This window comes from Rana temporaria, chromosome 6 (genome assembly GCF_905171775.1).
Source record: "Rana temporaria chromosome 6, aRanTem1.1, whole genome shotgun sequence".
Lineage (NCBI taxonomy): Eukaryota > Metazoa > Chordata > Amphibia > Anura > Ranidae > Rana > Rana temporaria.
In genome coordinates, this window is record NC_053494.1 from 181,011,340 (window position 1) to 181,588,055 (window position 576,716).

Sequence of the window (576,716 nt, forward strand, 5' to 3'; positions counted from 1 at the left end):
CCATGGCCATCTTGAGTAAGGTAAAATGATCCAAGTAGCATTTTCTTCCTGAAATCTATCTGCCTTAGCTTACGCCTGCAGGCAGGGGGGTGTGCTTAGCAGAGAAAGCTCCTCTCCCCTCCTCCAGATGAAGAACAAAAAGCATGTGATGACTCCTAGGATGTGTGACATCATTTTGAACCTAGGCTGGAAACCAGGAAAAAAAACGAAATAATGTTTAAAAAAAAGTTAAAACAAGTAAATATAAAGTACCTTCCTATTTATTTACTAAAGTTTGCAGCATAAGTATTAAAGGGTTTGTAAACCCTCGTTTTTTTTTAAATAACAAGCATTTCATACTTTTGCACATACTCATTTTGCACAGAGTGGTCCCGATCACTGTCTTCTGGGGTCCGCCAGCGGCTCTTGTGGCTCCTCCCCACATCGGTAGCTCCCTGGGAGAAGCGCTAGACAGCTAATACAAAGTGTTTATTGTGAGCCCAAGCAGTGTCATGGACACCTTTGCGCAAACCTTCTTTAGGTGTCCATGACACTGCCTTGGTCACATGAACACTTTCTATGGTCTTTGAATAATTGTTTCGGCCATTTAGAATAGTTCCCTTTTTTTTGTTTAGCATATCATTATGGGCCAGATTCACATAGAACTGCGGCGGCGTAACATATCGTAGACGTATCGTTACACCGCCGCAAGTTTTCATCGCAAGTGCCTGATTCACAGAGCACTTGCGATCAAAATTACGCCGGCGGGCCTCCGGCGCAAGGCGGCCAATTAAAATGGGCGTTGTGGCCATTTAAAATTAGGCGCGCTCCCCGCGCCGGACCTACTGCGCATGCTCAGTTTCGCAACTCCTGTCGTGCTTTTGCGCGCCGTGACGTCATCTTTTCGAACGGCGTCGCGCGTAGCGTACTTCTGTATTCCCGGACGTGTTACGCAAAACGACGTTCATTTTTAAATTTCAACGCGGGAACGACGGCCATACTTTAGACAGCAATACGTTTGCTGACTAAAGTTAGGGCACCTAAAACGACGACTAACTTTGCGACGGGAAACTAGACTAGCGGTGACGTAGCGAACGCGAAATCCGTCGTGGATCCGCCGTAACTCCTAATTTGCATACCCGACGCTGGTTTACGACGCAAACTCCCCCCAGCGGCGGCCCGCGGTACTGCATCCTAAGATCCGAGAGTGTAAAACAATTACACCTGTCGGATCATATCTATGCGTAACTGATTCTATGAATCAGTCGCATAGATCGAACAGAGATACGACAGCGTATCAGGAGATACACCGTCGTATCCCTTTGTGAATCTGGCCCTTAGTTACTGAAGGTTTTGGGAGGGGGAGATGTTGGCCAGGTTCAGCTTTAACAAGGTGTGATTTTGTTTACACTTTCAATTCATTCCGTATATTTTTACAAGTTGAAACTTTCACAAAGTTTGAATGCTTAATTTTTAAATTGTCTTTTTTTTATTGTGATGTGGTTACAGAAATTGCCAGACAAGCTGCACAAATAAAACTTCTTCGTAAGCTGCAAAAGCAAGAGCAGGCTAGAGCTGCAAAAGAAGCAAAAAAACAGCAAGGTATAAACATGGTACTTGTCTTGTTTTACAGTCTACCCTAGAGCACGCTGTCTCCCCTATAACGTATTATTGTTCTTTTACAGCTATCATGGCTGCCGAAGAAAAGCGCAAGCAGAAAGAGCAGATAAAGATGATGAAGCAACAGGTAATGTGTGTAGTAGGGGTTTATCACCATGTACAAAGCAGTATTACTTAAAAAAGCTAAATTTTAAATTAAAGAAGCAAAGCAAATATATTCTTAAAGCTGTTGTAAAGGTTTATTTTTTATTTTCTAAATAGGTTCCTTTAAGCTAGTGCATTGTTGGTTCACTTACCTTTTCCTTCCATTTCCCTTCTAAATGTTTTTTTTTCTTTGTCTAAATTTCTCACTTCCTGTTCCTCCTCAGTAAGCTGTTCTGACTGACTAACCCCCCAGCCAGAACGGCTCAGATGATAGGGGCAAGCTTACTTATGATAAACGGGAAGTGAGAAATTCAGAAAAAGAAAAAAAACATTTAGAAGGGAAATCAAAGGAAAAGTTAAAGGGGTTGTAAAGACAAAAATATTTTCCTCTTAAATTAAAGTCTGACAGTAGCTGATAAAGTAAAAAGTAATGTTTTGCATTATAACTAGTTTGATACCTGTTGAAATTGAGCTGTTTTTATTCACCTCCGTCACTCCTGAATCATTATTCTCACTGACTTCCTGGTTTGCGGTGCGCATTCATTTTGCTACATCACGGCCTAATGGGAACTACAGTTCCCATTAGGCTTAGCCTCCATGCCTGTGAGGGATAAGAGAGCATCTTCACGCAGGGCTGTAGTCATAGGGAGGGGGTGAGCACATTCTGCTTTCCACCATGCAAACGGCTCAGATGCTGGTGGAAAGCAAGAAGAGGAGTGACAGGAAATGGCATTTTCAAACCTGGATTACTGTATTTTGGAGGTCAAAAGGAAAAACGAGGTAAGTGATATCTAAATGCTCTAGCTTACAGCAATCAATTGATCTAATAAAAACAAACCTTTAGTCTTCCTTTAAGTGAACCAACCATGCACTAGCTTAAAGGAACCTATTTACGAAATAAAAAACAAACCCTTTACAACCCCTTTATGTTATGTTGTCTGCCACGTGACATCATGTGGCTTTAGTGAGATCCTGCACATCTGAGGATCTATAATATCTTCAGAGGTATCATCTACCCCTGCTAGGCTTGCAGGCAAAGCTGTAGAATACAAATATATATATATATATATATATAAATATATAATATATATATATATATATATATATATATATATATATATATATATATATATATATTATATATGCATTTATTTATTTTTATCTCAATTTACGAAACCTTTAATTTGCTGTGTGTATTTTATTTTTATGTATTTTATTTATATTGATGCATAGCTATTTTTAATTGTAGGAGAAAATAAAAAGAATCGAGCAGATCCGAATGAAAAAGAACTCCGTGCCCAACAGATTTTGGAGGTACCAGAGATAATTTTATTTCAGCCCTGTGCATTCTATGTGGTGTTAGAGCTGCGTACAGCACTTTATGAGCATGTGTTGTGCAACTGGTGTGTTAAGATTTCAGAACTACAATAGTGAAATGTGTTGCATGTATGTTTTAAGGTCTGTCCAATGTTGCTCCTATTGCATACAACAGTTAGTTTATCTTACACAGGACATGTAAGTGTGTCTCAAGGCAATATTTCTTTTGGATGGAGTGAAATATTTCCAACAGGGATATAGGCAACAATACGTTTTTAACACAATGGGGAAGAGTTAGAACCTTTGTCAAGGACTTATTGCTATGTGAGTCCCTGTTGGAGATATTTTTTCCTAATTTACCGACATAGGGCCAGATTCACAGAAAAAGTATGCCGGAGTATCTATAAATATTATTTGCTCGAGGGATGATGGCGCTGCTATCCTGGTACTAGACTGTAACACACTAGATTATGGGCAAGTGATTAATCAAATCAAAATAAATGGTGTTGGGTTCCTTCCTGTGGTTAAGCTCATGTGTGCAGCCACCATTAGGATATAAGGTCCCCCTTTTTATTGGTGTGCGGTATATGCCCGCCAGGTCTCCTATTTATATATTGACCCTGTGTCTCATCCAAAGACCAATAGAGACTGTTTGCAAAGAGAAACGAGAAAAAGTGCAAAATGTGCAAAAAGTGCAATGGAAGAGGAATAGTCAGTACTTCTGTGTCCTTAAATGACAATTAAAATTGGGAATGTCACTTCCAGTAGAATCTGTAAGCGTCCACCCCAAATTCAAAATTGCCCAATTCTGTGAGCTGAAAAAGTGTATTCCCTCATGTAGTAGAAAAAAATGTGGTTTGTACACATAAAGTGTTTGGTTTTGGTAGAATGTGTATACGTGACACAAATTAGGTGTGATATGCTTATTGCCTGTACCATGCACCAGGCATAAATGTAATTATTGTTGCTCAATAAAAATTAATAATGATATAACTTTAAAAAATATGACATAAAAAAATATATATATGATTTCATCAACCATCAAACAGTTAATTAAAGTGCTCTGTGCTAGTGATTCCTCTGTGAGAATGAGTGCCAATCTGAGTGCCCTCACTTTCCGTTTCTCCCAAGTAAGCTTGCCCCCATCATCCGAGCCGTTCTGGCTGGGGGTTAGTCAGCCAGAACAGCTTACTGAGGAGGAACAGGAAGTGAGAAATTTAGACAAAGAAAACAAAGAAAAAAATCGAAGGAAATCATATATATATTTTTTTATGTCATATTTTTTAAAGTTATATCATTATTAATTTTTATTGAGCAACAATAATTACATTTATGCCTGGTGCATGGTACAGGCAATAAGCATATCACACCTAATTTGTGTCACGTATACACATTCTACCAAAACCAAACACTTTATGTGTACAAACCACATTTTTTTCTACTACATGAGGGAATACACTTTTTCAGCTCACAGAATTGGGCAATTTTGAATTTGGGGTGGACGCTTACAGATTCTACTGGAAGTGACATTCCCAATTTTAATTGTCATTTAAGGACACAGAAGTACTGACTATTCCTCTTCCATTGCACTTTTTGCACATTTTGCACTTTTTCTCGTTTCTCTTTGCAAACAGTCTCTATTGGTCTTTGGATGAGACACAGGGTCAATATATAAATAGGAGACCTGGCGGGCATATACCGCACACCAATAAAAAGGGGGACCTTATATCCTAATGGTGGCTGCACACATGAGCTTAACCACAGGAAGGAACCCAACACCATTTATTTTGATTTGATTAATCACTTGCCCATAATCTAGTGTGTTACAGTCTAGTACCAGGATAGCAGCGCCATCATCCCTCGAGCAAATAATATTTATATTCCTTAACCCTCAGTTGAGGGTACCCACAGGGAGGCTGCAGCGTTTAAATATTTAGTCCTAGCGCGGAAATATCTAATTATTGGTTTATATGCCGGAGTATCTGCTGATACTCCGGTGTACTTTCAAATTTGCCGCGTCATATCCTTATTTGTAATTCACAAACAAAGATACGACGGCTTTTGGCTAAGATCCGACAGGCGTACGGCTTCGTACGCCTTCGGATATTAGGATGCAATACTTTGTCGAGCGCTGGGTGGAGTTCGCGTCGTTTTCCGCGTCGGGTATGCAAATTAGCTGATTACGGCGATCCACGAAGGTACGCGCGTTCGTCGCATTCTCTTACGTCGTCGCAAACATAAGCCTGCTTTTTCATGGCTTACATTTAGACCAGCCATGTTAAAGTATGGCCGTCGTTCCCGCGTAAAATTTCAACTTTTTTGCGTAAGACGTCCGGGAATACGAAAGTACGTTACGCACGTCGCCGTTCAAAAAACACATCGGGGCGCCATAATTTCGCGCAAAGCACGGCGGGAAATTTCCTAACGGAGCATGCGCAGAACGTTCGGCGCGGGAACGCGCCTAATTTAAATGGTACACGCCCCATTTGAATTAGGCGGGCTTGCGCCGGACGTCTTTACGCTACGCCACCGCAAGTTTACAGGCAAGTGCTTTGTGAATCAAGCACTTACGCCGAAAACTTGCGGCGGCGCAACGTAAAGGGGATACGTTACGCCGCCGTAATTATTCGTGAATCTGGCCCTTAGTGACTACTGGTACTGGGACCAGAAGTAAGTTACTGGAGGTAATGTTTCAGGAAAAAAAAATTATTGAAAGCTGACAGAAGGTTTAACATCTCCCCACTCCATCCAAAAGTACTGTAATAAACAGCTTAACTATGCATAGTGCATTCAAGAAGAAATTCTCCACAATGTCAACATAGATTTGTGTTGTAGACTGTACATGGTTGTGAAAATGGGTTCCGCAATGACCATATCCTGATTTGCTCGCTTTGCTTTTTTGAAGGCTGGTGTTCTCCGTAATGTAAAGCAGTAAAGTCAGTATATAAAGCAAGGTGGGATAGATAGCTTATTAGTATTTCTGAGCCATAGGACACGAGGATAACTAATTTTACTCACTTTTGATGGCCCAACAAGGCCCATCTATGCTAATAATCTATTACACAAAAGTACACAAAAAAGAGTAAACTTGAAAAAGATCAATGCTGCAACTTAACCCCACTTCTAACTTTTTAACGTTTACCAAAGAAACACTTTTGTTAGAAAGGCCATGCCTATTAAAAACTGATATTTCAATTGTGGGTGCACATAACAGCTTGAGTTTGACTTTTCATAGCTTAAAGTGAAATTCTGGCAATATAATATGCCTAATTAGCCTTAAAACTATCCCTTCTTTGTGTAAGACAGATGTATATACCTACAGTATTTTCAGGCCGCAGCGGCAGGGGAGAGGAGGGAGCGTCAACAATGAATGGGCCATTGAAGTCTAAGGCCCCATACACACGACCGAGTTTCTCGGCAGAATTCAGCCAGAAACTCGATGGGAGACGTATTCTGCCGAGAAACCCGGTCATGTGTACACTTTCGGCCGAGGAAACCGACGAGGATCTTGTCGGGCCAAATAGAGAACATGTTCTCTATTTCCTCGTTAGTCAACGGGGAAACTTGGCTCGCCGAGATCCTCGGCGGCTTCACAAGGAACTCGACAAGCAAAACGATGTGTTTCCCCCGTCGAGTTCCTCGGTCATGTGTACGAGGCCTAAGGGTAACATCACTGCTCCAGGTTTAACTAGCCATTGTTGGAGCACTCTCTTCTTTCCCTGCAGCCACTGCTTACTGACACAGGGCAGATCATGTGACCGGACCAGAGTGGCCCAAAAATAGGTATGTATCTTTCTTACACAGTTTAGTTAGTATAGGTGTAAGTAGAGCTGCACGATTCTGGCTAAAATGAGATTCACAATTTTTTTGCTTAGATAACGATTCTCTTATGATTCTCTCACGAGTGTATCATCTTCTTTCACATTATTAAAAAAAACTGGGCTAACTTTACCCTTTAGTTTACTTTTAATTAATTAAAGTGTATTTTTTCAAAAAAATTGCGTTCGAAAAACCGCTGCGCAAATACGGTGTGACATAAAATATTGCAACAACCACCATTTTATTCTCTAGGGTGTCTGCTAAAAAAAATATATATTATGTTTGGGTGTTCCAAGTAATTTACTAGCAGAAAATAATGATTTTTACTTGTAAGCAACAAATGTCCGAAAAGGTTTGGTCTTTAAATGGTTAAACTTCCTTCATCTACACGCCGGAGTTCTTTCCTTTGATAAAAGAACGAAAAGATACTTTGTTTCTACTTATTCCCGTGTTGTGATTAAACTTGACAGACTGCCTGGATTTTTTTTCCCAGATGTGAGAACTCTCTGCACTTGTTAGAAAGATTGTGACATGCTGTTTTGAAGATCGGGAAGGGAAAAAGATTGCGATTTCGATTCTTAACGATTAATCGTGCAGCTCTAGGTGTTAGGCATTACAAATAACAAACATGCCATACTGTGCAGTGATTTTGCACAGAACAGCCCAGATCCTCCTCTTCTCGGGTCCCTTGCTGGCACTCCTGGCCCCTCCTGTTGAGTGCCCCCAGAACAGGCAACCTGCTATGGGGGCACCTGAGCTGAGCCGCTGCTTAGTGTGTCTATTGAGACACAGAGCCGCTGCTCGGCCCACCCCCTCTCTGCTCATTGGCTCATTAACTTTAATTGACAGCAGCAGGAGCCAATGGGGCCTCGCTGTTGTCTCAGCCAATGAGGAGGGAGAGTCCCGGACAGCCGAGACTCTTGTGCAACATCGCTGGATTGGCATGGGGCTCAGGTAAGTAATTAGGGGGCTGAGGGGGGAGCTGCACAGATAAAAAACCTTCTGACTTTAGAACCACTTTAAGGCTAGTTAGGTGTCTAGCCAGAATTTCACTTTAAAAGCAATATATACTCTTCTCATGCAGAGCAAGGCAATGGGTTCACCTTAATACTGAGCTTGACAAAATGCTGTAGATCCAGTAAGACCTGTGTCTTACTGGACCTACAGCCCATTCAAACACACGTGTTAATGCACAAAATATGTTAATGCAATTTAATGCATCGTAGCATAGCTCAACAGACTGAATATCAGTTAAAGGTGGACTGAGGTTGAAGAATTCACCCTCTGATATCTCTTGAGGGCTACCTGAGATCTACCAGCCATGCTTCCTTTCCTGTTGCCACAATGGTTTTAGGGTTTTTGACCTGCACACCACTAATAATTATACCTGGTTACTACACCATGCCCAAAAATCCCATCATTTTAAATAAGAAACCCCGAAATGCATTTGCTAATTAGTTTCTTCCCATGAAGCAGTTTTATTATTGAAAAATGTTGGACTCTTGAACATTTACGGCACTCCTATTGAACTGTTCATATGCGGATTCTAAATGCTGGTTGTCTCCTATTCCTAAACAGCACCCCTGATTCGTGGAGGGCTGCCTAACTACAGCCATTGTGCCGAGTAATAATTTATTGTATATACCAAAAACCTGCACTTAGTACCTCGTCTTCACCTTTCCTACAGTTTCTGTTCCTGACCACCTTTACATGTTTCCACTTCTTATTTTGTATTCTCCATCAGATAAATTCAATTAAAAATCCAAGAGGTACAATGAGACCCCTTCCTACTGCATTGAGGTATGCAAGCCTTGAAACTCAAGCACAGAAACCCAGAGTTCTTAAAAGATCTTAGAAATAATTAAATGGTTTGTCAGCATCCACAAACGAAAATATGAGTTTTGGGTAGACTGCCTTTTTAACGGTAAACAATCAGTGGCTTTTGGCACTTCCTAGTTTAACCACTGAGACGACGTTGTATAATGGGAAGCAGCATTGGAACTGGGACCTCTTACACAGCTGTATGCCTGTAAGCAGCAGAATATCATTCCAAATAGCTATGTCTACAGTAAAACTCACACGGTGGGTCTAACTAGTGATGTTATTGGTGACTGGTTCTCTTTAGAGAAAACCTGTACTGACATCAATATGTGGTCTGTCATTTCAGTCAGTTGATTGTTAGACCTGAAACAAGAGTGTACCTTAATCAGTACGAAATCAAAACTCCCTATCTGCCTGCTTGCCCCAGCGGTAGATAATATTGACCCCACTGGGTTGACATAACAGACAGGCAGTTAGCATTTTCAAAAGCAGGTCATAGAATTTTACATAGCTCTCTTAGTACAGGTTTCCTTTAAGCATACGTATGTTTTTTTCAACAAATGATTTTAAATATAAGTGGATAGTTAGCAAGTCTAGGAAAGCGATAGGCCAAAGTTGCAGAGTTTATTTAGGTTGATTGATAAGTGTTGATTTAGGATACCGAAGAGACTGAGTGGTGCTTTGAAAGATATTGTTTCTCTAAGCTAACAATGCTTATAATTTGATTGAGAACGATGTGCCAGCAGCGGTGTGTTAGTATAAAGGCTGTTTGACCTTTTATTGCTCGCCCATTATTTAAATGGCAGCCAGACCACACATTAGCATGCAGGAGAAGATGGGTTGTATTGTGAGCAGTGTCCTGTATTGTTCTGTTATTCCCCCCCACCTTCCCCACTATGGGCAAGTGGCTCTTCTCCAGCATCTGATAACGCTGCTCACTCTGGACTTGTGTTGTTGCATGACCTTGAGACCTGTTTTGCATGCACAGGCTAAAAAGAAAAGGAAAGAAGATGCAGCAAATGCCAAAATAATGGAAGCCGAGAAACGTATAAAGGTTAGTTTAGAGAAAGCACATCCTTCCTGACTCTTCTTTCTATATTTGCCTTGATTGATTAAGGTCTTGGGATTTCCATATTACACTTATACTGGGTGAATTACTGGATGGGGATATTGCACCTCCAAAAAAAGTACTCCAGTCGCAAAACACAGAAATGTTTTCAAGCAGTCATAACGGCCCAATGGTTGTACATTTTTTTTACTCTGTACCACTTTACAGATGCCTGATCTTCTTGTGCTCCATAAATGCATCCACTCACTAGACATGTGCACACTGAAATATTTCGTTTTGGAATTTCGTTTTCGTCCGAAAAATTAATTAATTTAGTTACTCCCGAAATTCGTTTTTATTTATTTTGTTTTGTTAAAAAATGCATTCGTCCGAAAATCCAAATTCAATAAGGTCGAATCTGTCATTAAGCCCAGGTTCACACTGGGTACGATTTGGTACGATTTAAGATGCGATTTCACATGTCAAATTGCATCTCAAATCGGCGGCATTTGCCGGCAATTGTCGGCAATGGCACTGTCCTAATCGGTGCGACGCCGCATCTGCGGCGCTGCACCGATTTCAAAAAGTAGTTCCTGTACTACTTTTTGCGATTTCGGGCCGCGATTTACATTGAACCCTGCACAGATGTCTTTTAAATCGTGGCCGAAATCGCAGCGATTTTGAATTCGCAGCAGTGTGAACCTAGCCTGAAGGCTTATGGTGTCTGTCGACTGTTCTAAGAAGATTCGACGGAGCAGCTAAACTGTACGATGAATCATACATTTCCGGTCGAATGTTCCGCCTACAAGCTATAGAAGAATTCTAATGTTGTATGACTAGTAATAATTATATTTATAAATTATTATTACTAGTCAACCAACATTCAAATTCTTCTATAGCCTATGGGCCGAGCATTTCACTGGAAATGTACGATTGCGGCGTTGTACAGTTTAGCTGCTTGTCAAATCTTCTTAGAACTTTCGACAGACACCATAAGCCTTCAATGACAGATTCATCGTTTGTATGTTTTTCGATGCTTTGTCGAATCTTCGTCGTTCATGTCGAATGGTCTACCCCAACACTGTCTCTATAATGTCGAATCTTTTCTCTCTATGTAGAATAATCTTGGACTAATAGAGTTAAGGTTAGGCACATTCGACCACAGGTTCGATAGACACAGATTGCTATTGTCAGCGTCATGTCGAATCTTCTATCTATATGGAATTGTTGTAGCAAGAAAACGAAAATAAAGCAATTTTTTATGTCTGATCTTTCGGATTTCGGATTCTGCAACGAAAATACCCCAAATTCCGACGAAAACGAATGCACATGTCTACCTCTCACCTACTTCCAGTACCTGAAATAGGTGAATCTCAGAGCTTTGGCCTGTACATTTTACATATAAGGGCCCATTAACACCATATATTTGTGTTAACAACAATCTATTTGAGCCATTATAAGTGTGTTAGTTCTACGCATGTGCTGATGGATGTGCATTGCAGTCCAGTGCAACATGGTACAGTGTGCTATAGAGGGTTGTGGTGTGCTGCCAACAAAATAGCGCATGTAATCATTTCCAGTAGTGTACCACACCACAACACACGTTATTGCTTTGTGCTACACTGCAACACATGGTGGTTGGCAGGTGCATAGGGGTGCTATTCATTCTGAATGGCAACCCAGTGCATCTGCTGGCAGATGTGTGTTGCAGCCCAGAACAACATGCTATCAAGCACACCGGTGTGCTGCCAAAAAATAGCAAATGCACTATTGTTCAGCGCACCCCATCACAACACGTTTTTATGTTGCATGGTGATTGTCAGGTGCATTGGGGTGCCATTCATTCTGAATCTGCCAATGAACGTGTGTTGCAGCCCTGTGCAACATGCTACAACACACTATTAAGTGATGCAGTGTGCTATTTTTCAGTAGGGCGCCACACCACAATGCACATTATTGTATTGCTCTACACTGCAACGTATGTTGGTCTGCAGGTGCCTCCGAAAGAATGACATTGCACTGCACCAACACACTTAAAGTGGAACTCTACCTATAACAAAAAAATGTTCTTTAGCAAGGAACATACATTCCACATTAGTAATTATGCTACCAAAATTAGTGCTGTAAATTGCCTCCAGCATTGCTCCTGTTCCTTCTTGCTAGAGGATGCCATATTGCTGAAGCCCAGTGCCCCCAAATAGCAGTAAAACATAAAGCAGGACTAAACCAACTGGTTTAACCATACCTCCCAACATTTAAAAAGTCCACTGCGGGACAGTTGTTGAGGGGGGGGGGGGATCGAAGTCATCGACGCGGCACTACGGTTACTCCTCCAGGAGTACTGCCCATTCAGCTCCGCCCGCCTCTCCTCCGACAGGACTGCCCATTCTGCTCCGCCCACCTCCTCCAACAGGACTGCCCAATCAGCTCCGCTCGCCTCCTCCTACACTAGTACTGCCCATTCAGCTATGCTCGCCTCCTCCTACACTAGTACTGCCCATTCAGCTACGCTCACTTGTTGAGCGGGGGGGGGGGGGGGGGTTTGCTTGCAGTTGTTGAGCTCGGATCCTCAGTGCGGGAAATTTAACCCTTTCGCGGGCCTGCGGGAATATGCAGTCAGTGCGGGAAAATCCCAGAGAATCTGTGCTTGTTGGGAGGTATGGTTTAACAGTTTCAAAAAAAGTTACATTCCTGGAATGCTGGGTTGTTAACTGTCACATTTGCTTGTGTCCTCAACCAAACTTTCAAACCATCCAATGGCTGGTGTCATAGCTGATCACGTGCAGCACCATGGCAGTTGCAGATCAAACAGATTTACAGTTTCCTTGGTTGTAAAGGGTAGGAGGGTCTAATTCTGTGTAAAGGCTGTCAGCAGATCGGCTTCTACAAATTCAGCAGTGCCTAAAAGTGCCAAAAAATCGAGAGTATCTGAGCGTGTGCAGAGTAGGGCAAGACAATGGGGGTTATTTACTAAAGGAAAATCCACTTTGCACTACAAGTGCAAACTACAAGGGCAAAGTGCACTTAAAATTGCACTGAAAGTGCACTTGGAAATGCAGTCGCTGTAAATCTGAGATCTGAAATGAGGGGAAGCTCTGCTGATTTTATCATCCAATCATGTGCAAGCTAAAATGCTGTTTTTTATTTCCCTTGAGTGTCCCCCTCGGATCTACAGCGACTGCACTTACAAGTGCACTTTCAGTACAGTTTCAAGTGCACTTTGCACTTGTAGTGCAAAGTGGATTTGCCTTTCGTAAATAACCCCCAATGTATTGCTGGATTGTAAACGGTATAGAAACGTATTTTTAATGTTTTACATAGCTATACTTGAAAAAGGGTCCAGCCTGATCTAGCAGGACTTAATTTTCTGACTAACGTTCCACTTTAACATGTTGAAAATAGATTGCCATTACCACAGACAGATAATGTAAATGGGCCCTAAAAGAGTGGTTTACAGCTCTCCTGACCCTTGGATGGTTGCATCCAGTGCAGGCACTCACTTAAAAAGTATACGCTAGTGTCAGGTGATGGCTGGGTGCTACAAATATTTAGTTGCAATACTATGAAATGACAACTCCAGTTGAAATAAAGCTTAAAATTGAAAAAAAATATATATGCAAAAACCTTATATTTGCTTTAAGATCATTAGGTGTCAGTGGGAGCCATGCAGCTCACCATCATAACTCGTTTGTATTTGTGCGGAAAAGTTGGCTTTTGCCTAGAGTTCCGAGTAGGGGTAAGCAAATTTTGACTCCTCAGCTGCTACAGTTCATGTCAAATCAAGCAGTCCTGCCAGCCTTATGGCCTGTACACATGATCCGAATATCGTACGACGGATCGTATGGCTTTTTTCGCTTAATAGTTGCAAGTAAAGTGAAATAGGTTATTAAAGTCACGAAAATTCTCGTACGACCGAAAAAAATTATCGGAAGTGATGTCATGTGTTGTAATGTATTTGTATTGTATTGTCGGACGACAACTGTACTGACTAAACGAAAATCGTATGATCTTACACCGTACGAGGAAAATTTTCGTGCATGTCCGATCGAAAAATATCGGATGAACGGTCATGATCGGCTCTCGAAAGTAGTGTACACACGATCCGAAAATTGTACGATTCTTCATCGGACGATCGTTTTCGTCTGATATTCGGATCGTGTGTACGGGCCATAAGACTGCTTTATATAATTCTATTAAAGTAAAATAATTATATATAGATATATATACAGTATATATATATATATATATATATATATATATATATATATAAATATATATTTATGTTATTATTTTTATTTTATTTATTTTAGATTTATCTTAGAAATATTATCATGTAGATATACAAACACCCCTCTTGACTGGTCTGCAGGTTACAGTGTTCAATGTATAATGTGCCATCTGCTGACTTGAATTGGAACTGCACATACTGTATTATATTTTTGTCCTGCAATGATAGCTTGATAACATCTAATACTCACATTAGAAGTAAATGCCTGTAAGAGACCAGAGCTGAACTCTGGGAACAAAACCTTGCATTCACTTATATTCCTTAACCATTCAATATACATTCACTTTGCGTGCACCAAATACCTTTGGCTATCATCTTATAAAAGTAGCAGTGATATCATCACTGTGCTGAACATAGTCTGTACAGAGAGTAGAGCTGTGGGAAAGGCCCAGCAGGCCCCACCCACCACAGACTGCCTGCAGAAATCTACAGGAGGGGCGGAGACAAGACCGGTCACCCTGCACAAGGAAAGAGAGCAGTAGTGACCGGTCTTTATTACAGGAAGCTCCTGCACAGAGGCAAAGTTTCACATTTCCTTGACTCCCCCACTGATCCATTCATCCACGGGGATTGTAAAAAATATCTGGTACCTCCGTGTATAGAGGAGCAAGTGATTCACTGCCTTTTCTCTCATGTGACAGCACTGGTGCTCTATGATTGTCCCCCTATACCATATGGGGGGTGGTTAGAGTAGCCTCAGCCCTGTGTAAGCTCTGACTGTGAAAGACAGAGTTCATACAGTGGCTGAACAGAGCTCGAGCGTTAATTATGGATTATCAAGATGGTATATGCTTGTGTTTAGATTGTGTTAGGAAATGTCAATGAATCCTATATTATGTATACTGAGCTACAAGGAGTTCTACTGTTCTTTTTTTTTTAAGGAGAAGGAAATGAGACGACAGCAAGCAGTTCTCCTGAAACACCAGGTCTGTAGACATAGCACCCTAATACTATATTTATATAATTATATTTATATATGTGTGTGTTTATTACTCTCATAGTTTACCTTTTGTCAATTTCCACTGTAAGCAGCTGTTTTGTAAGCTAAGCCAAGGGTCAGCCATCTTTTTACCAGGAACTATGGGTAATACCCAGAAGGCTCCTTAAGGACATTGGTTCAGCATACAAAACTGCGGCGGACACTGAGATCGGACAACTGGGGCTCTTTAGGCCACTTACTGCTTATGGACTTACCTTCCAGCAGTAAGATATTGAAGTACCCTGTAATTATTACTGCACAATTATTTTCTGCTTACAAATTACCTGCCTTGCTTTGGTTATGGGGCTTTTGGGGTAATTTTAATTTTAAAAAAAATTTAATGGTTATTGTGTAATCTGCGTTTATTTCTGTTTCATAATGATGTGCCAACTCTTTCTGCCAGGAGTTGGAGAGGCATAGACTAGATATGGTATGGGTATGTTTATTTTTGTACGTCTTAACACCGCATCGTGATTTATTTTCTTTTCTTTTCTTTTTTTTTGGTTGTGATCTGGTTGTCCTAGCAATGCATAAAGTGTAGCACTGGCTGCTGTCATTGTACATTCTCCCCCCTGCATGGCTTAACAGTGCAGTGCATTGCATACATCTGCTAATTAACCCAGGAAAGACTAATGCGTTTCAGGCTGCATCACACCGCTGACTAAAAAAAAAAAAGGCTGCATTTCTGTTCATTGGCAAGCTGGCAGGAATAGATTTGGGCCATTGTTCCCCCCCGTGGTCATTTGCATAGCAAGAAATGTAATATTCCCATCTAAATTCCAGCAGAGAAGTGTCTGCTCCAGTTATTCATTGTTCCTAATATATTTATTCCAAGCCTACGTACAGTACCTTAAAAAGACACCCTGACCCTTTATAAAACCACAAGCAAGCTTTTGTAACTTTATGCAGTGCATCCAAAAAAAAAAGTCAGTTGGATAATCTTTTTTATTTTATTTTTCATTCATGCATGTTTATCAGCCATGTAAATATATATATATTTTTTTTCTTCATTTATTTCACTTGGCCTGTAAGCAAATACAACTAGGTGCCTGTTCTCGCAAACACCCCTGTATCTAGTGGTGGTATATTAAACAGGCTTAAATAGATACACAGCTCAAGAAATTAGGGTACCTTTACCTAGGCAAAGCTTAAGCAGCCATTTTGTGGACTGAGGTAATGTTTATAAAAATATAAAAGCACCCAACTCCAGTGCCATCGCTTTGGGAAACAGTCAGAAACGGTTGCTTAGAGGTACATCTCCTTTGAGAGTCGCTCAGTCACCACAGACATATGCAATTTTTTAGAGGCCACTTAAAGCTCAGTTGTACCTTCAGTTTAAATCTGATAAAAATATTCCAAACGCATCAAAGCAAAAAGTGTTTTATGCCTTACTGTTTGTTTTCTTTCTAAAACAGCCATAGCTGGAATAGAAAAGCCTGTGCACTTCCAGCAGCTGTAGCGTGGGATCTTAGGGCCAGATTCACGTAGAGCGGGCGCAGCGTAACGTAACCGATTTACGTTACACCGCCGCAATTTCTCTTCCGTTCATAGACGGACACAGCCTTCATTGACATTAGGGTTATGCTTCTTCCTACCAGGAGATCTCCTGGTAGGAAGAAGCATAACCCTAAGGTCAATGAAGGCTGTGTCCGTCTATGAACTCAGAGAAATGGATTTTACGGTGAGTACAAAAATCCTATTTTTTCCGATTTAGTGCCCGATCCACAAAGCACTTACCTGGAAATTTGCGGCGGTGTATCGTAAACAGGTCTGGCGCAAGGCGGCCCAATTCAAATGGGGCGGGTACCATTTAAATTAGGCGCGCTCCCGCGCCGGACGTACTGCGCATTGCTCCCGTCGCAAATTTCCCGACGTGCTTTGCGCAAAATTACGACGCGCCGACGTTTTGTAAATCGCGACGTGAAAAAAAGACTTAGGCCCCGTACACACGGCCGAGGAACTCGACGTGCCAAACACATCGAGTTCCTCGGCGTGTTCAGTCCTGGAGCCGCCGAGGAGCTCGGCGGGCCGAGTTCTCCCATAGAACAACGAGGAAATAGAGAACATGTTCTCTATTTCCTCGCCGAGGTCCTCGTCGGCTTCCTCGGCCGAAAGTGTACACACGGCCGGGTTTCTCGGCAGAATTCAGCTCTGAACCGAGTTTCTGGCTGAATTCTGCCGAGAAACTCGGTCGTGTGTACGGGGCCTCACGCCGGGAAAATTAAAATTTTTTAAAAAAAATCATGGTGGAGTACTTTTACACCATGTTAAAGGTGCCCTATCTTTGCGACAGAAATCTAACACTTGCGACGCCGTAACGACGGGAAAAATCTTCGTGGATCGCCGTAACTCCTAATTTGCATACCCGACGCTGGTTTACGACGCAAACTCCCCCCAGCTGTCGGATCTTCTGGCTATCTATGCGTAACTGATTCTATGAATCAGTCGCATAGATAGAAACAGAGATACGACGGCGTATCAGGAGAAACGCCGTCGTATCTCTTTGGTGAATCTGGCCCCTAGCTCTCTGGGTTTAAGCAGTGGTCTCATCGCAGAGGTTCAAATGCCCCCTGCTGACTCAGTCTTACCTTCACTCAGCAAAGCTCATGTTCCCCGCTGATTGGAGAGCTCTGGCTCAGTTGGGGGCTACGTTGGACCATTTCAAAGAGACCATTGCTTTCACACAGGTTCTCTGCAGCTGCTGGCAGGGGTTAGATTTTTCTACTTAGACTTTGGCTGTTTTGTTTTAAAGAATACAAACTGTAATGCCATGTACACACGATCGGGATTTCCAATGGAAAAAGTCAGACGGACTTTTTCCATCGGATATTCCTATCGTGTGTAGCCCCATCTGAGTTTTTTCATCGGGAAATTCCAATGAATTCCATCTGAGTTTTGATATAGAACATGTTCTATTTTTCTCAGATGGAATTTCCGATGTGATTTGGCCGGGCTTTTGCCCGATCGTGTGTACGCGGCATAAGACTTTGTTATCATGCACCTGTAACATATTTAGCTAATTTGAACTGAAAGCTCAATTGAACCTGTACATGATCCTGCACTTCCAGGTCTGGGGAGCGCACGCGCACCACAGGCGACCCACTGTCGCTGTGATTGGACACAGCGGTAGCCAATCAGCGGGATCGTTCGGGAGACAGGCAGAACGGCGATCTGCATATGTAAACAAGGCAGATTTGCGTTCTGATAAGGGAAGGCTGTGATCCTGTGTTCCTACAAAGCAGCACAGAAATGTATTTAAGTACAGCGTCACATGACCGCGCAATTGTTGGTTAAATTAAAAAGGGGGGTAAACCTTCCAGAGGGCAAGTGGTTAAAGAGGAGCTTCACTTCTCTCCCTGATTTTTAATTTCCCCCCCCCCAGCCCACCTGTTATTTTGGTCTGTCTTGGGCTATCTTGGTCTTCTCAGTTGGCTACCTCTTCAGAGTTTAGGCGACCAGGTCAGTGATGACTCAATACAGTTTTGCCTCCCCCTCCCCAGCTGCTCTGTGAATCGGCTCCTGCTGCCTCCTAGGATATATTATAGATACATCACAGGGGATGAGGGAGAAGGACACATCATTCTCATCTAGACAAGAAGTGCAGCAGGGGAGAAGGGCCACCAGAGAAAAAAAAAAATAGCCTCCTCAAAAAATAAAAATGGCAGCTATTATTGCGGAAGCAGGGAGATGGTGGCAGAGACGTGCACATGAAATCAATTTGCAGAAAAAAGTTCTGCTTTAGGGACCTCTTGAACAAAGAAACAATGACTACTCAACTCAATTGAGTCCATGAGATTGGACAGGGCCAAAGCTATGAAAACCATAGTCCCCACTAAAAGAGTTTGGCAGGTTCCACAAGCTTGGGCCTGATAATAGAAAAGGCCTGTTTTTGTTCTTATAGCAAGTAATCACATTCCTAGCACATGGCTGAGAGATTTTTATTGGCTCTTATGGTGGTCATACACGTGTTGATAAATAATACATTTCTAGTTATATGAAATATTCCTTCTATAGTTGACAACCCATTCTATCGATATGCCACACATGGTGAAGTAGATTTCACACATACTTACTTCAGGCCCACCTCTGAGGCTTCTTGTCTTCTTCATGCACAGGAAGTTCTGAAGCTCCTGATGTGAAACTTCAGGATCCCTCTGATTTTAATAACATAGTCATTGTAGTCAGTCCAACCGTGGTGGAACGACTTCGTTCAGTCACTAGTTCCTAGCGAACAGACTGCGTGGGTTCAGAACTTTGGTTCAAGACAAAATGGCTGCCCGCTGTGTAGGAAAGTCATATATTAAAAAAGATGTAAGGTAGCTTGTTTATGTAAACCTTCATACTCGCTAAGCTTATTAAAAAGCATCACCGTTTAAGTGACCATCAGTATACGTTGTGCATTTTTCGACAGTCTTCATTATTCATTGCTTTACATTTGCCGCTTTTGATTGTGTACCCGCTTTCTAAACCTCAACTAAAACATGCACAAACTTGACTTGCTTTGTATTTATAGCACTCACTGTGTCTCAATGCTAAATCTGCAGCTCTCAGCTTCATGTCCACCAATATTGTTTTTTTTTTTTTTTTTTAATGTTCTGCTTGGGCTTTTGTCTCATCTTCTATCTGTATTTGCAGGAGAGAGAGAGAAGGAGACAACACGTAATGCTCTTGAAGGCTGTGGAAGCTCGTAAAAAGGCTGAGGTACATGCAGTGTCAGCATTACCAGGGACGCTGATAAATGTCCTTTCTAGATAGAATTCCCTGACAGAATTTTTTTTTTTCATACCTCCGAGTTTATTGTTCTGTCAGCCATCATGCTTAATGTACGCCTGTCACCTACACTTGCTGGCCGAAGCCATTTTGTGTGCTCTGTACAGAAGTCATGAGGAAGCAGCTTCTCAGATCAGATCATTGGAAACTCAGAGCAGTGATAGGCTGCAGCTTTCTGTGATTGGATTCTGCGTAAATAATGGCTTAACTTTTTTTTTCAGTGATTGTAGGTGATAGCTTAAAGGGGTTGTAAGGTTTCGTTGTTTTTTTTTTTAAAATAACAATCACGTTATACTTACCTCCACTGTGCAGTTTGTTTTGCACAGAGGGGCCCCGATCCTCGTCTTCTGGGGTCCCTCTGCGGCTGTCTTGGCTCCTCTCTGCAAGAGCTAACCCCCTTCATGGGAAGCTCTCTCCCAGGGGGGTTAGCTTGCGGGTGCACTCCCGTGATACAGCCGCCGACTGTATCACTCGGCCCCGCCCCCAGCGCGCCGCGTCATTGAATGTGATTGACAGCAGCGCGAGGCAATGACTGCGCTGCTATCAATACATCTAATCTAGCCAATCAACGGCCAGACTCCGTGGAGAAGAGGACGCCGGACATGTGCACAGCAGGTGAACGGGCTCATGTAAGTAAAACAGGGGGGCTGGGGGGGGCCGTCATTGCCAGGTGTTTTTTTCACCTTAATGCATAGGATGCATTAAGATGAAAAAACACGAACCTTTACAACCCCTTTAAGAGAATAGAAAGGAGGTGCATCCACTCAGCTTCTAACTTCAGCTTGTTCAATTATAAACGGGTTGTAAAGCCTAAAGTTCTTTCACTTTAATGCATCCTATGCATTAAGGTGAAAAAAACACCTTACAGTGTCCAGCCACCCCGAGCCACTGTTTTACTTACCTGAGCCCCGAATTTCAGTGGGCGCGATCCCGCGTCGCTTTTTCCGCGGCTTGTTGGCTCTTCATTGGATAGATTGATAGCAGCGCAGCCATTGGCTCCCACTGCTGTCAATCAAATCCGGTGACGTGGCCCCCGGGGGGGCGTGGCCAAGTCATACCCTCGGCGGCTATGGCCGCCGAGTGTATCACATTGGAGCGTGCCCGCAAGGTAACCCCCTTGGGAGAAAGCTTCCCTGGGGGGTTAGCTATTGCGGGGAAGAGTGGAGACAGCCCCCGTGGGACCCCAGAAGAGGACGATCAGAGCCACTCTGTGCAAAATGGACTGCACAGTGGAGGTAAGTATGACATGTTTGTTATTTTTTTTTTTAACTGAACCTTTAGTAACACTTTAAACTTTGACAATAAAACCTGGAAGCTGATTGGTTTGTATGCAGAGCTACACCAGATTTTGCATGCTTCAGTTTTAGTAAATCTCCCCAAAGTGTGCTTTCAGTGGGTATACATTTTGATCACTTTTTTAAACAATATATGTTTATTAAGGAGTTAAAGAAAATACATTGGACACAAGTTGAAGTCCAAGGACATATATATATAGAAGAACGAACACAACTTAAATTCTGAATATGCACACAAAATGTAGAAATAAATGCCCAGCCTGGTCATATCTGTATCATAAGGACATGAGTAAAGAGATGTCCATGTAAGGGTCAGTGGGGTGATTCAAAAGGAAGTAAAAATGTGGCTTACCAAGCTAAAGCCTAATCTACAGGATAGATGTCAGGATCAACTTGAAGAAGGGGAATGAATCAAGGGTGTAAGGACATTTGGAAAAGGAAGTCAGGACGGTGGGGCAAAAAGAAGGTGAAGGGAGTGTTAAGGGCGTAGAGGAGAAGATCACCCAGTCGGTGCTTGTTGGGTGAGGGCCAAGGATGCTAAGATTTTTTCTATGCTACAGAAGGTAAAAGTTGAGCATGAAAGTAGATCTTTTAAGATATTAGTGACCGTGAAATAAGAGCTGCTACAAAACATCATCCAGGGAAGCCACACTTCAGAGAACTGTGAGTATCTATCATGTAATTGGGCTGTAAGTTCTTCCAACCACATCAGAGTATTCAACGTGTCAGCCCATTCCATTTTGAGCAATTTTTAAACCTTTTTACATAATATCACATTTCTACATATCTCTTTAACTAATATATCTAATATATGGTATTTTCTTGCAATAAAAGAGGTAAAGAAGTATAGACTCCAGAAAGAGAGAGAGAGAGAGAGACATAATTTTGCCCCAGTACAAATCATAAGTAAAGCCTCATCTGGAATATGCAGTTCAGTTTTGGGCATCATTTCATAAAAAGGATATTGGGGAACTGGAGAAAGTGCAGAAATGAACCAACCTGATAAGAGGCATGGAGGAGCTCAGCTATGAGGAAAGATTAGAGGAACTGAATTTATTCTCTCTTGAGAACAGGTGATTAAGAGGAGATCTGATCACCATGTATTACATAAGTGGTCCAAAAAATGTAACTTGGTGCAAAGATAATTTACTTTAAAGGTTCGTTTTTTATTTTCTAAATAGGTTCCTTTAAGCTAGTGCACTGTTGGTTCACTTACCTTTTCCTTTGATTTCCCTTCTAAATGTTTTTTTTCTTTGTCTATATTTCTCACTTCCTGTTCCTCCTCAGTAAGCTTGCCCCCATTATCCGAGCCGTTCTGGCCGGGGGTTAGTCAGCGTGCTCAATCCCCCTCCTCTGGGACTACGTAGTCCCAAGGGAGGGAGCGAAAAAAAAGCATACAATCGAAAGCATTATTTCTTATTATTACCTTGTTTATTGGCAATCATAAGGAGAGGAATTGTAAGCACAGTCACTATGCCATGCTACTAAACAAGAAATAACCTGAATGTGTTATGAACAAATAAAATATGATATGTATAGATTAACATAGAAACAAAGTATCAAAAAATATGGTTGTTTGCATTAAACTGTAAACATTCCTTTTGTATTTAAAAAAAACAGCAAAAAATATTTTAGTTTCTGTTTAAATTTTATTTCTGTCAAGTGCCATTTTGTTATATTTCTGGGGTGACATTTTGGTTTCTATAAAAATGCCAATTTGTAGGTTTATGATTGAATTTTATATGTATTATGAATATAATTGATCGTCTCTTGACTGATTGATAGCCAGTCTACCCCATGCCATTTTTTTCTTGCAAGTAACAGGACTGATTTAAGCATCTCTGTCCGCAGACAATCCTCTTATAGTCACAGCGCATCATGATCAAAAGCGTCTGATGATAACTGTTCTTGCCCAGAGCAAACAATCAGACTTCTTTTGATTTTCCTGTACACTACAGAGATGCTGATACATTGTTGTATTATTGTTCCTCAAGGAAAGAGAACGTTTGAAACAAGAAAAGATAGATGAGAAAAGGTTGAACAAAGAACGTAAACTGGAGCAAAGGCGGCTAGAACTGGAGCTGGCCAAAGAGATGAAGAAGCCAACTGAAGACATGTGTCTGGCTGACCAAAAGGTATCTCTTGAAAACTACAGATTAGACAAATTTGTATAGTGTTGACCAGTGCCGGCCCAAGACATTGTGCTGCCTGGTACCAAGAATGAATTGCTGCCCCCCCCCCCAAAAAAAATTACGCCCACCAAATTGCCCCCACATCCATTATTTTATATCATGATAACTAAAGTGGGCCTATCATGGCTCTATACATGTATATAGGAGTATAAAAAGGACCTGTTATGCTCTATTCATGCAATTAACCCCACAGTGGAGCGGAGAGCGGAACGGGAGGAGCAGTTGGGTGGCAATTAGCCCTACAGTGGAGTAGAGAGTGGAGCTGGCGGAATGGGATGGCGTGCGGGCAGGAAATTTGCTGCCCCCCTGAAAGTGCTGCCTGGTACAATGGTACCATCGGGTCCCATGGTAGGGCCGGCCCTGGTGTTGACACAGAGCCCTTTAGATTTGTACTTTGCTCTTACATAGGCTTGTCCTTTGTACTGTCATTGACAGCTCTAATGCACCGTACACACGAGCGGAAATTCTGTTTGAAAAACCTTGAATGGTTTTTCCGACGGAATTTCGCTCAAGCTTGGCTGCATACACACGGTCATACAAAAGTCCTCGAAACTTTCATCCGTCAAGAACGCGGTGACATACAACACTACGACAAGTCGAGAAAATTAAGTTCAATGCTTCCGAGCATGCGTCGAATTGTTTCCGAGCATGTGTCGGAATTTTGCGCGTCAGAATTGCTACAGACGACCGGATTTTCCGATAGGAATTTTTCCGTCTGGAAATTTGAGAACCAGCTTTCAATCTTTTTCTGGTGGAAGTCCGCCAGCAAAAGTCAGATGGAGAATACACATGGTCGGAATTTCCATTCAAAAGCTCACATCAGACTTTTGCTGGCGGAATTTCCAATCGTGTGTACAGGGCATTAATCTGTGCATCAAATTTTTCTGTAGATTGATGGACCTTCACTGATCTGCCGTAAATCCTTCAGAAACCTTATCATAGAGATGAGTGGAGGCCTGCAGGCAGCCACTGATTCCTGGCAAAGTCAGCAAAGAGAGCAGACTTAAAAGCAGAACTCCGATTTAAAGTGGAACCATGGCTTCCCATTACAAATATATGTTCTGAAGCACGTATCTACTGTACAAGCACATCTGCACCTACAGTTTTCTCTTAATCCCTCAAATACTGCTTGAGCCTGTTAGTAAAGTCCACCCAATGTAGCTTCCTGTGATGGGGCGCCAACAATGCTACACTGCTCCTGAATTCAGAGCAGAGTTGCCACTCTTATGTAGGCTCTGCCTGCTTGAACTAGAGAGAGATGAACAAAATATTGTAGGGGGCTTGGCTATCGGTATTGTCAGTGCTGATTCACAGGCCTGTAACTTCAATCAGTCCTGCCCACTGTTTTCTGGATTGAATGAGACATAAATTAATGGTTTATTTTAGAAAGGCTTGTGCATCACATAGTAGCTGGATTTGGTACTTATTTAGACTGTCATAAAGTAGCCTTTAATTGTACTTTAAAATAAAATACCTTAGAAATGGTAAGACCTAGGGTTGCACCAATACCGTTTTTTTTTATCGTCGATTACGAATACTGATATTTGTGCTCAAGTACTCATCAATACCAATTACCGATACCTTTGCGGTGCGATTTATACCTATACAAAATTAACAGGCCCAAATCGCACTGTAAAGAATCACATGTGATTTGAACAGGAATGCGGTGCTGAAGTCACTATGACAAGCCTGGGTTCCCACAGGAGCTGTGGGGGAAGCCGCATGTGATTCGAACAGAAATCACACCGCATTCCGTTTCAATTTAGATGTGATTCAATGAAAGTGCAATTTGAACCCATTTATTTTGTACGGGTTTAAATCACACAGCAAAATTACAGGATTATTTGCACAAGCAAATGCTTAGGATCAGCACCGATACTGATGCCGGTATCGGTATAAGTGCAGACCTTGTTTTTAGAGTGACGGTGTTGGTTACTTATTTTTGCAAGTTTAAATATTTCCATTGGTCCTACCTTCTAATATCTTCTTGTCTTTTAGCCTTTGCCAGAATTACATCGTATCCCAGGACTGATTCTTTCCGGTGCCACTTTCTCCAACTGCCTCATGGTGATGCAATTCCTACGAAACTTTGGGAAGGTTTTAGACTTTGACCTTCATTCTGATATCCCATCACTCGGTGTCTTTCAAGAAGGTTTATTAAACATGGGAGAAAGCATGGGGGAAGTGCAAGACTTGTTGGTGAGACTGCTGTCTGTAGCTGTGTGTGATCCTGGAGTCCCGCCAGGGTACAAGGTAAGAAACTCCGGTTTACTGATGTGGGAACATAACCTTGTGTTCTTCTACGATCACAAGCAGGTCCACAGGCTTTTGTTTGCGTCAGATGGGTTTTGCATTCCCACACAAATCTATGGGAAAGCAAAACCTGCTTGAAGCAGGTCAGAAGGAGGTCATCAGCAGCTCAAATACACCTGTCAATGAATTCTGAATATTCTCAGAAGCATCGCAAACTTCTACCATTAACACAAACCCAAAGCCCATCAACACAGGCCCTATACACTGGGGAATACATGCAGGATACTCTACATATTTATAAAGCAGTTAGTCTGACATTCATCATGATGTTGCTACTATGCCATATGTGCCAATTTTCGGGCCAAAGTACTGTCTAATAGGAGAGGTTACATGCTTTCTTATACCCAGAAGTCCCATTCTGTTAGAGCAAAGAAGCATGGGCTCTGACAGAGCAGGGAGGCTGGAACAGTGACTATACATTGTTGGGGGTTAGGCTAATAGGAGCTACTGTCACTTTTGTCCAAAACTAGTGTTTTGGTTATGAGTGGCTTTTGGTTTGCTAAATTACTAACTTTGTTTAGTATTGGGAGGACCTGAGGGTTTCTAACTCTGCATCCATTGTTGTGGAGTCTCACTTTTACTAATTAAAGAGTTGACTCCTTTATAATGGTGTTGGCTGGTGGGTGGAGCTGGGAACTCTGGGGAAGAGATCCTGTTCCTGTTATCTGACTCTCCAAAACTGTAAGAAACCCTTAGGCCTCGTACACACGACCAAGAAACTCGACGGGCGAAACACATCGTTTTGCTCGTCGAGTTCCTTGTGAAGCCGTCGAGAAACTCGACAAGCCATGTTTCTCCATTCCCGTCAAGGAAATAGAGAACATGCTCTCTTTTTGGCTCGTCGAGTTTCTCGACAGTTTCCTCAACGAAAATGTACACACAACCGGTTTCCTCGGCCAAAAAATGTCTCCCAGCAAGTTTCTTGCTGGTTTTTGCCGAGAAACGGTCGTGTTGTACGAGGCTTAAGTAGCAAAGGAAAGTAGAGTGGGATTGTAACGGTGCTAGAAACAATTAATACATCAAAGGAATATATAAAAAATATATATATTTATTACTTTATTAATACAGAAAACACACAAAAGGCATCTCTATCTGTAAGAAACCCTTGGATGATTTATTATACCACCATCCAACGCTAAATCCTGGCCTAGGCTGCCCCCCTGCAGCACTTTGCAGGGGGGCAGCACGGAAAGAGTCCCCGCCGGCTTGCGCTACACTGCTAGTGTGCTTCTAAGTTTGACTGTCCTATCATTCTGGACCACAAACCTTCCTCACTGTGCTATATGTTTTCTTCTGCTGCACCATTGGCATTGTTATATCCTCTTAGTCCTCTCCATAAAATTATCAGAAACTTGTGCTTAAAGTAGAACTATAAGCAACAACTTAATTTTAGATAGAACAAGGGAGGGTTATAGCCCCTGTCAGTTTATTTTTACCATCCCTGTCCCATTGCAGAGATTTCCCTTCACTTCCTGCCCCATAGCCAAACAGGAAGTGAGACGAAATCTATGCAAAGGACTCCATTGCCCCCCCCCACCCAGGCCCTCAGAACTAGTGCCCCCACTCGAAATCTTAAACAGCAAGGGGTGTGACCTTAACAGGAAGGAGTGAGTCATATTTAAATTAGGGGGTGCACGAGTTTAGTCAGGTCTAGGGCAGCACAAAACCTAAATACACCACTGCCACTATCTATATAAAAAATAACTGAGAATGTGTCGTAGTTTAGCTGTACTTATCCTTTTAATAATATTCAAGCATTCACATACAAAAATAAATCCTTTCACTTTAAGGGAAGCAGTAAGTCGATTATAGTATTATTATAATGTTGCCTTTTAAACACAATGTCAAGTGTTTTATTGGCTTTAGGATATTTTAAGTGTTTTATTTATAATAGTCATGATTACATTTTTATAGAGCTTTTCTCCCGTGAGACTTAGAACGCTTTACATTTACAGCAATCACAAGCATAATTTGTCAGTATGATGAAATGATATTAATTGCAGGCTGGTTCATGAGATGGGATTTATGTGCTGCCTGGATACATTCTGATGCCTCATTATTTTCTGTTTAGGCTAAAACAGCTCTCGGAGAACACTTAATGAATATTGGTATAAATCGTGACAACGTTTCTGAGATTCTTCAGATCTACATGGAAGCGCACTGTGGTCAGACCGAGCTCACAGAAAGTCTCAAGACCAAATCTTTCCAAGCACACACCCCATCCGAGAAGGCCTCCGTTTTTGCGTTTCTGGTCAATGAACTTGCCTGCAGTAAAAGTGTAGTCAGGTAATTATAGTTCTATTAAAGTGGAACTCTGGTTTTCTGTTAAAAAAAAGTGGAACTCTGGTATTTCGGGTTATGCACTGCTAACATTTGCTCCTATCTCTTAAAAAAATGTTTTGGTCACATAAGCTTCTGTGTTCTCTTTTCCTTCTGGAAAGGAAATCTACTGGGTGGGAGGAGCAGGGCAGCCATCACATATTTTGGGGCCCCTTACACAGCTTTGGGTGGGGCCCCCCTGAAGCAGAGAACCGGGGGGGGGTGCTGACGAAAAAAAAAACTAGTGTAATCTCTTCTCGGGGGAGGGGGTTGATGGGTGGAGGCTAGGGATCCTTACAGGTGTAATGCAAAAGATGAATAAATTAAAAGAAAAAAAAACGTGAGGGGGCCAGTCCGGCTTGTAAGGGGCCCTGGGGACTATTGGGCCCCTTACAGGTGTAATGCAATAAATATATATATATATATTTTTTATTTAAAACAGGAGGGGGGCCGGCCGGGCCTGTAAGGGGCCCCTTACAGGTGTAATGCAAAAAATGTATAAATATTTATTTATTTATGTTATTTAAAAAAACGGGAGGGGGCTGCCGGGCCTGTAATGGGTCCTGGGGACCATTGGGCCCCTTACAGGTGTAATGCAAAAAAAAAAACGAGAGGGGGGCCAGCCGGGCCCCTTACAGGTGTAATGCAATAAATAAATAAATATATATATATATATATTTTTAAACAGGAGGGGGACCGGCCGGGCCTGTAAGGGGCCCCTTATAGGTGTAATGCAAAAAATGTATAAATATTTATTTATTTAAAAAAACGGGAGGGGGGCTGCCGGGCCTGTAAGGGGCCCTGGGGACCATTGGGCCCCTTACAGGTGTAATGCAAAAAAAACGAGAGGGGGGTCACCCGGGCCCCTGGGGACCATCGGGCCCCTTACAGGTGTAATGCAAAAAACAGGAGGGGGGCCGGCTGGGCCTGTAAGGGGCCCTGGGGACCATCGGCCCCCTTACAGGTGTAATGCAAAAAAAAAAGGGAGGGGGGGCCAGCTGGGCCCCTGGGGACCATCAAGCCCCGTATAGGTGTAATGCCTGTACCCTCCTGATGACGGCCCTGGGGAGGAGATTAATGGTCATGTCATGTCACAGTGATTTGCCATCACTTGGGACTTTATAGGGTCAAACAGGCAATGCTTATGGGCAGTGCCAGTGCAGCCTATAATTGACTGGCCTGATATCACTCACACACAGCCGCCAGGTCTGTAATAAATGACAAGCAGTGCCAAGAACTGCAGTGGGTATGTCAGTGACAGCCAAGCCACTGAAGACCTAGACTATGCAAAGCATTATGCTGCCCAAAAGAAGAGTGTCTGCCATGGAAACAGGCTGCATTAATTATGTCTAAAGCTGCCAGGGGATGAAGAAGAAGAACAAGATTAAAGTGATTTTTCCCAGACCTCTACCTCACAAGGTATGTAATTTACTTAAACAGTGAAGCCGAAGCTGGACTTTAAATACTCCCGTGTGGGCTTGTTACTTCATAGACAAAATCCATCAGTGAGAGAATGTGGACGGCACTTTGATTTTTTTTAATACATTTTTAAATAAATCATTTGTGCTCACGCTGTCCACTACGTCGTGATGATTGACAGCACAGCTTACAGCGCGCAAAGCTCAGAAGGCTTCCACTGTTAAGCTGTAACTCCAAGTTGTAAAAACTTTACTTTGGGCAGCATTAAAAGGCTACATTCTGGCTTGTTTCACCATCAAAAAGCCCAAAATGCCGACAACAGCTGTAGTCTATACTCTACTGTTAAGTAGAAATAAATTAAAGTATAACTAAAGGAAAACTTGTTTTTGTTTTGGATGGAGTGGAGATGGCTTAGAACACCTATTAGTTTTTGTTTATGTGTCTGTTTCCCCATTAAGGAGATTCACCCTCTCTGTTTGTCCTGTTTACCATTATCATTGAAAGTCCACTGAGCAGAGCCCCAGTCTGAGATCTGCTCAGTGGACTGAAAGATGCTAATACCTAACCAAACTCAGGTACTAAAGTCCTGTTCACACGCCCGGATTCTCGTCAGGAAAAAAACGTTGTTTTTCCTGACGAGATTCCTGGCAACATTCTCTTGCCGGCCGAGTGTACACACGTACGATTCAAAAGAACCGTTGTTCTTTTGAATGGCGCGAACACGGTGACGTCATCGACTATGACGAGCATGCGATCGTCACATTTAATGACGTCGCCGCCATCTTGCTACACCCTTCCTATGTCTTGGAAGCTACCGCACATGCATCAAAGTCATTTCGAGCATGCGCATGTTTCCATGGAGACAGGTAAGTATACACATGCTCAGGTTTCTTCGCAGGAAAACACTGATGAGAATCACAACAAGAAAATAGAGAGTAGGTTCTCTATTTTTCCTGTTTAGATTCTGGGCAGTTTTCTCGACGAGAAACCTCAAAGCCTCGTACACACGCACGGTTTACTCGACCAGAAAGCTCTGCCAGCAGTTTTCCTTGCTGTTTCTTGCCGAGAAAACCCAGCGTGTGTACGAGGCTTAAGGCTCCCATTCACACTTGTGCTACTTGTCATGAGGACTTTGGACATCAAAGTTGCATGACAAGTCATTACACATTTTTTCCAATGATAAGCATTTATATACAGTGGAACCTTGGATTGCGAGTAACGCGGTTAACGAGCATTGTATTTGAAAAAATCCTAACTCGGTTTGCGAGTGTTGTCTCGCAAAATGAGCAGGATTCAGGCCAAAGCGGTGTGCAGTACCGTGTTTGGCCTGAGGTGGGGGCAACCGGAGCCGAATGGCGCAGATCGCAGCCGTTCGGTATAGTTCGGAAATGCTTGGAAAGACACGGAAATACTCCGTTTCCAAGCCTTTCCGGGGGTTTGCCGAGGTCAGCCGAGGTGTCCTCGGGCATTTTCCGCTCGTTTCTGAGGCTCTCTGATGCCCCCTCCACCTCTGGCCGCATGCGGTATTGCATGCTACTGAAGTCAATGCGGAACAAATTATTTTCATTTCCATTGACCTTCAATGTGGAAACTCGCTTTGATAGGCAAGTACTTTGGATTACGAGCATTCTCCTGGAATGGATTATGCTCGTAATCCGAGATTCCACTGTATGTGCGACTTCAAAGTAGTTCATGCACTACTTTGCTCCGAGTTTCATGCAACTTGAGGGCCATAGACTTCAATGTTAACCCTCAAAAATTGTATGAAAGTCGTACTTAAATATTATACAGTTGTCCATTATCACTGGTCAAAGCTAAAGTCCTATCCAAGTCGTACCCATCCAAAGTTGCATCAAAGTTGCACTCCAAAGTCAAAGAAACTTTGCAGTAGTACAAGTGTGAATGGAGCCTTATACTGCTTGCATCTAAAAATACCTTTAATGATGTTTTCATAAAGACAAAGATGCATGATGTCTGCCTGGAGCTTAGCTTTTGAAATGCTACACATATGTTCACACTACTGGGAAGTTAAGGCAGGATGGAACACATATAAAAAAAAGGCCCACATTAATTTACTCTGCTTGTTTTGTAGGGTAGCATCATAGATTTCTCAATAATGTTGGTTTCATTTGCTGTTCTATTTCTTTTATTGTATTTTCTATAGTTTTGCTGCTTGAGACTCTTTACTGTTTTTTACCTAATTTAGTATTATGCTTCATTGATCTGTTCAGTTGACATTTTTATTGTCTGCTCACATCCTATTTTTTATAATACTTTACAGCCTACTGTACAGCCTCTGCACTTTAATGCCTATTTGGCCTTTTCTACAGAAGTGCTATTATTTATTTATTTTCTAGGAGAGTAGGTATGATGGACAATGCCGCTCTGGGTTAGATAGCTGTAAATAAAAACCTACCTTTTGTATCCTTGTCTTTAAAGTATTTATGAACCCTTACTTTGTAAAACAACCCAAGCGAAGCGAAGCGCAAGACGCTTACCCCGACTTGTTCATTCCCTGACTTAGTTGGGGTAGGCGGTACACTTTGGTGGGGGTGGGTCAGCCACGCCCTGTGACCTTTGACCTCTGGGAACCCGCCTTCTGACCTTTGACCTCTGGGGGAGGTCCCTGTTCCAATTCCTGAGTCCTAGCTATATTCTTCAATGGGAACCCTAACCCTAACCTCTAACCCTAACCCTCTAACCCTAACCCTCTAACCCTAACCCTCTAACCCTAACCCTCTAACCTAACCCTCAGTTTAAAATGGAAATGAAAGGCAAAACATTTGGGTAAATATATAAACATTTAAAAAAACAACGTTATAAATTCAATTCACTTTATTTTCACTTTTTTTAAGAAGTGATTGCATAATCTCTGCTGTCATCTGCATTAGGGATGAGCCGGTTTTAAAAACTGTCGTTTTTTTCAGGAGCAGTGATTTTAATGATGCTTAAATAAAAAATAAAAAATAAAATGAAAAATTCCTTTAAATATTGTACCTGCTGGGTGTCTATGCCTGTGAAAACGTCTTTGAAAAACCGGGTCTTGCCCCAGGGAACATGTATCAATGGAAAAAAGTTTTAAAAACAAGGACTCCTGAAAAAACGACCGTTTTTAAAACTTTTTTTCCATTGATATATGTTCCCTCGGGCAAGACCCGGGTTCTCAAAGACGTTTTCACAGGCATACTATAGACACCCAGCAGGTACAATATTTAAAGGAATTTTTTATTTTTATTTTATTTAAGCATCATTAAAATCACTGCTCCTGGAGCAGTGATTTTAATGATGCTTAAATAAAAAAAAATATAGATGGGTGTCTATAGTATGCCTGTGATAACGTCTTTAAATAGCACAATCACCTGCCTGCCAGTAAATTAGGAAGAACTGATCTAGCTAAACTATACAGTGTATAAATATATGTACAACACCTGGGATGTATATATATCCTCTACACACTGTAACATTAACTGACTAGTCTGCCTGTCTGCTCTATCTACCTGCAAAAAATGACACTCTCTCTGTCTCTCTCTGTTCTCTGTTAACTGCCGCAACACACTACACAAGGCCGCCCTGCAGGCAGCCTTTTATAGTGTGGGGCGTGTACTAAACCCCCTGAGCCAGGCTTTGGCAAATTATGGCTCTCCGTTTTTTGCGCGCTGTGATTGGCCAAGCATGCAGGTCATAGTGCATGCTTGGCCAATCATCAGCCAGCGATGCCGCAGTGAATTATGGTCTGTGAAACGGAACTCGAATTTGTCGCGAACGACCCATTTTGTTCGTATTTCGACGAACGATCGAACATACGATGTTCGAGTCGAACATGAGTTCGACTCAAATACGAAGCTCATCCCTAATCTGCATAAATAGTTTAGAGAGGTCAGGGTGGAGAAACAGCAGTACACTGTCCCAGTGAATGGTTGTGCAGGGTGACAAGTCAACACAAGACTTGGCTATTGGAGGACAGGCAGGCAGGCTGTTCTCCCAGCAAAGCTAGAAAACTGACCACGCTGAGATAAATGTGCTTTTCTTACCTAGTGTGGTCCGTTTAAAATAGGAGAGCAGGGGAACTGGCAGAATCACCAGGTATCTCACACAAAGGAAGCAATGTAAAGAGAACAGGATACATATTTTTGTTTTTCAAATTCTTTATTTAAAGTATCCCCCATACACAGAGTAGTAAATCACATTAGACAGATACATGCATGAAGTGACCCCAGAGAGATCGTGAACTAACTGGAACTAACTGGAAATACAACATCAGTTATAATTATCATGACGTGCATGGGCGACCTTTCTGGGACACCCAGCATTAACAAAATTTACAGAACTTAAAATTGTGTAGAGGGGGTCGCCCCTCTTGGATCAAGTAGTCGTTGCTACCATGAATGTACGGGATAAAGAATTTTTTACATTGAATCAAATGAAATGAAAAGTTAAGAACTAGAGAAATGAAGGAGTGAGAGAGAGAACAGTAGGGGAAAGGAGAGAAGAAAAAAAAGGGAGGGGGAAGTAAGACTGGTGCAGTTGCCGGTTGAAGGACCCCGAAGACGGGACATTAGTTGTCTTAGTACACTCAGGATGTGAAGAGGGCCTTCCCTTCTTCTGAGAATGTGAATATGTTCCAGTGGACCCCGGTTTTGGAATAAGTCTCATGCCTGTTTTGGGCAGAAAGTAACAGATTTTCCATCTTGTTCAATTCTTTAAGAGAACAGGATACATTTTAACACAGGTACATGGTACAAGAAACAAATATCAGGAATATGAAATGTTGGGGTAACATATTTATTAAAGCAGCTTTTGTTACAACAAACTTTTTCACATCCTAATTGCTTAGCACTACTATTGATAATATGCCTACAAAAAGAGTTGTACCTAACTACAGGCAAAACTTTTTTTCTCTGTTTAGGATATAGTGGGGAGTTATCAAGTTTTTATATTTTAAAGCCCTTGTCGAGTAGATACGTTTTTGATAGTACAAGAAATAAGGCAAAAGGGAAAATAAGGGAATGTAAGATACTTTTATGGTATCTCCTGTACAGTGGTTATTTTATTTTGCTGTATGAATTCTCAGTGCAGGTTCAATTTAAAAAGTGTGGAATAGTGAAGAGCATAATTTGCCAAAAAAAACATTTAAAAGCATTTAAAATAAAAAACAAAACATTGACAGTGTTATGTGTATTAAAAAATTATGGGTCTTAATAACTGTATGTTTTTTATTTTTTTCATTTTCAGTGAAATAGATAAAAGTTTAGAACACATGTCCAACCTAAGAAGAGATAAATGGATGGTTGAAGGCAAACTTCGCAAGTAAGTTTTTATATACTTTTATTAGTATTAGTGATATAACCTTCTTGCTCTGATATGACATAACCCTTGCAAATGTTTGCTACATATCTCTAGAGGTCACTTAGGCCTCATTCACACCTGTGTGTTTTATGTGCATTTTAGGTGCGTTAAGAAAATCTTTTGATGCACTTTCATGAAAATGCACTTTGAGTTCAATGGTAACACGTGTAAAATGTAGCACACCTAAAATGCAATGCACAGATGTGAGCCTGTATCGGCCAGTACCCAATAAACACGAGTACAATTACTTTCCAGGATATTACTTATGTGTATTAATATGTTATTTAAACTCTTTTTTAATTTACCATTGTTACTTGTTTTAACGTCAAGCTGTAATCGAAAGGATCAGTACACATAAAAGCATGTTGATTTATAGAGCTACAGAGGGAGGTTTATTAACACTGTAGAGTGCAATATCTGGTGCAAGTGTGCATGTAATCCAATCAGCTTCCAGGTTTTAGTGCGGGTTCATGCACAGATGTCTCTTGAAATCATCCCTGAAGTCGCCAAAAGTAGTGCAGGAACTTCTTTTCAGAAACGGTGCGGCACCACAAAGTCGGCGTTGCACCAATTCAGGTGGTGCCATTGCCGGCAATAGGCTCCAATTTAGCATGCGATTGACATGTGAAATTGCATGTCAAATCGGCCCAATGTTGACGTGGGCTTATTGTCAAAGCTTAATGGAACAAGCTGTAGTTAGGAGCTGTTTGGCTACCATGCATAACTGCACAAGATTTTGCACTTGCTGGTTTTGGTAAATCTCCCCCTAGTGTAGTTAGGTTGGAAAAAGACAAACTATCATTAAGTTCAACCATATGAAAAGAGAAAATAAGTAGGTAAAGAATGAAAGAATTTGTAAAAGATACTTCCAGGGAAGCAACACACCCTGATAAGGCTGGGTTCCCACGTGTCTGCTGGCGGTTTGCAGTCCAGAGTCCAGTGCATTTCTTTCACTGGTTCAGGTGCAAATATTTACCTGAATTTGCACCTGAACCAGACCCAAAAACACCCAAGACCCTTTCAAAACCACACCATGGCCGCCCTTAACATGTTACGTGAATTGGATGTGGTTACGCAAACAATTCGCATTTATGTGAACCCAACCTAAAGAATAATCTAGTATGCTTCAATAAAGGTAAAGAATACATTCTGAACCTTGATCTATAATAGGGGTCCAGCAAGTATCACCTGTGGTTTATAGTTGGATGGCCCATACAGCAGAGAAAAAGGTTAGCAATCATGCTGCCACCAGACACACTGCAGCTCTTCAGATGAGTCTCAGGCCTCGTACACATGACCGAGTTTCTCGCTGAATTCTGCCGAGAAACTCGGTCAGAGCCGGATTCTGCCGAGAAACTCTGTCGTGTGTACACTTTCAGCCCGATGGAGCCGCCGAGGAACTCGTCGAGAAAATAGAGAACATGTTCTCTATTTTCTCGTTGTTCTATGGGAGAACTCGGCCCGCCGAGCTCCTCGGCAGGCTTCAGGGCTGAACTCGCCGAGGAACTCGATGTGTTTGGCACGCCGAGTTCCTCGGTCGTGTGTATGAGGCCTCACAGTTTATTGGCCATACTCCCGCTTTTTGTGCCCGACTCTGTGCGATTTTCCTCACCATGGGCATGGGCTCACTAGGCATCCAGCTTATTGCTCTCCTACTAGTGCCTCTCCAGCTTTTCACACATAGGACATCATTGGGGCAAAGGTTTATAAAGGCCATGCTGGTGCTTTTCTCTGGGCTTCCCTATATCAGAGTTTCCGATTCCTAACATAGAGCACTCCAAGCTGGCTGATTACACACAGGTTCTCTAGACCCAGGTGCTTCCTTCACCAGTGGTTCTGACAGTCTCTGCAGTCTCGTCCTCTTTGTGGCCTTAGTCAACTCCCTTCCCTTCTTAAGTAATTGCATTATTAGCAGACCAGGGGTTCTTATGTAGTGCATGAGGAGTGATCAAAACTTACTTTTACTTTTGCTTCCTGGTTGGCTGGGCCTGTTTTTTTTCTTTTATTGGCTAATCTCTTTCCACGCAAGGTACACTGACTTATCCATGTTCCTTCCTGTTCCCTTGGAGTCCTTGACCCCTTGCTCTAACAGAGCTCTCTTCCCAGTTACAGTTCTTGGGCCTAAATGACCAATCACAAGTCCTGAACACTGCCATGTTGGGGGGCAGTGACATCATTCACCCAGGTAAACTCCTGCACCATCCATCACCAACATGTATTCTTGCAGCAGGCAGGTGGCAAAAGAGTGTGGATGGGTAACCATCCTTACTGGAGAAGGTGAGCTATCAGGAGCGGTTGGGGTTGATTTACTAACAACAAATAAGCTGTTAATTTTCCCCTAGCTCAGTGAATGTGGTGAAAATGTATTTTGCAAAAAATACCCAATCACATGGAAGAAAAAAAATATATTTGTGCATGCACATGATTGGATGATAGAAGTCAATCAGCAGAGCTTCACCTCATTCAATAAGCTAAAGGATAGTTCCCTTGCAAAGTGAAATTTCTCTTGCAAGTTGAACAGCCTATTTGCCTTTTAGTAAATCTACCACACTATCACCGTGCTTGCAATGGGTAGGTAATAATATCTCTTTAAAGCAGGTCTGCAAGACAAATGGCTAACTTTTTTGCACCTAGTTGTCATGCTAGTTGAAGGTGTTTTATTATTCAGGCCAATGCATGTCTTACACTTGTCTTGTAGGCTGAGAAATATACATGCTAAAAAGACTGGGAAACGTGACTCCATCGCAGGAGCTGAAGGTGGAGAAGAACAGCACTCATTAGGAACCCCCACACCAGGCAGAAAGCGCAGGCGGAAGGGTACAGATAGTGACTATGATGATGATGATGATGATGATAGTGATGACCCAGTAGAAGAAGATGAAGATGATGATGAGGATAAGAAGGGGAAAAAATCTGAAACTTGTGATGATGAGGTATATGGATGTGCATGAAATCAATGCATGAGACAGGGCCTCCTCTGACTTTCTTCTGAACTAAAGCAAGAAGTGCCTAGTGAGGCAAAGCTCATTAAACAGCCTTTGGCACAGTTCTACAGAGAGTCTTTACTGGACCTTCATCATGGATTGTCTCTAAATGTCCCAGCATGCTTTCAGCATGAATTAGAATGCATTCCTGGCTGTTTGCAGACTTGGTGCCCATAGGGTTCTAACTGAAAGGGGACATGGATATTCTCCAAATCACCTTTTTTTCATGTTTTCTGAAGTTAGAAGCCCATAGAATGTACATTTTGCTTATCTTGCCCATAGGATGATGGAGACCAGACTGCTACAGTGGAGGAATTGGAGAAGCAGATCGAAAAGCTAGTGAAGGTAATTTGTGCATTTTCTTGTTATTTTATGTACAATATTATGTGTATTAACATTTTGACAAAAAGCCTTCGAATGTACTGTTGCTGTAGATGTCTATACTATTAAGGATATTCTTTCCACAGCAACAAAACCAATACAGGAAGAAGTTGTTCGAATCCTCCCATTCCTTGCGGTCAATGATGTTCGGGCAGGATCGGTATCGGCGACGGTACTGGATTCTTCCACAGTGTGGCGGCATATTTGTGGAAGGAATGGAGAGCGGTGAAGGTGAGTCATGTAAAACAAGTCTTGTTTTTAGTTCTTTGTCAAAAACATATAAACTGTAATAATACTATTTGTAGATATAAGCAATAGCAACCTTGAGGAGAATTATTATGTACCTGTCGCCACACATAATGCAGGCAGCCATTTTGTAAGTTGAGCCCAAATTCCTGGATGCAGCTTGACAGCTTACATTTAGAGCAGAAATCACAAAACAAAACTTCTATTACCTTTATAAGCTAGAAATCCCTTGTTTCTTAAAGCAGAATAGAACTTGGATAAGAAAAATTGCTAGTAGGAGTTTTTTTTTGGTAGAAGGGCATGTATTTATGTTTTCCACCATACTCTTATCAAGTATATATTTTACTGTGCAAATGCAGTGCAGTGTACACTCTTGGTATCTGTCAAATGAGGGAAGCCTAGTGCCATAATCATGCAAATCTATCATATACATATGAGTTACATCATTAGTGGCCACCCAATAGCCAAAGACACCAAGAAGAAGAAGAAGCGTCAGTGAAGATGAAACTGGCAGCTGGGAGGAAGAGCATGTAGCAGTTTCTGATAAACTTCAAACTCAAAGGTATGTTTGCCATAATGGGCAAGTACTATGCATACCCACACATTGTGGCTAGTGCTCCTGCTGCTCCCCAACCCTCAGTTCCTTTAGTGCACTTGTTTTTTACTAGGAGTTGACTTCCGTGTCTTCAGCTCCACCAACTGCCACTCCACTGTGCAAGAGCTCACCTATTGGCCACTGAATCATCATCATTGGATGGAAAATGGCTGCTTGCTGGGCTTAGCACTGAAGCTGGTAAAATCAGTACAAAAGTAAAATTACTTTTAGAGATACATAAAGCAGGGGTTTTGGTACCAAAGCAATGGTAGGCATTTTGTGGCATCTGCAATGGGTTTTTAACGGTTTTAAATTGGCACTGCATTGCATTCATTCATTAAATACAAAACATTCTCTGAATGATGCCTGTGCTATGTGGCCAACCTTATGTATTCATAATGCATTAGGCTTTCCGATTAGCATAGGACCAAGAAACAAGTGGAAACCACTGTAGTATCGGCGTCTACTTCAATGATTTCCAGTTTCATGGGGCATTGGCCAGGTATTGAATATACATAGTTGCATTGTTCCAAGCTGGACCAATGTAACTATCTACAAATATACCATGCCTGGAGTTCATCTTTAAATACTCAAGAAAATATTTATTATGTGTAAATTGCTGTATTTTTTGTTATGTAGGACCAGAGGAAATGGCGAAAGAAAGAGAAAGGCATCGACAGGCTGAAAATGTTGAGATAAAAGAAGAGAAGCTTGATGGCCTTGATGAGAAGCCAAACTGCCTGAGTCCTGGGGAGCAGAAATGTCTGAAGGATAAAGACAGCACCAACTTGTTCCTCCAGAAACCTGGATCCTTCTCCAAACTGAGCAAACTGTTAGAAGTAGCGAAAATGCCCCCGGAAATGGACTTTGTGCCCCCAAAGCCAAGTATTTCACCAAATGGCTGTTCTATCCCCTTTCAAAATAAAACCCGGAGCACTCCCATCTCTTTGCAGGCCAGCACATCCCAATGCAATCCTGAAAAGACAGACTTGAACCCGTTTAGTCCTGTGATCAGCGGGTCTGGCAAATTCTATAATTCTCCAGTAATTCCCAATGAACAACTGCTAAAAACTCTAACAGACAGGAGCAGGCAGTGGTTCAGCCTCCTCCCCCGGACACCCTGTGATGACACGTCAATAACTCACATAGAATCCTCCGCCTCAGTAGCTTCAACAAGTCAGTTATGTCATCATTCTCAGTCTCCTTCTCCTGTGCCATCCCCCATCATGAACTCCTCCTGTACACAAAGCTCAATGGGACACAGTTCCTTCTCAAGTTCCCCACTTCAGGTGAGTAACCAAGAAGGAAGACTTTTGTAAAAGTTATAACTGTATTATATATTGTTTTATAGTTCAAGACCACAAAACCACAGGCCAGGTTCACAAATATGCAGATTGGATGCAGGGTTTCTCCACATCCAATTCGCATGACAGGAGAGTGTGACCGGCTCTCAGGGAGAGAGAGAAAATGTCACCAGCACACCAGGTTCTCCAAAAATGGGCCCAAAACTTTAATTAATGATCACATAGTTTAAAAAAAAAGGCGACATTTCGGAGCCACGCAGGACCCCTTCATCAGGCATGAAATGGTTCTGCGTGGCTCCGAAACTTCGTCTTTTTTGTAACTATGTGATCATTTTTTTAAGTTTTGGGCCCATTTTTAGAGATCATGGTGTGCTGCTTTTCTCTCTATCACTATTTACGGTTCCAGCCAATGGTCACTTCAGCACCCAATTGAAAATACAGCCATCCTTGCAGGAACGTGTGCCTTAGGAATATTGCATTGGCGGCTCTTAATGGAGTCGGTTCACACAGCTCTGGGGCGTCCACGATCCACATTTAAAAAAGGGTCCTGTGTCTCTTTGGTTCCAGTTCAGGTGCAAATTCAGGCAAAAATTCAGACTTGATTCGCACCTGAATCAGTAAACAGGGACCCCATGCTGTGACCCACGGTCGCATATGTGAATGCAGCTTCAGTGTACTTTATAGTCACCTACAATGCATTTTTACCAGCAAATTATTTGCTGATCTCAGACTGGTGATACTGTATGCATGCTATATACTGAACAACAAAAACATTTCCTATTTTTCTGGAAGGTCTAGAGCAGACATGTCCAAAGTCCGGCCCGCGGGCCATTTGCGGCCCACGTTCCGGTTTGATGTGGCCCCCACTTGGAATTTGCATATATATCCATCTGTGGCCCCCAAAGCTTGAGCGTGTTATGTTTTTTATGCTGTTAATATATATATATATATCTTCTTTAGCCTGACAAATCCAGAGCGGCGCGCTCATTGTTAGTATGAGACGGGGCGTGTGGTTGGGCGTGTTCAGAAGTCGATGTGCCAGAGCCGCTATGAAGCTGAGAGCGCAAAGAGCCATTCACGGGCACTGTGACTATTCCTGATCTCTGCAGAGATCGGGGAAATGTCACAGTGCCTGTGATCGACGATGTCGCTGCATGCTGTCAGCTTCCTTGCGGGCTCGAGCACTTGACTTGTGAACACGCCCTGGCTCATCCTAAGAATGAGCCGGGGCGTGTTCAGAAGTCGATGTGCCAGAGCCGCTATAAAGCTGACAGCGGGAAGAGCCCTGGCACTGTGACTATTCCTGATCTCTGCAGAGATCGGGGAAATGTCACAGTGCCTGCGATTGGCGGTGGCACTGCACGCTGTCAGCTTCCTTGCGGGCTCGGGCACATAGACTTGCGAACACGCCACGGCTCGTCCTAATGAGCACGGCGCTCAGGGATTTGTCAGGCTAAAGAAGGTAGATATATTAACAGCAAAAAAATAACACGCTCGAGCTTTTGGGGCCACAGATGGATATACTTGGGGGGCCACATCAAACCAAAACACGGTTTCTTTCCTTTTGAGAGAGATAATAAACGTTGCATAAAATATTTTATTTGCATTTAATTTTAATGGTTCAAAAAAGAGTCAGGCAAAATGATTGGCCCTCACGCATGTTCACTTCATGAAATCTGGCCCTCTTTGAAAAAAGTTTGGACACCTCTGGTCTAGAGGGAATAAAGACCTAATAAGACAATTCCAAGAATCAGTATTCTCGATGATATAAAAAAATTAACTCAACAGAAATGAGAGATTGATTCATGTAGTGGCTCCCTCTGTCAACCACAAAATGTACTGCTACAAAATGTATTTTCATTTCACGTCTGTGGGTAAAATAAAGAATTATCAGAGAAAGAGGCTTGCTAAGTTCTTTGTCAGTTATTTTCTTTGACTTAGGCAAATAGTCACTGTTATTAAAGTGGAGGTTCACCCGTAAATATGAATTTTTAACCTTAGGCCCCATACACAAGAGAGGATTTATCCGCAGATACGGTCCAGCGGACCGTTTCCACGGATAAATCCTCTCAAAGATTTCCGCAGATTTCGATGCGATGGAGTGTACCCACCATCGCATTGAAATCCGCGCGGAAATCCTCTGCCGATGACGTGTCGCGCCGTCGCCGCGATTATGACGCGGCGACGGGCGCGACGCTGTCATATAAGGAATTCCACGCATGCGTCAAATCATTACGACGCGTGCGGGGAATCCCTTTGGACGGATGGATCCGGTGAGTCTGTACAGACGAGCGGATCCATCCGTTGGAATGGATTCCAGCAGATGGATTTGTTGTGCAACACAGCAAATATCCGATCTGCTGGAATCCATCCCAGAGGAGATTTCTCCGCGGAAACAGATCCGCTGGCGTGTACACACCATAGAATCTATCCGCAGAAACCCATTTGCTGGGATTTATCTGCGGATGGATTCTATCGTGTGTACGGGGCCTTAGATTCATGCTCATTTTGTCTAGGGGAATCGGCTAGTTGTTTTAAAATCGAAGCTGTACTTACCGTTTTAGAGAGCGATCTTCTCCGCCGCTTCCGGGTATGGGCTGCGGGACTGGGCGTTCCTATTTTGATTGACAGTCTTCCGACAGGCTTCCGACGGTCGCATCTATCGCGTCACGATTTTCCGAAAGTAGCCGAACGTCGTTGCGCCGTATAGAGCCGCACCGACGTTCGGCTTCTTTCGGCTACTCGTGACGCGATGGATGCGACCGTCGGAAGCCTGTCAATCAAAATAGGAACGCCCAGTCCCGAAGACCCATACCCGGAAGGGGCGGAGAAGATCGCTCTCTAAAACGGTAAGTACAGCTTCGATTTAAAACAAACTAGCCGATTCCCCTAGACAAAATGAGCATCAATCTAAGGTTAAAAATTATTTTTAGGGTGAACTCCCTCTTTAATAGGATTATGGATGTTATATCTATCTTTATTTATTAAAAAACTATGCATGTTTTTTCACATCCTAATGTACAGCTTTTACTGCATCAAATGTTTTTATTGTTCTACACTGTTGCCGCTAGAAGACTCCAATTTACCGGGAAGCACACAGCTTTGACTTAATGTGATACGAGGAATAGTGCAATCCTGAATGTAGAGTCTATAAAATTGTTGCTGTACATGGGGTAGATGATGGACAAGTTTAATAATATGTTGATATTAATATTCATTCCTCTATCTAGATGAAGCCTGGTTTACCAATGATGGGAATGCAGTTTTGTGGGTGGCCGTCACCTGTCGTTTCAACAAATCTTCCGTTTTCTCCACCCATGCCGGGGCTCGGGCTTGGACTATCAGGATTACCTGAAGGAAACGGCCCAACTTTCCTCACTCCAAATGCTCAAATGAGCAAAAGTGAATCTCCTGTGCAACAGAGTGACAAATCCAACTGTACCCCATTACCGGCTGTGGAATTACCAAAACAAATGGATTTCCCCAGCCCTAGACCAATACCGGACGGTAAGATCGAATTTATTGTGCTCAGAGCTCAATCTAACATATCCATAAACATAAAAAAAAGCAAAATAAAATCAATTATTGACGTGTCCACCTTTTGCATTTAAAACAGCAATAAATTCATACATTTGCACATTCATACACAGTTAGAAACTGTGCAGGTAGCAACAACCACAGATCTGTCGATTTATTGCAGTAATAAATACGAGACCAAAATTTTTTTTATATTGCAGCTTACTATTCATTAGATGAGGTAGCTGCATCAGTTTTCTTTTCTTTGGCTTTTTTTCCATCTGTTTTTACCTGGTGATCTGACCGGTAACACATCTCCAGTATTAATGAGACACACTGTTGGATGAATGAACACTGGAGGCACAGCAGGCAGCAGCACTGTCAGTCTGGGGGGAGGGTAATGTTAAATGTATTAGCAGATTTAAACACACTAATAAATTTAAAGCCAATCTCCAGCTCATACATTATAATCATGCTCAGAATCAAGTCGACGCATGCTCGGAAGCATTGAACTTAATTTTTCTCGGCTCGTCGTAGTGTTTTACGTCACCGCGTTTTGGACGGTCGGAATTTGGTCTGACAGTGTGTAGGCAAGACAGCTTGAACGGAATTCCGATGAAAAATTCCATCGGATTTTATCTCATCGGAAATTTAGAGCGTGTGTACAGGGCATAACTTCCACTCTGGGGAAGGAGGAAAAGTATTTACTAGATGAGAAGTAGGAGTGCGCCATATTGAAAAAATGTATTTGTTACTGTTTCTACTTCAGAGAGTGAGATTTAGAGAAAAACATCCAAGCAGTCCATTGAGTATAAAGTTATCTAGTGTGCCTGTGTCTTTAGTCTACTGTGTCTATTAATTCCTTCAGTGCAAAATCTGGTGCAACTCTACATAAACCAACCAGCTTCCATTTTTTTTGTTAAAGTGGTTGCAAACCCTTTACAACAACTTTATGCTACAGCCTGTAGCATAAAGTTGTTGTAAAGGGTTTGCAACCTCGTTAAGCCTATAGCTATGCCTTTAATAAGGCTTACCTGTAGCTAACCAGGATATCTCCTAAACCTGCACTGTTTAAGAGATGTCCCCTGCATGTGCCAATGTCATCGGCACATGGCACGTATGTGCCATTGCTTTAGTCTGTGTGCCGTTATGTGGGAGGGACGTCATCGCAGCTCTGGCCAATCACAGATTTTGTCCACTCCGGTTTTAGTAAATGAACTCCAGTGTCATTGACTGTACTGAACATTTGGAACAGGAGAAGTATAGTCATGGTTTTCCAAAAAAGAGGGATGGTTTGGCAGGCTGCTACCAGGAAGAACCTAATAAATGTATTTTATTAACAGTAAGTGGTGTAAGTACCTGAATTTGACCTGGTATCAGATTCTTGTATTTCCTGTACAGCAGAGGCAGTACAATGAGCCAATCAGTTCACGTGCTGACAGAAAGTATTCTGATAGGAAGATAAAGCAGGGTGACAGTGAGATGAAGTTCTCTATGCTGCTTTCCCTTTCACTGTCCAATCACAGTCTGGAGTGGGTCCAGGACAACCTGGGCTAAGAGGAAGTTGGTTGAATGATGCTGGCCATCAGGGGGGATGAAGAGGCAGAAAATGTGCCCTGGGGGAAATCTCTGGATTGAAAGTGCCTGCTGCAGCAAAAGCTTTTATTTTTAAGGTCTATTAATTTTGGGTTGTTATTTTTGTCTAAAGTTTTGCCTTAAAGCGGGGGTTCACCCCAAAAAATGTTTTAACATTACATGCAGCCTAGTTGTCAGAATGGCATTAGCCTGTTTTTTTTTTATTTCAGTGCTGTACATACCGTATTTTAACCGCCGCTTCCGGGTATGTAATCTGCGGGACTGGGCGTTCCTAATTGATTGACATCCTTCCGACCGGCGCATACAGCACGCCACGAGTTGCCAAAAGAAGCCGGACTGCGAGTCGGCTCTATACGGCTCTTGCGCACCAACGTTCGGCTTCTTTCGGCAACTCGTGACGCGCTGTATGCGCCGGTCAGAAGGATGTCATCAATTAGGAACGCCCAGTCCCGCAGATTACATACCCGGAAGCGGCGGTGAAAATACGGTATGTACGGCAATGAAATAAAAAAAACAGCCTAATGTCATTCTGACAACTCGGCTGAATGTAATGTTAAACATTTTTTTTTGGGGTGAACCCCCGCTTTAAGGAACCCCTATAAAACACGACTTAGCATTTAAGGCATGCCTTGAAACAAACTGTTTTTGGAAATAGGTCAATTGGTGGGTTCAGTCTAGCTTTAATTATTTCTTTGCTCTGCATGTACTGTATGTTCTTCTGTGATGCAAATGGCTCTCATTAGTGAGGTGGTTGTAAATACTTCATTGCTCAGTGCATGGCTTTTTTGCCATAAAAGCCGTTATTTTCAGCAGTAAATAGCCAATGATAATTTTAGGGGCTGAATTTGTCAGCCTACGCTGCAATTGGCAATACAACCTGATCAGGTTATATCCCAAGCCTACAGTCTGGACAGTGAAGCAGCGGAAGCACAGTGAGGAGTCCATCCACGTGTTCTGCCCCCCTGTAAGCATTTTGTGTTTGTTATGCCGCGTACACACGATCGGTCAAACCGATGAGTACGGTCTGATGGACGTTTTCATCGGTTAACCGATGAAGCTGACTGATGGTCAGTCGTGCCTACACACCATCGGTTAAAAAAACGATCGTGTCAGAACGCGGTGACGTAAAACACAACGACGTGCTGAAAAAAACGAAGTTCAATGCTTCCAAGCATGCATCGACTTGATTCTGAGCATGCGTGGATTTTTAACTGATGGACGTGCCTACAAACGATTGTTTTTTTTCTATCGGTTAGGTATCCATCGGTTAAATTTAAAACAAGATTGCTTTTTTTTTAACCTATGGATAAATAACTGATGGGGCCCACACATGATCGGTTTGGTCCGATGAAAACGGTCCATCAGACCGTTCTCATCGGTTTGACCGATCGTGTGTACGCGGCATTAGACTGGCAGCACTGTGTGGTGCAACACAGCCCTGAATAGCTGGGAGTGCTGACCTATCCCAATCTGCATGCTTATGCTAGTTCTAAGTAAAAACATATTTTAATAGATAAGTAATTGAACTAAACTGTGTTTGTTTTATATCTGTTTGGATGTCAGGTTTATCAGTAATATCAAAATGCTTTGCGAGAAATAAAGCACATCAAAAATGAAATAATCTCATGAATATTTTACATGTGGTCATGCTTTTACTGACAGAAATGCAGTTTGGCTGGTGGAGAATCACAGATCTGGAAGATCTCAAATCTTTATTGAAGGTGCTTAATCTCCGAGGAATAAGGGAAAAGTCTTTACAGAAGCAAATTCAGAAGCACTTAGACTACATCACCCAAGCCTGCCTGAAAAACAGAGACCGTAAGTGTCCTGCTGACAAATGAACTGCTGGCTAAAAACATTCTCATAATCTGCATGTGCGGAATTTTACAGACATCCTAAAAATAAAAAGGTAGATTCAGAGAGAAAGGATTAAACTTGCGGCGGCGTAGCTTATCGTGTTTAGGCTACGCCGCCGTAAGTTAGCTAGGCAAGTACATGATTCACAATGTACTTGTCTGCTAATATACGGCGGCGTAGCCTAAAGCGGGCGGGCGTAAGGGCGCCTAATTCAAATGTGTGTAAGGGGGGCGTGTTGTATGTTAATTGTGCTTGACCTTACGTTTTTCACGTTCTTTGTAACTGTGCATGCGCCGGGCGCCCACATTTCCCAGTGTGCATTGCGGCTAAGTACGCCGTAAGCCGTCCTATCTTAGATATGTTTAAGTGTATCTCTGTTTGAGCATACACTTAAACATAAGTCGGCGTAGATTCTGAGTTAGGTCGGCTTATCTACTGATAAGCCGGCCTAACTCTTACTGAATCTACCTAAAAGTCTTAGATAGATAGACCTTGCAGATAAACGTGAAGCCTCGTACACACGACCGAGGAACTCGACGGGCGAAGCACATCGTTTTCCTCGTCGAGTTCCTTGTCAGGCTGTCGAGGAACTGGACAAGGCAAGTTTCTCCATTCCCGTCGAGGAAATGGAGAACTTGCTCTCTTTTTGGCTCGTCGAGTTTCTCGACAGGTTCCTCGACGAAAATGTACACATGACCGGTTTCCTCGGCAAAAAAATATCTCCCAGCAAGTTTCTTGCTGGTTTTTGCCGAGAAACTCGGTCGTGTGTACGAGGCCTAACAGTCCTTGCTTTTCTGTTGTATGTAATAACTGTTTCTTCTCCTGTAGCTATCATAGATGTGAAAGGACGTGACAAATGTGAGCTGACACGAGACGTGGTGGAGAATTGGTGTGTGGAAGACCATGAGATGGAGATTGACATTGCCATTCTCCAGCAGGTGGAAGATCTGGAGAGACGAGTGGCTTCTGCTAGTTTACAAATAAAGGTAATAAAGAGTGTTGCGTTTTTATAATATAAATCCGGTCACTTACTATTTTACAATCCGCCGCCGCTCCGCATAGTTATTCAAAAAAGATAGTTTATAAAACTATGTCCACACCGTTGTCATTTTGCTTGTGGGCATTGTGAAGCCCACAAGCACTTCCTGGAAGTCTTGGATGGGGAGTGATAATTGGGTAGCGCACTGCATCCTGGGAAATGATGACACACATTTCCCAGGAGCATTAGAGGGAGATAATGTCAGAATCCTAGGTGATTCCAAAGGCAGATTTCGTGGGACCGCATAGCAACAGGCATTTCCAGATGAGTAAAAACATATTATTTTTCTTTTTTAGGTCTAATGAGCACAATAATGAAAAAAAAAAATTGGGATGGAAACTCCACTTTAACTTTATTTAATGGTGAAGGAAAACACTAAGGTTAGGTTCACACCATCGCAGCATGCGGCTCCAAGCAGGGGTCTGGTGCTTCCTGGTTCACAGTTTCAGGTCCGATTTCAGCCCGAATTTCTGAGTTCGGATCTGAAACGGACCAAAAGAGGCACAGAACTCCTGTGCAAATTCACACTGGAGCCGCAGCGGAGATATGTGAACCGGCTCCATAAAGAGCCAGTCAAAATCTCCTGCTATTGTGAATTGGATGCAGGGAACCTACATCCAATTCACTGGGTTCACACCATTGCGAATTGGATTGCCTCTTTTGGTCCGTTTCAGGTCCGAATTCAGTTAGAAATTCGGGCTGAAATCGGTCCTGAAACGGTGAACGGGGATGCACAGGACCCCTGCTGGGAGCCGCATCAGTATTAGGTGTGAACCCAGCCTTAAAGGGTTTTAAAGGTTCGTGTTTTTCCACCGTAATGCATTAAGGTGAAAAAACACCTGGCAGTCACCGGCCCCCCAGCCCCCCTGTTTTACATACCTGAGCCCGTTCATCTCCTCGGCGCATCCCTGCCATCCTCCACTCCATGGAGTCACTGTTTTGATTGGATAGATTGATAATAGCGCAGCCATTGGCTCTCGCTGCTGTTCGGCTGTTATTATAAGGAGCGGGAGGGGATGTCCCCCCTCCCGCCGGCTTTCACCACTTGCCCCGGGCTCTCCTGTCCATCCAGGAGGCCAATATTCACTTTTTCAGAAGTATCGGTCAAAAAACTGCATCCTATGCATTAAGGTGAAAAAAACTTGCAGTGTCTGGCCCTCCGCGGAGTCCTGGCTTTGATTGGATAGATTGATAGCAGCGCAGCCATTGGCTCCGGATGCTGTCAAATCCAGTGACGTGGGCACCGGGGGGCGAGGCCGAGTCATACACACTGCGTCTATGGACGCCAAATTAATGACTCAGGAGCGCGGCCGCAAGGTAACCCCCTTGGGAGAGTGCTTCTCCTAGCGGGTTACCTGGGGAGGAGCCGCCGAGAGACCCCAGAAGAGGATGTTCGGGGCCGCTCTATGCAAAACGAGCTGCACAGTGGAGGTAAATATGATATGTTTGTATGATAAAAAAAAAATGAACCTTTGGTATCACTTTAAGGCAGGGTTTGACAAATTTGCTTGGAATCTAGGAGCCAGCTAAAAAAGTTAGGAGCCAGAAAACGCGCCTCGTCACGACGAGCTTGCGTGCAGAAGCGAACACATACGTGAGCAGCGCCCGCATATGTAAACAGTGTTCAAACCACACATCTGAGGTATCGCCGCGATTGGTAGAGCGAGAGCAATAACTCTAGCCCTAGACCTCCTCTGTAACTTAAAACATGCAACCTGTAGATTTTTTTAAACGTCGCCTATGAAGATTTTAAAGGGTAAAAGTTTGTCGGCATTCCACGAGCGGATGCAATTTTGAAGCGTGACATGTTGGGTATGAATTTACTCGGCGTAACATTATCTTTCATAATTTAAAAAAAAATGGGGATAACTTTACTGTTGTCTTATTTTTTAATAAAAAAAAGTCTAATTTTTTCCCAAAAAAGTGCGCTTGTAAGACCGCTGCGCCAATACGGAGTGACAGAAAGTATTGCAACGATCACCATTTTATTCTCTAGGGTGTTAGGATAAAAAATATATATAATGTTTGGGGGTTCTAATTAGAGGGAAGAAGATGGCAGTGAAAATAGTGAAAAATAGTGAAAAATTACATTAGAATTGCTGTTTAACTTGTAATGCTTAACTTGTAATACCAACGGCTCACCACCAGATGGCGCCAGCTCTCCTTCAAAGCCAAGTCGCCAAGACCCTATTTCTAGTCGCCATGGCGACCTGGCGACCGGGAATTGTCGAGCCCTGCTTTAAGGAAGGTGCCCTGCAATAGAAGCTATAAAAAGGCAAATAAAAGTGACTAACTGAAATTGGAGTCAAAGCATCAAAATTTCCTCTAATAATAAAAATGGTGTGGGCCCCTCAGCTTCTGTATGTTTTTCACAATGCTCCGATCTGGATCCCACATAAATGGTTCGCTCAGATCGACGCACAGTTTAGAGACCTGATCTGGGGGGGAAAGGTAGCACGTATAAAACTTACTACATTACAGTTAGCCAAGGACCAAGGCGGCCTGGCCGTCCCTCTTGCCCGCTATTACTTCATAGCATCACAAATTCAACATTTGGGACATTGGGGGGAGGTAGACCCAGGAGACCCTGTACGTGCCCCGCTGCTTCCTTCAGAGTCAATGCTCCCAGCGGTTTCCCACTTGGAGGCAGGATTCACACATTAAGATCAGACTCTGCCCACGGTAGTGTTACTTAATACCCTATGGAAATATATCCGATCTAGTCTAAGTGTCAAGGGGGTATGCTTATATACCCCAATCTGGAAAAACTCCTACTTCAGGGAAATTTTCAAACTAGAGGGTTTTGGGACCTGGGCCAATATAGGAATCCGGTATATTGCACAATTGTTTGTGGGCCAGACCCTCAAATCCTTTATTAATTTACGGGAAGAGTTTGGGCTAGATAGAACACAGTTCTATAGGTACCTCCAATTAAGGCATGCTATTCAGAGGGAAGTCAGACTTTCTCCCATGTCACTAGTACAACACCCTCTACATAATGATGTACTTTTTAACAAGGACAAGAAGGGCATGATATCCCAAGTTTATTCCAGACTGCTGAATGCTACCCACGACGCGTCTACGCTACCATGTAAGAGGGGGTGGGTCACCGACTTGGGCCCCATTGATGGAGACACTTGGGAGTTGTGTTTGACCTCGGCACCGTTGGTCTCGGTGTCAGCACAACATAGACTATCACACTTATTCTTGCTACACAGAGTATACAGAACCCCTGCTCGCCTACACAAATGGGGCGTACGGGATTCTCCCATATGCCCCAAGTGCAATACACAGGAAGGGGATTTGTTACATATGATGTGGAAGTGTCCCAAGCTCTTCAGGTACTGGCGGTATGTTATTGACACTATATCTCAGGCATATGGCTTTTCGTTGCCTCATGACCCAGTGATCTGCTTACTGGGCGCCCTTGAGGTACCATCACTTTCCCCTAACGGACACACTGCGGTATTGCGGTTGCTTTATGCGGCACGAAAGGCCATAGCTCGACATTGGATCACCCCCAGGGTACCATCAGAGGGACAATGGGTTAAGATGGTAAATAGCTCTCTGATAAGAGAAAAGATCACATACCAGCATAGAAATGCCCTTAAAAAATGTTATTCAATGTGGCAACCCTGGTTGGACGTGCCGGGGCTGGGACCTAGTGAACTGATTATGGAGAGACTATTACAGGGTTAATTTGCTGTTAAATGGAAATAGGAAGAGAGTCTGATATTGGGGTAGACGTGGACTTATTTGAATATGACTGTATGACAGGGTGTGGAGAGGCAGAGACCACTATAGGTTAAATTTCACATGTTCATATGATAAGTACAAAGAAATCTTTTAGTTTTATTTTTATTTTTTATTCTTATTTTTATGTTTGTCATATACTTCTGTTGCAAAGGATACATAGGTTGTTAATAAGAAACTAGTTCCAAAGATACAGGCCCATCATAGATGTCATGTGTATTGATTAATCCCATTGGAGAGAGAGAGGATCGGTTAAAAATCAATGACCATTATATTATATAGTGATTATATTCGTTTCTCTCTGTATCCTCGTGAATGTATCTTCATAATCTTTGTATACATCCTAACTGTACTGTATGACTTTATTGTATCAATAAAACCTACTTTTGATTTTAAAAAAAAAATTTCCTCTAAAAAAAAACACCTCAATATGGGGGCTACCAAAGACTCAGAACTATATTATGTCTTCATTTCACTGTGTAGTAAACCTTTGGAAATATATTAAAAACTGCCATGTATGCATATACAAGCAAAAAACATTAACACATATTAAAAAAAAATATTTGCTTTGGGGGAATGCAATCTAAATCAATGTACACATTTTAGATTAATCCTGAATAAAAATCTTCCCATAATTGCCAAAACCACAGATTTCATTGTCAGAAACTGATACACATAGATACAGAAAGTACTTTACCAAGTGTAAATTGGTAACATAATATAACATTACTTGTTGGATTTCATAACAGAGCGGTTACAAACTCGGTGATCATTCAGCAGACTTTGAGTTGTGTACGGATTTCTGACAAGGTGGTCGACACCTGGGATATTTTCCTTCAAGATTGGTCTGATATATACACATTGATTCATTTTATTTTTCCCAGGGGTACTGCCAAGGCAAAAATTGTAATCTGTTTTAATAATAAATAGTAACTTTTTTCTAAAAGGCATACCCTTATGGTTTTCAGTGTATACTCTACAGCAAAATGTAGACATAACATAGTTTTGATAAATTTCCAAACCATCCCACCCTCCAAATGTTCCTGTTGAAGATTATAATCCAGGATTTTTGTACTCCTCCATGTTTCCAAGTCTAAATCCACAAGTTGATCAGCATACCACAGAATATTGAACAATATAATTTATTAAATCCACTCCTCTGAAGCATGTTTTTGTACCCGCCTGGCATTGTTTTTATGCAGATTTAAAAAAGGATCTTACTTTATATTCCGTGGTTGTGCTGATCAGCTTGTGGTTATAATTTAGCTTTAAAGGGATTGTAAATGTTTCTTTTTTCTAAATAGGTTCCTTTAAAGCGGAGGTTCACCCAAAAGTGATCCTCCACTTTTTGGAACCCTCCCCCCCTCCAGTGTCACATTTGACACCTTTCAGGGGGGGGGGTGCAAATACCTGTATAAAACAGGTATTTGCACCATTTCCGGGTATAGACTCCCGCGAGAGTCCGGCCCCTCAGTGCTTCACTTCCCGGTGGAAACGCTGGACAGGTAAGTGTTAGTTTTTTTAAAAGTCAGCAGCTGCTTGGGACTACATCCCTGCGGGGAGACGTTATCTCTATAGAGCCAGTTCACATATCTCCGCAGCAGCTCCGGTGTGATTTGCACAGGAGCCCTGTGCATCTTTTGGGTTAGGGTCAGGGCCGGCCTTAGGCCTTTAGGCGCCCTGTGCGAGAAAGCTTTACAGCGCCCCTAGTGACCACGCCCCTCAGTAACCACGCCCCTTGGTAACCACACCCCTCGGTAACCACACCCATTTCTCCAATACCGGCTCCATTTAAAGCCTTCCATTCCGTTAAGTTCCCAACAAAAAGATTACAAGCTATAATAAAAATACAACTTTTATTCACACGCTATAATAACGCCACATATAAAGTAAATCACAAGCTATAATAACGCCACATATAAAGTAAATCACAAGCTATAATAACGCCACATATAAAGTAAATCACACGCTATAATAACTCCACATATACTGTATATCACACGCTATAATAACGCCACATATAAAGTAAATCACACGCTATAATAACGCCACATATAAAGTAAATCACACGCTATAATAACGCCACATATACTGTATATCACACGCTATAATAACGCCACATATAAAGTAAATCACATGGTATAATACCACTACCTGTAAATTTACTATCAAATATCAAACATAATTACAATAAAGTATTTTTTAACTTTTGCATTTACAGTTCCTTTAAGAAACACCCTATTTAAAAAAGAAAATACAAAACAGACATTAAGCAGTACACTGCACTTATAAAAAAAGAATTTACTTACAGAAAAAAGTTTTCACATCCGCTGCCTGCTTCTGTGGATTGTTGCCCTCCTTTGTCTTTTCAGTGCGCATTGCAAATGAGCTTCTCATAGCAAGGCAAGGACAGCCGCCATGCCATCTTTCCGGCAGAATCCGCCTGTGGCCTGCCAGGTGTACCTAGAGCATTTGGCAACTGGGGCGGATTCTATATCTGCCCCCCCCCCCCCATAAAATGTAAAAACACCCCACTGTGCCCCCTGCATCCTTCAATATCTCTGTCACTACTGTGTACCCCCTCTCCACAACTGCACCAATGGACCTCTCTACATTACACAGCACCCTTCACCTCTGGACCCCTTTACATTACACAGCACCTCTGGGCCCCTTTACATTACACAGCACCCTGCACCTCTGGGCCCCTTTACATTACACAGCCCCCTGCACCTCTGGACCCCTTTACATTACACAGCACCTCTGGGCCCCTTTACATTACACAGCACCCTGCACCTCTGGGCCCCTTTACATTACACAGCACCCTGCATCACTGGACCCCTTTACATTACACAGCACCTCTGGACCCCTTTACATTACACAGCCCCTGCACCTCTGGACCCCTTTACATTACACAGCACTTCTGGGCCCCTTTACATTACACAGCACCCTGCACCTCTGGACCCCTTTACATTACACAGCACCCTGCACCTCTGGAGCCCTTTACATTACACAGCACCCTGCACCTCTGGAGCCCTTTACATTACACAGCACCCTGCACCTCTGGATCCCTTTACATTACACAGCACCCTGCACCTCTGGACCCCTTTACATTACACAGCACCCTGCACCTCTGGACCCCTTTACATTACACAGCCCCCTGCACCTCTGGACCCCTTTACATTACACAGCACCTCTGGGCCCCTTTACATTACACAGCACCCTGCACCTCTGGGCCCCTTTACATTACACAACACCCTGCACCTCTGGACCCCTTTACATTACACAGCACCTCTGGACCCCTTTACATTACACAGCCCCTGCACCTCTGGACCCCTTTACATTACACAGCACTTCTGGGCCCCTTTACATTACACAGCACCCTGCACCTCTGGACCCCTTTACATTACACAGCACCCTGCACCTCTGGAGCCCTTTACATTACACAGCACCCTGCACCTCTGGACCCCATTACATTACACAGCCCCTGCACCTCTGGACCCCTTTACATTACACAGCACTCTGCACCTCTGGACCCCTTTACACTACACAGCACCTTGCACCACTGGGTCCCTTACATTACATAGCACCCTGCACCTCTGGGCCCCTTTACATTACACAGCACCCTGCACCTCTGGGCCCCTTTACATTACACAGCACCCTGCACCTCTGGGCCCCTTTACATTACACAGCACCCTGCACACCTTTACATTACACAGCCCCGGACACCTATATGTAACACAGACACCCCCCTAACAGTTCTGGACCCCCTGCATGTTACGCAGACCCCCGTACAGTGCATACCCCCTCCCCCTAAAATACAGATCTCTCCTTACAATACAGAACCCCCTCTACAATACAGATTTACCCCTACAATACAGAACCCCCCCCCCCCCTACAATAGACCACCCCTACAGTGCAGACCCCCCAACAGTAAAGAACACCCCCCCTACAATAGACCACTCCTACAGTGCAGACCCCCCTACAATAAAGAACCCCCCCACATTACAGAACACCCCCTACAATAAAGAACCCCCCCACAATACAGAAAACACCCCCCCTACAATACAGATCAACCCCTACAGTGTAGACCCCCCCCCAACAATAAAGAACCCCCCCCCCCCACACACACACAATCCAGAAAACACCCCCCCACACACACAATACAGATCAAACTCTACAGTGCAGACCCCCCCCCCCCAACAATAAAGCCCCCCCCCCACACACACACACAATTCAGAAAACAACCCCCCCCCCCACAATACAGATCAACCCCTACAGTGCAGCAGACCCCCCCAACAATAAAGAACCCCCCCCCCCACAATACAGAAAACAACCCCCCACCCACAATACAGATCACACCCTACAGTGCAGACCCCCCTACAATAAAGAACCCCCCCCCCTAAAATACAGACGACCCCCCCCCCCCCCCCCTTCAGCCCTGTAAAGCAAGCAGGCTCAGATAACCTGCTTGCCGCATGCTGCACACACAGTACAGGCAAGGGGGAGGAGGCTTCACCGCTCGGCTGCGTGACTGAGACAGTCACAGGCAGCCGAGACTCAGACCCGCGGAGCTGCCTAAGGAGAAGGGGGATCACTGCGGCCAGGTCCCGGGTGTGCCGACGGCTCGCTGGGATGCGGCTTGCACGGCACCCCCCCTGCAAAGCCAGGCACCCGGCACCACGCCATGCCACCCGGAAAGGTCCTCTTTAGTCGCGGGGGGGGGGGGGGGCGCCGGCCTGACACCCACAGTGTGCGGCATGCCCCCCCGCCCACTACTTAATACGCGGGCGAATTAAAAAATCTTTGCGGTCGCCAGGCGCCCTTGTTGCTATGGCGCCCTGAGCGATCGCACTGTCCGCACACCGCAAAGGCCGGCCCTGGTTAGGGTTAGGGTTACAGTTAGGGTTAGGGTTTCCCATTGAAGAATAAGGCTAGGACTCAGAAATTAGAACAGGGACCTCCCCTCAAAGGTCAGAAGGCAGGTTCCCAGAGGTCAAAGGTCACAGGGGCGTGGCTGACCCATCTCCACCAAAGTGTACCACCTACCAGTAGTGTATTTAGGTTTTGTGCTGCCCTAGGCCTGACTAAACTCGTGCACCCCCTAATTTAAATATGACACACCCCTTCCTGTCAAGGCCACACCCCTTGCTGTTTAACACCCACCCTGAAATTTTTGTTCTGAGGGCCTGGGGGGGGGGGGCAATGAATTTCCTTAATTTGCATAGATTTACTCTCTGTTCCTGTTTGGCTATGGGGCAGGAAGTGAAGGGAAATCTCTGCAATGGGACAGGGATGTTAAAAAATAAACTGACAGGGACTATAACCCTCCCTTACTCTACCCAAAATGAAAAAAAAAAGTATCTTTAGTTCTATTTTAAGCACAAATTTCTGATAATTTTATGGAGAGGACTAAGAAGATATAATAATGCCAATGGTGCAGCAGAAAACATATAGCACAGTGAGGAAGCTTTGTGGTCCAGGATGATGGGACAGTCAAAATTAGAAGCAGCGTCCCCCTAGACTAATTTGCCTCTCAGCCCAGTCCGCCCCATAAGACTGGCGCTACACTAACAGTGTAGCGCAAGCCGGCGGGGACTCTTTCCCTGCTGCCCCCCTACAAAGTGCTGCCCTTGGCCTGGGCCTTGTTGGCCTTGACCAGGATATAGCATTGCTGCCTACCCCAACTAAGTCGGGGAATGAACAATTGTGTTTCAGCCCAAAAGTTCGGGCTGAAATCAGAACCTGAAACAGTGAATGAAGACACATCCTCCATTTTACTAACAAAAAAAGTTTCAATGTGTTATTTTTCCATTCCTCCACCAATATGGTGTCCTTGAAAAATATATAGACTAAGGCTTTGTACACACGGTCGTTCCAAACCGATAAGAGTGGTTCGACGGACCGTTTTCATCGGTTCACCGCTGAAGTGGCCCGATGTGTGTACACACCATCGTTCCAAAAACCGATCGTGTCAGAACGCGGTGACGTCAAACACACAACGTGCTGAATAAAACAAAGTTCAATGCTTCCAAGCATGTGTCGACTTGATTCTGAGCATGTGCGGGTTTTGAACCGATGCTTTTCTGTACTAACCATCGGTTTGGACCGATCGAGCAGCGGTCCATCGGTTCGGTTTTGAAGCATGTTTTAAAATTTTGGACAGAAGGAAAACAGACTGGGCTATACACACCGTCGGTTTGGACCGATGAAGCTGAACCTCGGTCCATTCTCATCGGTTTTGTCCGAACGTGTGTACGCGGCCTCAGTGGCATCTCCTACAATCTAGGGTCCAAAACAAACTATTCTGGTGCCTCATTTGGTGTTTAAACCAATAGGATGCACCCCTCTGGGCTTTGAGAGTGTCAATAATGTAAACGTAGATGTTTTTTTTACTCAAACAGTAAGTCAATGCAATGGTTTTAAAGACATGGTCATATATTAAAAGCATGTACTGTGAATGACATTCTAACATATCTCTTGCTGCTTAGGGTTGGATATGTCCAGAGCTTGCCTCCGAGAGAGAAGACTTGGTTTATCATGAACATAAGTCAGTTACTAAAAGGCACATAGACAATGATGGCGAGCAGCATTCAGCAGAAGAAGAAGGCAATCCATGTACTCTAGAACGGAGGAGCGACAACCCTCTAGATATATCAGTAACCAGGCTGACTGACTTGGAGCGGAACATTGAAAGAAGGTATCTGAAGAGCCCCTTAAGTACCACCATTCAGATCAAACTGGATAATGTGGGCACAGTTACTGTCCCTGCTCCTGCACCATCTATTAGTGGTGATGGTGACGGGTAGGTCATTGACATTAATATATATAACCAATCATTGTGCTTCTTTGCTCAGTGGAGCCTGTTATCTTTTGCCTGTTGCTCTCTGTAGCTTCCTGTGTGTCTTTTTACAGGTCATGTTATCCTGCATGGTGCTTCTGTACAATAATCTGTGTTCTGTATGTCAGCAATCCTGAAAACTGTTCTAAATATCTAACTTGAAGTTCAAACTGACTGTGGCTAAGCTGTAAGACTCCTAGTCAATCTGGGCCTCATTCATCAAAGTGTCTAAAAGAGAACTGCCCACCAATAAGCTTATGGGAGAATCTGAATATTCAGCCTTAAATTGTAATATTGGCTTAGACTTACCGTTGCCCTTATTTGGGTTTACTTACTTGACTCCAGCAGGGAATATGGGTCACTGTATAGGCATGTAAACAAGTAAGGCCCCGTACACACGACCGGATCTATCCGCTGGAACTGGTCCGACGGACCAGTTCCAGCAGACAGATCCGGTCGTGTGTAGGCCCGAGCTGACAATTGTCCGGCGGATCGGACAGTTTCCCGCGGATAAAAATTTCTTAGCATGCTAAGAAATCTGTCCGCTGGAAACCTGTCCGTCGGACAAATCCGGTCGTCTGTACAGACTCACTGGACTTGTCCGACCGACCGCCATCCCTCGCATGCGTCGAAGTGATTCGACGCAGGCGTGGAAGTATTTACCTTCCAGGGTCGCGCACGTCGCCGCGTCATCGTCGCGACACGTCACCGCGTATGTTTTCCGCTGGGATTTTGGTCTGATGGTGTGTACAACCATCAGACCAAAATCCGGCAGCGGATATGTCCGATGGAAACGGTCCGGCGGACCGTTTTCATCGGATAATCCGCCCGTGTGTACAGTGCCTAAGGGGCTCTTTATTAAATGTTTCAGAAGCTAGGTAATGGTGTGTGAGGTCAGGCACTTGACAGTTGGCAGGGCACTAATTCTTTAATATCAGGGTTAGAATGGCAATTGATTAAACCAAAATGCTAATTAAATAAACAGTGATAAGTCCATGAGAACATCTAAAATATTAATGTTCATATCCGTGAGGAAATCCAAAATAAATCGACTCTGCGTTATAGGAGCCTAGTAAATCGGGGATGAGTGTAATCAGGGCTGTCTTTAATATTGATTGGACCCTGGGCAAAAAATGTCTTTGGCCCCTGAGCTGAACTAGCCAGGTCACATGATATTGACATCACACATGTGGGCGTGTATACAGGCTGCATTGGAAACCCCCTCCTACCTGAACTCTCAGCACTGGAGAAACTGTGCAGTTTATCATTGTCCATGGTATACAGATCAGCCAAAAAGGTATATAGTAGCAATATTTTAATGTAAAAAGAAGATTTATAAGCTGTGGGCAGGCAGATGAACTATTTTCATATTACTGGGTTTAGTAACACTTTAATGACCACAGTTGCAGGCAGGACTTTCAAACATGCCCCCTTATCTTCCCAGTGGGCAGCATTCAGTACAGGTGATGGTGGAAATGACCTCAGGGGGGCATGATATACATATGCATACCGCCTCTATTTACATATAACTGCTGCCGTCCAGCCTCCATTTACATATGAATGCCACAGTTATTTGCATATCAATGCTGGTATTTACCTGTAAACACAGGGTCTGCAGGGGAGTCATCTGTACCCGTGCTGTATCCTGATATCAGGACACAGCACAGGGCTAAAATCTCAAGGGATGAGGGAAATTAAACTGGGATAGTTGGCAAGTATGAGGCAACTGTTTTGGGCCTCACAACAGTGACAGTGCCTTTTGCCCTGCCTTAAAGTTGGCCCAGAGTGTGATATTGGATATAAACAGGATGATGGAAGTATCAACACAAGAGGCTGCTCTCTCAGTTTCTCACTCCCAAGTACGATAAAAGAAAGGAGAAGAAGAACGCCAACATAGCATAAAACCTTGATGCTTCATTGAGGTAGTATAAGTCTGAACAGAAAAGGATAAAACAGTTTCCAAGGCAAAAAACAGTCCGCAGATCACATAGGAACTAGCATGGTAATAATTATCATAGACTCCACCCACTCCACTAATTCTTTAATATCAGGCTCAGGCAAAGTAGGTAAAGCTGAAAAAACAGGGGCAGATATAATTGTTATAACACATTAATTTATGAATATTCATATTCTTGTATAAGCCCAAATGTTACTTCTTTTCTCAAGAATTGTCTGTGGTCCAATATAGAAAATACAATTTAAATGTGTACTGGAAAGCGACAGTTGGATCAACTGTTGGAGTATGATTGGAGCCAGTGACACACAGACAGTTCTTATTTTAGCCACTTTGATAGTCAGGCTCTCTGTGCTCTTAATTCAGTAATTTTGCTTTAACTTTATACTGGCTGTTTACCCCTGTATTGTCACTGCTTGGCTGTTTTGTGTGATTTTGAGTTATGTTTGATTCAGGTCAATTACTGAGCGTATTCTTACACTGTTACACTGCAGGGCGGAGGATGACATTGCCCCAGGTCTGAAGAATTGGAGGAAAGCATTGTCGGAAGCACGCAGCGCTGCACAAGTATCACTCTGCATTCAGCAACTGCAGAAATCTATTGCATGGGAGAAATCCATCATGAAAGTTGTACGTTTTCTTATGTTTGATGTTCATGAATGTTAGTACAGATCTTCTGATCTGTCTGAATGCATCAATACATGTAGACAGGATTGATCAAAAATAATTCATCATAAACTAAATTATCAGCTAAAAAATGCTATGATGCAACACTGTATTGGTATTAGTTTTGCAATCAACTGAAAATAATGATTATTAATCAGTCATAGATGCAAGCAATTAAACAAATCTGACCGTTACAATCTGTTCTACGGTATATACACATGTTTGTATCTATTCAAGCCATAATAAGTGATTGACAAAATTACGCCATGGCCAATTACCATAGCAGAGTCTAAATTAATCGATAACTCTCTATATCAATTCTTTGGAGGCCTCTGGTTTTGAAAATATAATTTTCTGTGAATTGTTTGCTCAGGAGACACCTTCTTCTCCTGCACCAGTAATGTCTAGGGCAGGGGTAGGCAACCTCGGCCCTCAAGCTGTGGTGAAACTACAAATCTTATCATGCTTCTGCCTCTAGGTGTTATGCCTGTGATTGTCAGGCCTCGTACACACAACCGAGTTTCTCGGCAAAAAACAGCAAGAAACTTGCTGGGTTTTTTTTTTTGCCGAGGAAACCGGTCGTGTGTACATTGTTCGACGAGGAAACTGTCGAGGATCCTGTCGAGCCAAAAAGAGAGCATGTCTTCTTGACGGGAATGGAGAAACTTGCCTTGTCGAGTTCCTCGACAGCCTAACAAGGAACTCGATGAGGAAAACGATGTGTTTCGCCCGTCGAGTTCCTCGGTCGTGTGTACGAGGCCTCAGGGTCTTGCAATGTCTCATGGGTTTTGTAGTTTCAAAACAGCTGGGGGCCCGAGGTTGCCTACCCTTAGTCTAGGGCCACCATGTATTGGGGAATAACAAACCCAACTGGATTCAAACATCAATAGCTGATCAGTCAGTGATCCAATGACAGTAAGGCCTCATGCACACTGGGCTTAAAAAACCCTGCTTTTACAAGTGTTTGCTGTTTTTTTCCCCCCAGCCTGTAAACGCTTCTCTATGTTAGCCTACGTATCCAAGCACACTTAGATGTTTACAGGAGTATTAGAAGAGGAGCATTTACAGGCTGAAAAAAACCCACCAAAGGCAAATTCAGGAGAGCAGCTAAAGAGCAGAAAAAAACAGTGAATGAGGCTAAATGCAAATAAACACACCTAAACACATTTATTGGTCTTGTATTACAATGGCCAGAATACATCAATATTTTAGCCAATGAAATCGATCAACGCTCAAACCCTTGGCAGGTCTAAACATGTGTGCAATATGCGTTTTTTTCTGGCCTTCAAAGGGGCAAAATAGATTGCATGTGTGCATGAGGCCTTACCTTTACCTTTTGATACCTTTAGATTGTTACCTGTTCCTTGTGCAATATGTAAGTCAGCACAAAGAAGGCTTCCACATTTAGTGATGTTGCTTTTTCTTTATTTTCTGATGCTACGTTCAGATTTTCTCTCAGCATAATAAGGTCTGAAACAGTAGACACGCTAACTCCTCTCTTTCTTGACATTGCAAATTATTCCTGTTTAGTAGAGTTGGTCAGGAGACTGCTAACAGATTATCATTAGTAATTTAGCACATTTATAATTGTAGTGAGGCAAAGACAGAGAGGGATCATTCGCAAAAGACAATCGTGGTGCAAAAACAGAGTTTTTTTTTTCAAGACAGTAGTGGGGCAAAGACATAGTGATATCTGCAAGACACTAGTGGGGCAAGGAAAGAGAGGAATCTTTCACAAGACAGTAGTGGGGTAAAGACAGAGCGGGATCATCCCAAGACAGTAAACGGGCAAAGACAGATGAGGATCATCCACAAGACAGTAGTGGGGAAAGGACAACAAGGGTCATCCCAAGACAGTAATGGTGCAAAGACCAAGAGGGGTCATAGCTGAGACAGTAATGGGGCAAAGACATATAGGGATCATCCACAAGACAGTAGTGGGGCAAGGAAAGAGATGGATCATTCCCAAGATTGTAGTGGGTCAAAGACAGAGAGGGATCTTTAGCAAGACACTAGTGGGACAAAGACATTTAGGGATCATCCGCAAGACAGCAGTGGGGCAAAGACATAGAGGGTTCATCCTAAGACCGTAATGGGGAAAAGACAGAGAGGTCTCATCCACAAGACAGTAGTAGTGCAAAGACAGAGAGGGATCATCTGCAAAACCAGAATGGGGCAAAGGAATCTTTAACAAGACAACAGTGGGGCGAAGATAGAGAGGGATCATCCCCAAGATTTTAGTGGGACAAAGAGAGAGAGGGATCATTCGCAAAGCAATAGTGGAGCAAAAACAAATAGGGATTATCCACAAGACAGTAGTAGAGCAAAGATGGAGAGGAATCTTTCACAAGACAGTAGTGGGGCAAAGACAGAGAGGTATCTGCAAGACAGTGCTGGGGCAAAGACAGAGAGGGCGCATCCCCAAGACAGTACTGGGACAAAGACAGATAGGGATTAGCAAATGGGGTGAATTATTTATCCCTATTGTAATCTTTACCTAAGCAATGAATGGGGGTACAAAGCTGCTACTTGCCTAGGTCTCCCCTTTAATTGATCTCTAGACAGAGCGGAAGTTGAATAAAAGTTGAAGGTTACTGATGCAAGATAGAGATATATTTACCTGTATTTTTACTGTAGATAAATAATGTAGGGTTCACTTCAAAATTCAACTTATATCATAATACTTGGGAAGGTGTAGAAGTGTTACTGTACAATAATGATTTCTCTCCCACCTATTGTTGTTCATTGCTCTTGTTTACTGTGCGTTGCAGTACTGCCAAATATGCCGCAAAGGAGATAATGAAGAATTGCTGCTTTTGTGTGATGGATGTGATAAAGGATGTCACACATACTGCCACAAGCCCAAAATCACTACTATACCAGAGGGGGACTGGTTCTGTCCTGCCTGCATTGCTAAGGTAAGACATACCCCATGTTATGAGAACTAGCTCCTTATATGTGGATTACAATGAGCCAGGTAAGGTTTTTTGAGCATACAGTATCATATTATCCCCCTTGGGCATGCTCGGCTGCTGTTCCAGATGTGCCAAAAAGTGGTGAGGCCCAGTGGTACCCAGAGCATGCTTGGAGGTATTTTCATATATCACCTTGTTGTTCCGGGGGTAGGTTAACATCCCTTGCAAGACTGAATAATGTATCTACTTGTAATATTCATTAAATCCAATACATTTACGTATGAGAATGTTTATTGTGCATTCTGAAGCCTGTTTTTTTTATCTCCACTTAAATGAATTGTGTAGTAGTCATCAGTTAGCCTTAGAAAACAGCATGTTGTTTGCATTTTAGGCCAGCGGACAGACTTTAAAAATGAAGAAGGCCAATTTAAAAGGGAAAAAGAGTTGCGAGCTGAAGAAAGGAAAAAAGGCACCCGGGGAGGTAGAGGATGAAGATACTGCAACAACTGGTGGTTCTGGAAAAAAGGGGAGCAAAGATCCTAAAAAAAGAAAAATAGAAGAAAATAACTCTAGTCCCTCAAAACAAGAGACTTCTCCTGCATCTAAGAAGTCAAAACACCACACCAAGGATGATGCTAAGGAACTGGCTCTCTGCAGGTGAGACATTTTGGTTTAAGTAAAGAACTTCCCTGGCACAGTCACACATGCAAACCACTTTGGTTACAAACCAATTCATCTGTCACTATGGGCCAGATTCAGGTAGAATTGCGGCGGCGTAACGTATTGTAGATACGTTACACCGCCACAAGTTTTCAGCGCAAGTGCCTGATTCACCAAGCACTTGCGTGAAAACTTATGCTGGCAGCCTCCGGCGTAAGCCCGCGTAATTCAAAGGGGCGTGTGCCATTTAAATTAGGCGCGCTCCCGCGCCAGACCTACTGCGCATGCTCCCTTTTGAATTTCCCGCCGTGCTTTGCGCGAAGTGACGTAATTTTTTCAAACGGCAGCAACGTGCGTAGCGTACTTTCGTATTCCCGGACGTTTTACGCAAGAAGGAAAATGTTTTAAATTTCGACGCGGGAACGACGGCCATACTTTATACAGCACATACGTGTGCTGTGTAATGTTAGGGCACCTAAAACGACGACTAACTTTGCGACGGGAAACTAGACTAGCAGCGACGTAGCGAACGCGAAAAACCGTCGTGGATTGCCGTAACTACTAATTTGCATACCCGACGCTGGTTTACGAAGCGAACTCCCCCCAGCGGCAGCCGCGGTATTGCATCCTAAGATCCGACAGTGTAAAACAATTACACCTGTCGGATCTAAGGGATATCTATGCGTAACTGATTCTATGATTCCACTACAGCAGAAGTTTAGGTATTATTTTTTAGCACGCCGAACCTATGTAAGTATGCATATCTCATACCCAATTTATGCCTGTGTATGCTGCAAATCACTGTAGTAGTCTCCGCTACTACAGTAATAGCAGCAGTCTTCAGGTCCATTGGCTGCCCTTCTGCATAGTAAAGTTGTCACTTGCTCGGCCCTGCCGTCCCTGAGAGAAAGCCTTGTATTTTTTTCAATGCATACAAGGTGTTCTCTGAGATTGTGACATCACCGCACCTACCTCGCCCTTCACTTTGTTGTCCAGAGAAACCATTAACGTGGTTCTAAGGCCTCTTTCACACGGAGCGGACCGTTTTTGTGTCTGCTCCGTGTGTCCGCAAAAGCTCAGCGGGGATCATCCGTAATCCCCGCTGAGCTGTTGGCGGATAGGGCGGTCCCCGCACACTGTGCAGAGACCGCCCTGTCTCTCCTCCGCTCTCCCCTATGGGGGATCAGTTGAAGACGGACCGTCTGTCCGTCTTTATCCGATCCGTTCCGCCGGACGGAAGAAAAATAGGGTTTTCTTCCGTCCGCAAAACCGGATCCTGACGGACGCGGATGGTTGCGGACGTTAGCGGATGCTCCATCCGCTAACGGACGCTATCCCATAGGGATACATTACAAGTCCGTAAACGGACTTGTAATAAGCGGACGAACGGTCCGCTAGTGTGAAAGAGGCCTAAGGCTATGAGTAAGCACTGATTGTAGTGCGAAACGTCAGCTGTATGCCCCTGTCTTTGCTGTGATGTGTGGTGTTTGATAACTTTTATCAATAAAAGGCAACCGAGAAGGTTTTTCCAGAGTGCGGCTGTCCAAACATTTCTTTCTACAATTGCTTCGTGCATTGCCGGCACCTGGGTTTCTCTGAGAGGATACGGATTCATCCACATACCAAACTGGAGCGGTGACTATCTTCTCATTAAATGTCAGCAGTTGCAGTATTTGTAGCTGCTGACTTTTAATTATTTTTTTCGGCGGAACTACACTTTAAAGAGGAAGTAAACCCTCTTAAAAAAATCCACAAAGAAAAAAAAACCTGCAAGAGAAAGGTATAATGAGCTAGTATGCATAGCATAGCATACTAGCTCATTATGAATTACTTACCTGAGATCGAAGCCCCCGTAGCGGTCCTCGATCACATCGTCCACCGCCGCCATCTCTCCCTGGGTGAGTTCCGGGTATCGCTGCTTCGTGTAGGTTAAGGAGATATTTCTTGGACCTACAGGTAAGCCTTAATCTAGGTTACCTGTAGGTTAAAGTGGTCTGTAAGGCTTTACAACCACTAGAGAGCCGCGCTATAGACGAAAGACGTCCACAGCGCGGCTCTCAACTGCCGGGTGGACGTTCCTGGGTGTCCTTTTATGTGCATTCACCACCTGCGCCGCTGGGGGCGCGCAGCGGGGAAACACTGTGCCCGGCTCATCGCTGGGATGCCGATGGGCGTGCCTGGCGGCCGCGATGTCCGTCAGGTACCCGCGATCGGCGGTGACAGCAGGGACGTGGAGCTCTGTGTGTAAACACAGAGCTCCGTGTCCTGTCAGGGAGAGAGGAGACCGATGCTGTGTCCCTTGTACATAGGGACACAGCATTGGTCACCTCCCCCAGTCAGTCCCCCTCCACACACAGTTAGAACACATCCAGGGAATACATTTAACTCCTTCCTCACCCCCTAGTGTGCCTGAGACACGTCACCCAATTGGCCGAGAGGAGAAGCGATCCAATTTGCTGCTTAGGAGGAGGCGCTGTCTGTGCATTGTTTACCTCCCCCTAAAAAAATATACCACCAGTCACCACTGTACTTAACACATGGACATTTATTAAATACTGTGAGGCGCTGCACCTTTATTTGTTATTTTATTGATTATTGAAGGTTGTCTATTCACCTTTATGTGTGCTAACTGCTAATTGAACATTTTGTCAGCGCTCACTTTTTCTACTTTATTTCATTATAACTGTATGCCTCCAGTTTACAAGCTGGTGACTCCCAACCTAGATATAGTGAGGATTGTAAAACAGCCAAGATGTCTCAAACTACACCATGAACGCAATAAAGCCTTGCATGAGATTCTTCTAGGAGATCTTTGATGGATTAGAAACTACAGTGAGAATGTGTGGCAATGGCTTTATACAAATGTCATGCAGTCTCCGATACATCTGAAAAAAAATCGATATTTGTTGTTTGCTGGAGTCTGTCTTGCTTAAAGCTATTCTTTTTTTTTTTAATCAGTGCAATTTTGTCGGAGATGGAATCTCATGAGGATGCCTGGCCTTTTCTGCTTCCTGTTAACTTGAAACATGTCCCTGGCTACAAAAAGGTCATCAAGAAGCCCATGGACTTTGCAACGATTCGAGAAAAGCTTAGCAGTGGGCAGTAAGTATGACGATCTTTCCCATAATCATAGTTTAAGGTTGCTTTCAGGTAGAAAGAACTCTGACATACTGTACCTCTGAAATACTTTCCATCATTTCAGGCACCTATATAAAGATAAAATCAATAATATATTACGTGCAAAATATTTATGCGCTCACTCACGCAAAAAATGCAAAGCGCAACCGCAATACCATCAACGTACATTAAAGGCCCATCTTGTACTCATTGGATGTTCAATGTATGCCCAGACAAAGTAATGTTTCCTCTTAATTTTAAATTGAGAAAGTTTTTACTTCCATCCAGGGCTTAATCAGGCCCATGTTATACTTGTCATCCTGTGGCCAATGGCACCATGACAGAATTGCTAAAAAGTGCAGAGAAAATGCTTTCTTGCTTCCACAGTATAGTTAATTGGATCAGCAATTTGCAGCTCCCTCACTAATGGAAATGCGGCAGAATATTTTTTCCAACATAGTGATAGGGATCAACACAATGCAAGCAAGGCCTATTCAGCCCTGTAAAGCTATACTGTCACTGGTGTGTTGAGTGTTGTTATGGCCTATAGAGAGATTTCCCCTTTTATTTTAAAGTCATGGTGACAAAAGTTGCACCATACAGGGACACAGGATTAAAAGGCTGCCTGGGGTCCTAACCTTTCCCTGCCATACTAATATAAAGCTTTTCTCTCTGTTGGAGATGTTCTCTTATTTCCTGTCCGGTGAAACTATTATCAGCAGGACAGGAAGTAAGCTTTCTAACAGAGGCGTAACTAGAACCTTTAGGGCCCCCGTGCAAAAAAAAACATGAAGGGCCCCCCACCGGGGCCCCTCCCACTAATCCAATTACTCCCATTGTGGGACCCTTTATTACAGTCCCACAGTGGGCCACCTTGGGGTCCCCCCACAGTGGCGGAATGTCAGAGCTCAGTTGCAAGTGCGACCCTGGTAGTTCCGCCATTGGTGTTTTTTTATTGTTTTATTATTGATTTTTTTTACCACCTTGTTTTGTTTTATTATTCAGTACTTATTTTTTTATTAATATCAGTACCAATCATTATTCCTTAAGACAAGGAAGGGGCCGATGAATGACACATTTACCAGCCCCTTTCCCGGCTCTCCACCCACACAGATTCCCCGCAACAGCTGGTGGGATTGGAAAACCTGACAGTGCTGTGGGGGACCAAGGAAGCACACAGGGGCCCAGGGGAGCAGGACAGGGATAGGAAGGTGGCGAAAACGGCATGTAGAGGATCCAAGGCCCTCCATTTCCCTCCTGCAGCCGCTGAATGTTTGCAGGAGGGAGAGGAGGAGAATCGGGCATTCAGCAGCTACATAGAGGGATCGGTTCCTCTACATGCTGCAGCCCCCGCTGCCCTCCTATCCAGGCGTACAGGGGGGCCCCCTGTAGAATGGGACTGGGTCACAATGGCGACCCCTGTACATATGTTCCTGGGTTCTAGTCCTTTATCACTCTATCCATAACTAAAAAAAGCTTTGCTGGACATGAACTTTTAATGTACGCTATTTTTTAACATTGGTCCAGCTTGGACCAATGTAACTCTGCATATGCGATAACTGGCTGATGCCCCTGGAAGCTGAAAATCACTAAAGTAGACACTGTTACTACAGTAATCTCAAATTGCTGATTAAATGCAAAGCATTATCTGGATGAGATGTAGAGTGTGATGTCACTGCCCCGCCTCTTCATCTCATCCAATCAGACAATGCTTTGCATTCATTCAGAAAATGCAAAGCATTCTCTGAATGGCGCTTCTGATGAGTGACTAGCCTCTTGTATTCAAAATGCAGCATGGCAGCCCCCCAGCCCCCCAGCCCCCCAGCATGGGTTCCTGAAGCAATCGGAGATCCCTTGAGTAGTGGTGTTTACTAAAGTGATTTCCAGCTTCCAGGGGGATCGGGCATGTATGGCACATATATAGTTACATTGGAACAAGCTTGACCAATATAACTATGTAAAAATATATAGGGCCAGATTCATAGTGAGAGTACGCCGGCGTATCTACTGATACACCGGCATACTTTCAAATTTGTCGCGTTGTATCTTTAGTTTGAATCCTCAAACCAAGATACAACGGCTTCTGGCTTCGATCCGACAGGCGTACGACTTCGTACGCCTTCGGATCGTAGGTGCAATACTTCGGCGCCCGCTGGGTGGAGTTTGCGTTGTTTTCCACGTCGGGTATGCTAATTAGCTTTTTCCGTCGATCCACGAAGGTACGCGTGGCGTCGCTAGTCGGCTTTTCCCGGCGTATAGTTAAAGCTGCTACTTCGTGGCGTATAGATAGACTTGCCATGTTAAAGTATGGCTGTCGTTCCCGCGTCGAATTTTGATTTTTTTTTTCGTAAGTCGTCCATGAATAGGAAAGGACGTAACTCACGTCTACGTTCAAAAAATGACGTTGGTGCGAAATTTCGAAACGGAGCATGCGCATTTCAATCGGCGCGGGGACGTGCTTCATTTAAATGAATCACGCCCCCTACCCGCCCAATTTGAAATACGCGCCGAGAAATACACTACGCCGCCGTAACTTACGGTGCAAAATCTTCCTGGATTCGAAATTCCGCCAGGTAAGATATGGCGGCGTAGCGTATCTCTAAAACGCTGTGCCAGGGCAATTCTTTGTGAATCTGGCCCATAATGCCTGGAATTTATCTTTAAGCAAACCATAATTTTTTAAAAATGCTTTTTATTTTCCAGATATCCGAACTTTGAGGCTTTCGCTCTGGATGTCAGACTTGTTTTTAACAACTGTGAAACTTTCAATGAAGACGACTCTGAGATAGGCAGGGCGGGACACAAAATGCGGACACATTTTGAAAAAAGATGGACAAACATTTTTAGCATGAGCTGAAATCCCCTAACAATCCTCCACCCTTGTCGTTTGGATTACAAGACCAGCAATGTGAATGATCTCCACACAAAATAAAATCCGAATAGTCTCCTACAGATCGCGAGTGACGTGTTACAAAATCACTCCAGTTACAACGACGGTTCTTAGATCAATTATTTTAACTTTTTCTTTTTTTGGCCTGTGCATTTTACCAACTTCAGCCTCATACTAGCAAGGACATACGTCCGGAAAAAGAAAAAAAAAAAAATCTCAAAGAAAAAAAAAAATTAAGAAAGGCGTCTTAGTGCAATAGCTAAAAAAAAAATATTGAAACGCACTGATTCTTCAACCACCTGAGCTGTACCAGGGAAAACAGTTACCCATTCTCTTTTCGATAAATATCTATTTTTTATTGATTTAATGTTATTTTGTTTATTTTTATATTACTTTGTAGCTCATTGTTAGTGAATGTATTTAATTTTATGGATTATTTATGAATTAAATGGCAGAAAGAATCTTCGTTTTCTGTGAAAAGGAAGAATAAGGAATATTGCTTTAAATCTTGAAAATACAGTGAGAATGTTAAAGAAAAAAAAACACTAAAGAAAAAAAAAAACAAGCCAAGTAAAACTGTTTACACAGCTGTGCTAAAAATGGCATCAACACTTTACTGTAAAGTAGTACATTTATATAAGTATACATTGCTGCATCATTCATGTAGTCAAATTGTATTTCAAGATGGTGAAAAAAAACAAAAAAAAAACAGATCTGTATATACTGTTGACAATTGTTTATATTAAGTCTTGTTTAATATGTATGATGTGTACATATTGTTTGCAGGCATTGATTATGATGTCTGTTTTAGAAGGACTGTAGCATTTTATTTTAGCCAGGTAATAATAACCTATAGCTTGTACAGAATCCTCTACCAACACTGTGGAGTCTCCCTTTTATTGGTTGTGCCTGCCTTTAAAACAGGGTGTAGGGGATATTTTGTTTCTGGTTTTTTTTTCTTATTATTTTATTTTTATTTTTTATATTATTTTATTATTTTCATTATTTTCTAATTTTGTTACATGATTTTACCGCCAAGTAGGCCTAAAAAAAAAAAAAAGTATACTCATTTGTATCCATGTGAGACAAAACGTATGACAGATTTCTTAACACACAGTATTTTTTCATAGATACATTTCCCTTCATCTGCCTTGCCACAAAAACAGTAATAATAATATAAAAAAAAAAAGAATAAAAAATAAAAGGCATTTGTAACCACTGTGTTTTATCTACTGTGTGGTATAGTGGCCTGTTGGAGGCAAAAAAAGATCAGACATTTTTTGTACCAATTGTACTTGAAGTTGTTTTATTTAAATGAAAATGTTGTGAAAAGGGTAGTTTTTTTCACTAGTTTGTGTGGCACGGATACAATAAAAGACTGTTTTGCAATACATGCATTGTGTTTGTATGTGTGTGTCTTTTAATTCATAACAGCATTGGTTACTTTGATTGGAGAATTTTTTTATTGTTAAACTGCCAATTAATTATTATCAACACTCAAATGTACAATCCAATCAAAATGAAAAAAAAAAAAAAAAAAACCTATTGGGAGTATATTTTAAAGGAGTTGTAAAGGAAAAAAAAATACTTATTTAGACTTACCGGTGACGGTATTTCTAAGAGCCTTTCAGGACAACCTTGGAGAGAGCGCAGCTCCGCCTCTTCAATTAGGAAAAACATGCCGCCCTTTTAAATCCCTCTTGTTCCAACTTTTGGCTTCAGTTATGGTGGTCCGACTCACTGGAAGATAAAGCACAGAAAACCACAACACCATGATAGATTTTAACTATTACTTTAATATACAGGGTGGGCCATTTATATAGATCCAACCGGGTGGGCCATTTATATGGATACACCTTAATAAAATGGGAATGGTTGCCGCCATGGTCACCACCCATCTTGAAAAGTTTCCCCCCTTACATATACTAATGTGCCACAAACAGGAAGTTAATATCACCAACCATTCCTATTTTATTAAGGTGTATCCATATAAATGGCCCACCCGGGTGGATCCATATAAATGGCCCACCCTGCACATTAGGGAGGAAAATAGCGGTTGTCCTGAAAGGCTCTTAGAAATACCGTCACCAGTAAGTCTAACTAAGTCTTTCTCAACCCGCCTTTCAGGACAACCTTGGAGAGGATAAACAAGTAACTTACCCTAGGGCAGGGGTGTATTTAGGTTTTGTGCTGCCCTAGGCCTGACTAAACTTGTGCACCCCCTAATTTAAATATGACCCACCCCTTCCTGTCAAGGCCACACCCCTTGCATTTTAAGACCCACCCTGAAATTTTCAAGTAAGGACACTAGTTCTGATGGCCTGGGGGCGGGGGGGGGGGCAATGGATTCCCTTAATTTGCATAGATTTCCTCTCACTTCCTGTATGGCTATGGGACAGGAAGTGAAGGGAAATCTCTACAATGGGACAGGGATGGTAAAAAATTAGAAGCGACGACTCCCCCCCCACAGTTGCTGAATGCCAACCGCCAACATACTGGAAGCAGTGCAGCCGATTTATCGTGGCGCTAAACTAATATTCCCTACAGTGCAGCGCAAGCTGGCGGGGACACTGTCCGTGCTGCACCCCTGCAAAGTGCTGCCCTAGGCCTGGGCCTTGTTGGCCTAGGCCAGGATACAGCATTGCCCTAGGGTGGGACTACTGCCTGCAGTACCTTCCTGCCAAAGGCTTGATCTGCGGCAGACAGTTAGTCCAACCTATAGTGCCTAAGAAACATTGAGTAGTTGGACCAGGTGGCAGCCTTGCAAATCTGCTTGGGTGTAGCACCGGCCCTTTCGGCCCAGGAAACTGCAGTTGATCTTGTTGAGTGTGCAGCAATACCTGAGGGAGGCACTTCTTCTTTGGCTTTATAGGCTTCTATATTTGCGAGTTTGAGCCATCTTCCTAGCGTACTTTTTGAAGCTTTTTCCCCTTTACGGGGACCTGAAAATGTTATGAATAGAGCATTTGATTTTCTGAATTCTTTAGTAACTGAAAGAAACTGTATCAGGCACCTTTTCACATCTAATGTATGAAAAGCTTCTTCCCCTGCATTAGTAGGATTTGAAGAAAAAGTGGGTAAAATTATTTCTTGCGACCGATAGAAAGTTGATGACACTTTTGGAAGAAAGGCGGGATCCGTCTGAAGGATCAACCGGTCTGAAAAGATTCTTAGAAAAGGTTATGTAATGGCCAGAGCTTGGAGCTCGCTGACTCTTCTTGCTGAAGTAATGGCCACCAAAAAAACTGTTTTGAAAATTACATTTTTCAAAGAAGTATCTTCTAAAGGTTCAAACGGAGCTCCCGTGAGACCCTGTAAAACAATAGACAAGTCCCAACTAGGAAAAACTTTGAGGGTCACAGGTCTGTTTCAACCAAGTGCCCTAAAAAATCTAGAAATCAAGGGTTCTCTGGACAGAGTTTTTTCCAAATAAACAGAAAGAGCCGCTACTTGCGTTTTTAAGGTACTGGCTGCAAGTCCTTTCTCCATTCCCTCATGGAGAAACTCCAGAACTGAAACAACACTTTTGGTTTGAAGGTTTTTGGAAGAACGCCAAGAGTTGAACTTGACCTGCAGCTGTAAGCCACCCGGCTACCTGAGCCAAACTGCGGACCCCGGGCACCCGACGCTGCTTCCTATCAGGCCTATGCTCCTCTGACCTAGGAGAGGCTAGGAACTCCGGAACACCCCTCGATCATCTAGGGGGGAGCTGGGATGGCCATCTGGACAGAAACAACAAAAGCTAAGCCTTCTCCTTCCAGCCTTGGAGAGAGTGCAGCTCCCCTAGGTTCACAGCATGCGCTTCCACCATGGCGGAGGAAACACAATAACTGAAGCCATGGTGGAAGAGGAGGGATTTAAAAGGGCGGCATGTGTTTCCTAATTGAAGAGGCGGAGCTGCGCTCTCTCCAAGGTTGTCATGAAAGGCGACTTGAGAAAATTTTGCCTAAAATTAATGTCTGCAAGGTAGACAGACAGAATAGCGTAATGATTCTGTTAAAAAACTAGTAAATACCTATTAAATTCCTTCACCTATATCACCTCCGGCATTCTTGTTTCTGTTCTCTCATTCACTTCCTGGTTTGCGGCGCTCGTTCATGTAAGAACTACATTTCCCAGTATGAATTGCAGCACGCCCAGTAATTCACACCTCCTTGAAGTCTCTAACACGTAGAGAGCGTCCTGCCGCACAGATGTAGTTCCCAGGAGGGGGCGAGCACGTTACTGACCACCGCAGTAAAGCCTCCCATCACGGTGGTGAGTAACAATCAGACAAGCAGGAAGTGAACAGAACAGAGAAGAAATAGAGCAACTTCTGAGCAAAAACGAACAATGAGGAAGTGAAAAGAGGAATGTCTGCAGGTAAAGGATGCTTATTACGAAAAAAAAAAATTCCTTTACAACCCCTTTAAAGGGATTGTAAAGTCTTGTTTTGTTTCCTATAAAAATAACAAACATGTTATACTTACCTGCACTGTTGCAGTGGATTTGCACAGAGCAGCCCCGATCCACCTCTTCACGGGTCCCTCTTCGGCTCTCCTTGCCCCTCCCTCCTGATGAGTGCCCCCACAGCATGCAGCTTGCTATGGGGACACCTGAGCTGAGTCACAGCTCCCTCTCTCCCCTGATTGGCTAGCTGACTTTGATTGACAGCAGCGGCAGCCAGTGGCTCCACTGCTGTGTCTCAGCCAATCAGGAGGGAGAATCTGGAATGGCTGAGACACTCGTGGACATCGCTGGATACCTCAAGTAAGTGTTAGGGGGGCTGATGCACACAGAAGGATTTTTATCTTAATGCATTCATTAAGATGAAAACCTTCTGCCTCTACAACTCCTTTAATTTAAAACACAACAGTACAGTAAGTGCTGGGCTGCAGCACCTTTCCCTGAAAGTCAGCCTGACAAAGACTTCAAATAACTTTGTTGCGTTCCAAAAAAAATTGAAATTGCTGTTCATGCAATAAAAGGCACTAAAATACTCACCTCTCCAGCGGACAGCAAGTCCAAACTCTGCTGTCTTTAAGTAGCACTGTCTCCAGCGTTTGAAACGTACCCCCCTGATGCACACTTGGTTCCTTCCAAATACCCCTATGTCAGTACAAGACTCAGTAATGATCTAGGGGCTGGTAGTTGAAGCCATTGAGAACAGCAGAGGACACATGCATTCAGGATAAATGACTGGGCAGGAAACAGTATTCAGTGGCGTAACTAGAACCTTCAGGGCCCCGGTGCAAGAGACCATAATGGGCCCCGCTGACCCCCCCCTGGGGTCCTTCCCTCCAAGCCCGGTGGCAGGAAATGCCAAGGCTGTGAGGCCCCGTACACACGACCGAGTTTCTCGGCAGAATTCAGCCAGAAACTCGATCGGAGCTGGATTCTGGCGAGAAACTCGGTCGTCTGTACACTTTTCAGCGAGGAAGCCGACGAGGAACTCGTCGGGCCCGAAAAGAGAACATGTTCTCTATTTTCTCGTTAGTCAATGGGAAAAGTCGGCCCGCCGAGTTCCTCTGCGGCTTCCACACTGAACTCGACGAGGAACTCGATGTGTTTGGCACGTCGAGTTCCTCGGTCGTGTGTACGGGGCCTCAGGTTGTGAGACACAGTATTACTTTTGTTATCTCCAGCAATTACAAAGTTGCTGAATAAACAGGTCCGTAGAAGAAAACTAAAAATTGCTCGGGCTCCATAGGGGGTGAGAGGTGAAGTGATTAAAGAGACAGGGGGGGCCCATCCATTAAGGGCACACGGGCACTGCCCCCCCCCGTCCATCGCCACCTCCCCTTACTACCCATGCGTCCAGCCCCTTTCAGGACACTGGCGCATTGATTCCAATGTGGGGGCTGTTTTTTTGAAGCACTGATTAGAGTCAGAGGCTCTAATAGGACTCAATATAAGGTGTGTTCGGGTCGCAGAGAGTGCGCTCCGAAGCCCATCCAGGTGTGTTACAACAGCAAATCAATATTCGCTGTTGTAACACTGATCCGCCTCCCAGCCAATCAGGAAGCTGGTTTTGACACCAGTCACCCGTTTGGCTGAAAGGACAGACTGATCCTATTGGATGCCTAGGAGGAGGGGGGAGGGGCCTTACAGTGGAAGCCGCTGTGATGCAGAGTGGACACAAAAGCCGCAACCTGGCGCTCATAGGAGCCCGCCCACCTGCAACCAATGGGGCAAGTGCCAGGGTGGGGTTGTTGTTTGCCCCCCCCTCCCCCCCAAAAAAACACCAGCCGCCACTGCCTACAGATAAGCTGCATGTACTGTAAATATCTTCTAAGTGTGCGCAGGTTAGGGGATATTCCCATTGGCTGCAGCTGGTGACATCACTGAATCAGGCACAGTAGCACTGCATTTAGGGCGTGCTCAGTGTGTACAGCGATGTACGATAGTGACATCATCGCGGTCCCAGCATTCTAATGGCCGGAGAGTGGGAGCCCAGAAGAGCAGGTGAAGATGGAGGCGACGGCGTAGAGGGCGGTGACTAGGGTTGCCACCTCATCCCTTTAAAAAGGAACACATCTGAATTGCACAGGTTCTGTGGCTGATTAAGGTGGTAATTAAACTCACTTGGTGCCTTATCTGCATTAAATTAGCCTCAGAATCTGTGTAATTCAGATGTGTTCCTTTTTAAAGGGATGAGGTGGCAACCCTAGCGGTGACACACCATATATGGTAGTATGTAGTGCACATTATTATAGAAACATGGAAGGGGCTGTAAACAAATCAGGAGAGTTTCCTAGTGCAGTGTCTGTGTATTTTCTCAGTGTAGCAATAATAAAACTTTACTGCCAGTAAAGAGAGGATCCCATATACAGGTGAATACCAGTCACATGACAGCTCGGTCACCTGACCCATCCTCCCTCCCACCTCTCTAATTACAAGCAAACATGGTGAGATAGGAGGAGTGACGTCACCTCCGTCTCCTCGGTGATCCTCTCCAGTCCCGCCCCCTGCCGGCCAGCCGCCGCACAGTCAGGTAAGCGCTCTGTGTGAATGGGGGGTCCGGACTGTCCCACTATGCAGGCAGCGCGGGGGGGAGATTAACCCTTCCCGGACTCCATATTAGGAACACACAGGGAATATCTCACGGCGGTCTCTGGTAGTCGGCGCTTTGCGGCTCGTATGCTTTTCCTGAGGCCTTATATTTGGGACTGGAAACGAAGTTGCTATGTGGGCACCCCTATAATGAGCGTGCAGATGTCAGAATCCGGGTTGTGCATGGTGTGGGGGTGGAGGGGACTTGTAGTGCTGTGTGATCTGGTACCTGACTTCCCTCCAATCTCTCCATAGCAGTGTCTGCGACCTCAACTCTTCTATATAAACTTTACATTAACCTCTTGCTGACCAGACGTTTTCTGGCATTTCTGTTTACAAGTTTAAATTCGTATTTTATTGCTAGAAAATTACTTAGAACCGCCAAACATTATATATATTTTAGCAGAGACCCTAGGGAATGAAATGGCGATTGTTGTCACACAATAATTATGCAGCGGTTTTGCAAATATTTTTTTGGGGAATAAATACACTCGAATGAATTAAAGAAATCAAAACACAATATATACCCCAATTTTTTTTTGTAAACTATAAAAGATGATGTTACGCCGAGTAAATAGATACCTAACGTGTCACGCTTTAAAATTTGCGCACACTCGTGGAATGGCAACGAACTGCGGCGCTTAACTGCTCGCCGCACACGTTATACCCGAAAGACGGCTACAGTACGGGCCTTAATTGCCGGGAGGATGTCCATGAGCTGCCTGCGGTGGGTGTATCGCAAAAAATGGCCTGGTCATTGAGCAGCCAAAAATTCCGGGGGCTGAAGTGGTTAATGTTGATTTACTAAAGGCAAATACACTGCGCACTGCAAGTATTGTTGCGCCAGAGCTTAGTAAATGAGGGGAAACTACTGATTTCTATCATCCAATCATGTGCAAGTAAAAAAGCTGTTTTTCTATTTTCCTTGCATGTGATTGGGTATTCTTTGCAAAGTGAAGTTTTACCTCATTTACTAAGTTCTGGAGCAACTTCACTTGCATTGCACAGTAAACCTTGCCTTTAGTAAATCAACCACATTGTATTCTGATGCCGCGTACACACGATCATTTTTCGGCATGAAAAAAGACATTGGCCCGGATTCAGGTAGATTTGCCCCTTATTTGCGGAGGCACAGGGCAGCGCCCCCGCAAATTTACTGCGCTACCCGCGATTCACGGAGCAGTAGCTCCGTAAATTGCGTGTGCGCTGTGTAAACTTGCCCTGCGTAAGGGCGCCTAATGTAAATGATCCCGTAGGGGGCGGGAATCATTTAAATTAGGCGTGCGCCGAGCGTAGAGCGCATGCTCCGTCGGGAAACTTTCCCGACGTGCATTGCGGCAAATGACGTCGCAAGGACATCATTTGCTTCAAAGTGAACGTGAATGGCGTCCAGCGCCATTCACGAATCACTTACGCAAATTACGTAAAATTTGAACGTCGCAACGCAGGTACGACGGGTATACTTTAGCATTGGCTGCCCCTGCTATTAGAAGGGGCAGCCTTACGCTAAACACGCCGTACGGAAACGACGTAAATTGCGTACGCAGGGCTCGTGCAACATTGTGAATCGGTGTTAGTATGCAATTTGCATACTATACGCTGAGCACAATGGGAGCGCCCCCTAGCGGCCATCGCAAGAATGCAGCCTAAGATATGCGTGGCATAAGAGCCTTATGCCACGCAGATTTTAGGCTGCAGTCGGCGTTGCGATGTTCCTGAATCAGGAGCATTCGTAACGCCGGGGCAAGTAAGCAATTGCGCTGTGTAACCTATGGTTACACAGGCGCAATTGCTACTTGAATCCGGGCCACAGTTTTTAAAAACGTAATTTAAAATGATCGTGTGTGGGCTTCACATCGTTTCTCGGCTTCTGAAAAACGACAATTTTTTTTTTGAACATGCTGCATTTTTTCACGTCGTTTTTTTAAAATGTAGTTTTTCGTGTTGTTAAAAATGATCGTGTGTGGGCAAAAACGACGTTTTAAACCCGCGCATGCCCAGAAGCAAGTTATGAGATGGGAGCGCTCGTTCTGGTAAAACTAGGATTCATAATGGAGTAAGCACATTCATCACGCTGTAACAGACAGAAAAGCGCGAATCATCTTTTACTAACACGGAATCAGCTAAAGCAGCCCAAAGGCGAATAGAACTTCCCCTTTAGAGTGCCGTCGTACGTGGTGTACGTCACCGCGCTTTGTTCATCATTTTTCAAAAACGATGGTGTGTGGGCAACGTCGTTTTTAATGATGAAGTTGGAAAAACTTCGTTTTTTGGACATGCTGAAAAACTATGTTTTTTTTTTAATGCCGAAAAATGATCGTGTGTACGCGGCATTACAGCCGACAGCGGGGACTAAAGCCCAGAGTATCAAACAATTGCCTCCTTTTAAAAAAAAAAAAACTATATTGTTGACCTTTTTTATTCGTTGTTGTATATTGGCTCTGCTGTGTCCATTCATGTTCTGCAGTATTTGCTGCATGTCATTTCTCCGGCCTGATGGTGATATGATTGTACAGTGTGTGTACATTCCACACATCGACCATTTTGATCCTATTCTGCCATCCACACATTCAAGGTGGATGGGAAAATCCTTTTCCGCTGAGCTATTGTATTCTGACAGCCGCAAGAATACAATGATCCGTGTTGATGGCTATAGCCGTAGGCACTAATCTTTCAGGAAAAACCTGACAGGCTGGTTCAGGGCCGCCATCAGGAATTATGGGGCCCCTTACACAGCTTCAGTCATGGGACCCCTGGAGCAGAGAACCGGGGGGGGGGTGCTGCCGTCTGAAATTGAAATTGAGAAGCAGGAGGGGGGGGGGGTTGCCGCGAATTGAGAAGTGGAGGGGGCCCTTTACAAATTATTAATAACAATTTAAAATAATAAAAAAATATATAAAATAAATAAATAAACATTTATTAAAAAAAGGGGGGGGAGTCGCCATCCAGGGCCCTGGGAACCTCTGGGCCCTTTAATAAAAAAAGAAAAAAAAACATTTATATATAAAAAAAGGGGGGTTTGCCACATGGGGCCCTGGAGACCTCATGAGCCCTTTAATATATATATATATATATATATATATATATATATATATATATATATATATATATATATAAAAAGGAATAAAAAGGAATAAAAAATAAATAGATAAAATAATATAAAAAAAAATTTTTATAAAAAAAGGGGGGTTGCCATCCGGGGCCCTGGGGACCTCTGGGCCCTTTAATAATATTAATAATAATAATAATAATATATATATATATATATATATATATACTAGCTGAATACCCGGCGTTGCCCGGTCTTCCCATCTTAACCTTTTGGGGAGGAATATCATAGTAATATAAATATACCCATCTTTTATATAAGGGTGTAGGTAAGGGTTAATTTAACTGTCATATATTTTTATTTGGCATATAAGTAATATGTGTACCAGGTATTATTGAAATATCTCCAGGCGTACAGAAGTTATGTGGGAACATACATTTCCCATTGATTTGCATGGGACTTTAAACAAAAACCCCGACCCTCACAAATGGGGGTAGTTAAGGGATAAATTAACTATCCTATAGTTTAAGTGGACATATAAGTAACATGTGACCAAGTGTTATCGTAATATGTACAGCCGTTTGGAAGTTATGAAGTAACATGTATTTCCCATAGAGTTGAATGGGACTTTAAAGGAAAACCCCTACCATGGCAAATGGGGGTGGGTAAGGGTTAAACCACCTATCCTATGTTTGTTGCTGACATATAAGTAACATGTGTGCCAAGTTTCATGTTAATATCTTTAGCCGTTTGGACGTGATGCTGGAACATACATACATACACACGTTGAGTTTTATATATATAGATAGATTAAAAAAAAAAAAATACATTTTTATATATTTTTTTTGTCAAAAAAGGGGTGTTTTCATCCCGGGCCCTGGGGATCTCTGGGCCCCTGGGGACCCCCGTACCCCTAAGAAAAAAAAATTGGCCCTTTAATAAAAAATATATATATTAAAAAATATATATATTTTTTATAAAAAATAAATAAAAAAAAGGGGGGTTGCCATCCGGGGCCCTGGGGGCCTTCGGACCCCTGGGGACCTCCGGACCTCTAAAAAAAAAAATGTCCCTTTAATAAAAAATATATTAAAAAAAATATATATATTTTTTTATAAAAAATAAATAAAAAAATGGGAGTTGTCATATGTGGCCCTTTTTTTTTAAAGGGGGTTGCCATCCGGGCCCCTGCTGGCCCGGGGCCCACTACAACATGGCCAGTTGTACTGGCTTATCAGTGGCCCTGGGCTGGTTCTACACAAGTCAACCGATAGAGCAATTTGTGTACTGTCCATAGATCTAAATGTATCCGGTCCCTGCTGAGCTGGCTGAATTTTGATCCATATATGGGAGGCATGGGCAGAGTATTGTCACCCTATAACAGGAAGTGCCTGAACATGGACATTAATGGCAGACTCACCAGGTATTATTTTAATCCCTTTTGCTGCCACTGATGTGTTGGCACAATATGTGGAATGTTTGTAAATCTGACAAATAAAAATATAAAGTGATTCAGCGCTGGAAAAATATAAATACAAATAAAACTTGATATGCAAGCCAGCACTGCAGATATAATCCAAAAAAATATCTCGAAGTGAATAGGTAAATTATTAGTGCAGCGCAAGTGAATAAAACTAAAAATACAAAATTATAACACAATAGTTCAAACTATTTAAATAGAGTCCATAAAGTGCAAAGTGATAAAGGTGCTCCGAAAAACACAATAGTGATAAATGGTGCAGAAATCTTCATCAGATCTGTGACCCATAGGACAGGATTATCCTCCACCAAGGCTAATGGGTGGCCTCTCACCTCAACACTTCGACCTGTGGCTAGGTCAAAGGGCAAAAAGCAAATCCTCCAAATAATAGTAATCAGCTTAACATGGGCTCAACTCCAAATCGTCCACCCGATGGAACCAGCGAGCAATATGCAAGGCAACACTCTCCCATACAACATTCAATGGACCGGAAAGGAGTAAGAAAACAATCTAAGTGCTCTCTGCTTAAAACGTTTAATGATGATAAAACATAAGATAAAAACTCACATTGTCCTGCACTCTAAACCGAGTGCAGGTAAGACAGCAAATACCGGAGCTCAGCGTCCGGATCGATGTAGACAGCGTGTGAGGTCTCTGTGAGGTAAACGCGGGTGACGCTGACGTAGCTCCTCCCCCTCGTACGCGTTACGTCCCAGTGCGGGCGGGACTTCATCAGCGTGTAAATCTGACAAGTCAACTGTTTGCCAGCCCCAGTGTGTTTTCCCTCTTGCATGGACCTCCCACCATGTTTCCTGGGCTACATTGTCCCACCTCAGGACCTGGGACCAGCATGGTTGGTGACGCTAGGTAGAGGAGCGTGAAGCCAGCAAAGGTACATTCACTGATCTACCCTACCTAGTAAGAACCGGGTTCAACTGTTACTTTCCCCTGGCTCCAATTGGCAGGGAAAAAAACAAATGGAGCCTTTAAAAAAAAAAAACATGCACTTGGACCCCTCCCCAAAAATTTGAGCCCATCCCTTCATACCCACACAAACAAATGTAAACACACGTCCAGGACACCTATGTATGAAAACATTGATTGTGCTAAAGGCCATTATTCATGGTTAACTCTAAGGCCTCGTACACACGACCGAACATGTCCGCTGAAACTGGTCCATCGGACCAGTTTCAGCAGACATGTTCGGTCGTGTGTAGGGCCGACCGGACAATTTTCCGGCCGACCAGACAGGTTTCCAGCGGACAACTGTTTCTTAGCATGCTAAGAAACATGTCCGCTGGAAGCCTGTCCGCCGGACATGTCCGATGGTCAGTACGACTCATCGGACATGTCCGCTGGCCCAAGAACCCGCGCATCGCGTCAAAGTGATTTGACGCATGCGTGGAGCATTGAACTTCCGGGTTCGCGCACGTCGCCGCATCATCATCATCGCCGCGTCGTCACCGCGTATTCTGTCCGCGCGGAATTTGGTCTGATGGTGTGTACAGCCATCAGACCAAATGATCCCAGCGAACATGTCCGATGAAAACGGTCCGCGGACTGTTTTCATCGGACATGTTGGGTCGTCTGTACGGGGCCTAAACTGGTGATCTGTAGGGAATTTTTCAAGCCTATGGAAAATAAACCACTTTCCGCCCGCGCTATAGCTATAAGAAAGGCTACAGTACGGTCTTCCAGTGCAGGGAGGGCGTCCATAGACGTCCTTACGTGATCGCGGTGCTTGTGCACCCCATGTTGAGGGCTCTGTGATCGTTGAGACCTTCTGACTTGGATGATCACAGATCGGGGTAAACGGCCAATCACAGTGGCCCTTTTACAACGTGATCAGCTGTCAGGCAATGACAGCTGATCACATAAGTAAACAGAAGCAGGTTATTGGCTTTTAGATAGCCGGTAACCGTCTTCTGTTACAGGAACATCAGTCCCAACATTTATGACCAGTGCCACCTATCAGTGCCCATCGTTATGCTAATCATTGCCCATTAGTGCCTCATGATCAGTGCAGCCTCATCGATGCCCTTCAGTGAAGCCTTATCAGCACACATTTCTTTTTTTTTTTGGTCTTTTTTTGTTTCTTTAGCAAAAAATAAAAACCCAGTGGTGATTAATTACTACCAAAAGAAAGCTCTATGGGCCAGATTCACGTAGAATCGCGGCGGCGTAACGTATCGTAGATACGTTAGACCGCCGCAAGTTTTCATCGCAAGTGCCTGATTCACCAAGCACTTGCGTGAAAAATTACGCCGGCGGCCATACTTTAACATGGGCTGTGTAAAGTTAGGGCAGCTAAAACGATGACTAACTTTGCGACGGGAAACTAGACTAGCAACGACGTAACGAACGCGAAAAACCGTCGTGGATCGCCGTAAGTACTAATTTGCATACCCAACGCTGGTTTACGACGCAAACTCCCCCCAGCGGCGGCCGAGGTATTGCATCCTAAGATCCGACAGTGTAATTCAATTACACCTGTCGGATCTTAGGGCTAACTATGCGTAACTGATACTATGAATCAGTCGCATAGTTGGAACGGCCCTAAAACAGAGATACGACGGCGTATCAGGAGATACGCCGTCGTATCTCTTTTGTGAATCTGGCCCTATACTGTATGTGTGGGGAAAAAAAAATGTATTTGGGTACAGTGTTGCATGACCACACAATTGAAGTCATTCAAAGTGTGAGAGTTCTGAAAGCTGAAATTGATCTGGGCAGGAAGGGGGTGAAAGTGCCCAGTAGGCAAGGGGTTAAGGGTACCAAAGTTTGCCACCATTTTACAAGCACAATTTTAATACTTGACATGCTGGGGGTCTTATTACTTCCATTCTGGATCGATAGTCAGAGAGCACCCACTGCATGTGGTAACAAGGCCTTATAGATTTTCTAAGCTCCTGTGTGGTTAGGTTTTGCTAAAGATCTGCTGCAGAGCTTTTTTCTTCCTTTTGTTTTAGTTGAATTATCTTTCTTTTTTCTATTCTAAGTATATTTGATAAAACTGGCATTATCTTTCTAGCAGCAGGAAAATGAAGCTTGGGACCCATAAAATTCCGTGCCAGCATGCCTCTCTTCGCCATTATAAGTTGGATTTCTTTGTCGGTGACATAGTGACTTTACTATATACTTTGTGAACTTTGCTAATCCCCCATGAATTTATTATAAGATGCTAAGTGATAATTCCCATAGAAATTAACATTTCTGGTATAAATAACCCCGTAATTAATGTGCATTCAGGCAATCCAGCCTCATTTGCATAGACACTGGTGGATACTGTCAATACGTTTGTCTCCTTTGTGGAAAGCGGCAATGTCAAAGAAGGCTAATGACAGGATTGTCCTTTACTGCTGGGAAAACCTTACCCAGATTCCTCTTCTATCATTTTTCTACAACTGTTTCTGCTGATATGGAAAAATCTTTCTCTATACCTGCTACAAAAAGAGTACAGTGCCAGCAGCTTAAAGTAGTATTAAACAGTCCATTTTTTTGAATGACTGCATTCTGACCAACCGGGGAAACATTCCCCAATACATTACTTACAGCAAATGTGTGTGCATACATTTACATTTTGTACTCCTCAGTGCCACCGGCTTTGCATCACAGAGTATCACTTCCCTGAACTTCCTGATTAGGGAGCGCTCACTGCAGCGTCAGGTGACTTTTTGCTTTTAGACTACATGATGCCTTATGCCCAACCTCTCCCCCTTTTGTCTCTGTGCATGCTTGCCAGCCATGTAGCATCAGATGGCCTCCTGCATTGGGAGTAAATGTCCCGTAATTGTTTGTGCCCAGTCATACTGCAATTTAATGCCATGATTACTTGCACTCCCACTCTATCAGAATCGGGGTACCTCCTTTGTCCTCATGCCCAGCCCATACTACACATGCACCTCATTTGTCCTCACTCCCAGCCCATACTACACATGCACCTCCTTTGTCCTCATGCCCAGCCCATACTACACATGCACCTCCTTTGTCCTCATGCCCAGCCCATACTACGCATGCACCTCTCTATTTGTCCAAAATTTGGCAAACAGTATTGGGAGCATGCGTGTCATGGTGACTCAACGGAGACCATGCATTGTGGTGGAGTCACCCTATAGGTGGATGTTACGGAATGACCCGTGACAACCAGAGACTTTTGAAGGATGGGGGGTACTCCTGTGCCAGCGTCACTAATGACTCTTGGGTCTAGGGTCACCCTGTGCCCCTTTTGGGCATAGGGTGACTGGGAAATATTAATTATAAATTACATGAAATGGGACATTACTGTTAATTCATGTATTGCAGGAGATCTGGACATATTACAGGTGATTTCATTCTGACCCCCATCCGGTCAATAAGAGTGTCTCCTTCAATGTGAGGACACATGCTTTTGAGGTGTTAATTGGGTCTGCTCCAAGACCTTTTATTATGTATGCTAATAACACTGTTTGTGTGAAGATGCTATTGATGATAGATATGTGTTGTGAGTTAGCAGTCTAAGGGTCAGATGTCTCCTTTCAGGGGTAGGGAATTAGCATGTCAATTATGTTTATTAAAGGAATGTGACCTCTCAGCTGTAGTAATTAGGTCATGTTAAATCGGTGCCAAAACGTCTGACATAGAAATGTGTATTATGCAGGTGAATCACTTAGTATCGGAGTCCGGACGTCTGGGGATAATTGGCTCCTCTGAATGTCATTGTCTAGAGGAACGTGATTGAAGCCCCATGGTGTGATGTGTGGGTGGAGAGTTCTTTGTCCCTTTTGATTACTGTAACATGCCTGTACTGCATAAAAAGTTGAGAGCTAACCATTAAAATTCATTCATACATTTGACTCAGAAAGATTAAAGTCTCCTCACTCTGCTTATTGGCAGGACTGCAGCCTCTCTGCATCCTTTGTCTCATTTTACAGTGTGTGTGGGGGCAGTCTTGATAAGGAAGGCAGAGTTGAAACCAGGGAGTTCACTGGCTTAAATTTTTACAGGTTCTAATACAGGACCATTTCGAAGAGTAGTCATGCGTATAATATATTTGTGTGTGTGTGTGTATATTTTATCAAAATGTTCATAAATACGGTAGTCCAATAGCTGCACTACCACAACTCCAAAGGAACTTGGGAACCCTTGAAAAATTGGAAAGTAAATGTAATTTTATGATCTCCAAACAATTGTTAAGTCTTTGGTGTGTTCCCCCATGCCAGAGAATGGAGCAATCTCTCCAGTAGCCTCTATCCAAACATAAATTTAGATTGTATTAAGATGGAAAATAAATAATTTCAGCAGTAAAGTGCTGTAAAATATATAAAAATCCACAGAACAGAGTCCAAGTTTAGACTGACAAGTAATGTCATGATGATGTAATCAAAGATTTATGTTGCAAAGGCAACTTCATCAGGAGTGTGCAGGTGTACTGGGCCGATATCACCTCATTGACACTTTGAAAGGAAAACTCGCCCCCTGTACTAATAATTCCCCTGCCAAAAATTTTTTGTTTAACAGGTAAAATATTCCTTGCGTATGGTTAGTGCTTGGTCTTTTTATATCATATACCACCTATAAACCAGACACATTTTCTAGAAGCAATGGATAAACTTTTGACATGAAGCACTTGCCAGACCACTCATGTAACTTACCTTCTGGGCTGCCCTTGTGGCCTCCAGTATGTAGGAAGGACGATTAGGGCTCTACACATTTGTCAGCGCATAGAGCGTTTCTCCTCTCTTTTTGCTAAAATACATAATAAAGGACTGAAGTTTTGTGAGATCAATACTCACATTGGAGGAAGTCTACTCTCACTAGAGAAGTCCCTCAGAATTTTTAAGTTAGATCTTTTAACCCCCTTGGGACTGAAGTTTGATTTGGATGTCAACGGTTTCACCTCTGGTAATTAATGTTAATAATTATCTTTGTAGTTGTCATGTTGTATATGATGAGTTTTTTTTTTTTAAATTGTCCGGCATGTAGATGTAAAGAAATATACAATCTACTAATGCTTAGCAGTGTTATATTTTGTTCCACATCAACATAGTCAAGTTTTGATAGACAATTTGGTTGGCATGAAAAAAATAAAGAAAAAAGTATTAATAAAGCCACAAGAGCTTAAAGGAAATTTACATAACAAGACTTTCATGTTTCTTCAAATGCAGAATTTTCATGCTTGACTGGAGAGTTTCCTTAAAACTTTCTAATGATTATCTTGACAGATTATCCCAAGAAGGCTTAAAAAATAGATCAGTCTGTGTTCTGGCTTGATGCAGCAAACACCTACGGGTCAAGTTCTTTTAAAGATTTAAAGTGGTTGTAAAGCCACAAGGTTTTTTTACCTTCCTGCATGGGTGGACTATGCGATTCCCCTTACTTTCAATATCGCCTGAATCGAGGCATGATTTTGCCGCGATTGTCACATGACAAATCGCAGGACTGCTTTTGGGAAACAGGTGTCCTGTCATTTTGTTTGTGTGATTTGGCAGGTGAAAATATTGTCCCATGATTGGGGTGCAATCTAGTGAGAGTAGACTTCCTCCAATGTGAGTATTGATCTCACAAAACGTCAGTCCTTTATTATGTATTTTAGCAAAAAGAGAGGAGAAACTCTCTATGCGCTGACAAATGTGTAGAGCCCTAATCATCCTTCCTACATACTGGAGGCCACAAGGGCAGCCCAGAAGGTAAGTTACATGAGTAGTCTGACAAGTGCTTCATGTCAAAAGTTTATCCATTGCTTCTAGAAAATGTGTCTGGTTTATAGGTGGTATATGATATAAAAAGACCAAGCACTAACCATACGCAAGGAATTTTTTACCTGTTAAACAAAAATTTTTTGGCAGGGGAATTATTAGTACAAGGGGCGAGTTTTCCTTTCAAAGTGTCAATGAGGTGATATCGGCCCCAGTACACCTGCACACTCCTGATGAAGTTGCCTTTGCAACAAAAATCTTTGCTTACATCATCATGACATTACTTGTCAGTCTAAACTTGGACTCTGTTCTGTGGATTTTAATATATTTTACAGCACTTTACTGCTGAAATTATTTATTTTCCATCTTAATACAATCTAATTTATGTTTGGATAGAGGCTACTGGAGATATTACTCCATTCTCTGGCATGGGGGAACACACCAAAGACTTAACAAATGTTTGGAGATCATACAATGAATTTACTTTCCAATTTTCCAAGGGTTCCCAAGTTCCTTTGGAGTTGTGGAAGTGCAGCTATTGGACTATTTATGAACATTTTGATAAAAAATACACACACACACAAATATATTATACGCATGACTACTCTTCGAAATGTATTGGAACCTGTAAAAATTTAAGCCAGCTCACTGGTTTCAACTCTGTCTTCCTTACCAAGACTTGCCCACACACACACACTGTAAATTGAGACAAAGGATGCATAGAGGCTGCAGTCCTGCCAATAAGCAGGGTGAGGAGACTAATCTTTCCAGAAGGGAACTCAAAGGTTTTAAATTCCCAGACTCATCTGACCTTGCCCCAACAATCAGCACCATGGGTTCTTCTAAGCAGTTGTCTAGAAAAACTGAAACTGAAAATAGTTGACGCTTACAAAGCTGGAGAAGGCTATAAAAAGCCTTTTCAGATGTCAATATCCTCTGTTCGGAATGCAATTAAGAAATGGCAGTCATCAGGAACAGTGGAAGTTAAAGCAAGATCTGGAAGACCAAGAAAAATATCAGACAGAACAGCTCGTAGGATTGTGAGAAAAGCAATTCAAAACCCACGTTTGACTGCACGATCCCTCCAGAAAGATCTGGCAGACACTGGAGTTGTGGTACACTATTCCGCTATAAAGAGATACTTGTACAAATATGGTCTTCGTGGAAGAGTCATCAGAAGAAAACCTCTTCTACGTCCTCACCACAAAAATCAGCGTTTGAACTTTGCAAATGAACATATAGACAAGCCTGATGCATTTTGGAAACAAGTTCTGTGGACCGATGAGGTTAAAATATAACCTTTTGGCCGGAATGAGCAAAGGTACGTTTGGAGAAGAAAGGGCACAGAATTTAATGAAAATAACCTCTGTCCAACTGTTAAGCATGGGGGTGGATCAATCATGCTGTGGGGTTGTATTTTAGCCAGTGGCACAGGGAACATTTCAGGAGTAGAAGAAAAAATGGATTCAATAACATTTCAGCAAATTTTGGATGGTAACTTAATGCCATCTGTGAAAAAGCTGAAGTTAAAGAGAGGATGGCTTCTACAAATGGATAATGATCCTAAACACACCTCAAAATCCACGGGGGATTACATCAAGAGGCGTAAACTGAAGGTTTTGCCATGGCCTTCACAATCTCCTGACCTCAACATAATTGAAAATCTATAGACCTTAAAAGAGCCGTGCGTGACAGACAGCCCAGAAATCTCAAAGAACTGGAAGACTTTTGTAAGGAAGAATGGGCAAAGATACCTCAAACAAGAATTGAAAGACTCTTGGCTGGCTCCAAAAAGCCTTTACAAGCTGTGATACTTGCCAAAGGGGGCAGTACAAGATATTAACTCTGCAGGGTGCCCAAACTTTTGCAGACGCCATTTTTTTGTTTTCTGTAATTTTGAAAGTGTAAATGATGGAAATAAAATCTAACTTTTTTTTGACATATTATAAGAATGTCTAATCTGTTATTTGATGCCTTTTGGAGATTTTTCCATCTTTCCTTGGCTTCGTTATGCATATTAATACATTTTTTTACCTGGGGTGCCCAAACTTTCGATCCCCACTGTACTCTGCATTTAAAAATTACATATAAAAATGTATTACTAATTACAGAGCTGTATTAACTTGTGTCTTTTATATATATGCCTAGAGTTCAGATCTAATGTTGGCTAATTGCTGTTTTTAATTAACACATTAATGTGTTTTCTGTTGTAGGCTGATTACGATGGTGGAGTTTATTCGGACGCTGTCTGACCACATAGATGATGTCAACAGTTGTGCCTTCTCACACTCGCTCTTGGCGACGTGCTCCTTGGATAAAACAATCCGGGTGTATACCCTAAATGACTATACTGAGGTGGCCTTCTCTCCCCTCCGAGGACATACATATGCTGTTCACTGCTGCTGCTTCTCTCCTAGTCAGACTATGTTGGCTTCCTGTTCTACGGATGGCCGGACCATCCTCTGGAATATGTGTAATGGGCAGGTTTTGGCTTCTCTGGAACATCCAAATTCCAGCCCTGTTAGGGTGTGCAGGTTCTCACCCAGCTCCATGTATTTAGCGTCTGGCGCGGCTGATGGATCCGTGGTTTTGTGGAATGTACCGCTGATGAAATTTTACAGGTAAAACCTTTTCTACAAGCATTATTCTTCATTATTTTTAGGGTTGTCCCGATACCGATACCAGTATCGGTATCGGGACCGATACCGAGTATTTGCGGGGGTACTTGTACTCTCGCAAATACCCCCGATGCCTAAATAGAATACTTGCCCCCCGCCGCCGTCGCCGTATATCGCAAATCCGCCGCTGCCGCGTTAATCACTGTGCGGCGAACATTACAGACACCTTTAGTGTGAATACCTGTTTTGCCCACCGCGCCTTGTATAGACACTCCCCCTTGGACGGATCTGTCCAATCCCGAGCAAGGGGGAGTGTCCTTTACACAGCGTGGCAGGGATAACAGCTATTCAAACGAAAGCTGCCTGTAATGTTCGCCACGCGGTGATTAACGCGACGGCATCATCATTAGGTATGGGGGACAGGGCTGCATATGTTTGGGGACATGGCTGGATATATGTGGGGGGACACGGCTGTATATATGGGGGACATGGCTACATCTATGGGGGACATGGCTGCATATATGTGGGGGGACATGGCTGCATTTATGTGGGGGGACATGGCTGCAATATGTTTGGGGACATGGCTGGATATATGTGGGGGGACATGGCTGCAATATGTGGGGGGACATGGCTGCAATATGTGGGGGGGGACATGGCTGCAATATGTGGGGGGGGACATGGCTGCATATATGTGGGGGGACATGGCTGCATATATGTGGGGGACATGGCTGCATATATGTGGGGGACATGGCTGCATATATGTGGGGGACATGGCTGCATATGTTGGGGGACATGGCTGCATATGTTGGGGGACATGGCTGCATATGTTGGGGGACATGGCTGCATATGTGGGGGACATGGCTGCATATGGGAGGACATGGCTGCATTTGTGGGGAGGACATGGCTGCATTTGTGGGGGGACATGGCTGCATTTGGGGACACATTTAAAAAAAAGTATCGGTATTCGGTATCGGCGAGTACATAAAAAAAAGTATCAGTACTTGTACTCGGTCCTAAAAAAGTGGTATCGGGACAACCCTAATTATTTTCCTGCAAAACCTTTCTTGGAATATAACCTCAGGGATGATGGGGGTACTCTATAGCGTGCCATTGTTCCTGTTTAGAACTAGAAAAATTGTGATTTCTCCTTGGTGGGACTTTGAAAGGCACTTGACACAAATCTTAAAAATTAAAGTATTCTTATTGATACAAAGTCATACAAGAAAGCTATTAAAACCATGAAAGTACAGCAAAACGCTTAAAGGAGGTGGTGTTTGTAGCTGCCATGGACCATGGTGGAGGATAGGAAGCTCGGAGCTATGGTCCACTGCAGCTACCAAACACCATCTCCTTTTGGGTTAGATACCAGTCTGTTTCCATGATCCAGACATCATTTAACATCTGAAGAGTTCCATTATAACCCCCCCTGCGTGGACCTCTACTCTATGGGACAGATTCAGGTAGAGCGGCGTACATTTGAGCAGGCGTAGCGCAGCTCATTTGCGCTATGCCGACGTAAAATAGAGAGGCAAGGCCAGTATTCACAAAGCACTTGGGGCCAGATTCACAGCAGAGATACGACGGAGTATCTCAGATACTCCGTCGTATCTCTCAGAGTATCTATGCGACTGATTCATAGAATCAGTTACGCATAGATATCCCTAAGATCCGACAGGTGTAATTGTTTTACACTGTCGGATCTTAGGATGCAATACCGCGGCCGCCGCTGGGGGGAGTTTGCGTCGTAAACCAGCGTCGGGTATGCAAATTAGGAGTTACGGCGATCCACAATGGTTTTTCGCGTTCGCTACGTCGCTGCTAGTCTAGTTTCTCGTTGCAAAGTTAGTCGTCGTTTTGGGTGCCTTAACTTTACACAGCAAACGCATTGCTGTATAAAGTATGGCCGTCGTTCCCGCCTCGAAATTTAAAAATTCACGTCGTTTGCGTAAGCCGTCCGGGAATACGGAATTACGCTACGCGCGTCGCCGTTCGAAAAAATGACGTCACTGTGCGCAAAGCACAGCGGGAATTTCGAAACGGAGCATGCGCAGTAGGTCCGGCGCGGGAGCGTGCCTAATTTAAATGGCACACGCCAATTTAAATTACGCGGGCTTACGCCGTAGGCCGCCGGCGTAATTTTTCACGCAAGTGCTTGGTGAATCAGGCACTTGCGATGAAAAATTGCGGCGGTGTAACGTACGATACATTACGCCGCCGCGATTCTACCTGAATCTGGCCCTAGCTCCCTAAGTTACGTTGGCGTAGCGTAAATGGGCCGGCATAAGCCCGCCTAATTCAAATTAGGAAGGTAGTGGGCGTGTTGTATTAAAATTAGCCGTGACCCCATGTAAATGACTTCCCGAACGAACCGCGCATGCTCAGAATCATGTCGAAATGTACGCCCTAAGTTACGACGGCTCAATGGCAACGATGTGAACGTAACCTACGCCCAGCCCCATTCACGTACGACTTACGCAAACAACGTAAAATCCGACGGCAGTTCCGACGTCCATGCCTAACATGACTTAGACCAACTATTTGGTGGTTTATCTTTACGCCTGAAAAACGCCTTACGTAAACGGCGTAGCTTACTGCGATGGGCGCAAGTACGCTCGGGAATTGGCGTATTTCGCTCATTTACATATTCAACGCGTAAATCAATGGAAGCGCCCCTAGACGCCAGCGTAAATATGCACCCAAGATACGATGGCGTAGGAGACTTGCGTCGGTCGTAGGAAGCCAAAATTCAGGCATATCTTGAACTGTGAATACAGCGCATAGATACGACGGCGCATCCGTGGACTTACGCGGCGTATCATTAGATACGCCAGCGTAAGTCTTTCTGAATCTGGCCCCATATGCCTAATCCACCCTATGGGCCTGGCATATTGTACTCTTCAGTGGTCGCTGACCCACCCTGGCATTCTTTCCTCCCCTCTATATGGGGAGTAAGGACTACTCTCTATCCTTCTGGTGGATACTGGGCAGAGATTGAACTACTACATTTTGGTTTTAATCTTGTACGGCGCTACTATGCTCTTCATTGTCCATGTGATTAGATGTGATACTTCAGATACCCTGATAAGGAGATTTGTGTTCTCTCTGAAACGCGTTGGGTAAAGGAAGTCACAATGTATTACCTGTCATTTCTAGGGCGAATTTTACTAGAGCTATGTGTTATGCCTTACTTTCATATTTTTAATCCCTTCCTACCCAGCCTATAGCAGAATGACGGGCGGTCGGGGGCTCCATTGTCCTGACTGGACATCTTTCAGAACAAGCCACAGTGCGTGCCCCCGGGAGCGCAGTGCAGCAATCAGTGGTGCTGTGTGTCGTCCGGACACACTGCATCTCCGATCAAGGTAAAGAGCCTACCTCTTTACCATGTGATCAGCTGTGTCCAATCATAGCTGATCACAGTGTAAATAGGAAGTGTCGGTTATCGGCATTCCTCTATTAACTGCTGACAGGGTGTGAGTAGAGGAGAGCTGGTAAGTGACTCTCCTGACAGAGGGGGGTCTGCGCTAATAATCAGTGCAGTGATTATCAGTGCAGCACTATCCCATCAGCGATGCCCAACTGTGCGCACCAGGGATGCCCATCAGTGCGGCCTGTCAGTGTCCATCAGTGATGCCTCTCAGTGCCATCTGTCAGTGCTGCTTATCAGTGCCCATCAATGCTTCCTGTCAGTGCCCATAAAGGCTGCCCATTAGTGCTGAATATCAGTGCCCATTAGTGCTGAATATGTGTGCTTCTTCATCAGCGCACATCAGTGAAGGAGAAAAATTACTTATTTACAACATTTTATAACGGAAACTAAGAAAAACTTTTTTTTTTTTGTTTAGCAAGAAATAAAAAACTCAGTGGTGATTAAATTCCACCAAAAGAAAGCTCTGTCATTTTTTTTTATAAAAATGTACTTTGGGTACAGCATTGCATGACCGCGCAATTGTCATTCAAAGTGTGACAGCGCTGAAAGCTGAATATTGTCCTGGGCAGGAAGGGGGTGAAAGTGCCCAGTATGCAGGTGGTTAATAGCTTTTATGTATGACTTTGTATCAATAAAAACACTTTAATTTTTAAGATTTGTTGGAATATATGCATGCTGTCTTTTTTATAGCAGTTTCCATGTGGCATTTATCAATGTGCAATAGTTTGAGAGAGCTGGCAATGATACCAGTATGAAGAGGAGTTATGATAACTGTTATGGGAACTGTTGCCATGTTTGCATGCAGATTGTATTTACCAGGTGGAGTTAAAGCAGAACTGATAAATACACAGATGAAATACATAAACGGCGGCTGTTTTACCTGCCACATGATTTGTATTTTGGTCTATTTGATTTATACAACCCTATCACACAGCACAGCCAGGTGGATGACACCACTTGCTGTTAAAGTGGAACTAAAGCCTCCATTTATAAAACTGTGAGCAATCAGCTCTTTATTGTAGAAGAGACATGGATTGTCTGTTCTGCAATAAAATAAACCTACCTGCCTGCTTGCAGCCCTCCTTACAATGTATACTTAAAGGGGTTGTAAAGGTACAATTTGTTTTTCCTAAATAGCTTCCTTAACCACTTAAGCCCCGGACCTTTAGGCAGCTAAATGCCCAGGCCAGGTTTTGCGATTCGGCACTGCGTCGCTTTAACAGACAATTGCGCGGTCGTGCGACGTGGCTCCCAAACAAAATTGGCGTCCTTTTTTCCCCACAAATAGAGCTTTCTTTTGGTGGTATTTGATCACCTCTGCTGTTTATATTTTTTGCACTATAAACAAAAATAGAGCGACAATTTTGAAAAAAATTCAATATTTTTTACTTTTTGCTATAATAAATATCCCCAAAAACATATCTAAAATGTTTTTTTTCCTCAGTTTAGGCTGATACGTATTCTTCTACCTATTTTTGGTAAAAAAAAATCGCAATAGGCGTTTATCGATTGGTTTGCGCAAAATTTATAGCGTTTACAAAATAGGGGATAGTTTTATTGCATTTTTATTAATTATTTTTTTTTACTACTAAAGGCGGCGATCAGCGATTTTTTTCGTGACTGCGACATTATGGCGGACACTTCGGACACTTTTGACACATTTTTGGGACCATTGTCATTTTCACAGCAAAAAATGCATTTAAATTGCATTGTTTATTTGTGTTCACTTAGTGTGTGTTTACAACTGTAGGGGGGTGTGGCTGTAGGTCTGACGTCATTGATCGAGTCTCCTTATAAAAGGGATCACTTGATCGATGCAGCGCCATAGTGAAGCACGGGGAAGCCGTGTTTACATACAGCTCTCCCCGTTCTTCAGCTCCGGGGAGCGATCGCGACGGAGCGGCTATAAACGAATAGCCGCGCCGTCGTCCCGGATCGCTCCCCGAGGGAATCCGACCGCCGCATGTAGCGGGGGGGGGGTCCCGATCGGACCCCCCCACCCGCTAGAAGGCAAGGACGTACATGTACGCCTATTTGCCTGTACGTGCCATTCTGTGGACGTACATATACATGCGGCGGTCGGGAAGTGGTTAACCTTAGTGCAGTCCTCCTTCACTTACCTCATCCTTCCATTTTGCTTTTAAATGTCCTTATTTCTTCTGAGAAATCCTCACTTCCTGTTCTTCTGTCTGTAACTCCACACAGTAATGCAAGGCTTTCTTCCAGGTGTGGAGTGTTGTGCTCGCCCCCTCCCTTGGACTACAGGAGAGTCAGGGCGCTCTCTACGTTGCAGATAGAGAAAGGAGCTGTGTGTTAGTGGGCGTCCTGACTCTCCTGTAGTCCAAGGGAGGGGGCGAGCACAACACTCCACACCAGGGAGAAAGCCTTGCATTACTGTGTGGAGTTACAGACAGAAGAACAGGAAGTGAGGATTTCTCAGAAGAAATAAGGACATTTAAAAGCAAAATGGAAGGATGAGGTAAGTGAAGGAGGACTGCACTGAGGTAAAGGAAGCTATTTAGGAAAAACAAATTGTACCTTTACAACCCCTTTAATAAAGAAAGTGCAGCACTAAGTCATGAATATCAAAACAATCAATGTAGATGAAAACGCATGCATGCATGATAAATGTCCATGCAATATGGTGCAAAAGGTCCACATATTAAAACAAATGAATGTCCCACAAGTGAATGTTAATCGATGAAAAACCTTGATAATGATGAATGTCCAAACCACCAGCGAATCACCTCACTCGTGCCCCCCCCCCCAATCGGTATAGGTCACCTCTAGGAATGCGACCCCCCAGCTATGCAGGGTCAAACAGCACTTGTGAGCCACCCCAGGACTCAAGGGATATCCAACACAGCTGGCACCTAAACTTCTTCCATAATATCCTCCTTGGTAGTCGGCAACAGAATATATGCAGTGAGAAAGACAATAGTGCTTGAATTGTTTTAAACACTGTCAAAAAATGTATTTCAAATTGTGCAGGCTACTCACATTGTATAAGTGCTTCCAGGGCACCAAACTAAGAGAGCATTGGTTTAAAACGTGTAACACATCCAAATACTCGGTCAGCTCCTAAAATCACTGTGGAGCCTGAATGCCTTTACTGTCCTAGCCCCTCCCCTACGCGTGTCGACACATGGTCACGTGTCTTCCTCAGGGGGATATCTCCTTACAATGTACACTGAGCTGCAGCTGCTCACACAGTGCGCTCATACACACACCCTACCTAATGAGGTCATATTGAGGGGATAATTAAGGGACCTTGCTGCAAAGTGTCTACCACAATTAACACTGTGGTAGATGTCAATACTGCAATTGGTACAACAAAATAAATTTTAGATAATTATCGCCTAATGTTGTGCCCACAAAATCCATTTGTTTTTCGATAGAGTTGTCTGAACTCATCCAATCCCTTTGTCTAAATAGTAGAATGTTGGCATGGTGAGGGTCTTCCCTTTGTAATTAGAACACCTGTTTCCTTCCATCGGAGACTGCATTGTAGAGATTTCTTCACGTCCTGTCTTGTAAAATAAAGGTGGTCCTGGGACAGAAAGTCAGCAGAAGTCTCTCCCTTTAAAAATAATGACAGAAGAACCCCCCCCCCCCCCCAAGAATTATTTTTCCAAGTAGAGAAATGCTAGAACTCGTTTTTATTGTTGACTGTCCCCTTAGTACAGATTTTCTGTTACTTCCTGTCTGGTAAAATGTTCTCCAAAACAGAAAGTCAGGAGAAATCTCCCCAGATCCGCAGATATCAGTAAGGAAAACTGTTGTTCTGATGGCAACTCAGACTCCTATCACATCTACTCTATTTCTTCTACATAACAGGCATTACGTGAAATGGAATAATGAAGCCTTTCCTTCCTTTCTTGTCTCCAGATCAGGCCTGGTGAGGGATGGTTCTCTGGTGGCCTGTGCCTTTGCCCCTGGAGGAAATCTATTTATCACCGGCTCCTCATCAGGTGATATAACGGCCTGGGATGAGAACATGCGATGTTTGCACAATGAGAAGGCACATGACTTGGGTGTGACCTCCTGCGACTTCTCCTCACAGACAGTAACTGGTCAGTGTTGTATCTTTTCAGGGATCGTATTGTATGTTGTTAGACTTCCTTTAAAATCCCCAATTGTGGAAAGTATTAGCCGGATTCAGGTAGAGCGGCGTATATTTGAGCGGGCGTAGCGCAGCTCATATACGCTACGCCGACGTAACATAGAGAGGCAAGACCAGTATTCACAAAGCACTTGCTCCCTAAGTTACAACGGCGTAGCGTAAATGGGCCGGCGTAAGCCCGCATAATTCAAATTAGGAAGGTAGTGGGCGTGTTGTGTTAAAATTTACCGTGACCCCATGTAAATTAATGGCCGAACGAACGGCGCATGCGCACGCATGCTCAGAATCACGTAGAATTTACTCCCCAAGATACGCCGGCTCAATTCATAAGACGTGAACGTAACCTACGCCCAGCCCCATTCACGTACAACTTATGCAAACAACGTAGAATCTGACGGCAGTTCCGACGTCCATACCCTACACGACTTAGACCAGCTATTTGGTGGTTTATCTTTACGCCGGACATACGCCTTACGTAAACGGCGTAGCTTACTGCGACGGGCGCAACTACGTTTGTGAATCGGCGTATCTAGGTCATTTACTTATTCGACGCGTAAATCAATGGAAGCGCTCCCTAGCGGCCAGCGTAAATATGCACCCAAGATACGACGGCGTAGGAGACTTGCGTCGGTCGTAGGAAGCCAAAATTCAGGCGTATCTTGTACTGTGAATACGGCGCATAGATACGACGGCGCATCCGTGGACTTACGCGGCGTATATAAAGATACGTCGGCGTAAGTCTTTATGAATCTGGGCCTATGTATGCAGAAAACTGCTGCTGGAAGCCTAGTTGTGTGTGCAGACTAGGGATTGACGATATCGTTTTTACGGTCCTGATACGATACCTATATTTTTCGGCCACCTCTCCTGCCGATAGCCAATATTATTTGACAATATTTTGTACATTTAAAAAAAAAATGTACACTGTCCTTTTACGTTTTTTTTTAGGGCTGTTATTGCTGTCACAAAGAATATAAACATCCCTTGTGACAGTAATAGGCATTGACAGGTACTCTTTATGGAAGAATCATGGAGTCTAAAAGACACCAACCCCCTCCACTGCACTTGAAAGTATTCAAAACGTCAAGATCTGAGTTTTTCAATACTTTCTTTTTTAAAAGATCTTGACGTTTTGAATACTTTCAAGTGGCATGATGCGGGCGCTGGGTGGCGGGGCCGAGTCATAAACGTGGCGTCTTTAAAGTGACACTAAAGGTGTTGTGTTTTTTTTTTTTTTTTTTTTTTTTAAATAACAAACATGTCATACTTACCTCCACTGTGCAGATTGTTTTGCACAGAATGGCCCTGATCCACCTGTTCTGGGGTCCCTCTGCGTCCATAGACGCCGCGTGTATGACTCGGCCCCGCCACCCAGCGCCCGCGTCATTGGATTTGGTTGACAGCAGCGGGAGCCAATGGCTGCTCTGCTGTCAATCTATCCAAAGCCACACAAGCTCAGGGAGAACATGTAAACACCTAGTGGAGTTGTCCTTATGCTGCCAAACATTCGAAAATCTCATGATTAGCTAAACCTTTGATCAGGCAAAGCACAATATATGAGGTGCATTGCTGCCAATCAGAGTTGATCTGTCATGAATCTGTTTTGTAGTGAGCATAATATTCACTTCAGTGTTTGGTTTTTGCATTGCCATATTGGATTCAACTGTGAGTTTATTATTGGTGCCTCTGAGGAGGTAGATTCTTGCTCTGTTATGTGTGTTGTACCATATATTGGTGCGACTAAATTACAAAGTGGCAATTGGATGTCGTCCTATAAATTTTACCACATTTTCTGTTTTTCTTCATCAGACGGAGAACGCGGCACTGAGTGTTTTCAGATGGCCTCCTGTGGTCAGGACTATGAGATTCGACTCTGGCTGATTTCGTATAGTGATGAGAGAGGTAATTGTGTTATTTTCCAGTGTACCATATGTGTATGTGGAGTGCACACCAACATGTCAGGGCAGCAGAGCTGTTGGGGATAGCACACACTTACAAGCACACACACACAAGACTAGGGACCAAACCTACCCAGACCTGCTACTGCTAGGCATCAGCCATTGGACATAGTAGTGGATTCTGTGGGTTTCAGTGCGTCACCAGGTCCTATCGAATGGATATCTCTAAATCCCTTCATGCCTGCGAGTAATTAAAAATATCTCTCCTGTGTGCATTTAAGGGGTCAGTAAACATGGGACATGCTTACGTCCTACCCGCCTCATCCTACCCGGCATCCTGAATATTTTATTGTCTCCCCTAGGCAGGTGCTTATGGGCAGTGGGGGAAAAGGGGCAGGGGGATCTGGAGCATGCAGCGGTGGAGGGGAGAGCTTGTGGGGGGATTAGAGGCACACAGAGCTGGGGGACAGCAGCAGGCACAAGGAGGGACACAAGAAATTATGGGGGGGGGGGGTGTCATCAGTTATTCTGTTACTCAGCAGAGCAGAGCTATATAATGGATACGGGCTGAAAGTGAATACTCTCTCAGGTTTAATTTGAGGGTATGTACATCCAAATTGGAGGAAGGGTTTAGGAATTGCAGCTCCTAAGAATAGCCATCTCCCCTTTTTCAAGGAAACAAAAGTAATTGGACAATTGAATCAAAAGCTGTTTCATGGCCAGGTGTGGGCTACTCTATTATTTTTTCATCAACTAAGCAGGTAAAAAGGTCTGGAGTTGATTCTAATATTGGTGTTTGCATTTGGAATCTATTGCTGTGAACCTACATCATGCGTTCCAAGGAGCTCTCCATGCAAGCAAAACAGGCCATTGTAAGGCTTCAAAAACAAATTCATCAGAGAGATAGCACCAACATTAGGAGTGGCCAGATCAACAGTTTGGTACATTCTGAGGAAAGAAGAACGTGCTGGTGAGCTCAGCAACATAAAAAGGCCTTTACGTCCACGGAAGACAACAGTGGTGAATGATTTCAGGATCCTCTCTATGGTAAAGAAAAACCCATTCACAACATCCAGACAAGTGAAGGACACTCTCCAAGAGGTGGGAGTATCATTGTCAAAGTCTACAATCAAGAGAAGACTTTACGACCGCAAATACAGAGGGTTTTCCACAAGGTGCAAAAAACATTCATAAGCCTGAAGAATAGAAAAGTCAGATTAGACTTGGCCAAAAATGGATGAAACCAAAATTTAATCTGTACCAGAATGATGGGAAGAAAAAAGTATGGAGAAGACTTGGAACAGCTCATGATCCGAAGCACACAACGTCATCTGTAAAACATGGTGGAGACAGTGTGATGGCATGGGCATACATGGCTTCCAGTGGCACTGGGTCATTGGTGTTTATTGATGTGAAAGAAGACCGAAGCAGCTAGATACATTCTGCAGTGTTTAGAGATATACTGTCAGCTTAGATTCAGCCAAATGCACCAAAGTTGATTGGACGGCGATTTACAGTACAGATGGACAACGTTGCAAAACAAACTGCAAAAGCAACCCAGGAGCTTTTGAAAGAAAATAAGTAGAATATTCTGCAATGGCCGAGTCAATTACCTGATCTCAACCCAATTGAGCATGCATTTCACTTGCTGAAGGCAAAACTAAAGGCTGGTGACATACAGAGCCAAAAGTATGAAAATTGTGCATGTGTACAAATATATATGGACCCAACTGTAGCTTTTAGGAGCAGGAAAAAATGCTAATAACAGCTTCTAGGAGCTTAAAAATACATGAGTCTTAGTAAATCTCGCTCTTTGTCACCTTGTGCAATGTGCTCAGTCTGTATCTTACTGCAAGAATTTGCCTAAGCCCTGAAAAAGTGGGATTCCATCAAACACCCCCCCCCCCCCTTAAATGTGTTGGATTGACTTTGTATCCTTAACTAATAAAGATTTTGAAACAAACCACCAGGTTGTATGACTATACTAGGCACCCCACAACCATTGACTGAACATAAATGTGACTGAGCCTTTCGAATACAAATTATTATCTTGGAGAGGTATCCATGTGCATTTCAGTGGAGTCATTTTCTCATACCGTATTGTTTCCACAGTGACCCAGAAATACCAGAACATCAGAAACACCCCAAAAAAGACACCACTAAGAAAAGTAGACACACCAGGTTACTCAACAAAGGGTATAATATATACTGATGTTGTGTGTTTTTATTTTTTATTTTTAAAGCTAAAAATGAAAAGAACCAATTAAAAGTGAAATCTATTTCTAACTAAGCAATGAATGGATCAAATAAATGATCGGATCAGTAAATCAACTTGGAAAATAAAAAACCTACAGAACTGACCTTTGTCCTTTTTTATAATTAGATCCTGATTATAACGGTAAGCATTCTGGACTATGAATTTACTTACTAATTGAAGCTTATTCATACACCAAAAGCTACCTTATTTCTTCTATCGGATTAGGACTAGGCCAAGTATAGAGTGATAAAATTGGGTTTCTGATTGTCACTGAGGTTTGTTTTTGAAACTTTCCTGCTTGCGAGTGGTGCTGATCCTTCCCTATTCCTGAAAAGAGAACAGAAAATTGGCATCATACATGAGCTGCTCCCATCCAGACTGATGGAAAGGTTGCTGAATTAAAGGATCAGTCCGCCCCCAAAAATATTTTAGGTGTAGTTAAAGCCTGGTGAGCTGCATCATCCCCTTGCTTGTTATATCTGTTGGCTATTCCTACAGCAAGATCTCACTTCCAGAGTTCCTGACTCACACTAGAGCTTGGGTTTTCTTTCTTGCCCATGTTTGCATGTGCCATCTCCTACTGGCCCACTCTCCATGATACAGTTGAGGAAAATAATTATTTGATCCCCCAAGCAAAACATGACTTATTACTTGGGTTTCTCCACTAAGTAGTAAGTCATGTTTTGCTTGGGGATCAAATACTTATATTTACTCACTGAACTGCAACTCATTTATAGTTTTTGTTTTATGTGTTTTTTTCTGGACTTTTGGTTGATATTCTGTCTCTATCATTTAATATAAAGGGATTGGGTCTAAGGTCCCCGAACCAGAGAACCAAAAGAAGGTGGGGCAAATTGGACTATTGCGGTACTGGTAAAGTTAGGTAATAAAAATACAATTGAAAATATAAAAGATATAATTTTATTAGTTAAAAAAAACACAATAAGAGAATTAAAATTGTGACGACCATACATAGCACCAATATAATAATCCCGGAGAGGGGAAAATTTGTGGGTTGAAGGTCACGACATTAAACTTTACTAGTTTTGCGGCTATAGCCGCTTCATCAGAAGAATGTCTACAATAGAATTGAAAAAACAATTAACACATAACAAGTTACAAGATTTAAATTGGGGAACAGGGGCTCAGCTGCTTACCTAAAAGGGCCCCGCATGAGAGGGAGGCGGGGATCACCATATAGAGTCCCATGTGGCAGCCAGGAGGCAAACATATAGGGAAGGATCTACTTGCCAAATATATAAGATATATAAAATAATAATTAGTGTCAGGAGCCCTGGCCTTGGACTATTGGGGAGGTGCATAACCATGTGTGTTAACTACCAGTGATGAAACATTTGTGAAGGGAGTGATGTGAGGATGTGGGTGAGGGACAGCAAGGGGGGGGGGGAAGGGAACAGGAAAGAGGGAACAGGAAGGAAGGGGGAGGGGGAAAAGGAAAAGAGGGGGGAATGGGTAGAAAAAGGGGGGGGCGGAAGGAGGGGGGAAAAAGGGAAGAGGAGGATATTTGTGTATACCTTGGATGTAAGGGGGTAAGTGGTGCATAGAAGGTGCCCCAAAAGGTGGAGCCCAGCTATCATTTAAAATACACATATGATAGAAACTTTAGACCCTTCAAGTGGACGAACTTACAAAATCTGCAGGGGATCAAATAATAATTTCCCCCACTGCATAAAATAAATAATCTAACAGTGGGAGTGGGATCTTTTTGTAATGGTGATGACAAGTGTGTAGACCTGGTAACTCTAATGTGCTGTACACACAATCGGTTCGTCTGATGAAAACGGGCCGATGGACCATGTAACGGTCAGGGGTTAACGCCGTTTACAATATTCCATTCCACCAACCCACGACAGCTTATCGACACTCCACAATCCAGCAGATGAACTCCAATAACGAGACACAGCCCTGTTTGAGGTTCAAACGAATAGATTCTTTTAATGGAAAACTCAGGCTTTTATACAGTTAGAAACCCCACAGAACAATGACTGAACTCCACCCACAACATTATACAATGAGCCCAATACGCATCTTTTAGTCAGACTTTCTGGCACCAGGTCTGACACAATCCACATGAGCTAATTAGCTACAGCTGACAAGTCAGACATCATGACTCCGGCTTCTCTCACCTGCTATACAATACACATCTATCATCAATAGAAATTCACACAATGCAGTGTCAATTAGCATAAAACAATGAAAGGTCTTTTAGAAGCTAGACTAAGGTTAGTTTACATGACAATAGCAGACTTAATTACCCCCTTAACAGTCTGTGTTCCCACATGAATGAGTCACTCTTCTATTGACCTGTTGGGTTCAGAATCCACAAACTGTAATTAGTTCTTCCAGACATGCTTGAATATATTGTGGATTACATTACTGCCCCATCTGATGTAGTCCAAGATATCATTTCTCAGTCATCCTATGCCCCTAGTGGACATAGGATGACTTTAGACACAAGAGTCATCGGTGAAGCTGGAACAGGAGTACCCCACACACTGCATGAGCCTCTGGGTCCCACGGGCCTCCCGTTACAGACCGTTTTAATCGGACAAACCGATCGTGTGTGGGCCCCATCAGTTTTTTCCCCATCGGTGAAAAAAAATAGAACCGATAGAAAAAAAACGATCGTCTGTGGGGAAATCCATCGGTCAAAAATCCACGCATGCTCAGAATCAAGTCAACGCATGCTCGGAAGCATTGAACTTCATTTTTTTTCAGCACATCGTTGTGCTTTACGTCACCGCGTTGGACACGATCGGATTTTTAACCAATGGTGTGTAGGCAAGACTGATGAAAGTCAGCTTCATCGGATATGTACTTCTGGGAGGACTGACTCTTTTAATTCTATATAATCACCATGGTCCCTGGTCGTTCTCCATCACCGGAAGGTTGCTAGCAGCATTTTGATCCTGTAACTTTGTCTCTCAAAGCTTTTCTATTGTTGCTGAAGTTCTTGCAGTAGCAAATGTTCACCATGATTGATTAATGATGGCAATTCTGTGATGAAGAACCATGAAGACCAACGCCTGGTCCACTCGCTATGACCCCCTAGAACACCTGTCAGGTTTTTATTGTGGCCTTTGTCACTGTTAGGGAGATCCACCCTCTCTATTTGTCCTGTTAGCCATGATCACCAAAAGTGAATGAAAATCCCAAATTGTAACTGCAATAGAGGGGAAAATACCAGTGGGACCCTAGTTCTGGTGACAACCAGGGATTTCTTCATTTTGGAGGAAGGGAATTCCACTTCCAGTTTTTTGGGATGGGAGGTGTAGGGGAATCTCCCCAGTGAGAGACGAAGGCAAAAAAAACGTACAGGAGTTATAACCCTCCCTTACTCTATCCAACATGAAAAAAAGCTTTACCATAGTTTTACTTTAAATGTGGTGGGTACATTTGTTTTTTATTTTTATTTGAAAAAAAATATATTTTTTTATTTTTTATGTTGATCCTGCCAGTAAGTCTGTTGTTTTTCAATCTCCTTTAACAAACCAAGCTATCCACTAAAAGAGAAAAAAAAGGGTTGAGACCAACCATTTACTGCTGACATGAGAGCTTACAATTCTCAGTTTTTATTTATAAAAAACCTTTTATCCCAGAAAGGAAAAGCACTGTAACTGCTTAAAAATGTTCAGCTTACATTTTTTTTTCTTCACCCAAATCTGCTAGTTGAACACTTCTGTCTCCCCAGACTGACAATGCTGTTGTCCAAGGGTGTCTCCATTGCTCCTCCATACAGAGGAGTCATCCTAAGTGCTGGGTCACACCGGTGCACCTTCTGCATGACTTTTGTTTTTTGTAACTTCTCATAAAGATCTAACAAAACACTTTCAATGGCAAATGTGACAAACTAATAGGGAGCAAATAAGGGAAGTTCATCTATACACCGTAATAGGTGGAAGTATTGAAGGAGGCTCCTAATTTCACACAATAATCCAAAACTGTTGTAGTCCTGTTTTTTTTTTTAAAACATAAGAATTGCTATAGATTTTCTTTTCTTTTCTAGGTTTGGAAATGCGATGCAAACTGACACTGAGTGGACACACAGCCCCTGTCCTGTCCTGTGCCTTTTCCAGTGATGGTCAGATCATCGTCTCTGGGTAATAATTGTGTTGTTGTAATTCCCCAAAAGTGACACTAGAGGGCTGCAAACAATTGATCATTCCCATTCTTCTATGCCTATGTGCTGTTTAATGATGTAATGATGTCATTCGCTGGGAATGTATTGAAAAAACAGTAGGGAAGACTATACAAGACATTAGTCTGGATAATTATATTTAGGAAAACACTGTTTATGTTGCTACAACCAGGAATCTGCAGGCTTTGTCTTTTCATTGTGCTGGAATTTTTTTTTATTATTCTTCTTTTTTTTTTTGTTCTTTTTTTATACCAGCAGAACATATTTAAATCAGTTTTATATAAATCTTATTTCCTGATTAATCAGGGCTATTAAATGGAGTCTGGATGAGACTGAAGCTTCTTGCTCTCTGTTGTTTTCAGTAGACGGCTTTGGGGGTGGAGGGGCTGGTGTGAAATTGTTTCTTCTGAATCGTCAACATGTGTGATTTCCATTAGACCTCATAAATAGTTTGCATACTATACACTGATAGAGGGAGCAGAGATACCCTGGCTTGCAGAATCATAAAGATTAGAAGTGCATGTGCTTAAACTCATTCTGTTGGCTAGATTATTTGTTTGTTGTAGCCATAAGAATGAATGTATTGTATGCATGTCTATACATGTATATGTGTAAATTATGCCAATAAGCTCCTCTCCATCCAAAGGTTTGGAGCATTCTTCTTTTTTTAAGTCATCTGCCCTAAAATATGAATCTGAACCCCACAATGTGTATGAACACATTGGGGATGATTTATTAAAGGCAAATACAGTAAAACCTTTGTAATCCAAAGCACTTGTATATCAAAGCGAGTTTCCCCATAAGAAATAATGGGACTCGGATGATTCGTTCCACAACCATCTATTCATAAGTCCTTCAGTTTATAGTCCATATGAAAAGATTACAGCAATGTGACCAGGTTGTGTAACCATAAAGGGCCAGATCCATGCAGATAGGCATAAATATAATCGGATGTAGCGTACCGTAGTTACGCTACGCCGCCGCAACTTAGAGAGGCAAGTGCTGTATTCACAAAGCACTTGCGTCTAAAGTTACGGCGGCGTAGCGTAAATGTGCTGGCGTAAGCGCGCCTAAATCAAATGAGGAACAGGGGGCGTGTTTTATGTAAACTAAGCATGACCCCACGTAAATGACGCTTTTTTCGAACGGCGCATGCGCGCGCATGTTCAGTATCACGTCGAATTTTCAAATTAAATTACGCCCGCTCAATGCCTAGACAATGTGATGTAACTTACGCAAAGCCCTATTCGCGAACATTTTACGCAAACGACAAACGATGGAAAATTTGACGCTGTCCCGACGTCCATACCCAACATTGCGTACGCCTCATCAGGCAGGGGTAACGTTACGCCGAAAAAAGCCTAACGTAAACGACGTAAAAAATGCGCCAGGCGGATGTACGTTTGAGGATCGGCGTATCTAGCTAATTTGAATACTCTACGCGGAAATCAACGGAAGCGCCACCTAGCGGCCAGCATAAATATGCACCTAAGATCCGACGGCGTACTAAGACGTACGTCAGTCGGATCGAGCCCACATTCAGTCGTATCTTGTTTTGTGGATACAAAACAAAGATACGACGGGGCATCGCAGAACTTACGCGTCGTATAAATAGATACGCCGGCATAAGTTCTTTGTGGATCTGGCCCAAAATGTCCATCCACAAATGGAAGCCTCCACAAGATAATTAGAAGCAAAATCCAGAGAGGCGCCTCCAAGTGTAGCAGTATGTTTCTAATTGTTGCACCTTCATTAAATGTAACCATATTGCTATACTTAGTGCCAGTTCACACAGGGGCAACCCGACTTGCAGCGCGACTTTGCAAGGCGATTTGGAGGCGACTTCAGCGTGACTTTGAGCCACTTACAACTCAACTTAAAGTTGCCTCCAGGACAGGCAACTTTGGCTGTGGCCAATCACAGAATAATCAGCTCTGTGGGAGGGGTTTGCCTGGGTAAACTATTTTCTTTTCCTGTAAAATTGCTTCAGTTAAGATGGAGATCCGACTTTGGAGGCGACTTTCATTGAAATCAATGGGTACAAGTTGCCTAGAAGTCGCCTTGAAGTAGTACAGGAACCTTTTCTGAAGTCGGAGCGACTTCAGTAATGTACATTAAGATGGCTCTCATTAACTTCAGTGGAATTTCTTATGTCTATCGACTTAGGGCAACTTGGTGTCTGGCAAGTCAGATCCCAAGTCGCTGTAGTGTGAACCGGCACTTGGAGGCACCTCTCTTCTTTTATACTCAGTTGTGACATGACGCTACTTGTATATCAAGACATCGCTTGCATATCAAGTCAAAATGTATTAAAAAACGTTGCTTGTCTTGCAAAACGCTCTCAAACCAAGTTACTCTCAAACCAAGGTTTTACTGTATACTGTGCATTTGCTCCAGAGCTTAGTAAATGAGGTAAACCTTCACTTTGCAAAAAATACTCAATCACATGCAAGGAAAAAATACATAAACATTTTTGCTTGCACATGATTGGATGATAGAATATTAGATTGTAAGCTCCAACGAGCAGGGCCCTCTGATACCTCCTGCACTGAATTGTATTGTAACTGTACTGTTTGGCCCAATGTTGTAAAGCACTGCATAAACTGTTGGCACTATATTAATTCTGTATTATAATAATAATAGAAATCAGAAGAGCTTCCCCTCAGATCTAGAACAACTGCATTTGCATTGAACAGTATATTTGCCTTTAGTAAATCAACCCCATTGGCTAAAATAGAGCTGAATTCAGAGGCATAAAAAAGCAGCGTTTTCTTTAGTTATTTTTTCCTGTCCATGTGCATGAGACATTAAGAGGTAGTCAATTGCTTATATATTTGTTTTCTAGGTCTGTGGACAAATCTGTTATAATTTTTTCCACCGTAAGTATTATGCTTTGTAAGTTCTATTATTGTCAAAGGGAAACTCTACCAATAGTGAATTAGTAGACATGGGGTGAAGTGAGTGCAGAATGTCACTGACACCTCTGTGCTCTTTATTCCACTTGTATCGTTACCCCAGCAATAGCCACCGAATTGTGTCCCAGGTTCTTTTTCCCTTTTTGTGCAGAGGCAGCCAGGCAAAGAGCATTCACTCCTCTGGCTCAGAAAACAGTCTAGGGGTTTCCTTTTTTAGAGTTTATTGCAGATTAACTTTGGGGGGGCTTGGGGAAGTTGTAGGATACTCCAGAACAGAGTAAGGCCACTATTCCTTCTGCAATTACTTCCTACCATCACAGTCCTTTGAGTCAGTAGGACATGAAGTGGACAGCACTGGGACACCATTAGCAATATTCCCGAACAGAAAAGCTTTCAACTTGGTGCACTAGGGTTTAACAGCAGCAATATTCACTAGGATCCCTATCCCAGGTCTGTACTCTGTGTCCCTGGGATTTGGATGCCTCCCTCCAGACTCAGGCAGACAGTTTCCTCAGTGGAGCCTCCAGACCGGATCCTTTTAAAGGAATTTGCAGTAGGATAGCCCCCCCCCCCCAGCTATGCTCAGCTGGTAACTTGGTGCGAAGCAGAATCTTTAGCTGGATGGCCAGGAAGGGCAGAAGCCCTTCTGTCTGGGAATCTCTCCTCCTGGGGAAGACAACTGGTCTCCCAGGCTTCAGACTATTTATTCACTCTCCCAGCCACCATCTGGGCACCCTTCCCAAGAGTTGGCTGGGGCTGCATAAATTATTGGGCTGCTCAGCTGGTTCTCCCACTCATTATATTCTGGAAGCCTCTAGAAGCAATCAAACTTGCAGCCTGTAGAGCCCTGAGCAGACCACATCAATCACTTGCTGCTCTGCTGATTATAGCAGAGCCACAAAACTAAATTTGCCTATCCTATCTAGCAGCCTATCTGGGAGGGTGGTACACCCTGAACTGCTAAAGTCCCACCATGACTACTCCCAAGGCTTTGCAAGTTGTTCTGTCTGGATGCAGTAGAGATTTGTGTTAATTGTTTGCAGAAGAAATTTTAAAGTAGAACTAAATGCATAAAACCCTGTTGGCAAAAAAAAAAAAAAAACTATCTGTGTGCTGTTGTGGAGATTTCCCTTCACTTCCTGTCCCATAGTCAAAACAGGAAGTAAGAGGAAATCCCTCCAAATTGAGGGTAACAGTGGTGGCCACCAAGGTCACTAGAATTAATAGTGTTCTCATAGTGTTCCTAGTCAGATGCCCAAAATTTGAGTCCTATCGATCCCTTTAAATGCCTAGCATGCATATATGTGGCATTTAATTACAGTAAATATAAAACTATATTGCTAAGATGTTGTCGGTGATATTTGTTTTACGTAAATGTGTAAGGTCACATCCTAATATCGTATGATTATTATTTCTCAGAAAACTGGAAGCATCCTGCACATCCTGACACATCACACACGGTAAGTACTGTATATCATGATAAACTTTTTTCTCCAGTTACGGTATAATTTTGTGCAGATGGGAGACTTTGGATCCAAACACCAATTACAATTTATAGTGGGGAGTACAGTGTCTCTAGACACTGACAGACAACCCCATGAATGGAAGGGACACAAGGAGGTACTTCGAACAAAATCTAAAGAGGGACAAAGAAAGTCCAAGTACCACTCATGGTTTTTGGGGGCCAAAATCAATGGGTTCTTGCATTTATAATATAGTGCAATTCCCCCTTCATCATAGCTTTAATAGCTAATGGAGGAGGTAACCCTAGCCTAGAATATGTGGCTGAAGGAGGTAATAGAGTATTGTGAACATAGAATCGTGATGTAAAGTATATGACTTGTTCACAGCAGCAGGTTGACACAATTAGTTCTGTAAAACTGTCACTGAAACTTGAAAAAGTGTATTTACTTCATATATATTTAGAAGTATCATAGGTGTGTGCAGCCTATTTCATTAGGGTGTGCACCCCATAAGGGGTGTGTGTGTGTAAAAAAAATTAGATATATATATTATATATAAAATGTACGTACATACTGTACATGCATGCATACATACACACAGTGCCTTGAAAAATTATTCATACCCCTTAAAATTTTCCACATTTTGTCATGTTACAACCATAAAAAAATTTTTATTGGGATTTTATGTGATAGACCAACATAAAGTGGCACATAATTGTCAAGTGGAAGGAAAATGATAAATGGTTTTCAACATTTTCTACAAATAAATATGTAAAAAGTGTGGCGTGCATTTGTATTGAGTCAATACTTTGTAGAACCACCTTTCTCTGCAATTACAGCTGCAATTATTTTTGAGGATGTCTCTACCAGATTTGCACATCTAGAGAGGGACATTTTTGCCCATTCTTCTCTGCAAAATAGCTGAAGCTCTGTCAGATTGGAAGGAGAGCGTCTGTGAACAGCAATTTTCAAGTCTTACCACAGATTCTCAATTGGATTTAGGTCTGGACTTTGACTGGGCCATTCTAACACAAGAATATGCTTTGTTCTAAACCATTCTGTTGTAGCTCTGGCTGTATGTTTAGGGTCGTTGTCCTGCTAGAAGGTGAACCTCTGCCCCAGTCTCAAGTCTTTTGCAGACTCTAACAGGTTTTCTTCTAATGCCGCGTACACACCATCACTTTATGTGATGAAAAAAAATGACGTTTTTAAAAACGTCACTTTAATTGACTGTGTGTGGGGGAAAACGTTGTTTTATGTCTTGTAAAAAACGACCAAAGAAAATTGAAGCATGCTTCAATTTTATGTGTCGTTTTTCAAAAGTGCACTTTTTACTTCACAGAAATTGACCGTGTGTAGCAAAAAACGTTGTTTTCTAAGACGTTTTTTCATCCACGCATGCCCAGAAGCTAGTTATGAAGCGAGCTTCAATGGTAAAACGTGGTGGAACGTAACCTCACTTTGCAAGATCATTGTGAGAAAACGATGGTGTGTAGGCAACTTCGTCTTTGAAAATTGAAGTTTCAAAAACGTCATTTTTTACTTCACAGAAAGTGTCGTTTTTTTTCATCACATAAAGTGATGGTGTGTACGCGGCATTAGATTGCCCTGTATTTGGCTCCATCCATCTTCCCATCAACTCTAACCAGCTTCCCTGTCCTTGCTGAAAAAAAGCATCCCCACAAAATGATGCTGCCACCACCATGTTTCACGGTGGGGGTGTTGTGTTCAGGGTGATGTGTAGTGTTAGTTTTCCACCAGACATAGCGTTTTGCATGTAGGGCAAAAAGTAAAATTTTGGCCTCATATGACCAGAGCACCTTCTTCCACATGTTTGCTGTGTCCCTCACATGGCTTTTCACAAACTGCAAACAGGACTTCTTACAGCTTTCTTTCAACACTGGATTTCTTCTTGTCACTCTTCCATAAAGGCCAGATTTGTGGAGAGCACAACAAATAGTTGTCCTGTGGACAGATTCTCCCACCTGAGCTGTGGATCTCTGCAGCTCCTCCAGAGTTACCATGGGCCTCATTGCTGCTTCTCCTTGCCCAGTCTGTCAGTTTAGGTCAGGGATATGCAATTAGCGGACCTCCAGATGTTGCAAAACTACAAATCCTATCATGCCTCTGCCTCTAGGTGTCATGCTTGTGGCTGTCAGAGTCTTGCTATGCCTCATGGGACTTGTAGTTCTGCAACAGCTGGAGGTCCGCTAATTGAATATCCCTGGTTTAGGTGGATGGCCAGGTCTTGGTAGGTTTGCAGTTGCATAGAGTGATAATACTAATGCACACAGGGTGATTAGGGTGTGCCCAGGCACACCCAGCTCACATCTATGTTTTAAAAGTAATTTTTTTTTTATGGCAGTTTAGATGAATGCAAAATTACTAATTTTACAGCAAGATCAAATTCTTTAAATCATTACCCTCATCTATGGCAATTGCCAAAAGCACATTACTGTAATGTAAACATTGTTCCAGTTTTAAAGTAAGTCACCTCTAACCCTAAAGTGGTTTAAAAAATAATGCAAATTATTTGGATTGTTCACAGAGGGGGCACAGAAGGCAATAAAAAACCCACCAGAGGTTTAGCTCTTCCCAGCTCTATTGATAACTAAAAAAACATTTGAGAAAAACATTTGACTGGAGTTGGGCTTTACAACCAGGAGCAGTTGGCAAGTTTTGTGTAGTGACATTTGCAATGACTTTGTCTATGGTAAGGATACAAGCAGTAAACTGGTGTAGAATGTGTTGCCCCAAAGACCAGTCACATCATGGGGTGGTATATGTAGCACGGGCCTTGGCATATGTAATAAATTACTATTGCCTGTGGAATGTGCGCTAGGTGTACCTTGCCTGTGCAGCTATTTCTGCTGCCAAATAAAGAACAATGGAACGCAATGTTCTATGTGTCATGTCTTCCTGTATTGTGAAACAGCAGCCCAAAAGGAGAGACGGTAAAAATGTGTTTTGTCAAGGCACATGGCAGTGCTATATTTTATAGATGGAATAATGAAAAGACGGGTTATTACGGGGCAATCCTCTATCAGTATGAAGCATCTGAGCCGTGTTTATTATGACGCCCTAGACACTGTGTTTTTGAGAATGTTGGGTATGCATTGCAAGTCATTTCATCAGGGCTGGATTTCAGTTATGCTCCCTCCAGGCCACAAATCTGAACAGCCATGTGATTGCCAACATTGTCTGTAAAATGTATTTCCATAGATCAAGTATAAAACCTAGCCTGTGGATCTAGATACATCCTGCCGACATTTCCATGAAGTCATAGCTGCAATTAGGAGTTTGGAACACCCCATTCATTCTTAAAAACGCTGCGCTGAAATACAAACTAGGGGTGCGAACTAGGCTGTTTAAGTTTAGCAAAGTTCAGATACACTAGGTTACCAAACTGTATAAAATCCTTTATTTGTTGGTATTCTGGAAGCAAGTAATGCCATGCCCCTAGGACCCCTTTCACACTGGGGCCGTGGACGATTTAGCGCTGTTTAAGCTGTGCTTTTCGGCCGCTAGCGGGACGATTTTAACCCCAAAGGGTTAAAAACTGTTTTGCTGCACTGTCAAAGTTCTTTTCAGGCGCTTTGAAAGCGCTTCCCATTCATTCCAATGGACAGTGCGTATTGGGAGTGCTAAATACAGCACTCCCAAACCACCCCAAAGATGCTGCTTGCAGGACTTTTCAGAACGTCCCGCAAGCGCACTTCCCCTAGTGTGAAAATTTGCACTTGCATGAATTGTAGGCTGTTTTCAGAAGCTTAGCAGATGCTATTTCCAGCGCTAAAGTGCCTGAAAACTGCCCGGTGTGAAAGGGGTCTAACTCTGCTGACTAAGGGTTCTTGCCTTGGCGAATAGACTGTGCACTTTGCAAACTGCAGTTGCTATAGAGCTTAGTAAATGAAGTAAAGCTCCACTTTGCAAAGAATACCCAATCACCTGCAAAAAAAAAAAAAAACAGCATTTTTGCTTGAACATGATTAGATTGATGGAAGTTAGCAGAGCTTCTCAGGAGCTTGCTCAGGGGCAACTGCTAGTAAATCAACGCCATAGTCTCTGCACAAGTCTAAGTATGCTGAACCCTGATGCAGTCTAATTTTCTAGATTTCCGATCATTCCGAATTAAGTTATTTACCCCTTACCTGCCCTCATTGTAGCCTGTAGAAGACTTGCATGTAGATCTGAGTGGGAAGGTTGTTCAGCGCAGAATTGGGTGGAAGGAGCCTGAAACTTTGAAACCTTGTGCAGCAGCTTTCAGGCTAGCAAAGGTAAGAATCGGCTCCGGGGGGCGAGCAGCAGGCACGCGTGCGTGCATCTGAGTAAGTGAATGGGTGAGAAACTTATATAGCGCAACACATGCGAACTGAATCGCCTCTGGGCGCATTTGGCGGTACGCGCATGCCCCTAGTGGCCACAGGGCGAAGCGACGTAAAATAACGTAATTTTGTTCAGCCATGCCATGCTACCACAGTAAAACTGCGGCGGCTGGTCGGCAAGTGGTTAAGATCACATGCCCATTTGTTTGTGACTTACAGGAGCTCTGGATGATTTTTTATAATAAGAATCTATTGCTGATAGGACATGCTTTGGTTTAGAGTTCTGCAACAGAAGGGACTCAAACTAATTTAAATCTCTATTAAAAAATGTTGTTAAAGGACAAAAATGACAACAAATTCTAATATTCCAGCCATTGCATAAATGAAGGCTGTTGTGTAGAGATTACATTTAATAAGGGCAGAAGTTTTCCCTGGCAAAGAATCTGGCTCACTCTTTGGTGAGACTCCTTATTCCACGTAAAGAAATGTATCCGGTCTATCGCAGGTGGGAATTGAGGATTACCGAATAAGGGTGTCATTAGTCCTACTTTTGAGAAAAGCCCTAGCCGTGAGACCATTTTATCTCAGGTATTCAATAGATTAGATGTAAGAAAGGGTAGGGAAGAGGATAGGTCTCAGTGGGTACCACCGGAAGGTAAATCTATCCAAGGAAGTGCTTGAAGGTCAAATTGATTCAACCACTTCTCTATTAATACCCATTGTTTAGTATCAAAATAGTGGAAACAGTTCACCAACCTAGTCAGGACTGCCACAACATAATAATAGTATAAATCTGGTGCTACCGCTCCTTCTTTCGTTTTAGGTAATGATATTGTTTTTCTATGTAATCTAGATCTCTTATGGATTTTACTTTGGCTGCTTCTCTCTTATCTACTTGTATTTGCGATATAAAAACCATGGATAACTTACAATCTCCTTAAGGCTTCATTCACACTTGTACGACTCCAAAGTTGCTCTGACTTTGAAGTGCAATTTTGGTGAAACTTAGATACGACTTTGGCTTTGACCAGTGATAATGGATAACTATTGCACAACTGTTGCATTGTATTACATTCAGGTACGACTTTCATGCAACTTCTGAAAGTTAACGTTGAAGTCTATGGCCCTCAAGTTGCTTAAAAGTCGGACCAGAGTAGTGCATGCACTACTTTGAAATTGTTGAAACTTTAGGTCGCGCATATATGAATGGTTATCATCGGAAAACCTGGAGAACGACTTGTCATGTAACTTTGATGTCCAAGTGTGAATGGGGCCAAAGTAAACTGACAATACTGAAGTCCTGCTTATTGGCAACTCCCATCAATTCTGTAAGGCCAATATTGGTAGCCTTACTATAACGGGCACTGTACTTGAGATTCAGTCTAGGGTGATGTTTGATGCTAGTTTAACCTTTTATCTATATGTACAAAATGTTGCCAGAACATCTTTTTTCCACTTGAGAAACATTGCTCGGCTATGTCCTATGCGATCATACACTGTAGCTAAAAAGCTGATCCATACATTTGTGTTCTCCCGACTTGACTACTGCAATGCTCTACTTGTTGGTGTACCTAAACCCACTATTATTCGGCTACAGTATGTACAACATTCTGCAGCCAGAATCCTGACTAGGACTGGTAGTAGTGATCATATTACCCCAATCCTGGAGTCCTTGCACTGGCTACTCATCGGGTTTCACACAGACTTTAAGATCCTCTTGCTCAGCTATAAGGCTCTTCATGACTTGGTACCCCGTTATCGGCCTTATCTGCCTGAACTTTTATCAACGTACTCCCTCACTCATAACCTCCGGTCCTCAAATTCTGGTCTTCCTACTTGCCTACACTCAAAGGGGAACAGAGATTTCTCCAAAACTCCAGATATCACTTTTTCTTCAAACAATCTTTCATGAAATTGTCCCCTTTTTTTCCCCCTCCTGTTTTATTCTGTATATTTCCTGTGTTTTTGTTTCTCTTGTCTTTGTAAAACGCTTTGAGAAGCTACTTTTAAAGGCACTATATGAAATAAAGTTTATTATTCCTTGATTTTCTACAGCTATGTGACTGCCTGTGCTTTAGCACCAAACCTGCCCTTACTGGCCACTGGATCCATGGACAAGACTGTGGCTATCTGGAAACTGGGATCAACCACTCAGTCAGAAGGTGCTTATATTCTTCACAACATAAAAAAACACAGGATAGGAATTCAAATTGCCCTTCTTAAAGTTTGAAGTACAGGTATAGTTTTGTAATTAAAACCTTAAAATGGTTGTTGAGCCACTATATCATCTGTGTACCGACCCATTTGTTATATAATGCTACGTGTCCCAGTGCCTGTGCTGTATTAAAAAAAATGCAGATTTCTACCTGATCTTAGAGCGTTGGGACGCTCATGTGCAGGGCCGGACTTACCATTGGGCTTGACTGGGCTCAAGCCCAGGGGCCCCACCCAATAGGGGGCCCCCTTAAAAAAAAAAAAAATTTTTTTTTTTTTTTTTTTTTTTTTTTTAAGGGGTCCGGAGGCCCCCAGGGCCCTGGACGGCAACCCCCCTTTTTTTTATTTATTTTTTGTAAAAAAATGTTTTTTTTTATATATTTTTTATTTATATATATATATATATATAATTAAAGGGCCCAGGGGTCTCCAGGGCCCCCGGATGGCAACCCACCTTTTTTATTTTTTTATAAAAAAATTTTTTTTTTTTTATATATATATATAAATATATATATATTTTTATTAAAGGGCTCAGAGGTCCCCAGGGCCCCATGTGGCAACCCCCCCCCCCTTTTTTATTTTTTTTTATAAATGTTTATTTTTTTATAAATGTTTATTTTTTTATTTTTTATTAAAAGGCCCATAGGTTCCCAGGGGCCCAGAGGTCCCCAGGGCCCCGGATGGCAACCTCCCTTTTTTTATGTATTTTTTATAAATGTTTTTTTTATTATTAAAGGGCCCAGAGGTTTCTTTTTTCTTTTTATTAAAAGGCCCAGAGGTCCCCAGGGCCCCGGATGGCTACCCCCTTTTTATATATATATATATACATATATAATATCATTTTTTTTTTTTTTTAGGGGTCCGGAGGTCCCCAGGGGCCCGGAGGCCCCCAGGGCCCCGGACGGCAACCCCCCTTTTTTTTATTTATTTTTTGTAAAGAAATGTTTTTTTTTATATAATATATATATATATATATATATATATATATATATATATTATTAAAGGGCCCAGGGGTCTCCAGGGCCCCCGGATGGCAACCCACCTTTTTTATTTTTTTATAAAAAAATTTACATTTTTTTTTTATATATATATATATATTTTTTATTAAAGGGCTCAGATGTCCACAGGGCCCCATGTGGCAACCCCCCCTTTTTTTATTTTTTTTATAAATGTTTATTTTTTTATAAATGTTTATTTTATTTTTTTTTATTAAAAGGCCCAGAGGTTCCCAGGGGCCCAGAGGTCCCCAGGGCCCCGGATGGCAACCTCCCTTTTTTTATGTATTTTTTATAAATGTTTTTTTTTATTATTAAAGGGCCCAGAGGTTTCTTTTTTTCTTTTTATTAAAAGGCCCAGAGGTCCCCAGGGCCCCGGATGGCTACCCCCCTTTTTATATATATATATATATATATATATATATATATATATATATATATATATATTTGTTTTCTTCTTTATTTCTTCTTTTTTTTGTAAAGGCCCCCCCGCTTCTCAATTTGCGGCAGCCCCCACGCTTCTCAATTTCAGGCGGCAGCACCCCCACCCCCCTAGGTTCTCTGCTTCAGGGGGCCCATGCCTTAAGCTGTGCAAGGGGCCCCAAAATTCCTGATGGCGGCCCTGCGCATACCTCCCAACACGCACGGATTCTGTGGGACTTTACTGCACAGACAGCTTCTTCCCGCAGTCCCGCAAAAGGGTTAATTTTCCCGCACTGCAAGAGGAGGCAGCACGGAAGCAGGAGGAACCCCCCCGCTCAACAACTTCGATCCCCCCCCAATTCTCGGCTCCAGGGGGCCCCTTCAACACTCAAGCCCAGGGGCCCCCACCACCCTAAGTCCTGCCCTGCTCATGTGACTCCTCAGCTTTCTTCGGCTGACAGCTATATTGAGGCGGGGCCAAGAATCCCCGCTGACGTCACCTGGGAGGAGGGGGGAGGAGGAGGAGCAGAGAGCTGAGGAGTCACGTGAGTGCCAGGAAACGCTCTAAGATAAGGTAGAAATATTCATTTTTTTTAATACAGCACAGGAATTGGGACACATAGCATTGTATACTGGATGGGATGGTAAATAGATGATCTATTTTTTTTTTTTTTTATAGCAGCAGTACAGGCCAAGTAAATAGATACCACTCATGGAATGGCGCCAAACTTCAGTACTTAAAAATCTCCATAGGCGTTGCTTAGTTTTTTACAGGTTACCAGTTTAGAGTTACAAAGGAGGTCTAGTGCTAGAATTGTTGCTGGCGCTCTAACGCAGTGGTCCCCAACCTTTTTTATAGCGGCAGTATAGGGGGGTGGGCAGTGTCTGGAGCTGATAGGCAGGCAGGGGAGGAGGGGAGTTGAGAGCAGAGAAGAGACACAGTGGATGACGAAGGCACGTAAACTGACCACAGTGTCAGGGCTCAGCAGCCATGATAAACCGTGGTTAGTTTACAGGGGGGAGGGCAGAAAGTGTTAGGATCAGTCAAGTATTTCAGGTGATAAAGAGGCCAAATTACACAGCACAAGCACTGTGCTGTATAACCTGATTTAAGGGAACAGGATCTATTTTTTGTCCGGGTAACAAACACTTTAAATGGGCCCCTCGTGTCTAGTTTAGTCCCACACAGACCACACTGCCTGGTTCTATGTTGTGCCAGACATCATTTAATGGCTGGACACCCATGTTGCACGTTCTGAGTGTTAGCCTGAATAATTGAAGGTGTAAAATACATTTTTATTATTGAGAATTGCCTTGTCCATGAATAGCTTAAGGCAATTGTCATAGCAAAGGCATTAGCAACTTCTTGACTACAGAATACAGCAGTGGGTTAATGTTTTGCAATGCCCTACTGTACAATACATTACCCAGAAGACCTTTCTCCTTTTTGAAAACAGTTACTTGGACCTCACAGGGAACATTGCCTGGAAGTTTTTCCCTATCTGTTCTTTGTACTATAGTGAAATTATTGGCTTATTTATATCGAGACTTCAGTCTAACAGAGATCTAGGCATCCTCCCAATAAGCACACATCCCTGGATTTTTTTTTGTTTTTAGCTGGCAGATTGAGAAGAACTGAAACCCATATTGAGAACTGGACAGAGAAAGATGTCAGGAACTGGCTCTCCGCAGAAGGCCTGGCAGAGGTAGAACAGCAGTTCAGCTCCAACAATATTGATGGCAAAGAATTGCTTGACCTCACCAAGGACACACTGCTCAATGACTTGAAGATAGGTAAGTCAAACTCTACCTCTCTATAAAAATGTAGGGGGTTGTGGGTATTTATGAAATTAGCAGTAACTCCACGTCAGAGTTCATCTGTCATTTATCCAGTGCAGCTTAGAAAATGGAAGCAAGCATTTGATTGGTTGTTATAGCGAAAGTCTCTTTTCACCATCCTCTGATTTTATGAAGGCACTTCTGTGGTATTGACACGTGTGGGGCACCAATTTATTAATTATGGCAGCCCGAGTATAAGGTACTACCCATATTAACCTCCCAAACTTCAAGTTTAAAGGGGTAGTAAAGGTACAATTTTTTTTTCCTAAATAGCTTAATTTACCTTAGTGCAGTCCTCCTTAACTTACCTCATCCTTCAATTTTGCTTTTGGACTCTCCTGTAGTCCAAGGGATGGGGCGAGCACCACACTCCACACCAGGGAGAAAGCCTCGCATTACGGTGTGTAGTTACAGACAGAAGAACAGGAAGTGAGGATTTTCAGAAGAAATAAGGACATTTAAAAGCAAAATTGAAGGATGAGATAAGTGAAGGAGGACTGCAGGTAAAGGGAAAAAAAATGTACCTTTACAACCCCCCCCAATTCCTTTCCCCTTGAAGTACATAAGGAAGCTGGATGCAGAAGAGTGCCCATGTTACTTTGACTGTGCTCTACACACACACACACACACACACACCAGGCATGCAGGTGGAGGAAGCCATGTTGGCTCAGTGGTGAATGCAACCTGAACATCACCAGTGTGACTTTGATGAACATAGTAAGCATATTAATGCCTCATGTTCCAATATTGGAACCGTAGTGATGTGGGAGTTATTTATACCCTACTACTCTAGGTAACAAGGTGAATTTTATGCACAAATTAAAAAAATAAATTCAACCTCAGGCATAAATGGGTTAAGCTGTTTGACTCCCCATTTGAACCGGTGGTTAGGGGGCACTTGGCATGTTTAACCACTTAAGGACCTTAGGTGTTTTTCAGATTTGGTGTTTGCAAGACTTAAACAGTTTTTTCTGCTAGAAAATTACTTAAAACCCCCAAACATTATATATATATATTTTTTTCTAACACCCTAGAGCAGGGGTGTCAAACTGGCGGCCCTCCAGATGTTCCAAAACTACAAGTCCCATCATGCCTCTGCCTGTGAGAGGCATGCTTGTAACTGTTAGCCTTGCAATGCCTCATGGGACTTGTAGTTTTGCAACAGCTGGAGGGCCGCCAGTTTGACACCCCTGCCCTAGAGAATAAAATAGTGGTCATTGCAATACTTTTTGTCACACCGTATTTGCGCAGCGGTCTTACAAGCGCACTTTTTTTTGGAAAAAATTAACTTTTTTGAATTAAAAAATAAGACAATAAATTTGGCCCAATTTTTTTATATATTGTGAAAGATAATGTTACGCTGAGCAAAATGATACCCAACATATCATGCTTAAAAATTGCGCCCGCTCGTGGCATGGCGTCAAACTTTTACCCTTAAAAATCTCGATAGGCGACGTTTAAAAAATTCTACAGGTTGCATTTTTTGAGTTACAGAGAAGGTCTAGGGCTAGAATTATTGCTCTCGCTCTAACGATCGCGGCGATACCTCACTTGTGTGATTTGAACACCGTTTTCATATGCAGGCGCTACTCGCGTATGCGTTCACTTCTGCGCGCGAGCTCGTCGGGACGGGGCGCTTTAAAAAATTTTTTTTTTGTTTTCTTATTTAGTTTATTACTTTTTACACTGAACAAAAAAAAAATTTGATCACTTTTATTCCTATTATAAGGAATGTAAACATCCCTTGTAATAGAAAAAAGCATGACAGGTCCTCTTAAATATGAGATCTGGGGTCAAAAAGACCTCAGATCTCATATTTAGACTAAAATGCAAGAAAAAAAAAATTGAAACTGTCATTTTTTCAAATGACAAAAAAAAAAAATGTTTCTTTAAGACGCTGGGCGGGACTGACGTTTTGACGTCACTTCCGCCCAGCAGAGCTATGGGGACGGGTGAAGGACATTTTTCCCTCACTCGCATCCCCAGTCAGCTGCCGAACAGGCCCGATCGCCTCCGCCGCTACCGACGGCAACGGTAAGCGGCGGAGGGCGCGGGAGAGCGGCGGGAGGGGGGGCCCTCTCCCGCCACCGATAACGGCAAACTCGCGGCGAATCTGCCGCGAAGACCGCCGTTATCGTGTACAGGACCCTTAGCACTAAAGATGGATACCTTGGTTGTTGCAGCAGCTGCTGCCGTTACCGAGATATCCATCTTTAAAATGCCGACGTATATATACAGTGCAGGGTCTGAAAGTGGTTAAAAGGGCAAAAAAAAAAAAAATGTATATATAATAATTCTGCACCAAGTGCGTCCTAACTTCTACATATACAGTATAGGGGTTGCATATATTCAGCATGACAAACCACGAATATTGGGCTCATTACGGGGTCATTTTTATTTTTTTCAAAGCATTTTATAGCTCAAAATTACCATCGCTCCTTTCCACGCTGAAAAAAAAAAAAGCATATTAATGACGTGATATCTTATGGAAAAAAAAAATGTGCTCAAATTCTTCGGAAGATCTAGAGCACTTGAATCCCCTAAAGGCCCCTTCAGAACCTCCTTTCAATGTAATATTGTCCAAGTTCCAGGCAGTTTAGTGCCAAAATGTGCAGGTACTGATCTTCTGCCGAGTCTCCTGAACGTTCCAATCTATTGTTGTCACTTCATCTTATGGGGTGAGTTTCAGTTAAAAGCACAATGTTGTGAGCAGATGTTAATGTGTGGTTTTGAGTATGGATCAGTATAGCGTTTTGTGTACCATTGTTTCCAAATTCATTATTTATGCCGTTAACTAAAAATGTTTAAACTTGGCAGAGTCCCTAGGACTGCGAAATAAGATTATGAGGAAGATAGAAGAATTACGAAGCAAGATGAAAGCATCTTCTTCCAACATCCCTGAAGAATTTATTTGCCCCATTACATGGGAGATCATGAAGGATCCAGTCATTGTATCAGGTAAAAGGTTCACACCTCTAGGGTAATGAGGAGGCTTTGGTACCATGCAGAAGCAGTTCAGAATTGCTTTTTGTTTGTTGTCCATTGAAGGACCCAAGGAGATAGTAATTTCTAGACGTTTGGGTTATACTGGTTCCTTCAGGAGGTTCGGACACAGTTTTACACCAGGCCCCCACACAACCCCACCTCCAACTGTGTCTAGTTTAACTACACTTTTTATTACAATTTCTGTCCATCTGATTATCTCTTCTGTTCTGGTACTTTTTTGTTCCACTTTGTCTCATGGTGGATGTTTGGTTGCCCCCTACATTGTCACCCGAGCCCAACATTTTATCAGGTAGTTCCCCTTAATGGTGTTTACTTGCCCTGTTCTGGAACATCAGGTTCCATAGTTAGCGAGGTTGAAAAAGACACCAACCCATCTAGTTTGACCAACAACATTGATCCTTTGTGTCCTTTTTCTTGCTTTTGTCCCTTTTTATTTTTAAACTAGTTTCCATTGGGAGTTGGTTGCTTCAAATGGCCTTGTACTAAGATTACAATGTCTAAAAATTATTACATTACTGTGTCCCTCAATAAAGTCCATTTAGGGACATAAGAACCCTGCAAGTACAGCATAAAGTCCTGTTCTTACAGTGAAATATTTTGTGTTATGCCCTTAAAGGGGTTGTAAAGCTTTGCATGTTTTCACCTTAAGGCATCCTATGCATTAAGGTGAAAAAATATCCAATGCTTACAGCCCCGCCCCAGCCCCCCATTTACTTACCTGAGCCCTCGAAAGTCCTGCGTTGTGAACGCGCTGGCTTCTCGGCTCTTCATTGGATAGATTTATAGCAGCACAGCCATTGGCTCACGCTGCTGTCAATCAACTCCAATGATGAGAGGGGCGGGGCCGAGTCCTGTAGTTGGCGGCTATGGACTCGGGAGCGCGCCCACAATGTAACCCCCTTCGGGAAAGGAACTGCACAGTGGAGGGAAGTATGGTATGTTTGTTATTTAAAAAATAAAAATGTAAACCTTTACAACCACTTTAACCACTTAAGGACCGCCTCCTGCACATATACGTCGGCAGAATGGCACGGCTGGGCACAAGCACGTATATATAAGTCCTGTACTTGTACCCAGCCGTGGGTCGCGGGCGCGCCCGTGACCCGGTCCGAAGCTCCGGGACCGCGGGTCCCGCGGACCCGATCGCCGCTCGAGTACGGCGATCGGTCCCCGGAGCTGAAGTACGGGGAGAGCCGTGTGTAAACACGGCTTCCCCGTGCTTCACTGTGGCGGCGTATCGATCACGTCATCCCCTTTATAGGGGAGACACGATCGATGACGTCACACCTACAGCCACACCCCCCTACAGTTGTAAACACTCACAAAGTGAAGCCTAACTCCTACAGCGCCCCCTGTGGTTAACTCCCAAACTGCAACTGTCATTTTCACAATAAAGAATGCAATTTAAATGCATTTTTTGCTGTGAAAATGCCAATGGTCCCAAAAATGTGTCAAAATTGTCCGAAGTGTCCGCCATAATGTCACAGTCACGAAAAAAATCGCTGATCGCCGCCATTAGTAGTAAAAAAAATAAAAATGCAATAAAACTATCCCCTATTTTGTAAACGCTATAAATTTTGCGGAAACCAACCGATAAACGATTATTGCGATTTTTTTTACCAAAAATAGGTAGAAGAATACGTATCGGGCTAAACTCAGGGGGAAAAAAAATTTATATATGTTTTTGGGGGATATTTATAACAGCAAAAAGTAAAAAATATTGCATTTTTTTCAAAATTGTCGCTCTATTTTTGTTTATAGCGCAAAAACTAAAAACCGCAGATGTGATCAAATACCACCAAAAGAAAGCTATTTGTGGGGAAAAAAGGACGCCAATTTTGTTTGGGAGCCACGTCGCACGACCGCGCAATTGTCTGTTAAAGCGACGCAGTCCCGAACTGTAAAAACACCTTGGGTCTTTAGCCAGCATATTGGTCCGGGGCTTAAATGGTTAACCACTTCCATACCGGGCCTTTTCTGGCACTCCTCTCCTACATGCAAAAATCATCATTTTTTTTTTTGCTAGAAAATTACTCAGAACCCCCCAAACATTATATATGTTTTTTTTAGCAGACACCCTAGGGAATAAAATGGCGGTCATTGCAACTTTTTATCTCCCACGGTATTTGCGCAATAATTTTTTAAACGCCTTTTTTTGGGGGGAAAAAAAAAACGGTTTCATGAATTAAAAAATAAAAAAACAGTAAAGTTAGCACAATTTGTTTGTATAATGTGAAAGATAAAGTTACGCAGAGTAAATAGATACCACTCATGGAATGGCGCCAAACTTCAGTACTTAAAAATCTCCATAGGCGTTGCTTAGTTTTTTACAGTTAACAGTTTAGAGTTACAGAGGAGGTCTAGTGCTAGAATTGTTGCTGGCGCTCTAACACACGCGGCGATACCTCACATGTGTGGTTTGAACAGCGTTTACATGTGGGCGGGACTTGCGTGTGTGTTCGCTTCTGAGTGCGAGCTACTGTGGACAGGAGCATTTAAAATTTCTTTTTATTTTACTTAATTTATTTTATTTTTACACTTTTTTTTTTTGATCACTTTTATTCCTATTACAAGGAATGTAAACATCCCATGTAAGAGGAAATAGTGTGACAGGTCCTCTTTATGGAGAGATGCGGGGTCAGTAAGACCCCACATCTCTCCTCCAGACTGGAAAGCATGAGTATGGGAAAAAAAATCACGGATCTCATGCTTTCAGCCGCAATTGTGGCTTTTTTAACATTCCGGTCCCCGGGCGTGATGTCATAACATTGCGCCCGGGCCGCCGCCGTTCATAGAGATGACTGGTGACCATCTGGCCATTGGCTCGCGCTGCTGTCAATCATATCCAATGGCCGCCGGCTGTATCACAGGAGCACGCCCGCAACAACTCATCAAGGTGATGAGTTCCTGCGAGGGGGAGCCGAGACAGCCGCCGAGGGGCCCCAGAAGACCAGGTTTTTGGGCCACTCTGTCCAAAACGAGCTGTACAGTGGAGGTAAGTATAACATGTTTATTTAAAAAAAATTACTTTACATACCCTTTAACAAACACTTTAATGTTTTTTGTATGCCAGTGTCTAAACCTCCTGAAGGTGGCAGTATAACCCAAATATCTTAGACACATTCTTGTAGGTGATAAAATCCACTGAGGGATAAGGGAACACAGTAAGTATAGGATAAACTCTTTATCTTGGGTCCATTAAGGAATATGGGTCCCCCTTTCTCTGTGCTATGGCATTGGCTCGCTTACAAAACTGGAGCATTATGGTTGGAGGTAGGGTTATTGGGGGGGCTGGGTTAACTTTTTGTTTGTTTGTTTGCCTGTTTCTAATCCTCCTAACAGTATAATCAAAATATCTATGAATTATTATCCGGTGTCCTTTAAAGGATTTTACAATGAGTCCAAAAATAGTATTTTTATGGAATGTCACATGAGTAACTCGCATAGCAACAGGATCACTAGCCCTCCGCCTGCCCCTATGGCGTCACTTCCTTGCTGGTTGAAACGCTGCAAAATCTCACTTGCTAGTAACGGGGCAGTGACACAGACAACATTGCTAGTTTGGGCAACGAGGGAGCAATGCAATAGGAACAGGCGAGTGTTGTTGTTTTTTTTTTTTTTTTTTTTGCTGTATGTTATTACACTTTATTTTCATTGCTATTCGGACTGCCTTGTCAAATCTGCCCATGGGTGTTCATCCAGGCTTCATTTTTTTACTCTTGTACGGCCTGAAAAGTACAATCAGGTGTGTGCAGCTCTATTTTAAAGCTTGGTCAGTGTTCAGCCTTCCGTTTCATACGTCACATGGAGCAGGACGTTAGATGGAGAGGGCTGCAGGTACTCTTAGCTCTGTGAGGTTGAATTGAGCCTGGATTGCGGCTCTGAGTGTATAGGAATTAGAAAACAGTATTTTTTCAGTGGGAAAAACTCTTTTCACGTGGGAAAATAGTCTTGCATGGGATAACATCGGTCTAATGATGTCAATAGCCACAAGCTAGCAAGGTCTGTGTGTTTACAGCAGCTCTTTGGTAAATCTGAGCATCCAAACACTGGATACTGCTTACGCTATAAGGAGGCGTATTCAATCGCTGAACCATATTAACCAGCAATACCCTGAATGCCGGGGTTTTTTTTTTTGTGTTTGTGGTATAATAAATACCCCATGCACTGTATGATCATTCTGAATCTAAATTAATGAACTTGCTGATTTCTCCTTTGCAAAACCATACTGATCTCTTGTACAACAGTAAAAGATTAGGTGCCTGGTATAGCCCCTGTGAAAATGTTATTGGTCCAATGAGTTTTAGCTGCTAAAGGTCACTTTTGGGAAGGAGAGAAAGGGGTACAGGGCTGAAGAAAAGTTCCTTAGAGCTCTTAGACACCAATATAAGCTTGATGTTAGGGAAAGGCAGTCTTATCGTAAGTGGAATTCTTGAACGGCCTCTATAAGTTCTTTAACCACTTCCCGCTGCGATCGGTGAGTCGGAGAACAGATCCGCCAGCCCTGGATGCCTACCATAGAGATTTTGGGCGGAGCAGAGGATCACCAGAGTCTCTGATCGTTCGGAGGCCGGGCGCGATGTTATGAAGTCACGCCCCTGCCTTAATAAAAAAAAAATGGTGCCGTCTTTGCCGTGATTGTTTTTTTTTTTTTTATTTCAGGCTTCCCAGCCTAGTGGTGAGATGTGGGGTCTTATTGACACCATATCTCACTGTAAAGAAGACCAATCATTCCATATTCTTATTACAAGGGATGTTTACATTCCTTGTAATAGGAATAAAAATGATATATATTTTTTTAAAGTGTCAAAGTAAAAATAGAATTTACAAAAAAAAAAGTGCCCCTGTCCCCGTGTGCTCGCATGCAGAAGCGAACGCATACGTAAGTCCCGCCCACATATGAAAACTGTGTTCAGACCACACATGTGAGGTATCACCGTGAATATTAGAGTGAGAGCAATAATTCTAGCCATAGACCGCCTCTGTAACTCAAAACATACAACCTGCAAAGAAAATTAAAGCGTTGCCTATGGGGATTTTTAACTACCGGAGTTTGGCGCCATTCCACGAGGGTGTGCAATTTTGAAGAGTGACATATTAGGTATGTTAGGTATCTATTTACTCGGTGTAACTTCATCTTTCACATTATGGACAAAATTTGGGCCAACTTTAATGTTTTTTGTTTTTTTTTAAAGCATGAAACATTCTTTTTGACCAAAAAAAGTGTTTGAAAAGTTGCAATGACTGCCATTGTAATGTTTGGGGGTTCTATGTAATTTTCTAGCAAAAAAAATGAAGATTTTTACATGTAGGAGCGAAGTGCCAGAATTGGCCCGGATGGGAAGTGGTTAAGAAGAATATAGTTGATTGAAAACAAAAACCACAGTTTAAAATTTACAAGGTATCTGTCCAACCAAGTGGCAAAAGTATTAAACCCCAGCTGTAATTGCTCCATATGGTTCTGCCTGTCTCTGGATGGAAGGGTCCCAGATGTGTCACTGTACGTTAGTGATGTTGCTGGTGTGATGGTCAGTGACAACAACCGCAGGGAAGATGAACAATTGAGGAACCCCTATTCCGTTCCTGGAATGGGATAGGGGTTCCTCAATTGTCCATCTTCTAGACAAGGCTGTTCAATAATTCCACCATGTCTTTCCTTAACATCAAATTTATACTTGTGTGTAAGCGCTCTAAGGAACTTTTCTGCAATACTGATCTCTTGTACCCATCACAATCGTGGCCTATTGTGCAGTCTGCTGATGCTTTATACTTTCTTGTCAATGACTTCAAATGCCCCATTTTTACAGGTCCCACTTCGAGCATGCTGTGTAATTTCCCAGAATGCATTTCCTTAAAGTAAAACATGTTCTGAGAGAAATCGTCAGATCTACCAATCGGTGTACAGTACTTGCTCCAGGTCTGTGACTCTGGTAACTCCCCCGACTTGCTCAGAAGAGGAATTGGCCATTTTTTTTTCTTCTTGACTGATTACCATTTACCCAAGACCAGGGAGTGTCTGAGTTCTCTATAGCAGTGGTCATCAACTCCTGTCCTCAGGACCCCCTAACAGGCCAGATTTGATGCATTTCCTTGGGGAGATGCAGACTAGAATACTGCAATCACTGAGCAGCAAATGATATCACCTGTGATGTATTTCAGTTATCTTGCAAACCTGGCCTGTTAGCGGGGCCCTGAGGACAGGGTTGATGACCACTGCTCTATAGGCTCAAACCTGTATGTTTACACAAGTATAAAAATAGTTTGATGGCACAATTCTGTCTCAATGGTTGGTCTTCATTTACTGCTGTAAGTAGCCTTTCTAGTGAACACTCCGGCTAAACAATGGATCTATACAAAATGGCCGCCTTTCTACATGTAGGTGGCAGTTCTCCTAAATGGATTTTAGCAACATTAAAAATGCATTTAGGGATAAGGAGACTACCGCAGTGCTACAGCCAAGATGCGTAATACAATTCTTATTATTAACATATTTAGGTCTAATGAGTCTTGAGGGCCTGCAATAGAAGGAGTTAATTTGTTTTTCAGGCAGCCAGGAAAACCTAAAGGAAAAGATTGTCAGCTTCAATTAATTAGCAAGTCACGTCCTTGTTTCTATGCTTCCTATTTACACATGAAAGCATCTGGCCGACTGGGGACTTGTGCGCGAAGCTTAGATTATTCCTGTGACAGTTCAATGACGAACGCTCACAAAACAATTTCAGACTTGCACTGAAAATGTAATTAATGATGTGAAAGATTTGCTCCAAATCTTTCTTTTCTCTCACTTATCAAACGCTTGGGGGGGGGAATTTATTTTCTGAAGGAGAGTACTTTTAAAATACTTTGCCTGCTACTGAATGGAAACTAGCAAAGGACAAAGAGAACTATAAAAGGGGCAACAAGAGGTTTTTGATATTTTTATTTATTTATTTATATAGCGCTGACAATTTATACAGTTTTTAAAGGCCCCCATAGACTCCTCGAATTTTGTCGGGAAAAATGTGAGCTGTTGGTGGCCGTGCAAGCACCACCCAGCTTAAAAAAATATCAGATAAAAAATTGCCTGAGCTGAGTGGAAATGTTTTGGCACAAGTGATTACATGTTATCAGATACAGCTGTCTCTGTACAATAGCCGGCGGTGGAGATTGATTTTGTTTTCTCATTCAGCCGAGAAAATGGAGCCATCCATGCTGTACATTCACACCAGTCCCTGCCCTCACAGAGCTTACAATCTAAGGTGTATCTACCATGCAAATATACACTATATTACCAAAAGTATTTTGCATGTCAAATCGCACCAGTGTGAACCAGGACTCAATGTGATTTATAAACTGTACCACTCAGTTGAACAAATTGAAATCTGTGCACACCCTTAAATGAATACTTTGTTGAAGCACCTTTTGATTTTATTACAGCACTCAGTCTTTTTGGGTATGAGTCTATCCGCCTGGCACATCGTGACTTGGCAATATTTGTCCACTCTTCTTTGCAGAAACACTCCAAATCTGACAGATTGTGAGGGCATCTCCTGCGCACAGCCCTCTTCAGATCACCCCACAGATTTTCAATTGGATTCAGGTCTGGGCTCTGGCTGGGCCATTCCAAAACTTTAATCTTCTTCTGGTGAAGCCATTCCTTTGTTGATTTGGATGTATGCGTTGAGTTGTTTTCATGCTGAATTATGAAGTTCCTCTTCATGTTCAACTTTCTAGCAGAAGCCTGAAGGTTTTGTGCAAATATTGACTGGTTTTTGGAACTGTTCATAATTCCCTCTACCTTGACTAACATGGAACTGGGTTTGGGACTTTGAATGAGGCATGTGGATGACACATGCCTCCATCCCTGAAAGTTGAAAGAAATAAAGGGTTGGGACTTTAAATGAGATGTGTGTTGATGCAAACAGTATGTATAAGTAAATAAATAAAGTAGTATAGCGTAATTAACTTTCAGGAATGGAGGCATGTGTCATCCACATGCCTCATTCAAAGTCCCAAACCCAGTTCCATGTTTATCAATAGGGATGGAGATGCGATTTTGATGCTTATACATTTACCCTTATGCGTTTTTTCCAGTGCTCTTTATTGATACACCTATTTTAGATGGAGGCTGGCTGGTGACACACACCCCTAAGTCACCTGCTCTCCATCTACTCATTAGCACTTGTATGCCTCTACTGAGGAAACTAGAAAAGTTTAGTTAGGACCACAGGAATGCAGAGAGCCTTGTAAACGGCCTGTGGCTTATCCATATATTTGCAAATGTCTGCTTTTAACATAGAGTTGAATTCGGCTTCAAATTTGGTTGGTAAGTTTGAGCCTGGTTATTACGCTATACTACTTTCTTTATTTATACATACTGTTTGCATCAACACACATCTCATTTAAAGTCCCAACCCTTTCTTTCTTTCTACCTCGACTAAGACCCCTGTTCCAGCTCTAGAAAAACAGCCCCAAAGCATGATGCTGCCACCACCATGCTTCACTATGGGTATGGTGTTCTTTTGGTGATGTGAAGTGTTGTTTTTGCGCCAAATATATCTTTTGGAATTATGTCCAAAAAGTTCAACCTTGGTTTCATCAGACCATAACACATCTTCCCACATGCTTTTGACTTCAGATGTGTTTTTGCAAAATTTAGCCAGGCTTGGATGTTTTTCTTCGTAAGAAAAGGTTTCCGTCTATCCCATAGCCCAGACATGAAGAATACGGGAGATTGTTGTCACATGCACCACGCAGCCAGTACTTACCAGATATTCCTGCAGCTCCTTTAATGTTGCTGTAGGCCTCTTGGCAGCCTCCCTGACCAGTTTTCTTCTCGTATTTTCATACATTTTGGTGGGACGTCCAGTTCTTGGTAAACTCACTGTTGTGCCATATTGTGGTGACACCATCAGATCAGTTAAATTCTTCCCTCTTTGTGTCCTGCTCTGAAACATACCAGGGAATCTTCTCTCCCCTGTATTGACATGTTTTGTGCTGTTAAAGTCCATTATGTGGCTACAGCCATTTTTGTTCTAGTGGAGGGCTCTTGCTCCATCATTGTGAGGTGGCCAATTCAAACCTATAGTCTAAAAGGATAGGGTTTCTCCCTTCCCTGTTAAGGCACACACTATCAGGTCCAATAGAAGCTTGTTCCTGAAAACCCAAGAAGCACCATTTTATTAAACTGGAGAGTGCAAAATATGGTGCAGCTGAGCATGGTAGCTAATCGGCTTTTAACTTCAGCTTGACAAAAAAAAAACTGGAAGCTGATTGGTTTCTGTGTAGCGCTGCACCACATTTTGTACTCATCCGTTTTAGTAAATCTACCCCACTGTTTCTCAGCTTTACAAGGCTGCTCCTTGAGTCTCTGTTCACACATGTACGTTCTAGGAGGAGGCTGTTCAGGTTATCTTCTGATGACAGTTTCCAGAAGAAGGTGCTACAAGCTGATCTCTGAGTTCTACCAAGCCCTTCCTGGCCTGTTGGCATTGGGTGGGAGAGGTTGTATAGAGAATGTCCTAGTAGTTCTTTTTTTTGCCATTTTCAAATCCCCTGAAGTTAGATACTGTACTCCAGAAAATGCTTTTTACTTGTAACAACTCCTACTTGGTTGAGCTAGGTGGTGTCGGCAGGGCTATCCACTGAATGGATTTCAGCTGATGAAGCAGCAATCTGACAAAATTTGATCCATGTCTAGAACAACTTAATTTTTCTGTAGATTCATTTCTGGGGAACTTTTGTGCAAATCTGAGCCCTGTTGTGGTGAGTTGGAGTTGTTAAAATTCTTGCTAAACGGGATGTTAAAATACTGGGCCAATGGGAAATATCCATAATTGGCAGATAACCCTGTAGCTGTGCATAAAATGTTTCCATACATTGTGGGATTAATGAAAAAAAAAAAATTACATGAAATAAAGCTTGAACAACATTGGATCGGTTGTTCATTGCAAGCAAACAAAACAAGGACGTTGCTTGGAATTAGCAATGACGCCACTTTTATCCAGACTTGTTTATACATTAGTTCTGTGATGCCCAATAACAATGTGCTTTTTTTTTTTTTTTTTACGACTACATAGATGGTTATTCTTATGAGAGAAATGCGATTGAAAGCTGGATTAGTACAAGGAGGACCAGTCCTATGACCAACCTTCCACTAGAGAACCTTCTTCTGACTCCTAACCGAACACTAAAAATGGCGCTAAACCGCTGGCTGGAGACCAGGCCTGACCAGAAAGACAAGCAAGCGACGACTTAATTTCTATAGCCGTAAGTTACTGACATTACCTTATGTGGGGATGTAAATAGCAGAAGCATTTGTCTGTCAATAACCATTGATTTACCAAGAAAGGGGAGATTGCTTAAAAAGAGTATTTTACTGGAAGTGTTTGCACTTGGGATCGATTTTCAATCACAGAGGCGCGTCTCTGCATTATGTCTGTGATCTGTGCTTTCCGACAGAGCGATCACAGGCATTCTGCATGCACTTAGCTAGTGTACATGAAGTACCCAGGGTGCCATTTTTTTTAAAATCAGAAATAAAGTTTAGTAAACTTTAACAAAAACACCAGGATGCCATTTTTTAACCACTTACCCCCAGGACCATATTGCTGGTCAAAGACCAGAGCACTTTTTGCGATTCGGGACTGCGTCGCTTTAACTGACAATTGCACGGTCGTGCGATGTGGCTCCCAAACAAAATTGGCGTCCTTTTTTTCCCACAAATAAAGCTTTCTTTAGGTGGTATTTGATCACCTCTGCGGTTTTTATTTTTTGCGCTATAAACAAAAATAGAGCGACAATTTTGAAAAAAATGAATATTTTTTACTTTTTGCTATAATAAATATCCCCCAAAAATATATAAAAAAAATTTTTTTTCCTCAGTTTAGACAGAGACGAATTCTTCGACGTATTTTTCGTAAAAAAAAATTGCAATAAGCGTTTATTGATTGGTTTGCGCAAAAGTTATAGCGTTTACAAAATAGGGGGTATTTTTATGTCATTTTTATTAATATATTTTTTTTACTAGTAATGGCGGCGATCAGCGTTTTTTTTTCGGTACTGCGACATTATGGCGGACACTTCTGACACATTTTTGGGACCAGTGGCATTTTTATAGCGATCAGTGCTATAAAAATGCATTGGATTACTATAAAAATGCCACTGGCAGTGAAGGGGTTAACACTAGGGGGCGGGGAAGGGGTTAAGTATGTTCTTACTGTGGGGGGGGGGGTGGCCTCACTAGGGGAAACACTGATCCTCTGTTCATACATTGTATGAACAGAAGATCAGCATTTCCCCTGCTGACAGGACCGAGAGCTGTGTGTTTACACACACAGCTCCCGTTCCCCGCTCTGTAACGAGGGATCGCGTGTGCCCGGCGGCGATCGCGCCTGCCGGGCACACACACACGGGATTTGGGGGCGCGCACGCGCCCCTAGTGGGCACTCTAAGAGCTGACGTTATACTATGTGCTCTTGCCCAGGAGAGCCGACCTGCCGCCGTAGAATGACGGCGGCTGGTCGGCAAGTGGTTAAACAGCCCATTAGAAACCACAACTACCCACCCATTGTTTTAAAACATGCAGTGGCAGTGGAATGGTTAAAGAGAAGCTCTTAGAAAAAGTTGCTGGCCTTGAACAAGCATGCAAAAAGAAAAAAAGTTCCTGATTTTTTTGAATGCGTGTTGGTAGTCCATATAAAATGAGTAGCCTGCCTTACCATAACATGGATAGGCAGTTATGTTTTTTTTTTTTATTTGATTTTTTTACATATAGGAAAAATAGCTTATGCAGTTAAATAGTCTCAGTCGGCATTAAAACAAAAGAACGGCATCTTTGTAACATATTCATTATTACATTGCCATACCTGTAGGTCATTTGGGCCTCCCCAGAAGGCTGGTCTAAAAGCTTTGTTGGCAATCCTCATGTACTGCCTCGTGGCTAGGATAAAAAGAAACACATTGGTTTGGGCTCCTGTAATGCTGAGAGTGAGTGTCTGCATTCTAGCAACAAAGCAGGACATGGGATATTGTTGGGAGTTTTCTGGCCAGGCTTCTGGGGACCCAAATGGCCTAAAGGTATGACAATAAAATACATGAACATTTTACAAAGCTGCAAATTTTTATTTTTTAATTAATTTTACTTACTGAACGCCCCTAACTTCATAGGCTATTTTCTGGAAAAGGTGAATTTGGCCTTTAACAATGCAAACATTCCATGGGAAGTATAATTTTTTTTGTGAGTTATTTTTATCCCACCTAGTGCAATTCCATTAAAACATTTATTAAAGAATAAAAAGTGACACTTAAAAACGTAGGTGGTATATACGCATGTCAAAGCACAATATAAACAAAACACCTCTAGGACTGCTAGAATACTGCAAACGTGCAAGAAGACCAGAAGGTGTCTGTGATGGCTGGGCTGACGCGTTTCAAGAGAGAACCCTCCACTGAGTGGCTCCTAGAAAGAGGGTTCTCCCTTGAAACACGTCAATCTAGCCATCACAGACACCGTCTGGTCTTCTTGCACGTTTGCAGTATTCCAGAGGTGTTTCATTTACCGTATTTATCGCGGTATAACGCGCTCCCGCGTATACCGCGCACCCCTAAAGTGACCCCGAATCCTGTGGAAAAAAAGTTTTTTTTTTGTACTTACAGTTTTGGTGTCTTGCGCGGCGTCCATCGGCGGCCTCGGCCGGTCCGGCGTCCTTCTGCGGCTTTGGGTGTCCTTTTCGGCGGGTCCGGTGTCCTTCTGCGGCTTCGGGTGTCCTTCTGCGGCGGGTCCGGTGTCCTCTTCGGTGGGTCCGGTGTCCTTCTGCGGCGTCCTCGCTCGTTTCCCGCACCGAGTTTTGAATACTGCGCCGACATATACCGAGCGCAGTACACTCGGGTATAGTTGGGCAGTCTCGGCAACTTCCGCGCTCATGTCCTGGACGTACAGGACGTCAGCGCGGGTAGCCGAGCATTGCGGACAATACACGAGTGTACTGCGCTCGGTATATGTCGGCGCAGTATTCAAAACTCGGCGCGGGTATCGGCGTATACCGCGCATCCACGATTTTGCCCTGATTTTCAGGGCAAAAAAGTGCACGGTATACGCCGATAAATACGGTATATTGTGCTGTGACATGCGAATACCACCTATGTTTGAGTATTTTAGGTGTCACTTTTTATTCTTTCATAAATATTTATAATAGAATTGCACTAGGTCGGAGCGCCCTTCTTTTGTTTGTCATCATTTTCTGGCACTTTTGGATACCCATGGTCATGGAAGGGTAACAAGACTCTGGGTGTGGATAAAAGGGATTGAGAGGTGCACATTTCCTTTCCTTGAGCATAACACCTGAGCACAGGAGCGTTACATTGTTTTTTTTTATCCAGCTGAGAATGAGATTTAAAAATTAGTCACATGGATAAGTTAGAGAGTGTCAGTGTTTAGACGGCTGAAGGTTTTCCTGAACTTGCTGTGTCTTTTTTTTAAGGTCTTAGAGCAGAAAACCAAAGCGGACATCAGGAATGTCGCTGTTATTGGTCTCTGTGATTCCGGAGGATTTGTACTTCGATTTGCACAAGAAGCGAATCCCAAAGGGAACAAGCTACGGCTCCTGAGGATTATATGTTTTTGAAGTGTTACTGCCTTATTTATGACGACGAGAATAATGTTCCCAGCCTACTTTACAAACACGTAATAGCATAGAGCTAACCATGTCCGATGTGTAGGAAATACCCTGCACTGTGTGTAGATACATATGTTGTATATAGAAATGGATTATGTGAAGATTTGTGCCTATGTTAATAAAAAAAAAACTGTAAAAATCGAAATATTCTACATATGCTGTATTCTTGATAAAATCATTTTTCAAGTTTTGCATGTTCAGTACATTTAGTTGTACATCATCTGTAATGTTTTATGCATCCTACAAGCTCTATTACTTTACTTGGTGAAACGCGTAGCAGCCGGCCCACTAATCTGATGCCGTCTGGCCTCCTGTCAGTGGCATGAGATACGGCTGTAGACGTCGCAAGTGTTGGGCTTTTTAGATGAAAGTCTGTTCTTTACAAATAAAGTGATCCTTTTATGATTTACTCATTTCTGCACACTGCTGTTGTTTCTCTATTACTTTAAAGCACATTTGTTATCAAAGGGATAACCTTTCCATCTGCTGTGAAGCATGTATCACACACAATGCTGAACTTTGTTTTTTGCCATGATAGTAGTCACCCCCTCATCTTTCACAATGCAGTGCCCTGTGCCAAGGTAAGAATCTTTAGTTCCTGTTCACACCAGAATTCCATGCGGGAAACCCAAGTGCCCCGCGAATTTCCCGCACTGCGTTCAAAATGCCCTGGCTGTGCGATCTGCTGCAGGTGTCGAGGTAATTACACAACACATATCCAAACTTACACTGAGAGCAGCTCCAGGGTAGAGGGTGAAACTTCCACTCCACAGCAACAAGGACCGGGTGATGAAGAGCCGTTCCTGCCAATAACAGCATCTGTATTTATATCTGTGGGCAGGCTCTACGCGTTTCAGAGCTCCACTCTGTTTTCTCAGTTGACATTCTTCTTAATTTTTAACATAACACACGCTCCTGTTTTCAGCATTGTGTGGTGCCATTGTAATATCCATGGCAAGTGTTGAAGGGCAGTTATGAGGCTTTACAAATGCTGAATGTGGTCCGTTTCACATGGGCTTCAGCTTGTATAAGAGCAGTGTGAACAGAAAGATATGACAAAGCGCTTTCAGCAAGCTTTGTTGAAGTGATTAAAGTACCATTCAATTCCAGTTTATAAATGTTGAACAGAGATCCTAACGGCATGCCACCTTAAGCAAGCTGCTAGCAGGCTTTCAATACGTTTCAAGCCTGCTGGCAGCTTGCTTAAAGTGGCAATCAGCACTCCTATTAAGGATCGGTGTTCAGCATTTACAAACTGGAGCTAAATGGTACTTAAAAAGCTTCAACAAAGCTTGCTGAAAGCTCTGCAAATGCTTTGTCATATCTTGCTGTTCATACACAAGATGAAGCCTGTGTAAAACAGGCCAAACTGCCACAACAATAACAAACAGGGTATGTATGGTCACACACGTGAACAATCCGTTAGTTTAGAACAGGGATATGCAATTAGCTGACCTCCAGCTGTTGCAGAACTACAAGTCCCATGAGGCATAGCAAGACTAACAGCCACAAGCATGACACCCAGAGTCAGAGGCATGATGGGACTTGTAGTTTTGCAACAGCTGGAGGTCCGCTAATTGCATATCTCTGGTTTAGAACAAGGTCAGATTAGCACTGGAAGTTCTTGTGTGAAGGTCTTCTATGGACTTTGACTACTTCTAAGAATTCAATACAAACACATCAGTCTATAAAATGTTTTTTTTATTCCTTATGGAAGTACAGTAGATGTGCAAAAAAGATAGCTACAGCCAAATGAAGATAACAAGTTGTAAAAATAAATAAGCTATATTGGGACATAACATATCTGTGAATGTCTTGTTAACATTTTTATTTTTTTTTTACACTGACCTGACACATTACAAGTATATAAGGCCCCGTTCACATAAAGCGATTTGAAGTCATGGGCGTAATCGCCACAGGATTCCAATTCGTGGCAGAATGCACAACACAAATTTTGGTACAATTATCCTCAATTGTACACCAAACGTGGTGCAATTCTGCCATGATTGAGCTTCTTTTGGGTGACAAATGTGCATAGGGCGGCCCATTAAACTGAATGGATTGCCTTATGAGCGACACACATTTCCGCGTGTAAATCGCGCTTTAAAAATCGCAAGGTCTGAACAGGGCCTTATAGTTGTCAGGAAACCTAAACATTTTGTGTGTGTGCAGAGAATAAACTTTTGAAACAGTTGCCATAGAATGCAAAGAAATTTCGGTTTACCCCAAAACTGTAATGCTGAACAGTTAAGAAACAAGAACATATAAATAGAGTCCTCTTAAAGAGAACCAGTCACCTAAGCACCGTGAAGGCAACCATTTCATTTGGGTGAATTGGTATTCATAAGATAACCATATGTCTAATGATGGGGGAAGAGAACGTCCTCACTGAGCTAATCCAAAAAAGAAGGTTCCCCCACCAGGACTAGGCCACTATTATAGTCACATTCCAAAATATATAAGCAGTTTCCACCTATACATCTCATGAAATCTTATGGTACCATTTCATTACCCATATACAATTCTTCCCTAGAATAGCACCTTAGAGGTGGTTGTTTATACAAAACAAGAGTAAAGTGCGATAACTGCCAGAATGGATATTTGTCATATTCATAGATTAGCTCAGTGCAAAAAACAGCATTGTTGAAGCCTAAAAATGCATGCTATATATACGGCTAAGTATGAGTTCTTAAAGTTAAGTATAAGGCCCCTTTCACACGATCGGCCCGCTCGGATCCGCCTGTCCGTTTTTCAGGCAGATCCGAGCGGGTCACTCATTGACTTCTATGGGAAGTCGGATGTTAGCGGAGATGTGTCCGCTTACCATCCGATCCGACAAGATCCGCTCAGACAGATGGCGATACGTTCGCCATCCGTCCAGCGGATCAAACTGGATGACAATGGACAGGCTGTCTGTTTTCATCCGATCTCCCCATAGAGAACAGCGAGGCTCTGACAGGTCCGTCCCTGCAGTGTGAGTGGAGACGTACCTGTCATCCGCCTGCTCAGCGGGGATCAGCCTTAAAAGAGAAATCTACCATGCCCCCAAAACAGACAGACCTCAGATGCACCCTTTGCTGTAGGCCCATTATGGCGTATGGAGCTGCAGAGCACATGCCCCAAATCAAAGCAGAGGTTGGCTCCTGGTGCTATAGATACCCGGTTGGTGTAAACTGCCTCTGAGCCCTGGTTATGTTATATTATTATGCAGGGCCTGGGGTGGGGCTTGGCTTATTTGTCTTTTAATACTACACTTTCCTTTAAAATAACAATAAGGTTATACAATATGTACAAGAGAAAATTAAATCTGATTATTTTATAAAAAAAATGCACATAAATTATGTTATTACAGCTTACCTAACGTGACTCCCCTGTATAAAATATAACCGATTAGGATATTCCTGTAAAATATACATTTATATAGCTATATAACATCTACATTTACCTTAATAACCCTTTTGCTGGCTAACACAGCAGTACAAAGGTTAAAACAATGCTCAAAACCACCAAAAAAACAAACAACCAAAAATATAATTATATTGAGTCAAGGGAATAGTGTATGTAAATGGATGTCCCAACATAACTCCTCCTCCTTAACAAATAGGCCACACCCACTTCCAATCCCTATTGCGCTGCTTGTCAGAGCAGCTGAACTAAGTATTCGCACCTAGTGATGAGCAGGGTGAGTGACCCTCTGGATACCGAACAATCATCCCTACCATCAATATAATTATTGCATTCTTCTTCTTTAGACTGCATTTTTGTTGCCAGGACATTGTATATCTCATAGCCAACCAGTCCCCTTTGTGCTGAAGGCAGCCTATGGCAGGTCTAAATGGGTTTGCACGCAAAATGAAAATTGGACCTCTGTTTCCGAGTGTGTGTATAAGAATATATATATATATCAAGATGTACCTAATAGGAATTATTGTGATAATTAAGAGTTAATTATATTGCATGTGGTTCCTATATGGTTTGATAATTCAAATAGAGATGTGCTTTTTTAGAACAGGGGTCTCCAAACCGTCTAAACACAGGGACAGTTTACTGTCCTTTACATTCTCTGGGGGCCACAATGTGGCCAGTGTGAGCAGAAAATGCGTTGGCGTCAATGGGAGTGGACAATGCTTCATCATTGGTATTGGTGGGAAGAATAGTGCCAATTGTTGGTATCAGGGGAAGGAATAGTGCCCTATCATTGGTGTCAGTGGGAAGAATGGTGCTCCAGTGTGGATGTCAGTCTGAGGAATAGTCCCATGTATTAGGAGGAGCAATAGTGGCAATCACTGATATCAGGGGAAGGATAAGTCCCCTATCATTGGTGTCAGTGGGAGGAATGGTGCCCCATTGTCCAAGGACAGGATGATGGCAAACGAATAGGCGTGTCAGGCCCCCAGGCTGCAGTTTGGAGACCACTGCTTTAGAATATGTAGTGTCCTTTGCTTGATGAAGGAAGTGGTCCAAAAGCTTGCTTGAGGGACACTTCTCATCACTGTACAAGATGGATACGTCTCTGAAATAAAGGCTGTACGTTTTGAAGTTGTGGAGTGCGGCAGTCTTGGGCTATTATAGATAAATCTTTCAAGACACAATCTACCTGAATTTTTTTGTAATCCGCTGCACAACAGAATTTAGACTGATCATGGGGTGGGGCTAGAATTGTGAACAAATCAGACTCACAGTGCAGTCAATCTAACACAGGGAGTTTGCCAACAGGAGCAAAGATCCGAAGAGTGTGGTAATGCTCCATTCATCCAGTCAGCAGAATGGGAGGGAGGGGATGATGTGGTATTGCATGCTTGCAGGGAATAAATGTGAAGTCCTGGCTCTGAAAGTTCAGCTTGAAGCCAGTACAATGATGATAGAGCTGATCCCCTGTTCTATCCTCATGAATTCCAATAAACTATCTGGCCATATATTTAGAATACTGTTATAATCAAAGGAGTTGTAAAGGTTTGTTTTTTTACTTTCTAAATAGGTTCATTTAAGCTAGTGCATTGTTGTTTCACTTACCTTTTCCTTAGATTTCCCTTCTAAATGTTTTTTTTTTCTTTGTCTGAATTTCTTACTTCCTGTTCCTCCTCGGTAAGCTTGCCTTCATCATCCAAGCTGTTCTGGCTGGGGGTTAGTCAGCGTGCTGTGAACACAGCCTCTCCCTGCAGGGATCTAGTCCCAAGGGAGGGGGCGAGCACACTGACTAACCCCCAGCTAGAACGGCTCGGATGATGGGGGCAAGCTTACTGAGGAGGAACAGAAAGTGAGAAATTCAGACAAAGAAAAAAACATTTAGAAGGGAAATTGAAGGAAAAGGTAAGTGAACCAATAATGCAATAGCTTAAAGAAACTTATTTAGAAAATAAAAAACAAACCTTTACATTGAAGATTCCTATCTGTGTTAGTGTATAGAGCAGTGGTTCTCAACCCTGTCCTAAAGTACCCCACAGGCCATGTTTGCAGGTTTTCCTTTATCTTGCACAGGTGCTTTAAATCAGAGTCAATGGCTTGGTATTTTGGACAGCTATTTTATCTAATGGAAATTCCCAAAACATGGCCTGCTGGTGGTACTTGTGGACGGGGTTAAGAACCACCAATATAGAGGATCCAGTTTTCAGTTACCACGGAAACCCACTCATCCGTCTTTGGATATTCATCTACTGAATTCAGGGTTATCCCCATCCTACATTCCCAGTCATAGCATAAGGCACCGGCTAAACACCAAAGATACATTTCGAACAATAAAATCATTTTACATGGCTATGCAGATAAAACGATTTTTAAAGGCACCACTGTATATTATATAACACTGACATTCCAGTTATGAAGAATTCTGACAGACCGCGTGTCCCATTATTTACATTCAACCGCGCCATCATCCACTGCACATGCTGTGTTCCTGAGGAAGACCTAGGACTAAATTCAAGACTGGCGCACACAGAAAGGCGACACGTGGCCACGTACTGCATTACTTTTTTTTTGATACACCAGTTTTTAAAATGAAGCCGTGGAACATACTGCAAACCAGGTAAATGCTTGCTTGACTTATTTTGACTGCAGATAAAATCATGCTGAAGAACAGAAAGATCTGTGAATGTTGGTGCACATTGCCCACGGGATCTCCTAATAAAGAGGAGGATGTGGGATCTTTGCAAACCAAACGCAGAGCTGTGTTTTCCTTTGTACATATGGTAACGTCTGTTGGTATTGTCCCAAAGAACGAATACATGAAGAGTCCTCTAGGGTTGCTGCGCGTTCCTCATCTGCACCAGGCAGTGAAAGACCCAAATGAGGAATCTAGTGCATTGGTTCTGCATCAATAGGTCAGTTTCCTATGGAACTGTTCTATGAATAATTCCAAGCGAGTCACTGTAATCCAGAAGTATCATCAGGTACTGACCAGCAGCTTTTGGCTTTTTCTCACAGAGTCACCAAATCTATTATCCATAACTTTGCTTTCTGGAAACCCAGCCATTGTTACAGATGAAGGGTTTGTAAAGAAACCTCACATAATGATGTTTAGAAAGTCGTTTACATTCCAGACTGTTAAAAGATGAAAAACAAAAGTTTTCCTGCCAAGAAATCCAGAATCCTTGGAGATTTAACAGTGAAGTAAACATTTGTAGGTCCCAGGAACCAATGAAATAGAAGGTAGGAGTGGTCTCCAAAAAGCAACGTGACCTTTAGTGCTCTAGTATTAGTCTTAAAAAACAAAAAAGCCCCCAAAACGTTGTGCCGGTTACACATTTGACTCTATGAACGATCGCTTTGGTTTCGTAGAGGACATTGAGCCCAATTTGGAGTCTTTTGCCAAAACAGATTGTGACCTCAATATTGCCTCTTGGTATGACTTGGCAACAGCCTTGGAATCTTGAGAGAGGCTGGACGTCTGACACTTTCCATCCTCAAAGTCCTTTGCGTACACTCCATTATGAGTATTCCCTCCATATACGTTCGGCATGGTCTTATTTAGATTGCTATAGCTGGTTACCTGCCTTGGAACGAACTTCTCAAAACCTGCAGATGACCCGGTGGCAGGAGGATTGGGGTTCAAGTCTGTTTGGTTTTGCCAGCTCCGAGCAGGCGGAACATTCTGCTGGAAGGATCTGGCGGTTTTGTCCATGATCCCCATGAAGGGTATGTTTCGTGGTCTCTGGTCAGCTGATGCACTTACAATTTGGTTGGGCTTATTTTCTTTGCTGCGCACATCAGGCCCTTTAACACCTTCAGAAAAGCTACTGCTTGAGGTCAAACTGTGGGATGCTATTCTTTTGCTTTCTGTTATGGCTGCAGGTTTTTCAGGTACGGGAAACCCCACTAACCTTTCTGCAGTTTTAGAAACGAAGGAACCTGAAGCCTTATAGGACTGCACAACCTCACTGGGCTGCCTATGGATGGCAAGTCCTGATGGGACCTTTTCTGTGTAAGCAGGACCACGAGCTTCTACCGTTGGACCTCTCATACTGGCTTGGTTAGACGATGGTCTCAAAGGAAGGGGGCTTGGAGGTGCCAAAGTAGAAGAAGCAGCCTGGGTTTTCAAGGCAGAAAAACTATTGGTAGACCTAGACAGAGATTGCAAGGAATTCATGTGCTGGTTGGTTTTAACGATCTGTGCCTGCTTTGCTGGCCTTTGCACCAGCGCTTGTTGCAGGCAAATGTTTTTCCCCGGATGTTCCTCAGACAATTCAGTGTGGAATTTCTGGGTAATATATTCCGCAGCTCTATGGTTGTTTGGTACATCCAGTGGCTTTGAGTTTGCTGGGAGAATGTCTGAAGAGGGACCGTCATCCTCTTGGATCTCCTCAAGGCTCAGATGATGGTCCAGTGTTTCTTCCACAGCTTCATCCTCTTGGTCAGAGTCATTGCTTGGCGGAGGAAGAGGCTGGTTCTGTTTCTGCTGTTGGCTCTTTTGATGCTGTTTGAACTCCTCTTCTACACGGGCCAGAAGCCGCTTTATTTCCTGGTTGTTGGGGCACAATTTCAGAGCTTCATTTAGATCAGCAAGAGCAGCAACAAACTGCCTGTGTAAAAGGAAAACAGTAACACATGAATTATTGATACAAAGACACAAGGGAGTCATTTGTACAATGAGACCTTTTCTTCTACAACAAACAGTTCCCATCAAGTGGAGTCATTTTCCTGATGAAAGCAGGTTAGATCGAACGAAGAATGGTCTGCCGCCATCATTCAGCTCCATTCACTTTTAACTTGTTTCCATTTAGAAAATTGTTCAAAATTACCCAGACTAAATAAACATACATTAACTGATGAAAAGTACTTTGTGATTATTTTTCTTGGCGTTGGAACAACAAAGAAAAACCATACACAAGCCCAGCTGAATGCCAAACTGTTTGGTATATGAACCATTCGCTTTTAAATGACACTAATGCACACGCTCCGAAATTCCGACAGCAAAAGTCCAATTTGAGCTTTTGAATGAAAATTCCGACCTGTGTAGACGCCATCGGATTTTTGCTGTTGGAATTTCATGGTTATGGCTACCATAACCCCAGACGCCTCTTCAAGAGCGTGTGGTCCGCTTCAAGATAAAAGTGGTCTCTGCAGCAGATTTGCCGCAAGATCACTTTTATCGGCGACGGGAGAGGGTCCCCCCCCGTCGCTCTCTGGTGCCCTCCGCCGCTAGCGGCTGAGGCGATCGGATCCTCTCCCTAGTCTGACATGGAGACGAGTGAGGGGAAGATTGTCCCCACCCGTCTTCATGTCATTGCAGGGCGGAAGCAACGTCAAAACATCAGTTCTGCCCATAGCTCTTAAAGGGACATTTTTTTTTAAATGACATTACTTTTTTTTTTCTTTTTTTTTGCATTTTTGTGTAAATATGAGATCTGAGGTCTTTTTGACCCCAGATCTCATATTTTAAGAGGTCCTGTTATGCTTTTATTTCTATTTATTTAAAAGAACAGTTTAAAAATAAAAAGGTAAAATAAATAATAAAAAAAATGTAAACACGCCCCGTTCCGCGTCCGCATATGAAAACGATGTTCAAACCACACATGTGAGGTATCGCCACGATCGTTAGAGCGAGAGCAATAATTCTAGCCCTAGACCTCCTCTGTAACTCAAAACATGCAACCTGTAGAATTTTTTAAACGTCGCCGATGGAGTTCAAGGGTAAAGGTTTGTCGCCATTCCATGAGCGGGCACAACTTTAAAGCGTGACATGTTGGGCATCAATTTACTCGGCTTAACATTATCTTTCACAATATAAAAAAAAAATTGAAATAACTGTCTTAAGACCGCTGCACAGATATGGTGTGACAAAAAGTATTGTAACGATCGCCATTTTATTCTCTAGGGTGTTAGAAAAATATATATATATATATATATATATATATATATATATATATATTAAGGGCTCCAAATAATTTTCTAGCAAAAAAAACAAACAGTTTTTAACTTGTAAACACCAAATCTCAGAAAGAGGCTCGGTCCTTAAGTGGTTAATATAGTTTACATGAGGAGAATTGGAGTTTCACTCTAATCAAGGATAGTTTACCTGCTGTTCCTCTTAGCTCTTGCCCGGGCGTAATAAGCTTCATAGCACTTTGGTTTCAGCTCTAGCGCCTTGGTTGCAAGTTCTTCAGCCATGCCAAAGTCCTATACAGGGGGAGAGATGATAATGTAAATTGACAGTAAAGACTTTACTTCTCATTCTGGGTTCAAACACTTTCATTGCCAGGCAATGTTATCATATTATGAGCAATAAACACATATTAGTGCACTAATAGTTAGAAATACATCACCGCAATTGTCAAACCCAACACGGCAAATATCAAACATTGGTGGTACCAGGATACCGTACCTGAGGCCCCTTAATACCACAAACACTGGGTGAGGGATCTTGTGAACGAGGAGGGTCTGTACCTACAGCCACCTGAAAAACAAGCAACATGACCTTCACCAGCCCTTCCAGATGGAGAGCTCTGTATGGCAATGCTTGGCCATGGCAATTGGCCACTTAGGAACTGTGTATCCTATATTTGGAAGGGGAGGCGGTCACATGCTCCCCCATACCCTTAAGTACATGGAATTTGGTTGCAATAAATGGAGTGGGGGGAAGCAGGACAAACATCAAACCTTTCTTTGGGAAACCTGCACTGTACTTTACTTACATTTGTTTTTCGGCGGCATCTGGATAAGTTCAAGTAGAGGGAAACACGCAGCTCATTAAAAGCTTTCATTTCTTCTCCAAAGCCCTCCCGGGGAAACTTCCTGAGAGCGTACTGGTACCTTTGCGCAGCCTCTTTCATCTTCCCTTTCTACAGGAAAAAGATAAACAATCAGTGAAGCAGAGGAAACATTTTCTAAACTGGACCAAAATTCACCCTGAAACGTTTTACACCTATGTGTGGGCAAATGATCTACGGTATGTACACTTCTCTACAGTGGCTGCCTGTGCTTAAAGTGATTGTAAAAGCTCGTTTTTTGTTTTGTTTTTTAAACATGTTATACTTGCCTCCCCTGTGCAGTTGGTTTTGCACAGAGCAGCCCAGATCCTCCTCTTCTTGGGTCCCTCTTTGCTGTTCCTAGTCCCTCCCTTCTTTTTAATGCCCCTTAGCCAGCAGCTTGCTACAGGGGTCACCCAAGCCGAGTCAGCGCTCTGTGTATCCATTCAGACACAGCACACTGACCCCTCTCTCCGCTGATTGACTTTGACTGACAGCCGCAAGAGCCAATAGCGCTGCTGATCTGTCTTAGCCAATCAAGACGAGTGTACTGAATGGCTGAGGGGATCTTGGACATCTCTGGAGAGAGAAGGCACTCAGGTAGGTAATTGGGGGGTGCTGGGGAGGTTGCTACACACGGAAGGTTTTTTACCTTAATGCATAGAATGCATTAAGATAAAAAAAACTTCTGCGTTTACAACTTCTTTAAGGCCCAACGCCAACCAACATTTTTGCTAGTTTTGGACCAAAGAAAGGTTACTACTTCTCTCACTACTGGGGAAAAGGTTTCTTTAATTCCTGTCCAAGAAACAAACAGCGGAATTAACTAGATTCCTGCACTGTTATAATTGTACAGGAAACTGTCAAGAGTGAACTAAGCATATAGATTGGTACGAATAGACTTTAAACCAGTTTCTATTTCAGGGGGAAAGAAAAAAGCACAGGTCTGTACCCGATTAACAGAAGAAATACGGTCGTTTTTGGTATAGAAACCTGCTGCAAATTCCCACCAGGTGTTGTACGAGACAGATCACGACCATCGCTCTACCCATGTAGTGATTACACTACACAAGCAGAGCCTTCTAGATTCCCAATCTGAGCTAAGCAAAGAGCAGGAATGAGCAGAGAAATGGGAGTATGCAGCTCCAGCTGTCGTTCTCTGTACTGTATTGGTCAGAAAGACCAGAACAGAGAACTGTGCTCCTAACAAAGGGACCTGTGCCACTCTTTTTAATTAGGAGCAGCCACTGCTCTGTTTTTTATGTTTAGGAGAGTGGTGCAAGCATGGTGCTTGCCTTACTCGTTAATTCCTCCCAGAGTGTCAGTGGGGACAGAGACTAAACAAACGTGTATTTCTTGGTGGAGGCTAAAAAGAATGAAAATCACCAAGTTTTTATTGCTATCTATTTCTTTCTGTCCCAGAGTATCAGTTAGAGAAAGGAAAGGGAAATCTCCCGAACAGGCTTTCGTACAACTTTGACAAAGTTGTATTTCCCATCATAACCAAAACTAAGAGCTAAAAACCAAGCAAATGTGGGTTGATGTAATAAGAAGGGTAGTTTTGGGTAGATTTTCTTTCAAGAGGTTTCTGATGAAGTGACTGCATTTTTAGGAATGCTGGTTCCATTTACAAAATGCCTGCTTGCATGTTGAATTATTAAAACAGATGTGGTGACTGTCTGGGCATTCTTTGCAAGGGATATCGGAAATTCTCAGAAAAGTCATAATTTTTAATGTGTTGTAATTCTTACATGTATAGGGAAACCCATATGACGCATGAATACATAGGTCACAAAACAAAAAAGGTAATGAACTTACTCTGTACAAGATATTGCCTTCATCCATTAACTTTTGCAGGAGAATGTTTAGGATGTCTGGTTTAGAAGTTGCCATTGCCCAAGCTGCATTTCCTGTAAGAAAAAAGTTCAATAAATGGGTTAAAAAAAAAAAAAAAGGTCTTACCCAGAAAATTGTATTTGCGTAACTGAAATAATCACTTTGAAGGGATGATGCTCAGGGAGCTACAGAGCTCAGGAAGCGGACTGTTTGAGATACAAGCCCTTGTTGGAAATTGGTTGTCTTAAAGTCAGCAGCTTCAAATACTGCAGCTGGTGCCTGCGATGTCGGCACTCGAAGCCGATCTGTCCCTCGGCTTCCGGGTGGAGGCTCCGCCATCTTTGGAAAGGGTATCCCACTGATCCCTGCTGTCTTCTGGGACCCGTGTGTCGGAGGAGGCACCGGACGTGGTGTAGATAGCCACGGGTGGCTCAGGTATCTATGCCCGGAAGTGGCAGCAAAATACCTGTATTAGACAGGTATCTGCTCCCCTTCTCCCTTAAAAGGTGCCAAATGCGACACCAGAGGGGGGATTTCAAAAAGCGGAAGTTCCATTTTTGGTATGGATGGTACTGCCACAGAGGTTTATTAAACTAAATGTAGCTCCCCTATCAGCAGTTCCATCTCTACGCCAGTCATTTTGTATATGTACTTGATTTCACATGGTCCCTTTTTCTCTCATGGGTTCGAATCAATGCTCTGAACAGCTTAGGCTGGCCATGCATTATACAATTTTCTCATTCAATTTCCTTTAGATTTACCTTCAACTATGTAGTGCAAGGGCCTACCTGATGGCCTACAAATTGAAAATGCTTAGGTTTGACTTCCTATTATATGGTTTTGGTAAATCGAAACCTGTATAATGTATGACTAGACTTACTCTAAATGCATCTCTTCCATACATCTGTAATCGGTGGCGCGGGCAGCAGTAGAGATGTGTATAGAATACCTTCTTTGCATGGGGCACATTTTTCACCATTCCTATTTTGGAGGCAGCATTGCTTTAAAACTATTGCTGAGATGTTTTATTTAAAGGGCCCCTATACAGCCAGATTTGAAGGATGGACAGATATTTATCAAAGCTGACATCAGAGAGTGACTTTGCTGCTATATACACACACACAATGCATTTTACATTGGTTTCTATACGATTGCGGTATCTATTTAAACTACACAAACAATAACAGTCCAAAGTCTGAGAGTAGCGAGGGTGACCTCAGTATTACTTTAGTAATAAATCAGGTGTCAGCACAGCGTTTGTCGCTTCCTTGAGTTCAGAGCGAGATTGAACAGATGTGTCTGACACAATAAGACAGCAGGACAGGAAAATGACATCAGCTTCCTCCAAGTGACACTTTGTGTCATTAAATGTGTCATTACAAATGGTGATCAGACAGCATGATTTCGCTGTACGAGGTCTGCAACCACATTTCTATATTTATATACAGCTGTACAATGGGTGACTAATATGTTTCTTTAGGTCGGAAGTTAGAACTTTTCAAACACACCTGACAAGCTGTTAAAACACAACTGAAACATATAGAGGACCTATTTCTTCTGATAAAAATATTTGTAAATGAATGAGTAAAGTCTTGGACACCCTCAGGCCTCTTTCACACCGGCGTTCCATTTTATTCATCCATTCTATCACATTGTTTTAGTAAATCGGATGAAAAACTGATTCGCACTCCAGTTTTTAAATTTGTTGTGTACGTCTGTTTTCTAATGAATCCCCCCTCCCCCCCAAGCAACGGTCTCCATGTTGATGGCCAGTATTTGTGGGGGTCTGCGGACAGGGGGATTATAGGAATCTGGAAGCCCCTCAGGTTGGGGGCTCCCAGGTCCCAGCCCATCCCCTATGACCTAGGTGAATGAGTAGGGCAGTGTTTCTAAACCTTTTTTTTCCCAGACAAGGCACCCTTTAAATTCTGGACAATCTCGAGGCACCCTCAAATTATAAAAAATCTTAAGGCATCCCATTCTAAAATTTAAAAATTTCTCTAATAGTTTTACATAATGCAAAACATTAATACACACAAGACACCCAACGTTATAGGGGATTTATTCTTCCAAAAGAGATACTAGTACTGACTAGTATTCCAGGGTTTCTCTTCTCCCTCAGTTTTTCTCTATCACTTAGTTAATGAGACCCCAAGCTGATGTAGAGAGGCATAGAGGACCAAACAAGGATGATATGCAGGCAACGGATATCCTCCTTATCAACTGATGATGCCATTGGTCATTAGAAGGTTGGCAGCTAGAAGGTTGTAAGGAGGCACAATGAAAACCTGTGGCTTTGCGTAACTAAAATGCAGGTTTCATCCACCGACTGGCTTGTATACAATTTTGGGGTACTTTTTAGGCATTTTGCCAAGGCATCCTGGTTAAAAAAGGCTGGAGTAAGGGTACTCCAGCCTTACTCAGTCACCAAAAAAAGGGTAAAAAGTAACTAAAAACACACCACCAGTTTTTTGACAAGTCTCATAAAAAATATTTTACAAAAATGTCCCCCAGTGTAGATCCATCGTCAATGCCAGAAGGGACGTCATAGAGTGGCCCTGCCCCTTAGTTATTTAGGAACTGTCAGACGGCAGGAGCCTTTGTCGGGTCCAAATCTTTCTTTTTTTTCAGGTTGGCGGTAGCGGTGGTCATCATGATTGATGGTGGGTCTACACCAGGGGACACTTTTTTTTTTTTAAATAAAGGACTTGTCAAAAACTGCCTCCCGTGTTTACACTACACTTTTTTGGAGTGAAAAAGTAGGGGTACTATGTTCATATGGGGGGGGGCTAGGTCTGGGGGGCCCACTGCATGCAGAACCCCACAACCCAGTGTTGTGGGGAAGAGTTTATTTTCTCCATTCAACCAGCAGGCTAAACTAAAAAAACAGACTTGATTTCCCCACCCACAGACTTGATGTGGATGGAGGAATCCTACCCACTGAGCTATTGTATTCTGAGAACAGAGAGACTACCCATCGTCAATTCTGAAGCTATAGCCTGCAGTGCTGATCAAGCAAAAAAAAAAAATCAAAAACAAAATTAAATAGGGTGGTTGTAAGGAGTTGATTGGCAGACAAACTTCTGCACAACCTCCCTGCCCATACATGGATTGAAATTTGGCTGCTCCCTCCTGAACCAGACACATTTCTATCCATGTGTGGCTGGCTTTAGCATCCATCAGGATATTAAACTAAATTGCATATAACATGGAATAAACTTAAACATTTCTTGCTTCTGTGCAACGCTGGTACAATCAGAAAAAAATTACCTAGTTTGGCTCCTTTTCTAAGCAGAGTCACAACTACGGCTGTATTTCGGCATCCTATGGCTCGATCAAGCGGACGCATCCCACTATAGTCAACATGTTCAATCATAGCACCATTATCGACCAGATACTGCACCTATACAGATGGGAAGATCATCAGAAAAAGACTTTAACATCACATACGATAATTAATGCCCTTCTAATGTATCTGGGCAGACAATATGTTCCTATAAAAAGGTAGATTATTTATTACAGGTACTTATATAGCGCCATCGATTTATACATATATTGAACATTCACATCAGTCCTTACCCTCAAGGAGCTTACAATCTAAGGTCCCCAACTTATTCATACATACACATAGTGGGGCCAATTAACCTACCAGGATGTCTTTGGAATGTGGAAGGAAACCCATACAGGGAGAGCATGCAAACTCCAGGCAGGTAATGCTGTGGTTGGGATTCGAACCGACAACCATAGTGCTGCTAGGCGGAAGTGCTAACCCATTAGCCACTGTGCTGTCCATATGGTATCATCTACAGGTAACTGGAGATCTGTGTAAACCTAGCCACACACACTACAGTCTGGTTGTTCAATCTCTCCGAAATTCCCCTTAGATTTACCAACTATTATAGTGCCAGAGCCTACATAAATAATTCATTCAAATATAACGGCCTACCTAAATAATCTACTTAATTAGGCAAACCTGGAGATTGGACAACCAGATTGTAAAGTGAGTTAGTATTCCCAATTTAGGATGATTATTAAAAATATTTCTTTTTTCAGGCTCATGAAAAACAGAGCAAACTTAAAATGTGAAAATATGTCCACACAGAAAAAAATTGAGTTAGTTGGACATTTAAGAATAGATACACAACTCTTGGTAGACTTTCACTAAAGTGTATGCAAAGCCAAGACGTCTTTTATTTCAATTTTGGATAGAATGTTGAAGTGTTAAGCCGTCTTACTAGGCCCTCTGGTTTTACTGCTGTCTGTGTCCCTGGTGGACAGATACAGTCTCTCGGTTTCTCCTGGTGACCTTAGTCTTCGTAAGAGAAACGGATGAAAAATCCAAATGTTTGAGTTGTCACAGGAATAGAAGGTACGAGGAAATCTTCCAATGGGGATACCAGTTATGGTGACAACTTTCTAAGAAGAGTATGCCCTTGCTTTGGAGAGATCTCCTCTGGCTGTGTCTCAGACAGAAAGGGAAACCTTCCTTACAAGACACAATAAAAACCTGACAGGATTGCCTAAAGCCTCATACACACAATCGGACTTCCATCTAAATTTTCTGTGATTTTGGTCCGAAGGGCCTTGGCCGTGAACTTTTTCTGCATATACGCGGCAGAACATTTTCAGCCAACATTCACCAAATCATGTGTTTTTTCAGCTCTTTACCGCCAACCTTTGGGCAACTTCTGCTATTGTTGTCTGATGTTTAGCATTGGTTCGGAGTATGCGTGTTTTTACTTTGGATTTTAGTCCCATGGACTTGTGTACACACGATCGGATGATCCTCCATCAAACATTTGTTGTCGGAAAGTTTGAGAGCAGGCACAACGAACATTTGTCTGTGGAAATTCCGACAACAATTGTCCGATGAAGCATACACACGGTCAGACTGTCTGATAAAACACGTCCATCAGACCGTTGTTGTCGAAAAGTCCAATCGCGTGTATGGGTCTTTAGACGTTTCCCCAAAAAAATGAAAAGTTTTGGGCTTTTTATGCGCTGTAAAAACTATACTACTCCATCGCTTGACCCAAGCTCGACCTTCATGGTTCCTGCACTCTGCGTTATGCCAGGGTCTACTAAAAAGTGGGTCATATGAGTTCTCTGCATCCAAAGCACGGTGCCCATACCGGAGGACAGTTTTGCTCTACATTCTGAATCACCTCGCTCCCTCCATCACCTGTCAATAAAATAAGGAACACATACATTCCCAGCTTTGAAGTCTGCTGCAGAAGAGGCCAGCAGCTGAGTCAACCAACCACCATCCACCCAAAGCTAAAATATAATTTTTGGTGGACTGACCCTTTAAGGCATAAAAGAAAAGCAGGAACAAAACAAGCAGAGTAACCCAAACTGATGTAAACAGCAATTTTCTCAAGACCTGCAGCTACTGGGTTCCTGGGATTTGTCCAACATGTCTGTTGCTGGCATCAAATGAAAGACTAAGACCAATATCCAGCAAAACATGCAGCAAGCGAAATATCTCTAGTCTAGATTTATGAAAAGCCGATGAAAATTCCACTTCTTATCACCTGTTCGTGCCAACAACAGTGAAGGAGGGCTTAACACGGTCCTGATTACTCGGAGCTTTGGATGTGTGATGTCAGCACAGGGAATGTGGTCTTCTGCATAGTATCTGCTGCTCCCCCATCACTGGCTAGCAAAGATAAACTTCCATGAAGAGAAGACTGTACTTATCCTGCTCTCTACAAACACACGGGATGGGGGAGGCCCCTTTCTAATGCACAGTGCGCATCTAGAATGCCATGTGACCCATTACAGCAGGAACATAGCGGCTGGCTGTACACTGTGTAAATAGAAGATTACATTGCTGGAAGGATGATTTATCAAGGGAACCTTTCTACATATATGCATCTCTTAAATATTTAGCAGGTCAACGTACAATTTCAGCATCTCCGTAGAAGGCAGCCAAGTCTAAAGGTGTGCGGCCATTTCTGTCCATCTGGTCAATACTGGAACCTCTTTCCACAAGGCACTGGACCACGGCTCTGTGGCCCTTGAGGCAGGCCCAGCTCAGGGCAGTTAACCCTTCCTTGTCCACTGCAGCAATGTCTGCGCCTAAGAAAGGAAAAACGAAAACAAATAAAAAAAAATTACATACATGATGTCGCATTTACGCTTAGGCCCCTTTCAGACGAGGCAGACTCAGTCAAGAGGATCCAACTGCCTAGCGGGGGATCTCTCCGCTGATCCCTACTGAGCAGGCAGATGACAGGTCCATGTCCCACTGTTCTCTATGGCAGTGTTTCTTAACTCCAGTACTCAAGACGCCCCAACAGGTTATGTTTTTTTAGGTTATCCATTATTTTACACAGGTGATTTGTTCAGTTTCACTGCCTTAGTAATCACCACAACTGTTTCATCTAAAGGTAATCCTGAAAACATGACCTGTTGGGGAACCTTGAAGACTGGAGTTGAGAAACACTGTTCTATGGGGCAACAGATGAAAACAGTCCACTGACACCTGCCGCTCCATAAAGAGCTATGAATGGACCCATCAGGTTCACCTGAAAATCTTGCAGGTGGACCCGATCGGTCCGTCAGTGTAAAAGGGACCTAACCGACAGCTCCACTGGTAGGGTTCTAGAAAAACTATGTTTTAAAGATTCATCCACGCTTTTTAAAGGAAACCTGTTGAAACATAGACATAAAGGCAATCTGGCATGAATTGTTGTCTCCTGCTACTAAAAATGTTTTTTTGTCTGGTCGCCATGCTGACCCCCTTGTTTCAGCACTTTAAGACACTAACCCAAGTCTGCAGATACTGTATGACTTTTCCTGATGTACAAAATTATTTCTGTTCAGTGCCTCAAATTATTGAGCATAGAAACCAGTCAACTTTCATTTTCAGCAGTAAGTCAGCAACGGCAGAACCCATTCTTTCCCATGAAAAATAATAATATTGTGGCATCAGATCCAAGCTGATTTCCCAAGAAGGTTTTTGCAAAAACTTGAGTAACACACAGAGAACATTCATTAATTTCCCTGTGTACTAAAGTTTTTGCAAGATTAAGGCCTTGTGCACACTGGGAAATGTCACTTTGAAAGTGGTTGAAGTAAAGCCTTAAGGTTTTTTTTACCTGAATGCATACAGGTAACAAAAAACTTTTACACCTGGGATCCCCAGCCTTCCTTATACTTACCTGAGCCCCATCACGATCCAGTGCTGTGCATGAGAGCAGCATTCCTCCTCCTCCTCTCCCCCAGCTCTGATTCCTATTGGGGCACTGCCTGAAGAGGAGGAGCTAGGGGTCACAGTGGGGGACCCGATGAGAATCAGGGCTCCTCTGTGTACAACCATTGCACAGAGCAGATAAGTATAACATGTTTAATATTTTAACCACTTAAGGATTGCCTCCTTACAATTTTGACACATTTTTGGGACCACTGTCATTTTCACAGCAAAAAATGCTATAAAAATGCATTGTTTACTGTGAAAATGACAATTGCAGTTTGGGAGTTAACCACTAGGGGGCGCTGAAGGGTTAAGTGTGACCTCATATGTGTTTCTAACTGTAGGGGGGCGGGGCTGGACGAGTGATGTCAATAATCGCCTTTCCCTATATCAGGGAACAGACGATCAATGACAGCGCCACTGTGAAGAACGGGGAAGGTGTGTTTACACACACACCTCTCCCCGTTCTTCAGCTCCGGGGACCGATCGCGGGACTCCGGCGGCGATCGGGTCCGCAGGTCCCGCGACCGCAGAGCTTCGGTATGTGATTGTGTCCAGCCGTGCCATTCTGCCGACGTATATTGGCGTTAGGCGGTCCTTAAGTGGGTAAGGGCGTTTGATGGTTTGTTTAGAGGCAGAAAAAAAACAGTGTCAGCGCGTTTAGGTGAACAAAAATCTCCCAATGTGCCTAAACACGTCTAAACTCGCTAGGTGGGTTTAGCGCTTAAGCGTTTATTCATTCCAAAGGCCAGCATAAATTAAAGTGTAATTAAAGGCAAAACTTTTTTTATTTTTTTTAGAGTGGAGAGGCATTAAAATGCCCGTCAGTTTTTATTGCAGTCTGTGCCCCGTTAAGGAGATTCACACTCTCTATTTGTTTTGTTTATCATTTTTAGTGAAAGTAACAAAAAAATCCCAAATTGTGGGTTGTCGCTAGAAACCTAGAGGGGAAATCTTTCAATGGGGACAATAGTTCTGGTGATCTGAGGGTCCCCAAGGGATTCCCTTAATTTGCAGGGATTTCCTCTCACTTCCTGTTTGGCTATGGGACAGGAAGTGAAGGGAAATTTCCCCAATGGGACACAGATGGCAAAAAATAAACCATTACTCCATCCAAAGTGAAAATTGTTTTGCCTATAGTTCTACTTGAACATGAAATGGTGGAGCATAAAACACACAATATTTGATATGATACTTTGTATCAATTTTGGAAAGTACTATCCGCAAATAATTTATAATTATCTATATATATATATATATATACACACACACACATACATAAACACAATGTATGTATGTATCTATAATATATATATATATATTTTTAAAAGAGGCCATTTTAACTTATTTAATAAATCCCATTGTTCCATTTGTCCCTGGAGCTTTTAAGTTCTACAGCCAATTAGAGATTTTATGGTACTGCGGTTCAGCTTTCCATTTGTATACTTCAGAGACAGTTTCTCACCCTCGGACAGAAGAAACTCCACGGTCCCACAATGGCCTTCACATGCCGCGACCATGAGGGGAGTCCGGCCTTGCTTGTCACTCAGATTTACATCACAGCCGTGCTGCATAAGAAGCCTGGCGACCTGCAGAGACAGAGAGATGGTAAGGCACAAAGCATGGAAGGCCGGAGGCAAAGGACGGGGACATCGCTCATACAGTTACCTGCTCCCTGCTCAGCATTGCGTGTCAGACACAACTAACCAAGGATGAGTTTCTATAGAAATAAATAGGTTTATGATGTATCTGATTCCCTGAGGTCCACCAGTCTTAGATACAGTGCTAAACACAGACCAACAGTGCCCAGGAGGATTACACGACTCAGCAATCAAATACCAAGGGCGTGAAATGAAAAGCAGAGATGTCATATTGACAAACAGGGACAATATACTGAAGGCTAGAAGCGGAAGAAAAATAAAATGTCTGCGTTTTGCTTATATAAACCGGATTCCAGCTGTCACCTCTCTGGTGTGGGCTGGATAATGAAGAGAATACCTGACTGGTCACCTTAAGAAACACTTTATAATGCTTTATGGCCCAGACACACGATCCGAATATCGGACGAAAACGATCGTCCGATGAAGAATCGTACGATTTTCGGATCGTGTGTACACTACTTTCGAGAGCCGATCACGACAGTTCATCCGATATTATTAGATCGGACATGCACGAAAATTTTCCTCGTACGATGTCAGATCGTACGATTTTCGTTTAGTCAATACAGTTGTCGTCCGAAAATACAATACAAATACATTACAACACATGACCGATTATTTTTCGTACGAGAATTTTCGTGACTTTAATAACCCATTTTATTTTACTTGCGACTATTAAGCGAAAAAAGTCGTACGATCCGTCGTACGATATTCGGATCGTGTGTACGGGCCATTAGACCTTTTTCACAATTGATCCGATTGGATCCACCTGTCAGTTATTCAGGCAGACCCGATTAGGTCCTCCATTCACTTTTATGGAGCAGCGGATGCAAACAAACTTGTGACCAAAAAAAAATGTAAGGGGATCCGTTCCCCTTCCATCTAGCAGATCAGATCAGAGGGCAGCCTGGTGTAAGCAGGCCGTTTACACCCACTCGCCCATGGAGCAGAGCAGGCTGTATCCATGTCTGACCTGGACCTATTATCCACCCATCTCTGCTGGGGGATCAGTAGACAGATGCCCTGCTGAGCAAAGAGAAATCAAGCAGAGACTGGCCCAGGTGATAGGGGGCCTTAAGATGCCTAGTAGGCCTAGAAAAATAAATATTGGCCCAATACCAGTCGTACACTTTTAAAAGTACCCTTCTGTAGGGGAAAACATTTGATTTATGGACCTTGTGGTTAAATCAAAAATATTTTACCTATGAAGTGCACTACTTGATAAGGATTATAAAATAGAAACAGCTACACCAAATTAAACTGCTGAGTATATCTCAAAAAACTTCCCAGCTGCTATCAAAAAAAGTGTACCCCTTTATAGAAAACCCTAAGATCAGATTAAAAGTGTAAACAAAGTGGATGGGGCACGAGTTGTTTAAAAACAAAAAAAAGTGGGGGTTAAAAAAGGGTAGGGTCTGCCACCGTTATTAAAAACATGGGTAGGGTCTATCAATATTGGAAATGTTGGTGTGCCTGTCACTATTAAAAATGTGGGTGGGGCTGTCACTACCGTATTAAAATTTAGAAATGTGGGCATGGCCTGTCACTTTGGAAATGTGGGCAGGACCAAACGTGTCACTGTGCAAATGTGGGCGTATAACCTTTCCCTTACTGTGAAAGGGCGCCCTGTGCGACAGGAAGTATGAGCCCTTTCACAGTAAGGGAATGGTTATACGCCCACATTTCCACAGTGACACGTTTGGTCCTGCCCAAACGTGTCACTGTGGACATCTGTTTTAGACGAAACATCTCGGGAGTGATTATTACAGGTGACGTTACTTCCGGTTTCAGCTTCCAGGTTTGTGGAACATACATCGGCTTCAAGGATAGCAGTGTGAAGCAGTGGCACCCCTCTACAGGAATAAGCTTTTCTCTCTTAGTGCCCAGAATATGTGGCGATGGATTACGTGAGTGCAATTGTTTCACATGTTTATTTTAATAAATATACCTTCTGATTTTACGTGATGAGGTCCTTTTTTTGTGATTTGTGTATCCTTACATGGTCACATCCCGACATTTATGGGAGGATTCAACTGAAGCAATGTATATGGACGTGTCACGCCTTAAAGAACTGACAGACCTTTTCTTTTACTACCTCCCAACTTTTTGCAATAGGAACAAGGGACACCTATTAGCAAAAGTACGTAGGCACAGAACACACCCCCTGCCATGCCCGTTTAATGGAGAATTATACAATAAATATATTAGTGAACCCACAAGTGCTATTTTTTAACCACTACTATTCCTTTATACTGGCTTTTGAAATTTACCAATGTTGAAATTTAGAAATAGGAAGAAAGGTTTAGTACTGGGAAACTATACAGATCAGACCAAAATGTGGGATAAATCCTCCTCATTTATCCCACATTTTGGTCTGATCTGTATAGTTTCCCAGTACTAAACCTTTCTTCCTATTTCTAAAGAGGGACTTTGTTCCAAATCAGGGACAGTGCCACAAAAGCAGGGACAGTTAGGAGCTATGCTACCCGATACAGCCTGTAGGGGCGCCCTAGGTCACTCTAATGGCAGTTGAATTGTGGTAAAACAAACACTAATTGTAACCTGGGGATAATGAATGCATGCTACAAGCAATAATCATAAATAAGCAATCTTTATACGTCATGTACATTCTGTGCTCTTTACAGTGCTGTTAATGGTTACTCAGAGCTGGCCGGGGGCCAAGTCGGCATCTCGAGCTATAAAAGCTGTAGGCGTTGTGTGGTGGCACTGTGTATTGTCCCTGGAGTCCTATGAAGTGTCATGAATAGCCGTCTCCACTAGAAGAGCAAAAATATAAAAAAGGAATAGATGGGGAACTCCACAGAGACACAAAGCGGCGGACAATCTCATTAGAATTTGTATGGCCGTGTCTTCCAGGGACAAAACCAGCACTGTCACAGCTCTCCTTTACTTAATATTATTTCCCCAGTTTTCAGGGAACTGGAATACATTAGTCCCAGCGCTGTGACAACACACTCTTGTTTGCAAACTGTGACTTCACTTTTTTCCTATGTATAAGCTTTAGAGGACATGCAGGTTACGCCGTGTCACGTGTGTAAGGGGGAAAACATCACGCAGGATTTGACGTCTACTATTTATCTGGGGCCTTCACCTACCAACATCAACACATTTCAAACTTTATTAAAACACATTTGTTGTTACAGTTTTACATATTCTTCTTATTAAATATTAATAAACCCAAAACTAAAAATGTAAATATATTGCAGCTTACCAATTAATAAATGTGGTGGCTGCATTATTTTTTTTAAAGGGGTTGTAAAGGTACATGTTTTTTCACCTTAATGCATCCTATGCATTAAGGTAAAAAAACACCTTGCAGTGTTCGCCGCCCCCCCGTTTTACTTACCTGAGCCCTAAATTACCATGGGTCTGTCCCCGCCGTCCTCCTCTGCTTGGAGTCCCGGCTTTGATTGGATAGATCGATAGCAGCGCAGTCATTGGCTCCCGCTGCTGTCAATCAAATCCAATGACGCAGGCTTTGGGGGGGGGCGAGGCCGCGTCATACACTCGGCAACTATGGACACCGAGTGTATGACACAGGAGCTCGCCCACAAGGTAAACCCCCTCAGGAGAGAGCTTCCAATAGGGGGTCATCTAATGCGGGGAGGAGCTGTGAGAGCCGCCGTGGGACCTCAGAACAGGTGGATCGGGGCCACTCCTGTGCAAAACAAACTGCACAGTGGAGGCAAATATGACATGTTTGTTATTTAAAAAAAAAAGAAGAAAAAAAAACGGGAACCTTTGGTGTCACTTTAAGACTTTTTCCCAGTTTTCACTTGGTGATCTGGCCAGTAACACTCCTCCTGTATTAGTGAAACGCAACTCTGAATGAAGAACAGGATGCACAGCAAACAGCATTGTCAGGCTGGGGAGAGGGGAGTGTTAATTATATAGCAAATTTAAAGCGGACCTTCAGTAATTTTTTTCATCTTTCCATCTATTAAATTTGATGCCCTTGTTTTAACTTTGGATAGTAAAAAAAATTTTTCTGCCAGTAAATACCTTATACAGCCCACTTTCTGTTTCTGGTCTGGTCATTAGCCTAGGATTATGACATCATGCACAGCGCTCTCTCTCACTCTAATGAGAGTTTGCCAATAAAGGAAAGGGAGGGGGGGATTGAGTCATAAGAGGGCCAATGAGAGGTGCAGAGCTGGAGGTGTGCCCCTGTGTGTCTGTGTAAATCCAGAAAGTGAACAGGCAGCAGCTTCAGCTGCCCACAGTTAGAATGGTTGCAGCCAGACTCAGTGGTGGCAGTTTATAGTCTTCTCATTTAGCAGTGGAACATTCTCTTTGAAAACAATAGTCTCTAAAGTATTCATCATTCAACATGCAGGTGGCCCTAAATATCCACTGAAATTACAGTAAAGTTCTGGAGTCACTGAGCCAAAGATTCCCAGCTTATTATGTTCAGGTGATTCTGCCAGTATATGAGCCACATGATGGGAATATTTGGGTTATCTCTATTAGCAAGAAAGAAAGGGAAGTCAGAAGAAAATGTAGGAACCCTCTCATGAGGACAATGTGGGTGATCCTTTGTGTTCTTCTGATACCATTATTACCCAACATGTGGCGATATTATGTAGTACACCATACATTGAAATATCATGACATGTCCTGCAGCAACCTTGTCTTCTGTATACAAAACGTTATCCGTAACATTGTTTGGCTAGGCAAAAAGGCCAAGACTGAACACTACATACCTGCCAGTGCCCTTGGCGCACTGCACAGAAGAGGGGCGATATTCCACGTCTATTAAGACGCGACAAGATGGTTCCATGATCCAAGAGTAGCTCACAGACCTCCAGCTTCCCCCTTCCTGCTGCTGCTGTGAGAGCTGGAAAAACAAATAATTATAAATACTTATACATCAATATCCAGTAAGTATACAACCAATTGGAATACACATGTAGCAATGATACATAAAGCATTCATTGTAGTAGCAGAAAAAAAATAAGTCATATAGATCCAGGTTCTCCTGAATTTTCGGTATTTTTTATACTTTCGGATGCCCAAAGGGTATATTATTGAGCCTCTGTGTGGTTTGTATAATGGGACTCAAGAGATGTCAGTCTTAATAAATTATGAAATGGAGATTGTGTTGGCTCTATGAAATATTTAATGTAGCAAAGCCCTTGTGCTAAAGAAAAGAGCATAATTTGTTCTGCTTAAAATGATTACAAATAGCAATGAATTAAACATGTTTTCTGCAAAGCTGTGATTTACTTCCAAAACACATACGAGGATGTGCCGAGAATTATGAGAGGAAAAAAACACTATGCTGAGAAAGGAGTACAAGTTACATTCACAATGGGGAAAAGGACATGTTCTAGCCCAAACTATATTCATAGCAATACATACCCCCTTATCAACCTCCAATTGGGAAACGAGTTTCCAAGAGTGGTGGTAAAAATTTGTTCTCAGTCTTCAGTGAGCAGAGGAGCCAGTGACTCAGTCTCTGCTCTGCCCCTCCAGCGCTCACTGGAGTGCCCGGCTGTGGAGGGGGCAGGCTTAGGTGCTCAGCAGCAAAGAGAGAGGCTGAGCCAGGTGCCGCTCCAGCATCTGGGTGGATCCCAACATTTAAAAGAGAAGTATGGCCAAAGCTTGTTTGGCTAGACTTCTCCTATGCATCACAGAAGTGCAGTTAGTTCTGCACTCCTGTGACTAAGGAGGAAAAGCCCACTGTCAACTGATGTCACAGAGCCAGTCCAGGCTCTGAAAAGACCTCAGCCATATGGTTCTACCCATTAGCCTAGACCGACTGCTGGTGCAGTCTACCAGCGAACCGCTGAGAGCCTGAGCCAGCCACTCCCGCCCCCTGCACAGCCCAGCACTCCAGTAAGCGCTAGAGGGGTAGAGAGCCGATGACTGATAGTCCCCAAACTCTCTGCAGGCTGAGGACCGAGAGGCGAGCGATCACTTAGGGGCGGCGGGAGACAGCTGCAGCTGGGATCAGTGCTGCAGCCATCTAGGTGAGTGTGACTTTTTCAGCGATTCCCAAACTTCTTTTTAAGTCTGGATCCATCCAGCGTCTGGAACTGCGTGGCATCAGCAAACAGCAGACTTTAGCCTGCTGAATCTGGGTCACAGGAGTGCAGAACTAAATGCACTCATGTGACCGACATGCAAATCAGGGCCAAAAAAGTTTTGGTCTTGCTTCTCCTTTAAACAAGGGGCAGAAGCATCAATTCAGCCCTGTACCTGCTTGCATATGTGCGTGGCAGCAGAGTCGTCACGGATTCCCTACTGCTCATACAGCCTGCCCCACTTGAGTCAAGTTATTCATTTTATTTCTATCCAAAGGTTGTTGGTGTATATTTAATGGGTATAACCTTAGCTTTTGGGGGTATAAGCAATTAGCAACTAAAACACACATTATAGTGAGCCTCCCCAGAATACTGTACCCTTTTTAGCGCCTTATTTCCCTTTCAATACTTTTATTGGAGATGATACAGCTGTGAGCTTTTGCTTTTTTCCAAAGACCTCGTTCAGTGTGGCCAAACATTTGCCTTGCACCGTTCTAAAGCAAACCATCACAAAAGCAGCGAGAAGCCATTTAGCTAGCATTTGGCTGAGTTACAAGATCATCCATTGTGCCAAGTACGAGTTCAGAATTTTATGGTGTCATTGCACAGCTTAATGAATGATACAGAGTGTTAGCCAAAGACAATCGTCTCGTTAATGTGTCTGACTTGAGATTATTTATATGTCCACAGATTAGCTTGTCCATACCATTCATGCTTCAAACAGCCCGGAAAAGAAGGAAATAATACAATAAAGGAATACTCCAGAACTTTCAGCATTTCATTTATTAACTTGGAAGGGGCAGTGGTGTGCAACAACCAATCAAAGATCGGCATGTACTGGGGTAAACAAAGTGTTATAAGCTAAAATGTAACTGGTTGATTTGAGCTGCTCCTGCTCAGAGTTAGGGACCTTATATTGTAAGCTCCTTTGAGGGCGGTAACTGATATGAATGTTATAAATATACACACACACGCCTACCTTTACATGCACAGTCTGTAGGGTTTAATATTGAGTTCACTCACCCTTTGCAGCTCTAACACCCAAAGGTGTTCTATCGGGTTGGGGTGCAGGCAAGTCAAGTTCCTCCACCCCAAACTCGCTTATCCATGCCTTTATGGCCCATCTTTGTGCACTGGTCCAAATCATTTGGTGGAGGGGGGATTATGATGTGGGGTTGTTTTTCAGGGGTTGGTTCCTTTGTTCCAGCAAAGGGAACTCTTAAGGCGTCAGCATACCAAGACATTTTAGACAATTTCATGCTCCCAACTCCGTAGAAACAGTTTAGTGATGGCCCCTTCCTGCTCCAACATGACTGTGCAACAGTGCACAAAGCAAGGTCCATAAAGACATGGATAGGCGAGTTTGGGGCGGGGTTCGTGACCTCAACGCGATAGAACACCTTTGGGATGAATTGGAGTAGAGACGGAGCCTGGCCTTCTCATCAAGTGCTTGACCTCACAAATGCGCTTCTGGAAGAATGGTCAAACCTTCCCATAGATACACTCCTAAATCTTGTGTACAGCTTTCGCAGTAGAGTTGAAGCTGTTATACCTGCACAGGGTGGGCCAACTCAATACTGAACCCTACAGACCAAGATGCCATTTAAGTTCATGTGCGTGTAAAAGCAAGTGTCCCAATACTTTTGACAATATAGTATATACAGTTAGGTCCATATATATTTGGACACGGGCACAATTTTCGTTTTTTTCAGGTATTTACCAAAACATATTCAAGCTATAGTTATATAATGGATATGGGCTGAAAATGCACACTCTTGAGTTTCATTTTCCTCCAAATTGGAGGAAGGGTTTACAAATTACAGCTCTTAATAGCCACCAACCCTTGTTCAAAAGACCAAAAGTAAATGGACAATTAAATCAAAAGTGGTTTCATGGCCAGGTTTGGGCTACTCCTTCAGTAATTCTTCATCAGTTTAGCCGGTAAAAGGTCTGGAGTTTTTCTAAGTGTGGTATTGGCATTTGGAATATATTGCAGTGAACCTACATAATGCGTTCCAAGGAGCTGCCCATGCAAGTGAAACAGGCCATTAATTGTAAGGCTTCAAAAACAAAACAAATCCATCAGAGATAGCAGCAGCATTAGGAGTGGCCAAATCAACAGTTTAATACATTCTGAGGAAAGAAGAACTCACTGGTGAGCTTAGCAGCATAAACAGGCCTGGACACCCACAGAAGACAACAGTGGTAGATGATCGTATGATCCTCTCTTTGGTAAAGAAAAACCCATTCACAACATCCAGACAAGTGGAGGACACTGTCCAGGAGGTGGGTGTATCATTGTCAAAGTCTACAATCAAGAGAAGACTTCACAGAAGGATGGTGTGTTGTAACACCTGTCAATGCACATTGTCATACGCTTTTTAGCAAAGGGTGGAGGAAGAAAGGTTTCACAAAGTTCTTTTGCCTATTATACAGGATCCTAAATCATGCCTTTTAGGTACTTTAGATGATATTCAGGCAGAAGAGGTCACCAAACAGGTCATAGCTCAGGCCTTGTTCCAGGCCAGAAAGATCTTCCTCAAGGTCCGTACACACCATCGGATATTTCCACAACAATTGTTTGATGGACGTGTTTTGTCAGATAATTCGACCGTCTGTATGCTCCATCGGACAATTCTGGTCGGAATTTCCGACAACAAATGTTGGTTGTGCATGCTCTCAAATTGTCTGACAACAAATGTGTTCCGTCGGATTATCCAATCGTGTATACGAAAATCTGTCGGACTGAAATCTTTAGTACAAAACATGCATGCTCCGAACCAATGCTAAACATCAGACAACAATAGCAGAAGTTGCCCAAAGGGTGGCGGTAAAGAGCTGAAAAAACACGAAGTTTGGCGTATGTTGGCTGAAAACGTTCTGCCGTCTGTATGCAGAACAAGTTCACAGACAACGCCCTTCGGACAAAAATCCATGGATTTGTCAGATGGAAGTCCCATCGCGTGTACGAGGCGTCAGGCATTGTAAATCTGTTGAACCTCCCTCTTGGAAAGAATGGGTTGCAGCAATGGGAAAACACTGGGACTCAAAATAAATATCAGGCAGTATGGTCAACTTTGGCTGGATACCCAGGGTTATCTCCGGTGGACTTAAAGCGGAGTTCCGGCCACAATTTCACTTTTTAAATATAAATACCCCTGTAATACACAAGCTTAAAGTATTCTAGTAAAGTTAGTCTGTAAACTAAGGTCCGTTTTGTTAGGTTGTTACAGCATTTAGACACTTTATAAAATAGAAATTGACTGGGGCCATCTTAAAGCGGTTCTCCACCCTAAAGTGGAGTCCCGCTGATCGGAACCCTCCCCCCCTCCGGTGTCACATTTGACACCTTTCAGGGGGGAGGGGGGTGCAGATACCTGTCTAAAGACAGGTATTTGCACCCACTTCCGGCCTGGCATTCACGGGCAAAAGACGGGCATTGCGTCACATCCCGTCGCCCCCCCGTTGTGTGCTGGGAACACTCGGCTCCCAGCACACAGCGGGAGCCAATCGGCGGGCCCGACTCGCGCATGCGCCGTAGGGAACCGGGCAGTGAAGCCGCAGTGCTTCACTTCCTGGTTCCCTCAGCGTGGATGGCGGGGGGAGCAGCAGAGAGACGAGCGATCGCTCGCCCTCTGCTGCGATCGGCGCTGGACTCCAGGACAGGTAAGTGTCCTAATATTAAAAGTCAGCAGCTGCAGTATTTGTAGCTGCTGGCTTTTAATATTATTTTCCCATGGCACATCCGCTTTAAGTGTGGGCATCATGAAGCCAGACTGTATGACTTCCTGGATTTCAGCCTTGCAGATCTCGCACATGCTCAGTGCTGCACAAGCAGTGTACTAGGTTTCAGATCAGGTTTCAGCACCTGTACTGTCCAAGTCGCATGATTCTTCGAGACTGGGGAGTGCACAGACTCCTGGAAAGTTACACCCACTACATTCCCAGGAGTCTGTGCGGTGTAGGTTAGGAAGCTTAAGCACCTAGGTGCAGGAAGAGGGAAGATTAACTATTCTGCCTAGCAACAACACTTTGAAGGCATCTAAAAAAATTTTTTTTTTTCTTAAAGGACTAATGACATTTTTTTAAAACTACTGATGTAATGTTATATTTATGGGTGGAACTCCACTTTAATTCTGAACAGAATTCTGTAACTGTAATGGTTTCATGCTTTAATCGATTCAATGTGGTGTGTTCATACTCTGATGTTAAAAATAAGATTGATGGGCTTACTATGTACAATTGAGACAGTATCGGTTTTGATACCAATGCCTTGATGTGTTTGTGGCAATTTCTCTGGATTGGTTAAATGATTTACATAACCTGTACTTGTTAATCTTTTCAATAAAGCATTTGTTGAGTTAAAAAAAAAAAAAAAAAATTTTTTTATAACATTCCATTCAGAAAAAATATGTGTGTTAAGGACACACACGCCAACGCATGTAAAATTGTATACCCACACACGCAAGTACATGTGAACACACAGTACATGCAAAACATGTGTCACTGGTTGTTCTATGGCTCCTAAAGTTGAGGACAGTGCATAGTTAGAGGACGACAGCTGGCAGCAACGCAAACCACGTGCATGTGAGTTTCAATAACATCGGCGCTCCAAAGGAAAAGGTTGTGTCTGCTCAGATTTACAGAGTACAGGAAGCAACAGTACAACAAGAGGGGGAGGCAATAAAGCAGAAGAATGTTCCTGATAATTATGGCCTGTTGTTTACCATGGATGATGGCGGCAGCCTGTGAGCTACACCCTCAATCCACTTTACCATATTCGGAAACTGGCTAAACCACAGTGTTCTAAAATAAACAGCATCATGGCAAAGCTATGCTCAGGAATTCCGGCTATTCTCGTGCTGAGAACTAGCTCTTATCTAAAGTCATCCCTCGTTCCAGACCTATTTCCACTAACTCTTACACTGCCAGTAAAAAACATATCATTGTAAGCAGAGTCCTCCCCGAGGCTGGACTCCTGGCCTGTACCTGGACTGCTCCACCCACTTATTCCCTTGAAATACTGTTTGGTCGTTGGCAACTGAGCATGTGCAGAACAGGGTGAGACTGTGCATTACTGAATATTAAACAGTATAAGCACTTATTTCTAATGTTTCACATAGCCATACCTGCAAAATGGGCCAGCCTGAACTGATCTAGCCAGACTTAATTTTCAAACTAAAGTTCCACTTTAAATCTTGCAGTGTTCTGTTCACATCTAAGGGTTCCCTTGCCCCCCCCCCCCCCAGCAGTCTCTAAACGGTGGCCTGTGAACCGAATGCATATTTTTGCCAGCCCTCGGGGCACCATTTCTCCCACTGACACCAACAGTGGGGAACCATTCCTCTCACTGACACCAGTGATGTGGGAACTTTTACTCCCACTGACACCAGTGATGGGGCACTATTCCTCCAACTGAAACCAGTGATGGGGCACTATGCCTCCCACTGACACAAGCAATGGAGCATTATTCCTCCCACAAATACCAATGATGGGGTACTATTCCTCCTTCTGACTACAGGCACTATGTAACTTTTTTACTCCCACTGACACTGGGGCATTTTTTACTTCCACTGGCCACTCTGGCCCCCCTAAAGTCTGAAGGACAGTAAACCGGTCCGTGGTTTAGAATGTTTGAAGACCTCTGCTCCAAAGCTCTCTGCAATATTGTACTGTGGGCCCAGGCTGATGAGGTGGCACACCTCCTATGACAACCAGGGTTTATAGAAATTGGGTTGAATGATAGTTTCTGAATATCTTTAACCACTTGAAGACTGCCCAACATGCAATTTCGTTGGCAGTTTCAAGTGGTATGCAGCTACAGGCATCATCCTGGTATTGTTTTCTTTAGGAAATTAGCCGCTGGATTGCTTTTACAGGCATCAGCTGGTGCCTCTCTGGGCTCTTCTGCCCCACTGGCGAGCATGGATTGAGGCCAGTGGTTTTGCCTACTTAACATAGAGCTGATCGTGGGCCAGATTGTCCCCAATCATCTCTATGGTATAGTAAGTCGGTGTTCTGTCAAATTAGCCAACTCATCAGAAACTCCAACCACATCACGTCAGATTTCTTTAAACCATCAGTAATTGCAGATTTTGACAAATTGCTGTTTGGACACAACACCGGCAACCGAATACAGTCCGGTACAAGAAGATTTAGCTGTTTTGACAACACAGGGGCTAACGAGGACAAAGTTGTCGCCGCCCATTTTGTTGGCTAGTATCGGTGCAGAACTGTATTCGGTTGCCGGTGTTGTGCCCAAACAGCAATTCGGCAAAATCTCCAATTACTGATAGTTTAAAGAAACCGGAAGTTAAGAAGTTGGAGTTTCTGACGAGTTGTATATCTTGACAGAACACCGGGAGCAACAAGAATTTTGTCACTTCTGGTTTCAACAGATGTAAACAGCGCCATTTTTAAAATCGGGAAAGCATCTGATTACACTGATCAGATGCTTTTGAAGGCAGAGGAGGCGTCTGAAATCGAATAGACCCCATATGTCGAGACAAAGATTAATTGTCACTGCTTATTATCACAAGGGATGTTTACATTGCTTGTGACAACAATAAAAGTGATAAAAATAAACATTTAAAGTGTGTGTCAACACATCGTCTTCCTGCAGGGATGTAGTCCCAAGGGAGGGTGCGAGCACGCTGACTAACTTCCAGCCAGAACGGTTCGCATGATGGGGGCAAGCTTACTGAGGAGGAATGGGAAGTGAGAAATTCAGACAAAAAAAAACCTTTAGAAGGGAAATCGAAGGAAAAGGTAAGTGAACCAACAATGCACTAGCTTAAAGGAACTTATTTAGAAAAAAAAACAAACCTTTACAACCCCTTTAAGTAAAGAGAAATCTCACCAAACAGGACACAAAGAACAGAAAAGAACTGGAGGAACTCGCAACGAGAAGACTTGATTGCTGCACGCTACCGCAGGGCATAGCAAGCATGTACCTCTGTGCATTGTCGTCCAATTTTGAATGGCACCCCAAAGGACTTAACCAGTGCACACTTGACACACCACAATGAACAATAACACACTACCATGCATTGTGGTGCACTGTGTTGGTTTAAGTCTAAAGGGGTAGCCATAGTCGCAGTGTTTAAGATCCCAGACAGTATTGTAGTTGCTCTTTCACTGAAAGGAAAATGTAAGCATTTCAACAACTCTATTTTCTTCCTTATGGACGAGAATAAAATAGAATTTAATCTGATCAGCTATACACTCTGCAAAATAAATGCTGGTAACTATATACTAAATACCAGCAAGGTCGGGAAAAGCGACTAATCTGACACATCTTTGATCACGGGCCAACAAATCTGACAGGAAGTTTAAATAAATATGTGAAAAAAAGGGGACAAAAAGGATAAGCACAGCGTTTTGACAGCGGGATTAGGACAGGGTAATAACAATTCCAAGAATGGTATCTTAAGTAGGCCCAAAGCCTGAAACAGATCATGACTTCTTACAACGAGCTTCTAGCCATCCCTGACCTAACCCAAATGTAAACATTAACTACTAACGCTGCATAAACCATCCTCTAATTATAAAAATACAAATGCTTCAAGTGTTCGCCAGGACTCACTTTGTTTTCAGTCCTGGTAAAACATTCATCAAACTGTGAACCAACAAGAATAAATACATGTCTAAGACCGGTTTGGTTTCCAGGATTAAAAATTGTACATTAAAGGATTAAATGCATTACAAGGATTCATCAGACTCAGGGAGGGTAGTATACTGGAACAAAGGGTCACAATGTCAAGATGGATGGTGGGAAGTGGAGAAAATGCTGTTTTATGAGGTACAAGACAAGCAGGAGTGCGTATTGAGTATCATTTCTAAATTGGCTTGTTGACAAAAGTTTCACAATGAAATTTAGATATATATAATGTACATATTACATGAATATATATATATATATATATATATATATATATATATATATATATATATATATATATATATATATATATATATATATACACATATATATATATATACATACACACACACACACACACACACACACACACACACACACTGTATTTATTGGTGTATAAGGCTTCATTTCCATGGACGTTTTTACAGCCACTTTTCTGAGCGTTTTTTGCAGCTTAAAAACAGCTCTCCATGTTCTCACATTCGGACTTACGACAGCGTACGTGGAGATACGCCGTCGTAAGTCCACTGTGAATCTGGCCCTATCTTACTCCATGCCGATACTAGCCAACAAAATGTCCGTCTCTGAGGCGGCAACTTTGTCCTCGTTAGCCACCGTGGTGTAAAAACAGCTCAATTTTCCTGTACGGGACGCTATTTGGTTGTCGGTGTTGTGCCCAACCACCAATACATCAAAATCTCCAATTACTTAGGGTTTAAATAAACCGGAAGTGACGTGGTTGGAGTTTCTGATGGGTTGGAGAAATTGACAGAACACCGGCATAGCTGGAGTGTTGGAGCCTAATGATTCTAGGGGCAGCACTAGCTTTGCAAGAGCGTGAAAACTATTTGCTAGAGGTTCTGATGGCAAGTATTATACAATGTTTTATTTGTTTAAAAAACTTCAACTTCAGTGAAGTTGTCTTTTAATAAATACCCCCAAATTACGAGTGCAGCCCAGAGGGGAAAAAAACATTCCTTCCCAATATAGCAATCTTTCCAGCCATAACCATTTCATACGGCTCATAAGCATCGTGACCCCATTCATTCCAAAGGATATCGGTACTGGTGGCTTCCAGTGGTTCCTTGGAGAATGGCTTATCCATAGATATAAATAGGGCCACAGTATGAAGCAGACGTACTTTGTTTTTCTCATTGAGATAGGTTCTCGTTACATTTTTATTTTGATTGGATATTCACAGGAAATGTTACACAGGGTCATTAGTTACTACCTTTGTAAATCCGCCTTATATGAACAGTTATAAGAGTCACCCTAATTTCTTGCTGGGTTATATTATATAATCTTACATTTCAAAATCCAAAACAATAAATTAATATAAAGCACAAAATCCAAATACAACATCCTCTTCAAAGTCATGAACTAAAGAAAAACCAAACGAGACATGTGTATCCAATCAGCCAAGCTGAAGATAAATGATCAAAGAATACCCATGGTTATATAAATAGAGGTCAGATGGATTTTAAACACATTTGTTTCTTGGAAAGCACTGTTTTCAGGTCCCATGATTAGAAAGGTTTTTCTTCTTCAAAACAGATAAATGCACCACATTGCAACAATCTTGGTGGTTAAACATTCCAATGACAGATGTTAAATCTCCTTTTTATTACTAGTCAGCCTAATAAAATAAAACATTAGTTGCCTAAAATCTATCTAAAGCCATTTTTTTGGAATAGGGAAGGGTTATATCCTCTGTCAGGTATATATTGCTGCGTCTCTCTCAGATGCGTCAACAACAAAAGGGCAAATCTTTCAAACGGGACATTTGTTTTGGTAAGAACTGTCTAAAAGAGGATTTCCATTCCCTTGGAGAGATCTCCTATCACTTCCTGTTGTGTCACAAAACAGGAAGTGAAGGAAAATCCCCTCTAAAGAACACAGACTGCCACTGTGCTGCTGCACACCAGATCCTACGCCGCCAGCACAATGCGTTCGACATACAGGGGAAACTCGAAAAATGTTAATATCGTGCAAAAGTTCATTTATTTCACTAATGCAATTTAAAAGGTGAAACTAATATATGAGAGAAGACTCATTACATGCAAAGCAAGATAGTTCAAGCCGTGATTTGTCATAATTGTGATTATGGCTTACAGCTCATGAAAACCCCAAATCCACAATCTCCGAAAATTTGCCTACTATGAAAAGGAGCAATATTCTAGGCTCAAAGGGCCAGATCCACAGCCCCGCAGCGCAACGTAACTTAACAGATTTAAGTTACACTGCCGCAAATTTCCTAAGTTAGGTATCGATCCACAACACACTTATCTGGAAATTTGCGGCGGTGTAACTCAAACTGCGCATGCTTGTGACGCAAATTTCCCGACGTGCTTTGCGCGAAGTGACGTCATTTTTTGATCGGCGCGTAGCGTATTTCCGTACGGCTTACGCAATCGACGTAAAATTTAAAAATTCGACACGGGAAGGACGGCCATACTTTTCACAGCAGTACGCCTGCTGTGTAAAAGTAGGGCTGCTTTACAAAAGTGTAACTAAGCGATGGGAAACTAGCGTAGCGGCGACGTAGCGAACGCGAAAAAGCTTTGAGGATCGACGTAACTCCTCATTAGCATACCCGACGCGTAATTTCGACGATGAATGCCCCCAGCGGCGGTCGCGGTACTGCATCTTAAGATCCGGCAGTGTAAAACTATTACACCTGCCGGATCTTCTGTCTATCTCTTGGAAACTGATTCTGTGGATCAGTTTCAAAGATAGAAACGGAGATATGCAGGCGGAACAGCAGATCTGCCTGCGTATCTCTTTTGAGGATCTGGCAAAAAAGTGTCCCATTCTAATCAGCTAATTAAAGTGGTTGTAAACCCTTAGACGCCTTTCACACTGACACGTTTTTCAGGCGGTTCAGCGCTAAAAATAGCGCTGCTATACCGCCTGAAAAAATCGTGCCCTGCAGGCTTCAACGTGAAAGCCCGAAGGCTTTCACACTGAAGCGGTGCGCTAGCAGGACCGCTCCAAAAGTCCTGCTAGCCGCATCTTTGGAGCGGTATAGGAGCGCTCCTATACCGCTCCTTCCCATAGAAATCAATGGGAAATCGCGGTAATACCGCCCGCAATGCGCCTCTACAGAGGTGAATTGAGGGCGGTATTAACCCTTTTCCGGCCGCTAGCAGGGGGTTAAAACCAGGGCTGTGGAGTCGGTAGATAAATGTTCCGACTCCGACTCCTCAGTTTTATGTACTTCCGACTCCTCTGTATTAATATGCAAATGTATTTTATACATTCCTTGAGGGGAAAAAACGCAACCTACCACAGGACTACTGGCTGGGAAGCCAACAGTCTACTGTATTGCACAGTTTAAGCAAAAGACAAACACAATGAAAACAATCAAGTGACTGGATAGTAGCAGCAGGCATAAACATCAGGAACAGGATCTTTACCAGTTCAAAAATACAAACCACATCATTTGGTTGTTTTAGAACAAAAACAAAGCTTATCTATAATGAACCAAAAACAAAATCTGCAAAACCTAGAAATGGTTTATATTAATCTTGAAATGTAGTTCTAGGCTTAGCAAATGCAAATCAATTCAATGTAGAGTTCTAAGGAAGAGAATTGCCTCTGCCAGATCCTCTTTCATAGAGGCTCTTAAGTCAGACTTTATTATTTTTAGGGCTGAAAATAATCTTTCGACACTGACTTGGGTGGGTGGCATTGCCGTGACTATTCTGGCCACATCAATAACGATCTCTGGATAAACAAGGATGGCTTCTTCAACAGTAAGTTTTGATGAGCGATCATACTTTTCAACTTCTTTTAGTGCTTTATAAAACTCCTGTTGGAATTTTTTTATTTGGACACTTACTGGTTCTCTAACATGCGTTCCCTGTAAAAGCAGAACACAACACTATGGAAAGTATAAGTATTGCAGCTCCTAATTGTGCGTTGCGTGCCATATAGTGAAGCACATGAAAAGCATGCTTCTTGACGGTCACTTAACCTGTTCGTTTTGCGGTTACGTGAGGCACTGCATGCATTGGTCTTTATTCTTACAGTAGAGAAGTAATTAATTAAATAACTTTTGTGAATTGGGACATTTAAACTTGCTTTTTTTTTTTTTTTATTCCAATCTAAATTTAGTAGGAGTCGGAGTCGGAGTCGGTGCATTGTTTGCCGACTCCGACTCCAGGTACCCAAAATTTCCCCCGACTCCGACTCCTCGACTCCGACTCCACAGCCCTGGTTAAAACCACACCGATAGCGACCGAATATCGCGGTAAATACGACGGTGTATCGGCGCTAAAAATCACGCCGCTATACCGTCACCGCACCTCCACTGCCCCATGTGAAAGGGGCCTTACAGACCACTTTAACCTACAGGTAAGCCTAGATTAAGGCTTACCTGTAGGTCCAAGAAATATCTCCTTAACCTTCTATTCCTATCTCATATATTAGTTTCACCTTTTAAGTTAAGTTGATAAAGGCATAAATGGAAACGTGCTTCATAAAAGCGCCCAACAGGGTGTAGGCAGGCGGTTCGTCCTGTCCCATCATGTTTTACAGTCAGCCCTGCTTCAGTCGAACGCAGCGAGGCAACAGCTGATCGTATCTCGATTCATTCAGCGCTGGGCGAACAATCAAGGTGTGGCATGGGAAAAGCTATGTTTTGCCAACACAGAATATGAAAAGGCAAAGTCAAAGGATGACCTGGTTCACAGAGAATATTTCCTTTGTTATAACTTGTTTGATGGGAGAAAATAGCTACTTTGACAACAGGCTGAGACAATTGTGGATGACCTAATTCCTCGCAGTGGATTTAAGTGCACCTGCTGCTTCCAGTGCACGGCCTACACCCTCGAGGAAGTCGTGTGCGAGCTGTGTACCTTGTAAATGTACAGGAGATTGCACATAAGGGGAGAAAGGGGTCAAATATAATTTTCATTTTATATCAAATGGCCAGCATTAGGTGGGTAACAGGTCAATGGTACTTGCGCTCAGACAACGTGCTGGTAAGCTCACATGCTGCAAAGAAGTTGTACATACAAAGATCTTACTTTTTAGGGGTATAAACTGTCATAGATATGGATATTCTGAAGCAGTATCAAGCTGTAGGCCTCAATGGTGAACTATGGTTCCCTGGTACTGTATACACACTAGAGCTTCCATTTCAATGTACAGTACACCAGTAAAGTCAAACTCCAGTGACCGTTACCAGGATAGGAAGGAACACACAGCAAATGTCTAACCCCATTCCCACACCAATAAATTTGTTTTTGTTCAGTTCTATGTTCCAGTTGAGAGGCTTTCACATAATCTTCTGTCCCAACAGGAAGTGAGGGGAAATCTCCCCAACAGGCACAAAAAAAAAGCAATAAAAAAAAATAGAGAGACTTTTAACCTTCTCATTATATCCAAATTAACAGAGCCAGTCTACAGCTCTGACCCACAAAATTGGAGAACTTTTTTCTTTGTATATGAAGCAAATTATGGACATTTTGCTAACCAATGATTTTTACAGACTCAAACTGTCTTAAAAGTAGAAGTTCAACCTAAAAATTACTCTAAACCTACTGGCAGCCACATTCTAAAACAAATCTATCTAATCCTGTAAAGCAAAAATCCTTATACATGCCTTTTCTGCAGCTGCTAGGGTCCGGTCCCACGCTGAGCTGTCAATGGCGGCTTCCACGTGTAGGCATCTGCAGGAGAGGCAGCAGACAACGGAAGCCCCATAGTACATAGTAAGTACAGGCGGTCCCCGGGTTACAAACAAGATCGGGTCTGTAGGTTTGTTCTTAAAGCGGGAGTTCACCCAAAAATCAACTTTCTGCAGTTAGATCCAGCATACTGCTGACATATGCAGTATGCTGGTACTTATCGTTTTAGCAGTATTTCTTCTATGGCTCCGAGCGGGGATTACTTCCTGGTATAGGCGTTCCCGAAGGCAAGCAAGTTGATTGACAGCCTTCGATGGCGCGTCGCGGCTTCCGAAAATACACACGAGTGACACTCAGCAATTTACAACGCCTGCGCAGTCAGGTCTACACGGCAGGCGCAGGCGCCGTAAGCAGCCAAGTGTCACCTCGGCTGTTTTCGGAAGCCGTGACGCGCTATCGAAGGCCGTCAATCAACTTGCTTGCCTTCGGGAACGCCCATTCCCCTGCAGGATTCCCCGCTCGGAGCCATAGAAGAAATACTGCTAAAACGATAAGTACCAAAAAAAAAAAGACCAGCATACTGCAGATGTCAGCAGTATGCTGGATCTAACTGCAGAAAGTTGATTTTTGGGTGAACTCCCGCTTTAAGTTGAATCTGTTTGTAAGTCGGAACAGGTATTTTTTTTACTTGTAGCTCCAGCCAAAAAAACTATTTTTAAGCTTTTTGAATAGCATAGGGGAGGGTTATCACCCCTGTAACATTTGTTTTACTGTCTGTTTCCCTGTTCAGAAGACTTCACCTCACTTTCTGTTCCTATGACAATGGGGTTTTGAACATTTTGGGTTGTTGTGGAAACAAGGATTGGTGATAAAGCACCTTTTTCCCATAATAACTGTTACAGGAGAGAATTTCCCTTCCTAGGAACAGATTTCCTCTCACTTCCTGTTGCCTTCCTCCATTTGTAAGTAGGAGTCGTTTGGAAGTCAAATGTTTGTAACTCTGGGACCACCTGTATATGGGTGACATCAGTGCCCAGCCGTTGTTGGCCGTCTCTTCTATACATCATCCACCGCTGGAGACCGGACCAGATCGGCTGCAGAAAAGGTATGCATAGCGATTTTTGCTTTACAGGGTTAGATGGATTCGTTTTACAGTTAGTTTTAGACTGAACTTTAATGATATGCTAGGTTCTATCTAGGTGAGGTTTGAATTTCAAACACCATGGCTGCCTGCACAAGGTCCGCTAATACATATCAATTGCATCACCTGTGATAAACCCGACAAATATTAATAACCAGCATTTACAAAAATATCCAATATTATGACATGGCCTTCATCGTCAAAGGATGACCTGGTTCGCAGAGCATATTTCCTTTGTTATAACCTGGTAACAAAATGTTCCCCTTAAAATGCTACAAGTGTCTCATAGTAACAAGTGTAGTAGAAATATAATACAGGTTTAAAAACATTGAAGATGGAGCAGCAAATGTTTGTGTGCAGAGTAAGGTAGGTAATAAGTTGGTTCACCTGTCTCTCCCCAAAGTGTGTCATTCTCATTGATGTCTATTGGGGAACCTTTCTCGTTGTTCAAGAGACATCTCACCACCTGGAAAGGAGAAAAGGAGAGTCAAGCAAACGGGTGTCTATGGACAATGTGTATGCTAAATTTACCTGAACTTGCAAGAATTAAACGTCTCCTATAGATATATTTTTCAATTTTTTAATTAAATGAATCACTGTCTGAGTCTTCTTTAAGAGGAGTTCCCTTCACTTTCTATCCCAGTGACCACATAAGAGGAAATCTCCTTAACTGAGCAACAAACAGCAGTTAAAACTCTCCAGTGATTTAATGGCCCATTCACATCTGTCCACTTTGGTGTGTTGCATTAACGTGTATTGCGTTACGGCCACTTTAATGTAAATAAATGGAGTAGGGCTGTTACTGATCAAAATTTTTCTGTTCGATTAATCGTTTATTTTTTAATCGATTAATCGACTAATTTCGATTAATTATAACGCACAGGTACTTTTAGCTGATCTGCTTGGAGATAAAATCGATGTAGCTACATAAACTGTAAAAATGGTGCGAGTAATACCAAACGGTACCAAAAGCAGTCATAAAAACATGTAGCCAAGTATGATACTGGTATAAAAATGTGTACAACAATTCCACTGCTGAATCCAGAAGAGGAGAGGTTAACATCAGTCCGTCGGCATGTAGATGTCCCATGAAGGCAACCATAACAACTCCCAGTGGATGGCTGTAGAATCCCAGGTTGATAGAGGGAAGTGTAACAGCCCTTGTGTGTGGCAGATATGAAGGTCCCGCCGGCATGCAGATATGAAGGCACATCAAAGGAGCCCTTCAGATGGACACGGCAAGCCCCGCCGGTGTCCGTGACGTCACCGGATCTCCGACGGAACTCCCTGAAGGCCCAGAAGCCGGCGGAGAGGTGAGTACCAATCAAAAGAATTTTAATCGATCAAAAAGATTTTGATCGATCAACAAAAATTAAAGATTAATCGATTTATTAAAAGTTAATTTGCACAGCCCTAAAATAGAGCAATGAATATAAAAACAAAAGTGAATTAAAAATGATAAAAAAAAAAAATTGTTTCTATGAATAACCTGCAATTATTGATGTCCACATAGGCAGAAAATGTTGCTCATTATTATAAATGAAAAAAACGTAGGTTCCTGGCTGTGCCATGCTCATCTCCTTGCAAGTCCACTAGACAATGATTGTATGATCTTGAGTATAGATATAGATATAGATAGTTATAGATATAGTAAAATAATTCCTATATGACCTATGTCCTCTCTAATCCCTGTCATCCTTAGTAAAAGTAGCATATTGCGAGAAATTCACATAAAATCCTGTAAATAGATATTCCAGTTAGCTATTCCCTTGTATTTTTTTCATGCTAGATCATTTAGGAATAAGAGGGCATATGTCATATAGGTATTATTTTGCAATATACCTGTATGTATAAATATGAATTTTACTTGAATATGCATCATTATCATGTAAAATTGTTTCGGACTTTGATATACATTAATATTAAGAATATACATATACGTATATGAACCAATAAGCTTTTTTTATCTACCAATATTTATTTACAACCTCATGCTTCAAATTAAAGTCCCATTTCTTTCTCCCCTTGTTCATATTGATAGGGATGGAGGCCAATGAGGCCACTGTTTCATATAAAGTCCCAAACCTTTCCTCTTGTGAGCAGTAATGACTAGGCCTCACTTAGCAACATCCCGTAAGTATTCTAATCAGGCTTTTATCTCCAAACACCCCTTATCTGCTTAAAGGGGTTGTAAAGGTACAATTTTTTTTCCTGAATAGCTTCCTTTACCCTACTACAGTCCTCCTTCACTTACCTCATCCTTCCATTTTGCTTTTAAATGTCCTTATTTCTTCTGAGAAATCCTCACTTTCTGGTCTTCTGTCTGTAACTCCACACAGTAATGCAAGGCTTTCTCCCTGGTGTGGAGTGTCGTGCTCGTCCCCTGCTTGGAATACAGGAGAGTCAGGACGCTCTCTACGTTGCAGATAGAGAAAGGAGCTGTGTATTAGTGGGCGTCCTGACTCTCCGGTAGTCCAAGGGAGGGGGCGAGCACGACACTCCACACCAGGGAGAAAGCCTTGCATTACTGTGTGGAGTTACAGACAGAACAGGAAGTGAGGATTTCTCATAAGAAAAAGCAAAATGGAAGGATGAGGTAAGTGAGGGAGGACTGCACTAAGGTAAAGGAAGCTATTTAGGAAAAATAAAATTCTACCTTTAGAACCCCTTTAAGTATTTTTTTTTTGTAAAGGTGAACTAACCCCTTCATATTTATATGTGTATGGTAACATTGTATGGTAACCTATACAATGAGTAAGCAGTTCTCAGTCACCATCTCCTCCTCTGCCATCTGCTCAATTCCCAGCTGTACAGTGCTGGGTAATGTTATGGGAACTATGCATAACTACATGAAATCACAATTATGTTAACTTTCAAGCATGAAAATATGAAGGCCAAGGAAGGGTCGACACTCTGGACAGGAACAGCTGCAACCAGTCACAATTAATGTGGGAAAACATGACATTTCTTAAATGTTTTAAGTTGTAATATTTTGCCTGACATTACAGCGCTTTGCACAAGCATTGCATCAAGGCCCCATGCAAACACAATAGGATCATCAATGAAATGTAAAGAGAAGTAAAAAGAAATGCTACAGGCATTCCAAAACCATTCAGAGCTGAGTGAGGTATCTGTACCTACGTTTCCAACTCTGCCCACCTCCTATGGCTATTACATTATAATTTTAGTACTACTAATATTTATTTTATTTTGTGTTTTATTTTACATTACAGAGAATGCTGCTGAAGCAGTGGGACTCCTGTAAGCAGAATTCACTCGTTGCTGAATCAGCATTTAGTGAAGCCAGGGCCGATCCGCCCTATAGGCTCACTATGCAAGCCGCTTAGGGCCCCACAAATTACTAGAGGCCCCACCTGGTGAGAAGTCATTTTCGCCCACTCACCCCGCTTCTCAACTCGCTGGCTGCATGGGAGAAGAGGTAAGAAGTCAGCACCCCCTGCTTCTCAATTTAATGTAAGATGTAATTTCCGACAGCAGAACACCCCCTACCCCCGCTTCTCAACTTTCTTTAATGTGACATGTCACTGTCGTCAGCGCCCCCCGCTTCTCATTTTTAATGTGCCATGTAATTTTGCATAGGGCCCCAGGGAGGTCAGGATCTGCACTGAGTGAAGCAACCATTGAAGAAAAACCTTTGGACTTCTACGATAACTTAACACTCAAAATAACTGTTCTCCAGGATACTGTCCATAAATGTCCCACCGCCTGCACTTGTTAGGACAGGTGTCACTTTATAGCAAGCATTTTTGTCACACAGCCCATGCTGAATTCTTCACGTACTCCTGTAAAAACAGACCGCATCGAGACACTTGACAGCAACTGGACCCTGCAAGAGTCTACACAAAGACAAATTATGGATGGTCATGACTCTCTGGCTAGCCATACATCCACTGATTTCTTCTGCTCGGCCCGCGGGCTGAACAAGAGCATGGGAATGTATAGGCCATACCAATTCTTACCTAATAAATAATAAGACCAAACCAAGACCATCAAAGATGGTGATAAATTGGCCGCGGCACCTTTATTGGTATAAATATCTATATAATACAAACATTGTAATATAAATTAAAATCTTATCTTTATTAAATTCCATAAATAAATAAATATTTAAAAAACTTAAATTATTTCAAATCTTTCCAAATCTCACTCAGTCTTAGGACTCGAGCGAGTACCATAAATAAAATATTTAAACAAAGTCCCCCCTTGATTCAAGGGTGACAAACCACATACAAGGTGCTGCGACAGGGTGGGAGGGATGGGGAGCTCTTCAACCTATAAGGTAAAGTGACCTGATACCTGCCCTTACAGGGGGGTTTATATACCCCTCCCTGCACGTGTATGAGGCATGCAGTACACGTGATATTCCCGCTCAAAAAACACCTGCTTCCCGCTCAAATACACGTGATCTTCCCACCCAAAACCACATCCACTGCATATGCCTCAAAATTACCTCAGCTATTACCCTTCAGTATTTACTATTGGGATGGCCACAATCCCATGCTGTTGGCACTAATAATGCCCCCTTGCTCAATCTAGTAGGTTCCCCCCATCTACATTAAAGCATGGAAGGAGGAATCTTGACTACCGACTATTATATTCTAGCAACTGCAGCACCCAGTTTGTCAAGCCAGGTAATACCAATAGTGGGCCCCACGGCTCAAATTTCAGCTGATTTTGCAGGAATTAGAGACATATATGGTCAGCTTTAGACAGAAAACAACGACATGTATCTACTGTACTGAGTCAAATTATAACCTAAAAGAAAAACAATCTGTCCTAAAATCTGAATGTTTTACTCAAATGGAAATCCATCTCCAAAATTGTGTTTGATATATTTGATATGCTTGGAGATCCAATTATACCATCTTCTTTCAATGTGTTCTTTCATTAAAATCACCCTTCTCTTTGCTTCTCTAAATAGTTTATAAAAGTGTTTCTTTAATCTGACCTAAAGCTTGCACAATCCACCAAGATCTTCAAAACAAGAGGCAGGCGTGCCCCCGTGAAGCCTATAATACAGTGTAGATGGCAGCATTATGACAATCATATTGTTATAATTAAAGGCCCTATAATTTCAGCATGACCACAGGACACAGAGTACATGGATTACAGAGCTGTCAGGCTGTAGAAACGTAAAGCCCTCTGAAAACAGAAAAGGCTGCTCAGTAAAAAGTAAAGAGAAACATGCTCTAACTTCTAGCAAGTAATCAGCAACGCTGGTCATGCTGCTTTACCAAGGGTAGCCGATTGTTTGCTACATGATAAGCTTGCCATAAATGAGAAGATATCTCCACAAGGACAAGGCCTGGAAAAACATTTTATAGTGGGATCCACTGCTAAACTTGTGCAATGAACTGAAACAATGCATGCATAGTAACTAATCTCAAGAACATAAACATGTTCTGTGTCTATCTATACACTCATACCAATCAGCCATAACATGCCCACCCCCCTAATATTGAGTAGGTCCAACCTTTGCTGCCAAAACAGCCCTGACCAGTCAAGGCATGGACTCCACTAGACCTCTGAAGGTATGCTGCGGTATTTGGCACCAAGGCGTTAGTAGCAGATTCTTTAAGTCCAGTAAGTTACAAGGTGGGACCCCCATGGATCGGACTTCCCATAGTGCATCCTGGTACCATCTCCTCCCCAGGTAAGCAACGCACATGCACCGAGCCATCCACATGATGTAAAAGAAAAAAATGATTCATCGGACCAGGCCACCCTTTTCCTTTGATGCAAAGTCTAGTTGTGATGCTTACAATTTACGGTAGGTGCTTTTGGCTGTGGACACGGGTCAATATGGGCACACTGACTGGTCTGCGGCTACACAGATCCATACACATCAAACTGCGATACAGTGTTCTGACACCTTTCTAACAGAACCAGCATTGTAGCAAAACTAAAGTTAAAACCTGCCTTTCCTCCAATGGTCTTGCCCCTTCGCTAGCATTGGCATCTTCTCCTGTGTGCTGGTCTTCGGTCGTCTTCATCACCCTGCATGGGCTGATGTGCTCCACAAACATGCACAAGAGGCTGTCCTTCACAGAGACCAGTCCAACGATGTAAGCTGAACTGCGCATGTGCAGCTCAGTTTACATTGCCAGAGAAGACCATGAGCAGGCAGGCTTTTGAGGTATTGGCTCTTCTGCAATAAATGCCTACCTGCTTACTGTTTGTTGTATTGGAACGTCAGTTCCTCTTTAACAGTTTCGGAAGTTTGAGCTACAGTAGCGCTTAGTATTGAATTGGACTACACTGGCCAGGCCTTTGCTCCCCATGCACATCAACGAGCCAAGGCCACCCATGACCCTGGTTTTCCTTCCTTGGACCACTTAATAGGTCCTGACCACTGCAGACCTGGAACATCCCACACGAGCTGCAGTTTTGGAGTTCAGGTAAATATGCAAAGCTACATATAGTAAAGTGAAATGTGGAAAAAACACTAAACAGTATACACCCAACTGGGTGTGATAGTAAAGCAAATTATAATCAGTCCACACGTGAAATGATGATCAAGTCAGTACACCGCTCCCCATATTCCCCCCCTTTCTTATTAAACTGTGATCACTTATCCTGTATGTCGGTTTTTATTAATTAAAACCTACCCTTTAAACCATCGGAGCCCCTATTTTTTCTTTATTTTCATGTTTTGTGGATGAAAGCTTTTTGAGTCTCTCCAGTTGGTCCCCATCACCCTTGAAAGGGGTCTTACTTACAAGAATGGAGATGTCTTGTAGATTCCTATCGATGTCCTAGGCACTCATATGGTTGGATATTAGCACTGGATAAACCTTCAGCTGAGGAATATTGGGTCCATTGTTTTTTTTTCCCCCCTGGTTGACACCATCCGGATACCAGTGAGGCATACTCTATACTCTTCTGGATTTCCGCTTACAGTTTGGTCCATTAGCCAGTTGGGATATCGCATGCTCGATCGATCATCGGGTCCAACAGTTCTGGTAAGCGTATTTTATCCATACCTTTGGCTTGAAGAATTGTCGCTGGAATGGTCCATTTAATCTTATGACATCTCTACTGTGTTATGTACATCCACTTATGATGGACATTTTCATTACATTGGATTTTTTGTGTGACTTGATCATCATTTCACATGTGGACTTCTTATTTTACTATATGTAGGGCTGCATATTTACCTGCACTCGAATTTGTGTCACATTCCTATGCAGCTGCTCCCCCTTTTTTCTTCTTTTTGGTTTGCTTGTGTTTTTTTTTGGGATAGCGCAATCATTCACATTTGTAGCTTTGGAGTTGCTCTAACAAAATCGTCTAGCCATTACAATTTGGCCCTTGTCAAAGTAGTTTTTCTGCTTGCCCAATTTTTCTGCTTTCAACACATCAACTTCAGGGGCAACATATTCACTTGCTGCCTACTTTAATCCCACTAATTTTCATATGCCATTGTAATGAAATAATGAATGTTATTCACTTTGCCTGTCAGTAGTCGCTACGTTATGGCTGATCGGTGTATGTAAATCCTCTTGTGCCTGCTTCTTTAATTTGGTTGCAGAATGAATTACTGAATTGGCTTTATATAGCTATAGCCAGGGCTCAAGTCCTGCGGGAACGCGTGGGAACGGAGTTCCTGCACTTTTTTCACAGCAGGAACGCAGTTCCCTTTGCAGGACTAGAGCAGCCGAGAGCAGCCGAGCCGCCCGAGCCAATCCTTCACTAAGCGGCGATGCCCAGCTCGAGTCACTATCAGGGGCAGGCGAACCTTAGTAATCCTTTATGTTACTGGCCGCTTCCTGTATATGGATTCATCGGGTAGTGTGCGGGTATTCCGTCACTTCCTCCATGCCGCAATGTCTCCTGGGAGCTTTTGTCATTGTTCCCAGGAGACTTTGCGGAGGTCTGCCGCGAGTTATGGCGGGGGTTTATAAAGAACTTGCTTAAAAAAAAAAAAAAAACATGCGGTTTAGTAATTATGCATATGAGGGTATAATTTTTTTTTGGTCGGGGAGTGGATCTTGGGTGGGAGTTCCCACACTTTTTTCCCTAGGACTTGACCGCTGGCTATAGCCATACAAATATGTATTATAGAATGTTATTAGCTGTGAACAATAAGAGGTTTGGGTGCCTTCTACTGGAACTCCAAATCACAATGCTTCATGCAGTATGGATTTCTGTGTCTGGACACTAACTTTTCAAAACAACCGCACATATTTACTATTACTATCTGGCAGACCGGGCACAGTAGTTTACCTAATTAGCAAAATTCTGCATGTCTCTATATGTGCTTTGTACTTGTGTGGGACGATGGGGGTGAACCCCTATTGTAATGTGTTCAATATGCCTGCATACCGCACACCTGGGAATCAGAGGAACATATATTCTGCTAGTAAGACTTTTATTCTTAACCACCGTATCCTAATGATTTTGCTAAGCTTGATTAGCTGGTAAAGCCGAGATTAAGTTGGAACTTTGGGAGCATTGTATTCCATTTTACTGCATCACACAGCATATCAAATGATACGACAGTCAATTCTGAGAACCCAACTGCCAGCTTCATAAAAGTCATGTCTCCGGTTTCCAACTCCATTGTGAAACAAGACCTTCTGGTTAATGGCTGTCCAAGGCAGTGTGAAAGAAAAAGCCGTTTGATAATTGTTGTGTATTAACTGCATTTAGCCTCCTGCGTGTGCTCTGTAAAAAAAAAAAAAGAGAGCGGAATAGGAGCACCAAATCCTTAAAGTGACCCTGTCATTCCAAAGGACACTTTTACCCAAAAGGCCAACTGTAAAAGAAGCATTAACCAACACATTAAAACTGCTTTTAAAAAAAATATTTTTACGGAGATGAATAGGAAGCCTACCATGGGTGGCCTCCCTTTGAATATACTAACCGCCAGGTGGCCTCTTGACTTCAAAAACTTGAGTCACTGACTCGGAACAACAATACAAGTGAAGTCAGAACATCAGATCTGAAGGTTGGCTTTGGTTAAGTGGTTCAAAATACTGAAGCAGTGAATCGCATGACAGTCAGGCAACTGACAATATCCCAGGGAGGGTTAGCAATGGCAGCCCCTACATTTTTCCTTGTATAGGTTCTATTTTAATGGTACCTTTCTTCTTCTGAGTGAACGGAAAATGGAATCTAATTACGGTAGTTGGAATGGGCAAAAAAACATCTGACTGGCTGCTGGGAAAAGTAGTTCTACTTTATTATCCTTAAAGGGTCACTAAAGGAATTTTTTTTTTGCTGAAATGACTGTTTAAAGGATATAGAGACATAATAGTTAACTGATTCCTTTTAAAAATTATTAAAAATAGATAAAAACAAATCATAATGTACCTACAGTTCAGTTTCGTTTTTGCTGTTGTTTCCTGGTTCTCTGATGTACAGAGCCAGAGAGCCAATAGAGGGCAGGGAAGGTTTTGCAAAACGAAACAGGATTGGTGCTAAAGGGGTTTTAGACACACCTCCTTGATTAGTCACCACAGTGAGAAATCTCCCAGTACTGTGGTGATCAGGAAACAGACAACCAGGAAGTGTCCAGAACAGAGGAGAATTACAGCAACATCAAAGCAAAAATGAACAATGAGGACATGAAACCAGGACTGCAGTAAAGTAAAGGAAGCTATTTAGCAAAAAAAAAAAAATTCCTTTAGTGACCCTTTAAGCTCATTTTATAAAATATTCCAGGACTCTGCCCACTGTACTGTAAAACGGAGGACACCCCCTTGGAGTTCTGTGATGTGTACTAATACAGGGTCACAAAACACAAAGGACTTTTCTAAGATTACAAATCATACTGTATAACTTCTACTATGCTTTTCTTAAGTCATCCACATAAAGAATTGATATTGGACTGGGTCAGCAGTAATTTGTTTCATACCTCTGTGTGTCCCATACTGGCCGCCGCTGTCAGAGACTGTTGGAGGGCATGGCTTCGCCTTACATAATTTGGTTGTTGGTTGGGAGATGTCCAGTCACAATTCAATAAAAACTTGAGGATGCTGCAGTGTCCCCTCAGAGCACTGTGTACCAAGGCACTCTGTCCTTTCTTGTCTATGTGGTCCACCTGCAAAATACAATCAAAGAACGACCCTTGATTAAATGATTAAGTCAAAACATTAACAAAATGGGTTTGCAAACCTTAAAGTGGAACTTTATCCAATAACGTGATAAAAAATAATGTTCTTTAACAAGAAACATACATTCCACATTAATAATTATGCTACCAAAATTAGTGCGTGCTGTAAATTGCCTCCAGCATTGCTCCTGTCTCTTCTTGCTGGAGGCTGCCATTTTTCAGAAGCCCAGAGGCCATGAACAGCAGTAAATCATTAAAGAGGCGTTCCACCCAAAAGTGGAAGCTTTGCTTATCTGTCTCCCCCCCTTCCGGCGACACATTTGGCACCTTTTGGGGGGGAGCAGGTACTTGTTTTTGACAGGTACCCAACCCCAATTTCCATCAGACCTTGCCGCGGCGAGGTGCGTCAGAAGTTCGGCCCCCCGCCTCCTTCCCCTGCTGTCGGGCCAGTAAGAGCGCATCGCACATGTGCAGTAGGGAACCGGCTTTGAAGTACGAATGGCGGAAACATTGACTGGGTTGTCCACATCGCTGGATTCCAAGACAAGTACGTGTCCTATTATTAAAAGTCAGCAGCTACTGTATGTGCAGCTGCATACCTTTTATTTATTTGCCTGAGGGCTTTCACACTGGAGCGGTGCGCTGGCAGGATGTTGAGAACGCTGAAATCAATGGGCAGCACCGCCAAATCGATGCTTTGAAGGCGCTTTTAACCCTTTTTCGGCTAGCAGGGGGTTTACCACCGATGCCTGCCACAGTGTGAAAGTGCCCGATTGTCAGATTTTTTTTTTCTATACTTCATAGCGTCGAGAAGGATCTGTCATTCGAGCCCGCCACTAAATTAAACAAAGGGGCGGGGTCACTGGGTGATGTCACTGGGTGACCACGTCCCTTTGTTTAATTTAGTGGCGGGCCTGAAAAAAAAAAGAGCCGACAATTACATTTAAAAGCGAACAATGACAGTCAACGCTGGCAAGTGAGGGTGCCTGTATGTGTAGACTGCCCCCTCACTGTGTACACTGCTCTTGTCCTCTCCTTGCACACACTGCTCCCCCCCCCCCCCAAAGAGGACTTGTCACGTATATATCACATAGGGGACTATTGGTTCCCCTATTTGATAGCAATAAAATTATAAGTAAAAAAAAAAAACACTAGAAAAGTCAAAACACAAAAAAAATAAAAAAAATGTAAGCCTCCCCATGCCCACATACGCAGGCCTACGTACAAAAATGCAATCGTTGGGATGCCCACATAAAAAGTAAAAAAGGCAATTGTGCTACACATGTTACATGTCACTGCACAAGCCAGAGTATGATCAATAATTTGGGCACCAGAGCTCATAATCAACGCTAAACTGATGACCTGTAGGGGCCTTTAAAGCATCACTTATGGAAAATATAGAGTATGTTTTTTCAATGTTTCACAAGTACATGAAATTTTAATGCTGGACATGTTGGGTGTCTATTTACTTGGTGTGACTTCATCTTTTATATATAAAAAAATAAAAATGGGTAAACTATTGTGTACCCAATTTTTTTTTATTTTTTTACAGAAATTTTGCATTTTATAAACCGATGTGCTAATACAATGCAACACATAAAAATGTGGAACTACCTATACTATATATAATGGTTGGGGGTTTTAAGTAATCTTCAAGACTAAAATAATTTTTTAATCATGTAAACCAAAAATTTAAGTGGATGTAAAGAACTGATGAAAAACTGATCCGTTTTTTTTTTTTTTTTTTTTTTCAAATTGTGTAAATTGGCAAGTGTGCGGATTTTAGTTCATCTGAATCTGTGCAGATCCAATATGTAACAGTGCATGAATCAAGGCAATCATGGAAAAAACTGCAGAGACTGCTTGTGTATATTCCAGTGAAATAATAATTTGAGATTCACAGAATATGCAAATCAATTTTCTCATCTCTAGTCTACACCTACGGTGGAATAAAGAGATCAGCAGTACATTGGCTTAGTGTTTAGCACTTCTGCCTTGCAACACTGTTGTCCTCAGCTTGAATCCCAGCCAGGACATTATCTGCATGAGTTTGCATGTTCACATTGTGCTTGAATGGATTTCCTCCAGGTTTATTCCGGTTTCCTTCCACACTCCAAAGACATTCTGGTAGGTCTCCTGTCAAAATTGGCTGTGGTATGTGTGTATATCTGTGTATGTGACATAAGGACTTTAGGCAGCCTGTAGATGGGCTTGAAGGAAAAAACAAAAAAACAAATGGCTCAATTCCCCCATCCACACATTCAAGTTAAATGGGGTCTCCTCCCTGCTGAGCTATTTGTATTCTGACAGTGGCCTTCAGAATACATTATTCCGCATTGCAGGCTATAGTTTGCACCACTGATCAAGAGGAAATATTTCAGCAGGGAGGTTGCACATAAGTCGATCAACTTCTGTACAACCCCAGTGCCCATGCATGAATCAAAATTCAGCCAGTCCCTGCGGAACCAGCCACATTTCCATCCATGCTTTAGACCAGGGATCCTCAAACTACGGCCTTCCAGCTGTTGTAGAACTACAGATCCCATGAGGCATTGTAACACACTGACATTCACAGAAATGACTAGGCATGATGGGAATTGTAGTTCCTGAACCGGAGGGCCGTAGTTTGAAGACCCATGCTTTAGACTGTCAGCTCCTTAAAGCAGGGATTGATAGGAATGGTATTTAAAGCACACATACAAGGGCCCGGATTCACATACATCGGCGCATATTTATGCCGCCGTAGCGTATCTTTTTTTACGCTACCCCGACGCAGCGCACAGAGGCAATCCCCGAATTCACAAAGCACTTGCCACCAAATCTGCACTGGGTTTCTTAGGCGCAAGTCCTCGTAAGTGTAAGTGGGCGTGAGCCATGCAAATAAGGCGTGATCCCATGCAAATGATGGGCCGACCGCCATAAAGATACGAATAATGAACGGCGCTTGCACCGTCCCGTGGATGCATCCCAGTGCGCATGCTCAGAATCACGTCGGAACTACTCCCTAAGATACGACGGATCACTGCCTACGACGTTAACGTAACCTACGCATAGTCATATTCACGTACAACGTAAACGACATAAGATACAATGGCTTGTGTTCCCTGGTCCATACCTTTGCATGGGTTGCGCCTCATCTATGGGGAATAACTTTACGCCGGACGTACGACTTTTTTATGCGCCGGGCCCAAGTACGTTTGTGAATCGACGTATCTACCTCATTTCCATATTTGAATAGGAAATCAATGGGAGCACCACTTACTACGTCCAGCGTAAATATGCGCCCGCGATACGCCGGCGTAGGAAAGTTACGTCGGTCGGATGAAGCCTATTTTCAGGCATATCTTGGTTTCAGAGTCCGGCGCATAGATACGACGGCGCATATTTACACTTACGCGGCGTATCTCAAGATACGTTGGCGTAAGTGCTTTGTGAATCCGCGCCATTGTTGGCACTATATAAATACTTGCAATAAATAAAAATACTAAATGTTGAACACATCTAATGTGCAGACAACATACAGCATTCATTTCTAATAAATAGATATTAAAGTGTTAGGGCTCTTTCACACGGAGCAGATCCGTATTAATCCGCCCCGTGTGTGTCCGTAAATCCCCGCTGAGCTGTCGGCGGACAGGGCGGTCCCCGCACACTGTGCAGAGACCGCCCTGTCTTTCCCCTGCTCTCCCCTATGGGGAATCGGATGAATACGGACCGTGTGTCTGTATTCATCCGATCCGTTCCGCCAGACGGAAGAAAAATAGGGTTTTCTTCCGTCTGAAAAAGCGGATCTTTGCGGAGGCGGATCTTTACGGACGTTAGCGGATGCATCATCCGCTAACGTCTGCAATCCCATAGGGAAGCATTACAAGTCCGTAAACAGACTTGTAAAAAACGGACTGTTCGTCCGCCCGTGTGAAAGGGCCCTTACTAAACCAAGTAATCTATAAATAGTTCAAGATGTGACATCACACCCACTGTGTTCTTTTTCAGTTACTGGGCATAGAGGAGGCGGAAGGGACTGGGCTGTCATTTTGGATCTGTATACACACATGTGTGATGTCAATATCAAGTGACCTGAAAAGCTCAACTCAAACAGGAAATGTTCTCTCCTGCAATAGAGACCAAACTGAGCATGTGCAGCAGTACTACCCTCACTGTGTCTTGTCTGGCCTTGCCAAGAAAGACCCTGCAGGAGGGGGAGGGGATCTGTGCATACAGGATCAAAGAGCCTTTTTATACAATAGAGGATTAACCCCTTAAGTTCCACAGCGAGTACAACAAGCATGCTACATTGCATATACAGATATTTTACTGTTGTGGGTTTAGTAACACTTTAATAATGTCTGCAAGATTTCTCCCAGTCTATATTTTGGGTCACTATTTGGAATACATGACAGGTACACTTTAGAAGTCATAACCTTATACCCATTAATCTCTAGTTATTCTATGCCTTTTGTGAACCTTTTCAAATCTGCTTACTTAAAGTGGTAGTAAACCACAGATAGTAAGGCTTGCCTGTAGGTACAAGTGCCGAATGTCAGGCGGGACAGGCCGGTTCAACGGAAACCAGTCGACATTCAGCTTGTGTGTATTGCAGCCGGTCCGATAGAAGCCGGTCTCTTTTGGCTGGATTCTGTAGAAGGGTCACAACTGAAAAAGATCTGCCAACTGTCTCCCTGTCAGAACACAATAGCACAGCAGGGGAGATTTCTGTAGTACATCAGACTGTTAGTACATCGGCTCCAACCTGAGCTGTCAGTTTTTTTTCGTTGGTTAAACAGAAAAAATAGTAGTGTGTACGAGGCTTTACCTGCTTAAGGACCGCCACACGACTATTTATGTTGGCAGAATGGCACGGCTGGGCACATGGACGTACAGGTACGTCCCCTTTAAGATGCCCAGCCGTGGGTCCTGTGTCCGTGACTGCGCCCACAGGACCCGTGGACCCGATCGCCACCAGTGTCCCGCGATCGGGTCATAGAGAGGAGAGGCGAGTGTAAACAAACCTTCCCCGTTCTTCCTAGTTTGGCCGTCAGTGATTGTCTGTTCCCTGTGTTAGGGAACGACGATCAGTGACGTCACACGCAAAGCCACGCCCCCCCCCCCCATAGTAAGAACACTCCCTTAGAACACACTTCACCCCTACAGCACCCCCTCCTGGTTAACCCCTTCACTGCCATTTTCACAGTAATCAGTGCATTTTTATAGCACTTTTCGCTGTGAAAATGACAATGGTCCCAAAAATGTGTCAAAAGTGTCCGAAGTGTCCGCCATAATGTCACAGTCACGAAAAAAAATTACTGATCACCACCATTAGTAGTAAAAAAATAAAAATAAAAATGCCATAAAACTATCCCCGTATTTTGTAAACGCTATAAATGTTTGCGCAAACCAAACGCTTATTGCGATTTTTTTTTACCAAAAATAGGTACAAGAATACGTATCGGCCTAAACTGAGGAAAAAAACATTTTTTAATATATATTTTTGGGGGATATTTATTATAGCAAAAAGTAAAAAAATTTTTTTTTTTTTTCTCAAAATTGTCGCTCTATTTTTGTTTATAGCGCAAAAAATGAAAACCGCAGAGGTGATCAAATACCACCAAAAGAAAGCGCTATTTGTGGGGAAAAAAAGGACGCCAAGTTTGTTTGGGAGCCACATTGCACGACCGCGCAATTGTCAGTTAAAGCGACGTAGTGCCGAATCACAAAAAGGGGCCTGGTCCTCTACCTGCATATTGGTCCGGGTCTTAAAGCGGAGTTGCACCCAAAAATGGAACTTCCGCTTAATCCACTCCTCGCCCCCTTACATGCCACATTTGGCATGTAATTTTTTTGGGGGGGGGAGTGGGGGCTTCAGGAGTGGGACTTCCTGTCCCACTTCCGCCTTCCGCCGAGGGGCTAGTAAGGCGAAAGCTTAATCGCCTTACTGCAGCCCCTCCCTGTAGGCGATCGCTTACACTCGTACGGCGCATGAGCAGTGACGCTCGCGCATGCGCAGTGGGTGCCCGGCCGTGAAGCCGAAAGCGGTCACGGCCGGGTGCCCACACTTGGAATGAAGACGCCGGCCGGAGAGGGGGGGAGAGGAGCGGAGCCCCGGCCAGCGCGTCGCTGGAACTGTGGAGCAGGTAAGTGTCTGTTTATTAAAAGCCAGCAGCTACACTTTTTGTAGCTGCTGACTTTTATTTAACATAAAAAAAGTCTGGAACTCCCCTTTAAGTAGTTAAACAGCCAATGGCATTGAAAATTCTTTGTCTGCACTAGGAACCAATTACGTTGCCACTAGCAACCAGAGTCCTTAAATTTGTAATAATAATAATAAAAAGAATCTGGTAGGTTTCCTTTGGGCCACAGAAAAGATTCCTCGATCAGCCATTCTAATAGTTCAGGGCAAGAGAACACATTTCAATAAGGACCTTGCAGAGTCTTGCCAATATTCTCCATCTGCCGGAATAGCTGAAGCCCAGCAACATCAGCACAGGAAGCGTATTCTCTGCGAGCTTCATTAGATGAGGAAGCCACAACATCTGCTGGATATTAGAGGGCAAGGGGGCACATTCTGACAAATTCCTATTAATGACCTGGGATCTAGTAACCGTAACCCACATCATCTTACAGGCCACATACACAGCGAATTGCACACACAAGGGACGAAGCTTCACACGTTCTAACTCAAGCCGGTCTGCCATTGTAAAATATATGAGTGGAGGAGCACAGTTCAATCCAAGGGTGGAGACTGCCCATGTGCATAGGATTATTGCAGGCAAAATACAATTAAAGTAATAGTAATTCCTGCATTGCACAATGACCACACTTGGCTGACGTCCCTGGGATTGTCATGTCATGTATTATATATAGCATCGTAGGTTTACTAAATGTGAAATACAGAAACAGGTTTTCCCTAAATGATCTGGAAGATTGGAAAGTGAGGCTCCACTTTAACCATCCAGAACATTCAAAGAAAAAGAAAAACCATTGTTAATACGTTATTAATACATCAATACAGTGGAACCTTAGTTTACTAGTAACGCGGTTAACGAGCATTCCAGTCCAGTCGGTCAGGTCCAGACGGCTTACACTTCTCTCCTCTGTAGGCATCACCGGCCACTTCTCCTTTTCTCCTCTGCGGGCATCACAATCCGCTCCCCCTTCCCCTGCTCCATGGCTTCTGTCTCCTCCCTCTTCCTTGGTGGCCAATCAGAATGCTTCTCCTTTCGGCCAATCAGGAAAACGGGTCTCAGATCCGCTTCCTGATTACCAGGGAGGAGATTCAGTGTGAAAATAGCGAAAATTAATTTGCTATTGTCACACAACTAGATAGGCTGGATTCGCAGTGCTCTGTGTCCTGAGCCCACTATATTTTGAAGATTAGAGCCTCTGGCTCTAATTACATGCTTCAAAAAAACCAACTCCCCTCCGGACGCATGGATAGGGGGGCGGAAACTGTGCGCACCTAATGGATGGGCCACTTTTGCTTCCGTCCTAACCCTGCATCAGCGAGGTGCGTAATTTCTCAGTCTGCATCGGTCACCTTCTGGGATCTGTGTGTGTCCCAGAAGACAGCGGGACCATTCAGAAAAAAAAAGTACGGCCCTTAATTGCAATGGCGGCGCCTGCACCTTAGCCAATGGCTTCAGAGGGCCGATATCTTGGGATCCCTGAACAAGTAAGTGACCTAATATTAAAAAAGTCAGCTGGCTACAGTGTTTGTAGCTGCTGAGTTTTAAATATTTTGTATTTATTTTTTTGAGGCTGGAACTCTGCTTTAAAGTGGTAGTAAACCCTCCTATCGTTTTCAGCCAAGGAAGCGGCCATCTTGACCTCTGTTTAATCTTCAACTGCCATGGTGCTGTACATGTGACCTGTTATGAAACCAGCCATTGGATGGTTTGGCAGTTTGGTTGAGAGCACAAACAAATGTGACAGCTAGCATTTCCGGCATGCCAGCAATGTTAACTGTTTTTGTAACTATCAAATTGAAGGGTTTACTTCCACTTTAAGTTTAGATGTAAAGTTTTTGTCTCAATTAAGAGCATTAAGTGTAATTTCTGTCTGCTGCTTCCTTCCTCTGCTATCAGCATGAATAATTTCTAACAAGTTTTGACACCAAGCGAAAAAAGGTGACTCAGCTGATTGACAGCTTTAGCTCTGTTCCTGTGTGAAGAGGGGTGTGTCCCTTCCCTCCAATCAGCTCTGAGAGCTCTCTCCACTGATCTCTGCAGAGTGTAATCTCAGCTCTCTGACCCCTTTTTTTCCCCTGAACTCTCAAACAAGCTTTATAATTCAGCACTTTAAACAGATGTAGAGAAGAGAAGACTGCAAATAGACAGGTACAACTTATGTAGGAAGATTTGTTTAATCTCTATTCATCACCTGAGGCCAGTCACTTCCCTGGGTTTACACCCACTTTAAGAGCAGGACTTTCTAAGGATCACACATACTTTATTAACTTGTCCCTATTATAGTCACCTTTGCTCCTTTTTTGCTCAGAAGGGTGACAATATTTAGGTGTCCAGAAGCAGCCGCGTAGCACAATGGCGTCATTCCACTCTCTGACATCCCATCCACAATGGCCCCAGACTCCAGCAGCAGGCAGACCATCTCCTCGTGCCCGAGGTGCGCTTGGACACACTGGATCGGGGCATTATTCAACACCTCTGTCCTGTAGTTGACGTTTGCCCCGGCTAAAATCAGGAGTCGGCTCACCTGCAAAAAGAATCAAGAAGTAGGTTAGTTTTTTCCCCTGGACGGAGGAATGCTATAGGCAGCTGCAGCACATTCATTTCGCTTGGCTAGAGCCAAAACCACAGAAGACATTTGTGTATGCACTTTACACCAGCTCTGTGATATTCCCTGAAACACAATAAGCTAGACTTAACCCGCTTTCTTGATGCAGGGCATGGGAATACATTGTGGTCTATTAAAGGAGGACTGACAGATGAAAAACATATAATAGGTGTAAGATAATATAAGTGCATTAAAAGTTGCTCCGGACTGTAAAGGAACATTACCCTCCCCCGACACCGCATAGCGGAAAACTGGCAACTCTACAGCATGTTATTAGAATGGAAATTGTTTTACAGAACTTCATTATCAAAGACTTGTTGGCAATGACTGACCAGTGATGGGTTATTGATCGGTCATACAAAAGCCAGCTATTTCCGATCAATCATACAAGGTCTGTTAAGTAATAAGGATATCTGCCTGGGTGCAGTTGGAACGACCAAAAGGGAGGGGAACATGAGCCAGCAGATGGGAGATTATTACCGTATATACCCGAGTATAAGCCGAGTTTTTCAGCACATTTTTTGTGCTGAAAATGCCCCCCTCGGCTTATACGCGAGTTACCTTTTTGCGCCTGATCTCCCGAACTTTGGGGACCCGGTACTGGCCGACCGTAGGTCCCCTGGCACACATGTAGCCCCACAAAGTTTGTTGTCTGGGGGACCTACGGCCGGGGAGCACCGATTTTTAAAAGCATAGACTCCCATGTTAAACATAAGTCGAGGCATGGGCACAGTGAGGCATGGGCACAGTGAGGCATGGACACAGTGAGGCATGGACACAGTGAGGCATGGACACAGTGAGGCATGGACACAGTGAGGCATGGACACAGTGAGGCATGGACACAGTGAGGCATGGACACAGTGAGGCATGGACACAGTGAGGCATGCGCATGGACACAGTGAGGCATGCGCATGGACACAGTGAGGCATGCGCATGGACACAGTGAGGCATGCGCATGGACACAGTGAGGCATGCGCATGGACACAGTGAGGCATGCACATGGACACAGTGAGGCATGCACATGGACACAGTGAGGCATGCACATGGACACAGTGAGGCATGCACATGGAAACAGTGAGGCATGCACATGGACACAGTGGGCCGGATTCAGAAAGATACGACGGCGTATCTCCTGATACGCCGTCGTATCTCTGAGTTCGGCCGGTCGTAGTTCCCACGCCGAGTTTTGAAATTTTACATTGTTTGCGCAAGTCGTTCGCGAATACGGCTGAACGTAATTTACGTTCACGTCGAAAGCATGACGATTTGCCGACGTCATTTGGAGCATGCGCACTGGGATTCAGTCGCGGCCGGCGCATGCGCAGTTCGTTCGGCGCGGGGACGCGCATCATTTAAATGATACACGCCCCCTACCCGCCGAATGTGAATTCCGCCGGGTGATTTACGCTACGCCGCCGCAACTTTACAGGCAAGTGCTTTGTGAATAAAGCACTTGCCTGAAAAACTTGCGGCGGCGTAACGTAAATAAGATACGTTTTGCCAGCAGAAAGATCCGCTGATCTTTCTGAATCTGGCCCAGTGAGGCATGCACATGGACACAGTGAGGCATGCACATGGACACCCTAGGCTTATACTCGAGTCAATACGTTTTCCCATTTTTTTGTGGTAAAATTAGGTGCCTCGGCTTATAATCGGGTCAGCTTATACTCAAGTATATACGGTACTTTAGCCGGGGAGATTTTTTTTTTGTAACTTCTGCATTTCATTATCTTTTCTCGCTTCCTATCCGCAGAATGCAAAATCTCAGCTTTTGAGTTTTAGCCGATGACCATCCCTTGGGATCTGGCCTTGCAGGGTCGGTACAAAGAGTATAAAGTCTGTTACTTGCACTTAACACATGTTCTAAGTTAAAATAAACTAAAAGGAAAGCTGTGCTTTGCATAACAACTCAAAGGCCCCGACCTTTCATCTTCTAGTCTATCCAAGAGACATGAGAAGTAAGGGCCGATCGTCTGCTATGGGAAATACAGGCAGGTTTGCTTTCAATTAATGTGGGCTACGAGGCTCGTGATTCTTGTTAACTGAGAGACTAGCAGACTTATTTAATACAGAAAAGTTCTGTAACCAATAGGGAAACATCAATCGTCTTCTACTGCTTTTATTGCTATAATCAGACAAAAGGAGAAATCTAGTTGGATCTCAGCACTTTGTACATTACCACTGTCCTATGCTCTGTTTTATTGATTATGCCCATAGGCATTCATAGGGATTCAATAAAAAACCTGCATTAGAAGACACTTGTTTACAAGTATAGGGATTTATTAATGATTACAAAAAAATGAACACCAACAGGGTTTTCAGTTCGAAAAAATTAATAAAAAAAGACTTGTGTTCTCAATCCACCAGTTGTAAGTGAGGCCAATAGTGTAAGTGAGGCCAATCAGATTAAAGTGGAAGTAAACCCACTGGGCCAGATCCACATACATGTAGAACGGCGCAGCGTATCAGAGATACACTACACCGCCGTACCTTACCTGGCGCATTTTCGAATCCTCATCGATTTTGCGCCGTAAGTTACGGCGGCGTAGTGTATTTCTGGTGGCGGATTTGAAATTGGGCGGGTTGGGGGCGGGTTTCATTAAATGAAGCGTGTCCCTGCGCCGAATGAACTGCGCATGCGTCGTCCCGAAATTTCCCGCCGTGCATTGCGCTAAATGACGTCGCTAGGACGTCATTTTTTTTAACTTAGACGTGAGTTACGTCCATCCCTATTCACGGACGACTTACGCAAAAAAAAAAATTTCAAATTTTGACGCGGGAACGACGGCCATACTTAACATGGCAATTCTATGTATACGCCGCAAAATACCAGTTTTAACTATACGCCGGAAAAAGCCGACTACAGACGGCGTTAGAAAATGCGACGGCTGCGCGTACGTTCGTGGATCGTCGTAAATCGCTAATTTGCATACCCGACACGGAAAACGCCACCCAGCGGACGCCGAAGTATTGCATCTTAGATCCGAAGGCGTACGAAGACGTACACCTGTCGGATCTAACCCAGAAGCCGTCGTATCTTGTTTTGAAGATTCAAAACAAAGATACGACGCGGGAATTTTGAAATTACGCGGCGTATCAATAGATACGCCGGCGTAATTTCTTTGTGAATCTGGCCCATTGTTTTTTGCTGGTCAATGACGGGCCACTTTTTGCAATTCGGCACTGCAACGCTTTAACTGACAATTGCGCGGTCCTGCGACGTGGCTCCCAAGCAAAATTTACATATTTTTTTTTTCTTCCCACAAATAGAGATTTATTTTGGTGGTATTTGATCACCTCTGCGATTTTTATTTTTTGCGCTATAAACAAAAAAAGAGCGACAATTTTGAAAAAAAAAATGCAATATTTTTTACTTTTTGCTATAATAAATATCCCCCAAAAAATATATAAAAAAATGTTTTCCCACAGTTTCTACATATTTTTGGTAAAACAAATAAAATAAAAAATCGCAACAAGCGTTTATTGATTGGTTTGCGCAAAAGTTATAGCGTCTACAAAATAGGGGACTGTTTTATGGCATTTTTATTAATATTTTTTTTTTACTAGTTATGGCAGCGATCAGCGATTTTTATAGTGACTGCGACATTATGGCGGACACATCGGACACTTTTGACACCATTGTCCTTTTTACAGCGATCAGTGCTATAAAAATGCACCGATTACTGTAAAAATTACACTGGCAGTGAAGGGGTTAACCAATAGGTGGCGCTGTAGGGGTTAAGTGTTCCCTAGGGAGTGAGGGGCAGCACAGTGGTGTAGTGAGTAGCACTTTCACCTAGCAGCAAAAGGGTCGCTGGTTCGAATCCCAACCTGCCTGGAGTTTGCATGTTCTCCCTGTGCCTGCGTGGGTTTCCTCCGGGTACTCCGGTTTCCTCCTACACTTCAAAGACATGCTGGTAGGTAAATTGGATCTTGTCCAAATTGGCCCAGTATATATTGTATATCTGTGTGTATGACTGTGTGTCCCAATCCTACGGGGTAAAATGACCGCACCAGCCAAGCATACACTGTCTGGAAAAAGTGCCCAGAGGTGATTCAGTTCGCATGAGTAGCGCTATACAAGTCATTCATTCATTCAGTGATTCTTACTGTTAGAGGGCATGGCTACACGTGACACATCACTGATGACCGTTCCTGATCACGGGGAATGGTCATCAGTAACAGTGTCACTTGGCAGAATAGGGGAATGCCTTGTTTACACAAGGCATTCCCCTGTTCTGCCCTTGCCGACCGCAATCGCAGACCTCCCAAAAACATCGAGTTCCCGGGACCCGCAGTCGTACTCACGAGGCACGCGCACGCGCCCACTGGACGGCAAATTTAAATGGACGTACATGTAAGCCAATCTGCCTGCCTGTACCATGTTGTCGACGTACATAGTCGTGCGGCGAACAGCAAGTGGTTAAAGAACTGGAGCAGACAAAATCTGGAGCAGCTCTGCATAGTAACCAATCAGCTTCTATTTTCTAGCTTGTTCAGTTAAATGAAATATGAAAACCGACTGGTTGCCATGCAAAACTGCTCCAGAGTCCAGCCACTGATGGTGTATCAATAGTGCACTTTAGTCTGAGTCACGCTGTGCAGGGAACTATGGTTAGCCACCTAGCAGCACTGGGGTCATTGGTTCGAATCCCAACCACGGTATTACCTGCCTGGAGTTTGTATGTTCTCCCTGTGCCTGTGTGGGTTGCCGCAGGGTATTCCGCTCTCCTCCCACACTCCAAAGATATGCTGGTAGGTCAATTGGCTCCTGTCTAAAATGGCCCAAGTATGTGTATGTACGAATGCGAGTTATGCCTAGTACACCTGGACCGAATGTCAGGAGACACTGCCCGGGGTCAATAGAAACCAGCCAACATTCAGCCTGTATGTATAGCAGCCAGGCCGGCTTCTGTCGAAGGGTCATGACCGAAAAACGGTCTACCGACCACTCCCGATCAGGGCTCTTAGCCAATGGTTTAGAGCACTGACTGGAGTGTCGTTTCGTTTTTTTCCCTTCAAACCAGCAGGTGGTGGCATGTACTAGGCTTTAGGGACCTTAGATTGTAAACTCCTTGGGGGCAGGGACTGATGTGAATGTATTCTTGATTCACATCATAAAATGTGAATCAAGTACCATGTACTTTTATGAAAAAGGATCCTGTTATTTTTTAGGTACTCATATAGCGCCGTCAATTTACGCAGCACTTTACATATACAATGTACATTCACATCAGTGCCTACCCTCAAGGAGCTTACAATCTAAGGTCCCTAACTGACATTCATATACTAGGGCCAATTTAGGCAGAAGCCAATTAACCTTCCAGCATGTCTTTGTTCTCTTTGTATTGCTTCCTTTCTGTGAAATCCCTGGTGTTTCTGCCAGTCTGATTTCCTACTAAAAAAAACTGACCACACTAAAGCAGCATGGTCAGTTTTCTGGCTGTGCTGGGAACTCAGCCTCTTCTTCAATGATCAGACTTGTCCTGACCACACAACCCTGCACTGCCTTTTACTGGAAAGCTGAGCCGATTCCCCTCCCACCAGCTCTTATGCAGCTGAGAACAGAGGGAATGTGATCACTTAAAAAAAAAAAAAAAGAAGAAGGGGGGAAAAAAAGGTATTTTTATACGGTATATTTTTTTTATAACTATACACAAATATTTTGCCTTTCATTTCTTTGTTTAAGCGGAATGGGTTGTTTTACATGTTGATCGTTTACAATCACATTAATACTTATGTAAAGCGCTGCATAAACTGGCAGTGCTATATAAATACATGTAATAAATAAAAAAAACTACAAGAGACTAAAATAAAGATAGACTGCCATACTCCAAATGTGAGGTTTTTATTTGTTTTATAACTGGATTTTAAGCCATTTTGTATCGGACATTTCCCGAGTATGGCTGACTGTTTCAGCAAACAAATGGATGTCTGCCGGCAAATACTAAATACAAAAAGGAGCAGGAAAATAATTTGCAAAGACAATAAAGCATAAAAAAAATTACAACGTCTTCATACTACACAACACTAGAAAAGCATAAAAACACATCAATGACAGCTGTCAGTGAGCATAAAAAAAACCTGGTTCTCTTTATACGCAATGTTTAATGATCTATTTAACCACTTGGGCCCCGCGCTATTGACAAAAGACGTCAACAGCGCGGTTCTCAGGTGCCAAGTGGACGTCTTTGGAATGCATTACCCGCGCGCGCCACTGGGGGGCGCGCGGCGGGTAACCACGGTCCCGCCGCATCGCTGGGGACCCGATGTGTGTACCTGGCGGCCGCGATGTCCGCCGGGTACACGCGATCGTCGGAAACACAGCCGGTAACAGCAGGGACGTGGAGCTCTGTGTGTAAACACAGAGCTCCACGTGCTGTCAGAGGAGAGGAGACCGATCTGTGTCTCTTGTACATAGGGACACAGCATCGGTCACCTCCCCCAGTCACCCCCCTCCCCCCACACAGTTAGAACACACCCAGGCTACAGTTAACCCCTTCCTCACCCCCTAGTGTTAACCCCTTCCCTGCCAGTCACATTTATACAGTAATTAGTGCATTTTTATAGCACTGATCGCTGTATAAATGTGAATGGTCCCAAATTTGTGTCGAAAGTGTCCGATACGTCCGTCGCAATATTGCAGTCCCAATAAAAATCGCAGATCGCCGCCATTACTAGTAAAAAAAAAAATAATGAAAAAAAATCATAATTCTGTTCCCCATTTTGTAGGCGCTATAACTTTTGCGCAAACCAGTCGCTTATTGCGATTTTTTTTTTTTTTTTACAAAAATACGTCGAAAAATACGTATCGGCCTTAACTGAGAAAAAAAATTGTTTTTTTATTAAATGGGAGATTTATTATAGCAACAAGTAAAAAAAATATATATTTTTTTTAAATTGTCGCTCTTTTTTTGTTTATAGCGCAAAAAATAAAAACCGCAGAGGTGATCAAATACCACCAAAATAAAGCTCTATTTGTGGGGGAAAAGGGACGTCAATTTTGTTTGGGAGCCACGTCGCACGACCGCGCAAATGTCAGTTAAAGCGACGCAGTGCCGGAAGCTGAAATTTCGCCTGGGAACGAAGGGGGTTTATGTGCCCAGTAAGCAAGTGGTTAATATACTGTATGGGTCTAGCAGATTACAATCCCAGTCCATAGAAGAAGCCAGACTGGAAGGTGTGGAGAAGACTGATAGGTTTTCCACTAAGCATAACCTCTGCACAGTCTGGCAAACGTCGCTTATGGAAGAATGTGAAGTATGATTTTTAAGAAAATACTTAAAAATGCATTTATTTTCCAAGCCCAAACCGGAGCCTCCCTCAATCATAGGAAAGAGCAGAAAGGCTACATATCTCTCCATAGAGTAACACCACTACCCAAAAGTAAAGTCACCGGTTCTAAATCACCAAGCTGGAGTATCACTTAAAGCAGTATGGCAACGATCCTCACCCAAATCTCCAAAGCCTACCCCAGTATATTTTATTCATAGAAAAAAAACGTGTGTTGGGAGGTATGTGGTTGTGATGCTGCCTGTAAAGGGATTACAACCACTTTAAGGACCTATCCACAAGCTTTTATTACTGCAGTGTTATAGGAGCATGGCGGTGTTCCTCCTATACACAAAATACAGCATTTGTAGTGTCTGACAGTGACCGTTCCACTTTAAAAAACAAAACAACAAAAAGTGACATTTTCATTAGTCCCTTCCCTGGGGGTTCATAATTACAAACATTAACAGTGCATATAGGTCCAGACGATTCTACCTTTAAACCATTATGACATCATGTGTTACATTGCACTTGCCAGTTAAAATCTAAAGGCCAGATCTGACAATTGGCAGTAATAATGCACTACATCAGCTCCGAGGAACGCTGGAACCGTGTGAAGTTTTCTCATGTAACTGTAGAAATCCGGACCTATAGTGTACCCATGGCAACAAAAAACAAACACAAATGCCTCTAAGTGGGTAGCATGATACTACAAAGGCATGCTGTATAAAATAAAACAAGATAATTCATGAGTGGACCAATTTCAGCTGTCCACCCAACTAAGCCAGAAGACATTGGGGCACATACTATTACCAAACAAAGGGGTGATATGAAAAAGTTGGGTAAACTGCGTTTATGCACTGTCCTAATCTTGGAGAATCCATTGTGATTAAGGGGAAATCTAACATGTTCAATCAATTCTTCCACAGAGATCTTTCCAAGGGATATCTGCAGAGAAAGTCCATAGACATACTGCGGTCTCCCGATTTTCTGCCACTGGCTGGATAGGTCATACTTATCATGCAAATGAGCAACTAAAGTATAACCACTTGCAGCCTGGGCCTTTTCTGGCTCTTTTTGTTTACTTGTTTATTAGAAAACTGCTTAAAATGCCCAAACATTATATATTTTATTATAAAGCAGAGGCCCTAGAGAATAAAATAGTGGGTGCTGCAATTTTTAATGTCATATGGTATTTGTGCAGAGGTTTTTCAAACTTGCTTTTTTTTGGGGGGTGGAAGTGGATACACTTGTTTGAAATTTAATACACAATATAATGCCCAATTGTTTGGTAAAATATAAAAGATGATGTTACGCTTTAAATTGCAACAAATGGCATCAATTTTACTATCCATAGGCAACCCTTTAAAAGCACTCACAGCTTACTACTTTAGATTTACATAGGAGGTCTGGTGCTAGAATGACTGCCCACAATCTGATGTTCAAAGTGATACCTCACATATGTGGGGTGCTCTGTTTGTGCGTGTGCAGGACTGACGCATGCATGCCTTCGCACGCGAGCACTGGGGTGACAGGGGCACTTAAAGAGGATGTCCGCTGAAAAAAAAATATTAAAAGCCAGCAGCTACAAATACTGCAGCTGCTGACTTTTAATATTAGGACACTTACCTGTCCTGGAGTCCAGCGCCGTCCGCAGCAGAGGACGAGCGATCGCTCGTCACTCTGCTGCTCCCCCGCCAAACCCGGCTTCACTGCCCGGTTCCCTACGGCGCATTCGCGAGTTGCGCTGTGCCTGCTGATTGGCTCCCGATGTGTACTGGGAGCCAAAGGTGCCAGCACACAACAGGGGGGGGGGGGGTGACGCATTGGCCGCAGTCTGCCCGAGACTGTGTGGCCGGAAGTGGGTACAAATACCTGTCTTTAGACAGGTATCTGCACGACCCTCCCCCCGAAAGGTGTCAAATGTGACACCGGAGGGGGGAGGGTTCCGATTAGCGGGAGTTCCACTTTAGGGTGGAGCTCCGCTTTAACTTTTGTTTTAATTATTTTTACACCATTGCTTTAAATCTTTTTTTTTTTTTTTATCACAGGGGATATAAATATCCTCTGTGATAGCAAAAGGCAGTGACAGTTCCTCTTTATGGAGTGATCTGGGGTCTATTAGACCCCAATGTCTCCTCTACCCCTAAAAGCATTTGATCACACCAAGATTGATATGATCAAATGTTTTCCCCATTTTAAAATGGGCTGTTAACATCTGGGGAAACCGAAAGTGATGTATGTTAATCGCTTCTGGTTTTCTATACCATAGAGGCAATCAGAGCCATTCCAATCTCTAACTTCCTCTATGGTCAGCCATCGGCAGGACAGGAGAACCCGAGAAAGCTGCGGAGCATGCACAGTGGCCTACGTTTAAGGCCGGCGCATGCGCAATTCGTTCGGCACGGGGGCGCGCTTAATTTAAATACAAGCCGCCCCCTTTGAATTACGCGGGAATACGCCGGGCCATTTACACCACGCTGCCGCAAATTACGGAGCAAGTGCTTGGAGAATACGGCACTTGCTCCAGTAAGTTGCGGCGGCGTAGTGTAAATAGCTTACGCTACGCCGAAATGTACGAGAATCTGGCCCATATTGTATAGTTTGGTTTTAGATATAGAGATTCCATTTCCTTTATAAAAATCGAAAAAAAAAAATATATAAGGGGAACTCAAATAGCAAAATGCATAGTCAAAAAACACAAATAAAAATATCATGTATGTATGTGAAGCAATATCTATAGTTTGGTCATTTATAACTAAATTCAATTTGGTGGAGTTCTCTAAATCCATCTAGACACACTGAAAAGCACACAAAGTAGGATAAATCCCTTTACATTATTCCTAATCAGATATCCACTGAGGTGGAAAGCCTAGTAAAATAAACCTCTTTAGTTTAGCTTCGTTATTCCGGTATAAGGTTTCAACTACCACCAATATAAATCTTCTCCGCAGCAACCGCGATCTCCAGCAGACCCGGCCCGGACAAAACACTGCAATTAACACTCAGTTGGGGAGGCCTCTGGTAAACATAACCCCATATTACTATAATTGCAAAACTTTGCATTTTGACAAGTACAAAAAGACATCTAAACACCAATAGACGGTTTGATGAATGAGTTCAGGAAGGTTTGTAGGCGGGGAAGGAACTGAGAAAATAAAATTGGCCTATATTGAAAAGAGGAAACAGATTTAAAGCTGGTTTTGTATAAGAACTTCCGTACCGTAGAGATTGCAAACCCTTATTGAATGAGCGAGGGCGTTCTACAATACACAAACAACACACAGCGAGAAGACATTTCAATAGATTAGTAATTTTGGTGGTAATTGGGGCATGAGTGAACAGTTTATACAAGTAACAGTTTTCTTATGCGATAATAAATAAAAATCACAATCAACATTTTAATTTTGGCTACCAACAGATCAAAAAAGGGGTAACATATGGGACATGTATTGAGATAGAATATTATTACTTGCTGTCTCAAAATGGCAACTTAAATTGCAAACAAAGTTAAAACACTTTAAATGTGAGAAAGAAAACTAGGCAGCCTTGGGAGAGAAGTGAGCAGCTTATGTTACCATCCAAGGTCAAAAAGGCCAGCTTGGAAAGGGGGAGCAGCAGTCGTAAGTGGTCTGGTATCTGAAACTGCTGAAGATCATCCTCTGTCGATGTTAGAAGAAAATGGCACCATTAGTGATGCAAGTGGACCAGAGAGAAGCACCTGCCATGACCTAATTTTATTTTAGACGCTTGAATTGTTTTTACTAGTTATGTCTTTCTTCGCTCTTGAGCCTTCGGCTCGGTTTACACTGAAACCACAACCTGAAAGTCACGCGACTTTGCCGTGCAACTTGAAGCGACTTATAGAAACTTCATGAAATGCCTGGGTAATCTTCCTGTAATGCTGGATCAAATCACATCAATTAAGATGGGGATCCAACTTGGAGGCAACTTCCATTAAAGTCTTTGGGCACAAGTCGGATAAAAGTCGCCTTGAAGTAGTACAGGCAGGGGTCAAGTCCTGTGGAAAAAAGTGTGGGAACTCCCACCCCAGATCCACTCTCCCACCAAAAAAAATAAATGATAGGCTCACATGCATAATTACTAAACTGCATGTTTTTTTTTTTTTTAAGCAAGTTTTTTCTAAATCCCGCGATAATTCACGGGAGGCCTCCGCAATGTCTCCTGGGAACAATGACAAAAGCTCCCAGGAGACATTGCGGCATCGAGGAAGTGACGGAATACCCGCACACTACCCGATGAATCCATATACAGGAAGCGGCCAGTAACATAAAGGATTACTAAGGTTCGCCTGCCCCTGACAGCGACTCGAGCTGGGGATCGCTGCTTAGTGAAGGATTGGCTCAGGCGGCTCGGCTGCTCTAGTCCTGCAAAGGGAACTGCGTTCCTGCTGTGAAGTGCAGGAACTCCGTTCCCACGCGTTCCCGCAGGACTTGGGCCCTGAGTACAGGAACCCTTTCTAAAGTCGGACGGACTTCAGTAGTGCCAATTAAGACCGCTCTCATTGGCTAAAATGGGATTTCACATGTCACGCGACTTGGTGTCTCACAAGTTACATAGTAGGCGAGGTTGAAAAAAGACAAGTCCGACCTATGTGTGTGATTTTATGTAAGTATTACATTGTATATCCCTGTATGTTGTGGTCGTTCAGGTGCTTATCTAAAAATGTTTTGTAATTATCGATGTTTCCCGCTGAAACAACCGCCTGTGGAAGAGAATTCCACATCCTAACCGCTCTTACAGTAAAGAACCCTCTACGTAGTTTAACCTCTTTCCCACCGGGCTTGTTTTTTAGATTTGGTGTTTACGAGACTAAAACAGTTTTTTTTGCTAGAAAATTACTTAAAACCCCCAAACATTATATATATTTTTTTTCTAACCCTAGAGAATAAAATGGCAGTCATTGCAATACTTTGTCACACCGTATTTGTGCAGCGGTCTTACAAGCGCACTTTTTTTGGAAGAAAAATCACTTTTTTGAATTAAAAAATAAGACAACAATAAATTTTGCCCAATTTTTTTATATATTGTGAAAGATAATGTTACGCCGAGTATAATGATACCCAACATGTCACGCTTAAAAATTGCGCCCGCTCGTGGCATGACGTCAAACTTTTACCCTTAAAAATCTCGATAGGCGACGTTTAAAAAATTCTACAGGTTGCATTTTTTGAGTTACAGAGGAGGTCTAGGGCTAGAATTTTGCTCTTGCGCTAACGATCGCAGCGATACCTCTCTTGTGTGGTTTGAACACAGTTTTCATATGCGGGCGCTACTCGTGTAAGCGTTTGCTTCTGTGCGCGAGCTCGACGGGGCGCTTTAAAAAGAAAAAAATTTTTGCTTTATTTATTTTTATTTAGTTTATAATTTTTTACACTTTAATAAAAAAAAAAAAAATTGATCACTTTTATTCCTATTACAAGGAATGTAAACATCCCTTGTAATAGAAAAAAGAATGACAGGTCCTCTTAAATATGAGATCTGGGGTCAAAAAGACCTCAGATCTTATAGACTTAAATGCAAAAAAAAGAAAAAACAAATTGAAACTGTCATTTTTTCAAATGACAAAAAAAAAATGTTTCTTTAAGACGCTGGGCGGGACTGACGTTTAGACGTCACTTCCGCCCAGCAGAGCTATGGGGACGGGTGGGGGCGATTTTTCCCTCACTCGCAACCCCAGTCAGCTGCCGAACGGACCCGATCGCCTCCGCCGCTACCGATGGCACCGGTAAGCGGCGGAGGGCGCGGGAGAGCGGCGGGAGGGGGGCCCCTCTCCCGCCACCGATAACGGCGATCTTGCGGCGAATCCGCCGCGGAGATCGCCGTTATCGTGTACAGGACCGCCCACTGAAGAGATGGATATCTCGGCTGTGGCAGCAGCTGCTGCCGTTACCGAGATATCCATCTTTAAAAAGAGGACGTCTTTTTGACATGGAGCGGTGGTCAAGAGGTTAAAGTTAAACCTATTTTCTTCCAATTTTAGTGAATGGCCAGGTGTCTTATTAAATTCCCTTTCTCTGAAAAGTTTTATCCCTATTGTGGGGTCAGCAGTACAGTATTTGTACATTATAATCATATCCCCTCTCAAGCGTCTCTTCTCCAGAGAGAATAAGTTCAGTGCTCGTAACCTTTCCTCATAACTAAGGTCCTCCAGACCATTTTTTAGTTTTGTTGCCCTTCTCTGGACTCTGCAGTTCTAGCGCCCACAAGTCTGATCCCAAGACGCAGCAGTGTGAACTGAGCCTAAAGGAGGAGCTAAAGTTTGGAGAAAAAAACTAGTGGGTATTTTTTTTTTGTTCTCTTTCTCCCTGTGCACAGAATAGGCAGGATTGGTTTTCTCTCTCATTAGGTGGGACATCATCTAACAGGCCTCTCCACATCTCTACACTTTTGTGCCGTTTCAGCCCATAAGTTTACACTCTGGAACGAAGATCCAAAATGAATGTTTTTATCATGGATTGAGTGTTCGGTGTTCATGAAGCACTAGCATTATTCCCTTGATAAGGCATACCTTGCACGGGTATTCTTGCAAACATGGACCTTGTGCCGTTGGATGAACAGTCTACATTAGGGGTGTCCAACTTGCACATGTGGCCCAAGACAAAATCGGAAACTTACTTAAAAATTTGTGGAATCAAAAAATGTGTTCACACTAATTCCGCCGACACACGGTCGGAATTTCCGGCAGAAAATCTGACTTTTTCTGCCGGAATTTCTGGACGGACTTAGATAGAGAGCAGGTTCTCCATTTTTCCGTAGGAAAGTCCGGTTCAGCGGGGATCCTCCGTAAAATCCCCGCTGAGCTGGCAGCTGACAGGGCTGTCCCTGTGTCAAATATCACACAAGATTTATGTTGTCGTCTTTTATTTTCATAATAAAAAATATCACAAAAAATAAATAGAATGAAGTTTTAGGGCCCTTTCACACAAGGCGGATCAGTAATGATCCGCCTCCGTATGTCCGTACAGCTCAGCGGGGATCCTCCGTAAAATCCCCGCTAAGCTGGCAGCTGACAGGGCGGTCCCCGCACACTGTGGGGGATCGGATGAACACGGACCGTATGTCCGTGTTCATCCGATCCGGCAGATGGAAGAAAAATAGGGTTTTCTTCCGTCCGAAAATGCGGATCTTTGCGGAGGCGGACAAATTACGGGTGTCAGCGGATGGTCATCCGCTGACACCCGTAATCACATAGGGACCCATGTATGTCCCGTTTTCATCCGCAACGGACGGATGAAAATGCGGACATACGGTCCATACGTGTGAAAGGGCCCTTATTCCTCAGATAGGTACATTAGCTATATGAGCAATCAATAACTTGTGATTTGTCTGACTTTCTGCTCATCAGCTAACCTTATTGTTGGTGTATTTTATGCGTGACCCAAGACAATTCCTCTTCTTCCAATATGGTCCAGGAAGGCAAAACGTTGGACATCCCTGATCTACACGAACCATAACAGAATATTTGGATAAACGTCCTGATCATCCTAGTGTATTATGAAGGACTTTGTCATAAAATCTACTAGAAATCTCAGTTCACCTACTATGCTGAATTATGTATACGTTTTCTTCTTTGAATACTTGAGAGCTCCACTTTTAAGGAGATGTGTAATAAATTTTAAAGCAATTTTTAACTAATATTTGGTGTTCATTTTATTTTTTTCACACCTAATTATCCCCCTCTTTAAAATTTGATAGAATAGACTTAAGTATGTCTCTACTGCCAACAAACTCCTTGCCCTTTGGCCTTGGTGAAAAAAATTGGGATGGCTGTCTATAAAAAAGAAATCAAATAAAGGTTTGCAGCCTTGGCTTGTAGTTGGTTCCACCCTTCGGGAAAATAATACTTCCTGACATTACTTTTTCAGAGTTCCCAACAATGTTTTTTTTAATAGCTTAGTATAGTCAAGCGAATGAAAGTTGATCAGTGACTGGCGGCTATGGGTTGCTGCACACTAATATCATTAAATATAGTGGGTCACTTCAGACTTTTAGAAGTTCTATAGTTTCTTCTCTGACACGGTTGGACAGTTTGGAAGAGTACAGAGAACCTTTATATTGTTCTAGCCATGAAAGCCTTGATCGTGCTCCCTGAGCTGACACAGGTCACATGTCCTGTTGATGTCATGGCCTAACCACAGTACTGAAGTATTGTGTGCTGTGTCACTGGTTGAACGCTATCCAAAACGAACAAGCTGCTCCCACATTTGAGCTCCAGAGCATTGCAACTTTTAATCAACCACTGGAGTAGAAAAGTCATTCAGGGCATTTTCCGAATACTGTCTATACAAAGTGCACATACAGCAAATTCTTTGCAGTACAATTACCTTTACATTAGGGGTGTACAGATTCCTTAGAGAAGCAAGGGCGGCAGACAAACCATCTGTGCTGTATCCAATCCACAAGGCTTGAAGAGTACTAGATGAGATCCCACTCTTTTTACTGAATCCCTGAAGCAATGAAACAGACCAACTGTCAGATTTACATACAAAATACTTTTTAATAAGGTAAAAAAAAAAAAAAAAAGTAATAAGCAATTAGTAGTGTGTAATAGTAACCCTTACTGCTCTACTCTAAACCAATAAAAACTGAACTAGTATTGCTAATGGTAACTAAACATAATTGCAGACTAATGCCTCGTACACACAATCAGTTTTTCTGACAGGAAAACTGCATTTTGTTTTTCAGCAGGAAAAAAGCAGAAATTTGTCTTGCATACACACGGTCACTCAAATCTTGGCTGAAATTCCGAACATCAAGAACGCAGTGAAGTACAATGAGCCAAGATCAATAAAGTTCCATAGGCAGTTTGGCTCTTCTGCACGTCGTAATTGCATACAAACGCGATTGAAATTTTTTCCCGTCACAAAAATTGAGATCCTGCTCTCAATCTTTTCTTGGCAGGAAAACTGACAGAAAAAGTGTGATGGAGCATACACACGGTTGGTTTTCCTGACAAAAACCTCACATCGCACTTTTCCTGTCAGGAAAACTGATCGTGTGTACTAAGGATGAGCTCTGGCGTGTTCGCATGCTACACGTGCAGAGCCCGCCAGGAAGTGTGCACGGCGCTGCGCTAATCACAGCCAGGGAGACATTTCCCGACCTCTGCAGCCGAGCATCGGGACAATGTCTCCCTGGCTGTGATTAGCGCAGCGCCATGCACACGTGTAGCATGCGAACATGCCAGAGCTCATCCTTCGTGTGTACGAGGCATTACAGAACTGAAAAGGAATCTTAGCAAAATGTTAAATTGATGACAACAAACATGGGCATTCAGACAGCTTCAGCACACCCCTCAACCAAAACGTAACCTAAAGAAATCCTAATTAGCAACTATGGTATCTCACCAGTAAGGATGAGCTCCGGCGTGTTCGCATAGAACACGTGCAGAGCCCGCCAGGAAGTCGGCACCCGCACTGCGCTAATCACAGCCAGGCAGACATTTCCCGATCTCTGCAGCCGAGCATCGGATAATGTCTGCCTGGCTGCGATTAGCGCAGCGTGGGTGCCGACTTCCTGGCGGGCTCTGCACGTGTTCTATGCGAACACGCCGGAGCTCATCCTTACTCACCAGTACCTTGAACAGAGTAATGGTAATGATTATGGTGGTGGTGATGGTGATCAGGTTGCAAAAGGGCAAGATCTGTCACCAACTGGCTGACTGTGCCTGTGTAGTGACCCCAACCTTGGCTCTGTTCAATGACCAGCAGGCAGAGAGATCACAGAACTGTCAACAGGTATTTTACAGGTATTTTCTTTCAGATTAGGATAAAGGATAGTGGGAGGGATTCAAAATCAGATCTGTCAGTACATATAGCAAACACAATTTCTTACAGGAGGTTTGTTCTTTGAAAAAATAAGTTTGGGAACTAAAAAAACAAACAAACCTACATGCTCACCCAAGGTGTATGCAGCATTGATCCAATGTTGTATCTGTTCTCTGCTGTCCCTAAGACAGAGAACCGAGAGATCAAAAAACGCTGATTGATTTGTGCTCTATCTTCAGTAAGCAGAGAGCGATTTACTGATAGCCACTGGCTCTCTGCTCTGCCCCTCCAGTGCTCACTGGAGAGCCGTGCTGTGCAGAGGGTGGGAGCAGCTGGCTCAGGCTCTCAGCAGTGCAGAGGCTGAGCCAGCTGCCGGTCAAGGATCTTGACATTAAAGTCAGGAATTCTTCAGAGCCTGGACTGCTGAATGAGATCAGCCGACAATGGACTTTAAGCCCACTGTCAGCTGAATGCTAAGTGGTCCTACTTCTTTAAGACTGAGTAAAAACATGAAAAGTGTTTGTACATATGCCGACCATACTTCCAGATATACAGATAATGCGTTAAAGGAGAGTATCTATAAATCAATTTTTCAATATTAAAACATTATATTAAGACGTGAAAAACAAGGGGAGGAAAATGATATGCGTTATATTGACATTTTCGGTTTAGTTTACTGCATGACATCTTTCTGGAGATATCATCTTACACAACCAATGAGGCAGAATTCCCATCATTACAAATTATTTTTAGCTGCTTGAAATACTTTAAAGTCTGTGTTTACTGGAATTGCGGTATTTCACTTACAAACAAATGACAGAGAAACAATCTCAGAATCCTCCAACATGTCTTACAGTCACATTCAATGCTTTTGAGGAGTGTCTGCTAAGACAATTGAGAGCTATAGGGGGCCTCCCATTCCTTCTGCATGGAACTGTATTGTAATTGTACGGTCCCCTTCTACATTGTAAAGCAATGCGCAAACCGTTGGCGCTCTATAAATCCTGTATTATAATAATAATAATAAGATTATTATAGACACAGGGGTTGATTTACTAAAACTAGAGTGCAAAATTTGATGCAGCTGGTTGATCAAGGAAAGTTTTCCATTAGAGGTCGAATGTTAATGTCAAGCAGGAACGGCCATAAATGGATTGAAATTCATCCAGGCCCTGCTGAACCAGTCAAATTTCAATCCATCTCTGGCCAGCTAAAAGGTATAATAAACCCAAAAGCAAACATTTATTATATTGCAGCTTACCAACTCATATGCCGCGTAAAACACGACCGTTTTTCATGACGAGAAAAATGCTATTTTTTAAATTGGTCATTAAAAAGGACCGTGTGTGGGCTCCAGAGCATTTTTCTCAATGTGAAAAACGGGCATTAAAAATTTAGAACATGCTCTAATTTTTATCGTTGTTTTTCACGTCGTCGTTTTCCACGTCATGAAAAACGGTCGTGTGTAGGCTTTAACGACGGGGAAAAAACATGCATGCTCAGAAGCAGGTTATGAGAAGGAAAATTTGCATAATCAGCCCAAAGGGTGTCGCCAATCGAATGGAACTTCCCCTTTATAGTGCCGTTGAACGTCACAGGATTTTTTTTTTTCACAATCGTGTGTATGCAAGGCAGGCTTGACAAGAATCACGTCGAGGAAAACGTTGTCGTCGTTTCCATGACATGAAAAATGGTCGTGTGTACGCGGCATTAGATGTGATGGCTGCATTTATTTCCTTTTTTAGGCTTTTTGTTTCTTCGATCTTTCTTCTACTTTTACTTAGTGATCTGGCCAGTGATTTTTTTTTCAAAGAACAAGCTCACCAGCAGAAAGTATCAGTTACAGAGATGAGACACACCATTTAACACTGGCAGGGGTGCTTGCAATGATTAGATTTTATGTAAAAACCTTTATTCCAAGAGGAAAAGAAAAAACGATTATAAAATGTGAGAGTTTGGCTTAGTGTTTTAGTGCATCTAAATCTACTAACCCGCCCCCCCCCCCCCCCCCTGTTTGCTTGCACATGATTGGATGATAGTCTGCAGAGGTATAAGGTCTGGAGCAACTGCACTTGCAAAGTGCACAGTGTATAAGCCTTTAGTAAATGTAAAAAGGCTTTAGTAAAAGCTCATTTGGCTGTACCTCTCCAGTGGATCACTGTGGCGCAGTTCCATCTACACTCCTGTAACCCATTTTCAGCAGACAGTGGGCTGAAGTCCGTTGTCGGCTAAAATCAAAGAAAAGGATCCGGAAAGGATCGAGACCATAATGGTTGGGATCCGCCCACATGCCTGAGCTGGCCACTTCTGCCCTTCCTCTGTCCAGCGCTGCAGTAAGTGAGGGAGCAGAGAGCTGCAGACTGACAATCATCAGCTCTCTGCTCACGGAGCTCTGAGGACTGAGTGATCTGCAGTGTTCGATCACGCAGTTCTCAGTCTTAAAGGTGCCGGGGAACAGATGCTGCATTAACCTAGGTAATATGATTGTTAAAAAGAAAACCTATACGTACCTATATATTTAACTCAACCCCACTGACAGAGTCTAGACAGACTCTATGGTATAGGTGTCAAACACAAGGCCCGCAGGCCGAATCCGACCCTCCAGGCCATTTCATGTGGCCCTCGCACTTCTCCTGCAGCTGAAGGAGAGCTACATCCCTCCTCTGTACTACTCCAGACCCTTACTTTCTGCTTTCAAGCAATGCATCCAGATTCTTCCCAGCAGCAGCATAAGGAAAGGGGGGTGCACTGTGATGTAAGGGAGAGTGGGGGACTCAGCTTCTGATGGTGGGGTGGCTCTTGACATCTAATGTAAAGGGCAGGGGAAGCGCTGGACATGCAATCTTACAGATACAACCGGCCCTTTTGAGGGAAATCATAACGCTGATGTGGCCCACAATAAAATTGAGTTCGACACCCCTGCTCTATGGCTAACATTTTATTAAAATACTGCATACTATGGCTAGAATTCTAAGTGTGTTTAGAAGCCCCAGGGCACACTTGTCCTTGGCCTGGTAGAGACCATGCAACTCTAAGTACCATGGGGAAGCTCAGAGACAATAAATACAGACCTTTATACTTTAAATAAAATGTTATGTGACAAAGCAGATGTGTCCTATTAAAATATATGAAGTGTGATATTTATAACACAGCTATTGCTTACTAATGTGAATGAATGAAGACTGATTTGTGCTTCCATCACCATAGCACAAGATAATCTCAGCCTACAACAGGTAAGAGATTAATACACAAGCAGCATCTATTGCTTTGCCCTTGAACAAAGACAAAGATTGAAATCAGCCACCACCACGGAGAGACATTATACACAGATCACAAAACCATTCTATGCAGACAAAAGGAGGTTTGTCAGCCAGCAGGGAGTGCCCAGCCTTCAAACCGCACCAGTGCCCAGCCCCAACTCTATGGCTGCATTCCTATACAGGTTATGATAATATATTCCTTAATGGAACATTATTACAAGTTACGGTATATTATACTTCTTAAACAAGTGAAAACTGTTTATTATTGGTTGTAAAACTTGCAAATTTCCCCATGTTGGTTAACCAAGTGAACATTTTCAGCATAGAGAATGGCCCAATAACCTATACATACATGCTATAACCATACTGCCTCATTCAACTCATCTAACTCATTCACAGGGCTGGTGCTACAACTAGACAAATTAGGCAGCCGCCTAGCCACTGGTGTTCCTACTCTCTGCAGCAAGCAACTAACTACCGTATTTATCGGCGTACAACGCGCACTTTTTTCCCCTTAAGATCAGGGGAAATCGTGGGTGCGCATTATACGCCGATCCGCTGTCTCTGAGTGCCGCCGCCGACATATACCGAGCGCAGTACACTCGGCTACACTCGGCTATGCTCGCGGTCACGCCCTGTGCCGCCTCCTAGCCTTTATGCGAGAGGAGCCGTGCGTGGCCGAGCATAGCCGAATGTACTGCGCTCGGTATATGTCGGCGGCGGCGCTCAGAGACAACGCGGGAGAAGCGGGGAGGACGCCGCCGATGGACGCCGGGCAAGACACCGACAAACTTTAAGTAATTCATTTTTTTTCCAGGAATTTCCCTTCTAGAGTATGGGTGCGCGCTATAGGAAGATAAATATGGTAAGTCTCAGCATCAGCAGGCAGGCGCCGCTCCATTCGCACATAGTTTTAGAGGCGCAACGGTGGTGGAGGACAGTGTCCCGACTACAAAATTAATGTAAGCAAGCAAACATTCAGTGATGGGCGTGATGGTGAGGCTGCATTTCATGGGTGCGCTGGTGAGGCTGCATTTCATGGGCGCGCTGGGGAGGCTGCATTTCATGGGCGCATCAATAAAAAGGTTGGGTATACATGGGCAGGGCAAAGGGGGTGCTCGTTCAGGTAGATTATTGTTAAGGAAATTGTAAAATCTGTATAAAGTTGTATTCTATTTTGTAGGTTTGCCTGTGCATGTGATAACATGCCTGACGAAGGAGTCCTGCGTGACTCCAAAACGTCGCACTGTTCTTCTGGACACTACTTTGTTGATCCATGGTGTGCTGGCAAACCAGTTTTCAGCTGGTCGTTGCTGCAGCACCCAAACTTTTGAGAACTTATCCAGGAACGTGTGCAATGGGAATATGGGAGATTACAGGTAAGCTTAGGCCCCTTTCACACTGGTGCGCTTTTACAGCCTCATACATACAGGAAAATATCCCCCTGAATGCAGATTGACGGGCTGAGCTGTATGTTCCTGCTATCGTGCATCTTACATGTTTGAAAGTTCTGTGGCGGCTGCCTTCCTTTTTTACCATGCAATGCTGTTTTTACTATGGATAGGTGTAAGTGCAGTACTTTATATTAAACGCAAACCTTAAAAGGTTTTTTTTTCCACCTTAATGCATTCTATGCATTAAGGTGAAAAACCTTCTGTCACTCGGCAGCACCCCCCCCCCCCAACCCCCCGTTATACTTATCTGAGCCCTGTGTTTCCCACACCGGCCGGTGTCTCGTGTCCTGATTGGATAGATTGATAGCAGCGCAGCCATTGGCTCCCGCTGCTGTCAATCAAACCCAATGACGTGACCATTATGATCCATTTGAGAGACTGCTTTTTCTGGACTGTTAATTTATAATTGTTTTTCAGTATTTTTAACCACTTGCCCACCGGGTTAATTCTAGCACTTCTCTCCTTCATGTGAAAATCACAATTTTTTTGCTAGAAAATTAATCAGAACCCCCAAACATTATATATTTTTTTTTTAGCAGACATCCTAGGGAATAAAATGGCAGTCATTGCAATACTTTTTGTCACACCGTATTTGCGCAGCGGTCTTACAAGCGCACTTTTTTTGGATAAAAATCAATTTTTTGAATTAAAAAAATAAGACAACAATACATTTTGCCCAATTTTTTTATATATTGTGAAAGATAATGTTACGCCGAGTAAAATGATACCCAACATGTCACGCTTAAAAATTGCGCCCGCTCGTGGCATGGCGTCAAACTTTTACCCTTAAAAATCTCGATAGGCGACGTTTAAAAAATTCTACAGGTTGCATTTTTTGAGTTGCAGAGTAGGTCTAGGGCTAGAATTATTGCTCTCACTCTAACGATCGCGGCGATACCTCACTTGTGTGGTTTGAATACCTTTTTCATATGCGGGCGCTACTCGCGTATGCGTTTGCTTCTGCGCGCGAGCTCGTCGGGACGGGGCGCTTTAAAAAAAAATTTTTTGGTTTTCTTATTTATTTTTATTTAGTTTTATAATTTTTTATACTGAAAAAAAAAATTGATCACTTTTATTCCTATTACAAGGAATGTAAACATCCCTTGTAATAGAAAAAAGCATGACAGGTCCTCTTAAATATGAGATCTGGGGTCAAAAAGACCTCAGATCTCATAATTAGACTTAAATGCAAAAAAAAAATAAAAAAAAAAAAAAATGTAATTTTTTCAAATGACAAAAAAAAAAATGTTTCTTTAAGAGGCTGGGCGGGACTGACGTTTTGACGTCACTTCCGCCCAGCAGAGCTATGAGGACGGGTGAAGGAGATTTCTCCTTCAGTCCCGTCCCCGCTCAGCTGCCGGACACATCCGATCCCCTCCGCCGCTACCGACGGCTCCGGTAAGCGGTGGAGGGCGCGGGAGAGCGGCGGGAGGGGGGGGGCCCCTCTCCCGCCACCGATAACGGCGATCTCGCGGCGGAGACCGCCGTTATCGTGTACACCACCGCCCCCTGAAAAGATGAATATCTCGGTTGTGGCAGCAGCTGCTGCCGTTATCGAGATATTCAACTTTAAAAAGAGGACGTCTTTTTGACATGGGGCGGTGGTCAAGAGGTTAATATCAATCACTGTAGCGCAGTGTTTCTCAATTCCAGTCCTCAGGCCCCCCCAACAGGTCAGGTTTTCAGGATTTCCCTCAGATGAAAAGGCTGTGGTGATTACTAAGGCAGTGAAACTGATCAAATCACCTGTGCAAAATAATGGAAATCCTGAAAACCTGATCTGTTGGGGGGGCCTGAGGACTGGAATTGAGAAACACTGCTGTAGCGCAACACACCTTTATTTTGAACCTTCTCTTTAGAAACATCTAAAAAGGTAAGAATACTTTTATTTTTTTATTAGGTATGCTGTGTGAATGAGAACACATAACATTGTGAGGTTTCCTGAAAAAACAGAACTACCCTTTAAGCCCATATACTGTAGTTCAAAACATTTAACGCTGCAAATAACAACACTACCTTAAATATGTGAGCTTTTAAGATGTGGTGACCCAATTCCATGGTCTGCTGCCGATTTAATTTTCCTTCTTGTCGAGAAAACATGAATGATAATAGGGCATGTCCGCTTCTGAAAACAAAAGGACAGAGAACTTTACTATATTAGAATGAAGTAAAAAAAAAGAAAAATTATAAACATGGTATGAAAGGAATACTGCCCTATTTAAGATACTATATTGTTAGTCATTACTGCAGTAACTTGTAACATTTCTACAAACTTGCCCTATCATTTTTTTGTTGAGAGATAAAATACAGAGATTTACAGACTATACACTAAAGCAGTGTTTCCCAACTCCAGTCCTCAAGGCACACCAACGGGTCATGTTTTCAGGATTTCCCTCAGATGAAACGGCTGTGGTAATTACTAAGGCAGTGAAACTGATCAAATCACCTGTGCAAAATAATGGAAAGCCTGAAAACATGACCTGTTGGTGTGCCTTGAGGACTGGAGTTGGGAAACACTGCACTAGAGGGCACTCTCGGTGGTAAACCGGACGTAATATAAGGTCATCGCTTCTAGGTTACCATATCAGAGAGCCGAACAAAGCCAATTTGGTCTTTGTTCGTCTCTGTGATCAGCCGGCAGAAGTGTCGGCTGGTCGATTGGCCTGTCCTATCCCACGGGACACCCAATCAAGCTGCGGAAGGGGGGGGCGTGGAGGACAACATCCCCTCCTGTTGCCTGTAAAAGCAATCCAGTGGCTAGTTCGCAACTATAATTGCTTTTACAAGAGAGCCAACGCTGGCTCTAAAAAACGGTACTGGGGTGATGCATGCAGCTGCAGGTATCATCCTGGTATAATCACTTGAAGTCCAGAGTCGTACCAGTATGTCGTTGGTCGTCAAGTGGTTTCACAGGAAAATGTTTCTATTAGAGGTGCACCGAAATGGAAATTTCAGAACCGAAACGAAACCGAAATAAAAAAAATGTCAGACCGAAACCGAAAATTACTTTTCTTTTTATTTATATAATTGTATGTTAAAACAGTACAGTCGGATTGCAAAAATGTATGGAGCATCCTATCACTGTCCCCCAATTGCCACCTCTTGTTTTGTTTTTTGCTTTTTTATATTACTTTATCACTTTTTTTTGTAGCTTGTCGTTTTACTTTTTTTATTTTTGTATAATTTTCTTATTTTTAATATTTTTCTTATTCTTTACTTTTTAATTACTTATTTTATTAATTAGTATTTCTTATTTTTTTACACTTAACTTTATTGCTATCACACAGGAGAACATAATTCCCTGTGTGATAGCAATTGGGGGGTGACAGGTTCTCTTTATTAACCCTGTTACCTCCAAAAACAGGAGTGCATTGGCGGCAGGGACAGGAGCCAGACTAGGCAGCCGGGGAGGAGGGGGGACAGAGTGCCGAAGATAGAGCCAGCCGAGGGAGGTGAGGGGGGGGGGGGACGGATGGCTGCACAGTGCTCACGTTCTACTGGAAAAGAAAGCAACTCACGGTCGTATGCTGAAACTGTCTCCATGCTGCTCGCACACAGCCCCGCCTCCTCCTAACCCCACGCTGTGATAGACAGAACACATCTCAGCATTAGACCCGCATTCTGTCTATCACAGTGTGGTTAGGAGCAGGTGGGGCTGTGTGCGAGCAGAGCGGAGACAATTTCAGTGTGTGTTTTACCGCTCTGCAATCCCGCGTTGCACCACTAGTCATTATCGTCAATTTTTAAGTTGTTTCGGCATTTCCCCAAAATAGCTATTTTCGGCCGATATGTATCGGCCGCAGATATATCGGTGCATCCCTAGCTTGTATTGCAGGGGTGTCAAACTGGCGGCCCTCCAGCTGTTCCGAAACTACGAGTCCCATCATGCCTCTGCCTGTGGGAGTCATGCTTGTAACTGTTAGCTTTGCAATGCCTCATGGGACTTGTAGTTTTGCAACAGCTGGAGGGCCGCCAGTTTGACACCCCTGTTCTATTGCAACACATGTTAAAAAAGTCCCAAAATTCAACACACAAAAAGTTGCACGATCCATGCCACATACAAGAGAGCCAATATTCTTTTTTTTTTCATCAATATTTTGTGTGATAAGGTTGTGCAGTGTTGCACCAAAACTATAATAGTGCAAGACAGTCAAGATCCAGGCTTCTGCACCTAATGAGTTATATGTGCGGCGACATAATAGTTATATGTGAAATGCAATGCAACACTCAATCACAAACCTCTAATAAATTCTATGTACTGTGGTAGAGGAATGGTGGATAGTTTTAGGCAACATGCCTAAATCATGCTATTGCCGTTTAATCCAACATTAAAATGCTGCATGTTAATATGTTTTCACGTATATTCACTGTACCTTAATAAAATATACCGCACACTTCTTTTATTTCCCTTATGAGTACTAAAACAGTTACAAATTGAAATTTAGTTTAACTTTATGGATTCGAATACCAGCTGCCAAATTTTACCTCCCAGCACTCTCCTTCTTGGACATCCCTGACTAGTCCTGCTACCGGCAAATCCTACAGGAAACGGCACCATCACGCCGGGTGATGACACGGAAGCTTCCTCCCTCAGAGGCCGCATGAAGGTTCATTCATAAGGATTTCCTAAATGAGCTCAGAACAGCTGTAATAGGAAACATCTTAAGGACTGGAGGGAGCAGAAGCTAGTTAAGTAAGGGGTTGTGTACTATTCAGCACTGCACTACATTATTTGCCAATTGCCAAGGTCACAAAACACTGTACCCAAATGACATTTTTATAATTTTTTTCACACAAATAAAGCTTTAATTTGGTGGTATTTGATCACCGCTGGGTTTTCTTATTTTTTGGCAATATAAAAAAAAAACAAAAAAAAAAAAACACGATTTTTGTTGTTGTAAAACATATCCAAAAAAATTAAAAAATTTCTTAATAAACGTATGTCAAAATGTATTCTGCCACATCTGTTAAAAAAGAAAATCAATAAGTGTATATTAATTGGTTTGTGTGTCTACAAACTATGGTATATATACTGGAATTACACCGCCATTACAGTTAATGGTGGTGATCAGCGACTTATAGTGTGACTGTGATTGGGTGATGAGCAATCTGGAGCTAAAAGACACTATCTGGGAGGGTCACTCGCTGAGATCGCTAGTGACACCAAGAGTAATCAGTGATAATACTGTACACTGACACTGTACTAATGACACTGGCTGGGAAGGGTGTTAACTGTGTGCCTAACAATGTTTAGTATGTGCTACTTTTACTTTACGATCTTTTTTTTCTGCCTGCTTTGCAAGGAGAACAACCAGATCGCTGTTCCCTGTACACAGAATTATGGGTTTTGTAAATTGTGTGTGATTGGCCACAGCCGATCAGCTGACTTCAGCCAAAATAATTGGATGAAATCAGTTGCAAAAATCTCATGCTGTGTCCAATCACAGCATGGATCGGCAGGAAGTGTGCGCATGCGTGCCCCAAACCCGAAAGAAAAGCATTAATGTACCTGTAGCACAGGAATATCTTTTTTTCTATTGCATTGCAGGTCAGTTACCAGATCTAGTAGCTCTCCCCCATTTTGTGTCAGTTTGCCCCATGTTGGCATTGTGTCCACAGTAGCATTTGCAGAGCAGAGTAGGACTGGCCATAGAGGGATTACTTTCCTGCAGTCGGCCAGCCTAAATATGTTATGCAATATGTGTGAACTAAAAGTCCCTGTTTGGTATTGCAAAGTTTGCTAGAAAGGGTATATAGCATTGTGCCGAGGGTTTATCCAAAATTTCCAATGCACCAGTATGTCGCCGGCCCGCAGCTGCCACCTGCTTGCAGTAAAACTACTGTGGGTGGGCATCAAGCGCTTAAACAAGATACAAAACATACCTAAGTATTGCTGTTGTTGAGAACAGCTGTTTAGTGCTGGATACCTCCCAGCAGGTCAAGTTTTTAGGATTTCCCTTAATATTCTAGAAGTGATTTAGTGGCTGCACTGAATCAATAAAGAACGCAGCTGTTCCCATTGAGCAAAATTCTGAACATACAGGGGAAGTTGAAGATAAGGTAAGAAACACTGATTTAGGGAAAAGCTATCTCTGTAGCATAGCGAATCTTCATTTTTTTTTAAATTAAATTCCACTTTAAAGTAGTATCACCAAAGTCTACAAATCTTGTTGAATCTCTCACGCGAACTGTGGTTCTATTTTAATAAGAATTCTCATGGATTACCAGAGATCACTAAATAAATTAAAGGATCACTAAAGGAAAAAAAAATTTTTGCTGAAATAACTGTTTACAGGGTATAGAGACATAAAAGTTAACCGATTCCTTTTAAAAATGATTACAAATAGATTAAATTCAATCATATAATGTGCCTGTAGTTTCACTTTAGTTTTTAAACTGGTTTCATGTTTATGTGAAGTAAAGAGACCCACAGAACAAAAACAAACAAATCCAGGGCAGTGTTTTGTTTTTAAAATGAATCTGATTGGTTCTGAGGAGTTTTATGCCGCGTACACACCATCACTTTATGTGATGAAAAAAAATGACATTTTTAAAAACGTCACTTTAATTGACTGTGTGTGGGGGAAAACGTCGTTTTATGTCTTGTAAAAAACGACCAAAAAAAATTGAAGCATGCTTCAATTTTATGTGTCGTTTTTCAAAAGTGCACTTTTTACTTCACAGAAATTGACCGTGTGTAGCAAAAAACTTCGTTTTCTAAGACGTTTTTTCATCCACGCATGCCCAGAAGCTACTTATGAAGCAAGCTTCAATGGTAAAACGTGGTGGAACGTAACCTCACTTTGCAAGAACATTGTGAGAAAAACGATGGTGTGTAGGCAACTTCGTCTTTGAAAATTGAAGTTTCAAAAACGTCATTTTTTACTTCACAGAAAGTGTCGTTTTTTTTCATCACATAAAGTGATGGTGTGTATGCGGCATTAGACACACAGCTTGGACCACAGTGAAAAGCTGCCATGAGATTTTTCATAAGGAGCCAGACAAGCAGGAAGTGTGGAGATCACAGCAGAATTACAGCAACTTCAAAGCAAAAACGAACAATAAGGACATGAAACCAGGACTGCAGTAAGGTAAAGGAAGCTATTTAGCTAAAAAAAAAAATTCCTTTAGTGATCCTTTAAGCCCATGGGCAAGATTTCTAGTTTCCTATGTAAAAAAAGTTACCAAGAAGTTTCTGTGTACAAATCGTTACATGGCGTTTCTCCTTACCGCGGTTCACACAGGAACTGCGTACTCTCTCCATCGGCTCTCCATACTAGCCATTCCCTGAAAGACGGGTGGCAGAACATACGTGTCTTATCCCTTCTTTTTATCAAAAAGGATGAGAGAAGATCCATCCGCTGCTGGAAGTCTTTCCAGTTCTGCTCCGGATAAACACAGCCTGCGTTGATGGCCTGGAAAATCTGCTCATCGGTCATGGGGTGTAATGAGGCCAGAGCCAAGTTCAGAATAGGAAGTGCTTTCTCAAAGGCGGAATTAGTCATGAACTTCATATTGCACTGGAGCAAATAAAGCTCCGACACGGAAACCGGCACCACTTTGTAACTGGAGCTCTTGATGACCAAGTGGCCCTTTTCAAAAAGATCCAGCGTGAGCTTTAGGTAGAGATAAGAGCCCTGGCTTCGGGTCACCAGGTGGTCCGTCAGTTTACCGATGCTGCTGGCATCTGTTTTGCCATTTATAGAGATATTGTTTGCAATTTCCTGGCTAGCGCTGTTTCTGTATTGTATATAAGCGCTCAGGTCATTGTAAATTTCTTTGTTCTCTGGGAAATCATCTAAGGAAATCTTGGATAAGGGCAGTGACGTTGTTATTTCCTGGAATTAAAAAGGAAAAAAAAAAAGATTTGTTAAAAGCATACATTTGTTAAAAGCATTATTAACCTCAAAAATTGTATCACTTAAAGGCACCATGTCACCAACTTAAAATGGATCTTCTCTCCATCCATCCAGGTCTCTATGCTTTATTTTCCTGAGAAATCACTTTGAAAAACAGGCCCCATTCACACCTGCAAGTTTCAGAAACAAGCAAAAAATGCACCAAAATGTGCATATTGCTGAGGATGCCATTAATTGTTTAGCTCTCACTCCAGACACAGCTAGCAGATGCATTTTTTTCAGGTGTAAAATGTACAGTAAACACTGTGTAAGGCTCACCACTAGGGTTGTCCCGATACCGATACTAGTATCGGGACCGATGCTGAGCATTTGCCTGAGTACTTGTACTCACGCAAATGCTCCCGAGAGAGAGCGGGCGGAGAGGGGGCAGAGAGAGCGGAGCAGAGCAGTCCTCAAAGAGAAAGCCAAGCCCTCCTCCCCCCCGCCCCTAGTTGATCAGCGCAGGGAACATTACAGCTTTCATTTGAATAGCTGTGTGTTCCCCCGCCGTGCCTCGTCATGTATAGACACTCCCCCTTGTTCGGGCACTTTGATAGACAGATCACCTGTCCCAGGATTGGATGGGTGATCTGTCTGTCAAAGTGCCCGGACAAAGGGGAGGGGCTATATATGACGAGGCGCGGCGGGGGAACACACACTTGGCTTTCTCTTGGGGACATGGCTGCATATTTGTGGGGACGTGGCGGCATTTTTGTGGGGACGTGGCGGCATTTTTGTGGGGACATGGCGGCATTTTTGTGGGGACATGGCGGCATTTTTGTGGGGACATGGCGGCATTTTTGTGGGGACATGGCGGCATTTTTGTGGGGACATGGCGGCATTTTTGTGGGGACATGGCGGCATTTTTGTGGGGACATGGCGGCATTTTTGTGGGGACATGGCGGCATTTTTGTGGGGACATGGCTGCATTTGGGGACACATTTAAAAAAAAAGTATCAGTAATCGGTATCGGCGAGTACATGAAAAAAAGTGGTATCGAGACAACCCTACTCACAACCATTAGCGCGAAGCACAGGTATAAAGGGGACCTAAGAGATAGGCGGGATATAATGTTATTTTCCATGGTATGTTTAGTTTTAGGGCTCAGGAAAAGTGAAAGTTTAACGTGAGAGTTTGTCCAAGTATCAGGTTAAAGGGGTTGTAGACTCAATTTTTTTCTCCCTAAAATAAAAAACAGGTTTGTACTTACCTGCTCTGTGCAATTGTATTGCAAAGAGCGGCCCATTATCTCCTCTTCTAGGGTCCCCTGCTGGCGCTCTCCTCTCTTCCATTGCCCCCATAGCAGGCCGGGTGCTGTGGGTGCACTTGCATGGGTGTGCGAGTTCATTGACACACGTGGCGCCATTTGAACCCGACCCCCCACTCTCTCCTCAATGGTTTTGACTGACAACAGTGGGAGCCAATGGTTCCCACTACTGTTAGAGCCTCCAGTGAGACCAGAAAGAGGAGAGAAGATATGCAACAGACGGGTATAGAATGAACTCTGGTAAGTGTTTAAGGGGAGGGGGGCTGGGGGGAGCTGATACTGAAAGTTAAAAAAAAACTTTAAGGTTAAAGTGTTACTAAACCCATGAGCCTGCATTTACAATATCTGGTCTCCCACAGTACACAGAAATGTAATTATTTTAGTAAATATAAACCGCTGAATACATTTTCACATCAGCAGTATATAGAAAGACATGTGCAATGCACTGGAATAATTCATTTGGCTTTTCTCATCATCAGTATATAGCAGTCTTGTGACTTCTATCAGTGTCTGGTAAAAGCGTGTGGGAGGAGTTTTCATTCTCCCCTGATTGTCCTATGAGGCTGCAGGACCCCTGACCCTCTGTCTGGACAGTGCCGATTGGCCCTGTGCTGACCTTATGCACTCTACCCAGAAAAAAAAAAAAAAAACTTTAGCAATACACACCAAACTGAGCATGTGCAGCTTATCCCATAGCCTCTGTTCTATCAGAAGATGGGTTGGGGATTGTGGAATAAGGAGAGGATCAGAGAAGACAGGATCAAACAGCCTTTTTACACAATGAAGAGGATTAACTCCTTAGATTCCACAGTAAATATAACAAGCATTCTTTACTGCATATACAGACTGATTTTCACTGTTGTGAGTTTAGAAACACTTTAAGGGCAAGGGGGTGTGGAGGGACACTATATTAAAGTGTATATAAACCCCAGCAATACATTTCTCATATTTGCTCCCTTTTGGTTTGCTAAATATACCATTGAAAGTGTTTTGTTACATCTATTCGATACATGTGTCCCAATTCATCAGAAATTAGATGAGCAAATCTGACAACACGTGCTCAGGAGTTCAGAGCACTGTTGTCACGCCAAAGCATCCTATATTTCTGGCACATCAACAGTTATTTTCTGTATTTGTAGTGTGTTTAAAGGGATACAGCATGGATAACATGTGCATGGAAGCTACCTCTGGGGGAAGCAGCCAATGTAAATGACTCAATATTGAGACAAGATCAATAAACAAAATAAATCAAAGATGGAGAACAGAGTACAAGGAAAGCGTGAACATGGAGTGGGAGATGACCAACAAATAGCTGCACACGATCTTTAACTTTCTCTTTACAAACACCTTAAAAGGAATAAAAAGAGCAGGGCAATGGGGTTGGTTTACTAAAACTGGAGTGCGCAAATTGTGTTGCAGATCTCCTTAGAAGCCAATCGTCTTCCAGTTTTTTTGTCAAAGCTTAAAGTGGAGGTTCACCCAAAAAAATCTATTTTTAACATTAGATTGAGGCTAATTACGGGAAGCACAATCGGGTGTTTTTTTTTTTAAAATCAATGCAGTACTTACCGTTTTAGAGATAGATGTTCTCCGTGGCTTCCGGGTATGGGCTGCGGGACTGGACGTTCCTATTTGATTGACAGCCTTCCGACCGTCGCATACAGCGCGTCACGAGTACCCGAAAGTAGCCGAACGTCGGTGCGCAGGCGCCGTATAGAGCCGCACCGACGTTCGGGAACTCGTGACGCGATGTATGCGACCGTCGGAAGGCTGTCAATGAAATAGGAACGCCCAGTCCCGAAGACCATACCCGGAAGCGGCGGAAAACATCTCTCTCTAAAACGGTAAGTACTGCATTGATTTTAAAAAAAAACACCCGATTCTGCTTCCCGTAATTAGCCTCAATCTAATGTTAAAAACAAAATTTCGGGTGAACCCCCACTTTAATCAAACAAGCTGAAGTTGAAAGCTGTTTGGCTACCATGCACAGCTGCACCAGATTTTGCACTCTACAGTTTTAGTAAATCAACCCCAATGTTTATATACCACCCGTGGCCAGATTCTCCCCAGATAATGTAGTCAATACAGCATTATCTATTCATGGATTGCCTAAAATTATCCTTTATGCTTATATTTACAAATGGCGCCCTAAAACAACAAAGGGTTTCCGGCTCCTAACAATGGGTTTCAATGATTGAAGGCAATTTATTCTTTGCAGCTACAGAGGAACTGCAGAGCCCAGCATGTGCAGGAGATGCCAGTTAAGCAGCTGATCAGCAGCTGCAGAGCCGCAGGTAGATGAAAGTTTGGCTCTCAAGCCCGACAGATGGTAAGCTGCTTTCTTTACATGAAAAATTAATCTGCTGAACATCAGGCGTGTGACAAAACCACATCATTTTGCCCGCTGTCTCTCCAGAACGCCTAACACTTTTCCATTCCCTCAAATTGCATTTAGTAAATTGCCTGGCAGACAAACACGAGCAAGTAATGTAATCGCCAGGATCAACAACGACTTAGAGGTATTTTGGCAAGTGAAGTGGGATTACCAGCAAGGCCATAATAACGGCGGCTTAGAGAGAAAAACTGACACACCGAAGTACCGGAGAGATTGTTCTGGCAGGGTAATTATTTTGCTGGAAATACCTTGCGGTGATGTCTGCCTGCCTGGGAAGGATTCAGGGGGTTTCTGGGGATAGGAGCCCAGCAGTTCTGAAAATAAGCAATTCCCTCTCATATGCTATTAATTGTGTTATCGATGAAGTGCACTTTGAGGAGGATATGGTTTAAGGGTGTACTCAAGTGAAATGGAAATTTAAAGTGACACCAAACAAGATCTTTATTCTCCAAAAATAATCCATACACATCCACTACTTAAGGAGAATCTTTACCCATTCCATTGACTTGGCTTCTCTGCATCCTGCCCACCCCACGCCATTGCTTATATGTCAGGTTCTTCTTCTCGTTGTTTTACTGGTTCCTTTTTTAAATTACGTTTCGGCAGCTCCGCCATTCACATAGGCGAATGACGTCAGTGCCCCAGGCACCTCCTGGGATATGAGACGTAACTCCCATTCACTAACGACACTAGCTGTCCATAGGTAGGCTGCGTCAGAACCTAGAAAAGCTGCAGGCTCTGGATGACGTCGCAGGTGAACATGACCGCACGGGACCCGGCGGCAGCTGCAGAAAAGAGAATCTCATTAAGACAACCTTTGATCCTCTGTGTGGGCGAGTATCTCAAGTGTGGCCAACTCAGCATCGGGTAAGCTGGGGAGCAAAAAAACAAGTATGGGTGGAATTTCTCTTGGCTCTCAAATCTATTTTTTCATGACATTTTGTACTGTTTTTCTGCCTCCTTGCAACACCCTCCACAAGTCCTACCAAACCTCACCCTTTTACCAACCCACTAATTGCGGTCCCCTGCACTGCTCCATTCACACTACAAATCCTATAGTCCACCTTGGGAGCATGCAAGACAGAGTGCCTACATTCCTACAGACAGTGGGACCATGGAGAACAAACGTAGCCAACCTCCAATGAGAAGTTGGATCAAAGCAGAAAGAAAAATTGCAGATTTGAAGGTGGTTGAGAGAATTGCCATAATCCCATGCTTCTGCTATTTTCAACTCTCGATACCAGGGATGAGGTGCTGGATATTCCAGAGTCACTCAACTCAGCTTTCTAGCAACAGAAGTTACTTTTCTGAGTTAAAAATACAGACTTAAATAGAATATATTTTAAACCTGACTTCAGTTTATTTTAAGCCTAAAAATATATAGATAGGGAATATCGCCTTCCAGGCAGAAGTCATATTGCATCAGTCCACTTCCTTTCACAATATTCGGGGAACCCAATCTTGTAACCTCGTATGTTAAGCAACAGAGATATCCCCAGTTGCATTATCTGTATCTTGCTTTCCATCAATTAGAGAAAGCCTGACAAAACAAATGACAGGAACCAAGGAGTTTCCATCAGTCAGAAACCACAATCCAACCTGCCCTGGAAGTTTAAATCTAATTGGAGATAAAGAGAGAAGAATTTCAACAGCGCACATTTCAGGAAACAGATACTGCCACACCACATAGGGAGCTCTTGAAATTTGGATGCCGTGTAATGCATAGAACAGTGGTTCTCAACCTGGGGGTCAGTACCCCTTGGGGTCGAATGACTATTTTGCCAGGTGTTGCCAAATCCTGGGCAGCCGCCCACTCTGCCTCTTTACAGCCGCCCATTCAGATCACAACATGGCTGGGGGCAGAGACTAGAGGTCATCTGACTGGTGAGGATTGTGAAGTGGGAGGGGCTGGAGGAGACCCCATCTCCTGATTTCGGCATAGGTGTCACTTCTACGAGACACCACAGAGCTGGAGACACAGTAACACTACCTGTGATTAGAGTTGCCATTAAAAGTCCACACTACAGTTCTTAGATCAGCAGATGACCTTGATCAAGAGCACCCAAGTTGGCTGATCAGAACTCTCTCCACCCCCCAAGCACTACCAGTCATCTCATTTCCCCCCCACCAAGAGAATGAAAAAAGGGAGAATGTATGGAAAGGAGAGTAAAAGAGGGGAAGGAACAAAGACAAGGGGAAAGAATAAGAGAACAAGAGAGAAGGCTAGAGAGATGGATAGGGGAAAAAATACAAGAAATTATGATGGATAGAGATAAAAGGGAAAGAAAGGAAAACAAAGAGTGGTACATCCTAAAATGTACCATAAGGGGTTTTAATACTGTACGAGTGCAACTCAGGGAGCGCTAAATGCTGTGGGTTAGGGGTGCAAATTACTTGTCTTGCCTTGTGTGCCGACAACCCACGCTACGAACATTTTTTACTGTTAGGGGTCTCCACAACTTGAGAAATTTTATCAAGGGGTCACGGCACTAGTAAGATTGAGAATCACTGGCATAGATTAAACCAACTGGACAGTAGCAACAGCCTTCTGTATACATGTGGCAATAAGGAATATACTTCAGAATCACTAAAGTACCCAAAAAAAAATAGAATGCAGTGCACTAGGTATTGCTTCTTGGAAGAAGAACTGAAAGACTAAGGTGGTTGGATGGGCTCTTTGTAGGCATCTCAATTCTGAATGGAGTGATTCTTAAGGGGTTTCATTTGTATTGGAAAATTAGGTTATATGACAATTTTTGATGACCATTATAGTAATTAGAGCTCCATAAAAACAACATGCTATAAAAAGGCACGTTTTCTGTCTCTAAGAAAAAAAAAACACATTAGTAACAACATGCACACACATGCTGCAGATTACAGCATTGCCCTAAAAATACATAACCTCTTTCCGACCTCAATCACTGGAAATTCAGGTTTTAATGGTGGAGTAGTTATAAAGTAAAAAAATAAATAAATGAAAAGGTGTAGAGTCTCCATACCTGAAAATTAGCCCGCACTGTCACAATGAGCTTCATCCATAATGGGAATGAGGAAAGGATTTTACTGATAAATGTGGCAATGGTCTCACCATAGTCAGGCTTATGGAATTCCGCTTCATTCAAGCCGTCTACCAAAATGATAAATTCTTCTTCAGGGATCTTCCGTTCTGTGAAATGAGAGCTTTTTATTAAATCTGGACATTAAATTATCACAAGAGGCGTCCTCTCAAGATGATCATTTATTGCAAATTAAATCTTTATTAGTAAAGCAAAATTCAGAACAGGCAATACTTTTGCAATTCATATTTTGTGACACTTAGCCCATGGAGTTGAAGTGTTTTTCAATTTAAAGCAGGGCTTTAGCAATTTTGATCTGAACAGGGATTGTACCTTGCTGCATTGAATGCTTACTGGACTACCTAGACTGAACATAAAACAGACTTCATGTGCCTAGTTCAGGAGAGACGAGGGTATACAGAGGGAGATAAAGTGATATTAAAGCTTGAGGTTTTTTATTTTTATTAAAATAATAAACATGTTATACTGTACTTCCCCGCTCTGTTCAATGGCTTTGTACAGAGTAACCCTGATCCTACTGTTCTGGGGTGCCCTGCTGGCGCTCCTGGATCTTGTGCAGGTTTGCTCCCAAGCCATCCTTTCTGCATCTATAGACACAGACAGGGCAGCTTGGGCCCGCTCCCTCCTCACATGATTTGATTGGCAGCAGCGGGAGCCAATGTCTGTCGATTGGCTGTTTTTGTCAACACTTAAAGTTTTACTAAACCCACAACAGTAAAAATCATTCTGTATATGCAGTATAGCATGTTTGTTATACTCACTGTGGAACTTGAGGGGTTAATACTCTGTATTGTGTAAAAAGGCTGTTTTATCCTGTATGCATAGATCCTTCCCCTCCTGCACGGTCTATCTGGGGAAGGCCAGCTAACACAGGTAGGGTAGCCGACCTGCTCAGTTGTGCATTTTATGCTGGAGAGAACATTAACTTGTTCTCGGAGCTAGCCAGGTCACATGATATTGACATCGCACATGTGGGAGTGTATACAGGATTTAGTGGAAATCTACTCCTACCTGAACTTTCAGCACTGGAGAAACTGTACAGTTTATCATGTAACCTTGGTATACAGCGGCAATATTTTTATGTAAAAAGATTTAAAGGCTGTGGGCACTATGGGGGAGCCGCTGAACGATTTTTATATTACTGGGTTTAGTAACACTTTAATTAAACAAGCTAAAGTTAGAAGCTGATTGGCTACCATGCAGAGCTGCACCAGATTTTGTAAATCAACCCCGATGAGTGTACCACACTGAACCACACGTGTGGTAAAGCAATTCGATCTGCTCCATGACCTGCGCCAGCCCAATGCAGAACATTGAAAGAGCAGCACCAAAATGACGACGTCACCCCTGTGATCTGAACTCTCCTAAGCACGTTCACTTATGCTCTTTTCAAAACAACAGTGCCCTGATTTTTATAGCATAAACAATTTAAAGCGGGAGTTCACCCATTTATATATTTTTTTTTTTTCTCCCCTTAGCTTCCTGCTCGTTCGGTCTAGGGGAATCGGCTATTTGTATTAAAATATGAGCAGTACTTACCCGTTTTCGAGCTGCATCTTCTTCCGTCGCTTCCGGGTATGGGTCTTCGGGAGCGGGCGTTCCTTCTTGATTGACAGCCTTCCGAGAGGCTTCCGACGGTCGCATCCATCGCGTCACTCGTAGCCGAAAGAAGCCGAACGTCGGTGCGGCTCTATACTGCGCCTGCGCACCGACGTTCGGCTTCTTTCGGAAAATCGTGACGCGATGGATGCGACCGTCGGAAGCCTCTCGGAAGACTGTCAATCAAGAAGGAACGCCCATTCCCGCAGCCCATACCCAGAAGCGACGGAGAGGATGCATCTCGTAAACGGGTAAGTACTGCACATATTTTAAAATAAATAGCCGATTCCCCTAGTAAAAACGAGCAGGAATCTAAGGGGGAAAAGTGCCCTCTAAGGGTGAACCCCCGCTTTAATGTAGTGCAGTAAAATGTACTTTGATAAAACTGATGACTTGATGAAAGAATCTGCAGCACATCTCCCCACCATCCCTCCTTTCCTGCATACCTCGGCGCAGGTTTGTCAGAGGTTCCAGAACTCCTCTTCTAAAGGCAGTCAATGGGTCCTGCACACAGGATCGCAGGCTGAGCATGCTCTGTAAGTGGGGTTCTCTTATGAGGAGGTCCCGGTAGGCTGTGAGCTGATGGGACCGGCACAGCAAGGCAGCAATACTATGTACAAATTCCGGCACCAGGCAAGTGTATGTGTTATCAGCCTGACAGTAGTGATAGGCAACTACCTGCAAAGAGAAAAAGGAGCAAGAGGTTTATTATAGAAGCCACATTTGTTACAAGGGTTCAAAACATACCCACACCACTGTATTTTATTTCATGTGCGGGTAAATGCCATCATATATAATGCCAATAGGTTTATGTAAAAAAGTGCAACAAGTGTACAATAAACAATGGTAACCAATCTTTCACAGCAGTGATAAAATATAGATTCGGAAAAGCTGCAACCTTTGAGGCCATGTGTTTCAAGGATTCGTCCATCGTTTTCTGGTGTTCAGGACTTCCTCTGGATCCCAATGTTTTCATAGTTGATGACCCGCACATATTCAGGCTCAGTGGTGATGTCTGAGACAGAGGGATCTCCTGACTGTGGTCAATACCTGTTTAAAAAAAAAAAAAAAAAAAAATTATTAGAAACATTTTAATCAATGGCAGCATGTAAGTTGACCAATAAAATATTACTGATGGACGAATCACTGCAAGCTCTATTAAAGTGGCTGGAAATCTAAACCACAATTTTTACAAAATGATGTTAGAAAGGGACTCCCAAAGCAAATGATAAAGTATTTAAAGCGAGTTCCACTCGTTTGTAAGTGTATTAAAAGTGTAGCTGCTAACTTTTAACACTCACCTGTCCCACGGTCCAGCGATGCGGTCACCCGAAGCCTCGCTCCTCCTCTCTGCGGCGCCGTCATTGCAAGTGTGGTATTTCCCCCCGTTTCATTCCTAGCAAACACTTACACTTCCATTAATGGCAGCATATCTGCATGGGATACATGTAAAGTCACTTTAGTGACTTTACAAGAATCCCTCAAGAAGATACGCAATATCACACTATCCGAAACGCGTTGGTTGCTCCTGTAGTTTTCTTGGTTGTCTGAGGTTATGCTCCCATTTCTTTGCTGTAACCATTGTACATCATTCCCAGGCACACTATTTTAATTATTTTTACTGTTGACTAAAAGTTTTGTATTATTTTTTATATTTCCTGGAGCATATCGTCTGTGTTGCCATTCATAAAGTCAAAATTGAAGGGCATTTCTTTTCTCTATAAACCATATTCCCATATCTTTTTTTGTAGTGGCACTTTAACCACTTGCTGACGGCCGTACGACTTTGTACGGCCGCAGCGCGGCTCCCAATCTCTAACAGGCCGTCTTTTTACGGCCGCCCCTTTGCACGTTCCCCGCGCGCGCTCCCGAGCACGCAGCGGGGAACTGCTGTGCTGGCCGTGTCCCTTGGACACAGCCAGTCACAGATCGCCGTGAACGGCCAATCGGAGCTGCCGTTTCCTAGGCGATCTGTGCGGCCAATGAGAGATGATCTCATATGTTTACATTCCCGGCTCTCGCAGACAGCGGTGCTGTCAGGGGAGAGAGGAGACGGATCTGTGTCTCTTGTACATAGAGACACAGATCGGTCACCCCCCCCAGTCACCCCCCTTCCCCCACAGTTAGAACACTAATATTAGGGTACACATTTAACCCCTTCCTCACCCCCTAATGTTAACCCCTTCCCTGCCAGTCACATTTATACAGTAATTAGTGCATATTTATAGCACTGATTGCAGTATAAATGTGAATGGCGCCAAAAATGTGTCAAAAGTGTCCGCCATAACGTCGCAGTCCCAATAAAAATCGCAGATCACCGCCATTTCTAGTAAAAAAAACAATAATAATAATAATAATTCTGTCCCTTATTTTGTAGGCGCTATAACTTTTGCGCAAACCAGTCGCTTATTGCCTTTTTTCTTTTTTTTTTTTTACTAAAAATATGTACGTATCGGCCTAGACTGAGGATAAAAAAAAACGTAAAAAAAAATTGAGCTATTTATTATAGCAACAAGTAAAACATTTTTTTTTTTTTTCAAAATTGTCGCTCTATTTTTGTTTATAGCGCAAAAAATAAAAACCGCAGAGGTGATCAAATACCACCAAAAGAAAGCTCTATTTGTGGGGAAAAAAGGACGTTAATTTTGTTTGGGAGCCACGTCGCACGACCACGCAATTGTCAGTTAAAGCGACGCAGTGCCGAATCGCAAAAAGTCCTCTGGTCAGGAAGGGGTTTAAGTGCCCAGTAAGGAAGTGGTTAAAGAGGAACTGCAGTCTGCTCACATAATTTGTAATAAAAACATCTTTACCACTCTGAATCTTCCCTCCAACCGCTTTGATTATTATTTTATATATACTGTGATTCTGTACTTGGCCAATTACCGTATTGAAAATCAGGGCAAAATCGTGGGTGCGCGATATACGCCTATAACCGCTTTCCCGCGCCGAGTTTGAATACTGCGCCGACATATACCGAGCGCAGTACACTCGTGTATAGTCGGGCAGTCTCGGCTCCTCTCGCGCTGACGTCCTGGACGTACAGGATGTCAGCGCGAGAGTAGCCGAGCCTGCCCGACCATACACGAGTGTACTGCGCTCTGTATATGTCGGCGCAGTATTCAAACTCGGCGCAGGAAACAAGCGGGGAGGACGCGAGGACGCTGCAGAAGGACGCCGGACCCGAAGAAGAGGACAACCGAAGCCGCAGACGGACGCCGGTCCCGACGAGGCCGCTGCGCAAGACACCAAAACTGCAAGTACAAAAAATCTTTTTTCCACAGGAATTTCGGGCAACTTTAGGGGTGCGCGCTATATGCGGGAGCGCGCTATACCCCAATAAATACGGTATGCTGCAGAAATCTCCCTCCACCGAGTCTGGCTGCAGCCATTTTAACTGTGGGTAGCTGAAGCTGCTGCTTGTTCACTTCCTGGATTTACACAGAGGCACACCTCCAGATCTGCAGCTCTCATTGGCCCTCTTATGACCCACCCCCCCCCCCTCCCTTCCTGGCAAAGTATCATGAGAGTTAGAGAGAAAGCTGTGTATGATGTCATAAGCCTAGGCGAATGACCAGACAAGAAAGAGGAAGTGGGCTGTATAAGGCATTTACTGGCAGAAAAAAAAAAGGTTTATTATCCAAAGTTAAAACAACAAGGGCAGAAGATTTAATAGATGAAAAAATGAACAAAGGTCCGCTTTAAATGCAAATATGACTTTTGACATAAAAAGTTGAGCAGAGCCCTGAGCCCCCTCCAACTGTACAGTCCAGTGAGGTCTCATAACATTACAACAATAGGGCAGGAAGTACCTGTCTTTTATAAGAAATGTTAACATTTTTCCATGGAAATTCAGCTGCCTATATCTACCGATCATTATGACATGTAGTTTGCACTGACGATAACCTCTATTTTATACATCCTCATCCCAGTTTGAACTGCCCAAGATTGTGACAAGTTTATGTCAAGTTCTTTTACTGAACATTAAAAAACATTTTAATTTATATATAACAGATGACTTGGGCAAACATCTGAATCAAATGATCACAGAATAGGATAAGTGTGACTTGGCATCTGGCAGGCAGACACTATTTCCAATGAGACTTCTAGGTTTATAGGCAGTACGAGCTTTTTCCTGGCAGAAGCAGGTAGCTCTCTGCAGCAAAACCAGCCGTGCTGAAGATATGTAGGACATGGCAGGCTGACTATACACCGATCAGCCGTAATATTATGACAACCTGCCTAATATCGAGTATAGCCCCCCTTTTGCTAAAACAGCCCTGATAAACATATCCCAAATCGTCCTCTCCGCTCTTCTCAAGACCTACTACTGTCAAGCTCTCTTGTCTCTTCCTCCAATGCTCATCTCCAGGATTTCTCCAGAGCCTCTCTCATCCTCTGGAACTCACTACCTCAACCTGTCCGGCTATCCCCTACTCTTGCTACCTTTAGGCGATCCCTGAAAACTCACCTCTTTAGGGAAGCCTATCACGTCTCCAACTAATCTTTTAACACTTCCATTAGCTCATTCCCCACAGTCACAACCTTTTGTACCACCTGCCATGCATTCTATGCATTAAGATAAAAAACCTCCTGTGTGCAGCAACCCCCCTAATACTTACCTGAACCCCATCTCTTTTCAGTGATGACCACGAGTGCCCTGTCAGTCTGGGACTCTCCCTCCTGATTGGCTGAAAAACAGCAGTGGCACCATTGGCTACCGCTGCTGTCAAACTCATTTAGCCAATCAGCTAAATCACAGTTTAGTGCCTGAATGGACACACAGAGCTGCATCTCGGCTCAGGTGCCCCCATAGCAAACTGCTTGCTGTGGGGGCACTCAACAGATGGGAGGGAGCCAGGAGCACCGAAGAGGGACCCAAGAAGAGGAGTATCTGGGTTGCCATGTGCACAACCACTAAAGCAAGACTTTAGTATTACTTTAAAACTAAGTATAGGCTAGTTAGGTTTTGATGTGTCCCTCTTCTAAAAATCATCCTTCGTCCTGCCCCCCTACCCCCGCAATGTTTTGGTGTGGTGGGGGATAATACAAGAAAGGGGCATTTACAGGCTCTTATCAAGAGGGCAAAACTATGCCCACCTTTAACGCCCAGCTCTGCCATTCATATAAGCCATCGTACAGCTTCTATGAATGGAAAAGGATATATGAATGGAGGACGGGCAGATGAACAATAAGTCTGCTACCTCCACTCATAGAAGTTATACCACTGCCAGCACACCCAGCAGCTGGGTGAAAATAATTGAGCTCTCTTGATGAGAGCATGCGATAGCCCCCTTAGCTCTATTAGTCCCCACCGTACCAGAAGATTACAGGGGGACGGACGAACAGAACAGAAAAAAAAAGAAGAGGAATCAACACACAAAAAAAAAAACACATCTCATCTGACCAAGTTATGTCCCTTGTGCTGATTTTTCTGCATGTAATTTTGGATGCACCAAGCTTTATTGGCTGGTTTAGACTGCAATTTATGTTTTAGTAATGTAGAGCAAATTAAATGTATTTTTACACATAATCATTGCACTCCCTTTTAAAGCAGCGTGATCCTCCATGAGATCATACAACATTACCCTTAGGAGATGAAGAGGGGCTACTAGAGGCAATCTGCCGCATACGGGTCCCGTGACAGCTGAGCGCCACCAGCTTGGAAATGATCGCCGTCTTTCCAAAGCCAACGGAGCCCACAATTACTACTCCGCGGTTGTCCGGCAGCTCTGAACTTCTCATCTTTTCCTCCGTCTCCTGAAAGAGCCAGCCCCTTCCAATAAACACTGAGTCCGTTGTTATGCTTGGCACTTCAAACAACAGCGGCTTCAAGAGAATGTCCTGTGGCTTGTAGGGGACAAAGCGTGCTGCAAAGTGGAGAAAAACAAGAAACGAATTGTTAACCCCTCCATTCCCAGACAACGTCACCAAACACAAAAATGGTTCTGCCAACATCAGACAAGCCAGAGTTAAATTACAATGAGGCAATGTGATCAAGCCCCTAACAAAAGCGGACTACAGGGGCAAACTGCACAGGCAGCCAGTTACCCTGAAGACTGCCAAGTGCAGCCAAGTGTGCAAATTCATCACATTAGGCCATTTTTGCCAAGCTAACAGTTTTATTCCTCCAAAAATTAAGACCATTTGCAATTTGCATTCCAAAATATGTATTCATTTTTTAAATATGGGCTTAAGGGGCTTTAAGTGGTTAGCACTTCTTCCTTGGGGAAACTGGGTTCGATTCCCGCAAAGGAGACTATCTGCAAAAAAAATACATTCTTGCCGTATTTGTGTGGGTTTCATCCAGATGCTCTGGTTTTCGCTTTCCATATAAAACATACCGGCCCATTAATTGACTTCCATCAAAACTGACCCCAAAATATGTGCATGTTTAGGAATTTGCTTGGGATATTATAATAGAAGTACCAATCTTCTTTAAAGTGTATCTAAGCCCAAGAACAAAAATGTTACATATTGAAGTTTACCAGTCCCTAAATGTGGTGGTTGCATTTTTTCCCACAATAACTAGGAGATGCCAGGTTCTAGATTTAGGACCCCAACCTGTCCATCAGGACAGCAAAGCTTGGGCTTGATGAAAGGGTCCTTGGCAGTTCCACCACTTAGGACCCCCCCCATAAAGCATTGCAAAGGTCTCCCCTGAGAATCCAAGTACTAGATGGTCTTCTTAAAGGGGTTGTAAGGCTGCATTCACACTATAACGCAGCGTATTTTGCCACGACAAATTGCGGCGTATTGTACCGCGATTTGCCGCGACAAAACGAGTCGTTTTAACCTTTTTTTTTTTTTACAAAACATTGTTAACATTGTTGTCTATGCCGAACGCCGCCTGAAAAAAAGGGTCTGGGACTTGTTTTGAGCTTCAGGCGTTTGGCGTGGAGATGTGAACCATCTCCATAGACATCAATGTTAAATCACCCCTCCAGCGGCACGAGCGTCGGGCATAAATACGCCAAGGTGTGAATGCACACTAAAGGTACAATTTTTTTCCCCAAATAGCTTCCTTTAACCTTAGTGCAGTCCTCCTTCACTTACCTCATCCTTCGATTTTGCTTTTAAATGTCCTTATTTCTTCTAAAAAAATCCTCACTTCCTGTTCTTCTGTCTGTAACTACACACAGTAATGCAAGGCTTTCCCCCTGGTGTGGAGTGTCGTGCTCGCCCCCTCCCTTGGACTACAGGAGAGTCAGGATGCTCTCTACGTTGCAGATGGAGAAAGGAGCTGTGTGTTAGTGGGCGTCCTGACTCTCCTGTAGTCCAAGGGAGGGGGCGAGCATGATACTCCACACCAGGGAGAAAGCCTTGCATTACTGTGTGGAGTTACAGACAGAAGAACAGGAAGTGAGGATTTCTCAGAAGAAATAAGGACATTTAAAAGTAAAATGGAAAGATGAGGTAAGTGAAGGAGGACTGCTTTAAGGTAAAGGAAGCTATTTAGGAAAAAAAAAATGTACCTTTACAACCCCTTTAAAGAGGATTTTCACTCATCAACCCCCCTTCCCTGAGTGGTCCATTGATTTTATTTATATTCCCCCGCCCAGAGGATCCAGCGTTGTCCCACTAAGATCCTCTGGTTCTCCGGTACCTTTAGATTCCCATGCCACCATACTGATTATGACATGAACAAGAGGCCTGCTAGCTCTTCCTGGTTCAGCCACGATGCCTCTTGATGTGGTGCATCCCTCTCCTCCTTTGTGAATAAAGTGCTTTGGCACGGGTTGAAGGAAAGAAAATCACTTGAATCCTCCAACACCACAGTCGGTGTGGATGGGGGAATCCCTCCTGCTGCGCTATTGTATTCTAACAGCGAGAGGTTTCCCCAAAATTACAATACAACCAGCTTGCCCATAGAGGGATTAAAATTCACCTAGTTCCTGCTCAACTGGCCAAATTTTGATTAGTCAATGGCCAGCTTTGGTGACATGGACCAAACAGCGAGGGTTAGCTGGTGGTGCTGAATTAGTGGTCTACGCAGATGTAAATGGCATCAGCAAGGGACATGGATGGGGGCCTCAGGGTAGTATAACTAACTTCACCATGTAAAAAAAATGTAACAGCTGACAGAACGGGTTAGGCCTCGTACACACGACAGAACATGTTTGCTGAAACTGTTCCGCGGACCGTTTTCATCGGACAGGTCCCGTCGTGTGTACGAGGCATGAGAGATGGAGGGATGAGGAAAGTATAGATTTTTTCATGGAGCTGTGCTAAAAATGGAGGCAACTGCTTTGCAGGTTCATAAAAGGCAGGTTGTAAATGATTTAAATCCAAAAGAACCTGGCTTAATCAACAGTCTTCACAGCATTCAGGCCCATATCTTTTTAGATTTTCTTACCTTTAATTTCCTGCTGCACACGTGTTCCTGCTGTGTTATGCCAGGGCATTCGGATGGAGGTGCGTAGAGGAGCATTTCTCTGTACGTCCAGATAACTCAAGTCTTCCAGTTTTGTGGAACTTGTTGCTGGAAAAGTAAAACACATTATTTTTTAAGTGCACAATAACCATATCTAGAGGCCGACTAAAGAGTCACTGTACTACCTAAGAAATAGCCATGGAACTGGATAAGCAGTCTGGCATGAGGACCAAGTGATAAGACTTAGGCTGGGTTCGCACCATTGCGAAATAGATTGCGGCACCCCCACATTTGCAATAGCAGGAGATTTTAACCGGCTCTCTATGGAGCCAGTTCGCATATCCCAGCAGCAGGCAGGGCTGCCTTAATGAGAGGGCACACCTGGGCACTGCCCAGGGGCTCCAGCTGCATGGGGGGCCCCTGCCCTTTCCCCAAAGCAGCTGGTCCTTGAGCCCGGGCTGCCCCGAAATTGGGGCAGCCCAGGATGCCCCTCTACATTTCAGATATCCCCCCAGCACTCTGACCCCACTACACCCTAGTTATTCCCTACCTCCTACCTACTTGATTTCTGTTTACCTGCACTGTCTCCATTGTAGGGGCCCCAGAGCATTACTTTGCCCAGGGGCCCATGATGCTATTAAGATGGCCCTGGCAGCAGGTCCGGTTTTGCAGAAAAACGCTGTGCGACTTTTGGTCCGTTTTTAGATCTGAATTCAGCCCAAAAATTTGGGCTGAAGTCGGACCCAATAATGTGAACCAGCACGCACGAGCCCTGCTGTGAGCCACATGTGGCTCATATGTGAACCGAGCCTTATATGTGGACACCAGATGAAGTGATGTGGCTATAAAGTTCTCTATTCAGTGAAAATCATTAAGAGCTCGTTCACACTGTGATCTGCATACGGATCATTCTTCTGAGATCATTTAATAGGCATCATATTGCCTCCCACACCACCCGCTTCAATGCTTTGAATCCCTGAACTTGCATTGCATGCGATCGTGGTGCGGTTGCAGACCAGCCATATTCAATAGTGTGTGATGGGGGGTAGAAATACTTCCAAGGCCGTGAAGCAAAGCATTACGGCCGTGTTATCTGCACACACCTGGTGTGCCGTATTTTTGCGCAGCGGTCTTAAAAGCGCACTTTTTGGGGGAAAAATTACACTTTTTTTAATTAAAAAATAAGACAATAGTAAAGTTATCCCCATTTTTTTATATATTATGAAAGATAATGTTAAGCCGAGTAAATTCATACCCAACATGTCACGCTTCAAAATTGCGTCCGCTCGTGGAATGCCGACAAACTTTTACCCTTTGCATTTTTATGAGTTAGAGGAGGTCTAGGGCTAGAATTATTGCTCTCGCTCTACCAATCGCGGCGATACCTCACATGTGTGGTTTGAACACAGTTTATATATACGGGCGCTGCTCACGTATGTGTTCGCTTCTGCGCGCAAGCTCGTCAGGACGGGGCGCGTTTTCTGGCTTCTAACTTTTTTCGCTAGCTCCTAGATTTCAACCAAATTTGTCAAACCCTGTTTTAGGGGACAACCCAACATTTGGGATTTTCTTTTACTTTCACTTTCAATGATAATTGTAAACAGAACAAATAGAGAAGGTGAATCTCCCTAATGGGGACATTATAAAAAAAAAAAAAAAAAAAAACTGACAAGTCTTCAAATCCCTCTCCATTTCATCTAAAACGAAAAAAATGTTTTGCCTTTAGTTATACTTTAAAGATTAAAAATCTCTTGCTATAGGTTATTACTAATTCCCAATGTTGCCTTCAATGACAAAAGTAAAAAAAAAAAAAATATCTCCACTGCCATCATATGCATTTTGTTTGCCATTCTTCTAGATCCAAATGAAGAACATAATCAAAGTTATAAAATCTGATCTAAGCACACGCAAAGCCTATAGACTACAGATACCAGCATGGTACTCGGCTCTTGGTGAGCCCCGGCCCCGTCACCCTCTGGCAGTGGGTGGTCTGCAATCTCTAGATAAACCCATTATCTTTCATCACTTCTCCGCGGTTCTCATGCTCATGAGTGTCATAAGTGATGCTATTTCTATCTTCCGTCTAAAGAACATACAATGTTTATTATTGCGTTAAGTAGGTGGTATTTTGTCTATTTGAACTGAGCAGAATTCACGGAGATTCATCAAGCTGACAACGATCTGAAGTAGCTTGTGATCTCGAGTCCAGTTCACAAACACATGGCCTTAAAAAGTATGTTTCATGTGTTAAATAATCACAAATTCTAAATGTTTTGATAAGACAATCCGTCTACATGCCCCCCATCACTGGAGACGGGAGGCCTACAGGTCTGGCTATTCATATAAAGGAAAAGACAAGTCCTTTTAAAGCCCAACTTCAGGAAACTTAAAGTGATTCTGGCCAAAATGAGAATCACAATTTTTTTGCTTAGAATAAAGATCAGGATTCTCGCGGCGCAACAACATCTTTCACATTATACAAAAAAATTAGGCTAAGTTTACCTTTTTTTTGTCAATTAATTTCCCCAAAAATTGCATTTAAAAGAACGCTGTGAAAATACAGTGTGACATAAAATATTGCAACAACCACTTTTTTTTATTCTAAAGGGTCTCTGCTAAAATAAAAATATATATGTTTGGAGTTTCTAAGTAATTTTCTAGCATAAAATAATGATTTTATCTTGAAACCAACAAGTGTCAGTTCATTCCTTTGATCTAAAGAACAACACGTTACAATGTTTATGGTTTATAGTAAGCTCAGAGGAATGTTGTGATACTTGGCAGACTGCCTGTTTTTTTTTCTGACAGCGATTGGCTTCAGCAGAGAATTCTCTGCATAGAAAATTTTGGGAAAACGCTTTAAGATCGCAAAGGGTAAGGAAAAAAAAAATTGCGATAGCGATTCTTAAGGATTAATCGTGAGATTGTAAAGGCTGAAGGTTCTTTTAAATCATGCATTCTATGCATGAAGGTAGAAAACCTTCTGTATGCTGCCCCCCTACAGCTCCCCTAATACTTACCTGAGCCCCCTTTTGATCCAGTGTTTTGCACAGGAGGAGACTTGGCAATCCTGGGTCTCTCTCTGCTCACTGGCTGAGAGACAGCAGTGGGAGCCACTGAAGAGCCAATGGGAAGGGGAGGTAAGGGGAGGAAAGGAGAGGAAAGGAAAGGAAAGGAAAGGGAAGGAGAGGGAAGGGGAGAGAGGGAGGAAGGGGAGAGAGGGAGGGAGGGAAGGGGATGGAGGGGAGGGAAGGGGATGGAGGGGAGGGAAGGGGATGGAGGGGAGGGAAGGGCATGGAGGGGAGGGAAGGGCATGGAGGGGAGGGAAGGGGATGGAGGGGAGGGAAGGGGAAGAGAAAGGGGAGGCACACCACTGCCTTTTCAAAGCACACAGGAAAAGAGCTGAGGCTGCCAATCACAGGCCGTGTGCTGGAGATCACCCCCCTCACCTTTTTCCCCTTGGTGTCAGGAAAACTTGTCAGTGACTCAAGCTGATCACAGAGGAAGGAGGCAGCAGACATAAATTACACTTAGTGCTCCTAATTGAGACAAAAATACACACTGTAGAGGGATATGATTTGTTCATGTTTCACGTCTAAGATTTACAACCGCTTTAAAGGTTTTCATTTGACGGTTATATTTGGCACAATCATGGGGCCATACTTTACATTAGAACAGAGGTCTCAAACTGGCAAACCTCCAGCTGTTGCGATCCCATCATGCTTATAGGAGTCATGCTTGTAACGGTCAGCCTCAATGGGACTTATAGTTTCACAACAGCTGGAGGGCCACCAGGTTGAGACCCCTGCATTAGAATATAACATAGATGACAATATTACATAATCTATACAACATTAGGACCTTGGTTATTTTTTTAGACCCCTCCACCATACTAAACCTAAACGGCTGAGAAGAGCGGTTCTATACCCGTCAGCAGTTCCAAGCTGCTTCCAGCTGTTCATTCGCAAACACAGCCATGCTCTTTGTCAAAGGGTACAAACTGTGTTCAGACATGGCACGACTGGCTGGCTTGGCCTGAATGCCACCCATTGACAGAGACTATGGCCGCCTCCACAGCTGTGCTCGGTACCAGCAGCTGAAAGGAGCTCAGAGCTGTTGACAATTAATAATTAGCAACTTGGGTAATAAGACAGAGAAAATGGTGGTGATGTGGAGAATCTGGTATGAAATGCCTTACGCTTGGAGACCAGCTTGGGCCCATTTCAACAAAGCTCAACAGGAAATGTAGATGTATCTTGGTTTTGCTGGGCAACTTTTCCCAGTGCAATGCGAACGCAAAGATAAGGGACTTTGCATTGTTATATATATATTAGGGCTGCGGAAATTAACGATTAATTGGTTGATTAATCGTTAATTTCTTTGGTCGATTAAAATTATTTTGATCGATGACGATCCGCGGAGTGAGCTCCGCGGTCTCACCCATAGGAAAGGCCGCGGCTTCGGCCTAGCTCCGGAGCCGCGGCGCGGTGACGTCATCATCACCTGCCCGCCTGCTTGTATCTTCTTCCCTTGCGCACGTGTGTCCATCGGCTACGCTGCAGATGGGTCTGCCTGCCCGATAGTCAGGTAAGAAAGGACAACCATCTGTGTGTGGTAACATTATGGGGCAGATGTATATATTCCTGGAGTATGGGGACAGATGTGTATATTAAAGCATGGGGGCAGATGCTGTAATGTACACATCTGCCCCCATGCTGTAATGTACACATCTGCCCCCATGCTGTAATGTACACATGGGGGCAGATGTGTATATTCTTGCAGTATGGGAGGCAGATGTGTATATTAAAGCATGGAGGCAGATGCTGTAATGTACACATCTGCCCCCATGCTGTAATGTACACATCTGCCTCCATGCTGTAATGTACACATCTGCCCCCATGCTGTAATGTACACATCTGCCCCCATGCTGTAATGTACACATCTGCCCCCATACTGCAAGAATATACACATCTGCCCCCATGCTGTAATGTACACATGGGGGCAGATGTGTATATTCTTGCAGTATGGGAGGCAGATGTGTATATTAAAGCATGGGGGCAGATGTGTATATTACAGCATGGAGGCAGATGCTGTAATGTACACATCTGCCCCCATGCTGTAATGTACACATCTGCCCCCATGCTGTAATGTACACATCTGCCCCCATACTGCAAGAATATACACATCTGCCCCCATGCTGTAATGTACACATGGGGGCAGATGTGTATATTCTTGCAGTATGGGAGGCAGATGTGTATATTAAAGCATGGGGGCAGATGTGTATATTACAGCATGGAGGCAGATGCTGTAATGTACACATCTGCCCCCATACTGCAAGAATATACACATCTGCCCCCATGCTGTAATGTACACATGGGGGCAGATGTGTATATTCTTGCAGTATGGGAGGCAGATGTGTATATTAAAGCATGGGGGCAGATGTGTATATTACAGCATGGAGGCAGATGCTGTAATGTACACATCTGCCCCCATGCTGTAATGTACACATCTGCCCCCATGCTGTAATGTACACATCTGCCCCCATGCTGTAATGTACACATCTGCCCCCATACTGCAAGAATATACACATCTGCCCCCATACTGCAAGAATATACACATCTGCCCCCATGCTGTAATGTACACATGGGGGCAGATGTGTATATTCTTGCAGTATGGGAGGCAGATGTGTATATTAAAGCATGGGGGCAGATGTGTATATTACAGCATGGAGGCAGATGCTGTAATGTACACATCTGCCCCCATGCTGTAATGTACACATCTGCCCCCATGCTGTAATGTACACATCTGCCCCCATACTGCAAGAATATACACATCTGCCCCCATGCTGTAATGTACACATGGGGGCAGATGTGTATATTCTTGCAGTATGGGAGGCAGATGTGTATATTAAAGCATGGGGGCAGATGTGTACATTACAGCATGGAGGCAGATGCTGTAATGTACACATCTGCCCCCATGCTGTAATGTACACATCTGCCCCCATACTGCAAGAATATACACATCTGCCCCCATGCTGTAATGTACACATGGGGGCAGATGTGTATATTCTTGCAGTATGGGAGGCAGATGTGTATATTAAAGCATGGGGGCAGATGTGTATATTACAGCATGGAGGCAGATGCTGTAATGTACACATCTGCCCCCATGCTGTAATGTACACATCTGCCCCCATGCTGTAATGTACACATCTGCCCCCATGCTGTAATGTACACATCTGCCCCCATACTGCAAGAATATACACATCTGCCCCCATACTGCAAGAATATACACATCTGCCCCCATGCTGTAATGTACACATGGGGGCAGATGTGTATATTCTTGCAGTATGGGAGGCAGATGTGTATATTAAAGCATGGGGGCAGATGTGTATATTACAGCATGGAGGCAGATGCTGTAATGTACACATCTGCCCCCATGCTGTAATGTACACATCTGCCCCCATGCTGTAATGTACACATCTGCCCCCATGCTGTAATGTACACATCTGCCCCCAAACTGCAAGAATATACACATCTGCCCCATGCTGTAATGTAGACATCTGCCACACAACTACTTTTAGCTGATCTCCTTGCATTGCAACTCTGCATTAGCCACTGGTAAATGTGGTGGGGGCAGTATGGGGGGCAGATGTGTATATTCTTGCAGTATGGGGGCAGATGTGTATATTACAGCATGGGGTCAGATGTGTACATTACAGCATGGGGGCAGATGTGTATATTACAGCATGGGGGCAGATGCTGTAATATACACATCTGCCCCCATACTGCCCCCACCACATTTACCAGTGGCTAATGCAGAGTTGCAATGCAAGGAGATCAGCTAAAAGTAGTTGTATCTGTATGTGCGTTAATTAATCGAAATTAGTCGATTAATCGATTTAAAAAAAAAAAACGATTAATCGAACACAAAAATTTTAATCAGTCACAGCCCTAATATATATATATATATATAAAGTCACTGAGGTGACTATGAATAGAACTGAATAAAATTTCCCTTTATGTCATTTCATTAAAGTCTCCGGGGGGCCCAATCCTTAGAAGGTCCATTCCATGTATCTAAAGCCCAAACTTGTTGATAGATCCTTCAGATTTACCAAAACCATATAATATGAGGTCAAACCCTAAAGCGGAGGTCCACACAAAGTTTTCAGGAACCCTCCCCCCTGCGGTGTTACATTTGGCACCTTTCAGGGGGAGGGGGGTACAGATACCTGTATAATACAGGTATTTGCACCCACGTCCGGGAATAGACCCCTGCTCCCCTTTGCTTCACCCCCCCCCCCCCGCTGTCTTCTGGGAAACACAAAGTTTCCAAAAGACAACAGGGATCAGTGACGGCTCGCGCATGCGAAGGAGGGAACCCAGCAGTGAAGCCGCAACGCTTCACTTCCCGATTCCCTCACCGAGGATGGTGGTGGGGGGAGCCTAAAGACGAACGAATGCTCGGCCTCGGCTGCCGACATCGCGGGCGCGCTGGACAGGTAAGTGTCCATTTTTTAAAAGTCAGCAGCTGCAGTATTTGTAGCTGCTGGCTTTAAAAAAAAAATTAAAAAAATTGGGTGGACCTCCACTTTAGGAGTTTCAATTTGTATGCAATAAGGCAGGCACTTGCACTACATGGTTTTGGTAAATCTGAAGTAAATCTGACAACAAACATTGTATAGCGTGTATGGGGGTTAAGACTTCATTCATGCAGACCTCCTGTGTCTATACCAGTATTTCTCAACTCCAGTCCTCAAGGCGCCCCAACAGGTCATGTTTTCAGGATTTCCCTCAGGTGGTAATCAGTGAAACTGATCAGATTACGTGTGCAAAATAAGGGGAAGCCTGAAAACATGAGATATGCCCTTCCTATTTTCATTCTGACTATGCTAGATAGGGAAGGGGCTCCATCCTAGCATGGTTAGTTTGTGTCTTTTCTTCCTGTTAGGAAAATGCAGGACAATGTGCTGACATGCGGTGTGCCTGTACGGCCATAGTCAGATTTGCGCTGACACAACCCCGCCTAGCCCTTCACAGCCAGCAAACTGGTGTACAATGCTGTATTCCCATAATCATCACTGTATCCCCACCTACAGCCTAAGTCGGTATCCGCCCCAAGCCTTGGAGCTGAGGGGAGATAAGATAGATGGATAGAAACACCTTCTGTGCTGCAGCTCTGTTCCCCCCCCCCTCCCCCACAGATCCCCCTTTTTTGCACCTGTACCCAATCCTATCCAGTGATGTGTATGATGGCTCCCCCCGCTGTCTCTCTCCTTGGGCAGCATGATAATGGCTCCCGCCACTGTCTCTCTCCTTGGGCAGCATGATAATGGCTCCCGCCACTGTCTCTCTCCTTGGGCAGCATGATAATGGCTCCCACCGCTGTCAATCAAATGCTGTGACATGGGAGCAGGGGGCGGGGGCGGGGCCAGGTCCCGCTGTCTGTGTCAATGGAGCGAGCACACACAGGATCCCCCATGGAAAGCTGCTTTCCATGGGGGCACCCACCGAAGAGGAGGGGCCTGGAGCATCGGCGGGGGACACCAGAAGAGGAGAACAGAGCTGGTAATTATATACATGTTGGTTATTTTAATTTAGAAAAAAAAAAAAAATGTTTACAACCACTTTAAAGCATAACTTAAAGAGATTGTAAAAGGTCATTTTTTTTTTAACAAGCATCTCTATATATACCCAGCTCTGTGCAATTTAATTACACAGAGCGGCCGCAAACCTCCTTTTTTCGTGTCCCCTGTCGGCGTTCCAGGCCCCTCCCCTCCATGGAAAGCCGCTTCTCATGGGGGGCACTTCTGCGTGCACGCAACCGAGCCCCGCTGCTGCATCCATTGACACAGACAGGGTGAGTCGACCCTGCCCCCTCGTCACTGGCTTTGATTGACAGCAATAAGAGCCAATGGCTCCCTCTGCCCCAGCAAAACCTGGAAGTGAGGGGAGAGAAGAGCTGCATATGTGCACCGCGCTGGATCACATAAAGGCTAAGGTAAGTAAAAGGGGGGGGGGGGGGGGTGAGGGGGGATGCTGACATCTAAACATTTTTTACCATAATGCAAGGAATGCGTTAAGGTAAACAAATTTAGGCTTTACAACCATTTTAAGTCTGCAGTACTCACCTTTTTTATAATGGGTCTGATGCCCACGAGGTCCCTTGCCAGCACCATCTCCTGTTTCTTCCAGGTGCCAATTTTTAGCTGTCTTGATTGACGAGCATTGATGACGAAACTTCCGCGCATGCACAGAAGTTCAGTCATTCAGGCACAAAGGCCCCGTGCACTACCTGCTCACAATTTCTTTTTTTAATTTAACTGTAAGACACAGGTGGTCAAAAAACTGACAGTGGTTTAAAGATTATGTAAATTCAACCCTTCATATTCCGGATTTGTGCCTGCTGTACCATGTACGTGTATCCTGTTCTTTTTCTATTGCTTCCTTTGTGTAAAATGCCTGGTGTTCCCGACAGTCCCACTGCTTTCCTATTAACTGACCTCACTAGGCATGAGAGCACAGCATGGCCAGTCCTCTAGCTGTGCTGGGAACTCCGTGTGCTCTCCTCCAATGATCAGACCTGTCCTGACACACCCCCCTTCTCTGCAAAGCCTTTCATTGGGAAGCTCAGTGTGCTGCTGTTTCTCCTCACCCTTTTTATATCTATACACAAATGTTTTGCCCTTCACTTGTTTTGTAAACTGAATGGGTGAGGGCTTACAATTAGGGTTGTCCCGATACCACTTTTTTGAGACCGAGTACAAGTACTGATACTTTTTTTCAAGTACTCGCCGATACCGAATACTGATACTTTTTTTTAATGTCATGTGACAGTGGCTGTATTTTTTTTTACAATTTTTTTTTACAGTGATTTTTTTGTTGTTGTTTTTTTTTGGGGGGGGGGGGGTGAATTGTCAGTGTGTTTGTTTTTTTTATTTACATTTTATTTTTATTAAAAAATATTTATTGCAATTTTTTTTTTTTTTTATCAGCCCTGTTGGGGGGTCTTTGGTGAGATATTAGGGGTCTTAAAAGACCTCTTAAAATCTCCCCTTTAAGAGAGAGAAAGGGACTAGGGACACAGATTCCCCAGTCCCTTTCTCTGCAGCCTCAGCTGAAATGAATGGAGGGAAGTTTCTCTTCATTCATAAACTGAAGCATCGTAAACACAGGTTATGATGCTCAGTTATGTGAATGGACAGAAACAGTGATCACTGACTCTGTCCATTCGGAAAAGGTAGGAGCCGGGTTTTAGCGGCTCCTACCTCCGCTCTCCATCCTCACAAATTGAGGGGGGAGAGCGGCACGGACGGGGTGGAGAATAGAAACACGGACGGTGGGGGGAGAGAAGAGCAACGCGGACGGGGGGGGGGGGCGAGAATAGCGACACGGACGGACGGGGGGAATAGCGGCACGGGGGGGGGGGGGGGAAGAGAAGAGCGACACGGACGGGGGGAGAGAAGTGCGGCATGGACGGGGAGAGAAGAGCGGCACGGATGGGGGGGGGGGAAGAGAAGAGCGGCACTGACAGGGGGGGGGGGAGAGAAGAGCGGCACTAACAGGGGGAGAGAAGAGCGGCACTAACAGGGGGAGAGAAGAGCGGCACGGAGCACGGGGGCGAGAAAAGACCGCACGGGGAGAAGACTTGCAACTCCCCTGACTGCCCAGGTATCGGCTGAGGCATCGGAGCATTTCCCCCGAGTACAAGTACTTTGGGAAATGCTCGGTATCGGGACATCCCTACTTACAATCATTTCACCCTTCCCTACTGTATCCTGGATGAATTAAAAAAAAATGTTTTAGGAATTCTTTAAGGTTCAAATGCAAAACTAATGATAGAAGTAGTGGGTGGGTGAGTTTTTTTTTGGGGGGGGGGGGGGTGTATGTGTGTTGAGCACAATTATGCAAGCAAACCAAGACTTTCTCCTCCTTACAAGTCAGTTGTACAATTCCTTCCACTTTCATTGAGTAATTACACATATTTTCATTATCTACTTGAAGCATCTTCATTTTATCAGCCTACATACACAGAAGGTTCCCAGGACTGATATGACTTGAGGGCATTTCTCAAATGCTTATCACACACCTGTATGTAAGTGGAGGAATTTGCCCCCCATACGTTCTACTACAGTTTTTAAAGACGCAAAACTATCACGACCATCAAAAGCAGGACTCCAATTGATGGGATTCTACCCTTCAGATCACAGCACATAAAATCATTATGTTCCGTGATTTTCAAAGCTTACAAGGAGCTAGGCATGGTTTATAGTAAAGGGAACCCAATGCTTATTTTAAACTTCAAAGCCATCAACATCTTCACAGGGAAAGGCGTACTGCCAAAATGAATCCCCTACATTTATGACTGCGCTATCCTGTTTCTACAAAGTATCACTTTTATTACTTTATTTGCCATCACTTGTCTGTTTGCATCACTTTCTAAGGCTAGCCATACATTAAAGCGGAGCTTTACCCATCACAACGCGATAAAAAATAATGTTCTTTAGCAAGGAACATACAGTCTACATTAATGCCATCAAAATGAGTGTGTGCTGTAAAGTTCCTCCAGCATTGCTCCTGTTTCTTATTGCTGGAGGCCCCCAATTTTCTGCAGCCCAGAGCCCCTGAACAGCAGTAAATTATAAAAGCGGAAATAAACACATCGATTTACCAGCAGGGCCGGTGTTCTGCCGAAAAAGTGTCCCCCCCCGGCAGAAAGGACCCCCCTGTACTGCGCAGGTGCAGCGCTTGCGCAGTATGAACTTCAACTGAGCCTCCGAAAATAGCCGAAGATGTAGAGCCGAGAGTCAGCTCTACACGGCGCCTGCACAATGACTATGACACATGCTGCACGCTCCCGATGCTAGTGCTAATGTGGAAGGGGCGGTGATGATTTTAGCAATAAAGTACTCCTAGTGGTAGCACCGGTGACTTGTCGTTAAGGTTCCCCTATCGAGATGGTTCCTGTAAGGACTGCGCAGGCGCAATCCTTGCCGACGGATATCTCCGAACCTCGGCCGGCATCCAGGCTCATTCTTTAACATCCCCATGCAGATAATTCTCTGCTCTTCTGAAGCCACAGCTATAAAATCCGGGCAGTCTGCCAAGTATCAGAACCTTCCTTATCACTGGAACTAAACATTGTAACAATTTGTCTTTTACATCAAATTAATAGACTTGTGTGTGTAAATTAGGAACGTTTTACCACTTAAACATCAAACTTTTTTCTAACATTTGTTGGTTTCAAGTTTGAAATCATTTATTTATTTATTTTGCTAGAAAATGACTTAGAACCCCCAAACATTAAATATATATTTTTTTAGTAGAGACCCTAGAGAATAAAATGGTGGTTGTTGCAATATTTTATATTGCACTGTATTTGTGCAGCGGTCTTTCAATCGCAATTTTTGGGGAAAAAATTGCTTTACTGGTTATTTTTTATTTTTTTTATTCATTAAATTTAGCCCACATTTTTTTGTATGGTGTGAAAGATTTTACGCCACGAGAAACGTGAGCTGCATTTCTAAGCAAAAAAAATCTGATTCTCATTTTGGCTAGAATCGTGCCGCTCTTCACCAGAGTGCATCTAAACGCATCAAATATACACCAGAAAGCATCTAAACTAGGGTTGTCCAGATACCGATACTAGTATCGGTATCGGGACCGATACCGAGTATTTGCGGGAGTACTCGTACTCGCGCAAATGCTCCCGATACCTAAATAGAATACTTTTTTTGTATTTATCAACATGTTCTATGAAAATTCTTTGAGTTTTTTACTACTGCGTGACAAGCAAATAAAACATTTTTATTCATTTTTATTCTTTTATAATGTCTTGAGTTAGAGTTCTTCATAATTCTAAAGAAAATATCCTTAGTCTGTATTGTGGTTTGAAAACTGTCACATGACATTTAAAAAAAGTATCGGTATTCGGTATCGGCGACTACATGAAAAAAAGTATCGGTACTTGTACTCGGTCCTAAAAAAGTGGTATCGGGACAACCCTAATCTAAACGCTTCAAATATACACCAGAAAGCATGTAAATGCATCAAGTGCAAACTACAAGTGCAAAGTGCACTTGAAATTGCACTGAAATAGCACTAGGAATTGCAGTCGCTGTAAATCTGAGGGGAAGATCTGAAATGAGGGGAAGCTCTGCTGATTTTATTATCATCCAATCATGTGCAATCTAAAATGGTGTTTTTTGTTTTTTTTTTAATAACAAAACATGTCATACTTACCTCCACTGTGCAGCTCGTTTTGCACAGAGTGGCCCCGTTCCTGGTCTTCTGGGGTCCCTCAGCAGCTATCTCTGGTCCTGCCCGCAAGAACTTTCCACGCTCATGCGAGCTCCCTCGCATGGTGGCAAGTTCTTGCGGGCGCGCTCCCGTGATATAGCCGGCGGCCATAGCCGCTCACTGTATCACTCGGGCCCGCCCCCCAGCGTGGCGCGTCATTGGATGTGATTGACAGCAGCGCGAGCCAATGGCTGCGCTGCTTTCAATCCATCCACTCTAGCCAATCAACGACCAGGCTGAGCAGCGAAGAGGACGTGGGGGGCGAGCACCGCAGGTGAACGGGCATAGTTAAGTAAAACGGGGGTGCTGGTATTGCCGGATGTTTTTTCACCTTAATGCAAAGGATGCATTAAGGTGAAAAAACATGTACCTTTAGTGTGCCTTAAAAAAAAAAAAAAAAGCAAAAATGATTATGGAGCTGTATTTATTTGTGTTTGGCTTTAAAGCGTTACTAAACCCATACTAGTAAAATCAGTCTGTATATGCATGCTTGTTATAGTCACTGTGGAACCAAAGGAGTTATTCCTCTGCATTGTGTGAAAAGGCTGATTCTGTTTTCTCTGATCCTCCCCCTCTTCTACAGACCCCAATCCATCTAATGAAAGAAAAAAGCGTTGGAATCACTCTGCACGTGCTCAGTTTGGTGTGTATTGTTAAGAGAGTTTTTTATTTTCTTTGGAAGAGTGCATGTGATCAAGCACAGAGCCAAGGACCCAGACTATGGAACGCTCTACCAACCACCATCCGATTGGAGGTAAACCACCTGGCCTTCAGGAGAAAGATCAAGACCCATCTCTTCTGAGGGCCCAGGGAATGGATACCAAGCGCCCAGAGGCGATTCAGTTCGCATGTGTTACGCTATATAAGTTTCTCACTCACTCAAATCAGCACTATCCAGACAGAGGGTCAGGGGTCCTGCAGTCTCATAGGACAGTCAGAGGAGAATAAAAACTACAAGCTTTAACCAGACACTCATAGAAGTCACAAGACTGCTATATACTGCTGATGAGGAAAGGTATTTAGCCTTTTATATTTATGAAAATAATTGCATTTCCATGTTCTGTGTACTGTTGGAGACCAGATATAGTGAATGCAGGGTCCTGGGTTTAGTAACACTTTATATCTTTTGTTAAACATGTTTGTTCACAGGAAATGCATCTGAGAAACTTGTTTGATGAATCCACCCTTTTCCCATCTGAATAAACTGATGATATATAACTCGGAATGTGGAGAAAAGACACCTGCCATTGAAATCACTTCCCTACTGCGGGGCCAGAACCTCTCACTCATCTCTCCTCCCTTTATACAAACGCCATTTAAAGCGGGAGGGACAAGCTTTGCTGTTTGTTTTCTCGGTCTAACTTGCTGACACAATAAACACGACTGGCACACACCTACTCAGTTCTCATCCTCTCCTGCCCTCCCCAGAGAGACAAACTGGATCCCAGTTTTGCCGGCTCATCCAGAAGGAATGTGGCACAATTAGTAAGCAGCATTGGAAGTGTGCAATGCTTGCAACCACATCACAGCGTTAAAATTCAAATCTGGGCAGCGGCACAATTCAGGCTGCCCGGGCGCCCTCCTCATGTCTGTCTGACATTACAGTTCAGAATGCAGACATTGTGAATGAAGATTCCATGGAAAAGAAGGTCATCTCATACCCAGCCAGGGGTCACTGGAAAACGTTCTGAAAAAAATTGCATTGATAATATGGAATAAATAAGTTTGCGGCGCAAAACTCTGGAATGTCCACAATTGTGTTGAAAATTTGTACAAAATATGTATTAATTCTAAAACAGATGGACTTTGAATGGTTCAGAAATATCTCAGCCCTTTACTGAAACATTCTACCCCTCCTCTTAAGTGGAGAATGACTTAAAAATCATATAATAATGTGAAAATCAAGTGAAACTGCAAATTCTCTATATCAGGGGTCTCAAACTGGCGGCCCTCCAGCTGTTGCAAAACTACAAGTCCCATGAGGCATTGCAAGGCTGGCAGTTATAAGTATGACTATCACAGGCAGAGGCATGATGGTACTTGTAGTTTCACAACAGCAGGAGGGCTGTCAATTTGAGACCTCTGCTCTATATGATTTTCTAAATCAAGTGCTTATTCACTGAATACATATCTGTGATGTCGCAACATTCAATGTGTTGAAAACATTCTCAAATCCATAAACAATGGTGCGTGTAATAAAATGTAACTCCTGAAAATATTAATTACTATGTGACAAACCAAAAACTATATATAAAAAAAATAAGTGTATAAAACGCCATTTAAAAAAAAAATTATGAAATCACAGATCTCAATAAAAAGGCCAAAACGGCATGATCCAACACTTCTTAGACTCAGATCACATCCTGAGTGGAGGGAGTGGGGGAGCGGGGGCCGAGCTGCGTTGTGTGCGTCAATAGACAGCTCGAGCCTGCAAATGCAAATTCATAGGAAGTGGTTTCCTATTGAGGGTGCACCGAAAAGAGGAGCCCAGTGTGCCAGCTGGGGACCCCAGAAGAGAAGTTTCAGGGTCGCTTTGTGCAATTGTAAGTATAACATTTGTTATTTAAAAAAAACAAGTCTAGTCCAACTCCTAGGAATGTAAAAATGCTCCCTTTTCAGTGGAGTTGCCCTAACTGCAAGGGTTAAATGTTCTTTGAGGTCTTGGAGATGGGAAAAGCAGTCTCAACTTATCCAATAATCTACACCCTCAGCAGCCCGTGCTCCTTCTACACCCCCACACTCCCTCGGTGGACTGTTTCTCTGCATCCTCATGTATTACAGTGCTCTGGACCCTGCATTGGACCTGATGACATCACAGGACCTGCAAACGCCAGAGCATAGGGGAGAAGAGACTATTGGAATCTGCCTTGCAGCACAGAGGGAGCCTGCTGGAGCGGAAGATCAGATAAATAAAATTGCTTTTCTTGTTCCCCATAAAAACACTTAACACTTGCAATGCAAAGGCAGCCCCCACTACAAGGGATCGTTTTTGCTTTCCCTGGAGTTCATCTTATATTTTACATGACTGTAGCTTTTTTTATTTTATTTTTTTATTATATTTTTACATGCTTTCTTACCCATAACCATTCTCAATGAACTACCATGGCACTGTTGAGTGCTGTGGTAGCTCATTGAGACTTCCTGTGCTTGTGAAACTGCTTGGGCAGACAACTCTCACTGACAGCCTGCAGGTAGAGTTGCTAGCTCATCCCTTTAAAACCAAAAACATATTAATTACACAGGTTCTGTGGCTGATTAAGGCGGTAATTAAACTCACTCTGTGCCTTATGTGCATTAAATTAGCATCAGAACCTGTGTAATTCATTTGTGTTCAGTTTTAGAGGCTGGGTTCACACTATACTACACGACTTTCATCCTACTTTGCTCTGCGACAACGGTCCTACATCCATCCGACTTTCATTAACAGGATACTACTTTGATCCGACTTTGTGACAGTCGGACTTGTTCTTTGACCAATCAAAACAATCCCAGATCACATGTCGGATTTCAAAAGTCGGATGGTAAGGACAAGGCTCCTACTTTGATCCGCCTTCAATGATATTCAATGGGCTGAAGTAGGATCAAAGTCGGACCAAAGTAGTACAGGGAGCATTTTCAAAGTCGGACCGACTTGTGTCAGACCAGTTAAGACGGCTCTCATAGGGAAACATTGATTTTCACACGTCATGCGACATGAGCTCCCAACGTCGGAGCGTTTGTCGGACTAGTGTGAACCCGGCCAAAGGGATGAGGTGGCAACCCAGGGCTCAAGTCCTGCGGGAACGCGTGGGAACGGAGTTCCTGCACTTTTTTCACAGCAGGAACTCAGTTCCCTTTGCAGGACTAGAGCAGCCGAGAGCAGCCAAGCCGCCCGAGCCAATCCTTCACTAAGCGGCGATGCCCAGCTCGAGTCACTGTCAGGGGCAGGCGAACCTTAGTAATCCTTTATGTTACTGGCCGCTTTCTGTATATGGATTCATCGGGTAGTGTGCGGGTATTTCGTCACTTCCTCGATGCCACAATGTCTCCTGGGAGCTTTTGTCATTGTTCCCAGGAGACATTGCAGAGGTCTGCCGCGAGTTATCGCGGGATTTAGAAAGAACTTGCGGTTTAGTAATTATGTATATGAGCGTATCATTTTTTTTTTTTGGTGGGGAGTCGATCTTGGGTGGGAGTTCCCACACTTTTTTCCCTAGGACTTGACCCCTGTGGCAACCCTATCTGCAGGAGACCCGAATGGCATCAACAATCTGCCGATTGCTGGTGTAATACTTTCCAGGCTCCTATACAAAAAAAAATTTTTTTGGAAGTGAACGTATCCTTTAAAGTGGAGGTTCACCCAAAAACGTAATTTTTAACATAAGATTGAGGCTCATTTTGTCAAGGGGAATCGGGTGTTTTTTTTTTTAATCGAAGCAGTACTTACCGTTTTAGAGATAGATCTTCTCCGCCGCTTCTGGGTATGGGCTGCGGGACTGGGCGTTCCTATTTGATTGACAGGTTTCCCGACGGTCGCATACATCGCGTCACGATTTTCCGAAAGTAGCCGAACGTCGGTGCGCAGGCGCCGTATAGAGCCGCACCGACGTTCGGCTTCTTTCGGCTACTCGTGACGCGATGTATGCGACCGTCAAAAGCCTGTCAATCAAATAGGAACGCCCAGTCCCGAAGACCATACCCGGAAGCGGCGGAGAAGATCTATCTCTAAAACAGTAAGTACTGCTTCGATTTAAAAAAAAACACCCGATTCCCCTTGACAAAATGAGCCTCAATCTAATGTTAAAAATTGTTTTTCGGGTGAACTCCCGCTTTATGCTGACCCTACACCAGTAAAATCTTTCGGTTTCAAAATGTTGTTTGATTTTCTAATGGTTAATGTCAAATCAATAATCATTTACAACTGTAGTGATGAGAAAATGTAAAGAAGCAGAATGGAAAATTTTTCTAATTTCTTATCTGAATGAAAAAAAATTAAAAATTAACCATGATTGTGATTTCCCTTTGCAAAGAAATCATGCATATAGTAATGAGCATGTGCTAGGCAGAATAGGAACCTGTATAGGGGGATTCCATTCAAAAAGCACATCTGAACTAAATTTTAGGGGCTTTTGAATGACATTGGTTGACTCAATAATGGCAAGATTGAATTCTCTGATGAACAATTTTTCAGAATTTCGAATCAAAGTTTAAACAAAAAATTCTACTTGTGTAGGTCCAGGTTCACGTACAAATTCTAGTGTTTTCCAGCCTGCATGATGGGATTATCTTTATGGACAATGCTGTGTAAACCCCAATAATAATCTAATTATCATCCAACTGTGCCCACACATTTAATCCAATTTCAACATCATAACATTTCTAAGCAAAAAAATAAATTAAATTCTAAATATATCTTTAAAAAAAAAAAAAAAAAAAAAAAAACTGTATGTGGCCAGTTCTCTGCCTTTCTCTTCCCATCTATTCTAAAGACAGAAGCCACATTGCTCCATTACCAGGGCGAAGCACCTGCGACCATTCTGATGCTTAGACTGAATCCACAAAGATGCCATTTGTTCCGACAAGGAGCAAAATGCAATCACTTCAAACCAATAAACACAGAACAACAAAATAAACAACATGCACCGCTAATCCAGTTTGCGGTTTCTTCTGCCAAACTTCTCAGAAACACAAACAGTTCCTCTAAGATTTCATCTCTTACCTGCCACAGAGTTGGGTCGTTGCATCATCAATGAGCTGGAGTTCTGCATGTAGGAAACCGGGCCTTCTCCAACAAACGAGTCACCTTTTGGCAAATTCTCTGCCGTGCTGCACGTTTCTTCTTCGACGACGGGCGAGCAATTATCTATCCTCCTCTCGTGAATCATCATGCCTTGATGTCCTCCAGTCCGAAGACTGCCGTCTTTACTCCATTCTAAACTGGAACCACTGCGGTCGTCATTCTCCGATGAACTTGTGATGGTGGCTAAAAAGGGATAAAGAAACTTTAATAAAAAAAAGAAACTATAGACCCATTGAACTAACCAATCACATGGGAAAGATAAAAACCCACATGCCATCTAAATGTTCAGCCAACTGGTCCTGAAACTCCTTTCTGGGATGCAGGCTGTAAACGTTTATCCAGGGATGCAATGCGATACCACACCTGTAATCCCGGACTGATGACATCACTAGAGGGAGATTTAAGTTCTACTCTGCAGAATCTTTAGAGACTCATTCAGGTCTCACTCCTCCACAGTGATACAAGCAGCCTCATATCACAGGAATGTAAATAAATAAAATTAAGGCTGCGGCTTTTACACGCACATGCATGATACAAGTGGGACTGCTGATGCAGCCCTCAGGCAAAGCCTATAAGTTCAGAATACAGAGGAGTGTTTACACCCAGATGACACTCGCAGCGCTTCATATCTGCAAATCACACTCATTTCTCAACACTTGTCCGTTGCAAAACAAGACAAATGAGTTATGATTTTATACTCTGAAGACTATTTGTACAAAACGCCCTTTGAAACATGACAAGCAACCGAACTACAGCACAGCGCAAGGTCCTGGCTACGGCTGTGCAAAGGAAACATAAAGCTTGGAATGTAATGTGAAAAATGATGATACTGTACATCAATGACCTACATTCAATTGCATAGATACGATATTATATACACAGAAATAAATCTTACAAGACATTACAAGTGTAGCTTTATGTAAATATGTTTTGACCACAAGATTCTTCCGGGTTGGATGAGGTCTAGTGTCATGCAACCTGCAAGACCTTGTTGCAAATGTAAGACACAAGGACCCAGTCCAGTGCCATCCTCTGCTTCAGCGAGAACTCCACAGGAAAGGGACGAAAAAAGGGAAGGGGGGAAAAGGCAACAGAGGCAAAGGGCAAAAGGCAACAGAGGCAAAGGGCAAAAGGCAACAGAGGCAAAGGGCAAAAGGCAACAGAGGCAAAGGGCAAAAGGCAACAGAGGCAAATGGCAAAAGGCAACAGAGGCAAATGGCAAAAGGCAACAGAGGCAAAGGGCAAAAGGCAACCGAGGCAAAGGGCAAAAGGCAACCGAGGCAAAGGGCAAAAGGCAACCGAGGCAAAGGGCAAAAGGCAACCGAGGGAAAGGGCAAAAGGCAACCGAGGGAAAGGGCAAAAGGCAACCGAGGGAAAGGGCAAAAGGCAACCGAGGGAAAGGGCAAAAGGCAACCGAGGGAAAGGGCAAGAGGCAACAGAGGGAAAGGGCAAGAGGCAACAGAGGGAAAAGGGAAGAGGCAAACAGAGGGAAAGGGGAAGAGGCAAAAGAGGGAAAAGGGAAGAGGCAAAAGAGGGAAAGGGGAAGAGGTGAAAGGGGAAAGGCAAAAGAGGGAAAGTGGAAGAGGCAACAGAGGGAAAGGGGAAGAGGCAAAGGGGAAAAGGCAAAAGGGGGGCAAAGGGGAAAAGGAAACAAGAGAAGAGGTCATGTGATCAGCCTAAAGACTTCAGAAAAGCTACGTATACAAAAAAACAAAACAAATAAAACACAGCAGAAAAAAAAACTAAACTAAAAGGCAAACAGATTTTTTTTCCATTTTGGATTTATCTAGTGAGAATAAATATTTTTGGGAGATTTAACTTTTTTTGGTTGTCCATGACCAAAATATGGAGATTTCAGACAGTAATACTAAACTGACAGAGGTTCTAATTTTATACAATATTTTAGTGAGTGTTGACCGAGTGTCCCCTGGAGAGAGGAGTCATCAGTTTCTTTCTAGACAGGAAGTGGGGGGAAATCTGTTTAATGAGTCACAGTCCACAGGTAAAAATCTGATTCTAAGCCTACCCTCCACTGCCCTAAAGTACAAAAACTAAAACTACTTAGAGTTTGGCTTTACAAAATTCACCAAACAAATACCGGTAGGTAATTTAGCCAGTGTTTTCTAGGTTTGGAGAAGTTTCTGCATACATTTCCTAGAGGAAACTTTCTAAAGTCACCATCCTTGTACCCCAACAAATACTCAGATTTCTTCAAAAAGTTTTTGCACTTTTATATTTTAATTGGAAACGTTGAGGGCAGGAGTTTTGCTGATGGCATTAAAATGTTGGTATGACACTGGGAAAAATTGCATAGCAGAGGTGACTATGTAAAAAAGTGATTTTGAAATTCTTAATAAAGAGTTAAAAAAAAAAAAGTGTGGAAACTCTCGTATATACTATACCAAAATGATTCAAACCCTTACATGCATTCAGTAGCTGAATGAACCAACAGCCATGCACCAACCAGCCTGTGTTTTTGTTGGCAGGTATCTAAGGTACAAAGACAATACTTGCAAAACCTTCTCTAAACACAGAATCAATTTTTTCGTTAGACCTAGGGCAAGTGCAATTTTGTGCCAGGCCTTTATATCGTCTGACTGAAATTCTGGCATTTATAAGGACTTGGAGAAGCTGAGAAATTTTTGTAACAGGGGTGAGTGCAGCTGAACCTCACTATGTCTTATGTTAATGAAACGACTCAATTACTATAGCAACAGTGCTGACAATATTTACCCACAATCCTGTGAGGGCAGCTAATAAAAAAGGGCCCCAATTTGGCACCAAACACGTCAGACACTGGGTGAATACAGCCTGTACTGGCTCAGGACACAAAACCATGGAGAGAAAAGCCTTGCCCACGCAGCTTCTTTTAAGAAACCTATGTAAAGTTAGCCACGAAGGAGCACCAAACCATCAGAAACACGAGGGTGACTGAAAGCCTGTATTGAGTGGCATCGCAGCATAATCATGTTGCACTAGCATCCTATACAACATAAGTCACTAATTTGTCCCTCTCCTGATTGACACATTCAGGTTTTTAATTTTGAATCCATTAGATAATTTGATACTGTAAAAAGTTCTGATGACGGGGGGAATTCTGGCCCCTGAAAAGTGTTGGCTGTCTTGTGTTACTCTGTTGTCATTTGTGGAACTAAAACTACATTTGTGAGCTCTCCTTGTTTTTTTTTTGGTGCTCCTTCTGGCTCAGATTTCTCAAGCTGGTTGACCCCGATATTGCCAGGGAACCCCAGCTTTATGGAGAGCTGGCAAACTTGGGCCATTGGGCTCAAATAACTATTTTCAAGGAATTCTGTCAAATCCATTTGGTACTCCACCTCCATTTGGTTTTCAAAAAGCATGTTAAGATAAAAATGTGATCTACTGCTGATGACTAACATTTAGAGGTGCATGTTCTGGGACTTTAATCTATTTCTTTACCCATTTGGCAAGTTGCTGACTTGTAGCAAGCCATCATGGATCATATGTTAGGACATCTGATAAGTACATCTTAAAGATAGATAGAATTCACTGCGTTCAGGTTTAACAAGTTACTAAAAGCTGCCAGCACTAAAAATTCAGATACTGGAACTCCACATAGATCACGTTGTCCATGATGAAACGCGGAGGGTGGGCCTATGACAGTGACGTCATCAAGCACATGGACCTCAATTGACGGCTGGGACAGAGTTTAAGTAAGCTTGTAGGAACGCTATAGTAGACACACGTTTGTGAAACTGCTTTCTGCTTATTTTAATGTGAGTGTGTATTCTGCTGTACTTAATAAATCTTCAGTATACAGTTTTACACCATTAGAGTATTCTTCGTGTCGTACTTTGGAGCAACTTCGGTGGTAAACTTTATATTGGCTCTGGCAAAGGAAGCTGACAGGTCAAAGGGAGACCCCGACCCCTTAAAGTGCTGTTTGACCATGACATGTTTTTTTTTTTTTTTCAGGTAGGGAGCTGCAATGCACTTTTGGCCAGGGTGCACAGTACACCATTTTTTAGATTGTTGCCATGGACTTTATTAGACACACTAGAGACTGAGAAGTTGGTCTTTCACTTCTCTTCCGTGTGAACTTTATTCGAAGACATTTTAAAACACTTTGGATTTATGAACTTTATGTGTTTTATTTGGAAATATTTGATGTCATTTTTTTATGCACATGGTTTTGCACCTATTTAGTGATTTGTTGCGTTATAGCACTGCACTTTTATTTTCCGGATATCTACATGCTTGTTCTAGGCCAGTGACCAAGCAAGAACGACAGTCCTGAAATATGCGTCTTCAAAACCAAGTCAAGAATGACCGTCCTGGAACATGCGTCTTCATAAACAAGTACAAAATGACAGCTCCCCCTAGTTGTTATTTCAGCTTGGGCTGGCAGTTCTATGTGCTATACAAAGTGTTATGTGTAAGACCACCTGAAGAACCTCGTTGTACTTTGATGGGAAATTCCAGACATTGCAAAACCTTCCAAAGTTATGAGCTCGTTATTTAGGTTTATGATTGCCTTAAACCTTTGTAATTCGACATAAAACATTAACAATTTTTTAAGATTGCAAAACAAGCATTTGCTTAAAAATGCAAGTTATGCTGTTGCATTGCCCAGGAACATAATAAAAAAAAAAATCGCATTGCGTCTGCAACTCCTCATGCTTTCTACATTGTAAGCACAGCGGTTTTAACTCCATGTTCATAAAATTATTGCTTGCAAGCTACAAATCCCAAAACATAATCTTCAACTTAGTCAGTCTGGAAAGATAATCCTCGGTGCTCCGTTTCAAAATCAGAAAACCGATTTAACCAGCAGATAGGCTAACCCCCCAACCCCGGTTTTCATCTCCATATAGGTTTACAATACTACTTTGTTCTTAAACGGGCAACTAGCTTAAAGTACTATAGCCTCACAGCAGTAATCAAACATGCACTGACACATGGTTCAGCCACTTTAAATGTTCTGCGCCATAAGCCAATGTCAAGAAGGAAAGAAAATGTCTTTGTTTCTGATGCCATAAATGTAATTAAAGGAATGTGTTGAGCCATGCTCCCAGAGGTCCCCAGCGCAGAGATTTGTCTTCGGAAACTTTTTTAATAAGTACACTAGAAGTGATAATTAAAGATATGTGTAAAAGAGGCAGCAAGGTGATAATTGGCTCAGAAATTAAACAGAAACTTGGAACTCTCTGATCAATTAACTGTTTAAGATTGCATGGTTTACCACCGAGACACCCTTGTAATTGTATATGTACACAATTCACACACATACTACAGTGACATAGCACATTCCATATACAGCTCTGATCCTGGGATAAAATAGACACTTATATGTAACTAAAGGCCAACTGGCCTCGGCGCAATATTACCAGACGCCTTTTATCTTAATTAAATGTCCTCAAAGTCTTATTCAGACCAGTATGCACTTCAGGCAAACAGCTAAACACACACATAAAATACATACAGTCTCTCACAAAAGTGAGTACACCCCTCACATTTTTGTAAATATTTTATTATATCTTTTTATGTGACAACGCTGAAGAAATTACACTTTGCTACCATGTAAAGTAGTGAGTGTACAGCTTGTATAACAGTGTCAATTTGCTGTCCCCTCAAAATAACTCAACACACAGCCATTAGACCCCTTTTACACTCAGACCGTCCGAGTGCTAGCGGTAAAGTGGCTTTACCGGCGCTGTGCGAGCAGGAGCAGGGCTCTTTTAACCCCAAAGGAGGTGTGAGTAACTTGTATAGCGCAACAAATGCAAACTTAATCGCCTCAAGGCGTTTAGCATCCAGAGTCGTACCGGTCTTTCAGAGGAGGTGGGTCTTTAGTTTTTTCCTAAAGGCCAAGATGGTTTAACTCCAAGCAGGTGGTAGTGGGTAGAGCATTCCAGAGCCGTAGTCCTTGGACCGAAAATCTACGTTCGCCCTTCGAATTGTAGCGGGATTTAGGAATTTGGAGAAGGTTTTGGTTGGTTGACTGGAGCACGCGCTTGGTGAGGTAGGGTTTTATTTTCTCGCTTAAGTATTGGGGAGCGTTCCCCTGTACACATTTGTGGGTGAGGCAGAGTGTCTTGAATGTCACCCGGTCCTGTACGGGCAGCCAGTGGAGGGACCTCAAGACCGGGAGACTGATTCCCACGGCTTTTTACCTGTTACCAGTCTGTTACGTGAAATCTGGTATTTCGGTAGTCTTAAATAGAGGGAATTTGCATAGTCTAGTCGTGAGTTGATGATAGTTCCAACCACTACTGCTGTGTCCTCTTCCGGGATGAAGAGGATGAGTCTATGTAGCATGCGGAGCAGATGATGAGAACTGCTGACGACTGATCCTTTTTGTGCATCCATCGTCATGTCTGAGTCAAAGATGAGACTTTTGACTTTCTTGCTTGGCAGGATGGTTTGTCCGAGGATGGTGGGTGGTGTCCATGTGCTCCTAGAAATGGATTTCCTATTTGCGTGAAGGGTGAGTAGTTCTGTTTTGGATCCGTTGAGTTTGAGGGAGCTTTCAGTCATCCAATTGTCGATCAGTGTAAGGCACTTTTCAAGTTCATGAAATTGGGCTTTTTTTGTTGGTGTCAACAAGGTGTTAAAATTTGTCTGAAAATTAGTCATCTGTGTATAACATTTTAAATGTTAAATGTTCAGTGCAAATGTGTCTAAATCTATCAGCAATTGATTATGCAATTGATGTGTTATGACCTGCATACAATTGGTGCACAATGGAAGAAAATGTCTGCACTGCAAGCTGAAAACAACAAGGCCTGGTTCCCTAGATCTGTCAAATTCGGTCATATGATAAAAATATACCATATAGGAAAGGCGTGATGAACATCTGACTGTATAATGAGCACATCGACTCCACTGTGTGCAGGCATTGTATAACTTATATTGGTGCCCGGTCATGGAGTCACAATTGCTGAATGTACCAATCTGTCCAATTTACAAGTGCACATCTGTGGCAAATCACCATCGTAGTATTTAACAGTTGAATAAAACAAAGTTGAGTGTACTTTAATTTTTTTAGACCCCCTTGTCGTTGCAGAATAAGAAGTGGAAGATTGACAGTTTGGCTAATTCAAGAATTGTTGTAATATTGAAGGCAAATCGTCTTTAATAATAAGGCCAAGTGATATCTGGCAGAGGTCTATATATATATATATATATATATATATATATATATATATATATATATATATATATATATATATATATATACACACACACACACACACACACACACACACACACACACACACACACACACACACACACATATATATATATATATATATATATATATAAAAAATAATAATAATAATAATTGCATAGATTTATGTCCAGAAAAACTGCAAATACATTCGTTTTGTGCTCTTTAGGGATTTCTCAGACAATGTTAAAGCTGTGGCCGTTGTGTGAATGGGGTGAAATCAAATGCTCGTCATTGTCTCGTCTGGTGGAATGTTCCTAGGCTATCTTTGGTTGAATGATGATAGACTATTGTTTTAGGCTATTTTTGGTCAAATTCCAAGCTACTGTTTTGAGCTATTTTGGGTCGAAGGTTGTTGGGCTATTGTTTTAGAACCCTTTCTCTTCTGGTTGAACATTGTAGGCTATTGTTTTAGGCCACTTTTTCTTCTGGGGAAGATCATTCCAAGGGTATTGGGGAATGTTACTTTCCCCCTGCCAAAAAAAACGTAGTGTTTGTTACCCTAACACTTCGTATTCCTGATATGTGTCTGCTGTAAAGTGCACTTGTATGAGAAAGTATTCTGTTCTCTTTGTATCGCTTCCTTTGTGCGAAATCCCTGGTGATCCTCCTCTGCTTTACTATTAAAAACTGACCACACAGAAGAACAGGAAGTGAGGATTTCTCAGAAGAAATAAGGACGCTTAAAAGCAAAATCTTTTTTTTTTTTTTTAAACAAAACTTTACAATCATATAACACAGGCTTCAGTTTGTATAAGAGCGTGAACAGAAAGCTTTGAAAAAGCATTTACAGAGATTTCAATAAGCTTTCTTGAAGCTTTAAAGTACCGCTCAATTCCAGTTTATAAATACTGAACACAGATCCTAATGGGCGTGCTGATTGACACATTAAACAAGCTGCTAGCAGACTTCAGCACTTCCTCACACTTGTTGAAAACCTACTGAACCCCGCTAGTAGCTTGCCTAAAGTGGCAATCGGCTCTCCCATTAGGATCTCTGTTCAACATTTACAAACTGGAGTTGAATGGTACTTTAATCACTTCAACAGAGCTTGCTGAAAGCTCTGCAAATGCTTTGTCATAGCTTACTGTTCACACTGCTCTTATACAAGCTGAAGCCCGTGTGAAACAGGCTTTCGTGTTTATATGCAGACTTGGCATTATTTCTTGGAGGTCCCCTCATAACGAAGGAATACCTGCACTGAGAACTTGTGTACTCGAGTTTTTTCTAAGCAGTAAAGAAATCCATTAATGCTGGATTGAAGCTGTCTATAGAGGGAAGAGTGGCACTCCTCCAGGAAAGGCTTAGTTTTTTGGCTTTAGCTCAGACTTCCATCTTCTTTAGCTCCCTGTTAAGGTATAAAGCCGGTCTACGGGTCCATTATACTAAGCTTGCAGCAGTCTAGCCGCATTTGGATTAGGGACCGAACTGTAAGATGAGCATTATGTCCGAGCCAGCAGAAGGAGGGCCATCAATTAACTCTTTAGGCCACCGCTGGGAAAATATTTTCTTTATTTTTTGCAGATAGTAAATTCAAATCACTTGTTGGTCTCTTAACTCTTGGGAACTGAAGACAAATCAAAACTAAGTTCCCAACTCCACCCACCTTCCGGAATCGGTCATCAATCTTGCATTATGGAGAATGCAGAGGGAAAAGTGAGCCCCCAGAGTAAAGCATGGTACATATGGTAAGTTTATACAGCTCACAAGGAAATCTATGTACTAACTATGCGATGTTCGTACAGTGATCTCCATGCTGTGCTTATGTGTTCTGACAGGGGGACTGGCGATCAGATCTCGCAGACATTGGCTGAGAGCGCCGATTAGCTGCTGGTTTTCCAGCATGCTAGTTCCACAGAAGCCGGTTGTAAGATTGGCTTCTGTCAAACAAAGACCTGTACACATGGGCTGAAGGTCAGCCGGTATCTGATTTCAGGCGATATTCGGTCCATGTGTACGGGGCTTAAAGGGACACTAAAGGCAATTTTATTTTTAATTTTTATAATAAATATGTTATACTTACCTCCACTGTGCAGCTCGTTTTACACAGTGGGCCTGAACCTGGTCTTCTGGGGTCCCTCGGTGGTTGTGTCGGCTCCTCCCCACAAGAACTATCCACCTTCATGCAAGCTCTCTCGTATGGTGGTTAGTTCTTGCGGGCGCTCCCGTGATACAGCCGGAGGCTATAGCCGCTCACTGTATTACTCAGCCCCGCCCCTGGCACGCTGCGTCATTGGATGTGATTGACAGCAGCGCGAGCATTAAAGCGGGAGTTCACCCATTTATAAAAATTTTCCCCTTTTCCCCTTAGATTCCTGCTCGTTCGGTCTAGGGGAATTGGCTATTTGTATTAAAATATGATCCGTACTTTCCCGTTTTCGAGATGCATCTTCTTCCGTCGCTTCCGGGTATGGGTCTTCGGGAGCGGGCGTTCCTTCTTGATTGACAGTCTTCCGAGAGGCTTCCGACGGTCGCATCCATCGCGTCACTCGTAGCCGAAAGAAGCCGAACGTCGGTGCGGCTCTATACTGCGCCTGCGCACCGACGTTCGGCTTCTTTCGGAAAATCGTGACGCGATGGATGCGACCGTCGGAAGCCTCTCGGAAGACTGTCAATCAAGAAGGAACGCCCATTCCCGCAGCCCATACCCGGAAGCGACGGAGAGGATGCATCTCGTAAATGGGCAAGTACTGCTCATATTTTAAAACAAATAGCCGATTCCCCTAGACAAAACGAGCAGGAATCTAAGGCTAAAAAGTGCCCTCTAAGGGTGAACCACCGCTTTAAGAATTAGAATGCATTAAGGTGAAAAAACATGTACCTTTACAACCCCTTTAAGAGAGGGCAAAGTCAGAACGACAAGCTTGTAGACTTTGGTAATGGAGCCTGCATTGAAATAAGCCCATTGATAACTCAAACCTACTTGTGCCCATGCATAACTAAAAAATCTCTGGAGTAGACCAAAAACGTAAAACATAATGCCACTTTTCTTGAGAAAAAGCAATTCACTTAAAGTGTTTGTTACCCCAACACTTAATATTCCTAAAGTGTGCCTATTGTACCATGTACTTGTAGGAGAAGGTATCCTGTTTGTTTTGTATTCCTTTGTGTGAAATCCCTGGTGTGCCTGCCAGTCCCCTGCTTTGCCATTAAAACCCAACCACATCAAGCAGGAACTCAAACCATTTTTTTCTATTGAAAAGCCCGTGGCGTGCAAAACACAACCCAAAAACTCCACACGATGCAGAAAAAATGTGCACACACATAAAGAGTGTAATCACAAAAACGTGGAACGGGTGCTGCGTCAAACGGTCCTCCTCACGAAGGACCTGACCCTGATGCCCTGGGGCGTTAGGCTCCAGACAGGAACTAAGGTAATCAAATGGTCCATGCAGCCGAAGCAGACATGGACCCAACTTCCTTGGAGGGTCTGCCGAAACGGAACCCTCCCAGGTGGGTCTCCCCTGAAGGGAGACCCCATAAAAGCAGGCAAACTAAGCCAGAAGGCCATATCCACCCACTCCCAAGACGTTCAGGGCTGGCCCGAGGACCGGCACCCTACTAATCACACACAAGATGTACAAAACGTGCACCAAACAAAAAAACACAAAGTGATAACACAAGGGGAAAACAAAAAAGAAATTGGGGGAGAAGGAAGGTGGGAGATGTGAGTAGAAAGTGACCATCGTGCAATACGATGGCCGGCCCTCCGGCCAGAAAACAAAAATTCCACTGGTCCCAGCCAAAAGGCCCGACCCTAGAGGCAGGTGGTAAAAAAGTGTATGTGGAGATGTGACCAAGGTGCCACACTTGTAAGTGTCATCTCAAACACTTGCGCAAGGTATGGCACCCCTGGACTGCCACTCCAGGGGCACTATCTCCACAGGCTTTCCAACAGACCCTGGCTCACAGCCTGGACCAGCAGCACCCATCCTAGCCAGGAAGGTAGGAGCTCTAAGAGATTGGGGAGAGCCCACGCCAATAGGCTACTCCCATCACTCCCACCTAATCACGTTCGGGAAATACTTACCGCTCCCCCCCAAGGGAAAGGAGGAGCTAGTGTTCTCTCCCGAACAACTGACCGGGCAGGCACCACAAAATCCAGGCCAAAGGCCAGGGGCCCGGTCCCTCAGCTTCGACCTTATGTTTCTCCGTCCAAATCAGAAGGCTTCCACCTCCACGCCAGCAGGTTTAGCATCTGCCAACCACCATCCCTTTCCACCTCGCTGTGTACTAGGGACGGTTAGCATAGCACCACCTACTGGCAACTGATAAGAACAGATACTACACTTGATCTTAGCCAAAAGGCCGAGAAGCGATACACGTGTGTATATATATATATATATATATATATATATATATATATATATATATATATATACACACACACACACACACACACACACACACCATGGTCAGTTCTCTAGCTATGCTTTCGTTCAATGATCAGACCTGTCCTGACATGCCCCCCCTGCACAGCCATTCAATGGGAAGCTCAGTGTGCTCACTTATAAAAAAAAAAGGGGGAAAAGGGTATTTGTGTTTTTATATAGCTATACAAAAAATTTTTGCCTTTCATTTCTATTTTAAACGGAATGGGTTGTTTTACAAGGTTATCGTTTACAATCACTTTAAAGTTTCAGACATCATACTTTCTTTGCTGATGCATACATTAATTCTGTATGGGAGTTGACATCTAAACTCTGTAATACAACACAAATGAAAATTGAAGCTCTACACCACGGCTAGGTGCTCCAGATACAACTTATTTCCAAAAAAAGGCAGGACAGTCCAAAGAGTAGCAAACGCATTTCAGGGGTTCAAAAAATGCCCTCTTCATCACGGCTTGATTAAACACAATGTGAATGAACTAGAAGTTAGCGTAACCTTTAACCACTTTGCGCCCACGCTATAGCCGAAAGACGGCTACAGCGTGGGCTTAGATTGCCAGGAAGGAGTCCATGTACGTTCTCCTGTGCTCGTGGCGTGCTCTGTGAGCACAGAGTCCACGGGACTTGACAAATCACAGATCCTGGTCCTTTACCACTTGATCAGCTGTCAGCCAATGACAGCTGATCCCATGATGTAAACAAAAGCCAGCAATCAGCTTTTTAAAAAATAAAGCCGATTACTGGCTTCTGTAAGAGGGACACCAGCCCCACTCAGTAAACACAAGTGCTGCTAACCAGTGTCACCTATCAGTGCCCTTCTGTGCCAATTAGTGCCCTTCAGTGCCAACAACCAGTGCAGCCTCATCAGTGCCTATAATCAGTGCAGCCTCATTAATGCCTGCTGATCAGCGCCCACAGAGTGCTGCCTCATCAGTGCCACCTAACAGTGCCCATCAGTGCTGCCTCATCAGCGCACATCAATGAAGGAGAAAAATTACCTGTTTTCAAAATGTTATAACAAACTATGAAACCAGTTTTTCTTTCAAAATCTTCAGTCTTTTTTTTGTTTAGCAACCACCAAAGCAAAGCTCCATTTGTGTAAAAAAATATATACAAATTTCGTCACATGTGTACAGTGTTGCATGACCGCGCGCGCAATTGTCATTCAAAAAGTGATAGCGCTGAAAATTGGTCTGGGCAGGAAGGGTGACTATGTGCCCAGTAAGCAAGTGTTAATGTTAATTTCTTCCAGTGTGACTACAAACATAGACCTCGTCATCAAATGGTTTGGCAGTCCAACCAGCTGCTGACAAGGCCTGTGCTTGTAATCACACTGGAAGAAATACTATTAAAGTAACAGCTCTTCTACTGTTAAAATAAAAAAAGTAACAGCTCAGTTCTAGTTTATTTATATTGTGTTCAATCAAGCCCTGATAAAGGAGCAGTTTTTGGACCCCAGAAACGTGTTGGCTACTCTTTGAACGATCCCCCAAACTTTTATTAGAATAAAATTGTATTTGGACCTCTAAGCAGTGGTCTGATGCTTAAAGTGGATGTAAACCCCAAAAAACATTTTTTTGTTTTTTATGTCACAATGTAGAGTATAAGATTTCCTATCATCTGTGCCCAGTCTTGCCACGCAGAGTTAATCCAGCTCTGAGCAATCATCTTTTATTGTTCAGTGAAATACAACAGACTTCCAGATAAAAACCAAAGTCCTTGCTTCTGAAAAAAAGTGCACAATTCACATCCCCTCCCCTGTGTTTTGATTAAATGTTTTTAAAATATGGGGTGAGTCACAGTTCAGTGCCATGAGAAAATGCAACAGCCATCAGAATATACATAGAGCTGGAGGGAAGAGGGGAGGGGGATGTGAATTAAGCACTTTTTACAGAAGCTGTGTATGTCTGCAAGCAGTGCACAAGATATGTAAATAACCTGTCACTCAAGCAAGGGCTTTGGTTTTTAGCTGGAAGTCTGTTGTATTTCCCTGAACAATAAAAAGAGGATTGCTCAGAGCCGGATTAACTCTGTGTGGCAAGACTGGGCGCAGATGATAGGAAATATTATTCTCTACATTGTGACATCCACTTTAAATTTTCATTATTGTTACATTATAAGCCAAGGAGACTGCAGAAATTCCTCTGGGGTGTAGAAGGCGCCTGCCTGGGAACCAGATAATATACATGAACATCAATAGTTTAAGATAACACTATCAATGAGATAACCTTACAGGACCAGCACTAGTTTTCCACAACTACCGTATTTATCGGCGTATACCGCGCACCAAAATCATGGGTGGGCGGTATACGCCGATACCCGCTTTCCCACCACGAGTTTGAATACTGCGCCGGCATATACCGAGCGCAGTACACTCGTGTATTTTCGGGCAGTGTCGGCGCCTCGCGCACTGACGTCCTGAGCGTACAGGACGTCAGCGCGAGAGTTGTCGAGCCTGCCCGACGATACACGAGTGTACTGCGCTCGGTATATGTTGGCGCAGTATTCAAACTCGGCGCGGGAAACGAGCAGGGAGGACGCCGCAGAAAGACGCCGGACCCGACGAAGAGGACACCCGAAGCCGGACCCGACGAGGCCGCCGATGGACGCCGCGCAAGACACCAAAACTGTAAGTACAAAACATATTTTTTCCACAGGAATTCGGGCAACTTTAGGGGTGCGCGCTATACGCGGGAGCGCGCTATACCCCGATAAATACGGTATATAAACTTAGTAGACAAGTTTTCTCAAGTGTGACTGCAAAAGTGGAAATAACAAATAGTCCCACTTTATATAAAATGCATTTTCGGTTTACTACACACTCAAACATTGGACAAAGATAAAAATAACAATTTGCAAGAAAGCCATTTACTGTACTAAGTATATGATGAGCACAGAACTAAGAAAAACGGCAAATAGCAATTACACTGGAGCCCTTTGACCCCCATCATCACATGACATTGACATATATTGTTGGCCCCACAGCATATAATCAATACAAACTATATCAAGAGCATCATAAAATGAGTAACAAGTAAAACAATCAAAGCTTTTGTTCAGAACATTAGAAAACACAATCGTAATTCCCCACGTGGTGTCCCATACATCTCAATTAACCACAAGCTAATGACGTTACCAAGGACAGCTTGGTCACTTACCGATTATGCCGCTGTCTTTACTTTCCAGGGTGGAGCTGGGGCTGCTGATGGTTCCGCTGGGACTGGCTCTGTTCGCGGCTGTTTTGCTGATGCAGCTGTTTAGCGTGGAGCAAGGACTGGCAGTGCTTGGAGAAGCTGTGCTGTTTGTCAGCGTTGAGCAGGGACTTATCCCGTGACTTGTCACTGTACACTGCAGAAAATCATCCATTAATTACCATGGCACACAAGCCCTGCTAAGAAAGATGCATCCAACAGAGACACTCTCTCTTTGTTATACATTGATATACAAAATTTGCATTTGTAACCCTTCGCTCTGCACAGCAACATGCTTCAAGGGTCAGACATTTAAGGGTTACAGCAGCTTTAAAGCTGAATCCAAGGTGTGGATTTTTTGCATAGTTAGATTGGTCCAGCTTGGACCACTGTCAATATGCCTACCCCATTCCAGAGGGACCCCTGTGGCAGCAGAAAATCGCTGTGGCAGTCACAGTGAATGCCACTGTCCTCCTGGTCTCATGCCAAGCAACTGTCCTATTGCACAAGGGGTCCTTCACTTGGCACAGACACCATTCACAAAATTGCCTTGCATTTCCTCAATGAATGCAAGGCGTTTCCTGATTAAAAAAGCCCGCGTAATTCAAAGTAGGCTTGGAGTGGGCGTGTTGTATGGTAATCTGGTATGACCCCACGTAATTGACGCTTTTTACGAATGGCGCATGCGCCGTCCGTGGCCGTATCCCAGTGCGCATGCGCGAAATCACGTCGCAAATAGTCCATGCTTTCGACGTGAGCGTAACTTACGCAAAGCCCTATTCGCGAACGATTTACGCAAACGACGGAAAATTCGACACTGTCCCGACGTCCATACCTAACATTGCGTACACCTCATAGAGGCAGGGGTAACGTTACACCGAGAAAAGCCTTACGTAAACAACGTAAAAAAATGCGCCGGGCGGACGTACGTTTGAGAATCGGCGTATCTAGCTAATTTGCATACTCTACGCGGAAATCAACAGAAGCACCACCTAGCGGCCAGCGTAAATATGCACCTAAGATCCGACGGCGTACTAAGACGTACGTCAGTCGGATCTAGCCCACATTCAGTCGCATCTTGTTTTGTGGATACAAAACAAAGATACGACGGCGCATCGTAGAACTTACGCGGCGTATCAATAGATACGCCGCCGTCAGTTCTTTGTGGATCTGGCCCAATGTGTTTAGTATTTTTGTGATAACTTTTTTCCCATGGGCACCTTTAAATTTTACACTGCAGAACACGCGGGCTGAACCTGTTCTACAGAGAAGGACGGGTCAAGTGAGCAGAACAGACGTTTCCTGCTTCTGGAGAGCACACCTTCAGAGAGTGCCTGACAATCTAAAACAAACACAGCATTTCAACACTCCATAGTTCAGCCTGCCTTGTACCTGGATTCTCTTATCTGTATTTACCAATATCCTCATTCTGTCCTATTACAGCTTTATTTACACTCCTCTTCTCACAAGGAAGCAGCAAGCCACCCGCTAATTAGCTGATGACAGGTTCTCACAGCTTGTGAAAAGACAAGCAGCCATGTTTGATCCCAAGTCAGGATGACTAGATCCGGAGACAGCAGTCACCAATTAGCCTGCTGGGTTGTTTGTCTGACACACTTTGAATAAAAATTAAACATCTGACAGCTATGGGGGAAAACACATCAAACTCTATGCTAGTTGAACATCTTGCCTATAAAGCTGGTTATACATGGATTGAAATTCAGCGGGTTCAGCAGGGACCAGCCGAGATATGATCCATCTCTATAGGCAGACTGATTTACCCAAGTTGATCCATCAATTGACTTGGGTACAACCAGCATGTCAGATTTTTTTACATGTGATTACTGCTGGCGATCAACTTGGTACATTCAGCCTGCCCATACACGGTTTGCATGCCATCTGATTCCTGCTGAACTGGCCGAGATTCAGAACCATGTATGGCTGGCCTAAGGCCCCTTTCCCACTGGGGCGGGGGCAGCGGTATTTTTAGCGGCTCTTTACCGCCAATTTCGCAGCGCTATTCGGCTGCTAGCGGGTACTTTTACCCCACGAAAGGGTTAAAACCCCCGCAAAGCGCCTCTTCAGAGGTGCTTTGCTGGCGGTATAGCCACAGTGCCCATTGATTTCAATGGGCAGGAACGGTATACACAGCGTTCCTTCACCGCTCCAAAGATGCTGCTAGCAGGACTTGTTTTACCGTCCTGCTAGGGCTCCGCTCCAGTGTGAAAGTCCTCGGGGCTTTCACACTGGAAAAACAGCAGCGGCTATTGTCCGGGTTCTCTCTCTGTTTAGCAAACACTCTTATGGCACGTTAGGGTTGACATTCCAGCAAATGGGCACAAGGTAATGAGAAATTATTGCAAAGAAGGACCATATGGCAAATAGGTAAAAAAAAAAAAAAAAATCAAATCAACACCACATTTGCTTGGAGCTTTTCTTTAAACAAATTCAGACATTATATCTAGATATAGATATATATGGATAGATAGATAGATAGATAGATAGATAGATAGATAGATAGATAGATAGATAGATAGATAGATAGATAGATAGATAGATAGATAGATAGATAGATAGATAGATAGATAGATAGATAGATATAAAAGCCCTTTGGATCACCCCTGAAACCACTTCAAAGTAATGAAATAATTTTCCAGTAAGGATGTGCAATTTTGTAAAACTTCTACATGTAATGTCAGATGAAATTTGAAATCAGGCTTGCAGTTAGTGCCTCCTTGGCTAGCAAATACATGAAAGCAATGATCAGAATGGGGGAAGATGATACACCCCAAGGGTTACTGCTAGTCCAAATAAAGGACAGGAGATGGGGAAGAGGCCATAACTCTAATAATAACAAAGCCTGCCCAGTGGCGCACACTTACCATAGTTTCATTCTTCTCATCCATAGAAACTCGCGCAGTATTCGGAATGCCTTCACCGAGCAAGAATCCCAGCCTCGTCATCAGCTCCTGAGCAGCCGGGGAACAACCCGAGGTCTTATCAAGTGCAGATTCTACATGGAGAGGGTGAAACGGAAGACATCAGAGGATTTCTTCTCCAGAAGACTAAAGAGCTCCATTACAGTTTACTCAGAGTGGACACAAAGTAGAAATCAAATATCTGTAACAGACTCACAGCTCAGAGGAACATATCTGGATTGCTGAGGTTGTCATTAGAAGGCACATTGATTTTTTGCTTCAAACTGATAGGGAATAATGTTTCCATGGCTTCTAATGGACAGTATGGTCAATCTATCAGCAATATTAGATGTAATATGGGAGCTCAGCTTTAAAGGGTCAGGCCACCCAATAGTAGGGTTTTAGTATAGATGTAACTGGTGGGCCGAGTTAGTCCCTGGCTTCTCGGTCTTAAATACCCCAATCTGCGAGATTTCTTTTGCATAGTTCATCCATCCGCTCAACTCTACCTAGGAGAGCTCACCTTTGGGTGTTCTAGCTCTTCCTTTACATTCATTGCGACCTAAAATACATAACTAATACAACAGGGAAATCGGGAGCCCCTAATAATGGTCACAGCAGATGTGAAGGCGCAGAAACTCAAAGGCCTTGTTCACATGGGTCCTATCAATGCGTACCCATAGGTAGATTCAGAAAGAGTTAGGCCGGCTTATCTACAGATAAGCCGACCTAACTCTGAATCTAAGCCGGCCTATGTTTAAGTGTATTCTCAAACAGAGATACACTTAAACATACCTAAGATAGGCTGGCTTGCGCCATTCTATCTTAGGCTGCAATGTTTCTTTTGCCCGCTAGATGGCGCTGCCATTGCGGCCGGCCTAGATTATGTAAATGAGGGGCTACGGCAATTCCCGATGATTTACGAGCGTACGCCAGGCCTACACCGTCGAGTTACGTCGTTTCCGTACGCGATAGGCCGCCTAAAGTTATTCCACCTATGAGGTGGAATAACAATGTTAAGTATGGCCGCCGTTCCCGCCGCGAGGTTCGAATTTTTTACGTCGTTTGCGCAAGTCGTCCGCTAATCGGGATTTACGTGGTTTACGTACGCGTCGAAATCAATAGGCCCGTACGGCCTACTTGGCCACAATGCGTACTGGGAAATGTAGTCGCCCGGCGCATGCGCAGTGTAAATAACGTCAAAAAACTTGAGGTCAAGCCTCATTTCAATAATACACACCCCCTCCCAGTCATTTGAATTAGGCGCGCTTACGCCCGCTCGTTTTAGGCTACGCCGCCTAAAATTTGAAGGTAAGTGGTTTGAGAATCACTTTTAACCTAAACAATTTAAGGCGGTGTAGCCTAAAAATAGTAGGCTAGGCCTTCCTAATTTTAGGCCAATCTCTCTGAATCTACCTACCAGTGTGTGGGCCGTTTACTCGCATGAGGATGCAAAAGTGTTCCATGCAGCCAGTGCCATTGATGTCAATTGGGACGCAGTGGCTGCATGACACGGCTGCAGCTCCCAGCATGACATTAATGCGGGTGCACGGACCCAATCGCAAACAGTGTGAGTTCAGGGGCATGCACCAATACCTGCGTGAATGTCATATTGGAAGCACTGAACTTGTCTGTCCAGCCACTGCATCCCAATTGTCAATAATGGGATTATCTGTTTGGAACCCCTGTGCAGGTAAACACAGCCTTTGCATGGGATACATATTGATACACCCCTTGTGAACGAGGCCAAATACAGATCTCCCCAATAAAGCCAGGAAATCTAACAAATAGATGTCCCTCCGACACCTATTAAAAACTAAAACATTAGACCTGTGTACCTATAAGACTTATACAACCCCTGCATGGGTCTGCTCTATCATAACTTTGATAGGAGCATCATTTGTATACGCGAGCACCAACCTCTGTATGTGCCATACTGTTTTTTTTTAATAAAGAATTTTGTACAAAAAAAAACTAAAAATATTCATTTTGCCAAACTGTCCCTTTAAAAACTAGACCGGAGTCCTGAAAAAGGACAACTGGCACCCAAAGAGCTGAACAAATTGAGGGAAAATCTAAATGTGCTTAAGAGTCCATTCACACTTGTGCGACTTGTCATGCAACTTTGGACATCAAAGTTGCATGACAAGTCGCTCCCCATATTTTCCAATAATAACCATTCATATATGTGCAACTTAAAGTTGCAGCGACTTTAAAAGTAATTAATGCACTACTTTGGTCCGACTTTCATGCAACTTGAAGGCCATAGACTTTAAATGTTAACCCTCAGAAGTTGCATGAAAGTTATACCTGGATGTTATATAATGCAACTTGTGTGCAACAATTGTCCATAATCATTAGTTAAAGCCAAAGTCGTATCCAAGTAGCACCCATCCAAAGTTGCGTTAAATTTGCACTCCAAAGTCGGCGCAACTTTGGAGTTGTACAAGTGTGAATGGAGCCTAAACTGAGAGGCTCCTGAAATCAATAAGGTCCCTTTCGCACTGAAGTGCCAACAAACAGCGCTAAAGGGCTGGTCGTTTTGCGGTGCTTTAACAGCGTTTTTACTATTCAGGCGCTAGCGGGGCAGTCTAAGGTCATGTAACAACGTGACCTTAAAAAAAATATATTTAAAAAAAAAAGGGAAAAAAATACCCATTTTGAAAGACTTTCAAGGCGCTTTGCCCCTTCATTTTAACGGGCAGGGGCATTTTGGGAGAGCTATTTATAGTGCTCCCAACCCGCCCCAATGATGCTGCTTGCAGGATTTTTTCTAACATTCCACAAGGCACAACGCCTCAGTGTGAAAGCACTCATTGCAATGAGTGAGAGGCAGTTTTTAGGCACTTCTAGTGCTAAAATGCCTGAAAACTGCCCTAGTGTGAAGGGGGTCTAAATTCAACCAATTATAATACTTCCATATCTGGCAACAAGAGTGCAGAAAATATGCGTTACTTCATAATTATACACAATATGTCTCTGGCGGATCTGACAGGAACTAAGGAAGGGACGTGGCCACATTGAATATATTAAAGGGAAAATTGTGCACCCTAAGTTGGAGGCATGGAGACACCATTACCAATGCCGATGCGTTGTATATTTAAATCTGAAATGAGTCCTAATATGGCCAATTTAGTTAAAAAATAATCCCCAATGGAGTTCAGCAAAAAAAAAAAAAAAAAAAGAAGAAAAGAAAACAATGGAACCTCTTCTAGCTATTGTTTGACAGAGTCAGTACACTTGAGCAGCAACTACTAAACAAATGTAGATCGCTGCGCTCCCTGGCACCCCATGCTGGGACCTGTAGTGCCTCAGTAGCCAGAGGATGATGGCAGAAGTCCCAAATCTGTGGCAGAGCATTCCTCCAGGAACCGGGCCAGCCTCTTTGTCAGTCTTGTCCCGTCCTGCTCCCTCATACCCATTCATTAGTGGTCTTCCAATTACGTCCGCCTTCCTGTCAGATCTGGAGATGCTGGCGTGAACTCCGGCTTGCCTAGGCAAATTAATTAACCCTCCAAACCAGCACTTCAAAGCGACTAGAGAGAAAGCGAGACGGGCCGGGCTAGTCCCCAGCCGTCATATCATATTTACTGGGCCCAGCTTAAAGTGAAGTGACAAGCTGGCTGCGGCAGCCTCCATTATACAGGAGACTCGAGGAGGGGGGGCAAACAAAGAGAAAGCAAACTGCCCAGCCAGGTGCCGGCGGCATGCAGAGGCCGACTAATAGGGCAGGTAAAGGAGATCTCCGCTAAATACTATCCACATGTAAAATAGTCTAATAACAATCCATTATCAGACGGCCCTGCTGACAAATATATATTGGGGAACTCTCAGACAAAAACCTTGGTGGTCTTTTATTAAGGAGTTTGTATATTAAAAAATTGTACGACTCCAAAGTTACGCCGCCTTTGGAGTGCAACTTTGGATGGGTGCAACTTGGATATGACTTTGGCTTTGACCAATGATAATGGACAACTGTTGCACACAAGTTGCATTGTATTACATTCAGGTATGACTTTCATGCAACTGCTGAGAGTTGAAACGGCAGTAAACCCGCTGAACTTTTTTTTTAACTCTGTAAAGAAAAAGGCACATAGAGCTGTATGCGTTGCAGTCCCATCATGCTCTGTGGGTAACGGAGTATGATGGGACTGTGACGTCATAAGAGGCCTATATAAATCGTTGCGAGCCAGGCACCCGGAATTACAGCGGGAGGAGGTGACGCGTCAACATAAGAAGAAAAGAAGAAGGCAGAAGACGGCAAAGAAGAGCGGGCTGCGCCGCCGCTAGTAATAGAGCTAAAAAGAAGATAGCGTCGGCCAGCCCCGAAGAAGGCACCGGAGAGCGAGCGGGAGAAGAACCGGGGAGCGCCGAGACAACAGCGGAGAGCGGTGAAGATGGAAGAAGACCCCCCGGAGAGTGGAGAAGACCCCCGGAGCTGACTAATAAATGTTAAAACCCTGTGTTGTGTGTTTATTTTATGTATGAATAGAACATCTATTATGGTTTGGTCTCAAATAGTTGCCGACACCCCTGATGAACAGAAAAAAATGGAGGATCCCCCAGGGTGGGGCTTTTTAGGCAACAGTAGTACAAGTAGTCATGGTAGATACAAAATATATAATAGTTTAATAATAACAGGACGGTGTATTGGAAAAGAGGTGAAGAGTCCACAATATAAATACTGGGCCCAGTATTTATATTGTGGACTCTTCACCTCTTTTCCAATACACCCTATTAATGTGTTGTTTTTAAACCTTTGTACTATATACGTTTACTGAACGTTGTTTGATACCGTCCTGTTATTATTAAACTATTATATATTTTGTATCTACCATGACTACTTGTACTACTGTTGCCTAAAAAGCCCCACCCTGGGGGATCCTCCATTGTTTTTTTGTGTTTATTTTATTGACACTTTGCCTCCAGGTGAATGGGTAGGGGTACGATGTACCCCATATTCATTCACATAGGGTGGGGGGCCGGTATCTGGTGGCCCCCTTTATTAAAGGGGGCTCCCAGATTCCGATAAGCCCACCGCCCGCAGACTCCGACAACCAACGGCCAGGGTTGTCGGGAAGAGGCCCTGTCCTTATCAACATGGGAACAGGGTACTTTGGGGTGGGGGGCCGCAGGGCGCCCCCTGCTCCAGAGCACCCAACCCCCCCATGTTGAGGGCATGCGGCCTGGTATGGCTCAGGAGGGGGGCGCTCGCTCGGCCCCACTCCTTTCCTGACCGGCCGGGCGGCGTGCTTGGATACGGGTCTGGTATGGATTGTGGGGGGAACCAACACGCCATTTTTTCGGCGTAGGGGGGTTCTCCTTACAACCCATACCAGACCTAAGGGCCTGGTATGCCCCTGGGGGGGAACCCATGCCGTTTTTTTTATTTAAAATTTGGCGTGGAGTTCCCCCTCATGATTCATACCAAACGCCGCGGCTAGAATTGGCGGGAATCCAAGTTGAATCCCCGTCGCTTCTATGACGGCTTTTTCCCATCGCGGCGAGCCGGCTCGGCGCTGGCTCCTGCGACGGGGCTCGTAGGTGGTCAATCTCACCGAGAAAGGGGAGCAAGAGTGACACAATATCGCGGTCACCTACTGTAGGTTCACATTGTTGCACTGCAGTAACGCATGCGCATTGATGTGCGTTTTTCTGCCCGTTACCATGTTGGGTTAAGGAAGCTTATTTATTCAATTTGGCTGCTTACCGCACCACATCAAATAACTTGCCATGCACTCATTTCTGTAGCAGAGCACAACAGTGCAATACTGAGCAAGGTGGTGCACTGCAGCGCATGCTCGCTACAGAGGTGCATTGGGGTACCATTAAGAATGAATGTCACCGCAGTGCACCAACATGCAAAACCGTGAACCAAGCCCGATGAATCACACAAATCTAATGTCCAGAACAACTGCCATACAGTATCCAAGAGTACCAAACAACAACCAGCTTTCACCAACTTTAGCAAACAAACTTGTAATTTTACTATAAACTTGTAACTGAACTTCTGATTGGCTACAAGTGAAGATTTCCTCTGTCAATCCTTTTTGCCCCCCTGTTACCATGTGGAAACTTCAATGCAATTACCTTTTTCAAAGCTGAGCGGGGTGGGGTGTCATGTGATGGATTTTAGATCTTCCTAATAATGACTCTGTTCGCTTGTTAGATATTCTAGATTTCTTTCTCTGACTCTGATCCTCCCAGAGACTCACTGCTGTGAAATGCGCTGACATGGATCATTTTTTTTCCGGCAATTATAAAACAATGCAACTTCGACTTCTCTTTGCTGTGCGGCTCCTATGAATATGTATGTTTAACCCCTGCTGCACCGGGAGGTTGTCAAGCCAAAGACGTTCCCACGGGGTCACTGTTCTGTACTGATGACACCGGCCTCTGGAGTGCAGGAAGAGGCTTTAACCCCTTCCTGGATTCCACAGCCACCAGTAAGGAGGAGTTTGTAAACCTTCCCATGTTTCAGGGCAGTTTCCTGCAGACACGATGCTGTGCCAGCTGCAAGGGTGAGCCATCGCGTCTTAACTCCTTCCTGGCTGGCTCAGGAAGACAGGCAATGGGGCACTCTTCCGAGTACAGGAACTCATATCAACCGGAGCTAGATCTCAACTAAGCCGACTTCACCAATGAGATCTGGTTTCCATGGGTTATTGCGTTGACTGTTATGGCGCAACACTTCTGCTGCACTACCTTACTAAACCATAAAACATTATGGGCCAGATTCACAGAAAAAGTACGCCGGAGTATCTGCTGATACTCCGGCGTACTTTCAAATTTGCCGCGTCGTATATTTATTTGTGATTCACAAACAAAGATACGACGGCTTTTGGCTAAGATCCGACAGGCGTACGGCTTCGGATCTTACGATGCAATTCTTCGGCGACCGCTGGGTGGAGTTTGCGTCGTTTTCCGCGTCGGGTATGCTAATTAGCCGTTTACGGCGATCCACAAAGGTACGCGCGTTCGTCGCATTCTCTTACGTCGTCGCTAGTCGGTTTTTCCCGTCGCAAACTTACGCCTGCTATTTCATGGCTTCGATTTAGACCAGCCATGTTAAAGTATGGCCGTCGTTAAAGTGTCGAATTTCAAATTTTGTATTTTTTTTTTGCGTAAGACGTCCGGGAATACGAAAGGACGTAACGCACGTCGCCGTTCAAAAAACACGTCGGGGCGCCGTAAAAGCACGGCGGGAAATTTCCTGATGGAGCATGCGCAGAACGTTCAGCGTGGGAACGCGCCTAATTTAAATGGTACACGCCCCATTTGAATTAGGCGGGCTTGCGCCGAACGCATTTACGTTACACCGCCGCAAGTTTACAGGCAAGTGCTTTGTGAATCAAGCACTTGCGCTGAAAACTTGCGGCGGTGTAACGTAAACGAGATACGTTACGCCGCAGCGCAAATACCTGAATCTGGCCCTATATATATATACACACACACACACACACATATATAAATATAATATATATATATATATATATATATATATATATATATATATATATATATATATATAAATTTGTAGGATCTTTGTCCGCATTCTCCACCAAAAAAAATTATAAATAAACCAACTAGATATACATCTATCTAACATTTATATATATATATATATATATATATATAAATATATATATATAATATATATATATATATAATTATTTATTTATTAATATATAGATGGAGATTAGTATATAATCTCTCTCTATATATATATATATATATAATATATACACATACACTGCATGTACACCCGTGTATAAATAAATATGAGATAAAAATTTATATATATATATATATATATATATATATATATATATATATATATAGTATATAGTTAGGAATATATATATATATATATATATATATATATATATATATATATATATATATATATATATATATATATATATATATATATAATATTATATATATATATATATATATATATATATATTATATATACACACACATATATACACACACACACACACACACATACATACATACATACATACATACATACATATATATATATATATATATATCATAAAAAAGGAATATCACTTTATTTTAAAGTGGACCTGTTTCTCACACCTCAGGCAGCCATGTTGAGAGTTTAGCCATTAACCTGCCAATCTAAACACTATGAATAAGTCTGAAATTCCTGATAAATCAACATGTGTTTTTTGCCACACAAAGGTGACCAGCATGGCATTAAAGGGTAGATAAGACAAAGCGCAAACACCTGTGTGCGATGCCTCCGATGGAAGCTGTCATTCTCAGGGTTGTGTACTCTAGGAGAGACGCCACTTGCGGTGGAGCGTTTATATGTTCAGCTTCCTTGAACGTCATTTGGCTCAGAATCCTGTTCACGACAGCTTCTATCGGAGGCTTCTCATGCAGCTTTTTAAGTGGTTTAACACATTTCCTTTAAACACAAACTTGGCATACTACAGAATGGCAAAACAGGGCAACGCAATCCCAGTAAGGGGCACACGGGACAAGAACATCAAGTTTTTTTCTCCTAGTGTGAATGAGGTTTGCCGGTCTATGAGTTGACTAGTCCAAACAAAACACACAGAATATTATTCCTGACCCCCCCCCCTTTACACCAAAACCCACAGCCACCATACGGTTACCTGCCAGTCTTCACACCCCTTCACTGCCAATAAATTCACATTAGCCCCAGAAACTTTGCTAAAGAGTTAAACATTAGACAGCTGCGGTTCTAAAGCTGTATGAGCCCCTTCCATTCATAGCAAACACGCTCTTTGATCCCGGGGAGCGCCTATGAAGCGATCTGCAATGATAAGAGACACAGGACAGATTTCGAGGCACTCACCATTTTGGTTGGGGTCCGGCAGCTCCAAGACTTTTCTCAATGGCATTACAGCTGAGTCTGCTGGCACTCGGGGACTCTCAACATACTTCAGCTTCCTCATTGGCCCTGCAATGAATAAGGTTTGGGCATGTCTTATTCTTCCCAGATGGGATGTGTGAGAGCTTCATGACGTGCCGCCTTGAGTTCTCACAGTTAGGGAGAGAGAAAGAAGAAGGTAACAATAAAAAAAAAAAACCTTTCTGCTGAGAGAGAGAGAGAGAAGAGCAGTTCACTTGTGATGACAGCCAAGTGCCGCTGTCTGCAGGCTGCATTCATTCACAACCATTCCTGGTATGTAAACGTGCCCAGGGAAATGACAAGCAATTAGCCTTCTAAGAGAGATCCTGGATGGCTTCCAAAGAAGGGGAAATGCCATGGCCACACCACTTAGGAGCACGCACTTTTCATTATTAATCAGGCGGGCAATAGTCCTTTCACATCTAAAGGTGGGCAACGTTTGGCTGCACTGGAGCATTCTGGGAAGAAAGGTTTTCACCAGCGCTGAGAAGCCACAAGTTCCTAAAATTATTTTTTGTTGGGCAACTAGACCCGGCACAATAGGCGCCATTCACTAAAGTGTAAGAAATGTTTTTTATATTTTTTACCAGTTTCAGCAATGAGAGCTGAAAACAAGACACATGGCTGAACCTGGCAAATAACATATACAGTACATTATAGTGTAATAAACTATATAAAAATCTAAATTAAATTCTAATAATAGTAAAATAATAGTAATAATAATAAAATAAAAATAGAAAAAAAATGATTTTATATTTTTTGTGGTTGAACTGGATGGACTTGTGTCTTTTTTCAACCTGTCTAACTATGCAATAATAAATAAAATAACAGAAAATAATTATTAGTAACCAAATAAAAACATGATAATTATTTTCTGCCATTTTATTTATTATTAATACTTTTTTTTTTATATTAATATGTTTATTATTGCTGTTGTTATTTTTGTTATTTGGTTACTGATAAAAAATAAAATAGCAGAAAATCGGTAAACAAAAATAACATCAATAATAAACATATTAATATAAAAACATAATAATAATAAATAAATAATTAAATATTTTCTGCCATTTTATTTTTTCTTATTACTTTTATTTTTATATTAATAGGTTTATTATTGCTGTTAATATTTTTTTTTATTTGGTTACTGATAATTATTTTCTGCTTCATGTATTACTTTTATTTTTATATTAATATGTTTATTATTGCTGTTATTATTTTTGTTAATTGGTTATTGATAAAAAATTAAATAGCAAAAAATTATCAGTAACCAAATAACAAAAATAACAGCAATAATAAACATATTAATATAAAAATAAACGTAATAGAAATAAATAATTATTTTCTGCGATTTTTATTTTTTATTATTATTACGCTTATTTTTATATTATGTTTATTATTGCTGTTGTTATTTTTGTTATCGATAATTTTTTTCTGTTATTTTATGTTTTATCAGTAACCAAATAAAAATAATAAACATATTAATATACAACTAAAAGTAATAATAATAATAAATAAAATAGCAGAAAATTATCAGTAACCAATTAACAAAAAATATAACAGCAATAATAAACATATTAGTATAAAAATAAACGTAATAATAACATTTATTTTCTACTATTATTTAATTTTTATTATTTATTAATATAAAAATAAAAGTAATAATAAAAATAAAATAACAGAAAATTATTTTTATTACGTTTATTTTTATACTAATATGTTAATTATTGCTGTTATTATTTTTGTTATTTGGTTACTGATAATTATTTTCTGCTATTTTATTTTTTATCGGTAACCAAATAAAAATAATAAACATATTAATATACAACTAAAAGTAATAATAATAAATAAATTAGCAGAAAATTATCAGTAACCAAATAACAAAAATAATAACAGCAATAATACACATATTAGTATAAACGTAATAATAATAACATTTATGTTCTACTATTATTTTATTTTTATTATTTATTAATATAAAAATAAAAGTAATAATAATAAATAATAAAAATATAACAAATAACAGCAATAATAAACATTCAGTAATAATAATAAAATAATTCTTATTAGTAGCATTGTTATATTACTATTATGTTTTTTATTATTATTACTATTATTATTATAATACAGTACAAAGGCTTAGTATACATTTCAGTCAATATCTCCTGGCTAAGCCTAGTATTCTCCTAAATACACATGGACATATGATCAAGTAGCAGAATGTAACACACTCTTGTTCTTGTTTGTATTTATTATTTTTCTATTTGATCGTTTATTCTTTATTATCGTTTATTCTTTATTATCGTTTATTCTTTATTACGGCCGATCTGTTGGCAAGTGAGAAATGCATACAAACATTTTCTGGACTGTTTTTCAATCTGTGGTCTGGACATGGTGACCAACCATTAAAAAGTAGATGGCTCAGGTAATCAATTGATTCTTTACAAGGACTGCGATACAACAAACATCCCCTTATTAACATTCAATTCATAAAATGCGGAGGACTGGTGGCAGAAGAAGACCAAGGCGGTATTTTCCTTTTTTTGGACTGAGGATTAACCTATGTTTACCCCGGACACGTTTCTATTCATTTACTGAGGATTGCCTTACTACCTCTGCTGGAAGGCTCTTCCAAGCATCCACTACTCTTTTAGTAAAATATAATTTTTCATTGTCACCTAGATCACCTTACCATGGACAGTTTTCACACATCTGTTTGGCAAGTATTCGTAGCCTGTGTCACTCTCTAAAGCTGATCACACACACTATACAATCTCCTGGAGCTCCGGATCACACTGAGCTGCGGGAATGAAGCCGATCAGCTGAACTCGCACGACTTCACTCCTGTGTGTCAGTCCCGATTCCAGACATCTGTGCAGGTTTCAGCACAGATGTCAATGGAAATCGCAAGTTGAAATCGCAAAGAGTAGTACAAAAAATGAGGACGGTGCCATTGCCGGCGATTGCCGCAGATTTGACACCAGTGTGAACCAGGGCTTGGAGTCAGGCCCCTTTCACACTTGTTCAACTTGTCCTGGACTTGGGACTGCAAAGTTGCATGACAAGTTGTACCCCATGATTTCCAATGAGTACCGTTCATACCCGTGCGACTTCAGGGTGCAGCTGCTTCCAAGCTGTCCGTAAAAACTAGTTTGGTCAGACTTTGATGCAACGTGACGTCCCTAGACCTCAAGATTACACGGGCATTGCTTCAAGTCGCGTCAAAGTCACGCCGGCTGTACAAGTGTGAAAGGAGCCTTACCATCAACTATGTAGTGCAAGGGTCTGCTCTATTTGATACAAATTGCATGGATTTCTTAGTTAGGCTCATATTACAGAGTTTTACACTCATTGTACAATCAGATTCTATCGTTTATAGCCAGCTTAACCACCTCATCCCCGGAAGCTTTTTCCCCTTAATGACTAGGCCATTTTTTGCGATACGGCACTGCGATGATAGAAAGGTAACAGTAACTCAAATAACCGCAGATGGGCTACAGCAGCAGAAGGCCACACCAGGTGCCACTCCTGTCAGCTAAGAAACGGAGGCTACAATTCGCACAGGATCACCAAAATTGGACAGTAGAAGATTGGGAAAACGTTGCCTGCTCCGACGAGTCTCAATTTCTGACGAGTCTCAAATCTCACGGTTCAGATCTATCCTCGGATCAGAGCCATGGATCGGATCACCACCATATATAGTCCCCACTGTAATATCCACATCTCTCCCCCCCCCACTGTAATATCCACATCTCCCCCCACTGTAAAGTCCACATCTCCCCCCCCCTCCACTGTAATGTCCACACATCTCCCCCACTGTAATGTCCACACATCTCCCCCACTGTAATGTCCACACATCTCCCCCACTGTAATGTCCACATCTCCCCCACTGTAATGTCCACATATCACCCCCACTGTAATGTCCACATCTCCCCCACTGTAATGTCCACATCTCCCCCACTGTAATGTCCACATCTCCCCCACTGCAATGTCCACATCTCTCCCCCACTGCAATGTCCACATCTCTCCCCCACTGCAATGTCCACATCTCCCCCCCACTGCAATGTCCACCTCTCCCCCCCACTGCAATGTCCATCTCTCCCCCCCACTGCAATGTCCACCTCCCCCCCACTGCAATGTCCACCTCCCCCCCCACTGCAATGTCCACCTCCCCCCCCACTGCAATGTCCACCTCTCCCCCCCCCCACTGCAATGTCCACCTCTCCCCCCCCACTGCAATATCCACATCTCCCCCCCACTGCAATGTCCACATCTCCCCCCCACTGCAATGTCCACATCTCCCCCCACTGCAATGTCCAACTCTCCCCCCACTGCAATGTCCAACTCTCCCCCCACTGCAATGTCCAACTCTCCCCCCACTGCAATGTCCAACTCTCCCCCCCACTGCAATGTCCACCTGTCCAACTCTCCCCCCCACTGCAATGTCCACCTCTCCCCCCCCCCCCCACTGCAATGTCCACCTCTCTCCCCCCCCACTGCAATGTCCACCTCTCTCCCCCCCCCACTGCAATGTCCACCTCTCTCCCCCCCCCACTGCAATGTCCACCTCTCTCCCCCCCCCACTGCAATGTCCACATCTCCCCCCCACTGCAATGTCCAACTCTCCCCCCACTGCAATGTCCAACTCTCCCCCCACTGCAATGTCCAACTCTCCCCCCACTGCAATGTCCAACTCTCCCCCCACTGCAATGTCCAACTCTCCCCCCCACTGCAATGTCCACCTGTCCAACTCTCCCCCCCACTGCAATGTCCACCTCTCCCCCCCCCCCACTGCAATGTCCACCTCTCTCCCCCCCCCCACTGCAATGTCCACCCCCCCCCCCCACTGCAATGTCCACCTCTCTCCCCCCCCCCACTGCAATGTCCACCTCTCTCCCCCCCCCACTGCAATGTCCACCTCTCTCCCCCCCCCCACTGCAATGTCCACCTCTCTCCCCCCCCCACTGCAATGTCCACATCTCCCCCCCCCCACTGCAATATCCACATCTCCCCCCCCCCCACTGCAATATCCACATCTCCCCCCCCCCCACTGCAATGTCCACATCTCCCCCCCCCCCCACTGCAATGTCCACATCTCCCCCCCCCCCCACTGCAATGTCCACATCTCCCCCCCCACTGCAATGTCCACATCTCCCCCCCACTGCAATGTCCACACCTCCCCCCCACTGCAATGTCCACACCTCCCCCCACTGCAATGTCAACATCTCCCCCCCACTGCAATCTACCCAGTCAGCGCCGCTCTGGGAAGCTCACCTAGGCCGCAGCCGGGTGTACCAAGATGGCCGCCGCTCCGAAACTAGGCCGAAGCCTCGGCCTTTCCTATGACCTCAATCCGCGGATCGCATGGTGTGGCGATCCGCGGACGTTGACCCGTTCGGATCACGGATCAATGACGATCCGTTGCACCCCTACTGGACAATGAGGTCACTGTACTCCAATGGCCTCCACAGTCACCAGATCTCATCCAATAGAGCGCATTTGGAATGTGGTGGAATGGGAGATTCACATCATAGAGGTGCAGCCGACAAATCTGCAGCAACTGTGTGATGCCATCATGTCTTTTTGGAGCAAAATCTCAGAGGAGTGTTTCCAACACCTTGTTGAATCTTTGCCACGAAGAATGAAAGCCGCTCTGAAGGTAAAAGGGGGTCCAACCCGGTACTAGCAAGGCGCACCTAATAAAGTGGCCGGTGAGTGTATAATACAACTTCTACTACACCTAATAATGTATACATTTTCTCTTTTTTACCTGTAGTGACTCAATGGGGCAGATTCACGTACAGCCGCGCAAAATTGTGCGGGCGTAACGTATCCGATTTATCTGATTTACGTTACTCCTCCGCAACTTACACGGGCAAGTGCTGTATTCTCAAAGCACTTGCTCCTTAAGTTGCGGCGGCGTAGCGTAAATCACCCGGCGGAATTCAAATTCGGCTGGTAGGGGGCGTGTATCATTTAAATTAAGCGTGTCCCCGCGCTGAACGAACTGTGCATGCGCCGTCCGTAAAATTTCCCAGTGTGCATTGCTCCAAATGACGTCGCAAGGACGTCTTTGGTTTCGACGTGAACGTAAATGACGTCCAGCCCCATTCACGGACGACTTACGCAAACGACGTAACTTTTTCAAATTTCGACGCGGGAACGACAGCCATACTTAACATTGGCTGTGCCTCATATAGCAGGGGCAACTTTACGCCGGGAAAAGCCTAACGTAAACGTCGTAACTTTACTGTGTCGGCCGCGCGTACATTCGGGAATTCGCGTATCTAGCTAATTTGCATACTCGACGTGGAATTAGACGGAAGCGCCACCTAGCGGTCAAAAAAAATTGCAGTTAAGATCCGACGGCGTAAGAGACTTGTTGGACCTAATGGATATCTATGCGTAACTGATTCTAAGAATCAGTCGCATAGATACGACGGCTCAACGCAGAGATACGACGGCGTATCTGGAGATACGCCGTCGTATCTCGGTTGAGAATCTGGGCCAATGTTTCCTTTTAAATTCTAACCTGGAACGCAGACTTTACTGGTGGAATCTGATTGGCTGGACTAGACAACACTGTTAATATTTTATTCCTCCAGCTTTGTAAACACATTCTGCTGTAAATGAAACGACAAAGTCTAATGAGGCAGTTTAGTAACCGGCACACAGGAGGCTACTAATTATAACGTATCAGTTCAAAAGAACACAACTTTATTACATCTGCCCCATTTCTACTCCAAACACCCCATTGCCTCCGGGTCACACACACATGTACTGGACATCTCTCACCCACACCAATGGGGATTGTTCTCACACAATAAGAAGCGGTGTCTATGGGAAGCCTGGCAGTGGCAGCCAACTAATAAGATTGTTAAAACTTTACTATTTGCTGCTTTATTTAACTTTGTCGGAAGGACAGGAATGTCCAACAATCACTGGAAGCAATTAAACACAACACAATAGATTCCTTCCTGTTGCACACAGAAAAAGCAAAGCGAACCACACTGACATCTGCTGGACTTTTATGGAACTGGAAATATTTACCAACATACAGCAGTAATGGGAGCGAACTGTGGAGGGCCCTGTAGAAAGCTCATGTCTGAAAACATATATAGGTAGATTCAGTAAGAGTTAGGCCGGCTTATCCGTAGATAAGCCGACCTAACTCAGAATCTAAGCCGACTTATGTTTAAGTGTATGCTCAAACAGAGATACGCTTAAAAATATCTAAGATAGGACGGCTTGCGATTGCAATATTTCGGATGGCCGCTAGGTGGCGCTTCCATTGCGGTCGGCGTAGAATATGTAAATGAGTAGATACGCCGATTCACAAACATACGCCCGGCCGCCGCAGTACATTTACGCCATTTCCGTAAGCCATTATCAGGCCTAAAGTTATTCCATCTATTAGATGGAATAGCAATGTTAAAGTATGGCCGCCATTCCCGCTTCGAGATTCGAAATTTTTACGTTGTTTGTGTAAGTCGTCCGCGAATAGCGATTTACGTCCACATCCAAATCAATAGGCCTGTGCGGCGTACTTAGCCGCAAAGCACACTGGGGAATGTAGGCGCCCGGCGCATGCGCAGTAAAATAAAAACGTCAAAAACGTAAGGTCAAGCCTGATTAACATAAAACACGCCCCCCTTAACACACATTTGAATTCGGCGCCCTTAGGCCCGCCCGCTTTAGGCTACGCCGTTGTAACATAGCAGGCAAGTACATTGTGAATCATGTACTTGACTAGCTAACTTACGGCAGCGTAGCCTAAACACGCTAAGCTACGCCGCCGCAAGTTTAGGCATACGTACCTGAATCTACCTAAAACTGTACAAGATTCAGCGACTGATCAGAACCAATCATCCCACTAATCTGACTACAGTGGATGGGGATCTTCAACATAACATGATTCCATTTTTGGTGCAATGATGGAGAGTGTATTCACCTGACAATTTATTATACAGTAAAACCTTGGTTTGAGAGTAACTTGGTTTGAGAGCGTTTTGCAAGACAAGCAATATTTTTAACTAAATGTTGACTTGATATACAAGTAGCGTCATGTCACAACTGAGTATACAGAAACAGAGGCGCATCTAAGTGTAGAAATATGGTTACCGTATTTACCTTCATATAATGCGCCCCGGCGTATAGCGCGCACCCCCAACCTAGAAGGAAAATTCCTGGAAAAAAAAAAAATACTTACAGTTTGGATGCCCCTCGTCGGTGTCTTGCCCGGCGTCCATCGGCGGCCTTGTCCGGTCCGGCGTCCTTCTGCGGCCATCGTGGTGTCCTCCCCGCTGTGTTTTTCAGCCGATCCCTGCGCTGTGTTTGAACCACTCCGCCGACATATACCGAGCGCAGTACACTCGGGTATATTCGGGCAGGCTCGGCTCCTCTTGCGTAAAGGACGTACAGGACGTGATCGCGAGCGGAGCCGAGCCTGCCCGACCATACCCGTGTGTACTGCGCTCGGTATATGTCAACGGAGTGATTCAAACACAGCGCGGGAATCGGGTAACGGTGTATATCGCGCACCCACGATTTTGCCCCGATTTTAAGGGCAAAAAAGTGTGCGGTATACGCCGATAAATACGGTACATTTAATGAAGGTACGACATTTAGGAAGTCACATGATTGATGATGAAAACAGGCACATCTAAGTATGCAGGCATCCGGGGTAAAGCTGTAAACATAGACCATCCTCCGCACCGCCATCAACGTCGTCCCTTTCATGCTGTGGGCCTCGATTTCAAATCGCTTTAGTGCAGGGTAGTCTTCCTGGTCATGATTGCAGACAGACAGCGGTGAGAGCCGGATGCATACCATATATACTTTTTAGGGCTGAAAATAGCCCCCTCAGCTTATACTCGAGTCAGTGTACCTGAAGGACTGCGGGCGTTAATTTTTCAAAAGTCCTGGCTTCCTCCTGGTCCCGTTCCCCGATAGGCGTTTGCCACTGTGTTCCGCTACCGCCTATCACGGAGGTCCTTTTCATCCTCTGACTTTCCCAGCAGACACTGTGTTCAGTGTTCTGCCTATCACGGACATCCTCTTGTCCGAGGATAAAAGAAGGTCCATGATTGGCGGAACACTGAACACAGCGTCTGCTGGGAAACTGAGTCCGAGGATGAGAGGACCTCCGTGACAGGCGGTAGCGGAACACAGTGTCAAACGCCTATCATGGAAAGGAACGGGACCAGGAGGAAGCTGGGACTTTTGAAATACGGATGCCCGTAGCCTGTCAGGAATACAGGTACACTGAGGCTGCAATGGGCACAGCGAGAATGGGCACAGTGAGAATGGGCACAGTAAGGCTACAATGGGCACAGTGAGAATGGGCACAGTAAGGCTACAATGAGCACAGTGAGAATGGGCACAGTAAGGCTACAATGAGCACAGTGAGAATGGGCACAGTAATGCTACAATGGGCACAGTGAGGTTGCAAATGGGCACAGTGGGGCTGCAAATGGGCATTGTTGACCCTCTTTTCCGCTTACAGTAGCTGTTGCATTCTCACCCTAGGCTTATACTCGAGTCAATAAGTTTTCTCATTTTTTTGTGTTTTTTTGGGGGGTGTCAGGAGCTGAAAACACTACCCCTGGGAGTATATATCCGCTCTCCAAACCCCTAGACAAAAAGGAACAGTTAACCCATGTAGTGCAGGCACAGCCCCACTGCATGGAAAAAATCGATTTTCCCAGAGTTCAGCTTTGAACTCTGTTTTTGGTTTACCATTTTCCCCAGTAAGCTATTTGTTAAAGGCTTATCGCAGCGCTTGCAGTTTACAAATTTCAATGCTGTTGGCTTCTGATCTTTCCATGCTGCTTCCCTGAACATCTGGTAAAAACACATAAGAGCAGGGGGTCTCAAACTGGTGGCCCTCCAGCTGTTGTGAAACTACAAGTCCCATGAGGCATTGCAAGGCTGACAGTTACAATCATGACTCCCAAAGGCAGAGGCAACAGCTGGAGGGCTTCCAGTTTGAGACCCCTTCATAAGAGACTTGACTTAGCGGGCAGGGTGGTCTGAAATGAGTCTGAACGCTTGGAGAGGGGGGAGGAAGGAGGATCAGGGAGAGCCTTGCTATCCTAGGCTACAGGGTTGTGTGCGTTTCAATTGATGCACACAGTGTTGGTAGACACAACTCTAGTCCCTGCATGCAAGGGTGGCTTCCATAGGATGCTGCAAGTGAAAAGAGCCATCCAGAAACAGAAAACCAGGAAATTGCTTAAAAAACAGAGTTTACTATCACTTTACAGCTAAACACTCAAGGGGAAAATTCTAAATGACCTTTGAAGCAGAGGTCCCCTGCACTACAAGGGTTAAGTGCTCATTTATGTCTACGGCATCCTTACCAGGCAATTTGTTTCCATTATGCCTCGCTCCCACAGGCTTCCCCATGAGACCAATCACTGGAAGCCGCTTCCCTGCGACACCCCATGCTGTCCTATGGGCAAAGCAAATGTCTATACGGTCAACACTGTCCAAATAATGATGCCTTGTCTCCTGGCTGGTTCTCCTCTGTCAATATTTATGAGCACAGAACAGGCATGTAATTGCCCCCACTTGCTGGTAATATTTGCAGTTGCTTGGCTCCAGAAGGTGACACCTGGCTCTGCTCGTTAAACATACCAGGAATGACTGGAGAGGTGGCAGAGAGACCCTCGGCTTTAGTGCTTTGTGTAACCTAAATAGTTTACTTCTGTCGCTCTCATCAATCGTCCCGTCTTAGCAGGAGGAATTTCACTTTGCAGAAGTTCTAAGACACTCTACTATGTACAGAAACGTTAGAGAGTGTTTACATATCTAGATTAATGTCAGCCTAGGTTCATCAAATGGTCCGCTCGGTTCTCCATCCCCCTCTAGCCATGATATTGTAAAGAAAAGGTTGACTTGGGGCGTCATTACTCAACCCAAGTACTTACAAGTCAAAGTCTACCAACTGAGGTTCGTAAGATCTTATTGATCACCGAAGAGTCTTTCAAGGGTTAGATCCTCTGCAAGGTCCTTACTGGCATCTGTGACCCCAGTGTAGTAGATATACCCTTGGAGGCCAAACTTTCCCTATAGTAGTTACTGACAAGTATCCACCCTCATCTCCTATAGCCTAGGGTGACCAGACATCCCCGGTTTCAGGGGACAGTCCCCGGATTGAGGACACTGTCCCTGGACCAAGTCTGTCCCCGGTTTTGTCCCCGGATTGGATTTGAACAGGGGCTGGGGCAATTTCAAAGACAGTCAGTGCAGAATTAAAAAAAAAAATATCTGAATTGCACACCCCCACTCCGCCGCTCCTACCAGCTTAGAGCAGGGTTTGACAAATTTTCTTGGAATCTAGGAGCCAGCTAAAAATGTTAGGAGCCAGAAAACGCACCCCGTCCCGACGAGCTTGCGCGCAGAAGCGAACACATACGTGAGCAGCGCCCGCATATGTAAACGGTGTTCAAACCACACATGTGAGGTATCGCCGCGATTGGTTGAGCGAGAGCAATAATTCTAGCCCTAGACCTTATCTGTAACTCAAAACATGCAACCTGTAGATTTTTTTTAAACGTCGCCTATGAAGATTTTAAAGGGTAAAAGTTTGTCGGCATTCCAAGAGCGGACGCAATTTTGAAGCGTGACATGTTGGGTATGAATTTACTCGGCGTAACATTATCTTTCATAATATTAAAAAAAATGGGGATAACTTTACTGTTGTCTTATTTTTTAATTAAAAAAAGAGTAATTTTTCCCCGAAAAAGTGCGCTTGTAAGACCGCTGCGCAAATACGGCTTGACAGAAAGTATTGCAACGATCGCCATTTTATTCTCTAGGGTGTTAGGATAAAAAATATATATAATGTTTGGGGGTTCTAATTAGAGGGAAGAAGATGGCAGTGAAAATAGTAAAAAAAAGACATTGGAATTGCTGTTTAACTTGTAATGCTTAACTTGTAACTTGTAATACCAACGGCCACCACCAGATGGCGCCAGCTCACACAAGGAAGAGCTGGGGACTTCACAAAAAAAAAAAAAAAAAATTTTTTTTTTTTTTTTTGCCAACCTTCCAAGCCAAGTCGCCAGGAGGCTATTTTTAGTCGCCATGGTGACCTGGCGACCGGGATTTGTCGAGCCCTGGCTTAGATGGTGTTTTTTTTTCCCATTATCTGTGCCCCTTTCTGATGATCTTGTGCTGGTCGGAGCGGAAGGAATATTTCTTCAGTTTCGGGTGCATGCCCATTCAGTTCCGCTCGCATGTTCTTCTGCCTTGGCTCAAGTCCCGGCCAGCCGCCTGCCTGCTTATCTCCTTGCCTTCCCTGGCGGAGGGATCATCCTCCGCTCCACACCCAGTAGTAGTCGGGGGGGGCCCGGAGAGTGAGACTTGACAGGCTGTGAGGCGGGCAGCGGTGGCGACGGGCAAAGAGTCGCTGATTGCCACCATTACTAGTAAAAAATAAATATTTCATTTTAAAAATCTGGTCACCTTACTATAGCAGTGACAGCTGTCATTGGGACAGGAAGGAAAAGGGTCATCTTCTCAATCACAACCACAAAAATCTAACAGATTTCATTTTTTTTATTATTATTTATTTCAGGTACTTGTATAGTGCCATCAATTTACATAGCGCTTTACAAAAACATTGTACATTCACATCAGTCTCTATCCTCAAGAAGCTTACAATCTAATCTTTTAAAGACTCTGAAAGGATCGAGAAATACCTGTTGATCGGCCAGAAATGCAATCAGTTCCTGACACCACATGAACCAGAAATTACAAGACTACTAGTGAATGGAAGAAATAAACCAGCCACATACTGACAACATCCCCAGTTGCTTAGTTTAGTACACAAAGCCAACGCCACAAGTCCTTGCAAGAGAACCTCCAATGCGTTTCAGCCACTTTATCATTGTAGGATGTGCCCAAAAACAAACCCTATATATATATATATATATATATATATATATATATATATATATATATATATATATATATATATATATATATATATATAATATAAGCTTCCTTCACACTGATCAATTTTAATTCCATTTATATGTAAAAAAAAAAAAAAAAAAAAAAGTAGAAGAAAAATGCATGACCATTAAATTCTTTGGAACTGGTCAGTTGTGGGTTTGTTGCCTTTTTCAAAGTCTGCATTTTTGGTGTTGTAAAAAAACATAACAAAAAAAAAACACCTCTTCATTGAAATGACTGTTAAACGCAACATAATTGCATCAAAAACACACACACATGGTTGCATTTTTGGTGTGTTTTTGAGTCTTTTTCACAGGTGCAAAATGCACCGGAAACGCAGCAAAAACGCATGTGTGGTTTTACCACATGTTTGCAATGAAGCTGTGTGAAAGTAGCCCAAATAATCCCTTTATATTACAGTAAAGTTTTCATGTGTTAAAGCGGTTTCTTTGCTTTGTGCATTAGGAAGCTGTAAAAAGCACTGACTGTCCCACACATCAAATTATCTTAATGGAATGACTCCTCTCAGTCATACTGTGCCCATTACCGTAGATTAGCTTTAGTCTGATCGTTTTACACAGTACATTACCCTTTAATCTGAGCTTGCAAGGTTTATATACTTGTTTTTGCTCTTGTCATGTGAAACCTAATTCCATCCAATCTGACAGTTGTCACAACAGCTACGTGCAAATTTATTCCTATATAGAATAAAGAACTTCAGAAATGGATGAATAGTGGTGCCGGTCATGACAACCAGTAAGGTGGTCCCTTCACAAAAAAACTAGAACTACATTTGTTTTCTGTGTACTTGTTTTCATGAACAAGTTCATAAAGCCTGATGAAGTCACGTGATAAGTGACGGAACGTGTAGTTCGAAGCCAGGTGCGGTCATTGCAGTTATTGGAAGTAGGGGGGCTTTGAGACCTGTGTGAGCCCTGGTGTGGATCGTTCATGCAAAATTTATTTATTTAAATGTGAGTGTTATTTATTTTAATAAATTGCACATTTATGATAATACCACACGATGGAGAGATCTATTTAATAGTCTCTTGGTGAGTGGAGGGGAACTCTTGAAGTGGTGTACACAGTGATACCAAAAGAAGAGATCCTGTTTTTACATTGTAAAAAAAAAAAGGGAGATCCTGTTTTGAGATCCTGGTTATGACTAAGGCAGTGAGGCTAAAACACTTCAACTAGCTGAACTAAGGTTGTGTTACTGTGAAGTAGCTGATAAAGTAAAGACTTTTACAAGCAACACACCGTGTCCCTCGTGTCCCCGCTCTATATTCTCAGAGAAAAGAGCATACCTTCTCGGAGAGTAGAGAGCAGAGACTCGAGAGGAGGTTCTGGAATACCTGTTGAGATGATCTGCAGTTCTGACCCAACCCAGGATGTGGATGACAGCCATCTTAAATATCTCAAGGCTTGATGTCTTTATTTCTGATGAGCGAAAACCCCTAAGTGTGTGACGCACGGTTGGAGGATCTTGGTGTGAGGTGCACTTCTATAATTCAACATTAGGCCCACTACCTGTGTCCCCAGTAAGGGCCCCACCATTGGCGTCAGTGTGAGCAAAAGTGCCCCATCATTGGTGTCAGTGGGGTAAATAATGCCCAATCATTGGTGTCAGTGGGGTAAATAATGCCCAGTCATTGGTGTCAGTGGGATGAATAATGCCCCGTCATTGGTGTCAGTGGGATGAATAATGCCCCGTCATTGGTGTCAGTGGGATGAATAATGCCCCGTCATTGGTGTCAGTGGGATGAATAATGCCCCGTCATTGGTGTCAGTGGGATGAATAATGCCCCGCCATTGGTGTCAGTGGGATGAATAATGCCCCGTCATTGGTGTCAGTGGGATGAATAATGCCCCGTCATTGGTGTCAGTGGGATGAATAATGCCCCGTCATTGGTGTCAGTGGGATGAATAATGCCCCGTCATTGGTGTCAGTGGGATGAATAATGCCCAATCATTGGTGTCAGTGGGATGAATACTGCCCAATCATTGGCGTCAGTGGGATGAATAATGCCCAATCATTGGTGTCAGTGGGATGAATACTGCCCAATCATTGGTGTCAGTGGGATGAATAATGCCCAATCATTGGTGTCAGTGGGAGGAAAAGTGCCCCATCATTGGTGTCAGTAACAGAAATGATGCCCCTTTGTTGGTGTCAGTGGCAGAAATAGTGCCCCAAAGGGCTGGGTAAAAGCAAGCAAAGGGCTGCCCCCATCCCCCAAGCCATAGTTTGGAAACTATTGCTTTGGGGGAGGGGTGGTCTCTGCAGAACTTTTACCAATTGTGGTGAATTGCTTTAAATACCAAGTTCTTTAATGCTGGGTGACAGGTGGCTAAACAAACAGCCGGCACTGATAGAACTGCATTCTCCAATCTATCTGTAAAGCACAGTAATAGGAATGTATACACTTTATTCTTCTTGTAGTTGCAGCATCTGTCCCCTCTTCTATTTCCATTCCATGCCCTGGCCTTATACAGGAAACAAAGGGAAGGGGGGGGGGGGGTACATCATTGTGAAAAATGCCAGAATAAAAACACTTTCAAAGCCAAAATCAACAAAATAACATTGAAGGAAAAGTCAATTACAACAATGACAAAAAGTGCAGGTACACCACGTCATGGAGGAACGGCGTGGCCTTCCTACTCCAAACAATTCAAATTATGATGATAGACGCCTGTAAATGATATATGAGGAAATCTGGTGCCTATGACGTAAAGCACCTGTATGGAGATAAGATAGCAAACCCATAAACACACAGGAGGAGCCAATCTGGTCATATAAAACATACCTACAAGACGGGAACTATCTCTTTAAATTTCAAGGCAAAACACTTCCTGCAGAGCAACCAGACGCCACTTGCAGGAGATACAGGCAATGCATCAAGGACATATCAAACGCATCGCATAAACATCTACAGTATAATAAATGTATTCCAAAAAAATAAAAATAAAACTATAAACGGATTTCTAGAGGGAATAGTTTCTAAACATGTTTGGTGTGCGTTTCCACCGATTTGTAGGCCCTACAACAGAAGCCTGCCACAAGATGGCGCTCCAGGAATTGTTGGCAACTTGTGCTTACAGAATCTTCTTCTACCCATGATAGGAGTTTGCTTAAAGGGGTTGTAAAGGTTGTATTTTTCATTTTCTAAATAGGTTCCTTTAAGCTAGTGCATTGTTGGTTCAATTACCCTTTTCTTCCATTTCCCTTCTAAATGTTTTTTTTCTTTGTCTGAATTTCTCACTTCCCGTTTCTTCTCAGTAAGCTTGCCCCCATCATCTGAGCGGTTCTGGCTGGGGGTTAGTCAGCGTGCTCGCCCCCTCCCTTGGGACTACATCCCTGCGGGGAGACGCTGTATTCACAGTGTTTCCCCGCAGGGATGTATTACTATATATATATATATATATATATATATATATATATATATATATATATATATATATATATATATATATATATATATATATATATATATATAAATAAATCTATCCCTTAGTTTGTAGACGCTATAACTTTTGTGCAAACCAATCAATATACGCTTATTGTATATTTTTTTTTTACCAAAAAACATGCAGCAGAATACATATTGACCTAAATTGATGAAGAAATTCGATTTTTTTTTTACTGGGCATGTTATATACTATATATATATTTTTTCCTATCATTGTCGGCCTTTTTTTGTTTATAGCACAAGCAATAAAAACCGTAGAGGTGATCAAATACCAGCAAAAGCAAATGTTATTTGTGTGGGGGTACAGCGTCGCACAACCGCGCCATTGCTAGTTAAAGTAACACAGTGCCGTATCCCAAAAAACGTGCTGGTTATGAAGGGGGGGGGGTAAATCTTCCAGAGCTGCATTTACAAGGTTGACATAATACCACAACGTATTCTATTTTAATACATGAAGACACCAAGGGGTTGTACTAAATAAAGAATCCCACCAACAGCTGAGTCCTTCTAGTTAATGTGAAATAGCAGCAGATATGGGACTTTATAGGACAATGTGTGTGTAATCTTACCTCCGATTTGTGACTTTACATTCCAGGGCGTCTATAGGACATTAGTGGAAGCTTTCTAACACGGGTTGTGCTGGCGCTGCTTCCCCTATGTGACTGACAAAGCAGGAGGAGTCCTTCTCTCCCCAGCTGAGCAAATCAGCGTGCAATCACCAAACACAGCGCGGGGTAAACAGTGCTGACTACACAGCTAACTGGCACAAACATCCACCTAGTTCAGAGGTTGTCCCATAGATCAAAGGCTGGAGACCTTCACAGAACCCGCCACAGATGGGCAGCCAATGGCTCCACCGAGGGACTGCAAGTCCCAGCATGTCCTGCACGCCAATGACAAATAGCAGGCAAATATCAAACGCCTCTATACTGTTAATGGGGTTGTAAAGGTTCAATTTTTATTTTCTAAATAGGTTCCTTTAACCACTTAAAGCGGATGTTCCGCCAAAAAAAAATATTAAAAGCCAGCAGCTACAAATACTGCAGCTGCTGACTTTTAATATAAGGACACTTACCTGTCCTGGAGTCCAGCGCCGTCCGCAGCAGATGACGAGCGATCGCTCGTCACCCTGCTGCTCCCACCTCCATCCACGGTGGGGAAACCAGGAAGTGAAGCGCTGCGGCTTCACTGCCCGGTTCCCTACGGCGCATGTGCGAGTCGCGCCGCGCCCGCCGATTGGCTCCCGCTGTGTGCTGGGAGACGAGTGTTCCCAGCACACAACGGGGGGGGCGACGGGATGTGACGCAATGCCCGTCTTTTGCCCGTGAATGCCGGGCCGGAAGTGGGTGCAAATACCTGTCTTTAGACAGGTATCTGCACCCCCCTCCCCCCTGAAAGGTGTCAAATGTGACACCGGAGGGGGGGGGAGGGTTCCGATCAGCGGGACTTCACTTTAGGGTGGAGAACCGCTTTAAGACCCGGACCTTTAGGCACTGCATCGCTTTAACAGACAATTGCGCAGTCGTGCGACGTGGCTCCCAAACAAAATTGGCGTCCTTTTTTCCCACAAATAGAGCTTTCTTTTGGTGGTATCTGATCACCTCTGCGGTTTTTATTTTTTGCGCTATAAACAAAAATAGAGCGACAATTTTGAAAAAAATACAATATTTTTTACTTTTTGCTATAATAAATATCCCCCAAAAATATATAAAAAAACATTTATTTTCCTCAGTTTTTATACCGATACGTATTCTTCTACCTATTTTTGGTAAAAAAAAAAATCGGTTGGTTTGTGCAAAATTTATAGCGTTTACAAAATAGGGGATAGTTTGCATTTTTGTTAATTTTTTTTTTTTACTACTAATGGCGGCGATCAGCGATTTTTTTCGTGACTGCGACATTATGGCGGACACTTCGGACAATTTTGCCAAATTTTTGTGAAAATGACAATTGCAGTTTGGGAGTTGACCACAAGAGGGCGCTGAAGGGGTTATGTTTGACCTAATATGTGTTTCTAACTGTAGGGGGGTGTGGCTGTAGGTGTGACGTCATCGATTGTGTTTCCCTATAAAAGGGATCACACGATCGATGACGCCGCCACAGTGAAGAACGGGGAAGCTGTGCTTACACACAGCTCTCCCCCCGTTCTTCAGCTCCAGGGACCGATCGCGGGACTCCAGCGGCGATCGGGTCCGCGGTCACGGAGCTTCGGACAGGGTCACTGCTGACTTTTAATATTAAGACACTTACCTGTCCTGGAGTCCAGCGCTGTCCGCAGAAGAGGACGAGCGATCGCTCGTCACTCTGCTGCCCGCCCCCGCCATCCTCGGTGAGGGAACCAGGAAGTGAAGCGCTCCAGCTTCACTGCCCGGTTCCCTATGGCGCATGCACGAGTCGCACTACGCCTGCCGATTGGCTCCTGCTGTGTACTGGTAGCCAATGACACAATGGGGGGGGGGGGGGCCGGGCCGGAGGTGACGTCATGCCCACAGTCTGCCCGAGACTGTTTGCCCGTAAGTGGGTGCAAATACCTTCACCCACCTCCCCCTGAAAGGTGTCAAATGTGACACCGGAGGAGGGGGGGAGGGTTCCGATCAGCGGGAGTTCCACTTTAGGGTGGAGCTCCACTTTAAGCTAGTGCATTGTTGGTTCACTTACCTTTTCCTTCAATTTCCCTTCTAAATGTTTTTTTTTCTTTGTCTGAATTTCGCACTTCCTGTTTCTCCTCAGTAAGCTTGCCCCCATCATCCATGGGGGTTAGTCAGCCAGAACAGCTTACTGAGGAGGAACAGGAAGTGTGAAATTCTAAAAAAAAAAAAAAAAATCTTTGTCTGAATTTCTCACTTCCTGTTCCTCCTTAGTAAGCTGTTCTGGCTGACTAACCCCCATGGATGATGGGGGGCAAGCTTACCGAGGAGAAACAGGAAGTGAGAAATTCAGACAAAGAAAAAAAAAAAAAAAATTGAGTAGGGATATGGAAGGAAAAAGTAAGTGAACCAACAATGCACTAGCTTAAAGGAACCTATTTAGAAAATAAAAAACAAACCTTTACAACCCCTTTAATGTAGCTCTTCAATTGTAACATTTTTAGCAATGCATTTCTGTCACAAAATAATTTTACTGTAAGGCCCCTTTCACACTTCTGCAACTTGTCCTGTGACTTGGGACTGCAAAGTCGCATGACAAGTCATAGCACATTAATTCCAATGAGTACCATTCATATCTGTGCGACTTCAGGTTGCATCAACATCAAAGTAGTCCCTGTAGTACTTTGGTCCGACTTTGATGTGAGTCGAGGTCCACAGACCTCAAGTTTACACAGGCATTCCCGGAAATCCCAGCAAAAATGCACGACTTTCAAGGGGTGTGAAAGGGGCCTTAGATTCTCTATGTCTAAGACCCTTTCATACTGAGGCACTTGAATCTGCCCATAAAACGTTGGGCGCTTCTGCGGCATTAGCACTGCACTTTTTTTTTACGGTCACAGGACTCAAAAATAACCATTTTGTGGGGCTTTTTAAGTGCTTTTTATGCGCTTTTAATGCGCTTACCATTTATTTCAATGGACAGGGGCATTTTTAAGGCGCTTTAAATGCTCCAAAGATGCTGCTTGCAAGCGCCTCAAAAAGGTCCCTGTCCATTGAAAGAAATGGAAAGCGCTTCAAAAGCGCCTGAAAAGCGCACAAGAGGCGCTTCAAAAGTGGCGGCAAAATGGTGCTTTTGAGTCCTGTGACCGTAAAAAAAAGTTTTTAAGCGTTAAATGCTCACAGCTTTCCTTTTATGGTGGATTAAGTTTACACAGGGCTTGACAAATTTGCTTTGAATCCAAGAGCCAGCTAAAAAAGTTGGGAGACAGTTTATTATATGCAACATGTTACGCGAAGGTGAACTTATCCTTTAACCATTTCACAACCAGAGGCGTTTTTTGCACACATTTAAAAAATAATTTGAGGCCTCAAGATTACATTGAACACCCACACTATATATTTTCTAAAAGCAGACACCTTAGAGCAGGGCTCGACAAATCCCGGGCGCCAGGTCGCCATGGCGACTAGAAATAGGGTCCTGGCGACTTTTTTTGTGAGCTGGCGCCATCTGGTGGTGGCCGTTGGTATTACAAGTTAAGCATTACAAGTTAAACAGCAATTCTAATGTAATTTTTCACTATTTTCACTGCCATCTTCTCTCCAATTAGAACCCCCAAACATTATATATATTTTTTATCCTAGCACCCTAGAGAATAAAATGGCGATCGTTGCAATACTTTCTGTCATGCCGTATTTGTGCAGCGGTCTTACAAGCGCACTTTTTTGGGAAAAAATTACACTTTTTTTAACTAAAAATAAGACAACAATAAAGTTATCCCCATTTTTTTAAATATTATGAAAGATAATGTTACGCCGAGTAAATTCATACCCAACATGTCACGCTCCAAAATTGCGTCCGCTTGTGGAATGGCGACAAACTTTTACCCTTTAAAATCTTCATAGGCGACGTTTAAAAAAATCTACAGGTTGCATGTTTTGAGTTACAGAGGAGTTCTAGGGCTAGAATTATTGCTCTCGCTCTACCAATCGCGGTGATACCTCACATGTGTGGTTTGAACACCGTTTACATATGCGGGCACTGCTCACGTATGTGTTCGCTTCTGCGCGCAAGCTCGTCGGGACGGGGCGCGTTTTCTGGCTCCTAACTTTTTTAGCTGGCTCCTAGATTCCAAGCAAATTTGTCAAACCCTGACCTTAGATAATAAAATGGTGGTAGTTCCAATTTTTTTACATCACACGATATTACTGCATAAACATCACAAAAAAAATATTAAAAGTTAATTTTAGGGGGCACAAAAACTCAATAAATTACCAGATTTTTGGGTAAAATAGAAAAGCCGAGGTTGCACCGAGTAAATACATACAACATGTCAAACCTTACACGTGTCAGTTCCCTAGATTTTCCATAAGCGATGCTTTAAAAGACCCCCACAGGTCATCATGTTAGTGTTATGAAGGTCTGGACCTATAAGTACCTAGCCAGTTCCAGGTCGCTTCACAATCTTGGCTTGGTATTTGCAGGCCAGTTTATGAGAAGAAAGGGCATAAAATAAAGACAACTGACCTGAAATTTCAGCATGACTTCCTAATGCATAGGCCACTGAGATGCTATCAATATTATAATGTATACTAAACATAAATGCATTTTACGTGCCTCCTAAAGTACTTTGTATTGAAGCGTTGGTCATCTTTTGGCTTCCAAAAAAAAAAAAAGTGTTCGAGAAAAAATTAACGAGGAGGAGGAGGATGCGTTTCCCAAGCAAGTGCGCTCATCCACATAATAGCAGGCAATGAGAAGATGACCTCAGGTTATTGTCAGGATGTACCCGGGGGTCAAATCAGAACCAGCAGAGCTCCAAGCCAGAGAATTTGTCTTGACACATACGCTCCACTGCCACTACAATAGACAGACAGTGACATTCCTTTTACTGCCCATATAAATGACCTTGGTTTGACCAACAGTAAAGGCAGACATGCACCATTTAAGTATCAACTCTCCTAAAAAAGAAATACAAAAAGTAATTGCCTAATTTAGGTGGAGCTACAGGAACATGAAAGTCAATACATAACACTGCAAGTATAGTAGAAACGAAAGTCGCCCAATACCACTTTAAGACCGAGTACAAGTACTCGGCGATACCGAAAACCGATACTTTTTTTTTTATGTCATGTGACAGTAGCACATGCATCAGTATTTTTTATTTTACTATTTTTTGTTATTTTTTTTTACAATGCTTTCTTTTTTTAGCCCTGTTGGGGGGCTTTGGTGAGATATCAGGGTTTTTTTTTAACAGACCTCTGACATCTCCCCTTTGAGACAGAGAAAGGGACCAAGGACACAGATTCCCCAGTCCCTTTCTCAGCTGCACTGAAAGTGAATGGAGAGAAGCCACGGCTCCTCTCCATTCATAAACGGAAGCATCGTAAACACAGGTTACAATGTTTCAGTTATATGAATGGACAGAGTCAGTGATCACTGACTGTTCATTTGGAAAAGGTAGGAGCTGGGTTTAGCGGCTCCTACCTCCGCTCTCCATCCTGACAGAGAGGGCGGAGGAGGATATGGAGGGTGACACGGAGCGCAAAGGGAGACGTGGAGGGTGACAGCGAGCGTGGAGGGGGAGAGCAGCCTTTCCACTCTTAATAGGGATTCGGTTACCTGCATCTCTATCCCGACACGTCTTCTTTTGCCTGGGGACTGTAATGTGTATTTGCTCATGTCATTATTGACATATTTGGCCTGGACCTGCGGTATGTTTCCAATCAACATGGTTTACTTGTTGCCCTATTATATATTATAGGATGTAAGACTTTGCAATTTATTTTCTTTACTTCTCCTTTTTCTCCATGGACATATATACGCATGTAGACATATATATAGGCGTATATTATAATGCTTAAGGTTTTACACATATACATATATTGTTAGCGTAAATATGCGCTTATTGCTTTTTTCCTCCCCCTCTTTATCAGATCATCGATCTCTAAACATATTTTTTGTACTATCTACTACCATCGGTATATATTTCATCTATCATTGGAATCTTCCTGGATGATTATATCCACCGCTGTGTATCAGGTGATGTAGCCACATGTTGTAACCCATATGTATTGCAAAAATTTGTGTGTGTTTTTCGCTGGTTTTAATCAATTGATAAAGATATATGTTTTAGGAATTTTTTCCTTTATGTAAATATCATCATTATAATTTTTTATGCTGTACTAATATGATGTGTACTATTCACAGATTGTGAAAATCATGGCTACATAGTAGCAATAATCCTGTTCATTTCGTCCTGAAGAAGCCCCATGGTGAAACGCGTAGGCGACTTCAATAGGATTCTTTCACTATTCTCTTGTTCTGAATGGTTGTATTGTGATTGTTATCAGTTGCATTCCATTATACCATTGTTAGTGTACATTTTGTACAAAACAAAACATGATATTCAAGCGCACTCCCAGTAGATGTCTAAGGTTCACAAAAGGCTAGTATTAATTGAAATAGAGATAAGGGCCAGAATGTAAATAAACTAATTTTAAGCTGAAAAATAAAAATAAAAATAAAAATAAATATAAAAATGAATATAAAAATGAATATAACAATGTAAATAAAAATAAAAATAAAAATAAAAGTAAAAATAAGGATGAGGAAAAATGAATAAAATGAAACTGGGATTAAAGTCCAAAGGAAACCAGTGCTATAAGGTGGATGTTAAAGTCCATCAATTGTCCATGGCACTGTATAACTACTTTACTATTGCCTTGCTTTAGATGGCTGCCAGCTGACAGATGAAGTGATCTGTATAGAGGCAAAGAAAAAACAAATGCAGCGCCTTCTAAGCGTAGCAAGCTCATTTATTAGTGGTAATATATGTAAAAAGGCTGTGAAAAGCCTACTCACAGACATGAATGAATATGGGCAAGGTAGTTGTAAACAATCATCCGCATGGTGTAGCCGGTGTGCGTACGATGTCCTGATGCAGGCAGCGTGGCGATGTTATTCTCTGAAAGGCAGCAGCTACAGGGACCAAGACGCTCTCGGAACCTTCGCGCTGGTATCTGGTATCCACTGCGGACTGCACGTGACGTCACTTCCGGTTGCGGGAGGTGCACGCGTTCAAGACTTTCGAGTCTCTTCCTCAGGCTGGGCTGTGGCCATTTTACTGAAGACCAGTATATATAGTGGTGATACATAGGCCCGCCCCACATATAATCTAGCTAGATCGTATTTTACAACAACATAGCAGGGCACATCTATGGCCACAAGAGGGCCCTGCTTTTGCAATAACAACATTAATTGGCAATACTATGCAGATAAATAAATAATAAGTGAACAACAATTGACGTAATATTGAGATGATCTTGAAATAACTTCAAATAGATAGAATTTCACTAAATAGAGGGGTATTGTTATAATGGCCCTTAAGGGAACCTATGCTGGAACTACATTTTTGAGGTCTGACACAAATAAACCAATTAGAGATTAAAAGTTAATCATCTTCCATGGTAACAAACAATCATTAAAGCTGCAATAACGCCTTGGGTAATATCATTACCATCTAAGCTTATGATTAAAATGAACATGTATAAAAGATATATAAAAGAAAATTATATAAAAAATATATATATATATATAAAAAAATATACTAATATATATATATATTTACATTTACAGATATTCCCTGTTTTATTTTATATCTATACTATATACCAGAAGGAATTGATGATGTTGACGACGTCATCATTAAATTATTAATCTAAAACAGGGATTAATATAAATAGGGTAATGTAAATTTGATAATTATAAAATGACTGTTTCAAAAAAAAAATATATATATATATATATATATATATATATATTACTAAAATTCTATATTCCTTATTGTATTGGAATGTGTGAATGTACAATAAAAATTATTATAAAATATGTATATAAAGCAAGTATAAAAATGTATATTGAACATATATACACACACATGTATACACATACACATACGTGTTTGATAAGAGATTAGCCGAGATAGTAAACCGAGGGAGGATATCTTGTTTACAATAGGATATTTATCTCTATGCCCTCGTTGAGTCCACCAGGCGAGAGACTGTCAAGAGTAAATATCCAGTAATTCTCCCTCTCGCATAACCGCTTATAGCGCTCAGCTGAGGGGAGAAGCTTGGATATTGCTTCAAGGACCCATACACGGAGTCCAACTGGACATTGTCCATGGTGCTCCTTGAAGTGGCGGGCTACACTGTAATTGTCAAGGCCTTTTTCTACAGTATTTCTGTGTTCCCCAAATCGCTTACGCAGGGCCCGTATGGTACGCCCTACATAGAGAAGTCCACAAGGGCACTTTAGACAATAAATAACAAACTCAGAGCCACAATTAAAAAATTTTTTGTTTCAGTGTACATTTTGTAAATTTATGTAATAAAATATATATTTTTATACTTCCACGAGCCTCAAAGTCCGATTTTGCCCACTCTTCTTGAAGGGGTACTGTTCTATATTCTTATCATTACGGATGCGGCCAATGTGAGTGCTTTCCTTGTGTATCTTGTCCTCCCTCCCCCTCCCTCTTTCCTTTTCCTTTCTGATCATCCCTAGTTTTGTGTTTTTCCTTCCCTTCCCATCCCCCTCCTTCTTTTGTTTTCAATCAGCTTTGGGGGGAGTTACAAGCACCGATCACCTCTGTATAGATTTCACTAAAACAGCTGAAAGGGGGGTCTGGGGAGAAGCCGTCAAGCTGTATTGAAATCTATACAGGGAGATCGGTGCTTGTAACCGATCATCCCTGACTGCCCAGGTATTGGGCGAAGCATCGGAGCAAAACCACGGACTTTGGACAGAAGGACGTTGGCCGTGAACTTGGTATGGGACATTCCGACAACAAAACCGTGGATTTTTTTCCAACAAAATATTAGCTCAAAATTCGTCAGAAAATCTGAACGTCAAGAACGCAGTCACGAACAACACTACAACGTGCCGAGAAAAATTAAATGTCCGATGGAGCATACACGCGATCGGAATATCCAGCCAAAAGCTCACATCGAACATTTGTTGTCGGAAATTCTGATTGTGTGTACGCGGCATAAATGTGTTTTTTTCTGATCTTTAGCGCCACCCTTTGGGCAACTTCTGCTATTGTTGTCTTCATGTTTAGCGTCAGTTCTGAGCATGCGTGTTTGAACTTCGGATTTTAGTCTGATGGACTTGTATACACACACGATCAGATGATCGGACTTAACAGATTTATTGTCAGACAATTGGTGAGCATGAACAGCCAACATTTGTTGTCGTTAATTCCACCAACAATTGTCTGATGGAGCATACACAGCCGCGTACACACGATCGAACATGTCCGACCGTGTACGGCCTAGCGGACAGGTTTCCAGCGGACAAAAGTTTCTTAGCAAGCTAAGAAACTTGTCCGCTGGAAACATGTCCGTCGGACATGTCCGATGGTTAGTACACCTAATCGGACATGTCCGCTGGTTATGACGTGTAACCAGCGTCCCGAAATCCCGCACATGCGTCGAATTGATTCGACGCATGCGTGGAAGCATCGCACTTCCGTGTTTGAGAACGTCGGTGTCTTCTACGTCACCGCGTTCTCTGTCCGCAGGGATTTTGGTCTGATGGTGTGTACACACCAAAAGCTCCCAGGAGACATGTCCGATGAAAACGGTCCGCGGACCGTTTTCATCGGAAATGTCTCCTCGTGTGTACGGGGCCACACGGTCGGATTCTCCGACAGCACGTCCATCAGACAATTATTGTCGTAAAATCTGATCGTGTGTACGGGCCTTCAGTGTAACTAAAAAGGCAGCCTTCATCCACACACCGGCTTGTATACAAATTTTTTGGCAATTTTTAGGCATTTTGCCAAGGCACCCCTGAAGAAACCTCAAGGCAACCTGGTTGAAAAAGGCTGTCCTAGGGCATCAACACTGCCTTACTAATCCCAGTGCTGGCACCCTAGAACATTGCACTAAAGGCCAGCATGCCAATGTACAGCACATGGCCATTGTCAGGTTGGCATAAAGATTGTGGACCTTTGCTTGAAGGAAAACTTTATAAACAATGGGCCAGTCTACCGTCTTTAGGCTTTGGGGGGGGGGGGGGGGGGGGGGTTGTTAGACCCCTTTTCAACAAAGCAAAAAAATGCAACTATAATATACAGAAAAGTCAGTGTAAATCGCTTTTCTACTAATAGGTTTATTCATAGAAACCGATCTGTTCATCCAAAGCAACACTGTAATGTCATAAATCTTTCCCAGCCTTCCTCCTTGGGATTACCTGTCCAGGGCAAAATCCACCCAGTAAATCAATAGAAATCCAACACAGCAATGGTCTTTACTGGGTCTGTACACACAAGAGCTTAAAGCTGAACTCCAGAGAAAATAAAAAGGTCCATTGCAGTGTGGGCTGCCCCAGCATTGCAAGGGTTAAATGATTATTTAGGTCTAGGGGGGATGAGAAAAGCACTTCAAGTTACCCTATCCTTCTCTGCAAGGCCAGCCCATTGCAAAGGATCATTTTCACTTTCCCTTAAGTCGGGCTTAAAGTGGAGGTTCACCCCAAAAAATATTTTTTAACATTACATTCAGCCGAGTTGTCCTAATGACAATCGGCGCAGGCGCCGTATAGAGGCGACTCGCAGTCCGGCTTCTTTCGGCAACTCGTGACGCGCAGTATGCGACGGTCGGAAGCCTGTCAATCAATTAGGAACGCCCAGTCCCGCAGAAGAAATACCCGGAAGCGGCGGTGAAAATACGGTATGTACAGGGATAAAATTAAAAAAAAACAGCCGATTGTCATTAGGACAACTCGGCTGAATGTAATGTTAAAAAAATGTTTTTGGGTGAAGCCCCGCTTTAAGCCCACGTTCACATCTGATATAGGGAAGCACGATCAATGACGTCACACGGTCAGCCCCGCCCCCTACAGTTAGAAACACATATGAGGTCACACTTAACCCCTTCAGCGCCCCCTAGTGGTTAGCTCCTAAACTGCAATTGTCATTTTCACAGTAAACAATGCATTTTTATAGCATTTTTTGCTGTGAAAATGACAATTGTCCCAAAAATGAGTCAAAATTGTCCGATGTGTCCGCCATAACCATATTGCTACACTTAGAGGCTTCTCTCTTCTTTTTTTATACTCAGTTGTGACATCACGCGACTCTTATATCAAGACATCGCTTGTATACCAAGGCAAAATTTAATAAAACATTTTGCTTGTCTTGCAAAACGCTCTCAAACCAAGTTTCTCTCAAACCAAGGTTTTACGGTACTATTTTTGGCGACTTCGGGGGGCGATTTGTATAGACATCGGTGCAGGAATCCGCAAAGATGTCTGTCAAATCGCCCCTGAAGTGGACTGACATGCGGGTATGAAATTGCGCGAGTTCAGCTGAATTCACACGACTTCTAACCCGCAATCAATGTGAACATATTCCAGTATTTCAGGAAACACAATCATTATTAATTTTATTACAGGTACTTAAATATAAATTTCTATGGTGCTACCATATTCTATAGTAATGTACAGACTACTTTACACAGTGGGACTTACAACATAACACGCTCTGCAGTCATAAACACACAAGCTAGGAACAACTTTTAGGAGACGCCAATTAACCTAGCAGTATGCTTTTGGATTATGGAATAAGGCCAGAGCACCTGCAAAAAAACTTGACGAAACATAAGGAGAACATACCAACTCAAAGTCCTTGGTAGGAAATCGAGCCTAGCCTTACAAGGCCACAGTGCTAGCCACTAAAGCTGGCCAAACATACACTACATTACCAAAAGTATTGGGACACCTGCCTTTACACACACATGAACTTTAATGTCGTCTTAGTCCGTAGGGTTCAATATCGAGTTGGCCCCCCTTTGCAGCTATAACAGTTTTAACACTTCTGGGAAGGCTGTCCACAAGGTTTAGGAGTGTGTCTATGGGAATGTGTGACCATTCTTCCAGAAGCGCATTTGTGAGGTCAGGTACTCATGTTGGACAAGAAGGCCTGGCTCACAGCCTGCGTTTTAATTCACCCTAAAGGTGTTCTATATGGTTGAGGTCGGGACTCTGTGCAGGTCAGTCAAGTTCCTCCACCCCAAACTCGCCCATCCATGTCTTTATGGACCTTGCTTTGTGCACTGGTGCCCAGTCATGTTGGAACAAGATTGGCCATCCCCAAACTGCTCCCAAAAGTTGGGAGCATGAAATTGTCCAAAATGTCTTAGTATGCTGACGCCTTAAACTGGAGGTTCCCCTAAAAATAAACTTTTAAGATTAGATTCATGTTCATTTTGTCTAGGGCAGTGGTTCTCAACCTTCTAATGCCGTGACCCCTTGATAAAATTTCCCAAGTTGTGGGGACCCCTAACAGTCAAATTATTTTCGTAGCGTGGGTTGTGAGCACCCTAGGCAAGACAAGTAATTTGCACCCCCAAACCTACGGACATTTTGCAATCCCTTCCACTCAGGCCTCGTACACACGACCGAGTTTCTCGGCAAAAAACAGCAAGAAACTTGCTGGGAGATATTTTTTCGTGTGTACATTTTCGTCGAGGAAACTGTCGAGAAACTCGACGAGCCAAAAAGAGAGCAAGTTCTCCATTTCCTCAACGGGAGTCTCAAATTGGCTCGTCGAGTTCCTGGTCGGGCTGGTTTCCGACGAGAAACTCGAGCGTGTGTATGCTAAGAAACCCGCGCTTGCTCAGAATAAAGTATGAGACGGGTGTAAAAGTAGCGTTTGTAATGGAGATAACACATTTTTCAAGCTGTAACTGAAAAGTGCAAATTGTCTCTTAACAAACTTTTACTTAACACGCAGTAACATGAGATTAGCAAAAGCAGCCCCAAGAGTTTAGCCAGTGGAATCGAACTTCCCCTGCCATTGTATGTGTTGTATGTCACCACCGCGTTTGAGAACGAGAAGATTTTGTCTTGACAGTGTGTACGCAAAGCAAGCTTGTCGAGTTCTTTGACAAACCTAACAAGGTTTGTCAACTCGACTCGACGAGGAAAACGATGTGTTTCGCCCGTTGAGTTCCTCGGTCGTGTGTACGAGGCCTCATACAGTATTAAAACCCCTATGCTACATTTTAGGATGTACAACTCTTTCTCTTTGTTTCTTTTCTTTCTCTTGTATCTCTCTTTATTCTAATTACTTTTTTCCCCCCCCCCATCCCTCTCCAGCCGTCTTTCTTGTTCTTTTTCTCCCTTTTTCTTTCTTTCATCCCGCTCTTTTCCTCTATATTCCATGTATTCTCTATTTTTATTACTTCTCTTGCTTCTTGGTTCGGGGGGGGGGGGGGGGGGGGGGAGTGGCAGTGCTGGCGGGGAATTGGGATGAATGGCAATGCTGATCAGTCAAAAAGGCTGGGAGAGCGGTGTGGGCTTCAGGAACAGCCCAGGATGTGGGGACCCCTGGCAAATCATCATTTGACCCCCGAGGGGGTCCCGACCCCCAGGTTGAGAACCACTGGTCTAGGGGAATCGGCTAGTTTTTTTTAAAACGAAGCTGTACTTACCGTTGTAGAGAGCGATCTTCTCCGCCGCTTACGGGTATGGTCTTCGGGACTGGGCGTTCCTTCTTGATTGACAGTCTTCCGACAGGCTTCCGACGGTTGCATCTATCGCGCCACGATTTTCCGAAAGTAGCTGAACGTCGGTGCGCAGGCGCCGTATAGAGCCGCACCGACCTTCGGCTTCTTTCGGCTACTCGTGAGGCGATACATGCGACCGTCGGAAGCCTGTCAATCAAGAAGGAACACCCAGACCCGAAGACCATACCCGGAAGCGGCGGAGAAGATCGCTCTCTTAAACGGTAAGTACTGCATCGTTTTTAAAAAAAACTAGCCGATTCCCCTTGACAAAATGAGCCTTAATCTAATGTTAAAAGTTTATTTTTAGGGGAACCTCCACTTTAAGAGTTCCCTTCACTGGAAGCCCAACACCTGATAAACAACCCCACACCATAATTCCACCTCCACCAAATGATTTGGACCAGTGCACAAGGACAATAAAGACGCGGATGAGCAAGTTTGGGGCGGAGGAACTTGTTAAAAGTATTGGGCCACCACTCCAAATCATTTGGTGGAGGGGGGATTATGGTGTGGGGTTGTTTTTCAGGGGTTGGGCTTGGCCCCTTAGTTCCAGTGAAGGGAACTCTCAAGACGTCAGCATACCAAGACATTTTGGACAATTTCATGCTCCCAACTTTGTGGGAACAGTTTGGGGATGGCCCCTTTCTCTTCCAACATGACTGCACACCAGTGCACAAAGCAAAATCCATAAAGATGTGGATGAGTATGTTTGGGGTGGAGGAACTTGACTGGCCTGCACAGAGTCCTCACCTCAACTCAATAGAACACCTTTGGGATAAATTAGAGCGGAGACTGCGAGCTGGGCCTTCTTGTCCAACATCAGTGCCTGACCTCACAAATGTGCTACATGACACCACTTACAGTTTAGGAATCCAGTGATGTCCTCTCTCCATCTCAGATGTCTGGGCTATAAAGTGGCAGCCACAGATTCTCTCCTCCTATCAGCATGTTCCGTGTAAATATAGTTTACTGCAAAACAGCTGTCTGGCTCCCAGTGCCAACCCTCCCTCTCTACCATATAGACTGCAAATAGCTGATACTCAGGTTCTTACACTAAATGAATTTAATGATTTATTAATAAATACTGAATTGCATTAATTTGTTGTAAGTTCAAGCATGAGTTTTTTTTTTTTTTTTTTTTTTTTTCTAGCAGAACAAGTTAGGCACGCTCATCCTGGCCCTCTCTGTCTCTTTCCAGCTTATGTGCGTGTGCGCGGGTTTTCAGGAGTTCTCAGCCGTGCTTAACTGGGATTAAACAAACAAGTTTCTCTTCTGTAGTAATTGTGCTGTGTACACGGCCCGCAAGTTGCTGCTATAGAGGGAGATCAGCCACGCTAAACATCATTACCGTCGCTAGAACATTAATGGATTTATTTAACAAGGCCACAAAGAATGTGCGAGGTGCAGGAAACAATAGGAAGCAGAGTTCATCTCTCAGCCATCTGACTATAGGAAACTTTACCTGCTTTAAAAAAAAAAGCCTGTATAGAGAAAACAAATGGAAAGGGTAATTGATGCAACCGGCAGAAAAATAGAGACATGGGTCTCAGCAGCCAATCAGATCTTTGTTCTACTATTTCCTGTATTTATACAGTACAAGCATATCGCCCCTTTAAAAAAGCACCTAGACACATTCACAGCAGTCCTTGCCCCAAAGGAGCCAGGGGAGGATCCAGGCCCAACCGAGCCAAGGGAGGACCGGAGGCCAGGGGAGGTGCCCGGCCCCAGGCGAGCCAGGGGGAAGAGCCCCGGCCCCAGGCGAGCCAGGGGGGGGGGGAAGAGCCCCGGCCCCAGGCGAGCCAGGGGGGGGGGGGGAAGAGCCCCGGCCCCAGGCGAGCCAGGGGGGGGGGGGAAGAGCCCCGGCCCCAGGCGAGCCAGGGGGGGAAGAGCCCCGGCCCCAGGCAAGCCAGGGGGGGAAGAGCCCCGGCCCCAGGGGGGGAAGAGCCCCGGCCCCAGGCGAGCCAGGGGGGGAAGAGCCCCGGCCCCAGGCGAGCCAGGGGGGAAGAGCCCCGGCCCCAGGCGAGCCAGGGGGGAAGAGCCCCGGCCCCAGGGGGGGAAGAGCCCCGGCCCCAGGCGAGCCAGGGGGGGGAAGAGCCCCGGCCCCAGGCGAGCCAGGGGGGGGAAGAGCCCCGGCCCCAGGCGAGCCAGGGGGGGAAGAGCCCCGGCCCCAGGCGAGCCAGGGGGGGGAAGAGCCCCGGCCCCAGGCGAGCCAGGGGGGAAGAGCCCCGGCCCCAGGCGAGCCAGGGGGGGGGGGAAGAGCCCCGGCCCCAGGCGAGCCAGGGGGGGGGGGGAGAGCCCCGGCCCCAGGCGAGCCAGGGGGGGGGGGGGGAAGAGCCCCGGCCCCAGGCGAGCCAGGGGGGGGGAAGAGCCCCGGCCCAAGGCGAGCCAGGGGGGGGGGGGGAGAGCCCCGGCCCCAGGCGAGCCAGGGGGGAAGAGCCCGGCCCCAGGCGAGCCAGGGGGGGGGGAGAGCCCCGGCCCCAGGCGAGCCAGGGGGGGGGGGGAAGAGCCCCGGCCCCAGGCGAGCCAGGGGGGGGGGGGAGAGCCCCGGCCCCAGGCGAGCCAGGGGGGGGGGGGAGACCCCCGGCCCCAGGCGAGCCAGGGGGGGAAGAGCCCGGCCCCAGGCGAACCAGGGGGAAGAGCCCGGCCGAGCCAGTGGGGAAGAGCCCGGCCGAGCCAGTGGGGAAGAGCCCGGCCGAGCCAGTGGGGAAGAGCCCGGCCGAGCCAGTGGGGAAGAGCCCGGCCGAGCCAGTGGGGAAGAGCCCGGCCGAGCCAGTGGGGAAGAGCCCGGCCGAGCCAGTGGGGAAGAGCCCGGCCGAGCCAGTGGGGAAGAGCCCGGCCGAGCCAGTGGGGAAGAGCCCGGCCGAGCCAGTGGGGAAGAGCCCGGCCGAGCCAGTGGGGAAGAGCCCGGCCGAGCCAGTGGGGAAGAGCCCGGCCGAGCCAGGGGGGAAGAGCCCGGCCGAGCCAGGGGGGGGGGGGGGAAGAGCCCGGCCGAGCCAGTGGGGAAGAGCCCGGCCGAGCCAGGGGGGGGGGGGGAAGAGCCCGGCCGAGCCAGGGGGGGGGGGGGGAAGAGCCCGGCCGAGCCAGGGGGGGGGGGGGGAGAGCCCGGCCGAGCCAGGGGGGGGGAGAGCCCGGCCGAGCCAGGGGGGGGGGGGAGAGCCCGGCCGAGCCAGGGGGGGGGGGGGAGAGCCCGGCCGAGCCAGGGGGGGGGGGAAGAGCCCGGCCGAGCCAGTGGGGAAGAGCCCGGCCGAGCCAGGGGGGGGAAGAGCCCGGCCGAGCCAGGGGGGGACGAGCCCGGCCGAGCCAGGGGGGGACGAGCCCGGCCGAGCCAGGGGGGGACGAGCCCGGCCGAGCCAGGGGGGACGAGCCCGGCCGAGCCAGGGGGGGACGAGCCCGGCCCCAGCGGAGTCAGGGGGGAAGAGCCCGGCCCCAGCCGAGCCAGGGGGAAGAGCCAGAGCCCGGAAATGTGACGGCATACCGAAAAAAGCAAAATGCTCATTGGGCAGCACTGGTTAGCACTAGGACCAAGAACATGCACCCTGTCCATCACCAAATTTAGTATCACTGTGTATGTTTTATCTGTGTGTATCCCAGTTTTGCTTTTATTCATTAGAATGTCAGATATGGGTATGAGATGCCGATACAAAATAAAAAAGCAATTAGCAACTAAATGCCTCTGCAAATCAACATAATAATTTATTTATGCTTTATAAACTGTACAACATTACTTAATACCAACTCTTTCAGACTGGGAGAAAAAACGCATTACTTCAAAGACAGAAATTATCTATTTGATGCATTTAAATTTCTCCTGAATATCATTACAGTTCAGAGGAGTAATGGAAGGAAACATCACTGCGCTGTTATTATACAGAGGTCGTCTTCGGCACATATAGCTTTATTTGCTTAAGGTGATAGTAGCCGTATTAGACTATTTAAAAAGTGTAATCTAAATCCCAAAAAACAAAAAATGTAATATATTGCAGCTTTCTGCCCCCTTATGCCGCGTACACACGACCATTTTTCATGACGTGAACAATGCCATTTTTTTAAATGGTCATTAAAAACGATCGTGTGTGGGCTCCAGAGCATTTTTCTCAACGTGAAAAATGGGCATTAAAAATTTAGAACAGGCTCTAAATTTTAGCATCGATTTTCAAGCCGTGAAAAACGGTCGTGTGTAGGCTTTAACGACGGGGAAAAAAGAGCATGCTCAGAAGCAAGTTATTAGAAAAGAGCACTCGTTCTAGGAAAAAATTGCATTTGCAATGGAGATAGCACATTCATCACACTGTAACAGACTGAAAAGCACGAACACTGAAAAGCGCAAATCGTCTCTCACCAAACTTTTACTAACACGAAATCAGCAAAAGCAGCTCAAAGGGTGGCGCCATTCGAATGGAACTTCCCCTTTATAGTGCCGTCGTACGTGTTGTACGTCACCGCGCTTTGCTCCAGCATTTTTTTTTTTCACGATTGTGTGTATGCAAGGTAGGCTTGACAAGAACTTCGTTTTTTCTAGGACATTAAAAATGGTTGTGTGTGTACACGGCATTAGATGTGGTGGCTGCATTGGTGTCCTTTTTACAGGTCCGCTTTTCTTTTCACCTGGTGATTGTGCCCAATAACATTTCCTGTCCCAAGGTGACAACGCTCACTCACCAAGCCTGGGTTCACGACAGATGCAGTGCAAATTTACAGCGAATTTGGCCCCGCATCTAAATCGCAAACTTGTCCATGCGAACAATTATGGAGTGTATGTTAACTTAACGACACCCAGCAATCGGTTTGCAGAAACAGATTGCATGGGTGAGAACACTCATGCGTTCCGATTCTGGTGCAGAAAAAAAAAGGGTCCTGCACTGGTTTAGTGCGAATGCGGCGCGATCTGAGCTATACAAATCCATGGCTCAAATCGCACCGCAGAGACACCGCATGTAATTCGCACAGGAGAGCGCAACAGTGTGAACCCGGGGCTGAAATGTGCCTATGGTGGGGCAGCACCGTAAACCTTAGCTCATCTCCTCATTTGAACTTCAAACACCTTCCCTTCTTTGCATCTCCATCACATTGAGGGGAAGAAGATGGAAACATACCTGAGAAAGTTGATCAAGTTTGGGATTTTAGGTCAGTCCAAAATTTCTAGGACACCAAATATATCTGACAAGGGTGGCAATTAACCACCTCAATACCGGCCACTTTCACCCCCTTCCCGAGTTTCATCACTCTCACACTTTAAATGACAATTAAACGGTCATGCAACACTGTAGCCATGTGAAATGTTTTATCATTTTCTTCACACAAATAGAGTTTTCTTTTGGTGGTATTAAATTACTCAAAATATACAAAAGTACTAATTGGTGGCCCTCTAATAATAGTACAACCCTGCGCTTTAGGAGTAAACAACAAAGTCCAAGCAATAAAAAATCTAACCAGATAAAACACAATAAATAATGATAAAAGCAGCTGCTTAAAATAAATGTCACTTGATAAAAGCAGAAAAATAAAAACAGCCCGCACAGAGCATGTAAATAGTCCTGCAGCAGCGCTGCAAACCTCTAGTTTGAAAAAAGATAAAAGCTGTGTAGGATGACCCGATCAGATGTAGCTTAAGTATGTGCTCCAATCACCAGAAAGGCATTCACCACGTGGGGGGATATAGGGTCCCCTTCGGGGGAAACACTCACCAGATGGTTTCTTTACACTCGCATTTCCATATATATCGCCTCACGTGTCACCTCAGATGCTTGGAAACTGCATACCCCTCTCCTATCTTGATCACCGTTACTGTATTCACTTCCCGGGTGTAGTGTCCGCAGGTGTATGAGGGAATGAAAAAACCATATAGTGCAATATCGTTTTTGAATTTTTAATGTCACCCCAAAAAACAGATATACACTAGTCCCCTCATAAAAACATGCGTACCAGAAAATAGATTAAGTCAGGCACATAAATATATGTGGATGTTTCATTTGCATTTCTCACTGTTTAGTGTAGGACCCCTGAAGACCGCTCTGGAGACCTTCCTGTAGCTGTCACTTCCTAGTTCCTTACTCAGTGGAACGCATACGTCACTTCCGGTCGGATGCTGGATAGCAGCGCTCTGACGTTTCGTCCGTTCGGACTTTTTCCAAGAGCGTGCTATTCCTCTGCACCCGCCGGAGTTATATTGTGTAGTGCTACACGCCCACCTGTGACGATGCTATAGATGGGGATGACCCTCCATCTATGCATCATTCGATCCTCACTCCGAGCGCCGCGCTCGACCACGCCCCCCGGAGAGGAGGAGATAGCTGGGTCTTTTTTGTACTCCGCTCCCTGACACTCACTGTTGCCACCATAGAACTGTCAGATGAGTGTATGTTAGTGCGCGGCCATACATGCACTATTTAATTCATATTTGGGCTCTGTACTTGTGAAGGATGTAATTTATGTATATAGCTGAATGATCTGAAGTCTGCAGTGCTACTGTATGCACTAGTGTATGTTATTCCAAACATATTATAGCCTATGTACTGTGCTTTACTGGGATCATTATATCCTTTATGCAAAGACCCGATGTGCTTCAGTTTTAAACCATCACATTATAATGGGACTGTACATGAGTGGCTGACTGACACATTCATAGATATTGGTTCTTACATGGTCAGCAGAACCAGTATCAATTTAAGAAAAAACAAAAGATATATAAAATGGGTGTAGAACCTCAATAAATCTAGGACACTGTTAGTCTATATACATATACACCACATGTGTCAAAACACCTAAAATACACACACATATATATATATATAGCAGTGAACCATAAAATTACATTCATATTAAAATTAGAATATCAGTAAAAATATAAAAATATTATTAAAAATATTAAAATATATAAGAACTAAGAAATGTAGAAAAATAGAGATATAAATATATAAATATATAAATATATAATCCTATATGATCATAGAGACATGGGTGGATAATTATATGTAATGTAAAAAGACATTTGTGTGGGGATAAGACATATTATGTAAATATCCAAGTCTATCTCCCAACCTTGACCACATGTGTTAATGGGGAAAGAGACCAGTTTTTCAATGTATTTGGGATCACCCCAACCATGAAATATCTCACATATTAGTGTGATGAGTTTGGTTTTCTCTATCCCCAAGGACCTTTTCAAATTAATGATAGAAAGCCAGCCCTTGTACATTGGTGGTCAATTTTTGTTATTTGTTAGATGGGTGTGGATGATATTTACACAAATCTTTTTTTTATTTTTAAATAACACTGTATCACATAACTCCTTTGTTGATGTTGATCATATTCCTTGAGATGGCTTTCAGGCCCTAGTTATAATAATCATTATTAAGTATCGCTAATGAAACAGTTGATATCGAGTTCCACATTGAGTCCTTTTGGCACTAAGACGTCAGTAAGAAAGATCCAATGAGTTTCTCTTTTGGATAACTCGCGTACTCTATGGGAACCCCTCCAATGTGTTTCAACCTGTTCAATGCCCCAGAATTCCAAGCCCGATGGGTCTTGATTGTGTTTAATTTTAAAATGGAGGGATACATTATGATCAGTAAATCCCAAATAGATGTTCTTTATGTGCTCCCCTATTCGAATTTTTAGTTTCCTTTTTGTGCGGCCAATATAGAGTAAACCGCATGGGCACCTTAATGCATATACAACGTGAGTGCTGTTGCAGGTGATAAATTGTTTTATTTCAAAATCTTGCTCGTTTGACGGTGATGTGAAGTGATCCAGATTTCTCTGTAGTTTTCTCACCTCTTTGCAAGGCTTGCATTTTCTGCACGAGAAAAACCCATTCTTATTCCAAAAACTCTGAGGTTTTTCTGGGAGATCCAAGATTTTCTTCACTATAGTGTCACCATGTGTGGATGCCTTTCTATAGATAAATTGGGGTTTCTGTGGTATTACGGGTCCTATTTTTTTATCTAGCGACAGGATGTGCCAATGCTTAATAAAAATGGATTCCACCTCCTTATATTGGCTATGGAATTGGGAAATAAATCCCCATTCATTAGGATTTGGTTCTTGAACTTCCTGTGTATTTCCAACATTTTTTTCTTCTAGACATTTATTTCTAGGTATCTTTCCCACTTCTTCCACAATTGTGTCTAAAAACTGTGGGTCATATCCTTTTGCTATAAATCTTTCTGTAAGGATTTTCGATTGGTTGAGAAAGTTGTTGGTTTCTGAGCAGTTACGTCTGACCCGCATTATCTGCCCCTTTGGAATGTTTTTTAACCATCTTGGGTGGTGCCCACTGGTTGTTGGCAGATAGCTGTTTCTGTCTGTTTGTTTAAAATAGACCTTGGTTTCCAATTTGTTATTTTTCCGATAAATGGTTACGTCTAAAAAGTTGATTGTGTCCTGATGCCATTCTGATGTAAGCCTGATGTTGTTGTTATTATTATTTAAAATATTTAAAAACATGTTTAAAGACTCTTCTGTTCCTGCCCAAATAAAAAACAGATCGTCGATAAAACGTTTATAAAAAATTAATTCGGCTTTTCTTTCTTTAAAAATAGATTTATCTTCCCACTCGGCCATGAACAAATTTGCGATGCTTGGGGCAAACTTGGCTCCCATTGCAACACCGCGTTTTTGAGTATAAAATTTGTTCCCAAACCAAAAATAATTGTGTGATAAACAAAAATTTAATGCGTGGCCGATAAAAACTTTTTGATTGTGGGGGAGATCATCCCTTTGACTTAGAGCCCAATTGAGGGCTAAAGTGGCATCATCATGTTGAATTATGGAATATAGTGAGGACACATCTGCTGTGACTAGTAGTACTTGCTGATTTTCAATTAAAGTGACGTTGTGCAAACAATTTAAAAAATCTTTTGTGTCTTTCAAGTAAGATCTTGTCGTCTTCACACTCTTCTGCAAAAATTTATCAAGATACTGGCCCATTCTGGAAGATATAGAGTCTATGCTGTTCACAATTGGGCGTGCTGGTGGATTGACCGGGTCCTTATGAATCTTTGGCAGGGTGTATATCGTCGGTATTTTACTGCTCGCTGGTAATAAATACATTTTCTCTTTCGTCGACAATACTCCTGAAGATGAGCCGATTTGTATTAATATTTCCAATTGGTCTCTATACGATTGTGTTGGATCATGTTCCAACAAACCATATGTGTTTTGGTCAGATAACATGTCCTCAATCTGAGTTTGATAATACTCTTTGGATAATATCACGACTCCTCCTCCCTTGTCCGCGGATCTTACTACTATATCTTTCCTTTTCTCTAACAGTTTAATACCATCATTTATGTGTTGGGCACTCACATTCTTTTTGGGCTTCAATTGATTCAAATCTCGCAGAACCAATCCTTTGAATACCTCAATTTGGTGATTGGGGTTATTCGGTGGATTGAACAAAGACTTATTTTTGAGGCCACTATTAATCACTCCTTGATGGTTATTAATGGGTGCTGTCTGTGTATTTAGGCCCACAAAATATTTTTTTATGTTTAGTTTCCTGATGTATTTATGTACATCTATATACACGTCAAACTTATTTATCGTTTTTTTCTTACCACATTTGAGCCCCATATTCAAGATATTTAGCTCTTTATGTGTCAATTCTACTTTGCTCAGATTGAAAATCCCATCTGTTACTGGTGTCGACTTCTTTTCCTGGACCCTCCTTCCTGCCCTGCATCCTCTTGTGCTAGATTTCTTGGTTGAGGGTGCTGGGTTTGTTCTCTGGTCCAATAGGTCTGTGGTTGTTGTGGTCTCCACTCTTGTTCTCTGTATTGTTGTGGTGGGTGCTGTTGAGGCCTCCCCCTGGGATATGGGTAACCTCTCCCTCTTCTCTGCGACCCTCCTCCCCTCCCTAAAAAAGGACGTGGTGGGGGCGCATCATTATTTTGTTGCGTATTAAGCGGTTGGTAATAATTATAAATAGGGGTTGGATAAGGTATTGGTTGTTGGTTGTGGTTTGATCCTCTACCTCTTGATCCTCTGGGTTTTCCCTTGCCCCTTCTTATAGGTGTGGAGAATTGTGCTGGGGAATCGATCACTATCTCTTCTTCACTTATGTTCTCTTGTCTTCTTTCCGGATGTGACTGTGTGGTGTCACCCACATTGATTACTGTTTCATCCTCCCCTAGTTTGATGATTAAATTCAATTTGTCCGGTAAAGTTGATTGCCATGCATATAAATTATTGGTGGTATAGTCGTTCATGTCTCTATGATATTTCTTAATTTTCTTTTTTTGTGTTTCCTTGTCTACCTTTTCTAATCTTTTGTTGGTTCTCGTATTAAAATCAATGATGGGTTGAGTATCCTTAATTGGATCTAGTTGTGCCTGTAATTCATTAATTTTACTCTCTAAAATCTTCATTTTACGTTTTTTCCTTAATAGTATTAGATCCTGAAGTTTAGCGGATACCCCATGAAACAGCTATCTGCCAACAACCAGTGGGCACCACCCAAGATGGTTAAAAAACATTCCAAAGGGGCAGATAATGCGGGTCAGACGTAACTGCTCAGAAACCAACAACTTTCTCAACCAATCGAAAATCCTTACAGAAAGATTTATAGCAAAAGGATATGACCCACAGTTTTTAGACACAATTGTGGAAGAAGTGGGAAAGATACCTAGAAATAAATGTCTAGAAGAAAAAAATGTTGGAAATACACAGGAAGTTCAAGAACCAAATCCTAATGAATGGGGATTTATTTCCCAATTCCATAGCCAATATAAGGAGGTGGAATCCATTTTTATTAAGCATTGGCACATCCTGTCGCTAGATAAAAAAATAGGACCCGTAATACCACAGAAACCCCAATTTATCTATAGAAAGGCATCCACACATGGTGACACTATAGTGAAGAAAATCTTGGATCTCCCAGAAAAACCTCAGAGTTTTTGGAATAAGAATGGGTTTTTCTCGTGCAGAAAATGCAAGCCTTGCAAAGAGGTGAGAAAACTACAGAGAAATCTGGATCACTTCACATCACCGTCAAACGAGCAAGATTTTGAAATAAAACAATTTATCACCTGCAACAGCACTCACATTGTATATGCATTAAGGTGCCCATGCGGTTTACTCTATATTGGCCGCACAAAAAGGAAACTAAAAATTCGAATAGGGGAGCACATAAAGAACATCTATTTGGGATTTACTGATCATAATGTATCCCTCCATTTTAAAATTAAACACAATCAAGACCCATCGGGCTTGGAATTCTGGGGCATTGAACAGGTTGAAACACATTGGAGGGGTTCCCATAGAGTACGCGAGTTATCCAAAAGAGAAACTCATTGGATCTTTCTTACTGACGTCTTAGTGCCAAAAGGACTCAATGTGGAACTCGATATCAACTGTTTCATTAGCGATACTTAATAATGATTATTATAACTAGGGCCTGAAAGCCATCTCAAGGAATATGATCAACATCAACAAAGGAGTTATGTGATGCAGTGTTATTTAAAAATAAAAAAAGATTTGTGTAAATATCATCCACACCCATCTAACAAATAACAAAAATTGACCACCAATGTACAAGGGCTGGCTTTCTATCATTAATTTGAAAAGGTCCTTGGGGATAGAGAAAACCAAACTCATCACACTAATATGTGAGATATTTCATGGTTGGGGTGATCCCAAATACATTGAAAAACTGGTCTCTTTCCCCATTAACACATGTGGTCAAGGTTGGGAGATAGACTTGGATATTTACATAATATGTCTTATCCCCACACAAATGTCTTTTTACATTACATATAATTATCCACCCATGTCTCTATGATCATATAGGATTATATATTTATATATTTATATCTCTATTTTTCTACATTTCTTAGTTCTTATATATTTTAATATTTTTAATAATATTTTTATATTTTTACTGATATTCTAATTTTAATATGAATGTAATTTTATGGTTCACTGCTATATATATATATATGTGTGTGTATTTTAGGTGTTTTGACACATGTGGTGTATATGTATATAGACTAACAGTGTCCTAGATTTATTGAGGTTCTACACCCATTTTATATATCTTTTGTTTTTTCTTAAATTGATACTGGTTCTGCTGACCATGTAAGAACCAATATCTATGAATGTGTCAGTCAGCCACTCATGTACAGTCCCATTATAATGTGATGGTTTAAAACTGAAGCACATCGGGTCTTTGCATAAAGGATATAATGATCCCAGTAAAGCACAGTACATAGGCTATAATATGTTTGGAATAACATACACTAGTGCATACAGTAGCACTGCAGACTTCAGATCATTCAGCTATATACATAAATTACATCCTTCACAAGTACAGAGCCCAAATATGAATTAAATAGTGCATGTATGGCCGCGCACTAACATACACTCATCTGACAGTTCTATGGTGGCAACAGTGAGTGTCAGGGAGCGGAGTACAAAAAAGACCCAGCTATCTCCTCCTCTCCGGGGGGCGTGGTCGAGCGCGGCGCTCGGAGTGAGGATCGAATGATGCATAGATGGAGGGTCATCCCCATCTATAGCATCGTCACAGGTGGGCGTGTAGCACTACACAATATAACTCCGGCGGGTGCAGAGGAATAGCACGCTCTTGGAAAAAGTCCGAACGGACGAAACGTCAGAGCGCTGCTATCCAGCATCCGACCGGAAGTGACGTATGCGTTCCACTGAGTGAGGAACTAGGAAGTGACAGCTACAGGAAGGTCTCCAGAGCGGTCTTCAGGGGTCCACACTAAACAGTGAGAAATGCAAATGAAACATCCACATATATTTATGTGCCTGACTTAATCTATTTTCTGGTACGCATGTTTTTATGAGGGGACTAGTGTATATCTGTTTTTTGGGGTGACATTAAAAATTCAAAAACGATATTGCACTATATGGTTTTTTCATTCCCTCATACACCTGCGGACACTACACCCGGGAAGTGAATACAGTAACGGTGATCAAGATAGGAGAGGGGTATGCAGTTTCCAAGCATCTGAGGTGACACGTGAGGCGATATATATGGAAATGCGAGTGTAAAGAAACCATCTGGTGAGTGTTTCCCCCGAAGGGGACCCTATATCCCCCCACGTGGTGAATGCCTTTCTGGTGATTGGAGCACATACTTAAGCTACATCTGATCGGGTCATCCTACACAGCTTTTATCTTTTTTCAAACTAGAGGTTTGCAGCGCTGCTGCAGGACTATTTACATGCTCTGTGCGGGCTGTTTTTATTTTTCTGCTTTTATCAGGTATTAAATTACTGCTGGGATTAAAAAAAAAAGAATGAAAATTTAGGGGAAAAAAATAGTTTTTCTTAGTTTTTGTCAGTAAATTTTATACATTTTCTCCTTCACTGATGTGCGATGGTGGGCACTAATAGGCAGCACTGGTGGGCACCGATAGGCAGCACTGGAGGGCACTGATAGGCAGCACGGCTAGGCGGCAATGATGGGCACGGAAAACCAGCGCTGACTCATCACTAACGGGCACCAATTGCTGGCACTGGTGGCGCCATTGATGACCAGTGCCCTGATTACCTGTCTTGCTGCTCCCTGCGAGGAGATGCTGCTGATCCGTCTCTCCTCTCCACACACTGTCAGTGCGAGGCGATGAGAGACGATTACTGGCACTTCCTTGTTTACATGTGACCAGCTGTGTCCGCCATAATGTCGCAGTACCGGAAAAAAAAACGCTGATCGCCACCATTACTAGTAAAAAAAAAATATATTAATAAAAATGCCATACAAATACCCCCTATTTTGTAAACGCTATAACTTTTGCGCAGACCAATTAATAAACGCTTATTGCGATTTTTTTATGAAAAATATGTAGAAGAATACGTATCGGCCTAAACTGAGGAAAAACAAAATTTTTTGATATATTTTTGGGGGATAATTATTACAGCAAAAAGTAAAAAATATTCATTTTTTTCAAAATTGTCGCTCTATTTTTGTTTATAGCGCAAAAAATAAAAACCGCAGAGGCGATCAAATACCACCAAAAGAAAGCTCTATTTATGGGAAAAAAGGACGCCAATTGTGTTTGGGAGCCACGTCGCACGATCGCACAATTGTCAGTTAAAGCGACGCAGTCCCGAATCGCAAAAAGTGCTCTGGTCTTTGGGCAGCAATATGGTCCGGGGGTTAAGTGGTTAATATGAGTGCTTGACCTCGGAGATCATCAAGAGCGCCAACTATTCCCTCCCTTTCCACCTACCTCCTCCTTTCATAGCTTTGGGTTGCAATCGGTCTTATGCTGTCCTCACACACAATAAATGGCTACTGGCCCTGAAATGTACTTGATGTCAATGTGCAACCACCAGCTGGAGGACCTTAGAGAAGAGCCTTCTGGGGACCAGTCTCATAAGGAGAACGCAATAATACACTTTAATTGTCTACCCCTAAATTAATGTGTGGGATCCTCACTGCAAGCATCATTTTGGGCTTCATCTAAAACAAAAGCTAAAGCTTTATATTAATAATATGCACATAATGAAGTAGATCTGGCATTAATGCATGGTTTTGAACAGCCCTTTAAACTGACACCACAAACAATAGGAAAGCGAATACGTAGCATGGGACTGACAAACTAGTAAAATTAGAACCCCAGAGAAACGTCTGTTATGCCATTAAGGAAACCTGAGCCTTTTATAAAAACGCCGACCTCAAAAAAACCTCAGCAAGCACTGGAACAATAACACAATATATTACTGAGTCCTCATCATCTGTCATATCTGCCATAGGACAGGAAATGGTATTACATCACAAAGCTTAATGTGTCCTTCAACATTCTGGTTCAAAATATACCAGGAATTACAAGTGGAAAATTCGCAAATAAACAAATGTGAACCTATTCTGGAGTGTTTTGTCCTGCCAAAAATAATCCAAATAAGTGTATATTGTTTGGGCTTTGGGAACGTTTTAGTCTACAAGCTATGGTGCCATTGCCAAGCTCTGAAAATTGATTACACCTGATGTACTGACAGCCCATCTGATTTCTTGAGACCCTTAGGGCCCTTTCACACGGGGCGGATCAGTAATGATCTGCCTCCGTGTGTCCGTAAAGCTCAGCGGGTATCCTCCGTAAAATCCCCGCTGAGCCGTTGGCTGACAGGGCGGTCCCCGCACACTGTGCAGGGACTGCCCTGTCTTTCCTCCACTCTCCCCTATGGGGGGGGATCGGATAAACACGGACCATATGTCCGCGTTCACCCGATCCGATAGACGGAAGAAAAATAAGATTTTCTTCCGTCCGAAAAATCGGAGCTTTGCGGAGGCGGGTGATTACAGGTGTCAGCGGATGGTCATCCGCTGACACCCGTAATCACATAGGGACCAATGTATGTCCCGTTTTCATCCGCAACGGATGGATAAAAATGCGGACATATGGTCCACACATGTGAAAGGGGTCTTATGCCTGGTACAAACGATGAGATTAATGGACAAATGATCGTCCGTTTTTGTTTGCATGCCAACCTCAGGTCAGATCTGAAGAGTTTACTAAAGTCACAAAAATTCTCGTACGATAAAAATAAAAATTCGGAAGTGAGGTCATGTGTTGTAATGTATTTGTATTGCATTTTTGAACGACAGCTGTACTGATTAAAACGAAAATCGTACGATCTGGCATTGTACGAAAAAATTGGACGGACTGATCACATGGTAAAGGGCCACTGTCATTGGCCCTTAACCCTGATCGGTGACCGGACGGTCACGGACATTCCCGTGAGTGGGCCATTATGGGAGGATGTTATAGTACGCCCTCACAGAATTATCCGACCGCGCTGTAGCGATCTTTCGGCTATGGTCCGGTCAGCAAGCAGTTAAAGCGGGGGTCCCGCGAAAAAAAAAAAATTAAAAGCCAGCAGCAACAAATACTGCAGCTGCTGACTTTTAATAAATGGACACTTACCTGTCCAGCGCGCCTGCGATGTCGGCAGAAGACAGGATATTTTGTGTTGAACCAAAGTGACGTTAACCACAGGAGATTCCCATGCTCACGCCATGGTAATTTTAGCTGCTAAAAATATAAAGATGATGAGGCGTCGGAGGTGTCTGGGGATCTCATCCAACAGGTCCACAAACAGCGCCGTTTTAGGATTTTTGAGTATGTTTTGTCCCGTCACCAAGTAAACAAGGTTAAATATTCTGATCCAGAAGCACTAGACCTTCAGACAGGACCACCAGACATGAAACCTATTGCCCTCTCGCCCACATCCTCGGAAACAGAGTGGTGAGGTACCAGGGTAGAGTTTTGTCAGCCTCACCGTGACAAGGTGCCATCTGGACAGCACCATAGGCATGCGCATGTGCCCAGGCACAACCTAATCACTCCCTGCAGTTCAGATTCCCCCTGCTGCCTGGTGTCCCCTCCTACAGCATGGCTGGCTTCCTCTCCCATTAGCTACAGCAGTGGGCACACATAGATGATATTTTAGGATGAGTGGGGGAAGGGGTAATGTCATTTACCGGCCCCTACCCTTTTCTGAATGAACACAGTAAGAGATCGATACCGTGTTTTTGTGCTTTCAGGTGCACACCCTAATGCAACAGGCTGCACACACACCTATGGACAGCACCTTGTAGTTTGCTTCTACTAGGAAGGTATTAGTATTCCTTTGTGCACCATGGTTGACCATTGCACCCATTGGCCCATAGCTTTCTATACTGCTGCATATAAAAATCCAAAACATGAACACATCTGTATGCAGCCTTTTTGACACTTGTGTAAATGAGCCCTTAAAGACATGCTGATGACCCATCTTCCAGAAGTGTATGCTAAAGTGTAGTTCTCAAATCTTTGCAACAGACAAAATCGCCATAAAGGGGCCAAAATAAAACTAGAGTTTCATATTATGGAGAAAAAAAAACTGGTTAGAATCAAGAAAACTAAGCAACAAGAAAAAAGTTCTCTGAATCTATTGTTCTCTCTCTCTCTCCCCAAAGTTCATATACATTACAAACTAGTTTTACAATGCCCTAAATGTAAAGATGTTGCACAATAAGATTGTGCTGTTTATGGCAATTTCAACAAAGCCATACATCATACAATTTTCTTTCCGTCAACCACAGGTTGACAGAAAGAAAATTGTTCGATTGCCTCAACAGGAAAACCCAACAGGCTGATTGCACTGAAGTTGATCCATTGATTAACTTTAGTACAACCAGCCTGCCCACAGGTGGATTGAAATTCATCCGGTTCCTGCCGGACTAAGGCCAACAGTAAACTGAAATCACAAATTCATAAAGAATCAACATTCTAACCTAAAAGTACAATTTCTAAGAAATTATCCCAATTAAATCCAAATATTGCATCCTAATTAAACAACATTGTGAAATGAATCTGAGTTTTACCTGGGGATTTCTTGGGTGCCCGCTGTGGTACAGCATATGTCTGGCGCGGCAGTAATGGTGATGATGGCAAGGAAACTGAAACCCCCTTGGTGAATCCCATTTTATACAGATCCTCCTGGATGCAGGGATTTGGATAATCTCCATTGTGATTTGGGTAGAAAACATTTTGTGTGTTTTCTTCAGCTAGAAAAAAAAAAGAGGAAATCATAAAATCAAACAAGAGATATGCCAAACATTGCTATAGATAGGCGACATGTAATATGTTTACATCAGATTATTAAAGTGGAGGTTCACCCGAAAAGTTAATTTTTAACATTAGATTGAGGCTCATTTTGTGAAGGGGAATCGGGTGTTTTTTTAAAATCTAAGCAGTACTTACCGTTTTAGAGAGCGATGTTCTCCGCCGCTTCCGGGTATGGTCTTCGGGACTGGGCGTCCCTATTTGATTGACAGTCTTCAGACAGGCTTCCGACGGTCGCATACATCGCGTCACGATTTTTCCGAAAGTAGCCGAACGTCTGTGCGCAGGCGCCGTATAGAGCCGCACCGACGTTCGGCTTCTTTCGGCTACTCGTGACGCGATGTATGCGACTGTCGGAAGACTCAATCAAATAGGAACGCCCAGTCCCGCAGCCCATACCTGGAAGCGGCGGAGAAGATCGCTCTCTAAAACAGTAAGTACTGCTTCTATTTAAAAAAAACTACCCGATTCCCCTTGACAAAATGAGTATTAATGTAAGGTTAAAAAAAAAATTTCGGGTGAACTGCCGCTTTAAAAAACATGTTAAACAAACAATAAAAGGTATATAAACCATATTTGATCTCATTTCACATATAAATCAGACATCAACTTTTCTCTTGCCAAATTTAGTCGTTTTGTGACCAGAAGTAAAAAAAAAAAAAAAAAAAAAAAAAGAAAGAAAGAAAATTGTTGATTGGTTGACAAACTTACCCACCTGTATAGAAAATCAGTCATTATTTGCACCATTTCCTAGTACTGCCAAAGGAGCACCAATGCATTCCTGGGCCTGACACCATGTAAACAGTGTCTGTGCTGCCCCATCTCCTACATTCTGCTGGTTGGTACAGAATATGGATATCTTCTATCGCATTATAGGAGGTCAAGGCTTTTCATTTTAATTTTCTGGTTAAAATCTGCTCAAATACAAGGCCTTATCCACATTGGCGTATCAATGCATACCCCCGTGCAAGGGCTGCATTTACCTGCATAGGAATGCACAGGTGTTCCATTCATCCCAATGAAGGCAGTGCCATTTATGTCAATCGGAATGCTGCGACTGCAGGGACACAGCTGCTTCCCCCAATTTGACATTCATCCACACTGTCTGCATTCGGGACTGCAGACAGTGTGCACTGCTTTTACACAGAGTGCAAGGATTATTCTTTGAAGCATGCTGGCAGAAGCAAGGCCTTTTCTGCTGAAGCTGTGGCTGCTTTATAAAGAAAGCAAACTAAGAATCTGCACACCTTTTGTTTTAAAAAACGTGGAATGTATATAGTCGATTTAAAATAAAGGTTCAATTGGGCTTTAAAAGGAGAAGTCCAGCCTGAGCCAGGGCTGGACTGGGACAAAGATTTGGCCCTGGACTTCATCCAGACTGGCCCACTTTGACAGGTCTCTCCCATGGCGGCCAGAAAACTCCCACACCCCCCCCCCCCGGCCACCCAAGCCCCCTCTCCCCCTTAACTAGCCGTTCTACTTTATTACAGTAGAACGGCTGGAACTGGTACTCTTATAGGCAGTACCAGTGGGGAAGCTAGACATTATTTCACCCGGGGCAAGGAATCAGTTCGGTGCCCCCCCTTATGGGACAAAATTAGGCAGAAGTGAGAAACTCCCAGGCCATAGCTGTTGAGTCAGCCGTCTGTCCCCTCCCCCATGCTCCTCCGTCGTCCCCCCTGCTCCTCTGGTCCTCCCCCTGCTTCTCTGTTCCCCCCAGGTGAGCGCTGCGGGAAGGGAGAGACAGAGGAGCGGAGGGGGGCAGCGGTCCGCTGTCACTGAAGCCGGCCCACTGAGCCATCGGCCCACCGGGAAACTCCCTGTAGTCCCAATGGCCAGTCCATCCCTGGCCTGAGCTCTTTTTGCTGGGCTTCTCCTAGGAATCACAGGAGTGAAATTAGTTTTGAACTCCTATGACCCGTTTTCAGCAGAGAGCGGTCTGAAGTCCACTCTCTGCTAATTTCACGGATATCAGTCCAGACACAGCGTCATCACAACAATAAAAGTCTGGATCCACCAGGGGCCTGGACCGACACCCGTCAGGCTCTCTGCGAACAGCTGAGACGGCTTCTCTGCCCCTCCACAGCTCAGCGCAGAAGAAGATTAGCAGAGAGCCGACACTGATGGTCCACGGCTCTCTCCTAACGGAGCTCTGAAAACTGAGCGATCAATGATGTTCGATCGCTCAGCTCTCAGTGCAGAGGCGCTGGGTGACAGATGTAGCATTGCACCGATGCTGCATCCACCTAGGGAAGTATAAATCTAACAAAAAATAAAATAAACCCTTACTTCTCTTTTTTTTTTTTTTTTAAGTGTATTTTGTGCGTGGAACCGAGAGAGGAGCCGGACTGCAGGAGTTGGGAGTAGGCAGGCCTCCCCCAGGGGCAATCTGCCACCTTTCTCCATGCCCCGGGTGGCAATGGCGGGTGTGTGAGGGGGTCCTCCCACACAGCCCGCCCTACCTGCTCCGATTTGAAGCCCAACGGGAGTGAGAGGATCTAGCCCGCTCAACCAGCCCCGTTAGTCCTTCGCCTCTCTTTTTAGAGACCGCGTGGTCAAAGTGCGTGCATGTTAACCCAATTTCGAGTGCTGGTGGTTTTTGCGGGAGGGGGATGGGCGTACTAAGCGCAAGCTTACCTCGCATAGCACACCCACCAGGAGCCGGGCTGAGACCACCAAACTCAATTCACATGTAGCTGAGACCGGGATCCGAACCCCTAGCTGCAGAGGTGAATGGCTTGTCAGCGCAGTGCCAATCGCGTTGAGCCACCGCAGCTCCCCCTTACTTCTCTTTTAAGGCTAAACGCCAGACACATTGGGGTTGATTTACTAAAACTAGAGAGTGAAAATCTGGTGCAGCTCTATATGGTAGCCAATCAGCTTCTAACTTAAAGCGGTGGTTCACCCTCCTTAACATGATTATAGCATTACATTCGGCATCGTAGCGCGAGCTACAGTATGCCGGTCTTAAATTTTTAATCCCCGTACTCACTGTGCTATGGATCATTGAAGATTCCGACTCCCGCGGGGAATGGGCGTGCCTATGGAGAGGGAGGATGATTGACGGCCGGCTCTGGCACGTCACGCTCCCCGAAGACAGCCGGAGTAGGTCTCGGCTCTTCACGGCGCCTGCGCACAGGCTATGCGCAGGCGCCGTGAAGAACCAAGCCTATTTCGGCTATTTCCGGAGAAGCGTGACGTGCCAGGGCCGGCCGTCAATCACCTTCTCTCACCATAGGAACGCCCATTCCCCGGAATCTTCAATGATCCATAGCACAGTGAGTACGGGGATTAAAAATTTAAGACCGGCATACTGTAGCTCGCGCTACGATGCCGAATGTAATGGTAGTAAAAAAAAAAAAAAAAATTTTTTTTTTTAATAGGGTGAACCTTGGCTTTAAGCTTGTTCAATTAAGCTTTGACAATAAAACCTGGAAGCCGATTGGTTTCTCTGCAGAGCTGCACTCTCATGTTTTACTAAATATTCCCCATTTTGTCCAGGAGTACAAGAATAAGGAAAAATACTTGCTGTATTCTTCACTCCAGCAGGGATCCTCGAAGCCTCCTCTCTAAGTCACCCAAAGCCATAGTCGCCCACTCAACCTCACCATGTGAGGACACCAAGGGACCACCCATAGACTGCAGTATAAGTTCAGCTCAGGAGCATGCTGGAGCGGAGGGAAAGGGTATAAGCAATACAGGCCTGTTCCTGAATCCCCAAGATTATGGGGGCTCAACCTGTGGTCCTCCAGCTGCTGCAAAACTACAAGTCCCATCATGTCTCTGCCCTGCAGAAACATGCCTGTAATTGTCAGTGGCTTGCAATGCCTAATGGGACTTTTAGTTCAGAAACTGCTGGAGGGCCAATGGTTAAGCACCCATGTCCTAGATCAGGGATTTCCAATTTCCTCCAGTTGTTGCAGAACTACATGTCCCATGAGGCATTGTAAAACGTTGTCATTTACAGACAGGACTTGGCATGATGGGAATTGTAGTTAAGCCTAGAAAAACTGGAGGGCCATAGTTTGGAGACCCCTGCCCTAGATCATGGGTGCTCAATCTGTGCCTCTTTAGCTGTTGTGGAACTACAAGTCCCATGAGGCATTGCAAGCCACTGACACTTACAAGCATCACTCTCCATAACAGAGGCATGATGGGACTTGTAGTTTCGCAACAGCTGGAGGGCCACAGGTTGAGCACCCATGCTCTAGAACAGGGGTGGCAAACGCAAGGCCCGCGGGCCGAATCCGGCCCATCAGGCATTACCATGTGGCCCGCCTAGCGGCCCCCATCAGCAGGGGGATCGCTCTCATGGACGTGATTAGTGGTGCAAAGGATTGTCACCGATCCGAACAGGTCACCCGTTCGGTTCGGCACACAACGCGATCCGCAGAGTGCTCCGCAGCCTCGGTCATAGGAAAGTCCCCGGCTTCGGCCTAGCTCCGGAGTGGCGGCCATCTTGGTACACCCCAGTAGAGACAGTCGGCTTGCCTAGTAACCAGTGCACAGCGTGACACTCTGAACCGCGTCAGCTCGCTGATTACAGACCCGGGACCACAACCGCAGACATGAGGAGATCTGACATCTGCACCTGCGGGTAGAAGAGACACCATCACCCAGGGAGCATGGCTGTCTGTACTGGGTGGAGGAGGGGGACCAGTGCCACTGGGGTCCCCCTCCTCTCCTCCCTGGTGTCACTGGGGTCCCTCTCCTCCCTGGGGTCACTGGGGAGAGGAGGGGGACCTCAGTGACACCAGAGGGTGACACCGGAGAGGAGGGGGGGGGACACCAGTGACACCAGAGAGGACGCAGCGCACTCCTGAACCCTGCGCGCCCTACGCAGCGCACGAAAACTGGAGTGCAGATACAAACGGCCCTTTGAGGTCAACCAAACTGCTGATGCGGCCCCCGATGAATTTGAGTTCGACACCCATGCTCTAGATATAATGACCATTTAACCTTTGCAATGCAGGGGCAATTATTATTTTTTTCGCTACATCCTGGAGTTGAGCTTTAACATGGAAAAACACCCCAAAACCCTACACTGGAGTGGTGATGTGAACGATCGCTTTCCCTGAATCGTGATGTGAACGATCGCTTTCCCTCTCACTTACAGTTTGCAGTCAGTGGAGAAAGATGTTCCACCTCAGGAAACCACACAAGTACAAACTGAGCCTTTGTCTGTGAAGAAAAGCACTTAAAACTGCACTGGAGTTACGTTAGCAAAGTTCTTGGGGAGGCAAAAAAAAAAAACATAAATTCATAAAAATCGCATTTTCAATCTCTTTGCAAACATTTGCCTCCTGACTCCACAAAATCCCGTCTCACTTTACTTCTCTAAAAGTAGGCCCATAAAATCATGGTTACCGTCCCTGAAGGACAATAAAACTCGCAGACAGAAGAGGGATAAGATTTTCGGTTCTTTCAGAGCCAGAAAGAAGGAAGTGAGCGCACGATCGGAAATCCATTTGTGTAAAAGCGACTCAATCGAAGCAGAATTCATGGGAACGCTTTGAAAGGAAAGCTTTTCCTCTGAACAGGGAAGAAGCAGTGAAAGATTTACAGGGCGCAGATGGAAAACATAGAAATAAATAGCACTTAATTGTAAAGATCCCTTTCTGCTTTCTACTTGTGTTTTATTTGGCTTCACAATGGCATTCCCACAACAATCCCCCCCGCCTGTCCTCACTAGTGTAATATATAGTAACTCCCTCTAGAAGGGTTTATAAAGTGGATACTCGTAAATGGCTTTTCCAGGCAAGAGGGGGGAGGGGGGGTTTATTAAACTGAAGTGGGGTGCGCATGAGCTTATAAGATATTTATTTTTGTCCTGTTACAGAACATTCAAGAAATTCTTTTCATTGATTTACTTGGTAACTTGCAAAAGTATGGGCTGAATAATACAATATATGATATTAAATCAAGGCTCAATCCTTGGTTTATTTATCTTTATACGGCACTGCGTTACTTTGACAACTGCGTAGTCGTGCGACACTGTACCAAAAAAAAAACATGCGCTTTTTCCCCACAAATGGAGATTTATTTTGGTGCTATATATTTGATCACCCCTGCGGGTTTCTTTTTGTAGCGTTGTAAACAAAAAAAAAGACCGACAATTTTGAAGAAAAAAAAAACTATATTTTTTACTTTCTGCTATAAAACATATCCAATGAAAAAAATTGTGTAGCGCCCCCTTTACTTTCAGTAAGGGCACTACGCTAAAGTTCGTGGGAGAAAGAGAGGTAAGTTGCTCTCATTCTTAATTGTGTTAAATTTGGCTGTCGCCAAATCTGGATTGTTCTGTGGGTCAGACTGCGTTCTAGGGATGCGGTACCATCCCTGGGTGGCAGGTGGCACCAGAGAGGTCCAGGCGGAGCCGCTTCTTCCTAGCAGCCAATTAGAGGTGTTTTCCCTCGCGGGGCATGCTGGGGGGGGGGGGGGAGTATTTCTGTGGCGTAGGCCATTGTTCGGGTTCTTCGCGGGTTCCTGGTTCCGGCACCCACCTTTGGGGTGTGGGCACATCGCGGGCCCCACCACTATGGCCCACCTGGCCTGGGGTCGCGCACCACGCGGAGTTCCAGACTCTGGGCCCTCCTGGCCTGGAGCAACTGATGCTACCAAGGGGCCCCAGTGACTGACTGGGTCTCCCTTCTACTGAGGAGATCCCAGGCTGTATGCACGGTGGGGGATCGGCTTGAGGAGAACCCGGAGGCAGGTTATCCAAAAGGGCTTGAGCGAACCATCGGGGATCTGGTGACCGGAAAATTGACAGGTACACTTCCACTGTCAACCGGTGACCCTAACGTGATTTACTGGGAGGATTTGCTCAACTATTTAGCTCATTCAAGTTCTAGGCCTGTGGCAGAGGCCCCACTAGAGCCAGGTCTGTGGCAGAGACCCGTTTCTCCCAGCAACCTTAAAGTGGCACTCCGGTCTGTGGCAGGGGTCTGTCCGGGGGCACTTCACCCACTCTGGCTAGAGTGGCGACGAACTGTACTATTGCTGAAAGCAGGATTGCTTTCCTTCTATCCAAGCCTGATACCGCGAAGTTCCTTTACTATATCAACCTTTTCTGTCTACCTCACGTTGATGTTGGTCGTGTTGGGCAAAGAAAAGCATTCAAAAAACCTTATCTACGAATTTCACATTCGCTTATTGCTCTACTCACTACTTGCACCCCTAGACAACACATAGAGGGAACTTAATACGCCGATCCCAAAACAATCAGCGGCTCCTGAGGGGGTAGCGCTACAATTGAATTTATTCAGGCCAATATATACTCTACTATATTTTTTTTTACTAGTAATGGCAGCAATTAGGGACTTATAGCAGGACAGTCGGGACACCAACTGCAATTGCAGCAAGTCTGTATTGCACGACTTGCAATGTATGGGTAGAAATTTGGCCGGTTTAACAGAGACCAGACGAAATTTTGATCCATGTGTGGTCGTCTCCATTCAACAGGAGTCGTTCAATGGATTGACTTTTGTTGAAAAGGGGTGTTGGAGAACTTAGCAGCTGCTAATCAGTGTATTCTAACGGCAGAGCAGTGCCACTGTCAGGCCGCGTACACATGTCCGAGAAACTCGACAGGCGAAACACATAGTTTTCCCCGTCGAGTTCCTTGTTCGGCTGTCAAAAAACTCCTCGAGCCAAATTTTGCCATTGCCCGTCGAGGAAATAGAGAACATGCTCTCTTTTTGGCTCGACGAGTTTCCCCGACGGGTTTCTCGGCGAAAAGTGTACACGACCGGTTTTCTCGGCAGAATAAGTCTCCCATCGAGTTTCTTGCTGGATTCTGCCGAGAAAACCGGTCGTGTGTACAGAATACATAAGGGTTGATTTACTAAAGGCAACCTTGCAAGTATAATTGATCCAGAGCTAAGTAAATGAGGTAAAGCTTCGCTTTCCAAAAAGAGTACCCAATCAAAAGGAAAAAATAAACATTTTTGCTTGCACATGATTGGATGATGGAAGTCAGCAGAGCTTCTGCTCATTTACCAAGCCCTGGAGCAACTGCACTTTGCAAAGTTCACAGCCTATTTGCCTTTAGTAAATCAACCCCATATCTCGGTGGGGAGAATTCCTCTAACCATCTCGCTTGTTTAGATGGCGAAATCTGGTTTGGTTCTTTTTTTGGGGGATCAGACAGTATCCTAGGACTACAGAACACTCCCCTCCATAATATGGTGTTCGGCAATTCACAAACATCTCAACCTGCAAAAATTCATTTCAGGGAGGTGGCAAATCCTGCCGAACTCACGGGTGTCCGTGAGCATGCCGACAAATGCGGGAGACTCCCGCGAGTTGCAGGAGACTTGAGATGTCTGAGTTCACATAGAGAACTGGGAACAATGCTTACTGATAACCGTAGTAGAGGCAGAGCATTCGGGAACTTATCAGCTCAGCTCATTTCATTTCTGAAAGGACCAACAGGTATGAGTCTCACTTTTTATACAGATATAACCAATCACTTTTAATTGAATATTTTACAGACCAGAAGGGAGCAAATAAGAGAAGTTCATTGTTGGGGTTTACAATATCAGGCTCATTTGCTCTGTAAGTCAGACAGGACATATATAACATCTAAGCCTTTACAGATGAGCCTGTGAAACAGCAGGAGGAAAACCTCAATGACACTTGAGAAAATTCCTCAAACATGGTCTATTTTTCTTTCTAATAAAAATCTTACACTCCCTGGCCAACATATACGTGGAAATTAAGTGGATAATCCCAGGACTTCCAATATAAGAGGATGCTGGTAAGAGATGTTGTGGTTGAATAATGAGGCCCATCAGACAGCATGGGGGAAACCAGAGAACTTGGAGGACTCCTATGAAAATATCGAATATAAAAATACACACTAAGGCTGGAATTAAACCTCATTCATAAGCCGAAGTGATGACGTCTGCACCCTACACATGCCCCCCCCTGTCTTCTTTAGCTCTTTTAGCAGGGGGGGGCTTCTTCTTCACTGCCGTCTGGTAGTCTTCTCCGCTCTCCGGGGGTCTTCTATCTTCTCCGCTCTCGACTCGGCACTCCCCGGTTCTTCTCCCGCTCGCTATGGATTTCAGAGGGTCCCTGAGCTCTGTACAAAGGAAGGATGCTTCAGATCTGTAAAGGGGTTCCAAACTGACTCCTGTTTTCTATTGAAATTAAAGTGACCCTACTAGATATACTTCCCCTACAGTTACTGGTTTATAGTAAGGAAGGGAGGCTGTCTATTTCACTGGCCACCTACTTGAGGAATCCAGTTTTGCAATGTTAGAACGTTATTCCTTGCAAACTTTTCAGAAATGTTTAAATCAGTTCTAAAGTCTTAAGGTTTTTTTTAAACGTAGGGCTAGGCTTACATTTGCTTGAGGCTTCAGTGGAGCATCGATGAGCTTGTGGAGGGGCTTGGATTAGCCTTCAGTGGGGCTTCAAACGAGCATTGCCATAGACTTCTATGGAGGCTTCTATAGAGGCTTTGAAGACGCTTGGAAGCACAACTAAAGCAACATATTTCTGAAGCAAAGCAAATGCAAGGTGTAAACATTACTGTAAGCTAACCATTTTATTTAGTGGCAGGAGTTTTGACAAGCATTCAGAGAGCTTTAACTAAGCCTATACAAAGCCTTGTTTTGAAACAAGTGTAAACTAGCCGTTAAAGCAGAGTTTCAGCCTTTTTTTTATGTTTATTAAAAGTCAGCAGCTACAGAAAGCATAGCTGCTGGCTTTTAATAAACATACACTTACCTGCTCCACTGTCCAGCGACACGACGCCCGGGCCCCCCAACCCCCCCTCTCCGCCGGCGCCTCCATCCTAACTGTGGGCAACCGGCCGTGACAGCTTTCGGCTTCACGGCCGGGCACTCACTGCGCATGCGCGAGCGGCTCTGCACTACCTGACTGGACAGGTGATCGCCTGGGACCTGTCACGTGTCCCAGGCGAATGCCTACAGGGAGGAGACGCCGTAGGCGATATGACGTATCGCCTAGGTGATCCCTGGGTGGAAGGAGGAAGTGGGACAGGATGTCCCACTCCTCCTGAAGCGCCCCCCCTCTCCCAAAAAAAATTACATGCCAAATGTGGCATGTAAGGGGGCGAGGTGTGGTTTAACCACTTAACCCCCGGACCATATTGCTGGTCAAAGACCAGGGTACTTTTTGCGATTCGGCACTGCGTCGCTTTAACTGACAGTTGCGCGGTCGTGCGACGTGGTTCCTAAACAAAATTGGCGTCCTTTTTTTCCCACAAATAGAGCTTTCTTTTGGTGGTATTTGATCACCTCTGCGGTTTTTCGTTTTTGCGCTATAAACAAAAATAGAGCGACAATTTTGAAAACGATTTTTTAGGCCGATACGTATTCTTCTACATATTTTTCGTAAAAAAAAAACGCAATAAGCGTTTATTGATTGGTTTGCGCAAAAGTTATAGCGTTTACAAAATAGGAGGTATTTTTATGGCATTTTTATTAATATTTTTACTAGTAATGGCGGCGATCAGTGATTTTTTTCGGTACTGCAACATTATGGCGAACACTTCGGAGGCGAGCGGGGGGGTGCGCACGCGCCCTTAGTTGCCTGCGAGAGAGTCGACGTAGAGCTACGAGCTCTCGCGCAGAAGAGCCAACCTGCCGCCGTAGAGTGACGGCGGCAGGTCAGCAAGTAGTTAAGTGGAAGTTCCACTTTTGGGTGGAACTCCACTTTAATGTGTGTTGAAGCCGAAGCAAGGGTAAATGAGCCCTTAAAGCGAAGGTCCACACAAAAATGGAACCTTTGCTGTCCGGATTCCTCCCCCCCTCCGGTGTCACATTTGGCACCTTTCAGGGGGGAGGGGGGGGGGAGAAGATACATGTCTAAGACAGGTATTTGCACTCATTTCCGGGCATAGATCCCTGCATTATCTGCGGGAGTCTACACCACATCCGGTGCCCCCCTGTCTTCTGGGAGACACACGGGGGGTTACAAAAGACAGCACGGACTAGTGCCATTGCGCAGCGCGAGTCGCGCATGCGCAGTAGCAAGGCTTCACTTCCTGATTCCCTTACCGAAGAGATCTATAGGTAAGCTTAACTATAGGCTTCATATGAAAATGAGGGACACCTACTAACAAACGTATGCAGGCATATATGACACGCCCCCTATCGCACCCCCTTAAAGGAGAATTAACCAAAAAAAAAACATTAATTACGGTAAATCCACAAGGGCTTTTTTTACCACTACTACTCCTTTATATTGGCTCTTAAAATGTACAAATGCAGCAATTTAGAAATTGGATGAGAGGTTTAGCACTGAGAAGCACTTTTTGGAAGATAAAAGGTGCATTTTATATACAACTATATGGATCAGACCAAAATGAGGAACAAATGAGGAGGAAAGAGGGACATCGCTCCAAATCAGGGACAGTCCCTCCAAATCAGGGACAGTTGGGAGCTATGGGCCAGATTCACCAAAGAGATACGACGGTGTTTCTCCTGATAAGCCATCGTATCTCTGTTTCTATCTATGCGACTGATTCATAGAATCAGTTACGCATAGATAACCAGAAGATCCGACAGGTGTAATTGTTTTACACTGTCGGATCTTAGGATGCAATACCGCGGCCGCCGCTGGGTGGAGTTTGCGTCGTAAACCAGCGTCGGGTATGCAAATTAGCAGTTACGGCGGATCCCCGACGGATTTTGGCGTTCGCTGCGTCGCCGCTAGTCTAGTTTCCCGTCGCAAATTTAGTCGTCGTTTTGGGTGCCCTAACTTTAGTCAGCAATCGTATTGCTGTCTAAAGTATGGCCGTCGTTCCCGCGCTGAAATTTTAAATTTAACGTCGTTTACGTAACACGTCCGGGAATACGGGAGTACGCTACGCGCGTCGCCGTTCGAAGAAATGACGTCACGGCGCGCAAAGCACAGCGGGAGTTAGGAAACGGAGCATGCGCAGTAGGTCCGGCGCGGGAGCGCGCCTAATTTAAATGGCACACGCCCATTTGAATTGGCCCGCCTTGCGCCGGCGTAGTTTTCATCGCAAGTGCTTTGTGAATCAGGCACTTGCGATGAAAACTTGCGGCGGTGTAACGTATCTACGATACCTTACGCCGCCGCAGTTCTATGTGAATCTGGCCCTATGGGCTTACCTATAGGTACAAATCATGCATGGGAGTTTTCTCCCACTTTATTATAGGCAACATCACTGAACAGAAAAGAGCTTGAAAACTGGGGCCAAGATCAACTTTTATAGGAATGTTGACATAAAAGACATGCATTTGTCTCTTATTGAACCCCAAAGACTCTTAAGAAATCTTATGGAAGTTTAAAACTATTGATCTTTACAATGTAAATTTATGATCCGAAAACCAACACCCCCAAACCTTCCCAATCTTGCATATATGTGTGTAGAACTATGGCATGTACATTAGATTGTGATCTCTTGCAGCAGCACAAAGTCCAGTGTTCTATGAAAAGTGTCAAGGGCATAAAAAAAGTAAAATAAACGTATGATGTAACACTTTTTATTGTACTTCCTTATAGTTATCAGTACAGTTATATGTCAGACCGACAAAGAAAAGACTGTTGACAGTAATACGTCCTTATGATTTCTGCCGTGGAGTTTTAATCAGTACAACTAAAGTGGCTCCTTTTGTTTGGTCTTGGCCTGCAGCACTTGTTCCATTACGTTTCTGTCCACCCGCTGAAGTGCACATGAAAAGGAAATTATATGCTGCATTGTGATCTGGTCACAGTTCTAATCTAGTTGATATTTTTGCCTTGATTAGAATTCAGACTTTTATTGTGCCATAGGTACGCCATGTCGGGGGTGGCAGACATATGACCCAGTGATAATTAATTTGCAGCTGTAAGGACAGGTCCGCAAAACGAACTAACCCTAAATTAGCTTTCTTCACAAAGGTTTTCTAAAATGTAATGTGATCTTCATTTAAAGTGGAGTTCCACCCTACTTTTTATTTTCCCCCCCCAAAAAAAAAAAACTGGAAAAAAAATGTATACTCAACAGAAAGGGCTGATGCCATGCGAAACTATCTCTTCCGTTTCTTCCTCCACCACGGTCTTCTTCTTCCTCGTCCTCTGTCACAGTGTCTTCTGGCGAATGGGCTGCAGGGAACTGTGTGTATCCCAGGAGGCAGTCGGCCATTCACAAAGCACTGTGCGAGAGGCACATGCGCAGTAGGAAACGGGCAGTGAAGCCGTAAGGCTTCACTGCCTGTTTCCCTTAGTCAAGATGGAGGCACCAGAAGCGAGAGATCGCCATTGGGGGCCCATCATCGCAGGCGCCTAGGACGGTTAAGTGTCCTTATTAAAAGTCAGCTGCTACAGTGTTGGTAGCTGCTGACTTTAAAAAAATATATAAAAAAATCGCGGGTGAAATCCCGCTTTAAGTAGGAACAATAATATTCATAATCTCATTATTAGGAGGTATTTTGTCCCAGTGCCCCATTGTAAAAATGTGCTTGAAGCAATATGCTCTTCTCCCCACTATCAAAGGCTTTGCTGAGAGCAGAGATAGTCATTGGCTCCCACTGCTGTCAGTCACATCCTGTGCTGGGGTAGTGGGAGGCAGGGCTGAGCTGTCTGTGTCTATGGTCACAGGCAGCACGGCTCAAGATCGAGCTCGCAGGTGTGCCACCATAAGAAGCAGCTTCCTATTTTAGCACACAGAAAAGAGGATGAACCATGAGTGCCAGAGGGGTGACCAAGAACGGGAGGATCGGGGCCTCTCTGTGCAAATTCATTACACAGAGCAGGTAAGTATAACATGCTGGTTATTTTAAAATGAAAATAATTGACTTTACAAAGGCTTTAAAAAATTTGAAATGCCAAGGCAGCAGCCAATTACAGAGATAAAAGAAAGTAGATGCAACACTAAAGGGTCTAAAAATAGCAAAACTATTGAGCAGATAGTTTGATCTGAAATGTTTATTTTTTTCTTTCCAAGGCTGCAAGCTTTTAAAAACAAATTTGCAAAAAACTTTTAGAAAGCTTCAGGGAATTTGTTAAAGCTTTTAAAGCAACCTTCAGCTCCAGATCAAGGATGCTAAAGTGACCCTTTAACCACAGGATCGCTTGCATACAATGGCATGCCTGCTAAAAGAAGTAGTGAATATACTTACCTTTCTGGGGTCTGTTTCTTGACTGAGACCTCGCCACTTTGCTTCTCCCCCAACCACTGCATTCGATTCTTCAAGGCGGTCCAATACCAGTTTCCCCACTTCACCATGTGGTTCGTCCCATCGGTTTATACATCCTGTAGTGACATACGAGTTGGTGGAAGAAACCACAGTGTGCAGTGGGGGAGCAGGTATTGCTTTTGTTTAAAAGTGCTGATATGGTTATTTGGGGAAAAAAAAAGTCTAAATGGAATTGCGGACTGTCACTTTAAGGCTAGGTTCACACTGCTGCGAATTCAAAATCGCGGTAAAATCGTGATTTTACCGCGATTTAAGAGACATCTGTGCAGGGTTCAATGTAAATCGCGGACCAAAAATCACAAAAAGTAGTACAGGAACTACTTTTTGAAATCGGTGCAGCGCCGCAGATGCGGCGTCGCACCGATTAGGACAGTGCCATTGCCGACAATTGCCGGCAAATGCCGCCGATTTGAGATGCGATTTGACATGTCAAATCGCATCTCAAATCGTACCAAATCGTACCCAGTGTGAACCAGGGCTAAAGAAGCTGCAAGCAGATGTAAATCAAATTTTTATGTTGTAAAGCAATGCGCAAACTACTGGCGCTATATAAATCCTGCTTATTAATACATTTCAAAGTATACAGTATGTGAGCACACAAACAAAATCATATGGTAAAACAAATACCATAAGCACATTTTTATTGAACAGTTTATTACCCTTTTTTTTAGTTTATGTATTTATGGCACACGCAGCAGGGGGGGGGTTTGTCCTGCGCAATGTAAATGGAGGTGCGCATCTTAAAAGAGGAAGTAGGGATCGGCAAACTGACCACACCAGCGTGGATCTGCTACTGTACATGGTGTGGTCAGTATGATAAACTCTATGGACCGAAACTAGCATGATTGCCAGGTATTGGAGGAGGTGGAAAAATCATAAAGAAAAAGACAATATTTAGCATACACTATGGGCTAGATTCAGCAAGAATTTACGCCGGCGTATCTATAGATGCGTAAATTCAAAGCTGCGCCGGCGTATCTTCTTTCTGTATTCAGAAAGCAAGATACGCCGAAATTAGGCTAAGATCCGACTGGCGTAAATCTCTTACGCCATCGTACCTTAGTTGCATATTTACGCTGGCCGCTAGGTGGCGCATCCGTCGTTTTTAGAGTAGAATATGCAAATGAGCTGGATACGCCGATTCAGAAACGTACGTGCGCCCGGCGGATTTTTTTTACGTTGTTTGCGCAAGGCTTTTTCCGGCGTAAAGTTACTCCTGCTATATGAGGCATAGCCAATGTTGAGTATGGACGTCGTTCCCGCGTCGAATTTTGATAATTTTACCTCGTTTGCGTTTGTCGTTCTCGAATAGGGCTTTGCGTAAATTACGTTCACGTCGAAAGCATTGACTACTTGCGACGTGATTAGGAGCATGTGCACTGGAAAACGTTCACGGACGGCTCATGCGCCGTTCGTTAGAGACGTCATTTACGCTGGATCATGTTTTATTTACAAAAAACACGTCCACCTCTTCTCAATTTGAATTTGGTACGCTTACGCCGAGAGATTTACGTTACGCCGCCGTAACTTAGGGCGCAGGTTCTTTGTGAATCCAGCCCCAACCTCACTAAGTTACGGCGGCGTAGCGTATCTCAGCTACGCTACACCCGCACAAACTTACGGCGGGCAATATTGGCAAATATATTGGGACGCCTGCCTTTACACACACACATGAACGGTAATGGCATCCCGGTCTTAGTCCGTAGAGTTCAATATTGAGTTGGCCCACTCATTGCAGCTATAACAGCTTCAACTCTTCTGGGAAGGATGTCCACAAGATTTAGGAGTGTGTCTAGCTCAAGTCTCTCAAGCTGCTGGAAGCGTTGCAAATACTTTGCGAAAAACTCAAGTGGGATATGTCCCTTGTGCTGATGACTCATTATGCAATAAGGTAGGTGGCAGATATAACGGTGATATTGTCAGAAAGAGCAGAGTTGCCCATTAAATACAAAGACGCAAAGTCTGCTATAAAGTAGAATAATCAAAGCTTTCAAGTGACCCAGATGCCGTCCAATCTTTGTGCGTTTATCTTTTGTGCCGTGCTTTAGGTCCTGCATGACTTTTCCTGACAGACTGATCATAATTCACAGCTACCTCCCAAATTCCAGTGGCACACCTCCAGGCTCCACGATGGCCCTAGCTATGGCTTGTCCTATCTATTGGCTATGTCCACCCCACTATCTCACGGCCCATTATCTGGGCTTCATTCCACAGCTCCCGCAGGAAGGATGGCCTGAGCAACAGGCGCAGCAAACCTCTATGGCAACAAAGTCAATATTATCAAAGATGGAACAGGTACAATGGCATCTCCATCTTGTGTTTAGAAAGCCGGCTACTCAATGTGTGCTCAGGAGGCAGCCTGAACTTACAGTGACACCAAGCTGTCACTTTCATTCTGAAAAGGGTGCGACATTTCCTGTCTTGAGAACGCACACATGACAGAAGGGATTTTCCTTGTAAATCAGACACTTTGAATGCCTAAGATGTGAAATATATGGTAAAACAAAGATTCCAAGTCAGCAATACATGCAAAAAGCAGGGACTGTTTGCACATGCTTGCTGGACAGCCAGGGTGATGGCAGATAAGGGCCTAGTTAGCGTACCTACAGTACCTCACAAAAGTTGGTACACCCCTCACATTTTTGTAAATATTTTCATATATACTTTTCATGGGACAACGCTATAGCAATGACACTTAGTTACCATGTAAAGTAGTGATTGTACAGCTTGTATAACAGTGTACATTTGCTGTCCCCTCAAAATAACTCAACACACAGCTATTAATGTCTAAACCGCTGGCAACAAATGTGAGTACACTTGCTTTAAATTGGTGCAAACACTTTCTTGAATTTACTGGGCCAGCTAGTCCTTGGAAATTAAAGAGGAGTTCCACCTAAAAATGGACCTCCGCTTAACCCACTCCTCGTCCCCTTACATGCCACATTTGGCATGTAATTTTTTTGAGGGGGGAGTGGGGGCTTCAGGAGAAAGGGACTTCCTGTCCCACTTCCTCTTTCTGCCGAGGGGCTGGAAAGGCGATCAGCTTAATCGCCTTTTCACAGCCCCTCCCTGTAGGCGAGCGCCTGTCCAATCGGACGGCGCCGCGCATGCGCAGTGGGTGCCCGGCCGTGAAGCCGAAAGCTGTCACTGCCGGGTGCCCGCACTAAGAATGAAGACGCCGGCCGTCGAGGGGGGGCGAGGAGCGGAGCCCCGGCCGGCGCGTCGCTGGAGCAGGTAAGTGTCAGTTTATTAAAGCTACACATTTTGTAGCTGCTGACTTTTAATAAACTTAAAAAAAAGTGGAAAACCCCTTTAAGCAGGCATTTTAAATCAACACCATGTATAGATATGTTTGGCGACAGTGGTAAAGTTTATTTCAAAAAATTATTTAGTCTTTTTAAATCTCTTGTCAGACTCATAGGCATCCAGAACAGTCTTTCCAAATGCCTCGGAGAGCTCTTTTAATCTTAAAAAAGATGACACCACTAATCTGAATAGCAAACAGAAAATCAGACCCTAGATACACATGTGTGTTGGCACAAAGGTGGACTTTAATGCACACACCTCGCACATATGTGCTGCTGGGATGTCGCTGCTTGTGTGCCGAGAGCACACTCACTGCTCACCCTGAGAACAAAGAATCAACTGTCGCAGACAGCTATCAGTAGCCGACGGGACCGGCTTATTCACACACATATTATATATATATATATATATATATATATATATATATATATATATATATATATATATATATATATATATATATATATATATATATATATATATATATATATATATATATATATATATATATATATACACACACACATATACACACACACACATGTTGTCGAAAGTATTGGGCCGCCTGCCTTTACACGCCTATGAAACTAAATGGTATCTCAGTCTTCGTCCGTCAGGTTCAATATTGAGTTGGCCCACCCTTTGCAGCTGTAACAGCTTCAACTCTTCTGGGAAGGATGTCCACAAGGTTTAGGAGTGTGTCTATGGGAATCTTTGACCATTCTTCCAGAAGTGCATTTGTCAGGTCAGTCTCTGCTCAAATTCATTCCAAAGGTGTTCCATTGAGTTGAGGTTAGGACTCTGTGCAGGCCGGTCAAGTTCCTCCACCCCAAAAACTCGCTCATCTAGGTCTTCATGGACCTTGCTTTGTGCACTGGTGTGCAGTCATGTTGGAACAAGAAGGGGCCATCCCCAACCACAAAGTTGGGAGAATGAAATTGTCCAAAATGTCTTGGTATGCCGACGCCTTAAGAGCTCCCTTCACTGGAACTAAGGGGCCAAACCCAACCCCTGAAAAACAACCCCACACCATAATCCCCCCTCCACCAAATGATTTGGAGGGGTGGCCCAGTACTTTTGGCAATATAGTGTGTATGAACTTCTGGAAGAATGGTCAAAACTTCCCATAGACACACTCCTGAACCTTGTGGACAGCCTTCCCAGAGGAGTTGAAGCTGTTATAGCCGTTATGGGCGGGCCAACTCAATATTGAACCCTACGGACTAAGACTGGGATGCCATTAAAGTGGAGGTTCCCCCTTAAAAAAAAATTCTAACAATACATTGAGAAGACTGATTACACTGCGGGTATGCTGGGGTTTTTTTTTTTTTTTTCCGTACATACCTCGTTATTGCCGTTGCTGGACCTAGTTGATTGACGTTCCTCCGACCGGCGCATACTGCGCGTCACGACTTTCTGACAGAAGCCAAAAGTCATTGTGCAGGCGCCGTATAGAGTCGGCTCTATACAGCGCCTGCGCAGCGACGTTTGGCTTCTTTCGGAAAGTTGTGACGTCAAGTATGCGTCGGTCGGAGGAACGTCAATCAACTAGGAACGCACAGACACGCAAGAATCATACCCGGAAGCCGAGGGATGAAACGGCGATATCGAGGTATGTACGGAAAAAAAAAAACACAGCATACCCGCAGTGTAATCAGTCTTCTCAATGTATTGTTAGAATTTTTTTTTAGGGGGAACCTCCACTTTAAAGTTCACAATACTTTTGACCATATACATACATACATACATACATTTTTAGACCGTCTTCTGAAAACAAAGGACTTGGCAAGCATTGTCTCTCATCTGCAGAACCAAACTATTTTGTCAAGCAAATGAAACTCCATTCTGCAGTCCTGAACCATACAAAGGTTAAAGGTTAAGTAGAACCTACAGAAATTTATTAGCTACACTTGCCATTTTCTAATGAGCAGAGGCCCCTGCCAGGGGACTTTGATCCTTCTTTGAACAGAGGAAGGCATGTGTCATAAATCAGGATGTTTATCACCAGAACTCGGTAACAGTTACAAAACATTTTACAATAGTTAGCTGGTCACCCACCAGATCGGGCGAAACCAGCCAGTTTACTCAAAGCACACATCTGCCATTAACTTCTGGCTGGTACTGTGGAAGCACAATATCCATAAAAGGCAGAACCATGGGTCATTTAAAAAAAACAATCTCCAATTATATTTTTTTAAATTTAGAGATAGTGGATCTAAGGAAACAATTGAGTACTGTCCGTGATAATTGTTTTATTTGCACAAACATCGTTTTTCAGGACAAGCCGCCTTCAAGTTCCTAGCAGTACTAATTCACAAAAGTTTTAGCAACCACCTCAAGCAAGATTTAACCACTTCAATACAGGGCATTTTCACCCCCTTCCTGCCCAGGCCAATTTTAGTTTTCAGCGCTGTCGCACTTTGAATGACAATTGCGCACGCATGCAACACTGTATCCAAATGAAAACTTTGTTTTTTTTTCCCCCACAAATAGAGATTTATTTTGGTGGTATTTGATCACCTCTGCGGATTTTATTTTTTGCACTATAAATAAAAAAAGAGCGACAATTTTGAAAAAAACAACAATATTCTTTACTTTTTGATTTAATAAATATCACAATTGAAAAAAATATATATTTTTTTCCTGAGTTTAGACCGATATGTATTCTTCTACATATTTTTGGTATAAAAAATAATCAAAATAAGCATATATTGATTGGTTTGCGCAAAAGTTATAGGGCCAAATCCACAAAGACCCGACGTAGCGGCGAAATTCTAATTTAAGTTACACTGCCTTAAAATTTCTACCTAAGTGCCCGATCCACAAAGCACTTACCTAGAAATTTCTGGCCGTGTAACTTAAATTCCGCCGGCGCAAGGCGTTCCTCATTTCATGGGGGCGATTCCCATTTAAATGAGGCGCGCTCCCGCGCCGGCCGTACTGCGAATGCTCGTGACGTCATTTTCCCGACGTGCATAGCGCGAAATTACGTTACGCCGGGCTTTGTGGATTGCGGCGGGTCAATAAAGTTGCGTCGGGAAAAAAAAAAGATACGGCGCGGAAAAAAAAATTCAAATTCGAAAAAAAAAACGCGTTGCTAGACAGAAGGGTCTGCTTTTACATGGTGTACTAACTTTACACCATGTAAAAGCAGCCCTAATTTTGCGTATGCAACTTAATACTTACGGAGAAAAAACGAAGCAGAAAAGCTTTGTGGATCTCCGTAAGTCCTAATTTGCATACCCGAGGCGGCATTTCGACACGAAATGCCCCCAGCGGCGGATGCGGTACTGCATCCTAAGATCTGACAGTGTAATTCAATTACACATGCCGGATCTTCTCCCTAACTATGGGAAACTGAATCTGTGGATCAGTTCCATAGTTAGGACCAGGGATACGACGGAGTAACAGCAGTTACTCCGTCGTATCTCTTTTGAGGATTTGGCCCATAGTGTCTACAAAATAGGAGATAGTTTTATGGCATTTTTTTTTTTTTTTTTTTTTACTAGTAATGGCGATCTGCGATTTTTATTGTGAGCGTGACATTGCAACGGACATATGAGACACATCGGACACTTTTGACAAATTTTTGGGACCACATTTATACAGCGATTAGTGCTATAAAACTACACTGATTACTGTGTAAATGTGACTGGCAGGGAAGGGGTTAAAACTAGGGGGCGATCAAGGGGTTAAAATGTTCCCTAGGGAGTGATTCTAACTGTAGGGGGAGGGGACTCACAAGGGGAGGAGACAGATCTGTGTTCCTCTGTACTGGGAACACACATCGGTCTCCTCTCCTCTGACAGGACATGATCTGTGCGTTTACACACACAGATCCACGGTCCTGCTGTGATCGCGGGCAACCGCGGGTGCCCGGCAGACATCGCGGCCGCCGGGCACGCACATCAGGCCACGAGCAATGAGGCGGGTGCGTGCGCCTCCTAGATGGCCAGGAAACACAGGACGTCATATGACGTCCACCCGGAGGGGGGGGGGGGGAGGTTCTTGCCGACGTCATTTTACAATGACTCGGTAAGGAACCAATTAAAAAGTTAAAGGGCTGGAGACATCAATTGTGACACATTTGATGATGTCCACGTTGAAAGAATTTGTTCATTAGGTTAGATCTGTAGCCAGAAAACACCAAAAAAACAACATCATTTACTGTATCTCCACACAGCTTAACAAGGCTGTAAAGGTTAGTTTTTGATTTTCTAAATAGGTTCCTTTAAGCTAGTGCATTGTTGGTTCACTTACCTTTTCCTTAGGATTTCCCTTTTTTTTTTCTTTGTCTGATTTTCTCACTTCCTGTTCCTCCTCAGGAAGCTTGCCCCCATCATCCGAGCCGTTCCGGCTAGGGGTTAGTCAGCGTGCTCGCCCCCCCCCTTGGGACTACAGCCCTTGTGTATGAAAGTCCGGCCGGCTTCTGTCAGACAAGCAGGTTGGAGAACAAGCAGCCGACCAGCTCCTGATCAGCACTCGCAGCCAATGGCTGAAAGCCGTGATTGGAGTGTTCTGGCGGGGAGGCCACCCCCTGTCTGAACACAACAGCTCAGCGGGGGGGGGGGGGGGCTCATTTCTAGCTGTCAGTTTTTTTTTTTTCCTTCATTTAACCCTGTTCGTGTGTACTAGGCTTTACACAATGTTGCAGCTGAATATGTTTATAAAATGTTTTATGGACCCTTTCTTAGGGATTAACTTTGAGTCACTGTTATAACTGTAATGTTAATTACCCAACAGCTGTCATGTTCATCTGAAATGATGAAGGTGTGGCCCTCAGTACCTACAACATTCAACTCAATTAAGCCTATTTCCTTTGAGTTTGACATGCTTGCCCTAGGCTGTCATTAAACAGTGTGGCAGTTTAAGAAGAACTCTGCCCTAAACAGATTATCCTTGTTTAGATGGCAGAGCAGCAGGATTTGGTCTTTTACTGAGCTGTGCAAAATATTTGGATCTCCTACCTCAATGCTCTAAAGCAGTGGTTCTCAACCTTTCTAGGGTCGGAACCCCTTGATTAAATTTCCCAAGTTGTGTGGGCCCCCAACAATAAAATTATTTTCGTAGTGTGGGTTGTCAGCAGTGCACCCAAGGTAAGACAAGTAGTTTGCACCCCTAACCCACGGATATTTAGCGCTCCCCGAGTCTCTTCCACCCGTACAGTATTAAAACACCTTGTGGTACATTTTACCATGTACCACTCTCTCTCTTTGTTCTCTTTCTTTGCCTTTTTATCTCTCTCTATCCTAATTTCTTGAACCCATCCCGCTCTAGCCGCCTTTCTTGTTCGCTTATTCTTTCTCTCCTTTTTCTTTGTTCCTCCCCTTCTATTCCTCTCCCTTCCATGTATTCTCTATTTGTATTCCTTCTCTTACTCCCTATTTGGGGGGGGGGGGGAGAGTGGCAGCACTGGGGGGAGTTCCGATCAGCCAACTTAGGTGCTCTTGATCAAAGTCATGTGCTGATCTGAGTAGTGGGGACCTTTAATAGCAACTATAATCACAGGTAGTGTTATTCACTGTGTCTCTGGCTTCACTTTGTCTCTGACTTTGCGGTGTCTTGCAGCAGTGACACCTATGCCGAAATCAGGAGATGGGGTCTCCAGCCCCTCCCTCTTCACATTCCATACCACTCAGCTGACCTCTAGTAGCCAACAGCTGACCTTGAGTAGGTGGCCGCGGGCTCCAGGGATAGTCCTGCTGGGCGGCCGCGTGAAGCCTGGGAGAGTGGTGCAAGCTTCAGGAACAGCCAAGGATTTGGGGACCCCTGGCAAATTCTCATTCGACCCCCAAAGGGGTCCCGACCCCCAGGTTGAGAACCACTGCTCTAAAGGCTCAGCATAAATTGTTAAAAAAAAAAAAAAATCTCCGCTATAACAACTAGCGTGGGAGTGAAATCTGAGAAAGGACTAATTAATTTGTAATTAAGCTCCAGTGACTATAAAAAAATAATTTACTTTTATATTTACTCAAAAATTACCCCCATCTCCCGCGCTCAGTCCTTTTAAACAATTGGGGGAAGGGTCTAGTGGGCGGAGGTCACAGCGGCGGCATGAAAAAATAGCCGGGCTATTGAGAAGCAGAGTAATGGCCGCGGAGACAGAGCGGTGTCCGCAGAGGCTGCCCGTAATACACGTGAGGTAAGCAAATCTTTTCGGCCATTGTGGCCACCTTTATTTTTTTTTTATGAGCAAAACGCTGATAATCTTATTTTTGGCTGCCAATATATCGGTGAATCCCTAGTTTCTAGGTAAGAAAAAAAAAAGTTTTGTTGGCAAGGAAAAAAAAAAAAAAACTGTTTCTAATGGCCACTTAAACAGTCTGAAGATGAGCCACAATGAAAAGAAGGCATTTTAAACTTTTACCTCTCTGTTTGATATTATAAAAAGTTTCACGTTTTTCTTGGGCTCCCTTTGGTGCAGGAAGACTGTAACTTCGAAGACAGCAGATGATTGATGGGAAAGACACATTCTGCTTAACATCTCATAAAATGCTTGAGCAGATCTCAGATCTAAGTGGTTTTTCCATAAATCAAGGAGGAAATCTCCAGCGAGTGACCCACAGAGCCGGACTTGTGAGGCCCACATCAGCATGGATCCATCGAGGCTGCAGAATGCTGTAACGAACTAGCTGACCTCCCGCCAGTACCAATAAAAAAAGGGATAAAAGAAACATGCAAGACATGTAATTTAAGACGGCTGTCAGAAGGCAGCGGGTGGATTAGACCTAAAAAAAAAAAATCAAAGAAATAAAAAAATGTCTTCCAGCTATTTCCATTAGGTTCTGCAACGCAGATGTGATGAAAGTCCTTATACATTCCGTCCATAATTCGCAGATTTCCACTTTAATCCTTACAACAATCGTTTAAAAAAAAAAAAGGGTTCAAAGTACCCAGATTAAAAATAAAGAAAGAAAAAAGCTACAAAATATGCATCTCTATTGTGCACCAGTGGCAACCCAATGAATGAAAAGGGAACATGCATGGTACGAGGAAGAAAGGCCGAGAAGATAGCAGGCGCAATGGCAGGGAGCGCAGAGCTTTCAGTCTCATCTGCTTGATTTGTATTTTGGTTGGATATTTGTTTTTTGTGGTAGACTCATGTACATGGATGTTATGTAGCAACATGAAATTTTACAGGAGTTTGTTAAATAAGCCCATCTATATTAAAGCGGGGGTTCACCCCAAAAACATTTTTTTAACATCACATCTAGCAGAGCCAGCATACTAAGGACATTTACTTTAGGCAGGTAATTTTTATTTTTTCTCCGTACATACCTTTATATTCTGTTTTTGTCCAGGGCTTCCGGGTTCCGATGACTGCGGGACTGGGCGTTCCTATCCTTCGGTTCGATGATTGACGGCTTGTGAAACAGGTGACCTGTCGCACAACGCGTGTCACCAGATGTCAGGAAATAGCCGAGCTGCGAGTCGGCACTATACGGCGGGCGCAGGCGCCGTATAGTGCCGACTCGCAGCTCGGCTATTTACGGAAATCTGGTGACGCACGTTGTGCGACAGGTCATCTGTTTCACAAGCCGTCGATCATCAAACCGAAGCATAGGAACGCCCAGTCCCGCATTCATCGGAACCCTGAGGCAGGGATAGGAACGCCCAGTCCCGGAGTCATCAGAACGCGGAAGCCCTGGACCAAATCAGAATATAAAGGTATATACAGAGAAAAAAAAAAAAAGACCTGCCAAAAGTAAATGCCCTTACTATGCTTAGTCTAATGTTAAAAATAATTTTTTAGGGTGAACCTCCACTTTAAGGCATCAAGCATATAGTTAGGTCAGGCTAAAAAAAAAGACACAAGTCCATCTAGTTAAAGGGGTTGTAAAGACAAAAATGTTTTCCTCTTAAATTAAAGTCTGACAGTAGCTGATAAATTAAAAAGTAATGTTTTGCATTATAACTAGTTTGATACCTGTTGAAATCGAGCTGTTTTATTCACCTCCAGCACTCCTGAATTGTTATTCTCACTGACTTCCTGGTTTGCGGTGCGCATTCATTTTGCTACATCACGGCCTAATGGGAACTACAGTTCCTATCAGGCTTAGCCTCCATGCCTGTGAGGGATAAGAGAGCATCTTCACGCAGGGCTGTAGTCATAGGGAGGGGGTGAGCACATTCTGCTTTCCACCATGCAAAACGGCTCAGATGCTGGTGGAAAGCAAGAAGAGGAGAGACAGGAAATGGCATTTTCAAACCTGGATTACTGTATTTGGAGGTCAAAAGTAAAAACGAGGTAAGTGATATTTAAATGCTCTTGCTTATAGCAATCAATTGATCTAATAAAAAACGAACCTTTAGTGTTCCTTTAAACCTACAAAAAAAAAAAAAAAAAAATCCCATATACACAATCCTTCACCCACAGTTGATCCAGAGGAAGGTGAAAAACCCCAGCAGACCATGATACAATTTGCTACAGCACATGGACGTTACATACTAAAAGTCTGCTAGTGCAAAATTTCTGGCACGTTCCTGTGCCCAGGGAGCCACAAGTGGCGCACATACAAGTCAGTGGATATATACAAACTGTACACTAATGCCGCGTACACACGATCGGAATTTCCGACAAGAAATGTTCGATGTGAGCTTTTGGTCGGAAATTCAGACCGTGTGTAGGCCCCATCAGACTTTTTGTTGTCGGAAATTCCGATCGTGTGTACGCGGTATTATACAGGGAAAAAAATAAAACAAACGTAGCCATGACAATAAAGCTGGATTCCAGGTATGCTTTTTTAATACACATTCCAAACCTGGTCTCAGTGGAAGCAGAGGATCCCTGTAGTAGCCAACACCACTGCAGTGATACTCCCTGTCTCCAGGGTCTGATGCCACCAGGGCCTATGAGATCCCCCCCCCCTCTTTTTCTTTCCCCTTTTCCTGTTCTGCGTCTGTATCCTCTCTTCATTCTCATCTGGCTCTTAGTACTTTCCTCACATGTTCTTATACTGTACCTGGGTCTTCAGACTCAGCCAGTTGTTTAGGCCGAAGATCTGCGCCATACGGCCAAGTTCTTCCATCTCTGGAATCTTGCACATTAAACGGTCATGCAGGCACCCACTTTTTCCACAATTGCGGTTTCCATGCCAGGTATGGAATATGTATACTTACATTAAGTCAGCTTGGACAAATTTGCTTAGGCTTAAAAACACACACACAAAACACACACACACACACACACACACACACACACACACCACACACAAAACACACACACACACACACAAACAAAACACAAACAAAACACACACAAACCACACACCAACTAACACAAATACTAACACAAATACTAACACAAACAAAACACTGTTTTGGGGTTTATTATTGCCTTTATGTTGTAAAGATGGGAGACTAGGGTTGTCTGAGTAGTTTGACAAGAGAAAACTGGGCAAAGCTGACAACACTAAATCCACAAAAATGTTGTATGTTGTCAGCCCACAACAAAACTTAGGAGCCGAGTGCATTCTTGAAAAATAAACTGGTATTTTTCTGTACTTTCAGAGTCCTTAAACGGGGGTTCACCCTAAAAAAAAAAATTGTTTTTTTTTTGTCTATCATGCCATGCAGCATACTAGCGTCAGCTACAGTATGCATTTATTTTATTTTTTTCCGCTGTACTCACTGTTTAATCCGTTTCAGACTCCCTCGGGGAGTAGGCGTTCCTATCAAGAGGGGAACATGTTTGACGGCCAGCTATGGTGCGTCACGCTTCCCAGAAATAGCCGAAATGGGACTTGGCTCATCGCGGCGCCTGCGCAGTCAGCTCCTAGTCTGTGCGCAGGCGCCGTATAGCGCTGTGAAGAGCCGAGACCTACTCCGGCTATTTTCGGGAAGCGTGACGCGCCATAGCCGGCCGTCAACCATGTTCCCCTCTTGATAGGAACGCCTATTCCCCGCGGGTGTCTAAAACGAAACTATTGGATAACACTGTGTACAGCGCAAAAAAATAAAATAAAGGCATACTGTAGCTGACGCTAGTATGCTGCATGACATGGTAGAAAGTAGTTTTTTAGGGTGAACCTCCGCTTTAAGGAGATTAAAAATGGGGAAATGTGCATGTATTCCTGAGATGCACTAAACCAGGGGTCTCCAAACTGCGGCCCTGGGGCCACATGCGGCCCTTCGCTTGCCTTTATCTGGCCCTTGGGGCACTATTCCATCCACTGACACCAACACCAACAATGGGGAATAATTCTTGTTGCCAAAACCACCAATGGGGCACTTTTCATCCAACTGACACTATCAAAAGGGTACAATTTCTTCTATTGACACCAACAATGGGGCACTAGTCCTCCCACTGACACCAAAGATATGGTATTGTTTACTCCCACTGGACATTCTCTACTCCCAATGGCCCAGTCCGGCCCTCCTAAAGTCTGAAGGACAGTACACTAGAAAGTTTGGAGACCCCTGCACTAAACAAACAGTGTATTTTTACAGATGGCATTTGTATGGCTAGATCAGCTGAGGCAATCGCCTTAGTCCATATTGTCAATAAAATGTTTGTATAGGCCTCTTTACCACCATTTGTGGTGTCTCTCTCTCCCGCTCTTTTTCCAGAGGAACCCTTCTGACTGGAACTGTGCAGACATACTGAAAAGATTTGGCTTCTTCAAGGGTCAAAAACGGGTGTGAGGGGATTTATGAGCACTGACTGACCAGAGGCCAGATGTGAAGGTCATTCTCCACAGGTAAGTGTTATAACAAATAACATATGTAATTTCATTTTCAGCTGCCGAAAAACTGCACAAAATTGTTTACAAATTGTCACTTTAGCACAGGTAACTATGAGTTTTATTGAAACTGGCCACTATACATGTTTTTTTTTCTTCTTCCAATTTCATACGTTTACACATGGCTCCACTGCTAAAAGAAACCAGAACAATGCGTAATGCAGCCTCTCTCAACCTTTTCAACACGGATGAATCCTTGAAATAACTTTCCGGTCTCGTGGAACCCCTGCTAAAATTGCTATATTTACAACTCCTGATAAAGTAGAGTGATGGTCAGTGAGAAGAATTATAAAAAGATCAAAAAGGTGTCAGTGGGAACTTACCCGAGAGGTAGAAGTTGCTCAGGGAACCCCTAGCAATCTCTGGAGGAACCCTGTTTGAGAATCCTGATGTAATGTAGATCAGGGCTCGACAAATCCCAGTCGCCAGGTCGCCATGGCGACTAGAAATAGGGTCCTGGCGACTTGGCTTGGAAGGGGGGCCATCTGGTGGTGAGCCTTTGGTATTACAAGTTATTACCACCAGATGTGTAAGCTGGAGCCATCTGGTGGTGGCCGTTGGTATTACAAGTTAAGCATTACAAGTTAAACAGCAATTCTAATGTAATTTTTCACTATTTTCACTGCCATCTTCTTCCCTCCAATTAGAACCCCCAAACATTATATATATTTTTTATCCTAACACCCTAGAGAATAAAATGACGATCGTTGCAATACTTTCTGTCACGCCGTATTTGCGCAGCGGTCTTACAAGTGCACTTTTTTGGGAAAAAAATTACACTTTTTTAAATTAAAAAAAATAAGACAACAGTAAAGTTATCCCCATTTTTTTTTAAATATTATGAAAGATAATGTTACGCCGAGTAAATTGATACCCAACATGTCAAGCTTCAAAATTACGTCCGCTCGTGGAATGGCGACAAACTTTTACCCTTTAAAATCTCCATAGGCGACGTTTAAAAAATTCTACAGGTTGCATGTTTTGAGTTACAGAGGAGGTCTAGGGCTAGAATTATTGCTCTCGCTCTACCAATCGCGGCGATACCTCACATGTGTTTGAACACCGTTTACACGTATGCTCACGTATGTGTTCGCTTCTGCGCGCAAGCTAGTCGGGAAGGGGCGCGTTTTCTGGCTCCTAACTTTTTTAGCTGGCTCCTAGATTCCAAGCAAATTTGTCAACCCCTGATGTAGATTATCAACACCTCAATACTTTTCTAAGGAATGACATCTTCATTCATGAAAAAAAATTATTATATTTTGAAGCGACAATCCAGTGATAAAGAAAAAAGCTGTTATAGCACAAAAAAAAAATATTGTCCCTGGGGAACCAACCCTTAGTTCTGTCTACAGCATGGCCTGCGCTACAAAAGTGTGTATCGAAAAACCCAAATAATTTTAAAGTGGACCTTCACCCTCCCTATCCACTTTAGCCCATTCCCCTTCTCTTACACAATTGGGAAATTTTTCAGAGACCTTTCGCCACACTTCCTGTATTGTTGCCTAGGGATGGATTACATATATAGCTGCTGTAGCCTCTTGGGATACTCATACCATGCATCGCAGGAGGCTGTAGGATACTCTAATGGTATGGCTTCATTTTTTATTTTATTTTTTTATCTTATTTTTTTTAAGACAACCCCCTGTACACATTACAGGGCAGAAGACAATGAGCAAAAGACAACCGGTTCCCATAAAGTAAATCAAGAACATGGAAGTGCAGGACCAATTGTCCTTCAGCAGGTATCCAGAGAACATGCTGGATCTCTGGGTGCGCAAGTAGGTTTTATTTATTTTTTTGCATGACCTGAAAACAGAGGTCATGTAGAGGGGTTAGAGTGAGGTTCCTCTAATATATATCAGATTCTCATGAGCAACAAAGCTCACTCACTGTATTGTACCAAGACAACAAGACAGGACTGCAGAATCCTATCCCTCTCCTTATCTACAAGATAGATGGGAGAAGATCTGCAGCCCTCGGAGGTAATGGAGAACAATGTAACTGATAAGCACCCAGCACAGAGCACAGGAAATTGTCAGCTGGCAAGATTTCTGATTGGATAACAGCTATTTGTGCACTTAAATATAACAAATCTGAATTTTTAAAGCAGTAGTAAACTCTTAAAAAAAAAAAAAACATGTGGGACGCCAAGCGGTTAAAAAGGGAGACTTTTCAGTTTTTTTTTTTTGTTTTAAGAAATCATGCCTAGGTTGATGCAGCATCTGCCCCCAGCCAACTCCAAGGCTGAGAACAGAACGCTGATTGCTCAGTGCTTCATGAGTAGACTCCAACCCGCTGTCGGCTGAAAATGGTTTACAGGAGTGCAGAACAAATGGCATTTCCCATGATCCACAGGATAAGCACAGCCAAACAAGCTTTGGCTATACTTCTCCTTTAAGCTATAATGTGCTAATATGCACACACTTACCTTTAAACAAAGCCCTTCAGTTGCACCCTTTCTCCCTGCTGTCAGCTCTTCCATGTTCACCTGGTCTTCCGTCCAGGTTCGCTCTCCGTCCTTTTGACTGTCCGGGCCCAGAATGACGCAACTCCCACAAATGCACACGGAAGTCACAGCCACAGCACATCGCGCTGTCAGTTGAGAGTGCAGTGCGCATGAACCGGTTGCTTCTAAACATCACCGCAAGTTTAAGAAACATTCACTGTACTAACAGGTAAGCCTTATTATAGGCTTACCAGTAGGTACAAGTCCAAAAATTGACTTTATTACAGACCAAGAAGTCCAATAAAGGGAAGTTGTGTGTCATTGTTTACATACTGTATCCTTTAAGCTGGGGATTTACCTTTAACCAGTATGAGCATTCCGCAGTGCATTTTGTGGCTCTTACATCAGTTTTAAACGACCTTGTACAGCGACATATGAACTGGAAATGCCTCTAGAGCTTCAAGACAGGCTGAGACTGAGCAACAGGTTACTCAAACCTGCCGTATGTAAAACACAGGCACAGAGCAAGTGACTAATTAACCAAAAGCTGCACACATAACCCTGGGAAAGGACTTTGATGTCAGCAATATTGGCATCACTTATGTAGCTGGTGAGCCTGAAGCTGGAAATGAAACGGCTGAACATGAATTGGCAGCAGCGATGAAGCACTGGGCTGAGCATCACACAACAAGCCACAGTTGGGATGTTCTTACCATTAAACAAAGGAAGTTCTGTTTTGGTCCCACATTTTTCTCTAAAGTATAAAGTCTTACTGACAGTTGCAAAAGCTGCAGGAGAAGATGTGCGCCTCATTTCACAAGGAAGAGCACCTGCCTATTGTCAGCCAATACTGTTAGCAATCCAGAGCAAAGCTTTAAAAAAAGAGGAGTTGGACTTAAAACATTAATGAAAGGGGGGAGACGCTTCTTACAAAAAATAAATAAAATCTTGCTTTCCCATCCACCCATGCTGATCATCTTCCCAATGTGGAAGAGTAACCTTGCTTTGTGCACTGGTGTGCAGTCATTTTGGAACAGGAAGGGGCCATTCCCAAACTGTTCCCAAGTTTGGAGCATTAAATTGTCCAAAATGTCTTGCTAAGCTGATGCCCTAAGGCTGCATTCACACCTTTGCGTCGGCGATATGCGGCGACATTAAATAGGCGTTTTGTCCCGCGATTTGCGGCAACAAATCGCGTCGTTTTTCAGACTTTTTTTTTTTTGCTGGAGGGGTGATTTTACACTGTCGGCTATGCCCGAACGCCGAAGCCGCCCGAAAAAAAGGGTCCGGAACTTATTTTGAGCTTCAGGCGTTTCGGCGTTCGGCGTGGAGATGTGAACCATCTCCATAGCCGACGATGTAAAATCACCCCTCCAGCGTATTGCAGGCTGCAATAGCGGCGGGCGTCTGGCGTGAAAATGCCTAGATGTGAATGGAGCCTAAGAGTTCTCTTCACTGGAACTAAAGGGGCTAAGCCCAACCCCTGAAAAACAACCCCACACCATAAAACCCCCTCCACCAAATGATTTGGACCAATGCACAAAGCTACAGTATAACCTGGTAATATGGCCAATTGCCCTGATGGTTAGAGTGGTTCTAAAGGCAGAAGGTGCAGCGGGACTCCCGGATGCGCAGTGCACACCCAAGCTGTCGCAGCCATGTGCCCACATTTGAATTGCCGGTGCTGGGGAGAGGATAGGGAGAGAAGAGATGGTTCGGGCGACCACATCGCTGGATCATGGGACAGGTGAGTGCCTGTTTATTAAAAGTCATCAACTACACTTTTTGTAGCTGCTGACTTTTAATAAACACAAAAGGGGCTGGAGCTTGTCTTTAAAGAGAAAGTAAACCTTTCTGTATAATTTGTACCTTTAGGTAAGCCTATAATAAGGCTTACCTACAGGTACTGTACACATCTAATAAACATGTGCCGTTTAGGAGATATTTACTGTACAGTATACTGCGCCGATGACCTCAGAGTTTACTTTCTCTTTAAGATGGCCATAGACCATTCGAATATCAGCTGGTTCAGCAGGCGCCGCCCAGCAGGGTTGTTCCTGGAGCCGCCCATTCAATTCACGGCATGGCTGGGGGACAGAGTCTGGTCAGCTGACTGGTGAGGAATGTGAAGTGGGTGGGGCTGGAGGAGACCCTCTCTCCTGATTTTGGCATAGGTGTCACTGCTGCGAGACACTACAAAGAGACACAGCAGATGACCTTGATCACGAGCACCTAAGTTGGCTGATCAGAACTCCCCCCAGCACTGCCACTCATCCCATTCCCCCCCACCAAGGAGTAAGAGAAGAAATACAAATAGAGAATACATGGAAGGGAGACGAAAAGAGGAAGAGGAACAAAGAAAAAGGAAGAGAGAGAATAAGAGGAAGAACAAGGCGGCTAGAGAGAGGGATGGGGGAAATAAACAAGAAATTAGCATAGCGAGAGATAAAAGGGAAAGAAAGGAGAACAAAGAGAAAGAGCGGTACATCCTAAAATGTAAAAACAGAAAAGTCAGTGCAACTACCCATACACCACAGATAACAGAGCTCCTGGGTGCTCGATCCACAGTCGCTGGCTGAGTATAGTAATGAGGAAAAATTATCCACACTCCGGTCGTTGCTCTTTAAAAAATCTTTGCTTTTATTGACAAGCCACAATGAACAAACGCAAATGAGAACAGTTGATGCGTTGCAGCCTATAAGGCCTTAGTCATAAGATCCTAAATCCTAAAATGTACCATAAGGGGTTTTAATACTGTGCTAGTGGAAAAGACTCAGGCCCCATACACACGACCGTGTTTCTCAGCAGAATTCAGCCAGAAACTCGATCGGAGCCATATTCTGCCGAGAAGCCCGGCCGTGTGTACACTTTCGGCCGAGGAAACCGACGAGGATCTCGTCGGGCCAAATAGAGAACATGTTCTCTATTTCCTTGTTAGCCAACGGGAAAACTTGGCTCGCCGAGATCCTCGGCGGCTTCACAAGGAACTCGACGAGCAAAACGATGTGTTTTGCTCGTCGAGTTTCTCGGACGTGTGTACGGGGCCTCAGAGAGTGCTAAATGTCCGTGGGTTAGGGGCGCAAATGACTTGTCTTGCATGCTGACAACCCACGCTACAAATATAATTTTACTATTAGGGGTCCCCACAACTTGGGAAATTTTATCAAAGGTCACGGCACTAAAAAAGGTTGAGAACCACCGAATTAGACTTATGTCAAAGAATTGACAGTCGAATAGAATACATAACCATAAGCTACTTATACTCTTACCATAAGATTGCACGTTAGAAATTAATAGATTGATTATAAATCGATATTCAACCTACATTATTAATTTATCTTTTTTTTTACGTTTTCAAAAACCTCATATGTAAAATACCATTTACCCTGTTATTGTTTTTTATATATATATATATATATATATATATATATATATATATATATATATATATATATATATATATATATATATATATATATATATATATATATATATATACATATACATATATATTTAACCTCTTGACCACCGCCCCATGTCAAAAAGACGTCCTCCTTTTTAAAGTTGAATATCTCGATAACGGCAGCAGCTGCTGCCACAACCGAGATATTCATCTTTGCAGGGGGCGGTGGTGTACACGATAACGGCGGTCTCCGCGGCGGATTCGCCGTTATCGGTGGCGGGAGAGGGGCCCCCCCCCTCCCGCCGCTCTCCCGCGCTCTCCGCCGCTTATCGGAGCCGTCGGTAGCGGCGGAGGGGATCCGATGTGTCCGGCTGGTGAGCGGGGACGGGACTGAAGGAGAAATCTCCTTCACCCGTCCTCATAGCTCTGCTGGGCGGAAGTGACGTCAAAACGTCAGTCCCGCCCAGCCTCTTAAAGAAACATTTTTTTTTTTGTCATTTGAAAAAATGACATTTTTTTTTTTTTTATTTTTTTTTTTGCATTTAAGTCTAATTATGAGATCTGAGGTCTTTTTGACCCCAGATCTCATATTTAAGAGGACCTGTCATGCTTTTTTCTATTACAAGGGATGTTTACATTCCTTGTAATAGGAATAAAAGTGATCAATTTTTTTTATTTTATTTTTTTCAGTGTAAAAAATTATAAAACTAAATAAAAATAAATAAGAAAACCAAAAAAAAATTTTTTAAAGCGCCCCGTCCCGACGAGCTCGCGCGCAGAAGTAAACGCATACGCGAGTAGCGCCCGCATATGAAAACGGTATTCAAACCACACAAGTGAGGTATCGCCGCGATCGTTAGAGCGAGAGCAATAATTCTAGCCCTAGACCTACTCTGCAACTCAAAAAATGCAACCTGTAGAATTTTTTAAACGTCGCCTATCGAGATTTTTAAGGGTAAAAGTTTGACGCCATGCCACGAGCGGGCGCAATTTTTAAGCGTGACATGTTGGGTATCATTTTACTCGGCGTAACATTATCTTTCACAATATATAAAAAAATTGGGCAAAATGTATTGTTGTCTTATTTTTTAATTCAAAAAAGTGATTTTTATCCAAAAAAAGTGCGCTTGTAAGACCGCTGCGCAAATACGGTGTGACAAAAAGTATTGCAATGACTGCCATTTTATTCCCTAGGATGTCTGCTAAAAAAAAATATATAATGTTTGGGGGTTCTGATAAATTTTCTAGCAAAAAAATTGTGATTTTCACATGAAGGAGAGAAGTGCCAGAATTTACCTGGTGGGCAAGTGGATATATATATACACACACATACACACACACATACATATACATATATACAAACTTTATTAAAGATTATTAATAAAAATGATAGGTAATTCCACTGGAAAAATGCCATCATAAAGAACAGAATTTTTTTCCCATAATACAAATAACAAAATGACACAGCCTGTATCAAAACGATGATTGAATGATGATTTGATAAAAAATAAAAAATGACACACCCTTGTTTAGGAAATGTGCACCAAATGTTTTCCGTGTTTTAACAGGTTGTGACATATCTGGCCATAATCCTAAAAACGATGTAAAAAAATAAGCGTGGTGGGAATTCCCAAGGAAAGCAAAGACCAAATGAAAGACTGGGTGGCTAAATTCATGCCGTCAATCGGACACAGATTCTTTGCCAGTTATATTATTAGCAGCTCTGTATGTACATCTTCCTGGCCTCCAGACATAGGGCTCTTCATCTCTCTGGGTGGGCCATATGACAGGATGAGCTCTCCAAGAGACGGGCAAACCTAGCTACAAAATATGAAGAGTTTGTCTTTAAAGGTTTACATTTCACCAAAGTGGTCTAGAGTGGATGTGTAAACCCCTTTCCCAGGTGCCTGTAGTCATTTGTTCATTTATAAAGCAGGGTGTTACAGCTATGTATACAAAGACGGAAGTGCCAAGGCCATTCTGTTATCAAGATGCTTCCTTGCCGTTATCTGAAGCTGTGATTCCATCTCAACTGCTCATTCCTTATGCGTTTTTTTTTATTCTAAATTAACTGTCTACAACCATCTTTACGCCCTTTCTTAAAGTGAACCCATTCTTACTTTTTAACTTGGGTATTGCTGGCCATCCACTCAGCACTTTGGTTGCTACGACACTCGTGTACTGGTTTCAAGTAACCACACTACTAAAAAGTCTTCTTTATAGGGATATTGTAACATACCGTATATACTCGAGTATAAGCCAAGTTTTTCAGCCCTTTTTTTAGGGCCGACAATACCCCCCTCGGCTTATACTCGAGTTAGTGTACCTGAAATTATTTAGAGGCTGCGGGCGTCCATTGTTTAAAACTCGTGGTCTCCTCCTGGTTCCTTCCGTAATAGGCGGAACTGTGTCTGCTGAGAAACGCCCATCACGAACGAACGTTCTCTCATCCTCGGGTTTCCCAGCAGACACTGTGTTCAGTGTTCCGCCATTCACGGATGCCTTTTCATCCTCGGACAAGAGGACGTCCGTGATAGGCGGAACGGTGTCTGCAGATCGCGTGGTGCAAGAAAAGCGCAGGGATTACTGCGTTTCCCACATAGCATGTGTGTGGACCTAGGCTTAAAGTGGATGTAAACCCCTTACATATACTCCTCAAGTGAACAACCTCAGCAAATACACAGAGATGAAACAAATCTCCCTACATAAGTTTTACATGTATATCAGCTGTGTTCAGCTTGCTATAGTCTTTAGAATTCATAGTGTTTAGAATTTTTACTTCCTCATTCAGCAGTAGCAGTAGGAGTGTAGTCCTGGCATACACTGTGTGACAGCTGATTGGAGGAAAGGCACCCCCCCCCCCCCCACACTCCACATAGGCAGAAGGAAGGAATGTGCAGAGCTATGTTGTGACAAGACAAGCTCTCTGCTTATCTATTTATAGCACCCACCCCAACACAAATTTCAGGCTTGTTTTATCTCCCGTTCCTGAGAACTTGTCAAAAGTTATCATGCTGATAACAGAGGAACGAAACAGCAGAAAGACACGGGACTTAGAGGTTTGGAGAGAGAAAAGTAAACACTACAGATAGATGTGCCTAGGTCAGTTTTCAAGAAATCGGGTTTACATCCACTTTGAATCCAGTAACACACTGTCTCAGTCAGCTCTGCACATGCTCAGTTGCTCGATTTGTGGCATTGGAAAATGGAAATACCCCCTGAAATGGGATTTTAAAGGCAACAACACTACCAAGGTTTTATAAAACAACTATTTATTGATATATATATAAAAAAGATCAATCACACAAGTGATGATCTATAAAAACAAAGAAAATTAATTGCAAGCATACAAAAACCATATGTTGAATGTGATTACTCTCTATATCCGAGAACAATCTTCGGTACCCGACGTGTTTCAGGTTCAAGGCCTTCGTCTGGGGTAGTAATAGTGCCAGGGAGGACGACGCATGGACAGGATAACACAGCACAGGATAAGATTGCAAGGCTGTGTACTTATGATGCTGTTCATCTAAAAACCATGGATTGATTTTGTGCTGGCCTACAATGCGATACCCCTCCTCTATAAAATTTGGTCCCCGTTACCTATCCATCACTCCTCTGTTTTGCGACCAGCTACTGTGGGGACCTCCGTGGGGTATTCTGGTTAAGCTCAGGGACGATATCACAGACTTTCAAATATATTTTTGGAATTGTGCCAAAAATCAAAGCCACTAGAGGCTGATCTGCCGACAGCCTAAAGATTTACTGCTGCTCAGGGGCTCTAGGCTTCAGCAAAATGGCAGCCTCCAGCAAAAACAGGAGCAATTCTGAAGGGCATTTACAGCACAAACCAATTTTGGTAGCATTATTTGGAATGTAGGTTCCTTGCTAATAATATTTTTTATCAAGTAGTTATGAGTAAAGTGTTGCAATAAGTAGTGGTTCAAGAATGGCTGCAAGAAATTTTCAGCCATAGAAGAAATTTTAGAATGGTGAAAGTATTCAAGCAGCACTTTATGCAGTCTCACGTAGCATATCCAAAGTGACTTTATGCACACATTATATCAGGAAGCTCAGATGAGAGTATTTATGACTTGAGGTCAAAGGACTGAAAGTAAGAAGACCAATTGATAATGATGTATTGCTCTGCTGCAGCAGGGAAAACAATAAAGGGAATGCCAAGAAGAAAATTTACAGCACATATTCCAAGATATTCAAGTTATGTAGTTATGTAGACGTGGGAGTCGCGAGTGTGTTCTCTACCAGCCCGAAAAACAACCTTAAAGAATTCTATGAAGTGTACAGCCACAGTTACAAAAAGCAGACCTACACAATTACACCCAATATACCTAAATTTTTCTTATAAAAAAATCACAATTGGCAAAAAATACAAGTACCTAGGCCCCTTTCACACTGACGTGGTGCAGTTTCACTGCACCACAGTTGCAGCGCAGTGTACCCGCGGGTTTGGTACGGGTCAGCGGCGCTTTCCCATTAACTTCTATTAAGTCCTGTGGTTTTGGTGCGCTTTCAGAAAGCACACCAAAACCCATGACGTAATAGAAGAAGTCATCTGGAAAGCGCAGCTGACCCACACCAAACCCACGGGTACACTGCGCTGCAACTGTGGTGTAGTGCACCAAGGTTGCATCACGGGAATTCCCACCACGCTTATTTTAAAAAATTGGGGGATTATGGCCAGATATGTCACAGCCTGTTAAAACACGGAAAACATTTGGTGCACATTTCCTAAAACGAGGGTGCGTAATCTCATTATTTTTATCTATTAAATCATCATTCAATCATCATTTTGATTTTTTTTCATCATTTTGATGCAGGCTGTGTCATTTTGTAATTTTTATTATAGTAAATGTTTTCTGTTCTTTATGATGGCATTTTTCCAATGGAATCAGTGTGCATTACCTGTAATTTAGTGTCTAGCCCATATGATCTGTTTTCTGGTATTCTAGCTCCATGTATGAAGTTTGCATGAAGTTTCCTTCTTTTAGTACAGTGAACACATTAGCCATTGTCTTACAGGGTAGGGGATTAAAGCTAGCCACAGATGGTGTGATTTTCTATGCTGCAACCAAAGGTGCTCCCCATTCACATCTGAGGCCTTGTAACACTAACGAGTCACATGACACGGGGAGGGAAAATAGCGAATTAGACCCAATTTGGACATTTTTACTTAGGGGTGTACTCACTTTTTTTGCCAGCGGTTTAGACGTTAATAGCTGTGTGTTCAGTTATTTTGAGCGGACAGCAAATTTATACAAGCTGTACACTACACTCACTACATTGTAGCAAAGTGTCATGTCTTCAGTGTTGTCACATGAAAAGATATAATAAAATATTTACAAAAATGTGAGGGGTGTACTCACTTTTGTGAGTATCATTACACAACAGAGGACTGTATGGAAAGGTCATTGTAATGTTTGCAGCAGAAGGGGTGGGCACTGTCACAAGCTGACAGGCAGGGAGGTGGGGGCTTCTGATGACAGAGGCGTGTAAACGGACCACGGTATCAAGGGCTCAGCAGCCATGATAAGCTGTGGTCAATTTACAGGGGGGGGGCAGAACCAGGCAGGATCAGCCAGGTATTTCAGGTGATACAGGAGGCCACATTACACAGCACAAGTACTGTGCTGTATAACATGCTTTAAAGTAACAGGATGTTTTTTTGTTTTTAGGGTAACAAACACTTTAATGAAGTTTTCAAGCTCCACAGCTTTATGCAGGTTTAGAAGACTGCTAATCTTACAGAGATAAAAAAAAAAGCATCAAAACATTTCCACCAACCTTGATTCCTGCTGGTTTTTACGCCCTCCCGACTCTTCTTTAAAACCGCTTTTAACATTTTCTCTTAGACCTGCAATTACAGGAAAAAAACGAATGAGTAACGCAAATCATAATATGTGTGGCCGAATTCATCAAATCCAGAGAGCCTTTGATCAACGCCAATTAGAAGAAACTAATAACTAGCTATCTTGTAGCAACTTCTTATAAACCTCAAAAAAAAAAATGAGCAATTTAAAAAGACTGTATAAAAAAAAAAAGTTAAAAATGTGTCTTTAAAAAAATTCCTGCAAAGAAGTGAATACTTATATAACTTCTGTCCACGCTGTCAAATAATGCTCTGGTGCAAATGAATTCCAACAGCCTTCAGAAACACAGTGAAACGCGTAGCCCTGATTAGACTATGTCTAGCTTTCTAGGTTTTGGCATTGTATATATTATTGTTATTGCCAATATAAAGATCGTTCTTCTCTAGACACGCTGGGGAAAATCTTTTAAAATATATCACTGTATTAAACAAAAAGTATAATATTTTAACAGTACTTTGGTTATTATGAATATTGGAGATTCCTAGGTGGGTGTAAACGGATGTTGATGGAAGCAGATGTAAACGGATATAAATGGATGATTATCCGTTTTTTCATCTGTTGATGAATAAAACATGGACATCGGTGCATCTCGATGGAAAAACCATTGCACAGAGCAGGCGAGTATCATGTTTGTTAATCATAATAAATGAATAATAACCTGTGGGCACCTTTCACACATTCGGAACGTTTGTCATCCATTCGTAGACAGGTGAAAAGTGGACATCATGCATCTCGAGATGCATTGATGTCCCTTCTTCATCCATCGATGGATGGAGCCAATGGCTCTTACAGAGTCCAGTGAAGAGTGAATGAGCAGCGCTGATATTGGACAGGGTTGGACCGAGAGCAAGCTCAAGCGAGTATTTAGTGGGAAGCTGCACCTAAAAGGTATTTTACCTTAACCACTTAAGACCCGGACCATTATGCAGGTTAAGGACCTTGCCCCTTTTCGCGATTCGGCACTGCGCCGATTTTTTTTTCTCAGTTTAGGCCGATAAGTAATTTTGACACATTTTTGGGACCATTGTCATTTTCACAGCGAAAAGTGCTATAAAAATGCACCGATTGCTGTGAAAATGGCAATTGCAGTTTAGGAGTTAACCACTAGGGGGCACTGTAGGGGGTTAAGTGTGACCTCATATGTGTTTCTAACTGTAGGGGGGCGGGGCTGGACGTGTAACTTCAGTGATCATCTTTCCCTATATCAGGGAACAGACGATCACTGACATTGCCACAATGAAGAACGGGGAAGGTGTGTTTACACTCATCTCTCCCCGTTCTTCAGCTCCGGTGACCGATCGCGGGACATCGGCGGCGATCGGGTCCGTGGGCGCGGAGTTTCGGACTGGGTCACGAGAGCGCCTGCGCGCTCGCGACCCCACAGCTGGGAACTTAAAGAGAACGTACAGGTACATGCTTGTGCCCAGCCGTGCCATTCTGCCGACGTATATTGGCGTGAAGGGATCCTTAAGTGGTTAAAGTGTTACTAAGCCCACAAAAGTCACATCAAAAGTCTGTATATGCAGTAAAGCATGTTTGTTATAATCACTGTAGATCCTACGGGGTTACCGTATATACTCGAGTATAAGCAGAGTTTTTCAGACCTTTTTTTGGGCTGAAAATACACCCCCTTGGCTCATACTCGAGTCAGTGTATCTGAAGGGCTGCGAGCGTCCATTGTTTAAAAGTTGCGGCTTCCCCCTGGTCCCTTCCGTGATAGACGTTTCCCAGCAGACACTGTGTTCAGTGTTCCGCCAATCACGGACGTTCTCTTGTCAGAGGATGAAAAGACGTCCGTGATTGGCGGAGCACTGAACACAGTGTCTGCTGGGAAACTGAGTCCGAGGATGAGAAGATGTCCGTGATAGGCAGCTGGGAAATGCCTATCACGGAACGGGACCAGGAGGAGACCGCGACTTTTAAACAATGAATGGACCCCCGCAGCCTGTCAAGAATTTCAGGTACACTGACTCGGGCACAGGGAGGCTGCAGTGGGCACAGTGAGGTTGGGCACAGTGAGGTGGCAATGGGCACAGCGAGGTGTGCAAATAGGCATTGTTGACCCTCTTTTCCACTAACAGTAGCTGCTGCATTCTCACCCTAGGCTTATACTCGAGTCTAGGGTTGTCCTGATACCACTTTTTTAGGACCGAGTACAAGTACCGATACTTTTTTTCCATGTACTCGCCGATACCGAATACCGATACTTTTTTTTTAAATGTGTCCCCAAATGCAGCCATGTCCCCCCACATATTGCAGCCATGTCCCCCCACATATATCCAGCCATGTCCCCCCACATATATCCAGCCGTGTCCCCCCCCAATTATATCCAGCCATGTCCCCCCACATATTGCAGCCATGTCCCCCCACATATATCCAGCCATGTCCCCCCACATATATCCAGCCATGTCCCCCCACATATTGCAGCCATGTCCCCCCACATATATCCAGCCATGTCCCCCCATATATTGCAGCCATGTCCCCCATACCTAGTAGATGATGATGCCGCCGCCGCTGCCGTATTAATCAGCGTGCGGGGAACATTACAGGCAACTTTCGTTTGAATAGTATAGCTGTCCATTCCTTGCCGCACCGTGTATAGACACTCCCCCTTGCTCGGGATTGGACGGATCTGTCCAATCCCGAGCAAGGGGGAGTGTCTATACACGGCGCAGCAGGGAATACAGCTATTCAAACGAAAGCTGCCTGTAATGTTCCCCGCACGCTGATTAACGCGGCGGCTTTGCGGTATGCAGCGGCGGCGGGGCAAGTATTCTATTCAGGCATCGGGGGCATTTGCGGGAGTACAAGTACTCCCGCAAATACTCTGTATCGGTCCCGATACTGGTATCGGGACAACCCTACTCGAGTCAATCAGTTTTCTCAGTTTTTTGGGGTAAAATGAGGTACCTCGGCTTATACTCAGGTTGGCTTATACTCGAGTATACAGTACATACAGTAAATCCTTTGCATTGTGTATAAAGGCTGTTTGATCCTGTCTTCTCTGATCATTCCCTCCTTCCACTGACTCCTAATAATTTCCTGATAACAGTCTATAGAGTCAGGCTGCACATTATTATTATTATAATACAGGATTTATATAGCGCCAACAGTTTGCGCATCGCTTTGCAACAGTTTGCACATGCACAGTTTGGTGTTTATTGCTAGAGAGGTTTTATGTTTTCTTGGGAGAGGGTGAATGTATTCAGCAGAGGGCCAATGAGGACTGTCCAGACAGAGGGTCAGGGGTCCTGCAGTCTCATAGGATAGTCAGAGAACCCCTCATAAAAGCTTTAACCAGTGTTTGGCTGGACACTGATAGAAGTCACAAAACTGCTCTAAAACACTCATCTAAATGCCACAATGTGCATGTAATAAATCTGCAATCAGAGGCCTCATTAAAAATGGTTAAATAGATATTAATAAATTAGAATATATATTTTTTAAACCAACCCGCCAAAAGAAAAAAAAAAAAACGGTACAAATTCTCCTGGTCAAAAAAGGTACAAGGATTCTGCCGTGAACAGAAGCACAATACCACTGCAACAATAACAGATCTAAGCATGAACAAAATCATCAAAATCATTTTCAATGTTTCCCAGATTTCTGATATTGCACAGATTCCCCCCAAAAAAACACTGCCCCAGTAAACCAAACATGAAATAAAATGTTTTACCCCTCCCCCCCCCCCCCTGCCAGAGATTGCTGTACTGTAATTAGAACAGCAAGCAAACGATCTATACATTCTCTGCATACCACTTATAATCAGAGTTTGGAGCTCAATCTGCATCACTTACTTTGAAGCCATGTACAAAAAAAAGAAAAAAAAATCTTTTGGCACTCAACCAACGCTTTAAAAGCAACAAAGAAATAGATGAAAACCACATGAGTACAGAATAGAGGAACAGATCTGGTTAATGTTATAGAAGCAAACTTTTCTTTGCCTGACAAATGAATGGAAGCGATATGTGAAAACGCACATTCAGCACAATTGCTAAATCTTGTTCATCTCTTATAAACAGTGAAGTGTTCCTATAAAATCAAATGAATGAATGAATGAATGAATGAATGAAAAACTTATAAAGCGCGGCGCATGCGAACTGAATCGCTTCTGGGCGCTAGTTGTTCGTGTCTCATGACATCAGAAGAGCAGAGTTTTGATCTGTCTTCTGAAAGTCAGGTGGTTTTCCTCCAACCGAATGCTGGTTGGTAAAGCGTTCCATAGTCTAGGACCCTGAAAAGCAAACCTTCTTTCTCCTTTGGACTTGTATTTGGTTTTTGGTACCCTGAGAAGATTTTGGTCGGTGGATCGCAGAACGCGATTCGAATTGTGAGGTTCTATCTTGTCGCAAAGATATTGCGGAGCCTTCCCATGGATGCACTTATGTGTCAGGCAGAGTGCTTTAAATACAATTCTGTCTTTTACTGGCAGCCAGTGAAGGGTTCTCAACGAAGGTGAGATTGATTCCCATGTCCTTTTCCCAGTCACCAGTCTGGCGGCCGTATTCTGAACGACTTGCAGACGGGAGATTTGGTACTTTGGGAGTCCGAGGTACAGGGCGTTAGCATAGTCCAGTCTGGAATTCACGATTGTTCCCACCACGACTGCTACGTCTTCTTTGGGGATAAATGGAATAAGTCTGCGTAGTAGGCGCAACAGATGGTGCGCTCCGCTGACTACTGACCCTATTTGTGCGTCCATTGTCATGAAGGTGTCGAAGATGACCCCGAGACTTTTGACTTTGGAGCTAGGGGTGATGATTTGGCCCAGAATGGGCGGTGGTATCCAGGTTGTTGCCAGTTGACTCTTTCGGCTGGCGTGAAACATAAGGAGTTCTGTTTTTGAACTGTTGAGTTTAAGATAACTCTTTGTCATCCAGTTTTCTATCAAAGAGAGACATTTCTCTAAACTGGGATGATGATCCTTTTTGTTGCAGATGATCCAAATGCCTGAAATAGGAAGTACAGCTTATAACATGTATAAAAGTATATTTCCAAACATATGCAAAACAAACATTGATTACAATGTTATCACTCACGCGCCAGTGAAAATCACTGCTGGGCATGTGCAATGACGGAAATACACATCTCACTGTTAACACAATTGATATTATGAAAGGCAAAAGGTTTTCTACCTTAAAGTGATTGTAGTCTTGTTTTTCTTTCTTTGAAAATTACAAACATTATACTTGCCTGCTCCATGCATTGGGGTTTTGCAAAGAGAAGCCCGATCCTCCTCTTCTCGGGTCCCCCGCCAGTGCTCCTGGCCCCTCCCTCCTGCCGAGTGCTTGCTATGGAGGTACCTGAGCCGAGACACAGCTCCCTGTGTCCATTCAGACGCGGAGCCGCAGTTTGGCCCCCTCCACATAACTGACTGACAGCAGCAGGAGCCAATGGAGCTGCTGCCTCAGCCAATTAGGAGGCCTGATGGCCAAGGCACTCGTGCACATCACTGGATCGAGATGGGGCTCAGGTAAGTATTAGGGGGGCTGCTGCACACAGAAGGCTTTTTATCCTAATGCATAGAATGCAAAGGAACACTAAAGATAAAAAAAAAAAATTTAAATAACAAAACACGTCAGTTATACTTGCCTCCACTGTGCAGCTCGTTTTGCACCGAGTGGCCCCGAACCTGGTCTACTGGTGTCCCTCAGCGGCTGTTGCGGCTCCTCCCCGCAAGAACCAAACACCTTCATGCGAGCGAGCTCACATGGTGGTTAGTTCTTGTGGGCGCGCTCCAGTAATCCAGCCGGCGGCTATAGCCGCTCACTGTATCACTCGGTCCCGCAAGTGATACAGCTGCGTCATTGGATGTGATTGACAGCAGCGTAAGCCAATGGCTGCGCTGCTTTTAATCAACGAATGAATGAGCCGAGAACCCCGGCCAAGAAGCCTGCGCATTCACGGCGTGGGACTTTCGAGGGGTCAGGTAAGTAAACAGGGGGGGGGGCGCTAATCCACAGATTTTTTTTCACCTTAATGTGAAAAAACTTTTACCTTTACAGCCCCTTTAAGATAAAAAAACCTTCCGTCTTTACAATCATTTGATGCATTCTCTGCATAAGCCCCCCATTCACACCAGAGCGACTTGTTAAGCAGGTCAATGGGAACAAGGGTTTAAGGTCCTTTCACATAGGTGATCCAATCGGGTTACCCTGTCAGTTTTTCAGGTGGACTTTATCAGATGGTTCATGCATTCCTATGGACCTTTAGGTGTAAACAGACTTGTGTCAGTTTGCACACACCTACCTCTGGGTGAAATCAGGCCCACTAAAAAAATGGAAGAGGACTGTGTCCTCTTCCAATTGGGCTGAGCAGATCGGAGGCAGCCACGTGTGAACAGACAGCCCATATACACCCAGCCACCCATAGAGTAGCGTGCGGTCTGTCCACTTTTTCTTCTATAAAAAAAAAAAAAATTGGTATCCTTATTGTACAAACCACAGTAAATAGCTTTAACCACTTGCTTACTGGGCACCTAAACCCCCCGCCCAGACCAATTTTCAGATTTCTGTGCTCTCACTCAATGACAATTGCGTGGCCATGCCACACTGTACCCAAATGAAATTTTTATCATTTCTATCCCCCACAAATAGAGCTTGGTGGTATTTGATCACCTCTTTGTTTTCAAAAAAAACAAAAAAAACAAACGATTTTAGATTTGGTTATAACATTTTGAAAACAGGTAATTTTTCTCCTTCATTGATGTACGCTGATGGGCACTAATATGCGTCACTGGTGGGCACCGAGAGGTGGCACTGAAGGGCACTGCTGGGTGGCAGTAATGGGCACTGGCAGGTGACATCGATAGGCAGCCCTGCTAGATGGCTCTGATTGGCATCCACAGGTGGCACACTTTGGCATCGATAGGTGGCACAGATATTCACTGGTGGGCACCAATTGATGGCAGGTACATATGAGGCAGCTGTGTCTCTTCCTCTTCAGGACCGATGTCCCTTCATCAGAAGCCGCTGATCGACTTTTTTTTCTCCTCATGCTGTCAGGAGGAAAAAAAAAACTATTACCAAGCTTCTGTTTACATCACGTGATTGGCTGACAGCTGATCACGTGGTAATTGGCCGGGATCTGCACCCTACCCCGATCACCCGAGTCTCATTGACTCAGTGATCACAGAGCGCACCGCGTGCAGAAGGCGTGCAAAGAGAATGACGTCTATTGACGGCCTCCCGGCAAAGTAGGTCCACGCTGTAGGCATTCGTCTATAGCTGGGAAGAGGTTAAAAGCAAAATATGCTGATTTATTTATTTTTTTATCACAAGAATGTTGCTCTCACTTCATATACATGCATAGTCATATTAGAATAGATACGTTGTCAAGTGGCACATTTTCAAGAATCATCTTCAGTGGACAAAATTGAGAGCATCTAAACATATAAAGACAATACGAGCCATAATAATCAAAGCAGTACCAAGAGGCAATTTTTGAATTGATCGTTCAATAGCCATTGCACTCATTTTTGTTTTGCACTTGCATCTGTATGTCAGCATCTTAGCATAAAAATAAATCTGGTAGCAGCACATCCTGGAATACCCCCAAGTAGAGGCGTATCTAGTGAAAATGGCGCCTATGGCAAGCACTTAACACTGCGCCCTTGTCAAAACATTTAAACCCATCTTTCAGATAACCAGGGACAAGGCGGGGACAGAGAGGGACACTGGGGACCACTGGCGGCTGGTACTGAAAATGTATTGGGGTGCGAAAACAAACTGAAAAAAAACCCCCATAAATTTAAGCCACTGTGCCCATCAAACGCAGACACTACCCTATGTGGATCCGGTCTGGCCAGTCATCGGCCGTCTTGGGTGCACCTGTCACTCCCCTCCCCAGGCAGAAGGAGAAAATATTAGCAATTGTTGTGCCGGCGTTGCATTTCAGCAGGGTGGGCGCGGCGCCGGGAGCTACATTAGTGCGGAAGGCGGCCGTGGGAGGACAGGTGGGGGTTTTTTCATGCAGGGGGGGTGGCTTTTTGCTGCCCCCCTACTCATGGCGCCCATGGCACTTGCCATGGCTGCCATACCCTAGATACGCCACTGCCCCCAAGGCATATGGATCTTGCCCCAAAGGTTTCCCACAAGAGAAGAATGGATGGAGACCACTGAATGGACCAGTGGACCAATCACATGTTTGTTATTTTAAAAAAAAAAGAAGATTTTTAGTATCACCAACTGTAGAGCTGGCCATACACCAATAGATTCCTTCATTCACACTACATAGTAGGGATGGACGAGTCCATCGCGCTGGTGGCTTTCAGAATACCTGAACAGCGGCTGTATCTGATCAATTGCGGCCAACACGTTTCCACCCGGCCCCTATTATTTCAATCAAAGGATATCTGACAGAAGGGTGCCGATAGGACCACCAATCGGGGTGGATTTGATTTAAATCAACTCAATATAAATCATAATTTTTAAAGAACACCTGTCATCTCTGTCTCACTGTCGAGTCACCGACAGTCCCATTCACTTTAATCGGACAGCTGGTGATGCGGCTGTGACAAAATAAGGTGAGGAACGTGGCGGCAGCAGATGAGTGGATGCCCACTAACAGGCGCTGCCATGATGAATCTGAAATGACAGGTGTTCTTTAAATGTAAGGACTTCTTACTGGTAGGTAGAATCTTTAATATTTGCAAACAAAATGAAGGTTTCCTATTTAGAATAATAAGCTGTCAAGTTAGTAAAACAGCGATATGAGAAGCAATTCAATCATACAGTTTGTAGTGTACATAGATTTGCAAAACAATGGGATAAAAGGAATATTCCTGAACTTTATTTCATCTCGTGGCTACTGTGAAATTGTGTGAATGTATCAATGCAGTGCATGTTATCAGAGCTTGGATTCATTGAATGAGTTTACCAAAAATGGAAAGATTGCAGAATATACAGCCTCATGCTACATAACCAAGATCCATTTCATGTTGAACAAACTAAATTATAAAATGTATCTTAACCACTTCCCGACCGCCACATGTAAATGTACGTCCACAGAATGGCACGTACAGGCACATGGGCGTACATGTACGTCCTTGCCTTCTAGCGGGTGGGGGGTCCGATCGAGACCCCCCCCCCCCCGCTACATGCGGCGGTCGTTTATAGCCGCTCCGTCGCGATCGCTCCCCGGAGCTGAAGAACGGGGAGAGCCGTATGTAAACACTGCTTCCCCGTGCTTCACTATGGCGGCGTACCGATCGAGTGATCCCTTTTATAGGGAGACTCGATCGATGGCGTCAGTCCTACAGTCACACCCCCCTACAGTTGTAAACACACACTAAGTGAACACTAAATCCTACAGCGCCACCTGTGGTTAACTCCCAAACTGCAACTGTCATTTTCACAATAAACAATGCAATTTAAATGCATTTTTTGCTGTGAAAATGACAATGGTCCCAAAAATGTGTCAAAATTGTCCGAAGTGTCTGCCATAATGTCGCAGTCACGAAAAAAATCGCTGATCGCCGCCATTAGTAGTAAAAAAAAAAAAATTAATAAAAATGCAATAAAACTATCCCCTATTATGTAAACGCTATAAATTTTGCGCAAACCAATCGATAAACGCCTATTGCGATTTTTTTTACCAAAAATAGGTAGAAGAATACGTATCGGCCTAAACTGAGGAAAAAAAACATTTTTATATACGTTTTGGGGGGATATTTATTATAGCAAAAAGTAAAAAATATAGAATTTTTTTCAAAATTGTCGCTCTATTTTTGTTTATAGCGCAAAAAATAAAAACCGCAGAGGTGATCAAATACCACCAAAAGAAAGCTCTATTTGTGGGGAATAAAGGACGCCAATTTTGTTTGGGAGCCATGTCGCACGACCGCGCAATTGTCTGTTAAAGCGACGCAGTGCCGAATCGCAAAACCTGGCCTGGGCATTAAGCTGCCTAAAGGTCCGGGGCTTAAGTGGTTAAATAGAAAAAAATATCTTTAGATAGATTTTTACTCCAACAGCATTTTATTAAAATAAATTTGATAAAAATCAAAAAAAATCTATTTAAATCAAACAAATCCAATAAAAAAAAAAAAAGAAGATTGATTTATATCCACCCTGCCACCAACTAAGCAAATTTTCTGATGAACTTTCTGAAACTTGTTCGGTGTACAGCCAGCTTTACACTCCTGAGTACATATAAAATGTCCAGTTAGATTTCATCAAACTGCCAAAGTAACAGCGCAGAGAAGGTATCTTGCCACGTTCAATAAGCTGTAATCCGATCACATGTACAAAACTGCTGTGAGAGGACGCAGAAGTGGCAGTTCAAACACAGGGCCTTATAGATTTCCTTTCGGATTTGATTACAACATAGAAATATGTGAATTTCTGGCACCTCTGAAAATATGGTTTAATAAGCTGGACTTCCCTTTCACTGGTTACATTTACTGATTCTGACATATCTTCAGTTTAAGGCAACATGCTGTTAAATTCTGCATTACTGTTGGAGTTTTTCATTCTTAAAATCGGGCCTATTCTGAAACTTCTCAAATCATTTCAAACTGGTTTTAATGCACAAAACTACAACCCAATACCCAATTGTTCCGTAAAACATAAAAGATGATGTTACGTTGAGTAAATAGATACCAAACATGTCACGCTAAAACTGCTTGAGGCGACAAACTATGGTACTCTCCATAGGCAACGTTTTAAAAGCCATTACAGGTTACCAGTTTAGAGTTACACAGGAGGTCTGGTGCTAGAATTATTGGTCTCGCTATAATATTTGCAGCGATACCCATAGGTGTGCGCAGCCTTTGGCATTAGGGTTTGCACCCCAAAGCTCAAACACTCTCTACCGATCACTCATGAAGTTGATTCAGAAAGGGAAGGGGCCAGTAAATGGCATATTTACTGGCCCCTTCCCCTACTCATCCTAAACAATCCACAGCAACACAACCAGTGGGAGAGGAGGGAAGCTGGCAGTGCTGTGGGGGAAAGGGGAAGAGCCAGGTCAGTAGGGGGGATCTGTTCTGCACAGGATGATTAGGGTGTGCCTGGGCACACCTGGCACACCCTGTACGCACGCCTATGGAGATACCGCACATGTGTGGTGCGAACACCATTTACAGATGCATGCACAACCTACATATGCAATTGCGCGCAAACACAGGGGGACACTTTAGAATTTATTTTTTTCCATTATTAATTTATTTTTACACTGTCCCTTTAATTTCCTAACACTTTTGTTGTTATCACAAGGGGTGAACATCAACCCTTGTGATAGCATGAGCAAGGACCGGCATTCTTTACTGAGAGATCTAGGGACTATTAGGCTGCATTCACACCTGAGCGTCGGTCGTTCGGTAGTTTTTTTGGGCGTTTTTTTCTGGCGTTTTGTCGCGCGTATTTGCGCGTTTGCATACAGCGTCGTGCGACGTTTTTGTACTTCGGCGTTTTTTATTTTAGCCAATAGGAAAAATTATCTTTTCATCACTTGTTGCTATGTTGGTAGATTTTTTTAATCTTCTGCATGGGCAACAAGTTCTATTTATTAAAGCGACGAAACGCCCGTAGCAAACGCCCGTTGTCGCGCGATACGCTCAATTCGCGCGTTTCCCATTACTTTCTATGGGGAAAAAAAAAACGCTCAAATACGCCCAAACCGCACGATACGCGCGACAAAAAAAGGTCCGGGACTTGTTTGAGCTTCGCGCGACGGGCGTTCAGGTGTGAACATTCACCATAGGGAATAATGTTAATTCTCCCCTCTGGCGTTTGTGAGCAGTGCGCTTCAGGCGTAAAAACCTAGGTGTGAATGGGGCCTTAGACCCCAGATCTCTCCTCTGGACTTAAAAGCATCTGATCAAATCTAGATCAGTTTAACCAGATGATTTCCCAAGCCAAAAATGGTTTGTTTACCTTTAGGAGGGTTCTCCCGTCCTCATTTTATTCAAATAAACTTGTAACCATAAACCTAATTAACATGATCTAATTAAAGGGGTTGTAAAAGTAAAAGTTTTCTTACCTTAGTGCATCCTATGCATTAAGGTAAAACAACATCTGACAGCAACGCCCCCCCCCCCCCCCCTGAGCCCCCGTTTTACTTACCTCACCCCTGGAAAGTCCCGGGCGCGCGCTTGTCATCCTGTTCGGTTCCCAGCCTGGCCGTTGATTGGCTAGGCTGGGCGGATTGATAGCAGCGCAGCCATTGGCTGGCGCTGCTGTCAATCACAGCGGATGACGCGGCGCGCCGGGGCCAAGTGATACAGTCGGCAGCTATGGCCGCCGCTGTATCACGGGAGCGCGCTCGCAAAAGCAGGTAGAAAGCTTTTGCGAGGAGGAGCCGAGACAGCCGCCGAGGGACCCCAGAAGACAGGATTCGGGGCCACTCTGTGCAAAACGAGCTGCACAGTGGAGGTAAGTATATTGTTATTTAAAAAAAAATTCTGCCTTTAGTGTTCCTTTAAGTAATCCCTTAAAGTAGCTGATGCGACACCATGCCCGTCAGGATTTCACTACAGGTCAGACTTGTCACCGAGCTTCACACAGTAGATTATACATTATCATAACTATAAACACAGGACACCTTCACACAATAGCAGGAGCTCTAGCAGGAGTACAGAGGCCAATGTGATCAGCTCTCAGTCTCAACTAACAATGAGTTGAGTTCAGAATTAAACAAACCAAGAATAGTCTTTACATATACCCTGGGAGATATTGTGGATAAAAGTTACTGTCCCATTTTTAGCAATCCAAGACATTTTCTCAGTCACCCGGTGCCAGGATGGCACAGGGTAACATAGACATAAGAGGTGCAAGGGGAGCGTGAAACAAGGGTTTCCCAACCTTTCCAAGGGATTCTGGGTTCCACAGACCCTCCCGTCACACTTCTGTTTTCTTATACCATAGAGATGATCAGGGAAGATCTGGCCCCCATTCGGCTCTATACTAAAGCTGGTGGAATCACCAGTTTCAGTCTCGGGCTCCCTGGTAGGGCAGGCAAGCCTTGGAAGAAGGAGAGTGGTGGGAGTGGGCAGCCTTCCCAGTTTTCTTCTGTGAAAGACAAAGCACCTCCCTCTATGTTAGAGATGAGAGGGGGGGGACATATTGACAGTCCAAATCAGAAGAGGAGCAGGAAGTGAGTTACTGGGCATACTAGCGGGTGAAAAGTGAAGCCATTATATCCAAGGACTAGCAAACACTTTATGAGGGTAGAAGAATTTAGCCAGGAAAAGAGCAGCTCCTTGGGTCACTGCAGTGCCCATTTAATATTAGGGAAGCAGGTGCCTGGCTTGGATTACACAGGGGCCCCACTCCTTCATACTGATAAGTCATCATAGAACACCTGTTTCACATTAACTAGAAGCAGCAATGAAGAAATTAATCCAAGCTTGGCATGGCAAAGCGGCTCGTGCGCAGCTGGCAGCGAATGTGTGAAATACCTGAAGCCTGGGAGGAATTCAATGAAGCTCAGTCTAGTGAAACGTGGCTGGAATTGGAGGTACATAGGCTGAGCAGAGCGGACTTTCAAAAGATTCACTACTGTTCTTTAAACCAGGCTCAGCCTAAGATCTGGTTTTGCCAACAGGCCTTGCACTTATATAGAATGCGATGACCCGCCACCAATAAAATTGCGAGCTTACCGGAATAATATTATCAGTGGCGGGTCATCACATTCTATATAAGTCGTCACGACTTTTTCCTTAAGAATCACTTCGAAGTTTGTGTTCCAGCTATTTCGTGACACTTGGCGGACTATCCAGTTATATATTCCTTTATTTTCTTATGGACTATAAGTTCTATCTTTTGTCACATTTGATTTACATGTAATTGTATTGTTTTTGTTACAGTGAGCCATCGCTATTTGTGGTTCATCCACTTTTTGTATGCAATATTTGGTTATTTATTTTATTGTTTGAGCGCTACACTTACCGTATTTATCGGCGTATACCGCGCACTATTTTGCCCTGAAAATCAGGGCAAAATCGTGGGTGCGCGATATACGCCGATACCCGCTTTCCCGGCACGAGTTTGAATACTGCGCCGGCATATACCGAGCGCAGTACACTCGTGTATCTTCGGGCAGTCTCGGCGCCTCTCGCACTGACGTCCTGAGCGTACAGGACGTCGGCGCGACAGTTGCCGAGCCTGCCCGAAGATACACGAGTGTACTGCGCTCGGTATATGCCGGCGCAGTATTCAAACTCGTGGCGGGAAACGAGCGGGGAGGACGCGAGGATGCCGCGAGGACGCCGCAGAAGGACGCCCGACCCGCCGAAAGGGAACACCCGACATGCCGAAGAGGACACCCGACATGCCAAAGAGGACACCCGACATGCCGAAGAGGACACCCGACATGCCGAAGAGGACACCCGACATGCCGAAGAGGACACCCGACATGCCGAAGAGGACACCCGACATGCCGAAGAGGACACCCGACATGCCGAAGAGGACACCCGACATGCCGAAGAGGACACCCGACATGCCGAAGAGGACACCCGACATGCCGAAGAGGACACCCGACATGCCGAAGAGGACACCCGACCCGCCGAAGAGGACACCCGACATGCCGAAGAGGACACCCGACCCGCCGAAGACGGACCCGCCGAAGAGGACACCCAAAGCCGCAGAAGGACGCCGGACCCGACGAGGCCGCCGATGGACGCCGCGCAAGACACCAAAACTAAGTACAAAAAAACAAAAAAAACATTTTTCCCACAGGATTGGGGGCCACATTAGGGGTGCGCGGTATACACGGGAGCGCGTTTTTTCCCGCGATAAATACGGTATATACCTCGTATTGTTTATCCCCAGCCAACAAATGTAGCATGTCCACACTCTCTGACCCACATTTTCTCTATTAGGTCTGCAGTTTCTGACAGTCCTCTCAAACACTACATATATCGAACATTATGTATGGACCTTTGGTGATGTCAGGGCCACAAAGAAGTATTTTTTGTCCGATTTTCTGATTGTACGTACTAAGCATTCAGCTGGTCATAGACCGTTTTTTTTTTTTCGTTCAGCCAGTAGGATGAAAATAAATGATTACTCAATCAACACAAGCACGATGGGTGAAGCAATTTATTTCTCCCACCCCTGTGGGACATTGCATTCCGACAGATGGACCAGAATACTCTGATCAGCGACTACAGCCATTGGGCTACAGCTGCTGATTGGGAAACGTTTCCTAGCAAGTCCCTTTGACAGAAGTCAATCAACTTCCGTCAAGCAAGAATGGCCACACACTGGTCAATATTTGGCTGGTCCCTGCCGGTGAAACCAAATTTGATCTCATGAATTCAAACCAGAAAAATGGAAAAAGGAATGGCTTACCTATAAGAGCAACCTATAAGAACCCAACTGTCATTTTTAAGTCCTAGAAAAAAAAATTAAGCAACTTCTGACTTCCAGATTTCCTTCTCCCAACATTATGTTCATTATTCCTAATACAATGCCATTTGCAATGCACAGATTGCGCACAGACTTATTCCAGCAATCCATGTCTTTTCTGTAATTCCAAGAGCTGACATCATGCCCTGCAGCACATACATCTGGCCCGGTAGCCCACAACATAATGGGGTATCTGAGATCATCTTCTCTCATCTGCTTCCACAAGTCAGTAATTATATGACGTCTCCACGTCCTCATCACAGTGATCAGGATGTACACAGGCAATGTACGTAATGCAATCAGGATGACAGCAATATAGCAAGGCATCAGTCAATGACTGCCAAGGAAATTACAGCGATATTGGTTTTACATTTTGTGTCAGCGCTGTCTGTCTTCACACCTCATCTTCTCCTTCCAGCAACATGAAAGTCCTTTCAGACAGGAAACCAGTCTGGTTGTGTTATGAAGAGATGTTTAACCACTTAAGCCCCGGAACCATTTTGTTGCTAAAGGACCGGGCCACTTTTTGCGATTCGGCACTGTGTCGCTTTAACTGACAATTGTGCGGTCATGCGACGTGGCTCCCTAACAAAATGGGCGTCCTTTTTTCCCAACAAATAGAGATTTCTTTTGGTGGTATTTCATTACCTCTGCGGTTTTTATTTTTTGCGCTATAAACAAAAATAGAGCGACAATTTTGAAAAAAATTCAATATTTTTTACTTTTTGCTATAATAAATATCCCCAAAAAATAAACTTTTTTCCACAGTTTAGTCCGATACGTATTCTTCTTCATATTTTTGGTTAAAAAAAAGGGGGGGTTAAGTGTGACCTAGGGAGGGTTTATAACCGTTAGGGGGCGTAGCTTGGCGGGACACGACATTGATTGCTGTTCCCAATGATGACAGGGAACAGACGATCACTGACAGTGTCACTGAGAAGAACGGGGAGATGTTTCTTTACACTTACCTCTCCCTGTTCTGGCTCTGTGACCCGATCGGCGGCGATCGGGTCTGCGGGCGCGGTCATGGAGCGAGTGCGCCGGCTCGCATCTTAAAGGGGACGTACACTGATCTGGTTATGCAGGGCGTGTGTCAGCACGGCTGAAAGTAATTACCCCAATACAGAAATACGTTTTGGAGTTATCGTTTAAAAAAAACATGAGACAAATCTGGAAATTTTACTGGAGAATATAACAAAATAAATGCAAAATAAGACCGAATGGAAAGTATGAGGGAGACCCATGCACTGTTTACAGTTAATGAAGGTTGCTGTGCGAACAGCCAAATGAATGGCCTGGCCTCCAGCACAAAGTTTTTAGGAAACTGGCACACACCAGTGTCTTAACAACCAGTGACTCAACCCTGCCTGGGTTCCCATTTAACAGGTCAACGTAAACAAAACGTATTGGGGGGGGGGGGGGTCATGGCAAGCCCAAGAGTGGGGGGTGGGTGTCATGGCAAGACCAGGAGTGGGGGGTGGGTGTCATGGCAAGACCAGGAGTGGGGGGTGGGTGTCATGGCAAGACCAGGAGTGGGTGTCATGGCAAGACCAGGAGTGGGTGTCATGGCAAGACCAGGAGTGGGGGGTGGGTGTCATGGCAAGACCAGGAGTGGGGGGTGGGTGTCATGGCAAGACCAGGAGTGGGGGGTGGGTGTCATGGCAAGACCAGGAGTGGGGGGGTGTCATGGCAAGACCAGGAGTGGGGGGGTGTCATGGCAAGCCCAGGAGTGGGGGGGTATGATGGAAAGACCAGGAGTAGGGGGTGGTCATGGCAAGACCAGGAGTGGGGGGTGGGGTGTCATGGCAAGACCAGGAGTGGGGGGTGGGGGGTCATGGCAAGGCCAGGAGTGGGGGGTGGGTGTCATGGCAAGGCCAGGAGTGGGGGGTGGGTGTCATGGCAAGGCCAGGAGTGGGGGGGGGGGTGTCATGGCAAGACCAGGAGTGGGGGGGGTGTCATGGCAAGACCAGGAGTGGGGGGGGGGTGTCATGGCAAGACCAGGAGTGGGGGGGGTGTCATGGCAAGACCAGGAGTGGGGGGGGGTGTCATGGCAAGACCAGGAGTGGGGGGGGATGTCATGGCAAGACCAGGAGTGGGGGGGATGTCATGGCAAGACCAGGAGTGGGGGGGATGTCATGGCAAGACCAGGAGTGGGGGGGGGTGTCATGGCAAGACCAGTAGTGGGGGGGTGTCATGGCAAGACCAGGAGTGGGGGGGGTGTCATGACAAGACCAGGAGTGGAGGGGGTGTCATGGCAAGACCAGGAGTGGAGGGGGTGTCATGGCAAGACCAGGAGTGGGGGGGTGTCATGGCAAGACCAGGAGTGAGGGAGGGGTGTCATGGCAAGACCAGGAGTGAGGGAGGGGTGTCATGGCAAGACCAGGAGTGAGGGAGGGGTGTCATGGCAAGACCAGGAGTGAGGGAGGGGTGTCATGGCAAGACCAGGAGTGAGGGAGGGGTGTCATGGCAAGACCAGGAGTGAGGGAGGGGTGTCATGGCAAGACCAGGAGTGAGGGAGGGGTGTCATGGCAAGACCAGGAGTGGAGGGGGGGGGTGTCATGGCAAGACCAGGAGTGGAGGGGTGGCATGGTTAGACCAGGAGTGTAGGAGGTCTTTGTCAGGGTTACATACTTTAGGAGAGACCTGGCAAACAATTGGCCCTGCCTTGCTTACTCAATAAAAAAAAGGCAAGTTTAATTTTAAATATTTAAAGCATGCATCTGGATACAGGACAAGACATAAGACAATAGAACTCTTTGAATTGTATGCAGTCAGTACATTGCGTCATATGAACAGGTACACTTCTGTGGTCCTTTTACTCACTGGCGGGAGACTTGGCAGCAGTCTTTCACAAGCTATAATTAAGGATGGAGGGAGAACGAATGGTAATTACAAGAATTCCAGAAGTCCAGCCTGGAGAGAATCGGCGTAAGATAACTCACAATCATCCGTAGCGGCCTCCCATATCCGGACTCATGTTGTGTAACTATGTATCTGCTTGGCAACTTATGAAAACTATAATTCTACAGAGAACACACACCAGAGTAAATTCTAATTAAGACTGCAGGAGCCACGGCTGCCGCTTTGGTTTGGAGAACCCACACAAAGAAACGACAATAATGTAATTTTACGGACGGATTTTCAGGATTTTATACGGCCTCAGCAGGACTCCTGGTAAAGTGAACAATATGTAATTATATTGTTTCTGACCAGTTAAATAACTGGTGGATATATAGCCAGCAGAACAGGCCACATACTGCGCAAGGTTATAAACGGTCTAGCGCCAACCTTTGACCTGGATATAACTGCACTGTAAAAATACTGAACCGCAAATACGGTGAGGAAAAATTTACAGTGACTAGCAAAAAAACATTCTGGTCTTCTGGCACATTTCATTGGATAGAGCAATGCAGAATGACGGTCAGCTATTTTAGAAGAATTAATTACCACATATAGTAGAGCTGCACGATTCTGGATAAAATGAGAATCAGGATATTTTTTGCTTAGAATAAAGATCACGATTCTGAAGAACTTTATTTTAAAGATTTACAACCCCTGAACATTAGGTTATCAAACAAGATGGCAATAAAATAAGACATAATACTCTTTGCTTCAATAAAATTTAACCACTTGCTTACTGGGCACATATACCCCCTTCCTGACCAGAGGACTTTTTGCGATTCGGCATTGCGTCGCTTTAACTGACAATTGCGCGGTCGTGCGACGTGGCTCCCAAACAAAATTGACGTCCTTTTTTTCCCACAAATAGAGCTTTCTTTTGGTGGTATTTGATCAGCTCTGCGGTTTTTATTTTTTGCACTATAAACAAAAATAGAGCGACAATTTTGAAAAAAAATATATATTTTTTACTTGTTGCTGTAATAAATAGCTCAATAGCTTTTTTTTAATTTTTTTTTTTTTTCTCAGTCTAGGCCAATACGTATTCTACATTTTTGGTAAAAAAAAAAAAAAATCGCAATAAGCGAGGGACAGAATTATTATTTTATTTTTTATTTGTTTTTTTACTAGTAATGGCGGCGATCTGCGATTTTTATCGGTACTGCGACATTATGGCGGACACATCGGACACTTTTGGCACCATTCACATTTATACTGCGATCAGTGCTATAAATATGCACTAATTACTGTATAAATGTGACTGGCATTAAAGGGGTTAACACTAGGGGGTGAGGAAGGGGTTAAATGTGTACCCTGCCTAGTGTTACTAACTGTGGGGGAAGGGGACTGACTGGGGGAGGTGACCGATCTGTGTCCCTATGTACAAGAGACACAGATCGGTCTCCTCTCTCCCTGACAGGACATGTATCTGTGTGTTTACACACACAGAACCATGTCCTTCTCTCTGTAACCGCCGATCGCGGGAGCCTGGCGGACATCGCGGCCGCCAGGCACGCGCATCCCAGTGATGCGGCTCGCGCGCCCCCCAGTGGCCAGGAGGAGCGGAGGCCGTAAAAACACGGCCTCCCAGAGATTTAAAACCACCCTGCGGCCGTATAAAGTCGTACGGCCGTCGGGAAGTGGTTAAAGAAATTTAATCTATTATTGTTATTATTTTTACTACTCAACAATGTTGCTTTAAACTCACTTCATTTACAGACCAAAGTTCATCCCTCTGATCTGTAAATGAACAGAAAGTTACAATGTTTCTTTTTCTCTCTCTCACTGTAAAGAAAAGATGAACATACACGCGGAAGTGTCAGCCGCGGCTTCTCTTTGTAGGCGGGTGTAGAGGAGACCGAGGACAACGTCCCAAAGTAACTCTATGGGTGACGTCACTTCCCATTCATTTTACAGCCATTGTTGTCTATGTCTTCTGCAGAGCTTCCGGTGCTAAAGGTCGGGTCTGAGCGGGTCAGATCGGCATCCAAAAAGGTAAGTATACACATTTTTAGGATAGAGGGGTTAGTGTTAGATCCCTGATGTCTATAGGGATTTTAGATTTTCCACTTTAAACGTTTTTTTTACATTTCTTCAGTTACTTTTTGCTTTCCAGCCCTCTGCAAATTATGTCATACAGCCCCAGGAGTTTTCAGGAGGGAAGGAGAGGCTTTCTCAGCTAAGCAAACCCTCTTGCATGCATGCCTGAGCTAAGGGCAGATGGATGCCAGGAAGTAATTGCTACATTAATCCTCTGCCCTTACCCAAGATGGCCACATCCAGAAATGCTAGGGGGTGTCTTTCAAAGGGATTTCTCTGCAAAATAAAGCAGAGAGACATGGATGGATCGGGAAGTTTGCTTTGAATAAATAAAAGTGAATTAAATAGCCTTTTGCGGTGCTCCGATTCAGTATAGTTCCTGTTTGACATTCTCCTTTTGTACCATAGCTTAAAGGGGTTTTCCACCCTTTTTTTAAGTTTATTAAAAGTCAGCAGCTACAAAAAAAGTGTAGCTGCTGGCTTTTAATAAACTGACACTTACCTGCTCCACGGCTCCAGCGACGCGCCGGCCGGGGCTCCGCTCCTCGCCCCCCCTCTTCATTTCTAGTGTGGGCACTGGCAGTGACAGCTTTCGGCTTCACGGCCGGGCACCCACTGCGCATGCGCGAGCGGCGCCGTCCGATTGGACAGGCGTTTGCCTACAGGGAGGGGCTGTGAAAAGGCGATTAAGCTAAATCGCATTTCCAGCCCCTCGGCGAAAAAAATTACATGCCAAATGTGACATGTAAGGGGGCGAGGAGTGGGTTAAGAGGAAGTTCAATTTTTAGGTGGAACTCCTCTTTAAAGAACAACATGTGGTTGTTTTTTTCAAGATTAGAAGCTACTTTGTTTTGATGCGCTCTTAAGCTGGCCATAGACTTAGGCTCCATGCACACTGAAGCTAGGCCTTCTCTCTTCTACTATTGTCTAAGCGTTGTTTGGACAACACAGCAGCCAGATCACCCTATTGCGGACTTCATTTTACATCCAGGAGGCTCCCTTTGTGAGAGCGCTGCAATCCTGTGTCTACATTCAGCAAGAGCCATTGGCTTCCACTGCTGTCAATCAAATCCAGTGAAATGGAAGCAAGGGGCGGGGCAGAGTCCTGCTGTCTGCGTCAATGGACGCAGCAGCAGGACTCAGGAGCGCGCCCGTACAAGTTCCCCCATGGAAAGCAGCTCTCCGTGGGGACACACAGTGGGAGGAGAAGCCAGGAGTGCAAATGGGGGACCCCCGAAGAGGATCCAGGCCTTGGGAGCGCAGTCGGACAAGTTCCCCCATGGAAAGCAGCTCTCTGTGGGGGCACACAGTGCGGAGGAGGAGCCAGGAGTGCCGACAGGGGGCCCCAGAAGAGGATCCAGGCCTCGGGAGCACACTCACACAAGTTCCCACATGGAAAGCAGCTCTCTGTGGGGGCACACAGTGCAGAGGAGGAGCCAGTAGTGCCGACCCCAGAAGAGGATCCGGGCCACTCTGTGCAAAACTCTTGCACAGAGGAGGCAAGTATAACTGGTTTATTTAAAAAAGAATTTACAATCACTAACAGTCTTCAGCTTTCTGTCTGGCATGATCACCCTTACTGGCTGCATTTAACTACAAATGCTTTGCCATGTATAATGGTTCTCATATGCATTTCAAATGTGAACAATACATTTAAAAAAGTCGCCTACAGTTCAGCCTTGAAATTAAGCCATGCAAGGTCACAATTAAAGTGTTGATGCCCATCTACCACTATGAGTGTTGGCACTGCATGCCCTGGTAGTTTATTTTAAATTCATGTTTGTATCAGGCAACAATCTCCACTCACATTTGGCTTGGTTCAGCTTCTATGTGCTTGTGTTCCCCACTATTAAATTTACTTGAAAAACACCAACGGATGTGGTCTACTCTTTCTGGATCAGAATTTCCTTGTGGAATGAAAAAAAGAAAGAAGAATGAAAAATACAAGCCCACAAGATGTGGAGCATATAAAACATTTTATGATAGGCTTACCCCTCAGATCTATCAGTTTTGAGGGGGAGGAATCACAATGGAGTCTAGCCATAAATTAAATCCTCATGTTGTTTCTGTTGCAGTATGTTTTGCTAATAAAAATAACCCGCTGTTTAGACAATGAAACATTAAATCAGGATTTTTCTTTTTTTATCTTGGGGGAGGAAAAAAAAAAAAGTACAAGTCTTTTCCAAGACAAGCAGAAATGGCCTGGAGCTCTAAACATGCAATGTCAATATCCTGTTTCCTTTCTGCAAGTCATCAAAACTTACATAAAAAGCACAAACCCTTTAATGATGCCAGTCTCCATTTAATTTCATTAGAAAAAAAAAATTAAGCATAATTTAATAGAGGATAAAAATTACAAAAAAACGATTAACTCATGTTAAAAATGTATGAAAACAATCATGTTGTAAACAAAAATCTCTTTCTGTGGCTACAAAGGACAAGCTGATCAGTGAATAAAGTTATGCAATGCAAAGGCTTGAGGCTGAATCTCGGCCAATCAAATCTTAAAGCCATAAAATAAAATTATTTTAGAGCTTTTTGATGTGGTCATAAGTCTTCAAAGTCTCCCTTCACTCTTGGTGAGTGGGGACTAAAGAGGCATGGATATCGCAGCAGGATGCACATTCCTGTTATGAACTCAAATTCCCAGCTAAAAGTACCCATACACGAGACAGGATAGATCAGGTACTGCTTTTGGGTTCATGGAATTAGCTGCCCCAACAAATCTACCTGTAATGTACCCTTTAGGAGGTTTATGACGCTGGGAGGCGTGGCGCGGCTTAAGAGCAGGTAACCGGCGTGACTTGCCATCACGTGATTCGAAAACACCCGATCACAAGCAGCGATCGGGAGCTTTCAGTTAGGCGCTGGTAACTGTACCGTATACAACCAGTACACCAGTATACAACCCCTTTAAGAGTAGAAAAATAGTTTATTAGTGGGTCATGGTAATGGCAAGAAACATACAGTTAAAAAAAAAGAGATACCGTATTTATGGGCGTATAACACACGCCGGTGTATAACACGCACAACGCACCCCAATTTAAGAGGGAAATTTCTGGGAAAAATATAATTTTTTTTAAAATAAACCACAATGAAGCAAATTAAAGGTCAGTGCCCATGAATGTCCCCAATGCAGCCTGATCAATGTCCCCAATGCAGCCTGATCAATGTCCCCAATGCAGCCTGATCAATGTCCCCAATGCAGCCTGATCAATGTCCCCAATGCAGCCTGATCAATGTCCCCAATGCAGCCTGATCAATGTCCCCAATGCAGCCTAATCAATGTCCCCAATGCAGCCTGATCAATGTCCCCAATGCAGCCTGATCAATGTCCCCAATGCAGCCTGATCAATGTCCCCAATGCAGCCTGATCAATGTCCCCAATGCAGCCTGATCAATGTCCCCAATGCAGCCTGATCAATGTCCCCAATGCAGCCTGATCAATGTCCCCAATGCATCCCATCAATGCCATTTTTGTTTACCTTAAAGCGGGGGTTCACCCTAAAAAAAAAAAAAAAAAATCTTGGTCTACCATGCCATCCAGCATACTAGCGTCAGCTACAGTATGCCTTTATTTTATTTTTTTGCGCTGTACTTACAGTTTAATCCTTTAGTTTAGTTTCAGACTCCCGCAGGGAGTTCCTATAAAGAGGGGAACACGATTGACGTCCGGCTATGGCGCATCACGTGTTCCGAAAATGGCCGAAACAGGACTCGGATCTATACGGCGCCTGCGCAGTCAGCTCCTTGTCTGTGCGCAGGCGCCGTATAGTGCCGTGAAGAGCAGAGTCCTACTCCGGCTATTTTCGGAATGCGTGACTCGCCATAGCCGGCCGTCAATCATGTTCCCCTCTTCATAGGAACGCCTTTCCCCGCGAGAGTCTGAAACAAAACTAAAGGATTAAACTGTAATTACAGCACAAAAAAATAAAATAAAGGCATACTGTAGCTGACGCAAGTATGATGGATGGCATGGTACAAAGTTGTTTTTTAGGGTGAACCTCCGCTTTAACTGCAGCCTCACTATCTGTCATCAAAGCAGCCTGAACTTCAAGAAATCACCAAGCCATCATCTCCTGTTAACTCGGGTCTCTCACACACAGTCCACTGTCGGCATTGGACCAGCTCCTGTGATAGACAGAACACTGGTCCAATGCCGGTGGAGGAGGCGGGACTGTGTGTGTGACGTGAGAGCCGAGTTAGAGCCGACCGAGAAATGAGTTAGAGCCTAGTAAACAGGAGATGGCGGCTCGTGAATTCCGGCTGCGCTCATCCCCCTCCTTGGTATGCTGTCGGTGTATAACACGCACCCGTGATTTTTCAGGGGGAAAAAGTGCGTGTTATACGCCGATAAATACGGTAGTTTTCACACTTCGGCGCATGTTTTCTTTTGATAATGCAACAAAACAAACATTTATCACCAAATAAAGGCCCAAAGTGTCCTGAAAAAAAAAGTTGAATTCACCTGGACGCACCAAGTAATTGCAAATATTTGTAAAGTTTTACCAACATTACCACTTTCATCTTTAGTTTAAATAAAAAAAAAAAAATGTACACCTGCATTTATATACTTGTATAACATGGCAGGTGCTGAATTGAGTCCACCACACCTACCGCTGACAACACACGGTTAGATTTTGTTTCAGAACTGATCTGACAGGTCAACAAAATAGACCAGCTGTGCACTGTAAGGTTCTACCTGACTGGATATCATTTCAATGAGTTATTTAGGCAAGCCCTCACATGATAGGGCTGGTAAAATGTGTTGATCTTTGAGATCAGATCTGAAACAAAATCTGATAATGTGTGGGCAATTTAACTTTACCACTTAAACTGATCACATTGCCATGGCGTCAAACACATTTCATGGAACGTTAAACATGACGCTCGCAAAATAAACATGTCAAAGGACTGAGCACAGTAATGGTCTCCTCTACTCTCTTTCTTCTGGATTATGTTTACTACTAAATTACAGGTGCTCTTTAACCACTTCCATACCGGGCCTATTTTGGCACTTCTCTGCTACATGCATAAATCATAATTTTTTGGTTAGAAAATTAATCAGAACCCCCAAACACTATATATGTTTTTTTAGCAGACACCCTAGGGAATAAAATGCCGGCCATTGCAACTTTTTATCTCGCACAGTATTTGCGCAATCATTTTTCAAACGCCTTTTTTTGGGGGAAAAAACGGTTTTGTGAATTAAAAAATAACAAATCAGTAAAGTTAGCCCATTTTTCTTGTATAATGTGAAAGATGAAGTTATGCCGAGTAGATAAATACCTAACATGTCACGCTTTAAAATTGCGCACACTCATGGAATGGCGCCAAACGTCAGTACTTAAAAATCTCTATAGGCGTTGCTTATTTTTTTTTTTTTTTTACAAGTTACAAATTTAGAGTTACAGAGGAGTGCTAGTGCTAGAATTGTTGCTGGTGTCTAACGCACGCGGCGATACCTCACATGTGTGGTTTGAACGGTGTTTACATATGTGGGCGGGACTTACGTGTGTGTTCGCTTCTGAGCGCGAGCTACCGGGGATAGGGACGTTTAAAAAAAACATTTTTATTATTTTATTTTTTATTTTACTCAATTTCTTTTATTTTTACATTTTTTTTGATCACTTTTATTCCTATTACAAGGAATGAAAACATCCCTTGTAATAGGAATGGTTCGTGACAGGTACTCTTTATGGAGAGATGCAGGGTCAATAAGACCCCACATCTCTCCTCCAGGCTGGAAAGCATTAGATCGTGAAAAAAAAATCACAGATCTAATGCTTTCAGCCGCGATTGCGCTGTGTTTACATTCCAGGACCCGGGCGTGACGTCATAACATCGCGCCCGGGCCTCCGACGATCATATAGATGACTGGTGACCATCTGGTCACCAGTCTTCTCTATGGTTTCCATGGTTTCCATCGGACGCCGGCGGATCGTTTCTCCGGGTCTCCAATGGCAAAGGAGAGCCCGGAGAAGCACCGGATGATCATAGCGGCAGTTCCACCGCTTGATCGTTCTTATAGGCGGCGGGAGGGGATGCCCCCCCCTCCCACCGCCTATAAGAACGATCAAGCGGTGGAACTGCCGCTATGATCATTCTTATGGTGCACAGAATCGCCGGCTGAAGAGATGGATATCTGAATGATGCCTGTGGCTGCAGGCATCATTCAGATATTCCCACTGAAAGTCCAGGACGTCATATGACGTCCTTGGGCTGGAAGTGGTTAAAGCAGAACCATAGTGCATATGAGCACCAGAAACTATTTAATACATTTTTTATGTTCAAAGCAAACTTTCCCATACTTGATGTCCGTTTTTTTTCCTGAGAAACCACATAAAAAAAAAAAAAAGAAAAAAAAAACAACACACTTTCTAGCATTTCTGGTTATGGTCATCTTGCGTAAGGGCAAATGATCCAGCATTTACTTCCTGGAATCCATCCGTCCTTAGTTCAGGCATGTAGGTTTTCCGTCAGAATCGGCGACCCATAAGAATAGGTAACAGAAGTGACGTCCTTCACAACACCGCGACGCCCATCTTTCTATAATCGTTAGTCATAAGGTGGCAGCGGACATCTTTTTACACCCAGCCAAGTCTTGCATTTTACACATGTTTTACCAGTAAATTGAGCTTATATACTGAAATACAGTATTTTAAAATCTGACACAGTTTTGATGTTGAATTTTAAAAGCAGCAGCAAGCCTGCTGATCTCACAGGTTTGCCAATCTGACAGAACAACGCTGCTTTTAAAATTCAACAGCAAAACAGTCTGATGGATTTAAAAATACTGTATTTCACTATATAAGCTCAGTCTACTGGTAATAAGTGTAAAATGTGATGCCGCGTACACACGACCGTTTTTCGGGTTGTAAAAAATGACATTTTTAATGGGCTAGAAAAAAATAATTTTTTTTCAACCCGATCGTTAAACTGGCCTTGCCTACACACGATCGTGAAAAAAAAAATGCTCTAGCAAAGCGCGGTGACGTGCAACACGTACGGCGGCACTATAAAAAGGGGAAGTTCCATGCGAATGGCGCCACCCTTAGGGCTGCTTTTGCCGATTCGCTCTTTGCAGTCTTAGCACATTCATCACGCTGTAACAGACTGAAAAGCGCGATCTCCATTACAAACGCTAGGTTTACCAGAACAAGCGCTCCCATCTCATAACTTGCTTCCGAGTATGCACGTTTTTTTTCACGTCGTTAAAGCCCACACACGGCCATTTTTTACGACGTTAAAAATTAGAGCATGTTCGAAATTTCTAATGCCTATTTTTTACATCATGAAAAATGCTCTGGAGCCCACACACGATCGTTTTTAATGACATAAAAAAAAACGTCATTTTTTACAACCCGAAAAACGGTCGTGTGTACGCGGCATAAGACTTGGGTGGGTGTAAAAAGAGGTCCGCTGCCGCTTTCCGACTGCAAGCTTACTGCAACCGAGTGCGGGGTGTACCAAGATGGCTGTTGCGGTGTAGTGACAGAACCTCACTTCCGTTACCTAATCTGACGGGTCCCCAATTCTGACAGAACCCAGGCTGGAGAGTATACTTAGCAGGGAAAACCCCTCCTGAAGACTCCCTGGGATGTATGACATCATTTTTGCCTAGGCCTGGAAACCATAAGGTAACAAGAAATGCAAAAAAAAAAAAAAAGTAACTATAATAAACAGTGGAACCTTGGTTTAAGAGTAACTTGGTTTGAGAGCGTTTTGATTCGCGAGCAACTTTTTTTTTTTAATTCTGACTCGGTTTGCGAGTGTTGACTCGCAAGACGAGCAGAATTCAAGCTAAATAGGCCTGCAGCACCTCATTTGGCCTGAGGAACTGGGGCGCAGAAGCCGAGCAGAGACGAAAAAAGGCCTGCCGTACCTCATTTGGCCTCAAGTACGGGGGCGCAGGAGCCGAGAAAAGCCGAACATTGGCCTGCAGTACCTCATTTGGCCTGAGGTACGGGGGCGCAGGAAACAAGTCAAAAGTGTCCTCGGGCCTTTTCATCCATTTTCAGCGCTCTCTGGCACCCCCACCTCTGGCCACATTCGGTATTGCATCCCATTGAAGTCAATGCGGAACAAATTATTTTAGTTTCCATTGACTTCAATGGGAAAACCAGCTTTGATATGCGAGTACTTTAGATTACGAGCATTCTCCTGGAACGCATTATGCTTGTAATCCGAGGTTCAACTGTACTTTCCCAACCATTTAATACTAGCAACAGAAGGATTAAAAACAGTAAATTTTGACTTATAGAGTGAAGTTCAGATTTTAAATAAGCATGCGCAATCTGAGCCAACAAAGCAAAATTTCCAGCATGGCCCGAGGATTTTCAATAATGTGGAAAACTGAAGCCCGGTACACACAAACGGATTTTCCGCGGACAAATTGTAGGACTTTAGTCCGAAGGGCGTTGGCCAGGAATTCGTCTTGCATACAAAACGGCACACCATTGTTGGCCAACAAACACAAAACTAAATTTTTCAGCTCTTTAGTGCCACGTTTTGGGCAACTTCTGCTAATGATGTGTTATGGCTAGCATTGCTTCTGAGCATGCGTGTTTGTACTTTGGAGTTTTGTCCGATGGACTTGTGCACACACCGTCGGATAATCCATCAACACACATTTGTTGTTGGAAAATTTGAACACATGCTATCCAACATTTGTTGTTGGAAAACCCGACAATTGTCCGATGGAGCGTACAAACAGTCGGATTTTCTGACAAAAGCCTGCCATCACACAATTCCCGTCGGAAATCGGAAACCCCAGTTTTGGAACCGTTCAAACTGCCCCTGCACAGCGCGCTCTCAGCACTCCAGCTAAGCTCAGTAGCGGCAGCTCCAGGTCCTTCAAACTGCGCGTGCACGCAGCGTACTCTCTCCTTCTGTAGCACATTTTAAACTGGGGGCTCGTCATCCTAAAGCTCAGCCCATCATGCAAACGGCAGCACAGCAGTTTTTGTGCAGAGGGCCCCCCCCCCCCCCCCCCAACTACTGAGGCATGCACCATTTTAAATAGAAGATGAGCTGGTATGTACTATTAGGCTGCATTCACACCTGAGCGTCGGTCATTTTTTCCAGCGTTTTTTTCCGGCGTTTTGTCGTGCGTATTCATGCTTATTTGCGCGTTTGCATACAGCGTCGTCCGACGTTTTTGTTTTGACGTTTTTTATTTTAGCCAATAGGAAAAATTATCATCTTTTCATCACTTGCTGCTATGTTGGTAGATTTTTTTAATCTTCTGCCTGGGTGAAATGCCCATAGCAAAACGCTCGTCGCGCAAGTCGCTTGAATCGAGCGTTTCCATTACTTTCTATGGGAAACGCTCAAAAAGGACCAAACCGCCCGATACGTGCGACAAAAAATTGTCCGAAACTTGTCTGAGCTTCAGTCGTTCGGCGTCGGGCATATTGGCGTGCAGATGTGAACCATCTCCATAGCGAATAATGTATTTTTTCCCCCTCTAGCGTATTTGAGCGTCGCGCTTCAGGCGACAAAACGCTCAGGTGTGAATGCAGCCTCAGGAGGATATGGAGCTGCATAGTGGGATTATAGGAAACTGTAGCCAAAAATGAACTTACACTTTAAACAAATAAAGAACACAGGTTAGATCCACAGTACGAGTTTCTCATGGTTTTATACAGCAACAAAATCTGCATCTCTGCAGTCAGTTCCAAGCCGTTTCTTGTTTTAATATTGCAGGTCACCATCCCACTGAGCGGCTTCCTTCCTGTCCCACACATTCTGCCAGAGGAGAATCTACTGTGATAATCAGTCATTCCTCGCTTATCTTGGATAAAAATACATCCAGGCCACACAACACCCCTACACTCAGATAATAAGGGGCCTGGATCATGCCACACACAGTGACAGGGCATGCCCGACATTCTGTAAGTTTCCAGTGTACAGTATTAGAGAGGACTTCAAATATAAAGACCAGAAGAAAGAGATATCAACTTCCACCACACGGGGAAATTTAAACTACTAAACCAGTTTCCTAAGGGCTGAACTCAGAAGGTCAGCTTGATTGCCAGGCAACTTGCCTTTTTAGAGTGCTTCTTAAAAGGGTTGTAAACCCTCATCCTATGCATTAAGGTAAAAAAAACTTCTTGCAGTCACCGGCCCCCCAGCCCCCCCGTTTTACTTACCTGAACCTGGTTTTCTCCTCGGGGACGAGAACACAATCTATGGCTGGTGGCTCATGTCCCAATTAGATAGATTGATAGCAGTGCAGCCATTGGCTCCCCCTGCCGTCAATCAATTCCAATGACGCGGGCGCCGGGCCGAGTCATACATTCGGCGGCTATGGACACCCAATGAATGACTCTGGAGCACGCCCCCAATGTAACCCCCTCGGGAGAGCGCTTCATCCAGGGGGTCATCTGATGTGGGGAGGGGCTGCTGAGAGACTAGCAGAGGGACCCCAAAACCGGTGGATCGGGGCCACTCTGTGCAAAACAAGCTGTACAGTGGAGGTAAGTATAACATGTTTGCTATTTAAAAAAAAAAATAATTGATCCTTTACAATCACTTTAAAGAGGAAGTAAACCCTCTTAAAATAATCCTGGAAAAAAAAAAAGCAGGTCACCGCCGCCATGTCCCCTCGGAGCTTCTTCCTGGTATCCTCGTTTATCGGTTAGTTATAAAATTTATAGCGTTTACAAAATAGGGGATAGTTTTATTGCATTTTTATAAAAAAAAAATTTTTTACTACTAATGGCGGCGATCAGCGATTTTTTTCATGACTGCGACATTATGGCGGACTCTTCGGACAATTTTGACACATTTTTGGTACCATTGTCATTTTCACAGCAAAAAATGCATTTAAATTGCATTGTTTATTGTGAAAATGACAGTTGCAGTTTGGGAGTTAACCACAGGGGGCACTGAAGGAGTTAGGCTTCACCTAGTGTGTGTTTACAACTGTAGGGGGGTGTGGCTGTAGGTCTGATGTCATCGATTGTGTCTCCCTATAAAAGGGATCACTCGATCGATGCAGCCGCCACAGTAAAGCACGGGGAAGCCGTGTTTACATACGGCTCGTTCTTCAGCTCCGGGGAGCGATCGCGAGGGGGTGGCTAGAAACGAATAGCCGCCCCCTCATCCCGGATCGCTCCCATGGAAGAACCGACTGCCGCATGTACCGGGGGGGTCCCGATCGGACCCCCAACCCGCGGAAAAGCAGGGACGTACATGTACGCCCATCTGCCTGTACGTGCCATTCTGTGGACGTATATGTACATGCGGCGGTCGTTAAGTGGTTAATTTCCAAACATGCGTGGTCTTGGTCACATGATTTTGAATTCTTAGGCCCCTTTCACACTGGGGCTGTCCGTTTTGACGGACTCCGCTTGCTCAGCAGGGTTCACTCTGTTGATCCCTGCTCACTGCTCCGCTCTCCTCTATGGGGGATAGGATGAAAACGGGCCGCTTGTCCGTTTACATCCGAACCGCCAGACGGATAAAAAAATAGGGTTTGCATTGGATCAGATGTCAGCGGACATGTCACCACTGAGATTAGTCGCTCCATAGGAGGTGCATGGAGCGTCCGTTCAGGTCCGCTGGAAAAACTGACAGGCTGACCTGAACGGTCCACCTGTGTGAAAGAGGCCTTAGAAATAAAATACTTTCACACGAAAATCGTTCATGCTGTTATAGTAAAAGAAAAATTCTCGTGCTTATCCCTTCGGGTATATTCTCATGAACCGTCGTGATCGGCACTCGAAAACTGTGCACCAATGATCAGATTATCGTACGAATGCTACGGTATTTTTTGTCCAATTTTCTCACCGTGTGCGTGTATTAGAAATTACTCATTGCTTTCATGACAGCTTTCCTTTTTAAGACTTTACAGCACATATAATTTATAGACCTCACATAATCCCAATTTGGTGCCACACAAACAAAGCCAAGAAAAAAAGGCCAGAACACAACTTTAGAGCTTCATTTTACAAATCTGTCCCCCAAGCTTTCATATAAATATTTGCCAACTTTTCCTTCAAATTCAAAGCTTTCCAAAACTTAAAAGCTTTCTTAAACGTTCAAGCACAATTATCCAACTGCTAAATGTGTTTATTTTGAATCTGAAATGTTGTTTTAATGAAGAGAAAATTAACTGAAAAAAAAAGGGCCAATATGCCAAATTGGACTACTTATTAAAAAAAAAACGAAAAAAAAAAAATACGAAAAAAAGAGAGAGACCATCTGTTTTTCGAGTTACAAATCTGCAGAAAGCAAATAACCCCGTTTTTATTTGAATTATTTGAATAACTTATAACAAAAAAAAACTTTGATCTTGGCAAATTCAAACATGAGCTTTCAGATGGACAATAGGACCCTTTTACTATTCTGTTAACACAACAATAATTTGAAAACCCGTTTAATTAGTATATTCCAACGCATATCATATTTCCTTAACAATAACTGCTCTGTTAGGAGATCACCGATAGAATGATCAAATTACTTGGCAAGAGCCAGCATCCTTCAAAATGTTTCAGCACCAAGTTCATATAATGTTGCAGCAATAGGCCTCGCACATAAACTATTCCAAGTATTTAAATCAGAGTGATGGATTTATTTTTTATTTATTTATTTCAGTAGCAGTTTTGATTGTAAATGATGACTGCCTCATTAATCTGCCTTGTCATCTACTCATGAAAATAAATACTTTAGCTACATGAATAATCCCAAAAAGAAAATAGTCAGGTAAATTGGTTAGAATCACAAGAAAAAAATAATAATCTTATGCAGAATTTTTTTTTTATATTACCATTATACTAGCAACATATTAGTAAGAAGAGGGGCAGGTTAGTTACTACCAGGGCTGTGGAGTCGGTAGATAAATGTTCCGACTCCTCAGTTTTATGTACTTCCGACTCCGACTCCCCGACTCCGACTCCTCTGTATTAATATGCGAATGTATTTTATACATTCCTTGAGGGAAAGAAACGCAACCTACCACAGGACTACTGGCTGGGAAGCCAACAGTCTACTGTATTGCACAGTTTAAGCAAAAGACAAACACAATGAAAACAAAGTTTTATAAAAAAAAAAAATATTAATCAATCAAGTGGCTGGATAGTAGCAGCAGGCATAAACATCAGGAACAGGATCTTTACCAGTTCAAAAATACAAACCACGTTATTTGGCTGTGTTAGAACAAAAACAAAGCTTATCTATAATGAACCAAAAACAAAATCTGTAAAACCTAGAAATGGTTTATATTAATCTTGAAATGTAGTTATAGGCTTAGCAAATGCAAATCAATTCAATGTAGAGTTCTAAGGAAGAGAATTGCCTCTGCCAGATCCTCTTTCATAGAGGCTCTTAAGTCAGACTTTATTATTTTTAGGGCTGAAAATAATCTTTCGACACCGACTTGGGTGGGTGGCATTGCAGTAACTATTCTGGCCACATCACTAACGATCTCTGGATAAACAAGGATGGCTTCTTCAACAGTAAGTTTTGATGAGCGATCATACTTTTCAACTTCTTTTAGTGCTTTATAAAACTCCTGTTGGAATTTTTTTATTTGGACACTTACTGGTTCTCTAACATGCGTTCCCTGTAAAAGCAGAACACAACACTATGGAAAGTATAAGTATTGCAGCTCCTAATTGTGCGTTGCGTGCCATATAGTGAAGCACATGAAAAGCATGCTTCTTCACGGTCACTTAACGTGTTCGTTTTGCGGTTACGTGAGGCATTGGTCTTTATTCTTACAGTAGAGAAGTCATTAATTATAACTTTTTGTGAATTGGGACATTTAAACTTGCTTTTTTTTTTTTTTTTTTTTATTCCAATCTAAATTTAGTCGGAGTCTGAGTCGGTGCATTGTTTGCCGACTCCGGGTACCCCAAATTTCCCCCGACTCCGACTCCACAGCCCTGGTTACTACCAGAGATAGAAGGCCAATTGGCTGAGCAGGCTCAAAGGGGGAACATCAGCCAATAAAAACCATCAGAGAAGCCAGCACTTTGGCAAATGTGAGAACTTTTATAAGTTTGCTTTAAGCCCAAATGCATGCCGGTGACTTGTCGTTAAGGTTCCCCTATCGATACGGTTCCTGGTAGGACTGCGCAGGCGCAATCCTTGCCGACGGAAGTCTCCGAACTTCGGCCGGCATCCAGGCTCATTCTTTAACATCCCCGTGGATTGGAGGATGTTAAAAAAAAAAGAAGAGCCAGGAGGCCGAGCGAACGGAGCGAGCCGTCCGAGCGAAGCGAGGACATGAGGCCGACTGGCCACTTTCCTCAAATTCTACGTCGCCCTGGATGTCGGCCGAGGTTCGGAGCTTTCCGTCGGCAAGGATTGCGCCTGCACAGTCCTTACAGAAACCATATCGATAGCCGTAACCATATCGCCAGATCACCGGCATTCCTACAAAGAATGCCTTGAAGGCCCTTCATATGGGCATATCTGTTGACTCGCTATCTGCCGTTGACTGCTTTGCCAGCAGTGGCTGGCCCTTAGCAGGAGAACAGCAAGCCTCTTGTATGCATATTTGGGGATTCCATAGTGAAATCCCGCTTCACCGAGCCATAACTGTGTCAATTGGGTGCAATTGCATCACAGCTGCAGGGTGGCTCCATTCCCGTCTATGGGGCAAGTTGACAATCTGTGGCAAATTTAACTCAGCTTTCAGAGTTATTAGATTCTGCCCTGCCTGTCAAGCTCTCCCATTAAAGTGGTTGTATAGTCATTTAATAAAGGCTTACCTGTAGGTAAAAAAATATCTTCTAAACCTTTACGGTTTAGGAGATATTCCCCTTGCAATGAGCCGCTGACTGCAGGGGATTCTCCGCTTGGGGACCGGCAGACGCCGGACCTTGCCGGAAAGAAGTCTCCCACGAGGGATGACATCGCGGCTCCAGCCACTCGCAGAGCTGCAGCCGCGATACCCGGAAGACACGCAGAGGCAACATGTCAGAACGAGGCGTTGTTAACTTACCTGGTCCACGCTGAGGTAGCCAAGGTAAGCATTTCATAATGAGCTAGTATGCGGTGCATACTAGCTCATTATGCCTTTTGCCTTACAGGTGACTATTTTTATGGGACTATACAACCACTTTAAGGCCAATGGGACTGCAAGCTTGGTTGGGGAGGGGGGCAGTATTTTTATTATAAAATCCCCCATTTAGATGTATAAAAACATGAATTTAGGAGGCAACAGGATCACCTCTCAAAAGCCTGGCAATAGCAGATCACTTTTCAAAGGGCAGTGAAGACTGTCATTCATGAGAAAGAGCCCCAAGTCTCACTGTGATGAGGTCATTTGTTTTAGAGTTCTAGATGTTCAATTCTAGGTGAAAAGTTTTTATTTCATCTTTTTATTTTTATGGAAACTCATTTGTACCTTTAAGAGCCTGTATCCATTTTCCAATTTTCAGACTGGATTTTTATTATTTGCTGTATATGTACTGTTTGGGAGATGTCCCTCATCTTCCTGTCATAAACATGGAAAAATTAGGCAAAATGTCATCATACTGAGGGCAATTACCCACTGTAATGGACCGTCTGGCACTCTGCCCGGTTGCCTCCACCAAGATAAAGCTTCCTTCATTCTGGAACCAGGTATTATAGCTGAGAATTGCACCCAAGTAGCTTAGATGCAAACTGGAACTGACTTTATTATAAATTCACACAGAATAAATACCACACAAAATCACATAGGAGCAGATCACATTATCTGTAAAAATATAATCTAATTAAACAGTAAACTAACAACTAGTCACTTAGACAAGCCTAGGTGATTTAGGTCAGTGCCCACCCAAACAGTTTGGCACCAGTTGTCAAGAAAGAAGTCTAAGGCCCCTTTCACATGGGGCGAATCAGTAATGATCCGCCCCGTGAACCTCCGCTTGCTGAGCAGGGATCGCTCCGTTGATCCCCGCTGAGCCGTCGGATGACAGGGCGGTTCCCGCATACTGTGCAGGGACCGCCCTGTCTTTTCTCCGCTCTCCCCTATGGGAGGGATCGGATGAACATGGACCGTCTGTCCGTGTTCACCCGATCCGCCAGATGGATGGAAAAGTAGGTTTTTCCTCCGTCACACTTTGGCGGATCGGAGCAGGTCGGATGTCAAAGGGCATGTCACCGCTGACATCCGCGGCTCCATAGAGGAGCACGGAGAGCCCGTTCAGGTCCGCCATGTGAAAGAGCCCTTAATCTTTCCACTAGACAAGTCATCATAAGACAAAACTCATACAATGTTCCAGCAGTCTGAAAAAGTGGAAATCATTTATCTTCATAGATTTCTTGAGGTAGATGGTGAATAAATATTTCTGTCTCATCTCCAACTCATTCGGCAGGAGGGCCACGATATTTCCTCCAATTAACCTGTACAAGATTAATATTACACCTTTTCATCCACTTCAGAAGGGAAGCGTTATTGTCCTTATTCAGATAAATAATCCAAACATCACTCTCATGACTCGCACACGACCACTTTTTTTCTGGGAAAACTGGCCATGTGTATGCTCCATCGCAGTTTTCCCCCGACGAGAAAGACGTAAAAAAAAAAAAAAAAAAAACGGAGAACCAGCATTCTTTTTTCCCGTCTGGATTCCTAGCGGACTTTTTCGCGTCGGGAAAACCGGCCGTGTGTATGCTTTTCCGAGGGGAAAAAAATCATGCATGCTCAGAATCATGTATGAGACGGGAGCGCTCTTTCTGGTAAAACTAGCGTTCGTAATGGAGATATCACATTCGTCACGCTGCAAATTATTGCATCGTTTAATGCAGTGCATGAAAAGCGCACATCGTCTCTCACCAAACTTTTACTAAAACGAGGATCAGCAAAAGCAGCCCAAAGCGTGGCGCAGTTTGAATGGAACTTCCCCTTTATAGTCCCGTCGTACATGTATGTCACTGCTCTTTGGACGGGCGGTATTTGGCCTGAACGTGTGTATACAAGGCAAGCTTGAGAGGAATCCCGTCAGGAAAAACAGTTTTTTTCCTGCCAAGAAAAACGGTCGTGTGTACGAGGCATCAGAGTTCATCATGTTGTTGAACATCATTAGAGAATAATCTGTCCTATCCATGGGATCAGAGGCTGAACTGAGCACTCTTCCATGCTCGATCGTGAGAAGCAAACTGCTCAGTCTCCTACATGGGCCATGATCAGTCAGTAGAAGGCTAGCCCCTGGTCCCCTCCAAAAGCCCCCGTCTCGGTTGGGTTAGTCACTGGAAAATGTCTTCTCTATTCCTGTTCTTTTAATGTGTGTTATTGGCAGGAACACCAGGTCAAAAAAGAAAAGAAACCAAGGAAACCCCCAAATCTGGGAAACATTAAGCTGCAAATATGTGGCCGTTTGAGTTTAGGTGCACTTTAATTCTGGTTCTAAGAAAGGGAGGGCTTCCTTTACTGATATGACTAACATCTGTATATTCTATGGAACACATACACCAGGGCTCGACAAATCCCGGTCGCCAGGTCGCCATGGCGACTAGAAATGGGGTCCTGGCGACTTGGCTTGGAAGGGGGGCAAAAAAAAAAGTGAGCTGGGGCCATCTGGTGGTGAGCCGTTGGTATTACAAGTTATTACCACCAGATGTGTAAGCTGGCGCCATCTGGTGGTGGCCGTTGGTATTACAAGTTAAGCATTACAAGTTAAACAGCAATTCTAATGTCATTTTTCACTATTTTCACTGCCATCTTCTTCCCTCTAATTAGAACCCCCAAACATTATATATATATTTTTTCCTAACATCCTAGAGAATAAAATGGCGATAATTGCAATACTTTGTCACGCCGTATTTGCGCAGCGGTCTTACAAGCGCACTTTTTTGGGAACAAATTACACTTTTTTTAATAAAATAATAAGACAACAGTAAAGTTATCCCCATTTTTTCTTAATATTATGAAAGATAATGTTACGCCTAGTAAATTCATACCCAACATGTCACGCTTCAAAATTGCGTCCGCTCGTGGAATGCCGACAAACTTTTACCCTTTAAAATCTTCATAGGCGACGTTTAAAAAAAATCCACAGGTTGCATGTTTTGAGTTACAGAGGAGGGCAAGGGCTAGAATTATTGCTCTCGCTCTACCAATCGCGGTGATACCTCACATGTGTGGTTTGAACACCGTTTACATATGCAGGCGAGCTCGTCGGGACGGGGTGCGTTTTCTGGCTCCTAACTTTTTTAGCTGGCTCCTAGATTCCAAGCAAATTTGTCAAACCCTGACATACACACTTATGGACCACAGTGGCAACCCAAAAGTAATATGTCCACAATCAACCAAGGTTGAGATTAAACTCACTACAGGGCCCATAACCAGTTCAAAAAAATTAGACTGTGAGTGAGCTGGCAAATAAGCGTTCCATAGTGTTGACCGAACATGGAAAAGCCCATCCAGGATGCACAAGTTCATCGTGTACCTGGTATGACCACCTTTATCAAGATAGGATCCATGATTCAGAGTTGTTACACCTGGATATTATTTTACCATCATATTACAGAGGTGACGATTGGCTCCCCTAGCTTGAAATAACGAGGAATACCGAAACGCTGACATTCCACAACCTGTCAAAGAAGAGAATACCGGAACTCTCCCACCGAGAGGCTAAAGTAAACTGTGAAATATCTGAAGGATTTGGTAAGTGCTGGAAAGCTGGAAGCAATTTCAAGGTCCAGGCACTAAACAAACACATGGTGCCTCTCTGCTCCCCCTGAAGATAAACCCCTACAACTGTCATCGATTTTCAATCTATTTTCATTTTCATACCATTCCTCCAAATAGTCTCCATCTTCTGCAACACAAACACTAGCCATCCCATATAAAAATCTTCCACGTCCCTAATAAAAAAACAAAAAAGCTGCCTGCTAATCGCTGGTGCACTACCCAGCATCTGTTTCTTCTTTTTCTATCCGATGCTTCGCTGCGCACAAATTGGAACAATCAGCCATTATGGCAGTACAAAATTATTGAATTAAAAGGCAAGAATTTATTGCAATGGTTTGCACAGCTTCCCATGTTTCATATTATAAAGCAAAAAATAGCTCAATTTCATTAAAGAGGAGAGCGTATAAAGAAAAACCAGATTAAACCATGGCTGTTGAGACAGGAAATAAAAGATTGACTGCAAGTGTTTATGTACTGCTAGTGAAACAACAAAGCAATCATTTTCACCCGAATTAGAAACAGTAATACATGCTGTACATCAAACATTATTATATTTTGGTGCTCAGAACAACAAAGCATCCTGCTATGAGGAAGTCGGGAGGATGCCATTGTTCACCTCTCTTCCAGAGTATAGGCGTTTCATGGTGAACATGCTTCAGTATGTTCTAAATCTGTGGTTCCCAAACTCAATCCTTATATCAGGGGTTGACAAATTTGCTTGGAATCTAGGAGCCAGCTAAAAAAGTTAGGAGCCAGAAAACGCGCCCCGTCCCGACGAGCTTGCGCGCAGAAGCGAACACATACGTGAGCAGCGACCTCATATGTAAACGGTATTCAAACCACACATGTGAGGTATCGCCACGATTGGTAGAGCGAGAGCAATAATTCTAGCCCTAGACCTCCTCTGTAACTCAAAGCATGCAACCTGTAGAATTTTTTAAACGTCGCCTATGGAGATTTTAAAGGGTAAAAGTTTGTCGCCATTCCACAAGCGGACGTAATTTTGAAGCGTGACATGTTGGGTATCAATTTACTCGGCGTGACATTATCGTTCATAATATTAAAAAAAATGGTGATAACTTTACTGTTGTCTTATTTTTTAATTTAAAAAAGTGCGCTTGTAAGACCGCTGCGCAAATACGGTGTGACAGAAAGTATTGCAACGATCGCCATTTTATTCTCTAGGGTGTTAGGATAAAAAAATATATTATATAATGTTTGGGGGTTCTAATTAGAAGGAAGAAGATGGCAGTGACAATAGTGATAAATAGTGAAAAATTACATTAGAATTGCTGTTTAACTTGTAATGCTTAACTTGTAATACCAACGGCCACCACCAGATGGCGCCAGCTTACACATCTGGTGGTAATAACTTGTAATACCAACGGCTCACCACCAGATGCGCCAGCTCACAAAAAAAAAAAAATCTTTTTTTTTTGCCCCCCCCTTCCAATCCAAGTCGCCAGGACCCTATTTCTAGTCGCCATGGCGACCTGGATTTGTCGAGCCCTGCCTTATATGCAAAAGAAAAAAAAAAGTCTCCCCTAAGAACACACAAGTAAATAGGACTTTAATAATACCACACCAAAAAAAGATCTCAAAGTAAAAGCAATCAACTTTTATTTCATATTTTCAATAAAAAAGCCATATAGGAGGGGTCGAGTTATACACATAGGGAAAAAAACTGTACAATTAAAATCTGCGTGAAGACAGTTATATAGTGTATTACATTAGCCCTTTACAATTCCTGCCATGATGCTTTTTCAGGGATTCTACAACGTGTTTCGTAGGACAAAGCCTGCTTTCTCAGGAAGATTATATAAAACAATGCATTGGATGTAGCAGCTGGAGCACCTTGGAGTCATATCACTTGGATTCTTGGCAATTACCTCTTGGAGGGTCAATGACCACACTTTATTGCTTAATTGATTGTTGGGCCTTTTCAAGGATTTCTGTCTGTCTATTTATCCATGTGCGTTTTGCCCTGCATCGTCATTTTCATACATGTCATCACTGTGACAGTCATACATAATCAGTCTATCTTCCTGAGGAAGCAGGCTTTGTCCTGTGAAATGCGTTGAAGGATCCAAATTTAAGATGCTAGGAGTGAAATTCTTGAAAATGCATCATGTCAGGAATCATTATGTAATATACTGTATTATAACTGTCTCCACACAGATTTCAATTGTACAGTTTTTTCACTATGTGTATAACTCTGTCCCATATATCTAGGGCTTTTTTTTATTGAAAATATGAAATAAAAGTCGACTGCTATTTCTTGGAGGACTCTTTTCTTATGCATATGGAATCGTAACAGATGTGGCACCAGTAAACCCAACAAACTTAGGAGGATTTGCTGTCCCCCCCCCCCCCCATTTCTATGACTTGCGGGCCCCAACAGTCTATGTTCTGGGAATTTCTCTTAGATAAAATAGCGCACATAAATGCCAAATCATTGACATTTAAAGTGGAGTTCCACCCCCTTACATGCCACATTTGGCATGCCATTTTTTGGGGGGGGAGTGGGGGCTTAAAGTAGGAGTGGGACTTTCTACTTCCACCTAGGGACCACCTAGGCGACTCCTCCTCTGCCCCTAGGCAGCCCCTCCCTCTAGGCGATCTCCTGAGACATGCGACAGGTTCCAGGAGAAAAATGGTAGTAAAGTATTTTTTTCCCCTACTTGTACCTTGTAACCTATAATAAGGCTTACCCGTAGGTACAGTGAATATTTCCTAATATTGCACTATTTAGGAGATAATCACACTGCATGCAGCCGATCATGTCACAGGCGCATGCACTCTGAAGGGACTGCATAACCATGACATCCCTTCAAATCTCCATGCCATGGCATCATCGTTGCTCGGCCAATCAGATGGCTGGAGCATGCAAACCCAGAAGGAAGACTGGGTGAAGATGAAAGCCCTGTCAACAGTCGAAAGCGCGCTGCTGGAGGGCTTAGTTCTTCTATGGCAAGTATTTCATGTAATGCATACTAGCACATTATGCCATTGCCTTGCAGGGTTTGGTTTTTTTTTGCCCAATTTGGTCTTTTAGCACAGTAGTTGCCAACCTTTCGGACCTCACAGACCACTAAACTCACAATTATTAATCTCTCAGACCACCAACAGGAATTTTACATGAATAACACACAATGCTCTGGCCAGAGGCATAACTAGAACCTTCAGCGCCCCGTGCAAGAAACCGTGGAGGACTCCGTCTCCATCCGAGCCCCTAGTGTGACCAGCGGAAGTAGAACGTGTCCCAACATCAAGGGGGGTAAACAATGCCCCATCTTTGGTATTAGGGGGAAAAAAATAGTACCCCAAAGTCCAGACCACTGTTTGGAGACCACTGGTATAAATTCTGTATTATAATAATAATGTAAAATTGTCTCACTAGCTAGAACAGCCTCCACTCTTTTGGAAGGACTATTCTAAAGATTTAGGAGGATATGTGGGAATTTGTGCCCATTCAGCCAAAAATACTGATGTTGTACAAGAAGACCTAGCTGGCAATCACCGTTCCAACACATTCCAAAGGTGTTCAATATGAGGGGTATCAACATATGTTTGGCAACACTGTATAGGTAGGTGTGATGGTCAAGTATCTACAAACCAAAATTTAAAAAAAAAAATCCAAGAAATCAGAATCCATAACTCTACCTAAAAGTTTTTTTTGACCACTGGAAATCCAAAATGTACAGAAATTCCAAGTAGAAGGAGTACCTAAAGGGAACAAAACCCTAGACTCTAGTGCTGCAAGCCATATTCACCAACACTTGCCTCCAAAGGATGATAGGCTTCAGTTTCCAGGAAAAACGAGTTGGATTCTGTGACTGCCGGTTGCGTTTTGCCTTCTTAAGCCTCGTACACACGGTCGGACATCCGACAAACTTTCCCTTGGATTTTTGTCCGAAGTGAGTTGTCCGGTCACACCCATAGCATACACACGCTCGGACTTTTCTGCAAACTTTTCTAAAAAACTCTCCCAACATCATGTGGTTTTTCTGCTCTTTACCGCCACCCTTTGGTTAACTTCTGCTATTGTTGGTTGATTTTAACATTGGTTCTGAGCATGCGTATTTGCACTTTGTACAAAAGTCCAATGGCTTGCTGTACACACGGTCGCACTAGGCACCATCGGACTTTTGTTGTCGAAAAGTTTGTCCGTTTGCAGACCGAACTTTTTGTCAGATGAAACACAAAAAAGTTGGTCCAATGGAGCGTACACACGATCGGACAAATTTGAAAACTTGTTGATTTTGAAGTTTGTTGGCCGAAAGTCCGACCGTGTGTACGGGCCTTTATACAAGCCCAAAAAAAATTCAGCAGAAACCCATTTCATAAAACGACTCCATTTAGGGATGGTTCTAGTAGCTGCCCAATGCTGATGTGCAAAACAATATTGGCAGCGATTAAAACACAGTCCATGCTTGGATTACTGAATGTTCAAAGTTTTAGGTCTCCTTCATAGAGGAAATCTTATATGTATAGATTATGGCAGGGCGTACGACACAAGATCGCTTTTCAGGTCTCACCAGTTGTATCCACTCGATAAAAACAACAAATGCAGGTTGCTGGCAGGCCACCAACAAATTCAATGCCTTATCCAGCAACGACTTGACTGTCACCCAAACGTCAACCTAGATCATACCTATATAAGGGAAACAATGGATTTTAAATCTAGATAATGCATTCCAATGAAATTTAAACCTTTACATAGGTAGAATATAAACCAATCCCTGCCCTCTAGCAATGTATCTTCCCGCCTGCCATAGCCTTTTAACTGGGTCTTAAAGCCTGGGAAATGGGGCAGACTTTGCGATCACATGACCACTGTGACTGTCACAGTGGCCTCATGATCAGGAGCCTGTCCTAACCAACCTCTGATCATTTGCTTTTTAATGTATTTCTTATGTGAATGTCATTTAACCCCTTCACACCGACCGTACGCAAAAATGCGTTCCTCGGCTTGAAGGGGTTTTAGCTGGGTGAGCTGCAGACATCACACCGGTACCATTTTTTAGAGTCGGCAGTTGGCTTTCTAGTGATGACAAATGATGTGACTGAAAGCCACTCGGCTGTAAAACTATGGAGCAGGAGCGGACGCGCCCCCCCCCTCCTCCCGCAGCCACCTTCCGCAGCTCTCGTCCCACCGAGAGGCCCGAGCGACCAGCCGAAAACCTAAATGAAGCCGGAATCAGCTTTGATCTGGTCTCCGATCTAGTAACCCCGAAAGCAATGGCATGACATCACTTCCGGTTTACTCAGCTGCCAATGGCTCTGATTAAAAAATAAATAAAAATCACAAGTATTCCAGCACTCTGATTTTGGCATTTTGAATACTTTTAAGTGCAAAGGAGGGATTTGTGGGGTATAGTGATCCCTCCATAAAGAGTACATGTCACTGACTATTACTGTGACAAGGGATGTTTACATACAAATAAATGTAATAAATAAAAAAATAAAAAAAGCGCCCCGTCCCTCCGTGCTCATGCATAGAAGCGAACGCATATGTAATTTGTACGAGAAAATGTACATGTGTTCAAACCCCACATATGAGGTATCGGCACGATCATTACAGCGAGAGCAACAGTTCTAGCACAAGACCTCCTCTGTAACTCTAACCCGGATAACCTGAAGAAATTACTAAAGCGTCGCCTATGGAGATTTTTAAAGCGGTGTTTCACCCTAAAAACAAATTTCTAGCATGCCATCAAGCATACTAGCGCGACCTTTTTATTTTTTGGCGCCGTACTTAAAGTTTACTGCCGTAGTGAAGTTTCAGACTCCCCGCGGGGAATGGGCGTTCCTATGCACAGGGAAGATGATTGACAGCCGGCTATGGCGCGTCACGCTCCCCGAAGATAGCCGAAATAGGACTTGCCTCTTCACGGCGCCTGCGCACAGACATCGGAGCTGACTGCGCAGGTGCCGTGAAGAGGCAAGTCCTATTTCGGCTATCTTCGGGGAGCGTGACGCGCCATAGCCGGCCGTCAATCATCTTCCCTGTGCATAGGAACGCCCATTCCCCACGGGGAGTCTGAAACTTCACTACGGCAGTAAACCAAGTACGGCGCCAAAAAAATAAAAGAAAGGTGTACTGTAGATTGCGTTAGTATGCTTGATGGCATGCTAGAAAAAAAAAATTTTTAGGGTGAAACCACGAGTGTTTGCAATTTTACATTTTCTAATGTTAGGTATTTATTTACTTGGCGTAACATCATCTTTCACATTATACCCAAAAAATTGGGCCAACTTTACTGTTTTTTTATTTTATTTATGAAAGTGTCTTTTTTCCCCCAAAGATTTTGTTTGAAAGGCCACTGTGCAAATAACGTGTGACATAAAATATTGCAACGATCGCCATTTTATTCTTTAGGGTCTCTGCTAAAAACAAAATTATATGTTTGGCGGTTCTAAGTAATTTTCTAGCAAAAAATATGTATTTGTACAACAAAATGTCAGAAAATTGCTTAGGCATGAAAGGGTTAAAGTGTTATTAAACCAACAGTAAAATCAGTCTGTGAATGCAGTAAAACATGCATGCGTGAGTGAGTGAAAAACGTATATAGCGCTACACATGCGAACTAAATCGCCTCTGGGCGCTTGTTTGACCAGTTCTCCTTCGATATTAAAAGAGATGGGGTTTTTTTCTACTTCCTGTGGAACCCACTAGGTTAATCCCTTGTACTGCGTAAAAAGGCTGTTTGATCCCGTCTTCTCTGATCCTCCCCTATTACAGTCCCCAAACCATCTCCCTAAAAAATAGAGCATTGGGGGCAAGCTGCACATGCTCAGTTTGGTGTATATTGCTAGAGAGTTTTTCTTGGGGGAGTGCATGTGATCAGCACAGGGCCAATCAGCACGGTCCAGACAGAGGTTCAGGTTCCTGCAGCCTCACAGGATAGTCAGTAGAATGAAATCTCCTAAAAGCTTTAACCAGACACTGATAGAAGTGACAAGACTGCTCTATCTACTGATGAGAAAAGGTATTAAGCAGTTTATATTTATTAAACAATTTTTTTTTTATCTTCTGTGTACTGTGGAAGACCAGATATAGTAAATGCAGGGCTCTCGGTTTAGTAACACTTTAAAACATTTTAGGGCTCGCTTATAACTTGCAGCCCCACCCCCACCCCAAACTCTGCAATACTTACCTGTCCCTCAATAAGTCAATGTCCGCTGATGCCAGCATCTTCTACCCAGCTTCTTCCCGATGCTGGGGTGCAGCCGTCTTCATTGGCTTGTGCGGGGTGATGTTATTCTGCACATGAGCAGGCGTTCAGTCTTTCATGCACACTAGATCTGTGCCAGAAAGTAATCAGAACAAAGACGGCTTGCCGCTCCAAGTGAGAGGAGGAAGCCTAATGGTATTCGCCCATGTAAGAAAAAGAACCGGCTGCACACCACAACTATAATCCAAAATTCAAAATCATTTATTGGGACATCCAAGAGTGACAGTGCAGTGACAGATTGCCTGGTAATGCGTTTCACACTCTTATAAGTTCTTAATCATTTATAACAGTGTGAAACACGTCTACCGGGCACTCTGTCCCTGCAGTGTCACTCTTGGATGTCCCACTAAATGATTTTGGATTATAGTCGCGGTGTGCAGCCTGTTCTTTTTCTTACATATTGATTACGGAGGCGAGCAGAGGCGGGCACCTACGGATTCCAGTAAACTGAGCCGAGCTTGCACAGATCAGCGTACATTTTAAAGAAGACTGCAAGCAAGCAGCTACAGTTAGGCTCCATTCACACCTAGGCGTATTTACACCCGACGCTCGATACGCTGGAGGGGAGAAATACCATTGCCCTCTATGGAGATGGTTCACATCTCCACACCGAACGCCTGAAGCTCAAAACAAGTCCCGGACCCTTTTTTTCAGGCGGCTTCGGCGTTCGGCATAGGAGATGTGGACCTGGGGGTTAAAATCGCGGCGTTTTGTCGCCGCAAATCGCGGTACAAAACGCGGCAATTTGTCGCCGCAATTCGCGGGACAAAACGCCGCGATTAGGTGTGAATGCAGCCTAAAACCTTGGTTTGCGAGCATCAAATCGTTCCAGAAACATGCTTGTCATCCAAAGCACATTTTTTTTACAGGGCGTAAAAGAAAAAAAAGAGGCACCTCTAAGTGTAGCAATAAGTTGCTAAATGTTGTACCTTCATTTAGGCTGCATTCACACTATAACGCGGCGTATTTTGCCACGACAAATTGCGGCGTATTGTACCGCGATTTGCCGCGACAAAACGAGTCGTTTTAACCTTTTTTTTTTTACAAAACATTGTTAACATTGTTGTCTATGCCGAACGCCGAAAGCCGCCTGAAAAAAAGGGTCCGGGACTTGTTTTGAGCTTCAGGCGTACGGCGTGGAGATGTGAACCATCTCCATAGACATCAATGTTAAATCACCCCTCCAGTGGCACGAGCGTCGGGCGTAAATACGCCAAGGTGTGAATGCAGCCTAAATGTAACCATATTGCTACACTTAGAGGCTTCTCTCCTTTTTTTATATTCAGTTGTGACATGACGCTACTCTTATATCAAGACATCGCTTGTATATCAAGGCAAAATTTATTAAAACATTTTGCTTGTCTTGCAAAACGCTCTCAAACCAAGGTTTTACTGTATATTTATTTTATTGCAGAAAATTAGTGCATGTCTCTTCTGTCTGCTTGCAGTCTTTGAAAGTGGGACTTTGGTTTCTATTTAAGCTGCAAAGCCATGTGTACACATGCTGCAGCCACAATTCTTTGCAGCCATTGCAAAAACGATTAAATCCCCCATCACATTTGGCAGGCATAACCAACATCCAACTTAAAAGGAACACTTAAGGTTTGTTTATTATTAGATCAATTGATTGCTGTAAGCTAGAGCATTTAAATATCACTTACCTAATTTTTCCTTTTGACCTCCAAATGCAGTAATCCAGGTTTGAAAATGCCATTTCCTGTCACTCCTCTTCTTGCTTTCCACCAGCATCTGAGCCGTTTTGCATGGTGGAAAGCAGAATGTGCTCACCCCCTCCCTATGACTACAGCTCTGCGTGAAGATCCTCTCTTATCCCTCACAGGCATGGAGGCTAAGCCTAATAGGAACTGTAGTTCCCATTAGGCCGTGATGTAGAAAGAATGAATGCGCACCGCAAACCAGGAAGTCAGTGAGAATGATGACTCAGGAGTGACGGACGTGAATAAAACAGCTCGATTTCAACAGGTATCAAACTAGTTATAATGCAAAACATTACTTTTTACTTTATCAGCTACTGTCAGACTTTAATTTAAGAGGAAAATATTTTTGTCTTTACAACCCCTTTAACCAATTCAAGCAAATGGGGCCATGCCACAACCAAGTTCAATGCACATGTTCTTGGTGAGGCATTTACTGTACAAGATTAAAACAGGCAATGAGGAGGTGACGCATCATTTTCTCACTGCCAGTCAAAAACCTCTTCAAGGGCGCAACAATTATAGTCGCAGGTGTAAACCTGGCATAGTTGTCTAGAAGTGTACATGAAATTTTGAAATCGTGTGAACATAATAAACGGGTTCGGAGTTAAAAAAAAAAAAGTTGTCCAGGAACTTCATAAATTCCACTTTTACCTAGGGCAGTGCAAAAATCTGACCTAACAAAATGGCCGCCCATACTCCACAAAAGAGACTGTGGTATCCTAGACTCCTGAAGAGCTGGCATAGAAACAACTTATAAATGTGCGCATATAACACCGGTCCTAGAAAATAGCACATATCATTGATTGCCTCAGCCAGGAAGTAAATCACTGAGGAAGAATCTGGTGTCTGACATCTGTCACAATTTCTCTATACTCAGAGGCCTGGAACAAACAACTTTCATCTCACAAGGCAAAGATGACTCACAAGCCTCTTTATCACCTCAAAGTTCACACCAAGGTGTTGAAAGCAGAGGACACACATGAGCCACATTCCCAGTCAACTTCTGAGCGCTGATATTTTTCCCCTTCAAGATTGGGACTTCAAAAAGAAATGAAGTCCAGAACAATTAAGAAGAGGCATTGCGTAATGCCGCAATCACATCTCTTCGCATCAGCGACTGGCTGGCACGTGTTCAACTATCTCTGCTCTGGCCACCTGCTGTGAAATGGAAGAATCAAAAACACTGCATTCACCCAGTGCCACATTTAATACCACAGGCAGCGTACCATGTAGTCTGCAGGAGATAAAAATTTAGATATTCTGTATTAAATATTAACTTGGCATTACAATGGACGACTGTACTCAAGATTCAAAATACTAAGAATGCCATTGTTATCTTACAGTACACCAAGTGTTTTCTAACTTTTCGGCTCTGAGATATTTTCCGTGTGCTCATGGCACATTTCATGCAGATGTATCCTTATCCCCTTCCCTGTTGAAGCCATTTTTGCACTTTTTTATTTTACACGTTTACCACTTACTGTCCAGAGCAAGGTTTAATTTTTTTTACAAGTTAGGGCCCTTTCACACGGGACGGATCAGTGATGATCCGCCCCATGAACCTCTGCTTGCTCAGTGGGGAGTTGGGATGGGTGGCAGTGCTGGCGGGGAGGTGGGATGGGTGGCAGTGCTGGCGGGGAGGTGGGATGGGTGGCAGTGCTGGCGGGGAGGTGGGATGGGTGGCAGTGCTGGCGGGGAGGTGGGATGGGTGGCAGTGCTGGCAGGGAGGTGGGATGGGTGGCAGTGCTGGCGGGGAGGTGGGATGGGTGGCAGTGTTGGCGGGGAGGTGGGATGGGTGGCAGTGCTGGCGGGGAGTTGGGATGGGTGGCAGTGCTGGCGGGGAGTTGGGATGGGTGGCAGTGCTGGCAGGGAGTTGGGATGGGTGGCAGTGCTGGCGGGGAGTTGGGATGAGTGGCAGTGCTGGCGGGGGAGTTGGGATGAGTGGCAGTGCTGGCGGGGGAGTTGGGATGAGTGGCAGTGCTGGCGGGGGAGTTGGGATGAGTGGCAGTGCTGGCGGGGGAGTTGGGATGAGTGGCAGTGCTGGCGGGGGAGTTGGGATGAGTGGCAGTGCTGGCGGGGAGTTGGGATGAGTGGCAGTGCTGAATTTTTGAATTTTTTGTGCTTATGGTGTGTTTTTCATAGGTCGTGCGACTTAAAAAAACACATAAAAAATGTAACAGATGCGTTATTGCTGTGCTTTCAGCGAGGTGTGTTTTTGGTGAAGTGTTTTTTTTTTTTAACGGACCAAAAATGCAGCAAGCAGGATTTTTAACACCACAAAGGAAGCGCAACAGACCAGTGTGAAGACATACATAGAATGTTCTTGAGCTAAATGTGCCAACAGCCGACAAATTCATACTTATTTAAATTCATGAAGTTAATTAAAAAGTCGAATACACTATATATATATATTATATATATATATATATATATATATATATATATATATATATATATATATATATATATATACACATATACACACACACACACACACACACACATATACATATACACATACTGAAACCAAAAACATCAGTAAAGAAAATATAAAGCGACTTGGACTACACATGAGGCTGGAGACAGCCAGGCAACTAGAATGTTCAGGACAAGGTCAGTTTCTGTATACAGGTTTCCTCTGAAATGATATGCGGCTTATTTATCAGTCTGGAATTCCTCTTCAAAAGGTTTCCTCAGGTATTTATGGCATTCAGGACACCCAAAAATAAGCAGCGCATGCACAAACACATTACACATAGCTGTGCCTTCACAATTTATCCAGTGCGCCGTAGAGGGCCGTTTACTTTGTGAATGACAGATGTTTTAAACAATAAGTGTGCAAATACTAAGTGAAAATGAAAAATGAAGGCTGCTGTGCATACAGTGCACAACAGCCTCCTCTGACCTCCTCAATCAAATGATTAATTATACAGCATTGTGAAAACATTGCAGCGAGGAAATAATTACTAGACAAGCAAACACACGATAAGAAACCCTCGCCCCGAGGCCTGCATTGTTCATAATGATAGCATTTAATACCTTCTGCTGTGGACACCAAAAGCATTAATATCACACAGCTGTGTGATGGATAGAATATGTACGCGACGACTCTAGAGACAGCAACTCAAATAACCACTGCCAACAACCAAGGTATGCAGAATACCATCTCTGAACACACAACATATCAAACTTTGAAAAAGATGGGCTACAGCAGGAGAAGACTGTCAGCTAAGGACAGGAAACTGAGGCAACAATTCGCACAGGGTCACCAAAACTGGACAATAGAATATTGGAAAAATGTTGCCTGGTCTGAGGAGTCAATTTCAGCTGCAACATTCAGATGGTAGGATTAGAATTTGGCATAAACAACATGAGAGCATGGGTCCATCCAGCCTTGTGCCAACGGTTCTGGCTGCTGGTGGTGGTGTAAATGGTGTGGGGGATATTTTCTTGGCACACTTTAGACCAATTGAGCATTGTTTAAAGTGGCGGTTCACCCGAAAAGTAAATTTTTAAGATTAGATTGATGATAATTTTGTCAAGGGGGAATCGGGTCGTTTTTTTTAAATCAAAGCAGTACTTACCGTTTTAGAGAGCGATCTTCTCCGCCGCTTCCGGGTATGGTCTTCGGGACTGGGCGTTCCTTTTTGATTGACAGGCTTCCGACGGTCGCATACATCGCGTCACGATTTTCCGAAAGTAGCCGAACGTCGGTGAGCAGGCGCCGTATAGAGCCGCACCGACGTTCGGCTTCTTTCGGCTACTCGTGACGCGATGTATGCGACCGTCGGAAGCCTGTCAATCAAATAGGAACGCCCAGTCCCGAAGACCATACCCGGAGAAGATTGCTCTCTAAAACGGTAAGTACTGCTCGGATTTTAAAAAAACGACCCGATTCCCCTTGACAAAATGAGCATCAATCTAATCTTAAAAAAAAAAATTGGGTGAACTCCCGCTTTAAATGCCACGGCCTACTTGAGTATTGTTGCTGATCATGTCCATCAGTTTATGACACAGTGTGCCCATCTTCTGATGGCTCCTTCCAGCAGGATAATGCTCCATGTCACAAATCTCCAATCATCTCACCGCTGGTCTCTTGAACATGACAATGAGGTCACTGAACTCCAAATGCCTCCACAGTCACCAGATCTCAATCCAATCACCTTTGGAATGTGGAGGAAAAGGGGGATTGGCATCATGGATGTGCAGCTGAAAAATCTGCAGCAACTGCGTGATGCCATCATGTAACTATAGACCAAAACCTGAGGAATGCTTCAAACACCTCGTTGAACCTTTGCCACCAAGAATTAAAGTGATAGTTCCCCCTCCAAAAAATTGTTACCCTTAGATTGATGCTCGTTTTGTCTAGGGGAATCGGCTAGTTGTTTTAAAATCGAAGCTTTACTTACCGTTGTAGAGAGCGATCTTCTCCGCCACTTCCGGGTATGGGTCTTCGGGAGTTCCTTCTTGATTGACAGGCTTCCGACGGTCGCATCCATGGCGTCACGAGTAGCCGAAAGAAGCCGAACGTCGGCGCGGCTCTATACCGGGCCTGCGCACCGACGTTCGGCTACTTTCGGAAAATCGTGACGCGATAGATGCGACCGTCGGAAGCCTGTCAATCAAGAAGGAATGCACAGACCCGAAGACCATACCCGCAAGTGGCGGAGAAGATCGCTCTCTACAACGGTAAGTAAAGCTTCGATTTTAAAACAACTAGCCGATTCCCCTAGACAAAACGAGCATCAATCTAAGGGTAACAATTTTTTGGAGGGGGAACTACCGCTTTAAGGCCGTTCTAAAGGCAAAAGTGGGTCCAACCCGGTACTAGCAAGGTGTACCTAAATAAAGTGGCCGGTGAGAGTATATCAACATCAGGGTGAAAAAAGGGGAAAAGCACTTGTACTTCATCACTATAGACAATGAAATACTTGAATTCTTTGCTCTTCGTAACATCTGTGTCCACAGAGCACAGTCCAGGCCCCGGCCTGCTGCCACAGTAGTTATTGATCTATCAATGTCTGGAACAGCCAGAAGGACATACAGACCTAAGTTTACTGTCTATTGTGAGAACGGGGTCTCTGTGGGAACAGCTGCAGCTGTACTACAGAAATACGGCAGCTGTCTGCCCCCTCACTGGCTCCATGTCCAGAAAAAAATAAATTGCCGCACCCTAAAATCCCCTCTTCTGGACTTGAAAAACTTTGGGATGCCGACTGGCGTCAGAATAAATTGTACAACAAGAATATCCCGGCAATCCCGGCCTGGAATAGCTCCCGAGGGCTCCCCCCCACAAGTTCTAAACATTTTTCTGCACGGAAATAAACATCTCTTCAGAGTACTGGAGAGATCTCTATTTACAGAGGAATATTCTACGGCTGGGTCACTGCTCCTTCAAAAAGAGAGATAACCAAGAGCGAAATGCCTCATCAAACTGGAAGGATAAATATTTGCAGACAGAGACGATATTCTGCTCTGCGGGAGCGTCTGTTACTTTGTATAAAACTAAAATTTTACGTTGTAAGCAAGAGATTGTTTTTACGAAAGATCAAGTTGTGGTTATTGAGTTTGACCAATGACGGGATCAGAACTAGGGCTGCAACTAACGATTATTTTCATAATCGATTAGTTGACCGATTGTTTCGATTAATCGGATAATCTTAAAAAAAAAAAGTGTGGTGTACAATTTAGTTAATATGTAAAAAAAAAATTCTTAAATATCCATATGCAGTGGTAAATATAAATAACCAACTACAGTTATTATAATGCCTTCTATTACCTCCACTTTCTCTGGGTTCAGATGCTGATCTTCCCTGCACAGAGTCTTTAAAGTGATTTTTTTTTTTAAACAAACTTATTATACTTACCTGCTCTGTGTAATGGTTTTGCACAGAGCCGCCCAGATCCTCCACTTTTGGGGTCCCTCACCGATGCTTCTGGCTCCTCCGGCCTTCAGAGTGCCTCAATAACAAGCTGCAAAGTATAGTATAGAGCGCCTGCTATAGCAAGGTAAAAAAACTTCTGCCTTTAGAACCACTCACTTCTTGCCCAGGACTACATGTCCCATGAGGCATTGCTCCTCACACTTTCACATTCACAAATTCTCAGGCACTTAGTGACATGTATGGACGGTGTACTGAGCTGTATGTGTGCTGAACTGTATTTCCTCATATGTAAACAAATAATGCATACTATATGCAGGCCAACTAATCAACTGGCCGATTAATCGATTATGAAAATAGTTGACAACTATTTTCATAATCGATTAGATGTCGATTAATCGATTAGTTGTTTCGTCCCTAATCAGAACGCAAAAATGTTACATGTATGCAGAACTGCAAGGCCCGGTTCACAATTTTCTTGTTATGTCGGATCCAAATCACACCAATTAAGACGATGATCAGACTTGAGGCAACATTTTCTTTGAAAAACACACCGCAACTATGGTAAAAACACACAAAAATTGCAAGTTTTTCTAAACTTTTTTCTATTGGCTAAACGATGATAGCCCCATTTTCAGTTGATCATTTTTTGGCGGTCAATAATTTGGTGCATTTGGTGGTAATTTTCTGGACACCGGGCGTGTCCCCCAAGCGGAAGAAAGAAGGGGGTAGAAGAGCAGGAATTTCAAATACCCTGACTGCTACAGCAGCTGCATGGCCACTGACAACTCATCACCTATTGAGGTGGGGGGAGGGGGTATCCTGAAAATTCTGAAAACGTGAACTAACCCTTCTACCCGTGAACTAACCCGGGGTAGGCACAAAATTGGACTATCCCATCGGAATACAATATTCATATGCTATTTTTACACAATTTTTTTATTTTATTAAAGCGGTTGTAAACCCGCATGAATTATTTTTTTTTTTCTCCTGTAAGGCAAAAGTCATAATGAGCTAATATGCACCGCATATTAGCTCATTATGAAATACTTACCTTGGAACGAGGTGTGTAGCACTTACCTGGTCCATGCCGAGCGAGATTTCATCTTGCCTCGGCGTGTCTTCCGGGTATCGCCGCTCCAGCGCTGTGATTGGCTGGAGCGGCGATGACGTCACTCCCGCGCGGGAGATTTAAAACTCGGCAAGGTCCGGCGGCTGCCGGTCCTTTCGCCGTAGATCCCCTCTGCGCATGCGCCGCCGCTCATTGCGAGGGGAATAACTCCTAAACCGTGCAGGTTTAGGAGATATTCCCTTTACCTACAGGTAAGCCTTGTTATAGGCTTACCTGTAGGTAAAAGTAAAAAAAGTGGGTTTACAACCACTTTAAGCCATGGCCATAATAAAGCAGAAACTCTCTTGTGATTCTTTTTTAAACATCACTGCGACTGATAGAGGAAGATCACAACTTTCCCGGCTGTACGAGTCAGCAAGAGTGAGTCAATGCATTCCGACATCTATGGAAAACTGTACCTGGGGCAGTGCGAGTCTTTCTTCAGTACACTCAGAGTGTTCCAAAGACAACCGATCAGACAGATCGAGACATCTCTTACAACATCCGAACCATGCAGGAGATTAACTACAGGGGAAATCTTGGCCATCACACATGTGCTGCATCTTATTGGAAAAATCACCCGTCCAACGCTGTGCCATAAACGTAAAAAATAAAAATATGTGCAAGAACAGATTCCTCCAAATCTCCCACTGTGGCCATTGTATTTTGACAGCCATCCTCGCTTGCTGTCAAAATACCCAAATAGCAGCTGTTTCTACTTGGATGCAGCAGAAATCGGACTGGCAATTTTACACCAATCTCCGGTCACTACCCTGCTGTTAATATTGGGCAGGAGGGTGGCAACAGGGTCACCCCCCAATTAAATTTCATCTGGTTCACCTGCTTAAAGTGGAGGTTCACCCAAAATCCTTTTTTTTTAACATTAGATTGAGGCTCGTTTTGTCAAGGGGAATCGGGTGTTTTGTTTACAATCGAAGCAGTACTTACCGTTTTAGAGGGTCTTCTCCGCCGCTTCCGGGTATGGGCTGCGGGACTGGGCGTTCCTACTTGATTGACAGGCTTCCGACAGTCTTCCGACGGTAGCATACATCGCGTCACGATTTTCCGAAAGTAGCCGACCGTCGGTGCGCACGCGCCATATAGAGCCGCACTGACGTTCGGCTTCTTTCGGCTACTCGTGATGCGATGTATGCGACCGTCGGAAGCCTGTCAATCAAGTGGGAACGCCCAGTCCCGAAGACCATACCCTGAAGCGGCGGAGGAGATCGCTCTCTAAAACAGTAAGTACTGCTTCGATTTTAAAAAAACACCCGATTCCCCTTGACAAAATGAGCATCAATCTAATGTTAAAAAAAAAATTTTGGGTGAACTCCCGCTTTAAGTCTAAAGCAGCCCATAGATAGACGAATCAAAAAACAAAAAGTTCTGTCGATAGAAAAACGACGATTGTGCAATCAATTGTTTAAATTTTCTAAAAAAATAAAAACCCAGCATGTTGGATCAGGCGTTTTCGATTAAGGCACGGAAATCCTATGTCGCAGCTGGGACACCAATAATGCGAAAAACGAACGATTCCACGATCGAACAAAATTTGGTTAGTTTTTCCACTCGTCTATGGCGTGCTTAATTCTACCATTAGATGGGAAGAATTTAGAACGAAAATTCTTAGAAAAGGAAGGTTCCAAGAAAGCTAGTTCATTTTTCAAATCATTAGCCTGTCAAATGAACGTATGTTGTGAAAATTCGAAGTAGCAAAACGGAAAAATGTTCAAACAAATTTCTAACAGTATATTTGGTTTTCATTCAGTACAGACCATTCATTCCAAAAATCTGATTTTAAAAGCAAACTAAATCTTTCGAATGACAAACAAATAATTTGAGAATGTTTGTATGAATTTTCCTAAGACTTTTCATTCGAAAATTCTACCAATGGTCAAGCTCTACTTTTGCTCTAAAAATTCTACGTTTTCAGCCGTAGGCCCCTTTCCCCACTGAGCCGGCGGATGACAGGGTGGTCCCTGCACACTGTCTTTACTCCGCTCTGCCCTATGGGGGGGATCGGATGAACACGGACCATCTGACCGTGTTCACCCGATCCGATATTGTGAAAGATGATGTTACCCCGAGTAAATTAATACCCAACATGTCACGCTTCAAAATTGCGTCTGCTCGTGGAATGCCGACAAACGTTTACCCTTTAAAATCTCCATAGGCGACGTTTAAAAAAAATCTACAGGTTGCATGTTTTAAGTTACAGAGGAGGTCTAGAGCTAGAATTATTGCTCTCGCTCTAACGATCGCAGCAATACCTCACATGTGGTTTGAATACCGTTTACATGTGGTTAAACAATGGAGCTAGTGAAATCATCAAACACAGATAGCCGTTCTCTGGCTGGTGTATCAGTATTCACAGATATTCCAATAAGCATCAAAGCATGTGCTCACACAAAACACGTGTGCAGCGTACTTTAAGGCTGGTGTACACGGATTGAAGATTGGTTAATTTAACAGAAACTGGCTGACATTCGGTCTGTGCGTACCAGGCTTTAGAAAAGTTTCAATCATGGTTTATAATAAACTACTGTGGACATTGTTTAAATGACGTGCTTGGCACATGTTCCTGTACAAAGTCAATAGGCCCCTGAGGTGTGTTGGACCATGGCTCAATGCACACAAGGGCCACATTAAGCACTTGCTTAACGTCACCAAAACCAGTGAGACTTAAAGTGGAGTTCCACCCATTTTTTTATGTTTGTCTGTGCTGCATGCTCTAATCTCATAGTGTTCAGAATGGACAATTTTTATTTAATTTGTTGCTTGTAAATACCTTTATTTTGTAGTCCTTCATTACTTCCTCCTCCTTATTTGCCTAGGCTATTTGCAAGGGTTTCTGGGATAGGCATCATGTTTCCCAGTAGTCCTTGCAAACCTGACTAAAACCTATTACATTGCTTGTGCACTGAGCATGTGCAAAATATGCAAAGCTGAAATCCAGAAGTCATACAGTCTGGCTTCATGATGCCCACACTTAAGATGGCCACGGTCTATTTCTAGATTATAAACTATTTAAATGCTGTAACAACCTAACAAAACGGACCTTAGTTTACAGACTAACTTTACTAGAATACATTAAGCTTGTGTATTACAGGGGTATCTATATTTAAAAAGTGAAATTGTGGTCGGAACTCCCCTTTAAAAACTGGTTTGTGTTGACTCTCTAGTCAACGTGGACCATTATAGCTCTGCTAAGTACCCTGCAAAATACAAGTCCAGAAAAGAAAGAGTAAATAATTTCAAATTCATATGAGGATATCACATGCCTACGTCCCTAAAGTCACAATATTCAAAGATGTGTCTATTTCCTTGCCAAAAGAATCTCAACATCAATGAGGTTTGTCTTGCCAAGGTCAAGATTTGGTCTTACCAGGGGTGGAACTCAATGTCAATTTTTTTAATTAAAAGTCAAGCAACACCAAAAAAAAATACCAACTTCTACACAATTTGAAGTGCCATCTCTTCACAGTTAGTTAATGACCCCTATTTAGCATTTACAATTAGCTGAGGTGAATAACAGGCCTAAACATGCTACAGACGTCTGAACTCATATTTATAAATTGCCCGTGCGAGGATATTTCTAGGCTGGCCAGTGACACAATTAAAATGTTGTAATTCCACTGGGGGTACACTTCAGACCTGTACTAAAAAAAAAATCTAAGTGGCAGGGAAGTTCCATACATTTTATATTATCCAATTAGGTTTTGGACACAAAATGTTTTCCATCACAAGAGCAAGAAAACAAAAAACTGATCCTAGATCTTGCTGGATATGGGAAGGGATTCTCAGACGTGCAAGAAAGACCATAATATTACATGGTAACATTCTATGCATGAAGATAAAAAAACCTGTGTGTAGCAGCCTCCCCAGCACCCCCTAATACTTACCTGAGCCCCATATCTGTCCACGAGTGTCTCAGCCCTCCGAGATTCTCCCTTCCGATTGGCTGAGGCACAGTAGCGGTGCTATTGGCTGCCACTTCTGTCAAAGTCAGCTAGCCAACCAGGGGAGAGAGTGCCGGGGCCGTGGGGACAGCCAACAGGAAGGAGGATCCAAGAGCACAGAAGAGGGACGCGAGAAATGGAGGATCGGGGCTGCTCTGTGCAAATCCACTGCAACAGAGCAAGTAGAACGAACACGTTTGTTATTTTTATAGGAAAAAGAAAACAAGACTTTACAATCACTTTAAAAAAAAAAATATATCACAATTTCTCTCATCGTCCATGGACGGACACAGCTCCTTAAGTCCTAATAAATCCTATTTTCTCTTTCGTCCATGGACGGACACAGCTTCCTTATACTCTTGACTGTAGGGTTATGTTAGGAGAGGATCCTCTCCTATGAACAGGAACATAACCTACTTGTCAAGATTTAAGGAGCTGTGTCCGTCCATGGACAACAGAAAAGGATTTTATGGCGAGTACAAAAAAATCCTATTATTTCTATACCAGGCCATAATGTTACACAAGGCAAAAATCACAGGAACAATTTCTAATTTAAAGGGGTTGTAAAGGTAAAAAAAAAAAAATCCCTAAATATCTTCCTTTACCTTAGTGCAGTCCTCCTTCACCTACCTCATCCTTCCATTATGCTTTTAAATGTCCTTATTTCTTTTGAGAAACCCTCACTTCCTGTTCTTCTGTCTAACTCCACACCGTAATGCAAGGCTTTCTGCCTGGTGTGGAGAAAGCCTCTTGAGGGGGAGGGGGCGAGCAGGAGTGTCAGGACGCCCACTAACACACAGCTCCTTCCTATATCTGCAAAGTAGAGAGCGTCCTGACACTCCTGCTCGCCCCCTCAAGAGGCTTTCTCCACACCCGGGAGAAAGCCTTGTATTACTGTGTGGAGTTACAGACAGAAGAACAGGAAGTGAGGATTTCTCAGAAGACATAAGAACATTTAAAAGCAAAATCGAAGGATGAGGTAAGTGAAGGAGGACTGCACTAAGGTAAAGGAAGCTATTTAGGGGGGAAAAAATACCTTTACAACCCCTTTAATAAAACAATATCAATCAAAAAGGCAAAAAACAGCAGTTGCATCAAAAATCAATCCGAGCAGAAGTGGCTAAATAAAAGGGGCAAATATTTAAACGAGAATATGTTCACTGGATGGTGGACAAGGATAGTGTTATGTACTTTCCTTACATACAAGAAAGCAGTACAAGGCGGTAAAGAACAGAAACTGCTTATGCTGGGATAGATTACAGTGATAAAAACAACACATCTCATGGCAACTTTGATGTCTCCTGTCATTACCGACACCCAAGAGTAATTAAGGGTTCTCTTTCTTACCCTAGACAGAGCCAGTCATACTGGAAGGAAAAACACAACTGCTCTGGAGGTTAAACACTCAGTAGGTGAAAAAAAAAAGAACAAGGCTTTTTTGTTCTCTATGATCTCCTTCAGATCTCACTTAGTGACTGACACGAAAAACTTCTGTCAGACATGACGCTAGAACCGGTAGCTCCTGTACATGTAATGAGTTCATAGCAAGACGGAGAGGTAATCCTAGTGGTAATCACAGAAACTTCCACCCATTCTTAACGTATGGTATGGACAGTATTAATTTAGGATGGTATAGTCCTAAATTCCACAAATTACACTCTAGTGTACCATTCTACCCATCTAGCAAATGTGATAGTGTTAAGGCGCGTACACACAATCGGATATTCCGATAACAATTATCAGATGGACATGTTTTGTCAGATAACCCGACCGTCTGTATGCTCCATCAGACAATTGTCGGAATTTCCGACAACAAATGTTGGCTGTGCATGCTCTCAAATTGTCCGACAACAAATGTGTTCAGACTAAAAATATATATAATATTGCGCAAACAGTGATGTGAATCTAGGCTGCCAACATAACAAAAAGGATGTTTTGTGAAAGGTATGTGAATAAAAATGTAGCGCCAAGTAAGAAAAATAGGATCTCTGAATAACACGAAAAAAGAAAAAAACCCAGTGTGGGGTGGTCTTTCATGAAAGAACAAATGTGTTCCGTCGGTTTACTTCCTCTTTAAGACTCCATTCACACTTGTACCACTCCAAAGTTTAACAACTTTGGATTGGAACTTTGACGCAAATTTGGATGGGTGCAACTTGGACTTGACTTTTCCCTCTACAAAGTCGGACCCACTGTTGCATGTAAAATATTCAGGAACGACTCACGTAACTTTTGAGGGTTAAAGCGGGGGTTCACCCTTAGAGGGCACTTTTCCCCCTTCGCTTCCTGCTCGTTATTACTAGGGGAATCGGCAATTTATTTTAAAATATGTGCAGTACTTACCCGTTTACGAGACGCATCCTCTCCGTCGCTTCCGGGTATGGGCTTCGGGAATGGGCGGTCCTTCTTGATTGACAGGTTTCCGAGAGGCTTCCGACGGTCGCATCCATCGCGTCACGATTTTCCGAAAGAAGCCGAACGTCGGTGCGCAGGCGCAGTATAGAGCCGCACCGACGTTCGGCTTCTTTCGGCTACGAGTGACGCGATGGATGCGACCGTCGGAAGCCTCTCGGAAGAATGTCAATCAAGAAGGAACGCCCGCTCCCGAAGACCCATACCCGGAAGCGACGGAAGAAGATACAGCTCGAAAACGGGTAAGTACTGCACCTATTTTAATATAAATAGCCGATTCCCCTAGACCGAACGAGCAGGAAGCTAAGGGGAGATTTTTTTTTTTTTTTTAAATGGGTGAACTCCCGCTTTAACATTGAAGTCAAATGCCGCGTACACACAATAATTTTTCGAGTTGTAAAAAATTACGTTTTTTTTTTTAATGTCATTAAAAATGAACGTGTGTGGGCTTCAAAGCATTTTTCAGGTTCTGAAAAACGGGCAAAAAAAAAAATTCGAACATGCTCTATTTTTTAACGTTGTCGTTTTTCGGGTTGTAAAAAATGGTCGTGTGTGGGCTTTAACGACGTGAAAAATCCACGCATGCTCAGAAGCAAGTTATGAGATGTGAACGCTCGTTCTGGTAAAACTACCGTTCGTAATGCAGTAAACACATTCATCACACTGTAACAGACAGAAAAGCGTGAATCGTCTTTTACTAACACAAAATCAGCTAAAGCAGCCCAAAGGGTGGCGTCATCCAAATGGAACTTCCCCTTTATAGTGCCGTTGTATGTGTTGTACGTCACCACGCTTTGGTAGAGCTTTTTTTTTTCCACGATCGTGTGTAGGCAAGGCCGTTTTATTGATCGGGTTGAAAAAAAACTTTTCTAGAGCCTGAAAAACTTTGTTTTTTACAACCCGAAAAATGATCGTGTGTACGCGGCATAAGGCTCTCAAGTTGCATGAAAGTCAGACCAAAAAGTAGTGCATGAACTTCTTTGAAGTCACAACAACTTCAAGTTGCACATATATGAATTGTTATCATTGTAAAGCATAGGGCACAACTTCTCACACGACTTTGATGTTTAAAGTTTTATGTCAAGTCGCACAAGTGTGAATAGGGTGTTGGACATTTAATAAAAATGGCATTCTGGTCATTTGAACCTAAAACTGTTCCACCACATTTCTTGAAAATGCCCTGGAATTTCATCTCATTGACCTCTATGAAATATATGTCCCAGAACAGAGGCACGTCTGGATTTTTGAGAAGGGCATATATGCATTATAATTCATGTGGCTAAAGAATTGTACCCAACGCTTGACTATTGCAGTCTTGGTGATCCATTAACTGTAGACTTTGCAACACATGATCATTAGACAAGAAAAGGAAGCCTACCGCAGACCATCTTATTGACCTTTAGTCTAAATTCAGAGCAACACAAGGCTTACATCTGTATACGTCTGACCTCAAATGCCAACTACAAAGACTTTTTTTAAGGCCATGGCATGTGTTCAGACCTCACCCTGATGACCTGCTGCTCCTGCCCAACGGACACGAGAAATAACTAAATACTAGAGACATTAGACTGTGTGCCATGTCCGACTGAACTATGTCTCTGGTCTCAAAGGCTTTAAAACGGGGGTTCACCCAAAAAAAAAAATATATAATTTTAATTGCATCTAGCACATACAGCATATTAAGGACAATACATTTCGCCAGTTTTTTTTTTCTTGGTACATACCTTTATATCCCGATGTTGTCCAGGGCTTCCGGGTTCCGATGACTGCTTGACTGGGCGTTCCTATCCTTCTGTACGACGATTGACGTCTTGTGAAACAGGTAACCTGTCGCACAACGCGCGTCACCAGACGTCGGGAAAGAGCCGAGCTGCGAGTCGGCACTATACGGCGCCTGCGCAGTCAGCTCTTCACGGCGGGCGCCGGCGCCGTATAGTGCCGACTCTTAGCTCGGGTATTTCCGGAAATCTAGTGACGCGCGTTGTGCGACAGGTCACCTGTTTCACAAGCCGTGAATCATCGAACGGAAGGATAGGAATGCCCAGTCCCGCAGTCATCGGAATCCTGAGGCTGGGATATGAACGCCCAGTCCCGGAGTCGTCAGAACGCGGAAGCCCTGGACAAAATCTGGATATAAAAAGGTAAGTACAGAGCAAAAAAAAACTGCCGAAATGAAATGTACTCACTATTGTCCTTTTTAATGTGAAAAATTCGTTTTTAGGGTGAACCTCCACTTTAAAGCTTGTCTGAGGGTTCCGTAAAAAGGGGGCGGAGAGCTGATGTCACACATTGCAGAGCTCAGTGAAGAGAGCCCTGAGTGCTGATTGGAGGGAAGACACATAACCCCGGTTGGATTTCTGACTGATGGTTTGTAGGCAAGACTGATGAAAGTCAGCTTCATCGGATATCCAACGAAAAAATGCATTGAATTAGATTCCATCAGATATCCGATCGTGCATACGAGGCTTTAGTGCTCTTAATTGAGACAGGTACACACTATAGAGGGATATGCATTGTTCATATTTCATCATTGAGGTTTACAATCACTATAAAGCAGAACTTCACTCACATTTTCCCCAACTAAACAATCTGATCCCTCCTCCTCGCTTTCGTACATTTGGCTAATTTTTGGGGATGGGAGGCCAAGTACCCTTTCCAACAGGTACTTTCTTATACCCACCCTTCGGCCACGTGCGAGTCATCAGGAAGTCACAGCATGCTCTCAAATCCAAGATGGCAGTGCAAAATCCAAATGACCTGAGAAGACTTCAGGTTGTAGAACAGTGTTAGATTTTTAGGCCCAGATTCTCAAAGGGCTTACGACGGTGCAACGCCATTTGCGCCGTCGTAAGTTCTAATCTGGGCCGTCGTATCTATGCGACTGATTCTTAGAATCAGTTATGCATAGATATCCATTAGATCTGACAGGCGTAAGGCTCTTACGCTGTCAGATCTTAGATGCAATTTTTTTTCCCGCCGCTAGGTGTCGCCGACGTCGTTTTCCCCGTCGTCTATGCAAATTAGCCATTTACACGAATTCCCGAACGTACGCGCGGTCGACGCAGTGAATTTACAACGTTTCCGTAAGCGTAAACTTGCCCCTGCTATATGAGGGCTAAGTTTACGAAGGTCCGTCGTATGCCATGTTAAGTATGGCGTCGGGTCAGTGTCGTTTTTTTCGTCGTTTACACCGTTTTCCTAACTCGTTCGCGAATAGGACTCTCACGTCGGCGTCATTGACGTTTTCCGTCGTGAGCTGGAGCATGCGCACTGGGCTATTTTTACGCCCGGCGCATGCGCAGTTCGATCGGAGCGGGGGCGCGCTTAATTTGAATACAAGCCGCCCCCTTTGAATTACGCGGCCTTACGCCGGGCCATTTACACTACACCGCCGCAAATTACGGAGCAAGTGCTTGGAGAATACGGCACTTGCTCCAGTAATTTGCGGCGGCGTAGTGTTAATGGCTTACGCTACGGCGCCACGGATTCTACGAGAATCTGGCCCTTCATTTTTGTCAAAAAACATGAAGACCCACCTATTACAATAAACTACACAAGACCATCTACAGCCAGTCCAGTCTGCAATGCATGCAGGAAAAGTCCAACACAAACCAAAAGTATCCTTATCATTTACAACACCATTTCTGAAATCAAGGTGACACAGTGATCATATTTTTACGGTGGGCTTTGCGTGTTCTAAAGATAAAGAAGTCAAGTCAGACAGACTGGAAGGGTGGGGGTGTTTAATGATGTGAAGAAATGCAAGGCCTCCAGACAGTCCTAAATCAATCACATGCCTCTTTCAGTGTGACTCAAGCATCGAGTGGCACGTGTCTAGTCCAGGAGATGTCAGGCTCATGCTGAGAAAACAACACTGAATTTGGATTCTGTAAGGGAAATGAAGAGGTGAGGATCCGAGACTCCTAAAACATGACTCAAAACCTGAGGCTTATTTAATAAGGTAATGCAACGAACAATGGCATACATATAGCAACATGCACAAGAACCCAGTTGTAAATGTAATAATACATAAAGAAAAAAAGAATGTTGTTTATCCAGTATATGTCATACCAGGGGAGTGTTATTTATTTTTTTTAACACTCCCCTGCTCAATGAGTAGTTGGTGTAATGATCCTATACACGGATGGCCAATGGGAGATGGACCTTTTATATCAGGGGTGGCCAACCAGTGGCCCGCGGAGCTCTCTGATGTGGCCCGCGACCTCCTTCTCTGCAATGGAGGGTTGGCAAGCCCAGATCTCAGGTTGCCGACCAGCCATACCACAGCATCAGTTTTGTGAATGAAGCTGGTGGTAGAGGAAGAAAGCGGCTGCAGAGCCCCATAAGCCGATGCTTTCTCTACAGTGCCGGCTTTTGCCACAGGTGGAGTCTATGGCAAAGTTCAGCTAACCCGCAGGATAGACACAGGTGCACTACGCTGCACCCACGATGTGGGTATACCGCAGCACATCAGTGTGAAAGCAGTCTTAGGCCCTTTTCACAAGATCGGCCCGACCAAATGGGACCCTTAATTCACCTCTACAGATGTCTGTTTATGCCCACCTACCTCCAATCCGGAAAAAAAAAAGAGAATTCATCCCCTTTCATCTGGGCGGATAGGAGGGCCTATAGAGTAGCCGTGACCCGTCTTCCGCCCGCTCCACTCATAGTGGCCCTTGAATGGTTACCAAGTTGCTTAAATGGCCCTCGCTCTTCAAAAGGTTGGGCACCCCTATTTTATATGGTCAGTGGGAAGAGAACACGTTTAAAAAAATTTAACAAGTGGGTAAACTGTCCCCCTTAGGCCCCGTTCACACTGGGGCAAGGTGTGCGGCGGCGGTATAATGCCGCTATTTTTAGCGGCGCTATACCGTCAGAATTGCAGCTGCCACAAGCTATGCTTTTATAACTGTGCATCTTGCACAGCACAAATGAACAATTGTGTTCATCTGTGTGTGTGTGTGTGTGTGTGTGTGTTGTATACAGTTGTTTTTTTGTTGTGCATTTTTGATGCGTTAATACACATTTTCACACATCATGCTATTTTTTGGGTTTAGCCGATGGGACCGATTTCCTGCAGTGACATCACGGTTGTAGATTTGGAAGGATCAACCATCAGGGGGGTAGCAATGCATAAAGATGCATTTAAAAAAAGCACAAGCTGTGCATTTGCAAGTGCTGCTATAAAATGCCGTGGGCCTTACAGCAAAACAAAATGCACAGAAAAGCAGATATACCTCATTTTCAAAACAGAACACAGATGTGAATGACATCAATGAGCGACGTGTTCCCATGACACATCTGTTTTGGCTTCTGACGCGTATGCTAAAATGCAGGCGGTGTGAATGGGGCCTTAAATGTTGAGTTGTACAGTAGAGATCAAAAATCCCCTCAATGAAGCAGTTTTTCTCTCTGCTTGTTAAATAACGAATAAATGTCAGCAGCTTCCTTTCCAGTAACCCACACTCTGTTCACATAACATTGTCATAATTTTCTTTCCTCTGTACAAAAAACACTAAATCTGAATGCAGTGTGCTGTAATGAAAAGCAATCACAAGGAATGTGGGACAAAAGGATTTTAGGAAAAACTTGATTTCCTTTTTTTTCCTCCACTGCATACGGTTTACATTTACTGTTTTATGTGTTTCTGGTCGGGCTCCATGTCAGTCTGGTAAATGTCGTAAATCCTATACCAGGAGCCTTTGTAGAAAGCAACAAGAGGAATTCACCAACTTCTTTGCAGAGTAAGCAAACTTTTTTCTTCCTCCTTTTAATATTTTATAGCGTCGTACACAAATAAGACCACCAAAAGCCAAAAACGTCCATTTATAACCCAAGGTTGAATACATTATGTATTGTGACAAGATCTACCAAATACTGTGAATAATGGACTTTTGCATCCTGAACCCGAGGCAAACCACTGTAAGGCACCATGTACACGGGACGTTTGTCAAGTTTCACCGTTCAGGAGAAGTTTTTAGCTACCGTGTTTCCTCAAAAGTAAGACCGGGTCTTATATTAATTTTGTCCACAAAAAAACACACTAGGGCTTACTTTCGGGGTAGGGCTTATTTATTTACAGAATGTACAAACTTTACAAAGATTATGTGTCCCCCTGTCACCCCCCCCCCCCAACTCTCAGGTCAGGAGTCATTACGGTATTTTGAGAAAGACATCTTGGCACTATATAAGGTGCAGTACCATAGAAAATACCTTTTACTGTAGGGTATACAACTCCCTGGTGTACCGGTATTCACCTGCTCTTCTTTCGTCATCCGGGAGAGAGTGAGAGAGAAGAGCCGAGGTGACCTGTCATCGGCTCGCTCCGTGCAGTAAGAAGGGACGGGCTGAAGATGTCAGGGGGGAGGAGAGGAGGAACGAGAAGAGCCGGCCTGCTACTTACAGTAAAGAGGGATAGGATGCAGACAAGGCGGGAAGAGGACGGATCAGCAGTGGCTTTAAACATAACGGTACCATATTTTTTAACACAGTAATAAAACGGAAACACTGCAGCAATGTATAGGTTTGAAAAAATAGATTTTTAATAAACTTTGACTAGGGCTTACATTCGGGGTAGGGCTTATATTGCAGTCCGCCCCGATAATCACGATAGGGCTTACTTTCGGGGTAGGGCTTAATTTCAGGGAAACACGGTAGTAACCAATGCTTAAAAACGTCTGTTGTGCCGCGTTTACATGCCACATTTGCGTTTAGAAACGTTTTTTGCATTGCACACAGTCAGAAATGTATGTCCTTTAAAAACGCCTATAAACGAAAGGTGGCTAAAAACGTGAGTTACCGCATTTACAAGCGGTTACAGACATTTGGCATTTTAAATGCCTTTGAACATCCGTCCTGAATGCATTTTTTTGCTTTCCAAAAAATGCTTCTAACCTCGACTGCCTAGAAACGACTATAAAACAACCCTGTATACATGTACTATCAAGATAAAATGGTCTCTCCTCATTGGCTCATTAACTGTGATTGACAGCAGCAGGGGCCAAAAGCTCCCGCTGCGGTGTAAGTCGATAAGGAGAGAGACCGAAGAGAGCTGCTGCTCATAGGCATGTTGCTGGATTGACATGGGGCTCAGGTAAGTATAAGGGGGGCTGGGGGTCAATTGTATCCAGAAGGTTTTTTACCATTAATGCACAATATCCAATAAGGTAAAAAAAAACATTGAGCCTTTAGAACCACTTTAATATTTTTCCATTACAATGGGAGTGCTGCGGCGCATGCGCTGTGAAGAAACGGCCCTCCGCGCCGTTTCTTCACTAGCAAGTGCCGTGACTGATGGCTTTTGCGGGAGTGACGTTACGCAACTTCGGCCAGTCACAGAGTCCGCAGCCCCGGAAGGAAGAAAGGGCAAATATGGATTCGGCTACCAGCAGGGACAACGCAGGCTTCTTTGCAGGCAAGTGCCACAAAATGGGCTAGTATACTAGCTAGGGATGTCCCGATACCGATACTAGTATCGGTACCGATACCGATCATTTCCCCGAGTACTTGTACTCAGGGGAAATGCTCCGATGCTTCACCCGATACCTGGGCAGTCAGGGGTGATCGGTGCGGCAGGGGAGTTGCAAGCACTGATCTGCCCCCTTTTCAGCTGTTTTGGTTAAAGTTATACAGCAGTGATCGGTGCTTGTCACTCCCCCCCAAAGCCGCACCGATCACAGCTGACTGTCCCCCTCCATGCTGTCTTCTCCCGCCTCAATTTGTCAGGATGGAGAGCGGAGGTAGGAGCCGCTAAACCCAGCTTCTACCTTTTCCGAATGAACAGAGTCAGTGATCACAGACTCTGTCCATTCACATAACTGAGCATCGTAACCTGTGTTTACGATGCTTCAGTTTATGAATGGAGGAGCTTCTCTCCATTCATTTTAGCTGACGCTGCTGAGAAAGGGACTGGGGAATCTGTGTCCTTAGTCCCTTTCTCTGTCTTAAAGGGGAGATGTCAGAGGTCTGTTAAGACCCCTGATATCTCACCAAAAAAAACCCCAAAAAATTGCAATAAATATTTAAAAAAAAAAACTGTAAAAAAAAAAAAAAAAAGTAAAAGAAAATACTGCCACTGTCACATGACATTAAAAAAAAGTATCGGTAATCGGTACTTGTACTTGGTCTCAAAAAAGTGGTATCGGGACAACCCTAATACCAGTCCGTTTTTTGTTTTGTTTTTTCTGAAAAGTAAAAGCATGAGGAAGCAAAACCCATCAGGGTTTACTTCCTCTTTAAGCAGCACAACGTAATCAAGGACACACCCCCTTGCAACGACTGCACAATGAAATGTAACAAAGTCTCAGCTGGCCCAAAGTGCAAAGAGTATTTAGGGGGCAGCTGCATGTAAAAAAAAAAATTTTTTACCTTAAAGTGGTTGTAAACCCCATTCATGAAATTTGGCCTAAGCACATATATCTGTAGTGTTTACTTATCACTCTTCAAAGCTCAAAGTGCCGTTTCTATCTGCTACTCCATTCCTCTGTTATCAGTATGAGGCACTTCTAACAAGTTCTCCAACACATGAGATAACATGAGCTGAAAATTTGTGTCGGGAGGGAGCCAAGCAAAGAGCTTATCAATTCAGACTACAACTCTGCATGTTGCTTCTTTCCTCTACCTATGTGGTGGTGGGGGGGGGGGGGGGGGTTGTCCCTTTCCTCTAGTCAGCTCCCACACAGTCTAAGCCTAGACTCCACGCCCACTGCTGAATGAGTAAGAAAGATTTCTAACACAATGTGCATGTTCTAAAGAATGTAGAAAGGGAAAGACAGCAGATATACAAACTTATGTAGGGAGATTTGTTTCATCTGTGTGCACCATCTGAGCCCGTTCACTTCACTGGGTATAGGAGAGGGATTACATCCACTTTAACGCAGAGAATGCATGGTAAAAAATAAACTTTTACCTTTTCAACGACTTGAATAAACTGAATGAAAACATGACCTGATGAAATTATGTTTTTACATCTGCCCCAGAATAAGCACTAAAATGGTCTTACCATGTTGGCAATTATACTATTTAATGTTGATACTGGATGAAGTGAAAGTATCTGATTCTAGAGACACACACTGGCATCTTTGTACACAGCATAGAGCTTGTCATCTCGGCACAAGGATGGTATGTGAAATATGCAGGTAAACATTGTACTCTGCATAGCACAATGTTCTATCCAGGCAGGAAGGATCTTTTCTGAGTCCATTATTATGGCACAGCATGAGATTCAACATCAAACTCATTATTGTACGTTTTTTTTTTTTCCTCCCAGCCGCACCGATTGGCTCATTAAAGCATTAAATGTGTCTGTCCAGGAAAGGATCACTTTCCCCCTCAAAAGCCATCCTTCAAATTATGTTTTACCTTTTTAGAAAGTGATTCTAAAGGCAAAAGTGTTTTTACCTTAAAGTGTTACTAAACTCGGGACCCTGCATTCACTATATCTGGTCTCCCCGGGACCCTGCATTCACTATATCTGGTCTCCCCGGGACCCTGCAGTCACTATATCTGGTCTCCCCGGGACCCTGCAGTCACTATATCTGGTCTCCCCGGCACCCTGCAGTCCCTATATCTGGTCTCCCCGGCACCCTGCAGTCACTATATCTGGTCTCCCCGGCACCCTGCAGTCACTATATCTGGTCTCCCCGGGACCCTGCAGTCACTATATCTGGTCTCCCCGGGACCCTGCAGTCACTATATCTGGTCTCCCCGGGACCCTATATCTGGTCTCCCCGGGACCCTGCAGTCACTATATCTGGTCTCCCCGGGACCCTGCAGTCACTATATCTGGTCTCCCCGGGACCCTGCAGTCACTATATCTGGTCTCCCCGGGACCCTGCAGTCACTATATCTGGTCTCCCCGGGACCCTGCAGTCACTATATCTGGTCTCCGCGGGACCCTGCAGTCACTATATCTGGTCTCCCCGGCACCCTATATCTGGTCTCCCACAGTACACAGAACATGGAAATGCAATAATTTTAGTTAATATAAACTGCCAAATACCTTTTCTCAAACCGCAGTATATAGCAGTCTTGTGACTGCTATTAATGTCTGCTTGTAGCTTGTAGGAGGAGTTTTTAATTCTCCCGATTGTCCCATAAGGGTGCAGGACCCCTGACCCTTTGTCTGGACAGTGCTGATTGCATGTGATCAGCACAGGGCCACTCTACCAAGAAAAAAAAAACTAGCAAAAGACACCAAACTGAGCATGTGCAGCCTGACTCCACTAACACGGTCTTATCTGGAGATGTTTTGGGGACAATGCAAGAAGGGAAGGATCTAACAGCCTTTTTACACAATGCAGAGGATTAACCCCTTAGGTTGCACAGTGAGTATGCTTTACTGCATATGACGACTGATTTTACTGTTGTGTGTTTAGTAACACTTTATTGCAATCTCTGACAGGGGTGCTTATAATGATCAGTTGTACTTATGTAAAACCTTTATCCTAAAAAGGAAAAACAAAATTTTATTTTTTTTAGCTGTAACTGCTTTTAAAGTGTGAACTGAAGCTTACTTTGTCAGTGTATCCAAATCTGCTAACATATCCAACACTCCCCTCCCCCCAGAATTACCATGCTGCTGTCCAAAGGTGCCCCTGGGCTCAGTAATCAAGAGTGGGGGCTCTCTAATACAGGAGGTGCGTTACGGGCCAGATCACCAGGAGAAAACAAATAAAAAAAAAAAGCATAATAAAAGAAAACAAATGCAGCCAGCACATTTGATCAATGGTATATTACATTTTTGGCTTTGGGTTTAAATACCACTTTAAGCACTGTTCCCTTTAGTCATAAAAAGGAGAATAAAGGTAGTAATTAAATATGGCAAGTATCTCCTTTCATCTGTATAAATCTTCTGAACAATGTCAGCGGATTAAAGTTACATCGAGAAACTTTACAAACAGGTTTCAAAGTCTAAAATTACCCACAATACAAGATCCAGGACTGCCAGAGATTTTACATTTTTCTTTTTAATTTGTGAGGAAGCCAGGGACTAAGACCTCTTAGGACGATTCTCCCATCATTGATCAAAAAATCTTTAGTTTTTCAAAAAAATTCCAACATGTCGGATTCCTCAAATTTGTTTGCCGCACGAAAATCGGCTGTTGCTGCCACTAACGGTGCGAAATTCGTACGAAAATTCTTTGATATAATTTTCAAAAGAAAATTGTTTCGAAATTCGAACTATGTATGGCTGGCTTAAATGACAATGGGCACCAGGACAAATATCTTCCCCAACGGGGATACAGACAGCTACAGATTATTGAAAGCGGTTCTTACCAAAACATAAAAAAATAAAATAAAGTTTTGGCTTTAGATCCACTTTTCAACCAAAAATTTTTATGACAACATTAATTTTTTCATCTTGGCCAGGATGTACGACAATATGGGTCATAACTAACTATTTCTTATTCTCCCCATAATAAAAAAAGGACACTTTAAAGTTCATTAACTTCATCATACATTTTCACTCCTCCCAAGCACTCTTCCTGCTCTCTACCTCCATCACCGCCTTCCATGCTTGCCTTAAGGACTTCTCCAGAGCCCCTCCTATCTGTAACTCACTACCCCAATCTGTACAGCCATCTCCTACTTCGTCCACCTTCAGGCAATCCCTGAAAACTTACCCCTTTAGAGAAGCCCATTTCACTTTCTACCCAACAGAAATTTTCCTTTCCCCATAAACCCATCCCCACACATATATTACCCTTATGCATCACTTGCCCCTTCCTATTAGATTATACATTCTCACTAGCAGGACCTTCCCAAACCTCTGGTCTTGGATTGTATTGTAACTGTGTCCGCCACTCCTCTCTGCCAATCCCTCCACTTGGCTTCCCATTGCCCAAAGAATAAAATTCCAAAACACTAACATACAAAGCCATTCACAATTCTGCCCCGAGCTACATCAGCAAACGTATCTTTAAATATCACCCAAACTGCCCTCTTCGCTCCTCCCAAGCCCGTCTGCTCTCCATCTCCCTTGTCTCCTCCTCCAATGCTCGTCTCCAGGACTTCCCCAAAGTCTCTCCCGTCCTCTGGAATGCACTACCCCAATCTGTCAGGCTATCTCCTATTCTGACCACTTTTAGGCGATCCCTGAAAACTCATCTCTTCAGGGTGGCCTATCTTGCCTCCAGCTAACAACCAAATCGTCTACTCCCCTCATTAAAGTGGAGGTTCACCCAAAAACCTTTTTTTTTAACATTAGATTGAGGCTCGTTTTGTCAAGGGGAATCGGGTGTTTTTTTTTACAATCGAAGCAGTACTTACCGTTTTAGAGATACATCTTCTCCGCCGCTTCAGAGTATGGTCTTCGGGACTGGGCGTTCCTATTTGATTGACAGGCTTCCGACGGTCGCATACATCGCGTCGCGAGTAGCCGAAAGAAGCCGAACGTCGGTGCGGCTCTATACGGCGCCTGCGCACCGACGTTCGGCTTCTTTCGGCTACTCGTGACGCAATGTATGCGACCGTCGGAAGCCTGTCGGAAGCCTGTCAATCAAATAGGAACGCCCAGTCCCGAAGTCCATACCCGGAAGCGGCGGAGAAGATCTATCTTTAAAACGGTAAGTACTGCTTCGATTTAAAAAAAAACACCCGATTCCCCTTGACAAAATAAGCCACAATCTAATGTTAAAAAAAAAAATTCGGGTGAACGCCCGCTTTAATTCATCCCTCACAGTCCCTACCTTTTGTTTCATCAGCCCCTCCCTCTTAGATTGTAAGCTCACAGGAGCAGGGCTTCTCTAACCCTCTTGTTTTGAATTGTACTGTTGGTGTAGTGTCTCCCTGCATTGTAAAGCGCTGTGCAAACTGTTGGCGCTATATAAATCCCGTAAAATAATAATAATAATATACTCACCGGCTTAACAGAAAGCCATGTCACCGCAACCAAAAAAGAAATTGAGTGATATGGAGAAGGGTGAATAGAAGGGACTGAGTTACAATACGGGAGAGGTTTTTTTTCAAAGTTTAGTGTCACTTTAATATTGCAAATGGAGATATTCCAAACGCTGCGCATGGAAAACTACTTTAGAATATACCAAAATCTAAAATAATGTGAAATTTGAATAACAGGCGTATGTCCTTGAACCCATACCATATAGTAATTTGAAAATCCCTTATATACCTTTATCTATGTACACTGTTTTTTGTTACGCCATTATTACAGACGCTACTTAAAATTCCTTTCTAGTTCCAAAATGAGCTTGGACAGCTTTCCAAACTGAATATCTCCTTAATGACAAGCTGCGATCCACAACTACAACGTAACGTTTTCCATGTAAACCTGGGTGGGCAATCTAGAATTGGCCCCGAAAACTGTCTGCTGCAAAAACCAAGCAGGCTGCTCAGATGAAGCCATTAAAATGGCCCAAGATGTATTTCTATTCCACATTCCGATCGTCTGCAGGTCACACATTCTTCTGTCATATACTTCAGATATCTTCTGCTCATAGGAAGCAATGGCTGTCCAGATAGTGTGAAAAATACTGCCTTAAAGTCGTACTAAAGCTTTGTTTTTTTTGTTTTTTTAAAACATGTCATACTTGCCTCCACTGTGCAGCTAGTTTTGCACAGAGTGGCCCCAATCTTCCTTTTCTGGGGGCCCTCGCGGCTCCTCACTGAATTAGATAATCCCCTAGGAGAAGAGCCCTCCCACTGAAACCAACGATGGGGCACTATTCCTCCCACTGACGCCAACGATGGGGAACCATCCCTCCCGACGCCAACGATGGGGTACCATCCTTCCCACCGACGCCAACGATGGGGCACCATCCCTCCCACTGACGCCAACGATGGGACACGATTTCTCCCATTAATGCCAACCATGGGTACTACTCCTTCCACCGATACCAACGCTGGGGCACTATTCCTCCACCACCTACTGACCACAGGCATGTAATACTGAATACCAAGCCTGAGGCATTTTCTACTCCCACTGGCCACTGACCATTCTAAAGTCTAAATGACAGTAAACTGGCTTTTTGTCTAAATAGTTTGGAGACCAAAAAATGAAATGGTGAACTCTGAACTCCAATTCCAATTCCAAATATCCTGGCCATCCCTCTGGAGCTTTCTCTCTATCTGCAACATAGAGAGCGTCCTAACTCTCCTGTAGTCCAAAGGGAGGGGGCAAGCATGACACTCCACACCAGGGAGAAAGCCTTGCATTACTGTGTGTAGTTACAGACAGAAGAACAGGAAGTGAAGATTTCTCAGAAGAAATAAGGATATTTAAAAGCAAAATCGAAGGATGAGGTAAGTGAAGTAGGACTGCACTAAGGGAAAAAAAAAAGTGTACCTTTACAACCCCTTTTTTTATTTTCTAAATGGGTTCCTTTAAGCTAGTGCATTGCTGGTTCACTTACCTTTTCCTTCGATTTCCCTTCTAAGGCCCCGTACACACGGGAGGATTTATCTGCGGATACGGTCCAGCGGACCGTTTCCACGGATAAATCCTCTCGAGGATTTGCGCGGATTTTGATGCGATGGAGTGTACTCACCATCGAATCGAAATCCGCGCCGAAATCCTCTGGCGATGACGTGGCGCGACGCAGTCATATAAGGAATTCCACGCATGCGTCGAATCATTACGACGCATGCGGGGGATCCCTTTGGACGGATTGATCCGGTGAGTCTGTACAGACCAGCGGATCAATCCGTTGGGATGAATTCCAGCGGATAGATTTGAAGACATGTCTTCAAATATTTATCTGCTGGAAATCCATCGCATGGGAGAAAAATCCGCGGAAACCGATCCGCTGGATTGTACACACCATAGAATCTATCCGCTGAAACCCATTCACTGGGATTTTTCAGCGGATGGATTCTATCGTGTGTATGGGGCCTAAATGTTTTTTTCTTTGTCTGAATTTCTCACTTCCTGTTCCTCCTCAGTAAGCTTGCCCCCATCATCCGAGCCGTTCTGGTTGGGGGTTAGTCAGCGTGCTCGCCCCCTCCCTTGGGACTACATCCCTGCAGGGAGACGCTGTGTTCACAGCACGCTGACTAACCCCCAGCCCGAAAGGAAATCAAAGGAAAAGGTTAGTGAACCAACAATGCACTAGCTTAAAGCGGGGGTTCACCCAAAAAAAAAATTTTAACATTACATTCAGCCGAGTTGTCCTAATGACAATCGGCTGTTTTTTTTTTTCGTACATACCTTATTTCACCGCCGCTTCCGGGTATGTCTTCTCCGGGACTGAGTGCTCCTATCTGATTGACAGGCTTCCGACCGTCGCATACTACGCGTCACGAGTTGCCGAAAGAAGCCGAACGTCGGTGCGGCTCTATACGGCGCCTGCGCACCGACGTTCGGCTTCTTACGGCAACTCGTGACACGTAGTATGCGACGGTCGGACGCCTGTCAAATCAGATAGGAACGCCCAGTCCCGCAGAAGACATACCCGGAAGCGGCGGTGAAAATAAGGTATGTACAAAAAAAATAAAAAGGCGATTGTCATTAGGACAACTCGGCTGAATGTAATATTAAAAATTTATTTTTTGGGTGAACCTCTGCTTTAAAGGAACCTATTTAGAAAATTAAAAACAAACCTTTACAACCCCTTTAGTACATAAAGGATATGTAGGGCAGTATTTGTTGTTCTAAAAAACTGAAGTTTCTTTTCAGACTTATCTCTAATGGAGATCTCAGATGTATAGCTACAGAAGGAGCCATGTGTGTAACTTTCAGCTTGTGCTACTGAGAATCTGGCAAACATGACCCACCTACCTGATTAAAGGAAAGGTGTACAACACCAATTTCACATTTAGGAGCACGTTACACCCATATTTATAATGCAAAATGCTCCTATACATCCACCTCCCTGCTCTGTGACAGCGGGCTCTTCTCCCCGCACCCACTGTCACAATTTGAGAACAGCGCAGCTGTGAGGGGGGTCCGCCCACACAGCCGTATCGTTCATTCAAAGTTTCCCGTAAATGAATGTACTACAAGTACTGTCAGCCGCTGCGGCCAATGGTTTGTACTTCTCAATAAACTGCAAAGGCCCTGGTGAGCGCTCCAGTCGTCTCCGGATTCTTCCTGCCGTTTAGTACCGTATTTATCGGCGTATACCGCGCACTTTTTCAGGGCAAAATCGTGGGTGCGCGGTATACGACGATACCTGCTTTCCCGCGCCGAGTTTTGAATACTGCGCCGACATATACCGAGCGCAGTACACTCGGGTATAGTCGGGCAGTCTCGGGTCCTTCCGCGCTCACGTCCTGGACGTACAGGACGTCCGCCCGAGCGTTGCCGAGCATTGCCGACAATACACGAGTGTACTGCGCTCTGTATATGTTGGCGCAGTATTCAAACTCGGAGCGGGGAGGACGCGAGGACGCCGGACCCGACGAAGAGGACACCCGAAGCCGCAGAAGGACGCCGGACCCGACAAAGAGGACACCCGAAGCCGCAGAAGGACGCCGGACCCGACGAAGAGGACACCCGTAGCCGCAGACGAACGCCAGACCCGACGAGGCCGCCGATGGACGCCGCGCAAGACACCAAAACCAAGTACAAAAAAAAACGTTTTTCCACAGGATTGGGGCAACTTTAGGGGTGCGCGGTATACCGCGATAAATACGGTAATTGTCTGCCCGTATGGGAGGTACTGGAAGACTGCTGACAGAGTCTGCAGGATCCTGACATTGCACCCATGATCTGCAGTGTACAAAAATAACAAATGCACATTTGTTTTACCTTCAAAAATATATGCATTTATTATTTTTATCTTTTTTAAGTGAACTTGATCCTTTAAACAAACATTACTTTGCATTAAAAAAATATTTTTCTGTCTAGTCTTGCCCTATATCTACAGACACTAACAAAGAAGATCCTTGTATTGCTCGGAGCTAGTTCATGAACTCATGAATATTTTACTGGTGATAAAAGGAAGATGTTTTACACCAATGCTGCTCCAGGGAGTCGCAGTTTTATTGCAACAGTGCTCATTGTTTGGTTGGTTGAGTCCCAACAGACAGTTTTCTTGTTAGAACACGTTATGGCAAAACCAAAAAGTCGTTCAAGTCACTGATGCCCCCCCTGTGCTGACTCAAGGAGGTGGTAGACAGACGGGTCACACATTTCAAAACAGGTGATTATTATAGGACAGTGATACACATAGGATGATTCATCATAGGTCACTGTGCAATATGGAAACAAATGGGTTTGTAGCTCTACATTTCCTTGTGTTTTGCGTACACTGCATCTTTTAAATGGAAAACTCTGTGTCCCCTGTACAAGTCTGATTTCTGGTATGATATATAAGGTGTGTGTGTGTGTGTGTGTGTGTGTGTGTGTGTGTGTGTGTGTGTGTGTGTGTGTTGTAGGGCCGAAACAACTAATCGATTAATCGACAACTAATCGATCATGAAAATGGTAATCGATTACCATTTTCATAAATCGATTAATCAGCCATTAACATAATGGGGTTAAAAAAAAAAAAAAAAAATAGACCTTTATAGTACAAAAATAGCAAATCTCTACTGTAAATATTACTTTCACTGTCCCACAGTAAAAAATTAACCCCTTACAGTAGCGATTATTTCCTCTTTTTGTACTAATTTTCATTTTTTTAAACCCATTGTGTTACTAAACATCTCATGCCGCGTACACATGATCATTTTTCGGCATGAAAAAAAACCTTGTTTTTCAGCATGTCCAAAAAACAAAGTTTTTCCAACTTCATCATTAAAAACGACATTGCCCACACACCATCATTTTAAAAAAAATGATGAACAAAGCGCGGTGACGTACAACACGTACGACGGCACTCTAAAGGGGAAGTTCTATTCGCCTTTGGGCTGCTTTTAGCCGATTCCGTGTTAGTAAAAACGATTCGCGATTTTCTGTCTGTTACAGCGTGATAAATGTGCTTACTCCATTATGAATGGTAGTTTTACCAGAACGAGCGCTCCCGTCTCATAACTTGCTTCTGAGCATGCGTGGGTTTAAAACTTTGTTTTTGCCCACACACGAGCATTTTTTACAACCCGAAAAACTAAATTTTTTAAAACGACTTTAAAAAATGCAACATGTTCGAAAAACATTTTTGTCGTTTTTCAGAAGCTGAAAAATGATGTGTAGCCCACACACGATCATTTTAAATGACGTTTTTAAAAACGTCGTTTTTTTTTCATGCCGAAAAATGATCGTGTGTACGCGGCATCAGGCCTGGGTCACAGCTTTTTCAGCTGCTGTGTATTTGGAAAGGGCAAGAACTTTTTTTTTTAATGCAAAAACATTTTTGTGGCAATTTGTGTTTTATAATTTGCCCAACAACAAATTGGGCAAAAAAAATGCAAATCGCAGTATTTTTTTTTTTTTTTTTTTTTAAGGTTATTAACCGATTATTCAATTAATCGAAACAATAATCGGCCAACTAATTGATTATCAAAATAATCGTTAGTTGCAGCCCTAGTGTGTTGGTTGTATCTATCATACCAAAAATCAACTACAAGCTCTATAGCAGGCATAAACTGAAACTAGAAAAATTGACTTTGTAGGCACACACATAATATATGTAATAAAGTTTTTAACTGGATAAAGTTAAAATCGCTGTGTACAAACACACATTAAAAACACATTATAATGTTCAATGACCCCAAAGACTCCGATAACACCTCCAAATTATAGACATATTATAACCAAATTGGTGCAGTGATAGAGGTAACCAATAACAGCATCCAAATTGGAATAATTGACGTTGAGTCTGAATATGAGGTTACAGAAAAGGTTTGCTGAATTTGGAGGTGTTATCAGAGTCTTTGGGGGTCATTGAACATTGTGTTTTAATGTGTTTGTACACAATGATTTTAACTTTATCCAATTAAAGACTTCAATTCTACATATTCTGTGGGTGCCTACAAAGTAATTTTTTTTAGTTTCAATTTCTTCTTTCTAAACATTATTGGGACGGTGGCACACTACTATCAGTGTATCCACACACCGCGAGGAAGCCGTGACGCGCTATCGAAGGCCTACGAAGTCTGCGAAGTGTAGTGAACACCAGATGATTCGTAATTTTTCAACCCATCATAGGTCTCAAACTTCAGAAGAATCGTTTGCTTGTTTTTACATTCATGTCAAGCTGGTGTTTATGGGTCACATGTAGCTCTCCAATTTTTTATTTACTGGAAAAAAAAAAAAAAAAAAGATAAGGAGGACTGCTCAGAGCTGGATTAACTTTTTGTGGCAAGACTGAGCACAGATGATATGAAATTATATACTGTACAAGGTGCAAGCCTTAATAAAAAAAAAAAAAAAACGGGTTTACATCGACTTTAAAGTATAATAACCAGATTTCAGTTGACTGACCTCAAAGCGATCACCTTGTAGCTGGGTTCACACTAGTGTGATGCGAGAACCCTGCAAATCCACTGTGGGGTTCCCGCATCGTACCCGACTCACCGCGGCAAATGGCACCCCTATTTCAGCTCGCATATCGCACTGCAAACTGTCAGTTCGGACATGAAGCAGATCGCATAGGTGTGAACACCAACGCAATCCAATTCTGGTGTGGACCAGAAAAAGGGTCATGTGCGAGTTTAGTCCGAATGCTATGCGATTTCAGCCCTACTATCTGTATGGCTGAAATAACATTGCACGAACATCGCATGCGATTTGCACTGCAGTGCGAATCACATGCGATCTGGCACAGCATACCAATATGAACTGTTAACCCAAAAATAGATAAAAAATAAAAAAAACCTGCAAGACAAAGCCATAATGAGCCGTCAAATCCCATTGAGAAAACCGGCATTCCCTGTGCGTCTGCGCCGTAGACAATGGTGTATTCTTTTTGGCAAATATAAACCTGTGTAGGTTTAGGAAATATTGCAAACACCTACAGGTAAGCCTTAATTTAGGTGCAACTTGGCAGAGGGGGTTTACAACCACTTTAAAAACAATCCATTCAACTTAAAATAGAAATTGAAGACAAAGCATTATATATATATATATATATATATATATATATATATATATATATATATATATATATATATATATATATATATATATATATATATATATATATATATATATATATATATATATATATATATATATATATATATATATATATATATATAAAAATACACACAATATAAAATGCATTTTCCCCCCTTTCTTATTAGTGATCACATTCCTTCTGTTCTCAGCTGCATACAATAGCTGGGAGAGGAGAAACAACAACACACTTTTTTTTTTTTACTTGTGAATATCTCCTAAACCTGCACATCCCTAAATGTGCCATCCCTTCAGAGCTCCGTGCCGTGGCGCAGGAGTGATGCGATTGCAGCGCAGTCACACGGCCAGAAGCAAGACTGGGTGAAGATGGAAGCCCGGTCAGTGCCCAGTGTGCCGCTGGAAGGCTTCCTTCTCAGGTAACCGTTTCATAATGTGCAATGCATACTAGCACATTATGCAATTGTCTTGCAGGGTTAATAAAAAATAAAGTGCAGTTTACTTCCGCTTTAATAGGAAAGCAGAGGGTCTGGCAGGAACACCAGGGATTTTACACAAAGGAAACAATACAAAGAGAACAGGATACTTTCTCCTACAAGTATATGGTACAGCGAGCACATATCAGGAATATGAAGAGTTGGGGTAACAAAAACTTTAAAGCTGACCATACATGGCTCAGATCTGAGGTGACCCCATTAGCATGACAAATTTCAATTGAAAAATTTAAGGAACCAGGTCAAAATTGTGAGCCGAACAGTAACTGCGTCCTATAAGATGCAGTCACGGTTTGAGCACCCAAGCAGGGGTGTTGTGGCCATTTAAAAGATACAGTGGCAGAGATTTCTCCATCCACGCTGTTTAACATGTATGGAGAAATCTATGCATGAATGGCTAGTCTAATGCCTTGTACCCACGATCGGTTTTCCCAGCGGGAAAACAGAGAACCTGCTTGGTAGCTTTTTCCCCCCTACACACGGTCGGTTTTCACATGAGGAAAACTGCCATGAGAGCTTTGGTCGGGAAACCCGGCCGTGTGTATGCTCCACCGCAGGTTTTCCCCATAGGTAAACTGCCGACTTAAAAACCGCCGAGAATGTGTTCTCATTTTTCCCGCCGGTTTTCCTGTCAGGAAAAATTAGATGGAGCATGGACACGGCCGGTTTTCCAGGCCAAAAGCTGTCATGTGTACGAGGCATAAAAACGAAGAGAGATAAGTTCTGACTTGTTGCCAAGGACTAAGGAAAAATATTCAAGACCCTGAACACGAGTCATCAATTGGGCATCCTTTGAAAGACAAGCAAAATGAAAAACCAAAACTAAAATGAGTGCCTGTTCTTCACTGCTAGACAAGTGCTGAATCAGAATAGGAAAGTTCCGCAATATAATGAATGAATGTTTCTGTGACAGCTTTGTGGAAAGCTGCAAAAGGTCTTTCACTATCCAAACAGGCAGAGAGATAAAGGAGAACATGGGAGGAGGTCAGCCTCAGAAACATAGTAGCTCCGCTTTATCAGCTTTACATTCCATGTTCCCAGCTTGTCATAGAATGTGGGAAAAGAAAATGTTCTACAAAAAAAGGTTAGTCGTATCTAGACTCCAAGAGACGGTCTGTTGGCACGTTAGACATTGTGACAAAGCTGAAATTACAAGAGGAGCAGTTCCCATTTTAGTCACATATAAGAGGAATCATGCCCAACGAAATATGATTAGGCCTAATTGCATCAAACACATCACCGCTCCTGACAAGATTATTTTAGTGACGCACAGAAGCCATCATGTGATACCTTCTACAAAACCACATACGCTCCAAGATAAAGACATCTTGCTTGGATCAAGGCCACACAGAGGTCAGAAGCATAGCTTAGAGTGAACCTTTGTTTTGCCCACATAGCAAAGCAAAATAAAAAATGGCCGCCTTTTGGTCTCTTTTACACTAGCAGACTGATTGGGTCCACCTGCCTGTTTTCGGGTGTCAGCGGTCAGACATCCGATAAAAACAGATGGATGGGAATCCATTCCCCATCTGACGAATCGGATGGCAGTCAGGTCCGCTTACATCCTTATCAGCCCATCCCACATGCCAAGGTCCTAGTAGTCGTCCTGAACTCTGAACTCTCCTTTAAGCCCCACATCCAATTACTGTCCAAATCTTGCCGCCTCAACCCCCGCAACATCTCCAAAATACGTCTCTTTCTAACCAATGACACAACAAAGCTCTTAAAGTGGTTGTAAACCTATACAACACACGTTCGCCTACAGGTAAGCCTAGATTAAGACTTACCTGTAGGTGCTGTAAATATCTCCCAAACCTACATGGTGAATGAACTGCACAGTGGAAGCAAGTATGACATGTTCGTTATTTACATTTTTTTTTTAAATAAACCTTTACAACCCCTTTAAAGCGGTGGTTCACCCTAAAAAACAAGTTTCTACCATGAAATCCAGCATACTAGCGCGAGCTACAGTATGCCTTTATTTTTTGCGCCGTACTCACAGTTTAATCCCGTAGTTAAGTTTCAGACTTCCCGCCGGGAATGGGCGTTCCTATGCAGAGGGGAACATGATTGACAGCCGGCTATGGCGCGTCACGCTTCCCGAAAATAGCAGGAGTAGGACTCGGCTCTTCACGGCGCTATTCGGGGCCTGCGCACAGACTAGGAGCTGACTGCGCAGGCGCCGTAAAGAGCCAAGTCCTATTTTGGCTATTTTCGGGATGCGTGACGCGCCATAGCCGGCCGTCAATCATGTTCCCCTCTGCATAGGAACGCCTACTCCTCGCGGGGAGTCTGAAACTTAACTACGGGATTAAACTGTGAGTACGGCGCAAAAGAATAAAATAAAAGGCATACTGTAGCTCGCGCACCCTTTTTTTTAGGGTGAACCCCCGCTTTAAGGACTGATATCTTGTGTGAAAACTGTTCCACAATTCTGGTGATCATTGCCTTTGTCAGCTTCGGCCAACTTTAGTAACCCGTTGCTTGGTTTCTTTGGGTAAATACACTTGGCACATGCCCTCCAATTTGTCTAATTGAATTGCTTCCTTTATAAATTTCTACAAGTCGTGGTTTCATGTGAGTTATATGGAACAATACATCCAGGACAGGATGTACTGGACAGGAGTGGTTTAGCTGGAAGTACTAAATTAGGCTTGGATTTTAGTCTTGGGGACATCAATAATCCAGAGCATTGACCTACATTATCATGAATGTTTTAGCCCGAGGACCACTTTTCCAGCTGTGGTATTAATACGATTATGGATTTGAGGGTTTGGCCTAACCCCAAGCAATGTGAGACAACCAAACCTCCCATAAACCCCAGCATTCTTGTATGCTCTCACCGAGTCTTGTGAAAAACCCTAGGTAGAGAGTAGTAAAGTTTGATTTAGGCCCAGGGCTTTGGCCTATTCATATCACTCTATAAAGAAAAAAATACCAAGAAATGAACAACAGACTGCATTACTTTATTTAAAGGGGGATAATTTTTGTAGCTTTGCAAATTATGCTGACACATATACACATATAAGGCCTCATTAAGATGCATGGCAGCCCTTGCTGCCCCTCTGAAAAGCAATCCTCACCGCATATTTTAACACTGAATGGGTTCGAGGGCAGTACTACCCACCGAACGTAAAAGGGAGTTTAATTTTTGCCAAGAAGCAGAGCATGGCAGCTGTGGCACTTTTACAGCATTTAATGGCTGAATGTCCTTTAGGTGGGCAGTAAGGGGCCGGAGGTAGTTTGGTGAAACCACGGCTTAACTGTCTGCTTTGTCCATCACTGGCTGCATGTGTGAATGAGAGCTTAATTACATATCTAATAAAAAAAATAATAAAAAAAACACATTTTTAAAAATAAATGCTAAAATATCACCAACCTCATCTCAAAATATCAACCAAGCCATACTCATCACCACCTCTCAAAACCTCCTGCTCTCTATAGATCCCAATGCACCACCAGGGCTTCTAAGCCTCTCCCATCTTCTGGAACTCCCTGCCCCAACCTGTACAATTATCTGCTATGCTGTCAGCCTTTAGGCAATCCTTGAAACTCATCACTTCAGGGAAGCCTTTCCCACCTCTACCAAACCACCAAATGTTAAGAGCAAAGTGAAATACGTTAGAGCAGCCTCTCTCAACCAGGGTTCCATGATACCCTGGGGTCTCTCCAGAGGTTGAGAGGGGATCCTGGAGGAGAGAACAGCAGCATATTCATCTCTTGCCTGCATGGTCCATGAATGCAAGAATTCACTAAAAATTTTAACATCTCAGTTATTTGGGTTTTCTTTGGCCATATTAATTATTTGTTTGTTATTATTATTCGCTGAAGATATGGATGACTTAGGTACACAACTTTTTATTTTTACCCTGATCGCGTGGATGTCTTAAGAGTTAAATATATGATTTATAGTAAGCGTCCTCTACAGTAAGAAAATTGAGAACGGCTGCTCAACTGACTTGAGTGACGGCTCTGGTCTGCTGGAGCTGATGACATCACATACAAGGGTTTGTTTTTGGTTCCATAGACTTCAATTGTTTAACCACCTCAATACAGGGCACTTAAACCCCCTTCCTGCCCAGGCCATTTTTCAGCTTTTATAACTGTCACACTTTGAATGACAATTGCGTGGTCATGCAACACTGTACCCAAATAAATTTTTCCCCATAAATAGAGCTTTCTTTTGGTGGTATTGGATCACCTCTGCGGGTTGTATTTATTGTGCTATAAACAAAAGAGGAGTGACAAGTTTAAAAAAAAAAAAAAAAAAAAACACAGTATTTTTTACTTTTTGCTATAATATCCCCCCAAAAATGTTATTTAATTGTTTTCCTCGGTTTAGGCCGATAGTAAAAAAAAATGCAATAAGTGTATATTGATTTGTTTGCGTAAAAGTTATAGGGTCTACAAAATAGGGGATAGAATTATGGCATTTTTATAATTTTTTTACTAGTAATGGCGGCGATCTGTTTTTTTATCGTGACTACGATATTGCGGCGGACATATCGGACACTTGACACCATTCACATTTATACAGATCAGTGGTAAAAATATGCGCCGATTACTGTATAAATGTTACTGGCAGGGAAGGGGTTAACACTAGGAGCTAAATGTGTTAGCTAGGGAGTGATTCTAACTGTAGGGGGAGGGGACGCACAAGGGGAGGAGACTGATCGGTGTTGTTGCTCTCATAACCGGCAATCGCGGGTACCCGGCGGACATCGCAGCCGCGCATCTGTTCCCGAGTGACGCGGCGTGCGTACGCCCCCTAGGGGTCCTGGGAGCCGAGGACGTCATGACGCCCAGCCAGAACAGGAGCCGCACCGCCCAGCCGCCATTTGACGGTCGGCAAGTGGTTAAAGATGGGCATTGAAAAACACAAAATGCACCTGCAACCTGCAAAAGTGTGAATCAGGCCTCAAGGCACATATAGTCTTATGAAAAGATTGTTATTGAAAGCATGTTTTTTATTTAAAGCTAGAACTAACAGCAATTTCCTGCAAAGAACATGACCAACCTGCACTGCTCTCACCTCTTCCAGTGATCACGCATGAATTCAGGTAAAGACACCTAACCGGCACTCTGACATTTATTGCTTCCTTCATCTGTCAAAACGTCAGTTTAATATGTGTGGAGAGCATGATAAGGCACATCCACTCCCACATCTGGCCGAGGTTCCCATGGAAAATATCACTTGCTATAAAATATTGTTTTATGACTCATCGAGCGATGCCGGACAATGTAGCGTGCCAGAACCAAATCACGCTTTTAAAGTTTGCGATTAGAAAAAAAAACTTCATGAGACAGAGAGGCCATGAGCAAACCAAATGTCTGCAGGCACTAATAAATGTGTTTACAATTAAAGGAGGAACCCCACTGTGTACCATTGGAAAGTTAACTGTCCACATAACAAAACGATTCCAATTTCAGAAGAAAAAAAAGTGAGCATTCAGAGCCATGCTCGTGCGCAGTTGTCAAATGTTGACGTGCCGCCACTGCGTCGGAATCCACCACCATAGGCTGACTGCATGCATGGAACAGATGCAGTCGCCAAAACAAACGCCTCCTGCGCGCAAAAACAACCACAGGTTGCAGAAAATAAATTTGCACGATTCCCCCAGCAACAAAGACAGTGCCGAAAGGGGAATCCCTCCTGCCAAGCAATTGTCTGCCCACAGCATAATACAGGTATTTGCACCCACTTCCGAGAATAGACTGCCACGGGAGTCATGACCCTTTGTATCACCCCCCCGCTGTCTTCTGGGAAACACACTGGTCCCAGGAGACAGCAGGGACCAGTAACCATGCGTCGCTTTACTCCTTGCGCAGTAGGGAATCAAGCAGTGAAGCCGCAATGCTTCACTTCCCGATTCCCTCACCGAGGATGGCGGCGCGGGGGCACCCGAGAGACGAGAAGTAGCTCGGCCTCGGCTGCCGACATCGTGGGTGCGCTTGACAGGTAAGTGTCCATTTATTAAAAGTCAGCAGCTGCAGTATTTGTAGCTGCTGGCTTTAAAAAACTGCCAGTAAATACCTTATACAGCCCACATCCTGTTTCTTGTCTGGTCATTAGCCTAGGCTTATGACATTGTGCACAGCTCTCCCACGAGAGTTTGCCAGGAAGGGAGGGGATAAGTCATAAGAGGGCCAATGAGAGCTGGAGGTGTGCCTCGGTGTAAATCCAGGAAGTGAACAGGCAGCAGCTTCAGTTGCCCACAGTTAAAATGGTTGCCGCCAGACTCAGTGGCAGGAGATTTAGGCAAGTACAGAATCAGTGCTCACTCCGATTTCAATGCTAGTTTTCGTGAGATTGGCTTTGGACTGTTGGACGAGAAACTGTACACACTGGCTAAAAGTCAGCTGGTTCCTGCCGAACAGACTGCTTTTGTACAATTTTTGGCCCGTGCGTACCCAGCCTAAGCGAACAACAGCCAACCTAAAACAATAGGCTGCGTAGCAAACTTTAATTCTGTACAAACAGGAAAATAATTAAAAGGAGTTTTTTTTTTCTGAATGCGCCAACTATCTCTCTATATATCTCTTTAATATATATATATATATATCTCTCTATATATCTCTTTAATATATATATATATATATATATATATATATATATATATATATATATATATATATATATATATATATATATATATATATATATATATATATATATATATATATATATATATATACACACACACACATATACATATACATATACATATACACACACACACACACACCCCCCGTATATACTCGAGTATAAGCCGACCCGAATATAAGCCGAGGCACCTAATTTTACCATCAAAAAAAATTCTTGAGTATAAGCCTAGGGTGTCCATCTGCATGCCTCACTGTGCCCATGCCTTGGTTGACGTTTAACATGGGAGTCTTTGGAAGGGGTGCCTGGCTTTGAAAAAAATAAATCGGTGCTCCCCGGCCGTAGGTCCCCTAGACAACAAACTTTGCAAGAGTGGGGCTATATGTGTGCCAAGTTTGGGGTCCAGGGGACCTACGACCGGCCCGTACCGGGTCCCCAAAATCACTGGAGAAATGACCGTTTAACATGGGAGTCTATAGAAGGGGTGCCCGGCTTTAAAAAAAAAAATAATAATAAATGGTGCTCCCCGGTCGTAGGTCCCCCCCGACAACAAACATTGCACACTTGTAGAGGGCTACATGTGTGCCAAGTTTTGGGTCCAGGGGACCTATGGCTGGCCGGTACCGGGTCCCCAAAGTCAGACGCAAAAAGGTGACTCGAGTATAAGCTGAGGGGGGCATTTTCAGAGCACAAAAAAAAAAAATTTGCTGAAAAAAACTCAGCTTATATGCGATTAGATAGATAGATCACTATCGCAATATTTTTATTTTGTTTACCGTATTTATCGGCGTATACCGCGCACACAAACGCCGAGTTTGAACACTGCGCCGGCATATACCGAGCGCAGTACACTTGTGTATAGTCGGGCAGGCTCAGCATGCAATACCCCGATAAATACGGTATTTTCTGACACAATTTTAACAAATCCAATTTTCACGTCAGTCTCATTAGCAGCCACTGGACGGCCATACTTGCTACCTTCACCGTGTCAGGTTGACAGGTACACTAAATTACCGGTTAGTAATTTGAAACTTCTTAGTTCTAATCCAACAATTGCACCGCTCAGCTATCAATCCACATGCATTTAATGTGAAAATCTTGAGGTTTCCTTTCAAGTGCTTAAATAGGGCACTTAAATCTTCAAAAAAAAAAATATGAACTGCCTACTAGGCATAAGAGGCACAGAGGAATTCCAGGAATCTCCCCGTTTTCCACAGCTGGGATAAGACAGAGAAATCTCACACTTTACAGATACCTGAAGGCACAGTGACTGACATCTTGCAGCAATTAACCTGTGACGGCCTATTAGCCACTTTCTAGCAGGGGGTCAGCTGTACACGGCCGGGGTTAACTTCAGCAAAGAAACTGTTAGATACGCCACATAATGGAGCAGAAACAAAATATCATTAAGTGCAATTATCCAGAGAAACACCCCCCTCCTGGCATGCATTAAATACATACCCCCTAGCTACCTGTATAGAAATCCATTACTGCTACCTGAAGATTAAACAAGACACAGGCAACTACTGTGCACAGCCACCCGTGAAGGTCAGATGTTTAACTATACAAGAAATGATAAATTACTTAGTTCTCGGCTGTAAGCACGCAGAGGTTAATTCCTGCCACCACCGGCAACCATCACATGCTTTCTTAGCCCACAGATCACGTCTACAACACTCATCTGCCTTGACTATGTAACCACCATGTACAGCCTCCCGAATGATGATCACTATAGAAATAATTACAGGCTCAAACAAAAGGCAGACGTTTTCCAGCATGCAGATAAGTGTAAGCAGCGGCGGCTCTTGGCTTTGTGAGGCCTTAGGCAAAACCTAGACATGAGGCCCCACTTATGCCCATTATGGGCATAATAATGCAAGCAAGAAAAATGGCTGCAGAAAATGCACGGATCTAGCACACTGTGATCAGCACCACTTCCAGGGCACCCTCCTCACCCATCAGACATATTCAGCCAATGCAAGAGGGGGGGAGAGAGGGGTAATAGAGAGATGCGATGACGCCAACATTAGTATTGATCACAGGCAAATTAGGCGACCACCTAATTTGCCTAGAGAGCCGCCTCTGTGTGCAAGTTTTTAAAAGTCCAGTTAAAGTGGAGTTCCACCCAAAAGTGGAACTTCCGCTTAATCCACTCCTCGCTCCCTCACATTTGGCATGTAATTTTTTTTTGGGGGGGGGGGGGTAGGGGCTTTAGTAGGAGTGGGGCTTCCTTTTCTCCCGACAACGTGCACATTTTCCAGCTTTTGGGAAATCTTTACATGGATGGAACAGATCTGTCACTTTTTTCAATGTAAGGAATCTTTAACCAGTTGACCACATTAGACAATCACCCATCCTATTAACTTTGTATGACTGCCGTTAATCTGGCGGTGCATTTTAGGACTATGTTTTTTTTTTGTATTATGACACGGTAAGTACACACCATATTTTGTGGCATATTTACAGCAACCGCATTTTTTTTCCCTTTGTGAAGATTTACTTTCCATACAGACCCTACGAGCTTACATTATCATCATTCAGTCCTGACATGGACTTGTTGAGACTTATTCCGAAAATAACATTCAGGACAATCTGTGCCGTTCATGAATCCCCCCCGCTAAGACTAATAGGATATGCTGAACAAAACCACTGAAAATACTGTGTGGTTAACAGCACTAAAAGCAAAAAAAGTACATTTTTATTTTAATCAGTACGATGGCTATATGCCGGAATTCAGAACAATTTAATCTCTTTCATTTGTTTCCATGGAGACCAAAAAGGTCCAATCAAGTCAACTGAGGAGTGAGATTAGTTGCTACAAGTTACTGCATTTTGCACCAAGTGTGTTGGCACCTGAATATTGTCCATAACCAAGAAAATCGAGACCATTCAATGCCATTCCATCTTGGCTGGAAATGCCCCAGATCTGGTAATATGTCATAAGATGTGGAATTCTTACACGGGTTACAATGAAAGCACCAGGCCTGCATACATACCAATGTAGCCCCATTACCACACCACCCCAGATTTTATTCACTTGTTGGGAGTCAAACATATGACATGGAATATATACACGGAGTATCTGCAGAAGACTCCAGACACGTCTCTGCCAATTATACATGTGCCTATGAACCTGCCTAATTTCCCACCCTACATCTTCCAGCTGGAATAACGATGGAATTGTCTGAGGACCACAATGGTGTGTATGCAGCTCTACATTGACCATTTCTAGTCTTCTCTGCACATTACAGTTGATTGGCATCAGACTGCCCAGAACACAGATGTACCCATCACCCTGAAGGAAAATAGAAGAGCGCTATCAACAAATCGATCCCATGTACAGTCCTTGGTTCGCCAACATAGAAATAACATAGCGAAAGTTATAGTAGGTACTCAAATGAGTTCCTAAGGTGGATGAAGAAGACAAAGTTGCTTTACTATGCCACAGGTGTAATAAAGCAACTTTGCCTGCATCATTCTCTGTTGGAAGTCTTTTGCGTGCCAACTCTACCTTTGGATAGATATATATATATATCCACATACAGCACTCAATCCCGTGAACATGCCTTGGTGCTCCACACGCAAAAATAACACAACCAAAGGTTGAGAAGACACTCGGAGGACTTGCTTGCCTTTCTCTGGATCAGTTTTGGGTTCTGCGGTCAGAAATGACATCTTACAAGTAAGAAGCGGAGGGTGCCGTCTTCTTAACTCTTCTCCCATGCAGCCAGCAAGTTGAAAAGCGGGGCGAGGGGCCGAAAATTACTTCTCACCAGACGGGGCCTCTAGTGATTTGGGGGGCCCTCCGCCGCTTTGCGGGGCCCTAAGCAGCTTGCATAGTGAGCCTATAGGGCGGATCGGCCCTGTATATATCTCTCTCTCCAAAACAAGTATAGAGGTACCCGCAGGTTTTGCAGCATAGAGGAAGCAGCAAAGCAACAGTGGGGTAGATTCAGGTACAGCTGCGCGCTCCTTACGGAGGCGCAGTGTACCCTTTTTACCCTGCGCCTACGCAAATTATTTGGCTACGCTTCATTCATGAAGCAGTAGCCACGTAATTTGCGTGGGCGCTCCTCAAAAATGCCCTGCGTAAGGGCGCCTAATGTAAATGATCCCGTAGGGGGCAGGAATCATTTAAATTAGGCACGTTCCTGCGCCGAGCGTAGAGCGCATGCTCCGTCGGGAAACTTTCCCGACGTGCATTGCGGTAAATGACGTCGCAAGGACGTCATTTGCTGCAAAGTGAACGTGAATGGTGTCCAGCGCCATTCACGATTCACTTATGCAAACGACGTAAAATTTAAACCTCGCGACGCGGGAACGACGGGTATCCTTAGCATTGGCTGCCCCTGCTTTTAGCATGTGCAGCCTTACGCGAAACCCGACGTACGTAAACTGCGTACGCAGGGCTCACGTAGGGTTGTGAATCGGCGTTAGTATGCAATTTGCATACTATACGCTGACCACAACGGGAACGCCCCCTAGCGGCCAACGTAAGAATGCAGCCTAAGATATGAGGGCATAAGGAGGCTTATGCCAGTCATTTCTTAGGCTGCCGTCGGCGTAACGAGGTTCCTGAATCAGGAGCATTCGTAACGCCGGCACAAGCAATTGCGCTGCGTAACTATGGTTACGCAGACGCAATTGCTTCTTGAATCTAGGCCAGCGTTTTTATTTTTTTTTCCCCCTCAGTGTTTTGACGGGGCTCAGTCCATCATTCACAACATGGACTGAGCTCCATCGAAACGTTAACAATAAAAAACTCTGCTGCAAGACTCTATAGGTTCTCTATACTTCTTCTGGGTTTGTATGACTTTTTTGGTAGGTAGGCACCAGAGCATTTACCCCACAGAGTGTGGAGGCTATCCATGGGACTATAGAGAACACTCAATGACATGTACATTCCTTGGTGCATCACACATCAAAATAATAGGAGCAGTCACTCAACGGACTTCCAATGGAAGAAGACAGAATAATTTTGCTTTTCTAGGCCTATGACCTAATAAAGTAACTTTACTGTCTTCATCATCCTCCACTAGAAGTCCTTTGAGGGCCCATTTGACCATATAAATATATACTACATTGTCAAAAGTATTGGGACATCTGCTTTTACACACATGAACTTTAATGGCAACCCAGTCTTAGTCTGTAGGGTTCAGTATTGAGTTGGCCCACCCTTTGCAGCTATAACAGCTTCAACTCTTCTGGGAAGGCTGTCCACAAGGTTTAGGAGTGTGTCTATGGGAATGTTTGACCATTCTTCCAGAAGAGCATTTGTGAGGTCAGGTACTGATTCCGCTCGCAGTCTATCCCAAAGGTGTTGAAGACGGGACTCTGTGCAGGTCAGTCAAGTTCCTCCACCCCAAACTCGCCCATCCATGTCTTTATGGACCTTGCTTTGTACACTGGTGCACAGTCATATTGGAACAGGAGGGGGCCATCCCCAAACTGTTCCCACAAAGTTGGGAGCATGAAATTGTCCAAAATGTCTTGGTATGCTGCAGCCTTAGGCCCCGTACACACGTCCGAGGTTCCTTGTGAAGCCGCCGAGGATCTCGGCGAGCCAACTTTCCCCATTGACTAACGAGGAAATAGAGAACATGTTCTCTTTTTGGCCCGACGAGAACCTCGACGGTTTACTCGGCGAAAAGTGTACACACGACCAGTTTTCTCGGCAGAATACGGCTCCCATCGAGTTTCTGGCTGAATTCTGCCGAGAAACTCGGTCGTGTGTATGGGGCCTTAGAAGTTCCCTTTAGGGACCAAACCCAAATCCAAGACCAGTGCACAAAGCAAGGTCCATAAAGACATGGATGAGTGAGTTTTGGGTGGAGGAACTTGACTGGTCCTGACCTCAACCCGATAGCACACCCTTGGGATGAATTAGAGAGAAGACTGCGAGCCAGGCCTTCTCATCCAACATCAATACCTGACCTCACAAATGCGCTTCTGGAAGAAGGGTCAAACATTCCCATAGACACACTCCTAAACCTTTGTGGACATCCTTCCTAGAAGAGCTGAAGCTGTTATAGGTGCAAAAGGTGGGCCAACTCAACATTGAACCCTATGGATAAGAATGAGCTCCGGCGCGTTCGCACAGTCCAAGTGCAGAGCCCGCCAGGAAGTCGGCACTGCGCTGCGCTAATCACAGGCAGGGAGACATTGTCCCGATGCTCGCCTGCAGAGATCGGGAAATGTCTCCCTGCCTGCGATTAACGCATCGCGGTGCCGACTTCCTGGCGCGCTCTGCATGTGGACTGTGCGAACACGCCGGAGCTCACCCTTACTTATGGACTAAGACTGGGATGCCATTCAAGTTTATTGGGCCCCCGGGCAATAAGAGGGTTATTGGGCCCCCGGGCAATAAGAGGGTTATTGGGCCCCCGGGCAATAAGAGGGTTATTGGGCCCCCGGGCAATAAGAGGGTTATTGGGCCCCCGGGCAATAAGAGGGTTATTGGGCCCCCGGGCAATAAGAGATTATCGGGCCCCCGGACAATAAGAGATTATCGGGCCCCCGGCCAATAGATTATGGGGCCACACAGTATACACACACACATACAGTATACACACAATATACACACACAGTATACATACACACACTGAAAAGGTACTGGGAGAGGCGGGGGATTTTTTTTAAAAAACACAGATTTTTACATACTGTCCCTGGTTTTACTGAGGCTGGCAACCCTGATGGGGCCCCCTAGTGGCATGGGGCCCTCGGGCAGTGCCCGAATGGTCAGTCCGCCCCTGGTAGAATGGGCATTCAAACTACTTCCAATGGAGGATGATGAGGACAAGGTGTAATAGGGCAACTGTATTGTCTTCACCTTCCTTCCTCCATTGGAAATCCTCAGAGTGCCTATTGTACCTTCAGCTATGTTATTTTTATATATATATCTCATGTATTAATAATATAGATATATAGATCCATCTTCCTTTAGCTATAATATTAATACATGAGATATAGAATATATATATATTAGTGAGTCCTATGATCAGACAGGTAGGAGGAGATCTCACCTGTGTAGTGGGATGGGAAGGTAGGTGATCACAGGTAGAAGGTGATGTAGGTAATATAGATGGAGGTAAGCCCGGACATGTCCTCCTCTCCCCGGTCTCTCTCTCCTCCTCTCCCCGGTCTCTCTCTCCTCCTCTCCCCGGTCTCTCTCCTCTACCTGTCCCGTCCTCCGATCTCCCGTCTCCTCCACTCTCCTCTACAACTTCCAACTTCTCCGTAAAACTTTCCGCACTTCTCCCTCCAGCGCCGGACTCCGCCAACTCCTCCGATCACAGCTCCTCGGTCATTCCTCTGCCCGCCGCCCCGCACACACAGCCCCGGGATCTCCCTCCCTCTCTCGCTCCTCCGGCAACTTCAGTCCCACCGGGCGGCTCAATGTGAGCGCTGAACTCCCCCCAGCGCCGCCTCCTGCAGTACTGAGAGCGGCCGCTAGATGTCAGCGGGTGGGAAGGCAGTGAGGAGGAGAGGGGAAGTCCCAGTGTGGGGTCACCAGAGGGCGCAGATCAGGACACATTCCTCCTCAGGAACTTCCAAACTTTTCCTCTTCCAGCATTACATACAGTGACACTGAACTCTGCTTCTACACAAAGAACATTCGAATCAAGTGTGTGTTCTTCCTAAAGCTGAACTCCAGGATAAGACAACAGTGTGTGCATTATATATCCACCATGTGTGTCCTTACTGGACCCTTCTTTGTGTGATTTGTAGATTTCCTCCACATCTGTGATCAGTGTGAGACCTTCTCCCTGTAATAAAGACCTGTCACTGCTACTCTGTCTGCTTGTGCAGGGTGACTGGTCTGGACTCCGCCCCCTTCTCTAGTTTCTTTGCAGGTGTTCTGAGAGTGAGAGGCCGAAAGTGACTTCTCATCAGACGGGGCCTCTAGTAATTTGGGGGCCCTCCGCAGCTTTGCGGAGCCCTAGGCGAGTGAGCCTATAGGGAGGATCGGCCCTGCTGCTGGTCACATCTTAACCACTTCAAACCCGCGCTATTGACAAAAGACGTAAACAGCGCGGCTCTCAGGTGCCAACTGGACGTCTTTGGACGTCATTTGAAAGCATTACCAGCGCGCGCCACTGGGGGGCGCGCAGTGGGTAAACACTGTCCCGGCGCATAGCTGGGAAGCCGATGCGTGTACCTGGCGGCAGTGATGTGCGCCGGGTACACGCGATCGTCGGTAAGACAGCAGGGACGTGGAGCTCTGTGTGTAAACACAGAGCTCCACGTGCTGTCAGAGGAGAGGAGACTGATCTGTGTCTCTTGTACATAGGGACACAGCATCGGTCACCTCCCCCAGTCACCCCCCTCCCCCCACACAGTTAGAACACACTTAGGATACACATTTAACCCCTTCCTCACCCCCTAGTGTTAGCCCCTTCCCTGCCAGTCACATTTATACAGTAATTAGTGCATTTTTATAGCACTGATCGCTGTATAAATGTGAATGGCACCAAATTTGTGTCAAAAGTGTCCGATACGTCCGTCGCAATATCGCAGTCCCAATAAAAATCGCAGATCGCCGCCATTACTAGTAAAAAAAAATAATTAAAAAATCATAATTCTGTCCCCTTTTTTGTAGGCGCTATAACTTTTGCACAAACCAGTCGCTTATTGCGATTTTTTTTTATTTTTTACAAAAATACGTCGAAAAATACGTATCGGCCTTAACTGAGAAAAATATATTTTTTTTAAAAAAAAAATTGAGATATTTATTATAGCAACAAGTAAAAAATATATATATATATTTTTTTTTGTTTATAGCGCAAAAAATAAAAACCGCAGAGGTGATCAAATACCACCAAAATAAAGCTCTATTTGTGGGGAAAAAAGGACGTCAATTTTGTTTGGGAGCCACGTCGCACGACCGCGCAAATGTCAGTTAAAGCGACGCAGTGCCGTAAGCTGAAAATTCGCCTGGGAACAAAGGGGGTTTATGTGCCCAGTAAGCAAGTGGTTAAAGGCAGTAAAGGTGGTGGTGGAACCCCCTTCCATTGCCTGTAATAGTAATCCAGTGGCTTCTTAGCCACTAGGATTACTTTTACTTTGTGCAGAATCGCTGGGGCTAAAAAATGATATCTTGCTGTAGCAATGATTGAGATATCACCCTTCCAATCCAACGATGTACTGGCACGTCACTGGACAGGAAGCAGTTAAAAGGGGATTGGTTTGGGGGCAGTAAACCGTTTATGATCATCAGCATTATGATAATCACACAGGCAGCACAGTAAGCAGGTGTTCTATCATGGCTCTATCATGGCTCTGTGTCACATGGCTGTTGGGTGCTGACTTTGTTAGCTTATGGCTTTACTATAACAGACTGTAACACAGCACAAGCATAAGTCTGCACCCAAAAGCAATGTGACATCATAGAGCCATGATAGAGCCATGATAGAGCACCTGCTTACTGTGCTGCCTGTGTGATTTTTGTAATGCTGATAATCTGCTGTGCTGTGAGATACATAATGGGACACAGTGAGGATTCTCTGCTCTATTCCCCACACTCGGGGGCAGATCCACAAAGATCTGCACCGGCGCAGCGTATCTGAGATACGCTACGCCGCCGTAACTTACCTGGCTTTGGTTTGAGTCCAGAAAGAATTTGCGCTGTAAGTTACGGCGGCGTAGTGTATCTCTCGCGGCGTAAGGGCGCGGAATTCAAATGCGGTGAGTAGGGGGCGTGTTTCATTTAAATGAAGCGCGTCCCCGCGCCGAACGAACTGCGCATGCCCCGTCCATCAAAACTCCCATGGTGCATTGCTCCAAATGACGTCGCAAGGACGTCATTGTTTTCGGCGTGAACGTAAATGCCGTCCAGCCCCATTCACGGACGACTTATGCAAACAAAGAAAATTATACGCGGGAACGACGGCCATACTTAACATGGAGTACGCCACCAGATAGCAGCTTTAACTATACGCCGGAAAAAGCCGAACGGAAACGACGTAAAAGAATGCGACGGCCGCTCGTACGTTCGTGGATCGTCGGAAATAGCTAATTTGCATACTCGCTGCGGATTACGACATGAGCGCCACCCAGCGGCCGCCGGAAAATTGCATCTTAGATCCGACGACGTACTATCACAGATGCCGTCGTATCTTGTTTGGTGGATACCAAAACAAATATACGACGCGCAAAATTTGAAATTACGCGGCGTATCAACAGATATGCCGGCGTAATTTCTTTGAGGATCTGCCCCACAGTGTCCACTGCAACCACGCGCTCATCCTGCTCTTCCCTGTTAGCCGGGAGCCAAACGAAGAATTAAACTATTACTCTACCAGCCGGGACTAATAGAATAGTGGGGCGGCATTAAGGGGCAAACTAATAAAATATGGGGCCCGCATGCAATAGGAGATTATGGGCCCCCCTGGCAATAGGAGATTATGGGGCCCCCAGGCAATAGATTATGGGGCCACACAGTATACACACACAGTATACACACACAATATACACACACAGTATACATATACACAGAATACACATACACACACTGAAAAGGTACTGGAGAGGCGGGGCAGCGATAATCTTGGGATTTTAAAAAAAAACACAGATTTTTACATGCTGTCCCTGGTTTTACTGAGGCTGGCAACCCTGATGGGGCCCCCTAGTGGCATGGGGCCCTTGGGCAGTGCCCGGGAGCCAGAATGGTCATTTCGCCCCTGTGCGGCATTATGTACATGCGCCCCAAAAATAAAGACCCTTCACTGCGCTCCCCTCCTGGGCCCCTCTGTTGACCTGATGGGGACCAGGAATATGATATAACCCCCCTCTATAAGAAAATAGGAGCGGGGGAGGAGTTTAGAAATCATTTTTTTTTAATCCAGTAACAAACTGTAATGCTGCCTGGGCACTGCTGTGTAACTGATGGGGGCGGGCCCAGTTCAACAGGGCTGGTTGTACTGCCCTATCAGTGGCCCTGCCAACGCCAATTCTGTTTTTTTATTGGATTCACTGACATCAATGCTGGGGGTTATTATTGCATTCATGGACATCAATGCTGGGGTTATTATCACTGCCACTGAAACCACTTCTGGGTGTTATTATTGCATCCACTGACACCAATGTTGGGTGTTATTATTGCATCCACTGACACCAATGTTGAGTGTTATTATTGCATCCACTGACACCAATGTTGGGTGTTATTGCATCCACTGACACCAATGTTGGGTGTTATTGCATCCACTGACACCAATGTTGAGTGTTATTATCACAATTACTGACACCAATGTTGGGTGTTATTATTGCATCCACTGACACCAATGTTGGGTGTTATTATCACATCCACTGACACCAATGTTGGGTGTTATTGCATCCACTGACACCAATTTTGGGTGTTATTATCGCATCCACTGACACCAATGTTGGGTGTTATCGCATCCACTGACACCAATGTTGGGTGTTATTGCATCCACTGACACCAATGTTGGGTGTTATTATCGCATCCACTGACACCAATGTTGGGTGTTATTATTGCATCCACTGACACCAATGTTTGAGGTTATTTTTGTGTCTACTGACACCGATGTCAGGAGTTATTATTGCACCCAATAATAATAATCTCTGTGGTTATTATTGCGTCTACAGATACCTATGTTGGGCATTATCATTACTGTCACTGACTCCAGTTTTGGGGGTTATTATTATTGCCACTGGCGCCAATGCTGGGGGTTATTATTCTTGCACTGCAACCAATGCTGGGGGTTATGGTTATTGCATTCCAGTATATTCAGTGCACATTGCAGTACACTGCAAAAATGACAGCAGGGACAACATTTTTGGGTGTTGAGGGGCACTACAGCCTTTTCATTTTGAATGTGTTGTCTAACTTGATGTAATGCACCTCAATACATGTAAATATGCTGCTATTGTGCGACCCTGTGGAAGTGGCGCACTTGAGGCCCTCTATAAATTCCAAGCTGACCACTACTGAACACTGTGCAAAAATTAAACACGTCCTACGTTTTTTTTATTTTTTATTCCACACACACATACCACATTGGTGTGAACTGAAACAACAGGACATTAGGCAAATTGACTTGTTCTTGCGTTGGACAATGCAGCCCCACATTGCTGGTGTGAACGAACCCTAAAACCACTTGCACACACTTGTACTGCATAGGTCAGCTGCTTGTCTTGTCCAGGTGTGAGAACAAAGCTTATACTCACCCAATCCTTAATTCCAACAGAAAACCACTCTCCCCCACGGTCCAGCGATGGACTGTTCCTGGTGTATGGAGCCTGGCCCAGGAAGGTCAGGTGCAGGGTATGGCCTCCTATAGACATGAATGGCTGTGTACTGCTATACTCAGATTTAGGCTAATCATATAGTATACACGCTGGTGCCATCATAAACAAGTATAGCGTACGGGTCGGGTGTATGTAAAAAATAGAACAGTTTCTATTTTTTGCATGTACCTGCTCATGTTTACAATAGCACCAGTATATACCCAGAGTACAGCCATTCATGTCTATGGGGGACTGTGCACTGCGCCTGGGCTTCCTGGACAGAGGAAAGATGAAGGCATTGACACTAGACAGGCTCAGCCACGCATGTGCAGGAGCAGGGCCGCCATCAGCAATTATGGGGCCCCTTACACAGCTTCAGGTATGGGCCCCCTGGAGCAGAGAACCGAGGGGGGGGGTGCTGCCGCCTGAAATTGAGAAGGGGGGGGCTGCGGCGAATTGAGAAGCGGGGGGGCCTTTACAAAAAAAAAAGGACAAATAAAGAAATATATATATATAAAAAAGGGGGGTAGCCATCCGGTGCTTTGGGGACCTCTGGGCCCTTTAATAAAAAGAAATAAAAAATATATATATATATATATATATATATATATATAAAAATTCCCTTTAGTAACCCTTGGGGCCCCTGGGGACCTCCAGACCTCTATAAAAAAAAAAAATTGGCCCTTTAATAAAAAATAAAATAAAAATATACTAAACTATTTTTTTTTTTTATAAAAAATAAATAAAATAAAAAAGGGGGTTGCCATCTGGGGCCCTGGGGGCCTCCGGGCCCCTGGGGGCCTCTGGACCTCTAAAAAAAAGAAAAAGAAATTGGCCCTTTAATAAAAAATAAAATAAAAATATATTAAAAAAATATATTTTTTTATAAAAAAAAAAAAAAAAAAAAGGGGGTTGCCATCTGGGGCCCTGGGGGCCTCCGGACCTCTAAAAAAAAAGAAAAAGAAATTGGCCCTTTAATAAAAAATAAAATGAAAATATATTACATTTTTTTTTTTTAATAAAAAGTAAATAAAAAAAAAGAGGGTTGCCATCCGGACTCCTGATAACCTCCGGGCCCCTTACAGGTGTACTGCCTGTACCCCCCTGATGGCGGCCCTGTGCAGGAGGACTAACTGTTTGACCTGGACATTAGTTAAATAGGGGCCCTAAAATGTGTTGCACGCAGGCTCCCTTTGGTGACTCTATGCACTACTGACTGCCATTACTTGCCTCTTAAAATTCTTGTTGCCTGGCTGTGTCTGGGTATAGTACTTTTTATTCCCTAACCTAGAACAAGCATGCAGTAAATGAGTGTGAGAAAACAGTCAGCATTCCTTCATTCTTATGCTTGTTCCAGGTCAGTAACTTCAAACGTATTTCAGCCATTAGATTAGCATGTTAGCCAGGTAACTAACATTCTCCAACTGAGAGGTCAAGACAGGGGTAACTAATATTCTCCAATGGAGAGGTCACAACAGTCAGATAACTAACATTCTCCAGAAGAGGGGTCATGCCAGCCAGGTAACATAAAGTGGTGTTCTGCCCCCCCAAAAAAAAAAAAAACTAGCAGCTACACATACTGCAGCTGCTGGCTTTTAATAAATGGGCACTTACCTGTCCTGGAGTCCAGCTATGTCGGCACCTGTGGCTGATATTTGCAGCTATCGGGTGCTGCCGCCTTCATTGCGGGTAAGGGCACCCGGCAGTGTAGCCTTTCAGCTTCACGCCGGAAACCATACTGCGAATGCGCGAGGTCCACTCCTCTCTCCTACTAGGCCAGGGGAGGAAGAGGGAGCCCCGCAGCCGCGGCCCGGACTCCCAGAAGTGGGAAAGGATACCTGTCAAAGACAAGTATCCTGTCCCCCTCCCCCCGAAAGGTGCCAATTGTGGCACCGGAGCAAGAAGGAATCCGATGAGCGGAAGTTTCACTTTTGGGTGGAACTCCACTTTTAGTCAAGGAACCTAGGGCCAGATCCTCAAAAGAGATACGCAGGCGGATCTGCTGTTCCGCCTGCGTATCCCTGTTTCTATCTTTGGAACTGATACACAGAATCAGTTTCCAAGAGATCAGAAGATCCGGCAGGTGTAATAGTTTTACACTGCCGGATCTTAAGATGCAGTACCGCGACCGCCGCTGGGGGCATTCATCGTCGAAATTACGCGTCGGGTATGCTAATGAGGAGTTACGTCGATCCTCAAAGCTTTTTCGCGTTCGTTACGTCGCCGCTACGTTAGTTTCCCGTCGCTTAGTTACACTTTTGTAAAGCAGCCCTACTTTTACACAGCAGGCATACTGCTGTGTAAAGTATGGCCGTCCTTCCCGCGTCAAATTTTTAAATTTTACGTCGATTGCGTAAGCCGTACGGGAATACGGAAATACACTACGCGCCGCGCCGATCAAAAAATGACGTCACGTCGCGCAAAGCACGTAGGGAAATTTGCGTTACAAGCATGCGCAGTACGTCCGGCGCGGGAGCGCGCCTAATTTAAATGGGACTCGCCCCATTAGAATAGGAACGCCTTGCGCCGGGTGGATTTGAGTTACACTGCTGCAAATTTCCAGGTAATTGTGTTGTGGATCGATACCTAACTTAGGAAATTTGCGGCAGTGTAACTTAAATCTCTTAAGTTACGTTGCGCTGCGGGGCTGTGGATCTGGCCCCTAATGTCCAACTCCAGGCAAAAAAAAAAGTTTTCCCATGCAATTGTACAGTGTCTGTACTGTATAGGTCAGCTGCTTGTTTTGTCCAGGGGTGGGGAGAAAGCTTATACTCACCCAATCCTTCATTCCAACAGAAAATCGCTCCCTCCCACGGTCCAGCGATGGACTGTTCATGGTGTATGGAGCCTACTCTGGGTGTGATGACGTCAGGAACAATCCACAACTCAATACAACTGGAGCGTGGGGGCCGGTGCCGGACCAGTCCTGTCCTGTGCTCCCCTAGACAAAATGAGCAGTTAACCCATGCAGTGCGGGCACGACACCACTGCATGGGAAAACTTTTTTTTTTTTGCCTGGAGTTCACCTTTAAGTTTTCCAGCTGAGAAGTCATGACAGTCAGATTCCCTTCCGGTTTCTAGTTTCATCTATTTTGGTCCTTGTGGCCAGTGAAAAAGCTAGTGGAGTACGATCTGCAATTCATTAGCTTCAATGGAGGGACATCTAGGGTTTAAAAGACCCATGATTTCTCTTTACAGAGAACCTGTCCTAAAAATATTATATCACATGGGGGACTTTTTATCCCCTGTGTGATATAAAATGTTTGTAAAAAAAAATAGTTACACCCAAGCATTTAAACCTGGCCAAATTTTTTTTAGCCTGCACACAATGTACTTGTCGGGTACACCTATGTACAAAAATGGTCACTTGTAAGACACGTTACATATTGCCATGCACTCCAGAGTGAGAGAAATAATTCTAGGCTCATTGGGCCAGATTCACAGCCAGGCGGCGCAGCGTCACGTAACCGATTTAGGTTACACTGCCGCAAATTTTCTGGCTAAGTGCCCGATCCACAAAGCACTTACCTGGAAATTTGCGGCGGTGTATCCTAAATCCGTCCGGCGCAAGGCGGGCCCAATCGAATGGGGCGAGTCCCATTTAAATTAGGCGCGCTCCCGCGCCGGATGTACTGCGCATGCTCCCGTCGCAAATTTCGACGTGCTTTGCGCGAAGTTACGACGCGCTGACGTTTTGTGAATCGCGACAGGTAAAAAAGACTTGCGCCGGGAAAAAAAAAAAAAAAAAAGCGACGCGGGAAAGATGGGTATACTTTTACATGGTGTACTAAGTTTACACTTTGTAAAAGGTACCCTATCCTTGCGACGGCAAACTAACACTTGCGGCGACGTAACGACGGGAAAGAATTTTGTGGATCTCCGTAACTGCTAATTTGCATACCCGACGCTGGTTTACGACGCGAAATCCCCCCAGCGGCGGCCGGGGTACTGCATCCTAAGATCCGACAATGTAAAACTATTACACCTGTCGGATCTTAGGGATATCTATGCGTAACTGGTTCTATGAATCAGTCGCATAGATAGAAACAGGGATACGACGGCGTATCCCTTTTGTGAATCTGGCCCTAGGTTTTTGGAAAGTGTTTGTCATTGCGGACATGCACAGATTTTTTTTTTTTTTTTTTTTTTTTCTTTTAAAGTGTATTTTTGTGCGTGTACTCGAGAGAGGAGCCGGACTGCAGGAGTTGGGAGTAGGCAGGCCTCCCCCAGAGGCAGTCTGCCACCTTTCTCCATGCCCCGGGTGGCAATGGCGGGTGTGTGAGGGGGTCCTCCCACACAGCCCGCCCTACCTGCTCCGCTTTGAAGCCCAACGGGGCAGAGGGACTCCCTATAAGGGAGTGAGAGGATTAGCCCGCTCAACCAGCCCCATTAGTCCTTCGCCTCTCTTTTAGAGACCGCGTGGTCAATGTGAGTGTGTTAACCCAATTTAGAGTGCGTGTGTAGGTGTGGTGGTTTTTGTGGGGGGGGCGTACTAAGCACAGGCTTACCTTGCATAGCACACCCACCGGGAGCCGGGCTGAGACCACCAAACTCAATTCCCATGTAGCCGAGACCGGGATCCGAACCTCTAGCTGCAGAGGTGAATGGCTTGTCAGCGCAGTGCCAATCGCGTTGAGCCACCACAGCTCCACCGACATGCACAGATTTAAAGCTTGACATGCTGGGTATTTACAATATTTACTCAGCACAACCTCATCTATTATATTGTACCAGGAAATGGATAATATATTGCATTTGTGAGCCCTAAAATTAACTTGTATTTTTTACTGACATTTTGCGCTTTATAAACCGTTGTATAAATATTGTGTGGTCTAGAAAATTGGAAATACCACCATTTTATTCTCCAGGGTCTCTGTGCTCAGAAAATATACACTCACCGGCCACTTTATTAGGTACACCTGTTCAATTGCTTGGTAACACAAATTGCTAATCAGCCAATCACATGGCAGCAACTCAATCATTTAGGCATCTAGACAGGTGAAGACCATTTGCTGAAGTTCAAATCAAGCATCAGAATAGGTAAGATAGGGCATTTAAGTCAGGGCTCGACACAGGAGCCTGTGTCTCCGTGCGCCCCCGCCGTGCGATTGCCGCGCGATCGCCCGCCGGTAATTGAGGCCACGGCTTTGCGGCCTTCTGCAGGCCTGCAGGCCTTCTGTGATCTGGCGCCATCTTGTGGTGGCAATTTGGCATTAGAAGTAAAACAGTTATAATGTGTTTTTTCACTCTTTTCAATGCCATCTCCTTCCCTCTAATTAGAACCCCAAACATTATATATATTTTTTATTCTAACACCCTAGAGAATAAAATGGTTGTCATTGCAATACTTTCTGTCACACCGTATTGGCGCAGCGGTCTTACAAGCGCAGTTTTTTGGGGAAAAAATACACTCATTTAAATTTAAAAATAAGACAACAGTAAAGTTAGCCCAATTTTTTTTTATATTGTGAAATATAATGTTACGCCGAGTAAATTGATACCCAACATGTCACGCTTCAAAATTGCGTCCGCTCGTGGAATGGCGACAAACTTTTACCCTTTAAAATCTCCATAGGCGTTGTTTAAAAAATTCTACAGGTTGCCTGTTTTGAGTTACAGAGGAGCTCTAGGGCTAGAATTATTTCTCTTGCTCTAACGATCGCGGCGATACCTCACATGTGTGGTTTGAATACCGTGTACATATGCGGGCGCTACTCACATATGTGTTCGCTTCTGGGTGCAAAATGGCGGGACAGGGCGCGTTTTCTGACTCTTAACTTTTTTTGCTGGCTCCTAGATTCCAAGCAAATTTGTCAAACCCTGATTTAAGTGACTTTGAACATGGCATGGTTGTTGGTGCCAGGTGGGCTGGTCTAAGTACTTAAAAAGCTGCTGATCTACTGGGATATTTACACACAACCATCTCTAGGGTTTACAAAGAATCGTCCGAAAAAGGGAAAATATCCAGTGAGCGAAAGTTATGTGGATGGAAATGCCTTGTTGACTTTAGAGGTCAAAGGAGAATGGGAGGACCACACCAGGTGGCACTCCTGTCAACTAAGAACAGGAAACCAATGCCTAGATTCAGGTACGTTGCCGCAACTTTGCGGCGGCGTAGCTTAAGGCATTTAAGCTACGCCGCCGTAAGTTAGCGAGGCAAGTACATGGCTCACAATGTACTTGCCTGCTATGTTACGGCGGCGTAGTCTAAAGCAGGCGGGCGTAAGGGCGCCGAATTCAAATGTGTGTAAGGGGGCGTGTTTTATGTTAATAAGGCTTGACCTTACGTTTTTGACGTTTTTTTTTACTGCGCATGCGCCGGGTGCCTACATTTCCCAGTGTGCATTGCGGCTAAGTACGCCGCACGGGCCTATTGATTTTGACGTGGACGTAAACGACATAAATCCTGATTTACGGACGACTTACGCAAACGACGTAAAAATTTCGAATTTCGACGCGGGAACGGCGGCCATACTTAACATTACTATTCCATGTAGGACTGAGCTCTAACTTTAGGCGGCCTATCTCTAACGTAAACGGCGTAAAAGTACTGCGTCGGCCGGGCGTACGTTCGTGAATCGGCGTATCTGCTCATTTACATATTCTACGCCGACCGCAATGGAAGCGTCACCTAGCGGCCATCCGAAATATTGCAATCTAAGATAGGACGGCGCAAGCCATCGTATCTTAGATATGTTTAAGCGTATCTCTGTTTGAGCATACACTTAAACATAGGTTGGCGTAGATTCTGAGTTAGGTCGGCTTATCTACTGATAAGCCGGCCTAACTCTTACTGAATCTACCTATATGGCTACAATTCGCACAGGCTCACCAAAACAGGACAGTAGAAGATTGGAAAAACGTTGCCTGGTCTCGATTTCAGCTGCGACATTCAGATGGTAGGGTCAGAATTTGGTGTAAACAACATGAAAGCATGGATCCCTCCTGTCTTGTATCAATGGTTCAGGCTGGTGGTGGTGTAATGGTGGGGAGGATATTTTCTTGGCACACTTTGGGCCCCTTAGTACCAATTGAGCATCGTTTAAACGCCACAGCCTACCTAAGTATTGTTGCTGACCATGTCCTTCCCTTTATGACTACAGTGTCCCCATCTTCTGATGGCTCCTTCCAGCAGGATAATGCGCCATGTCACAAAGCTCAAATAATCTCACCACTGGTTTCTTGAACATGACAATGAGCTCACTGTACTCCAATGGCCTCCACACTCACCAGATCTCAATCCAATAGAGCACCTTTCAGATGTGGTGGAACAGAAAATTCGCATCATGGTTGTGCAGCCGGCAAATCTGCAGCAACTGCGTGATGCCAGTGTTGCCAACCTACCAGATTGAAATTTACTGACACAACACCCAAAACTTACTGGCACAGCCAAGTTTTTACTGGCATTTCCAAAAGTTACAAAATTACAGCTTTAAGAGTAAATTAGAGTATTTAGGCTACAAACAAATACAATATGCAATTAGCAATATGATTTAAAGTAGTTAATAAGGCAAAAAACATATTTCTTATTTTATTTTTGATATAGTAAGTAGCTCAGGGACAGGAGGGCAAGAAATTAGAATGGGCGTGGCATTCATAAAATTTACTCTCAGGCCCCGTACACACGACCGAGTTTCTCAGCAGAATTCAGCCAGAAACTCGATCGGAGCCGTATTCTGCCGAGAAACCCGGTCGTGTGTACACTTTTGGCCGAGGAAGCCGACGAGGATCTCGTCCGGCCAAATAGAGAACATGTTCTCTATTTCCTCGTTGTTCATTGGGAAATTTCGACTCGCCGAGATCCTCGGCGGCTTCACAAGGAACTCGACGAGCAAAACGATGTGTTTTGCCCGTCGAGTTTCTCGGACGTGTGTACGGGGCCTCACAGTGACACTGACAGCAGTGTGTAGCAGTACAGATGATGGTGAGTCACAGTGACCGTCTCTCTCCAAGCAAAGTGGCCCCTCCAGTCTAAACAGCACTGACAGTCCTGGTCCCAGCCTGCCTTGCTCCCATACCCTCGACCCACAGACAAGGCTCTGGCCGCTCTGCTTGGCTCCATTACACCTTAACACCACACGACATGCTCCGCCAGAGCTGCCCGATCACACTGTAGCAAGCACTCGGATGGTCCCAACCAGCTCTGGACCAAGCCGAGCATCACAGCCATATTTTTTACTGGGAACCTTTTACTGGCATTTACTGGCAGGAGAAAATTGCCTGTTTTTTACTGGCTGCCAGTAAAAATACTGGTGGTTGGCAACACTGAGTGATGCTATCATGTCACTATGGACCAAAATCTCTGAGGAATGTTTACAACACCTTGTTGAATCTATACCACAAATAATTAAGGCAGTTCTGAAGGTAAAAGGGGATCTGACCCAGTACTAGCAAGGTGTACCTAATAAAGTGGCCGGTGACTGTTTATCCTTTGGAGTTTTAACTAATGATCAGAGCTAAAAATATTTTTAAACGTGTGCAAAAAAAAACACGCAATAACGTCTCTGGCAGCTAAAGGGTTAAAGGCCGCGGATGGCTCAGGCTGGTTAGTGGATTTGCAGGGTAAATTTTTTTTTATGTAATGCCTTGTACACGCGATCAGTTTTTCTGACAGGAAAAACTTGTTTTGTTTTTTTTTTCAGCAGGAAAACGGCTGAAATTTGTCATGCATACACACGGTCACACTAATCTTGTCTGAAATTCCGAATGTCGAACGCGGTGACCTACAACACGTACGACGAGCCAAGATCAATGAAATTCAATAGGCAGTTCAGCTCTTCTGCTTGATTCTGAGCATGCGTGTTTTTTTGCGTCGTAATCGCATACAGACGACCGCGATGGGAATTTTTCCTTTCACAAAAATTGATATTCTGCTCTCAATCTTTTCTTGGCAGGAAAACTGACAGAAAAAGTGTGATGGTGCATACACACGATCGGAATTCCTGACAAAAACCTCACATCGCATTTTTCTTGTCAGGAAAACTGATCCTGTGTACGAGGCATAAGGGTGTCATGTGAATTAAAATTTGAAATGCTCCTAAATTCTCCAAGATGCCTTCACCCAACACACCCAAGACTGACCAGCCTGACCCCTGAGGAGAAAGCAGAGAGCGGCAGGACATTAAGATAAACATATGAGAGACACGGAGAAGAGCTGAGGTTTCCTCACATACCTCACTGAACTCCATATCAGGCCTGTGCCCTTCTCCGCTATCTGCTCTGGAAATAAAGTGTCATAGTCACGAACCAAAAGGAAAACCGTATGCCCAACATTTACTGTATCTTTACAGGATCGACTCAAGAGAAAAATCCATAAAATCACGAGTTCACTGCACAGCCTAATCCCAAAGAATGCTTTTGAAATATCAATAATAAGATAACAACTCCGTCTGGTCTTTATTAATCATTGTAAACATAAGGACTTGTAAAGGGGAACCATGTTGAGCAGCTTAGGTCCCAAGAACAAATATTTTAATTTGATTGTTTTCCTAATTGGCTTCTTGGCTTGAAGAACATCCAGCATCATCTAGTTCTTTCCTCAGTAGTCTGACTCCCCCCCCCCTTTTTCATCCAATGGATTTTTTTAATCTTGGAGGCCCAGTATTACATATAGGTGTGGGGGGTAACTCATACATTGTGCGTTGACAGACTTTTACTGCATTGTAAAATGCCTGTCAAGGTGAGGACACACAGAAACCAATTGTTTTCTGTACCATTTACACTGCAACACAGCCAGGGGAGGGCTGGCAGGGGGGGGGGCAGGGTGGAAATCTCCCCCCGGGCTGGTGACACTATGCACAGCCATCGGCCGCCACTACCAAATGCTGTTTTTGCAAAGCAGGAATATGCCTGCTGGAGCTCTGTTAACACAGGTCACGGCCGTTGCTCATCTCCCACTGTGCAGTCGTGCCTGTGTCAGCTCCGAGGTTGATGGCTGCAGAGCTGAGCTATGTCTCGCCTCACACATAGCTCAGCCTCAGCGCACACCAGTGCTGACATCCCCTTCTCTCTTTGCACAGACAAAAGGACACGGATGTAAGGGGAGGCTCTGTGCAGACTCTGATTTAAGGTGGGGCCTCTGTGCAGACTCTGATGTAAGGGGGGCCTCTGTGTGGACTCTGATGTAAGGGGGACCTCTGTGTGGACTCTGATGTAAGGGGGGCCTCTGTGTGGACTCTGATGTAAGGGGGGCCTCTGTGTGGACTCTGATGTAAGGGGGACCTTTGTGCGAACTCTGATGTAAGGGGCGCCTCTGTGCGGACTCTGATGTAAGGAGGGCCTCTGTGCGAACTCTGATGTAAGGGGGGCCTCTGTGCGGACTCTTGTGATCATGAAAAATCTTAGACTGTTTTCCTCGATCCATCACTTTTCCACGCTCTATGGGCCACTTGACTGGACTTGCCCCCCAGGCCTAAGGCTGCCAGCCCTCCACTGAACACAGCCCACACATGCAGGATTTTATTGCAGCACACTGTACAGAACCGCATGGCACTGTACAACACGTTGTGCTGTTGTGCTGCTGTACAGCACCATGCATGAAATATATGTTTTTTTACACTTCAAATAAAGTTTGTACCAAAAAAAATCACTGAAAAAGTGCTGAATCGTACACCACACTGCCCCCTATCGCAGTCGGGAACAGACAGCTGCCGAGGTGGTCAAGAGCTCTGGCAGCTGTCCATCCTGTGTGAACCCAGCCTTACATAGGGTGGCCTGCATGCAAATACACGCTACCTACGAATGCCCACTTCTCCACACTGATACCCACTCACCTAGGCTCCTCTTATGATCCCACCCACTGCTTGCATCAGGGCTGAGGGCTCCTGAGAGGAGGCAAAGTGCTGTGATGTTCCCAGGATGCTGGGGTGCTCTTTGCCAGGGTGACCACACCCTACAAGACCCTCCCGCCAGCAATGATCTGAGACCCATAGTATCTTTGTGTGCCGCTGAGGCTCAGTGTGTGAGTTCCTCCGCATCTGCTCTGAGAGTGCTGGCAAGGGATGGAGCCCATACTGGCTCCTACAATAGCCCATAGGCTGGAAAGGAGGTGATCCCTAATGCGGCACATCTGTATGGACCTATGGAGGTGAACAGAGTGGCAACCTCAGCCTGGACTCCAACTAGGCCATGCCCCCGGATGCTTTTGGCCTTTAAAATCCCACCTAGGGGAGATACTCTCTTTTTGCCCTGGATGCTTATTCATGGGAATCCAACATTTGTTTTACAAACTGACAGCTGAAAGAAGATGAGCTTTTAGGAGACAAACTCTATGGGTTATGTACTTAGATTTTTTTTTTTTTTTATGTACAGTACTAGATTTTTATTGGGAACATTACATTACTATAGTATTTTTTCTGTAGAGTCTTTAATGGAAAGTTTTTGTTTCTTTGAGTTGATTCATGTTTTCTTTTTTTCCTTTTTCTTTTTCTTTTTTTTCATGTTTTCTATCTTTTGTAAACAGTTAAAAAAAAGTTTATTATAATTTTCTTTTTTGATCAAATCAGTATAATTTTGATCTGTTGTCTCGTTGGTCCCTAAATGGTGTCGGAACCATAGGCCGGTGCAAAGCATTCTCTAAATGGCGCCCATGCTGAGCCATTATTGGGCTTGGTTAGGACTTTAAAAAAAGGGCACTGCATGTTAATTTAAATGAACAGGCTGGCTAACAAGGCATCTCAGCGTCCCAGAAAATGGGTACGCACCTTTTCTGGCAGTGCGCCACAACTTCAGGAAAATGTCAAATAAGTCAAAAGATCTCTGCTGTGCAAAAAAAAGCACTCTGTTACTTTATTCTACACACTCTACAGTATTGCACATTACATGGGGACTCACTGCAGTCTCGCTGCCAGCATCAGCTGCTTGTAGTTATTCTTCTTTGACCTTTGGGCCTGGAAACAAAGCCCTACAGTTGACTTATCCTTCACTCTTAAGGTGGCCATACACTAGTAGAATTTTGTTCAAGAATTTTCATTTTAAAAACATTTGTTTGATTTTCCAATCGACCTTCGAACACTAGGGTTGTCCCGATACCACTTTTTTTAGACCGAGTACAAGTGCCGATACTTTTTTTTAACTGTCCGTTTTTTTTTTACAATTTAATTGTTTACAATTATTTTTTTAAATTATTCTTTACTATTTTTTCTTTTTACAATGCTTTCTTTTTTTTGGGGGGGGGGGGGGGGTCAGTGTGTTGTTGTTTTTTTTTTTACATTTAATATTTTTTACAATTATTTTTTTTTGTTTTTATCAGCCCTGTTGGGGGGGCTTTGGTGAGATATTGGGGGTCTTAACAGACCCCTGATATCTCCTCTTTGAGACAGAAAAAGGGACTAGGGACACAGATTCCCCAGTCCCTTTCTCTGCAGGCTCAACTGCACTGTAGATGAATGTAAAGGAAACAGCGTCTCCTCTCCATTCATAAACTGATACATTGTAACACAGTTACTATGCTCAGTTATGAATGGACAGTCAGTGATCACTGACAAAAAAAAAAAAAAAGATCACTGACTGTTCATTCGAAAAAGGGCTCCTTCCTCCACTCTCCATCCTGACAGATCGGAGACGGGGAGGGGGACCGGAGCGGTACACAGAGGGGAGCGGAGGATGGCGGGGGACACATGCATTACATGGAAGGGGACCGGAGCGGTACACAGAGGGGAGCGCAGGACGACGGGGGACCGGAGCGGAGCACAGAGGGGAGCGGAGGACGGCGGGGACACGAGCGGAGCACGGCGGGGGACACCTGCATTACATGGAGGTGGACCGGAGCTGAGCATGGCGGGGACACGAGCGGAGCACGGCGGGGGACACATGCATTACATGGAGATGGACCAGAGCGGAGCACGGCGGGGGACACAAGCATTACATGGAGGGGGACCGGAGCGGAGCACGGCGGGGGACACAAGCATTACATGGAGGGGGACCGGAGCGGTACACAGAGGGGAGCGCAGGACGGCGGGGGACAGGAGCAGAGCACAGAGGGGAGCGGAGGACAGCGGGTTCACGAGCGGAGCACGGCGGGGGACACAAGCATTACATGGAGGGGGACCGGAGCGGAGCACGGCGGGGGACACAAGCACCACTGACAAAGTATCGGATTAAGCATCGGAGCATTTTCCAGAGTACAAGTACTCAGACAAATGCTCGGTATCGGCACCAATACGGATACTAGTATCGGTATCGGGACAACCCTACTTTTGATCATATTCATAAGAAGATACGAAGGAGCAGGACTGAAAAATTGGCTTACATATTTTTGTATCGTCAGCAAACACTGAGATCAAACTATTTATCCCATCCTCTATATCATTTACAAATACATTTAACAGAATTGGTCTCAGGACAGACCCTTGGGTACCCCACTAACCACTCTAGACCATTCTGAGTATACGTTATTTATCACAGCCCTTTGGACACGCCCCCATAACCAGTTTTCTATCCAAGAACAAACCTTATGGTCCATGCCTACAGACCTCAGCTTGTAGATTAAGCGTGTTTGGGGGACTGTATCAAATGCTTTTGAAAAATTCAGATACACCCACATCCACCGGCTTAACTTTGTCCAGCTCACTTCCTCGTAGAATGTTAATAGGTTGGTTTGGCAAGAGCTTACAAACTACTGACGGTAGACTGACAGACCCATAGTTCCCAGGAATTGATCTCTGCCATTTCTTGAATATTGGTACCACATGGGCTTTTCGCCAATCAGCTTGTACCAATCCTGTCAGTATCCTGTCCATGAAAATTAGGAGTAGCAGTCTGGCTATAACCTGACTGAGTTCTTAAAGCACTCTCAGGTGTAAGTCATCTGGTCCCGGTGATATATTTATGTTAAGCTTCTGCTCAATAGGCCTTTATTTAATAAGCCTCATTCACATGGGACATACTACAGTGTTCACCTATGCAAGTGCCCTGTTTACCCACTCAGGGATACACAGGTGTTCCATGGATCCCCATGCAGGTAGCCCCATTCATGTCGATTAGGATGCATCGGCTGTGCGGCCACTGCTGTATGTGCTTGGTGCTTTTTTTTGCAATGAGTTTTTAATTAGTTTTTCGTGCATTTTCCTGTTTCGTATGTTTTTTTGGCAGGAGGAGGAGATCGGTTGTTAAACACAAACCCCTACTAAAAACTCATGCGCACAATGCATTTTTAAAGTGGTTTCATTGAAGTCTATGAAGCCAAAAACACATTGGCCCAGATTCACGTACAGCGGTGTATCTTTGTGCGGGCGTAACGTATCCTATTTACGTTACGCCTCCGCAAATTTTACAGGCAAGTGCCGTATTCTCAAACGAAAGTTGCTGCGGCGTAGCGTAAATAGGCCGGCGTAAGCCCGCCTAATTCAAATGTGGTAGATGTGGGCGTGTGTTATGTTAATTTTATGTGACCCCACGTAAATGACGCTTTTTACCGTGAAAGTATCCCAGTGCGCATGCTCCGAATTAACCCGCAAGAAGCCAATGCTTTCGACGTGAACGTAAATGACTACCCAGCCCTATTCGCGAACGACTTACGCAAACAACGTAAAATTTTCAAAATTCGACGCGGGAACGACGTCCATACTTAAAATTGGTACACCGCATGTACGCCTCATATAGCAGGGGTAATTTTACGCCGGGAAAGCCTAACGTAAACGGTGTATCTGTACTGCGTCGGCCGGGCGTACGTTCGTGAATTTGCGTATCTAGCTGATTTACATATTTATACACGTAAATCAGCGTACACACCCCTAGCGGCCAGCGTAAATATGCAGTTAAGATCCGACGGCGTAAGAGACTTACGCCGGTCGGATCTAATACAAATCTATGCGTAACTAAACTAAGAATCAGGCGCATAGATACGACGGCTCAGACTCAGAGATACGACGGCGTATCTGGAGATACGCCGTCGTATCTCCTTTGAGAATCTGGGCCATTGTGTTACAAAAGTCCCTGCAACTTTCCTAAACGCATTGCAGGAAACTGCAAAGATGTGAATAGGATCCATAGGAAATAATTTTAAATAGTACTGTATGTAGTGCATTTCTCCAGGTCTGCAAACAAACTAAAAAAATAACACAATAATGCGAATTTAGCCTAATAGAAAAATAGTGGACTTTGAAAACAAACTTCTCCTCACTGATTATAGATACAAAGGTGAATAAGGATTTATTTTAAAGTTACTTACTGGTCGTCAAAATATGTAAACATTTTAGTATGCACCACCCACAGTAGCTTTATTGCAGGTGGGCAGCAGCTTCAGGCCAGGCAGCATACCTGTACATTGCCCGACACCTGCGCACTAGTGAACCACTCTCGCGAGACCCTGTGCAGCTCCTGGTCCTGTTATGTGATCACATGATCCCAATGTAAACACAATTGTTATGAATGGGATTCATTCATAACAGCTGTGGTTTTTTTTGTGAGTCTGTGATTGGCTCACGGCTATCACATGGTACCTGGGCCAATCACAGCACCCTGTATTATGTGAGTGTGACTAGCTGTAGCCAATCACAGACCATTAGTAATCACAGCCATTATGAATGAAACCTATTTATGACAGTTCAAAACATTTCTATTACAGGGATAAACACTGTAACAGCAATCAAATTGTGTGTGGGGGGGGGGGGGGGGGGACCTGAACACCCCTCCCTTCCCAGAGTATTACAAAGTCACTGTGGTGACACTGAACTACTCTGTTGTAATTATGTAAAAAATAAATATATATATTTTTGATAGAATGTTTATAAAATGTAATAAAACATTGGTCTCATCTGACCAGAGCACCTTCTTTCACATGTTTGCTGTGTTCCCCACATGGCTTCTCGCAAACTGCAAACAGGACTTTTTATGGTTTTCTTTCAACAATGGCTTTCTTCTTGCCACTTCTCCATAAAGGCCAGATTTGTAGAGTACACGAGTCACGACTAATAGTTGTCCTGTAGACAGATTCTCCCACCTGAGCTGTGGATCTCTGCAGCTCCTCCAGAATTACCACCTCTTGGCTGCTTCTCTGAATAATGTTCTCCTTGCCCGGCCTATCAGTTTAGGTGAATGGCCACGTCTTGGTAGGTTCGCAGTTGTGCCATACTCTTTCCATTTTGGATGATGAATTGAACAGAGCTCCGTGAGATGTTCAAAGCTTGGGATATTTTTTTTATAACCTAACCCTGCTTTAAACGTCTTCACAACTTTATCCCTGACTTTTCTGGTGTGTTCCTTGGCCTTCATGATGCTGTTTGTTCGCTAAGAATCGCTAACAAACCTCTGAGGGCTTCACAGAACAGCTGTATTTATACTGAGATTAAATTACACACATATACTAATTATGTGACTTCTGAAAGCAATTGGATCCTAGCTTTTAGTTAGGGGTATCAGAGTAAAGGGGGCTGAATACAAATGCATGCCACACTTTTCAGATATTTGTTTGTAAAAAAAAAAAAAAAACATTTATCATTTTCCTTCCACTTCATGTGCCATTTTGTGTTGGTCTATAACAAAAAAATCCCAATAAAATACATTCACGCATTTGGTTGTAACATGACAACATGTGGAAAATTTCACAGGCACTGTAAAAAGCCTATTAAAAAATAAAATGATAAAACCAGCTTTTTCTGCAATATTTACTTTTAATGCAGAGATTTATCCCACGGTACTTTTTTTTTTTTCCTGTGCTAGATACTCTCAGTCTGATGGCCAGCATCGTTCAACCTTCTTCCTCTGAGCTCAGGTTGGACCCGACCCAGCCTGTGACTGGAGAGTGAAAAGAGAAGCAGCACAGTGATGAGCATATCTCTCTGTCACTCTGATTTTTCTCAATGTTGGCCTGCATCTTGTCAGCACAGGAACTGATTGGCTCCTTGTGCTGCTTCTTCATCTCAAGACTATAGCCCTGCTATTCTGGGATTACAAGTTGCTGATACCAGGTCAAATTTTGGTAATTGCTTTATCAAATAAATTAAAGATATACAGTAGAAGCTTGGATTACGAGTATAATCTGTTCCAGAAGAATGCTTGTAATCCAAAGCACTCGCATATCAAAGTGAGTTTCTCCATAGAAGTCAATGGAAACTAAAATAATTTGTTCCACATTGACTTCTATGGCATGCAAAACCATATGTGGCTAGAGGTGGGGTGGCGCCAGAGAGACTCGGAAATACTCGGAGATCGTTCGGCTGCCCTAGGAAACCCCGGAAATGCTTGAAAACACTCGAGAATTGAGTATTTGAGAGTGTTTCTGAGTATTTCCGAACGGCTCCGGCGCCCCCGCACCTCTGGCCAAATGCGGTACTGCACACCGCTGAGGCTTGAATCCTGCTCGTTTTGTGAGACAGCACTAACAACACAAACCGAGTCAAATATTGCTCGTATTGCGAAACGCTCATTAACCACGTTACTCGCAATCAGAGGTTCCACTGTATTAATGATAACAGAGATTTAAAACTTAACTAAACTTGCTTGTTAGTGCGGTGACCCCAAAGGTCATAAGGTAATGTGGTGGACACTGCTGCAGTACAGGTCCCCACCAAAAATCTTGATTTTCTCAATTCAGTATCCAAATCTAAGCACCATAATCAGACAATAATATCTTCCATAGTGTGTGGATGTGCTGTGTGGTTAAGCAGAAAAAGTTGCCCAATAGGGATGACCCGAACACCCCCCTGGTTCGGTTCACATCAGAACCTTCGAACAGACGAACGTTTGTGCAAACTTTAGAACCCCATTAAAGTCTATGGGACTCGAACGTTCAAAATCAAAAGTGCTAATTTTAAAGGCTAATATGCAAGTTATTGTCCTAAAACAGGTTTGGGGACCCGGGTCTTGCCCCAGGGAACATGTATCAATGCAAAAAAAGAGTTTAAACAACAGACATTTATTCAGGAGCAGTAATTTTAATGATGCCTAAAGTGAAAAAAAAAAGTGAAATATTCCTTTAAATATCGTACCTGCTGGGTGGGGATACTATAGGTATGCCTGTGAAGTGGTACATGCTTCCCGTGTTTAGAACTGTCCCTGCACAAAATGACATTTCTATAGGAAAAAAGTAATTTAAAACTGCTTGCGGCTTTAATGTAATGTCTGGTCCCTTGCGATATGGATGAAAATCATTGGGAAAAATAGCATGGGTCTCCCCCCCTCCCCCCAGGTCATTACCAGCCCCTTTGGCCCTATATACTCTGAACAGCAGTATACATTTTTAAAGTGTAGCTCCAGCCAAAAAAATCTATTTTTAAGCTTTTTGGAAAACATAGAGACGGGTTATCACCCCTGTAACATTTGTTTTTCTGTCTGTGCATCTGTTCAGAAGATTTCACCTCACTTTCTGTCCCAATGACAAATGTTTTTTTGAAAATTTGGGTTTATTTAGTGAAATAAGAATTGGTGATAAAGCATCAGTGGGCAGGAGACACATCTTACAGAAGAGAATTTCCCTTCCTAGGGGTAGATTTCCTCTCACTTTCTGTTGTTTCCTTCCGTTTGCAAGTAGGAGTCGTTTGTAAGTTGGATGTTTGAAAGTAGGGGCCTGTTGTATATACTCTGGGGAAGAAAAATTGTGCCCTTGTTGGTGGTGGTGGTGCTGGTGCCACAACACTGTAAGCCCTCACAGTTACTCTTCGTGGGTGCAGGATTGGGTCCTGCTGTTAAATATTAGATCACAAATTGTAATTACATGCCCCTGTTGAACAGGGGCAGAAAAATTGGCCCTTCAGGCACTGGTTCCACAACACAGCAACCCCTCACAAATACACTAGTTGGAGCGCAGGAATGAGCCCTGCTGCAAAGTATTGCATCAAAAATTGTAATTACATGCCCCTGTTAAACAGGGGCAGAAAAAATGGGCCTTAGCCACTGGTCGCGGTGCCCAGAAACAAAAATGTTCTTACAAGCTATCAGCATGATCATTGAGAAGGAAAATGATAGTCACTCAGCATAACAAGATAGTCACTCAGCATCAGCATAGGCAGTCTTGAAGGAATCTGACATTTCAAAAAAAAATATTCAGTTACATCAGCATCAGGTGCTTGGTAGCTGGTGGTGATCCAAGCCTGATTAATTTTTATGAAGGTCAGTCGATCGTCCGAGTTGGTGGAGAGGCACACCCTGTGATCGGTTACAAAGCCTCCAGCAGCACTGAATGTGCGTTCCGAAAGAACACTGGATGCAGGACAGGCCAGTAGCTCATTTGCATACTGTGCAAGCTCTAGCCAGTGATCCATCCTCAAGACCCAGTAACCCAGAGGATTTTCGGGGGGAAAGGTGTCCAAGTCTGATCTTGCCCCTAGGTATTCCCGCACCATGTAAAACAGACGCTTGCGATGGTTGCTGGAACCGGTCATACCTTGGGGCTGCGGACTAAAAAATTGTCTGAACGCATCGGTCAGACGGCCACCTTCTCCACCGCTTCTTCTTTGACTGACCGAAGCCTCAGCAACATGTTGTCCAGGACCAGGATTTTGTAACCTCCCAGTCTCTGGGAACGTGTTGCACAGACCTTTCTGCAAGGCCTCCCGAAGATGTTTCATCTTCTGTTCCCTCTGCGCCGGCAAGATAAGGTCCGCAACCTTACCCTTGTAACGTGAATCAAGGAGGGTTGCCGGCCAGTAATGATCCCTCTCCTTGATAGCACGAATATGAGGATCCTTCCACAGGCTTTGCAGGATCAGGGAGGCCATGCAGCGTAGGTTTGCTGAGGCATTCGGTGCGGAGTCCTCTGGGTCACTGAGGACGACATGATCCGCAGCCACCTCCTCCCATCTACGTACAAGACCATGGGTTCCTTGGGACTGTTATTGATCCCTTGAAGACTGCTGCTGATGCTGAGTGCTAGGCTCCACCTCCATGCTGACACAATCCTCCTCCTCCTCGTCCTCTTCCTGTGTGATAGGCGGGCAAGCAGGAACACTGTCTGGATAAAGGCGGCCTTGAGAGGTAAGGTAAGTCCTCCTCTTCTTCCCTTTGTTCTGCCTCAAAGGCCCTGTCCATTATTCTACGCAGTGTGTGCTCCAACAGGTGAATAAGAGGGACAGTGTCACCGATGCATGCACTATCACTGCTCACCATCCTCGTGGCCTCCTCAAATGGTGACAGGATAGTGCATGCATCCCTGATCATGGCCCACTGGCGTGGGGGAAAAAAACAAGCTCCCTTGACCCTGTCCTGGTGCCATATTGGCACACATACTCATTGATGGCCATCTGCTGCGTGTGCAGCCGCTGCAGCATGGCCAACGTGGAGTTCCACCTGGTGGGCATGTCACAGATTAGGCGGTTCTTGGGCAGGTTGTATTCCTTTTGGAGGTCAGCCAGCCGAGCACTGGCATTATATGACCATCGGAAATGCACACAGAGTTTCCTGGCCTGCTTTAGGACATCCTGTAAGCCTGGGTACCTGCCCAAGAACCGTTGCACCACCAAGTTAAGCAAAACAGGGCACATGGGTCAGTTGTCCCTGTCGGAGGGCGGAGAGGAGGTTGGTGCCATTTTTGCAAACCACCATTCCTGACTTTAGCTGGCGTGGCGTCAACCACCTCTGAGCCTGCCCCTGTAGAGCTGACAGAACCTCTGCCCCAGTGTGGCTCCTGTCCCCCAAGCACACCAGCTCAAGCACCGCATGGCATCTTTTTGCCTGCGTACCGGCGTAGTCCCTTGAACGCCTACGGAGCACCACTGTTTCAGAGGACAAATCAGCACAGGAAGACGCCACAGAGGAAGAAGAGGAGGGGGTGGAGGAGGGAGGTGTGTCACAATTACCAGTAGTAGCATTTTGGAGGCGTGGTGGCAGAACAACACTACAGTACCTTGTCCTGCATCCTTCCCAGCTGCCAGCAGAGTCACCCAATGCACCGTGAAAGATAGGTAACGTCCCTGTCCATGCCTGCTGTACCATGAGTCAGTGGTAATATGCACCTTACCGCTGATCGCCCTGTCCAGTGAGGCATGGACATTGCCTTCCACATGCCAGTAGAAAGCCGGAATCGCCTTCTGTGAGAAAACGTGGCGTTTGGGAACCTGCGGGAACCTTGAGGTACTGCACATTCCACAAACTCACAGAAGGGGGCAGAGTCTACCAACTGAACAGGCAGCAGTTGAAGTGCTAGCAATTTAGATAAGCTAGCATTCAACCGCTGGGCATGTGGATGGCTGGGAGAGAATTTCTTTCGGCGCTGCAGCAGCTGGGGCAGGAAAATTTGCCTGGTACAATCTGACATCGGTGTACCGATAGTAGATTGCCCGCAACTACTTGGCTGTGACACACCTAATTCTACACCTTCAGTCCTATCAGTGCAGGCTTCAGAGAGAACTGAAGGTATAGTGGGGTTGGAGATCCCAGATGATGAGGAGCAAGGAGAGGTCCGATTGTTCTTTGGTGTGGGTCTTTGAGGTACGCTTGCCAACGAACTGCATGGCAGGTCGACATAGGTCTGGTTAAGCATGTGGTGCCCAAGCGGGTGATGTTTTGGCCATGCGAGATACGCTTGCGACATATGTTGCAAATAGCAGCGGTGCGATCTGATGCACTCGTCTCAAAAAAGGCCCACACCAAAGAACTTTTGGAATAACGCGGAGAGACAGCAGCGCCCTGCACATGCGGAGCTCTTCTGCGGTGTGATGCAGTCGATGTGCTGCCCTTAAGCTCTCCCCTGAAGGGCATCCTGCCTCGTTGGAGATGTGCCTCCTCCTCTCTCCTATTAGGCACCCACGTGGAGTCAGTGACCTTATCATCCCCTCCCTCCTCATCACTGTAGCAAACCTGGCAGTATGCTGCAGCTGGGGGAACATGACTGCCAGATTGCTGTCTTTCTTGGGCACCCCCTCTCTCTGGGCTCACGTTACTGCCTTCCTCTAGCTGGGTACCATCATCTGAGCCTTCAAAACGCTGCGCATCCTCCTGCAGCATGTACCCAAACTGTGGTCAAACAGTTCGGGGGACTCCTCAGGAGGACATGGTGGGGCTAGGGAAGGAGTGACTGATGCCATTGAGCAGAGGGAAGAGGCCGTGTTGGCAGCTGCTTTGCCAGACAAAGTACCCCGAGCCTGGGTGAGAGAGGATGAGGAGGATGAGGATGGCTTGGTCATCCACTCTACCAAGTGTTCGGCATGTTGCGGCCACGTGCTGATGAGGATGCACCGTGTCCACGACCAGCACTGTTGCCTCTAGACGCAGAGCCTGCTTGCCCTCTTTTATTGGCTTGTGACTCTCTGCCTCTCCTTGTTGTCCTTTCAGACATACTAATGGCCTGCAGGGAGATGTAGCTGCACAAATACTGACAATACTTGCAGATCCCTGCCTGTGGTATTAATATGAGAACACCAGCAATTGTATTCACGTAGCTTTAGGTACACACTGTGCAGAGGACACAGTACACCAAGTGAAAATACTTGCAGATCCCTGCCTATGGTATTAATATGAGAACACCAGCAATTGTTTTCACGTAGCTTTTAGGTGCACACTGTGCAGAGGACACAGTACACCAAGTGAAAAGACTTGCAGATCCCTACCTGTGGTATTAATATGAGAACACCAGCAATTGTATTCACGTAGCTTTTAGGTGCACACTGTGCAGAGGACACAGTACACCAAGTGAAAAGACTTGCAGATCCCTGCCTGTGGTATTAATATGAGAACACCAGCAATTGTATTCACGTAGCTTTAGGTGCACACTGTGCAGATGAGACACTACACCAAGTGAAAATACTTGCAGATCCCTACCTGTGGTATTATTATGAGAACACCAGCAATTGTATTCACGTAGCTTTAAGTGCACACTGTGCAGATGAGACACTACACCAAGTGAAAATACTTGCAGGTCACTGCCTATGGTATTAATATGAGAACACCAGCAATTGTATTAACGTAGCTTTAGGTGCACACTGTGCAGAGAACACAGTACACCAAGTGAAAAGACTTGCAGATCCCTGCCTGTGGTATTAATATGAGAACACCAGCAATTGTATTAACGTAGCTTTAGGTGCACACTGTGCAGAGAACACAGTACACCAAGTGAAAAGACTTGCAGATCCCTGCCTGTGGTATTGATATGAGAACACCAGCAATTGTATTCACGTAGCTTTAGGTGCACACTGTGCAGAGGACACAGTACACCAAGTGAAAATACTTGCTCATCACTGCCTGTGGTATTAATATGAGAAAACCAGCAATTGTTTTCACGTAGCTTTAGGTGCACACTATGCAAAGGACACAGTACACTGAGTGAAAATACTGCAGCTAGCACAATCACCTGCCTGCCTGTCAGTATATTAGGAAGAGCATAGAGGAACAAATCTAGCTAAACTCAAAACTCAAACTCTGTGTATAAATATATATACAACACCTGGGATGCATATATATCCTCTACACACTGTAACTGTAACTGACTCACCTGCCTGCTCTATCTAACTCAATTGAAATGACACTGTCTCTCTCTGTCTCTATTTTTAACCACCGCCGCAACACACTACACAAGGCCGACTTCCAGGCAGTCTTATATAGTGTGGGGCGTGTACTAAATCCCCTGAGGCATAATTGGCCAAAGACACTCTGGCTTTGGCCAATTATGGCTCTCCCTTTTTTGCAAGCTGTGATTGGCCAAAGCATGCGGGTCATAGTGCATGCTTGGCCAATCATCAGCCAGCAATGCACTGCAATGCCGCAGTGAATTATGGGCCGTGACGCGCCACTTGAATTTGGCGCGAACGGCCCATGACGTTCGCAATTCAACGAACAAGCGAACATACGACGTTTTAGTCGAACATGAGTTCGACTCGAACACAAAGCTCATCCCTACTGCCCAAGTCTTGGAAGGATTTCAGTTGTGTCCCGCACCAATATTTCTGAGTCTAATGAGTTCCACAGCTGTCAGCGCAGACAGGGCCCCTGAGCACATTGGAGGCACTCCACTTGTTTACTACCTACGCTTTGTTATATAAACAGCCGGCAGCAGATAGCTTGTATGGAGATCAAAGTGCATCTCTGCAAAGAAAACGACAGATTTATCCCAAAATCTTACTGCCTGAGCTTGCCAGTAATATCTTGGCACAGCTGCTTGAGCATAAAACGTATATCTCCAGAGAAAAGGGAGTCGACAAGTGAAGCTGTTTTATAAACTTCCTTCTATTTCACCAAACAAAGTGGCTGCCTAAAAATCTAAATGTATGAGTGCATCTAAGTTTATATACAATAGTGACTTGTGTGAACTGCTCCAGACTTTTATTTGTGTGAGACCTGCGGTTCTGTAGCCATTTTTTTGGCATTAGTGTCATCACTCGCTCATCAGTGCCAATATTTTTATTCCTGATATATTACGGCATAGCTTTGTTTTGGTACAAGAAATGTTTGGCAGGTGTGGTAAGTGTGGTAGGATTACAGCAATTGTAAGTCCATGTTTAGAAGAAAGGATTGGATTTGGGGCTCAGGCCAACAGCAAGGTTAGATCAAGGGTGCCACAGTGGCTGTCCACTGGGGTCCTTGGTTCAAATCTTAGCCAGGACACTATCTGCATGGAGTTTGCATTTTCCTCCCACACATCAGACATGCAAGGTAACACTTGCCAACCATGTAATGAAAATGTGCATCAGCAAGCAGGGTGGGCTTTCACCCCCACGCACCGCACATACTGTATGTGTCTAAAGTAGAGTTGCCACCTCATCCCTTTAAAACCGAACACATATTTATTTAATTACACAGGTTCTGTGGCTGATTAAGGCGGTAATTAAACTCACTTGGTGCCTTATCTGCATTAAATTAGCCCCAGAACCTGTGTAATTCATATGTGTTCAGGTTTAAAGGGATGAGGTGGCAACCCTAGTCTAAAGCCTCCAAAGTTTCTGTGCCGAGAGTGCATTCACTGTGTGCTTCCAGAATAGTGACCAAGCTGCCACATATAGACGTCAGGGCTGGCCAATTGTAATGATCATGCAATTGAGAAGTCCATCCCACCCCCTGGTGTAAAGACCCAGTTAAAGGGCCAGCAATGGGTTAATTGCCTCCTGTTTAAATTGGCCCTATCACATTCTGTATGTCAGCCACAAGCCTAGCAATTGGGGAGGCTTGAAAAAAGACCTTAGAAAACAAAAAAGCCGCGCCAAAAAATTAATTAACCAACTCTGAAGTATGGTAAATGATATAATGGAATAATCCCGAGAGTCCACATAAACCATGTATTGGCACTGGATGGTAGGCAAGGCTGAAATAAAGTTCTTAAACAGCGAAGTGTAGCTCCATAGAGGTCAATAAACTTAAATAGCAGATCTGACTCTCCAAATCACCAGGTGACATGTATGCATTCAATGTGAACCCTCCACCGTAAAATTTAGCCGCTTACCAGATGGCAAGCAGTATAAGCGGTTGGCTGTAACCCAGCCACGGCCTTTGGCTCCCCAGGGATGATGAATGGGATGATGAATGGAGCAATGGCGTCCCAGACACACGATAAGATCACTCCTAGGATCAAATATCGAACACTGCAAGCAATTGGCTATAGCCAGCCAAGGACTTAGATTCCCCAGGGATGTTTGGATGGAGCAATGGCTTCCCAATTACCGATAGGTCACTTTTATAATTAAGTATATACTTTCAGGTCCTTTTTGTTGCTCTGTATTTTCTTCCAATGCTTTTGAGGCCTAGTGAAGAGGACAGAACAAACCAAACACACCCACCCAGAGTGACCTAAAGCTATGTGGTGTGTACTGCCCGTGTCCTCTGCAGTGTGCACCTAAAGCTATGTGGTGTGTACTGCCTGTGTCCTCTGCAGTGTGCACCTAAAGCTACGTGGTGTGTGTACTGCCCGTGTCCTCTGCAGTATGCACTTAAAGCTACGTGGTGTGTACTGCCTGTGTCCTCTGCAGTGTGCACCTAAAGCTACGTGGTGTGTGTACTGCCCGTGTCCTCTGCAGTGTGCACCTAAAGCTACGTGGTGTGTACTGCCTGTGTCCTCTGCAGTGTGCACCTAAAGCTACGTGGTGTGTACTGCCTGTGTCCTCTGCAGTGTGCACCTAAAGCTACGTGGTGTGTGTACTGCCTGTGTCCTCTGCAGTGTGCACCTAAAGCTACGTGGTGTGTGTACTGTCTGTGTCTGTGCTATTTTTGTCAATGATTTTCATCCATATTGCAGAGACCAGACATTACATTAAAGCCGCAAGCAGTTTTAAATTACCTTTTTCTTATTGTAATCTCATTTTGTGCAGGGACAGTTCTAAACACGTGCCACTTCACAGGCATACTATAGACACCCAGCAGGTACGATATTTAAAGGAAATGTTCATATTTTTTTCACTTTAAGCATCATTAAAATCACTGCTCCAGAAAAAACGACCGTTTTTAAAACTTTTTTTCCATTGATACATGTTCCCTGGGGCAAGACCCCGGTTCTCAAAGACATTTTACGACAATAACTTGCATATTAGGCTTTAAAATGAGCACTTTTGAATTCAAACGTTCAAAACCCATAGACGTCAATGGGGTTCTAAATGTTCGCGTGAACAGTCGGTCTGTTCGAAGGTTCTGGTGCGAACCGAACGGGGGGGTGTTCGGCTCATTCCTACTATGCATACATACAAGGATAAATGCATAAATACAATAACGATTTTTGACTGCAGAATTTAAAATCGAAGAAGTGATCCTTTCTGTTCTCCAACTAGACCTTTTAGTAGCTCATGTTGTTTTTTTTTTTTTATTAAAATGGAATGTATGCTGAAAATAGCAAAGAATTGTAGAAAGATATGACCATGTGCACTTAAAGCGGATCTTCATCCATATTTTCAGTTTGTGCTTTTCATAATGCCCAGCAGCATTCAATAATAAATGCATATTATTAACTTTTTAGATTATATAAGTACCTTATTTTCTTTTAATTTGCCGGAACTTCTGGTCCCGGCAGCCTAGGTGATTACACCATTAGGCAATCCCATGGTCTCCTGGGATATCTACTTCATCTATCCCAGGAGACTTCAGGTAGCCTAATTGTCTAATTGTGCGGTATTTTCAGATACACTGAGCCAAACACTGTCACTAATGTGCATGAGCGTGATTGGGAGGTGCATGCTGGGTAAACCAGCTGCACTCCAAGCCAGGACTCACTGCCGTAGGCTTCAAATGCCCACAACTAAGATGACTGCCGCCAGCATTTTAACAGTGGCTGGGGGTTCAGCTGAGCGGTTGTGTCACAATTGCAGACCTTTTGGATATATGAGCTCAAATCAAATTTTACATACGGTATGAATGTGGAGTGGGACATCAATGCATTTATTAACAGGGCTTAATGTGCCCACTCCACAATGATTCAGCTACATTGTGAATTTCTGTATTGTCATCCATCTGATGTGATCATAGTATAGTGTTCATCCCGACTAATTTGTATTTTCTTATTTATTATTATTTGTGTTGTGGTTGGTGTACCTAGATTTATGGTATCTAATTAATCTGAAACACTATTTGGAATTTATACTCTAATTTTGATATGGCCACTAGATGGCACATGTCTGGCTTCCTATACCTTATCAGAGCAGGGATGCGCCTATTAGGATCACATTATTTATATATATTTTAGTTTTAATCTATTCTTTAAGCATTTCACACCAGATTTGTCTTGTTATACATGTATTTACATGTTCAGTCTTCTGAGCCTGTTATGAGGTTTATTTCCTGAGGAGGCATGTGAATATAACATTTTTTGTGATCAGTATGAGGCTTGATGCACAGGTTGTCTCAATGGTTTCTCTTATTCAATCATTTTAGGTGATGACGGCGAGGCGTGGAGGGCACGCTGATGCCGTATTGACATGTCCCGGCTAAATACGAGTCTTGAGCTGTCTTGTGTCACATCCCCCTCCTTATCTATTTACAGTACGGTTTGATAGCGAGACATGGAACGCATGCCGGTGCCATATTGGAACACCGTAGATTTTAATATCCAGGTGTCCCCTGTTGCCATTTTGGATGCAAATTCCCATTAGTGGACCACCTTATATATATCGCAATGACTACACATGCCCCTCACACCCCAGATGATATCCAATAGGATGAAACGCGTTGGTTGACACTGGTGAAATCATTCCAAACTACCTATGCAATTTTAAAATACAACCCTCCCTTTCACTGTGTGCGTTTATTTGTCTGTGTCCCAAAGTGCAACTCTTGTCGGTAGCAAATCAACCAGCTCTCAAACCACTATCAGTGCCACGGCTAGAAGGGTGAACCCAGATCCCTTTCAAAGGATGCACACTACAATGGATTACTGTGATGTCTGATGTGGTCCATCACACACTTTGGAGTCTGTGGGCCAGATTCAGAAAGATGAGTGCATCTCTCTTCGGGCGTAACGTATCTCTGATACGTTACGCCGCTGTAACTTTGGGCGCAAGTTCTGTATTCAGAAAGAACTTGCGCCCTTAGTTACGGCGGCGTAACGTATGTGTGGCGGCGTAAGCCTGCCTAATTCAAATGGGGATGTTGGGGGCGTGTTTTATTTAAATTTTACTTGACCCCGTGTTTTTGACGTTTTTTTTTGAACGGCGCATGCGCCGTCCGTAAAATATCCCAGTGTGCATTGCACCAAATTACGCCGCAAGGATGTATTGGATTCGACGTGAACGTAAATGACGTACAGCCATATTCGCAAACGACTTACGCAAACGACGTCAAAATTTCAAAACGTGGCGCGGGAACGACGGCCATACTTAACATTAGCTACGCCTCATATAGCAGGGGTAACTATACGCCGAAAAAAGCCTAACGTAAACGACGTAAAAAAAATGCGCCGGTGGGACGTACGTTTCTGAATTGGCGTATCTAGCTAATTTGCATATTCCTCGCGTAACTATACGGAAGCGCCACCTAGCGGCCAGCGTGATTATGCAGCCTAAGATACGACGGTGTAAGACACTTACACCAGTTGGATCTTAGGGATATCTATGCGTAACTGATTTTCTGAATCAGGCGCATAGATACGGCCGACCGCACTTAAAGATACGACGGCGTATCAGGAGATACGCTGTCGTATCTCTTTTCTGAATCCGGCCCCCTGTGTCTTCATGCTGGAACCTCTTACTCAATATCGGATGGAGCCCATTCTCCAAAGATTGATCTCCTTGTGGCGGATCCTGTCTGAGGTATATCCTCACGAATGACTGTTTCTGGTAAGCGTGCAAACCTTATCCCTTGTTGATTTCACCTTCAAAGATCAAGTTTTATCTTTTTGAACAAGCAGGAGAGACTTTTTTGCACTTGCTCTATTTTTTAAGATGAACAGTTTCATAGTCTTCATTTATGAATTTGAGCAATTTTGAATGCTTGTTTTTTATTCACCTATTTATAGTTGGTTGTTCACTCACCATATATCCACACTTTGAACATTCCAGGTTCAATTCTCTGTACGATTTTATTTGTTCACAATTGAGTGCAAATTGAGCGAATTCATTTATCTATTGATAATATTTGAATAGAGGAGGTGGGGAAAGTGGGATTATCACGGTGCCACAGAAAAATAAAACCAAAATATTATATTTTGGGAGGACCTAACCGCTACATATGAGATATCTGCTCCCTTTACAGTATCTTTGTGAACCATCTGTACTGTTCTGTATATGAATTTTTAAATTTTTTTATCTTTTGTAACTAATAAAATTTTGTATACATTTTCTATAATATATATATATTTTTTTCTGTGGCACCGTGATAATCCCACTTTCCCTACCTCCTCTATTCATATATAATTTAGGGATGAGGTGCCATTTTTCTTAGGACAATCGACCACTTTCTGCCAATATTGATAATATTTCTATTCCAAGCAGGGCCGTTTGAAGGAATTGGGGGCCCCAAGCAAAATGGAGATGGAGGCCCCCCCAAACTCACCCGCACGCACGCACGGACGCAAAGCCTACAGCCCCTCCCTATGTTTTATTTACCCCCCCACCCCCGTGTTCTTTTTTCTCCCCCTCCCTGTGTCCTTCTTACTCCCCTCCCCCCTCCCTATGTTCTTTTTACCCCCCCCCATGTTTTCTTTACTCCCCCTTCCTATGTTTTTTTACTCCCCCCTCCCTTCCTATGTTCTTTTTACTCCCCCACCCTATCGTACCGCACGACAGGAGATTCAGTTTCCTGTTCCCAGCCGGACTGAAAGGAAGTGAGCACTCAGGAACAGGAAACTGAATCTGCTGTACCGCGCGGTACCTAGCCAGACTGACAGGAGGAAGGAAGATGAGCTCGGCAACGCTACAGGGAAGGGGAAGAAGTGACGAGAGAGGCAGCAGTGCTGCAGCCGCTTGAGGCTCTCTATAGAGCGCTCAGGCGGCTGCAGCATTTATATGAAGCGCAGCAAGGGCTCTGCTTGGGGGCCCCAGGTCAGCTCGGGGGCCCCAAGCAATTGCTTGGTTTGCCTGTCTTGTCGCGACAGGCCTGATCCCAAGCGAAGAAGCCTCTCCAACTCCTCTGCAAGAGGACCACCATATTCCCTCTGACCATTAACATGTACAAGATTAATATTACACCTTTCCATCCACGCCAGAAGAGAAGCTTTATTGTCCTTATTCAGAGAATTAATCCAAGCCTCGCTCTCAGCGTTCATTACGTTGTTGTCCATTATTAGAGAATGATCTGCTCTCTCCGTGGGATCTGAGCTCTTCACCATGATCTGACTGGAAGAAGCAGATAAAATCCCTGGTCTCCTCCATGGGCCTTAATCAGTGGTTAGAAGGCTAGCCCCTAGTCCCCTCCAAAATCCCCTGTTACGGTTAGGTCAATCACAATCGGTTTTTATTTATTAATGCAAAACCCAAAAGGAAAATAAAATATTTGCTGTAACTGATTATAAAGTGTGAGCTGGAGTTTGGCTTCATTTAACACTAACCCCCCTCCAGACTGACAATCTGCTGTGCCTCCTTTGCTTATTCCTCCAGAGTTGTGTCTCACAAATACAGGAGGTGTGTTACTGGGGCCTGGCCAGATCAGCAGGGGAAGAAAGCCAAAGATGCAGCCACCACATCTAATGATTGGTAAGCTGCAATATAAAAACATTTTGGTTTGGGGTTTATCACAGCTTTAAATTAACAAGCTTAAAGCGGGGGTTCACCCTAAAAACGATTTTCTAACATTACATCCAGCTCACTCTCTACATTGACAGTATGTCGTTAGCTTTTTTTTTTTGCTGTACATACCTCGTACAGCTATTTTCTTCCCCGGCTTCTGGGTCGGTACTCCCGCGGGAGTGGGCGTTCCTATCCAGCAGGTGATTGACGTGATGACAAAAACGACCTCCACCCGTCGCATAAGGAGCGTCAAAGGTTGCCGAACATCGGTGTGCAGGCGCCGTATAGCGCCGACTCGACGTTCGGCTTCTTTCGGCAACCCGTGACACTCCTTATGCGACGGGTGGAGGTCGTTTTTGTCATCACGTCAATCACCTGCTGGATAGGAATGCCCACTCCCGCGGGAGGCCCTACCCGGAAGAAAATAGCTGTACGAGGTATGTACAGCAAAAAAAAAAAAAAAATAACGGCATACTTTCAATGTAGAGAGTGAGCTGGATGTAATGTTAGAAATACGTTTTTAGTGTAAACCCCCTGCTTTAAGGGCTCTTTCAAACGGAGCGCCCGTTCAGGTCCGCCTGCCAGTTGTTTTTGCGGACCTGAACGGGTGCTCTGTGCTCCTCTGGACGGATGAAAAACCTACTTTTCCATCCGTTTGGCGGATCGGATCGGGTGAACACGGACAGACGGTTCGTGTTCATCCGATCCCCCCATAGGGGAGAGCGGTGAAAAGACAGGACCGCCCTTTCATCCACCGGCTCAGCGGGGATCAATGGAGCGATCCCCGCTGAGCAAGCAGAGGTTCACGGGGCGGATCATTACTGATCCGCCCCGTGTGAAAGGGGTCTTATTTGAACGAAGAAGCTGATTGGTTTTCATGCACAGCTGCTCCAGATTCCATTTTGGTAAATTCCCTCTATACTATTTGTCACACTTGCCCATTTGTTGCTCGCCTATTGTCACATCTACCTGTTTGTTGCCCATGTATTGTAATAAATGTCTGTTTGTTGCTCAAATATTGTCATGATTGACATTTGTTGGCCACATATTGTCACAATTGTCCATGTGTTACAACTAGGGTTGTATAGACACTCCCCCTTGCTCGGGATTGGATGGGTGATCGTGATCTGTCCAATCCCGAGCAAGGGGGGTGTCTATACGCACGGGCAAAACAGCTATTCAAATGAATGCTGTGATTTTCTCCATGCGGCGGCTTTCGGCGGCAAAGGTATGGGGGAAATGGCTGGAGGGACATGGCTGCATATGTGAGGGACATGGCTAGAGGGACATGGCTGCATATGTGAGGGACATGGCTAGAGGGACATGGCTGCATATGTGAGGGACATGGCTAGAGGGACATGGCTGCATATGTGAGGGACATGGATGCATATGTGAGGGACATGGCTAGAGGGACATGGCTGCATATGTGAGGGACATGGCTAGAGGGACATGGATGAATATGTGAGGGACATGGCTAGAGGGACATGGCTGCATATGTGAGGGACATGGCTGCATATGTGAGGGACATGGCTAGAGGGACATGGCTGCATATGTGAGGGACATGGCTAGAGGGACATGGCTGCATATGGCTGCATATGTGAGGGACATGGCTGCATATGTGAGGGACATGGCTAGAGGGACATGGCTGCATATGGCTGCATATGTGAGGGACATGGCTGCATATGTGAGGGACATGGCTAGAGGGACATGGCTGCATATGTGAGGGACATGGCTGGGGGGACATGGCTGCATATGTGGGGGACATGGCTGGGGGGACATGGCTGCATATGTGGGGGGACATGACTGCATTTGGGGACACATTTAAAAAAAGTTTCGGTATTCGGTATCAGCGACTACTTGAAAAAAATATCGGTACTTGTACTCGGTCCTAAAAAAGTGGTATCGGGACAACCCTAGTCACAACAATTGCCCATTTGTTGGCCATAATCCCCTGGAGGTCTATCACTAACATACCATGGTGGTATTATTATTTGCTTTTTTTTTTCACTGCCATGATTTTATTTAGGAGGGTCAGATTAAGAAAATGTTTTCTGCAAATTATTAATATGTATTTAATTTAAGATTAACACAAGAGAATACCTTATTACATTTTAACGATCAGCTGCAGAACCCCTTCAGGATAATTTTTTATTAATCTCAATCGTTTTTTTTTGTCGTAATCTGTTTGTTGAATTTCTTACCACATGCCATCTTTTATCTGTTCTCATGACCCTCATCAGGCTTTCCTCTAAAGTTCACATCAGACTCATATCAAGAGGAAACATATTTGTGTTTGCACAGTGATATGATCTGGGGCTGAGCTATTAGAGGAATTTGTCTTGGCCAAACGTTCAAAGAATTACAAAAAGGTAAAAGCTGAACACTTCCGAATAAACAAGGCTCAGCTCTCCTTCCACAACTGCACATCAGCCTTTACTGTAAACTGGATTGAGGTTTCATTATATCCCAATGTCTGTACAGCTGACGCACAGGCCAGATTCCAGTCTTTGTGCTGTGGATTACTGGATCACAGTGTATTGTGCGCACTACGAAACCGGCCCGGGTGGCAATCCTATTACATGTGCACTGCGAAAGCATAAAGCAGGGGATTTGGTTCATTCACTATTTTATCTATTGACATTTGTCAAATTCAGGAGCCTGTTAAAGTCAATCAAATAATAAGCAAATCATAAAAACCTCATATAACTAAGAAGTTATTGTAGTTACTGTAGTTTAAAAGTATTTTTCTTTCCCTTTATTTCTGCTTAACCACTTCCTTACTGGGCACATATACCCCTTCCTGACCAGGTGAAATTTCAGCTTGTGGCATTGCGTCACTTTAACTGACAATTGCGCGGTCGTGCGACGTGGCTCCCAAACAAAATTGACATCCGTTTTCCCCCACAAATAGAGCTTTCTTTTGGTGGTATTTTATCGCCTCTGCGGTTTTTATTTTTTGCGCTATAAACAAAAATAGAGTGACAATTTTGAAAAAAAAACAATATTTTTTACTTGTTGCTGTAATAAATAGCCCAATTTAAAAAAAAAAAAAAAAAATTTCTCAGTCTAGGCGATACGTATTCTTCTACATATTTTTGGTAAAAAAAAAACGCAAGAAGCGTCTGGTTTGCGCAAAAGTTATTGTGCTTACAAAATAGGGGACAGAATTATTACTATTTTTTTATTATTTTTTTTTTACTAATAATGGTGGCGATCAGCATTTTTTTCGTGACTGCGACATTATGGCGGAGACATCGGACACTTTTGACACATTTTTAGCGCCATTCACATTTATACAGCGATCAGTGCTATAAATATGCACTAATTACTGTATAAATGTGACTGGCATTGAAGGGGTTAACACTAGGGGGTGAGGAAGGGTTTAAATGTGTACCCTGAATTGTGTTCTAACTGTGGGGGAAGGGGGGTGACTGGGGGAGGTGACCGATGCTGTGTCCCTATGTACAAGGGACACAGATCGGTCTCCTCTCTCCCCTGACAGGACGTGGATCTCTGTGTTTACACACAGAGCTCCACGTCTTGTCCCTGTAGCCGCCGATCCCGAGTGCCTGGCGGACATCACGGCTGCCAGGCACTCGCATCGGCATCTCAGCGATGCGGCGAGCACGCGCGTGCCCGCGCCGCAGGCCGTATAAACACAGCCAGTGAGAGAAGTAGAACCACCCTGCGGCCGTACAAAGTCGTACGGCCGTCGGGAAGTGGTTAAAGGGGTTGTAAACCCTTGTTTAAAAATACAAATAAAATAACAAACATGCCTATACTTACCTGCTCTGTGTAATGGTTTTGCACAGAGCGGCCCTCCTTTGGAGTGCCTCGCCGGCGCTCCAGCCCCTTCTCTTCATCAGGTGCCCCCATAGAAAGCCGCTTTACTTTGGGGCACCTGTGCGGGCTCGCTCCTGAGTCCCACTGCTGTGCTGTTTCCATTGACACAGACAGCTCCCCGCTTCATTGTCACTGGATTTGATTGACAACAGTGGAAGCCAATGGCTTCTGCTGCTATACATCTGTCCAATGAGGAGAGAGACAGTGGCTGGAGTCGCTTCATTCGTGCACATTGCTGGATCAAATCGAGCTCAGGTAAGTAAAAGAGGGGGCGGGTCTGGGTGGGAGCTACAGAACAGAAGTTTTTTTCACTTTAATGCATAGAATGAGACCTTGATACTTTACAACCATTTTAAATCTTTAAGATAATTTCTGGTGATCCTGTCATAAAGGTTCTTGTTCAGGCACCTTATGTTGCCAACACTCCAATAGGTAGATTCAGAGAGAAGTGCCTAAACTTGCGGCGGCGTAGCTTAGCCTGTTTAGGCTACGCCGCCGTAAGTTAGCTAGGCAAGTACATGATTCTCAATGTACTTGCCTGCTAATATACGGCGTAGCCTAAAGCGGGCGGGCGTAAGGGCGCCGAATTCAAATGTCTTGGAGGGGGGCGTGTTTGATGGTAATGAGGCTTGACCTCACGTTTTTTACGGTATTTTCAAGTGCGCATGCGCCGGGCGCCTACATTTCCCAGTGTGCATTGCGGCTACGTACGCCGCACGGGCCTATTGATTTCAACGTGGACGTAAACGACGTAAATCCCGATTCGCGGTCGACTTACGCAAACGACGTAAAAAATTTGAATCTCGCGGCGGGAACGGCGGCCATACTTTAACATTGTTATTCCACCTAATAGATGGAATAACTTTAGGCCTGCTAATGCCTTACGGAAACGGCGTAAATCGTCTGCGGCAGCCGGGCGTACGTTCGTGAATCGGCGTATCAACTCATTTACATATTCTACGCCGACCGCAATGGAAGCGCCACCTAGCGGCCATCCAAAATATTGCAATCTAAGATAGGACGGCACAAGCCGTCCTATCTTAGATATGTTTAAGCGTATCTCTGTTTGAGCATACGCTTAAACATAAGTCGGCATAGATTCTGAGTTAGGTCGACTTATCTACTGATAAGTCGGCCTAACTCTACCTGAATCTACCTACATGTCTTCTAACTGTGCTCCTGTGTTGTCATTCTGTCACATGGGCTCTGATGGAAACTACAAGTGGCAGTTTAAACACATTATGCAGGCACGGTCTTCTGTTGTCTATGTAGCGGAGTGCTCCTTTACTTTCTATATCCAGCAGCCAGCAGCAGGCAGTGGCTCCTTTAACTCCATTCCCCACAATCCCCTGGGCTCTCATCATCCCCTGCACATGCCCAAGGTATATACCGTACTGTGAAGATATATACAGGGGGCCGGATTCAGAAAGAAAGTCCGGCCGTCGTATCTATGCGCCTGATTCATAGAATCAGGTTACGCATAGATATGCCTAAGATCCGACAGGTGTAAGTGACTTACACCGTCGGATCTTAGGCTGCAATTCCAGGCCGGCCGCTAGGTGGCGCTTCCATATCTTTTACGCGTCAATTATGCTAATGAGCCTTTACGCCAATTCAGAAATGAACGCCTGCCGCTTTCTTTTTACGTCGTTTGCGTTCGGCTTTTTCCGGCGGTAAGTTACCCCTGCTATAGCAGGGGTAAGTGCGGCGTATCCTATGTTAAGTATGACCGTCGTTCCCGCGCCGAGTTTTGAATTTTTTACGTCGTTTGCGTAAGTCGTTCGCGAATATGGATGGACGTAATTTACGTTAACGTCGAAACCAATGACGTCCTTGCGACGTCATTTGGAGCAATGCACGCTGGGATATTTTACGGACGGCGCATGCGCCGTTCAACTAAAACGTCAAACATAAATTTAAATAAAACACGCCCCCTACATCCCCATTTGAATTACGTGGCCTTACGCCGCAACACATACGCTACGCCGCTCTAACTAAGGGCTCAAGTTCTTTGTAAATAAAGAACTTGCTCCCAAAGTTAGAGCGGAGATACGTTACGCGGGCCGGACAGATACGCCAATGTATCTGAATCCGGTCCAGTATATATACATACATACACACACACACACATATATATATATATATATATATATATATATATATATATATATTATAAGAATGCTTTCAAAAAAATATATTTTAATTGTTTATTTTTGATCAATTTCCAAAATGCAAAGTAAGTGGACAGAAGAAAAATCTAAATCAATTAATATTTGGTATGACTCGCCCTTTGGCTTCCAACCAGCATCAATTCTTCTAGGTACACCTGCACACAATTTCTCAGCATTGAGGACACCATGGATTGGGCAACGTTGAGGACCATAGATGCAGGGGTCGGCCAAGGAAACCTAATGCAGCAAATAAAAGACACATCATGCTTATTTCCTTTCAACATCGAAAGATGTCCAGCAGTGCCATCAGCACAGCACTGGCAGAAACCAGGTACACAGAATTGTGGCCAAAAACTATACCTGATGTGGAAATAAGGCTAAGAGACTCAACTATGCATGAAAACATAGGAACTGGGGTGCAGAAAAATGGCAGCAGGTGCTTTGGACTGATGAGTCAAAGTCTGAAAATGTGTCTGTAGCAGAAGGCAGTTTTTTTGGCAAAATTTCTGGATAGCGGTACAATAATAAATGTCTGCTGACAACAGTGAAGCATGGTGAAGGTTCCTGACAAGTTTGGGGCTGCATTTACTTTACTCCAAGATGTCTGGAACAACCTACCTGCTGAGTTCCTTAACCACTTCCCGCCCAGCCTATAGCAGATTGACGGCCGGGAAGTGGTTCTGTTATCCCTACTGGGGGCGCGCCAAGCACGGCGATCATGAGTGTGGCATGTCAGACTGACACACCACAACTCCGATCGTTATAAGAAGCCTCTGACAGAGGCTTCTTACCACGTGATTAGCTGTGACCAATAACAGCTCATCATCTCGTGAACCAGGAAGTGCCGTAAACGGCATTCCTTGATTTGTGCTGACAGGGAGAGACGATTGGTGCCTCTCCCTGTCAGGGGGGGGGGGGGGGGTCTGTGCTGATAATCAGCACATCAAAATTTTTGACACATTTTTGGGACCATTGGCATTATAAAAATGCACTGATTACTGTGAAAATATTTGGCAGGGTAGGGGTTAACACTAGGGGGCGATCAAGGGATTAATTGTGTTCCCTCTGCATGTTCTAACTGAAGGAGGGATGGGACTTACTAGGGGAAATGACAGATCACTGTTCAAACAAAGTATGAACAGAAGATCAGTCATTTCTCCCCTGAAAGAACCAGGATCTGTGTGTTTATACACACAGACCCTGGTTCTCGCTGTGTCACGAGCAAACGCGGGTGCCTGGCGGTCATCGGCTCCGTGGGCGGGCAGCAGGCGCATGTGGTTACAGGGCAAAGCGACGTAACATAACATTGTTTCGCCCAGCCGAGCCATGCTGCCACAGTAAAACTGTGGCAGCTGGTCGGCAAGTGGTTAATCTTACGAGCAGGGCCCTCTGATCCCTCCTGTAATGTATTGTAATTGTACTATCTTCCCCAATGTTGCTGCGCAAACTGTTGGCGCTATATAAATCCCGTATAATAATAATAATTTGTGTCTGTTTACACCTGCCTACCTCTGCTCCACTAATAAAAAATAAAAAAATTAGGATCAGTCCTCTTCCGTTTCGGTATATAGGATCAGAGGGTAGCACGGAGGTGTCATCTGCCCGCTCTGCTCTGATCGGAGCAGAGGATCTGTGAGCGGATTCACTGCCAGTGCTGGTGCAAGGATTTTTGACACACTAGGCGAAACCTAATTTTGCTGCCCCCATTGGCTCCACCTCTTTACCCTACCAATGTGACAGGAGGAAGCGCTGTACAGAAAGCATCTGCTTCCTCTAGCACTGGTTTCACTGTTGGGATGCAGCAGATGCCTGGGACTGAGTTAGTTAGATGCTGCAGCCTGCAGAGCATGCAGACATAGAGGGAAACCAGTGTCCGGGCGCCCCTAGGCGTCATTGTGCCCTAGGCGGCTGCCAAGTTTGCCTAGTGGTAGCACCGACCCTGTTCCCTGCTGATTGTGACAGGGCGTACTCTTACTGAATCAGTCTCTTACTGTGATAGCTTTACTGGCTCTTATTCAGTGTTTAAAACTACTGCATACTTTCCTACCATTCTATCCGTATTGTAAATTTACCCTGCATTTATTTAGCAAACATCAAGTTGCTCATCTGTGTTTGCCTGATCATTTGGCTGATACTTTGACATACTATCCCAATGAGAAAATCTGTCCTGCAACCATTACTGGAGTGTGTGGATCCCGGAGGTGGCAGCCCAGAAACCTTAAGAGTTCAGGATCACTGAGATGTACCAAAGGGGGAAGAAATGGTGGAACCAGGTATTTTATTAAATGCTTTTCTGGAGCTTGCAGAGGATTGCACCCGTGATCAGCAGATCACAGGTGCAATGTCAAGCTCCTGCAGAAGCTTAGAATAGCGGTCTTCCTGTACCTCCCATAGAGGCAGTCACTGAAAAGCAAGAAGATCGACGAACCATGAGAGAGCCCAGTGCCCTTGTAGTTCCTTGAGATCTACAAGTCGTCTGCCGCAATGGAAGGTGGTAGTTGTATTTAATTCATTCACAGAACTCTGTGATTGAATGATGTGCTTATGTGGGCGGAGCCTCGCATGGCTGTGCACTTTTTTAAATTGTGACAGTGGGTGCAAGGAGAAGATCCCCTGCCCACTGTCACAGTGAAGGAGGTGAAGGCAGGTGCTTTTTGGCAACATGTTACATGCTAAACCCTAAAGACAGGTGTAACATAAAATTTTACCAAAGGTGAACTTAACATTTACTTAAAAAAGCAATCTTTTATATTAAGTAAAGGTGATTCAGCGCTGGAAAATCAATAAAATTAAACTAAATTGCAAGCCAGCACTGTAGATATAACTCAAAAATATCTCAAAGTGAATATGTAAAAAGGTAGTGCAGCGCAAATAATAATACAATACATACGATAATAAATCAATAAATAAATTTGGTAAAGTCCATAAAGTGCAAAGTGATAAAAGTGCTCCAAAAAATCAATAGTGATCAAAAGTGCAAAAAATCTTCAACGGATCCGTGACCCACAGGAAAGGGTTAACCTCCACCAAGAGAAAAAGGGTGGACTCTCACCTCAATAATTCGACCTGTGGCTAGGTCAAAAGGCAAGAAGCAAAATCTCCAAAGATTGATAATCAACTTCACATGGGTTCAATTTCCAAAGAATCCACCAGATGGCACCAGCGGGCAATAAGCAAGGCAACACTCTCCCATACAGCAATAACATGGACCGAAAAGGAGTAAGAAGGACAATTCTAAGTGCTAACTGCTTAAAACGTTTTAATGAAATTTAAAAGCATAAGATAAAACACTCACATGGTCCTGCACTCATAAACCGAGTGCAGGAATGACAGCAGTTACCGGAACGAACGTCCGGATCAGTGTAAACAGCTTGTTGGGTCTCTGTGAGGCAAACGCGGATGACGTCAACGTAGCTCCTCCCCCTCGTACGCGTTACGTCCCAAAGTGGGCGGGACTTCATCAGCGTGGGGCGGGGATCTCCGTGAACGTCCCGCAGCGCAATAAATACCATGTGGTTGCCATAGCAACATTCACAGGAACTAATTAGCCAGCGCCATCTTGTGTCCACACAGCAGAACACAAGATAAATAAAATAATTTATTTAAAGGCCAAAAAGTTATAATACAATTAGCCTAAGGCTGGCGCCATCTAGTGTTTAAAAATTATAAACACACCAGACCAAGGATAAATCCTAATGTACATCAGCCAGGCAGTATAAAATTAAAAAACAAACAAATAAATAATATAAATTAGACGTCAGCCGCCTTTACCTCCTCCAGACCTCAAATATCACATGATCAACATCATAAGAACCAAGCAATAATTACATAATTCAGTAAAAACAAATATATTAAAAATTTTAAATATATAAAATAAAATTCATAATAAAATACATAATAAAATCCCCAATAAATTTCTCAACGATTAGATATAAAACAGTTGAGATCAAACTCAACGTTTAATCCCAACGGCACTGAAACCTTCATCTCGTAGATCCAATAGGATTCACGGCGACTTAATTGTCTAATGTAGTGACCCCCTCTCCAGTGTCTAGAGACCTTCTCTATACCCCAGAATTTGAGGCATTTGGGGTCTCTTTGATGATGGTCTCTAAAGTGTTTAGATACACTATGGGTCTTAATGCCACGTTTTATGTTGCTCACATGCTCGCCCACTCTCACATGCAGCTCACGTGAGGTGCGCCCTATATATTGTAACCCACAGTCACACTCGAGCATATACACTACACCCTCTGTGGCACAGGTGATTAGCTGTTTTATCGGATATTCTACGTGGGTTACATTAGAAGTAAAAGTTTTACGTTTTTTAATGTTCAATTTAGCATGTTTGCATGTGGCACATCTGCCACAGGCATAAAACCCTGACAAAAAATTAAAGAGCCTGGGACGAGGAATAACAGGAGGGTCAGTGACTCCAGGGGCCAGTCTATCTCTCAAAGACGGTGCTTTTTTATAGATAAACTGAGGCCTCTCAGGAAGCGCAGGACCAAGGATTGAATCTCCCCTTAGTATTGGCCAATATTTGGCAACAATTTTTTCAAATGCTTTGTGTTGGACATTAAAATCCAATAGCATCTTGAAATTATTGTTCACTGGATCTTCTTTGGGAGAATTATCCTGTATCATCTGATTTCTATCTGCAATCCTGATTCTCTCTATTTCTTGCTCTATCGAAGGTTTGGAATAACCCTTAGCAACAAACCTAGTGGCCAGCTCGCGAGACTGAACCAGGAAATCCGATTCCCTAGTGCAGTTTCTACGCAATCTTACAAATTGGCCACGAGGTATGTTGCAAAGCCATAACCTATGGTGGCAGCTATTTAATGGGATGTATCCATTCCTATCCACCATCTTGAAATGGTTTTTAGTCACCAACCTAGACTCAGATTTGGATATCTCCAAGTCCAGAAATGTCACTTGTTCCGTAGAAACGGTCCAAGTCAAGACTATACCCAGCTGGTTGGAATTCAGCCTAAGCATAAAGGCATTCAAAGATGACATATCACCTTCCCAAATGAATACTAGATCGTCTATGTATCTGCGATAGCAACGGAGCTGAGGTGGCATAGTATGGAAGATCGCATCTCGCTCCCAGTGGGCCATGAAAAGATTGGCCACACTGGGAGCGAAACGAGCCCCCATCGCAACTCCGCAACGCTGAAGAAAAAACTGCTTATCAAACCAAAAATAGTTTTTAAGTAAACAGAATTCCAAGCTATCCAAAAGAAAACGCACATGCTCGGGATCTAGATCAGTAGACTCCAGAGCCCATGCAACTGATGTGAGGGCTGCATCGTGCCCTATGATGGTATACAAAGACCCCACATCAGCTGTCACCAATATCGTTTCAGATGTACACTCGATTGAATTCAGGATTTGGATAATTTGCTTGGTGTCTCGTAGATACGCAGGCAATTTGCAGACTAACGGCTGTAAAAATATGTCCAAATACTGCCCCAACCGTGAACTGACTGAATCGATCCCATTCACGATCGGGCGGCCTGGGGGCCGTTCTGCATTTTTATGCATTTTAGGCAAGAAATATATGATCGGTGTCCGACAATAATAAGGGTCTAAATATGCAGCTTCCTTTTTATTGAGGATCCCAGATCCCTTGCCTCTCTCAATCAGAGTATGGAGGTCATTTTTAAAATTTACCATTGGATCACCTCGCAGTAAGAGGTAAGTGTCCTGGTCACCAAGTAACCTACCCATTTCCTCAAAATAATAGGCTTTACTAAGGACCACTAACCCCCCCCCCTTGTCTGCGGGGCGTATAACGATCTCGTTACGTTTTTCCAGAGAGGCAATACCCCTCTGTATACATTGTGAATCTTTCACTTTCTTTATTTTCAAACTATCAAGATCTTTACAAACAAGATTTCGAAACACATCCAAGTGTTTGGTATCATTGTATTGGGGATTGAAAACGGATTTGTTTCTCAATGTAGAGTGATGAGAAGTTACAGCTATATTGTTCTTTATAACTGGATTTGACAAGAAATACTTCTTTAAGTTTAGGTTTCTTATATACTTCTGTACACTTACATACGTTTCAAACTTATTAAGATTACGCACTGGAGCAAATTTTAAACCCTTGTCTAACACTCTAATCTCATCCTCAGTAAGATCAACTCCACTAAGGTTAAAGATTCCAGTGCCGATCACGGCCTTGCTCTTTTGGACTCTTCTCCCCCCCCTGACTCCTCTTGATTTTTTCTTTTGGGCCTGGATGGGCCTGGAGGAGGCTGAATCGGTGGTGGAGGGTATGGGAACGGAGGGGGCTCCCTCCAATCTCCGGTCCAAGCGGGTGGGAAGGGTGGAGGGCCCCTCCATGGGGTCCTCCCCTGCCCTAAAAAATGCTGTTGATTAGTGGGTGGTGGTCCATCCCAATAATTTTGCAATGGTGCATAATAATTATATGTGGACAGAGGGGGGGGGAAAACTCCAGAAGGAGCACCTCCTCCACCTCTATTGTGACCCCTCCCTCTACCATGCACATTTTTCCAAGGTGGAGTTTCCTGTATAACAGGAGTATGGGATGATCTCCCACCTGATGAGCTTGCTTTGCCCCTAGTGTTTTTATTTTTTCCTCTTCCCTTATGTGGGCCAAGGCCTTTACCTATCGGAGTGCCAGATGCCGTAGGGGTCTTATCCCGTCTGGGATTGACACTCCAGAAGGCTGCGGCCTCTTGTACCACAGGGGTGGGTAATGGCTCTGCCGTATCCATAGAGGATGGCAAAGAAGCTACTCCATTAATTGAACTTAAGGATTGCCACTTATATACATTGGATATATCAAAGTCTCCTACATCACGCAGGAATTTTTTGCGTTTTTTCTCCTGGGAGTCTTTATCCCACTTAATAAGTTTGATTTTTAACTCCCCGGAGAGACGCACAAACTCAGGAGTATCCTTATGTACTTCGATATGATCAGAAATAGTTTGAATCTGGCCCTCTAACCAGAGCTTTTTGCGCTGTTTGCGGGCCAATAAGAATTTTATTAATTCAAAACCCTTATTGTTAAAGAAGTTAAACCATTCTTTGTTAGATTCGTCATCAACCAGCCCGTCATTCGGAGGTAAATCCCACCTTAGACCTTGGAAATTGAACCCATGTGAAGTTGATTATCAATCTTTGGAGATTTTGCTTCTTGCCTTTTGACCTAGCCACAGGTCGAATTATTGAGGTGAGAGTCCACCCTTTTTCTCTTGGTGGAGGTTAACCCTTTCCTGTGGGTCACGGATCCGTTGAAGATTTTTTGCACTTTTGATCACTATTGATTTTTTGGAGCACTTTTATCACTTTGCACTTTATGGACTTTACCAAATTTATTTATTGATTTATTATCGTATGTATTGTATTATTATTTGCGCTGCACTACCTTTTTACATATTCACTTTGAGATATTTTTGAGTTATATCTACAGTGCTGGCTTGCAATTTAGTTTAATTTTATTGATTTTCCAGCGCTGAATCACCTTTACTTAATTTTCTGTACCCAATTCAATTTTTATTTAGCAGCAGGAATGGATGTATTTTCTTACTTGGAGGATAGGGAGATTACTCTCACCGAAGTATTTTCTAAAAATATTGCTGATTCCGATCCAGGTGATTTGATTGTCTCTTTCAAAAAATTAGGACATCTATTTGAAAAGAAAATCAAAGCCTGGTGGGATATTGCCACCTTTGAGCAATACATGACAGCAAAAATCATCCCCAGACGTCTAAGGTGGGATTTACCTCCGAATGACGGGCTGGTTGATGACGAATCTAACAAAGAATGGTTTAACTTCTTTAACAATAAGGGTTTTGAATTAATAAAATTCTTATTGGCCCGCAAACAGCGCAAAAAGCTCTGGTTAGAGGGCCAGATTCAAACTATTTCTGATCATATCGAAGTACATAAGGATACTCCTGAGTTTGTGCGTCTCTCCGGGGAGTTAAAAATCAAACTTATTAAGTGGGATAAAGACTCCCAGGAGAAAAAACGCAAAAAATTCCTGCGTGATGTAGGAGACTTTGATATATCCAATGTATATAAGTGGCAATCCTTAAGTTCAATTAATGGAGTAGCTTCTTTGCCATCCTCTATGGATACGGCAGAGCCATTACCCACCCCTGTGGTACAAGAGGCCGCAGCCTTCTGGAGTGTCAATCCCAGACGGGATAAGACCCCTACGGCATCTGGCACTCCGATAGGTAAAGGCCTTGGCCCACATAAGGGAAGAGGAAAAAATAAAAACACTAGGGGCAAAGCAAGCTCATCAGGTGGGAGATCATCCCATACTCCTGTTATACAGGAAACTCCACCTTGGAAAAATGTGCATGGTAGAGGGAGGGGTCACAATAGAGGTGGAGGAGGTGCTCCTTCTGGAGTTTTCCCCCCCCCTCTGTCCACATATAATTATTATGCACCATTGCAAAATTATTGGGATGGACCACCACCCACTAATCAACAGCATTTTTTAGGGCAGGGGAGGACCCCATGGAGGGGCCCTCCACCCTTCCCACCCGCTTGGACCGGAGATTGGAGGGAGCCCCCTCCGTTCCCATACCCTCCACCACCGATTCAGCCTCCTCCAGGCCCATCCAGGCCCAAAAGAAAAAATCAAGAGGAGTCAGGGGGGGGAGAAGAGTCCAAAAGAGCAAGGCCGTGATCGGCACTGGAATCTTTAACCTTAGTGGAGTTGATCTTACTGAGGATGAGATTAGAGTGTTAGACAAGGGTTTAAAATTTGCTCCAGTGCGTAATCTTAATAAGTTTGAAACGTATGTAAGTGTACAGAAGTATATAAGAAACCTAAACTTAAAGAAGTATTTCTTGTCAAATCCAGTTATAAAGAACAATATAGCTGTAACTTCTCATCACTCTACATTGAGAAACAAATCCGTTTTCAATCCCCAATACAATGATACCAAACACTTGGATGTGTTTCGAAATCTTGTTTGTAAAGATCTTGATAGTTTGAAAATAAAGAAAGTGAAAGATTCACAATGTATACAGAGGGGTATTGCCTCTCTGGAAAAACGTAACGAGATCGTTATACGCCCCGCAGACAAGGGGGGGGGGTTAGTGGTCCTTAGTAAAGCCTATTATTTTGAGGAAATGGGTAGGTTACTTGGTGACCAGGACACTTACCTCTTACTGCGAGGTGATCCAATGGTAAATTTTAAAAATGACCTCCATACTCTGATTGAGAGAGGCAAGGGATCTGGGATCCTCAATAAAAAGGAAGCTGCATATTTAGACCCTTATTATTGTCGGACACCGATCATATATTTCTTGCCTAAAATGCATAAAAATGCAGAACGGCCCCCAGGCCGCCCGATCGTGAATGGGATCGATTCAGTCAGTTCACGGTTGGGGCAGTATTTGGACATATTTTTACAGCCGTTAGTCTGCAAATTGCCTGCGTATCTACGAGACACCAAGCAAATTATCCAAATCCTGAATTCAATCGAGTGTACATCTGAAACGATATTGGTGACAGCTGATGTGGGGTCTTTGTATACCATCATAGGGCACGATGCAGCCCTCACATCAGTTGCATGGGCTCTGGAGTCTACTGATCTAGATCCCGAGCATGTGCGTTTTCTTTTGGATAGCTTGGAATTCTGTTTACTTAAAAACTATTTTTGGTTTGATAAGCAGTTTTTTCTTCAGCGTTGCGGAGTTGCGATGGGGGCTCGTTTCGCTCCCAGTGTGGCCAATCTTTTCATGGCCCACTGGGAGCGAGATGCGATCTTCCATACTATGCCACCTCAGCTCCGTTGCTATCGCAGATACATAGACGATCTAGTATTCATTTGGGAAGGTGATATGTCATCTTTGAATGCCTTTATGCTTAGGCTGAATTCCAACCAGCTGGGTATAGTCTTGACTTGGACCGTTTCTACGGAACAAGTGACATTTCTGGACTTGGAGATATCCAAATCTGAGTCTAGGTTGGTGACTAAAAACCATTTCAAGATGGTGGATAGGAATGGATACATCCCATTAAATAGCTGCCACCATAGGTTATGGCTTTGCAACATACCTCGTGGCCAATTTGTAAGATTGCGTAGAAACTGCACTAGGGAATCGGATTTCCTGGTTCAGTCTCGCGAGCTGGCCACTAGGTTTGTTGCTAAGGGTTATTCCAAACCTTCGATAGAGCAAGAAATAGAGAGAATCAGGATTGCAGATAGAAATCAGATGATACAGGATAATTCTCCCAAAGAAGATCCAGTGAACAATAATTTCAAGATGCTATTGGATTTTAATGTCCAACACAAAGCATTTGAAAAAATTGTTGCCAAATATTGGCCAATACTAAGGGGAGATTCAATCCTTGGTCCTGCGCTTCCTGAGAGGCCTCAGTTTATCTATAAAAAAGCACCGTCTTTGAGAGATAGACTGGCCCCTGGAGTCACTGACCCTCCTGTTATTCCTCGTCCCAGGCTCTTTAATTTTTTGTCAGGGTTTTATGCCTGTGGCAGATGTGCCACATGCAAACATGCTAAATTGAACATTAAAAAACGTAAAACTTTTACTTCTAATGTAACCCACGTAGAATATCCGATAAAACAGCTAATCACCTGTGCCACAGAGGGTGTAGTGTATATGCTCGAGTGTGACTGTGGGTTACAATATATAGGGCGCACCTCACGTGAGCTGCATGTGAGAGTGGGCGAGCATGTGAGCAACATAAAACGTGGCATTAAGACCCATAGTGTATCTAAACACTTTAGAGACCATCATCAAAGAGACCCCAAATGCCTCAAATTCTGGGGTATAGAGAAGGTCTCTAGACACTGGAGAGGGGGTCACTACATTAGACAATTAAGTCGCCGTGAATCCTATTGGATCTACGAGATGAAGGTTTCAGTGCCGTTGGGATTAAACGTTGAGTTTGATCTCAACTGTTTTATATCTAATCGTTGAGAAATTTATTGGGGATTTTATTATGTATTTTATTATGAATTTTATTTTATATATTTAAAATTTTTAATATATTTGTTTTTACTGAATTATGTAATTATTGCTTGGTTCTTATGATGTTGATCATGTGATATTTGAGGTCTGGAGGAGGTAAAGGCGGCTGACGTCTAATTTATATTATTTATTTGTTTGTTTTTTAATTTTATACTGCCTGGCTGATGTACATTAGGATTTATCCTTGGTCTGGTGTGTTTATAATTTTTAAACACTAGATGGCGCCAGCCTTAGGCTAATTGTATTATAACTTTTTGGCCTTTAAATAAATTATTTTATTTATCTTGTGTTCTGCTGTGTGGACACAAGATGGCGCTGGCTAATTAGTTCCTGTGAATGTTGCTATGGCAACCACATGGTATTTATTGCGCTGCGGGACGTTCACGGAGATCCCCGCCCCACGCTGATGAAGTCCCGCCCACTTTGGGACGTAACGCGTACGAGGGGGAGGAGCTACGTTGACGTCATCCGCGTTTGCCTCACAGAGACCCAACAAGCTGTTTACACTGATCCGGACGTTCGTTCCGGTAACTGCTGTCATTCCTGCACTCGGTTTATGAGTGCAGGACCATGTGAGTGTTTTATCTTATGCTTTTAAATTTCATTAAAACGTTTTAAGCAGTTAGCACTTAGAATTGTCCTTCTTACTCCTTTTCGGTCCATGTTATTGCTGTATGGGAGAGTGTTGCCTTGCTTATTGCCCGCTGGTGCCATCTGGTGGATTCTTTGGAAATTGAACCCATGTGAAGTTGATTATCAATCTTTGGAGATTTTGCTTCTTGCCTTTTGACCTAGCCACAGGTCGAATTATTGAGGTGAGAGTCCACCCTTTTTCTCTTGGTGGAGGTTAACCCTTTCCTGTGGGTCACGGATCCGTTGAATCTTTTATATTACTCAGTGTTTCACCCTTTTGCTCCTGCCCTGTAATCTAAATGCCTGGGGGAGTGGGGGGGGGTCAGGAAAGGATTGTCGAACATGTGACCATTGTCATGGTCACATCCGTTTTCATCGGACATGTCTGCTGGGATCATTTGGTCTGATGTGTGTACACAGCATCAGACCAAATTCCCCGCAGACAGAATACGCGGTGACGACGCGGTGACGTGGCGGCGACGTGCGCGAATCCGGAAGTTTAATGCTTCCACCCATGCGTCGAATCACTTCGACGCCATGCGCGGGTTCTCGGGCCAGTGGACATGTCCGATGAGTCGTACTAATCATCGGACATGTCCAACGGACAGGCTTCCAGCGGACATGTTTCTTAGCATGCTAAGAAACATTTGTCCGCTGGAAACCTGTCCGCTAGCCCAGGAATCTGGTCCGCTAGGCCGTACACACGGTAGGACATGTCCGCGGAAACTGGTCTGCGGACCAGTTTCAGCAGACATGTTCGGTCGTGTGTACGAGGCCTGAGAGTGCTCTTAGCACATTAACATCAGCCGCCCATCGACACAAATGTGCTGAGTGTGAGCATTATACCTCACCCCAGTGGCGCCTGGTGCTCAAAATTTTTGGGGGGGCGCAAAGGAAAAAAAAATTGCAGTCTCACTGTGCCCAAACGCAGCCACTGTTCCATGCCATCAAACGCAGCCACTGTGCCATCAATTTGCACCACTGTGCCATGCCATCAAACGCAGCCACTGTGCCATCAATTTGCACCACTGTGCCATGCCATCAAATGCAGCCACTGTGCCATCAATTCGCACCACTGTGCCATGCCATTAAATGCAGTCACTGTGCCATGCCATCAAATGCAGTCACTGTGCCATCAATTGTCATCACTGTGCCATGCCATTAAACGCAGCCGCTGTGCCATCCATTGTCACCACTGTGCCATGCCATTAAACGCAGCCACTGTGCCATCCATTGTCACCACTGTGCCAAGCCATTAAACGCAGCCACTGTGCCATCCATTGTCACCACTGTGCCATGCCATTAAACGCAGCCACTGTGCCATCCATTCTCACCACTGTGCCATGCCATTAAACGCAGCCACTGTGCCATCCATTGTCACCACTGTGCCATGCCATTAAACGCAGCCACTGTGCCATCAATTGCCACCACTGTGCCCTTTAATGGTCGCCGCTGTGCCAATGGTCGCCGCTGTGCCAATTGTCCCCACTGTGCCCTGAAAATTGCTTCCCCCCCCACCCGGCACTTACCTTTACTGGAGTCAGGCATCTACGTCCCACGATGTCTTCTCCCGCCCTCGATGACTGACAGGCGTCTCAGCCAATCAGGTTACCGGTAGCCAGAACCGGCCAACCTGATTGGCTGAGACGCCTGTCATCTTATCCAAGGGGCGTACAGTCTGTGCGCTCCGAGAATAAGCTTCCGGGACCCGAGGGCTGTATTGGGAAAGCCTATCAGAGCTGTTGGCTTTGATAGACATTTCCGTACAGCCAACCAGCTGGCGTTATTCAGATGGCCGGACATGAGCGCCGACCATCTGAATAACAGCGGCAGCGGCGATAATAACATAGATTCGTGCAATGCATGAATCTATGTTATTGCAGTGGCGGTGAGAGCCAGAGGGGGCGGCGCTCCAGCGCCCTCTATGGACGAACCGCCACTGCCTCACCCCTTTTCCACTGCACATATGCATTGGGCAGGGGTTAAAAAGGTATTAAACTCAAAAACAAAAATGTGATATGTTGCAGCTTACAGATCCTTAAATATGGTGACTCCATTCGTTTTCTATTTTTTTTTTTTACTTTATTTCCCCCTAAGGGATCCAGTGCCTGTGATGTTGGCACCCGAAGCCGATCTGTCCCTCGACTCTCAAATGCCATCTTCAGTAAGGGAATCAGGAAGTGAAGCATTGCGGCTTCACTTTCTAGTTCCCTACTGCGCATTGCACGAGTCGCGCTGCGCGATCTGAATAGTCCCTGCTGTCTTCTGGGAACTGTGTGTCTCCCAGAAGACAGCGAGGGGGGACGGAAGAGGCGCTGGACGTGGCGTAGATATCCGCGGATACTGTGGCTATCTATGCCCAGAAGTGGGAGCAAAATACCTGTATTAGACAGGTATCTGCTCCCCCCTCCGCCCTGAAAGGTGCCAAATGTGACACTGGGGGGGCTATTACGAAAAGCGGAAGTTGAATTTTTGGGTGGAACTCTGCTTTAAGAAAAAAGAAAAATACAATATAATACATGTCTGTTTTGGGGTTTATTACTGCTTTTTTATTTTTTTTCAGTTAGGCATTACTTTCACTTTAACTCAGAAAAAATATGCAGATGTGTGTTCTTACATTACTCTGATATTTCTGATCTTCTTACCTATCCTGGGTCAGGGACTGAGAAGATAAAAGCATGTGGGCCAGTATAATAGCCAGGCGTATAGCATTTTTTGAAGGAGGTCACAAATGGTATCCTTAATGTTTCTGTCAGGGAAGGTTTACAATTTGCACATTTAAAATTTTTAAATTAATACATATAGAGGACTTGGACCGTTAGTAGAGATATCAGGGAAGATTGTTTCCTTGGCTTCCCTAGTTTAGCTTTATATTTTATGAGCAGCACAAGATTTCTTAGACTATTGCTCCCTCTAGTGGTCAGTGTTGGTTCACAGTCATTAGTTGTGACAATGTCTTGCAATTAGTTTTACCATATACGTTATAAGGGAAAAGCTGTACAAAATTACTTTTCCTAACTGTCATTAGGTATGTTTCATGATGATCCTTCATGCAATTTGCAGATCTTAAAAATAAATGCAATTGACCTGTTAGGACTAGTGTGTACAGGTCTCACAGTTTTTAGAAATGTGTACTTATTAATTTTAATACATTTTTATTATTTAAAGCAAATTCAGCCATCCATTCTGTACTTCTTCCAGATCCAACAGTTGTCTACACTGCCCTTCTTCTGTGCAGTCTTTAACCACTTAAGACCCGGACCAACATGCAGCTAAAGGACCCGGCCAGGTTTCGCGATTCGGCACTGCGTCGCTTTAACAGACAATTGCGCGGTCGTGCGACGTGGCTCCCAAACAAAATTGGCGTCCTTTTTTTCCCACAAATAGAGCTTTCTTTTGGTGGTATTTGATCACCTCTGTGGTTTTTATTTTTTGCGCTTTAAACAAAAATAGAGTGACAATTTTGAAAAAAAATGCAATATTTTTTACTTTTGCTATAATAAATATCCCCCAAAAATATATAAAAAAACATTTTTTTTCCTCAGTTTAGGCCGATACATATTCTTCTACCTATTTTTGGTAAAAAAATCGCAATAAGCGTTTATCGATTGGTTTGCGCAAAATTTATAGCGTATACAAAATAGGGGACAGTTTTATTGCATTTTTATAATTTTTTTTTTTTTTACTACTTATGGCGGCGATCAGCGATTTTTTTCGTGACTGCGACATTATGGCGGACACTTCGGACAATTTTTACACATTTTTGGGACCATTGTCAATTTCATAGCAAAAAATGCATTTAAAATGCATTGTTTATTGTGAAAATGACAGTTGCAGTTTAAGAGTTAACCACAGGGGGCGCTGATGGGGTTATGTGTGACCTCATGTGTGTTTACAACTGTAGGGGGGTGTGGCTGTAGGTGTGACGTCATCGATTATGTATCCCTATAAAAGGGATCACACGATCGATGACGCCGCCACAGTGAAGAACGGGGAAGCCGTGTTTACACACGGCTCTCCCCGTTCTTCAGCTCTGGGGACCGATCGCGGTCACGGAGCTTCGGACCGGGTCGCAGGCGCGTTCCACAGGCGCGCACCCACGACCCACGGCTGGACAATAGCAAAGCACGTACCTGTACGTGCATGTGACCAGCCGTGCCATTCTGCCGACGTAAATGTGCAGGAGGCGGTCCTTAAGTGGATAAAGTGGACCTTCAGTAATTTTTTCATCTTTCTATCTATTAAATCTTCTCTCCTTGCTGTTGTAGCGCCTGTGTACTTTCAGGTACAGGTGCTATCTTACATTTAAGGGGGATGAGAGAGTTAGTTAGCTCTCATCCAGTTGATTTGTCTAAATTGGGTCTCTGCTTCGGCTGGGCTGTGCTGTGGGCTCATTCTGTTGTTGCTGGGGTGTTGTTCCACCCCAGGGCAGCAGATGGCAGCAGTGGAGTCCAGGCTGGGGTGTCTTTTGCCAGCAGCCAATCAAGAGGGTTTTTCCCTCGCGGGGCATGCTGGAAGAGGGTACTTCTGGAGCAGACGCCATTAGGCGGGGTTCTTGTTCCGGGTGTGGCACCCACCTTCAGGGTGACCACACATCACGGCTCCCCGGATATATGGCCTACCAGGCCGGGTGCGCGTGCCACGCGGTGTTCCTGATTTCGGGACCATGTTGGCCCGGAACATTCAAAGCTGTGGCGGGGCTCCAGTAATCGACTGGGTCCCAACTCTGAGGAGATCCCAAGCAAGTGTAGCTGTTTGGTGGGGAGTCCGTCTGAGGAGCGCCAATGAGAGGCTGACGGTCCAACAGGGCCTAGACGATCCACCGGGGATCGAGGTAACCGGACACTGATGGGGTGGAAGTTAGCCACCTGTCAGTCGGTAACGTAATTGAAACTACCTGAGAAAGATCCAGGCAAGAAGAAGTCTACTGAGGAGAATAGCCTCCATATCCTAAGTTCTGAGGGCAGATCTGTGGCAGAGACGTGTTCCTCTCAAAGTTCCGAGTGATACCCTGGCTGCCAGGTCGGTGTGAGAGGCCTGTCCAGGTACACTATACCCACTCCGGCTGGAGTGGCGACGAAAGTAAAGTGTCGTTAGAAGCATGACTGCTTCCATACTATTGAGCCTGAATCTGCTACTTCTCCTTCTTCTACACCTCTTCTATCTACCTCAAGTTTACTGTTTACCGTGTTGGGTAAAATAAAGCACAAGAAAAGACACCTGCTGTTTGGACATTCCATCATTGCTGCTCTCATCATCATCTACCCCTAGACGCTCACAGAGGTAGCACGCCATCCCTGTTCTATCCAGCGGCTCCTTCGGGGGTGAGCGCTACACTGTTTTTTACTTTGGATAGTAAAACATATTTTTTTTCTGCCAGTAAATACCTTATACAGCCCACTTCCTGTTTCTTGTCTGGTAAAAAAAAAAAAATAGAATAATGACATCATGCACAGCTCTCTCTCTCTTGTGAGAGTTTGTCAGGAAGATAGGGGAAATGAGTCATAAGAGGGCCAATGAGAGCTGCAGGTGTGCCTCTGTGTAAATCCAGGAAGTGAACAGGCAGCAGCTTCAGCTGCCCACAGTTTAAACGGTTGCAGGCAGACTCAGTGGAGGGAGATTTCTGCAGCATATTTGGCAAATACAGAATCACAGTATATATAAAATAATATGCAATGGGGTTGGAGGGAAGCTTCAGAATGGCAAAGACGGTTTCATTACAAATTATGTGAGCATACTGCAAAAATGTGAACTATACCCACAGGATTACCTTAATTTTTCTGCTGTCTATGCAGTTGGAGTGCATTTCAAAATGCAACCAACTGCGTTCAGTGTGAAATAGTCCTATGCCAGACATTTTTAAAATGTTTATGTAGCACTGGTATTTTTGCTATGTAGTGCTAAACATTGGTATTTGGCTCCCTCTGGTGGTATGCAATGTGTACGAGATTTGTTTTAACTTACACATGCAGAGCAGGAAGTGTTTTGTTTACTTTGTGTAAGGACTCACCTACCCATAATGCCCACTGACTTACTCATGAACACTAGGTGGCTGAACTGCATGCTGGGTGGGTAATAAAAGGCAGAGGGCAGCCATTTTTTGCTCTCTTCTGGACGCATGTCCTGCCTGCAGGGATCTGTGAAGTAGTGTTTCAGAAGAGGGCCTATATCGCGTAGAGCGGAACAGCAACCATTGACTCTGCTTTACCACAGTGCGCTGGAGAAACAGTGTGATCAGGTCTGAGGATCCAGAACCCCTGACGGAGTCAAACACATGTCCAGTTTACTTGCGGAGCAGTGTGACAGTGCTGACTGGCAGCAGGACTGAGACAACCGGAGCGGAGATTCACAACTTTCTAGGCCTGGTGTGGTGAGGGGGCTGTCGCCCAGAAGTTATTTAACACCCTTAAAGGAGTTGTAAAGGAAAATTATTTTTTGCCTAAAATTAATGTCTGCAAGGTAGACAGACAGAATAGTGTAATGATTCTGTTAAAAAACAAGTAAATGCCTATTAAATTCCTTGATCTATATCACCTCCGGCATTCTAGTTTCTGTTCTCTCATTCACTTCCTGGTTTGCATCGTTCGTTCATGTAAGAACTACATTTCCCAGTATGCATTGCGGCACGCCCAGTAATTCACACCTCCTTGAAGTCTCTAACATGCAGAGAGCGTCCTGCCGCACAGATGTAGTTCCCAGGAGGGGGTGAGCACGTTACTGACCACCGCAGTAAAGCCTCCCGTCACGGTGGTCAGTAAAATCAGACAAGCCGGAAGTGAACAGAACAGAGAAGAAATAGAGCAACTTCTGAGCAAAAACGAACAATGAGGAAGTGAAAAGAGGAATGTCTGCAGGTAAAGGATGCTTATTATGAAAAAAATGTTTTTCCTTTAAAACCCCTTTAACACACTTAGACTCATTTCACAGAGTTACTGGGACCTGTAGTCCTACAGGGAGGTCTCATTCAAATAGACTGAGTTCAATCAAAACCCATACTTCCTTGAGGGCTGACTGACGGTTGAGGTATACCTACACCGGAGGCATTTACAAGTGTGTTGTATAGCAGGAATTGTTATCAATTTTCAGTTTATGCTACTCCAGTACATGTTAAACCATTGGATTACAAACGCTGCAGTATAATAGCTAGCAGAAGAAAGAAGACCAGAGACTACACTTCTCACTGGGAGGGTTTGTGCTTTGGATACAGAAAGACAAAAGGCTGCCTTATACCTCAGGGGAAGCTCTTGAGAAATTGTATTGTGCTGTGTTGATATCCTTGCATTAGTATGTTTTGATGCGGCTGTACTGGAAGTGGGAAGGTGGCCAGTGTCAAGGCATTGTCACTCTGAGCACTAGTCCCACTTGGAGACGCGCCGCAGTAGAGGTTCAAGGGACCTTTAAGTGTTAATAATTTGTGTACACTCATTGCACTATTATAGTAAGTTTGTATGTTGATACAGTTATTATAACTACTGTTTTTATACCAGTCTCAGTAAACTTACATTCTGGTTGATCATAATTGGTGTGAGGCTTGTTCATTATCCTCACAGGTGGAACAGCGGATGCCCAGATAACGGTAAAGGTACACTATATACACATTGTTATGGTGGTATTGTTCCTTGTAGTGGAAGTTTTACATCAACACTGTTACACAGCTGTGTCAAGCTGGCTGAGACAAGTTATTTGGGGGTAGGAGAGCAGAGTACAGGCCCAATCAATTACCAGCAGCTCCTTCGGGGGTAAGTGCTACATTTACGTACAATGAAAACACAGGTGCTAACCAAAGATAGATGGCGGTCTCCAAACTTCTGCTGTCTGCAGACTTCTGCTGTTCAAACAATGCACTTTTGTTTGATGCATTTCTGCCCTGATGCACTCCCAAAGAGCAAACTTGGCTGGGATCTGAGGTAGAGAAGAGAGCAGGATTTTTGTCTTCACAGGTAAAGGTGCATTTTGCTGCCACCCTCCACCATACTTCCGCCACCCCCTCCCATCCACAATGGCAGTGTGTAATGAAGGAGTCCACTTGAGTCCTGGAGCCTTTTTTTTTTTTTTTTATAATTTAAAAATATAGAAAAAATGAAAAAAATGGGGACTTTAAAGGTTCAAATAGACACAAAATAATTATAAAATCATTATTTATTACATAAATCAGTAAAATTCATTATATAAAACAGGTATTTTCAACAGATAACATATATCAAATTGATTAAAATTGATGCCTTCACTCAACGTGTTTCACAGAATATTTACACAGCATCTTCAGGAGTATATGCATCAATCTAAATTAAACAAAAAAAAAAAATTATGAAAAAAAAAAAAATGTACAAAATAGATATCAACTTTTTTTTTTAAAAAAGGTAGTAATTGTATAGTCATAACATAATAATTCAAATAAAAATGAACAATGATGATACATATTGGTGTCAGGGCTGTGGAGTCGGAGTCGGAGTCGAGGAGTCGGAGGAAATTTTGGGTACCTGGAGTCGGAGTCGGATTCGGCAAACAATGCACCGACTCCGACTCCGACTCCTACTAAATTTAGATTGGAATAAAAAAAAAAAAAAGCAAGTTTAAATGTCCCAATTCACAAAAAGTTATAATTAATGACTTCTCTACTGTAAGAATAAAGACCAATGCATGCAGTGCCTCACGTAACCGCAAAACGAACAGGTTAAGTGACCGTGAAGAAGCATGCTTTTCATGTGCTTCACTATATGGCACGCAACGCACAATTAGGAGCTGCAATACTTATACTTTCCATAGTGTTGTGTCCTGCTTTTACAGGGAACGCAGCGTCCATGTGTAACCTAGCCTCTCACTCATAAGGGATTAAATAAATATGTTTTTTGCAGGACTAGAGAGTGAGACACTTGTATAAGTGAAGGGAATGGAGGGCCAATAGTTCAAGACTGAAGCTGTAAACCATTGGAAAAACTGCTGTCATTTAGCTAAGGCTATAAAAACTTGTAAACTCCGATTGTTAGCTTAAACTTTAAACATGACTATGGGATTCTCCTAGGAAAATCATGTTTTAGAATAAATGCCCCTTCCTGGATCTTCCCACTGCCCTATGTTTTTGTTCTAAAACAACCAAATAATGTGGTTTGTATTTTTGAACTGGTAAAGATCCTGTCCTGATGTTTATGCCTGCTGCTACTATCCAGCCACTTGATTGATTAAAGCGGGGGTTCACCCGTACATAACACTTTTTCCCCTTAGATGGATGCTCGTTTTGTCTAGGGGAATTGGCTAGTTGTTTTAAAATATGAGCCGTACTTACCGTTTTCGAGATGCATCTTGTCCGTCGCTTCCGGGTATGGGCTGCGGGACTGGGCGTTCCTTCTTGATTGACAGTCTTCCGAGAGGCTTCCGACGGTCGCATCCATCGCATCACTCGTAGCTGAAAGAAGCCGAACGTCGGTGGGGCTCTATACTGCGCCTGCGCACCGACGTTCAGGTTCTTTCGGAAAATCGTGATGCGATGGATGCGACCGTCGGAAGCCTCTCGGAAGCGGCGGAGAAGATGCATCTCGTAAACGGTAAACAACTAGCCGATTCCCCTAGACAAAACGAGCATCCATCTAAGGGTAAAAAGTGTTATGTACGGGTGAACCCCCGCTTTAATAAAAAAAAAAAAAAAAACCGTTGTTTTCATTGTGTTTGTCTTTTGCTTAAACTGTGCAATACAGTAGACTGTTGGCTTCCCAGCCTGTAGTCCTGTGGTAGGTTGCGTTTCTTTCCCTCAAGGAATGTATAAAATACATTCGCATATTAATACAGAGGAGTCGGAAGTACATAAAACTGAGGAGTCGGAACATTTATCTACCGACTCCACAGCCCTGATTGGTGTACATAATAAAGTATTTTCTTCTACTGTGCCCTCAGTAATACATTGACATTGTAATTATTTTGTGTCTATTTGCACCTTTAAAGTCCCCATTCTTTTCTATATTCAATTACTGGGATGTGATGCCAAAGATTTTTTTCTTCATTTAGGACAAGGGTGGCCACATGTGGCCCGCAGGGCCCTCTGATTTGGCCTGCGAAGCCCTCTGATGTAATAGAATACTGTTAAGTTTATTACTAAAAATCACAGTGTACGTATGGGCATATCTGTTCAGCAGTGGTTACTGGGCTGCTTTCAAATTCATCTACAGATGTAGAGCAGTTTACCTGTGGGTTACCTGCACTGACCTATAGACTTCTGTTATTACCTGCGAGTTTGGTGAGCTTTCTGAAAGTGCACCGAACCTGCAGAATATAATATAAGTCTATTGTAAAATGCAGGAAAGCCAAAAGGTACATTGTGTTTCACCCGTGGTGCGGGTAAACCGCAGTAAATCAGTGTGAAAGCCTTGGGCCCCTTTCACACAGTCAGTCCGACCCAACTGGAGTCTCCATTCACCTCTAAGGCATGGCAGATGTAAACCAACTTGCGTCCTACCTCCAATCCGCAAAAAAATAAGAGTTTAGTGGGCTTTGTGACTGTCCGCTCTGCATTGACCTGTTAGGACTAGTGTGTACAGGTCTCAGTTTTTAGAAATGTGTACTTATTAATTTTAATTCATTTTTATTATTTAAAGCAAATTCAGCCATCCATTCTGTACTTCGTCCAGATCCAACAGTTGTCTACACTGCCCTTCTTCTGTGCAGTCTTTAAAGCGGACCTTCAGTAATTTTTTCATCTTTCCATCTGTTAAATCTTCTCTCCTGGCCCTTGTGCTTCAAAAGTTTGAGCACCCCTGATTTAGGACTTAATAGTATGTTTTAAAAATAATTTTAGGCCTAAAGGTTACTTAAAACCCACAGAATATTATAATTTATTAAAAGCAGGCACCCTAGAGAATAAAATGTTGGTAGTTCTAGTTTTTTTATGTTACACAAGATTACAACAGTTCATAAAAGGCAACATTTCTGTAAAAAAAAAAACTAAAGTTAATATCTGGGCACATAAATGCAACTTACTACTTAATGTTTTGATAAAATATAAAAGATGAGGTTGTGCCGAGTAAATAGGTACCCAATGTATCAAACTTTAAAATTGTGTGCGCTCGAAGCGCTTTAAAAGACCCTACAAGTCATCAGTTTAGAGTTACGAAGGAGCACTAATGCTAAAATGATTCCTGTCACTCTGGCGTGTGTGCTGATATATAATTTTTATAGCAATCATTTCCGGATTTAAGCACCCTAATGCACATGTTTTTGTAGGCGTGTGTGAAGGGAGGGAAATTTTGAAATTTCTTAAAACATTTTTTTATGTCTGTAATAACCACTTGCCCACCGGGCCTATTTTGGCACTTCTCTCCTTCATGTAAAAAAAAAAAAATCACAATTTTTTTGCTAGAAAATTAATCAGAACCCCCAAACACTATATATATATATATATATATATATATATATATTTATATTTATATTTTCGCAGACATCCTAGGGAATAAAATGGCAGTAATTGCAACTTTTTTCTCGCATGGTATTTGCACAATAATTTTTCAAACATCTTTTTTGGGGAAAAAAAACGGTTTTATGAATTACAAAACAGTTAGCCCAATTTTTTTGTATAATGTGAAAGATGGGGTTACGCTGAGTAAATAGATACCTAACATGCCACGCTTTAAAATTGCACACTCATGGAATGGCCCCAAACTTCGGTACTTCAAAATCTCCATAGGCGACGCTTTATTTTTTTTTTTACAGGTTACTATTTAAATTACAGAGGAGGTCTAGTGCTAGAATTGTTGCTGGCGCTCTAACACACGCGACAATACCTCATATGTGGGGGTTTGAATGGCGTTTACATATGTGGGCGGGACTTGCATGCATGTTGGCTTCTGCGCGCAGGCTACCGGGGATAGGGGCGTTTTAAAAAATATATATATATATATATTTTTACAATTTTTTTTTTTTTATCACTTTTATTTCTATTACAAGGAATTTAAACATCCCTTGAAATAGGAATCAGTGTGACAGGTTCGCTTTATGGAAAGATGTGGGGTCTTATTGACCCCACATCTCTCCTCCATGTTTACAAGCATGAAATCGGTGAAAAACATTCACCGATCTCACACCGACAGCCGCGATTACGGCTTTGTTTACTTCCGAGTACCAGGCGTGGCGTCATAACGTGGCGCCTCTGACAGTCATAGAGAGGACTGGTGACCATCTGGTCGCCAGCCACCTCTATGCTTCCCCAGCCAGCGCCGGCCGATTCGCTCTCCGGGCCCCAGATGGCATGGGAGAGCCCGGAGAAGCACCGGGTGGTGGGGGGGGGGACACTTCCCCTCCCGCTGCTTATAAGAACGATCAAGCTCCAGAACCGCCGCTTTGATCGTTCTTATTGTACACAAAATCGCCAGCTGAAGACAGTGATATCTGAATAATGCCTGTAGCTCCAGGCATCATTCAGATATCACCGCACAAACAGAGGACGTATTTTCTCGTACTGCAGTGGGCATTTTTTTTTAAAATGATGTATAGGTGACAGGTACTCTTTATGGGGACACCCGGGATCTATTAGACCCTGGATGGCTCTTGTTGGAACACAGACTGCATCCCGTCAGCTGCTTCTGGAGAATGACAACTCCGGTCCAGGAAATATCATAAATGTCACTTCCTTGTCTGTGTACAGGAGGGAGGCTGAGTGGACAGAGGATTGCAGGTGGGACAGCAGAGCCTGGTAAACATGGTGTGGGGTTGGTTGGAGGTGGAACATCGTGGCAGTGGTTGTGAAAGTGATAGGCGGCTTCACAGCCGCTTGTATCACTTCCACAAAAACACGACAGTCGACTTTACTAAAGTACACACTCCTGGTCAGTATAGCCAGTAGTGCATTTAGGTTTTGTGCTGCCCTGAACCTGACTAAACGTGTGCACCCCCTAATTGAAGTTTAACCCATCCCTTCCTGTCAAGGCCACACACCCCTTGCCGTTTAAGACCCACCCAGCAAATTTTAAATGGGGACACTAGTTCTGAGGGCGGGCAATGGAGTCCAATAATCTGCATAGATTTCCTCTCACTTCCCGTTTGGCTATGGGGCAGGAAGTGAAGGGAAATCTCTGCAACTAAAAAAATAAACTGACAGGGGCTATAACCCTCCCTCACTCACCTATCCAAAACGAAAAAAGTGTTGCCTATAGTTCTACTTTAAGCATAAATGTATGATAATTTTATGGAGAGGATTAAGAAGATCTAACCATGCCAATGGTGCAACAGAAAAAACATAGCACATTGAGGAAGGTTTGTAGTCCAGGATGATAGGACAGTCAAAATTAGAAGCACCGCCCTCCCACAGTTGCACAATGCAGACAGCCCACATACCGGAAGCAGTGCGGCCGCTTTTATGGGAGCGCTAGACTAATTTGCCTCTATGCCCAGTGCGCCCCATAAGACTGGCGCTACACTAACAGTGCTGCACCCCGGCAAAGTGCTGCCCCAGGCGAGGGTATAGCGACGAGGAGTATGTAAAAAAAAAAAAAAAGTTTGCATCACTGTTAGAAAGTGGCTAGGGATTTGGCTTTTACTGCCCCCATATCCTACTCAAGAGAAATAAAATCTCTTTGCATTCAAGAAGTGTCTGGCGCCCAATGAATCTAACTTTCATTACACCCACCATATACAGAAGGATGTCAGCTATCTCTGGCCCTGGAGGTTCTCATTAGACTAAGGAGGTCTGGGCCCTTGCTACACGTGGTTAGTGACGATATGCATGGGTAAAACTGACACACGCGACTAGGCATGATGGGAACTGTAGTTTCTGAACTGGAGGGCCATAGTTTGGAGACCCCAGGGATATCCATGACTGCATTTGGGGGCACAAACTGCCTGCATTTGATGGTCACAGTGGCAGCAATAGATTTTTTTTTAGTTTGCGCCCCCCCTCCCAAAAAATGTTGAGCACCAGCACTGATACACACACTTATGAGACTACAGTCACATGGGCTGCTCAGATGTAATAGGGAGGAAATGCTCAGGGTAGAAATACACTGAAAAGTGATCATGTGCAAAGCTGACAACACTGATCTGCAAAATCTCCAACTGCATTGGGGACATGGACAGAAAGGGGAGATCGAGAATAGCAGGTTCAACCAGGGTTTTCACAGAATACAAAAATAAATCCTATCGTGACCGAGTATGAAATTTGATAGGCGTTTAATGACACAAGTCCCAGAGCTCCCCCCCCCCCCCCTTTTCCATAAGGTCTCAATTTTGCACATTAAGGGTCCTTTTACACGTGCGGACCCTTTTTTATCATCAGCTGATCCGTTTTTCATCAGTTTTTTTTTTGTTAAAAATGAAGTTCTATTACATATTTTGATGAAAAACGGATGTTAAACGGATCATCCGCTAACATCCGTTCCGTTTTTTTGCCGGAAGAATAGTGTTTTCTTCCGTTCAAAAAACGGAGCTTAACGGAGACGGATGTTAACGGACGTTAGCGGATGCTCATCCGCTAACGTACGCTATCCCATTGGAAAGCATTGCAGTCCGTAAACGGACGTGTGAAAGGACCCTAAACCTTTCAGCGTTTGTAGTCTACTCTAGCAGCAGATCTCTTTTAAAAAAAAAAAAAAAAAAAAAAAAAAAATCTAAAAACAAAAAAAAAATCTAAAAACAAACAGTTGATACTTTTATGCTGTATTCCAAAGGCTTTTTTTGAACATGTGACCAGCAGTTGATGACCAAGCTCCTCCTACTTATTTTTCCCCCAGCATGGCAGAGAAATATCTAGGTCAAATAACAGCTGTATAGTGATAAAAAAAATAAGTTATTTTTATAATTACAGTGCCATCATCGACATATAGAAAGACGAGATGTACACCAAGTGTTTTAGTATCACGTTAAGAAAAGTGCCCTCTGTAAGGAACCGTTTATAACAGATTTCAAGTCCTGTCATAGATGGCTCAGACCTCAAATCTGAGGCATTCAGGTTTCTTACTGCAGCCAAGATTGCATTTATGATCATTGTCTTGTTGGGACATCGATGACAGGTTTTCTGCAATTTCTCATCTTTAAAATTTTATGTTACTGGGTTATGCCAATAAAGCAGTCCTACATCACTGGATCCATACTGCCTCCACCACGGGGATAGTGTGCCAAAAGCAACAAGCTTTTTTGGGCTATACAGTGTTTTTTCACGTGGGACTAAAGGATTTACTTTTGGCCTCAGACCAGAGAACCTTTCATTCCCACCATGTTGAACATGGCTTGTGTGCTTCAGATGTAAATTTGCACATAAGATCTCCTTTGACACTCCTCTTAAGCCCAGCTTTGTGTAGCATCAAATTTGTGGTTGCACAGGGCTCGATTTTCCCCATCCTTATTTGGAGGACACTTAAAAATTAAACATTTTTTAAATTAGAAGCCATTAAAAAAAATTCTACATTGCCATCATTGTAGATGGCTTTGCTGATAAATTCCAATGCCTTTGCAAAGCACCATACATTAGGAGGTGGTAACCCAAGGAGCTCCTCCCCAGAAAGAAAATTGCTGCATGCAGCCCAATGGAGTTTCATTCAGACCGACTCCCTTTAGCCAGCCACACAAGGTTAGCCCTTTGTAGAGCAAGAATACTTTGGGTGCAATGGTTTCCCTTTTGTGTCATCTAACAAAACATATGGCCATTATCTGGCATCTCAGAAAGATGAACATTTTCTTAAAACAAAAGTATGTTTGGATTGAATGCAAGGACTGTTGCTGGTAGAAAGCTTGGTTTAACCATTGTATTGGCAAAGAAAAAAAAAAAACAACACCCTACAACTCAAATGTACTTGCCTAGTTTGAGTTGTAGTTTGTATTGTCAAAGAAAAAACTCAAACTGGGCAAGTACGTTTGAGTTGTAGGGTGTTTTTTTTTTCTTTGCCAATACAAAACACCCTACAGCTCAAACGTACTTGCCCAGTTTGAGTTTCTTTGCCAATACAAACTACAACTCAAACTAGGCAAGTACGTTTGAGTTGTAGTTCACTTCATGCAGATGGCATTTGCAGAAGGAAGACTGTAGGCATGCCACTTAGCTCACCATGGATTTAGAAAACTAAACACAGAGACAAAAGCTATATCATACCTTTATTTTGGAAATATACAAAATGACCCCCCCCCCCCCCCCCCCCCTTTATCCAAAAAGGTTACTGTAGAGCATCAGCAACAAGCCACATCATACATTTGCTCTAAAAACGCGACATGGCTGCTGGATGATGTAGCGTCTCTTCGGAGAAATGACCTTCTCCACAGTGGGGCGAGGCTTCCGGTGCGCAATCTGTGCCGCTTCTGGAAAGTTATGACCCAGCTGCAAGAGAAACACAAGACAAGCTTATGAATTTTAGAAAATAAAAATCCTGCATATAGGATTTCACAAAAAGGCTTTGAGGCTTACTTGCAGTACAACATAGCCATGAAGCTTCCCTTTATAAATCCACAAGCTTGAACATTGACATATGGCATCTTCGGCCAACTAACCAGCCATCATTTGCAACGAGTTGGCATTCCACTCAAAATCCCACACTGCAGTGGTGCCTGGCATTAGGATCACAACCTCAGTAGCACTAGGTTCCTATTAAGTGATCCAATCAATCTGCCAGGGTCATTCCTCTGAGTTTGCCCAGTCTCACTTGCAAAAATTCCCATTGAAGTCACATGATCACGGTGAAGTTTGACCACAGATTTAGCTTTGAATGTGCCAACACTTTAAAAAGGCACAATTTTCTGGAACTTCATTGCAAAATCATAAGACAGATTAAGAATGCTGGCCTGTAAAGCCAATTTACACCTTAAGTCAAGATGAAACAAGTGGCATCACCAGTGGTGCTACAGATTAGGTCACAGCTCCCTATTACAAATCAGGAAAGGTCAAAAACGCTACCCAGTTATCATAGGAAACCTTCAAGTATAGCCTACATTTCATAAAAAACATTAAAAAGCCCCACGTTGAATAGGCAATGACACTAGCTTGTTCTAAATGGGCAAAGCATTATGTAAAAAAAGGTTGCTGCACATCTATCGAGATAATCTGCCAGTCTACAAAATGATCAAATGTTCAATACACCGTCTTACAGCCATGGTGTCTTGCCTTGGGGGGGGGGGGGGGGATTGACACGGTCTTGTGCCGTCTGCATTTGTGAAATAAAAGTCCAGGCAGCACCAGCTCCCAAAATTATGGGAAATTACAGTGTGCAGCTGTTCTGCTTCTCACAGGTAACAGCGCCTGTGTGTTTTTGTTCTCTTCATTCTTTTGACACCGAACAGACAGCTCGCAATGAGGAAAGCATCACATCAAACCCAATCCAATCTTCTCTGGCTGATGGCTGGTGGATGGAAATGGCAGTGTAATCTATTCTGCTATAGAGACAAACTAGTTCTAGCCAAGACTCCAAAATGTAACTGCTGCCACACAAAATGAAATACTTTTTTTTTTTTTTAGATAAAAGGACCTTAAACTAGGTTTGTAAACTAAAAGTCTTGTGTACAGCAAAGGAACCACATTTTTAGGCAACTACATACAGAGTGACCATAAAACCTTTACAGGTCCAAAGCTTCAAATGGTCCTGGAGTTCTAGGGACAGACTATCCAATATTAACACCTCACCCCCCCGCCCCCCTTCAGAATGTTTTTGGTTCTCATCTCAGCATATTTGGCCCAAAACATGGCATGGAGACCTCTACAGCTCCACATAAGCTCTCACCAGGGATCCCCAAAGAAAAAAAAAACATGGATGCTTTAGATTCTGCATTAGGGACCCCAGTGAGCACCATTAACATAACAGTAGCTGAGAACACAGCAGAATGTGGGAAGCGGCATTGTTACTGCCATTCAAAATTTCCACTCACATTAGGAGAGTGGGGGTACATGGGGCAGATTGGTGCAGCATTCCCCCCGCCTCCCCCCTTAATTTCCCTTTTCCCTTTCAACTGCCTCCCTGCCACCGCCAGCTGCTTTAGTGTTCATGCACATTTCAGCATCAATGTAACATCTTAAAAAAAAGGATTAGATAAATACTCCCCTTACCACTTCCAGGATATCAAACAACCAAAACCCCACAGGCCTTAAAGCCTATGGTATAGAATCCATAGTTGGGATCTCAGACACTGGGTGGAGGCATCAGATTGTGCACTAGGGAAACCTATTGGATCCACCGATTAGGTTCCCCAACTCCTAAAGACTTGAATAGCCATGTAGTACTCCAAGAGGAGCTGTTGGGCAGTATTGGGTGTTGAGCCCTTTCTTCCCGTTTTTTGTTCACCAGACAAAAGTGCACCCACCAGCAGCTATACCAGTGTTAGACCCTACCGATATCGAATATGTACTTCACCCATACCAACTCTACCATCATTATACTGAACGGTCAACCCGCATCTTTGTATCCATAACAAGTTTATACTACACCTATAATCACACATCTCTGTATGCAGGTTCATTAAGGCTTTCATATGTGGGCCAATGCTTCCTAAAATGCCCGAATGATAGCCAGCAAAGACACCAAGACTTCCCCTGATCATTAATCCTGGCCGCAAATCCCCTTTGTATACCTATACTAATTTAGGTCTTAAACACCAAGTGCTTACCAGATGGTTTAGGCCTAGTATAACCACCATTTGTGCAATCTGGCAAAATTGCTCCAGTACTTGATTGAGACTTTATTACTGCACTTAATGAGGCATTGTTTAGTCTATGTAAATGGGTGCCTAGAATGGGAAAACATCCCCCTCCTAATATATAAAAAAAAATAAAAAATAAAAAAAAAAAAAAAAAAAAGTGATACCAACCTTCTCCAGAGCCCCAGTCAGAATATTCATAGCCTGCATCTTCGTTAAATTCACCACAGCACTGTTTAGGAAAAAAAAAAAAAAAAAACAATGATAATAAAATTACATTGGAAATGAGGCTTATGATCCATACCAGTATGGAGTTATGACCAATCACCACCCCAAGCCACAAAATTGCAAAACACAAAACTTGGGTGAGAGGATGATCTGCAAATTTGACTGGGAAGACATGGCTGGAGCTGTGGACCTGGGGCTTTGACAGTGAGAGCTTATACATTTCTAGGTCCAGCGAGAGATCAATTTAGTTGCCCACTGTATTCAGCGCAGATGCTATTGAAGACAGTAGAACCTTGGTCAACGAGCAACGCAATTAACAAGCGTTTTGAAAGACTAGCAACCAGGGCCGGCCCTATGATGGGACCGGGTGGTACCAGGCAGCACTTTTAGGGGGGCAGCATACTGATGCCCGCCAGCCCGTTCCGCCACCCAAATAAAATTGATGTCCTTTTTTTCCCCCACAAATAGAGCTTTCTTTTGGTGATATTTGATCACCTCTGCGGTTTTTTGTGCTGTAAATATATATTTTTTAACTTTTTGCTATAATAAATATCCCCAAAATTTAGAAAAATAAACCATTTTCTTCAGTTTAGGCCAATATGTATTCTTCTACATATTTTTGGTACCAAAAAAACCCCCCACAATTAGCGTACATTGATTAGTTTGCGCAAAAGACATTGTGGCCGCCGGCAATTCACAGGTCCCTTTATACTCCTGGATACATGTATAGAGCCATGGTAGGTCCTTTTAGACGCCTATATGCATGTATAGAGCCATGACAGGTCCTCTTTATATTCCTTTACATGTAAAGAGTCTCGACAGGTCCTCTATATACATGTATAGAGCAATGACAGGTCCACTTTATACATGTATAGAGCCATGACGGGTCCCCTTTAGTTATCATGATATAAAATAATGAATGTGGGGGCCTTTTGGTTGGTGTGATTTTGTTTCTGGGGGGGGCAGCATTTCATTCTTGGTCCCAGGCAGCACAATGTCTTGGGCCGGCACTGCTAGCAACTTTTTCAAATCCCGATTTGGCTTGCCAGTGTCGCCTCGCAAAACAAGCAGACTGCAAGCCAATGGGGTGTGCAGTACAACATCTGGCCAGAGGTGTGGGGGCTCCGGTGGCTCGGAACTGTTTGGAAATACTGTTCAAGTGTTTCCAAGCTGTCCAAGTAGTATTTCCAAGGCTCTCCAGAACCCCTGCACTTTATTTTTGGATTCTGATGTCACACATATTTATGTGAATTGTGTACTACTGTCAGCAAGTTTATTTGGATTTTGATGCCAATCTAATTTTAATTTGGACTCTGTTTATTGTGATTATCAGCAAGCTCTATAGAGTTCTATCACATTTCCTCTGTACGTTCACATTCCTCCCTCCCCCCATTTCTTACAGCGCTGCCTATTCTTTCATACTACTCAATTCCCTCATCCCTAGACTGGTCATTGTAGGAAATTGTGGCTGACATACATGTGTGTATAGAGCAGTGTTTCTCAATTCCAGTCCTCAGGCCCCCCCAACAGGTCAGGTTTTCAGGATTTCCATTATTTTGCACAGGTGATTTGATCAGTTTCACTGCCTTAGTAATTACCACAGCTGTTTCATCTGAGGGAAATCCTGAAAACCTGACCTGTTGGGGGGGCCTGAGGACTGGAATTGAGAAACACTGGTATAGAGAAATCTGTTGGGGGGGGGGGGGGGGATTAGTCATATAGTGGCAAAAATATTCCTGCCGCCTTAAAATGTTCTACATTTTGTCATGTTACAACCAAAAGCTGTATTTTATGTGATGGACCAACAAAGTGGTCCATAGAATTGTAACGTGGAGGGAAAATTATAAATGGTTTACAAGTGAACTGAAAAGTGTAGCGTGCATTTGTATTCAGCCACCCCCCCCCCCCCTACTTGGATACCCCCCACAAAATCTAGTGGAACCAATTGCCTTAAGAAGTCACCCAATTAGTAAATGGGGTCCACCTGTGTGCAATTTAATCTCTGTATACATACAGCTGTTCTGTAAAGCCCTCAGGTTTTTTTTTTTTTTTTTTTTTTTTTTTAGAGAGCCTTCATGAACAGACAGCATCTTAAAGGGTAAGGACAGAGCACTGTTCCAATTCATCAGCTAAAAATTAAGGGGGAAAAAAAAAAAAAAAGTGTATGACACAACTTCAAACCTACCAAGACATGGCCATCCACCTAAACAGGTTGGGGCAAGGAGTATTAATCAGAGAAGCAGCCAAGAGGCCCATGGTAACTCTGGAGGAGCTGCAGAGATGTACAGGGCAACCATTAGTTGTGCACTCCACAAATCACTGAATATGGCCAGCTTAACCACTTAAGGACCCCTTCACGTCGATATATCGGCAGAATGGCACGGCTGGGCACAATCACATACCTGTACGTGTCTCTTTAAGCCCAGCCATGGGGTTGCGCACACGCGACCCGATTGCCGCCGGTGTCCCGCGATCGGTCACCGGAGCTGAAGAACGGGGAGAGGTGCAAGTAAACACCTTCCCCGTTCTTCACAGTGGCGCTGCCATTGATCGTCTGTTCCCTGATAAAGGTAAAGATGATCAATGACGTCACACGTCCAGCCCCACCCCTTACAGTTAGAAGCACATATGAGGTCACACTTAACCCCTTCAGCACCCCCTAGTTAACTCCCAAACTGCAATTGTCATTTCCCCAATTTTGCGCAAACCAATCAACACTTATTGCGATTTTTACCAAAGAAATAGGTAGAAGAAAACGTATCGGCCTAAACTGAAGAAAAAAAAAAAAATATATATATATTTTTGGGGAATATTATAGCAAAAAAAAAATGTTTTTTTCAAAATTGTCGCTCTATTTTTGTTTATAGCGCAAAAACAAAAAAACCACAGAGGTGATCAAATACCACCAAAAGAAAGCTCCATTTGTGAAAAAAATAAATGCCAATTTTGTTTGGGAGCCACGTCGCACAACTGCGCAATTGCCCCTTAAAGCGACGCAGTGCCGAATCGCAAAAAGGGGCAAGGTCCTTAACCTGTATAATGGTCCGGGTCTTAAGTGGTTAAGACAAACCTATGATGCTTCCCTGCAGATCAACCAGCACTGTTACCCAATAACAGAAGTGGAAAAATAATGGATCAGATGGAGGAATAAACCAGGAGAGAACAGTTATTGGGGGTGGGAGAGTATGACCAGGTGAAGCAGACTGTCTCCAACCATTCTCTTTAGGTGTTGTCCTGTCCCATCTGGAATCATTTGTGATCTCCGAGGATTCTGAGATTCACAAGTACCTTGGTTTGTCTGTAGATTTCTTTTTCTCTGGTGGCCCACTGTCTTCATTGCCTTGTTTTTTGGCGACCCTCATTCTTCCTGCTCTTACTAGATGAAATAAAAGTACAAAAAGACAATCATAAAAAAAGACTGAACAGTCATTAGCTGTAAGCATTTCTGGACTAGTTTAGATGGGTCAAGTACACCATTATTGGCCGAGAGCGCCTGATAACATACATGCACACTGCAGAGTGGTCACATAGCAAGGCACCTAGGGAAGCAGCCATCCCCGAGCTTGTGCGGTGGCTTTGGATATAGGTTTCTTCCATAACAGTCTCACACTGACAATTCCCCCCCCCCATAAAATGCATTACATTAAAGATGGTGCAGCCATGAGACCATAAAACACCATATAGTGCTTAAGCCCACTACTGCGTCAAAGCACTCCCTTATCAGTGGGCCCAACACTTTTCATAAAATGAAAGACCCCGCTTCTCAACCATGGGAGAACTAAAAGACTCCTGGAATAAGAGGTAATGGCAGGGTAGGATGCACCAGCCCAAGGGATCTGTATATTGTATGGGTCCTGACCAGCTAGCTCCCTTGGGCTGAGCACCCCCCCCCCCCCCCCCACCATTAACATTTATTAGTTTTTTTTCACAAGAAAAACATTAGTTTACACCCGTGTTATAGGAGACCTTTAGTTCTCCCACCGTTGAGTGCCCGCGATGTCAGCAGCTGAAGCCGAGCAGTCTCAGCTGCCCCCGCCATCCTCAGTGAGGGAATCAGGAAGTGAAGCATTGCAGCTTCACTGCACGGTTCCCTACTGCGCATAGCGAGTCGAGCAGCGCGTCCTCACTGGTCCGCGCTGTCCCCTGGGACCAGTGTTTTTCCCAGAAGACAGCTGGGGGGGGCACGTGACTCCAGGAGTCTATTCCCGGAAGCGGGTGCAAATACTTGTATTATACAGGTATTGGCACCCCCCCTGAAAGGTGCCAAATGTGACACGGGGGGGGGGGGTTACAAAAAGTGGAGGTTCACTTTGTGTGGACCTCCGCTTTAAATAGCGTGGCAGGATTTATATGCATGTGTGAGCTGTAATCTTTATAGGAACAGGAACAGGCACGTTCAATAGTCTGACCAGACTAGAGCTCTGATCAATCCCAGGACTCCGCCAGTCTGGATAATCAGCGACCAGTGTGAATGGATTCACCCAGCAGAATAAATTAGGATGACAGCCAGTCTATTACCTGCTTACATGAGCACAGAAAATGCTTTAGGCAGCTCTAAAAAGTGCACAATTGCTGGACACAGGGTTTAAGAAATGCCAAGTCTCATATCACAGGAACAGGCCAAGAAATAATTACCACTCTAACCTCAAAAAACTGCTTCCTCCTGTATACAAATATGAAAACATGCAACTAGGATCTCCTTGTATTTATGTATATGCGATATAGATTTAGGCCCCTTCCACACGGTTGAGAGAACACACACACACACACAACTTCAAAGTAGCCCCTGCACTACTGGTCTCACTGATGCGATTTGAGGTCCATAGACCAAGATTACACAGGCATTGCTTAAGGTCGCATCAAACTTATGCTGAAAAAGTGTGAAAGGGGCCTTACTAAATGCAGATAAACTAGTTGCTCCAGAGCCATGTGGCGATTTCACTTTGCAAAGAAAATACATTTTTGCTTGCACATGATTGGATGATGGAAGCCAGAAAAGCTTCTCATTTACCAAGCTCTAGACTAGAGCAACTGCACAGTATTTTCCTTTAGTAAATTCACCCCATGATTTTAAGTGGTTGTAAAGGTTTATTTTCTAAATAGGTTACTTTAAGCTAGTGCATTGTTGGTTCACTTACTTTTTCCTTCAATTTCCCTTCTAAATGTTTTTTTTTCTTTGTCTGAATTTCTCACTTCCTGTTCCTCTTTAGTAAGCTGTTCTAAACTACTTTCCACCGCTTGGATGATGATGGAAAGCTTACCGAGGAGAAACAGGAAGTGAGAAATTCAAACAAAGAAAAACATTTAGAAGGGAAATGGAAGGAAAAGGTAAGTGAACCAACAATGCACTAGCTTAAAGGAACCTATTCAGAAAATAAAAGACGAACCTTTACAACCCCTTCAACTAGTGAGCAAGTGTTCCTCTATAAAAAACACATCTGTAAAATCTGAAATGCCACTTCCAACTTGTCCCAATAAGCAGACCGATCACTCAGTGCTTAGCAAACCACTCCATACCATTCTACTCAAATAGAATTTTTAGTCAGGTTTTAAAAACCATGGATTGTTTGTTCTTGACCTTACCAGTCTTGGAGAGGAAGTAAAGGTAAGGCTCCATTCACACCTAGGCGTTTTTACGCCTGTAGCGCGACGCGCACAAACGCCAGAGGGACGAAAAGTAATGAAAGGCAATGGGGATGGTTCACATCTGAACGCCTAAACGCCTGTAGCTCAAAAAAGTTCCCGACCCTTTTTTGTCGCTCCTAGCGCGCGATATGCGCGCATTTGAGCGTTTTTTTTTACATTGAAGTCAATGTAAAACGCCTGATACGCGCTTGTACAAGCGTTTTGACGCCTGTGTTGCTGAAATCCGGAAGAGGTATATTCACCCAGGAAGAGGAATAAAAAATTCCTAGGAGAGCAACAAGTGATGTCAGGGATGATCATTTTTCTTATTGGCCAATATGGAAAAAGACAAAGTACAAAAACGTCGAACGCCACTGTGCGAAAACGTGCATATACGCGCGACAAAAACATCGGTAAAAACGCCTGTACGCCCTACGCCTAGGTGTGAATGGAGCCTTAAGTATAATGGTTACTATGCATCGCATAGTAGCCCATTAAGTGACACTTACCTGCAGGAGAAGCCTGCGATGTCCCGGTCTTCCTCGCTAGTAGCGAGCGTCCATTCTTCACCCCTCTTCCTTCAGGGGCAGCGAACTCCGGTACTGACTGGCCGAAGTCACGTGACTTTAACGGCATGACCCGAGAGAAACGGCACAGCGTGACCAGTCTAACTCCAGCGCATGCACAAGAGAAATCGCCGTAAGGCGATTTGCAAATATCGCCTAGACCGTGCGAGTCTGGGAGATATTTCAAGCACCTACAGGTAAGCCTTAATCTAGGCTTTCCTGTAGGTTAAAGTGGTTGTAAAGGTTTTACAACCACTTTAAAAAGCATTTGTTACCTACTTCATAGGATAGCATGACATGTGCCTGCTGTACCATGTACTTGTATTAAAAAGCACCCTGTTCTGTATTGCTTCCTTTAAGTTACAGGTGTCAAACACAAGGCCCGCGGGCCAAATCCGGCCCTCCAGGCCATTTCATGTGGCCCTCGCACCTATCCAGCTGCAGGAGAGCTCCAGACCTCTGGTCGTCCTCCTCCAGACCCTTACTTTCAAGCAATGCATCCAGCTTCTTCCCAGCAGCAGCATAAAGAAAGGGGGGTGCACTGATGTAAGGGAGAGTGGGGGGACTCAACTTCTGATGATGGGGTGTCTCTTGACATCCAATGAAAGGGGAGGGGTTGCTCCGGACATCTAACCTGACAGATACAACCTGCCCTTTTGAGGGCAATTATAATGCCGATGCGGCCCACAATAAAATGGAGTTTGACACCCCTTAAAGTTTAAGTGAAAGCCCTGGTGTTCCTGCTAGTCCCATTGCTTTCCTATTAAAAACTGACCACACCCCATGGTCAGGGACATCATCGCTGCTCCGGCCAATCACAGCTATGCATACTAGCTCATTATGCCTTTGTCCGTAAAAGTGGGTTTACCAATCTTTAACCACTTCAAAACCACATGCCGTCATATGACGTCCAAAAAGGGGATCTGTTATCCCGGGTGGACGTCATATGACGTCCTGTACTTTGTGCGGTGATATCTGAATGATGCCTGCACCTAGAGGCATCATTCAGATATTTTCTTTCGGCGGCGATCCTGCGGACAGCAAGAACGATCATAGCGGCGGTTCCGCCGTTTGATCATTCTAGGTGGCGAGAGGGGACACCCCCCCCCCCTCCGGTGCTTCTCCGGGCTCTCCCGTGCCATCGGGGGCCCGGAAAGATGATAGTCGTCCACCGGATGTGAAGCAAAGAGGTGACCAGTCATCTCTATGACCGGAGGCCCGGGCGCGATGTGATGACGTCACGCCCGGGTACCCGTAAGTAAACAAACCGCAATTGCGGCTAGTAAGAATGAGATCTGTGAATTTTTTTTTTTCACAATCTCATTCTTTCCAGCCTGGAGGAGAGATGTGGGTCTTATTGACCCCGCATCTTTCCTTAAAGAGGACCTGTCACACACCATTCCTATTACAAGGGATGTTTACATTGCTTGTAATAGGAATAAAAGCGATTGAAAAATAAAAATTAAAACGCCCCTGTCCCCATGTGCGCAATTTTAAGCATGACATGTTAGGTATCTATTTACTTGGTGTAACATCTTTCATATTTTACAAAAAAAAAAAAAAAATGGGCCAACTTTACCATTTTGTTAATTTGTAATTCATGAAACCATTTAAAAAAATAAATAAAAAAAGTTTGAAAAATGATTGCCCAAATACCGTGCAACATAAAAAAGTTGCAATGACCGCCATTTTATTCTCTAGGGTGTCTGCTAAAAAAAATAACATATATAATGTTTGGGGGTTCGGAGTAATTTTCTAGCAAAAGAATGAGGATTTGTACCAGAATAGGCCCAGTGGGTTTTAAAGCCCTGTATTGAAGTGGTTAAAGCAAAGGTCCACACAAAAAGTGAACCTCCGCTTTTCAGAACCCTCCCTCTGGGAATAGACTCCCACGGGAGTCATGCCCCTTCCCGCTGCCTTCTGGGAAACACACTGGTCTCAGGAGATAGGGGGGGGGGGGGGGGGGGGACGACAACACACCACTCACGCATGTAGGGAACCGGGCAGCGAAACCACAACGCATCACTTCCTGATTCCCTCACCGAGGATGGCGGCGGGGGCAGCCAAGAGATTGCGCAGCTTCGGCTGCCAACATCGCAGGCACTCTGGTCAGGTAAGTGTCCATTTATTAAAAGTCAGCTGCTGCAGTATTTGTTTCTGCTGTTTTTTTTGGTGGACCTCCACTTTAAGAGTCGGTTCACACTGGGGCGACAACTTCCAGCACGACTTTCAGAAGCAACTCCAACACGACTTGAGCATAAACCACAGGGCGATCTGGGGAGATTTACAACACGACTTGAAGTCGTCTCCAGGACAGGAGACTTTCCAGTGGCCAATAAAACAACAATCAGCTCTGGGGGAGGGAGGGGGAGGGAGAGGTTTGCCTGAGAAATGTATGTTATCTTCCTGGAAAGTAGCTTCAGATAAGACAGTGATCCGACTTCTGAGGCGACTTCCATTGAAATCAATGGGTACAAATCGCCTACAAGTCGGATTGAAGTAGTACAGGAACCTTTTCTGAAGTCGGATCGCCTTGAGTCGTGTGTATTAACACCGCTCCCATTCACTTCCATTGTTTTTCTCTACAGCGCGACTTGGGACGACATGAGGCGACATGAGGCGACATGAGGCGACATGAGGCGACATGAAGTCGGATGGCAAGTCGCCCCAGTGTGAACCGGCTCTAAAGGGGAGTTCTAGCCAATTTGTATGTTTATTAAAAGTCAGCAGCTACAAAAAGTGTAGCTGCTGGCTTTTAATAAACAGACACTTACCTGCTCCAGCGTTTCAGCGATGCGCCGGCCGGGGCTCCACTCCACTCCTCCCCGGCCGGGGTCTTCATTGTCACTGTGGGCACCCGGCCGTGACAGCTTTCGGCTTCACGGCCGGGCACCCACTGCGCATGTGCGAGCGGCACTGCGCCGTGTAATTGGCCAGGAGATCGCCTAGGACCTGTGACGTGTCCTAGGCAATCACCTACAGCAGCCCCTTCCTGAAGGAGGAAGTGGACAGGAAGTGTAAAAAATTACATGCCAAATGTGGCATGTAAGGGGGTGAGGAGTGGGATAAGCGGAAGTTCCAAGTTTGGGTGGAACTCCTCTTTAATATAAAGCTATCAAACTGCAACCAGGTATAAAGGCTCGTAAAAACACCCAAACACCTCACACACATTTTCAGCCAAATAATTTCCTCATACAGCACGTACACAACGCTCAGCCGAAAAGGCGCAAACTCCAAAAATGTTCTCGTACGGAACAGAACAGTCGCGTTTAATGTGGCGTGTTCGGGGAGGACGGAGGCCTTTGTTGTACGAGACGTCTCATGCATCGGTTCCAGTTTGCTGTGTAACAAGGAGAAATCGGACGGACGATCATTCACCCGATTTTATATTCAATATAGTTTGTACCCCACTTTACTGTAGCGAACATGATTGTCTACAATGTTGCCAGACTGCATCACCAAGTATTGTAAACAAGAGAGAAGGGGGGGGGGGGGGGGGGAATTCCACAACAAGCAGAAGCAAGTCTGCAGACAGATCTGCCTGCAATAGTCAGAGAATATCTCAGGGTGTAGAGTTTAGAGCACAAAGTTTTAGCAGTCACTATATTATGGGACATTTCATGTAAAACTGAGGCCACTAAGTAAATACAACAGAACATTCCAGGACACAAGAGTCTGCAACCGTCCTAAGAACAAAAGATCAAAAATTAAGAACTCATTGCATCAGAAATAAACCTGCAACTGATTTGATTCCCAGACAATTGCACAGCAGCAACCTACCTGCAGGAAGGTGGCCTCCTTTCAGTGGCAGGGTCTGCATTAACACCTCTGTAGCCATGATGATCCTCTCACACTTTGTTTACTGCTGACACACAGACCTGCCTTCACTTTATATAGAGGCCAGGGAGGGGCCCTATGGGATTACCCAGAGGGCCTTGTTTTGATTGTCATTCAGGTACAGCTGGGGCCCAAAATCCCCCAGCCCTGCCCAGCAGAGCCTATAGAAAGCACAGTGGTAAAAGAAAGGTGAGGTGTAAAAAATAAATAGAAGAATTACAAGAACTATTATCATAGTGACGGAGATGGTGGGAACCCCCCTGTAGGGGCCCCGGCTGTCTCTGCTTGCAGTAGCATGGAGGGAAAAAAACAAGTTTCTTGTGCAGCAAATGGAGGGAAGTGATTGCTGCAGGTGACTGGCCGCCAGCTCTGCGTTGTTATTCATGGTTAGTTCCGGAGTCACTGATATTTTCTGTTAGCGAAGGTGAAAATGTGTAAATATAATAACCAAAGCTCATGAATAACAAACAGAGATTGTAAAGTGTAAAAGCCCAAAAAATAGTTATAATATATTGCAGTCCTGCGACTTTCCAGATGTGTTGGCTCGGTGGCTGCAATCGTTTTCTCTATTCAGGCTTTTATTTCCTTGTAAGACCCCTTTCACACTGAGCCGCAGCCATGTTAGCACTAAAGCGCCGCTCGTTTTGCGTTGTTTAACCAATTCAGCCACAGAAGACTTTTCCCCCTTAAAGCGGAGGTCCACCCAAATTTTTTTTTTTTTAAAAGCCAGCAGCTACAAGTACTGCAGCTGCTGACTTTTAATAAATGGACACTTACCTGTCCAACGCGTCCGCGATGTTGGCAGCCGAGGCCGAGCAATCGATCGTCTCTCGGCTGCCCCCGCCGCCATCCTCTGTGAGGGAATCAGGAAGTGAAGCGTTGCGGCTTCACTGCCTGGTTCCCTACTGCGCATGGCTACTGGTCTCCTGGGACCAGTGTGTTTCCCAGAAGACAGCGGGGGGTGACGCGAAGGGGCGTGACTCCGGCGGGAGTCTATTCCCGGAAGTGGGTGCAAATTCCGAAAAGCTGAGGTTGACTTTTTGTGAGGACCTCCACTTTAATGACCAGGCCATTTTTTGCGATACGGCACTTACGATACGGTACATCGCTTTTAACTGCCAATTGCGCGGTCATGCAATGTTCTACGGAAACAAAGGCGCAGATTCTGAAAGGACTTACGATGGCGCAGCGCCATGTACGCCGTCGTAAGTCCTAATCCGTCCCGTCGTATCTATGCGTCTGATTCTTAGAATCAGTTACGCATAGATATCCATTAGATGCGACAGGCATAAGTCTCTTACGCCGTTGGATCTTAACTGCATTTTTTTTTGACTGCTAGGTGGCGCTTCCGTCGAATTCCTCGTTGAGTATGCAAATTAGCTAGATACGCGAATTCCCGAACGTACACGCGGCCGACGCAGTAAAGTTACGACTTTTACGTTAGGCTTTTCCCGGCGTAAAGTTGCCCCTGCTATATGAGGCGCAGCCAATGTTAAGTATGGCCGTCGTTCCCGCGTCGAAATTTGAAAAAGTTACGTCATTTGCGTAAGTCGTCCGTGAATGGGGCTAGACGTCATTTACGTTCACGTCGAAACCAATGACATCCTTGCGGCGTACTTTGGAGCAATGCACACTGGGAAATTCCACGGACGGCACATGCGCCGTTCCGCAAAAATGTCAATCACGTCGGGTCACAGTAGTTTTACATAAAACACGCCCCCCTGATCCAAATTTGAATTAGGCGGGCTTACGCCGTCCGATTTACGCTACGCCGCCTCAACTTACGGAGCAAGTGCTTTGAGAATACAGCACTGGCCCGTGTAAGTTGCGGAGGCGTAACGTAAAGCAGATACGTTACGCCCGCACAAAATTACGCCGCTGGACGAGAATCTGGGCCAAAATGTATGTCTTTATTTTCCCCACAATAGAGCTTTCTTTTCGTGGTATTTGATCACCTCTGCGGTTTTAATTTTTACGTTATAAACAAAAAAACAGCAGCAATTTGGGAAAAAATATTTAAATAACATTTTTGCTATAATAAATATCCTAATTTCCCAAAAAAGTTTAGGCCGATATGTATTCTACATATTTTTGGTAAAAAAAAATCGCAATAAGTGTATATTGATTGGTTTACACAAAAGTTATAGCATCTACAAAATAGTTGATATATTTATGGCATTTTTATTATTATTTTTTTTTACTAGTAATGGCAGCGATCTGCGATTTTTATTTTATTTCATCAGGACTGCGACATTGCAGCGGACAGATCGGACACTTTTGACACTTTTTTGGGACCATTGACATTTATACAACGATCAGTGCTAAAAATTGCCACTGATTACTGTATAAATGTCACTGGCTACTTAGTAGGAACACATGATCTGTCTCCTCTCCCCTGACAGAACCGGGATTTGTGTGTTTACACACACAGATCCCTGTTTTGGCTCTGTCAGGAGCGATTGCAGGTGCCTGGCAGACATCGTGCCTGCCTGGCCATGCACATCGGCTCTGGGGACATGCTGCGGGCGCATCTGCTATATTGATTCAAAGCGGAGTTCCGCCAAAAAAAAAAATTAAAGTTAGCAGCTACAAATATTACAGCTGACTTTTTTTTATATTAGGACACTTACCTGCCCAGGGCGCCCGTGGTGTCAGCACCCAAAGCCGATCTGTCCCTCTCGGGTGCTGTTCTCGGGTGCTGTGCCGCCTCCATCTTCAGTAAGCGAGTCGCGCTGTGCTATCTCATTGGTCCATGCTGCCTTCTGGGACCTGTGTGTCTCCCAGAAGACAGTGGGGGGCGAAGGAGGGGCCAGACATGGCGTAGATCTCTGAGGAGCCTGCGGCGATGTATGGCCGGAAGTGGGAGCAAATACCTGTATTAGACAGATATCTGCTCCCCCCCTCCCCTGAAAGGTGCCAAATGTGACATCGAAGGGGGGATTTCCCAAGCAGAAGTTCAATTTTTGGGTGGAACTCCGCTTTAAAGAGCCGACGTACAATGACAGCTATTTGCGCAGCCGTGCCAACCGGCCGCAGTATAACTGTGGCGGCATGGTCGGCAAGTTTAACCCTCGCTAGGTTAAAAATGCCAGTGTTGCAGCACTTACGAATCGCTTTTCAGGCGCTTTAAAAGCGCTGCCCATTCATTTCAATGGGCAGGGCATTTTGGGAGAGCTGTATACAGCATTCCCAAACCGCCCCAAAGATGCTGCTTGCAGGACTTTTCCTAATGTCCCGCAAGCGCACCGCCCCAGTGTGAAAAGTCACACTGAAATGAATGGGAGGCGGTTTTTAGGAGTTATTTAGAGGCTATTTGTAGCGCTAAAACGCTTGAAACCCGCCTCATTGTGAAAAAGGGGTCTTATTATTTCTTTAGGCTGGGTTCACACTTATGCGCATTTGGATGAAGGTTTCCCCGCATCCAATGCACATGACAGGAGAGTGTGACTGGCTTTTATTGGAGATAGTTCACACATCTGGGCGGCTGCGGTCTGCACTAGAAAAGGGTCCTGTGCGTCTTTGGCTCTGTTTCAGGTGTGAATTTAAGCAAAAATTCGGACCTGACTAGCCCCTGAAATGCAGAACAGGAACGCACCGAACCCCCTGCTGCACAACGTGACCCTTTGACGTGTTTATCAGCGGACCCCCTTCCTGCCCTTACATCACAGTCTCCCCTTACACCAGATTTCCCAGTATTCTCAGAGCCCCTTTTACATCAGAGTTCCACTTTACAGTGGAAGGGGGAACTCTGCTGACCTTGATGTAAAGGGGAACACTGTGGACAATGATGTAAGGAGGAATGCTGCAGACTCTGGTGTAAAGGGGAACTCTGATGTAAGAGGTTCTCTGGTCACCAGAACACCCCCCCCCCCACATTAGAGTTTGCAGAGTTCCTCCTTACCTTAGAGCAGGCATGTACAAAGTCTGGACCGGGGGCCAATTACGGCCCCCGTTCCAGTTTAATGTGGCCCCCTTGGGATTTGGCTATTTACTGTATTTATCGGCGCTGCCTCGGAGGGGACAGGGAGGGGGGGGGGGGGAACGAGTGCTGTCAAATTATAAACACGAGAATCTTGTGTTCACTCGGCTGCATCTGTAATAGGAAGTTCCGTCTCCTGGGCTGCCATTGGACGACTCCTCTGTCCATATTCTCCTGTATATAATCTGTTGGTGCGAGTCCCGCCCCCTCTCCCCCCCGAGGCTGCAGATGGGCATCGATCAGGCTGCATTCATGGCAATGGAGAGGCTGCAGATGGGCACTGATTAGGCTGCATTGATGGGCAATGACCCTTATTTTGCTTCACACTTAACATGCTGAGTACCCCATACTGCTTTTTATGATCCCAATTTCACGTGATTTTACTGCTACATTTTTTAACAAAATAAAGCCTTCACGGTTTTTACTTGTTTGACCTGCACCATTGGAGCATTTTTTCATTTATTCCTCACATATGCTGTGTTCCACGAGTGTGGCCTTTTCCATCATTTGGCCTCACCCATTGGGGTTTCTGCCTTGGAGAGAGCGTCTGACCAGATCGGTTCCAATATCCTGAGTGGAGCGACCATCTGAACCATCCAACAGAGCCATCCATCTGCACAAAACCCAGGGTCCGCTGTGACCACCACGCTTTACCTGACTTGGCGCTAGTATTAGCACGCAAGTCCACCACAGCTGGTAAGAGTACCCTTTTTATTTCCTATACCAACGTGGAGATTGCTACAGACAAGCCATTTCCACTGTTTGTTTGAATTTACATCATCTGTGAAGTGCATTCACCTTTCCAGCTGGAAGCAGTTTCATGAACTCTCCCCACAGATCATTGAACTTTGATTGCTTTTTTGCATTTATCCAGTGTTTTCCACTAGCTTGATCGCTAGACACATATACTTTGGCTCTCATGAGCTAACTTCCCATTTACCATTCACTACACAAGTGTTTCTTCCATTGTTTATGTTTATATAACATTTTTTTCACATTAATGTTTTTTAGCGCTGCACTTTTTTGTATTTATTTGCCTGGACTTTGTTTGTTTGTGTGCTGGCTGCTTTTTGGGTCATACCTCTTATCACTAATTTTTCTAGTTAGCGCAATTTTTCCCCCACACATCAGTTTTTTATTTACATTTTTTTTTCCTGAAACTTCCCTCCTAATGTGAAGGTGCGTGTTATAAGCCGATAAATGCGGTATATCCAAATAACACGCCCAAGCTCATCTCTTCACCACACACACCACAAATGCACGAGAATTCTTGTTGGTGTTAGGGCTTGGACAAACACACTTAGACCAAATTTTAATGGTTCAAAGAATGTCAGGCAAAATGGTCGTCCCTCACGCATGTTCACTTCATCAAATCTGGCCCTCTTTGAAAAAAGTTTGGACATCCCTGCCTTAGAGTCTGCAAAGTTTCCCCTTGCACTGTAAGTGTAAACTTTGATGACTCTGATGTCAGGAGGGATGCTGAGCCCTTACGCCAGAGTCTGCAGATTGAATACACTAAGGTAAAGGGGTTCACTGATATAAGAGGGGAGTGAGGACACTGATATAAAGGGGAACCTTTATATCAGTGACCCCCACAGACTCTTTGTAGCCTGGAGCTGTCACACCACACACTGACTTCTTAATAGTACCCCCACACATCAGCACCTATGGCACATTTTATTGCATGCCAAATCACATGGTGCTGCAGCACTATACAACTTGGTGTGGTGCAATTAAAAAAATAAATGGTTGGGACTTCTTTCCCGGTGTTATTTACAATAGCGAAGCCAAACGATCCAACTCTCCTCGATTCCTCTCCCTATCACTGAATGGCCGGGTAGTGTGGAGGTATGCATATGACCGTGAACCAGGAAGTTTAGTCCTCAAAACCTAACTCCCTGTGGGGTGAGATTGAGTCACCAGGCATGTAATAAAGAAGTAACTGCACCATGCATGTATTGCTTATGGCTTATGGCATGTTTTCTGTAAGCAGTGGAGGAGACTCCCCCCCACCCATTCAATGGATGTTCAACTATTGTATTGACTGCACCCCTCCAGTTCTGCGGTCAAGAACTATCGTGGTCTGTCCAGAGGAAGTTTCTTTCTGCTGGAACTCTTTTTCAATTCTCCATGACTGACCGTGCAAAAGACTTAAGGTTTTGTCTTTGGTATAAAAAAAGTGCCTTAGCCAAGTTATGTTGGGGTTCCAGCATGGCAATAGGGTGTTACGATGTAATGTTATATATTTTACTGCTCAGCTGCTATTGTACTTTCTTGACCGAAATATTTCTATGTCTCCTATGCACTCCTTACCTATGGCACAATGGTAACCCCCCCCCCCCCCCCCAGTCTGTCCTTTGGCTTGTTGGGCCTTCCATTCAGATCTAGCGCCTTAATTTATTTCCAATACACTAGTTATAGAATGGATCTTAAATTTCTCTCATGGAACATCTGATGTCTCAACGATAACACTAATACATTTAAATGGTCATTACTATTTAAGTGCCTTACTTCCCACAAACCCCATATCTTATTCTTAGGCCTCGTACACACGACCGGACATGTCCGCTGAAACTGGTCCGCCGACCAGTGTCAGCGGACGGATCCGATCGTGTGTACAGGCTAGCGGACAGATTTCCAGCGGACAAATGTTTCTTAGCATGCTAAGAAACATGTCCGCTGAGAAGCTGTCCGGCGGACATGTCCGCTGGTTAGTACGTCTAACCAGCGGACAGAAATCCCGCGCATGCGTCGAATTGATTCGACGCATGCGTGGAAGCATTGAACTCGCGCGATAGAGAACGTCGGTGTCGTCTACGTCATCGCGTTCTCTGTCAACGCGGATTCCGGTTTGATGGTGTGTACAGCCATCAGACCGAAATCTCCCAGCGGACATGTCCGATTAAAACAGTCCGGCGGACCGTTTTCATCAGCCTGTCCGCTCGTCTGTACGGGGCCTTACAGGAAACCCATTTGATGGGAAATAAGACACAAGCCCTGAAACGGTCCTGACTACGCCAGGCACTTCACGCCATGTATTTGACATATATCAGAGGGGTTTCCATTTTCCTTAACAAGTCTCTGCCTTTTACTGTTAAAAAGGTTATTACAGACCTCGGAGGCAGATTTATTATTTTACTTCTTGATAAACCTGTACATGTACTTTCTGGGCCTTTGTGAATGTGTATGCCCCCCCCCCCCCATTTTGATCATATTTTTTTGTATATCCTATGTGAGAAGTTAGCTCCTCTTCAGATGGGTAAATTGGTGATACAGTCAGGTCCATAAATATTGGGACATCGACACAATTCTAATCTTTTTGGCTCTATACACCACCACAATGGATTTGAAATGAAACGAACAAGATGTGCTTTAACTGCAGAGATTCAGCTTTAATTTGAGGGTATTCACCCAAATTAGGTGAACGGTGTAGGAATTAGAGTGTTATTGATCTGGTCAACTGTTGTGAAGGGTGTTTTTTTCACCAGGGAAAGAATTCTTTGGTCATCCACCACAGTTGTTTTCCATGGTCTTCCAGGTCTTTTGGTTTCCAAACAGTTGATTTGGCCACACCTAATGTTTTTGCCATCTCTCTGATGGGTTTGTTTTGTTTCTTCAGCCTAATGATGGCGTGCTTCATAGTGACAGCTCTTTGAATCTCATATTGAGAGTTGACAGCAACAGATTCCAAATGCAAATAGCACACTTGAAATTAACTCTGGACCTTTTATCTGCTCCTTGTAAATGGGATAATGAGGGAATAACACACACCTAGCCATGGAAAACCTGAGCAGCCAACTGTCCCATTACTTTTGGTCTCTTAAAAAGTGGAAGGCACATATAATAACTAAAAAGAAAAAAACTCTGCGCTAAACCCACTCTCACATGAAGACAAAAAAATGTGTAAAACCTCTAAAAATAGAGGATAAAAATAAGGTGATAATAAGTAAGCGGAGGTTGCTGCCTATTCAAAGCTTAAATACTTAAACCTCAAAGACATACATACAAAAAAATAGGCGCTCAACCCCAAGCGTTGTCAGTGCAAAAACAAAGGGTGCATAAACATAAATCAAAACCATAAATGGTGATAGAAAACCATACACAAATATAGTATATCAATGTACACCCTGTGCCGAATGGGTCAAAAAACAATGGCCCAGATTCAAGTAGCATCGCGCAATATTTGCGTGGGCAAAGAGCAAATTTTTTTCTCTGCGCCCACGCAAATATTGCGCTTTGCCCGCGATTCAATTGCGTAAATTGCGCGGGCAATATGCTAAGCAGCCGGGCGCAAGGCTGCCTAATGTAAATGATCCCGCCGGGGGCGGGAATCATTTAAATTAGGCGGGGTCCCGCGCCGAGCGAACAGCGCATGCTCCGTCGGGAAACTTTCCCGACGTGCATTGCGGCAAATGACGTCGCAAGGACGTCATTTGCTTGTAAGTGAACGTGAATGGCGTCCAGCGCCATTCACGGTTCACTTACGTAAACGACGTGAAATTTGAACGTCGCGAGCGGGAGGCGCAGCTATACTTTAGCATTGGCTGCGCCTGCTATTAGCAGGAGCAACCTTATGCTAAAGGCGCCGTACGGAAACTCCGTACCTTGCGTACGCAGGGCCCGCGCAACTTTTGTGAATCGGTGGTAGTATGCAATTTGCATACTACACGCCGATCACAAAGGCCGTGCCCCCTAGCGGCCAACGCAAGAATGCAGCCTGGGATGTGAAGGCATAAGGAGGCTTATGTTTGTCACATCCTAGGCTGCATTCGGTGTAACGAGGTTCCTGAATCAGGAGCACTCGTTACACCGGAGCAAGTAAGCACTTGCGCCGCGCAACTATGGTTGCGCGGGCGCAAGTGCTTCTTGAATCTGGGCCAATATGTGGAAAAAATGAGTCCCAATCAATATATGAATAAAATTGGCAATGGATAATGGAATATTGAAAGTCCCAAAGGAAACAATATGAACCGAAAAATTCCTGACAGCCAGACGCTTCCAAGCAATAGTTTATTAATTGTTGCAAATTTCAACCCGACATCTTGAGGCAACTTGAATTTTTACATTCAATCGAAGTAATAAAAATACTGACTCTTACCGAATTGTTGGACCCCGGTATTAAGGAGGTCAGAAAGGCATGTGCATCAGCCTGCCGGCCCCAATGTAGAATCACTTAACTTGGGGAGGGGTGCTTCTATCTTGCAGGAAGAAGGAAAACACTTCAACTATCTTTCCCGGCCGTATAGCACAGAAGACGGTAGTCTGATTCAGCTTGAAAGATGTCGGACACTAGTTTCTTGCTCCGCTTGCCAAAGGGTGCAAACTTTAAACTTTAGAAAACTTTCCTGAACCATCACCATCCCACAAGGTACTGCTAGCTTGCCTGTAAATGCTGGAACAAATGAGGGCCTCTTTTCTCTTCCTGCAAGATAGAAGCACCCCTCCCCAAGTTAAGTGATTCTACATCGGGGCCGGTCTTTCTGACCTCCTTAATACCGGGGTCCAACAATTCGGTAAGAGTCAGTATTTTTATTACTTCGATTGAATGTAAAAATTCAAGTTGCCTGTATACTACACCATTGGAGGCCTTCTTTTGTCCCTCTTGTTCCCCGGGTTTGCAACCGTTTGCTATCAGGAGACATCGAGGTGACAGTCGTGTGGTGGATACAGATACACAGATTGCTGACTATATCCCTCATTGAGGTGAGAGGAATTCCACTCCTATTATAGCACATTATATCCACAATATCCCTGGCCCAAGACGATATAGAGAGTCTTGATGCCCCAATCACTTCTCCAATAATAAAACTCCTGGACCAGACAGTCTTCCTGGGGATTTGTGTAAAAGGTATGCCACTATATTGGCTCCCAAGTTGCAAGCCCTATAGTCTCCCTGCTTGGGAGTGCCCATCAATGTATCACGCTCACATAGAATTAATTCCAAAACCAGGGAAAGATCCACAACATTGCTCCTCCTACCAGCCCATATAATTGTTGAACTATGATCAGTGGCGTCACTGGGGTTGGTGTCAGCCCCCCCCCCGGCAGGGGGTAAATACCATGTTGTATCGCACTGCTGTGGCTCTCCCCTCCTAGCCTGCCACAGTGCTCTGTCCTGCCGCTGTGGATTGACAGCAGAAGCAGGACAGAGCAGTAGACACTTGGAAAGCTAGCGCATCAGGCTCTCTCGTGTCTAGCATGCCACAATGCACTTGATGGCGTCACCCAAAGCACACCCCCCCCCCCACAAGGGGAGAGTACACCGCAGTAAAGAGTAGGTGTGGCCGAATTGCACTAACAATGGGAGGGCCTTACAACGCCTTTGTTAAATACCATGAGTGCATTATAATCAGGGTTCAGAAGTTCACTATGTATAGGGTGCAAGGCTCAGAAGTTCGCTACGTACAGGGTGCAAGGCTCAGAATTTCGCTACATACAGGGTGCAAGGCTCAGAAGTTCGCTATGTACAGGATGCAAAGCTCATAAGTTTGCTACGTACAGGGTGCAAGGCTCAGAAGTTCACTATGTACAGGGTGCAAGGCTCAGAAGTTCACTATGTACAGGATGCAAGGCTCAGAAGTTCGCTATGTACAGGGTGCAAGGATCAGAAGTTCACTATGTACAGGATGCAAGGCTCAGAAGTTCGCTATGTACAGGGTGCAAGGATCAGAAGTTTGCTATGGACAGGGTGCAAGGCTCATAAGTTTGCTATGGACAGGGTGCAAGGCTCAGAAGTTCGCTATGTACAGGGTGCAAGGCTCAGAAGTTTGCTATGGACAGAGTGCAAGGCTCAGAAGTTTGCTATGTACAGGGTGCAAGGATCGCTATGTACAGCTAGGGTGCAAGGATCGCTATGTACAGCCAGACTGCAAGGATCGCTATGTACAGCCAGGGTGCAAGGATCATTATGTACAGGGTGCTCAAGGCTCAAAAGTTTGCTATGTATAAGGTACAAAGTTAAGTACTGCATGCTTCACAGGACAGAAGAGAGGACATAGGGGCTGCTTCCAAAGATCAGTTTCAACTTACAGAGGGTGTGCAGTCTGCACACATGGGCTTTAAAAGGAGCTGCCGCTGGGATAGTTTAGCTGCCGGGATAGTGGAGCTCTCGCCAGGCTAGGAAAGTGGAGCCGAGATGGTAGAGCTGCTGCTGGGATAGTGAAGCTACCGTGCACATCCCCCTCTCTCAATCATAGAAATACTGCTGGGCAGGGAAGACTGTGCACACCGCTGGGAGAGCTGGGGTGCTGTAACCTGTTCTGTGTGAAAGTGAAAGCAGTGAGTAAGGGGCTATTGCTGGAGTTAGTCAATAGCCAAGAAATGCTCTGGTGTCACCTCTCTGACAGGTGTCACTCGGGGTGACCCCCACACCCCCAAAGCGACGCCACTGACTATGATCTCAAGATACTCGCAAAGGTTCTTGCTGCCAGCTTGATCAAAGTTCTCCCATCAATTATAAATATAGATCAAACTAGGTTTATGCCAGGAAAATCAACTGACAGAAATTTCCGCAGGGTTCCCACTCACCTTCAGCTTCAGATTCCTTCTGGTGCCAACAAAACTAGGGTACTTGTGGCCTTAGATATAGAAAAGGCCTTTGATACAGTAAACTGTACATATATGGCCAAAGTCCTAGAAGAATTTAGCTTTGGTTCTACTTTCTGTAAATGGATTGGCATCCATTATCATTCCCCTATAGCACAAATTAAATTGAATGGTAATCTCTCATTGGCTCTCGCTGTGGAAAGTGGCACAAGACAGGGTTGCCCCCTGTCCCCGACCTTGTTTGCCCTTGTAATGAGCCCTTGGCTTTAGCCCTGTGACAATCAAATCAGTTCATGGGGATATTAGTGGGTACAATAGGTAAAAAATTAGCGCTATGTGCTGATGACCTCATTCTCCTCCTTAACGACCCTGGGTCCTTGTTGCGTGAAGTTTCGCAAATCCTTATTATCCACAGCTGTCGGGTTGTGGGTAAATTGGAACAAATTCCTGATTCTACCTATAGACACGAGAGCCTGAGCAGTAGCCGACCCATCTCTGCCCCTTGCATAGACAGATTCCATGCAATATCTGGGTATTAATATCTCTCCCAATGTTACTGAATACACTAAACTCAATCTTTACCTTTTGCTGGCCTTCACTAATTTTGCAATTCCTCAAGGCTTGGGATAATCTACCCCTTCCCCTCATAGGCAGAATTAACTTAGCCAAAATGAAGGTTCTCCCTGTTTTTCATTCAGCAATATGGATTCCTAAATAGTTTTTTAAACAATTTGACTCACTGCTTTCTACTTTTTTGGGGGAAACCTGGCCTCCATCAGTTTAGTAAAAATACTTTATGTAGACCTTGAAACCAGGGTGGTTTAGCTTGTCCCAATCTCCAGAAGAATTTTCTAGCCTCACTCCTTACTCACGCACATAACTGGCTCATCCCGGATGAAACTGACTCCTCTGTAGTCCCAGAAGCTGCATATTTGGGCTCCTATCAAACTTTCCGCCTCCTTCCCTATAGGGGCCTTCAAGCTCCATTTCCACTTACTCTCTCCATGCAGGCTGTGCTCAGGGCCTGGCGATCCACTATGCCCACTTGAACAGCCGGAAACCCCTCTGTGGCCCCTCACACCCCACTGTGGTTTTCAACCCTCCCAGAGTTCCAATCCATTCCTGGTCTAATTGTCTGGGGACCAAAGGGCATTAAGACACTAGGTCATATATGTACCCAAGGGGCTCTATTAACATTTGAAACATTGCTTTAATCTTCCCAAATTCCAATTCTTCAGATATTTGCAGCTCAGTGATACATATTTCTCTCAATTTGGAGCTTCCCGATTGACATGGTAACATCTGACCTGGAAAGTATGCGTGGGGATGATTGTCTGTGTTGTATAAACCATTGTCTGTGTTGTATAAGGCACTCCTTTCCTCAGTACATGTTGGCATGGAGTCTCTTAGGTCCACGTGGTGGATGGAAGCTCTAGACATTAATGATGAGGATTGGGAAGATTTATGGGACCATCCCTTTTCGCATCTGGTAGCTTGCATAGATTCAGTTCAAGTTGTTACACAAGGTTTATTTAACACGCCACAGGTTACAAAGAATATACCCAGAGGTCCCCCCCAATGTTGGCGATGTACAGCTTTAAGCATATCTTTTGGACCTGTTCAAAAATGTAAACCTTCTGGTCTAAAATCACCCAATTTATCGTTTTTTTTAACTACTATTAAGTTCCCATTGAGTGCTGGGGTGTGGCCTTACTTGGCCTGGTGGGCTCTCTGGCCTTCTGTTGGTCGCTCAGGACTCTCATTGTTTTATGGCTGTTTTATGCCCGTAAAGCCATTACCCTTACATGGAAGTCCAAAGAGGCCCCCACTTTAGACCTCTGGAAAGCCTTGAATAATTAGGTGGCCCCCCTACATAAAAGCAACAAATACCTCTTGTGGGTGTCTTCAAATGTTACACAAAGTCTAGGATCTCCCCCTCTACAGCCACATTGTAAAGGTACTGGTTTTTCCATAATTCCCAAGCATTTGACCTCACTTATTGTTTTATTTGGTACCTGTATTGTTGATTTTTTTTTACAGGTGCTTACTGTGCCTTTCTCCTGTTTTTAGATGCCTTATTCTAAGTCATAGAATGTTGCAGAGATGATCTGTCTTTTTATATTATGATTCTATCACCTCATCCTTTATAGCGCTGAACGGCTGTACAGGTTATGACTTTTGTTTTGTTGCTTTGTACTACCTTGAGCCGGGGAATGCCCCCAAGGTTATGTTTTGTACGTTATACATGTCTTAAAATCAATAAAAAGAATAAAAAAGAATAATAAATAAATAAATTCCTACCTGCCTGTCCACTGAGCTACACATGTGCACCTCAGTGTACAATTGTGGCAATAGTGAGATGAATATTATTATTATTACTACATTCTTCTCTCTGAGTGTTGGATGTGTGGATTTAATCTAGTTTATGATTCAGATTTTTATGTCGTTTTTCTTATAGTATGTTGATATTATGTTAATTATTATTTTGGGTAATGCTAGAGAAAGTGGTGTACTCTTTGTGTTTTGGTAGTTTGATTTTCTGTTATTTTTTTCAATCTGTGTTATTTATTCTATGTTGTATTTTAAGCTTTATTTGGTATTAATTGCTGTTAATAGTATTTTTTTTTTGTCAATGCGTCTTGTTCCATTAATTTTTGTGATCTTATGTTGTCTTTGTTGAATATAACTGTATCTAAATAATTTCCCTTTGGGATTAGTAAAGTATTCTGATTCAACGCCCGCACGATGTCATCTCAATGAAACTGGCTGGATATCGGTACATGGAAGAAGCCTGGTAAAAGGTACCAGTGGCCAGCATGGATCTCCAGGATACTGCAAAGCTGGAAATAAGGTGAATATAGTTCCACTTTAAGTCTGGAGGTACATGTGTAATACCTACCTTTATTCCACGCTCCTTCAGGGTCCCTCCAGAGGTGCAACTGGTTTGGCAAACCTCTCTAAGAGGCTCCTGGCCGTAGTCACACTTCTGTCTCCTTTGCATAAAATGCAGGGTTAATAGCCCTGTATTGTGTGTTAGAAGGCCAAGGGACCACCCAGAAACTGGAGCCTCAAGAAGAAGAGGAGTGGGAGTTAGGGTGATTAAAACTGCATGATCCACCTCCTCTTAGACATAGTGAGCATTTAATCCTTGCAGTGTAAGGTGGGCCCATTGCAAGGGTAGACATGTCTATTTACCAGGGTTGAGTTTTAATAAAAATCTTAAGCCCGCCGCACATGTACTGAATGTTGGCCAGTTCAACGGGAACTGGCAACTCTGGGTACATGTGTACTGCTGTCTGTTCAAGACACTGTTGAACAGCCTTGCTGGAAAACCAGGATTTAAGCCAATGACTGCAAACGCTGATTAGTGTACTCTGGCAAGGGGGTGGGGGTCTCCATGTCAGAATACTATGTACATAACAGCAGGAGAGATCCCCGCATCACACCTCATGGTGTAGATGTGGGAATCTGTCAGAATTAAACAAAAGAGAAAAAAAAAAAACGAAAGGTGTATACCCAGCTTTTGTTGACCAGTCTTAGGCTGGCGTCACACCCTTGTGTTGTGTACTTCATGCATTTTTTTTTGCTGTCTTATTTATTTTGCATTGTTCTCCAACACATCTCCACATTAAACCTGCCCTGCAGCACAATGCTATCTACTGTGATAAAATGCATTTCCATAACAAGGTATGGGTGCATTTTTGTGCATTATGATGTGTTGGCAGTTGCATTCAAGGATATGTTCACCTTTTGCCCATCAAATGGTGCATTCAAGGGGGCTCAACCTACATAGCCATGACATTCATTCATTCACAGGAATCTGTGAATTAAAGAACTATAAGTCTCCTCTTACCCCACGGCAGATGTCTTGTAGTTCTCAATGGACTGCCAAGGCCCTGTTGAGATATTCATCCAGCTTTGTAACAAAGCTCCGCCTCCAAAATAGTGATAGATGGAACACTAATTTAATTTCCTAGCATTGGATCAGTGTTCTGTCTATTACGATTTTGGAGGCGGAGCTTTGTTACAGTGGACGGCCTCCGAACAGTTCAGACCCCAGCTCCATGACACCGAGGGAGCTTTCCATCTCCCGCTGTGTGCGATTACACAAGCGGAGGAAGGATTCTGCACCTAGATCGGCCCTGTTAGCCGCTGCAGGAATGGCACTGATTGGAGATTTTTTGTTTTCTATTCTGCATGCACTCTTCTGTCAGATTGCCCGGGCCCCCCTGCTGTTCGGGCCAGTTGTACCTGCTTATCAGCGGCCCTGCCAACAACTAACATATTGTTGAACTCTTATGCCGCGTACACACGACTGTTTTTCAGGTTGTTAAAAATTACGTTTTTTTTTATGTCATTAAAAACGATCGTGTGTAGGCTCCGGAGCATTTTTCACGATGTAAAAAATGGCAATTAAAAATTTAGAACATGCTCTAATTTTTCACGTCGTTTTTAATGTTGTCGTTTTTAACATCGTAAAAAATGGTCGTGTGTGGGCTTTAACGATGTGAAAAAAACGCGCATGCTCAGAAGCAAGTTATGAGACGGGAGCACTCGTTCTGGTAAAACTAGCGTTCGTAATGGAGTAAGCACATTTATCACGCTGTAACAGACTGAAAAGTGTGAATCGTCTTTTACGAACACGAAATCAGCAAAAGCAGCCCCAAGGGTGGCGCCATCCGCATGGAACTTCCCCTTTTTAGTGCCGTCGTACGTGTTGTACATCACCGCGCTTTGCTAGAGCATTTTTTTCTCACGATCGTGTGTAGGCAAGGCCGGTTTAACGATCAGGTTAAAAAAAACGTAGTTTTTTCTAGACCATTAAAAATGACATTTTTTACATCCCGAAAAAACGGTCGTGTGTACACGGCATCACTCAAAGCCAAAAATAATGTATTACCTTACCTTCAAGTACAAAAATAAAAACTGGATAAATAAGTCCAGAGTCCACCAGTACTAATAGATCAAAGCTTAGAACAGATCCCCCTGAATATAAGGCCTCATGCACACAGGATGTTTTTACAGCAGCTCCTAGGGGCGTCAGGCGATTTTTTTATAAATTTTTACAGCTTAAAAACGCCTCTCCATGTTATTCTATGTGTCCACGCACGCATAGACTTTTATGAGCTGTAAGTGGCATAGGCGTTTTCAAGCTGCAAAAAAAAACCCACGGGGCAGTGCGTTCGGGAGCAGTAGCGTTATAGCTGTAAAAACGCTTAACGCACGTTAACGCTGTATATAGCCGCGTCAGGCGTTTTTAAGCTGTTGTAATTGGATTTGGGAGTGTAAAATAGAAGAGGGCAGAGAAACACTGCTTAAAGGGTCACTAAAGGAAATATTTTTTTTAGCTAAATAGCTTCCTTTACCTTACTGCAGTACTGGTTTCATGTCCTCATTGTTCGTTTTTGCTTTGAAGTAGCTGTAATTCTGCTGTGATCTCCACACTTCCTGCTTGTCTGTTTCCTTATAACCATCATACTGGGAGATTTTCACGGTGGTCTAAGCTGTCATTACTGTGTGTCTAAAACTCCTCAGAACCAATCAGATTCATTTTAAAAACAAAACACTGCCCTGGATTTGTTTGTTTTTGTTCTGTGAGTCTTCCCGACTCACCTCTCACCCGGAACTTCATGTATGTACCTTTAAAACCGAAAGTCAAACTAGAGGCACATTATATGATAGATTAAATTCAATTTTTAATCATTTTTAAAAGGAATCAGTTAACTTTTATGTCTCTATACCCAATAAACAGTCATTTCAGCAAAAAAAAAATGTTCCTTTAATGACCCTTTAACGCTAATGCAGCTAAACGCGCATTACTGTCAATGCAAAACGCTTCTAGAAGCGTGTTTTTACAGCCTGGCGTCGGTATTGGCTCTTTTTTGAAATGCCCTGTATGCAGGAGGCCTTAGGCTCTGAGAACATCAGTCAGGCTCTGAAAAATATCAGCTTCTGTCATAACACATAAAGGAATGAAAAGCACTTTATTATTCAAGATATACCTAGGAAAACAAATTGTAAAAACAACGGTGCACTCAGTGTTCAAACAATACTACCCCTGTGCATTTCCCTGGAATCTCTTAAAATGAATTATACATGTAATGAGAATCCTTACTTTCAGTATATTATATAGTATGCTGCCGACATCCCCCTAAACAGATTATTTCAATTGAATATTCACATTTTGACATTCATGAAACAAACAAATGAAACCCTGCAGATTGTTGATTCAATCAATGGGATCCGTATGGGCTACATCAACAATAAAGTACATTGCAAATATCAATATATATTGATGTTTATATTGATAACAAGAACTTAGTTGTATGTTTTTGCTATACAGATGTGTGGGGCAACTATATATATATATATAAAATATATTATATATATATATATATATATATATATACACACACACACACACACTATATTACCACAAGTATTGAGACCCCTGCCTTTACACACACACATGAACTTTAATGGCATCCCAGTCTTAATCTGTAGGGTTCAACTCTTCTGGGAAGGCCGTCCACAAGGTTTAGGAGTGTGTCTATGAGAATGTTTGACTATTCTTGCAGAAGCACATTTGTGAGGTCAGGTACTGATGTTGGACAAAAAGGCCATGACAACACTGAAGAAATTACACTTTGCTACAATGTAAAGTAGTGAGTGTACAGCTTGTATAACAGTGTACATAACCCAACACACAGCCATTAATGTCTAAACAGCTGCCAACAAAAGTGAGTGCACCCCTAAGTAAAAATTTATAAATTGGGCTCAAAGTGTGAATATTTTGTGTAGCCACCATTTTTTTTTACAGCACTGCCTTTACCCACTTGGGCATGGAGTTCACCAAAGCTTCACAGGTTGCCACTGGAGTTCTCTTCCACTTCTCTATGACGACATCACGGAGCTGGTGGGTGTTAGAGACCTTGCGCTTCTCCACCTTTCATTTGAGGATGCCCCACGGATACTCAATAGGGTTTAGGTCTGGAGACATGCTTGGCCAGTCCATTACCTTTACCCTCAGCTTCTTTAGCAAGGCAGTGGTCATCTTGGAGGTGTGTTTGGGGTTGTTATCATGTTGGAATACTGCCCTGCGGCCCAGTCTCCGAAGGGAGGGGATCATGCTCTGCTTCAGAATGTCACAGTACATGTTGGCATTCATGGTTCCCTCAATGAACTGTAGCTCCCCAGTGCTGGCAGCACTCGTGCAGCCCCAGACCATGACACTCCCACCACCATGCCTGACTGTAGGCAAGACATATTTGTCTTTGTCCTCCTCACCTGGTTGTCGCCACACACGCTTGACACCATCTGAACCAAATAAGTTTATCTTGGTCTCATTAGACCACAGGACATGGTTCCAGTAATCTAAGTCTGCTTGTCTTCAACAAACTGTTTGCGGGCTTTCTTGTGCATCATCTTTAGAAGATGCTTCCTTCTGGGATGACAGCCATGTAGACCAATTTGATGTAGTGTGCGGTATATGGTCTGAGAACTGACAGGCTGACCCTCCCACCACTTCAACCTCTGCAGCAATGCTGACAGCACTCATACATCTATTTCCCAAAGACAACCTCTGGATATGACGCTGAGCACGTGCCCTGAACTTCTTTGGTGGACCACGGCGAGGCCTGTTCTGAGTGGAACCCGTCCTGTTAAACAACTATATGGTCTTGGCCACTGTGCTGCAGCTCAGTTTCAGGGTCTTGGCAATCTTCTAATAGCCCAGCCCTAGACCATCTTTATGTTGAGCAACAATTCTTTTTTTTTTTTTTCAGATCCTCAGAGAATTCTTTGCCACGAGGTGCCATGTTGAACTTCCAGTGACCAGTATGAGAGAGTGAACACTAAATTTAACACACCTGCTCCCCATTCACACCTGAGACCTTGTAACACTAACTAGTCACAGGACAACAGGGAGGGAAAATGGCTAATTGGGACCAATTTGGACATTTTCACTTAGGGGTATACTCCCTTTTGTTGCCAGAGGATTAGACATTATTGGCTGTGTGTTGAGTTATTTTGAGGGGACAGCAAATTTACACTGTTATACAAGCTGTACACTCAATACTTTACAAGTTGTATATATATATATATATATATATATATATATATATATATATATATATATATATATATCGTATATAAAATGGTAGATTCA

The 576,716-nt window shown here is 43.7% G+C and overlaps 4 protein-coding genes, 1 long non-coding RNA gene and 1 pseudogene across 7 annotated transcripts in view; 3 read left to right on the forward strand and 3 right to left on the reverse strand.

Annotated features, from left to right (window-relative positions):
• Positions 1–72,369, forward strand: part of BAZ2B (bromodomain adjacent to zinc finger domain 2B) — a 426,898-nt gene extending 354,529 nt beyond the window's left edge. Inside the window, 25 exon segments of the mRNA XM_040357901.1 lie at positions 1,489–1,581; positions 1,665–1,726; positions 2,993–3,020; positions 3,023–3,057; positions 9,689–9,754; positions 14,918–14,962; positions 15,419–15,445; positions 19,651–19,716; positions 23,075–23,215; positions 25,271–25,525; positions 27,657–27,871; positions 34,556–34,630; positions 37,368–37,602; positions 37,936–37,998; positions 38,121–38,265; positions 39,515–40,164; positions 43,410–43,686; positions 46,954–47,109; positions 47,977–48,134; positions 58,429–58,742; positions 61,227–61,362; positions 64,170–64,316; positions 64,705–64,970; positions 67,932–68,075; positions 70,794–72,369. Of these exon segments, the coding sequence (XP_040213835.1) occupies positions 1,489–1,581; positions 1,665–1,726; positions 2,993–3,020; positions 3,023–3,057; positions 9,689–9,754; positions 14,918–14,962; positions 15,419–15,445; positions 19,651–19,716; positions 23,075–23,215; positions 25,271–25,525; positions 27,657–27,871; positions 34,556–34,630; positions 37,368–37,602; positions 37,936–37,998; positions 38,121–38,265; positions 39,515–40,164; positions 43,410–43,686; positions 46,954–47,109; positions 47,977–48,134; positions 58,429–58,742; positions 61,227–61,362; positions 64,170–64,316; positions 64,705–64,970; positions 67,932–68,075; positions 70,794–70,947 (3,953 nt within the window). The 3' untranslated portion in view covers positions 70,948–72,369.
• Positions 72,370–77,847: 5,478 nt separating this feature from the next.
• On the forward strand, positions 77,848–138,948 carry WDSUB1 (WD repeat, sterile alpha motif and U-box domain containing 1). Of its 2 annotated transcripts, XM_040357902.1 has the most exons (13): positions 77,848–77,953; positions 91,429–91,836; positions 99,152–99,336; positions 101,196–101,288; positions 103,397–103,480; positions 107,569–107,662; positions 110,546–110,579; positions 112,035–112,075; positions 118,459–118,565; positions 121,653–121,829; positions 124,692–124,832; positions 134,939–135,128; positions 138,341–138,948. In XM_040357902.1, exons 2-12 carry the CDS (start codon positions 91,439–91,441, stop codon positions 135,115–135,117), a joined length of 1,533 nt encoding a protein of 510 aa, XP_040213836.1. In that variant the 5' UTR covers positions 77,848–77,953; positions 91,429–91,438; the 3' UTR covers positions 135,118–135,128; positions 138,341–138,948. The 2 variants fall into 2 exon arrangements, with proteins under 2 accessions (XP_040213836.1, XP_040213837.1); XM_040357903.1 differs by lacking the exon at positions 103,397–103,480.
• Positions 138,949–144,013: 5,065 nt separating this feature from the next.
• On the reverse strand, positions 144,014–474,664 carry TANC1 (tetratricopeptide repeat, ankyrin repeat and coiled-coil containing 1). 2 transcript variants are annotated; one of them, XM_040357904.1, is made up of 26 exons: positions 474,312–474,664; positions 378,892–378,961; positions 338,769–338,951; positions 290,786–290,890; positions 281,893–282,023; positions 278,978–279,167; positions 264,138–264,401; positions 245,124–245,249; positions 242,356–242,637; positions 237,669–237,820; positions 237,217–237,448; positions 235,094–235,260; positions 227,765–228,372; positions 222,551–222,659; positions 214,378–214,500; positions 198,440–198,676; positions 189,770–189,955; positions 180,277–180,355; positions 164,133–164,266; positions 159,216–159,339; positions 156,458–156,633; positions 153,823–153,955; positions 150,535–150,626; positions 148,663–148,809; positions 148,047–148,147; positions 144,014–146,550 (listed from the first exon to the last, which is right to left on the reverse strand). In XM_040357904.1, exons 2-26 carry the CDS (start codon positions 378,947–378,949, stop codon positions 145,269–145,271), a joined length of 5,421 nt encoding a protein of 1,806 aa, XP_040213838.1. In that variant the 5' UTR covers positions 378,950–378,961; positions 474,312–474,664; the 3' UTR covers positions 144,014–145,268. The 2 variants fall into 2 exon arrangements, with proteins under 2 accessions (XP_040213838.1, XP_040213840.1); XM_040357906.1 differs by lacking the exons at positions 338,769–338,951; positions 378,892–378,961; positions 474,312–474,664 and adding an exon at positions 291,021–291,187.
• On the reverse strand, positions 275,613–275,748 carry LOC120944515 (annotated as a pseudogene).
• Positions 313,486–314,173, forward strand: LOC120944087. The gene is made up of 3 exons (XR_005750354.1): positions 313,486–313,568; positions 313,791–313,896; positions 314,065–314,173. It is a non-coding gene; the product is annotated as an uncharacterized LOC120944087 (long non-coding RNA).
• Positions 474,665–544,232: 69,568 nt separating the features above from the next.
• On the reverse strand, positions 544,233–557,097 carry DAPL1 (death associated protein like 1). Its single transcript, XM_040357907.1, has 4 exons — positions 556,969–557,097; positions 550,286–550,373; positions 546,941–547,001; positions 544,233–544,466 (listed from the first exon to the last, which is right to left on the reverse strand). The coding sequence occupies exons 1-4, from the start codon at positions 557,024–557,026 to the stop codon at positions 544,335–544,337; spliced, it is 339 nt and encodes a 112-aa protein (XP_040213841.1). The 5' UTR covers positions 557,027–557,097; the 3' UTR covers positions 544,233–544,334.
• Between the last annotated feature and the right edge of the window lie 19,619 nt (positions 557,098–576,716).

What these genes read in the sequence shown, in the direction of transcription:
- WDSUB1 (XM_040357902.1), top strand. Translation starts at nt 91,439, where the DNA reads ATGGTGGAGTTTATTCGGACGCTGTCTGACCACATAGATGATGTCAAC. An exon ending in TTCGTATAGTGATGAGAGAG is followed by an intron (nt 101,289 to 103,396) that starts GTAATTGTGTTA and finishes TTGTTTCCACAG; the next exon opens with TGACCCAGAAATACCAGAAC. An exon ending in CTGTTATAATTTTTTCCACC is followed by an intron (nt 110,580 to 112,034) that starts GTAAGTATTATG and finishes ATTATTTCTCAG; the next exon opens with AAAACTGGAAGCATCCTGCA.
- TANC1 (XM_040357904.1), bottom strand. Translation starts at nt 378,949, where the DNA reads ATGTTAAAAGCGGTTTTAAAGAAGAGTCGGGAGGGCGTAAAAACCAGC. An exon ending in AAAAACCAGCAGGAATCAAG is followed by an intron (nt 338,952 to 378,891) that starts GTTGGTGGAAAT and finishes TTTTTTTTCTAG; the next exon opens with CTGAAGAAAACACACAAAAT. An exon ending in AGAGCTAAGAGGAACAGCAG is followed by an intron (nt 146,551 to 148,046) that starts GTAAACTATCCT and finishes CCTTTTACACAG; the next exon opens with GCAGTTTGTTGCTGCTCTTG.
- DAPL1 (XM_040357907.1), bottom strand. Translation starts at nt 557,026, where the DNA reads ATGGCTACAGAGGTGTTAATGCAGACCCTGCCACTGAAAGGAGGCCAC. An exon ending in AAATCTACAGACAAACCAAG is followed by an intron (nt 547,002 to 550,285) that starts GTACTTGTGAAT and finishes TTTCCTAAACAG; the next exon opens with TGCTGTGGTGAATTTAACGA. An exon ending in TGACTGGGGCTCTGGAGAAG is followed by an intron (nt 544,467 to 546,940) that starts GTTGGTATCACT and finishes TTTCTCTTGCAG; the next exon opens with CTGGGTCATAACTTTCCAGA.